The 502,122-nt window shown below is 44.7% G+C and overlaps 3 protein-coding genes and 2 pseudogenes across 4 annotated transcripts; 3 read left to right on the top strand and 2 right to left on the bottom strand.

Annotated features, from left to right (window-relative positions):
- Positions 1-15,324: 15,324 nt before the first annotated feature.
- On the top strand, positions 15,325-295,548 carry LOC128136128 (uncharacterized). 2 transcript variants are annotated; one of them, XM_052775288.1, is made up of 3 exons: positions 15,325-15,374; positions 292,023-293,556; positions 294,144-295,548. In XM_052775288.1, exons 2-3 carry the CDS (start codon positions 292,523-292,525, stop codon positions 294,979-294,981), a joined length of 1,872 nt encoding a protein of 623 aa, XP_052631248.1. In that variant the 5' UTR covers positions 15,325-15,374; positions 292,023-292,522; the 3' UTR covers positions 294,982-295,548. The 2 variants fall into 2 exon arrangements, with proteins under 2 accessions (XP_052631248.1, XP_052631247.1); XM_052775287.1 differs by lacking the exon at positions 15,325-15,374 and adding an exon at positions 287,499-287,857.
- On the bottom strand, positions 79,275-284,516 carry LOC128136134 (microtubule-associated serine/threonine-protein kinase 4-like). Its single transcript, XM_052775296.1, is given in 25 exon segments — positions 79,275-83,962; positions 86,291-86,472; positions 87,162-87,298; positions 89,421-89,543; positions 99,560-99,789; positions 105,939-106,171; positions 106,274-106,401; positions 130,732-130,844; positions 131,090-131,212; positions 139,902-140,003; positions 142,876-143,041; positions 145,719-145,851; positions 146,860-146,998; positions 147,718-147,926; positions 164,713-164,798; positions 168,151-168,218; positions 174,879-175,011; positions 179,188-179,289; positions 184,805-185,014; positions 186,416-186,491; positions 190,978-191,135; positions 196,636-196,714; positions 202,781-202,850; positions 210,780-210,868; positions 284,092-284,516. Coding segments are annotated over 25 exon segments (7,056 nt in total). The 5' UTR covers positions 284,184-284,516; the 3' UTR covers positions 79,275-80,087.
- Positions 295,549-330,855: 35,307 nt separating the features above from the next.
- LOC128136131 (uncharacterized) lies at positions 330,856-332,346 on the top strand (the record flags this gene model as incomplete). The annotated part of the gene is given in 1 exon segment (XM_052775292.1): positions 330,856-332,346. A coding segment is annotated over 1 exon segment (1,491 nt), but the record flags the coding sequence as incomplete, so codon positions are not given.
- A 63,611-nt stretch (positions 332,347-395,957) lies between these two features.
- LOC128136057 (uncharacterized) lies at positions 395,958-397,636 on the top strand (annotated as a pseudogene).
- An 11,042-nt stretch (positions 397,637-408,678) lies between these two features.
- Positions 408,679-410,170, bottom strand: LOC128136056 (uncharacterized; annotated as a pseudogene).
- Between the last annotated feature and the right edge of the window lie 91,952 nt (positions 410,171-502,122).

Genomic DNA, 502,122 nt, shown 5'->3' with positions numbered 1-502,122 from the left:
TTCCAATCCTTTCATTATTGCTGTTTTCATTTTATTAGTGTTATCATTATCATTATTAGTTTCTTCTTTTCTGTTCTATTAAACCGTTCTTATCTCAACCCACGGGTTTTGCTTCTTTTCCCGATTTTCTCCCCCATCCCACTGGGTGGGGGGGAGTGAGTGAGCGGCTGCGTGGTGTTTAGTTGCTGGCTGGGGTTAAACCACGACAGGGTGAGAGGGAAGGCCAATAAGGCAGATATTGTGCTGGGAGTCTGTTATAGACCACCCAACTAGGTTGAAGAGACAGATGAATCGTTCTACAAGCGGCTGGCAGTAGTCTCAGAATCATGTGCCCTTGTCCTCGTGTGGGACTTCAACTTCCCTGACGTCTGCTGGAAATACAACACAGTAGTGAGTAAACAGTCTAGGAGGTTCCTGGAGTGTGTGGAAGATAACTTCCTGACACAGCTGGTAGGTGAGCCAACCAGGGGAGGAGCCTTGCTAGATCTGTTGTTTACGAACAGGGAAGGACTGGTGGGAGGTGTGATGGCCGGAGGCTGTCTTGGGCTTAGCGACCATGAAATGATAGAATTCTCAATTCTTGGTGAGGCAAGGAAGGTGGTCAGCAAAACCACCACTATGGACTTCCGGAGGGCAAACCTTGGCCTCTTCGAGGCACTGGTTGAGAGAGTCCCTTGGGAGACAGTCCTGAAGGGCAAAGGGGTCCAGGAGGGATGGACATTCTTTAAGAAGGAAATCTTAATGGCTCAGGACCAGGCTATTCCCATGTGCCGCAAGTCAAACCACCGAGGAAAACGACCGGCCTGGCTGAAGAGGGAGCTTTTGCTAGGAGTCAAGAAAAAAAGGAGAGTTTATCATCTCTGGAGGAAAGGGCGGGCAACTTGGGAGGAGTACAGGGATCTTGTTAGATCATACAGAGAGAAAATTAGAAAGGCAAAAGCTCAGCTAGAACTAAATCTGGCCACTATCGTAAGGGACAACAAAAAATGTTTTTACAAATATGTTAACAGTAAAAAGAATCCCAAGGAGAATATCTATCCTTTAATGGATACAGAAGGGAACGTAGCCACCAGAGATGAGGAAAAGGCCAAGGTACTTAATGCCTTCTTTGCCTCAGTCTTTAATAAGGAGACCAGTTATCCTCAGGGTACTCTGCCCCCTGAGCTGGAAGGTGCGGATGAAGAGCAGAATATACCCCCCTTAATCCAGGAGGAAATAGTTAGTGACCTACTACGCCATCTGGACACTCGCAAATCTATGGGGACCCCGATGGGATCCATCCAAGAGTACTGAGGGAACTGGCGGAGGTCCTTGCCAAGCCACTCTCCATCATCTGTCAGCGATCCTGGTCAACAGGGGAGGTCCCAGAGGACTGGAGGCTTGCCAATGTGACTCCCATTTACAAGAAGGGTCGGAGGGAGGATCCGGGGACCTACAGGCCTGTCAGCCTGACCTCGGTACCGGGAAAGATTATGGAACAGTTTGTCTTGAGAGCACTCACATGGCAAGTCCAGGACAAGCAGGGGATCAGGCCCAGTCAGCATGGGTTTACGAAAGGCAGGTCCTGCTTGACCAACCTGATCTCCTTCTATGACCAGGTGACCCGCCTAGTGGATGAGGGAAAGGCTGTGGATGTTGTCTACCTTGACTTCAGCAAGGCCTTTGACACTGTCTCTCACGGCATACTCCTTGAGAAGCTGGCGTCTCATGGCTTGGACAAGTGTACTCTTCGCTGGGTGAAAAACTGGCTGGATGGACGAGCCCAGAGGGTAGTGGTGAATGGGGTGAAATCCAGTTGGCGGCTGGTCACAAGTGGTGTTCCCCAGGGCTCGGTGTTGGGCCCTGTTCTGTTTAATATCTTTATCGATGATTTGGATGAGGGGATTGAGTGCACCCTCAGCAAGTTTGCAGACAACACCAAGTTGGGAGGCAGGGTCGATCTGCTTGAGGGTAGGGAGGCTCTACAGAGAGATCTGGACAGGCTGGATCGATGGGCCGAGGCCAATCATATGAAGTTCAACAAGGCCAAGTGCCGGGTCCTGCACTTGGGTCACAGCAACCCCATGCAGCGCTACAGGCTTGGGGAAGAGTGGCTGGAAAGCTGCCCGGCAGAAAAAGACCTGGGGGTGCTGGTTGACAGCCGGCTGAATATGAGCCAGCAGTGTGCCCAGGTGGCCAAGGCGGCCAACGGCATCCTGGCCTGTATCAGAAATAGTGTGGCCAGCAGGAGCAGGGAGGTGATTGTTCCCCTGTACTCGGCACTGGTGAGGCCGCACCTCGAGTACTGTGTTCAGTTTTGGGCCCCTCACTACAGGAAAGACATTGAGTTGCTGGAGCGTGTCCAGAGAAGGGCAACCAAGTTGGTGAGGGGCTCGGAGCACAAGTCTTATGAGGAGTGGCTGAGGGAGCTGGGGCTGTTTAGTCTAGAGAAGAGGAGGCTGAGGGGAGACCTTATCGCTCTCTACAACTACCTGAAGGGGGGTTGTAGTGAGGTGGGTGCTGGTCTCTTCTGTCAGGTGGCTGGAGATAGGACGAGAGGAAATGGCCTCAAGTTGCGGCAAGGGAGATTTAGGTTGGATATTAGGAAAAATTTCTTTACTGAGAGGGTTGTCAGACATTGGAATAGGCTGCCCAGGGAAATGGTTGAGTCACCATCCCTGGAGGTATTTAGAAGACTTGTAGGTGCGGCGCTTAGGGACATGGCTTAGTGGTGGACTTGGTAGCATTAGGTTAACAGTTGGACTTGATGATCTTAAGGGTCTTCTCCAACCTAAATGATTCTATGATTCTATGATATCACAGAAGGGGCTGGCCCTTGACTCTTTGCATGGCCAATCTTCCACTGGTGTCAAGAGGAGATCACCACAATCATCACGTGTAAAATAAAAGTTTCATACTTGCTGTCTGGATTCACTTGTAAAAAAATATATGTAGATATAGATATAATATGTATGCAATTTAGGCATAAATGCATGCATACATTTGTGTGTATCTGTGGTTGCAGCTGCATGTACGTACATATGTCAGTGTAAGTATCCATTTGCACTACCAAGGTGGTGAAGAGACTATAATGTAAATGGGAAGTTGTCTCTGGGAATTCAGTCCCTGTTAGTTACATGTGCAACGTAGGGTTCAGCAAAACATGTAATTCAGTATTCCAGCATACGGAGTCCTGGGTTTTTATTTGCAGAGCAGCCAGTAGCCTGAGGCATAGTTTTGAAGTGGCCAAAACTACCTGATTTAGAAATATGACAATATCACATGCCTTTTCTTCCAGGAAAGATTCTGAAAATTCCTCATTTCAGTCTGGCCAGAAATATAACACCACCATTTTTTCTCATAACACTTGGGTTCTTCTGTGGTAATGTCTAAAAACAAAAAGTGTAGAGTTGGAAAAAGGAGAACAAAAAGGCTAGCTAGAATTTTGCAAACCTCAAGAAAAACACAAACTAATTACATTCACAATTAAAATGTTCCTGATCATTGCAAGACAGCCAAGAAATCTCCTGGTTTTCTTTATTTTAAGTATTATGTTTGATTTTCATGTGAACTGTATTGGCTCAGTCATTCCTTGATCTAGTTTTCATCAAAGTTTGCTTTTCCCACATTGTGTTTTTAGCAAAGAATTTCTACGTGTTTACAGTAAAGAAACATGACTTCTTGCAGTACAAGGCTGCTTGGTTTTCTAGCTCATATCCCTTGTCATATTCCCTGAGGGCTTGGTCTCTGTGAACCAATGAAACATTGAAGAGCACCAATAAAATCTGATAATAACTAACAGTGTCAAAACATTTAGGCAAATGGGACAATGCCCTTCAGTGAGCTACATTTTATAGCAGCACTCCTAAAGAAGGAAACGAGTCGGTAAGATGGGGTTGGCTCTTCTGTGACTTCAGCAGCCAAACCTGCTCCATCCCCCCCGGGTTCAGTCCTGGGCCTCATCCTCCTCTGGGCACTGCATCTCTGAGCCCAGTTCACAGCATGCCCCTGACGTGGCAGCATGCTGCAAATGAGGCGAGCTTCTCTGTGTGGTTCAGCTCCTTTGAACCAAACACGCCAGGATGCCTGCGCGTCGCCAGCGAAACCCTCTCCCAGGTCTGCACATCCATTAAAGTGGGGGGAGAAGTAGCACCAGGAGCCACTGAACTACTGGAGTTTGGTTTCCTGCCGCTTTGCCTCTCAGGCTTGGGCTTTCTAATTGGGCGCGAACTTCAGGTGAAGCTTTCTTTTATGAGGAACATGCAAAATATCCCTTTCCCATGTATATTTTCTATGGTGTTCAATAAAGAGTGAATGCAGACAGCCGCCGGCCCCTGGAAGGACCCCTCCGTGGCATCTCTCCTCTCTATCCAGGCTGCCATTTTCATTAAAATTATTTGAAATCAATGCTTCTACAAAAGCCCTCTTTTTGTAGGAAAAGGGGCAAAAACAATGGGTCTTAGCCATTATGGTACTGATACCAAACTTCCTGACAGGAACACATACAGGCAAAGGGCATGTTGCTCTCTTGGTGCTGCAGAGGATATCAAGCTGTAAGAAACATTAGATGTCCCAATTAAATCCACAGGCTTTCCCTCAGATCTTTGTATGCAATGCGGCTCTGAGCCCTGCCACCCTCCTCGCTCCGTCCCCTCTGCAGCTTTGGGTTTCTCCAGCGGCAGCACCTCTGGAGGCTATAGGGTCAGTGTATCTCCTCAGTGAGGGTGGATCACTCCTCTGATGTCCTCACCTGCACGGGGGAATCTGCGGCAGCTGCCAGGCTGAAGCCAGTTTTGCACCAGCATCATCCCAGACACATTAGACATGTCTATGGGGTAGATCAAAAGGAGGAACAGGCCTGCTTTGCCTCCCTGGCTGTCCTGGTTTCAGCTGGGATAGAGTGAATTTTCTTTCTAGTAGGTGGTATAGTGTTATGTCTTGGATTCAGTATGAGAAGAATGTTGATAACACTGATGTTTTCAGTTGTTGCTAAGTAATGTTTAGTCTAAAGTCAAGGATTTTTCAGCTTCTCATGCCCAGCCAGCGAGAAAGCTGGAGGGGCACAAGAAGTTGGGAGGGGACACAGCCAGGACAGCTGACCCAAAGTGGCCAATGGGATATTCCATGTGATGTCATGCCTAGTATATAAACTGGGGGGAGTTGGCCTGGGAGGGATCGCTGCTCGGGTACTAATTGGGCGTTGGTTGGCGAGTGGTGAGCGATTGCGTTGTGCATCACTTGTTTTGTATATTCCAATCCTTTTATTATTATTGTCATTTTATTATTGTTAATATTTATCTTAAGGGTCTTCTCCAACCTAAATGATTCTATGATTCTATGATTCTATAATTAGGTGTCATGAGTAGTTTGTGAGCCTTTGGGCTTAGGGGTCATTTGGGGAGTAACTTCCCCTTCCCTGCATGGTGAGCTGTCCTGCTCAGTATATCAGAACTGGGAGCTGTGCACTCTCCAGCACACCCTCCCCCTACTGTTGCTGATGGCTGCTGATTGGCTTCTTTCCACCTGTGGTTCCTTGCAAGGCAGAGTTCCTTGTTATGCAGAGTTAATCGTTAAGCAGAACTTGCCCCACCACAATGTTTGAGACATTAACTCTTTCAGTCTCTCACAGGCAGGTCCAACTTGGAGCTGGGGAAGCTTCTAGCAGCTTCTCACAGGAGCCACCCCTGCAGCCCCTCCCCCGCTACCAAAAACCCCACCACACAAACCCAAAACATTGGGTCAAACTCATACTGAAGACTTTTCCCTAGTGGGATGCCAGTCTGGGTCTCTCTCCAACACCTGGCTGCATATTTTCACAAAACTCTAGGAACTGAATGTCTGTAGGACCTCTACTGCTCTGTCAGTAGCTAAGGCTGGCCAACAAGTAAAAATATCTTAGGATATTTAATGGATATGCAGACCTGGGAGAGAGTTTCACTGGCGACGCGCAGGCATCCTGGCATGTTTGGTTCAAAGGAGCTGAACCACACAGAGAAGCTCGCCTCATATCCATTAAATATCCTAAGATATTTTTACTTGTTGGCCAGCCTTAGCTACTGACAGAGCAGTAGAGGTCCTACAGACATTCAGTTCCTAGAGTTTTGTGAAAATATGCAGCCAGGTGTTGGAGAGAGACCCAGACTGGCATCCCACTAGGGAAAAGTCTTCAGTATGAGTTTGACCCAATGTTTTGGGTTTGTGTGGTGGGGTTTTTGGTAGCGGGGGAGGGGCTGCAGGGGTGGCTCCTGTGAGAAGCTGCTAGAAGCTTCCCCAGCTCCAAGTTGGACCTGCCTGTGAGAGACTGAAAGAGTTAATGTCTCAAACATTGTGGTGGGGCAAGTTCTGCTTAACGATTAACTCTGCATAACAAGGAACTCTGCCTTGCAAGGAACCACAGGTGGAAAGAAGCCAATCAGCAGCCATCAGCAACAGTAGGGGGAGGGGTGTGCTGGAGAGTGCACAGCTCCCAGTTCTGATATACTGAGCAGGACAGCTCACCATGCAGGGAAGGGGAAGTTACTCCCCAAATGACCCCTAAGCCCAAAGGCTCACAAACTACTCATGACACCTAATTATAGAATCATAGAATCATAGAATCATTTAGGTTGGAGAAGACCCTTAAGATAAATATTAACAATAATAAAATGACAATAATAATAAAAGGATTGGAATATACAAAACAAGTGATGCACAACGCAATCGCTCACCACTCGCCAACCAACGCCCAATTAGTACCCGAGCAGCGATCCCTCCCAGGCCAACTCCCCCCAGTTTATATACTAGGCATGACATCACATGGAATATCCCATTGGCCACTTTGGGTCAGCTGTCCTGGCTGTGTCCCCTCCCAACTTCTTGTGCCCCTCCAGCTTTCTCGCTGGCTGGGCATGAGAAGCTGAAAAATCCTTGACTTTAGACTAAACATTACTTAGCAACAACTGAAAACATCAGTGTTATCAACATTCTTCTCATACTGAATCCAAGACATAACACTATACCACCTACTAGAAAGAAAATTCACTCTATCCCAGCTGAAACCAGGACAGCCAGGGAGGCAAAGCAGGCCTGTTCCTCCTTTTGATCTACCCCATAGACATGTCTAATGTGTCTGGGATGATGCTGGTGCAAAACTGGCTTCAGCCTGGCAGCTGCCGCAGATTCCCCCGTGCAGGTGAGGACATCAGAGGAGTGATCCACCCTCACTGAGGAGATACACTGACCCTATAGCCTCCAGAGGTGCTGCCGCTGGAGAAACCCAAAGCTGCAGAGGGGACGGAGCGAGGAGGGTGGCAGGGCTCAGAGCCGCATTGCATACAAAGATCTGAGGGAAAGCCTGTGGATTTAATTGGGACATCTAATGTTTCTTACAGCTTGATATCCTCTGCAGCACCAAGAGAGCAACATGCCTTTGCCTGTATGTGTTCCTGTCAGGAAGTTTGGTATCAGTACCATAATGGCTAAGACCCATTGTTTTTGCCCCTTTTCCTACAAAAAGAGGGCTTTTGTAGAAGCATTGATTTCAAATAATTTTAATGAAAATGGCAGCCTGGATAGAGAGGAGAGATGCCACGGAGGGGTCCTTCCAGGGGCCGGCGGCTGTCTGCATTCACTCTTTATTGAACACCATAGAAAATATACATGGGAAAGGGATATTTTGCATGTTCCTCATAAAAGAAAGCTTCACCTGAAGTTCGCGCCCAATTAGAAAGCCCAAGCCTGAGAGGCAAAGCGGCAGGAAACCAAACTCCAGTAGTTCAGTGGCTCCTGGTGCTACTTCTCCCCCCACTTTAATGGATGTGCAGACCTGGGAGAGGGTTTCGCTGGCGACGCGCAGGCATCCTGGCGTGTTTGGTTCAAAGGAGCTGAACCACACAGAGAAGCTCGCCTCATTTGCAGCATGCTGCCACGTCAGGGGCATGCTGTGAACTGGGCTCAGAGATGCAGTGCCCAGAGGAGGATGAGGCCCAGGACTGAACCCGGGGGGGATGGAGCAGGTTTGGCTGCTGAAGTCACAGAAGAGCCAACCCCATCTTACCGACTCGTTTCCTTCTTTAGGAGTGCTGCTATAAAATGTAGCTCACTGAAGGGCATTGTCCCATTTGCCTAAATGTTTTGACACTGTTAGTTATTATCAGATTTTATTGGTGCTCTTCAATGTTTCATTGGTTCACAGAGACCAAGCCCTCAGGGAATATGACAAGGGATATGAGCTAGAAAACCAAGCAGCCTTGTACTGCAAGAAGTCATGTTTCTTTACTGTAAACACGTAGAAATTCTTTGCTAAAAACACAATGTGGGAAAAGCAAACTTTGATGAAAACTAGATCAAGGAATGACTGAGCCAATACAGTTCACATGAAAATCAAACATAATACTTAAAATAAAGAAAACCAGGAGATTTCTTGGCTGTCTTGCAATGATCAGGAACATTTTAATTGTGAATGTAATTAGTTTGTGTTTTTCTTGAGGTTTGCAAAATTCTAGCTAGCCTTTTTGTTCTCCTTTTTCCAACTCTACACTTTTTGTTTTTAGACATTACCACAGAAGAACCCAAGTGTTATGAGAAAAAATGGTGGTGTTATATTTCTGGCCAGACTGAAATGAGGAATTTTCAGAATCTTTCCTGGAAGAAAAGGCATGTGATATTGTCATATTTCTAAATCAGGTAGTTTTGGCCACTTCAAAACTATGCCTCAGGCTACTGGCTGCTCTGCAAATAAAAACCCAGGACTCCGTATGCTGGAATACTGAATTACATGTTTTGCTGAACCCTACGTTGCACATGTAACTAACAGGGACTGAATTCCCAGAGACAACTTCCCATTTACATTATAGTCTCTTCACCACCTTGGTAGTGCAAATGGATACTTACACTGACATATGTACGTACATGCAGCTGCAACCACAGATACACACAAATGTATGCATGCATTTATGCCTAAATTGCATACATATTATATCTATATCTACATATATTTTTTTACAAGTGAATCCAGACAGCAAGTATGAAACTTTTATTTTACACGTGATGATTGTGGTGATCTCCTCTTGACACCAGTGGAAGATTGGCCATGCAAAGAGTCAAGGGCCAGCCCCTTCTGTGATATCATAGAATCATAGAATCATTTAGGTTGGAGAAGACCCTTAAGATCATCAAGTCCAACTGTTAACCTAATGCTACCAAGTCCACCACTAAGCCATGTCCCTAAGCGCCGCACCTACAAGTCTTCTAAATACCTCCAGGGATGGTGACTCAACCATTTCCCTGGGCAGCCTATTCCAATGTCTGACAACCCTCTCAGTAAAGAAATTTTTCCTAATATCCAACCTAAATCTCCCTTGCCGCAACTTGAGGCCATTTCCTCTCGTCCTATCTCCAGCCACCTGACAGAAGAGACCAGCACCCACCTCACTACAACCCCCCTTCAGGTAGTTGTAGAGAGCGATAAGGTCTCCCCTCAGCCTCCTCTTCTCTAGACTAAACAGCCCCAGCTCCCTCAGCCACTCCTCATAAGACTTGTGCTCCGAGCCCCTCACCAACTTGGTTGCCCTTCTCTGGACACGCTCCAGCAACTCAATGTCTTTCCTGTAGTGAGGGGCCCAAAACTGAACACAGTACTCGAGGTGCGGCCTCACCAGTGCCGAGTACAGGGGAACAATCACCTCCCTGCTCCTGCTGGCCACACTATTTCTGATACAGGCCAGGATGCCGTTGGCCGCCTTGGCCACCTGGGCACACTGCTGGCTCATATTCAGCCGGCTGTCAACCAGCACCCCCAGGTCTTTTTCTGCCGGGCAGCTTTCCAGCCACTCTTCCCCAAGCCTGTAGCGCTGCATGGGGTTGCTGTGACCCAAGTGCAGGACCCGGCACTTGGCCTTGTTGAACTTCATATGATTGGCCTCGGCCCATCGATCCAGCCTGTCCAGATCTCTCTGTAGAGCCTCCCTACCCTCAAGCAGATCGACCCTGCCTCCCAACTTGGTGTTGTCTGCAAACTTGCTGAGGGTGCACTCAATCCCCTCATCCAAATCATCGATAAAGATATTAAACAGAACAGGGCCCAACACCGAGCCCTGGGGAACACCACTTGTGACCAGCCGCCAACTGGATTTCACCCCATTCACCACTACCCTCTGGGCTCGTCCATCCAGCCAGTTTTTCACCCAGCGAAGAGTACACTTGTCCAAGCCATGAGACGCCAGCTTCTCAAGGAGTATGCCGTGAGAGACAGTGTCAAAGGCCTTGCTGAAGTCAAGGTAGACAACATCCACAGCCTTTCCCTCATCCACTAGGCGGGTCACCTGGTCATAGAAGGAGATCAGGTTGGTCAAGCAGGACCTGCCTTTCGTAAACCCATGCTGACTGGGCCTGATCCCCTGCTTGTCCTGGACTTGCCATGTGAGTGCTCTCAAGACAAACTGTTCCATAATCTTTCCCGGTACCGAGGTCAGGCTGACAGGCCTGTAGGTCCCCGGATCCTCCCTCCGACCCTTCTTGTAAATGGGAGTCACATTGGCAAGCCTCCAGTCCTCTGGGACCTCCCCTGTTGACCAGGATCGCTGACAGATGATGGAGAGTGGCTTGGCAAGGACCTCCGCCAGTTCCCTCAGTACTCTTGGATGGATCCCATCGGGTCCCATAGATTTGCGAGTGTCCAGATGGCGTAGTAGGTCACTAACTATTTCCTCCTGGATTAAGGGGGGTATATTCTGCTCTTCATCCGCACCTTCCAGCTCAGGGGGCAGAGTACCCTGAGGATAACTGGTCTCCTTATTAAAGACTGAGGCAAAGAAGGCATTAAGTACCTTGGCCTTTTCCTCATCTCTGGTGGCTACGTTCCCTTCTGTATCCATTAAAGGATAGATATTCTCCTTGGGATTCTTTTTACTGTTAACATATTTGTAAAAACATTTTTTGTTGTCCCTTACGATAGTGGCCAGATTTAGTTCTAGCTGAGCTTTTGCCTTTCTAATTTTCTCTCTGTATGATCTAACAAGATCCCTGTACTCCTCCCAAGTTGCCCGCCCTTTCCTCCAGAGATGATAAACTCTCCTTTTTTTCTTGACTCCTAGCAAAAGCTCCCTCTTCAGCCAGGCCGGTCGTTTTCCTCGGTGGTTTGACTTGCGGCACATGGGAATAGCCTGGTCCTGAGCCATTAAGATTTCCTTCTTAAAGAATGTCCATCCCTCCTGGACCCCTTTGCCCTTCAGGACTGTCTCCCAAGGGACTCTCTCAACCAGTGCCTCGAAGAGGCCAAGGTTTGCCCTCCGGAAGTCCATAGTGGTGGTTTTGCTGACCACCTTCCTTGCCTCACCAAGAATTGAGAATTCTATCATTTCATGGTCGCTAAGCCCAAGACAGCCTCCGGCCATCACACCTCCCACCAGTCCTTCCCTGTTCGTAAACAACAGATCTAGCAAGGCTCCTCCCCTGGTTGGCTCACCTACCAGCTGTGTCAGGAAGTTATCTTCCACACACTCCAGGAACCTCCTAGACTGTTTACTCACTACTGTGTTGTATTTCCAGCAGACGTCAGGGAAGTTGAAGTCCCACACGAGGACAAGGGCACATGATTCTGAGACTACTGCCAGCCGCTTGTAGAACGATTCATCTGTCTCTTCAACCTAGTTGGGTGGTCTATAACAGACTCCCAGCACAATATCTGCCTTATTGGCCTTCCCTCTCACCCTGTCGTGGTTTAACCCCAGCCAGCAACTAAACACCACGCAGCCGCTCACTCACTCCCCCCCACCCAGTGGGATGGGGGAGAAAATCGGGAAAAGAAGCAAAACCCGTGGGTTGAGATAAGAACGGTTTAATAGAACAGAAAAGAAGAAACTAATAATGATAATGATAACACTAATAAAATGAAAACAGCAATAATGAAAGGATTGGAATGTACAAATGATGCGCAGTGCAATTGCTCACCACCCGCCGACCGACACCCAGCTAGTCCCCGAGCGGCGAATCCCTGCCCCCACTTCCCCGTTCCTATACTAGATGGGACGTCACATGGTATGGAATACACCGTTGGCCACTTTGGGTCAGGTGCCCTGGCTGTGTCCTGTGCCAACTTCTTGTGCCCCTCCAGCTTTCTCGCTGGCTGGGCATGAGAAGCTGAAAAATCCTTGACATTAGTCTAAACACTACTTAGCAACAACTGAAGACATCAGTGTTATCAACATTCTTCGCATACTGAGCTCAAAACATAGCACTGTACCAGCTACTAGGAAGACAGTTAACTCTCTACCCCAGCTGAAACCAGGACACACCCTCACCCATAAGCACTCCACCTTGTTATCAGAATCGTGTAGCTCTGTACAGTCAAAACATTCCCTAACATAGAGAGCCACCCCACCACCTCTTCTACCTTGCCTATCCCTTCTGAAGAGCTTGTAGCCATCCATTGCAGCACTCCAGTCATGGGAGTCGTCCCACCATGTTTCCGTGATGGTGACTAAGTCATATCTATCCTGCTGCGCGATGGCTTCCAGCTCCTCCTGTTTATTGCCCATGCTGCGTGCATTGGCATAAATGAATTTGAGCTGGCCTATCGAATCCACCCCTAACATCGGCACGCTGCCCCCAGGCTCATCTCTGGTGCGCCTAGTTTTATCCCTTACCCCCTTCAAACCTAGTTTAAAGCCTTCTCTCTGAGCCCCGCCATCTCACGAGCGAGGATTCTTTTACCCCTTTGAGATAGCTGGATACCATCTGTCGCTAGCATGCCCGGTGCTGTGTAAACCTCCCCGTGATCAAAAAACCCAAAGTTCCACTGATGGCACCAGCCTCTGAGCCACGTATTAACCAGGTGTGTTTTCCTGTTCCTTTCAGTGTATTTCCCTGCCACTGAAGGGATTGAGGAAAACACTACCTGTGCTCCCGATCCTTCCACTAATCGTCCCAGTGCTCTGAAGTCCCTTTTGATTGCCTTTGGATTTCTCTCTGCAATCTCATCACTGCCAACCTGCACAACCAGCAATGGGTAATAATCAGAGGTCCGAACCAGACCAGGGTGTTCCCTGGTAATGTCTTTTACCCGGGCCCCAGGGAGGCAGCAGACTTCCCGGTGGGATGGGTCAGGTCTGCATATTGGGCCCTCTGTCCCCCTCAGAAGGGAGTCACCTACGACAATTACCCTCCTTTTTCTTTTTTCAGAGGATGTGAGAATGCGTGGGGCTGCCCAACTGAGCCTAGGCACCTCCCTAGATAGGGCTTCATCTACACCCTGATCTTCATTGACCTGGTCCTCAAGTTCCAGAGCCCCATACCTGTTGTGAAGGGGCAACTGGGAAGGTGAGGGAGACCGGGAGCGGATTCGCCTGCCTCCCCGAGCAGGGACCTGTATCCATTCCCCTCCATCTCTTAGATCCCCTCCTGCCTGGTGGCAAGAGGGCAGGGGAACCTCCGCTTCTTGCGGAGCCTCCATCTGCTGCCTCTGCCTCAGGGATGGTAGGGTGTGGGCCCACCAATCTATCTCCCTCTCACACTCCCTGATACTCCTCAACCTTTCCACTTCCTCCTTCAGCTCTACCACCAGGCTGAGCAGATCATTCACCTGGTCACATCTCACACAAGAGGTGCCCCCGCTGCCCTCCGTCATCAGTGATAGACTCAGACGCTCCCTGCAGCCAGAGACCTGGACAGCTGCATGTTTACATGGGACCTCTGTCTGCGTTGCCACATTTTTCCTAACAATGGCTTTCATCCGAGTGGCAACCATACCTGGGTCTCCCTCTGGGCCGACGCCCACCGCTTGAGTAGGCTTCTCGACCTTGGAAGAGGGGGGCTGCGCCCTACCTGCGCGAACTGCCGCGCGAACTGCCGCGCCACGCCCTGTTCGCCCATCGCGCAAACTGCCGCGCCACGCCCTGGTCGCCGGCGCTCCTCAGGGCCGTTTAAATCTCCCGCGGTTGCCCCTGGCAACGCCCACGCCGCCGCGTCAGCCTCTCTCGCGAGAGCCGCCGGCCCTGGACGGGTCCCTCCGCTCTTTCCCGGGGCTCCTGGGCCTCGGGAACCTCCCAGTCCGCCTCAATCTAGCGCTTAGCCGCCAACTTACCGACTTACCGTTGCCCCTGCTGGCCTCGCCACTGACTAATTAGCCTAATGCCCACCCGAGGGAGGGGCAGGGATGATAAAAGGACACAAACCAAAGCCCTGGGTGCGCAAGCCCACCGGAACCGGACCCCTCGGATGACTGGACCCCTCAGCTGACTGAACCAACACTGGACCCAGGACCGGCGAAATCTTTCTCTTCTCTCTCTCTCTCTTTCCCTTTTCCTTTTCCATAATCCCTACACCTCACCCATTTAGACATAAACCGTTGACCAAGTCTGGGACTAAGAGCAGATCCAGCTGCCCCTAGGCTCCTCTCTGAGAAGGAGTCTAGAAAGCAAGGGGGTCTGCTCTGAACCTCGTGACTCAGCGGGAGGGCTCTCCTTATTGTCTTCCCTGAGCTGATTCCCAGATAAGCAAGGCCTGTAGTATATGTTTGGTGATGCATGGTTAGCACGTTACACAGTTTACTGACATAGTTTCACGACAATTTTTGTTGTGAGCATACCAATTTTCGTGTTGAGCATGCCAATTCTTGTTGTGAGCAAATAAAAGTTGAGTTTTGTGAGTTAAAGGATCCCTGGTGTCGTTTCACCTTAATCCTGACCTGGGAATCAGCAAACCTGAGTCATCGTCCTGAGAAATTGGGACGTGACATTTTAATTGGCGTCACAGGCAGGATTCCCTGAGTCGAGGAGGATCATATGGGAATACCGACCATCCACCTGATTTACGGGCGGGGAGAGTCGGGAAGTGACTTCTCAGCCATTGGCCGGGAGAGGTCCAAGCAGTGGCAAGCCATGGCTGCCCAGGAAATGCTGGAGCTTGACTGTTTTCCCCTTTCTGAAAAATTGGACGAATATAAGGCGTGTCCCACTGTGACGGTCTGACAAATTATAGTCAATGTCTCAAACATTCGTTAAAGAACTTTGGTGGGGAAAACGGCCTCTGTAAAAACACTGGAGTTTTGTGAACAGGACAACGTGGCCAGAGGAGAGGGCCTCCTGGAGGGTGGGACCGCGCTTCTCCAAAGCCGCAATTCCTTATCTTAAGTGACCAGGAGAAGGAGCACAGCATATGCGCCTGGAGGAGGAGGCCCCACGGAGGATGGGACTGTGCTTCTATCTTAAGCGGTCATGCCAGCAGGAAAAGAGAGGCAACTCCACAATGAACCCCCCCCCCAAAGCTCACCGACCGATTCCAGAGAACCCCGGGAATGGGAACTGCACATGTCGAGACCATCAACTAACACACTATAAAAGAGGGAGAACGAGTTCTCAGGGCGCGCCCTCCGGAACTGGATCTCTACGCTGGCTGGACCAACGCTGGACCCAGGACTGGTGAAACCCTTTTCTTCTCTCTTTCTTTCCTTCTCTCTCTCTTTCTCTCTCTCCCTCTTTTCCTTCTCTCTTTTCCACAGTCCCTACACCTCATCCTTTTAAACATAAACCATTGACCAAGTCTGAGACTAGGAGTGGATCTAGCCGCCCCTGGGCTCCTCTTTGAGAAGGAGTCCAGAAAGCAAGGGGGTCTGCTCTGAACCTCGTGACTCAATGGGAGGGCTCTCCTTCTGACACAGTTCCATGTTCGTTTTTCCATTTCTTTTTCTACACCTTCCTTCTCTTCTCAAACAGCAGCTTAACGACATGTTGCGAGGTTCATATTGATAAGTTCACGTGTACTTGGGCAAGGTTAGCTAGGTTGAATAAATGTTGATTGTTGTTTGAACTCCCCTGGTGTCGTTTCACCTTAATTCTGACAAAGGAAATCCACGAACCTGAGTCGCTCCAACTTTGGGACGTGACATCCACCCCACCAGGGATGATACAGGCTCACAATAATTGGCATGATCCTAAATCAGTGGCAGAAAGAATTACAGTATTGGCAAAAGAGCAAGAACAGAGACTGGGAAAAGGAAAGGCAATGGTATGGAGAGTGTTGGGAGCCGCTCTAATGGCAATCCAACAATATGGGAGTTTAAGCAAATCTGCTGAAAGCATGAAATCTCTCCAAGACTTTGTGAGGGAGCTGCAAAATCAGTTGGTGGAAGAAAGGGCTAGAAGGATAAGAGCAGAGACCCTGTTAGATATGGAATGCAAGGCGAATCACCAACTTCGTACTGACCTGTTTGACTTACAAGGTAGGGAGAAAATACTGTGTGAAGCACTTAAGGACCGGAGTGGAGCTAGTGACTCCGATTCTGAAAGTGAGGCTGGTTTTCCATCCCTAGAAAAGAGAGACAACCCTAGAGAACCTTGGTCACTGACACAAAGGGCGGCTTATTGGGTGGGAGGTTTAGACCCTCTAGAAAGAGGAGATCCAATCAGTATTGATACCCCCAATATTGATCACTTAACTGAAAGCATCCAAAAAACCGCCTGCCTCCAACTCCTGCATCATAGACAATTAATCCCGAGGCAACCATCCCCAATGCCATTGATAGCTGATAAAATTCAGTTGCAAGACCAGTTAAGGGACGCCCTGACTCCCCAAGCAGGAAATCCTGCCAGGCCAAGAACGGGCAGAACCCTAACCTGGGGGGAGGTTGCCCGGGAATTAATTAATTATGGAAGGAGAATGGGAGTCAGGAGGAATTTATTATGGGCTGAAGGAATTGAGAGGGGAATTCCCCGAGATTTAATGGAGGGGATGCCCACCATGGCACTGGAGAAGCTTGTCCATGCGTGGAAGGGAAAGGGGGAAATACCCCCAAAAGAAGGACCACCTACTCGAGTTAAGTGCTGGTTGCTAGGATATGAGACTGCAGTAGAAACTGTAATGATATTGGGACTAGATTTGCTGAAAGGACGAGCCTGGATAGACTCGAGAGGAAGAGAGTGGGTGTTTGGTCTCCCCACCGTGTCTGTGCGGCTATTACAGCCTGCACCTGAACTACCCCCTTCTAAGATTGTTAATGTCAAACCTTTACTTGCTCCCCCTAGGGACAAGAGAAGGGATCACTTCAGTGATAGCTGAATTACGGGAGCAAGGGATAGTTGTCCCCACACGCTTGCCTTGTAATTCCCTGGCGTGGCCAGTCCGTAAACCGAGCGGAAAGTGGCAACTGACCATTGACTATAGGTGCCTGAATGCCAACACGGGCCCCTTAACAGCTGCGAGGCCTAACATAGCTGAGCTAATTGCGACCACACAAGAACAAGCCCATCAAATTTTAGCAACTACTGATGTAAAAGATCTATTCTTTATGGTCCCTTTGCAGGAAGCAGACAGAGACCGCTTTGCTTTTACATGGGAAGGCATGCAATTCACTTTTACACATCTCCCCCAGAGATATCGGCACTCGCCGACAATGGCTCATTATGCATTGGCTCAAGAGTTCGCCCAAATCACTCCTGCAGAAGGGGTTAAGGTATACCAGTATATTTATGATGTATTGATTGGCAGCCCTGATACCAAAGTAGTGGGACAGACCCAAGCAGAGATAATTGCTCACCTAGAAAAATTTGGACTCCAAATTCCAGATGAAAAGATACAACTCTCATCTTCCAAAGCGAAGTTCCTGGGTATCTGGTGGAGGGGAGGAACAGTGTACATTCCCCCCGAAACCTTAACTACCCTTGAACAGGTTAAAATGCCTGGAAATAAGAGGGAACTACAACATGCCCTAGGTTTGCTCGTATTCCGGAGACAACATATTCCTGATTTCTCTATCATAGCCCGCCCCCTCTATGACTTAACACACAGAAGAGCTGCTTGGGAGTGGACCCCCATTCACGAGGAAGCTCTGAAACTGTTAATCTTTGAGGCCGGGGTATATCAGGCCTTAGGGCCAATACACCCAACAGATCCACTCCACATCGAGTGGGGTTTTGCAATTCACAGACTGTCCATACATATGTGGCAATGCGGACCAGAAGGCGTGACTCGGCCTATGGGGTTCTATTCGCGCAGTTTCAAAGATGCAGGAAAACGGTATTCAGTTTGGGAAAAAGGCCTCTTTGTAGTTAGCCTAGCTTTGCAGGATAACAGGAGCTACTTTACTGCCGGGTTGGTCCAAAAGTGGGTACACAATGAAGAAATACAGTGGGTTTTCCACACCCCATACTACCTTCAAGTAAATGGGATAGTGGAGCGTACTAATGGACTTATAAAACAAGCCCTAAAACCCCACAAACTGGGATGGCCGCAACAAGTGCCAGACGCAGTCACGAAAGTAAATAGCCGCTGGGGGGTGAACGGATGTCCTAGACTGACCGCATTTTGCCCAAAGCCCCCCTCCCTACTTCCAGGAAAGGGAGATAAGAAAGATCCAATACACCCGCTCCACTATCCTGGACAACCTGTCCTGGTAGATTTACCTACTGTAGGGGAAGTATCTGTATGTGTGAATAGCAACCGATGCACATGGAAAAGACCACCGAATCCACACGCGATGGATAATACCCTCGTTTTAATCTATGTATGCTTTATATTTGCACTTTGTAGAACCAAGGAGAAAGACGGCAAGGGACGCATGTTAGTCCTGACTATATTAATTGTTATTTGTGTTATCAGTTTATTGTTATTTGTAATTTTTGTCTGTTATTATAGGGAAAGATGCTTTGGGGAGGCTTCTCCCTCATCCTCATCCTTTCCACTGGAGGACAGGGAAAAGATTCTCCAGATTTAGCTTGGAATTTGATTCAAGGTTTTATGCACCTCTGGGATGACACCAATCCAGGTGTTTGTACAAAGGAATTCGATTCGGCCTCATTAATCTATATATCATCAATCTTGTGGGAAAAAAAAAAAAAGAAAAAAAAAAAGCTGGTAAACCAAATTGCTCCTGGAACAATGCTTCCGGGGGACATTTCACGGCTCTAAAAAAACCCCCCAAAAACCTCTCTGTGACAATTCAAAGATTTATCTTCCCTGAGGAGGAAACCTTGAATCTTGTGATGTTGTTGTTAAAAGAACATGGGGTATATGGGATGTTAAATCTCACCGATGGAGAATGCTGTCTCACCATATACAACGCAACTACCTCCTTAGAAGAAGCAAGAAAGAAGATGAGAGAAGTTACAGACAAGACTGGAGAACTTTTCTAAGCGATGCAACCAAGAGACTGACTTAACGGAGGATTGTTGCTGACCTCTCTCCTAACGTCCTTGGGACTCACGGGGTGGGGAAAATGACTTGTTAGCATTGGACACATGTTATCTGGATTTTTTGTTCTTAATGCTTGGCTGTGAAATTGTTCACTGTATGATGACCTGTGCCATCCCTTCCCTCTCTTCTCTCTGTTAAGTGAAGTTTTATATGTTATCTCTCTTCTTTTTCTCTCTCTCCCCTTTCTTAACATCTAAATCACCAGCCTGGGAGAAGACTACAGAGAATATTATATAGACAGTGTTTGAGCCACGGGGTGGTGTGAGAGACTGAAAGAGTTAATGTCTCAAACATTGTGGTGGGGCAAGTTCTGCTTAAGGACTAACTCTGCATAACAAGGAACTCTGCCTAGCAAGGAACCACAGGTGGAAAGAAGCCAATCAGCACAGATCAGCAACAGGAGGGGGGGCATGCCAGAGGGTGCACAGCTCCCAGTTCTGATAATGCTCTTCTGATATGCTGAGCAGGGCAGCTCACAATGTATGGCCAAAGATCAAACAATGGTCACATCTGCAGGGAAGGGGAAGTTACTCCCCAAACGACCCCCAAGCCCACCGACCCATTTCCTAAAGGTTCTGAAAGCACAAACCGCTCATGACGCCTAATGAGTTCTAGTGCCCACCCAAAAGAGGGGCAAGGAGATTATAAAAGGGCACGAATTGAAGCCCCAGGTGCGTGTGTCCACTGGAACTGGACCCCTAGGCTGGCTGGACCCCTAGGCTGCCTGACCAACACTGGACCCAGGACCACTGAAATCTTTCTCTTTTCCTTTTTCTCACACTGTCTTGCTCTGTCTTCCTCTTTCATGATCCCTACACCTCATCCCTTTAAGATGGTTACCACGGGTTACAGGGTTTACTGAGGTAGTTCCATGCCAATTCCTGTTGAGAGAAACCCCGACACCTGCTGTTAACGCCTCCCAAGTTCAGTTTGCCTCTGTCATGAATAAAATGTTTAACTGATCGTTTGGTGTCGTTTCACCTTAATTTAGCCCGAGGGAATTCCAAACTCAACAGGACTCCCTGGTCTGTCCAGCCCGGGTCATGACACCTACTGATACTATTCTTAACTTTTTGTTTCCCCTGTAGGAGTCACAGTACATGTTACTACAAAACAGACATACAGGAATTTAATTGCCAAACCAAGCTGTAGCTTGAACCATGTTCCCAACAAGTTGCATTTGATAGTTACCTTTGTTTAGCCAGGCTACATACTACAAAGTCTTATATCACGTTGGCCAACAGACACACAAAAATGGGAGCTGACAAGGAGCAGCAACGTTCAGAGCTCATGATAAAGCCACGTTAGAAGCGGTGTGTTTCCAAACATTCAGCCCACGTCAGACTCCAACCCCAATTAATTGTGTAAGAAACTCCTCCCCAAAATGCAAACTTCATTTTTTTTTCTTTCAATTCGCACAAACATTCCTGAGAATGAGCTGAGATACCTTTTGCTGTGAAAAGCAAAGCAAGCCGCTGACACTAAGCATACCAAGCAAGATAAATCTGAAGCCAGGTTATCTTCTCTTTCAGTTTGCTCAGTGCAAAATGCTTTGAAATATTTATTGCAGAATCGTAGAAGTATATAGCTCAAAGGGATTTGAAAAGCTATGTACTTCTTCCCACTGTCCCAAGGCAGAATCAGCTGCTCTGGTGTCATAACTGAGAGATGTTTCTCCCAATTGTTCTTGAAGACTGGCATCCTATTCCCACAGTTCACCATCACTGCCATTAGAAAGTGTTTCCCATTTTCAAACTGCCATTCACTTACTCTGTGGCAGTCCTGCAGCACCAAAACATTTCACTTTTCTCTCCTCAGTCTCCCATTCTTTGGACTGAAAAGCCCTCAATCTTTCACCATCAGATGTTATTTGCTGCATCCCTGAGGTCTCTTATTGCTCTTTTGTGGACTTTTTCCAGTTTGTGCCTGGCTTCTCTGTGGTAGACACAGCTCTCGTGCTGGCCTGTCCAGTCACAGGCTCAGTGTATCCTCCTACAGCTCGCACTGCTACCCCTAATGGCACTTTTTTTCCCCCTCCCTGCAACTGGAGGATAATGTTGCCTCATGTTCACCCTGTACCTAACTACATCCCCCAGATCCCTTTCTGCCAAACTCCTGGCAATTTATCCCTTCCCTACCTGTGCCCATTCCTCTCATTACTTCTGGGAAAGCAGTCTTGGACTCGTCTTTATTGAGTTACACCATCCTTTTTCAGCCCAAATCTTTAATTCGTTGAGATTCTTTAGAATTCAAATCGCTCCAGAGATGTGCTCACAGCACTCCCACCTTGGTGTCATCTGCAAATTTAATAATCCATCTCTACTTTATGAAAATTCTGAGTAGTGGTGGACAAAAACCAACCTCAGTCTAATGTCTCACAACAGTCTTCCATTTTGATTCACCAATTTTACAGCCTCCATGTTGACCAGGGCATGTTTATTGCTAATGAGTTCATCTACACCTCCCCTCAGATTATAAACACCCAGTCCTCTTTTTCATATCTGCTTATGGTGAGAGAGTTAGAAATAAAGATAACACTAATGAGGGATGAGATTTTCTCAAACATAAGCCATCATGCATAATTGGACAGAGTTGCAAAGACCTGTGCCCAAGGAACTTGCCAACACAAATGAACAAACCTCACACTAATCATAGAATCATAGAATGGTTTGGGTTGGAAGGGACCTTTAAAGGTCATCTAGTCTAACCCGCCCGCAATGAGCAGGGACATCTTCAACTAGATCAGGTTGCTCAGAGCCTTGTCCAACCTGACATTGAATGTTTCCAGGAGTGGGGCATCTACTACCTCTCTGGGCAACCTGTTCCAGTGTTTCACCACCCTCATCGTAAAAAATTTCATACTTATATCTAGTCTGAATCTAGCCTCTTTTAGTTTAAAACCATTACCCCTTGTCCAATTGATAGCATATTTCCACACATTCTGTATGGTATGTCTAAATATTTTGATGGTTTTAATATTTTGTACCAACCGTGGAAACTGGTTTGCTGCTAGGTGACTGTAAAAGTGAGATTTGGTAAATAATTATTAGAAATCTTATACTAACACTATGATTGAAACAATAGGCAAAAGTATAACCAAGCAATTAACTAGTAGAGGTAGTTACTCATAGGTTTTGCAGTTCTTTGCTCTTATGACTAGATGTTCCTGTACGCTAGATGAGAACAATGTTGAAACTGACCACATGTGATTGAAACTGCCTTAAGCTTCAAGATCAAAGAACAAGGACAAGAACAAAGACTTCAGGGACAGCCAACAAGAACTTCAAATGGGTCGGTGGTCACAAAAGCAGCCCTTCGACTCAAATGGATCCTTCATTGCGCATGATCGGATATAGGCAGTACTATGATAATCAGTTATAATCATTTTTATGTGTATGTATACTAATCTGATTAATATGCAATTAGTTATTCTATATAACCTGTTAGTGCTGAAGCTGTGGCATGCACGCTAGGTGGAACTATCCCCCATGCATCCAGTGCTGCAATAAAGAATGCCTGCTTTCTAAAACTCCAAAATGAGTCTTAGAGAGTATTTCTTTACAGGCTGTGAATTTTGGTATAATTTTGGCGACCCAGATGGGACGAGGCTTCTGAGACTCGACGGACGTGGGATCGCAGGACCTCCAGCCGGCACCGAGATTTCTCGGGGAGACCCTTGATCCCCATTCCCCGGGCTCACAAGCCAAGGCCACTGGTAAGATTTTATTCAAAGGCATTCTTTTGATTAACCTGGTTCTGGTATTCTGGTCTGATATTCTGTCTGGTACTCTTACCTGTAAGCCTGACTAAGAGAAGTCAGCAAGGAAGAAATATAAAAGGATCCTTAAAAATCTGGTATTCTGGTAGAAGTACTTCTCTGGTAAAAGGTAGTTGTCTCACTGATTGAAGGCGAAGATACCCATTTGGTTTGGTCTCGGTACTTTGATTAAGGCTTTGGTGTTTGACTATTGATTTTGGATATGACCTTAGATCTCTGATTGATTCTGTTTGATATTTTGAATTAGGCTCTGATATTTGAGTTTCCGATTTTTTGATTTTTGTATACTGAAGGTATTGATAATGGGAACAGGACAGTCAAGTGAACTCCCTAAAAAAATTACCTCTCGGGTGTGTTTTAAAGCACTGGAAACAGCTGGGGGGTGTCCTGGGTGGTAACATGTGGAGAGAAGATTTGATTAAATACTGTAATCATTGGTGGCCTCTGTATAAGCTTGATGAAGGGGAAAAGTGGCCTGTGAATGGGACACTAAATTATAATACCATGTTACAACTTATGTTATTTTTGAGACGTGAGCAGAAATGGGACGAAGTTATGTATTGTGATTTGTTCTTTACCTTAAAGAATCATCCTGAGTGGCAAAAGGATTGTGGAATTAATATGCCACCCAGCGATCCTTTTGTGTTATTTTTGGAAAAAGAGAAAAACAAAAAAGGGTGATAATAATCTCAGAAGGTGCTGGTCTGCATGTAGTATTGGGCAAAGATGTTTAAAGTTATACGAGCAAGAACAAAAGGATGATACTGAAATGATAATTGGATCTCAAAGGGCCCCACCTAAAACTGCTCCCAGAAATAGTGATGAAAGAGAGCCCATGAGTAGTCCTGTCACAGGGCAAACAAGAGCTAAACAGAGCGAAGTTATTCAAGCTCCTCTTCATCAGGTTCTTGGGACTGAGGGTATGGCAACTATTAAAGTACCCTTTTCTATTGTGGATTTAAATAATTGGAAAGTAGCAGCTGGGAGCTATCAGGAAAACCCTGATCAAACAGCCCATGCTTTTGAAACAATTATTCAGACTCAGGATCCTGATTGGAAACACATACAAGTAATAATGGATGTACTTTTTGATAGTGCAGAAAGAGAAATGATCCGGAGAGCTGCTAAGCACAAGTAGCTTCTGGAGTATTACAGGGAACAGTGGAACAAAATTTTCCATCTACTGATCCCAAATGGGATCCTAATAAATTGGCTCAGAGAAGACTGCTAGATCAATATAAAAAATGGGTTCTATTCTGAATCAGAAATGCTATGCCTAAGGTGATTAACATGTCTAAATTATATGAAATTAAACAAGATAGAAAAGAGTCTCCCACTGAATTTCTTGAGTAGATTAAAAGATGCTGCTAGGAAATATACTAATATGGATCCTGAGTCTGAAGAAGGAAAAGCTCAATTGGCTCCTTTATTTATAGGACAATCCTCTGATGATATCAGAAGGAAATTACAAAAATTACAAGGAGCAGATTCTCAAGATTGGGGAAAATTATTAGAAGTTGCCTGGGTGGCATATAGAAAGAGAGATGAATTACAGAGTAAAATGAATGCAAGGTTAGTAGCTGCTCTGGAAGTAGGAGCTGGCATGGGACGAGGCAGAGGAGTTATTCCTCGAGGAAGGGGACGTGGTCGAGGAATGGGACGAGGGAGAGGAACTGGATTGGGGTCACCAGTGGGATTAAACCAGCCCCTGGGACCGAATCAGTGTGCATATTGTAAACAAGAAGGACACTGGAAAGGGGAATGTTCCCTGAGACCTACAAAGTCACAAGTGATCCCAATTTCACTACGCAATCTCAGCAAGTTGCCCCTTTCTTGGGAAAGTTGAGTGAAAGTATCTGACAGGGACCGGAGGGGAGTTTCCCAGCAGAACCTCTGGTTACAGCGAAACTGGGAGAACAGAAAATTGAATTTTTAGTTGACACTGGAGCCACCTTATCAGTTTTAAACACCTTAGAGGGGGAATTAAGTTCTGAAGAAATTAGTGTTGTTGGTGCGACAGGTGAACGAGAGACTAGACCCTTCTTTAAACCTTTGACAATGAAATTAGGAAAGCAATGGGTCACTCATCAGTTTCTGTATTTGCCAAATTCTCCTAAACCCCTGTTAGGGAGAGACCTACTTGAGAAATTGGAGGCAGAAATTAAATTTAAAAATTGTGAGATTAAAATTTTAATTCCAGAAACTAAACATATTGAAGCAGTGGCTTTGTTGTTACAGGATGGTTACCGAAAGCAGAAGATCATACCAGTCGAAGTAAATAATGCTGTAATTCCAATCATCTGGGCTGGGGAAGTTCCTGGTAAATCCAAAAGAGGAGAGCCTGTGAGAATTGATTTAAAGCCAGGATCAAGTCCGGTAAGAATTAAACAATACCCCCTAAAACTGGAAAGTCGGAAAGGGTTAGTACCGATAATGCAAAAATTTCTAAAGTACAAATTGTTAATAGAATGTGAATCCAAATATAACACCCCAATCTTGCCTGTTAAAAAGGCTAATGGTAAAGATTACAGATTAGTTCAAGACCTCAGAGCAATAAATCAAATAGTACAAGATATTCATCCGGTAGTGGCAAATCCTTATACTTTGTTAACAACCCTAACAGAGAAACAAGAAGGGTTCACAGTGTTAGACTTAAAAGATGCCTTTTTCTGTATTCCCTTGGATCCCAATAGTCAAGAGCTTTTTGCTTTTGAATGGGAAAATCCTGAGACTGGGAGAAAAACACAATATACGTGGACAGTCTTGCCTCAAGGCTTAAAGAATAGTCCTACCATTTTTGGAAATCAATTGGCACAAGAATGAGAGATTTGGAAGAAAGACAATAATCAAGGAATCTTGCTGCAATATGTGGATGATCTGTTAATTGCAGCTGAGACAGAAGAACAATGCACAAAGTTAACTATTAGCCTTTTGAACTTTTTGGTGGATATCGAGTGTCAAAAGAAAAAGCCCAAATAACCCAGAGAGAAGTAACTTATTTGGGTTTTGAAATCCTGAAAGGACAGAGACAATTAGGAACTGAGAGAAAGGAGGCAATTTGTTGTCTCCCTGAGCCTAAAACTCTAAAAGAATTGCGAGCATTTCTGGGAATGGTTGCGTGGCGTCGCCTGTGGATTGCAAATTATGGCTTGCTGGTCCGACCTTTATACGAGCAGTTCAAAACCTCAAAAAATGAATTGGACTGATGCCGAGAAAGCTGCTTTCAAAGAATTGAAACAGGTTTTAATGGAGGCGCCAGCCCCAGGCCTGCCAGATCTCACAAAGACATTTGAACTCTTTACTCATGAAAGAAAAGGTATAGCTCTGGGTGTCCTGGTCCAATATCTGGGACCAAGTCCGCGAGCTGTGGCCTACTTCTCGAAACAATTAGACAATGTGAGTCTGAGAGCTGTCTCTGCAACTGTGCTATTGATCCAAGAAGCTTGCAAGTTCACCCTAGGACAGAGAATTACAGTGTACTTTCCCCACATGGTGATCACTGTGCTCAAACAGAAAGGGGGGCATTGGTTATTCCCTAGTAGAATGCTGAAATACCAAGTGGTGTTGCTGGAACAAGATGATGTTTACTTAAAAACTACTACTATAGTTAACCCTGCTGTGTTTTTAACAACTGATCAAGTTAAAGGAGAACTGGAACATGACTGCTTGCAGACAATCGAAGGAGTTTACTCCAGCCAACTGGATCTCTGAGATGTGCCACTAGAAGGAACAGATTGGGAACTATATACCGATGGAAGCAGTTTCATCCGTGAAGGAAAACGTCTATCAGGATATGCGGAACTACTACTGAGAAGGTAATTGAATCGCCAGCTTTGCCATTGAATGTATCTGCCCAAAAGGCTGAATTTATAGCTCTTACTCGAGCACTGGAACTAAGTCAAGGAAAGGGAGTCAACATTTGGACAGACTCAAAGTATGCTTTTGAAGTAGTACATGCACATGGAGCAATATGGAGAGAAAGAGGACTGTTATCTGCACAAGGAACCACCATTCAGCATGCAGAACAAATACTGAAATTGTTAGAAGTCATTCAAAAGCCAACAGCAGTCATGATAACACACTGCAAAGCACATCAGTCAGGTAGGACTGTCCCTGAAACAGGTAACCGATTGGCTGATAGAGCTGCTAAAGAGGCTGCAGAAAAAGGCATCCTAGCACTAGTTCCAGAGAAAAGTGTAAATTTGCCTAAAGATGCTCCAACTTATAATGAAAAAGATGAAGAATTAATTATTAAATTGCAGGCTAACAAAAATGAAACAGGATGGGCTGTAACACCAACAGGTCAAATAATAGTCCCACCCTCAATAATGAGAGAAATTTCCTGAGCTGAACATAACACAGTATATTGGGGAACAGAAAGTAAAATATTACAAAGATTATTTAAACAATTATAAGCGGATGTGAAATTTATATAACAAAAAAATCCCCAAACCAGTAATAAGATTATCTTTGGAATTACTAAAGAAGGAAATTCTCCAGGAGAATATTAGCAAATTTATTTTACAGAATTGCCCCAAAAAGAAGGATATTGATACATCCTAGTTTTAGTTGATACCTTTACTGGGTGGCCTGAGGCTTTCCCTTGTCACACCAACAAAGCAAGAGAAGTAGTTAAAGTCTTGCTCAAAGAGATAATACCAAAATTTGGGGTGCCTGTAGGAATGTCATAGAATCATAGAATCATAGAATCATTTCGGTTGGAAAAGACCTTCAAGATCATCAAGTCCAACCATTAACCATGCCCCCTAAACCATGCCCTGGAGTACCCTGTCCACTCGCTTTTTGAATACCTCCAGGGATGGTGACTCAACCACTTCCCTGGGCAGCCCATTCCAATGTTTGACAACCCTCTCAGTAAAAAAATTTTTCCTAATATCTAACCTAAATCTCCCTTGCCTCAACTTGAGGCCATTTCCTCTTGTCCTATCTCCAGACACCTGACAGAAGAGACCAACACCCACCTCACTACAACCCCCCTTCAGGTAGTTGTAGAGAGCGATAAGGTCTCCCCTCAGCCTCCTCTTTTCTAGACTGAACAATCCCAGATCCCTCAGCTGCTCCTCATAAGACTTGTGCTCAAGGCCCCTCACATACTTGGTTGCCCTTCTCTGGACACGCTCCAGCAACTCAATGTCTTTCCTGTAGTGAGGGGCCCAAAACTGAACACAGTACTCAAGGTGCGGCCTCACCAGTGCCGAGTACAGGGGAACAATCACCTCCCTGTTCCTGCTGGCCACACTGTTCCTGATACAGGCTAGGATGCCGTTGGCCGCCTTGGCCACCTGGGCACACTGCTGGCTCATATTCAGCCGGCTGTCAACCAGCACCCCCAGGTCTTTCTCTGCCGGGCAGCTTTCCAGCCACTCTTCCCCAAGCCTGTAGCGCTGCATGGGGTTGCTGTGACCCAAGTGCAGGACCCGGCACTTGGCCGTGTTAAACTTCACACAATTGGCCTCAGCCCATCAATCCAGCCTGTCCAGATCTCTCTGTAGAGCCTCCCTACCCTCAAGCAGATCGACCCTGCCTCCCAACTTGGTGTTGTCTGCAAACTTGCTGAGGGTGCACTCAATCCCCTCATCCAAATCATCAATAAAGATATTAAACAGAACAGGGCCCAACACCGAGCCCTGGGGAACACCACTCGTGACCCTCCGCCAACTGGATTTCACCCCATTCACCACTACCCTCTGGGCTCGGCCATCCAGCCAGTTTTTCACCCAGTGAATAGTGCACTTATCCAGGCCACGAGACGCCAGCTTCTCAAGGAGTATGCCATGAGAGACAGTGTCAAAGGCCTTGCTGAAGTCTAGGAAAATAACATCAACAGCCTTTCCCTCATCCACTAGGCGGGTCACCTGGTCATAGAAGGAGATCAGGTTGGTCAAGCAGGACCTGCCTTTCGTAAACCCATGCTGACTGGGCCTGATCCCCTGCTTGTCCTGGAGCTGCCGTGTGAGTGCTCTCAAGACAAACCGTTCCATAATCTTCCCCGGTACCGAGGTCAGGCTGACAGGCCTGTAGTTCCCCGGATCCTCCCTCCGACCCTTCTTGTAAATGGGCGTCACATTGGCAAGCCTCCAGTCCTCTGGGACCTCCCCTGTTGACCAGGATCGCTGATAGATGATGGAGAGTGGCTTGGCAAGGACCTCCACCAGTTCCCTCAGTACTCTTGGATGGATCCCATCAGGTCCCATAGATTTGTGAGTGTCCAGATGGCGTAGCAGGTCCCTAACTAATTCCTCCTGGATTAAGGGGGGTATGTTATGCTCTTCATCCTTACCTTCCAGCTCATGAGGTGGTGTACCCTGAGGATGATTGGACTCACTATTAAAGACTGAGGCAAAGAAGGCATTAAGTACCTCGGCCTTTTCCTCATCACTGGTTGCTACGTTCCCTTCTGTATCCATTAAAGGATAGATATTCTCCTTGGGATTCTTTTTACTGTTAACATATTTGTAAAAACATTTTTTGTTGTCCCTTACGATAGTGGCCAGATTTAGTTCTAGCTGAGCTTTTGCCTTTCTAATTTTCTCTCTGTATGATCTAACAAGATCCCTGTACTCCTCCCAAGTTGCCCGCCCTTTCCTCCAGAGATTATAAACTCTCCTTTTCTTCTTAAGTCCTAGCAAAAGCTCCCCATTCAGCCAGGCCAGTCATTTTCCTTGGCGGTTCGACTTGTGGCACATGGGAATAGCCTGGTCCTGAGCCATTAAGATTTCCTTTTTAAAGAATGTCCATCCCTCCTGGACCCCTTTGCCCTTCAGGACCATCTCCCAAGGGACTCTCTCAACCAGTGCCTTGAAGAGGCCAAAGTTAGCCCTCCGGAAGTCCATAGTGGTGGTTTTGCTGACCACCTTCTTTGCCTCACCAAGAATTGAAAATTCTACCATTTCATGGTCACTAAGCCCAAGACGGCCTCCGGCCATCACACCTCCCACCAGTCCTTCCCTGTTCGTAAACAACAGGTCTAGCAAGGCTCCTCCCCTGGTTGGCTCACCCACCAGCTGTGTCAAGAAGTTATCTTCCACACACTCCAGGAACCTCCTAGATTGTTTACTCACTGCTGTGTTGTATTTCCAGCAGATGTCAGGGAAGTTGAAGTCCCCCACAAGGACAAGGGCACACGATTCTGAGACTACTGCCAGCCGCTTGTAGAACGATTCATCCGTCTCTTCAACCTGGTTGGGTGGTCTATAACAGACTCCCAGCACAATATCTGCCTTATTGGCTTTCCCTCTCACCCTCAGCCATAATCACTCCACCTTGTCATCAGAATCGTGTAGCTCTGAACAGTCAAAATATTCCCTAACATAAAGAGCCACCCCACCACCTCTTCTACCTTGCCTGTCCCTTCCCTTCTGAAGAGCTTGTAGCCATCCATTGCAGCACTCCAGTCATGGGAGTCATCCCACCATGTTTCCGTGATGGTGACTAAGTCATATCTATCCTGCTGCACAATGGCTTCCAGCTCCTCCTGTTTATTGCCCATGCTGCGTGCGTTGGCATAGATGCATTTGAGCTGGGTCATCGAATCCACCCCTAACATCAGCACGCTGCTGTTGACGCGGAAGTCACGGACACTGCGCACAATCAATATGATCAAGCAGATGCCACTTTATTGCCAAGATAGCTCGGTTTATATGTTCATTCTAGTTACTGTTCACGCATAAGCAAATTAGAGATTGGTTAGCATGAGCTGTCCACGCGCCTAGTTACACCTAATGATTGGTTATATCAACACTGTACACGCGCATAAACATAAGGCATAATTGGCTGTATTAACTAAAACATGCGAAACTTGTCTCAGTCTAATTGGTCAGGATAAGCTGTGGAATTGAGGTTCTTTGTGCCAAGTTCCCTTTATTGTGGAATGCGCACCTGTGTTCTTCTAATTGGCATCTTTTTTTTTTGTCTTCTTGTTTATTCTGTTCAAGGCCTTCTAAAGGTGTCTGGAATGCTCTTACTACCGTTAGCTAAATATGTGTCCACAAGCAAAGCATCCTTGAAGTCTGCTGCCTACAAAACATCCTTGGCTCACAAATTGATCAATTCTATCGAGTCTGGATTGTTCACTATGTGCCCATTACTTTCCAAGTATCCCACACGCTGCCCCCAGGCTCATCTCTGGTGCACCTAGTTTTATCCCTTGCCCCCTTCGAACCTAGTTTAAAGCCCTTTCTATGAGCCCTGCCATCTCATGAGCAAGGATTCTCTTACCCCTTTGAGACAGCTGGACACCATCTGTCGCTAGCAAGCCCGGTGCTGTGTAAGTCTCCCCATGATCAAAAAAACCAAAATTCCACTGATGGCACCAGCCTCTGAGCCACGTATTGACCAGGTGTGTTTTCCTGTTCCTTTCAGTGTATTTCCCTGCCACTGAAGGGATTGAGGAAAACACTACCTGTGCTCCCGATCTTTCTACTAATCGTCCCAGTGCCCTGAAATCCCTTTTGATTGCCTTTGGATTCCTCTCTGCAATCTCATCACTGCCAAGCTGCACAACTAGCAATGGGTAATAATCAGAGGTCTGAACCAGACCAGGGAGTTTCCTGGTAATGTCTTTTACCCGGGCCCCAGGGAGGCAGCAGACTTCCCGGTGGGATGGGTCAGGTCTGCATATTGGGCCCTCTGTCCCCCTCAGAAGGGAGTCACCTACGACAATTACCCTCCTTTTTCTTTTTTCTGAGGATGTGAGAATGCGTGGGGATGCCCGACTGGGCTTAGGCACCTCCCTAGATAGGGCTTCATCTACACCCTGATCTTCACTGGCCTGGTCCTCAAGTTCCAGAGCCCCATACCTGTTGAGTAGGGGCAACTGGGAAGGTGAGGGAGACCGGGAGCAGATTCGCCTGCCTCCCCGAGCAGGGACCTGTATCCATTCCCCTCCATCTCTTAGGTCCCCTCCTGCCTGGTGGCAAGAGGGCAGGGGAACCTCCGCTTCTTGCGGAGCCTCCATCTGCTGCCCCTGCCTCAGGGATGGTAGGGTGTGGGCCCACCAATCTATCTCCCTCTCACACTCCCTTATACTCCTCAACCTTTCCACTTCCTCCTTCAGCTCTACCACCAGGCTGAGCAAATCACTCACCTGGTCACACCTCACACAAGAGGTGTCCCCGCTGACCTCCATCATTTCTGATAGACTCAGGCACTCCCTGCAGCCAGAGACCTGGACAGCTGCATGTTTACATGGGACCTCTGTCTGCATTGCCATATTTTTCCTAACAATGGCTTTCCCCCGAGTGGCAACCATACCTGGGTCTCCCTCTGGGCCGACAACCACCACTTGAGCAGCCTTCTCGAGCTGGGAAGAGAGGGGGGCTGCGCCCTACCTGCACGTCCTGCCTGCGCAAACTGCCGCGCCACGCCCTGTTTGCCCGTCCTGTTCGCGCTCCTGGTCGCTGGCGCTCCTCAGGGCCGTTTAAATCTCCCGCGGTTGCCCCTGGCAACGCCCAGGCCGCGTCAGCCTCTCCCGCGAGAGCCGCCGGCTCCGGCCGGGTCCCTCTGCCCTTCCCCGGCGCTCCCGGGCCTCGGGAACCTCCCAGTCCGCCTCAATCTAGCGCTTAGCCGCCGACTTACCGTCGCCTCTGCTGGCCTCGCCGCTGACTGAACAAACATTGTCATCTGACAATGGCCCTCATTTTATAGCAAAGATTATGAGACAATTTGAGCAAAGTATTATATATAGATTGAGACTATCACACCCCATACAGACCACAAGCAAGTGGAAAAATAGAAAGAATGAACTATACCCTTAAGCAACAGTTGAGCAAAATTTGTCAGGAAACCTCACTCACATGGGTTAAAGCATTACCCATGGCTCTATTAAGAATCAGAGTATAGCCAGAAGAGAAAGAAAATTTAAGTCATTATGAAATGTTATATGAAAGACCATATCAAGAGTCCTATGTTCTGAGTACCTTGAGTGCCTTTGGAGATATGTCTTTAAAGCGTGTTATGATTTCTTTAAGAAATTCTTTTCAAGAACTTCGTCAGTATGTCTCCACAGCTGGACCCTTAGAATTGGACATAGCAACGCATCCTTTCTGACCAGGAGATTGAATATCTATAAAATCGCTGAGAAGTGGAAAGGACCATATCAAGTCATTTTAACAACATATATAGCAGTAAAGGTCTGGGAAAAGGACCTTGGCTTCATTATTCAAGAATAAAGAAAGCACCAAGAGGGAATTGGAAGTCTAAAGAAACTGGTCCTTTGAAACTGAAAATCTATACATAAGTTCCATGCTATGTACTTGGGAGAACAATTGTGTAAAGCTTATAATATTGGGGTTGCTATTAGGAATATTGTCAGGGGCAGTAATCTTTTTGTGTGTTACAGGTTTTAAGTATTTTTTTAAGGGGTTCTAAATATAAGATAAACAAAATGAAAAAATTATTTTTAGAGCTACTAATCCTGATATTAATCGTCTCTGTAATTTTGATTAAAAAATAATCTAGTTTTGTAATTGATTCAAAGTTTTGTAAAGATACAAAATTTAACCTCAATAACAGCCTGCCTTCCGATTTCGAAGTCAGCCGAAAATCCAATTCCATGGAGAATATTGACATTGAATCTAACCAAAACTTGAGAAAAGGTGTGGGACAATGAGAATCATTTTAGGAAATTAAATTGGATGGATTTAAAAGGCAATTATTTTTTAAAATTTGAAAGAAGGTATTATATCATTTTGAATTGTAACATTACCAAACCATCCACCTCGTGGGCAAAAGAATTAATTTATCGCCCTTCGGGAGAAACTTATACAAACACCCCTTGGGGCTGCCAATTGCCAAAACCATAGAGACAAGTGCAAAAAGGAACTTGGGATCATATTCAAAATAGAGAATGGTGTTTGGAATTTACTGGAGTTCCAGGATCCTTGTTAGATCCACCCAGAGTCAGGACCATCTATGGAAATTTCGATTAGTTTAGACAGAGAAAATCACGCATCCTAAATAGAACTGTATGAAAGTTTATACTTGTAACTCCTCTGACCCAGAAATTCAAAGACTTTATCCAGTAGCTAAAGCTCTAAGATGGGGATGTGCTTGTAGAAATTATAATAATATTTTAAATGATACTTGGTCCCCTCTTAATAATGGAAGAAGAATTTGGCCTGGAACTGACTGTATTAAAGGACAGGTGAAAAGTTTAGGGTTAACTGTTTGGGCGAGTAGTGATGGTACGTGATCCACTCATCTTTCCATGAAGGACAAAAGCAAATAATGGACTTTAGACTTAATAACTCTATACCCTCTCTGGAAGAAATCTCCCTTGTGGCCTTGATGGCGGAATTGGGTAAAGCGAGAAGATACCTGGCAATTACCAAGTACTGGAACTAAAATAGGATGGGTATTAAAATCTATATTTTTACCACAGTTAACAGCTCTTCAAAATAAGATGACTCTTCACAATCTTTCATTCCAAGTAGAAACATTAGCTAATGTTATTTAAAGTGGGTTAAATAAACTCAATGTATAAATACAAGCTACAAGTAAAATGACATTGCAAAATCGATTAACTTTAGACTTACTACTATTAAAAAACATGGAGTATGTAGGTACATTGGACTTTCAAATGATTCATGTTATATCCACATACCAAATGTGACAGATGATCTAAATCATCAGATAGACAGAATAAAACATGTAGTTCAAAACAGTAGAGAATTAAGATCAAACATAGAAAGTTTTTAGCTAAATAAAATATTTCAAAACTTTGGATTTTCTCTGACTGGATGATTGACTGAGCTTTTACAAAATATAATTCTGATTGCTATAATCATTGTTATAATCTTTGTCACTTTTGGCTGTCTTGAACTGTGACACAATCTCTGTTCAAGTGACACTACTAAAAAAAATTAGTAGCCTCGAACAGAAAAGATGAAAGTATTGAAATGATTTTCAAAACTTTCAAAGGGGGGAAATGTTGCAAATATTCTGGTAAAGAAATCAAAATTTAATCACATAGAAGAGTTAGGTTTGATTAAGAAGTAAAATTGCGAAGCATAACGTATAGGGTTGTTAAGTTTGAAATGTAGCCATAGAAACTTTAGGAACTGTGTTATGTGTGACTATAGGAACCTTAATATTGTTAAAGTTTGAAATAGCTAACCGTGGAAACCTCACCAGGAAGTTACTGTTTTTTCTATGTTTTGTTTTAAGAAACTAAGGAAACTGTCATGGACACCAGTCATGCTGCTTGGAAACCCCCTTACCCTTCCCATCTCGATTTGAGTATCAAAGATTCCAATCAGTAGAGCTAAGTGAAATTGACCAATGATTGTTTTTAAATAAGAATATTGATAAGGTTATATAATCAAAGGACCAATCATTTATAAAGGTTAAATTTAAGAGCGAGCATAGAATGCATTTTTATGTAAAGAGCTTATGTAACAATGACCTGACAGAAAAAGTCTATAAAAACTGATGGATTTTGATACTAAGTTGGACACGCCTTTGGAGGAGTGATCCCCCGTGTGCCCAGCGCTGCAATAAATGAAGTGCCTTCTTCTTAACTTCACATTGGTGTTAAGGAGTTTTATTCCAGATTTCAGTAACAAGCTCAGCTATAAAAGCTAAGTAAAGCGAGATGGAAGGGGGAGCATTCGTTATTTTACATTTGTCTTCTGGAGCAACCAATATGCGTACTGAAGCCCCGCTTCCCAGGAAGTGGCCAGACATCGCCTGCCGATGGGAAGTAGAGAATAAAATCATTTGTTTTACTTTGCTTTTGCGCACGACCTTTGCTTTTGCTTTATTAAACTGTCCTTATCTTGACCCATGAGCCTTTTGTTATATTTTCCCTCCCCTGTCCATTTGAGGAGGGGGAGTGATAGAGCGGCTTTGGTGGGCACCTGGCATGCAGCCAGGGTCAACCTACCACAGTGTGCTAGCTTTGTGGATTACCACCTAGCCCCCATCTTTGCGCAAACATGAATTGGAATAAAATACCTCTGCTCTGTGTGTATATTGGCATTTCGCACACCGGGTAAACAACCCCACTTTTGGGACAACATGCCCAGGGCCACCTCCTGCCCTCACTAAAGTCAGTGGCACAGCCGCTAGGGTCGCATTAACATATATATCCATATGCACTGGGAAAACCTTTTTACAAGCATACAGCTCAAGGCTACGTCCAGCACCAGGGGCTTTCTGATGAAGAAATCAGCCTGTATGACTTTGAAGGGCTCCACTTTAATCTTGACAGGTGAGTGGAGCAGTGTGGGTCTGCCTTGTCTGGCTGCTGGCCATGAGCATGAAGGACCCTGGGCAGGATGCTCTTCCAGACAGCATGTTTTTAAGCAGCACAGCCTGCCACAATCAGACCCTCTTGACACGGTGTGATTACTAAACAGCAGTAACAGTCAAGAGACCCCAGAGCACATATTTTCTGAAGCACTGACATGAGTTTTTACCCAGCTACTGTGAATAGAACAGATATGACTAGGCCTGAAACACAACTGCTTAAAAAAAAATAATTCAAAAAAGTACATATCTGAAAAGCTGACAGATCAGGCACATAGTCAAGTGATCACCAGAGTTAGCTATATATGGCAGATCTGTGCTGTAGACCACGCGCTGTGTGTGAAGCCCTCACTGCTGAACCTGAGAGGCCTTACAATGAACCAAATTCAAAATCCTGCATCAAGTGACACTGCTACAACAGTCAAAGGCATCACAGTGCTACACTACCACTGCCACTTTTTACTCTGATAGCCAAATACTGGAAAGCCTCTGCAACAAACCTTCATATGCCTGTCTCTCAGAAGCCTTTGTGATCACCTTCTTTTACTTCAGTGGCAGTCACCTCTCTTTTGCAGCCCCTCACCAGGCAAAGAAGGGTGCCTTGAAGACATACTATACTTGCTCTCAAAGAGAGAGAGAGGTCAACATGGGCTTCAAACAGCACCTCCTCCTTCCTTCCTGAAGCAGCTCTGAATCTGGGACACATCCTTCTCGAAGTCAATGGAAAATCAGACAGTCCCCAAAGTTAAGGATGTGCTTATATGATTTCCTGATTAGGGCTGGATTGAAAAATATGTTTAGATGCTTTTCTGAGTCAAAGCCAGAAACAATTCCCCCAATCCACCCCTTTTGCTTGAGACTCATTGCAGCAGCAGATAGATGACGGTTTTCATTAAATCCTTGGTATCAATGTGAGATCCAACACATCCTTAATTACAACACTCTGACTGGCATCCCCACAATATTTTCAAGGAGAATGCAAAATTTTAAGCTCTGTAGGAGCGTACCAGCCCACAGCAAACAGCTCTGGGACTAGCACACAGCATGGTGTGAAACACAGGTAAGAAACTGTTCCACGTTACAGCAAACACCAGCATATTTTAATCCTGCTTTAAAACCAGCCAAATGAGAGACATTCATTTGAAGGAATTAATGTAACTAATTAGATTCAAATACCAAGGCAATCTGTCTGCAATTCTTACCCTGACTTACTAGCTAACAGGTGACTGCTTGTGTTCTGAGCAAGCACAGATTCTTACTGAGTGAAAATATGCAATTTTCTGAATATTCTCATGGTAAGCAATCATTTTAAATCTAAAGACAAAGTAGAGCCTTTCTTTAGAAAGATCTGTCTGCCAAACTCTCTGAACACATGTGCTTTTTAAGCGGGCTCGGACAAAATATTTTATATACTTTGATCAAGTGACACCAATAGGCTCAGTAAAATCTTCTACCTCTGTTTTTTATGAGCTGAGAATAAAGAAAGTTACATTTTGGAGGAAAGGAGACTAGCAAACCATGGCTACCAATATTCAAATGACAAAAACATCTGAGTGAATTCCAGATGTCAGCCATGTGTCATCGTTTAATAGTTCAGCTCTGAGTCACAAGCACAAAAACCTGTTACGAAAGATATATGCCTGCCCATGTGTGTGCATAAACACACCAGTATGAACTACTTAAAAAAGAAAAGTCATATTTTTTGGGGCATTAGTAGCACTCGAGAAAAGAGGTTAATCTGAGCTGAGGTGGGAGAAAATTAGCAAAGTTTGTCCTATGCCACAGACCAAGGGCGTGATAATTTGTAGTTTTAACATTGACAAAGAATGAGTTAAAGCTGAAGAGAAATTAAACACCCACTTCACAAGTGCCATGGTAAATTTGGATCTCTCAAATTTACAGGACAACATACTCTGCAAATTAGACTTTATTTCATGAGCTCATTAAGAAATACAACAAACACGCAGGACAAACAGGAGCTCAATCCTGTTCACCCAGACTAGTCTACTGTCATGGTTTGACCCCAGCCAGCAACTAAGCACCATGCAGCCGCTCACTCACTCCCCCCCCCCCCCCAGTGGGAAGAGAATTGGGAAAAGAAGTAAAACTCATGGGTTGAGATAAGAACAGTTTAATAGAACAGGAAGGAAGAAAATAATAATGATAATTTTAACAATAATAAAATGACAACAGTAATAATAAAAGGATTAGAATATACAAATGATGCACAATGCAATCGCTCACCACCTGCCAATCGACGCCCAGTTAGTCCCCGAGCCACGATCCCCCCAGTTTATATACTAGATGTGATGTCACATGGTATGGAATACCCCGTTGGCCACTTTGGGTCAGCTGCCCTGGCTGTGTCCTGTGCCAACTTCTTGTGCCCCTCCAGCCTTCTTGCTGACTGGGCTTGAGAAGCTGAAAAATCCTTGACTTTAGTCTAAACACTACTTAGCAACGACTGAAAACATCAGTGTTATCAACATTCTTCTCATACTGAACTCAAAACATAGCACTGTACCAGCTACTAGGAAGACAATTAACTTCATCCCAGCTGAAACCAGGACATCTATCATCACATGAATTCACTTATTCACCACTCAAGTCATAAGGTTTCATAACTTATAACCCGTATCTCTTAATTTGTGCACTTATGAAAAATAAAATAAAATATATTAGTTAGTTACCTAGCTGATGGTGAGAGTGCTCATCCTTCTTCTTCCGTCATGGTGTGGACATCCCCTGTATCACACCAAGAAGCATGAAAGCCTCAGCAGACCAGCTGCTGTTGGATCTGCTTCAAAAGCTTTTGGGGCAAGCTGATGTTTTATACCTTCCAGCTTGGAGGTTTGGTCTATACCATTTCCATAAATTAGCAGATTCTGACGAAACTGCCAGACAAAAGATAATGGCTGCTGGAGACAGCAATCTGCAGGTGTTAATGGCTGCATCATAGCCCTTTAGCTCTTTCTGGCCACCTGTCCTGCCTACATGGTGCTCTCGCTTTGACCTAATGGTGCTGCTCCCAGCATACATCAGGTCTTAGCATGAGTTGGGTTAGCCAAAAATCTGAGTGAACAGTCACAACAAGCAAGTGTAATCCTTTCAAATCCAAAAAGTCCAATCACACCCTGTGTCTTGAATAATCACTAGCCTAAATAACTCACACCCCTGCCATGTGAAATTCATGGAAATCCAAGTAATTCTTAGCCCAGATCATTCAAACAGTAATATTTATATTGTGGTTTATTAGGTCCTTTGACTATTTTTTTCTTCTCACATAAAAGGAATAAATATCCATGGCACTGATGTTTAGCAACAGCTATCACATGCCTCATCTTCTTTCTGGCAAAGAAATGTAGAGGAGAACCATTAATTGCTCCATGCAGTTTGTGGCTGTGAGCAGGCGCCCCTCACTGGGTGGTTTTGGCTCTCCCTGGATTTGGGTGGTGGGCTCACAGGGGAGCCAGCAAGCGAAATGCTCCCTCTCTGCTTTGCTCCGGCTTTGCTGCCTGCCCAAAGCAGGGACGTGCATGCAAAGGGAATAATCTATTTTGGCTCATCAATTTTGCACTCATCCCTTCCTTCTGGAACTAGAACTGCCTGCACTGCACTCCTATGTTCTGCAATCAGCCTGCTCCCTCCCTCCCTCCATCTGGGCGTCCCTCCCAGAGGCAGATTGTCAGATGCTTCGGAACCTGGACCAATTGGTCTCAGGGAATTTGCACAGCAGTGAAATCCGTAAGGAGCTACAGACACTTTGCCACCCCCAAGAAATTGTACCTGTTTAAATCCCTGAACACCTTGTATGCTTTCTTGGCCGATTTCAAATGCACACTTGTATTTGGACATGCTGTACTGGGTTTGTGTGGCAAGGTTTTCGTAGCAGGGGGGTTACAGGGGTGGCTTCTGTGAGAAGCTGCTGGAAGCTTCCCCTGTGTCCGACAGAGCCAATACCAGCCGGCTCTGAGACGGACCCGCCGCCAGCCAAGGCCGAGCCAATCAGCGATAGTGGTAGCGCCTCTGTGATAACATATTCAAGAAGGAAAACAAGGTGCGGCGGGCACAGAAACGGCAGCCGGAGAGAGGAGTGAGAACATGTAAGAGAAACAGCCCTGCAGACACCAAGGTCAGTGAAGAAGGAGGGGGAGGAGATGCTCCAGGCACCGGAGCAGAGATTCCCCTGCAGCCCATGGTGAAGACCATGGTGAGGCAGGCTGTCTCCCTGCAGCCCAGGGAGGTCCACGGTGGAGCAGATATCCACCTGCAGCCCGTGGAGGACCCCACGCCGGAGCAGGTGGGTGCCCGAAGGAGGCTGTGACCCCGTGGGAAGCCCGCGCTGGAGCGGGTTCCTGGCAGGACCTGTGGAGAGAGAGGAGCCCACGCTGGAGCAGGTTTTCTGGCAGGACTTGTGACCCCGTGGGGGACCCACACTGGAGCAGTGTGCTCCTGAAGGACTGCATGCTGTGGAAGGGACCCATGCTGGAGCAGTTCATGAGGATCTGCAGCCCGTGGGAAGGACTTATGTTGGAGAAGTTCGTGGAGGACTGTCTCCCATGGGAGGGACCCCACGCTGGAGGAGGGGAAGAGTGTGATGAGTCCTCCCCCTGAAGAGGAAGGAGCGGCAGAGACGATGTGATGAACTGACCACAACCCCCATTCCCCATGCCCCTGCGCTGCTAGGGGGGATAGGTAGAGAATCTGGGTGTGAAGTTGTGCCCGGGAAGAAGGGAGGGGTGGGGGGAACGTGTTTTAAGATTTGGTTTTATTTCTCATTACCCTACTCTGGTTGATTGGTAATAAATTAAGTTAATTTTCCCTAAGTCAAGTCTGTTTTGCCCATGACGGTAATTGGTTGAGTGATCTCTCCCTGTCCTTATCTCAACCCACAAGCCCTTTGTTATATTTTCTCTCCCCTGTCCAGCTGAGAAGGGGGAGTGATAGAGCAGCTTTGGTGGGCACCTGGCCTCCAGCCGGGGTCAACCCACCACACATGCATTGTTGTGGACACATATTTAGCTAACGGTCGCAAGAGCATTCCAGACACCTTTAGAAGACCTTGAACAGAATAAACAAGAAGACAAAAAAAGAAAGATGCCAATTAGAAGAACACAGGTGCGCATTCCACGATAAAGGGAACTTGGCACAAAAACCCTCAATTCTGCAGCTTATCTTGACCAATTAGCCTGAGACAAGTTTCGCATGTTTTAGTATAACCAATTATGTCTTATGTTTATGTGCATGTACAGTGTTGATATAACCAATCATTAGGTGTAACTAGGCGCGTGGACAACACATGCTAACCAATCTTTAATCAGCTTATGCGTGAACAGGAACCAGAATGAGTATATAAACCGAGCTATTTTGGCAATAAAGTGGCATCTGCTTGGTCATATTGATTGTGTGCAGTGTCCGTGACTTCCGCGTCAACATTGCATATGGCAAGTCTATGCACCTATGCAGCCACTCGCATGTGCAAACTTGAGCCAGATAGGCCAGCATGTCAAGTGCACACATCAAGGTGCATGGTAACCACATACTATGCATGCACAAATAGGCCCACATTTTAATGAAAATTAGGCCTTTAAAGCTATGTTTAAAGAAGCTGTATTAAAGGATTTTTAAGGACTCCATGAAAGGACAAGTGGGATAGTGGCAACGAATCAGCCCAAGCAGAATTACTTCAAAGGAGGTCACTTTGGTAGGTTCGAGAGGGGAAGAAAGATGAGCAAATTTCATCCAGGGAAACCACAGCAACGCACTCCTCAACAGCGGAGCTGGCTGATATCTGCCTGTTCCTTGGGGGTCTCCTGTCCACACTCCTCAGCCGCTGGAGGATGGTCTTTAGATTAAAGAAACTGAAATTACACTGACATTGTCTCCGTCCTGTCTTGAAAAGAAAAAGACCTACAGTGCTTGCTAAGTACCTGTGTGCCGACAATGCATCAGAGGTTTCACTCTGCCACAGGGGTGCCTGGAAACAGGATGATCCTCTGTTTGGGAGCTCACAGGAGGTTTTTATATTTCTTCCAAAGTTCTCTCCACTTTACAGTGCAGGCTTGGTGGTAGGGAAGGAGGGATGCTAAAGTACACTGAAAAAAACCCTCAAAACAACCACCACACATATTTACACTCCAGTCTTTGCAAATTAAGATTTCACATGGAAATTTGGACAGGTGCAGTGTTACCAGATCTGGCAATGGCAGCCCCCTGCCCTATATAGCTGACCCTTATTTATCTTGCTGTGGTTTCCACTTAGCCGACTCCCATGGTAGCGAGGATTTCAGACTCTGTGTCACTGAGAAGCAGCAGTCAGCTCTCTGCTGTGGTGGGAGTGGGGAGGAACCAGCCCCTGGCGCACCCCGTGCCCTCGCTCAGGAGGGAAACCTCTGCCCACTGGCTCTGCGCACCGGCCATTGCTGAGCGCTCAGGGGGCAGGCACGCATTGCCAGTGACACCTTGTCACAGAGATACTGCCTAGCTCCTGCATGCAAACAGACATGCAGCATACGGAGAACACCAGATTCTTGTGACAATGCCAACACAGCCCTAAACAGCTCACAATGCAAGCCCCGAGCAAGGTGTTTTCAGGCTACCCTCTTTTAAAGCATTATAAATATCACATATAAACCTGGCCCTAATTTTGACCACTCCTGGAGAAACTCCTGAAATAAAAGCCTCTCCATGAGCTGCTGCTGTTTGTAGTGGCTGCAGTGGGAAAGTGTGCCTGAATGATAGGGGCACGAAGAGCTTGGCTCCACGGGCACGACCTGGTCGAAGGACAGGTCATGCAATGACGTTCACAGATGTACATCACAGGACAATAGCATTCACATGATTTTTCATCTGCAGTAAGACTCAATGGGAAATAGGGCTGATAGGGGTGAAGCAGAGAGGGCACCAGCAGGCGCTGGAGCAGGGAGAAGGTAGTGTGTGGAAAAAGACAAAACTAGATTAAAAAAATAGATTTAAAAGGACAGAAATGCTGTGCAAGGGGGTCATCACAACTTGGCAAAGGTAGGCAGCTGCCCCAGCAGGCCGAGAGGTGTGCAGACCAGGGCTGCGAGTGAGGGCAGGTGGGTGTCAAGGGGCCACGTCCCCGAGGACATGCAGGGTGGCCCCCAGGGACAGCTGGCATTGGGGATTTCTTTAGCCACAGCAAAATAAGCCCTCCGGAGAGGTGAGCCTGGATGTATACCCCACCAGCCACACCAGTACAGGGCGAAGCTGCTCTGCACATGCCTGAATCCCCTAGGAGAAATTTTGGGGAGGGGGGGTTGTTTCTAAGGACCCTCTTAATGATGCAGCCTGGCAAAATGTGCATCGAGCTCCAGCAGTTTTTGTTGGATTTTTTTGGTTGATTATTTTTCATAAAAGCCTACCCACTTCAGAAATATTGTCATGGAAATAAAATAAAATATGCTGTAGCGTGCCATTCTCAGAGGGCTGCTGCCAAAGCCATGTTAGAATGGCTCCATCTTGTGGAAATCAGCAGCCAAAGTGGGGGCAAACAACCAGGAAGAAAAGCTGTAAGAAAATGTTGGCAACGTGCTCTTCAGATGCATGTGCCAGTTGTGGCTTTGGTTCCCATCTGCAGGGGTCTTACTAGTCCCTTCCCTCCTGGAGTTTCACTCCAAGCTGCAGGTTTGAATAAAACGAAAAAATCTTTGCACAAAGCCAATGGAAACAGTTTATTTTATCTGACTTTTGACATATAACTGTAATATTTACACAGTTACTGTATGATTGTGCTCAGAGCTCATGGGAAGGTTTAGGGCTGGGTGGTGGCTTCAAGCTCTGCCACACAGAGCTCCACTTCAGACTGTCTCCAAAAGAAACTCCTTTTCCCTCTGTCACTCCCTGCCTCCATGGGTTAATTTACAGCTGTGTTCATTCTGTACCTTGCTCAGCATTTCTTTCTCGTCTACATCATCTAGTTTCCCCTTCTCATTTTGCAGCTTGTTTCAGGAGTGTCTGTACCCCTGTGTGTGTGCTCGTAAATCAGAGAGAATACCTGTATTGCAGAGTTCAAACACATTCCCATCTTTGAAAGAGTTTCCAGTTTAGATAACGAATCTTTTAAATCATGAATATGAAGCAAGTACACAGCATTAAATCCATGGGTTGCATTTTAAAATAATAATTACTCCCTCTTTCCTAATGTACAGTTGAATTTATTCTCCTGTTTATCTGGACTCTGAGTTTTACCCTTTAACCTTTGATAAGAGAGTTTATCTTGCAAGTCTGTCTAATCCATGTCCTGGGGGACAGGGGAGATGAGAACTGGATTTTAGCATCAAGGGCATGTCCTTTTGGTTTTGCACTGTTACCACCACTTAGAACCATCTAAGAAAATACAAAATGTTTCAGGCTTAAGAGGTCTGGCAAAAATCCCATGAACTGTACAAGACATCAACAAGCCAACAGCATAGATCACTGAACACAGATGCAAGAATCTCCTTGGGTGAAACCACTCAGCTGCAAGGTGCACAAACATATAAATAATGCTAAGAAGATTAATTACCCCTTGGACTTCAGGGGAGCTATGCACTGCTTTGCCATACTCAGGGTATCCCAGAGCACCTTAGCAAATAGTGCCTGCTCAGCATGTAGACACGAGAGCTGGAGCTCACTCCCAGCAGAAAGGCACAGCAGCATGCACACCAGAAATCCCATACCTCTGGCTGCAATGAGGTCTAAGCTGATGGCAGTCTAGAAATGGGACCTAGAAAAGAAAGGCCATGGAAAATACTGTTAACTGAAAATCTGGATACAGTCATAGTTAAAGGAAGGCTCCCCAGAGTAACTGGCCAGATTTTCCTCTGGCAGTGGGTAACCCACTAAATCTGTTACAAACTCCAGCTCCTTCCCCTTCTGTCGTGTTTTAACACCAGCCAGCAACTAGGCACCATGCAGCCGCTCACTCACTCCCCCCCACCCAGTGGGATGGGGGAGAAAATCGGAAAAAAAAAAGTAAAAATCGTGGGTTGAGATAAGAACAGTTTAATAGAACAGAAAGGAAGAAACTAATAATGATAATAATAATAATATAATGACAATAATAATAATATAAGAATTGGAAAATACAAAACAAGTCATGCACAATGCTCACCACCGGCTGACCAACGCCCAGTTAGTTCCTGAGCAGCAATCCCTCCCAGCCCCACTCCCCCCAGTTTATATACTAGGCATGATGTCACATGGTATGGAATACCCCTTTCGCCAGTTTGGGTCAGCTGCCCCAGCTGTGTCCCCTCCCAACTTCTTGTGCCCCTCCAGCCTTCTTGCTGGCTGGGCATGAGAAGCTGAAAAATCCTTGACTTTAGACTAAACACTACTTAGCAACAACTGAAAACATCAGTGTGTTATCAACATTCTTCTCATACTGAACCCAAAACATAGCCCTATACCAGCTACTAGGAAGAAAGTTAACTCTATCCCAGCCAAAACCAGGACACCTTCCCTTTGTCCCCTTCTCTCTGAACAAGAACCTCCCTGAGCCCCTGCCTACTCTGCGCTGCCGGGTATCACTCCTCCACACCAGACATAATGCAGGATTTGGTCCAGTAGCAAACCACACATTGCTGTATGTGCTGGTTAGGCAGCTGAAAACCAGAGGAGACAAGTGGTAAAACTACATAAAAGGATAATTTGGGAGACGAATTTCAGAAATCTCATCTGAAAACACAGGCATTTCACTTTCTGCCATTGTTTACCCCACCATCCTCCTCCAAAGAGTTATTTCTACTCGTGTGTAAAAAAGACCATGTATACAGTACTATTGCCCCTCCCAGCCTGTATCATTTAATCAGGTCAGGTAAACCCTGGATGGGGCAGGCTTACCGCTCACAAAGAGCAGCATATTGAAAGACACTGCTATTTCTGTCACACCAGCACAACAAGGTACTTCGGGAACTGCCTCTGTTTATTAAAATGTAGGGCCAGTGCCCAACCCCTTGTGTTTCTTTAAGACCCACTCTTCTGTGATCTAGGGAAAATATACATTCCGTGGAGTCCTGCAGATTGAAAGCAAGCTGTCTCTGCCCCTGGGCAGCGCAGCTCAAATCAGCATGGAAGCTGACAAACTACAATTCACACACCTGCTGGGAACACTTCTTTAAACATGCTTTTGTCTCTGCAGGCTGGAAACCATGGCCCTGACCAACAGCCGCTGGAGCCAAATGCTCAACGAAGCAACGCAGCAGAGGAGACAGGGGCTGCAGCTCCAACAGCCCACGGATGCTACAGAGGATGTTATGCAGAAGAAAGGGTCAATTGTTCTGAACAGTCAACAACAAAATAAGCAACTGAGACAAGGGGAGTCAAAAGAATCTCAGTAGACATAATAAAGGGGGATGAGAGATGATGTTTAGCGCTTACATTGTTGAAATTAGCTGAGGCAGAGACAGTCTTTGATAAGAAGAGCTGGTCCCAAGGACCAGCCAATGAGGCAGAGACAGTTCCTGATAAGAAGCAGGAGCAGGCCCCAAGAGCCAGCTAAGACTGGTCTTGCGGCTTGAGTGAATACCAAGAAACCACTGAGCCTGCGCAAGAAAAAAGGTTACTAGCGGTGACGAAGAGGAGTCATCTATCTTCATCTCTGCGACCACCAGACGACCACCATAAAGAGGCACTGCGCAAGCGCAGTTGAGAGGAGACTATGGAAATGACCTCTCGGAGCTAATTTTAATATGAAGCGGGGATAGGTCATGCCTATGTATAGGCGTATTGTGAATATGTAACACTTGACTGTATAAACTTGAGACAAACTGCCGAGTCAGGTGCGCACGACTTTGGTGGGACTACCCCCCGTGCTGCCCAGCGCTGAATGAACATACCTACTTTACAATCTCACTGATTGTGGAGTCTGTTTTCCGCACGTCACAACGAGTTAAATTAGAGCAAGGAAAATATAACTACACCAAGAGGAAAAAGCCTATAACTGACTGCATGTGTGATTAGGCAATGGGCCCCAGTGCCAGAGGAAGCACTGACTGTTGACTGACACCATCCTGGCGAGACTTCGTTGTCATTGCCTGTGGGAGGATGGAGCCCGGCTGCAGGAATGAACTGCGTGACCCGCTGGTAACCCTTTCCTTTTGGGTCTAGGGAGATTATATGCCCCAGGCCCTCCCCGTTACGGGCCGAATAGTGGGGTGGTTGTTCAGCTGCTCCCAGCTGCCCCAAGAGAGCCCAAAACTGCTGGGGTACGGTCTCTCGAGCATTTCACTGGGGGTTTTTTGAGTTATTGCAAAAAGGAAGCGAATGCTATTGCTCGTTTATGGCTTTAGTATGAAAGCAATTGATATTTTGGAGGGCTAGCAATATGCAAAGACTTAATACAAAGCCAAGCTGCAGTGCAAAGCTCTGGTGTGTTTTCTCTGATGGCAATGAAACCTTGCTGAAGACGTTGTTGCCGAGTGAAACACTTTCAAATGACTAATCACCAATCTGCAGGTAGTTACCCCTGGCAATACTGTAGGACATTCATCCAACAATCTTTCAGAGAGCTGAGGAGTAAACCAGGCTGTTTCTGACCTGGATCTGACAAACTCATCAAGTCTAACAATTTGGCAAATTGTTCTCTTTGCATGAACCTTTGCAACCGGGACTAGGTATTTGGTGCATATGAAAAAAAACATGTGAAAAAAGGTGTTAGAGTGGGCAAGATTTCTGGAGCAACTATCTGATGGAAAAAGTGACTGGGGGCTCCAGATCATTGGTATCTGCTGAGGCCAGCAGGTGGATGAGTCACAGCTCCAGTGAGGACCACCATGGGATCGCCCTGCACTTGCAGGACCACTCACCTCATTCTCACATCGTTACTCCGACTGGGTGGTAAGAACTTCCACTTTCAAAACCATCTGATAGAAACAGCTCATTAACAGCATCCAACCACAGCTCCCAGTAGCCCCGCTGAGAATAAAACCCAGAATTTTAGCAGTGAAGTCTGTTTGGTCTCCCCTCAGCAAACCAGATCAATCAAGGATTCCATTTGGCAATAAAGGCAAGATGGCTGAAAGGATAGGGATTTCAGAGCCACATCGCTGAAGCATGATGAGGACAAAGGAACCAACATTGCCCTGCAGCAAAATATATTTTGGGCATTAATATATTCGCAACTGGAGCGGTATGCTTTTTACCTCACATGCAGTCATACCCAGCACAGGATATTACTTGGTAGCTGCATGGATGCTCATCAGGCAAAGACCATTGGTGCAAAATGGGCAGATAGGAATTTATTAATATGAATGGGGGAGAAAAAGGAAAGGCACTCGAGAAGTGAATTGGAGCAATCAAAAGCACACAGACAGACATCATTTCAGGTTCCAAACCATATGGCTAAGCACAGCCAAGGTACTTACAACCTACTTTTTTTTTTCCTCTTATGGCAGTGTCCTGGCTGCAGCTAGGATAGGGTTAATTTCCTTTCTAGTAGCTGGTATAGTGTTAAGTTTTGGCTTTAGTATGAGAAGAATGTTGATAACACTGATGTTTTCAGTTGTTGCTAAGTAGTGTTTAGACTAAAGTCAAGGATTTTTCAGCTTCTCAAGCCCAGTCAGCAAGAAGGCTGGAGGGGCACAAGAAGTTGGCACAGGACACAGCCAGGGCAGCTGACCCAAAGTGGCTAACGGGTTATTCCATACCATGTGACATCACATCTAGTATATAAACTGGGGGGGTGGGGGGATCGTGGCTCGGGGACTAACTGGGCATTGATCAGCAGGTGGTGAGCAATTGCATTGTGTATCACTTGTTTTGTATATTCCAATCCTTTTATTACTATTATTGTGATTTTATTATTGTTAATATTATCATTATTATTTTCTTCCTTCCTGTTCTATTAAACTGTTCTTATCTCAACCCATGAGTTTTACTTTTTTCCTTCCGATTTTCTCCCCCATCCCACTGGGTGGGGAGGAAGTGACTGAGCGGCTGCCTGGTGCTTAGTTGCTGGCTGGGGTTAAACCACACCAGTCCTTCTTGACGGTCAACGTGGGGCACGAAGGGTTGAGATAACGACAAACCTGGCCAGTGCGTGTTAAAACAAATGTTACAAGCATTCATTATATTAGTTTAATAGTTGCTGGTCACAATGTCGATTTATGTGTTCTTAGAGTTGTGGCACTCATTTTTAGAGTTCTGTTATGTATCACCTCACTTGCTGTATATAGTCCCTGTGCTGCTGCTTGTCATCCATGTGAGGAGGATTAAGGTTTTTGCTTTGATGTATTGTGTAATACTGGCTTACAGTATGATAAAATTATCAGTCGTGGGACTAATCCGGTATTTGCACTCAGCATTGTCACCACCTCTACACTTTGGGAGCCACCTGTGGGAAACTATTTGTGGTGGGTTGACCCTGGCTGGATGTCAGGTGCCCACCAAAGCCATTCTATCACTCCCCCTCCTCAGCTGGACAGGGGAGAGAAAATATAACAAAGAGCTTGTGGGTCAAGATAAGGACAGGAGAGATCACTCACCAATTACCATCACAGGCAAAAAAGACTCAGCTTGGGGAAAATTAATTTATTACAAATCAACCAGAGTAGGGTAATGAGAAATAAAACCAAATCTCAGAACACCTTCCCTCCACCCCTCCCTTCTTCCCGGGCACAACTTCACTCCCGGATTCTCTACCAACCCCCCCAGCAGCACAGGGGCATGGGGAATGGGGTTTACGGTCAGTTCATCACATGTTATTTTCTGCCGCTTCATCCTCCTCAGGGGCAGGACTCATCACACTCTTCCCCTGCTCCAGCGTGGAGTTCCTCCCACAGGAGACAGTCCTCCACGAACTTCTCCAACATGGGTCCTTCCCACGGGCTGCAGTTCTTCACGAACTGCTCCAGCATGGGTCCCTTCCATGGGGTGCAGTGCTTCAGGCACAGACTGCTCCAGCATGGGCCCCCCACGGGGTCACAAGTCCTGCCAGAAAACCTGCTCCGTGGGCTCCTCTCTCCACAGATCCGCAGGTCCTGCCAGGAGCCTGCTCCAGCGCGGGGTTCCCACGGGGTCACAGCCTCCTTCGGGAACCCACCTGCTCCGGCGTGGGGTCCTCCACGGGCTGCAGGTGGAGATCTGCTCCACCGTGGACCTCCATGGACTGCAGGGAGACAGCCTGCCTCACCATGGTCTTCACCATGGGCTGCAGGGGAATCTCTGCTCCGGCGCCTGGAGCACCTCCTCCCCCTTCTTCTTCACTGACCTTGGTGTCTGCAGGGTTGTTTCTCGTACATGTTCTCACTACTCTCTCTGGCTGCCGTTTCTGTCCCAGCAACTTTTTTTCCTTCTTAAAAATGTTATCACAGAGGCACTACCACTATCGCTGATTGGCTCGGCCTTGGCTGGCGGCGGGTCCGTCTTAGAGCCAGCTGGTTTTGGCTCTGTCAGACACGGGGGAAGCTTCCAGCAGCTTCTTACAGAAGCCACCCCTGTAACCCCCCCTGATACCAAAACCTTGCCACACAAAACCAATACACTATTAATAATTACACCCTTTAACTTTTCTGCTCAGAGAGCCAATCTATGGGTGAGACACCTTTCTTCACCTTCCCCTTCTCCTCCAGGGTAAATACAATAGCGTTTGAGAATTTTGAAAAATTTGAATACTCTTGGGATGTTGAAACCAGCATGGTCCTATTGCTAGGAACTAGCATGTTCCTAAATGTCGTTCAGGTCTTGTTTAGGGTTAAACAACTATTTAAGAAAATCACCCAGAGATCTGCCCCGAGGCTGGATAATTATGAGTGGCAGGGTGTGTGGGGTAGTATGGGCAAATGCCTAGGGTGGTGGGCACCTCCAGTCTTTTGGAACTTTACCCCTTGAACAAGTGCAGAATCTTGAAAAACTAGTAGAACATTTGGAAAAAGTATGCTGTCACCCCAACAATTCCAGGGAGGCACAAATTACTGCAATGTGCTGGGGCCTGGACCACGCCTATCGAGCCCTGTTCAACACTATTCAGTACCTTCAAGGGGGAGAGAATGTCTCTGGATGTGACAACAATGTGACAGGCACTGCGACCACTCCAACCCCCCGCAACAGGCACTGCAGCTGAACCAGAGAACCAAGCTGTGACAGTATCAGTTGCACCCATACAAAGAACAAATACTCAAAAACATCAGGTCGCTTAGTGAGGGATGAAGATGAACCAGGGTCATCATGAGAACAGGAGGAAGAGGCAGAACCAGAGGTAATCACCTGATCCCTATCCTTGAGTGAGCTGCGGGATATGCAAAAAGATTTCAGCCATCGTCCGGGTGAGCACATTATCACCTGGCTGCTCCAATGCTGCGACAATGGGGCCAGTAGCTCGGAATTAGAAGGTAGAGAAGCCAAGCAGCTGGGATCGCTTGCCAGGGAAGGTGGCATTGACAAGGCAATTGGAAAAGGGACACAAGCCCTCAGCCTCTGGAGGCGACTCCTGTCAAGTGTGAAGGAAAGGTACCCCTTTAAGGAAGATGTTATATGTCAATCAAGCAAGTGGACCCCCATGGAGACAGGAATTAGCCATGCTAGAGATGATTTATTATGACGTGGACAATGCACAATTACCCAAAGATCCAGATGAAGTCAGGTGCACACAACCCACGTGGCAGAAGTTTGTATGGAGCGCAATATCATCCTATGCCACTGGCAATAATAACATGGAAAGAGGAAGAGGCACCGACAGTGGATGAAGTGGCTCGCCAACTCCGGCAATACGAAGAAAATCTCTCCTCCTCCCTACAAGCCTGCATCTCGGCTGTGGAGAAGCTGTCCCGGGATTTCCAGCAATTCAAAGAGGATATGTCCTAGTCCCCATCTGTAAGGACCACTGTCTCAGCTATTAGGAGTGAGCGTTCCTCTGCCCAAGAGAGAGAATATAGAAGGTACACACCGCGAGGTGCCCTGTGGTTTTACCTGTGATCATGGAGAGGACATGAGGAAATGGGATGGAAAACCTACCTCGGTCCTAAATGAATGGGTACGTGAGTTGCAAGGAAAAACCATTGCAAAAGGGGATTCTACCAGGAAAAATGCCGCTCCAGTTTCCAAACAGAGCAGAAGGGCTGATCGTACTTCTGATCCTCTTGAAGGGACTTCTGAGCCAATTTTACGAGAAGTGAATACTGGATACTCTGACCAGAATGAGAGGGGCCCTGCCTCCAGCCAGGTGGAGGAAAGGGACAACTGGCTTTATTGGACTGTGTGGATTCGATGGCCTGGCACGTTAGACCCACAGGAGTATAAGGCTCTAGTAGACACCTGCGTGCAGTGTACTCTAATGCCATCAAGTTATGAAGGGGCAGAAACCATCTGTATTTCTGGTGTGACAGGGGGATCCCAAGAGTTAACAGTATTGGAAGCTGAAGTAAGCCTAACTGGGAATGAATGGCAGAAACACCCCATTGTGACTGGTCCAGAGGCTCCGTGTATCCTTGGCATAGACTATCTCAGGAGAGGGTATTTTAAGGACCCAAAGGGGTATCGATGGGCTTTTGGTATAGCTGCCTTGGAGACAGAGGAAATTGAACAGCTGTCTACCCTGCCTGGTCTCTCTCAAGACCCTTCGATTGTGGGGTTGCTGAAGGTTGAAGAACAACAAGTGCCAATTGCTACCACAACGGTGCACCGGCGGCAATATCACACCAAATGAGGCTCCTTGATTCCCATCCACAAGTTGATTCGCCAACTGGAGAGCCAGTGAGTGGTCAGCAAAACTCACTCACCCTTTAATAGTCCCATATGGCCAGTGCGAAAGTCTAATGGGGAGTGGAGACTAACAGTAGACTATCGTGGCCTGAATGAAGTCACGCTGCCACTGAGTGCTGCCGTGCTGGACATGCTAGGACTTCAATATGACCTGGAGTCAAAGGCGGCCAAGTGGTATACCAGAACTGACATCGCTAATGCGTTTTTCTCAATCCCTCTGGCAGCAGAGTGCCATCCACAAATTGCTTTTACTTGGAGGGGCGTCCAAGGGTGGAAACACAGCCCCACCATTTGCCATGGACTGATCCAGACTGCACTGGAAAAGCGTGAAGCTCTGGAATACCTGCAATACATTGATGACATTATCGTATTGGGCAACCCAGCAGAAGAAGTTTTTGAGAAAGAGAAGAAAATAATCCAAATCCTTCTGAAAGCCGGTTTTGCCATTGTTGTGGTTTAACTCCAGCCAGCAACTAAGCACCATGCAGCCACTCACTCACTCCCCCCCACCCAGTGGGATGGGGGAGAAAATCGGGAAAAGAAGTAAAACTTGTGGGTTGAGATAAGAACGGTTTAATAGAACAGAAAAGAAGAAATTAATAATGATAATGATAACACTAATAAAATGACAACAGTAATAATAAATGGATTGGAATGTACAAATGATGCGCAGTGCAATTGGTCACCACCTGCTGATCGACACCCAGCTAGTCCCTAGCGGTGATCCCCCCACCCCCCCAGTTTATATACTAGATGTGATGTCACATGGTATGGAATACCCCGTTGGCCACTTTGGGTCAGGTGCCCTGGCTGTGTCCTGTGCCAACTTCCTGTGCCCCTCCAGCTTTCTCGCTGGCTGGGCATGAGAAGCTGAAAAATCCTTGACTTTAGTCTAAACACTACTTAGCAACAACTGAAAACATCAGTGTTATCAACATTCTTCACATACTGAACTCAAAACATAGCACTGTACCAGCTACTGGGAAGACAATTAACTCTATCCCAGCTGAAACCAGGATAGCCATAAAAGAAAGTAAGGTCAAGGGACCTGCACAGGAGATCCAGTTTTTAGGAATAAAATGGCAAGATGGATGTCATCAGATCCCAATGGACATGATCAACGAAATAGCAGCTATGTCTTCATTGACTAATAAAAATGAAACACAAGCTTTCTTAGGTGTTGTGGGGTTTTGGAGAATATATATTCCAAATTACAGTCTGATTGTAAGCCCTCTCTATCAAATGACCCGAAAGAAGTACGATTTTAGATGGGGCCCTGAGCAACAAGAAACCTTTGAACAAAGTAAATGGGAGATTGTTCATGCAGTAGCCCTTGGGTCAGTCTGGCCAGGACAAGATATTAAAAATGTACTCTATACCACAGCCAGGGTGTGAGAGACTGAAAAAGTTAATGTGTCAAACATTGTGGTGGGGCAAGTTCTGCATTAAAAGGAACCACAGGTGAAAAGAAGCCAATCAGCACAGGACATCAGCAACAGGACAGGGAGGGCATGCCGGAGGATGCACAGATCTGTGTTCTGATACACTGAGCAGGGCAGCTCGCCATGTATGGCCAAAGATCAAACAATGGTCATGTCTGCAGGGAAGTAGAAGTTACTCCCCAAATGACCCACATGCCCACCGACCCATTTTCCAAAGGTTCTGAAAGCACAAACCTCGCATGACACTTAATTAGCCTAATAAGTTCGAGTGCCCGCCTGAAGGAGGAGCAAGGATGATAAAAGGACACAAACTGAAGCCCCAGGTGCACACGCCCACCAGAACTGGACCTTTAGACTGACTGGACCAATGCTGGACCCAGGACAGGTGAAATCTTTCTCTCTTTCTTTTCCTTTTTCTCTCTCTGTCTTCTTCTCTCTTTCTCTTTCCTTTTCAATATTCCCTACACCTCATCCCTGAATTGACATAAAACCATTGACCTAGTCTGGGACTAGGAGTGGATCTAGACACCCCTAGGCTCTTCTCTGAGAAGGAGTCTAGAAAGCAAGGGGGTCTGCTCTGAACCTCGTGACTCAACAAGAAGGATCTCCTCATTCCCTGAATTGATGTATATGTTTACCACGGGTTACACGGTTTACTGAGGTAGTTTCGTGCCAATTCCTGTTGTGAGAAACCCCGCCACCTACTGTTATGCCTCCCAAGTTCAGTTTCCTTCTGCCATGAATAAAATATTTACTTCATCATTTGGTGATGCTTCACCTTAATTTAGCCCGAGGGAATTCCGAATTCAACATGACTCCCCGGTCTCTCCAGCCCGGGTTGTGACACGAGGAGAATGGCCCTATCTGTAGCATCTGGCAGAAAGCACCTGGGGAGACCTGAGGCCGACCCCTGGGGTTTTGGAGTCAGGGATACAGAGGAACCAAGGCCCGTTATACTCCAACTGGAAAAGAGATATTGGCAGCATATGAAGGAGTTTGAGCTGCCTCAGAAGTGGTTGGTACTGAAACACAGCTCCTCTTAGCACCCCGACTGCCAGTGCTGGGCTGGATGTTCAAAGGGAGGGTCTCCTCTACACATCATGCAACTGATGCCGCGTGGAGTAAGTGGATCGCACTGATCACACAACGAGCTCGCATAGGAAACCCCAATAACCCAGGAGTTGTGGAAGTGATCACGGACTGGCCAGAAGGCAAAGATTTTGGAATGTCGCCAGAGGAGGAGGTGGCACGTGCTGAAGGGGCCCCACTGTATAATAAACTGCCAGAAAATGAGAGGCAATATGCCCTGTTCACTGACGGATCCTGTCGCATTGTGGGAAAGCATCAGAGGTGGAAGGCTGCTGTATGGAGTCCTATACGACAAGTTGCAGAAACTGCTGAAGGAGAAGGTGAATCGAGTCAGTTTGCAGAGGTGAAAGCCATCCAGCTAGCGTTAGACATTGCTGAAAGAGAAAAGTGGCCAGTGCTCTATCTCTATACTGACTCATGGATGGTGGCAAATGCCCTGTGGGGGTGGTTACAGCAATGGAAGCAGAGCAACTGGCAGCGCAGAGGTAAACCCATTTGGGCTGCCGCACTGTGGCAATATATTGCGTCCTGGCTAGAGAACCTGGTTGTAAAAGTACGTCACGTAGATGCTCATGTACCCAAGAGTCGGGCCACTGAAGAACATCAAAATAACCAACAGGTGGATGAGGCTGCCAAGATTGAAGTGGCTCAGGTGGACCTGGACTGGCAACATAAGGGTGAATTATTTATGGCTCAGTGGGCCCATGACACCTCAGGCCATCAGGGAAGAGATGTAACATATAGATGGGCTCATGATCGAGGGGTGGACTTGACCATGGACACAATCGCACAGGTTATCCATGAATGTGAAACGTGTTGAAATTAAGCAAGCCAAGCATTTGAAGCCCCTGTGGTATGGAGGGCGATGGCTGAAATATAAATATGGAGAAGCCTGGCAGATTGACTATATCACACTCCCCCAAACTTGCCAAGGCAAGCGCTATGTGCTTACAATGGTGGAAGCAACCACCGGGTGGATGGAAACATATTCTGTGCCCCATGCCACTGCCCGGAACACTCTCCTGGGCCTTGAAAAGCAAGTCTTATGGCAACACGGCACCCCAGAATGAATTGAGTCAGACAATGGGACTCATTTCCGAAACAACCTCATAGACACCTGGGCCAAAGAGCATGGCATTGAGTGGGTATATCACATCCCCTATCATGCACCAGCCTCCGGGAAAATCAATCAATACAATGGACTGTTAAAGACTACATTGAGAGCAATGGGGGGTGGAACTTTCAAACATTGGGATACACATTTAGCAAAAGCCACCTGGTTAGTCAACACCAGAGGATCTGCCAATCGGGGTGGCCCTGCCCAGTCAGAACTTTTACGTACTGTAGAAGGGGATAAAGTCCCTGTAGTGCACATGAAGAATATGCTAGGGAAGACAGTCTGGGTTTCTCCTGCCTCAGGCAAAGGAAAACCCATTCATGGGATTGCTTTTGCTCATGGACGTGGGTGATGCGAAAGGATGGGGAAGTCCAATGTGTGCCTCAAGGGGATTTGATTTTAGGTGAGAATAGCCAACGAATTAAATTGTATGATGTTAGTTGCTATATAACCCTGCCACTGTATGTTATCATTACTATAATTGATATATGCTATATCCATGCTATTACAATAAGATTCACTTGGACCAAGCAAGAATGAACTTTGATAAAACTGAGTGAAGCACAGTATTGACGGGAACCAAACTGCCTTCAGCATGCAAGAATCCAACATTACATACCATCCTCCTGCTGTGCCCAATGTCACCTGCTCGCCATACTGTACCAAAGCCCCATGCTGGTCTGCCGACTGAGACAACTTCACACCATCCCTCCTGCCCAGATAGACTGATATGACAGATGGAACCCAAAGTCATGGTCTAAATGAACTCAACAGACATTTTAGAGGGATGGCCCATAGACTAAGGGAATGATATCAGTGTGTATATGTATCCCAAATGACAGGAAAGGTGATGGTGATTGTTTAGGATGTATTGGAATGTATGGGACCTGAGCATGACGTAAATGGTATAGAATAAGGGGTGGATACTGTCCTGGTTTCGGCTGGGATAGAGTTATTTTTTTTTCTAGTAGCTGGTATAGTGTTATGTTTTGGCTTTAGTATGAGAAGAATGTTGATAACACAGTGATGTTTTCAGTTGTTGCTAAGTAATGTTTAGACTAAAAGTCAAGGATTGTTCAGCTTCTCATGCCCAGCCAGCAAGAAGGCTGGAGGGCCACAAGAAGTTGGGAGGGGACACAGCCAGGGCAGCTGACCCGAAGTGGCCAAAGGGGTATTCCATACCATGTGACATCATGCCTAGTATATAAACTGGGGGGAGTGGGGCTGGGGGATTGCTGCTCGGGAACTAACTGGGCATCGGTCTGCGAGTGGTGAGCAATTGCACTGTGTATCACTTGTTTTGTATATTCCAATTCTTTTATTATTATTATTGTTATAGTATTAGTGTTATCATTATCATTATTAGTTTACTCCTTCCTGTTCTATTAAACTGTTCTTATCTCAGCCCATGAGTTTTACCTTTTCCCTTCCGATTCTCTCCCCCATCCCACTGGGTGGGGGGGAAGTGAGTGAGTGGCTGCATAGTGTTTAGTTGCTGGCTGGGGTTAAACCACGGCAGGCAGTTTGGGATATTTCTCATTATTCTCATCTGCCCAGATCAGAGGTGCAGCGTGCTTTGTTTCAGCACTCTACAAACCCCCAGGTGGAAGAGAGATGGCTCTCATCTGCCCACACAGTCTCACCAGCAGCCACCCTGCGCCAAACGGTCATGGAAACCCTCTCTCAGCCAGGATGCAGCTTGGGACACTTTCAACCCACCTCACGCGCAGCTATGGCACCTGGGTCATGTGTCCTCCTTACCAGCATTTCTTACTTTAAATTGGGGAGAGAGGTTTCTTTCCTCTCTTCCTGGAGCTCTATATACAGCAATTGATGTCGCTTAGCAACAGGACTTCCTTTTAAGATGCTCTTTTGTAATTTCAAAGCCTCTGTGCCAAAAGTTGTTTAAATACCCTGAACACACACCAGCTCCCTCAATTTGGCCCTTTTTCTTTATCTCTGCCCAGTTTCCTCCCATTGCAGGTTAATATCTGCTGCTAGCCAAAGCAAACCAAACCCAACAAAAATGTGACTCCCAAGGATCGGTCCAGCCTCTCTGTGCAAGGGCTGGGAAGCTCCTTTTCCCTGAAGCTGTGCCAAGCTACACCCAGTAGAGACCAGCTGAGGAAAGTGGAAGCTTGGAGTATTTTAATTCTGATTTTTTTTGCTTGCTACTCAAGTCGGACTTACCGATGCAGCCAGATTTCTCACTTATCAGTCTAAAATCTAGTGTGCAAGACTTGCACAGCCCAGTTTGTCAGATTCTGTCTGTATCGTCAGGAGGGCGGAACAACAGCTTGTTACTAATCATTGAAATCTGCATTTTATGTTGGCTTGATATTACTGATACAATCCATGGGGAGCAAGAATACTGGGTATTTTGCCTGCTTAGCAGGGAACAGAGGCTGTATTTCTGAAATAGGGAAAAGTCTTACAGCTGTTTCACAGAGTAACATGGGGCTCCAGCACTGAGATGCAAAAAACATCTTCTGAGTTTTTGAAAAACCACAAGCTACTAAAGGAGGATAACACAATAACAGTAGTTATACAGAAACAGTATCTCCGGGGAGAGTATAGGAGACATCCCCCTTTGCAGATGAAACACGGATGTCCAAGACGTCAGTAATTAATCAGTTGCTAATTTCTGTCAGCAATTTCCTTCCCGCATAGCGCCTTTCTCCTAACTATTTTTGGTTTGTGTTTGGTAGGAGGACTTCACATAGCTTCGCATGTCCTAACTGTGGCCAACCCCAGCTTCCTGGCCAACACGTAGAGAGTGCAGGATGCAGGCATGGGGGCCAGGAAGCCTGGCATCCCCATGGCCTCTAGCAAGCTGTGATCATTAGCTAAAAGTTTGTTCATCCTGCCTACTAAAAAAATAGCACTGATGCACTCCCCCAAAACCCATGGGTTCCAGGACCCAGCACAGCAGCAGCGCCCCATCTAAGCACCTCTGTAGGCACGCAGTACCCATTTGCCACAAATCCTTTTGAAAGCTGCCTCAAATCCACGTGAGAACAAACCAGCCACGGAGAGGGCAGCCAGAGGAGCGCTCACTTCATTCATTTAGTATATTTCTATACAAAGTGCTCATGTTGTGTCCCTGGTCACACTCACTCTCTTTTTCAAGAGGTGTCTAGGTCGCTACCTGTGCAGATGGTTCGCTCAAGTCATAGAAATTTCATACTGAAGTTGTGGTGTGCTTGCAGCATTAACTGTAACCATCAATGCCAGAGGACAGGTGTGGATGGTTTGGTCTTCTGCCAAGGAGCAGTGGCAAAGCAGAGGGTGGGGGGATGCTGCAGCCCAGCCCCCAGCTGCAAGAAACCCGCACCAGAGGGGCTGGCGCCCAGCCAGGAAGGGCATCACAGGCACATTCCTGCAGCTCCTGTCCCCACCACCCCCAAGGGCAGGTGAAGGGATGTTGCTCACATGCGTGGAGAGTATGGGCTGGAGAGCACATCTGGCTTCTGTCTCCTGCTCTCGTTTAGGGCTTCGAAAAGATCAGTTGCTGCAGCACAAAGCAGAGGGGTTTCACATAAAGTCTGGTAAATTCTGACATTTTTTATGGCAGCTTTTTCTCCCTGCAGCTGATTTATGCTCCTGCTGCATCACCTTGTTTTAGGCTTTTCCTCAGAGCACAGGCTGAGTGTGCAGCATCTCCTCCACCAGCAGCAGAGGTCACACAGGTTTTCCTGCTGGAAAACGACAGTTTGTGGCAGAGCAGATGTGGTGGGTTGACCCTGGCTGGATGCCAGGTGCCCACCAAAGCCATTCTATCACTCCCCCTCCTTCTCAGCTGGACAGGGGAGAGAAAATATAACAAAGAGCTTGTGGGTCAAGATAAGGACAGGAGAGATCACTCACCAATTACCATCACAGGCAAAAAAGACTCAGCTTGGGGAAAATTAACTCAATTTATTACAAATCAACCAGAGTAGGGTAATGAGAAATAAAACCAAATCTCAGAACACCTTCCCTCCACCCCTCCCTTCTTCCCAGGCACAACTTCACTCCCGGATTCTCTACCAACCCCCCCAGCAGCACAGGGGGACGGGGAATGGGGTTTATGGTCAGTTCATCACATGTTATTTTCTGCCGCTTCATCCTCCTCAGGGGCAGGACTCATCACACTCTTCCCCTCCTCCAGCGTGGGGTCCCTCCCATGGGAGACAGTCCTCCACGAACTTCTCCAACATGGGTCCTTCCCACGGGCTGCAGTTCTTCATGAACTGCTCCAGCATGGGTCCCTTCCATGGTGTGCAGTCCTTCAGGAGCACACTGCTCCAGCGTGGGTCCCCCATGGGGTCACAAATCCTGCCAGAAAACCTGCTCCGTGGGCTCCTCTCCACAGATACGCAGGTCCTGCCAGGAACCTGCTCCAGCGCGGGCTCCCCACGGGGTCACAGCCTCCTTCGGGCACCCACCTGCTCCGGCGTGGGGTCCTCCATGGGCTGCAGGTGGAGATCTGCTCCACCATGGACCTCCATGGACTGCAGGGGGACAGCCTGCCTCACCATGGTCTTCACCATGGGCTGCAGGGGAATCTCTGCTCCGGCGCCTGGAGCACCTCCTCCTTCACTGACCTTGGTGTCTGCAGGGTTGTTTCTCTTACATGTTCTCACTCCTCTGTCCAGCTGCCGTTTCTGTCTGTCCCAACTTTTTTTTCCTTCTTAAAAGTGTTATCACAGAGGCGCTACCACTATCGCTGATTGGCTCGGCCTTGGCCGGTGGCAGGTCCGTCTCAGAGCCGGCTGGTATTGGCTCTGTTGGACACAGGGGAAGCTTCCAGCAGCTTCTTACAGAAGCCACCCCTGTAACCCCCCCCCCGCTACCAAAACCTTGCCACACAAAGCCAATACAGCAGGGCAGGTGGTGCTCCCTGGCTGCTATGTCTCCTCTTGGGGCATCACGTGACTGCAGTGGGGGAGCAGTCACAGCCCAAATCCCACTGCTGCAAGGCAAACCCTGGTCTGGGTGCTTAACATCCAGCACTTAAAGCAATCATTTGGGTTTTTCTCTCTCTTGTTTGTGGTACCAAAGAAAATGACAAACAAGGAAAATCTTGAAATCCATGCTTGAAGGAAATGACTGAAAATTATTTTAATCCTTTGATCTTGTATAGACAGGTATTTTGGAAGCCCCGCTGTACTGCGTTGCCAATCTCTTCTTCCTCAGAGCTATCGAAGACCCAGAGAATGACATGATTCACCTCTTAAATAAGAGAGAATTAACATCTTACAGGAATTTTGAAGGTGCTAAAGTCTGTTTAAAAGCTCGTGTGGTAGGTCTTGGGCTTGTCCGGACAGGACCAGCTGTGCAAAATGTGCTCTACACTGCAGCTGGGGAGCCTGGTCTCACCTGGAGCCTCTGGCAGAAAACACCAGGAGAAACCCAAGGTTGACCATTAGGGTTTTGGAGCCGGAGGTATTGAGGATCAGAAGCCCACTACACCCTGATGAAAAAGAGATGCTAGCAGCATATGAGTGGGTTCGAGCTGCTTCAGAAGTTGTTGGTACAGAAGCATATCTCTACTCCTCAACACCTTTCTAGCTACCATTACAGAGCACAGCACTATGAGGGCTGGTATGTGGAGAATTAATTCCATCTCAGTCAGACCCAATACACAGCATTCTACAGAAGACCAGTGATATAACTCTCATCTTTAAAGACAATGATATTTTATACATTAAACCTGGAGCTTTCCAGTCCCATTTCTACAGTTTGTACTTTGGGGGCTGCACTGACATCCCTGCAGTCCTTGTGGGGATACAGAACTCCACAGCCCAGACCCTTCGGTTGGGAACATTTCACGGTGTGGAAAAGGAGGCCAACATAAGCCCAAATCTTTTACAAGGCCTTTGTAATATCTCTGTCAAGAATCTCTATCTGCAACTATGGCACTTCAGAAACCTAAACGCTGCCACATTTCAGTGCTTGACCAAGCTCCGAAAGCTGGACCTAACTCAAACCCACATAAGTGCACTGCCCCCCGGCATCAGCAGCATGAGCTCACTGAGTTAGTTCTCAGTGCAAATTCCTGCAAGCACCTCTGTATTGGGTGTGGCTGAGATGGAGTTAATTCTCCCCATAGCAGCCCTCATAGTGCTGTGCTCTGCATTGGTAGCTAGAAAGGTGTTGATAACACACCAGTGTTTTGGCTACTGCTGAGCAGTGCTGGCACAGCATCAAGGCTGTCTCTCCAACATTTTCACCCCCCTCAATGGCAGGCTGGGGCTGGGCAAGATCTTGGGAGGGCACATAACCAGGACAGCTGACCCAAACTAACCAAACAGATATTCCATACCATATGATGTCAGCTCAGCTATAAAAGCTAAGTAAAGGGAGATGGAAGGGGGGGCATTTTTGTCTTCTGGAGCAACCACTATGTGTACTGAAGCCCTGCTTCCCAGGAAGTGGCTAGACATCGCCTGCTGATGGGAAGTGGAAAATAACATCATTTGTTTTCCTGTGCTTGCGCGCGCGACCTTTGCTTTCACTTTATTAAACTGTCCTTATCTTGACCCATGAGCCCTTTGTTATATTTTCTCTCCCCTGTCCAGCTGAGGAGGGGGAGTGATCGAACGGCTTTGGTGGGCACCTGGCACCCAGCCAGGGTCACCCCACCACAGTCCTTTTTGGTGCCCAACGTGGGGCTCGACAATGCCAGTTTTGCATTAAGCGTGCTATAGCTAGTTAGTAAGTGGCAAGCCCCTGTACAGGTCACGGAGTTTGTTGGCTGCTTGCTTATCTCTATTTTGCTGAGTTTGGGAACATGGTAATGCAAATAATGGCTATGTGCTTTGCCCAGGCACTGATGGCTTTGCTGTGCTGGGGGAGCTATCTTGTGGAGGAGATGAGGGAACACATCTCCCTTTCCCTACTGGGCATTGATGTGAATGATTTTATTATGCAGGCTCCCGAGGTCCTTGTTCACCCTTATGTGAGCTGTTCAATACTACTAATTCATACTGGTGGTATATTATGGGTATTGTGGAATCTGGTCTCGTCTTGGTGTAAGAGAAGACAAGTTTCGGGTGAGGCGATACTGAAATGTGCCCTCAAGCAACTGGTCCCTGGGTGGCAGGGTGTATGGAAGGATTTGGGCAGATTCCTAGGACAGTTATCACCTCCCATAACCTGGGACTTTACACCCAAACAGGCAAGCAACCCCGGCAAACTGACGCACCACCTGATAGAAGGGTGCCTTGCCTATCCCAATGAAAACCAGCAGCTTCTCGCACTGTACTGGGGCCTGGCCTATGCCTACCGAGCCATAGTTCAACACTCTCAGAGGACCACGGTTGAGGCAGGGACCCAGACTGCATCTGAGGACACCATGCTCGAGATAGGGACCCAAACAACAACAACTACAGTGATTGCCCCAGTAGTGAAAAAGAAACAGTGGACAAGGAGATCAACAGCTCCATATCATTGATTAGTAAGGGAAGAAGAAGAAGAGGAAAGGTGTGATCTAGAAGCCGGTCCTTCGACAAAGAAATTGGAGGAAGGAGTGAGGGAACTTAAACAGGAAGTGGAAACTACCCGGTCCCTGACGTCCTCAGAACTTCGAGACATGCAGAAAGACTACAGCTGCCAGCCAGGTGAGCAGATTGCTGCCTGGCTGCTCCGATGCTGGGATAAAGGGGCCGACAGTGAGCAACTGGAAGGTAAGGAAGCCCAACAGCTGGGATCCCTCGCTAGAAACTGGGGAATTGAGAGAGGAACTGGAAAAGAGGCAGCAATGTGCAGTCTCTGGAGCTGGCTCCTCTCAAGTGTGAGGGCAAGATATCCATTCAAGGAAGATCTTGTGAACTCCTCAGGAAAGTATACTACCGCAGATGAAGGCATCCAGTACCTGAGAGAGTTAGCAGTGCTGGAAGCCATCTACAGTGATCTAGATGATGATGAGGTCTCCAAAGATCCAGAGGACGTCCTGTGCGCACAGGCCATGTGGAGAAAGGTGATTCAAGGTGCCCCAGCGTCATATTCTAACAGCTTGGCAGCAATGTATTGCCCAGATATGGAAACACCAACTGTAGAGAAAGTGTCGTCTTGGCTCCAAAACTTTGAAGAAAATCTCTGTGTCTCCTCATCCCTACAGGACAGTGCCTTGGCTGTTAGGGACACTCCAAGAAATCAGTCCTCTCCTGCCCCGGTCAGAGGGAAAGGGAGCCTGAGGCGTATGCCGCGTGGTGCACTCTGGTTCTTCCTGCGTGACCAAGGGGAGGACATGAGGAAGTGGGATGGTGAACCCAGCTTTAAGCTGGAAGCCCGTGTACGTGAACTGAGAGGGAAGACAGCTGTTAAGAAGGGGGTCACCCAAGAAGAAGGCTGTCAGCGTAGTTGCTGTAGAGGCCCAAGAAAGCAATCAGTGATCCTCCAGGCACAGAAGAACTGAAACCACCTCCCTTGATTCTGGTGAGGGGACTTCTGGTCTGGCACCGCAAGGGTCAGACAGTGAATACTCTACCGAGGAACAGCAATAGAGGGTCCCTGCCTTCGGACAGGAGAAGGAAAGGGATGACCGGATATACTGGACTGTGTGGATTCGATGGCCTGGCACATCAGACCCACGGAAGTATAAGGCTTTGGTAGACACTGGTGCCATCAGGGTACAGGGGCATTGAACCCATCTGGATCTCTGGAGTGACAGGGGGATGCCAAGAATTGACTATATTGGAGGCTGAGGTGAGCTTAACAGGGGACAAGTGGGAAAAGCACCCCATTGTGACTGGCCCAGAGGCCCCTTGTAGCCTTGGCATAGACTACCTCAAGAGAGGGTACTTCAAGGACCCAAAGGGGTACCGATGGGCTTTTGGTGTAGCCACTGTAAACACAGAGAAGATCAAACAGCTATCATCTACCCTGCCTGGCCTCTCAGAAGATCCCTTCATTGTGGGATTGCTGCGAGTTGAAGAACAGCAGGTGCCAATTGCTATCAGGATGGTGCACCGGCGGCAATATCGCACAAACCGAGACTCCCTAGCTCCCATCCATGAGCTGATTCATCAACTGGAGAGCCAAGGAGTCATCAGCAAGACTCATTCACCTTTTAATAGTCCTATATGGCCAGCGCAAAAGTCTGATGGAGGGTGGAGGTTAACAGTAGATTACCATGGCCTGAACGAAGTGACACAACCACTGTGTGCTGCTGTACCAGACATGTTAGAGCTCCAAGATGAACTGGCATCAAAGGCAGCCACGTGGTAGGCTACAATTGACATGGCCAATGCATGTTTCTCCATTCCTTTGGCAACAGAGTGCAGGCCACAGTTTGCTTTCACGTGGAGAGGTGTCCAATACACCTGGAATCGGCTGCCCCAGGGGTGGAAGCACAGCCCTACCATTTGTCACAGACTAATCCAAACTGCACTGGAACAGGGTGATGCCCCTGAACATTTACAATACATAGATGACATCATCGTGTGGGGCAACAAGGCAGAAGAAGTGTTTGAGAAGGGAAAAAGAGTAATTCAGATGCTTCTGAAAGCTGGTTTTGCCATAAAGAAAAGCAAGGTCAAGGGACCTGCACAGGAGATTCAGTTCTTGGGAATAAAATGGCAGGATGGATGCCGTCATGTGCCTATGGATGTGGTTAACAAGATAGCAACTATGTCTCTACCAGCTAACAAGAAAGAAACACAAGCTTTCCTAGGCCTTGTGGGGTTCTGGAGAATGCATATTCCAGGTTATAGTCAGCTTGTGAGCCCTCTCTATCGAGTAACCCGAAAGAAGAACTATTTTGAATGGGGCCCTGAACAACAACAAGCCTTTGAGCATATCAGACAGGAAATACCTCGTGCAGTAGCTCTTGGGCCTGTCCGGACAGGACCAGATGTACAAAATGTACTCTACACTGCAGCTGGGGAGCCTGGTCTCACCTGGAACCTCTGGCAGAAAACACCAGGAGAAACCCGAGGTCGACCATTAAGGTTTTTGAGCCGGGGGTACCGAGGATCAGAAGCCCACTACACCCTGATGAAAAAGAGATACTAGCAGCATATGAGGGGGTTCGAGCCGCTTCAGAAGTTGTTGGTACAGAAGCATATCTCCTCTTGGCACCACGATTGCCCGTGCTACACTGGATGTTCAAAGGAAACATCCCCTCTACACATCATGCAACCAGCGCTACATGGAGTAAGTGGATAGCATTGATCACGCAACGAGCTCGACTGGGGAAATCCAACTGCCCAGGAATCCTGGAAGAGATCATGGACTGGCCAGAAGGCAGAGAATTTTGGAGCATTGCCTGAGGAGGTGGCTCGTGCCCAAGAGGCACCACCATATAATGAGTTATCAGAAGATGAAAGGCGTTATGTTTTGTTTACTGATGGATCCTGTCGTGTGGTAGGGAACCATCGGAAGTGGAAAGCTGTTGTGTGGAGTCCCACACAACAAGTCGTTGAGGCCACTGAAGGAGAAGGCGAGTCAAGTCAGTTTGCAGAAGTGAAAGCCATCCAACTAGCCCTAGATATTGCTGAACGAGTGTTGACGCGGAAGTCACGGACACTGCACACAATCAATATGATCAAGCAGATGCCACTTTATTGCCAAGATAGCTCGGTTTATATACTCATTCTGGTTCCTGTTCACGCATAAGCTGATTAAAGATTGGTTAGCATGTGTTGTCCGCGCGCCTAGTTACACCTAATGATTGGTTATATCAACACTGTACACGCGCATAAACATAAGACATAATTGGTTATATTAACTAAAACATGCGAAACTTGTCTCAGGCTAATTGGTCAAGATAAACTGCCAAATTGAGGTTCTTCGTGCCAAGTTCCCTTTATCGTGGAATGCGCACCTGTGTTCTTCTAATTGGCATCTTTCTTTTTTTGTCTTCTTGTTTATTCTATTCAAGGCCTTCTAAAGGCATCTGGAACGCTCTTGCGACTGTTAGCTAAATATGTGTCCACAACAATTCCCCCTTTTTTTGTTTTTTGTCAATTAACACAGCCTTACTTGATCTATCAATTAATTTTTAAACACATTGCAACATACAAGGCACACAAATTAAAATACAAAAAAAACCTACGAGACAAATCAAAACTATCTTAATTAATTATTTAAGAGCAGCTCTATTTTGTAAGGTTGTGTGTCTAATACTATCTACATTTAACAGTAAATCAGATAATACTACACCAATCTGTATTCAGGGACCCCAGAATTTGTGATTCCTGGGGTGGCAATGAGGGTGAATGCCCGATCCGTGGAAACCAGGCATTCCCATCCATTGAGTCCATGACCTGCTGCACAGGGGTCTCCATCAATAAGTTCTTAAACTTCATTGATGTCAGTGGAACCCCCTATTAAACCTGTGAAAAAGGGATTGCTTGGTGTTGCTGTATGGAGGCATAAGCAATTTTGTCTGGTCACGTCAGCCAGGGTCATCCAGATGTTTTCTTTGGCTTGCGGTGGTATCCATGACTACGTCCATCTGAGGACTGTGAGGAAGATGGACCATCCGTACATTCTTGTGCCGTCTTGCGCCGCAAACTCAGCCCAGCAATCGGTAGGTGCCAGCTTTATGTGGGCGTCCCCACGGAGGCAACGATGGCCTTGCCGTACACCAGCCCGATGCTCTTCGGAAAATCCCGGTATTTATACATTTGCAGAGGATCGGATTTCAGCACACGTGGCCAGCAGGTGCCAAAATCCGCCTCGGTTGCAACATGGGGAGCCTATGACGCATGCACTCGCTGGCCAGGTGTGCTGCACGAGTCATAGCCATCCTGTCTACTGGTTCATGGGCTTTGTGATGCGGTTGCAATGCACAGAGAATCTTGACCTGTTATGTTGGCCAAGGTGACCTACACGTTTGTTTTTGGCTGAGGTGGTATTCATATTGCCACACCAACTAGGATGTTCCAGATGATGATGGTTGTACAAATCGAGCGGGAGTCCATCGTGGGCCTGTATCCCTAATTTCCGGCCGCTCCTGATATGTGGATAAAAAGTGTCTAAATATCGGTGGACCGCCTGCATCAGACCAACGATTTAGAAAATTTAAAACATAAGTGGCTTTAGCTAACTTTTCTTGTGGAGAGAGATTCCCTACTCCCCTTTTTTTTTTTTTTTCATCAATTAACACCTGCTGTATTGCCCTTTGCAAAGATCTATGGACACAATTAATTAAACACAGTAAAAGCAACATTATACCTAATAAAATACACAAGAATAAAAGAAACCCCGATTTTTAACAAAGATACAAACCAACTCCTAAGTCCCCATCCCGCAGCTAAATGCTCTAAGCTGAAATGACAGCTTTCTTAATTGCATTAAAGCTCTTGCAGCCCCTTCTTGCCTCTGCAGTTTTGTTATCTTGTTTATTAATTGCTCCACTGTCCAAGTTCCTCATGTCCGTTGTTTTTCTGGTGGTTCAAAGTCTGTTCATACTGCAGCTGTCACGTACTCTGGCCCACTCATGCTAACTGCGGCCTACTTATGCTAACTCTAAATAATCAGGCTCAAAGAAATGTCCCCCATTTTCCATGAAATCTCCCACAATTCCCCCTTTTTGTTTTTGTGCAAACCAAGTTACATGAAATGCTTTTGCAATCATACGTTCAACTATTTTTATGATACGTGGTACAATCATTACAACTGCTAATACTACAATTAAAATAACTAAGCCATGTATAAGCAAATCTTTCAACCATCCCGTAATTCCCAAACTTGCTAGCCATCCACTTAACCCTGTGTCAGTTATCGTGAGCCTTTTTACTGTGAATCATATTGATATCGGGTGTTAGTAACGTAAGTTGTCTGAGGCTACATGGAATTTCCCTACAAACGAGAAAAGTGGCCAGTACTCTATCTCTATACCGACTCCTGGATGGTGGCTAATGCCCTATGGGGGTGGCTACAGCAGTGGAAGAAGACCAATTGGCAGCGCAGGGGTAAACCCATCTGGACAGCTGCATTGTGGCAGGACATCACTTCCCCGGGTAGAACACATGGCTCTAAAGGTACGTCATGAAGATGCTCACATGCCGAAAAGCTGCACCATTGAAAAACATTGAAATAATGAACAGGTAGACAAGGCTGCCAAAATTGAACTAGCTCAGGTGGACCTGAACTGGGAGCATAAGGGTGAGCTATTTCTAGCTCGATGGGCTCACGAAACATCAGGACATCTAGGGAGAGATGCAACATATAGGTGGGCTCGTGATCGAGGGGTGGACCTGACCATGGAGGCCATCACACAGGTCACTCATGAATGTGAAACATGTGCTGCAATCAAACGAGCCACCAGAGTAAAGTCTCCCTGGAACAGAGGGCGGTGGCTGGGTTTTCGATATGGCGAGGCCTGGCAAATTGACTACATTGGACCACTGCCACGAACACGCCAAGGCAAGCGCTACATACTCACCATGGTGGAAGCAACTACTGGTTGGCTAGAAACATATCCTGTAAACCATGCCACTGCCCGAAACACCATCTTAGGCCTTGAAAGGCAATTTTTATGGCGACATGGTACCCCGGAAAGAATTGAATCAGACAATGGGACTCATTTCCGAAATAACCTCATAAGCTCCTGGGCAAAGAAACATGGCATTGAGTGGGTGTACCACATTCCCTATCACCCGCAAGCATCTGGAAAAATTGAGAGATATAATGGACTGTTAAAGACTATGTTGAGAGCGCTGGGCAATGGGGCATGGAAGCATTGGGATACAAATTTAGCAGAAGCCACTTGGCTAGTTAACACCAGAGGATCTATGATTTTATGATTCTGTGATCTGCTAACCGTCCTGGTCCTGCCCAAACAAAACCCCTACATACTGTGGGAGGAGATAAGGTCCCCGTAGTGCACATGGGGAAGTGGCTGGGGAAGGCAGTGTGGATTTCTCCTCCCATGGGAAAACGCAAACCCATTCGCAGGATTGTCTTTGCTCAAGTTGCAGTTGTAAGTGTTGGTAAGAAGGGATTTCAGTAATGAGAATTAAATAGAATGGCATGGTTAGAAGATGTATGTGTATTAAATTATGTGGGACCTGAGCATGATGCAAATGGTATGGAATAAGGGGTGGAGATTGTATTTTGTCTGGCTGAGATGGAGTTAATTCTCCCCATAGCAGCCCTCATAGTGCTGTGCTCTGCATTGGTAGCTAGAAAGGTGTTGATAACACACCAGTGTTTTGGCTACTGCTGAGCAGTGCTGGCACAACATCAAGGCTGTCTCTCCAACATTTTCGCCCCCCTCAATGGCAGGCTGGGGCTGGGCAAGATCTTGGGAGGGCACATAGCCAGGACAGCTGACCTAAACTAACCAAACAGATATTCCATACTATATGATGTCAGCTCAGCTATAAAAGCTAAGTACAGGGAGACGGAAGCGGGGGAGTTTTGTCTTCCGGAGCAACCACTACGTGTACTGAAGCCCTGCTTCCCAGGAAGTGGCTAGACATCACCTGCTGATGGGAAGTAGAGAATAACATAATTTGTTTTCCTGTGCTTGCGCGCGCGACCTTTGCTTTCACTTTATTAAACTGTCCTTATCGTGACTCATGAGCCTTTTTTTATATTTTCTCTCCCCTGTCCAGCTGAGGGAGGGGAGTGATAGAGCAGCTTTGGTGGGCACCTGGCGCCCAGCCAGGGTCAACCTACCACAGTCTGCAACATCAGCTCTGTCGCCTTCCCCTCCCTCACCCACCTTCACATCAAGAGAAACTTGCAGATCTTGCAGCTGGGCTCTGGCTGTTTGGAGAAACTCGCAAAGCTTCAACATCTTGATTTAAGTCACAGTCACATTGAAAGCTTTGACTGCTGTAACAAAGTGCTGAATGGTTTAAGCTGTCTTCGGTACCTGAATCTGAGCCACAACATAAAGCTCACCTCCAAGACGTGCTCTTTAAGGAAGGTGCTAACCTGGAACTACTGGACCTAGCTTTCACTCTTCACATTAATACTTCACAGGGTCCTTTCCGAAATTTGCATGTCTTGCAAGTGTTGAGTCTTTCCTCCTCCCACATTAATACCTGCATTCAGCATCTCTTTCAAGGCCTGGAGAACCTCAGGTTCTTGGACCTTAGTCAAAATAACTTTGACTCAGGTGATCATGCCAAAGGACAAACTGTTCCAACAGCTATCCAATTTAGAGCTGCTAATTTTATCATTCTGTGAACTGACAGCAATAGACTGCCAAGCATTTCACAGCCTCAGGAAATTATGGCATGTTGATCTGAGCCACAACAAACATTTCCATTCAGCACAGGTGTATTTTCAAACCTCAAGAGCATCTATCTCAATTTTGCCCACAACAGCATTCATATTGTACCACGTGACAAGTTAGTGTCCCCAGCTGGCCACTGTGTAATCAATTTAAGTTACAACCCTCTGGAATGCACCTGCTCCACTATTGGTTTAATCACCTGGTACAAGCAGAATCTGGATAAAATTGAAGACCCTAAAGAAATGAGATATTCTGAACCCAAATCACTAGCTGGGACTCAGCTGGCCACTGTCTCACTCTCCTGTGGGATCAACACAGCAGGAATCATTGCTGTTGTCCTGGCAATTTTATCTTGTGGTGCCATCTTCATTTGGGGTGCTCACTATTGCAAGCAAAATTACCAGCAAATCTAAGTTTCTGATGGACATATAGAAAAGATGTACAGCAATTGTATTAAGATGAAAGACAACTTACTGTTGTGTGTGACCTGTATTTCCTTAACTTTTGTAATACCCTTTTCATTTGTGTTATAATTTTTAGATAAATAATAAAAAATTCTTATACGAGAACTGGAAAAAAATAAACTGTGACCTGAGCCTCAAACATGAATAACTTCTCTTATAGAGATACCGTAGTTCAACTCCACGCGGTGTCACAGCCACCAGGGCTAAGGCACCTGCAAAGAGAAGATCCAAGGGCTGAAATGCAAACCTTGTTCTCTTTAAAAAAAAGAAAACCAAGCCACCACCCCCAACAAAAAAACCCAACTCAACTCTCACCCTCTATCAAATGCACTTGAGAAACAATGTTGTTTAAGAGCTGGCAGAAGTGTACCCTGCTCAGCTAAAAAGAACAAAAACCTGTGAAGGACAGGAGCAACATTCATAGTCACATAAGATCCACTCCTGCAGGGCTGACAGAAACAGCCTGTATCACCTCTCCAATTTCTTTAAAATATTTTTGATCCTTAGAAAGTTCCTGGCCATTGAACCTCTGTCTGTCCATCTCTCACCGCCGGGGCAGGCCCTATCCTGGACTATTTACTAGACTTACATAGCAAGCAAGGACTAGCAACAATTTCAGCTTTAACCACAAAACCTGTAGATTTGGTCAAGAATCTGTGGATGCTTGGCACTATGCACGCTTGCACAGGGCAAAAAAACACTGCCAACAGCTAAGAGACTTTTCTGGGCCAGCTCAGAGTGGACTGTTTCCTCCAGCAGCAGCCCAGGAAAGAAAACTAGAGACTACAAAGGGGACGGCACAGTGGGGAGCAGCAATCTCATCCAATGGGTGCTCCTGGTGCTGACACCTACTTTGCATCACTTCTGGTGTGTGCGTTCCTGGAGTGAAGTCAGAGTTGGGGCGTGCTCTTCTGTCCAACGGAATTTTCCAATGGAAAATTTATATATATAATACACTACAACATCCAGATCATATATTATATTTTTTTTAAGTCCAAAGATTTAGTCTTCTGGGATTACTTAGGAAGAATATAAATGGAAAGAGACAGTAGATTTATTTTTCTTTATAGAATTTTTGTTTACCTAGTCAAGCTCTGATCTGATGAAGTCCTTGGTTTCCAGTCAGGCTTTTTCTCTCATATTTTTTTAAAATAAAGCTGGGGAGCTGGCGCACAGAGAGAACAAGGGAATTGCCGGAGGTGAATGGTGCCCAACAGGATTGAACTCACCACCATCCTGGCTCCTGGGCTACAGATGTCACTAAAGTTGTCGTGGTTTAAGCCCAGCTGGCAACAAAGCACTACAAGGCTGCTCGGTCACTCCTCCCCCCACAGTGGGATGAGAAGGGAAAATATAAAGAAAAGCTCCTGGGTCGAGACAAGGACAGGGAGGGATCACTCACCAGATATGGTCATGGGCAAAAAACAGACTCAACTTGGGGAAAAAACAAAATCAATTTAATTTACTACCAATCAAATCAAAACAAGGATAATGGGAAGTAAAACCAAATCTTAAAACACCTTCCCCCCACCTCTCCCTCCTTCCCGGGCTCAACTTCACTCCCGATTTTCTCTACCTCCTCCCCCCAGCAGCACAGGGAATGGGGGTTGCGGTCAGTTCGTCACACATTGTCTCTGCCGCTCCTTCCTCCTCAGGGGGAGGACTCCTCACGCTCTTCCCCTGCTCCAACGTGGGGTCCCTCCCACAGGAGACAGTTCTCCATGAACTTCTCCAACGTGGGTCCTTTCCACAGGCTGCAGTCCTTCAGACACAGACTGCTCCAATGCGGGCTTCCCCATGGAGTCACGGCTTTCTTCGGGGGCATCCACCTGCTCCGGCATGGGGTCCTCCACAGGCTGCAAGTGGGCATCTGCTCCACCGTTCACCTCCACGGGCTGCAGGGGCACAGCCTGCCATCTCACCACGGGCTGCAGGGGCATCACCTCCTCTGGCACACCTCCTCCCCCTCCTTCTTCACTGACCTTCCTGTCTGCATAGGTGTTTCTCTCACATTCCACTCCCCTCTCCACTGCAGGTTTCCCCTTCTTAAATATGTTATCCCAGAGGCGCTACCACCGTCGTTGATTGGGTCAGCCTTGGTCAGAGGTGGGTCTGACTTGGAGCCCGGGAATCTTCTAGCAGCTTTTCACAGGAACCACCCCTGTAGCCCCCTCCCCCGCTACCAAAACCCCACCACACAAACCCAAAACAGAAGTCATGGTACAAACCAAAACTGCAAAATAGAATTTGTCATCAGTATTTACACAGAGAAGAAACTTGAGCACATTTTAGCTAACAAGTCACATTTCATAGACTGGTAAGCACTTATCTTTATTTCAATTGGACAAACCAAAATTCAGAGCCGAGTTCTTCCTTCCTCAACTGTGCTAAAACAAGATACTATCAATAAGATGCAAGTCAATTTTTGGAAAATTATTTTACTCTGAACAGGATGGCTGAAGAGAGGCCAATTTCTAAATTTGTTGACTTAAACAAAAAATATCCTGATGTTGATGATGCATCTTTTAAGACCTTTCTCTCATTCACTAGTCTTTTCTGTACCCAGAAAAAAGAACAGGTGAGATCCTTTCCCAACCACTCACTCATACCATACCTGCTCATCTCTCAAATAAAATTCTTCTACCCCAGTAGCAGACGACATCCTTCTCCAGTGAATCTCCCAAACATCCTCTTGCACCTGTATCTAATTCACACCTGCATTTTCAAGGCCTTGCTGTGTGTTAGACCTTACCTACATTGTTAGTCATCTTACTCTGCAGCCTTCTCCACTCATCCTGATGCTCCCAATTCTTTGCAGGTTGAACCGTAACCTCTAGCATCACTTCCTACCCTCAGTTCATTCAAATCCATCCTTGGCAGACTGAGCTGGTCAGTGCTAATCAAATACTATACTACAGATTCGGTCACTGGAAAGAAAAATTGTTGCTAACATAAGCCATGAACTGGGACATGCATCCACATACCCTCTAGTATCTTCCTGTCTTGTGATGTATTCTTTCTGAGCTGCAATCCAAGCATGACATCCCTGCTAATTCTTGCCAACTACAGAAGAGGAAAATACGGGGCCTAAAGGAACATTGCAAACTGGGAGTTCAGTGCTAAAGAGAGGAGCTCACATTCCCCTTTCAGACCATGAAAGCAGTTCCATTCCAGGTGCACTGCAGTCTCTTCTTACAATGGTAGAACTGAGGATGACAAACTATGCCAGATATGATACAGGTAACCTTTCTCTCCCGACTTCTCCTTCCTCAACACAAACCCCTTACACCACCCCTTTCCTCTGGCCCTGAACACTATGGAAACTCACTCTGGGCATGTAGGTTTCCATGCCTTCCCAAAGCAGAGGTGACTGCTGCTGTCCAAAGCCAGAGACAGCACAGCAGGCAGGGCAGTTAGATCCAGAGTCAATCCTCAACTCTAAGCCATTTCCTTTCCCTGAGCTGCTGGAACCTGCTCTCCCCTCCCCAACGCACCCCCTGCCAGTGCACTGATTTTGCAGACTGTCTGCCTTCTGCTGGGTTGCAGCAAGTTGGAAAGGTTGGGGGTGACCTGCAGCTTCCCCTCACCTATTGGTTTCAAAGAGAGAGCACAGCAGCAGAAGCGGTTCTGTAACACTGCCGCACTTGGTTTTGTACAGAGGAAAAAAACACAGAGAAAACAATGCAATAGTAAAATGTGAACAAAAATAATCCCCCCAGGGCAGACAGTTCCTGGCATGTGCCAACCAGCTGTGCAAAGCTTCTCTACCAGCTACTGGCAGTAGAACAGTAAAGACACGTGTATTTTATTAGACACTGCTCCCCTGCAAGAGATGGAAAGATGAAAATCAGGGAGCAATAATCCTGCCCTGCTGCTCCTCCTGCCAAAAGGATTTTTCTTCACCAGAGGCCACTTGATACTAAGGTGCTCTGCTCTGTCTCCCCTTGCTGGTTCGCTGCATCTCTTCTAACTTCTATTATGAGACAAAAAAAAAGAATAAAGGGCGATTTGATGACATTCAAGGGGTAGAGATTTCAAAACTGAAGAAAACATTGCGTGCACTTACACATGCTCTAGGAATTTGTTAAAGCTGAGAATTTAGCATAAATAAAAAAAACAGTAAAGAATGGGTATTTTAAGAAGGTACTCAAAAACATACTGACCTATTGTAATGAATGATGATACATTTTTGGAGGAGAGATTGAAATGTCACCTTATAGCCTACTGCTGTTGTTAGCTACCAGTCAGTATGCTGTCCATCATCACCCCGTGCCTCCCTACTGAACAGCAGTGCAGTGGTTCCAGCCACTGCCTGAGATGAGCTATTCAGCTATGCAGACCTCCTTCAGACTACACTACATTTCCTCATGCAAAATCCTTGGCCAGCATGTGCCTTAAGGAGTGCACTGAGTCGGCCCTGGAGAAAAAAAATAACTGCCTGCTTCCGAGTACAGCAGAGATGTGCCTTAAGTTACAGGAGTGAAAGCAGTTCAAGGGAAAATGCTAACACCACAATGTTTCATACTGAATTTTTATTTCAATGAATTTTTATTTCAACTGCATAAGTATAAATAATTGTGTTCAATATACAACAATTATGACATCCATAAGGAGTTTCTTAGAGAAAATAAGACTGCAAACACTTTATTGCACAGACCCTAACAATTTTTTTCTTTTTTTTCCTTTTTTTTTTTTTGTAAGCTGAGAAATCTACAGCAGGAAGTCTACAAAGGAACACATCAGATCTACAATCACATAGAGACTGACCAAGAAACATGCAGGTAGGAGGATCTCTAACAGCTCACTGATAAGGTAAACACCAACAAACAGGTACTACATAAACACAAGCTTAAGCACTGTTACACTTTGTTTTGGGTTTGTGTGGTGGGGTTTTGGTAGCGGGGGAGGGGGCTACAGGGGTGGCTCCTGTGAAAAGCTGCTAGAAGATTCCTGGGCTCCAAGTCAGACCCACCTCTGACCAAGGCTGACCCAATCAACGACGGTGGTAGCACCTCTGGGATAACATATTATAAGAAGGGGAACCTGCAGTGGAGAGGGGAGTGGAGTGTGAGAGAAACACCTATGCAGACAGGAAGGTCAGTGAAGAAGGAGGGGGAGGAGGTGTGCCAGAGGAGGTGATGCCCCTGCAGCCCGTGGTGAGATGGCAGGCTGTGCCCCTGCAGCCCGTGGAGGTGAACGGTGGAGCAGATGCCCACTTGCAGCCTGTGGAGGACCCCATGCCGGAGCAGGTGGATGCCCCCGAAGAAAGCCGTGACTCCATGGGGAAGCCCGCATTGGAGCAGTCTGTGTCTGAAGGACTGCAGCCTGTGGAAAGGACCCACGTTGGAGAAGTTCATGGAGAACTGTCTCCTGTGGGAGGGACCCCACGTTGGAGCAGGGGAAGAGCGTGAGGAGTCCTCCCCCTGAGGAGGAAGGAGCGGCAGAGACAATGTGTGACGAACTGACCGCAACCCCCATTCCCTGTGCTGCTGGGGGGAGGAGGTAGAGAAAATCGGGAGTGAAGTTGAGCCCGGGAAGGAGGGAGAGGTGGGGGGAAGGTGTTTTAAGATTTGGTTTTACTTCCCATTATCCTTGTTTTGATTTGATTGGTAGTAAATTAAATTGATTTTGTTTTTTCCCCAAGTTGAGTCTGTTTTTTGCCCATGACCATATCTGGTGAGTGATCCCTCCCTGTCCTTGTCTCGACCCAGGAGCTTTTCTTTATATTTTCCCTTCTCATCCCACTGTGGGGGGAGGAGTGACCGAGCAGCCTTGTAGTGCTTTGTTGCCAGCTGGGCTTAAACCACGACACACTTCCAAAATGCAAAAAACTTATTTGTCAGAAGTGATAATGAACTATACAAAATACACATAAAGGTATACTGTAAACAAATAGCTAGATGTGCTTTAAAGGAAACTAGGATAGTTTAAAAAAATGCAGAAGACTGTAAACTATGAAATACCTTCCAGACAGAAATGTTATATTGAAGTGCATTAGAGTTCATTTGTAATAACTGCCAAAGCACAGATGAACTGTAAATGTCAAGACCATTTTCTCTTTAAAACTGCTCAAAAAATATTATCCATCACTCACTAGCTCTTCTGTGAATGCATCAAAGGCAGTATGGATATTCTAGTGCCACATGAAAAATCAGAAGGACTTTTTTGTGATTTTATCTTTCCATGACAGGTTTGCTGTAATCCAACTCAACTAATCAGTGTAATAAAGCTTTTCCCAGAGGGAAATGAATTCTGCACAGTCAGTTGTCATACAAACCTCCAAGTCAAGTTTACACTGTGCTTTTATGAACAATTTTCTAGCTTTTGAGACAGAAATACAATCTGTATGCCCTGATGAAACAGATAGGGGCCTAGCTCTTGTGTGGGTACATAGTACATATAACAAATAAGCAAAAACACCATTCTATTGATCCCAATCATTTAAAAATATGCATCTGCAAGGGTATTTTGTAGTACTCCTGTACATGTTTCAAATTTTACCTTTCATCTTTCAGAACAATACCTCCACGCTAAAATGATCAAAGTCTGTATGTTCCACAGTATACAAAATTTAAATAAGGCTTAGCAAAAGTAAAAAGACAGTCACATTCTAGCACCAAATAGCTCCAACAGGTTTCTTTGTTACAAAATGCTTCTTTTATAATTACAGTATTTACTTTCTCTACATACAAATAAAAAGATTATGTTATGAAATGTATGGAGCTACTCAATGCATTTAGAAATGAATGTGAAACCCAGAATTACTTGCTAAAAACAGCAAGTTAAGTCTACAACATAAGGCCCCAGCTATGTGTTAAAATGTATCAGATGTCCTGAACTTTTTTGAAGATATGACACTGAAACTGCTTTTTTTCCTTTTTACCTTGCTTGTCAAAATAGAAAAAAGCTATGGCTGTATGAAGCTAATTATGCAGACTTATATGCCATGATAATATGTATTCTCTAGATTCATTAAAAAACAGGGATGAACATAACAGTACTGCAAGTCATGTGCTTATATTTGTGCCTCACACTGTAAGGGCCTGAATTTAAAGAAGCTCAAGGAAACCAAGAGAGGATTGCAGCAGAAACTAAGCACACAAGGTGCGCTTCAGAGTCTCAGCCTTGTCTGAGGGGAAGGTCATAGAACATACTCCCAATAAGACAAGATGAGAACCACCATTTCACCAAAGAACACGACTCTTCCTGGGATGCTGGGATAACCAAGTGGTCCTCCCTTAGCTTTAATTACCCCTACTCTAAAAGACAGGCTTTGTACAGTAGGGAGATGCAGTTAGATCTTGTGTTACATCTGGTGAAGCAGTCAGCCAGGTACAGCACTATCAAAATCTGATTATTAAAAATGTAAAAACTCACAATAAGTCACCATATTTATTCTTTCCTAGTATTTTTTTTTTAACCTCTAGCTAGGATTTTTAATAAGTAAAAATGTGGCCTATTTTTGTCTTTCAGTAAGACCAATGCTTGTGCATGTCCATGCCAGGTCTGAATTTTAGTAATTCATTTTCATATTCAAGTATGGCAAATAAGTGGCAAAGCAACTATCTTAAAAAAGGGGAGTAAACAATGCAATCAGCAGCAAAGTATATATGCTACATTCAAACCCCAAACACATCACTAGGTATTTACAGAGGAAATCTTTTCTTCAACAGCTCTCAGCTGTAAAGGTATTTTTGTACAAATATGATATGGTAACAGTTTTACTGGTTACAATTGGGAAGGCATTTTGAAAAAAAGAGTCCTCTCTCTATATACCCCCCGTCCCCTTTCTTCAGTGACATAAAAGCTTTGCCACACAAAGACACCACACAGTGCTGGTTTAAAGACAGTCAAAATATATTGTTTCAGCTAGTCTTGAAGTCACACCTGCCAGGTCTTACAGTCAACAGGATTTTTTGAGAGGACTGCTCCGCAAAGCTTCCTTTCCTCACCACTGCAGAGCTGAGTCTTTGTTGTTAGAAAGTGCATTAGGGCGGTCAGGTGTGGTTGCTGACCTGGATAAATCTTTACCTGCATTCTGTTTTCTTGAAGCAGACTGCTGAGCCTGAAGGGCATCTTTTCCCTTTACATCCACAGTGTTAACAAAAAAAGACTTTTCTTGATTTCCAGGTTTCCCCCCAAGGTTTGAAGCAGGGTGGCAGGCTTCTACTACAACAGCAGCACTGTGCAAGGTTATCAGTGAAATACTTTTATTCATTTCTTCCTTAGCACTCCCTATGGAAGAGGTGCTTTTCTTTAGTTCCTTGCAGCTGGTTGCAGGAAGCTCAGGTGAGCCTGCTTTAACCTTTGCTGAAGATGCATCACTCTTCCCTGAAAACAAAACAGATACTTCTTGTCTACATTCAGAGAAATTGGCTGAACAAATTAGCAACTTTCCTGGTCTTGCAGCCACACAACAAGAACTCTGCCCGCTGGCATCCAACAAATGTTTTATTGCAATCTTGTTGTTTGTATCTTCTGGCTGTTTTTGATTAACTTGTTCTTTCCCTTTTGAATCTTGAGAGCTTTTCCTACTTGCGGTCACTTTTTCTGCTCCTTTCCCTCTGACAACACAGTTTGCGAGGCAAAGGGTAGGCTCTACTTTCCCACTGTCACGTTGAACATAAAGTGCGTCAGTGCATATTTTTCCTTCGGGTCTTTTGTCTGCAGAGATCATCTGGTTACTAGGTCTTCTATCTGCCTGTTTGCTCAGCAAGAGACAGTCTTTCACAGTGGAAAACTTTGGAGACATGGTTTGTTTTTCACTGAGGTGAAGTTGCTTTTGATCAGCAGATTCCCCAAAGCCTGCTGGTTCTTGCCTTTGCATTTGCTTAGAACTCTCTGGGCCTGCTGGCACCAGGCCAACAGCAGAGGATTTAGATTTGGTGTCAGGAGTGATGCTGCTCATTTGGAGGGTGGCTACTGAGCCATGCTCCAAACTCACAGGCCTTTCAGCCTGCGCATGTTCATTGTTCATTTTTCTCAAAGAGCATGAAACAAAAGAAAGGGGATCTGGCACATTTTTACTGGCATGTTTCCCATCTGTTTGGGAGCTGGCAGACACCTGAATAATAGTTTCTTTTTCTTTTACAGTTGGAGTGCATGTTTTTTGTGAAAATGTCTGTTTATCCAAGTGCTTAGACTTAAAGGAACTTGTATCAGAGACAGGCCTGAGTTTATTACTGCTGCTTTCCACATAGGTGGCAGCAGGCTTCATGTGTTCTTGAATACCTATGTGAACATCTACAGCACAGTTTCTGCTTACAGTCTCTCTCACAGCAGGGGACCCTGAAGCATTAAGTTGCTGCCGAGGAACTTGGCTGGACTGCTCTCTCTCGGTAGCTTGAAGCCTTATGTCAGGGAGCTGTTTCTGACCTTTCTTTCCTAAATCTTTGGTGTTGTCCTTCTGCACAGAGGAAACTGGTGCAGACTTCTCATTTTCAGGATCACAATCTATTGAGGATTGCATGAGCTGTTTGGATGGAAGAGCTTCACTCTTTGGCTCTGCAATAACTTTCTTAGACTCACTGAGAACTTTCTGCTTGGTTATGTCCCTTTCCACAAAACGACTAGCAATGCTGGTGTCACCTTTGCCTAGCTGTTTCAGTGAATCTCTGCCATCCATAGGTTGTGCCTTGGGGCCAGCTGCCTGCATTTTTCCTTGCATCTGAGGTGGAATGGCAAAATCAGCAGAATTTTTTTCACTGCTTTTGGAGTAGCTTGTTTTCAGGACATCTGAGACAGATACCTTCAGAGATGACTCCCTGATCACCTCCACCTTTGCAGGGGTAGGCTCACAATTTCTCTGGGCTACTGGCTGTTTGGCAGGCAACTCCTTTTGTATTTGCTTCTCTTTTCCTACAGCTTTTTCAGAAGTGCTTTGGACAGTAGAAAGTTTGGAGTATGTTTGGGTAGTTTTAACACTCTGAATAACATAAGACTTTGCTTCCAATGAATTGTCCTTCTGTTTTGAAGGGGAGGTGTCTTTCTTTTGAACAGCTTCAATAATAGAACTATTGCCTTTAGCAGCTGGACTAGAAACCTTTTTCTCTGTCACTGCTTCTGCAGCCACAGGGATGACTGGTGGATTTGGAGAATTCTTGCTTGTTTGCAGAACCTGAGGCTCTGATACGCTGACTTTGCTAGATTTTGAATAGCTTAACAACTGCTCTTTCTGACAGGCCAGCTCTGCCTTTCCACCACTCCCTTGTGGTGTTGGGGGTTTAGGAGATCCCCCATCACCACTGGTGCTCTGTCCTTCTGGCAGCATGCACAAAGGCAGTTCAGTCTTTGAAGCCTGCAGCCCAGAAAGTAAGGCAATGTCTAGTGTGCCTTCTATTGGCTTCAAACAAGAAACAGACCTCCCATCAAGTTTATATTCTGACGGACTTTTTCTGACAGGAGACTCAGTGGAAATAAGGGCTGAATTTTCCACACCTATTTCCGCTCGGCCATTCAAGGTCTTGAGAGGAACAAAAGAAACTGAGTTAATCTGAGCAGCATGTGCACTGCTGAGAAACACTCTACCATCAGCAACTGCAGTGGAGTCCTGCTGTATGTTTATGGGTCTGCCTGTATTAAGTTGAAGGCATTCATGAACATTTGATGTCAGTTTGGGTTTTAGCACTGGACAGATGCTGTCATCTTTTTCTTCAAAAGGCATTTTCTTTCTAAGATAATCAATATTTGCAAGTTTACCATCTAATCTTTCAAATTTGACAAATTCTTTCGTTGGTACATTTTCATCTGTGTTTTCTCCCTTTCCATTTAGCATCCTGTCAGAGGACTGAGGTAGCACATCTTGCAGTGTACATGGAGGGGAAATTCTTTTGAAGTCATAAGAAATATGACTGAGGTCATTAAGCGGAGGCCCATGACACATCTGTGCATCTAAAGCAATACAATCATTTGATCTCAAGCTCGCATTCTTTTGAAGGGTGTCTTTGAGTATGCCACCAGCTGACTGGGTCTCCAAAGCAACAATTTTTGTTTCAAACTGATTTGATCTTTCTAATACCTTCTGGAATGCTTTTTTGTCTCTTTCTTCCAGTTTTAAGGTATTGGGATTTTCTGGTTCACTTCTAGGTTCATGTATAGCAGCATTTGCTTTTTCAGCAAAATCTTGCTTTTTCATAACTATCTTGACCTTCGGCTTCTCTCTGTCTAGCTCATCGATGGATTCTTGCCTACCTAATTTTCGGGAGATGGGCCGTTTCAAGCAGCCCTGCTCTGCGGGCCTGACTCGTGTGAGTGATGGCACATCACATACATTCTCCTCCAAGCTCTGAAGAGTTACTTCCCTTTGGGACAATTCTCTATTCACTTCTTCCTGGGTCACTTCCAGACTGTGTTTTAGTGAACATAAGTGTTTCTTATCACTGCCATAAGAGGGTGCAAGTTTCTCTTCAGATTGGACTCTCTTTAACAGTGGAGATCTTGGTGGCTCTGCACTCTTTGGCCTAACAATATGCCTTACAATAGTTGGAGGGGAGTGCATTTTGCTAGGAAAAGACTGAGCTATTTTTGTATTTCCAATCAAATGTCCTAGCAATGGTGATGGAGATCGCTGAGGGGATGTCGGCAGGGGTGTTGGAGAAGGTGTCCGTGCCAGAGGAGAGAGAGGAATGCTGCCAGCTGATTTGCGTCTTCTGGATCTGTATCTTTGCCCACCAAGCTTTGGACCCAAGCCATGAAGAGTGCTGGGTCTTATGTGTCCTGAACCACCCAGAGAATTGGGAGCACTTGAACTAGGGGAGCTACTCTGGGAAGAATTAGTACCTAAACAAACAAACAAAACAAACATAAGATTAGCAAGGTTTTTTGAATCTTGTCTAAATGCTCAGTGAGAGGTAGCGCTTGCACTGATCCAAGAAGGCATAAGTGCTGTCTGCTGCCATAATGTTCCAAAACTTGGAAGGTTTTGAGTGACTGGGCTATAAAACCCACATCGTAGAATCATAGAATAGAATCATAGAATAGTTTGGGTTGGAAGGGACCTTTAAAGGTCATCTAGTCCAACCTTCCTGACCTTAAATGTTTCCAGGGATACGGCATCTATCATCTCTCTGGACAACCTCTTTCAGTGTTTCACCACCCTCATCGTAAAAAATTTCTTCCTTATATCTAGTCTGAATCTATTGTCTTTTAGTTTAAAACCATTATTCCTTGTCTTATCACTACAGGCCCTACTAAAAAGTCTGTCCCCATCTTTCTTATAAGCCCCCTTTAAGTACTGAAAGGCCACTATAAGGTCTCCCCAGAGCCTTCTCTTCTCCAGGCTGAACGCCACCAGCTCTCTCAGCCTTTCTTCATAGAAGTGTTCCATCCCTCTGATCATTTTCATGGCCCTCCTCTGGACCTGCTCCAACAGGTCCATGTCTTTCCTGTGCTGAGGACTCCAGAGCTGGATGCAGTACTCCAGGTGGGGTCTCACCAGGGTGGAGTAGAGGGGCAGAATCACCTCCCTTGACCTGCTGGTCACACTTCTTTTGATGCAGCCCAGGATACAGTTGGCTTTCTGGGCTGCGAGTGCACATTGACGGCTCATGTCCAGCTTTTCATCCACCAGTACCCCCAAGTCCTTCTCCACAGGGCTGCTCTCAATCCCTTCATCCCCCAGCCTGTATTGATACTGGAGGTTGCCCTGACCCAGGTGCAGGACCTTGCACTTGGCCTTGTTGAACCTCATGAGGTTCACATGGGCCCACTTCTTGAGCTTGTCCAGGTCCCTCTGGATGGCATCCTGTCCCTCAGGTGTGTCAACCACACCACTCAGCTTGGTGTCATCTGCAAACTTGCTGAGGGTGCACTTGATCCCGCTGTCTATGTTGTTGAGGAAGATATTAAACAGTATCGGTCCCAATATGGACCCCTGAGGGACACCACTCATCACCGATCCCCATCTGGACATTGAGCTGTTGACCACTACTCTCTGGATGCTACCATCCAACCAATTCCTCATCCACCAAAAAGTCCACCCATCAAATCCATATCTCTCCAATTTAGAGAGAAGGATGTTGTGGGGGACCATGTCAAAGGCCTTACAGAAGTCCAGATAGATGACATCTGTAGCTCTTCCCTTGTCCACTGATCTAGTCACTCCATCATAGAAGGCCACTAGGTTGGTCAGGCAGGACTTGCCCTTGGTGAAGCCATGCTGGCTGTCTCAAATCACGTCCCTGTCCTCCATGTGCCTTAACATAGCTTCTAGGAGAATCTGTTCCATGATCTTCCCAGGCACAGAGGTGAGGCTGAAAGGTCAGTAGTTCCCAGGGTCCTCCTTTCTACCCTTTCTACAAATGGCTGCAATGTTTCCCTTTTTCCAGTCACCGGGGGCTTCACCTGACTGCCATGACTTTTCAAATATCATGGAGAGTGACTTGGCAACTGCATCAGCCAATTCCCTCAGGACTCTGGGATGCATCTTGTCAGGTCCCATCATTCCAATTATGTTGCTATTTCTCCCTTTCCCTCTCTGTTCTTTCATCCCCTTTAAGTTATCACTTCCTTCTGTTTAAATAGAATAGCTGATGCTTTCTGCCACACTTCAAAGCAATGATCAAGGCTTTCCAAATAATTTACCTTTGGCAAGGGATTGTACAACAGCAGTCACTTTTAGTAACGCACTAAAATCATGACAGAAGTAAAATAGGAAAAAGGGGCAGGTGAAGCACTTTTAGGAATTAGAAAGATGCATATTTCAGCACCCAGCCAATCTTTTCAACAATAAATCCGTGTTCATGAGAGCCCATGCTAGTTCCATTACATAGGAACTTTTTCTTCAGTTTCATTATTTTATCAATCAGCCTCTCCTAGGCAAGATTCTACCTTCTACTCTAAACCTGGATTATTTATTACTCAACTTATAGCCATCAGACTTGGATTTAAACTCTGGGACAAACCTAGAAGACAGTTCCCTTTTAGGTGCTTCTGTATTATGAAAATGCATCAGGAATCTTTTTTCCCTTTTCCAGATAGAAACCAGCTGTTCAATGATTATGCTTGTCTGAGCTGACTACTCTCAGCAGAGTGTAACAGATCTGGGGGGCTCACAAGAAGTACAATACACTTCAATTTCAAGTCCTTTTCCTCTGCCTTCACACTCACCAGATGGAAAATCAGGAGTGGACTGGTAGCTTGGGGTAGGTGATCTGGGAGACAAGCCGTGGGTTGGAGACCCAGGCAAGCTCTCCCCTGATGAAAGTGATCGGTTCAGGCAGGAGAAACTTCTGCTGGTGTGAAGAAGAGGAGAGGATTGCTTGGCCAGCTTTTTAAAGAGAGATCTCCTCCTAGTGTGAGAAGAGCACAGCATTAATCAGAAGCTAAGATGCACAAAAGATACTATTACCACAGGCAAAGCTCTTGTGGCTGACATATTGCTTCACTCTCCCATTACCCTCAGAAAAGCAAATATTAAATCTATGTTTACATGAAAATAAACCACACTTCAGAGTATGAAGTCTAGAAAATATACTGATTTGCTAATAGGTAGGATAGATATTGTAACTAAATGTATCTGTACTAAAATTTATTCACTGCATTTCAGAGGAACTGTTAGCTCCTTATGAGTATAAATCTTCATTTTCTTAATTTAAGAGCTGATCAAACCTGAAGGAATATCTGTACAGTACTAGCAATTTATTTACAAAATGCACATAAACTTAGCACTAGAAATTTTAATTAAAAAAGTACAAAAAGATATACTGAAACCAAATTAAGATGCAACCTCAGTTATTCACTTTCTTCCATATATCTATGTGTGAGCCATGCAAAATTTTTAAGGGATATTTTAACAGATCTAGTTTAGGCAAAACAGGATTGAAAGAATGTGTTACAACCATAGGATCTCATAGAAGAAGGTAAAAAGAGGTGTAGAAGGCAAGAGAGAGAATTGTATTAACTTAATTTAAAAAATGAACTGTTATGTATACACACACACACAAGGAAACGTTTGCCATAAAACAAAAGGATTACTCACCTCTCTAAACAATCTTTCTTCTTGGTTTTCTTACTGTGCCTGACCATTTGGCTCCTGTAGCTGTTTTTCCTGGCAGGTCCTGTCTTGATGGAAGTGTTTTCAAAAGGGGTTGCTGTTATTGACACTTTGTTACCACTCTGCCAAAATGAAGGAGGAACCTTTAGGTATGAGTAATATAAGACCACTTTTGCTTTAAACTGAAGTTACACTACACACGCAAACGTAACGAGACAGAACTCTAGCATCAAAGTAAGAGCTGGCAGTGTAGGGAACCCTATGCAGATGTTGCCAGGCTAATTTATGTCAGATAAACGATGACTGGAAAATTCTCAAACTGCTATCAAATTTCCTAAACTTCCTCCATTCCAAGAACCAGCTTCAGGACAAGCAGAAATTCCAATAATTGTAGCTAGACAGGAGACCAAGGACTGACCAAGACCACAATTTTCAAGAAGAAAATTTCTATAGAAACATCTTATTTTCCCACAAAGAACAGCTGTCACAGTGCAGTGGTCCATTCACTGGCCAGTCACATCTCAGGATACAGACTATTACAATGATGAAATGGAGGAGAAAACTTAATCTTCATTATCAGTCCCAAAAAATCCTTTTATCTTGTTCAAAAGAGATAACAAATATAATTAAGTTAAGCTTTTTAGGACTGTTTGCATGAACAGATGACAGCTGCTCTATAAACAAAACCAACTGGAAATAAATATCTTATGTTTTAAAAATCCATACCTCCTGCCCAGCACTGTATAGTACTACAGTGAACTTCTTTTAAAAGGAATTCCAATAACCCAAATTAATTTATGATACATTGCATTTGGATAAACAACGATCTCTCGTGTTGAGTTTACTCTTGTAGAGTAGTGTGCAGGGCTGTCATGTTTCTCTTTTTCTGTAGTTTTTCTGTATCATCTGATGCAGAAAACAACTGCACACCCAACTGCCTAAAATTACCAAATTTTATCTTATACATTTCTTGCAAAACTTGAAAAATTGGAAATTCCTCTTGGTTTCAGAGAAGGAAAATAGAGACTTAAGGAACAATGTATTTTGCATCTTTCCTCAGCTCTTTATATTTCCCAATGCCTCATTGCTTTCCAATCTTCTTTTATAACTGACTACTCCCTTTGACAGGCAAAGATCAGCATGATGTCACACAGTATGAAATACCCCTTTGGCCACTTTGGGTCAGCTGTCCTGGCTGTGTCCCCTCCCAACTTCTTGTGCCCCTCCAGCCTTCTTGCTGGCTGGGCATGAGAAGCTGAAAAATCCTTGACTTTTAGTCTAAACACTACTTAGCAACAACTGAAAACATCAGTGTGTTATCAACATTCTTCTCATACTGAACCCAAAAGATAGCACTATACCAGCTACTAGGAAGAAAATTAACTCTATCCCAGCTGAAACCAGTACAATATGTAACACCATGAAATTGTTAATAATATAGGAAGCAAATACAGCTGTCTCAAATAATTCTAACCTACTTTAGTCTATGCGGAAAAGTTTACAGAAAAACTGCAATATGAGGAGCTACAGTGAATAGCTAAGACACTACCATTCATTTTAAAAAGTTGGGGTTTTTTGTTTGTTTAAGAAAAAATGTATGTATAATTTTCTAATAGGACAGACCTCAGAAAACTCCACATGTCAGGAGCAGAGAGTACCAGTCACACCACAAGAGAAAAATGTGAGAGATTATTCATAAAAGTCCAACTGCAGGATCAGAACTTCATTAAGCAAAGAAGCTTTGTGGGACATGCCTAGCTATATATGAGACAAAAACCTTTTGGGCCTTAAGATTATGAAAGGCAAGTTTCTGTATGGTAGGAAAGAAAATATTTCATATTCTTTGTTTCCACTTTTCCTCATTGATTTCACTTTAAAAGGAGAAAATGAGAAGTAGCATCATCATCAAAAGCTTTAATTACCTGATGAAGACGTGAATTCAAGAAAGTACTGGAAAACGCCAATTTTTTTTTTGAGAGAGACGGAGGCATCTCTTTGTGTCAGTGCTCCGAATGTACTTTAGCTATCTCAGCAGCAATGTTAGTTTATTGCAGAGAAACCAAAATCATAACAGGATATATGAAGTCATTGACCTTTCTCCAGATCTGTGCAACAGTAGCTTAGAGTTTGTACCTGAACAACCAGAAAACCTGATAACTAATCTCTGAGGGAAACAAACATAATCCCTCAAATCCTTGGTGAAAACAAGCAAGTGCTTTTGTATCCCAGTTGTCCAAGAGTTACCTTTAACAACAACTCAATGACTTCTGAATGAACAAGACCATGCACTGGCTCTCCGTTGATATGAGTAATCAGGTCTCCAGCTTTTAAACCCGCTTGGTATGCTGTGCCTCCTTCTTCCACATTCTGGAAATCAGAGATGAAAAGAATATACACAAAATGGACTCATGTTTAACCTTCATACTTTCAAGAGCAGGCTTTGTTTAATGAACTCTTTCTATAAAACCAGTTGGCAATGAAGAAAACTTAGAGATATTAAGTTCTATGAAGGAAGAGAAAAAGAAAATCAGACCAGCCAGTTCACCATCAACTACTTACTTGAACTTTATACTTACATGGGGCCTGGAATGGTTTCAAAGCTCACTGAAACACTGCTTGTTGCCACTGGTATTAAGTAAGCTCTGTATAGCAGGGCAGTTTTCATGCATGATAAAGAAGGGATGATTCACTCCCCACAGCAAAATTTCAGATTTGAATGAAGATTTTTAACATCTGACACTTAGAAATATTTGTGTGATTAAGGCAGTGGTCACATGCAGTATCCTAATCATGATACAAAATTTTAATTCCACCATATAGTTAAGGACTGTTTGTATTTGGTTCGAATTTACCAGGCTGCCCATTAGAGGGAACAAAGGTGATGCAGGACCAAAACAAATTGAATTGCAAATTATTAAATAATTTATTATATTTAAAAATGAGCTTCTGAAGAGTATTAAGTCATGCAGCCACTACTGAAGCCTACAGTACTTACAGAGCTAAAAGAATAAATACCTATAGTATTTTGAAAAAAGCCAAGGTTTCATTTTTACTGCAGTGTACCATTATTTTTCTTCCATTCACTGATGTGATGCTACACCAGTGGCAAAAAGTCCAATTTTTCTGATCTATTCCATTATCAGTCACATGTACTCCAATCTCCAGATTCAATGTTCTTGATGGATTAATAGGTCTGAGAGGTAAACAACATGAATGATACACTACCACATTAGTAGCATTGCTATTTCAAAACCCACCATGGATATTGTCGTGGTTTAACCCCAGCCAGCAACTAAGCACCATGCAGCCGCTCACTCACTCCCCCCCACCCAGTGGGATGGAGGAGAAAGTCGGGAAAAGAAGTAAAACTCGTGGGTTGAGATAAGAACCGTTTAATAGAACAGAAAAGAAGAAACTAATAATGATAATGATAACACTAATAAAATGACAACAGCAATAATGAAAGGATTGGAATGTACAAATGATGCGCAGTGCAATTGCTCACCACCCACCGACCGACACCCAGCCAGTCCCCCGAGCGGCGATTCCCCGCCCCCACCTCCCAGTTCCTATACTAGATGGGATGTCACATAGTATGGAATACCCCGTTGGCCAGTTTGGGTCAGGTGCCCTGGCTGTGTCCTGTGCCAACTTCTTGTGCCCCTCCAGCTTTCTCGCTGGCTGGGCATGAGAAGCTGAAAAATCCTTGACTTTAGTCTAAACACTACTGAGCAACAACTGAAAACATCAGTGTTATCAACATTCTTCGCATACTGAACCCAAAACATAGCACTGTACCAGCTACTAGGAAGACAATTAACTCTATCCCAGCTGAAACCAGGACAGTATCCACCCCTTATTCTATACCACTGACATCATGCACAGTTCCCATACCTTTAGTTACATCCTGATCAATCATCATCATCTTTCCATCCCTTTAAGACATATGAACAATGAGATATATATATATATATGTACACACACAGAGAGATATCATTCCTTTAGTTCATGGGTCATGTTCATAAAATGTTCATTGAGTTCATTTAGTTTCCGACTCTGGGCTCCATCTGTCATACCAGTCTTTCTGGGCAGGAGGGATGGTGCAAAGTCCTCTCAGTCGGTAGAGCAGAATTGGGCTTCAGTGCGGTGTGACGAGCAGGTGACATTTGGCACAGCAGGAGGATGGTGTGCACCGTTGGATTGTTGCATGCTGGAGTCAGTTCTGGTTTCATCACTACTGCGCTTTGCTCAGTTTTATCACAGTTCTTTCTTGCTTGATCTAAGTGATTCTTACTATAGTACTATGGATATAGCATATAACAATTATAGTAAGGATAACATACAGTAGCAGGGTTATAGAGCAACTAATATCATACAGTTTAATTCTGGCTATTCTCACCTAAAATTAAATCCCCTTGAGGCACACATCGGACTTCCCCATCTTTTCGCATCACCCACCAAGTGCACCCAGGCCCTTGAGCAAAAGCAATCCCACGAATGGGTTTACCTTTGCCTGAGGCAGGAGTAACCCAGACTGTCTTCCCTAACATATTTTTTATGTGCACTACAGGGACTTTATCCCCTTCTACAGTATGTAAAAATTCTGACTGGGCAGGGCCACCCCGATTGGCAGATCCTCTGGTGTTGACTAACCTGGTGGCTTTTGCTAAATGTGTATCCCAGTGTTTGAAAGTTCCACCCCCCATTGCTCTCAATGTGGTCTTTAACAGTCCATTGTATCGCTCAATTTTCCCAGAGGCTGGTGCATGATAGGGGATATGATACACCCACTCAATGCCATGCTCTTTGGCCCAGGTGTCTATGAGGTTGTTTCGGAAATGAGTCCCGTTGTCTGACTCAATTTGTTCTGGGGGGCCATATTGCCACAAGACCTGCTTTTCTAGGCCCAGGATAGTGTTCCGGGCGGTGGCATGGGGTACAGAATGTGTTTCCAGCCATCCAGTGGTTGCTTCCACCATCGTGAGCACATAGCGCTTGCCTTGGCGAGTTTGTGGGAGTGTGATATAGTCAATCTGCCAGGCTTCCCCTTATTTATATTTCAGCCATCGCCCTCCATACCACAGGGGCTTTAACCGCTTGGCTTGCTTAATTGCAGCACATGTTTCACATTCATGGATAACCTGTGCGATAGTGTCCATGGTCAAGTCCACCCCTTGATCACGAGCCCATCTATATGTTGCATCTCTTCCCTGGTGGCCTGAAGCATCATGGGCCCACTGAGCCATAAATAGCTCACCCTTATGTTGCCAGTCCAGGTCCACCTGAGCCACTTCAATCTTGGCAGCCTCATCCACCTGTTGGTTGTTTTGATGTTCTTCAGTGGCCTGACTCTTGGGTATGTGAGCATCTACATGACGTACTTTTACAACTAGATTCTCTAGCCGGGATGTAATATCTTGCCACAGTGCGGCAGCCCAAATGGGTTTACCTCTGCGCTGCCAGTTGCTCTGCTTCCATTGCTGTAACCACCCCCACAGGGCATTTGCCACCATCCATGAGTCAGTATAGAGATAGAGCACTGGCCACTTTTCTCTTTCAGCAGTATCTAACGCTAGCTGGATGGCTTTCACCTCTGCGAACTGACTCGATTCACCTTCTCCTTCAGCAGTTTCTGCAACTTGTCGTGTAGGACTCCATACGGCAGCTTTCCACCTCTGATGCTTTCCCACGATGCGACAGGATCCGTCAGTGAACAGGGCATATTGCCTCTCATTTTCTGGCAGTTTATTATACAGCGGGGCCTCTTCAGCACGTGCCACCTCCTCCGCTGGCGACATTCCAAAATCTTTGCCTTCTGGCCAGTCCGTGATCACTTCCACAATTCCTGGGCGACTGGGGTTTCCTATGTGAGCCCGTTGTGTGATCAGTGCAATCCACTTACTCCACGTGGCATCAGTCGCGTGATGTGTAGAGAAGACCCTCCCTTTGAACATCCAGCCCAGCACTGGCAGTCGGGGTGCTAAGAGGAGCTGTGTTTCAGTACCAACCACTTCTGAGGCAGCTCAAACTCCTTCATATGCTGCCAATATCTCTTTTTCAGTTGGAGTATAGCGAGCTTCGGATCCTCGATATCCTCGACTCCAAAACCCCAGGGGTCGGCCTCGGGTCTCCCCAGGTGCTTTCTGCCAGAGGCTCCAGGTAGGGCCATTCTCCCCAGCTGCAGTATAGAGCACATTTTTAACATCTTGTCCTGTCCGGACTGGTCCAAGGGCTACTGCGTGAACAATCTCCCGTTTAATTTGTTCAAAGGCTTGTTGTTGCTCAGGGCCCCTTTTAAAATCATTCTTCTTCCGGGTCACTTGGTAGAGAGGGCTTACAATCAGACTGTAATTTGGAATATGCATTCTCCAAAACCCCACGACACCTAAGAAGGCCTGTGTTTCCTTTTTATTAGTTGGTGGAGACATAGCTGCTATTTTGTTAATCACGTCCATTGGGATCTGACGACGTCCATCTTGCCATTTTATTCCTAAAAACTGGATCTCCTGTGCAAGTCCCTTGACCTTACTTTCTTTTATGGCAAAACCGGCTTTCAGAAGGATTTGGATTATTTTCTTCCCTTTCTCAAAGACTTCTTCTGCCGTGTTGCCCCATACGATGATGTCATCAATGTATTGCAGGTGTTCTGGAGCTTCACCTTTTTCCAGTGCAGTCTGGAGTAGTCCATGGCAAATGGTGGGGCTGTGTTTCCACCCCTGGGGCAATTGATTCCAAGTGTACTGGACACACCTCCAAGTAAAGGCAAATTGTGGACGACACTCTGCTGCCAGAGGGATTGAGAAAAACGCATTAGCAATGTCAATTGTAGCATACCACTTGGCTGCCTTTGACTCTAGTTCGTATTGAAGTTCTAGCATATCTGGAACGGCAGCACTCAGCGGTGGCGTAACTTCATTCAGGCCGCGATAGTCAACTGTTAGTCTCCACCCTCCATTAGACTTTCACACTGGCCATATGGGACTATTAAAGGGTGAGTGAGTTTTGCTGACCACTCACTGGCTCTCCAGTTGGCGAATCAACTTGTGGATGGGAATCAGAGAGTCTTGGTTGGTGTGATATTGGCGCCGGTGCACCGTCGTGGTAGCAATTGGTACTTGTTGTTCTTCAACCCTCAGCAACCCCACAATCGAAGGGTCTTGAGAGAGACCAGGCAGGGTAGTCAGCTGTTCCGTGCCCTCCATCTCCAAGGCAGCTATACCAAAAGCCCATCGATACCCCTTTGGGTCCTTAAAATACCCTCTCCTGAGATAGTCTATGCCAAGGATGCACGGAGCCTCTGGACCAGTCACAATGGGGTGTTTCTGCCATTCATTCCCAGTTAGGCTTACTTCAGCTTCCAATACAGTTAACTCTTGGGATCCCCCTGTCACACCAGAAATACAAATGGGTTCTGCCCCTTTATAACTTGATGGCATTAGGGTGCACTGTGCGCCGGTGTCTACTAGAGCCTTATACTCCTGTGGGTCTAACGTGCCAGGCCATCGAATCCACACAGTCCAATAAAGCCAGTTATCCCTTTCCTCCACCTGGCTGGAGGCAGGGCCCCTCTCATTCTGTTCAGAGTATCCAGTATTCACTTCTCGTAAAATTGGCTCAGAAGTCCCTTCAAGAGGATCAGAAATAAGATCAGCCCTTCTACTCTGTTTGGAAACCGGAACGGCATTTTTCCTGGTAGAATCCCCTTTTGTGGTGTTTTTTCCTCGCAGCTCACGTACCCGTGCATTTAGGACCGAGTTAGGTTTTCCATCCCATTTCCTCATGTCCTCTCCATGATCACATAAGTAAAACCACAGGGCACCTCGCGGTGTGTACCTTCTATATTCTCTCTCTTGGGCAGAGGAGCGCTCACTCCTAATAGCTGAGACATTGGTCCTTACAGGTGGGCAACAGGACACCTCCTCTTTGAATTGCTGGAAATCCTCGGACAGCTTCTCCACAGCCGAAATGCAGGCTTGCAGGGAGGAGGAGAGATTTTCTTCGTATTGACGGAGTTGGCGAGCCACTTCATCCACTGTCGGTGCCTCTTCGTCTTTCCAGGTCATTATTGCCAGTGAGTTGGCATAGGACGATGGTGCGCTCCGTACAAACTTCCGCCACATGGGTCGTGTGCATTGGACTTCGTCTGGATCTTTGGGTAACTGTGGGTTGTCCGGATCATGATGAATTGTCTCTAGCACAGCTAATTCCCTCAGATATTGGATACCTTTTTCCATGGTTGTCCACTTGCTTGATTGACATATAACATCTTCCTTAAAGGGGTACCTTTCCTTCACACTTGACAGGAGTCGCCTCCAGAGGCTGATGGCTTGTGTCCCTCTTCCAATTGCCTTGTCAATGCCACCTTCCCTGGCAAGCGATCCCAGCTGCTTGGCTTCCCTGCCTTCTAATTCCAAGCTATTAGCCCCATTGTCCCAGCATCGGAGGAGCCAGGTGATAATATGCTCACCTATACGGCGGCCAAAATCTTTTCGCATATCCCGCAGCTCACTCAAGGATAGGGACCAGGTTATTACCTCTGGTTCTGCCTCTTCCTCCTGTTCCCGTGATGACCCTGGTTCGCCTTCATCCTTCGCTAAGCGAACTGATTTTTTTGTATATTTCTTTTTCTGTACGGGGGCAACTGATACTGGTGCAGGTTGGTCCGCTGGTTCAGTTGCAGTACCGCTCGCCGGGTCTTGGATAACCGCAGTGTCTGTTGCCAAGGTTTGGGTAGCTGCTGTGCTCGTTGCTGGGGCTGGAGGGACCTCAGTGCCTGTTGCCGAGGTTTGGGTAGCTGCCGTGCTCATTGCCGAGGCTGGAGGGGCTGCAGTGCCTGTCGCTGAGGTTTGGGTAGCCACAGTGCTCGTCGCCGGGGCTGGAGGGGCCGCAGTGCCCGTTGCCAAGGTTTGAGTGACCGCAGTGCTCATCGTTTTGTTGTTAGGTCCAGAGACCTTCTCTTCCCCTTGAGGGTGCTGAGTGGTGTCGAACAGGGCTTGATAGGCATGCGCCAGGCCCCAGCACGTTGCAGTGATTTGTATCTCTCTGGAGCTGCTGGGGTGACAGCATACCTTTTCCAAATATTTTACTAGTTCTTCTGGATTCTGCACTTGTGCAGGGGTGAATTTCCAAAACATTGGAGGTGCCCACTTTTCTAGGTACTTGCCCATACTACCCCACACACCCTGCCACTCATAATTATCCAGCCTTGGGGCAGATCTCTGGGTGATTTTCTTAAATAGTTGTTTAACCTTAAACGAGAGCTGAACCACATTCAGAAGCATGCTAATTCCTAGCAGTAGGGCTAGGACCGTGCTGGTCCCAACATCCCAAGAGTATTCAAATTTTTCAAAATTCTCAAACACCATTGTAACTGGACTGAAGGAGAAAGGAGAGGGGAAGAAAGGTATCCCACCCATAGACTGGTTTTCCAAGGAGGAAAGGTAAATGGTATAATTATTAATAGTTTCCCACACATGGCTCCCGGAGTATAAAGGTGACAATGCTGAGTGCAAGTACCGGATTAATCCCACAGCCGACGACTTTATCATACCATAAACCAGTGTTATACAATACATCAAAGCGAAAACCTTAATCCACCTCCCACGGATGATAAGCAGCAGAACAGGGACTACATACAGCAAGTGAGGTGATACATAACAGAACTTTAAAAACCAGAGCAACAACTCTAAGAACACATAAATCAAGATAATGACCAGCAACTATTAGACCGATATAATGAATGCTTATAACAAATGTGTTTTAACAAGCTCTGGTCAGGTTTGTCGTTATCTCAACCCTTCGTGCCCCACGCTGGGCGCCAAAAATGGACTGTCGTGGTTTAACCCCAGCCAGCAACTAAACACCACGCAGCTGCTCACTCACTCCCCCCCACCCAGTGGGATGGGGGAGAAAATCGGGAAAAGAAGCAAAACTCGTGGGTTGAGATAAGAACCGTTTAATAGAACAGAAAAGAAGAAACTAATAATGATAATGATAACACTAATAAAATGACAACAGCAATAATGAAAGGATTGGAATGTACAAATGATGCGCAGTGCAATTGCTCACCACCCGCCGACCGACACCCAGCCAGTCCCCCGAGCGGCGATTCCCCGCCCCCACCTCCCAGTTCCTATACTAGATGGGATGTCACATGGTATGGAATACCCCGTTGGCCAGTTTGGGTCAGGTGCCCTGGCTGTGTCCTGTGCCAACTTCCTGTGCCCCTCCAGCTTTCTCGCTGGCTGGGCATGAGAAGCTGAAAAATCCTTGATTTTAGTCTAAACACTACTGAGCAACAACTGAAAACATCAGTGTTATCAACATTCTTCGCATACTGAACCCAAAACATAGCACTGTACCAGCTACTAGAAAGACAGTTAACTCTATCCCAGCTGAAACCAGGACATACACGCACATATTTTATATAATATATAAATTATATAAAATATATTGTTGATTATCAACCTCAATAATAAAATAAATAAAAACACATACATAATTACAGAAATATATATTTATTTTACAATTAAGGAGGTTGATAACCAATGAAATGCAAGAACTGCTGTCTTGTCCTTTAGCCTGTCTCCCACTTCATTCAAACCAGTAGTAAACAGAGGATGAAAAATACATGATTTATTCATGACAGTCAGTCTTTTTCCTGTGCCATAGAATCCTCAAAGGTATTCACAATTCCAAATCATTTGCACATTTCTACACAAAAGAAAGTCAGTGCTTGAAATCTGCCTACTTGTGTCTACTAAAATACACAAGGTACCTGTTGACTTTCATAAATCCCTTAATTGAAGCAGTTTAATAAACTCCATGTATATTTCAACAATTTCTGTTTACAATCTCTTAGTTTTGCAGACCCTGCCCCCAATCAAAGAGGGGCTGCACCAACTTTTTGGTTTTCTAAGCCACAGCACTCTGAACTTAGACATGGCTGTTCACAATTGCCAAACTTGCTAAAAGTGGAAGTGACCCATGCAGAGGGTCAACATCACACATAGGTACCACTTCTGCCACAGGTGTGCATTATATGGCTTGGGGCAGCCCTACAGCCAACACTAGCCTTGTGCACAGGCACAAATTTCATTCTAAGAAAACTGGCACAACACCACAATTTACACAGTAACTGTCAAGAAACAGATACCATGGTGTATTGGTTTTGTGTGGCAAGGTTTTGGTAGCGGGGGGGGTTACAGGGGTGGCTTCTGTAAGAAGCTGCTGGAAGCTTCCCCTGTGTTCGAGAGAGCCCATACCAGCCGGCTCTAAGACGGACCCGCCGCCGGCCAAGGCCGAGCCAATCAGCGATAGTGGTAGCGCCTCTGTGATAACATTTTTAAGAAAGAAAAAAGTTGGGACGGAGGTATTCGGCAGCCGGAGAGAGGAGTGAGAACATGTAAGAGAAACAACCCTGCGGACACCAAGGTCAGTGAAGAAGGAGGGGGAGGAGGTGGTCCAGGCGCCAGAGCAGAGATTCCCCTGCAGCCTGTGGTGAAGACCATGGTGAGGCAGGCTGTCCCCCTGCAGTCCATGGAGGTCCACGGTGGAGCAGATCTCCACCTGCAGCCCGTGGAGGACCCCACGCCGGAGCAGGTGGGTTCCCGAAGGAGGCTGTGACCCCGTGGGAACCCCGCGCTGGAGCAGGCTCCTGGCAGGACCTGCGGATCTGTGGAGAGAGGAGCCCACGGAGCAGGTTTTCTGGCAGGACTTGTGACCCCGTGGGGGGCCCACGCTGGAGCAGTCTGTGCCTGAAGGACTGCACACCGTGGAAGGGACCCATGCTGGAGCAGTTCGTGAAAGACTGCAGCCTGTGGGAAGGACCCACGTTGGAGAAGTTCGTGGAGGACTGTCTCCCGTGGGTGGGACCCCACGCTGGAGCAGGGGAAGAGTGTGATGAGTCCTCCCCCTGAGGAGGATGAAGTGGCAGAAAATAACGTGTGATGAACTGACCGTAAACCCCATCCCGGTCCCCCTGTGCTGCTGGGGGGTTGGTAGAGAATCCGGGAGTGAAGTTGTGCCTGGGAAGAAGGGAGGGGTGGAGGGAAGGTGTTCTGAGATTTGGTTTTATTTCTCATTACCCTACTCTGGTTGATTTGTAATAAATCGAGTTAATTTTCCCCAAGCTGAGTCTGTTTTGCCCGTGACGGTAATTGGTGAGTGATCTCTCCTGTCCTTATCTTGACCCACAAGCTCTTTGTTATATTTTCTCTCCCCTGTCCAGCTGAGAAGGAGGGGGAGTGATAGAATGGCTCTGGTGGGCACCTGGCATCCAGCCAGGGTTAACCCATCACACATGGGTACAAAAGATCAAAAGTAAATACATCATTACAGTTTTCTGTGGCTGTATATAAGCAAAAAAAACCCCCAAAACTTACCCAAACAATATGGTGCACAGTGTAGATATCACTGTCACCCACGTGAACCCTGATTGCTCGGATGGTGAAGCCATACTTTTTTCCTGAACTGTGAATTACTGTCGGCTGATGAAGACTTGCAGCAGGAATTGAAGAATCATGGCTGGGGGATGAATCTTGTGAGGATGAAAGATCAGATGATATGGAATGAGGAGACATAGGACTTCCCAAAGGAGAGAAATCAAACACATCTGAAAAAAAAAATCTGCCTATTAGAGTACATTCTGAGCACACACACACACAGACACAGAACAGGGAATTGCTTAAAGTTTTATGACACCTTTGTGTCAAAATATATCATTGTGTTTGCATGAACACTTTCTTCCTCACTCGGTGTGAATCTTAGTGAATGAGAAGTTTGACCAACAACCAAATCTTAGAACTAAATTTCTTTCCCCATAGCTTAACCCCTATTTTATTAATGCAAGGATTAACTTGTTAGATGTAGGCTGCCTTTTCCTTTTAGATAGGAAACACACTCATTGCTAACACTGAAAGAACAATTCTCAGTCCTCTTCCTAACAAACACTCACAAAAAGAAAATCAGAGTTTGGTAGCAGATGTCATTGTGAGTATGCCCAAAACCATCCCCCAAATCATCCAGCAGTGCTAAAGAAAGTGTTAGTTGGTACTGATAGCATATTTCCATACATTCTGTATGGTATGTCTAAATATTTTGATGGTTTTAATATTTTGTACCAGCCGTGGAAACTGGTTTGCTGCTAGGTGTCTGTAAAAGAGAGATTTGGTAAATAATTATTAGAAATCTTATACTAACACTATGATTGAAACAATAGACAAAAGTGTAGCCAAGCAATTAACTAGTAGAGGTAGTTACTCATAGGTTTTGCAGTTCTTTGCTCTTATGACTAGATGTTCCTGTACGCTAGATGAGAACAATGTTGAAACTGACCACATGTGATTGAAGCTGCGTTAAGCTTCAACATCAAAGAACAAGGACAAGAAGAAAGACTTCAAGGACAGCCAACAAGAACTTCAAATGGGTCGGTGGTTGCAAAAGAAGCCCTTCGACTCAAATGGATCCTTCATTGCGCATGATCGGATGTAGGCAGTACTATGATAATCAGTTGCAATCATTTTTATGTATATGTATACTAATCTGATTAATATGCAATTAGTTATTCTATATAACCTGTTAGTGCTAAAGCTGTGGTATGCACGCTAGGTGGAACTATCCCCCGTGCATCCAGTGCTGCAATAAAGAATGCCTGCTTTCTAAAACTCCAAAACGAGTCTTAGAGAGTTTCTTCGACCGGCTTTTCAGTATCAGTACTTTGGATTCAGTTATATCTAGATAAAGACTATTGTACTTAAACCACAATATCTAGTTGGTACATAGGACAGTAACTCACAATGCTTGTACCAAGCCTCCATTTTTCTACATTCTGCTACTTCATGTAAGACCAAAAGAATTTCTTGCAACAACAGTATCAATTATGGCTTTGTTTTATTTCATTGTTTTGAAAGCTCTCTGTGCTCACGTTTGTGCAAATGTAAACACAGTTGCAGCAGCATAAAACACACTTTTCTGACTAACAGGGTGACAGCTCTCAAAAGGAATGCAGCCCAGAAACATTCCAGGTTTGGTTTCCGTGCCAAGCGATGTCATGTGAGGGCAGATATGCTTTGTCAGCACAGGCGCTACTCCCTAAATGTGAGTCACCAGAGGCTCCTAGAGATCGGTATCACTGGGTTAATGCTGAAAACCCACAGAACAGCCAAGCCTAGAGGGGCTGTCACTGTCATCCTCTGGCTCTGAAACATGCCCAGATCCCTCTGCTTTTGCTATCTGATACATGTGGGACATGTCCTATGACTCTCAGCCACATGACTCGGGTCAGGAACACTGGCCATCTGTTGCTGTAGTTTATTTTACTGATAAACATGAATGAAGTAGGTTTTTGGACAGTATTAGGTACAGCTAACATATAAGATTTTGGTTGATATAAAGACAACATTTTTCAGTGTAGGCAAAGCTAAGTTCGGATTTTATAGAATGATGCTGAGATTAAACTGAAAAAAACATAGTTTAATAAGCACAGTAACTCAGTCTATACCATCTCTGAACTTAGTGATTCTTACCCGACAGCTGTGAAAGAACTACTAGAATATAAACTGATGAATAACTCTGAGTATTACTTGGCTGTGTAATTATCTGTGTGTATATCATGCTCCTGTGATAGCTTATCTCAATAATTAGCATGCACTGCAGGCCCTCTACAAGCAGAAAAAATAACCATGGTGCTAACTGTTACAGGGGTATACCAAAAAAACGCTTATGACATTTGGGAGAGAAATATTATTTGGAAGAGAAATATTATTTGAAAGAAAGAGTCTATACAAGGAACAAGCCCAGAGTGTTTGCAAGCCACTTGCAGTTTACAGTGTCGACAATGCCCTGAACAGGCTGAGCACATGGTCACTACCTTTCTCATTGTAAAAATAAAGCCATCTTCATGTCTCACATGCATTTTGTGAGAATGACCATTCACATTGGGACATCATCACAGAAATGCTAAGTATTCTTTTCATTGCCACCTGGCTGTCCTCACTCAAGCAGGGGCAAAATATTCCTCTTTAATTGAAACTCAACATTTTCCTCTTGACTTATCTCATTAAAAAACACTCATGGTTAGCTGGTAGAATTACAGGTATTGCATAGGAAGCCTATGCTGTTCTTTAAACTGTATGATAAAGAAGGGTAGAAAACATGAGGTGAATCAGATGGGCCTTTCACTTCTCCAAGGTCTCCAAAACACATGCACAATAGCACTGTGTTTGTTCACCAAGGTATTACAGAGCACATAGGGCACACATGCTTTATAACCCAGAGATAGGTGAAGTCTAAGATGTCAACTCTCTCCGCCTTAGAGAGCCAGAACCAACTCTTCAACACTGCGTACAATTCTCCACTAGCCTGAGGACTCAAAGCAACCTGCTGAAGTTATTGTCAAAACCACCTTTGAACATATGAAGCAAGTGCAGGGTTATGTTATCAGACCAGCAGATACTTAAATATTACACCTACGGTCTAAAAGCAACATATGGCCAGTGTGCAAAGTTGAGACGTAATCCCACTTTTGGAAAAAATCCCTCTAAGTTTGGGAAATTTGGACTTTGATTCTGAACCATTACAAAGTGAAGCACCAATGCTTCATCTGGAAACATTCAATACTACTATTATACTTCCACTTATTTATAGCAATATTTCTAGCTTCACATTTTGAGTACTCCATGTAAGCCAATATAGTACAAACAGGAGCGTACAGGCTATTTCCACTTTTGTGACACTTCTCTCTGGCTTATCACCTTTCCTTATGGGAGAGAACTAGTCAGGCTAGTGCTGTTACAGAGTGCTGCTGTAATAAACAGCTATTCGTGGCGATGTACCTAGAAAGCTGCTTAGAACTTAAGCTACAACTCTACTGTAGGACGGGCCAGGACTGAAGCCTGCATTCTGCTGTGCATACACATGGTCGAACACAAAGTAGTCACCACTAAGCTACAGTTTTGCCTGTCGGAGAAGGTCCCTCAGCTGTGATGTGACCACTATAACTGGCTGACAAGATGGGACCATCTAGTAACACACATGAACAACAAGAGAAACAAAAAACCCCTGTAACATAGAATCCATTCTGGACTCACCAAAATCTTGCATTTATGTTGTAAACCATCAAGTATGCACAAATCATAACATTTCAAACAAAAAGATTTATCTCTACCTCCTGGGATCATGAGGGACAAAGCACTCGCAGAAAGGGGCTTTGTGACTTTTCCAGAGATGATCTTTATCTCTGTGCTTTCTAATCGCTGACGAGCCATGTGAGATGCAACTTCACTGGGTGGCTTTGAGGAGTTATCTGTACTGTCCACACTCTCACTTCTTCCATTTATCTGATCTAAGTGCTCTGAAAAACTGCCAACTGTACAAAGAAGAAGGGATAAACACATTGAGGGAAAACTGTGGGTCAGGGAGGGGAAATGGTACAATTGTGAGATAGGAATTTTTCTTTCTGTCCACAAGTTCATAAAACAACATTATAGAAATCTGAGTAATTCTTCCAGACTTACAGAGTGCATTAAGGTTAATAGAACGAATTGAAGCAACAGTTTATGTAGTCACTGACTAAAGTAAAATGTAGACAAAAGCTAAAGCAAGTTTGGTATCTCAATATGCAGCACTCACTTCAGAGAACTTAATCATACATTTATTTTTCATGTGAACTCCTCCTAAAATAAATGAGAGGCTCCAATCCTACATAAGTTGCTATAAGCTTAACAACTTTTCCAAAATCATTAAAACACTAAGTACAATTTTATTTTTAATTATCTTTTGCTTTTATTCTTTGGGTGGTTTTCTACAACACCTGTGAGGAGGAAGATACCTGGTACCACAAAACTCAGTATTACAACCACATTAGTATTAGTCTATCATAGGTAATGAACTTCCACAATACTGAATGGAAGGAAGTACAACAGCATTTCAAACAATGAAAAAAACCATAAAGGCCTTGTGTCATGTGAACAACCTGCAAATGATTTCTTCAAAGATTCAAAGATATCACAGGAAAATTGTATGACCTTATGAAACAAGCACCAAGGGTAGGTCGCCTGTTTAAAGACACAGCAGTAATTCCTAGTATTTCTTTAAGGTCACTGAATATCCTGTTGCTAATGGACCACAGAAAAAAAAAAGAAATTTTTTCTTAAGTGTAATTAATAAGTGACAAGAGAGGAACAGATGCTTTGAATTATCATTGTGACTGCTGTGTTAATACCAACACCACAACATGGAGCTGGGGGGAGTGAGCAGGACTCAGGATACAGAACAGTCAAGGTTTTTGACAAGGGAAGGAGATGGAAATGGTTGTACAGCTGTATGGGACTGAGGAAAATGCAGACTACAAGGGCAATTAGGGGTATGTGGATAAAAAGGAGATATAATATAAGGGGTATCTTGAGACAACTCAGTGAGGTACAAAAGAGAAATAAGCTGAAGACAGGTATATGTGGAGAGGAGGTAACTGGAACCTATATATGGACAAATGTGAGACTGATATAGGCCTAGACCTGCGTTAAATATCAGGTCTTCCCACAGTTATACAAAACTCTCCTCTGAAAGTACAAAACCAGCAAGATACTAGGGCCCTGGATCCTACTGAAATGCATGCAAATACTTGTGCTGGGAGACGGATGCATAAAGGAAATAAATTATTCAAGTAGGGAATTGTTTACAACACACCCTCCTAGATTCCTAATGACACAAGTGACTGCCACAAGTCAAAGACAACCCTGCCAATTCTGAAAGGCATACATCTTTGAGATGTCTTAATTAAAAACACACAATGGTACAGCACAGAGTGTTAGAAAACAGCAATACAGATAAGTAGATAAGTTGGAATGACTCTAGGATGATCGATCAAAAAACAAAAAGTTTTAAAAAAATCACCAACTTCATTGAAGGAAGGTATAAAAATAGTGTTTTAAGTGCTCAAGGGATCCACAGAAGGATCCTGCAACAGCTCTATGGCAAAGCCATAATTTTATTCACTTGCCTAGCAGCCCTCCAGAGTCAGTGAAGTAACATCAAATGTTGGCATTTCCAAAAACGCTGACACTTTCCCATACATATTTTTATGAGATTTTATTAGAATCATAGAATCATAGAATCATAGAATCATTTTGGTTGGAAAAGACCTTCAAGATCATCAAGTCCAACCATTAACCATGCCCCCTAAACCATGCCCTGGAGTACCCTGTCCACTCGCTTTTTGAATACCTCCAGGGATGGTGACTCAACCACTTCCCTGGGCAGCCCATTCCAATGTTTGACAACCCTCTCAGTAAAAAAATTTTTCCTAATATCTAACCTAAATCTCCCTTGCCTCAACTTGAGGCCATTTCCTCTTGTCCTATCTCCAGACACCTGACAGAAGAGACCAACACCCACCTCACTACAACCCCCTTTCAGGTAGTTGTAGAGAGCGATAAGGTCTCCCCTCAGCCTCCTCTTTTCTAGACTGAACAACCCCAGATCCCTCAGCCGCTCCTCATAAGACTTGTGCTCAAGGCCCCTCACCAACTTCATTGCCCTTCTCTGGACACGCTCTAGCAGCTCAATGTCTTTCCTGTAGTGAGGGGCCCAAAACTGAACACAGTACTCGAGCCTGAGCCCAAACCAGACCCCCTTTGGGGATGTTTTCATTTTTAAAGCATTTCTGAAATGCAGGACTTCTAAATCCATGAATGCTACTGCTAAACAAAGAAGATCCACAACTGTTTCTAATTGTCATTATTCAAGAGACCCATTGTGAATTACCTGATAACGTGAAGCTGCTGATCGTACTTGCTGGAGTGGTTACTTCAGGTTCCTCTTGCAATATTTCCTCATTCACAAATGCAGGCTTTTCCTGTTCCTCCTGAGGTTCCGCTAAGCAGGTGGAATCATCCTGTTCTCCTTCGGCTGATATGGCCAACTTCGGAAGCAAACCAGAACTGTGTTGCTGCCTGCTACTCTCAGTGTCAGAGGAGATGGATGTAGATATTTGTTGTCTGCATTAAAAATAAGCAAACTCTCATGCAGTTATTGAGATGAGGAGGCCTGCTACCTGATAAGCAGCACGTGGACCACTTCCAGCACCTCATTCTACTTACGTTTCAGAACATTCTGAACTCCAGCTTAAAGATTCCACAGAAGGCAATGTTACACTTTTTGGTTTGTCTCCTGCGTCTTCCTTTTCTTCACCTTGTGTTTGAGTGACTCGATCTATGCTACTAAAAACCTATTACAGATACAAAAAAACAACAAAAAAACCTAGCTCATCACAGACATATTTGATATAAAAAGATATGCAGGAAAGTATATTTCAGGTGGCACTCTGCATGTTCTAAATGCTTATACAGTATTTCAGAGTGTATACTTCAAACTTCTTGAGCCTTTTTAAATTTCCAAGAGTTTGTGTTCTTAAAATGTTTTCCTATTTTTGATTTCTTGGCTCCTCACATAAAGGGTCATGAATAACATCTCTTCTCATTACGAGTTCATCAGCTTTCTCCCCATTTCACTGTGTGAACCACGAGACTACAAACAAAATCCATAGCCTTGGGGGCTCTAGGTCACAGGATCAAGGCACATCTTGGATTAATTCAGAACCATAAAGTCAATCAAGAAAAAACCCAACAACCAACATTAACCCTAAGATACTGACTTAATATCTACCAGTCAGTTGTGGAAAGCAGAAAAATGAATCTGAATTGACTGTGAAGTTAAGAATAAATTACTTGGCTAAAGGATTTAGAAAAAAATAAACTCTGATCTTTGGAAGTCTGTTGTTTGCTTAGCTGACAAATCACATACAGAAACTGTCAGCTGTATATTCTACAACCTGAGAGGCACAGCTAGAGATACAATGACATAATGACATTAACAAACCAAACTATTACTGTGGTACAGAGCTTTCAAAAGGACAGAAGTTCACAGAATCACAGAATGAGGTCGGAAGGCACTTCTGCAGGTCATCTAGTCCAACTCCCCTGCTCAAGCAGGGTCACCTAGAGCTGGTTGCACAGGACCATGTCCAGATGGCTTTTGAAGATCTCCAAGGATGAAGACTCCACAAACTCTCTGGACAACCTGTGCTAGTGCTCGATAACCCTCACAATAAAAAAGTGTTTCCTTCCTTTCCAGGTCCCTGCTGACTGGAAGACAGTCAATGTTATTCCTTTTTACAAGAAGGGCGTGAGGGAAGACCCAGGGAACTACAGACCTGTTAGTCTAACCTCAGTTCCTAGAAAAATTATGGAGAAGATTATACTGGGTACTACTGAAAGGCATTTAAAGAACAATGCAATCATCAGGCACAGTCAACATGGGTTCACAAAGGGAAAGTCCTGTTTAACTAATTTGATATCCTTCTATGACAAGGTCACTTGCCTAGTGGATGAAGGGAAGGCAGTGGATGTAGTTTCTCTGGATTTTAGAAAGGCTTTTGATACTGTCCCTCACAGCATCCTTCTGGACAAGTTGTCCAACGGTGAAATGAGCAGGTATACGGTGCGCTGGGTGAAGAACTGGCTGAAGGGCAGAGCTCAAAGGGTTGTAGTAAATGGGGCTACATCTGGCTGGTGACCAGTCACCAGCAGTGTTCCTCAGGGCTCAATTCTAAGGTCAGTTCTATTCAATATTTTTATCAACAATCTGGATGCAAGAGTTGAATGCACCCTTAGCAAGTTTGCTGATGATACCAAACTGGGAGGTGCTGTTGACTGTCTCGAGGGACAAGAGGCCTTGCAGAGGGATCTAGGTAGATTGGAACACTGGGCAATTGTCAGTGGCATGAAATTTAACAAGAAAAAATGCCAGATTCTGCACCTGGGACAAAGTAATGCCAGGTCCAAGTATAAATTGGGAGAGGAGTGGCTGGAGAGCAGCCCTGCAGAAAGGGATCTGGGGTTGCTGGTCGACAGCAGGCTCAATATGAATCAGAAGTGTGCCCTGGTAGCCAAGAGGGCAAACCGCATCCTGGGGTGCATCACAGTATAACCAGTCGGTCAAGAGAGGTGATTATCCCGCTGTATTCAGCATTGGTGCAGCCTCACCTTCAGTACTGCATGCAGTTCTGGGCCCCACAATTTAAGAAGGATGTTCAGGTCCTTGAATGCGTCCAGAGGAGGGCAACAAAGCTGGTGAAAGGGCTGGAAAGCATGTCCTATAAAGCACGGCTAAGGACTCCGGGTTTGTCTAGTTTGGAAAAAAGGAGGCTGAGGGGCGACCTCATTGCTCTCTACAGCTTCCTGAGGAGGGGAAGTGGAGAGGGAGGTGCTGATCTCTTCTCCCTGGTATCCAGTGACAGGACACATGGGAATGGTTCAAAGCTGTGTCAGGGGAGGTTCAGATTTGACATGAGGAAGCATCTCTTTACCGAGAGGGTGGTCAAACCCTGGAACAGGCTTCCTAGAGAGGTGGCCAATGCCCCAAGCCTGTCAGTGTTTAAGAGGCATTTGGACAACGCCGTTAATGATAGGCTTTAACTTTTGGTCAGCCCTGAAGTGGTCAGGCAGTTGGACTAGATGATCGTTGTGGGTCCCTTGCAGCTGAACTATTCTATTATCTTCAGACAGAACTTCCTGTATTTCAGTTTGTGCCCACTGCCTCTCGTCCAAGTTATCTCCAAAGAGACTGTGTCATTTGCCAGTATCTGAATTTGAAACATGCCACCAAGTCAAAATAAGGAGTTTACACAGAATGAGGATAACTACATCCACAATTCCTGTCTACTCCTCCATGCGATCACAGATACAATACATATGTGGTACTGCAGAGACAGTATAAAAATCTAACAATTAAGCCAGGACAAAGAAGATATAAACACGGACTTTCAAAATACCTTTAAACAGTTCCTAAAGTAGGCCAAAGAAACTTTTTTAATAGAAAGCTTTTGAAAAATCACTGCTGCCTACTATGTAAGATTATGCAAGCTCATTAGGCATTCTGCTTCTTAATCCATTATTTCTTGCCAGTTTTTCCTTGTTCTGGTTTCGGCTGCGATAGAGTTGATTGTCTTCCTAGTAGCTGGTATAGTGTTATGTCTTGGATTCAGTATGAGAAGAATGTTGATAACACACTGATGTTTTCAGTTGTTGCTAAGTAGCGTTTAGACTAAGAAAAAGTCAAGGATTTTTCAGCTTCTCATGCCCAGCCAGCAAGAAGGCTGGAGGGGCACAAGAAGTTGGGAGGGGACACAGCCAGGACAGCTGACCCAAACTGGCCAAAGGGGTATTCCATACCATGTGACGTCATGCCTAGTATATAAACTGGGGGGAGTGGGGCTGGGGGATCGCTGCTCAGGAACTAACTGGGCATTGGTCAGCGAGTGGTGAGCAATTCCATTGTGCAACACTTGTTTTGTATATTCCAATCCTTTTATTATTATTATTATTAATATTGTCATTTTATTATTGTTAATATTATCATTATTATTTTCTTCCTTTCTGTTCTATTAAACTGTTCTTATCTCAACCCATGAGTTTTACTTTTTTTTCCCTGATTCTCTCCCCCATCCCACTGGGTGGGGGGGGCGAGTGAGCGGCTGCGTGGTGTTTAGTTGCTGGCTGGGGTTAAACCACGACAGTCCTTTTTGGCCCCCAACGAGGGGCATGAAGGGTTGAGATAATGACAAACCTGACCAGAGCTTGTTAAAACAAATTTGTTATAAGCATTCATTATATTGGTCTAATAGTTGCTGGTCACAATGTCGATTTATGTGTTCTTAGAGTTGTTGCTCTGGTTTTTAAAGTTCTGTTATGTATCACCTCACTTGCTGTATATAGTCCCTGTTCTGCTGCTTATCATCCGTGGGAGGTGGATTAAGGTTTTTGCTTTGATGTATTGTGTAACACTGGTTTATGGTTTGATAAAGTTATCGGTTGTGGGATTAATCTGGTATTTGCACTCAGCATTGTCATCACCTCTATACTTCGGGAGCCATCTGTGGGAAACTATTAATATTTACACCATTTACCTTTTCTCCTCGGAGAGCCAATCTATGGGCGAGACACCTTTCTTCGCCTTTCCCTTCTCCTCCAGTCTAGTTACAATGGTGTTTGAGAATTTTGGAAAATTTGAATACCCTTGGGATGTTGAAACCAGCATGGTCCTATTGCTAGGAACTAGCATGTTCCTAAATGTCGTTCAGGTCTTGTTTAGGGTTAAACAACTATTTAAGAAGATCACCCAGATATCTGCCCCGAGGCTGGATAATTATGAGTGGCAGGATATGCGGGATAGTATGTCAAGTACCTAGGACAGTGGGAACCTCCAGTGTTTTGGAACTTCACCCTTGAACAAGTGCAGAATCCTGAAAAACTAGTAGAACATTTGGAAAAAGTATCCTGTCACCATGACAATTCCAGGGAGACACAAATTACTGCAATGTGCTGGGGCCTGGCCCATGCCTATCGAACCCCGTTCAACACTATTCAGTACCCTCAAGGGGAAGAGAAGGTCTCTGGATGTGACAAGAAAATGACAGGCACTGCGGCCATTCCAACCCCGGCAACAGGCACTGCAGCTGAACCAGAGAACCAAGCTGTGACAGTAGCAGTTGCACCCATACAGAAGAAGAAATATACAAAAAAATCAGTTCGCTTGGTGAGGGATGAAGATGAGCCAGGGTCATCACGAGAACAGGAGGAAGAGGCAGAACCAGAGGTAATCACCTGGTCCCTATCCCTGAGTGAGCTGCGGGATATGCGAAAAGATTTCAGCCATCGTCCGGGTGAGCACATTATCACGTGGCTGCTCCAATGCTGGGACGATGGGGCTAATACCTTGGAATGAGAAGGTAGAGAAGCCAAGCAGCTGGGATCACTTGCCAGGGAAGGTGGCATTGACAAGGCAATTGGAAAAGGGACACAAGCCCTCAGCCTCTGGAGGTGACTCCTGTCAAGCATGAAGGAAAGGTACCCCTTTAAGGAAGATGTTATATGTCAATCAAGCAAGTGGACCCCCATGGAGAGAGGTATCCAGTACCTGAGGGAATTAGCCATGCTAGAGATGATTTATTATGACCCGGACAACGCATAGTTACCCAGAGATACATATGAAGTCCAATGAACGACCCATGTGGCAGAAGTTTCTACAAAGTGCACCACCATCGTATGCCAAATCATTGGCAGTAGCGTTCTGGAAAGAAGACGAGGGACAAACAGTGGATGAAGTCGCTGGCCAGCTCCAACAATATGAAGGAAGTCTCTCTTTCTCCCTACAAGCCTGCATTTCGGCTGTGAAAATCTGTCCAAAAAGTCCGAAAAACTGATCGAACTGATCAAAAAGTCATACTGTCCACTTGTATGGACCAGTATCTCAGCTATTAGGAGTGGGTGTTCCTCTACTCAAGATAGAGAATATAGAAGGTACACACCACAAGGTGCCACATGGTTTTACCTGTGTGACCAAAGAGAGGACATGAGGAAATGGGATGGAAAACCTACCTCGGTCCTAAATGCACAGGTACGTGAGCTGCGAGGAAAAACCACCACAAAAGGGGATTCTACCAGGAAAAATGCCGCTCCAGTTTCCAAACAGAGCAGAAGGGCTGATCTTATTTCTGATCCTCCTGAAGGGACTTCTGAGTCAATTTTACAAGAAGTGAGTACTGGATACTCTAACCAGGATTAGAGGGGCCCTGCCTCCAGCCAGGTGGAGGAAAGGGACAACAGGATTTATTGGACTGTGTGGATTCGATGGCCTGGCACGTTAGACCCACAGGAGTACAAGGCTTTAGTAGACATGGGTGCACAGTGTACTCTAATGCCATCGAGTCATAAAGGGGCAGAACCCATCTGTATTTCTGGTTTTACAGGCGGATCCCAAGAGTTAACTGCACTGGAGGCTGAAATAAGCCTAACTGGGAATGAATGGCAGAAACACCCCATTGTGACTGGTCCAGAGGCTCCGTGCATCCTTGTCATAGACTATCTCAGGAGAGGGTATTTTAAGGACCAAAAGGCATATTGGTGGGCTTTTGGTGTAGCTACCTGTCCTGGTTTCAGCTGGGTTAGAGTTAATTGACTTCCTAGTAGCTGGTACAGTGCTATGTTTTGAGTTCAGTATGCGAAGAATGTTGATAACACTGATGTTTTCAGTTGTTGCTCAGCAGTGTTTAAACTAAAGTCAAGGATTTTTCAGCTTCTCATGCCCAGCCAGAAAGAAAGCTGGAGGGGCTCAAGTAGTTGGGACGGGACACAGCCAGGGCAGCTGACCCAAAGTGGCCAAAGGGGTATTCCATACCATGTGACGTCACATCAAGTATATAAACTGGGGGGAGTGGAGGTGGGCGGTATTGCCACTTGGGAATTAACTGGGTGTCGATCAGAGGGTGGTGAGCAATTGCACTGCGCATCATTTGTACATTCCAATCCGTTTATTATTACTGTTGTCATTTTATTAGTGTTATCATTATCATTATTAGTTTCTTCTTTTCTGTTCTATTAAACCATTCTTATCTCAACCCACGAGTTTTACTTCTTTTCCCGATTTTCTCCCCCATCCCACTGGGTGGGGAGGAGTGAGTGAGCGGCTGCGTGGTGCTTAGTTGCTGGCTGGGGTTAAACCATGAGACTGCCTTGGAGATGGATGGAATTAAACAGCTATCTACCCTGCCGGGTCTCTCTAAAGACCCTTCGATTGTGGGGTTGCTGAGGGTTGAATAACGAGTTCCAATTGCTACCACAATGGCGTACCAGCGGCACTATCGCACCGAATGAGACTCCCTGATTCCCATCCACAAGTTGATTCGTCAACTGGAGAGCCAGTGAGTGGTCAGCAAAACTCGCTCACCCTTTAATAGTCCCATATGGCCAGTGTGAAAGTCTTATGGGGAGTGGAGACTAACAGTTGACTATCGTGGCCTAAATGAAGTCACTCTGTATCTGAGTGCTGGTGTTCCAGATATGCTAGAACTTCAATACGAACTAGAGTCAAAGGCAGCCAAGTGGTATGCCACAATTGACGTTGCTAATGCGTTTTTCTCAGTCCCTTTGGCAGCAGAGTGCCATCCACAATTTGCTTTTACTTGGAGGGGTGTCCAGTACACCTGGAATCGACTGCCCCAGGGGTGGAAACACAGCCCCACCATTTGCCATGGACTAATCCAGGCTGCACTGGAACAGGGTGAAGCTCCAGAACACCTGCAATACATTGATGACATCATCGTATGGGGCAACACGGCAGAAGAAGTTTCTTAGAAAGGGAAGGAAATAATCCAAATCCTTCTGAAAGCTGGTTTTGCCATAAAAGAAAGTAAGGTCAAGGGACCTGCACAGGAGATCCAGTTTTTAGGAATGCAATGGCAAGATGGATGTCATCAGATCCCAATGGACGTGATCAACAAAATAGCAGCTATGTCTCCACCAACTAATAAAAAGGAAACACAGGCCTTCTTAGGTGTTGTGGGTTTTTGGAGAATGCATATTCCAAATTACAGTCTGATTGTAAGCCCTCTCTATCAAGTGACCCGGAAGAAGAAACATTTTAAATGGGGGCCTGAGCAACGACAAGCCTTTGAACAAATTAAGCGGGAGATTGTTCATGCAGTAGCCCTTGGAGCAGTCCGGGCAGGACAAGATGTTAGAAATGTGCTCTATACTGCAGCTGGGGAGAATGGCCCTACCTGGAGCCTCTGGCAGAAAGCACCTGGGGAGACCTGAGGCTGACCCCTGGGGTTTTGGAGTGGAGGATATCGAGGATCCGAGGCTCGCAATACTTCAACTCAAAAAGAGATATTGGCAGCGTATGAAGGAGTTTGAGCTGCCTCAGAAGTGGTTGGTACTGAAACACAGCTCCTCTTAGCACCCCGACTGCCAGTGCTGGGCTGGATGTTCAAAGGGAGGGTCTCCTCTACACATCATGCAACTGATGCCACGTGGAGGAAGTGGATTGCACTGATCACACAACGGGCTCGCATAGGAAGCCCCAATCGCCCAGGAATATTAGGAGTGATCACGGACTGGCCAGAAGGCAAAGATTTTGGAATGTCGCCAGAGGAGGAGGTGGCACGTGCTGAAGGGGCCCCACTGTATAATAAACTGCCAGAAAATGAGAGGCAATATGCCCTGTTCACTGACGGATCCTGTCGCATTGTGGGAAAGCATCAGAGGTGGAAGGCTGCTGTATGGAGTCCTATACGACAAGTCACAGAAACTGCTGAAGGAGAAGGTGAATCGAGTCAGTTTGCAGAGGTGAAAGCCATCCAGCTAGCGTTAGATATTGCTGAAAGAGAAAAGTGGCCAGTGCTCTATCTCTATACTGACTCATGGATGGTGGCAAATGCCCTGTGGGGGTGATTACAGCAATGGAAGCAGAGCAACTGGCAGCGCAGAGGTAAACCCATTTGGGCTGCCGCACTGTGGCAAGATATTGCATACCGGCTAGAGAATCTGGTTGTAAAAGTATGTCACGTAGATGCTCATGTACCCAAGAGTCAGGCCACTGAAGAACATCAAAACAACCAGCAGGTGGATCAGGCTGCCAAGATTGAAGTGGCTCAGGTGGACCTGGACTGGCAACATAAGGGTGAGCTATTTATGGCTCAGTGGGCCCATGACACCTCAGGCCATCAGGGAAGAGATACAACATATAGATGGGCTTGTGATCGAGGGGTGGACTTGACCATGGATACTATTGCACAAATTATCCATGAATGTGAAACATGTGCTGCAATTAAGCAAGCCAAGCGGTTAAAGCCCCTGTGGTATGGAGGGTGATGGCTGAAATATAAATAAGGGGAAGCCTGGCAGATTGACTATATCACACTCCCACAAACTCGCCAAGGCAAGTGCCATGAGCTTACAATGGTGTGTATAGGGTCTGGCTGAGATGGAGTTAATTCTCCCCATAGCAGCCCTCATAGTGCTGTGCTCTGCATCAGTAGCTAGAAAGGTGTTGATAACACACCAGTGTTTTGGCTACTGCTGAGCAGTGCTGGCACAACATCAAGGCTGTCTCTCCAACATTTTTGCCCCCCTCAACGGCAGGCTGGGGCTGGGCAAGATCTTGGGAGGGGACATAACCAGGACAGCTGACCCAAACTAACCAAACAGATATTCCATACCATGGACATTCCAATGTCACCTGCTCGTCACACCGCACTGAAGCCCAATTCCTGCTGTGCTGACTGAGAGGACTTTGCACCATCCCTCCTGCCCAGAAAGACTGGTATGACAGATGGACCCCAGAGTCGGGAACTAAATGAACTCAACGAACATTTTATGAACGTAACCCATAAACTAAAGGAATGATATCTCTGTGTGTATACATATATATATATGTATCATTGTTTATGTGTCTCAAAGGGATGGAAAAGGTGATGATGATTGACCAGGATGTAACTGAAGGTATGGGAACTGAGCATGACATCAGTGGTATAGAATAAGGGGTGGATACTGTCCTGGTTTCAGCTGGGATAGAGTTAACTGTCTTCCTAGTAGCTGGTACAGTGCTATGTTTTGAGTTCAGTATGCGAAGAATGTTGATAACACTGATGTTTTCAGTTGTTGCTAAGTAGTGTTTAGACTAAAGTCAAGGATTTTTCAGCTTCTCATGCCCTTCCAGAAAGAAAGCTGGAGGGACACAAGAAGTTGGCACAGGACACAGCCAGGGCACCTGACCCAAACTGGCCAACGGGGTATTCCATACCATGTAACGTCACATCTAGTATATAAACTGGGGGGGGTGGGGGTGGGGGATCGCCGCTTGGGGATTAACTGGGTGTCGATCAGTGGGTGGTGAGCAATTGCACTGTGCATAATTTGTACATTCCAATCCTTTTATTATTACTGCTGTCATTTTATTAGTTTTATCATTATTAGTTACTTCTTTTCTGTTCTATTAAACCGTTCTTATCTCAACCCACGAGTTTTACTTCTTTTCCCGATTTTCTCCCCCATCCCACTGGGTGGGGGGGGAATGAGTGAGCGGCTGTGTGGGGCTTAGTTGCTGCCTGGGGTTAAACCATGACACAAGGGTACTATAGTAGTTGAGATAAGAGCTAATTAATGCTGGACAAAGGATGCTAGTAGGAAGGGAGTGCACAGGCTCAGGAAATAATGTGTAGGAATGTCGTGGTTTAACCCCAGCCAGCAACTAGGCACCAGGCAACTGCTCGCTCACTTCCCCCCACCCAGTGGGATGGGGGACAGAATCGGAAAAAGAAGTAAAACTCATGAGTTAAGATAAAGACAGTTTAATAGGACAGAAAGGAAGAAAATAATAATAATAATAAAAGAATTGGAATATACGAAACAAGTGATGCACAATGCAATTGCTCACCACTTGCCAACTGATGCCCAGTTAGTTCCCAAGCAGCGATCTGCCCCCCCGGCCAACTCCCCCCAGTTTATATACTGGTGTCACGTCCCAATTTCTCTGGACGATGACTCAGGTTTGCTGATTCCCAGGTCAGGATTAAGGTGTAACAACACCAGGGATCCTTTAACTCAGAAAACTCAATTTTTATGTGCTCACAACAAGAATTGGCATGCTCAACACAAAAGCTACTATGCTCAAAACAAAAATTGGCATGTAACTATGTCAGTAAACTGTGTAACGTGCTAACCATACATCACCAAACATACTACAGGCCTTGCTTATTTAGGGATGTAATGAACTGGTTAACTTTGTTCATGAAATCGCATGTGGGGGTAGAGACATTCCTCGCTTATCTAAAACCACAGTATCCAGTTAAGTACCGATGATTAACGAAAGATGTTCCACCTAACAAACAAATAACGGCGCAAACGCACACACAATGCAGAAGATACCAGCCGCCACCTGAAGGCAGATTACGACCACCTAGCAACTGACGGCACAAACGCACACACAATGCAGAAGATACGAGCCGTCAGGTAGACAGAAACTAGAAACTGTATAAATAAAGGGACTCTTCCCCATTTTCGGCGCGAGCCTTTGGCGGAGCACTGTCTCCCCGGCCACCCAGCGCTGTTTTGCTCTCTTATCGCTTGCTAATAAATTCGATCTTGTCATTTAATACAAATTGGCTCCTCCAATTTGTCACGAGCGTCTATAACAAACTTGGTGCCGTGACTCGGATCCAGGTTCTTTGGTGCGGACCCTCGCAAGCGGGGAGGCGCCCTATCCCCGGATAGCCCCGTCTTGAGGAGGTGCCGCCACCACACCCTGGACCCACGAACCCCCTTTAAATTACGATAATTGAGCAAAAGAACCTGCAGGACCCCTTAAATTTTGTGCACGAAGACCAAACGAAGACCCCAGGAGCGGGTGAGTATATAAACTGTGAGCCGTTTGGTTGGGGTGGTTATCCCGAGGTGCGACTGTGTGAGAGGTCTCTCTGAGATCATGCGAGTGCGGACCCTCCAGTAGTGCAGTTCTCGTAGCCCGCGAGGGAGCGAGTCACGACCGAGGGGAAGTGTGTGCGTGTGGATAAAGGCACCTCGGAAGATGGGGCAGAGGAAAAGCAAGCCCTCTGGACCCATGGGGATGGGGAAGACCAGATATACCCCCAGATAGTCCCCTAGACCTGATGATAAGATATTGGAACAGTTCCCCAAGGAGAAAGGATAAGTCTAAGGAAAAGATGATTAATTATTGTATTGAGATTTGGGGTGGGAAACCCCTCAGCAATCCTCATGTACTCTGGCCTGTGTTCGGGTCCTCTGAGGATTGGGTGTGTCAACAATTAAATATATGGATAAACAATAGGAGACCACCAGCCAGCCCAGAGGAGAGTGAATATGCTGCCTTATGGATTCCCCAATCTTGGGAACCATCATTCCTCTTTGCCTTAAGGGAAAAAAGACCGGAAAAACCCCGAAAGGATGATGAGGACCCCCTTTGGCCCCCTCCCTATGCCCCTCAGGCCCCTCCACCTCAGGACCCACCCCAAGGCCAGGGAATAGCCCAGGCCCAGGAGGGGTCAGATTCGGAGCCTGATTCCCCGACCCCGACACCCCCTCCCAGAAAGTCTGCACGTAATAGAATAAGGCGAGGAGAGGAGAGATTGTTTCCTCTTCGGGAAATGTTAGTGCCTGGTGGGGATGGATGGGGGGGACCGGGAACGGGGTATGTGGCAGTTCCCCTTAATACGGGGGATGTAAGGGAATTTAAGAAGGAAATGGGGAGTTTGTTAGATGATCCCCTGGGGGTAGCCGAGAGGCTGGATCAATTCTTGGGACCGAATTTGTACACGTGGGATGAATTACAGTCTATCCTGAGCATACTATTTACCGTGGAAGAGAGGGACATGATTAGAAGGGCTGGGATGAGAGTGTGGGATCAGCAACATCAAGCTGGCCCGGCTGCGGATCAGAAATAGCCTTTAAACCGGCCAGACTGAAATAACCAGGATCCGGCTCATAGGAATAATATGTCGGATCTGAGAACAACTATAATTCAGGGGATACGAGAATCTGTTCCCCGAGGTCAGAATATTAATAAAGCCTTTAGTGAACAACAGAAGAAAGATGAAACCCCGACAGAATGGCTTGAAAGGCTAAGAAAAAGTTTCCAGTTGTACTCTGGGGTGGACCCTGCTACCCCTGTGGGACAGGCGTTGCTGAAAACTCAGTTTGTGGCAAAATCTTGGGGAGCTATTAGGAAGAAATTGGAAAAGATTGAGGACTGGCAGGAGCGGGGGTTGGATGAATTACTTAGACTCAGAAGGTGTATGTAAGGCGAGAAGAGGAAACTGAAAAGCGGCAGACTAGGCTGCTGGTTGCAGCGGTAAGAAAAGGACAGAAAGGTGTGATAAGGTGTGATAGGTCTGGTGGGGGAGATAAGGAAAGAATTGAGAGGAGAGGAGATAAAGCCGTGGAATGTTTCTATTACGGGAAAAAGGGACACATGAAGAAAGAATGTAGAAAAAGGATTCAGGATGAAAAAGCGTTCCGGGAGGATTAGCAGGGTCAGGGGCTCTATGTGCTGAGGACCCCTGGTAAGAAAGAGCCCTTGATAACTTTAAAAGTGGGTCCTCAGCGCCAGGAGGTGACCTTTCTTGTGGATACTGGAACCGAAAGGTCTACTGTAGAATCATTACCTCCGGGATGTAAAATCTCTGGAGATAAAGTTAATGTAATTGGAGCAAAAGGGGAACCTTTTAAGGTCCCCGTTATAAAAGATGTGGCGGTGGAATCAAGTTGCAGGTACGGAACTGGGACGCTGTTGTTAGTACCTGAAGCGGAATATAACCTATTAGGTAGGGATTTAATCATAGAAATGGGGATTCGGGTGGACGTGGAAAAGGAAGAGTTAAAAATCAAGCTTCGTCCCCTTACAGAGGTGGACGAAAAGCAAATTAACCCCTAAGTGTGGTATACTCCCGAAACAGTTGGAAAACTGGATATTGAACCGTTTGAAGTGGTTAATAAGAACCCCGAGATTCCAGTGAGAATTAAACAATATCCCCTTTCTAATGAGGGGAGAAAGAGACTAAAACCTGAGATCGAGAGACTATTGGGAAAGGGATTACTCGAACCCTGCATGTCCCCTTACAATACCCCGATTTTACCAGTAAAAAAATCCGATGGTAGCTATCGGTTGGTGCATGACTTAAGGGAAATCAATAAACGGACTGTCAACCGGTTCCCGGTAATGGCAAACCCACACACCCTGTTGAGTCAATTGGGGCCCGAGAACCAATGGTATAGTGTAATAGATCTTAAGGATGCATTCTGGTCATGCCCTCTAAAGGAGGAATGTAGAGATTATTTTGCCTTTGAGTGGAAAGACCCAGACACTCATAGGAGACAGCAGTTAAGGTGGACTGTACTCCCCCAAGGGTTTACGGAATCCCCAAACTTATTTAAACAAACCCTAGAACGGATTCTACGGGAATACCGGCTGCAAGATGGGGTCGTGTTAGTACAGTATGTGGATGACTTATTGTTGACAGGAGAAAATCAGGAGGCAGTCAGAAAAGAAAGCATACGGTTGTTAAATTCCTTGAGCCTTCAAGGCCTCAAAGTATCACGGTCGAAACTACAGTTTGTGGAAGAGGAGGTGAAATATTTAGGAAAGAAGGGAATGGTGGTACAGAGGCCACCCCTAAATATATCTATACATTCGGTGAAACCAGGTGATATGGTATTAATCAGAGCCTGGAAAGAATCCTCTCTCACTCCTAGGTGGGAGAGGCCCTTTCTTGTTTTGTTTACTACAGATACTACAGTCCGGACTACCGAAAGAGGGTGGTCTCATGCAAGCAGAATCAAAGAACCAATTCAGAGTTCTCACTGGGAGGCGACCAGAGACCCTGATAACTTGAAAATTAAGTTCCGAAGAAAAGCGGATGAGTGAGACTATCTTTTGTAAAGATCCTAACTGTATATGTTATCCTTTTGTATGTTACAGGTGTAAACTCTGTAGAGAAAAGTGGTGGGATATCTTTGCCAAAGGCATAAACCCTGAGAAGTGTTGTTTCCATACAAATGAACCCTGTCCAACAAAGGCCGAAATCGTGCATGTAACCTACAGACGGACCGTGGCCAGAGTGAGGTGTGGAGTTTGGGAGGTGAAAGATAAGAGCTGGGAGAGCTATAAGTCAAGGCTGACTAAATATGACAAAGGAGGTTCCCCTGAAAAATACGACTGCTGCCGAGAAGATGATACACCTCGCTACTCTAAGCAACAGAGTAGGCAGAGGAGAAGGCAGAGACGTACTGCTGTGGGGACTGAGGTTGATGAACCACCTCCAGAAATGGCACACGAGACCCCTTGACTCACAACTCCCAAATCCGATAACCTCAGGGCCACCCCAAAGTTTCTTATCTCCCTCGGGGAATAAAACCACAAACCAAATTAAATGTCAAAAATTTGGAAATGCTTATAGAAAGGACAAAACCACACCACTTTTCTCAGTCTTATATCTAGGTATGTGGATAATAAGTCTGTTACCGATGCTGGCGAAACCTGCCTGTAGGGACGAGAACCCCCATCAGCCCTATAGGTGAACCTTGACCAGAGTAGATGATTCAAACATAATAAAAGAAAACATCACAGCGGGTCCCCCGAAGTTTGAAGTAACGGTTTGTGATTTATTAAGAATCTATATGACAGATACCTGTAACAACAATTGAGGAAAACCTAACCAAAGAGCAGTCTACTGGTACCCGAGCTCTAACCCTGGACGAGGGTATTGCAATTACCCTGGTCACTTTTATTGTGGATATTGGGGCTGTGAGACAATAACTACAGGATATTGAGTTGTTAAGAATCCAGATAAATATCTTTCTGTGCAATGGGGGACCCTCGGGGTGCATTCAGCCGACGCATTCTTTAGACGGAACTATGATAACGACAGGAATTGTAACCTATTACACCTAACAGTATTGAACCAGGACCAAGCTGTGTAGACAATTGGGAAAACTTGGGGGGTAAGAGTCTGGAAACATGGATTTGATAGGGGTGGCCTATTTCAAATAAGAAAAGAAACAGCCAAATTTTCTCCTCCTTCAACGATCAGACCAAATCTAGTCATAGCAGAGGAAGATGATAGTAACAGTATTGTACATACTGTTACAATCTCTCCTAACATAAACGTCACTGTAAATAACACCCTGGACGTATCAACAAAAAAAAAAAAAAAAAAAAAATCAAACCCTCGACTCTTACACCCGAAGTCAACCCATTGTGAGATATACTTCAAGCCAGTTATCAGGTTAATCGCTATTGTTAAAGGGCGCTTAGAAACTACACACTTAATGCTGCTCCGGAAGCAATACGAACAAATCGGGGACGGAGGAATTACTCCTATCCTCGGGTGGGCTAAAGAAACATTAGATCGATTTAATGAACAAAATCAGAATAAAATAGAAAAGGGGGGATTGTAATGAACTGGTTAACTTTGTTCATGAAATCGCATGTGGGGGTAGAGACATTCCTCGCTTATCTAAAACCACAGTATCCAGTTAAGTACCGATGATTAACGAAAGACGTTCCACCTAACAAACAAATGACGGCACAAACACACACACAATGCAGAAGATACCAGCCGCCACCTGAAGGCAGATTACGACCACCTAGCAACTGACGGCACAAACGCACACACAATGCAGAAGATACGAGCCATCAGGTAGACAGAAACTAGAAACTGTATAAATAAAGGGACTCTTCCCCATTTTCGGCGCCAGCCTTTGGCGGAGCACTGTCTCCCCGGCCGCCCAGCGCTGTTTTGCTCTCTTATCGCTTGCTAATAAATTCGATCTTGTCATTTAATACAAATTGGCTCCTCCAATTTGTCACGAACGTCTATAACACAGGGATGGTGACTCCACCACTTCCCTGGGCAGCCTGTTCCAATGCCTGACAACCCTCTCAGTAAACAAATTTTTTCTAATATCCAATCTAAACCTCCCCTGCCGCAACTTGAGGCCATTTCCTCTCGTCCTATCACTAGTTACTTCATAGAAGAGACCAGTACCCATCTCACTACAACCTCCTTTTAGGTAGTTGTAGAGAGCGATAAGGTCTCCCCTCAGCCTCCTCTTCTCTAGACTAAACAACCTCAGTTCCCTCAGCCGCTCCTCATAAGACTTGTGCTCAAGGCCCCTCACCAACTTGATTGCCCTTCTCTGGACACACTCCAACACCTTTCCTGTAGTGAGGGGCCCAAAACTGAACACAGTACTCAAGGTGCGGCCTCACCAGTGCCGAATACAGGAGAACAATCACTTCCCTGCTCCTGCTGGCCACACTATTTCTGATGCAGGCCAGGATGCCGTTGGCCTTCTTGGCCACCTGGGCACACTGCCAGCTCATATTCAGCTGGCTGTCGACCAGCACCCCCAGGTCCTTCTATGCCAGGCAGTTCTCCAGCCATTCTTCCCCAAGCCTGTAGTGCTGCATGGGATTGTTGTGACCAAAGTGCAGGACCTGGCACTTGGCCTTGTTGAACCTCATACAATTGGCCTCGACCCATCAATCCAGCCTGTCCAGATCCCTCTGTAGAGCCTTCCTATGCTCGAGCAGATCAATCGTCCCTCCCAACTTGGTGTCATCTGCAAACTTACTGAGGGTACACTCGATCCCCTCGTCCAGATCATAGATAAAGATATTAGAGAGAACTGGCCCCAACACTGAGCCCTGGGGAACACCACTTGTGACCCGCCGCCAACTGGATTTCACTCCATTCACCACAACCCTTTGGGCTTGTCCATCCAGCCAGTTTTTCACCATTCCCTTTCTCTATGTGCCATCCCTCTAAAATTCCGTTGAGTTGATTTAGTTCCTGACTCAGGGCTCCATCTGTCATAACAATCTTTCTGAGCAGGAGGGATGGTGTGAAGTCCGCTCAGTCGGCAGAGCAGGATCGGGCTTCAGTGCAGTGTGGAGGGCGGGTGACATTGGACGCAGCAGGAGGACGGTGTGCTCCGTTGGATTGTTGCATGCTGGAGTCAGTTCTGGTTCCATCACTACTGCGCTTTGCTCAGTTTTATCACAGTTCTTTCTTGCTGGATTTAAGTGATTCTTACTATAGTACTATGGATATAGCATATAACAATTATAGTAATGATAACATACAGTGGCAGGGTTATATAGCAACTAACATCATACAATTTAATTCACTGGCTATTCTCACCTAAAATCAAATCGCCTTGAGGCACACATCGGACTTACCCATCTTTTTCCACCACCCACCAAGTGCACCCAGGTCCTTGAGCAAAAGCAATCCCACGAATGGGTTTACCTTTGCCTGAGGCAGGAGAAACCCAGACTGTCTTCCCTAGCATATTCTTCATGTGCACTACAGGGACTTTATCCCCTTCTACAGTACGTAAAAGTTCTGACTGGGCAGGGCCACCCCGATTGGCAGATCCTCTGGTGTTGACTAATCAGGTGGCTTATGATAAATGTGTATCCCAAAGTTTGAAGGTTCCACCCCCCATTGCTCTCAATGTAGTCTTTAACAGTCCATTGTATTGATTGATTTTCCCGGAGGCTGGTGCATGATAGGGGATGTGATATACCCACTCAATGCCATGCTCTTTGGCCCAGGTATCTATGAGGTTGTTTTGGAAATGAGTCCCATTGTCTGACTCAATTCTTTCTGGGGTGCCGTGTTGCCATAAGACTTGCTTTTCAAGGCCCAGGAAAGTTTTCCAGGCAGTGGCATGGGGCACAGAATCTGTTTCCAGCCACATGTTGGTTGTTTCCACCATGTGGTCGGTTGACACTGGCTGGGTGCCAGGTGCCCACCGAAGCCGCTCTATCACTCCCTCTCCTCAGCTGGACAGGGAGGAGAAAATATGACAAAAGGCTCGTGGGTCAAGATAAGGACAATTTAATAATGTGAAAGCAAATGTCGCGCGTGAAAGCAAAGAAAAACAAATGATGTTATACTCTACTTCCCATCAGCAGGCGATGTCTAGCCACTTTCTGGGAAGCAGGGCTTCAGTCCACGTAGAGGTGGCTCTGGAAGACAAAACTCCCCCGCTTCCGTCTCCCTGTACTTAGCTTTTATAGCTGAGCTGACGTCGTATGGTATGGAATATCTGTTTGGTTAGTTTGGGTCAGCTGTCCTGGTTATGTCCCCTCCCAAGATCTTGCCCAGCCCCAGCCTGCCGTTGAGGGGGGCAAAAATGTTGGAGAGACAGCCTTGATGTTGTGCCAGCACTGCTCAGCAGTAGCCAAAACACTGGTGTGTTATCAACACCTTTCTAGCTACTGATGCAGAGCACAGCACTATGAGGGCTGCTATGGGGAGAATTAACTCCATCTCAGCCAGACCCTATACACACCATTGTAAGCTCATGGCACTTGCCTTGGCGAGTTTGTGGGAGTGTGATATAGTCAATCTGCCAGGCTTCCCCTTATTTATATTTCAGCCATCACCCTCCATACCACAGGGGCTTTAACCGCTTGGCTTGCTTAATTGCAGCACATGTTTCACATTCATGGATAATTTGTGCAATAGTATCCATGGTCAAGTCCACCCCTCGATCACAAGCCCATCTATATGTTGTATCTCTTCCCTGATGGCCTGAGGTGTCATGGGCCACTGAGCCATAAATAGCTCACCCTTATGTTGCCAGTCCAGGTCCACCTGAGCCACTTCAATCTTGGCAGCCTGATCCACCTGCTGGTTGTTTTGATGTTCTTCAGTGGCCTGACTCTTGGGTACATGAGCATCTACGTGACATACTTTTACAACCAGATTCTCTAGCCGGTATGCAATATCTTGCCACAGTGCGGCAGCCCAAATGGGTTTACCTCTGCGCTGCCAGTTGCTCTGCTTCCATTGCTGTAACCACCCCCACAGGGCATTTGCCACCATCCATGAGTCAGTATAGAGATAGAGCACTGGCCACTTTTCTCTTTCAGCAATGTCTAACGCTAGCTGGATGGCTTTCACCTCTGCAAACTGACTCGATTCACCTTCTCCTTCAGCAGTTTCTGTGACTTGTCGTATAGGACTCCATACAGCAGCCTTCCACCTCTGATGCTTTCCCACAATGCGACAGGATCCGTCAGTGAACAGGGCATATTGCCTCTCATTTTCTGGCAGTTTATTATACAGCGGGGCCTCTTCAGCACGTGCCACCTCCTCCTCTGGCGACATTCCAAAATCTTTGCCTTCTGGCCAGTCCGTGATCACTTCCACAATTCCTGGGAGATTGGGGTTTCCTATGCGAGCCCGTTGTGTGATCAGTGCAATCCACTTACTCCACGCGGCATCAGTTGCATGATGTGTAGAGGAGACCCTCGCTTTGAACATCCAGCCCAGCACTGGCAGTCGGGGTGCTAAGAGGAGCTGTGTTTCAGTACCAACCACTTCTGAGGCAGCTCAAACTCCTTCATACGCTGCCAATATCTCTTTTTGAGTTGAAGTATTGCGAGCCTCGGATCCTCGATATCCTCGACTCCAAAACCCCATTGGTCGGCCTCGGGTCTCCCCAGGTGCTTTCTGCCAGAGGCTCCAGTCAGGGCCATTCTCCCCAGCTGCAGTATAGAGCACATTTCTAACATCTTGTCCTGCCCGGACTGCTCCAAGGGCTACTGCATGAACAATCTCCCGCTTAATTTGTTCAAAGGCTTGTTGTTGCTCAGGGCCCCATTTAAAATCATTCTTCTTCCGGGTCACTTGATAGAGAGGGCTTACAATCAGACTGTAATTTGGAATATGCATTCTCCAAAACCCCACGACACCTAAGAAGGCCTGTGTTTCCTTTTTATTAGTTGGTGGAGACATAGCTGCTATTTTGTTAATCACGTCCATTGGGATCTGATGACGCCCGTCTTGCCATTGCATTCCTAAAAACTGGATCTCCTGTGCAGGTCCCTTGACCTTACTTTCTTTTATGGCAAAACCGGCTTTCAGAAGGATTTGGATTATTTTCTTCCCTTTCTAAGAAACTTCTTCTGCTGTGTTACCCCATACAATGATGTCATCGATGTATTGCAGGTGTTCCGGAGCTTCACCCTGTTCCAGTGCAGTCTGGATTAGTCCATGGCAAATGGTGGGGCTGTGTTTCCACCCCTGGGGCAATCGATTCCAAGTGTACTGGACACCCCTCCAAGTAAAAGCAAATTGTGGATGGCACTCTGCTGCCAAAGGGACTGAGAAAAACGCATTAGCAATGTCATTTGTAGCATACCACTTGGCTGCCTTTGACTCTAGTTCGTATTGAAGTTCTAGCATATCTGGAACAGCAGCACTCAGCGGTGGCGTAACTTCATTCAGGCCGCGATAGTCAACTGTTAGTCTCCACCCTCCATTAGACTTTCACACTGGCCATATGGGACTATTAAAGGGTGAGTGAGTTTTGCTGACCACTCACTGGCTCTCCAGTTGACGAATCAACTTGTGGATGGGAATCAGAGAGTCTCAGTTGGTGCGATATTGCCGCCGGTGCACTGTTGTGGTAGCAATTGGCACCTGTTGTTCTTCAACCCTCAGCAACCCCACAATCGAAGGGTCTTGAGAGAGACCAGGCAGGGTAGTCAGCTGTTCAGTGCCCTCCGTCTCCAAGGCAGCTATACTAAAAGCCCATCAATACTCCTTTGGGTCCTTAAAATACCCTCTCCTGAGATAGTCTATGCCAAGGATGCACGGAGCCTCTGGACCAGTCACAATGGGGTGTTTCTGCCATTCATTCCCAGTTAGGCTTACTTCAGCTTCCAATACAGTTAACTCTTGGGATCCCCCGTCACACCAGAAATACAAATGGGTTCTGCCCCTTCATAACTTGATGGCATTAGAGTACACTGCACGCAGGTGTCTACTAGAGCCTTATACTCCTGTGGGTCTAGCATGCCAGGCCATCGAATCCACACAGTCCAATAGACCCAGTTATCCCATTCCTCCACCTGGCTGGAGGCAGGGCCCCTCTAATCCTGGTCAGAGTATCCTTTACTCACTTCTTGTAAAATCGGCTCAGAATTCCCTTCAGGAGGATCAGAAATAAGATCAGCCCTTCTACTCTGTTTGGAAACTGGAACGGCATTTTTCCTGGTAGAATCCCCTTTTGTGGTGGTTTTTCCTCGCAACTCACGTACCCATTCATTTAGGACCGAGTTAGGTTTTCCATCCCATTTCCTCATGTCCTCTCCATGATCACATAGGTAAAACCACGTGGCACCTCGTGGTGTGTACCTTTTATATTCTCTCTCTTGGGCAGAGGAACGCTCACTCCTAATAGCTGAGACATTGGTCCTTACAGGTGGGCAACAGGACACCTCCTCTTTGAATTGCTGGAAATCCTCGGACAGCTTCTCCACAGCCGAAATGCAGGCTTGCAGGGAGGAGGAGAGATTTTCTTCGTATTGACGGAGTTGGCGAGCCACTTCATCCACTGTCGGTGCCTCTTCGTCTTTCCAGGTCATTATTGCCAGTGAGTTGGCATAGGACGATGGTGCGCTCCGTAAAAACTTCCGCCACATGGGTCGTGTGCATGGGACTTTGTCTGGATCTTTGGGTAATTGTGGGTTGTCCGGGTCATAATGAATCATCTCTAGCATGGCTAATTCCCTCAGATATTGGGTACCTCTTTCCATGGTGGTCCACTTGCTTGATTGACATATAACATCTTCCTTAAAGGGGTACCTTTCCTTCACACTTGACAGGAGTCACCTCCAGAGGCTGAGGGCTTGTGTCCCTTTTCCAATTGCCTTGTCAATGCCACCTTCCCTGGCAAGCGATCCCAGCTGCTTGGCTTCCCTACCTTCTAATTCCAAGGTATTAGCCCCATCGTCCCAGCATTGGAGCAGCCAGGTGATAATGTGCTCACCCGGACGATGGCTGAAATCTTTTCGCATATCCCGCAGCTCACTCAAGGATAGGGACCAGGTTATTACCTCTGGTTCTGCCTCTTCCTCCTGTTCTCGTGATGACCCTGGTTCATCTTCATCCCTCACTAAGCAAACTGATTTTTTTGTATATTTCTTCTTCTGTATGGGGGCAACTGATACTGGTGTGGGTTGGTCCACTGGTTCAGTTGCAGTACCGCTTGCCGAGGTTTGGGTAGCTACAGTGCTCGTCGCCGGGGCTGGAGGGACGGCAGTGTCCGTCGCGGAGGTTTGGGTAGCCGCAGTGCCTGTTGTCTTGTTGTTAGTTCCAGAGACCTTCTCTTCCCCTTGAGGGTACTGAGTGGTGATGAACAGGGCTCGATAGGCATAGGTCAGGTCCCAGCACATTGCAGCAATTTGCATCTCTGTGGAGTTGCCAGGGCGACAGCATACCTTTTCTAAATATTTTACTAGTTCTTCCGAATTCTGCACTTGTTCAGAGGTGAATTTCCAAAACATTGGAGGTGCCCACTGTTCTAGGTACTTGCCCATACTACCCCACACACCCTGCCACTCATAATTATCCAGCCTCAGGGCAGATCTCTGGGTGATCTTCTTAAATAGTTGTTTAACCTTAAACAAGAGCTGAACCACATTCAGGAGCATGCTAATACCTAGCAGTAAGGCTAGGACCATGCTGGTCTCAACATCCCAAGGGTATTCAAATTTTTCAAAATTCTCAATGCCATTGTAACTGGACTGAAGGAGAAGGAAAAAGGGAGGAAAGGTACCCCACCCATAGATTGGCTCTCCAAGGAGGGAAGGTAAATGGTGTAATTATTAATCGTTTCCCACAGATGGCTCCCGCAGTATAGAGGTGACAGTGCTGAGTGCAAATACCAGACTAATTCCACAACCGATAACTTTATCATACCATAAACCAGTGTTACACAATACATCAAAGCGAAAACCTTAATCCACCTCCCACGGATGATAAGTAGCAGCACAGGGACTACATACAGCAAGTGAGGTGATACATAACAGAACTTCAAAAACCAGAGCAACAACTCTAAGAACACATAAATCGACATTGTGACCAGCAACTATTAGACCAATATAATGAATGCTTATAACAAATTTGTTCTAACAAGCTCTGGTCAGGTTTATCGTTATCTCAACCCTTCGTGCCCCACGTTGGGCGCCAAAAATGGACTGTCGTGGTTTAACCCCAGCCAGCAACTAAGCACCACGCAGCCGCTCACTCACTCCCCCCCCACCCAGTGGGATGGGGGAGAAAAATCGGGAAAAGAAGTAAAACTCGTGGGTTGAGATAAGAACCGTTTAATAGAACAGAAAAGAAGTAACTAATAATGATAATGATAAAACTAATAAAATGACAGCAGTAATAATAAAAGGATTGGAATGTACAAATGATGCGCAGTGCAATTGCTCACCACCTGCTGATTGACACCCAGTTAATCCCCAAGCGGCGATTCCCCGCCCCCACCCACCCCCAGTTTATATACTATATGTGATGTCACATGGTATGAAATACCCCGTTGGCCACTTTGGGTCAGCTGCCCTGGCTGTGTCCCGTCCCAAATTCTTGTGCCCCTCCAGCTTTCTCACTGGCTGGGCATGAGAAGCTGAAAAATCCTTGACTTTAGTCTAAACACTACTTAGCAACAACTGAAAACATCAGTGTTATCAACATTCTTCACATACTGAACTCAAAACATAGCACTGCACCACATATTAGGAAGACAATTAACTCTATCCCAGCTGAAACCAGGACACCTTGACAGTCAGCTTTACCTTCAATTCACAGCATTCAAATCACTCCCTCAAATCCACATTTCTCCTTGACCAAGTCACATACTAACCTAACCACTACTTTGCTTTTTCCTTACAGTCTAATGTCATTTAATTAATCTCTACTATAGGCTAGTACTGTAATCTTTGTTATGCTATTGCCTGCAAGATACTCAGGACACAACTGGAGCAATATGCAAACTATGTATAAAGAAAACCAACATAAGGAACATGCATTAGCATTTAACAGAACAGTTTCCCTAATATTTGTCTTATGCTATGATGAATTTTCTACAGAAAATATCAAACTATTTACATAATTTTCTATTACCTTCTTAAGGATTCAAGAAATAACTTTCTTACAGAATCTTCCCATGTTTTGATTTAATGGTATTCATTTCATTCTTGCTCAATTTCAGTTACCATTTCTTGAAGAAACAATGCCATAAACACCTCTTCCATATGTAACATTTCCAAACTCTACAAAAGTAGCAAAATGTTTATGTACACAATGTGTATTAACATTATAGCAATTTTTACTTACTTTTGAAAATCTGTGTGAACATGAGGAAAACTGTCTTATCTCCAAATTAAAATCTTCATCATTTGTATCATCTTCTTCCTCAGTTTCCATATGGTGGTATTTCTCAGAACGTGCTACAGACAAGGGAAATAAAGTATTTGAATTTATCAGGAAGAATGGGTACCAAGCTTTAACTAAAAGCATAATTTTATTCTTAAGATTATTTATCCTGAAATGTCAAACCACCAGTGAAATTGCACAGCTGTCAGTGGTTCTGATAAAGGAGATTTTCAAAGCAGTAAGCAAATACAAAAGCCAAAGACATTGATTATTTAAACAAGGCATTCATCACATTTTTTTAATACCATCCAATACCTACTGTCAAAATAACTTGTGTCATCTTCAGACTCCAATTGTGGAATAAATTCTGCTTTCTGCCTCAGCAGACTATTCCAGTTGAGGCTCCTGAAGAACTGATGCTGCTTTACTTCATATACACCACCTGGGGGAGACAGAGAAAAACACTGAGCAAATGATACCAAATCCTCTGACACTGATTCAACAAAATCCCTGGTCAAAAAATGCAAATTAGCATGGAAAGGCATAGTCATCACTGCAGGCAGGAACATCTAATACCCATTCCCACTACAATCTCCCCTAAACCTGTCAGAGCACCTCCCTAGCCCTGTTTTATTGCTGCCATTTCATTAACAGTGGTGACGTTGCTTTATCTTCTTCTTCCCCCTTTTAACATTTCTATTTTTCTGGCTAGGCTAATTATTATCTATCAGCTACACATTAGTCAGAAGTATCAGATGTAGTAATAGTAGTCATCAAAATGTAAATATGTGCATTAGATGAGTAAGTACAAATTAGAAAGCAATGAAGAATGATTCTTAATAGTTGCTCAATGTAAATACCATTGCTGATCAGGAGCTCCTTTTGATGTTTTATGGCAATAATACACAAATCTATAGGAAATACCTTATCATTTAGTTTCTTATGGATTACTGCCTTGGATTACTACTTGTCATAATGCATGTTAAACAACTACACTAGTTTCAAGTTAAGAAACAACTATAAGAACACAATGAAGTACTGGAATTTTTGTCCTGGAGAGGTGAGAGGGGATGTTATTAATAAGCATAAATGTAATTCTAAAAACTGAACAGATAACCTACAGCAGCAAGAGTTACTGCCAACTTGATACTGCATGTAAACTTCCTTATGTTAAGGGCAAGTCAGGAGAGTGCCATAGAAAAAAAGTGAAGTCTCCAGGATTGGTCTCTAAGTCAGTGTCAAGATTTCTAGGTTGGGTTCTTTGCTTTTCTGACTGTACCAAATTCATAAAAGCCAAATCTTCCCAAAGGAAACCAAAATCACATCTAATTGTAAGTCACTAGCCAAGGAGTGAACATTTCTCTGAACACAGTAATGGAATATTATGGCAGATTGTATAATTCTTGACTAGGTATCAGACACTTCAGAAACCCAAAGAGGTCTTTTTTCTGTCATTTTCCTTCTTCAAAAGAAGTGTAGTATCTATTTATCTCTCTTCTTTCAACTTGACTAAGCTACTCGGGTCTCCTGAGCAAATACACGATTACAATTTTCATGGAGTGTTATGCAGCTAGCTAATACATATTAGATAGCGCTGTCATTTGAAATGCATGGTGGAACCTGGGATAAATCATGCTGTTTTCCAGTGCCCCTGTGGGACCCGTCATGTTGCAGTCTCCGTTTCTGTGAGTTGCTTCTGACACTTAAAAACCTTTGTTGTAGTTTCTAAACATCCCTTTGTGCTTCAAAGAAATGGCTGCCCGATTGCCTTCTTCAGACTGCCAGCTCTTGAGAAACCACGAACAGTCGAAAGAAATCAGCCTGTAAACAAACTGCACAGATGTTCTGTGTGGCAGCACTGACCATTACGGGACTTAAGCCAGCTGCATTCTAGCCAATTCACTTTCTCAACCAGCTGTAGCAAAACAGAGGCAGAATTTGCAATCTACTTGTGATCCAGCCTCTCACAGGGTGACAGTCTTGCATTAACGCTACGTTTACCAGGAAAAAGCATCCTGGCAATAAAACAATGCCTGAAAGGAACATACTTAAAACAAGGGAATGGATCTAGTTGTGGCTCTTCATTTTGCCTTTGGCAGTAGTGCCTTTTGCAGCAGATGAAGCAGGTAGCAAGTGGAGAAGCTGACTGGGGCATGATACCTCCCTCACTCTTATCTTGTTCATAGAATCATAAAATCATAGAAACGTTTAGGTTGGAAAAGACCTTTAAGATCATCGACTCCAACCATCAACCCAACACCACCATGCCCACTAAACCATGTCCTGAAGTGCCACGTCTACGCATTTTTTGAACACCTCCAGGGATGGTGACTCCACCACTTCCCTGGGCAGCCTGTTCCAATGCCTGACAACCCTCTCAGTAAACAAATTTTTTCTAATATCCAATCTAAACCTCCCCTGCCGCAACTTGAGGCCATTTCCTCTCGTCCTATCACTAGTTACTTCATAGAAGAGACCAGTACCCATCTCACTACAACCTCCTTTCAGGTAGTTGTAGAGAGCGATAAGGTCTCCCCTCAGCCTCCTCTTCTCCAGACTAAACAACCTCAGTTCCCTCAGCCGCTCCTCATAAGACTTGTGCTCAAGGCCCCTCACCAACTTGATTGCCCTTCTCTGGACACACTCCAACACCTTTCCTGTAGTGAGGGGCCCAAAACTGAACACAGTACTCAAGGTGCGGCCTCACCAGTGCCGAATACAGGGGAACAACAACCTCCCTGTTCCTGCTGGCCACACTATTTCTGATGCAGGCCAGGATGCCATTGGCCTTCTTGGCCACCTGGGCACACTGCCAGCTCATATTCAGCTGGCTGTCGACCAGCACCCCCAGGTCCTTCTATGCCAGGCAGTTCTCCAGCCATTCTTCCCCAAGCCTGTAGTGCTGCATGGGATTGTTGTGACCAAAGTGCAGGACCTGGCACTTGGCCTTGTTGAACCTCATACAATTGGCCTCGACCCATCAATCCAGCCTGTCCAGATCCCTCTGTAGAGCCTTCCTATGCTCGAGCAGATCAATCGTCCCTCCCAACTTGGTGTCATCTGCAAACTTACTGAGGGTACACTCGATCCCCTTGTCCAGATCATTGATAAAGATATTAGAGAGAACTGGCCCCAACACTGAGCCCTGGGGAACACCACTTGTGACCCGCCGCCAACTGGATTTCACTCCATTCACCACAACCCTTTGGGCTCGTCCATCCAGCCAGTTTTTTTACCCAGCGAGGAATACACCTGTCTAAGCCACGAGCCGCCAGCTTCTCAAGGAGTATGCTGTGAGAGACAGTGTCAAAGGCCTTGCTGAAGACCAGGTAGACAACATCCACAGCCTTTCCCTCATCCACTAGGCGGGTCACCTGGTCATAGAAGGAGATCAGGTTGGTCAAGCAGGACCTGCCTTTCATGAACCCATGCTGGCTGGGCCTGATCGTCCTGCACATGCTGTGTGAGTGCACTCAAGATGAACCACTCCATAATCTTCCCCACTACCGAGGTCAGGCTGACAGGCCTGTAGTTCCCTGGATCCTCCCTCCGACCCTTCTTGTAAATGGGCGTCACATTGGCAAGCCTCCAGTCCTCTGGGACCTCCCCTGTTGACCTGGACTGCTGATAAATGATGGAGAGTGGCTTGGCAAGCTCTTCCGCCAGTTCCCTCAATACTCTCGGATGGATCCCACCTGGTCCCATAGACTCGTGAGTGTCCGGGTGGCGTAGCAGGTCATTAACTGCTTCCTCCTGGATTATGGGGGGTATATTCTGCTCTCCATCCCTGTCCTCCAGCTCAGGGGGTAGAGTACCCTGAGGATAACTGGTCTCACTATTAAAGACTGAGGCAAAGAAGGCATTAAGTACCTCAGCCTTTTCCTCATCTCTGGTGGCAATGTTCCCCTCTGCATCCAATAAAGGATAGATATTCTCCTTGGCTCTCTTTTTATTGTTAACATATTTGTAAAAACATTTTTTGTTGTCCCTTACAACATTGGCCAGATTGAGTTCTAGCTGAGCTTTTGCCTTTCTAATTTTCTCTCTGCATGACCTAACAAGATCCCTGTACTCTTCCTGAGTTGCCTGCCCTTTCTTCCAAAGATGGTAAACTGTCCTTTTTTTCCTGAGTCCCAGCAAAAGCTCCCTGTTCAGCCAGGCTGGTCGTCTTCCCCGATGGTTCGTCTTGCGGTGCATGGGAATAGCCTGCTCCTGAGACTTTAAGACTTCCTTCTTGAAGAATGTACAGCCTTCCTGGACCCCTTTGCCCTTCAGGACTGTCTCCCAAGGGACTCTCTCGACCAGTGTCCGGAACAGGCCAAAGTTTGCCCTCCGGAAGTCCATAGTGGTGGTTTTGCTGACCCCCTTCCTTACCTCACCAAGAATTGAGAATTCCATCATTTCATGGTCACTAAGCCCAAGATGGCCTCCGACCACCACATCTCCCACCAGTCCTTCTCTGTTTGTAAACAGTAGGTCTAGCAAGGCTCCTCCCCTGGTTGGCTCACCTACCAGCTGTGTCAGGAAGTTATCTTCCACACACTCCAGGAACCTCCTAGACTGCTTGCTCTCTGCTGCGTTGTATTTCCAGCAGACGTCAGGGAAGTTGAAGTCCCCCACGAGAACAAGGGCACACAATTGTGAGACTTCTCCCAGCCGCTTGTAGAATAATTCATCTGTCTCTTCAACCTGGTTGGGTGGTCTATAACAGACTCCCAGCATATCATCTGCCTTGTTGGCCTTCCCTCTCATCCTTACCCATAAGCACTCAACCTAATCATCACAATCGTGGAGCTCTGTACAATCAAAAAACTCCCTAACATAGAGAGCCACCCCACCACCTCTTCTACCTTGCCTATCCCTTCTGAAGAGCTTATAACCATCCATTGCAGCACTCCAGTCATGGGAGTTGTCCCACCATGTTTCTGTGATGGCAACTGTATTGGGTGTGGCTGAGATGGAGTTAATTCTCCCCATAGCAGCCCTCATAGTGCTGTGCTCTGCATTGGTAGCTAGAAAGGTGTTGATAACACACCAGTGTTTTGGCTACTGCTGAGCAGTGCTGGCACAACATCAAGGCTGTCTCTCCAACATTTTTGCCCCCCTCAACGGCAGGCTGGGGCTGGGCAAGATCTTGGGAGGGGACATAACCAGGACAGCTGACCCAAACTAACCAAACAGATATTCCATACCATACGACGTCAGCTCAGCTATAAAAGCTAAGTAAAGGGAGACGGAAGGGGGGCATTTTGTCTTCCGGAGCAACCACTATGTGTACTGAAGCCCTGCTTCCCAGGAAGTGGCCAGACATCGCCTGCTGATGGGAAGTAGAGAATAACATCATTTGTTTTCCTTTGCTTGCGTGCGCGACCTTTGCTTTCACTTTATTAAACTGTCCTTATCTTGACTCACGAGCCTTTTGTTATATTTTCTCTCCCTGGTCCAGCTGAGGAGGGGGAGTGATAGAGCGGCTTTCGTTGGCACCTGGCATCCAGCCAGGGTCAACCTACCTCAGCGACTAAGTCATAGCTATCCTGCTGCACAATGGCTTCCAGCTCCTCCTGTTTATTGCCCATGCTGCGTGCATTGGTGTAGATGCATTTGAGCTGGGCTATCGATTCCACCCCCAACATTGGCATGCCACCCCTAGGCTTACCTCTGGTGAGCCTAGTTTTATCCCCTTCCCCCTTCAAACCTAGTTTAAAGCCCTCTCTATGAGCCCCGCCATCTCACGAGTGAGAATCCTTTTCCCCCTTTGAGATAGCTGGATACCATCTGTCGCTAGCATGCCCGGTGCCGTGTAAACCTCCCCATGATCAAAAAACCCCAAATTCCACCTATGGCACCAGCCTCTGAGCCACATATTAACCAGGTGTGTTTTCCTGTTCCTTTCAGTATATTTCCCTGCCACTGAAGGGATTGAGGAAAACACTACCTGTGCTCCCGATCCTTCTACTAATCGTCCCAGTGCCCTGAAGTCCCTTTTGATTGCCTTTGGATTTCTCTCTGCAATCTCATCACTGCCAACCTGCACAACCAGCAATGGGTAATAATCAGAGGTCCGAACCAGACCAGGGAGTTCCCTGGTAATGTCTTTTACCTGGGCCCCAGGGAGGCAGCAGACTTCCCTGTGGGATGGGTCAGGTCTGCATATTGGGCCCTCTGTCCCCATCAGAAGGGAATCTTCTACGACAATTACCCTCCTTTTTCTTTTTTCAGAGGCTGTCAGAATGCATGGGGCTGACTGACTCAACCTAGGCACCTCCCTGGATAGGCCTTCATCTTCACCCTGATCTTCACTGACCTGGTCCTCAAGTTCCAGAGCCCCATACCTGTTGAGTAGGGGCAACTGGGAAGGTGAGGGAGACCGGGAGCGGATTCGCCTGCCTCCCTGAGCAGGGACCTGTATCCATTTCCCTCCATCTCTTAGGTCCCCTCCTGCCTGGTGGCAAGAGGGCAGGGGATCCTCTGCTTCTTGTGGAGCCTCCATCTGCTGCCTCTGCCTTAGGGATGGTAGGGTGTGGGTCCACCAATCTATCTCCCTCTCACACTCCCTGACACTCCTTAACCTTTCCACTTCCTCCTTCAGCTCTGCCACCAGGCTGAGCAGATCATCCACCTGGTCACACCGCACACAGGAGTTATCTCTGCTGCCCTCTGGTACCAATGACAGGCTCAGGCACTCCCTGCAGCTGGAGACCTGGACAGCTGCATGTTTACTTGGGAGCTCCGTCTGGGTCACCACATTTTTCCTGGCAATGGCTTTCATCCGAGTGGCTACCATAGCTGGGTCTCCTTCTGAGAGGACGATGCCCACCGCTTGAGTAGCCTCTTTGAGCTGGGAGGGGGACTGAGCCCTCCCTGCACACCCTCCCTGCACAAACTGCGTGGCAAACTGCCATGCCACACCCTTTCTGATGCGCCACGCCCTGTTTGCCCGCCCTGGTTGGGGGCGCTCCTGGTCGCTGGCACTCCCCAGAGCTATTTAAATCTCCTGCGGTTACTCCTGGCAATGCCCATGCTGCATCAGCCTCGCTCGCAAGAGCTGCCAGCTCTGGATGGGTCTCTCAGCTCTTCCTTGTGGTTCCCAGGCTCTGGGAACCTCCTTGTCCGCCTCAGTCTAGCACTCAGCCACCGAACTTACTGTTGTCGCTGCTGGGCTCATCGCCGACTGAGTGCTGCTGACGGTTACACCGTGTTTAAATCTCCCGCAGTCAACATGGGGCAAGAGAGAGCAATAAACTTTGCTGGATGCCACTTACTCCAGACCATCAGCTACAGTGAAGTCTAAGTCTACAGAGATCCCAGATGCTCAGGGAGCAAGGGACATTGCAGTTCACTCATCTGTCATGTCACCATGTCCCAAAGGAAGACCTGTCGTTTGGGACCACGTCAACAGTACTTGGGGTCTGGGTTATACTCATGTTTCCCCTGAGTGGCTGTGGTAAGGCCAGTTATGAACTGATTCCTAAAGCTCCTTTTTATATTAGCTCTAAAAATATGCAGCACAGTCTGACTGCTGGACTCAGTTTTGCCAGCAATTTTCCAAATACTGTCATACTGACTCAACCTGCCACTTGGTTTCCTTAGCGTCCCCAATATATTTATATTAATGGCATACAGTATTCACTATAAATAAAAATATGGCTTTATATTCAGGCTCTTTTATGTAGGAGGCCTTTTTTGCTGTGTTTACACAGTGCTTTGCCCAGTGGGATGGTAGTCAGTGACTAGGGCTCCCATACATTAACACTTTAAAAAATCACGTGCAATATTCTTCATTACTGCCTCTCACCCAAATTCCCAAATAAATCCTGCTCCATCAACTAACAAATAAACTCTATTACATAAATTCACAGTGTTTTCATTAGCCTATGCAGGCTCACTGCTCCTAATACCACATGCCAGGTTCTTCACTTGAAATGGAATGAGCAAAGCACTGAATAACTACAGTGGAATAAGCTGGCAGCTTGTATTCTCACCAATATCCATTTACTTCCTTAACATTCACACTTTTGGTTTTATTCTTTTTCATGCAAGGAAGTAGTGCTGAATGAGAATGACAAGACCTTTCATAAGACAACCTCAGACAGTAATTTCTGAATAACTAGTTTGAGTACTCATCAACCGCCCTAAAGCCTGGAGGAACTAATTTGCCAGGTTAAGATACTTCTGGAAAAAGAAGCATCAGTTGTGTTGATTCTTCTTCTCTATTTCTGTGTTTAGTTATTTAATGCTCTATTCATGAAGGAACCCCATCCAATGGCTTACTGGGTGTCCTGGTTTCAGCTGGGATAGAGTTAACTGTCTTTCTAGTAGCTGGTACAGTGCTATGTTTTGAGTTCAGTATGCGAAGAATGTTGATAACACTGATGTTTTCAGTTGTTGCTCAGTAGTGTTTAGACTAAAGTCAAGGATTTTTCAGCTTCTCATGCCCAGCCAGTGAGAAAGCTGGAGGGGCACAAGAATTTGGGATGGGACACAGCCAGGGCAGCTGACCCAAAGTGGCCAAAGGGGTATTCCATACCATGTGACGTCCCATCTAGTATAGGAACTGGGAAGGGGGGGCGGGGAATCGCTGCTTGGGGACTAGCTGGGTGTCGATCGGCGGGTGGTGAGCAATTGCACTGCGCATCATTTGTACATTCCAATCCTTTTATTATTGCTGTTGTCATTTTATTAGTTTTATCATTATCATTATTAGATTCTTCTTTTCTGTTCTATTAAACGGTTCTTATCTCAACCCACGAGTTTTACTTCTTTTCCCGATTTTCTCCCCCATCCCACTGGGTGGGGGGGGAGTGAGTGAGCGGCTGCATGGTGCTTAGTTGCTGGCTGGGGTTAAACCACGACACTGGGTCTTTGAGAGGTTTCTGTTTTATTTGTCAAAGTAAGAGAAGAATAAATACGAATGACCACATGTAAACTCCACAAAAGGACAGTCATCATCTTGTTAAGCTCATATTACTGGTTTGAATCTATAAAATACCCTCTGCTATAATGACACGTTGTCATGCTACTTGCCCTGACAGATGTTTTCCGGGCAAAACAAATAGGTGAACAAAAGCTCCCAATGCCAAATGTAGAAGCTATTTCTAGCACACTAACAATTTAAAATAGTGCCTCCTAACCTGTTCCCAGTCTTTCCAAAGGATTCTGCCTGAGCAGCAGGGTAATCAGATCCTGGGCATCTGGAGGTGGTGCTTCATCCTTTTCAGGCCAGTTGATTTCATCTAGCAAAACAGAAAGTTGTTATTATTTAAGTCTGATCCCAACATCCAGCAGAAACTGTGTGAAAGCTCTCATAGTGAGCCAGCAATAAAGTCAGAGTTAAGGAAACTTTTTCAAGTTGCTCTCTGTTGCATACCAATTACTTCTGATTTTAATACTCTCTATACAGATTCCATAAACATTTTTATGGTCCTATTTTCCTCAGAAGTATCCTTTAACCCAAAACAGTATTTAACAACAGTGCTTGGCTCATGGAAAACTATTGCAAAACACTAGCATACTCGTATGCTGTCCCTCCCCCCTCCCCCCTCCAATCATCATGGTTTAAATTTTAGTTCTGTTCCACAGAAACTGCTGATAAGATGGACATAGCTGACCTGACTGACCAAGCAGTCACTGCTCACATCTGTAATCCTTCTCTAATGCTAGTAGATTCATTGAAGTCATTACTCCCATGACTAAGGGCTGAAGTATTGGACTGTGTTCTGGAGAGATACATGCCAATGTAGCTTTTTTCCAAGTCTCATACTTCAGAGGGAAAAAAACCTCACTCTACTGACTCTTATACTACTAAGGCTTTTGCACTTCATAGCAAGTTGCAGCTAAATCTTGCAGTCAAGATATTAAGCCCTGCAGCATCCAGGTAAGGCTGAATAAAAATTCTGCCAAACCTTCATTTAAATTGAAACTGGCACAATTTCCCATTGTTTAATACAAACATCAACTTTATAAAAGCTTACACAGCAAGTTTTGTCTGATTTTTAGCAGAAGCTGCCTCTACAAATGTAATATATTGCAGGTTGAGACAAAACTCTGCAGAAGTTTCTTGGGAGGTACAAGGATTTTGGCATCAGAGAAACAGAATGCTAGAAGCTCAGGAAATACAGAAGACTGTTAAGGTACAGAAATAAACAGGCATGAAATGTAACCTGTTTCCGGAGGTTTATTTTTAACCATGATCATTTTAGGCATCTAAGTTTACACTGAGGCCTCCCACGGTTTACTCGTACAACTTAGGGGAAGGAAAGACAACCTACAATGAAGAAGAGAGGAGCTAAAATGAGGGGGCAAGATTTTAAAGTAGATTTTCAAGTAGAATGTAGATTTCACCCACAGAAACTGGAATAAAAGTCTACACTATATAGTTTGGATTCTGTAATATGGCTTTTACAGTTGAATACAGGGGGACTATATATGTTAGCACGGGAATCTTATCCAACAAAAGTTCTCCTGCAGATATTGACAGTAAGATTCATTTCAGTAAGTAAGGATATTAAAAAAAAAAGAAAAAAGCCTGAAAAGCCAACATCAAAACAAGAAACTAAGCTGACCAACAGTCTTGGAGAATGAATGGGAATGGATCAGGTTTACAAACATACACTTCTAGAAACAATTTCTGGAAAATAAATAGACACGTTCAAACAGATAAAGTTATTTACATAAATATCAGCTAGACTGTAACACATGACAATTTGGTTTACAAAATGTAAAATTAATGCAATGTAAAATAAAGTCTAAAGTGCAAATTTTGTCATTAATTTTAGACTATTCCCTCCCCTCCTCCCAGTCAGAGAGCATAAAGATAAAAACACATGTGCATGTGTCTGGAAATGCAATAAAAACATGAGTTATTTCCATATTTGCCTGCCTACAGCTTCCACTGCAGTTTAAACCTGATTTGGAAAATAAAGTATGAATATGCATCACAGCCATGAGGCATCCAGAAAAAAGCCAGCATTTGCTGCTTGTGTTAATTAAACAGTTGATTCTCCTTGCCATTTGGTGTATCACATCAGAAAACAGCATAGTTATAAATCCATAAACAGCTAGGATGTTGTATAAAGAGGTCATATACTAGAGGCAATTCACAAATCTATTTCATTACCATTTACAAACATGCCTGGCTTTCAACTTCAGAGATGGAGGAAAGCGAGATGATGACAAAGTGTCTCCTTATGTACAAAAGGGGATTTGTTGCGTTCTCAGAACAAGGAACCGGAGGTGCGGTTAGCTTTGTTTCTATTGGGTTTTTTGTTTGTTTGTTTGGGTTTGTTTGGTCTTAGCTAATGGAAGTTTTAAGCAGACCATAAACCAGACTGGGAAATATTCAGTAACAGAGGTGCCATTCTGTTAAACTTTTGGCATAACTAGAGGCCTTCTACATCTATGCATCTGGGAAATTTATGGAAACAGCAGGTAGGATAATAAATGATTCTGTTTAATTATCATTCAGTTTTGCCACAAGCCATATAACAATACTTAGGGTCAGCTTGCAGGTTAAGATCTAAAACATTATTGAATTTTAAATGAAAGAAGAACAGCTGTTACAGGAATAACGTTACACTACAACAGTCACCAATGAAATCATTAACAATCTGTGAATTGAATTTGCTTCCTTCTCTTTCTCATTATTTATTATTCTGGAGTCATTTGTTTTAGGGTTTTATTACATCTTTGTTAATTTCTTAATTGTGCCATGAGGCATTTTCCCATTTATGCAAATTTATGTTAACCGTTTCTTCTCTGGTGTAATTTCTCTACTAAAGACTGAAAACACTGTGCCAGTGGCATGACTTCTCTACTAATACTGCTTTTCTTTTTCAAATAGTGTAGCTTAACCATTGTACTTTACTGCATTTCTGTACTCAGCAACAATATATGGTAAGTTCAGCTTTTAATCCAAATTTATTCTTATTGCTTTGACAGAAAATTGTATATTACAATATTACAATGACAGTGGTTTTGGGGTTTTTTTGAGCAAAGTTAGCTTGAAAACCTAGTGCATCAGTAAAGTTGTAAATATCTTTACTATTAACATAAATTGAAACATTTCACAGCAAGCTAAGAAATCTGGTTTTTTGTGATGATCCTCACCGCTGATTACTTGTCCAAACAGCTCTTCTGGTGTATCTCCAAAGAATGGCACACACCCAACAAGAAATTCATAAAGTATAATTCCCATAGCCCACCAGTCCACTGGTTTTCCATAACCCTGTCTCAGTATCACTTCAGGAGCTATGTATTCAGGTGTACCACAGACCTAAAAGAAAGAAAATAAGCATGATGGTAAAATAAGTCTAGTGGTACTAGTTATATCACATCATTTATAATTCTTGAAATGTAAAATAATGTGGAAACATGGAAAAATGGAATTCTGTAGGTTTTAGTCTGCTGAGTTTACATAACATCTAATGTTTTTAAAATGACCTATCTAACATTTACAGGCATCATAATCGCATTTGCATGTCTCTCATGCAAAGGACAGTTTGCTTTTCATACATGGGAGTCCATCACAACAAATATTTAACTTTGTATTGGGTTTGTGTGGTGGGGTTTTGGGAGCGGGGGAGGGGGCTACAGGGGTGGCTCCTGTGAGAAGCTGCTAGAAGCTTCCCCGGCTCCAAGTCAGACCTGCCTCTGGCCAAGGCCGACCCAATCAGCGACGGTGGTAGCACCTCTGCGATAACATATTTAAGAAGGGGAAACTTGCAGTGGAGAGGGGAGTGGAATGTGAGAGAAACACCTATGCAGACACCAAGGCCAGTGAAGAAGGAGGGGGAGGAGGTGCGCCGGAGGAGGTGATTCCCCTGCAGCCTGTGATAAGATGGCAGGCTGTGCCCCTGCAGCCCATGGAGGTGAACGGTGGAGCAGATGCCCACCTGCAGCCCGTGGAGGACCCCACACTGGAGCAGGTGGCTGCACCCGAAGAAGGCCGTGACTCCATGGGAAAGCCTGTGCTGGAGCAGTCTGTGTCTGAAGGACTGCAGCCCATGGAAGGGACCCATGCTGGAGCAGTTTGTGAAGAACTGCAGCCCATGGGAAGGACTCACATTGGAGAAGGTTGTGAAGAACTGTCTCCCGTGGGAGGGATCCCATGCTGGAGCAGGGGAAGAGCATGAGGGGTCCTGCCCCTGAATAGGATGGAGCGGCAGAGACAATGTGTGACAAACTGACTGCAACCCCCATTCCCCATCCCCCTGCGCCGCTCGGGGGGAGGAGGTAGAGAAAATCAGCAGTGGAGTTGAGCCCGGGAAGGAGGGAGAGGTGGGGGGAAGGTGTTTTAAGATTTGGTTTTACTTCTCATTGTCCTGTTTTGATTTGAATGGTAACAAATTAAATATTGATTTTTTTCCCCAAGTTGAGTCTGGTTTTTTGCCCGTGACCATAATTGGTGAGTGATCCCTCCCTGTCTTTGTTTCGACTCATGAGCTTTTCTTTATATTTTATCCTCCCCATCCTACTGCAGGGGGAGGAGTGAGCAAGCGGCTTCATGGTGCTTTGTTGCTGGTTGGGCTTAAACCATGACAAACTTAAACATATCCTTATATTTACATGAAAGTTGTGACAGTTTTATCTTAAGTAACTTTTACAGTGAACAGATTGTGAGCTATGGTAATGAGGCATACTTAAAGGGAAATAGGCTATAGCAAGGATTTTGGCACCCTTGGTTGTACAATGCATCATGAGCTCCACAAGTACTCTGCTGAGACTTCCGAATTCCTTATAAAAACAGTTTTCCACTTTTGTCTCTCAGAGATCCACTTGCACACAATTAGGTTGTTCATCTTACTAATAGATCCTAATGTAGAAAGAAAAAAGCCTAGAATAATCTGCAGGGCATCAGTAAAAGTAACTGACATCATACACAATTGGAACACCAATGCAGAAATAACAACAGTTTATACAGTTGTTTTGGGTTTGTGTGGCACAGTTTTTTTGGTAGCGGGGGAGGGGCTGCAGGGGTGGCTCCTGTGAGAAGCTGCTAGAAGCTCCCCTGGCTCCAAGTCGGACCTGCCTCTGGCCAAGGCTGACCCAATCAGTGACTGGTAGTGCCTCTGGGATAACATATTTAAGAAGGGGAACCGGTACTGAGTAGTGGATTGGAATGTGAGAGGAACACCTATGCAGATACCGAGGTCAGTGAGGAAGGAGGGGGAGGAGGTGCGCCGGAGGAGGTGATTCCCCTGCAGCCTGTGATAAGATGGCAGGCTGTGCCCCTGCAGCCCATGGAGGTGAACAGTGGAGCAGAGGCCCCCAAAGATGGCCGTGACTCCATGGGAAAGCCCACGCTGGAGCAGTTTGTGACTGAAGATCAGCCCGCGGAAAGGACCCACGCCAGGGAAGTTTGTGAGGAACTGCAGCCCGTGGGAAGGACTCATGTTGGAGAAGTTCGTGAAGGACTGCCTCCTGTGGGAGGGACCCCACGGTGGAGCAGGGGAAGAGTGAGGAGTCCTCCCCCGAGGAGGAAGGAGCGGCAGAGACAATGTGTGGCGAGCTGACCCCAACCCCCATCCCCTGTTCCCCTGCGCCGCAGGGGGGAGGAGGTAGAGAATTCGGGAGTGGAGTTGAGCCGGGAAGGAGGGAGGGTTGGGGGGAAGATGTTCTAAGGTTTGGTATTACTTCCTAATATCCTTGTTTTGTTTTGATTTATAGTAAATTAAATTGATTTTGTTTCTTCCCCAAGTTGAGCCCATCTTTTACCTGTGACCATAAGTGGTGAGTGATCCCTCCCAGTCCTTATCTCAACCCACGAGCCTGCCTTTATATTTTCTCCTCATCCCACTGTGGCCGGGGGCAGGGGGAGTGAGCGAACGGCCTTGTGGTGCTTTGTTACTGGGTGGGCTTAAACCGCGACAACAGTATTACAGTACATTCTGCTGGCAAAACATCATTTCATTTGAACACTTGACATAGAAATGAAAAAAGCTGTGTCTTACTTGTTTGTCAAGGAATTCTCTGGCATCCTTCTCAATGTGACCCTCATACAAATTGGTAGTCAAACTCATTAGCCCCACCTTTGACAGGCCAAAGTCTGTAAGCTTTATATGGCCCATGGATGTTACCAATAAACTGAAAATTAGAATGATCTGAAGTTACTGTGATAGAATTCAACATTATGTGCTTATTATTATTCTTGGAAGAAAATGTTTCCTCAGGATGGCAAAAATATGAAGACAGCTTAAAAAGTAATTTAACCAGGTACAAAATAAACAGGTTAAAAATCTGACAGTCTTACATTTGTTACTATTATTACCAGATGTAAACAAACTTTTTATATGCAATTGCACATCATCTTATAGAACCATACACGTATTGAGAGTTGAATGTTAGATGCTTCAAACAAAAAGAAAGAGTCGTCATTCTGAAAGATCTAGAATAGAATAAATTTAGCTTTTCAAGTGAGCTGGGCATTTTCTGTCTGTAACAAGCTGGGTCATTCATTTGAAAAAAAACCTCAGGTATTAAGTTATCTGGTAACTAATACTACACTGGCCTGAGGTTATCATGCTATGAAGGTATTGTCACTCAACAGATGTGACTCCAATTCTTTTTTTTTTTTTAAATATGAAACAGGGAAAAGATTAATGGAGATGATACAACAGTCATACTTTTCACTACAGCTACTTGCTGTAATGTTATTCACATGTATAGGAGATATACTGTATTTCTAAATATTGCAAAACAATGAAACAAGAAAGATTTCCCATCTGGTCAGTCTTATCTTTGTATATGCAAGTTGATAAGACTTTGTATTAAACAGCGTTTTAAGCATACTTTGAAAGATCTTTTCCTTAATGACCAAAATGCATTTCCCTCCATTTCAGCCAGAAGAGTAAGTACATTTTTCTTTAGCTACTTTGATAGCCTCTCCCATCTTAAAAGGATTTTAAAGAGCACTCTTGGAAAAAAACACATTCTCTGTAACTGCAGGTAATGAAAATTCACATATTGTGCAGAAATTGTGTATCTACATAACATTCACGATAACAAAAACATTTCATGCATAGCAAATTTACACCTTTCATATTTTATCTAACAATTTCAAAGTCCTCTTTTGTTTATATTCTATATACATACTTGTCTGGTTTCAAATCTCTGTGTACAATTCCATAATTATGAAGGTATTCCAAGGCCAGAACAGTTTCTGCAAAGTACATCCTTGCCATGTCTACAGGTAAGGGACCCATATTCTTCATCAAAGTAGCACAGTCTCCACCTGTGAAAACAGGACAAATGTTCCAGATGACACTTTAAATTCTGAGATGTATCAGTATAATCCATACAAGTTGTGGAAGTAGACACAAATTGTAGTCATAAATGTTTATTTTCCAGTCAGATGATCCAATTGAACACGTAATCACACCAACTACTGTACTAGAAAAACAGTGTGAGGCTGGGAGCGAGCAGTACAAGGGTTCAGCTGGAAACTGATAAAGCCTGTGCTGCTACTTTAAAAAAATAAAAAAAAAGCAAACACACACACACAACCATAGCCTGGGTATCTCATCTTGCACTGTCTCTGTCCACGGTCTTCCTTCAGGATTAGCACCTTTTCGAATTGTTTCCTCTTCCCTCTTTATTTGCAAAAATAACTATTACAAATACCCCAACACATGTTAATAAAAATTTGAATTCCAGAAAAGCAAACAGCATTTCCACATGAACTTTGAATGCTAGGACACTTACGATTACAGTCTATGAGGAACTTATTCAAAGAGCAATTATTTCCCATTATAGCTGGAACACAAGTGTTTTACAAGCTCTCACCAGTAGATGATGAGTGGGAAAAAAGCGACCTTGTTGTTGGATTTAGATGCTAAATCTGTATTGCCAGAGTACAGAGGAGGGCCTTTCTAATGCAAGTACCATACAGCTTATTTTTCTTGGTATAAGAAAACCCCCTTCTTCCTCTGTAAAACAGAACAAACACTTTACCTTCTACATATTCCATGACCATGCATAAATGATGTCTTGTTTCAAAGGAGCAATACATGCTGACAACAAATGGATTTTCTGCAAACGTCAGGATATCACGCTCGACAAAGGCCTGTTGAATCTGGTTTCGGAGGATGAGATTCTGCTTATTAATTTTCTTCATGGCAAATCTTTGTCTGGTTTCTTTATGTCTCACAAAATAAACCGCACTGAAGAAGTTCAAATGGGAGAGAAAAAGAAAAAGGACTGAATAATTACATTAAAAATGTACTTTAAAATACATTTTTTACAAATAAATAAATATATATATAATACTGTATAAATATTATATAAAAAACTTGGTTTTAATTTAATGTAGTTGACTAGCCTTTCATATTAGAGAATGGCTACAGACCTCATTTTGCTTCATAACCAGAATGAGTCTCAGTCAACACAAATTAGTACACAAATTAGAAAAACAACACACACACCCCCTCCAAAAACCAAAACAAACAGATATAGCAAATGTCCCCTCCAACAACTCTCTCAGCTCAGACAGATTTTGGGTGTTTCCATCAGCATAGGATTATATATAAACCCCAGCTATGGCACAGTGTTAGAAATCATTCTGACAAATGCTTATTCTGTAAGTGTGCTGTCGGATAATTATAATTCAGACTCTGGTCCAGGGGATTTTAAAACGTCACAGGTTTCTCACGAAGGTTGTTCAGAAGTTGCTCAATGGGGTGGCTCCCTCATTGCTAGGTACAAAATCTTCTGTACTTGTGCGGTCCCTGACATCAGCACTGATCCATATCAAGTGTAGGTCACCAGTAGGTAATCCAAAACAAAGATCACTGCATGGTAACATGGGATTAAGATGTATCTTGACATGCAGAATTTCCACTGGTGTACTGGGTACAAAGTTTCCTATAAGCTTGGTTAGATAAGGTCAAAGCAGTGGAGGAAGCAAAGTGAAACAAAACCTCATGTGGACAATCCTTCTTACTTTCAAGGCTCAGGAGAAGGAATACCCGCCATGAAACACTGACGCAGGACATTGCTGCATTTCTCAAAATCCCTTGTGGCAAATCCTGAAAACGTTTGCCTTGCTTGAAATCTACTTTGTAGCATTTAATGCTTATAGCATCTCCAGTATATAATTACCACAGTAGTGAGTGTTTATGGAAAGAAAGGACAAAAAGGAGAAAATAGAGGGGGGGGGGAAAAGGGACTCAATTACGTAGTTTTTAAATTCCATTTGTTGCCCCCATGAGGTCCTATTATCAGCATACAATTATTTAAACACAAAAAGCAATTCTTGCCTTACTATTTTTATGAAGATCTTCATACAGCTACCAACGTTAGACACTAAAAACATCAACATTGTTTCTGCTTTCCTTTGTGGAGGAAAACTTGTTCTAGACAAGAAAGTTTCCCTTGCTGATTCCAAAAGCTTTCATTAATCCTTTGCTCATATGAGCATAGGGCAGGTAAGAGAAATTACACCATTATGAAAGTAGGGGAAAACCACCTTGGGCAAAACCCAAGACAAACCCCACCCTTAGTGTCTCCTACTAAGTCTCACTCCCTCATGCCCCCTCCCAAGCTGGAATAAAGACCAAGTTATTCAGCTCCATTATTCCTCCCTGCTGGTTTCATGCCTTTTGTCCTGCACCTCTTCCTTCTGCTCCCCTCATACTCATTTCTCTCTCCACCCCTTCCTTACAACTCTTTTCCTTTGCTTTTCTTTCCTTTACATTCTGGTTTTCCCCTCTGTTTTGTTGCTATCTCCTGTCAGTCAGTCTTAGCTTCTTAATCTCATCTTGTCTTTTCCCTATTTCAGTCCCCTTGTACACTCCTGGCATGTAGAAAAGTGAGCCCTTCAGGTGCCTGAAGCTTCAATCCTTAAAAAAAAAATAATTATATGAATGAACTGAGGACTGGCTGAGGACTCGGTATGCAGATCTTTCTCAGAGCTTTAATTTGGAGAGCATGTCAAGATGAACTCTTGAAAGGCAGATATTAACCAGAGCATATTATTACAGCATCTTAATAAATCCCATTTGCAGATCATGTGGATCTCTAAGGTCATTACTACCTTATTTAAAGATGAAGAACTAGTAAGTTCTAAGAACTATCCAATCCAGCAAATATGTGGGACATGCCGGTTATGGTTCCCCAGCTCTTTAAGTTGTATTCTCCAGTCTTATAGTCACAGGCAGGCAATTGTATAAATTTCCACTAAGATTCAGTTATCCACAATTCCTCAGAAAAAATTTTTTAGTTCAAGTGTACCAGACCCACAAGAAAACTGCAATACAACTGTCTCATGTTTATAGATGCATACACTGTTTGTACTATATAAAGTGATTTTAAATGATCTTCAATGTATAAAAATGTCTATCATTACTTATTCACATCCTCTGCTGTATATCACAGGACCTGAGCAAACAGCATTTATGCTTTAGAAAGAAAACTATGCCCTAGACAGCAGCACGTTATTCCTGCAGAAGACCTCCTTTCATCCTCCAGGACGCTCCCAGTTCGCAGCAGTGATGCCATTTCCCCAGCCTATCAGTACACTAAACTAAGCACATTGCAACAACTGCACCCAGGACTGCCTGCGACACCTGTGTTCTCAGCTCCCACAGTTTGAAAGATCATATTAGAATTTGCTGAAATGTCACTAAACTGATACATAGAAAATGAAATCTTCCCAAAGGGAAACAGTTAAATAAAGATATACAAATTGCCTGGACATTAAAAAAAAAAAAAAAGAGAGAGAGAAACAGGAAATCTTCCATGTTTCTGCACAGAAGTGGGGCTTCAACTTATTCTAAATGGAAAGCCTGGAGTAAAGCACACATCTGCTGAGACACTGAAGATGCTGAATTTTGAAGTAAAACAATGGGAACAACCACAGTGAGTTCTGGCACATAACAATTTTGTCTTGGGTAATTTTGAACCCTGATTTGCCTTGAAGCTGTCATCTTGCTACATTCTCCTAATCCTGGCATTGAACTCGCACCTTTTCTTTCCCTGCCCCAGGCCTACATTCCCACATCTCTCTCCCTTCTTTACTTTACAGAATGTTATAGCTGGAGCATTAGGTAGAAGTTTATCTTTGTTTTATACATGCTTTTAAGAGAGAGCACAATACCTCACTTGCAGTTTCTTGGTCTTGATCATTAAATGCAGCTCACAATTTTCAATATATTATAAAGACAATCGTAAATTTGAGGATTCATTTAACACAAAAGCAATATATTAAGAACATCCAGAACATCCGATTGCCCTGTCGATCAATTCAATGACAGTAGTATGCCCTCTCTGCCTGCAAAGCCACAATCAGAGTTGCAAACTCCTATGCTTTCAAACGAAGAATTTGCTTTCCTACCTCCCCCTTTGTTTTCATAACATGGCAATAAGAGATTTCCGAAACATCCTCTGATTTCACTGTATGGATCTGTTGCAGTTTAAGCCCAGGGAGCAATGAAGCACCATGAGGCTGCTTGCTCACTCCCCCCCCCGCCCCCGGTGGGATAGGCAGGAGAAAATATAAAGAAAGGCTCATGGGTTGAGACAAGGACAGGGAGAGATCACTCACCAATTATGGTCACGGGCAAAACAGACTCGACTTGGGGGGAAAAAAAATCAATTTACTACCAGTCAAATCAGAGTAGGATAATGAGAAATAAAACCAAATCTTAAAACACCTTTCCCCCCACCCCTCCCTTCTTCCTGGGCTCAACTCCACTCCTGATTTTCTCTACCTCCTCCCTCTGAGCAGCGCAGGGGGATGGGGAATGGGGGTTGCAGTCAGTTCATCACACATTGTCTCTGCCACTCCTTCCTCCTCACACTCTTCCCCTGCTCCAACGTGGGGTCCCTCCCACAGGAGACAATCCTCCATTAACTTCTCCAATGTGAGTCCTTCCCATGGGCTGCAGTTCTTCATGAACTGCTCCAGCATGAGTTCTTTCCATGGGCTGCAGTCCTTCAGGCACAGACTGCTCCAACGCAGGCTTCCCATGGAGTCACGGCCTTCTTTGGGGGCATTCACCTGCTCCGGCGTGGGGTCCTCCACAGGCTGCAGGTGGGCATCTGCTCCACCGTTAACCTCCATAGGCTGCAGGGGCACAGCCTGCCATCTCACCATGGGCTGCAGGGGAACCTCCACCTCCACTGGCCTTGGTGTCTGCATAGGTATTTCTCTTACATTCTCCTCTCTGCTGCACGTTTTCCCTTCTTAAATATGTTATCGCAGAGGCGCTACCACCATTGCTGATTGGCTCAGCATTGGCCAGAGGCAGGTCCGACTTGGAGCTGGAGAAGCTTCTAGCAGCTTCTCACAGGAGCCACCCCTGTAGCCCCTCCCCCACTACCAAAACCCCACCACACAAACCCAATACAGGATCTCAACAGGTGCACAAGTACTCTGTATTTTATTGATGCTGTATTACAATAAAGCAAGCAAAGTTTACTTTTTAAGAGAGATAAAAAAATTAATAAACTGTGGCATTGTCCAAACATCACCTTCTTCCACTTCCAACATAAATCTCAACTTGAAAAAGGTCTCTAAAATACCTTTAGCTAGGCACAAATATAAAACAGTGTGCACATGTGTTAAGATGACCAAAAAAAAGATAAAACATTTAACTGGGTTCCTGAATGGTTCTAACTAACTTAACTGTTATGCAAACTGTCCCTCAAATCTTACAGTCAAGAATCCTGTTCTTTCTCTGAATTACTTACAGGCTTCAGGCCTAGTTTACAGCTCTGTCCTGGGTTTGGGTGGGATAGGGGTAATTTTCACAAGAAGCTGGGAGGGGACACAGCCAGGATAGCTGACCCGAACTAGCCAAGGGGATATTTGATACCGTATGACATCATGCTCAGTATATAAACTGGGGGAGCTGGCCGGGGGGAGGAAGGATCACATCTCAGGAACAGGCTGGGCATCGGGTTCTGGGTGGTGAGCAATTGCATTATGCATCACTTGCTTCATATATTCTTTTATTATTATTATTATTATTATTATGATTATTATTTCTTCTCTCCTTGTGTTGTCCTATTAAAGCGTCCTTATCTCAACCCACGAGTTTTTACCTTTTTCTTCCAATCCTGCTCCCCATCCCACCGGGAGGGGAGGAGTGAGCGAGCACCGCATGGTACTTAGTTGCCAGCTGGGCCTAAACCAAAACAGTCCTTTTTGGTGCCCAACATGGGGCTTGAAGGGTTGATATAACGACAAACCTGACCAGAGCATGTTAAAACAAATTTGTTATACGCATTTCTTACATTAGTTAGATAGTCACTGGTCACAATGTTGGTTCATTTGTTCACATGGTGGTGTTATGTAAATTCTTATATGCACTATGTATTCCTGCAGTGAAGTTTATCACCTCTGGGAGAGGGATCAGGATTATCATTTTGCTGTACTGGGTAATGTCGACTTATGAAATGATTACATCACTGGTCATGAGGTTAAGCTGGTATTTGCATGCGGCACTGTTGTCACGCCCATACCTAGGGCACCTTCTCTCAGGATTTGTTAGTAATCGCACTCAATCTATGGGGAAGATGGGGGGGATACTTTCTCCCGCTCTTTCACCTCCCCTTTCTCCTTCAGGCTAATTGCAACAGCCTTTGAGAATTTTGAATATCCTTGGGATGTTCAACCCAGCATGCTCTTATTGCTATGTCTCCTGAATGTGTCTCAGATCTTGTTTAGGGTTACACAAAAATTTTTTTAAGAATACCACCCAGAGATCTGCCCCAAGGCTGGATAGTCATGAGTGGCATGGCATGTGGGAGACTATGGGCAGGTATCTAGAGAACTTCTCACCTCCAAAAGTTTGGAACTTCACTCCCGAACAACTACAGGACCCTGATGAAGTGATAGAATACTTGAAAGGAAAATGCTGTGGCTATTCCAAAGAGGTACAACTTACTGCGCTGTGCTGGGCCGTAGCCAGTATCTACCAAACACTGCTCAATATTATGCAGCACCCTCAGGGGGAAAGGAGGGAAAACAGAGCGACAGGTACTGCAGCTATTCCAACCTTCGTGACAAGCACTGCATCTACCCCAACCCTGGCAACAGGCGCTGCGGCTACTCTAACCCCAGTGACAGGCACTGCAGCTGAACCAGAGCATCAACCTGAGCCAGTATCAATCACCCCTATACAGAAGAAATATACAAAAAAAACAGTACACTTAGTGAGGGATGAAGATGAACTGGGGTCATCACAAGAACAGGAGGAAGAGGCAGAACCAGAGAAAATCACCCGATCCCTATCCCTGAGAGAGCTGCGAGATATGCGAAGAGATTTCAGCCATCCTCCAGGTGAGCACATTATCATGTGGCTGCTCCGATACTGAGATAACAGGGCTAGTAGCTTGGAATTAGAGGGTAGGGAAGCCAAGCAGCTGGGATCCATGTCTAAGGAAGGGGGCATTGACAAGGCGACTGGAAAAGGGACACAAGCCATCAGCCTCTGAGGGGACTCCTGTCAGGTGTGAAGGAAAGGTACCCCTTCAAGGAAGATGTTACATGTCACCTAGGCAAGTGGACCACCATGGAGAGAGGTATCCAGTACCTGAGGGAATTAGCCATGCTAGAGATGATTTATTATGACCCGGACAATGCATAGTTACCCAGAGATACATATGAAGTCCAATGTACGACCCATGTGGCAGAAGTTTCTACAAAGTGCACCACCATCGTATGCCAAATCATTGGCAGTAGTATTCTGGAAAGAAAACGAGGGACAAACAGTGGATGAAGTGGCTGGCCAACTCCAACAATACAAAGGAAGTCTCTCTTCCTCCCTACAAGCCTGTATTTTGGCTGTGCAGAAACTGCGAGACATGCTAGCCAAGAAACTGTCTTGAGAGTTCAAAGCGATTCGAGAATAAGTTCTTCCCCCTACCAGTACGGACCACTATCTCAGCTATTAGGAGTGAGCATTCCTCTGCTCAAGAGAGAGAATATAGAAGGTACACACCGCGAGGTGCCCTGTGGTTTTACCCATGTGACCATGAAGAGGACATGGGGAAGTGGGATGGAAACCTACCTCGACCTTAGATGCACGGGTATGTGAGTTGCGAGGAAAAAACAAACACAAAACGGGATTCTTCCAGGAAAAATGCCGCTCCAGTTTCCATTGGGCAGTTCCCCAGGCAGAGTAGAAGGGCTGATCTCACTTCATGTCCTCTTGAAGGGACTTCTGATTCACGTTTGCAAACAGTGAGTAATGAATACTATGGCCAGGATTACAGGGGCCCTGCCTCCAGCCAGGTGGAGGAAAGGGACAACCGGGTCTATTGGACTGTGTGGATTTGATGGCCTGGCACATTAGACCCACAGGAGTACAAGGCTTTAGTAGACATGGGTGCACAGTGTACTCTAATGCCATCAAGTTATAAAGGGGCAGAACCCATCTGTATTTCTGGTGTGACAGGGGGATCCCAAGAGTTAACTGTATTGGAGGCTGAAGTAAGCCTAACTGGGAATGAGTGGCAGAAACACCCCATTGTGACTGGTCCAGAGGCCCCGTGCATCCTTGGCATAGACTATCTCAGGAGAGGGTATTTTAAGGACCCAAAGGGGTATCGGTGGCCCTTTGGTGTAGCTGCCTTGGAGACGGAGGGCACTGAACAGCTGTCTACCCTGCCTGGTCTGTCTCAAGACCCTTCGATTGTGGGGTTGCTGAAGGTTGAAGAACAACAAGTGCCAATTGCTACTACAACGGTGCACCGGCAGCAATATCGCACCGACCGAGACTCTCTGATTCCCATCCATAAGTTGATTTGCCAACTGGAGAGCCAAGGAGTGATCAGCAATACTCACTCACCCTTTAATAGTCCCATATGGCCAGTGCGAAAGTCTAATGGGGAGTGGAGACTAACAGTAGAATATCGCGGCCTGAATGAAGTAACGCCACCACTGAGTGCTGTCGTTCCAGATATGCTAGAACTTCAATATGAACTAGAGTCAAAGGCAGCCAAGTGGTATGCCACAATGGACATTGCTAATGCGTTTTTCTCAATCCCTTTGGCAGCAGAGTGTCGTCCACAATTTGCCTTTACTTGGAGGGGTGTCCAGTACGTGTGGAATTGACTGCACTAGGGGTGGAAACACAGCCCCACCATTTGCCATGGACTAATCCAGGCTGCACTGGAACAGGGTGAAGCTCTGGAATACCTGCAATACATTGATGACATCATCGTATGGGGCAACACGGCAGAAGAAGTCTTTGAGAAAGGGAAGAAAATAATCCAAATCCTTCTGAAAGCTGGTTTTGCCATAAAAGAAAGTAAGGTCAAGAGACCTGCACAGGAGATCAGTTTTTAGGAATAAAATGGCAAAATGGACGTCATCAGATCCCAATGGACGTGATCAACAAGATAGCAGCTATGTCTCCACCAACTAATAAAAAGGAAACACAGGCCTTCTTAGGTGTTGTGGGTTTTTGGAGAATGCATATTCCAAATTACAGTCTGATTGTAAGCCCTCTCTATCAAGTGACCCAGAAGAAGAATGATTTTAAAAGGGGCCCTGAGCAACAACAAGCCTTTGAACAAATTAAACAGGAAATAGTTCATGCAGTAGCCCTTGGAGCAGTCCGGACAGGACAAGATGTTAAAAATGTGCTCTACACTGCAGCTGGGGAGAATGGCCCTACCTGGAGCCTCTGGCAGAAAGCACCTGGGGAGACCCGAGGCCGACCCCTGGGGTTTTGGAGTCGAGGATATCGAGGATCCGAGGCTCGTTATGCTCCAATTGGAAAAAAGATATTGGCAGCATATGAAGGAGTTTGAGCTGCCTCAGAAGTGGTTGGTACTGAAACACAGCTCCTCTTAGCACCCCGACTGCCAGTGCTGGGCTGGATGTTCAAAGGGAGGGTCTCCTCTACACATCATGCAACTGATGCCGCGTGGAGTAAGTGGGTCGCACTGATCACACAACGAGCTCGCGTAGGAAACCGCAATCGCCCAGGAGTTGTGGAAGTGATCACGGACTGGCCAGAAGGCAAAGATTTTGGAATGTTGCCAGAGGAGGAGGTGGCACGTGCTGAAGAGGCCCCGCTGTATAATAAACTGCCAGAAAATGAGAGGCAATATGCCCTATTCACTGACAGGTCCTGTTGCATTGTGGGAAAACATGGGAGGTGGAAGGCTGCTGTATGGAGTCCTATACGACAAGTCACAGAAACTGCTGAAGGAGAAGGTGAATCGAGTCAGTTTGCAGAGGTGAAAGCCATCCAGCTAGCGTTAGATATTACTGAAAGAGCAAAGTGGCCAGTGCTCTGTCTCTATACTGACTCATGGATGGTGGCAAATGCCCTGTGGGGGTGGTTACAGCAATGGAAGCAGAGCAACTGGCAGCGCAGAGGTAAACCCATTTGGGCGGCCGCACTGTGGCAAGATATTGCGTCCTGGCTAGAGAACCTGGTTGTAAAAGTACGTCATGTAGATGCTCACATACCTAAGAGTCAGGCCAATGAAGAACATCAAAACAACCAGCTGGTGGATCAGGCTGCCAAGATTGAAGTGGCTCAGGTGGACCTGGACTGGCAACATAAGGGTGAATTATTTATGGCTCAGCAGGCCCATGACACATCAGGCCATCAGGGAAGTGATGTAACATATAGATGGGCTCGTGATCGAGGGGTGGACTTGACCATGGACACAATCGCACAGGTTATCCATGAATGTGAAACGTGCTGAAATTAAGCAAGCCAAGCGTTTGAAGCCCCTGTGGTATGGAGGGCGATGGCTGAAATATAAATATGGGGAAGCCTGGCAGATTGACTATATCACACTCCCCCAAACTTGCCAAGGCAAGCGCTATGTGCTTACAATGGTGGAAGCAACCACCGGGTGGATGGAAACATATTCTGTGCCCCATGCCACTGCCCGGAACACTCTCCTGGGCCTTGAAAAGCAGGTCTTATGGCAACACGGCGCCCCAGAAAGAATTGAGTCAGACAACGGGACTCATTTCCGAAACAATCTCATAGACACCTGGGCCAAAGAGCATGGCATTGAGTGGGTATATCACATCCCCTATCATGCACCAGCCTCCGGGAAAATCAAACAATACAATGGACTGTTAAAGACTACATTGAGAGCAATGGGGGGCAGAACCTTTAAACACTGGGATACACATTTAGCAAAAGCCACCTGGATAGTTAACAGTAGGGGATCTATGGTATATACAGTAAGAATCACCCAAATCACTGAAGGATGGACTTTGATTAAACCGAGCGAAGTGTAGCGGTGATGGAACTTGAACTGGCTTCAGCAACTGGTGCCCAGCAACTTTCTCAAGATCGACATTTTCAACCTGCAGACCGTGGGCATTGGCCGCGCCAAGTACACTAGCCGCGAGCTCCAGATGCAGCATGCAACAATCCAGCACCACACACCATCTCTCCTGCCCTAAATGACTGTTATGACAGATGGAACCACAAAGTCATGGATTAAATTAACTCAATGGACACATTAGAGGGATGGCCCATAGACTAAGGGAATGATATCTCTGTGTGTGTGTATATATATATCTCAAAGACAGGAAAAGTGGTGGTGCTTAATTGGAAAGTGTAGGATCTGGGCATGACATAGATTTTATAGAATAAGGGGAGGATAATGTCCTGGGTTTGGGTGGGATAGAGGTAATTTTCACAAGAAGCTGGGAGGGGACACAGCCAGGATAGCTGACAACTAGCCAAGGGGATATTCGATACCATATGACATCATGCTCAGTATATAAACTGGGGGACCTGGCTGGGGGGAGGAAGGATCACGTCTCGGAAACAGGCTGGGCATCGGGTTCTAGGTGGTGAGCAATTGCATTATGCATCACTTGCTTCGTATATTCTTTTATTGTTTTTATTATTATTATTTCTTCTCTCCTTGTGTTATCTTATTAAAGTGTCCTTATCTCAACCCACGGGTTTTTACCTTTTTCTTCCAATCCTCCTCCCCATCCCACCAGGAGGGGAGGAGTGAGCGAGTGCTGCATGGTGCTTAGTTGCCGGCTGGGCCTAAACTATGACAAGCTCTTCGGTAGCTTCATGTTTTAGAGCCATTTTACAGTCTAGTCTACATTCAGGCTAATCTAGCTGTGTTGCTTGCTTTGACACAATTCTCTAATTGGTCAAAGGACCTTGAACTCCTTGTGGAAACACAGGTACTGTACTTGCTGTTTAAAAGTTACAGCTGCTAACCAGGAACCATGTTTCATTTTCACAAGCAATTTCCTGAGAAGAGACTGCTATATTCTGTACTACCCTGGAATTATGTCTGATGTTGTTTCCAGTGTCGGGGAGCCATTTACGAGGCTGTATGTGGACACATATTTAGCTAACGGTCGCAAGAGCATTTCAGATGCCTTTAGAAGACCTTGAACAGAATAAACAAGAAGACAAAAAAAGAAAGATGCCAATTAGAAGAACACAGGTGCGCATTCCACGATAAAGGGAACTTGGCACAAAGAACCTCAATTTGGCAGTTTATCTTGACCAATTAGACTGAGACAAGTTTCGCATGTTTTAGTTGGTATAACCAATTATGTCTTATGTTTATGCGCGTGTACAGAGTTGATATAACCAATCATATTTTATGCTTGTGCACGTGTACAGTGACTTTGCAGAATATGTGATTATAAATATGTGTGTGTTTTAGCAATAAACGTCGTCTGCTTTCAACTTTACAGGCGTCCGTTTATTTCTACCTCCTGCAGCTGTAATTCATGTTATGGCAATACAGTATAGTTTACAGATAGTTATTTAAGATCAGAATTTACAAGCAACACTGCACCATCTCCTAGCTAGATGATGCCCATGACTAGATCAGATTTATTTGTGGGCAGGGGGAAATGCTGCCTAAAGCACTGCAGCACTCCTAACAAACATGAGCATCCGGTGCAGTGTGGGTCTTCTGAGCCCAGGGACAACGCACACAGCCTCCTCTCAGCAACATTTCAGACTTATCCTAGTCTGCTTAGCAGCAGATGAGATGCTGGCTATCTGAAGAAGAGAACACGATGGCCATGATTCTTCTCTCACAACTGATACTAGTCCTAGTTGTTTCAATAAGTCACAGATTTTGGTGAGTAAAACCACCTCTCCATATCTAACAGTAGCAACTTCTATCTTTATGGCAGCTAGTAAACAGAGGTGCAAAATGATGAAACCACTGTCCAGATTTCCTATGGGAAACTCAGTAAGAACTGTTCTGTATTTATTTGCAAAAGAAACACTTGAGAAGTTGAGTTCCTCACCAGTTTGTAGCATGCTGTACATTCAGGAAAGAGAATTTGAGACCTTCAACATGGTAACAACCTTTCTCTACCACTGAGAGGATTGCATTAGCTGCAAATATTAGATCCTTACACATATATTAGCTACAGAAAAAAGATAAGGCACTTGGCCTGCGCTGTACTGGAAAGGGAGGCTCACTCAAGGGCAATAAAGTCCATGAGTTCAAAGTTCACCATATTAAGTCCACAATGAATGATGAATATATGATCCCTAGCACAGAAACTGCCAGACTCTACTTTTTAAAGCCACTCTTTAAAGCCATGGGCTTCTAGGAATCAAAGCCTCTTACTCTGTATAGACCAGTCCCCCACAGGGGTAAACAGAAAAGAAGGAATGCAGTTTATTTGACCAGAAGTGGTGCTACTTAAGTGAACCTACGAAGCTGCACTCTCCCATCCCCTTCCACTTCTGAACTGGTGGTTTCCAGGCTGATGAAAAATTAACCTGATTGACAGGGTGTTATTCTGCAGCTGAGTAACTTTCTTAGTCCCATTCCCAATGCAACTACACACAAGCAAGTACTGTCAACCAGGTGGAGAAGGGACAGGAATGAGTACTCACAGGTTAGGGAGAACATGTGCTCAAGGCAATGCTGCCTCTGAGAGTTATTAAATTTATCAAATGACACAATTAGCCAGTATGTCACATACACATTGACATTACCATCTTTGTAGAAGTAAAAGCATTCCAGGCAGATGCAAAAGTGGTATTACGTATTTGCTTTAAGCAGATACAGTTATACATTAGTGAAGAGCAACTGAACTAACATCACTTGCTTTCCTGAAAACAAATGTAATCTTTATTTTGTTGGGCTGGTTCAGGAAAGCAGGCTGATGCCAACTTGAAGAGATGGACTACTGCTACCTCTTGGAAGCTGGAATATGGAAAAAATGTTGCTGTGATTCCAGTAAAAGTTTAACATTTGGGAAGTATGAAAAGTTTTGGCTGGCTGAAAGAAGACAGATAGACAGCTTGTGAAACCATTAATGACTTGGCCATCATCCTCCATGTTTACTGATTCACAGCTTGTTTAACTTATTGCATATTCCTAGCCATTCCCAAAAGCCTGCTACGCCTCATCTACTATATAGTCAATTAATTGCACTACAAATGAGTTTACTCAACCAATTAAAAGCAGAGAACTGCTAAGATATTTACTCAAACCTTCACAAAACCAATGGTTTATATTTAACTCATCAAGTTTAATGTATCATCTGACCACTCTCTGCTACAGCATGCCAAGACCAGCAATTACCCTGTCAAGCAAAGCTTTCCATTTCACTAATGAAGGCAAAAACACCACAGCAAAATCAAAGACATCAGAATGTATGGGTTTTTTTAAATTGGTTCATAATGAAACCCTCCATTATATCCTCAAAATAAATAAGATATTACAATAGCATACTAAATCTTTAATAAGTCAGAGCACAAAATATGCCCACTGATGTATTTTTGAGAATAAATCAATGAAGCACAGGCAGAATTCACATGCTTAGGTTATTTCAAAAAAATAATGGCCTAGATATAAACATAGAAGAGGAAAAAAAACCTTGTAGCATAACAACGATAACTTTTATTTCGGCTGCTTATACTTGTAATAAGCTGCAATAAATGCCTATGGGGCAGTTTACTGCTTTTTATTCACAGATGGAACAGGTATTATTGCTTAATTGTACTCTATTTTGTAGATGGGTTAAAAAGTATTTAGTTAATTGTGATGTGTTCCCCTTTAAACTTGACCGTAAGTTTTGAGAAAAAAATCCTACATGCCTACATCATACATGCCATAGAAAGCCTTGGTTTTTCATCCTTTCTTTTCCAGCTTTTTAGATCCTTACTTGTCTCTTCTTTCAAATGGATAGTTGTCTCCAGTCTATATTTCTTAATGGCTCATCAAGGCTCCATCTAACTGTAACACCTATGTAACAAGAGCCACAGGCCTACCAAACCTCTGACTTCTGGTGGCCAGCTTCACACTGCTGGTTGCAGCATGCCCTTCTGCTGCCGCTCCCTCCTTTCCCCATCTCCCAGCATCCTAAAACTGCAACTAGTCCAGTGACTTATACACCCTTTTCTCCAACAGGGACCCACCCCACACAGTTCTTATCCTCCTCCAGTAAGACAGAGGAAACTGGGTAGGAGATGAAAGGGGGAAGGGAGGGGACTAAGCATCCACCAAGGGAAGGAGAAAGGGATGCAGCCAGGGAGGGGAGCAGCAGCTACTTCTAACTGCTGGAGGAAAGGCTTTTCATGTCCTGGGGTAATTGGGAGAAACTGGTATACAGTAAATAATGAGTTTGCTTAGACAGAAATTCTGAGAAAATGAATTGTGGAGAGGTTGAATAGTGAGAATTTGTATTATTTGGATATTTACATAACTTTAATGCAAATTATGCTATTTCCTTCAGGCTTTTTGCTGAGCTATGTAAGCAGGTCTGGACACCAGTAATAGCCTCTGCATGAGCTATCATGACCAACAATACTAGGCAGTACTAAATGCCTCCTGTTCCATCAAGAGCTCAGGGTTATCTTTAATTAAATCTGATCAGAGAGAGGCATTACTGTGCCCATCATCCTCAGGCCATTAAAATGGCATGCAAAACTCCAGTGGGTAGATTGCAGGTGCTTTCTCTTCCATGTCCAGGGTCTCTTCAAAGAGTGCTCAGTCCTATCAGGTTCCCGCTGCTTCCTACCTCAAGCAGAGGTAGTGCAGAGTTGAGTCAGTCTAATGGGGTCTGTGCTAGAGAGGAGCATATCCCTCTCCTTCACTGCTGTGCTGTGACACAGCCTCATTTGGTGATGGGCTCCTCACCTCAAAATGGAAACCCCTCTTTTTTGAACCAATACATCTCTCCTGGTCCTGCAGGTTAGATCAACAGTTCCTGTCTTGATACATTTCAGTGCAGATAAGGAGCCAATCAAGGGTCTAATAGAGAGTATATGATCAGAAAAGGAGACTGAAGACAGATTTCTGTCTGCTGGAAGACACAATCCCTGCTCAGTACTTCCAGAAAACATTTATTGTTCACTTAAGGCCTAGGCTAACATAATTTTCTCTTGGTCTTCCAGGATATCTCCAGATGACTCGCTGTTTTGGGTTTGTGTGGTGCGGTTTTGGTAGCGGGGGAGGGGGCTACAGGGGTGGCTCCTGTGAGAAGCTGCTAGAAGCTTCCCCGGCTCCAAGTCAGACCTGCCTCTGGCCAAGGCCGACCCAATCAGCGACGGTGGTAGCACCTCTGCGATAACATATTTAAGAAGGGGAAACTTGCAGTGGAGAGGGGAGTGGAATGTGAGAGAAACACCTATGCAGACACCAAGGCCAGTGAAGAAGGAGGGGGAGGAGGTGCGCCGGAGGAGGTGATTCCCCTGCAGCCTGTGATAAGATGGCAGGCTGTGCCCCTGCAGCCCATGGAGGTGAACGGTGGAGCAGATGCCCACCTGCAGCCCGTGGAGGACCCCACACTGGAGCAGGTGGCTGCACCCGAAGAAGGCCGTGACTCCGTGGGAAAGCCCGCGCTGGAGCAGTCTGTGTCTGAAGGACTGCAGCCCATGGAAGGGACCCACGCTGGAGCAGTTTGTGAAGAACTGCAGCCCGTGGGAAGGACTCACATTGGAGAAGTTTATGGAGAACTGTCTCCCGTGGGAGGGACCCCACGTTGAAGCAGGGGACGAGTGAGGAGTCCTCCCCCTGAAGAGGAAGGAGCAGCAAAGACAACGTGTGATGAACTGACTGCAACCCCCATTCCCCGTCCCCCTGCGCCACTCAGGGGAGGAGGTAGAGAAAATCAGGAGTGGAGTTGAGCCCGGGAAGAAGGGAGGGGTGGGGGGAAGGTGTTTTAAGATTTGGTTTTACTTCCCATTATCCTTGTTTTGATTTGATTGGTAATATATTAAATTGATTTTGTTTTTTCCCCAAGTAGAATCTGTCTTTTGCCCATGACCATAATTGGTGAGCGATCCCTCCCTGTCCTTGTCTCAACCCACGAGCGTTTATATTTTCTCTTCCCCATCCCACCGGGGCCGGGGGGGAGGAGTGAGCAAGCAGCCTCGTGGCGCTTTGTTGCTGGCTGGGCTTAAACCACGACACTCACATACCACTGGGCAGTAAGTTGTGCACTTTCCAAGTACTCGGAAACTAGCCAAGTAACAGCAATTCCTTAAAAGATAACTGGGTTGAGGATAGAAGAGTGTCCACGGAGAAGCAACAAAACAGTGCAGCCCTACTTAAGGAAATTTGTTTCCACTTCACCAATATTTTTAGGTCATGTAAGCACTCATTTTTAACAATCTGTCTCCCCACAGATGCAGTTTTATTCTGTTTCACATTTCCATAAACATAGGCTGCTTCTAGTATTATAAAAGTGGCTTTAAATCTGCCTTTTGATTTATTCAGATTTCATCTTTGGTAATACATGATACCTACCTTCCGAAAAATCTGTGTGATGTAATATTTTTTAGTATTTTAATTTAATGCAGTACACAATAATTTGTTATTGGCTAGCAGGTTTTCCAAAAAGTTTTTCTTGTGAACTTCAAGTCTTAGCAACAAAACAGGAAAGCAGAATTAAAAAAGCAGCAATGCAAACAAACTCCCTCACATAAACATCCCTGCAATAAGAAATAATGGGAAGTTACGCAAAAATAAAATGCAAAAGAGCTGTTGCACTCATGGGTTACTCACCCATAAGCTCCATTACTAATCAGTTTAATTGTTTCAAAATCACTTTCCTGAGGTTTCCTCCGCAGCTTCAGTGAGGTATTGGAGCTCTTCAAAGTAAAAGAGGAGAAAGAACAAATTAATACAGTACTTTTTTTCAAAATCAGGGAAAAATAAAAAACAAACCAAAAAAACACCTATCACCAGGCTGTCACACCCTGATGAACCAGCTAAAAGCTCTGGCCAGTTAGCCACACAGCTAGCACAGCGAGGAACCAAAGGGGTTCCTGAAGCAAAGCTGCTTTTTCATCAAAAGGTATCTGTTACACCATAGCTATCTGTCCACTTATCTACATGCCAGGGTTACAGCAGACAGGCACAAAGGCTTCTGGTAAAGGAGTTACTGGCAATTCCTATCTAGAGTTACACAATTCTGTGAATCCCACCAGGCACTCATTGGCCATTGCTTTCCCATTTTAGTAAATCTGACTCTGGCAGTACAGCCTGGTAGTAAAAAAAAAGTAGATGAGTTCTCGTTCATTCAAATAAAATTTTGTACATTTCTAACTAATGTTAGGATAGACTGTGATATAATTTAGAATGGACTGTGAAAAGAGACACAAAATGAAAGAGAAAAATATGGAAGATAAAAATACAATAATTCTACCATTACAGAGGTCACTTTCACCTACTTGTATGCCAGAATATTTTCAAAATGGAGTTGTCCTGAGTACTGTATAACATTTTTCTAGCTTTAATTTTTAATTAATCTTGAAGATCTAAGTGCGAATTAGAATTGGGGGGTGGGGGGGGGGATGATTGACGAGGGGACGGGACTTCCAATTCAGTATTCCAAACCCACAAGATCCTATACAAGATGTTTTCCAAATCTCCAAAAAGTTCTGTGATCCCTTTCTAGGCAGTTTGGTAATAGTTAAGGTTGAAAGTAGACCTGGTTGGAACATTTTCAATGAAATGCTTGGAAAGAAATAATTCAGTGCAAGATTAGTGAATATGTCAATAGAATGAATTACACAGGAGCAGAGAGAGATTTATTAAATTGCTTAGCCCACTTGCCTGCCAGTACAGGATTCTTCCTAATTGCATATTTATGATGATTTTGAATGGTCCTTTGCTTTACTTTTAAGTTATGCTTCCTGCCACTTCCCATGTGCATTTATTCCACAACTACACTTTTGAGAAAATGTTTCCAAATAATCATCCTATATTTACTGATTTCATTTCATCACCTCCCCAGTTATGTTCCTTTATTACAGCACATTATCCTTTCTTTATTTCTTCAACATTTGCACAACACAAATAACTTTACAATTACAATTTCTTAAGCTACTGCTAAGCCAGTTTGCACCTTAGATTCTCCTGAGCACTTCAGCACTTCCCTTAAGCCTTCTAGTTATTCTTTCTGACTTTTCTCCAATTTGTCAGTATCCTTTCACTAAATAACACTCAGGTCTAAAACGGTATTTTAAATGCAGATGAACAAAAGCAGCAGAGTAAGAAACACCCTTCATATCACAAATCTGGAAGCCTTTATAGGTGACATTTTCCCAGAAAATCAGAAATTATCTCAAGATAATATGACATTTACCAGAGGATGATGTCTTTGTTTGTAGCATATCAGAACTAGTTTAACAGATACCCCATGCCTGTATTTTAAACTCTACTAACATTTGTAAATGCCTATAAAGCACCACTGAATTATCTATGCATCCCCCAAAATTGCACTTGCTTTTTCTATCTACTTGCACTGAAAATTGACACGAAATTGTTAGAACTGCATTTCCTCTGCTGACTGAAATCCAAGGTATAAGAACCAACTTTTAAAAATAAAAATTTGAATTAAGAGCATTTAAGCCCACAATATTCAGCCCAATCAACTCCTTCAACTCGTTTTTCTTTTGCCAACCTAAACAAGCATCTGACAAAATATTACTGCATGTGTGAGAGACTGAAAGAGTTAATGTCTCAAACATAACAACGAACCCTGCATAGCAAGGAACCACAGGTGAAAAGAAGCCAATCAGCATAGATCAGCACAGGACATCAGCAACAGGACAGGGAGGGCATGCCGGAGGATGCACAGCTCCGTGTTCTGATAATGCTGTTCTGATATGCTGAGCAGGGCAGCTCACCATGTATGGCCAAAGATTAAACAATGGTCACGTCTGCAGGGAAGTAGAAGTTACTCCCCAAGCGACCCCCAAGCCCACTGACCCAATTCCCAAAGGTTCTGAAAGCACAAACCTCGCATGACACTTAATTAGCCTAATAAGTTCAAGTGCCCGCCTGAAAGAGGAGCAAGGATGATAAAAGGACACAAACCGAAGCTCCACGCATGCACGCCCACCAGAACTGGACCTTTAGACTGACTGGAGCAACGTTGGACCCAGGACCGGTGAAATCTTTCTCTTTTCCTCTGTCTCTCTCTCCCTCTCTCTCCTTTTTCATAATCCCTACACCTCATCCCTTTAAAACACAAAACCGTTGACCAAGTCTGGGACTAGGAGTGGATCTAGCTGCCCCTAGGCTCTTCTCTGAGAAGGAGTCTAGAAAGCAAGGGGGTCTGCTCTGAACCTCGTGACTCGGTGGGAGGGATCTCCTTCTTCCCTGAATTGATGTATATGGTTACCATGGGTTACACGGTTTACTGAGGTAGTTTCGTGCCAATTCCTGTTGTGAGAAACCCCGCCACCTACTGTTATGCCTCCCAAGTTCAGTTTCCTTCTGCCATGAATAAAATGTTTACTTGATCGTTTGGTGTTGCTTCACCTTAATTTAGTCCAAGGGAATTCCAAATTCAACATGACTCCCTGGTCTGTCCAGCCCGGGTCATGACGTTATGATACCCATTACTGTAGTCAAATATTCTCAAACACAGATTAAGAAGAATAATGCACAATCTTCCAGATTGCAAACTAACTTTCTGAATCCAGGCTATTTGCTGACTTGCTCATTTCTTCCTCATCTCTTCACTGGATCTGTTCAGACTCTTAATTTGATCATTAGCTGCCTCTGTAAATGGACTGTCTTAAAATCTGTTTAAAATACTTTATTTTTTATAAAAGGGTTTAAATGTCCTTCTAAAAGGAAAATAAATACATTAATTAAACAGAAATAAAGGAAGCAGTGGTGGAATTTGTGGTAAAACATCCTCTACATGGTGAACACTGTAACTTCATGGAAGCTAAAGATACTGCAACATCTAGGAAAATAGATAAGAAAGTTTTGTTCTAATATTTTTTGCAAGCCTTCTGTCTGCTGAGCACCATGGTGTTAATCTGAGGATTAACCACTGTTCTATTCAATCCATTTACACATATTGGGAGAAAATACAAGGTGGGGGGGAGGGATGGACGGACAAGGATGGATGGAGGACACCAAACACATTTGTTTTTCCTTGCTCAGATTCAGCAAAAGCAGCAACATAACAGGAAAACTTACACTTATTGATTCATCCATTTCCAGAGTTTCTGCTGTCCCACTGTCACAGTTAGCTAGCTGAGCTATTTCTAGAAACAAAGATTAGAAATTTAATTTTAAACTATAGTAAGTACAGAACTAAATGGAATACAGAAAACCTGAGAGGTGACACTTTTCTGGAATAGTTAATAAACATGCTGTCCCATCTGTAGTACTTGTCTAATAACTTTTAAGGCATCTCCAAGCATATATAAAAAAATGCCATCTAGAAAACAAAGACCTGCTATTCAATGTCTATGCAATTTTCCACTGAATTCAAACAGCCATGAAGCAATGAAGAGCAATATTGTTATGACTGCCGAGAGGTGGGAATTCCGAGATCCATGTGTCATCTGAGCATTAAGGGAAAGGCAGCACTAATTTTCTAAGACTCCTGAAGATCTTAGGCCCTGAGGGATTAATAGTAGGCTGCATCCTTGTTGGGCTCCTTCACAGTTAGAGCAAAAAGCTTTTAGTTTAGACAGATTGGACTCCAAATTGTTTGTATCTTATACACAGACATGCTGATACACCTAACAGAATCAGCTAAAAGCCATTTCCTTCCTAGAAGCTTATCATTTATGGAGTCACTAATACAGACAACTTCTCTGGGAATCGCTAAGATTTTGGGGGTCTACAACTTGACCTGGTTGCCCCTGGCAGGGTCAACCTATGCTGCAGAGCTCCTAAGCCTATCCTGTTCTCCAGGGGCCCAGTAACTAAGAATTCCTCTGGGTAATAAAAGCTAAATGGGACAGCTAGTAGCTAAAAGACTCTGGGAAGTTTAGTGTTACTTTAATCATAGACATAGTTAATTACATACTCTGCATAGCCAAAGATGCACATTTTATCATAATTATGTGCTGGGGATCAGAGATAAGACCGCCTGAATTTTGTGAGGTGCATTTTTATCGTCAGTACTGTTAACTGAATTTATGAATATGAAAAATAATTGAATATTCACATAGAATATCTAAACTGGATTTTTCTATATAGTAATAAGTGACTATTACAAGTGAAATTCTGCACAACGCTGTAATCATTAAGAGCAAATTAATCACACAGATAATTTCCTGTTGGAACAGCTAAAGATTTAAAGAGTAACTCTCATATGTAATCACTATACAAAACACAACATGTGTAAAATGTAAGAATCAGAAGTAATGAAAATGTCACTTCAAAAAAACAAATATATCTTTAAAGTGTTACAGAAGCTAAAAACATTTTAAAAAATTCTGAATATTAAGTCAATAACAGTGAAAAAAGTCTCCAATGAGAATAAACAAATCTTAAAAAAAAAGAGAGCCTAAGCTAAAATGATACAGGCCAAATTCCAAACTGGAGTGGATTTCCCTGGCAAAAGTCACAGTTTTGTGAATGTGGGGTTTTCATAATAGAAGTGTTGATGAAACCTTTATTGTATGGGTGAGAACCAAGAAAGTTAAATAATATACTTTGACAGCCTTCTCAACTGAAATTATTTTCATAAATAGCAAATTAAAATGAGCCATTTTTAAACAGAACTTTTGCAAAATAACCATTATCTGAGAAATACATATTATTTGCAAACAGTAGGCAGTAATGGAATGGAACCAAGCAAGAGTCAGCTTTTAGAACACGGAGCTATGGAACCATTTTGCAATGCCTGAAGAGATTTTTAAAACTCATCTAAATACTGTTAAACATCTTACCTTTTTCCTTCATTAATTTAAACCATTTCTGAAGACTCATGATTCAAAAAGGTAAAGATGGTAATTTAAAAACCATGGGGAAAAATTTCTCCCTGGGGAACTCTTTAGAAATGCAGCCACCAGTCTCTGATAAGTGATGAATGTGTTGTGGTATTGCTTTCAGTACAGTATAAATTTATCTGGCGTTATCTCTAAGTATGTATGCACCATTTCACTCAAAGAAAGGATACTACAGTTATGGCAGCAAACAAAGGAGGTAAGTAGAGAAGGGTCTAAAGAAGTAGGTTGCTTTTCTCTGCAGAGGAAGTCAAATCCCTTGCATGAACATTTATGGACATTGCAGACAGAATTTAACATCTTATTTGGAAATACGATTCCATGTTTCAGGATAAGTGGAGTTACTGAGGTGGGTTTTGTTTGTTTTGAAAGATTTGGTTCTTCTACTATTTAAATATTTTCCATTTTTGCATACAAGGAATTTAAAAGCTCTCTCGGGAGGATGATCTTCATGTAATATTTTTTCATACCAGTGAATGCAGTGTTTCCAAATAATTCCCTTCATAAATGATTAATTCAAGAGCATAAACCCATAGTGACATTCTTCTATTTTTGCATAGGAAATGTACTTTTATATAGAGGCACCAATTTAAAACCAAAACCAGATCATTTAAGAAGTCATTGCACAGTGATTTATACTGCTTATAAATATAACGTTTTGTGGAGAAGCAGGAAAGCATTAATATGAATCAGATGGCCTGAATTATTTGATCACAAATCTACATACACATTAACCTTTAAAATGATACACAAAATAATATAATCACCCAAATCTCCAACTGAACCAAAGGTCAGTAATCCACACATCATACACCCCTCAGTATTTACTGACAAACCACATAGCCCATTTTCCCCCTCATAAAACAAACATTTCAATTATCCTGGAATGTTTCAAAGTTTAAGTTATATTCAGAAATATTTAATTTATGAAATGCAATTATAAGATGTGTTCTAGCTGAAGTACACGCACATAAAATAAATATTCAGTGTGAGAAAATAATCTCCCTTATTTGTATGTAACATTTGTCTATAGACCTATCTCACAATAAACTGTTTAAAAACATTCAAAGACATTACTAAACTTAGGTTTCTTGACTTATGCTGAGGAACACTTTTATCCAAGTGGCCAGAAAGAGTCAATCAGTAAGATAAGGTTCACGTGGCAGAACCAGGGTCAATAGTACTACAACCTCAACCTACACTCCAAATTAAATCTTGCATACTTGATCAGTGAAGAATTTATGAATTGTCAGTCTAGGCCAGAACGACAGCTCTCCAAATCCAGCAGATGTGTGGAATAATTGCTGGAGGTGACTTATTGATATGTGTGTGTCCCCTCTTAAGGGAAGGTGAACCTCCAGGGTGGAATGCAGTGGATATATGTCCTAGTTTCAGCTGGGATAGAGTTAACTGTCTTCCTAGTAGCTGGTACAGTGCTATGTTTTGAGTTCAGTATGCAAAGAATGTTGATAACACTGATGTTTTCAGTTGTTGCTAAGTAGTGTTTAGACTAAAGTCAAGGATTTTTCAGCTTCTCATGCCCAGCCAGCGAGAAAGCTGGAGGGGCACAAGAAGTTGGCACAGGACACAGCCAGGGCACCTGACCCAAACTGGCCAACGGGGTATTCCATACCATGTGACGTCCCATCTAGTATAGGAACTGGGAAGGGGGGGCAGGGAATCACCGCTCCGGGACTAGCTGGGTGTCGGTCGGCGGGTGGTGAGCAATTGCACTGCGCATCATTTATACATTCCAATCCTTTCATTATTACTGCTGTCACTTTATTAGTGTTATCATTATCATTATTAGTTTCTTCTTTTCTGTTCTATTAAACCGTTCTTATCTCAACCCACGAGTTTTTCTTCTTTTCCCGATTTTCTCCCCCATCCCACTGGGTGGGGGGGAGTGAGTGAGCGGCTGCGTGGTGCTTAGTTGCTGGCTGGGGTTAAACCACGACAATATACACGAAATCTGTTCCATAATAATTCCCTAAGCAACATAACCTGCAACCTTAGATGTTAGCAACACCAGGGGAGCTTGGTATGCTGACTCTAAGAGAAACTACATGGAGGGGGGAGCGGAGTGGAGACACCGCGGCCAGGCTCTGTGATATCACCATAGGGATAGGGAACTGGAACTACTGGAACAAGAATGGAAGGTCCCTGCATTGAATCCGCTGAAGCAAGGAGGAGAAACAATGAGGTTCTGTCAACGCTATTGCCTTACTTCTAATTTATATCATAAATGCCCAGTTCTGGAGTAGTGACACACTAAATCATGTCCTCTGGGTGAACTTTGCTCATTATAATCTCATTATAACACCAAAACACACCTCCATCCCAAAAACTACCTGCCTCCAAGGTGCGACCACCCCTCACTGAGCATGTGCTCTGAATTTTCTCTAGCATATACCTTTAAAGGTAAGGCAAGAAGATTTTATACCAATCAAAGGAAAGGTATGTATGACCAGAGTCACTCAAGCTCCACCTAAAAATAAGAAAATAGTATAAAAGGGCTTAAGAGAGGAGGAATGCTAGGGAAGACACCATCATAGACAAGTCGGGAGGACATCGCTGAGTTCTGGGATCAGTCGACCGGCTGAACCTCTCTTCCCCCCATAGGGACACCTATTGGGTAAGATTCGAACCCTCGGTCATACCGAGCGCTTCCCCGGGAAACTTAGAAATCTCTATAGAGTTTTTCCATAATTGAGGGTGCTTGTAGTCAATTGTATTATTGTTTGCATGTGCTTTGCAGACAGTGTATTTATCACCAGCAGTCCAAAAGAACCTGTATTCCTGTTGCTTTAATAAACTGTACTGTTCATTAATCTAGCCATGATAGTTCATTGAACGTGACCAAACTCCTTAAGTCTGGCCGTTCTAGTTCATTGAACACGACTAAATTGGAAGTACAATGCGCTATTAGTGCATCTGTAATCGTGATAGTTCAATATATTGAACGCGACTGGACATATAGTGCTGAATTGGGCATCACTGAATCTAAGCCTAGCTGCCCCCAGCCCCTCTGATATCTGAGGACAAGCTGGAATGCAAGGAAGTTTATTTTCTGCCAAACTTCTTTACCCTTTAATGCAACAACACATCTATCTTGCAGAGAATTTTAAGCTACTTCTTGATCTTTCCCAGTACCACATGGAAAACAATATTTATATGTATTTTCCCAATTTGCCCTGCATCCTTGCTGCACTCCGAATCCAAGCAAAAAGCGCCAAGGGTGCTTTAATCTATATCTCAGATAAAAATAATACTAAATTTGGATGAGGAAGTCCTTCTGTGAAGATAGGAAGAGGACTAATAATAGGCTTGACTTGCTTTAAATCTGTTAACATAACATGAATATCACCTATAACAATATCCAATCTAATTGAATTAGATCTAACCAAATTCTTGACAACATCTGGCAGTGCTGAACACAAGCTGCTTAAGTTGAACAAAAAAGCATTTTCTTTTAACACACTTACAATATGCTCCTCCTTTGATTTAAGGAAATGTGATCTTGCACCATGAGAACTGGTTAAAAAAAGGTTATCATAGGTTTTTGCTATTATTTTGTGTTATCAAGTCCTCTCCTAGAGATCCCCCTTGTCCTGGGTCAAAACACAGAAGACAAGATAAATAGCACTAGGTAGACCCATTTTTCATGATGATATTTCTGCTGGACTTCCAAATTGCAGGACTAGCACTGAAACACAATTAACCAATTTCCATATGTCACCAGTGATAGAAGCTGGTGTCATGGTTTAACCCCAGCCACCAACCAAGCACCATGCAGCTGCTCACTCACTCCCCCCCACCCAGTGGGATGGGGAAGAGAATTGGGAAAAAAAAAGTAAAACTCGTGGGTTGAGATAAGAACAGTTGAATAGGACAGAAAGGAAGAAACTAATAATAATAATAACAACAATAATAAAATGACAATAGCAATAATAAAAGAATTGGAATATATGAAACAAGTGATGCACAATGCAATTGCTCACCACTCGCAGACCGATGCCCAGTTAGTTCCCGAGCAGCAATCCCTCCCGGCCAACTCCCCCCAGTTTATATACTAGATGTGATGTCATATGGTATGGAATACCCCTTTGGCCAGTTTGGGTCAGCCGTCCTGGCTGTGTCCCCTCCCAACTTCTTGTGCCCCTCCAGCCTTCTTGCTGGCTGGGCATGAGAAGCTGAAAAATCCTTGACTTAGTCCAAACACTACTTAGCAACAACTGAAAACATCAGTGTGTTATCAACATATTTCTCATACTAAACCCAAAACATAACACTATACCAGCTACTAGGAAGAAAATTAGCTCTATCCCAGCTGAAACCAGGACACCTGGTCTCAGGATGGAAGAGAAGATGGTCTGGTTAGGAAACAGAAGTAACTAGTTTTCCCAATACTGTCCTTAAAACAAGAATCAGGCAACCAAAAATTGCGCAATGACAATACCTCCATGGGACCCCGAGTTCCCCCTACATAAGTCCTCAACATGGACATATAAATTACCCAGGAAAATAAATCTTTGCAGTTTTAATAGGAATGGGAGACATTCTTCTCAGAGATTCTAAGATGTGGGAGCCTGGTGGCACCGAAAGGCAAATAACAGCTCACCCCAGTTTCATTTATACCTATGGCTGGATAACAGTTGCCATCAAATTATACCAGTAAATTTCAAGCTAGAGCTGAACTAAGGAAGTTACATTGCTAGGCTGGAAGATGATGATGAGTATCATCGACACAGTGTATTTGTAAGTGATATTCACAACAGAAAATCTCAGATAGCCTTTTTAATGCCTTTGAGTTTGTGAGAGAACCATGAGGGTTAATGAATGCTTGCTCTGCTACCATCTTTACTTTGACTCTTTTGAGGTACACATAGATTATCACAATGACTAAATACATTGAGAAGGAAGCAACTGGGAGTCTATAGCTTGACCAGGAGATGTACTTACCTTCCAGAGGATTTTTATTTAAGCCCAGCTGGCTAATAATATATCGAGGGATGTCTGTTTTAATGCCTTGCCCCTCTTTAGCATGGCCTTCAGCTGCTTCCAAAAGATAGTAAAACTCTTCAGGATCAAATTCCTAGAAGAAAAATGATCACCATCATTTTCCCTGCAGAAACTGAAGTCTTAAAACCTAACATAAAAACTTCCTTTGCTTCTTCTATTGCAAATATTTAACATTTCCCTTATTAAAAATGATACCTCGTTATTACTAGTAGCCTATTATTCTATTATGATTCCTATACAATGTAACATGCTGTAAGCAATGAAATTTCATACCACTATTTCAGAGCACTACTTTATAAGAATAGTAAGTTCTTTGCCCTCAAAACTTCCCATAATCTCAGAGTGAAATGACCTATAACCATACAGAAGACTTCATCTCCCTGCAGCTGCTTGCATATAAAAATCGACTACTGAAATAAAGAAACTATGTAAATATATTGCTCTCTGCTTTTACTTCTAAATGAAAATTTGAAGTATTTTTAATCAATATATATGTACTATGTTTTATGGAAAATAAAATTAAATAAATCACTAACTTTAGAATGAAGCCAAAATCATAAGTTGCTGAAAACAACAGTTGAACTCCATTGATCCAGTTGTTCCGAATCTAGAAATGAAACATCCTCTTTTGGGAACCAACTATATTACTACTATAATTTATACCATGCCTAAAAGGCAAGCCTCAAAGAGGTAAAAAACCCAAACAAAACAAAACAAAAAAACCCCACACCTCAAAACCCTGCCTATCCTTTAAATCCCTTGGAAATAAGTTTATTTTGCTATCTTAATAGATGATAAAAATAGGAAAGCATTGAAAGGAACAAGAAAGATTAAAAGGTTTGTTGTTTGGTTTTTAAAAAAAAAACAGACTTGACTTTATCTATCTTCTGGTATGAATTCATACTAAAACATCTTTCACATATCCATTACATTCTTCAAGATGTTCTTGCCAACCATAGATCACAACATGTGCAATGGTTAATAGAGGGAGCGCCAGTCAGAGTTATGAAACATTGATGCAACAAAACAGACTTTTTGCTGGAGTAAGTCAGTTTTGTCAAAAATTTCCGCAGAAGCCAGGCAGGATGCTGAGCTGGTTTACTTCCCCGCAGGTCATTCCTTGGCCTGTCATAATTCCCCAGGGCTTTAGTCTACCTGCTGGGTCACAAGGCGCCTCTCCTAGCTCCTCAGGTTACCCAGGACTTGGGAACTCAACGTCATGAAACAATTTTCATCTCCAGCCTACTCCAATGGATTTACCACAAACCTATAAACTGCCCAAACTCTCTTATTTAGCTCAAAGTCTCAGGATGCTGCTTAACTGCCTAAAAATCTGAATTAACTAAGCATTACATGCTGGTTTAGCCTTACTCTCTTCATCTGAAATGCTGTTCCTAGCTGTATCTCTTATATGTTACTCCTTGGCACTGAAGAACACAACAACGTGATGATGTGTGCCAAGACTTCCTATCTGCATTCATCATGAAAATGTCATAATCTTACCTGCAGCAGTGGCAGATATACAGCTTCTCCTCCACTTGCTAGTAAAGTCAAGGTAATTTCAAAACAGATACTTTTAATCATATGAATATATGTGTATATATATACACACATATGCATATATGCACACACATGCAAATAATTAAAGCAAGGAATTTATTTTCCAACTTTGTGTTTTATTTTCCATGTGCAAATGGAGAAGATCTTTCAATATTTGGCAGTAGCTCTTGGCACATATGAAACTGCAAAAGCTTTATCCATATGATTAAAAAGTGAATACAAATAGGAATTCACATACCATGATCACCTGAGCTAAGATCACCATCAGAAAACTGACAGCAGTACTGTATGGTATCTGAAACTTCTCATGACAGAAGTGCTGGATTTATTTCCTATAATGCTATAAAGTTTCTTAGAGAGGCTGAAGTTTTCCATACCTAGTATCTATTTCAGACAGATGTTCTAAAATATCAGCCAATATTAGTCAAAAGATTCCAGAGGGAAGCTATGGAAAAACAACAACAATATTGTTTCTGTAAGACTAAATTATGCCAGTTACCTTTATGGGGCAGGCTTAACAATTTCTTGCATGAGAAATTTGTTCTTTTGTGACAGTCTGCCTAAATTCATTCAAGTTACCTGCCTCTGAAGAAAAATACTGTGCAGAGTTGTTATATTCCAGCTTAAATCTCTTAAAGATCCCATCTGAAGTAAGAACACTCCAAGGCAGCTGTGCTGGCTTTCTCTGCAATTGCTGCTCTGAAAAGCTAAACAGCTGGAAGCAGCTAAGCACCAGAACACTAAGATGCGGCCAAAGGAGGCTGCGACCCTGTGGAGAGCCCGTGCTGGAGCAGGCTCCTGGCAGGACCTGTGGACCCATGGAGAGAGGAGCCCATGCTGGAGCAGGTTTGCTGGCAGGACTTGTAACCCCATGGGAGACCCACGCTGGAGCAGTCTGTTCCTGAAGGACTGCACCCCATGGAAAGGACCCACGCTGGAGCAGTTTGTAAAGAACTGCAGCCCATGGGAAGGACTCACATTCTAGAAGTCTGTGGAGGACTGTCTCCCATGGGACGGACCCCATGCTGGAGCAGGGGAAGAGCGAGGAGTCCTCCCCCTGAAGAGGAAGGAGCGGCAGAGACAACGTGTGATGAACTGACCACAACCCCCATTCCCTGTCCCCCTGCGCCGCTCAGGGGGAGGAGGTAGAGAACTCCCAAGTAAAGTTAAGCCTGGGAAGAAGGGAGGGGTGGGAGGAAGGTGTTTTTAAGATTTAGTTTTTATTTCTCATTATCCTACTCTGATTTGATTGGTAATAAATTGAGTTAATTTTCCCCAAGTCAAGTCTGTTTTGCCCATGATGGTAATTGGTGAGTGATCTCCCTGTCCTCATCTCAACCCATGAGCCTTTCATTATATTTTCTCTCCCCTGTCCAGCTGAGGAGGGGGAGTGATAGAGCAGCTTTGGTGGGCACCTGGCATCCAGCCAGGGTCAACCCACCGCAATGGCAGAGGCAGAACATGCTAAGGTGTCCTCTTCTCTAAAGCCTTACTTTTTTTTTTTTTTTTAAAAACATCTCTTTCATGCTGATCCAGAGACCATACCTTAATTTAAATTCCTTCTGAACTGCAAGTCATGAACAAATTGTAACTGGAAACACTGAGACATGGTGTTTCCAAAACAAAACAGCCCATGGCTGAACGATCCAGGTTGTGGATTAACCGTGCCACAGATGAAGAGACACAGCATAGAGCCAAAATCAGGTTGGAAAGAGTTATTAGCTCAGATTCAGTGCCATGCAAATGCAGTTATGACACTTTCAGGCATAACTTGAGTCTAGCAGCAGGTTAGCAGCTCCCACATAAGCCCTGCCAGCCTGAAATAGCTATGGGCAATGTCAACACTGTGATCCTGGTATTGGCAAGCACAGTGGCTCAACAAAGTCAGCTCGGGCTGCCTGCCAGGCCTGTTGGACTCAGGCTAGCTCTTACATGGTATTTGGATGTCTACGCTGTCCTCCTGAGTACACTGTGTTCTGCGAGGGTTAGTTCCACTGAACAACTGAAGCACATTGGCTCTGTGTGTAGGAGCGACTTCCTGCACCTGAGCCACCCCAGCTCCCACAGCATGGGCAGGCAAAGCAAAAACATGCCCATGTGGCCTCCCACAAGCTAGCCCAGCCTGGCAACATCAGTGCTATGCTCATGCACAAATAAGTTAACTCTTCTGTTTCTTCTGTCCCCCAGTATAACTTGGACTATCTGTATATCCAGATACACTAACACCCCTGCTGCTGTTCCCCCCAGGTCAGGTACCACAGAGCTGACTGCAAGCTGCTTATAGCCCTGGCAGCTGTTGAGTAAAACAAAATTATGAAACTTGTAAGAAGAACAACAACGGGAAAACCACCAAGCAATTACAATTCTGGAACAGTCTTCTCAAGAGAATAGCAAAGTCTAACAAAACAACAGAAAAAACCAACTGGTTTCAAACTGGAGCTTCCTCAATTGATGAAAGGGATCCTATAACATAATATTTGCAACAGCAGGGAACCAAACACAACTGCGGGAGGTTCCCTGCCAGTCCCATGTTCCTAAAATAAAAGCAAAAATGATCCCACCAACAATGAAGCCCTGCCCAGTTGTTTGACATGTTTCAAAAAATGACTGTAAAGGGCTTTGAATGCTAACCCAGAAGTTTTCCTACACTAACAAGTGAAAAACCGACTTAAAGTAAGCATGACCTTACCAGGCATTCCAGTAAGCGAGCAGGACGAGCAATAACTATTAGGATTTTTCGGACTAGTTGCTTAATAAATGCCAGTTCTCCGCTCTCTGATCGCTCTTGAGCCTAAAAGATAAAAATAAAGGGATAATAAAACAAACAGCATTTGATGCACTACTCAAGAAAGTATATATGATATCTGGGACACTTTTGCAGGTTTTGAAGCATGTACTTGAGACAAACAGCACATCATTTTCTAGATGCCAGCAGAAATAACAAGGATTTGAGCAACATTATAATTTCAAATTGAAGTAATCCCATTTGTACAATTCTAACACTGTAAAAACAACGTAAAAGTGCCTATAATGGACATAATACCTACTTTTTTTTTTAACTTACATAGTATTATTACCATCAGTTTTGCAAAAAGGACTACATTTCAATACAACATACATCTGTCTACATGCACAGTTGTCTCTCAATTTGTTAATAATTTTGGGATGAAATGAAAACTGATCTAAGTAATATTAATAAACATAAGCAATATTCATTCCAAACTGATACTGATTTCCTATGAACACATCATACTAAATGACAATGACATATATATAGGAGACCATACTTGCACAGAGAGGCCATATACAGGTACATGTAGAAAGGAAGAAAATGAAAAATTGAGTTCTACAAAGATGACAACAAAGGGGGGAAATGCTATGAAAGAATACATACAGAAAAAATACTTCTGGAAGGTTTGAAAAGATTTGCACAGTGGTCTGAGCTGCATTTCAAATTTCTTTTAAACTTCCTCCTCTAAGAACAAACGGTATAATTGAAGGGTGATAATGAATACAAAGACACCATATCATTCTCTTCCTGATTAATATATACCAATAGCCCTTCACTCAAATATCAAAGCATTTCTTTGTTCTGAATAGTACAAACTGTAGACTTAAATTTTTCCTCATCTCTTCATTATTCACAACCACAAAGATAACTGAAAGAAAAACTAAGAAACTAACATTTTAAAAGTGATTAATATGGAAAAATAAGTACTTTTCATATAATACATATCTGTGCTGGTTTTGGCTGGGATAGAGTTAATTTTCTTCATAGTAGCTAGTATGGGGCTATGTTTTGGATTTGTGCTGAAATCAGTGTTGATAATGCTGAGATGTTTTTTGTTACTGCTGAGCAGTGCTTACACAAAGTCAAGGCCTTTTCTGCTTCTCACACCACCCCACCAGCAAGTAAGTAGGCTGGGGGTGCACAAGAAGCTGGGAGGGGACACAGCTGGGACAGCTGACCCCAAATGACCAAAGGGATATTCCAGACCATATGATATCATGCTCAGCAATAAAAAGCTGGGGGAAGAAGGAGGAAGGGGGGGGACATTCAGAGTTATGGCATTTATCTTCCCAAGTAACCATTATGCATGATGGAGCCCTGCCTTCCTGGAGATGGCTGAACATCCGCCTGCCGATGGGAAGTAGTGAATGAATTCCTTATTTTGCTTTGCTTGCGTGCGTGCCTTTTGCTTTACCTATTAAACTGGTCTTTATCTCAACCCACGAGTTTTCTCACTTTTACCCTTCTGATTCTCTCCCCCATCCCACTGTGGGGGGAGTGAGTAAGTGGCTGTGTGGTGCTCAGTTGCCAGCTGGGGTTAAACCACGACAATATATCTCTCTTATATTTTTGTAGTCTTAAAAAGACTATGAAAATATGAAGCTACATATTGCTCTCAATATTAACACTATCATTTAAAACCAAAAAACCAACCAAATATTTGAGAAGAATTAATCTGTGAAGTTTAAAGAAGGAAAAAAGAAAAAGGCACAAATACCACCCAGCACTCTGCAATAGGTTTTGGAAGAACCTTAATTGAACACAAGCATTTTTGTTCTGCACACTGCCAACCAAGTCCAAAGAGAACTCTTTGGTAAACAAAACACCCGCCATTTTTAAAGAGCAGCAAAATTTAAAGCACCTTTGTGAACACTCAGACACATATGTACACAAAAGACTCAATACACGTTACGTTTAAGAAGGATGAAGCAGGAAAGCATTCAGTTCCACTTGACCTTGACCTTAGAATTAAAAAAATGTTGGATGAATCAAACTGCTCAAACCTCAAGGGAGTCTTTCCCTTGTTATGCAAAGTAATCACAACATACCAAGTAGGAGATGCAGCTTTCTACTGAATGTCACAGCTGGGAATTCACAACAAATTAATCACATTAATCCAAAGCACAACTGAGTGCCCATAACCGAGTTGTGCAAAGAAACGGGTTGTGCAAAGAGCAAGTTTTCTTATTATCATATTGTGAGAGACTGAATTGTTATCTCGAGCTGTTTGTCTCAAAGATTGTTAGGTGTGAGAAACTGGACTGTCATCTCAAACCATTCATCTCAAGAATTGTGAACTGCTTATATCGAGCCCTTTGTCTCTGAGATGGCCTGTCTAAGCAGGACATTCCTCCGTCCATAAGGACAATTACTAGGCCACTGAGGCATCCAAGAGAGGAAACAGGCTGAAGCCAACAAGCATGCAAGAATGTGGAGGCTACCATTCTCACAGAAACTGTAGTCTTTGAGATAAGGTACTGGTTTCTGGTGTTGACCATGCGAAGGTCATGTGATAGACAAAACCTGCAGCGTGTGAACAGTGCATGAACAATACATATGTGCATACCTCATCGAACTATGCCCTATAAAAAACCGTGGAGACAAGCTGTGGTGTGCACCTACCACCAAAGAATTGAAGACTGAGGACCAACGGGACGCCGCTGGATCCATGGTGGTGACTATTCTTGCAACTCTATCCCGACTGCTTCCTTGATTTCTGCCTTTTCTTCCATTCTATCCTATTGCTACTATTTTCTACTTTTGATAATAAAAGCTCTTTTGGGTATACGGCATTTGACCTCGTTTGTGTCTTAATCTCGCTCTTGGGATCATATCGAAACCTTCCCTGACATTGGATCAGGACACATATTATGCTATTGACAGTTATTATGCAGTTGACTCAAAAGTTAAGTCTGAATATTTTAAGGAATTATGTGTTTGCAAAACAGGAAATTTTTACATAATAAAGAATTTGCATCACCTAACATGACAAAATGAGTGTTTGGGTGTTTGGTTTTTTTAATAATGCACTGCTTTATATGCAGACTGGAGAATAACTCACTAGACTGGGGTTTTTAAGGTTTTGGGGGGTGGGTTTGGGGGGGGCCGTTGGGGGGTTGTTTTTGTTTTGGTGGTTTTTTTTCTTTAAGTGAATAAGCCATCATGTACTCTAAACTCTGCTTACTACGAAGCCATTTTAAGGGATATATTGTTAACACAGTTCAGTGAATCTTAGCTTAGACATGTTTCCTTGTATTTTGACATTATCAATAGCATAATATAATTCATAGTCAGATATCTCCAACTGGCCAACTCTGCCTGTACTTTGGCATCATAAAAATGTGAGTATTTCACAAGAAGGTCACTAGTTCAAACTTCTTTTTGACTAGTAAGCAAGCTCTATGTATTTTTTCTGTTTGAAAAAACAGGGTTTCAATAACCCAGACATAACTAATTGATATCTTCATTTTTGCATTGCTGTATGAAGAGAAAAAAACCCCAAAATATGGCAGTTGCAGAAAACCTATTTACTGAAGAGAATTTAACAAAAAAGCAGTACAGGAAAAAAAAAAAATCAACCAAATCCTTTAGCAAATGCTCCTGCATTTGAAAGAAAGCAGAAGAAAAGATATAAATTAAGACATTCATGGTATATTAACATCTCAGTTGGAAAATTTCAAGACAATATCAAATCTGCTGGTCTGTCACGTTAACTTTGGTTCATAACATGCTATCAAATCCCCAACAAACAACTGAGTATGTTACACTGTATTGGGTTTGTGTGGCAAGGTTTTGGTAGCCCGGGGGCTACAGGGGTGGCTTCTGTGAGAAGCTGCTAGAAGCTTCCCCTATGTCCGACAGAGCCAGTGCCAGCCGGCTCCAAGATGGACCCGCTACTGGCCAAGGCTGAGCCAATCAGCGACAGTGGTAGTGCCTCTGTGATAACATATTTAAGAAGGGGAAAAAAAACTGCTGCGCAACTGCAGCCAGAGAGAGGAGTGAGAATATGTAAGAGGAACAACTCTGCAGACACCAAGGTCAGTGAAGGAGGGGGAGGAGGTGCTCCAGGCACTGGAGCAGAGATTCCCCTGCAGCCGATGGTGAAGACCATGGTGAGGCAGGCTGTCCCCCTGCAGCCCAGGGAGGTCCACGGTGGAGCAGATATCCACCTGCAGCCCGTGGAGGACCCCACGCCGGAGCAGGTGGATGCCCAAAGGAGGCTGTGACCCCGTGGGAAGCCCACGCTGGAGCAGGCTCCTGGCAGGACCTGTGGAGAGAGGAGCCCATGCTGGAGCAGGTTTTCTGGCAGGACTTGTGACCCCATGGGGGACCTACGCTGGAGCGGTGTGCTCCTGAAGGACTGTACCTCGTGGAACGGACACGTGGAAAGGACCCACACTGGAGCAGCTCGTGAAGAACTGTAGCCTGTGGGAAGGACCCATGTTGGAGAAGTTTGTGGAGGACTGTCTCCTGTGAGAGGGACCCCATGCTGGAGCAGGGGAAGAGTGTGAGGAGGAAGGAGTGGCAGAGACATGTAACGAACTGACCACAACCCCTATTCCCCGTCCCTCTGCCACTCAGGGGGAGGAGGTAGAGAAAATCGGGAGTGAAGTTAAGCCAGGGAAGAAGAGAGGGGTGGGGGGAAGGTGTTTTAAGATTTGGTTTTATTTCTCATTAACCTACTCTGATTTGACTGGTAATAAATTAGATTAATTATTTTCCCCATGTCAAGTCTGTTTTGCCCGTGACGGTAATTGCCGAGTGATCTCCCTGTCCTTATCTTCATCCATGAGCTTTTCATCATGTTTTGCTCCCCCTGTCCAGTTGAGGAGGGGGAGTGATAGAGCGGCTTGGTGGGCACCTGGTGTCCAGCTAGGGTCAACCCGCCACATACATGCTGTACTCATTGTTTTAAAAATGATACATTCATAAAGTTCAGTGACTTATGTCATAGCGCTTTTATTTAGTCAAGTTTCAAGTTTTTCTTATTTCATTTAGCTAACTATTCTATGGAAGTTTCAACACTGTTAGAAATGACATTATTTCTGTTAATAAACAGTTTAATTATGAATGGAATATTATAAATATTTAAATAATTAAATAACCTCCAAATAATGGAAAGCCAAGTGTTGCTGTTTGCTTTCTCAACACAGCAGGTAATTAGTAGGGTTGATAAAGTAGAAAGTGTATATGTTTCCTCATTTATCCACAGTAAATAGAATAGCAAGCCTCCTCACTTAGGGCTTATGCACACACTTCTGTAAGCAATTTATAACTTGCACTGCATGACAAAATGCTGTTGTTTCTGAAATCTTTACAACCCATTTATTCCAGGCTAGTACACTAGGATGCCTTATAGCCTTTGTAGAGGTCATTATGTAGACTAAAACTGCTACGAATATCACTTTGACAATTATTTGTGAAACAGTCATGATTATTTCAAGGCAACAACTCTTAGGCAAAGAGATTTAAACAATTTTTCAAGCAAACATAACAGTAGTCTCATGGCTCATACCTCCTGTAGCAATTTGTCTAATTTCTGCTGTAATTCAAGGAAGTATCGTGACGTGATGAGGCCCTGGTGGGATTTATCCAAACAATCTCGAGCCAGTTCTGTGATCTGATGGTGGGTAAAACTGAGCACTCCATCTGCCAGGGGAAGGATGTTATCTGGAGAATGATTTGTTATAATGTCTCGAAGCCTCTCTTCCATTTGAGCTGTGGCCTATAGACAAATAGATACATGATACAGCTTTACATGAAACTAACAGCCTCAAAGCTTACTTCTGATTCTGCAACGTTTCTGTACCACCTAAGAAGTTACCTAGGTGGAATATGTGAAATGACTGAAGCAAAAAGGCAAGCAAACAGAAAAGCAAAGTGACAGATGACATTTCCCCACATTACCAGTCCAGAAAAGCAATAGCCTTACTGTTCTATTAAGCAGATCCTCCCTTTTGTCTGCCACTGGTGATTAACTGTGCACTAATCTTGTGTTGATCACTAAACAGAACTAAAATAAGAGCCATGACTGTAAAACTTTAAGTCCAAGTCAAAATAATAAAAAAAAATAAATAGAGAGAACTCATGGAGGTCTACTTTGTTTTGCTAAAACTGCAGATACTACAGACCAGAATATCTTTCTTCCTTTCATATAGGTTATACCACAAAAATATTTCACTGGGCAGAGTTTGAAAGAACACTGACTGATTAAGAGCACCACAAGCTGTCAGATGTGTCTGCAGGTTGCTAGATGTGTCTGTTTTACAGAACCAACTTTTTCTCACAGAACTGCAGATGCTTAAAAAAACCTAAAGATATTTTTCTTATTAAAAAGTAATCCCACACCTCTTAGTTCATATCTCAAACACTGAAATGAGTGGGTCATTTCACACTTCTGATTGTTGCTCAATTGCTCTGCAAATCCTGACAAACCTCTCCTCATATTTCTATGAAGAAATATGAAGAAATTTCTTCTATTTTTTTAGGTACTTTTTGGAACAGTATCAGCTTTACCTTATTTTATTTTCCAGGGATCACCAAAATCCTAGGAGCAACCGAGAGTGCAGCGCTCCTAGCAATGTGCCTGCACCTAGGAACTCATTTGTGTCTCAGATCTCTAGACACAACAGCAACATGTCCTCATTTGGTATCTCACAATCAAACCCCCACAACTGTGTGCTGATCTTCACAATTAAAATAAATATATAATGAGTGTTTGGGAAAAGGAAGAAATGCCGCTAAAGAAAGGAATTTGCTGGTTTATCAGCAGATGTTGCACAAGACTTAGTAACAGAAACTATTTTTGTTTTACTAATTCAGTATACACTTACCCCAAGTACACACCACCTATTGAAATTGAATGTACCATCACTTTCCAATCAGCGGAATATATTACCAGCATGATTAATTTCAAAACCAGTTCAGCAGCTTTGCCGAATGAATGTCCAGTTCTCAGGAGGGATTTTCTTTATTGTGATCTTATCTTTCTAATAAGAGCTTGGTGATGCTTTATGAAAGCCATTACAGGCTTGGATCATTAGTTCCCATAACAAAAACACCACTTACTTAAAACCTATGTTGCCTATCAATTTAGATACTGGGTATCTTAAATATAACTCATTACCTTTGGAAACCTTTCTTTGTAGACATGGTTCATCATAATTATTTCATTGTCACAGCAGGCAGGAGAACGTCCAGGGCTGCAAGCAAAGCAAATTATCCCTTTAAAATTGTCTCAGCATGAACTAGAATTAGTTATTATATTTTTGTACAGTTTATTTGCACCAAAAAGTCAGCATAGGCTTCACTGGAAAGGTACATTCTCTCATCAGTGGTACACTTGGTTCCTTTCTGCTATTTCTGACCATGCCTTAAAGATTATTTCATGTGCTTGACATCTAACTGCCAACTATGTTATTTTCTTAGTTTATCACTACACTTCAGGGTAAAGGCAGTTTTGTAATATTTGTGAACATCACCTTTTTCTCAGAAGGGCAACAGGGATATATTTAACTGTTACTTATGACTATATCTGCCCCTTTGAAGGTTACATACAATCAAAATAGCAAGACCTGACCAAGAACTCTGTTAGCTGCAAGAGAAAATGATGAGAATGAGTCTATTTTTTAATTTTTAAAAAAAACAGATCATAAAAGAAAAAAAATCAAAACAATCTATTTCAGATCTCACTGGCAGATAAAAGCAACAACTTCCTACAGATAATACATGGGTTCTATCAATGCTGGGGCACTGTGCCTATAAAAAAAAAAAGCATGAGACTTGCAGGAAAACAATCCATAAAAGGCACCCATGGCCTTGGCTAACCTATGAAACTGCTTTTTGCTATCGTGAGCCTCATTGTCAGTTATCTGTTCCTTTAAAAACCTCCATGTGATTTTCCTGGGTTGGTGACAATGGCCCATCTAGTCTGGTCTAAATGATGTGGAGTAGGAAAAAGATACCACAAAGGGAATGCCATGCGTCAACATAGGAGTTTCTCACATGAACAGAATAACTGGCTTTTGGCTTTCTAAATAGGCAAAAGTGAACAATAAAATCTGTCCCAATATATCATAGCAGTGGGTCCTTTAACTGATATGGACAATCTGTTAGAGACATCCACAGGCAAATCCACTGAGGACACAGTAGATACCATAATTCCATCACAACACTTCTGCAGCATAACCCCCTCACTGAAAATACTTGGATCTTTTTTTTTCCCTGGAGCATTTGTACACATTCTGTAAGATCAAATGTAGGAATTTAATTTTTTTAAGTGTTAAAAGCATAACAGAAATTGAAAAAAATGAAAGATGTGGCAATAAATACAATACAGTTTTAATCTGTAATCTTCTAATGAAGAAACAGGATTTTTTTCTTAGAATCATAGAATAGTTTGGGTTGGAAGGGACCTTTAAAGGTCATCTAGTCCAACCCCCCTGCAATGAGCAGGGACATCTTCAACTAGATCAGGTTGCTCAGAGCCCTGTCCAACCTGACCTTGAATGTTTCCAGGGATGGGGCATCTACTACCTCTCTGGGCAACCTCTTTCCAGTGTTTCACCACTCTCATCATAAAAAATTTCTTCCTCATATCTAGTCTGAATCTATTGTCTTTTAGTTTAAAACCATTACCCCTTGTCCTATCACTACAGGCCCTACTAAAAAGTCTGTCCCCATCTTATAAGCCCCCTTTAAGTACTGAAAGGCCGCAATAAGGTCTCCCCAGAGCCTTCTCTTCTCCAGGCTGAACACCACCAGCTCTCTCACCCTTTCTTCATAGGAGAGGTTGATACAGGGAAATAACCATCTGCCTTTTGACCACTTAAATGTTTAATAATTCTGTTGGCCTTGTTTGTTCTTTCAAGGCTCGCTTGCCGGGGCCTGGCGCCTGTGGCATCTGTCAAGGGTTAAGCTTATCAGGGACTGGTATTCCTCAAGGACTGACATGCCAGACAAAGGGAGTGATAAGGGGAACTGCAATGTTAGTCTTACCACAGAACTTGTTAGGACTTGTTAAAAACCGCTGAAATCACCAAGTAAGAAGAGAGCATGCGTGAATGACTAAAGTTCACTAGAGGACAAAAGAAGAAGAGGAAGATAAGACCCCTGAAGAAGTAAATGACCACCAGAGACAGATCTGAGCCTGCACAAGATGACATAAACATTTTAGAACTGCTGACACAAGCTTTTGAACTAACCCCGCCCCAACTTATACACATGTATATTTTGTATTGTGTAACCCTATGAATATGTATGCCCTGGTGTAATATCTGGCTGCTTGCTGAGACGGTGTGCAAGCTTTGAGGAGAAATCCCCTTGCACCCCAGCGCCGGAATAAACATGCCTGCTTTATAACTCACTCTCTGAGTTGTAAAGTTTGTTCCGCATGTCAAGGTGTTCCATCCCTCTGATCATTTTTATGGCCCTCCTCTGGACCCGCTCCAACAGGTCCATGTCTTTCCTGTGCTGAGGACTCCAGAGCTGGATGCAGTACTCCAGGTGGGGTCTCACCAGGGTGGAGTAGAGGGGCAGAATCACCTCCCTTGACCTGCTGGTCACACTTCTTTTGATGCAGCCCAGGATACAGTTGGCTTTCTGGGCTGCGAGTGCACATTGACGGCTCATGTCCAGCTTTTCATCCACCAGTACCCCCAAGTCCTTCTCCACAGGGCTGCTCTCAATCCCTTCATCCCCCAGCCTGTATTGATACTGGAGGTTGCCCTGACCCAGGTGCAGGACCTTGCACTTGGCCTTGTTGAACCTCATGAGGTTCACATGGGCCCACTTCTTGAGCTTGTCCAGGTCCCTCTGGATGGCATCCTGTCCCTCAGGTGTGTCAACCACACCACTCAGCTTGGTGTCATCTGCAAACTTGCTGAGGGTGCACTTGATCCCGCTGTCTATGTTGTTGAGGAAGATATTAAACAGTATCGGTCCCAATATGGACCCCTGAGGGACACCACTCATCACTGATCTCCATCTGGACATTGAGCTGTTGACCACTACCCTCTGGATGCTACCATCCAACCACTTCCTCATCCACCGAACAGTCCACCCATCAAATCCATATCTCTCCAATTTAGAGAGAAGGATGTTGTGGGGAACAGTGTCAAAGGCCTTACAGAAGTCCAGATAGATGACATCTGTAGCAATTCCCTTGTCCACCGATGTAGTGAATCCATCATAGAAGGCCACTAGGTTGGTCAGGCAAGACTTGCCCTTGGTGATGCCATGCTGGCTGTCTCGAATCACCTCCCTGTCTTCCATGTGTCTTAGCATAGCTTCTAGGAGGATCTGTTCCATGATCTTCCCAGGCACAGAGGTGAGGCTGACAGGTCAGTAGTTCCCAGGGTCCTCCTTTCTACCCTTTTTAAAAATGAGCCAGGTGCTCCTGAGGTAATGGGAGCCAACAGGGAAACACCAGCGAAATACCTCAAAGGAATTAAGGTGTGTTCCTCTAAGAAGGTGACATGGCTGACAGCCCAGCTGAAGTGCCTCTACACCAATGCACGCAGCATGGGCAACAAACAGGAGGAGTTGGAAGCCACTGTGCCACTGGAAAGCTATGACCTAGTTGCCATTACTGAAACTTGGTGGGACGAATCCCATGACTGGAGCGCTGCTGTCAATGGCTACAAGCTGTTCAGAAGGGACAGGCAAGAAAGGAGGGGCGGAGGGGTTGCCCTCTGTGTCAAGAAATGGATAGATTGTGAAGAGCTGTCTCTGAAGAATAGCCGCAAGCAGGTCGAAAGCTTATGGGTAAGAATTAGAGACCGAGCCAACAAAGGGAACCTTGTGGTCGGTGTTTACTACAGGCTCATCTCCGTAAGACTTCCAGTGTGCTCCAGTGTAATTACAGTACAGTAATTATTAATTAGTAATTATTGTACCATTTCATGTAGGTAGCAACTTCATTTATCATAAGTCTACACAGATTTTAAATAAAATAAAAAAACAGAGTTAAAATAGATTGCACTTAAAAATTAAATCCTTAAGATTTTTATACCTGTGAAACTATTTTTAAAAATTTGAAAGGATCAGTACAACAACTAGAAATATACTACTTCCTTTTTTTTTTCCCCTTCCAGTTCTTGAAAACTTATCCATAAATATTAATCTGCATTTTCCAAACCTAACCTATTCTGACAGTTTAGAACTGATCTTGGATAAAACACATCTTACACAAATGGCCACTGCAAAGGAACTGCAGAGGCCTAGCCTTTGGGAAACAAGAAACTGAAGTTCATCTTGGTTAAAGAAAATAAATGAATGCTTACCCCCCCCCATATGTTCATCATCACATTTCTTTCCATATACTCCTAAAATATAAATACATTTCAAATTAGTTTTGCAAATAAAGACTATATTCTGTGAACAGTTTGAACTCTGGAAGAGAACCAGAGCTAGTGTCAGATCAATAATGACTAGCTCATCAAGACAGTTCACATGGGTTAGTTGCCTCCATCAAGCCCTATCTTACAGTGTTAATCACTGAAGTAAGCTATGATCAAAACCAGGAGTAAGAATTTAAAAAGACTATTAATAATTCATCCTCAGATTCTTACTTCTTTTATTATACTTCAGCAATTTTGAAAATAGAGAATGTTCCCAACGTACAAAACCATGATGCTCCAGAGTATATAAATTTAGATTCAACCCCTATTTCCAGACAGATAAACTCACCTGAGACTTTGGGACCGAGGGCGCGTTGTAGTGGGCCTGCATCTGTTATCACTGGCAATGCTCTCGGTAGTACAGAAATGCTTAGATAAAAAATGTAGTTCATCAGGTGTCGGCTGGTATGGTAACTGGTGTAGCTTCTCTTGGGATGAGAAGGATGACTACAAGAGCAGAGCAGAACACAAGCTTCTGTCATAGTGAAAAAGCATTTTCAAGACCATATTCAGTGCTCATGAATAAAGCCATTTAATTTAAAAATTATAGTTACTGTTTCCCATGCTTGACCACCAATTTAAAGAAGAAAATAAAAAATTAGTCTCAACTTAATGAGCTAAATATAGACTAAGTATAAAAACTACTTCAGTCCCAGAAGAAAGAGACATTGCATTTCAAAAGTTCAAATTTCCTCTAAGGTAAAGATGACATCTAATGTCAGTTATACAGACCAATACTTAAGGAATAGTTAAAAAAGGATCTACTGAAAATTACTTATTTGAGTAGGACAGAGTAAGTATAACTGTAGAATACAACTTATTTCCACAACACAAATTGCAATTCTACATACTGAAGGTATTTCATTATCCAAATTTAAGACATTATCAATGCTTTTAAAAAAAATTAAATATAATCTAATTTCTTGCTGAAAAAATTCATATGCTATTTTCTCATGAAAATCTGTACATTTAAAATGAAGTGAAAGAACTTAATACATTTATCAAGATAGGTTCTATGGCTGACAAAAATGAAAGGGATTACACTGAAACCATTCACTTTTAGTTTCAAAATGAAAGATACACAGTTATGAAATTAGAAGTGCTACCACAATAACTAGCCTTGCAAAACTGCATGTAAAACCGTACTACATAAAGCAGTGCAGATGATCATACTATCATATTTTACTGTCTTTTACGAAGCATGGCTAGCTACCTGAGCCACAGTAAATGTTTGGAGGTAGAACTTTGAAACTACTTCCCTGAGCATGGATTCGATGTCCTTGTAAAGAACGTGTACATAATTCAATGCATTAACAGCTAGCCTTTCTAATCTGGACTGATGAGCGTAGACAGAGAAATGCTCTATTGTTTCTGATACCAAAACTAGTTTCCAAGATAGCTCGTTCACAGATATCCTTGTATGACTGCATGAAGCCACTTGGTACCATGCAGATATTCCCTTTATTTTACCTGTGGAGGGGATAAAGTCAAAAAACTTGTACTTCTTTCTGGAGCTCTTCAGTCTCCAGCTGGCTTTTTCAAAAAAATGAGATTCTTCTATATGTCAGTCTTCATGTGCAAATTATTGTTCTTATCTGTCTTCTCATATAGGACACCAAGGCCCCTGCCTGGCTGCTCTTTTATTTGAGGCCAGCACAATAAGAGCAGCCTTGGTATATCATTCCAAGTGAGGGAAATCAATAAACTTTCGTACTGTACAGACGTTGCCCTACATTGCTAAGGTCAGCAGGTAATATCTAGGATGGTAAGCACAGAAACTAGACAGTCTTTATAATTTCCTGGCTGCCGCACTTTCTCTGCTGCGACAATCTAGGGAAAACGACGCATTGCCAGAGACTCGCCCTGGGGAGAAAACGGACTAACACAGATACTGTGGATCAAATGGTTTCTCCGTTTATTAACTGCGCAACGCTCGGTTATATATGTTTCTAGTATCTACTCACACATAAGCCATTTGTTGATTGGGTAACGTGCCATTCACGCGCTTAAACAATAGTCTAATTGGATAAAGTCTTCTGATCACGCGAATAGTTCCTCCACCTGCATGCTGTCTTGCACCCTGTCTTCGGTCACGTTGCCCTCCTGTTATCAGTCACGTACGCCCGACCTTGTTCTACTTTTTGTGCTTACTTCAGCAAACTTATAACAAAGAACAGTAGTGTCTTGTGCTAGCAAACAGAGAATAACAGTTGTGCCTTACGCACTTTCCCTCGTTCTCCCACAAGTTCTCCCACAATTCTCCCACACCTGGCAACTTGTGTGGCAAAAGCTGAATATATACTAATACCTAAGAACTCAAGAAAAGATTACTTATTACACTAGATCTCATGAAGTCATCTCTTAAAAGCAAAAAAGAAAACCCACTGCTGGGAAAGCTTACCTCACACAGGACTGGTCTATGTGGGAAGGCTGCATCACATCAGAACAAGTTAAAGTTAGTGAGATCGCATTACCTTGCTTTGCTGCAGGCTAAGAAGCATGCACACCAAGAATTTACTACAGTTCACCTTGTCAAGTCACAGTAACTCATTTATGAATTTCAGCCTTAGCACATTACCATGCATAATTGAGCACACAGCATAAGTTCTTTCTTATCTCACACTATGGTAGCTAGTTACAGTTAACCTCATGGCATATTTCCTACAGCCACACTCAGTAAGTTAAAAGATATTCTAGCACAATGAAATTTCCCAATACAGACCATCACATATGGCTATTTCTATAAAATCAATCTCTACCTCTTTGGCTTCAGGGGATTCTGGGAAGATCAGGAGGAAAATAACCTATATCATGCTTTTTCTCATATAAAGTGTCACAGAGTCTAGATCCAACAGGACTAAAGCGAAAATCTTCCTTTTGCTAAGGACTCTCAGTTGTATCAGGGACCATCACAGGCACAGAGTGTGTTTTCTTGGAGGTCTGAATTTTTATCTCTGTAAAAATCCAAATTCTCATAGCAAAACTCTTAAAAAAAATTAGCTCTCCTGGCATTCTAGAATAGCTGCTTCAAAATTTACATAAGATTTAACATATTTTTAATATACACAGCCACAGTGCATCATGGCAAGACAAATTTGTCAGCAATACCAGCTAATGTAACCCCAAAGTCTCTTTCCTCATCTCTTTACCCTATTTCCCCATCCAAATGAGCTTCCAAGAATATAAGCTACTGGCAAAAATACACAACTGAGTATTCTCTCACTTTATCTTTTTGATAGGCTTGCTCTCCTAGAATATTCAAAATCATCTCAACTGCATCTTGTAACTGGCAAGATCTGATCCAACTTTGCTAGAATACAACACACCAAGAGTTTCTTTTCAATCAAATAATCTTAGCAGGAGATATTTTCATTTAATTTCAACTTTGTTGTGAGAACTGGTATATGTGGTACTTGCACCACTTCTAAACCCATGAACTTCCATTAAATTGATAATTCCATCAATCTCTTCACTTCCAATATAAAAACGTTAAGAAAAAACAGGCTAACAGGAAATGGTGTGCTGCACTCACCTGAGCATAACCACAATCACTACAGACCCTTCTGCCCCTGCTTTGAATTTCAGTTGCTTATAAAGATCAAAGTTGTGCTCTACTGTGATGTGTAAAAACTGTTTCTGGTCTCCAGTTGATACATCTCTGGATTAACGTGAATCTTCTTTATCCAGCACTGAAAAGGGAGCGTTCTGTATGTACGATTAGGCTATTGTGTGTGAAGTGGTCTCTCATTGCCTCTAAGAATTTGTAAAAATATGGAGGAGGTTGCACAGTATTAGCTGTTTCAGATTCTGAAAAAGTACATGAAACCAATTAAATGGGCACACTTCCAGTTTTCATTTTCTGATTCACGTATATCGTCCAGTGGGTAAAAAAAGAAAATTAAAAGCATCTCTACTAAGAAGCAAAGAAATAGTGACTAGATTTAAAATTCAGAGGTTGTCCCAGTGCTTTTGCAGGGTTCATCACCAGTAGAAGATTCTTGGGGAAAAAAAAGAAAATTATAAGAAATATATGGCATGAATTCTCTACTGCTGGTTTCTTCAGCAAAATTCAAACTTATTTATTGGAAAAACGGGTTTCTTTCCACAAGTCAGAAATTGTTTGTTCAATGCTAGGGAATACATCTGTTTTAATATTTATAAGATGTAGTCTATCCAGGAAATATCAAGGGAGAACTCAACAACAATCTATTACAGAAGTTAAGATATCCTTATCCATGACAGTGCTATATTTTTTAACAAGATATGCAAAAATGATGTAAAGCTGCTCCACATTCCAGCATGCATACAGTAGTTAGTAAACTTAAGTTGGAAAGAAGTAAATGAACTAGAATTACCATTTTAAAGTTGCAGATGTCAAAGAAAAAGCATATGACTATGGATTGAAAATTAAAACTGTGTTTTGATATGTTTCTGACAGCTTTTCATTTCCTTTCTAGCATAAGCCTGTTTCTTATAACAATGATGGGGTTCCTATGGCAATTACTTATTATCTGACATAACCTCCTTTACGTCAATATATTTTAAGTGAAGAGCACAGCATATTTGATCTAGTTCCAATGAGAGGTGTACAAACATGCACTATGGAAAGTGGTTAGGGAATTAATGTGAAACCAAGCAATTTGCTTGACAAAAGCAAGATCTTCATAGGAAGGAAAGCAGAGGTCAAAAATCAGTGCTACTGAGGAACAGTTCTTCAGATACATGAAATCCCCCAACCTGGTTTGAAGTCAGCAAGAAAAAGAATTGACTTGACTTTCCAGAAGCCTTTGCGGACAAAAATAAAATAGAGTTGATCATAAGATAAAATGGTCAAGTTTTATCAGTGTACAGGATGTGGAACTCAACTACTTCACAAGAGAAACAGAATACACCCAATGAAAGAGAAAGCTTACTTAAATTGTAAAAGAAACATTTTTAAAAAATCAGATACCAGATATCCAATAATATGTATCATTCATAAAACAGTACTTTCATTAATGATGCAACCCTAAAGATACAAAACAATTTTTGAAGAGTCATAGTTGGATCTACAAGGACCAAGCCCTTTACTGCAGAAGATGTAATGTAACTGTCAAAATGCTTGCTATTTCTGAAGCAGGCTTCCTCCACAGATCTATCTCCCCAGTCTCTCAGGTGTGATTATCACAACAAATAGCTTAGTTCCAGGTTGTAACACAACCCAGTACTTCCTCTCCAGTATAGAGGTGTGTGCGATGTGCAAAAGTACAGATTCATACTTCTCTCACTGTCTAGCTCCTAATTATTGAAGCAGGATCTCATGCACTGCCACGGTACATGTCACAAGTCATATGGTACATGACATGGTAGGGGGGGCTGATATGAGATCACACCAAAAGGATTGCTCTAACAGGCAAAAATTAACAATGTAGACTATTATATTTATCCTATTATGTATCCCAAGGGATTATTCTATTCTAATTATAGCCATCTAAAATGCTAAATAACTCACCTATTATCATGCAGTAACATCTCTCTATTGCCAAAGAAAAAGCCAGGCAAATGCGTGATTCATCCCATCTTAAGATAGCAGTCTAGCCTAGGATGGATTAATCATGTCAGGGTGGTTTCTCTTTCTTTTTGTTATCAAGGCAGCCTCACTTAAGACTTGATACCAAACTACCATATGGTTAAAATAAGGCAGTATGTCTCCCCTCCTACTGCCCTACAGATCAAAAGGGGGCAGTTAAACACTACTCCCCTGCCAGAAAATACCTCTAAGCAAAGCACTCATTGCATAAAGTTTTCTTCTGTTTCAGTGAAGTAAAGCAGTTTTGTATCCCATATTAATTCAAAGTCTATCAACAGTAACAAAACCTACATTGCCTTCTCCTAAGAGAAGTAAGCTAAATTTGAGAAGATACGGCATGTAATAGAAATCTATCAATATAGCAAAGTGAATACTTACAGAAACAGTTGAGCTGGGGGTATTTGTACCATAGCCAGAAGAAGGGAGAGAAGCCAAAGACCAGCGGCAACCATCAGCCCTGCTGTGAAACTGAAGTTAGTCAAATGAACACTGCAGTATCCTAATACAGAAACATCTGTGAAAGTATTACTGTGTAAAACTGGATTCCAAAACCATGGTACAAACAGGGTTTTTAATAGAGAGTAAACTTTCACAGGGGACCACAATATACAAGCATTCAGCAATGATGACTTAGGCTTACGGATTTTTTTAGTGTTTTTCTAGTTAAAATCTATGAGATGAAACAACCAGAAAGTGAACGAACAGCTCCACAGACTTGGTCTCTGGCGTGGTTTAACCCCAGCCAGCAACTAAGCACCACACAGCCACTCACTCACCTCCCTCACAGTGGGATGGGGGAGAGAATCAGAAGGGTAAAAGTAATAAAAATTGTGGGCTGAGATAAAGACAGATTACTAGGTAAAGCAAAAGGCACGCACACAAGCAAAGCAAAATAAGGAATTCATTCACTACTTCCCATCGGCAGGCAGGTGCTCAGCCATCTCCAGGAAAGCAGGGCTCCATCATGCATAAAGGTTACTTGGGAAGATAAACGCCATAACTCTGAATGTCCCCCCCTTCCTCCTTCTTCCCCCAGCTTTTTATTGCTGAGCATGATGTCATATGGTATGGAATATCCCTTTGGTCATTTGGGGTCAGCTGTCCCAGCTGTGTCCCCTCCCAGCTTCTTGTGCACCCCCAGCCTACTTGCTGGTGGGGTGGTGTGAGAAGCAGAAAAGGCCTTGACTCTGTGTAAGCACTGCTCAGCAATAGCTAAAACATCTCAGCATTATCAACACTGTTTTCAGCACAAATCCAAAACATAGCCCCATACTAGCTACTATGAAGAAAATTAACTCTATCCCAGCCAAAACCAGCACAGTCTCTCACTAATATGCATAGAAATGGAACACAGGAGTCTTCACAACTCTCAGGTCCATCAGATGAAAATTAATGAGAAGTAAATTAAAAATTTGTGAACAAATGCAAACCACAATGCTCGAACCCATGGAATAACCACCATAGTCTGCTTGAAATACAAGGGTAACGCTTTCATAAGTGACATCGGTACAGGATACCAGCAAACTAGCAGGCTGAAGTCAAATAACTGGAAAGAATAATTAGATAAAAACTTGAACTTGCTAAGTGTTGGATATGTAGATCAGGAAAAAACAATTTTTCAGCAAAGATCACGCTCACTTAGAGTTTAAAAAAAAAAAAAAATCGTAACCAAAACCAATTTCTGTTCTTCGCCACTTCAGGTGAGCTACACACAGACAACATGGAACTTGAACATTCAAAGTGACAAACCAAAAAACAACTATGGGAGCAGTGTTTGGATTTTTGAGAAGGTAACATTTACCTGTCATTTTGGTGCCCCTTACTGGAGTACAATTGTATCAAATATGTTTAAAAAAAAGCAAAATAATACATAAGTAAATAACAAAACAGGACTAGTTTTTATTAACACACAATATGATAGTGGGAGAGAGGAGATAGGAGAATTGGAGCTCTGTTTTACAGCCAGTACAAAGATCATCTCTCAAGTCTGATCTGCACAAAAAATATAATTCCATAAAGGAGAACTAAAGTCATGCCAAATCAGGAACCTTAAACCTCTTGATGTAACTTCCCTACCCTTCAAGCTGTCTAAAAAAACCCCTTGGCCTCTCTCCATTCTAATGCCTTATTTCCTACTGCCATTTATCCATCCACAAGCTACAACCCAAGTCTCTGGGACTTTGAATACATAGAGTGTGAGAAAAGAGGTCAAGAACCATACCTGAAATGTTGCCAATTGCAAACTACAGTACATAATTAGTGTTAAAATATAAAGAGAACATGTGGTAGAGGGACTGCTGACTGTATCAAAGACTGAACTCTGGAAAAAACTTCTTCCTCCGCCATAATTTTGTTTTTAATTCATTAATTCTCCTCCCCTTCCCCCAGGTATGCATGAGCTACCTCCAGATGAATGAATGATTCCAAAAAGAGTTTTCTCTTCATTTCGGTTCAGCTGCACAAGCTAAATATGTTCACAGTTGAAAGAACTTGGAAGGTATTTAAACATGGGTGAGACCCATATATTCTGCAGCTGTGAGACAGAAAATACTTCCTTACTGAATAACTTCTATTGAACAGGGTTCCTGCATCACATAGCAATTCTCACACAGAAGAGCCATTGAAGACAGGGATGGGATATCACAGAAAGTATCTGGGAAGCAAAGGCGGGAGAATAGGAGGCATCCATAAGGGAAGAAGGGGAAAAAAGGTAGCAAGCCCCTACAGCATTTTTCCCTGGACTCTCATACACTGCTTGTCCCTGCACTACAATGCAGTCCTACCCACTTCCCAGCAGCTCTGGAAAGCAGGATCTGTTACCTACCCATGGGCTCATAGATGCTGGACTCATGCGTACCAGCAGAAGAGGCCTAAGCGGCCGCTACCAGAAGTGCAGGCTATTCCCCAGCATCGATCACCCCACCAGATGTGGGCAGAGGAAGGTGACACTCCTGCTCGTTGCCAAGGGGCCATTGGGAAGGCTGCCTCCAGCCCAGCGCACCAGCTGGCAGCACAGCAGAGGGCTGCCTTCCTGTTGCAGCTCCCCTTCCTTCCACAGCTGTGTGGCATGGCCTGCAGCTGATGAGAAACTGCTATCCCAGAAAGCCCTCCTTTCCCACAGGAGGCCTCCAAACCACTTCCTTTGTTTTTCCCTCCCTTACACTTCCCCAGTTTTTTGGTATCCCCACTGACTGAGGGGGAGAGGACGGAAAAGGACTATCCATACGCCTATAATGCCTCACCTCTGCTCCTTCAACCTGCTGCATCACACACACACTGTCCTTCCCTTCCTTTGTACCTTCATTAAATTTACAAAACATAACAGAAAAGGCATAATGTCAGAAGTCTGAAAACTGCTGTCATTAACACACAGGCCATTTTATTATCAAAATGCATCCTATCATAGGTTATATGAAGACAATCATAACACACTGTTATGGGTTTGTGTGGCAGGGTTTTTTGGTAGCAGGGGAGGGGCCGCGGGGGGGGCTCCTGTGAGAAGCTGCTAGAAGCTTCCCTGGCTCCAAGTTGGACGTGCCTCTGGCCAAGGTCAACCCAATCAGTGACAGTGGTAGCACCTATGCGATAACATATTTAAGAAGGGGAACCTGCAGTGAGTAGGGGGATTGGAATGTGAGAGGAACACCTATGCAGATACCGAGGTCAGTGAAGAAGGAGGGGGAGGAGGTGCACCGACGGCAGGCTGTCCCCCTGCAGCCCATGGAGGTGAACGGTGGAGCAGATGCCCACTTGCAGCCTGTGGAGGACCCCATGCCGGAGCAGGGGGATGCCCCCGAAGATGGCTGTGACTCCATGGGAAAGCCCACGCTGGAGCAGTCTGTGACTGAAGATCAGCCCGCAGAAAGGACTCATGTTGGAGAAGTTCGTGAAGGACTGTCTCCTGTGGGAGGGACCTCACGGTGAAGCAGGGGATGAGTGAGGAGTCCTCCCCCTGAGGAGGAAGGAGTGTGTGGAGAACTGACCTCAAACCCCATCCCCTGTCCCCCTGTGCCACCAGAGGTAGAGAAAACCAGGAGTGGAGTTGAGCCGGGAAGGAGGGAGGGGTGGGGGGAAGATGGTTTAAGGTTTGGTTTTACTTCCCATTATACTTGTTTTGATTTGGTTTGTAGTAAATTAAATTGATTTTGTTTTTTCCCCAAGTTGAGTCTGTCTTTTGCCCATGACCATAAGTGGTGAGGGATCCCTCCCTGTCCTTGTCTCGACCCACAAGCTTTTCTTTATATTTTCTCCTCACCCCACCGTGGCTGGGGCGGGGGGGAGTGAGCAAGGGGCTGTGTGGTGCTTTGTTACCAGCTGGGTTTAAACCATGACACACATACCAAATTGATAAGAAAATTTTACATTAACACTGACTTAAACTTTTTTATCAAATGTTTTTGCTATAAACATAGAACAAAATCAGTTTCCATAGAAAACTGCTCTGAAGAAGTTTCTTGAATCCCACTGAAGTGGTGAAATATTTTGAAATCACAGAAAATTCTTGTGTTAACACTCCTTTAAAAGAAAGATTTTATTTAAAACTTTTTATTTTGAAATTAACATCATTACAGGGCTCTCAAAATGGTCAAAATCTAAATGAATCACTGATAGACAAATTCGTTTTTTCCTCCTGAATTTTAAGATTTGCAAAACCATTATGATTTCAACTTTCTGTTGATTAGTGGTGGGAGAGGAAAACTACTTCTTGCCTGCTATATTTCTAAATAATGCTTAATCTTTCACATCTGCTTTTTCCATTGTAAGCTATTTCAGGATTTAATGCCTCTTTCTAAAAATATGTTCACAAACAAATGTAATCTATGGAGAGATATCTTTCCTTTTTTTTAAAGATATTATCAAGAGGAAGTAGATTCAAAAGAAATACTCAACTTTAAGGTGTTGATTAAAAAAGTGACATCATATGCTATTAGAAAGATTGACAAGATCTACTATCGCAGATGAATTTGATTCAGATAAGAATAATAGGAATACACAAGTTTTCTCCACTTTGCAGCTTTTAGAAAGAGTTCAGCCATTTCCTTGCATTTACTTTTGAGAGCTTGTGTGTGCAACTTTAATGAACTCCCCAAAAATAAAGGAAGTAAAGCTATAGCGGCAAGTGCTGTCGCACTGCAAATACAAGTTACATGCCTCACACTGTTTAATGACAAAGCCACAGCATTCCAATTTCATTTTTTGTGTATATACTCTTGGGTCAACATATAAACTCTGCCTACCCTCCCAGGCTTAGAGTTAATGAACATATTATTTGAGGTAGGCTGACAAGGTGTTAAGTGATTGTCATGGTTTAACCCCAGCCAGCAACTAAGCACCACACAGCCGCTCACTCACTCCCCCCCACCCAGTGGGATGGGGGAGAAAATCGGGAAAAGAAGTAAAACTCGTGGGTTGAGATAAGAACGGTTTAATAGAACAGAAAAGAAGAAACTAATAATGATAATGATAACACTAATAAAATGACAACAGTAATAATAAAAGGATTGGCATGTACAAATGATGCGCAGTGCAATTGCTCACCACCCGCCGATCGACACCCAGCTAGTCCCTGAGCGGCAATCCCCCACCCCCACTCCCCCCAGTTTATACACTAGATGTGACGTCACATGGTATGGAAAACCCTGTTGGCCACTTTGGGTCAGGTGCCCTGGCTGTGTCCTGTGCCAACTTCTTGTGCCCCTCCAGCCTTCTTGCTGGCTGGGCATGAGAAGCTGAAAAATCCTTGACTTTAGACTAAATGTTACCTAGCAACAACTGAAAACATCAGTGTTATCAACATTCTTCTCATACTGAACTCAAAACAGCACTGTACCAGCTACCAGGAAGACAATTAACTCTATCCCAGCTGAAACCAGGACAGTGATATGGAACCACACTGGCACAAATAGGCAGTCTCCCATGACATGTTACCAACTTTGGTTACAGTTCATTTAATAATTTACTTCAAATTCACTTTAGATCTTAAAAAATTCTACTAGCATTAATTAATCCTTACAACACTCCTATGACGAAGCTGACTGTTTCAGTGGTAGAGATAATGAAACAGGTCAAGGTCAGGTATTGAAGGTATGCTGATGGTATTGTTGCTGCCAGTAAAATCAAGCCCTGAACTCAGGACCTCTATAATAGGGCTCTTATAAGCTATGCACTTCTTTTACAGGGTTAAGAAAAAAAAAAAAAGAAAAAACTAGATGTAGCTTAAAACTTCCCACATTTCAATGGATGAGGAGACAATGTCTGAATTGGATCCATTACAATTAAGTCATTACCAAAAAAAATTTTTTTTTTAAACTTAAAAAGGTATGATTGCATTGTATCAATCATCCAGTACAATTTTGTTGCAACTGAAGTTTAAAAGAGTTTACATAAGAGAGATAACACTTGTCAATCTAAGTGATAGACTTCACAGATATAGCTATGTATTTGCAATCATCTTTTAATATCTGGGTCCAACAACATTTCCTCTACGCAAAATGCATGCTGCATACTACAAACAACCTCTTACCTTCGTGCAAAAGAAAAGTGGGTTGAGGCACTGGGAGAGAAATTCCTAGGGCTATCTTGAGGACTGTTTCCTGGGAGGGGAAACACACAAATAAATAATTATTAGGGGGAAAAAAACCACACAAAAACACCCCCCCCCGCCAAGAAAAAAAAAAACCAAACCCAAACCATTCAGATATACTAATCCTAGCATTTCCAAGCAGGTTAGAAACTAATTTCAGAATTTCTTCTCTCACGGTCTCTGAGAAAACAAACTCTGAAATAGAATCTTATTTCAAGTCACATTTCATTTATATTTGATTTTTAGTTATTGGATTTTATAACTCATAGAAAACCCTCTATTTAACCCTTTAATTTGAGAATTATATTTGAGAATTATCAAATTAATTTGAGAATTAAAGTTTACAAAAACAGTATTTTAGCTTGAAAAAATATATTTTGAATGTCAGAAACAAGGTATTTTTTTTAAAATCACAAATACTTGAAAGACAGAAAAATCACAGAGCATGCATGGATTTAGCCCTTACACAAAGTCTCTACAGCATTTCCAGAGGAGCTTTAGTGTGAATTTTTCATTGTTCAATTTTTTTTTCTAGCTCCGAACCCTGAACAAGCAGGCAAAACACGCTGAATTAATTTTTTTTCTTTAGTTTGTTAGACCAAGGTATGAAAATGCAACCACCCTCTGTGATGAGAAGAAGTGACCGCACATTGTGAACAGGTTATAACTTTAAGGTCTGTTACTTCTTTATATTAAAGCACCCAACCTCCTGCTAACCAACATGAGTGCAGAAAGAAGGCAGCTGCTGAGAGCTGCTCCTGCCACCTCTGCCCCTCAGCACCTATAACTAGAAGAGACACAGTATCTAAAGAAGAAATAAAGATGACCCCTGGAAAAAAGAAAAAAAACACCACAAAAGCTAAAAAGATTTGATTTAAAGTAGCACTGGCATACATCTAAAAATCAATCTTTCCTTAAATAAGGAACATTAAAGTAATAAGGATACATTCAAGTAAATTAATGTAATGCAAAGTAATCTATTTGTTGTAGTATTTTATTTTTGGAGATAAATGAGACTGCAACATTAAGCAACAGATGAAAAAAAAGCTTCTATGTATTCAGTTAGAATCAACATTTAATTTTTGAGGAGAAAATTATTACCTACGTGTGAAAAGGATAGTATAACAGAGTGAGTCTTTATAAGACTTCAAGCGGCTTTGATTTCTGCTCAAAATTTTGAACTAACATTGCATTTTTCATAGTGATGTCCTTAGATTCCATTAATTCTATAGCAGAAAGCATAATCATGGAGCCATTAGGTAGCAAACACAGAGAACCCCCTTCCCTGCCTTTTTTTGGCCAGAAGCAGATGGCAAGATGCTTTTTGAGCTGTGCTTAAATCATGTCTTTGTAGCTGCTCTTCCCATGGCCCCAAGAGACAAGGATTCCACTCTTGCTAGCCAATACCCCTGACTCTTTTTTGTCCATTTATCTATCATGGCTGAATTATGTCCTTCCAACATTCCCTTCTCCCCCTCAAGACCCCAGCTTCTTCATTACTCTTCAGACGCTTCTGAGGGCCTAGATAATTTCAAGATGGCAAGGATTTTCGTTCCCTGAAGGGATTGGAGCGGGGGGTGGAAGGAAGGAATCTGAAGCCACACATGTGGCACAGATTTCAATCTTTATTTGAGGGCCAACACAATTTATTCTTGTCCTGTATGAACTGCAAACACCAAATTACTGAGAGCAACAGTTCATTTAATTTAACAGCTAACTGGATTTCTTTTGCTGCTACCAGAGCTTATTTAATAAAGATAAGCTAAAAAAAAAAATTGTAACACTGTACAGATAAAACATGGTCACAAACTTTAGCTACTGCACTAGAAAAAAAAATAGTTGTAATTGGGAGTGTGTTGTGGACTTAGATAAGAGGAAAAAAGACAAAGACACTACCTTAAACTCTGGCAGAAAAGCAGAGAATTAGGCTTAATGCGGTGGGACATAAACAGCTTTTGACAGGAAATAATTTGACAAATCAAATTCCTTTCCACTGATAGCTATTTAAAAGTTATATATGGTTATATACTTATTTAATACACATCAATGACATGCCTAACTGTCCATCAGTTAGAACGTATGCTTAACCTTCACAAAGAAGCAAAAAACAAGGTGAAAAGATGCAATAATTTTATAACTATTGCAGTGGATTCAAGGAGATGCAGTGCTGCAAACTTCCTCGCTAGAAGCAACAAAGGTCACTTCCTTATGGATAAAACCTGAAGTCAAAGTCTTATTCAGGAAGAGCATCAGATCCTGTTATTAGGAAAATCAATTTGCAAGCACTGTTTCCAATAAACAAATGAGCTTTTAAAATAACATAACTGGTAAATCTGTATACATAATACCTGGATACTAAATCCTGCAGATTTATCTAGAAGGCTAAGAACTTGGATAAGCCTGGAAACAGAGAATGAAAATCCAAATCCCAAATGACTGGAAAAACAGCTAGTGCTATTAAGGGTTTAAGGTGTGGTGTTCCAGAAAAGCAAGATAGGTTAGAAGTAGAGTCCTATACGTGACCTTCATCCACCCATCTGCAAGTCAATACCTGGGAGACTTTCAAATAAAAACCAGTGCCAGTTAATTCTCTGTCCATATGTGCAGTGCTTGCTTATTAGTCAAATCCTGCTGGGTTTTGTGATCTGCTGGCTGTTGTATGTTTTAGTCCTAGGGTATCTCTATGCTGCTGAGATTACTGTTGATGTTTCTGACCTGGTAAAGTAAACCTGACTGGTGGTCAGGCATTAGGTAGGTAATTAACTCCAGCATCCTCTGGGAGAAGTAACACAATGAATAGACAATCAACATACCAAGAAGATGTGCTAAATCTTTTAAAGAGGCATATGTTACAGTCCCTGTATATTATTAATGTATTTTTAATAGCTGTCTACTTAAAAAATAAAGAGTTTCTGATAAAATGACTTCCTGTTAGTACCAAGGGAATAACAGTTAATGATAATTGTTATCCCAAATTCCTGATGGATCAAAAGACAGCTCCAGTTTGAAGTCTTGGTGCCATTATTTGATGGTCTTTTAAAATGAATCACAGTACATCAGCACCACAGCAATACAATATAACAATAGCAATAACATAGAACATACGTTCTTCTGTGTCAGTTTACTTGGTGGTGAACCCATGCTGTGAAGTGAACAATACACAAGAAACCATCAACACTTACAGGTCTGACTTTCATACTGCAACAAACCGTGCCAGTCAGCAGAACACACAGTTGGGCAGCAGAATCATTTCGAATACTTCTGCAGGTGCTTTCCACTGAGATCTCCTCAGAGGTGAGGAGCTCAAGCTATTTCAAAAACTGGATTAATTATGCTTCACGCCAGCAAACGACTTTCCCCAGTAACAGCAAGGAAGGCTTGCAAGCTCTTTAAATGTTTGCCAGGGGAGGCCTTCTCTACCCAGACTTTTTGCTGAATAGCTTTGTTATGGTTAGCAGCTGGCTTGTTTCAAGGAGATCCCTTACTCTCATCCTGGATATCACTGAAATCTCCTGGCTTGCTCAGTTAGCACTCGCTTCCAGGAGATACTAGCATTAGACAGACATGAAGGGGTAGGAGAGCTGCATCTGTATTTTTTTAATTTCTCCAAACTGGAATTAACATTGAAACCTAAGTCCAGAAGAAATGTGAACTTTATACTGATGAGACATAGCACAATTCTCACAGCCCAATGCACTAGGAGACAGTAGCAGCAACAAGAGAAAACCAGATGAACTACACTTACAGTGAGCACAAGAACAGTGGGATCTTCGCATGTTTTGACCACTACTTACTTACAATACTAGCAATGCTATGTTTTAATAGGACTTAATTTAAAAGTCAGTTATATCTGCATGTAACTTACCACTTACTCTTTCCTCTCCAGTCCTTAAACTAGTAGAAGGTGCTCTGAAATTGCTAGAACAGTTTCACTTTAACCAAAAGCAAGACTAAATAAAAAGTTTGATTTTAGCAAAAAAGTTTCTATTTTTCTACATGTGACAACAATCAGAATAATTGAAATACTGTATTATTTTCCTTTCTGTAAATATCAGTTTTCTTTAAAAAAAAAAGATTCAGAACCCTGCTTTATCTTTAGCTTTCAGCATTCTCATATTTCACCATGAAAACACACTAAGGCTTCATTCATTTACAAACCTAGTCCTCCTTTCCCCAAAATCCAGTCAACGTAGATTGTAGCTAAAGCAGAATAGCATAGAAGCTGAATATGAGAGATTCTTCTTTGCTTCAAATAGACTGTAGTAAGCCAGTACTCATTATCACCTACCTTGGACAAAAACCACAGGATTAAAGTTAAAAATCCAGGGAAACTAACTCTAAAGTTGATGCACACATGCAAATGCCTCCAGTGTGATTCAAAGCCTAACACAACTAAAATATATGGTGAAAACAACTTTGTTCATCACTATACTTCAATGTAGCTAGCTAAAGTACGTCTATCAAATGAAATTATGTGATACAAGCAACACGTACTAATGTAGTGAGAGCAGAATATTAGCATTTAGCGCACTAACAGGGTCTGCCTAGAAAGGTCTAGGCAGACCTAGAAAATGCTAGAAAAAGGATTACAAGCGGAGGTAAGACTTCCTTGGCCTTAAATTTTGTTTTAGGCAATTTCATCATGTAATCCCATTCATAAATTTATTGAATCCAACAGGAAAGGTCATGTTTGCCACTGCCATACTTAGTGGACAATTCTTCAGGAACCCTCATGTTGTGGTATATATGGCCAGCGTGTATTTCTCTTCCCATTCCATGAAGAAAACACCTCTGATTGATTTAGATGACAACACAGGCTTTTCAGGCTTCCTTTTTGCTAAGCCAAACAAGTAATAGTATTTTAGTCTTACACAAAAAGCTCTCACATTCTATCCTACTAGCCTTTCCCCACGTGATCACATCTGAACACATATGGCCACAAAAGCACACAGTATTCCAGATGAAATCTAACCAGTATGTTGTACAGTGGCATGAAATCTTCCAAGATTCAACTGAAAATAACTTCCTTTATACATTTTTGGAGATTTGATTTTTCAAAGCTACACTAGACTGGTCCTTACAAACACCATCTGATCCACAAAATGCAGTCAGGTCGTTCCCTAAATTCCTTATAACAGATGAGTCCAGAGTTTACAGTAGATATTTCTGTTACTGGTCCTCCAGCACAAAATACTGCATGCTGCTATGTAATTTTGTACTTTTTTTATTCCAGTCTTCAAGATCATTCAGTCACCTCAACACAGTTGCCCAATGCTGATCCATACTGGATGTCTTCGAACTTTACATCAGCTACAGTAATTTTATGCCAATGTCACTTATAAAAAGATTTAAAAGGTTTGGCCACAAAACCAAAACCTGAGGACTCTACTGATAACCTCCGCTCCCACTTTAGAATATTTCTCATTTTAGCACAACCACCGTCCTTTCCCCTTTACACAATTTCCTACTTATCTTGCAATTCTTGTCCTAGTACCTCTCGTCTTAGTGGCACCACATGAAACATTTTACTAAAATACAGACAAGTAAGATTTATAGCTGTGGAATAATTGCTGGAGGTGACTTATTGATATGTGTGTGTCCCCTCTTAAGGGAAGGTGAACCTCCAGGGTGGAATGCAGTGGATATACACGAAATCTGTTCCATAATAATTCCCTAAGCAACATAACCTGCAACCTTAGATGTTAGCAACACCAGGGGAGCTTGGTATGCTGACTCTAAGAGAAACTACATGGAGGGGGGAGCGGAGTGGAGACACTGCGGCCAGGCTCTGTGATATCACCATAGGGATAGGGAACTGGAACTACTGGAACAAGAATGGAAGGTCCCTGCATTGAATCTGCTGAAGCAAGGAGGAGAAACAATGAGGTTCTGTCAACGCTATTGCCTTACTTCTAATTTATATCATAAATGCCCAGTTCTGGAGTAGTGACACACTAAATCATGTCCTCTGGGTGAACTTTGCTCATTATAATCTCATTATAACACCAAAACACACCTCCATCCCAAAAACTACCTGCCTCCAAGGTGCGACCACCCCTCACTGAGCATGTGCTCTGAATTTTCTCTAGCATATACCTTTAAAGGTAAGGCAAGAAGATTTTATACCAATCAAAGGAAAGGTATGTATGACCAGAGTCACTCAAGCTCCACCTAAAAATAAGAAAATAGTATAAAAGGGCTTAAGAGAGGAGGAATGCTAGGGAAGACACCATCATAGACAAGTCGGGAGGACATCGCTGAGTTCTGGGATCAGTCGACCGGCTGAACCTCTCTTCCCCCCATAGGGACACCTATTGGGTAAGATTCGAACCCTCGGTCATACCGAGCGCTTCCCCGGGAAACTTAGAAATCTCTATAGAGTTTTTCCATAATTGAGGGTGCTTGTAGTCAACTGTATTATTGTTTGCATGTGCTTTGCAGACAGTGTATTTATCACCAGCAATCCAAAAGACCCTGTATTCCTGTTGCTTTAATAAACTGTACTGTTCATTAATCTAGCCATGATAGTTCGTTGAACATGACTAAATTGGAAGTACAGTGCGCTATTAGTGCATCTGTAATCGTGATAGTTCAATATATTGAACGCGACTGGACTTATAGTGCTGAATTTGGCATCATTCAGAATCTAAGCCTAGCTGCCCCCAGCCCCTCTGATATCTGAGGACAAGCTGGAATGCAAGGGGGTTTATTTTCTGCCAAACTTATTTACGCTTTAACGCAACAATAGCATAGCTCCTAACAGCTAAATCTTATTCCTACAGCAGATAAAATTAAACAGCACCACTCATGACTATTAATCATTAAGGGTTAGTAGCATCCACAGGAACAAGTTCCTGTGACTGCTGAGGTGGGGATACCTGAATGCCCTGACTTGCTGAGATTATAATTATTCACTTTGCAGGCTGGGAGGTGCAGATGACCTGCCTACACAGCAGCAGGCAGTCAGCTGGAAAAGACCATTAGCTTGAGTTTTAAAATAGTCTGCACCATGATTTTCTTTGTTTGTTTGTTTTAAATGCTATGCTGCCCTGAACTCTTTACAAATCTTCATGTTCTTGTCTGGATTCCTGATTGTGACAGCCTGCTGCTCAGAGTAAGAACCACCACCATATTTTCTCTAATAATATTGCTACCACAAGAAAACTGGAGATACCTTACTACACTCACCATCCTCTTGAAAAAATGCAGATGAAACTCTGCACCTTCTCTTTTAGCATCCATCTGAGATCAGTTCTACAAAGTATTCAGTGTCATTGCCTATAAAAGGATTGGTGTGGGGCTTTAATTTTGGTGTGTAGTTACAGCCAATGTCCCAAAAACATAAGAGAGAATAAATGTTTGAGGAAATGTGTTTTGATATGCTAAAAATTTTCCTTTTCAAAATAAAGACAAACATATCAATGAAGTCTCTTATTTGCAGACTTTCATTCAGTCTTTAAGTGCTTCAGGTGCTTTAGAAGTGAAACAAATTTATTGTTTGTGGAAACTGAAGCACAGAAATTTCCACCAACGTGCTTCATGTCACAAATCCTAGGGAGCAAAAGCACTAGGAATAGAATGTAATACCCTACTCACCAATTCCACTAGCTTTACCATGTGTTACAAGCTATTTTATATCCTTTTCACGCTGAACTAGGCCCAAAGAGGGAAGGAGGAGAAAATGCATCAGAATCTGTCCGAATGCAAGGTCGGGGGGGGGGAGCTACATGATCCATGTTAGGTATTTCTGGACTGCTTCTCGCCATAACATAGGATTTATGGATCTAAATGTAACAGAAATTTGGATGGAATTATAAGCAACTTTTTGCTATTACAAACAATGGAAAGGAGCAGGATAGAGAATTTATCTGGTTTCCTTTGCTCATATAGAGATTTTAACAATTTAATAATAGCAGTAGTAGCATAGATATAAAATCACCTGCATGAGCTGAGAGAGGTGAATGAGACAGAGGCAGAGCTGGAGACTGGCCATTGCCCATCAAACTCTTCCTGTTGCTTGTTCTGCAACTGTGGCAAAAGGAGAAGAAAGAAGACATTACCATCAGAAATACAGCATATACCACATATGGACATTTTGAGATTTTGCTACTTGGTTCCTTCACTTCCAGTCTCCTATTAAAAATCAGAGCTACTGTTGTTTTTGTAGGACTCGTTCATGTCCAGGAAGTTTATGATCACACTGGATAATGGAAAAAACAGTAGTTTACAAAGAAAATGCAGCATGGATACTTTTCAGGCTTGCACGTCTACCGTTCTGTGCAAAGACCAGCATTTCCCTCTAGAGTCATTTACAAAATGGTCTTCCTTGTCTGCAGCTTGTATCTCTGCCATAAACATTTTTTTATAATACATAAAAATGTACAAGCATACTGTGAAAAACATTCTCAGCTTAGAATCACCATTCAATGATGTCGTGGATTAACCCCAGCCAGCAACTAAACACCACGCAGCCGCTCACTCACTCCCCACCACCCAGTGGGATGGGGGAGAAAATCAGGAAAAGAAGCAAAACCCGTGGGTTGAGATAAGAACGGTTTAATAGAACAGAAAAAGAAGAAACTAATAATGATAATGATAACACTAATAAAATGACAACAGAAATAATGAAAGGATTGGAATGTACAAATGATGCGCAGTGCAATTGCTCACCACCCGCCAACCGACACCCCGCCAGTCCCCGAGCGGCGAATCCCTGCCCCCACTTCCCCGTTCCTATACTAGATGGGACGTCACATGGTATGGAATACACCGTTGGCCAGTTTGGGTCAGGTGCCCTGGCTGTGTCCTGTGCCAACTTCTTGTGCCCCTCCAGCTTTCTCACTGGCTGGGCATGAGAAGCTGAAAAATCCTTGACTTTAGACTAAACACTACTGAGCAACAACTGAAAACATCAGTGTTATCAACATTCTTCACATACTGAACTCAAAACACAGCACTGTACCAGCTCCTAGGAAGACAGTTTCCGCTGCATGAATGTCGTTTATAACAATAAAAAAAGACAATACTAATAAAAGGATGGGAATATACAAAACAAGTGATGCACAATGCAATTCCTCACAACTAGCCGACCGATGCCCAGTTAGTTCCTGAGCAACAATCCCCCCTCCAGCCCCACTCCCCCCAGTTTATATACTAGACGTGATGTCACATGATCTGGAATACCCCGTTGGCCACTTTGGGTCAGCTGTCCTGGCTGTGTCCCCTCCCAACTTCTTGTGCCCCTCCAGCCTTCTTGCTGGCTGGGCATGAGAAGCTGAACAATCCTTGACTTTTAGTCTAAACACTACTTAGCAACAACTGAAAACATCAGTGTGTTATCAACATTATTCTCATACTAAAGACAAGATATAACACTATACCAGCTAAAAGAAAGAAAATTAGCTCTATCCCAGCCGAAACCAGGATAGTATCCACCCCTTATTCTATACCATTTACGTCATGCTCAGGTCCCATACTTTCCAAAACATCCTAATCAATCATCATCACCAACTTTTCTGTCCTTTAAGATATGTATAAATATGTATACACACACACAGATATCATTCCCTTGGTCTATGGGGCATCTCTGTAAAAAGTTCATTGAGTTCATTTAGTCCCCAGCTTTAGGATCCATCTGTCATAGCAGTCTTTCTGAGCAGGAGGGATGGTGCAAAGTCCTCTCAGTCGGCAGAGCAGGATCAGGCTTTGGTACAGTATGGCGAGCAGGTGACATAGGACGCAGCAGGAGGATGGTGTGTACTGTTGGATTGTTGCATGCTGGAGTCAGTTCTGGTTCCATCACTACTGTGCTTCCCTCAGTTTTATCACAGTTCATTCTTGCTTGATCTAACTGATTCTTACTATAGTACTATGGATATAGCATATATCAACTATAGTAATAATAATATACAGTGGCAGGGTTATATAGCAACTAACATCATACAATTTAATTCATTGGCTATTCTCACCTAAAATCAAATCCCCTTGAGGCACACATCAGACTTCCCCATCCTTTCGCATCACCCACCAAGTGCACCCAGGCCCTTGAGCAAAAGCAATACCACAAATGGGTTTACCTTTGCCTGAGGCAGGAGAAACCCAGACTGTCTTCCCTAGCATATTCTTCATGTGCACTATAGGGACTTTATCCCCTTCTACAGTACGTAAAAGTTCTGACTGGGCAGGGCCACCCCGATTGGCAGATCCTCTGGTGTTGACTAACCAGGTGGCTTTTGCTAAATGTGTATCCCAATGTTTGAAAGTTCCACCCCCACATTGCTCTCAATGTAGTCTTTAAGAGTCCATTGTATTGTTTGATTTTCCCAGAGACTGGTGCATGATAGGGGATGTGATATACCCACTCAATGCCATGCTCTTTGGCCCAGGTGTCTATGAGGTTGTTTCGGAAATGAGTCCCATTGTCTGACTCAATTCATTCTGGGGTGCCGTGTTGCCATAAGACTTGCTTTTCAAGACCCAGGAGAGTGTTCCAGGCAGTGACGTGGAGCACAGAATATGTTTCCATCCACCCGGTGGTTGCTTCCACCATTGTAAGCACATAGCGCTTGCCTTGGCAAGTTTGTGGGAGTGTGATATAGTCAATCTGCCAGGCTTCTCCATATTTATATTTCAGCCATCGCCCTCCATACCACAGGGGCTTTAACTGCTTGGCTTCCTTAATTGCAGCACATGTTTCACATTCATGGATAACCTGTGCGATAGTGTCCATGGTCAAGTCCACCCCTCGGTCACGAGCCCATCTATATGTTGCATCTCTTCCCTGATGGCCTGAAGTATCATGGGCCCACTGAGCCATAAATAGCTCACCCTTATGTTGCCAGTCAAGGTCCACCTGGGCCACTTCAATCTTGGCAGCCTGATCCACCTGCTGGTTATTTTGATGTTCTTCAGTGGCCTGACTCTTGGGTATGTGAGCATCTACATGATGTACTTTTACAACCAGATTCTCTAGCCAGGACGCAATATCTTGCCACAGTGTGGCAGCCCAAATGGGTTTACCTCTGCGCTGCCAGTTGCTCTGCTTCCATTGCTGTAGCCACCCCCACAGGGCATTTGCCACCATCCATGAGTCAGTATAGAGATAGAGCACTGGCCACTTTTTCAGTAATATCTAACGCTAGCTGGATGGCTTCCACCTCTGCAAAATGACTCCATTCACCTTCTCCTTCAGCAGTTTCTGCAACTTGTCGTATAGGACTCCATACAGCAGCCTTCCACCTCCAATGCTTTCCCACAATGCAACAGGATCCATCAGTGAACAGGGCATATTGCCTCTCATTTTCTGGCAGTTTATTATACAGTGGGGCCCCTTCAGCACGTGTCACCTCCTCCTCTGGCGACATTCCAAAATCTTTGCCTTCTGGCCAGTCCGTGATCACTTCCACAATTCCTGGGCGATTTGGGTTTCCTATGTGAGCCCATTGTGTGATCAGTGCGACTCTACTCCACGTGGCATCAGTTGCATGATGTGTAGAGGAGACCCTCCCTTTGAACATCCAGCCCAGCGCTGGCAGTCGGGGTGCTAAGAGGAGCTGTGTTTCAGTACCAACCACTTCTGAGGCAGCTTGAACTCCTTCATATGCTGCCAATATCTCTTTTCCAATTGGAGCATAACGAGCCTCAGATCCTCTGTATCCCTGACTCCAAAACCCCAGGGGTCGGCCTCAGGTCTCCCCAGGTGCTTTCTGCCAGAGGCTCCAGGTAGGGCCATTCTCCCCAGCTGCAGTATAGAGCACATTTTTAACATCTTGTCCTGCCCAGACTGGTCCAAGGGCTACTGCATGAACTATTTCCTGTTTAATTTGTTCAAAGGCTTGTTGTTGCTCAGGGCCCCATTTAAAATCATTCTTCTTCCGGGTCACTTGATAGAGAGGGCTTACAATCAGACTGTAATTTGGAATATGCATTCTCCAAAAACCCACAACACCTAAGAAGGCCTGTGTTTCCTTTTTATTAGTTGGTGGAGACATAGCTGCTATCTTGTTGATCACGTCCATTGGGATCTGATGACGTCCATTTTGCCATTTTATTCCTAAAAACTGATCTCCTGTGCAGGTCTCTTGACCTTACTTTCTTTTATGGCAAAACTGGCTTTCAGAAGGATTTGGATTATTTTCTTCCCTTTCTCAAAGACTTCTTCTGCCGTGTTGCCCCATACGATGATGTCATCAATGTATTGCAGGTATTCCAGAGCTTCACCCTGTTCCAGTGCAGCCTGGATTAGTCCATGGCAAATGGTGGGGCTGTGTTTCCACCCCTAGTGCAGTCAATTCCACACGTACTGGACACCCCTCCAAGTAAAGGCAAATTGTGGACGACACTCTGCTGCCAAAGGGATTGAGAAAAACGCATTAGCAATGTCCATTGTGGCATACCACTTGGCTGCCTTTGACTCTAGTTCATATTGAAGTTCTAGCATATCTGGAACGACAGCACTCAGCGGTGGCGTAACTTCATTCAGGCCACGATAGTCTACTGTTAGTCTCCACTCCCCATTAGACTTTCGCACTGGCCATATGGGACTATTAAAGGGTGAGTGAGTATTGCTGATCACTCCTTGGCTCTCCAGTTGGCGAATCAACTTGTGGATGGGAATCAGAGAGTCTTGGTTGGTGCGATATTGCCGCCGGTGCACCGTCGTGGTAGCAATTGGCACTTGTTGTTCTTCAACCCTCAGCAACCCCACAACCGAAGGGTCTTGAGAGAGACCAGGCAGGGTAGTCAGCTGTTCCGTGCCCTCCGTCTCCAAGGCAGCTATACCAAAAGCCCATCGATACCCCTTTGGGTCCTTAAAATACCCCCTCCTGAGATAGTCTATGCCAAGGATGCACGGAGCCTCTGGACCAGTCACAATGGGGTGTTTCTGCCATTCATTCCCAGTTAGGCTTACTTCAGCTTCCAATACAGTTAACTCTTGGGATCCCCCTGTCACACCAGAAATACAAATGGGTTCTGCCCCTTTATAACTTGATGGCATTAGAGTGCACTGTGCGCCGGTGTCTACTAGAGCCTTATACTCCTGTGGGTCTAACGTGCCAGGCCATCGAATCCACACAGTCCAATAGATCCGGTTATCCCTTTCCTCCACCTGGCTGGAGGCAGGGCCCCTCTAATTCTGGTCAGAGTATCCAGTATTCACTTCTCGTAAAATTGGCTCAGAAGTCCCTTCAAGAGGATCAGAAATAAGATCAGCCCTTCTACTCTGTTTGGAAACTGGAACGGCATTTTTCCTGGTAGAATCCCCTTTTGTGGTGGTTTTTCCTCGCAGCTCACGTACCCGTGCATTTAGGACTGAGGTAGGTTTTCCATCCCATTTCCTCATGTCCTCTCCATGATCACATAAGTAAAACCACAGGGCACCTCGCGGTGTGTACCTTCTATATTCTCTCTCTAGGGCAGAGGAGCGCTCACTCCTAATAGCTGAGACATTGGTCCTTACAGGTGGGGAATAGGACAAATCCTCTTTGAATTGCTGGAAATCCTCGGACAGCTTCTCCACAGCCGAAATGCAGGCTTGTAGGGAGGAGGAGAGATTTTCTTCGTATTGACGGAGTTGGCGAGCCACTTCATGCACTGTCGGTGCCTCTTCGTCTTTCCAGGTCATTATCGCCAGCAAGTTGGCATAGGGTGATGGTGCGCTCCGTACAAACTTCTGCCACATGGGTCGTGTGCATTGGACTTCGTCTGGATCTTTGGGTAATTGTGGGTTGTCCGGGTCATAATGAATCGTCTCTAGCATGGCTAATTCCCTCAGATATTGGATAACTCTCTCCATGGTGGTCCACTTGCTTGACTGACATATAACATCTTCCTTAAAGGGGTACCTTTCCTTCACACTTGACAGGAGTCGCCTCCAGAGGCTGAGGGCTTGTGTCCCTTTTGCAATTGCCTTGTCAATGCCACCTTCCCTGGCAAGCGATCCCAGCTGCTTGGCTTCCCTACCTTCTAATTCCAAGCTATCAGCCCCATTGTCCCAGCATCGGAGGAGCCAGGTGATAATATGCTCACCTATACGGCGGCTGAAATCTTTTCACATATCCTGCAGCTCATTCCAGGATGGGGATCGGGTGATTACCTCTGGTTCTGCCTCTTCCTCCTGTTCTCATGATGACCCTGGCTCATCTCCCTCCTTCGCTAAGTGAACTGATTTTTTTGTATATTTCTTCTTCTGTATGGGGGCAACTGATACTGGTGCAGGTTGGCCTGCTGGTTCATTTGCAGTACTGCTTGCCGGGTTTTGGATAACCGCAGAGTCTGTCACCGGGGTTTGGATAGCCTCAGTGCTCGTCGCCGGGGCTGGAGGGGTCACAGTGCCTGTTGCCGAGGTTTGGGCAGCAGCAGTGCTCATCACCGGGGCTGGAGGGGATGCAGTGCCTGTCGCCAAGGTCTGGGTAGCCTCAATGCTCGTTGCTGGGGCTGGAGGGGCCGCGGCACCTGTTGTTGAGGTTTGGGTGACCGCACTGCTCATCGTTTTGTTGTTAGATCCAGAGACCTTCTCTTCCCCTTGAGGGTACTGAGTGGTGATGAACAGGGCTCTATAGGCATGAGCCAGGCCCCAGCACATTGCAGCAATTTGTATCTCTCTGGAGCTGCTGGGGTGACAGCAAACCTTTTCCAAATATTTTACTAGTTCTTCCAAATTCTGCACTTGTTCAAGGGTGAATTTCCAAAACATTGGAGGTGCCCACTTTTCTAGGTACTTGCCCATACTACCCCACACACCCTGCCACTCATAATTATCCAGCCTTGGGGCAGATCTCTGGGTGATCTTCTTAAATAGTTGTTTAACCTTAAACGAGAGCTAAACCACATGATGATTCCTAGCAGCAGGGCTAGGACCATGGTGGTCTCAACATCCCAAGAGTATTCAAATTTTTCAAAATTCTCAAACACCATTGTAACTGGACTGAAGGAGAAAGGAGAGGGGAAGAAAGGTACCCCACCCATAGATTGGCTCTCCAAGGAGGAAAGGTAAATGGTGTAATTATTAATAGTTTCCCACAGATGGCTCCCAAAGTATAGAGGTGACAATGCTGAGTGCAAATACCGGATTAATCCCAGAATCAATAACTTTATCATACCATAATGAGACAGGGAGCCAAAGGAACCTTAGTAGATATAGTAGATATATGGATGTAGATAGGAACTGTTTAATAATTATCTAGCTTGTAATGAAGTTAAAGAAATTTCAGTAGAGGTAGACATGGCCCAAGGGGATGAGAGGTGATGTTTAACGTTTGCATTGTTGAGGCTGGCTGGGACAAGAGACAGTCCCTGATAAGAAGCAGAAGTCAACCCCAAAAACCAGCCAAGACCGGCCTTGTGATTTGGATAAATGCCAAGGAGCGACTGAGTCTGTGCAAGGACAGAAGGTTAAGAGTTCACCGTGAAGAAGACATACAGACTTCATCTTCACGACCCCCGACGACCACCACAAGGAGGCACTGCGCAGGCGCAGTTGGGAAGAACTTAGGGAAATGACTTCTTGGAACTAATTTTAATATAAAGCGGGGATAGGTCATGCCTATGTATAGGCGTATTGCGAAACTCTATGTATATGTAACACTTGACTGTATAAATTTGAAGCGAACTGCCGAGTCAGGCGTGCACGACTTTGGTGGGACTACCCCCCCGTGCTGCCCAGCGCTGAATGAACATACCTACTTTACAATCTCACTGATTGTGGAGTCTGTTTCCGCACGTCAATAAACTAGTGTTACACAGTACATCAAAGCGAAAACCTTAATCCACCTCCCACGGATGCTAAGCAGCAGCACAGGGACTACATACAGCAAGTGAGGTGATACATAACAGAACTCTAAAAATGAGCGCCACAAGTCTAAGAGCTCATAAATCGACATTGTGACCAGTGACTATTAAACTAATATAATGAATGCTTGTAAGAAATTCGTTTTAACAAGCTCTGGCCAGGTTTGTCATTATCTCAACCCTTTGTGCTCCACATGGGCACCAAAATGGACTGTTGTGGTTTAACCTCAGCCAGCAACTAAGCACTGTGAGAGACTGAAAGAGTTAATGTCTCAAACATCGTGGTGGGGCAAGTTCTGCCTAAGGAGGAACTCTGCATAACAAGGAACCCTGCCTAGCAAGGAAGCACAGGTGAAAAGAAGCCTATCAGCACCCATCAGCAACAGGATGGGGAGGACATGCCAGAGGGTGCACAGCTCCCTGTTCTGATATCGCTGTTCTGATATGCTGAGCAGAGCAGCTCACCATGCATGGGGAAAGATCAGTTCTGCAGGGAAGGGGAAGTTACTCCCCAAACGACCCCCAAACCCAAAGGCTCACAAACTGCTCATTAGCCTGACGAGTTCAGGTGCCCGCCTGAAGGAGGAGCAAGGATGATAAAAGGACAAAAACTGAAGCCCCGTGTGTGCAAGCCCACCAGAACTGGACCCCTCGGCTGACTGAAGCAACGTTGGACCCAGGACCGGTGACATCTTTCTCCTCTCTCCCCCTCCCCTCCTTTCCCTTTCCCCCCTTCCTCCCCCCCGTAATCCCTACACCTTATCCCTTTAGACATAAACCATTGACCAAGTCCGGGACTAGGAGTGGATCCAGCCACCCCTAGGCTCCTTTCTGATTGGGAGTCTAGAAAGCAAGGGGGTCCGCTCTGAACCTCGGGACTCAACGGGAGGGCTCTCCTTATTGTCTTCCCTGAACTGATCCCCAAATAAGCAAGGCCTGTAGTATATGTTTAGTGATGTATGGTTAGCACGTTACACAGTTTACTGACATAGTTTCATGCCAATCTTTGTTGTGAGCATACCAATTTTTGTGGTGAGCAAATAAAAATTGAGTTTTGTGAGTTAAAGGATCCCTGGTGTCGTTTCATTTTATTCCTGACCTGGGAATCAGCAAACCCGAGTCATCATGCTGAAAAATTGTGACGTGACAAGCACCACGCAGCCACTCACTCACTCCCCCCCACCCAGTGGGATGGGGGAGAAAATCGGAAGGAAAAAGGTAAAACACGTGGGTTGAGATAAGAACAGTTTAATAGAACAGAAAGGAAGAAAATAACAATGATAATAATAACAATAATAAAATGACAATAATAATAATAAAAGTATTGGAATATACAAAATAAGTGATGCACAATTGTCGTGGTTTAACCCCAGCCAGCAACTAAACACCACGCAGCCGCTCACTCACTTCCCCCCACCCAGTGGGATGGGGGAGAAAATCGGGAGAAGAAGCAAAACCCGTGGGTTGAGATAAGAACGGTTTAATAGAACAGAAAAGAAGAAACTAATAATGATAATGATAACACTAATAAAATGACAACAGCAATAATGAAAGGATTGGAATGTACAAATGATACGCAGTGCAATTGCTCACCACCCGCCGACCGACACCCAGCTAGTCCCCCGAGCGGCGAATCCCTGCCCCCCACTTCCCCGTTTCTGTACTGGATGGGACGTCACATGGTATGGAATACACCGTTGGCCAGTTTGGGTCAGGTGCCCTGGCTGTGTCCTGTGCCAACTTCTTGTGCCCCTCCAGCTTTCTCACTGGCTGGGCATGAGAAGCTGAAAAATCCTTGACATTAGTCTAAACACTACTGAGCAACAACTGAAAACATCAGTGTTATCAACATTCTTCGCTCTGAACTCAAAACATAGCACTGTACCAGCTACTAGGAAGACAGTTAACTCTATCCCAGCTGAAACCAGGACAACAATGCAATTTTTCACTGCTCGCTGACTGATGCCCAGTTAGTTCCCAAGCAGCAATCCCCCCAGGCCAACTCCCCCCAGTTTATATACTAGGCATGATGTCACATGGTATGGAATACCCCTTTGGCCAGTTTGGGTCAGCTGCCCCAGCTGTGTCCCCTCCCAACTTCTTGTGCCCCTCCAGCCTTCTTGCTGGCTGGGCATGAGAAGCTGAAAAATCCTTGACTTAGTCTAAACATTACTTAGGAACAACTGAAAACATCAATGTGTTATCAACATTCTTCTCATACTGAATCCAAGACATAACACTATACCAGCTACTAGAAAGAAAATTAACTCTATCCCAGTCAAAACCTGGACAGCGTGCTATAGCTCCAAAACACATGCCATGAAGAGCAATGATTTATCAGTCTGAGAATGATGCTATAATTATAAATCATCTGTGCCTTTTGTCAATGGAACAGGTGATGCTTAAGAAGATGAATGCATTTTTTTACTCGTACATTTTTCATCTGCAAAGCCACTAATTTCCCATATCACGAGATCATTAGGCAAGATAAATAGTAAATTAACGCATCTATTAAACTTTGGAAAAGAGTCGTTTTTCTTAAATACACCATACCATTTTAAAATATTTGTTGGCAGAAGTGCTTTTCTTTTTTCCTCTTTCTACTATAATGAATATTCTCACAAATATAAATGCCTAACACTGCAACCATTCATGCACAAGAAAAATAGTATCTTGAAGCCAAACAGATTATAACTGTGTATTAACTTAAATACATATGCTAATGTGTACAGCACTGCAATTAGAATTTTTTTTTCTGTAAAGGTTTAGAAAAACTCAAAACCACTAAAAGGGGAAAAAATTATTGTATTAATAAAAAGGTTTTAATTTATAAATTCCAACAGAAGCAGATTCAGATCATATTATAGACATCCTAGATGTCTCTAAAGATAAATTTTATAACATGGTCTCTATATAACAGCCAGAAAGCAAGACTAATTAGTCTTGATATGGTGTAAGTTGAATAAAACACAAAAGAAAGGATGGAGTTTAATAGCAGATTCAAAAGTAATCCAAAGTAATACTGACAAGGGAAAAGACCAAAACCCCAAAATAAACAAACAAAACCCCAAAATAAACAAAACCAAAGGCAGAGGAAACGTTGAATATGAAAGCAGTAGAGAAGATATCTGCAATATGCAAAAAAGGTCAAACACTAAGACCAATCTCCCCTTGAAAAACATTTTGTAAAGCAGCAGTAGTGCCATTCACAACTGTTTAATGAGTTAATGTAATGTTCATTTACATTAATTGCACAACAAATTGTCATATCAATTATTATAATCAATTAAACAATGAGTTAACTCCTGAGTATATATTTATCATTACCACAGATCTACGTAAGAAAAGAAAGCACAAAATGATTGCAAGATTCACATTTAGAGCACAGGAAAAGTCAAACAAAATTTATTTAAGAGACACACTGCAATTTCTAAGCTGAACAAACAGGGATAACTTGTAAACATGAAATTATATACATATGTTTTTAGGAATCTGTCTAGATTAAGCTCAGTTTACTACAAGTATTTTTAATGTACTCAGCATTTAACCTACACAACTTGAGCAAATATTCCATATTTCATTAGACAATAATTTCAAAGTTGTATTGTTTTGCCCCATCTCTAAATTTTGTCCAGCTGAAGAGTAATGTTCAATTCTTTTCTTATCTAAGAATGGTCCAAATTCTTCCTTTTGGCTTCATGCAATGTCATTGTATTTTTGGTAATTTTTTTTCATATCATACTATAACAAGCCTCACTATCTGCTACACTTATTTTTAAAAGCTTGATTAACTGTTCATTTGCAATTCCTCAAGCCAAAACTGAATCCAATAGAAATTTCTGGTATACATTAGATATTCATTAAAGACACACAGATTGCATCTATCTATGATGATGTCATGATATCACTACAGCATCTGTGGTGCAGGCTGGGGTTGAGAGACCCCTTATGAACTTTAAAGCAGCTTTGCATGGACAAAATTTGGGCTCTAAAGGATCATCACATCTCCTGTCAGAAGGAGGGCATACATTTTAAACATCTAATCCCTGGATACGTTCCCAGAAAAAGAAATTTCAAAGGCAGTGGATGATTCTCCTTTTCTAACAAAAAAAAAAATAAAAAAAAGACTTTCAACAAATTCTAGACCCCATGCACCCGTCACTGATTTTGCTATGAAGATGATTCCAGATACAGGTATATTGGTATCATTTGCCCTTAACTGCAGAAATTGAGAGTTTTATCACTTTTGCCAGAATTTCCTATGTAAGTAAATGACTGCCTTGTAACTCCCTTCTACATTAAAATCCAAACTTCATATTCTTCAGGTAAAGTTAGTGCAATCCTTTTTACAAATCATTATCAAAGAACTCTAATTCAAGTTATCATGATTTTTTTTTTGTTATTTAAAAGAATTATTTCTTGGGACCAGAATGGCATTACCTTCAATATCAAGATCTTGCATAATGAGAAAACTTTCCCCCAACTGCCATTTCAAAAAATCTTTGCTGTTTACTCAGATGTGGCTGCAGCTGTATGAAGAATTTATCTTTTAATCACACTCAAGTGAAATGTTCTATTGAGAAACAGAAAATAAGAAAATATGAAGTCTCCTCTATTTGTCTTACTAGTAAGGTAAGATGTAAATCACTGCATGAAAGGACAAATCCATCCTAGAGCTCTTGCTGTAGCTTTGTTTTTTCAGTGCTGTTTCACAAAGATTTTGAAACAATGTTAGCCATCCTGTATAGCCTGTGAAACACAACTCCTCCCCCAGAATAATGCTATTATAGAAGAGGCTGTTTGTGGGTGAAAAAAATCTCCAAGGAACCTTGAAAGATGATCTAAGCTGCTAGAAGAACGCAAATGGGAAGCAGGGTCCCACTAAGGAGGTAGCAAAGCATTACTAACCAAACTGTATTTAGCGTTGAAACAGCAATCTTCCGTATACGAAAGAATCTCAGAAGTTAAAGCCATTCTGCAGACAAAATCATTTTCCCTAGATCTCTATACACGTCAAGTAACTTTCCCCTTCTATTATCCTCATAAAACTATTTTTCTCCCATTCAAATCTGACAAGATAAACCAAGCCTTGAAAGAAAGCCTCTTTGTCTGCAGGAAAGTTATAGCAGCGCAGGAACAGTCTACAGGGATTGTAACTTAGGGAAACATAAACCTTGGTAAACCACAGAGTGCTACACCCTCAAAATGCAATTCTCTAAGCCTTGGATTTCATGTTATGATCAGGTTGCATGGCACAGAGAAGAGACCAGCAAGCCAGGCAGCAGATAAGACACAGGGTTTAGAGCACTGAAAAAAGGAGAAAGAAAAAATTTCTTTCCAAGGATAAGAAGAGAGTAGGAGAGAAAGAAAAAAAAAATTCAGTCACGTTCAACAATAATAAACAAACTTTGGGGTGTACACAAAACTTAAACAGAATAGAAAGTTTACATTTTTTGCCCTTTGTCGTCTTCTCTGTCCCAGGAAGATTCTCCCTGGACTTTAGTCTGTTGCCCACAACTTGGATCTTGGATCGGTGACAGTCTTGGATCACTACCTATCTGGAAGTAGTTTACATTGCACTGTATCAGCAGTGCCCTGGACTACTGGCACTGTTCCTTATCTTGGAATCCAATTCATAATTTCCTATTTGGTTTCCAAATCCATAACAGACAGGTTCTGCCTTACCTCCTGCTCTCTGCCACTGACGCTCCTGCACACTCACACCTCTCCTCCCTATCCTGACTTCTCACTACATCTCACTGCTGGGGAATTCCTCCTTCATCCTGGCTCTGGTATCGGGCCCAACATGCTAACCTCTGAGTCACTTCTCCAGCTGCTACATATGATCAACACTTCCCATGAGAAGTACTCATGATAAAACAAATAGAGGCACCACATAAAAAGTGCTTTGTGCTGAACCGTGTTAATCTCAAAGCAAGGGTGAACTACAGCTGCTGAAAGATGCGATTCAGTTGCACGAAGCTTGATTACCTTGCTCCTTAAATAGCCACAATTCTTCCTGTATCAGGCAAAAGCTGTTTGGGCAGAGATGATGGGAACTGCTAGATCGAAACCAGCAATGCACAAGACAAAAGTACTAGTATAGCCATTAAAATAGAGCTACACTCCACAAGCTCTTTGAAACACTAATCAGAATAAAAAGTTGAAGCAGAAATGCAGTTCCTTTAGTCACATACTCAGGACAGGCAGTACTTCATCCAGAGCTGAAATATTAAATGCAGGTTTCCTGAAAGAGTAATCAAGAAATTGCAAAAATAGCGAGAGGTATGCACTTAAATGGAAGTTTCTTCCTCAGAATGAGGGCTAATATGTGAGCAAACTACTGGCAATAAAGGTTAATTGCTTTTTTCCCCCCCAAAAAAGTAGAGAAAGAAGGTTATCATGACAGAAATTACCACTTGCCATTGTTTTCATGGGAAATTTGGCATCTGCTCTAATCATTTATAATAATTTCATTTCAACATCCTTAATTATTAATATTTACACTTAGAATGAAGATGGATTTGGACTATAAGCTATTATGACAGTTCACCACCTTTCACGGGCTATGCTGAGCACAGCGCTACTCCGCAACACAGCTTCTTAATTTTGGTATCACTGTATGTCCTGGGTTGAGCTGGGATAGAGTTAATTTTTACAGGAACCTGGGGGGGGGGGCATAGCCGGGGCAGCTGACCTGAACTAGCCAAGGAGCTATTCCATACCATGTGACATCATGCTCAGTATATAAATGGGGAGCGGGCCGGGGGGAGATCTCTCGTCATTCGGTGGGGGAAGTGGCAGAGCATTGGGTTCCGGGTGGTGAGCAGTTGCACTGTGCATCACTCCTTTTGTATACTCTTTTATTAGTACCGTTGTTGTTGTTGTAACTTCTTTTTTTTTTTTTTTTTTTTTTGTGTTGTCCCAGTAAACTGCCCTTATCTCAACCCTCGAGGTTCTGGGGTTTTTTTTGTTTTGTTTTGTTTTCCTTTTCTCTCCTCCGATTCTCCTCCCTATCCCACCGGAGGGGGGCGGGAGGAGTGAGTGAGGGGCTGCGTGGTCCTTTGTTACCAGCTGGGCTGAAACCATGACAGTCCTTTTTGGCGCCCAACGTGGGGCACGAAGGGTTGAGATAACGACAGATCTGGCCAGAGTGTGTTGAAACAAATTTGTCATATGCATTTCTTATATTAGATAAATAGATGCTAGTCACAATGTTGGTTCATTTGTTTACATGGTGGCGTTTTGTAAGTTCTTATGTGCTCTATGTATTGCCTGTAGTTACATTTCTCACCTCTGGGAGAGTGATTGGGATTATCATTTTGCTGTACTGGGCAATGTCAACTTGTGAAATGATTACATCACTGGTCATGAGGTTAAGCTGGTATCTGTATGATGCAGCGATATCATTTCCATACCTCGGGCACCTTCTATCAGATTTTATTGGTAATTACACCCAATCCATGGGGAAGTCAGGGGGGGATACTTCCCCCTGTCCGTTCGCCTCCCTTCTCTCCTTCCAAATAATTACAACAGCTTTTGAGAATTTTGAATATCCTTGGGATGTGCAAGCCAGTGTGCTGTTAGTGCTATGCCTCCTGAATATGTTTCAGGTCTTGTTTAGGGCTACAAAAAGGCTCTTTAAGAGTACCACCCAGAGATCTGCCCCAAAGCTGGATATTCATGGGTGGCACGGCATGTGGGAGGATATGGGCAGGTATCTAGAGAACTTCTCACCTCCAGTGGCTTGGAAGTTCACTCCCGAACAACTACAGAACCCTCATGAAGTGGTAGAATATTTGAAAGAAAAATGCTGTGGCTATTCCAGAGACGAACAACTCACTGCACTGTGCTGGGCCCTGGCCAGTATCTACCAAACACTGCTTGATATTAGGCAGCACCCTCAGGGGGAAAAGAGGGACAACAGGGCAACAGGCACCATGGCTACCCCTACCCCGACAACAGGCACTGTGGCTACCCCTACCCTGGCAACAGGCACCGTGGCTACCCCAACCCCGGTGACAGGTACTGCAGCTAAACCAGAGAACCAACCTGTGCCAGTATCAGTCGCCCCTGTACAGAAAAAGAAACACACAAAGAAATCAGTTCGCTTAGTGAGAGATGAAGATGAACCAGGGTCATCGTGAGAACAGGAGGAAGAGGCAGAACCTGAAATAATTACCCGATCTCTATCCCCGAGTGAGTTGCGTGACATGCAAAAAGATTTTAGCCGCCACCCAGGTGAGCACATTGTTACCTGGCTGCTCCGATGCTGGGATAATGGGGCTAGTAGTGTGGAATTAGAGGGTAAGGAAGCCAAGCAGTTGGGATCTCTGTCTAGGGAAGGGGGCATCGACAAGGCGATTGGGAGAAAAACACAAGTCCTCAGCCTCTGGAGGCGACTTCTGTTAGGTGTAAAGGAAAGATACCCCTTCAAGGATGAAGTTACATGTCACCAAGGCAAGTGGACCACCATGGAGAGAGGTATCCAGTACCTGAGGGAATTAGCCGTGCTGGAGGTGATTTATAATGATCCAGAAAATGCGCAGTCACCCACAGATCCAGATGAAGTCCAATGCACACAACCCATGTGGCAGAAGTTTCTACGAAGTGCACCACCAACCTATGCCAACTCATTGGCAGTAATGTCCTGGAAAGAAGGCAATGGACAAACAGTGGATGAATTGGCTGTCCAACTCCGGCAATACGAAGGAAGTCTCTCTTCCTCCCTACGGGCCTGTGTCTCAGCTGTAGAGGAATCGTCCTGGGAGTTCCAGCAATTCAAAGTGGATATGTCCTCCTCCCCACCGGTACAGGCCCGCATCGCAGCTATTGGGAGTAAGCACTCCTCTGCCCAAGAGAGAGGAGAGAGAAAGTACACACGACAGGCTAACCTGTGGTTTTACCTGCGTGACCATGGAGAGGACATGAGGAAGTGGGATGGAAAACCTACCTCAGTCCTGGATGCACGGGTACAGGAGTTGCGAGAAAAAGCAACCAGAAAAGAGGATTCTTCTTGGAAAGCTGCTGCTCCAGTTTCCCGTGAGCAGTCCCCCAGACGCAGTAGATGGGCTGATCCCATTTCTGATCCTCTTGAAGGGACTTCTGATTCACGTGTGCGAAAAGTGAGTAACGGATATTCTAACCAGGATTAGAGGGGCCCTGCCTCCAGCCAGGTGGAGGAGAGGGACAACCGAGTCTACTGGACAGTGTGGATTCGATGGTCTGGCACGTCAGACCCACAGGAATATAAGGCTCTAGTAGACACTGGTGCACAATGCACCCTAATGCCATCTGTTGACGTGGAAGTCACGGACACTGCACACAATCAATATGATCAAGCAGATGCCACTTTATTGCCAAGATAGCTTGGTTTATATGTTCATTCTAGTTACTGTTCACGCATAAGCAAATTAGAGATTGGTTAGCATGAGCTGTCCACGCGCCTAGTTACACCTAATGATTGGTTATAACAACACTGTACACGCGCATAAACATAAGGCATAATTGGTTGTATAAACTAAAACATGCGAAACTTGTCTCAGGCTAATTGGTCAAGATAAGCTGCCGAATTGAGGTTCTTTGCCAAGTTCCCTTTATTGTGGAATGCGCACCTGTGTTCTTCTAATTGGCATCTTTCTTTTTTTGTCTTCTTGTTTATTCTGTTCAAGGCCTTCTAAAGGCATCTGGAATGCTCTTACTACCGTTAGCTAAATATGTATACACAAGCAAAGCGTCCTTGAAGCCTGCTGCCTACAAAACATCCTTGGCTCACAAATTGATCAACTCCATCGAGTCTGGATTGTTCACTATGTGCCCATTACTTTCCAAGTATCCCACAAATCCCTCTTTTTGTTTTTGAACAATCCAGACTTTAGCCATTGCATTCTGTACCATTCTTCCTAAACAACTGAGTATACAAGGGATAATTAATAACAAGACTACCAATACTAACAAAGCAATTCCCAACATTTTTAACAGATCTCTTATCCATCCCATAATTCCCCAATGGGTAAACAGCCTGTCTAACCATCCCAAACCATCACTAACCTGCAGTTTTTGAACTTGGTCCTTCATCATTTGTATAGCTTTTATGGACCGATTCAGAGTGATCAGATAAATTCATATAACACATTCCATCTAAATCTTCACAACCATGACCATGTGCTAGCAATAGAAAATCAATAGCAGCTCTATTCTGCAACATTGCATGCCGTCTTGCACCGCAAACTCAGCCCAGCAATCGATAGGTGCCAGCTTTACATGGGCGTCCCCATGGAGGCAACGATGGCCTTGCCGTACACCAGCCCGATGCTCTTCGGAAAATCCCGGTATTTATACATTTGCAGAGGATTGGATTTAAGCACACATGGCCAGCGGGTGCCAAAATCCGCCTCGGTTGCAATATGGGGAGCCTATGGCGCATACGCTCGCTGGCCAGGCGCACTGCACGAGTCATAGCCATCCTGTCTACTGGTTCATGGGTTTTGTGATGCGGTTGCAATGCACAGAGAATCTTGACCAGTCATGTTGGCCAAGGTGACCTACAAAATCTATGAACACAATTAATTAAACACAGTAAAAGCAACATTATACCTAATAAAATACACAAGAATAAAAGAAACCCCGATTTTTAACAAAGATACAAACCAACTCCTAAGTCCCCATCCTGCAGCTAAATGCTGTAAGCTGAAATGACAGCTTTCTTAATTGCGTTAAAGCTCTTGCAGCTCCTTGCCTCTGCAGTTCTGTTATCTTGTTTATTAATTGCTCCACTGTCCAAGTTCCTCATGTCCGTTGTTTTTCTGGTGGTTCAAAGTCCGTTTACACTGCAGCTGTCACGTACTCCGGCCCACTCATGCTAACTGCGGCCTACTTATGCTAACTCTAAATAATCAGGCTCAAAGAAATGTCCCCCATTTTCCATGAAATCTCCCACAATTCCCCCTTTTTTTTTCTTTTTTTTTTTTTTCTCACCAAAGAGGTAGAAAAAGGGTTTTTAGGGGTAGCAACAGAAAGATATATAGTTTCTTGATGCGTTATGTTTGCCGAAGTTACCCATACATTCTGTTTTGGTTGTTGGATCATCCATTCTTCACTTATGTGTGTCACCCATAACAGGCCAAATGCAGCAAGGAGGAGGAAAGGGGGGGGGGGGAAGGGGGGTGCATCAAAGGATACGGTTGGCGTTTTTTCTCGCTTCACAGCAGCCTCCTGATTCTGTAGGGTTTCCTTTAAGCATACGGTTAGGGAGGCTTGGGAACCGTCAGATGGCTGATTAATATCGGCAGTCCCAGTGAGTGGAGCAGAAGTCAAGGGCACAGGAGCAGGCGGACAAGCTCCAAAAGTCTCTCTCGCTGCATTATGTTTTTCTCCCTGCATTTCTCCTTCGCTTGTGGTGGGAGAGAGAGCAGCAAAAGCAGACGCAGACGCTTTACGATCTGCTTTCATTAATTTCCATAAAGTTGTAAGACCTTTAACTTCTTTAGACCCGTCACTAATTTCATCCCATAGGGAGGTTCCGATAGCTTCCCAGGTACTAAGCGCAAAAGCTGTACCCACACTAATTAAAAGGTTTCTGTTCAATGTTTTAAAAACTAAATCTTGACTGAGTTGTAAAACTTCTATGGCAAATTGTGCCTGCCATCCTGATCTGGCATAAGGACCTGCCCCCAATAACATTTGAGGTTGCACTTCAAACAAAGGATCCCCGTTCTGTCATGGGATAGCAGCTGCATTTTCACAGGTCGCTTGCCAGTTTTGATAAAATTGAATCTGCTGAGATGGAAGCAGTAACATTTGCACAATCATTTTAACATCGTATGGTGTCAATAAATGTGTAGAAAATACATGTTGAATAACAGATTGACTGTATGGTGATTTTAACCCATATTGAGTGACTGCTGCCTTAGCTTCTTTTAAAACTTTCCAGTCTAACGCTTCCCAAACAGGACCCCCAAGCGCCCCTGCCACAACTGGAAACGCAGATGGAATAATTTCACCTTCAATTAAAGCATCTCTGATTACCCCCTTCCATCTTTTTGCCGGATCTCCCACCCCACTCCCTGTTAATAAGGTCGCCGGAGGTGGCTGTGGCAAAGGAGCCATGGCACCAATCTCACCCGATATGTCCTGGGAAACACAAGGATTCATTGGAGGTGGTCGCGGGGAACGACGAAAATCCTGCGTTGAAGGGTGGTGGAGGTGCAGGAAAAGTTGAAGACGACGGCTCGGACTTCACCAACGGCTCCGACTTCACCGACGGCTCCAGGCGGGCTTCAAGAGTCTCTAGCCTTTGTAACAGTTCCTTTAGTTGTGGATCCCCTGAACCTATTGCCCGTTCCTCCTTTCCCTCGAGCGGGGATGGGGGAGTGGATGGTGGCAGTGGTGGATACAGGGATGAGGCAACTGGTTTAGGTGATGAAGGACGAGAATTAGAGACTAAGTTGTTTTCCGTCTCTTCTGCTGGTAGTGGTGGAAATTCTGCCAGGCTGTCGGCTTTTTCCAAGGGCTGATCTCTGGGCTCTGGATCTGCTACCGCAGATTTCCTGACTGCACTAGCCCCTGCGCCGGATACACGGGTTGGAACAACGGCTGGAATGTGTGGTGGCGCAAAGGTGAAGCTCGCTTGGGATGGCATCCCTTGTGGCCCTTCGGGCTGCAGTGTGGCAAAAGCAGAAGCTACTGCCGAACGTTCAGCTTTCATATCTTTTAAAGTTTCTATAATTAACTTCCACATGGTGGAATATCTGCTCGCCTCTTTTGAACCCGAACTTATGTTATGCCATAATTCTTGCCCTATCTTTTCCCAAGTAGGAATGGCAAAAGCATCTCCAAAAGTAGGGAGTAAGCTTTTTTCTCTCGCCCATAGTAACAGGGCTTTCAGGGTAGACGAGTCATAACTTAATCCTCTCGTAGAGAGCATATGTTGGAGGAGCTTAACCACTGCTGCCTCTTCCTTGGACATAGTGGACCCCATCTCCTCCCCGGCCGCTCGCCTGATCAGGACGAGATTCCCACGATGGTACCGGTACCGTTTTTTTTTTTCCCGAGTGCCGGGGCAGCACTCGCCTACGGCCGGCTTCCGCACCCTCTCTCCGTCGGCTCCTGTCGTAGAATTCAACACCGATCCGAGGGTCCCTGTTCGGGCGCCACTTGTAGACGCGGAAGTCACGGACACTGCACACAATCAATATGATCAAGCAGATGCCACTTTATTGCCAAGATAGCTTGGTTTATATGTTCATTCTAGTTACTGTTCACGCATAAGCAAATTAGAGATTGGTTAGCATGAGCTGTCCACGCGCCTAGTTACACCTAATGATTGGTTATAACAACACTGTACACGCGCATAAACATAAGGCATAATTGGTTGTATAAACTAAAACATGCGAAACTTGTCTCAGGCTAATTGGTCAAGATAAGCTGCCGAATTGAGGTTCTTTGCCAAGTTCCCTTTATCGTGGAATGCGCACCTGTGTTCTTCTAATTGGCATCTTTCTTTTTTTGTCTTCTTGTTTATTCTGTTCAAGGCCTTCTAAAGGCGTCTGGAATGCTCTTACTACCGTTAGCTAAATATGTGTCCACAAGCAAAGCATCCTTGAAGTCTGCTGCCTACAAAACATCCTTGGCTCACAAATTGATCAATTCCATCGAGTCTGGATTGTTCACTGTGTGCCCATTACTTTCCAAGTATCCCACAGCCATCAAGTTATAAAGGGGCAGAACCCATCTGTATCTCTGGTGTGACAGGGGGATCCCAAGATCTAACCGTATTGGAAGCTGAAATGAGTCTAACCGGGAATGAGTGGCATAAACACCCCATTGCAACTGGCCCAGAGGCCCCGTGCATTCTTGGTATAGATTATCTCAGGACGGGGTATTTCAAGGACCCAAAAGGGTACCGGTGGGCCTTTGGTATTGCTGCATTGGAGATGGAGGAGATTGAACAGCTGTCTACCCTGCCTGGTCTCTCTCAAGACCCTTCGGTTGTGGGGTTGCTGAAGGTTGAAGAACAACAGGTGCCAATTGCTACCACAACAGTGCACCGGCGGCAATATCGCACCAACCAAGACTCCCTGATCCCCATCCATAAGCTGATTTGCCAATTGGAGAGCCAAGGAGTGATCAGCAAGACTCACTCACCCTTTAATAGTGCCATATGGCCCGTGCGGAAATCTAATGGGGAATGGAGACTAACAGTAGATTATCGTGGGCTGAATGAAGTCACGCCACCGCTGAGCGCTGCTGTGCCAGATATGTTAGAGCTTCAATATGAACTGGAATCAAAGGCAGCTAAGTGGTATGCCAGAATTGACATTGCTAATGCATTTTTCTCCTGTCCTTTGGCAGCGGAGTGCAGGCCACAGTTTGCTTTCACTTGGAGGGGCGTCCAGTACACCTGGAATCGACTGCCCCAGGGGTGGAAACACAGCCCCACTATTTGCCATGGACTGATCCAGGCTGCACTGGAAAAAGGTGAAGCTCCAGAACACCTGCAATACATTGATGACATCATTGTATGGGGCAACACGGCAGAAGAAGTTTTTGAGAAAGGGAAGAAAATAATCCAAATCCTTTTGAAGGCTGGTTTTGCCATAAAAGAAAGTAAGGTCAAGGGACCTGCACAGGAGATCCAGTTCTTAGGAGTAAAATGGCAAGATGGGCGTCGTCACATCCCTATGGATGTGATCAACAAAATAGCAGCTATGTCCCCACCGACTAATAAAAAGGAAAAACAGGCTTTCTTAGGTGTTGTGGGCTTTTGGAGAATGCATATTCCAAATTACAGTCTGATTGTAAGTCCTCTCTACCAAGTTACCCGGAAGAAGAATGATTTTAAATGGGGAGCTGAGCAACAACAAGCCTTTGAACAAATTAAGCGGGAGATTGTTCATGCAGTAGCTCTTGGGCCAGTCTGGGCAGGACAAGATGTTAAAAATGTGCTCTATACTGCAGCTGGGGAGAATGGCCCTACCTGGAGCCTCTGGCAGAAAGCACCTGGGGAGACCCGAGGCCAACCCCTGGGGTTTTGGAGTCGGGGATACAGAGGATCCGAGGCTCGCTATACTCCAATTAGAAAAGAGATATTGGCAGCATATGAAGGAGTTTGAGCTGCCTCAGAAGTGGTTGGTACTGAAACACAGCTCCTCTTAGCACCCCGACTGCCAGTGCTGGGCTGGATGTTCAAAGGGAAAGTCTCCTCTACACATCATGCAACTGATGCCACGTGGAGTAAGTGGGCCGCACTGATCACACAACGAGCTCGCATAGGAAACCCCAGTCGCCCAGGAATTGTGGAAGTGATCATGGACTGGCCAGAAGGCAAAGATTTTGGAATGTCGCCAGAGGAGGAGGTGACATGTGCTGAAGAGGCCCCGCTGTATAATAAACTGCCAGAAAATGAGAGGCAATATGCCCTGTTCACTGATGGGTCCTGTCGCATTGTGGGAAAACATAGGAGGTGGAAGGCTGCTGTATGGAGTCCTACACGACAAGTCACAGAAACTGCTGAAGGAGAAGGTGAATCGAGTCAGTTTGCAGAGGTGAAAGCCATCCAGCTAGCGTTAGACATTGCTGAAAGAGAGAAGTGGCCAGTGCTCTATCTCTATACTGACTCATGGATGGTGGCAAATGCCCTGTGGGGGTGGCTACAGCAATGGAAGAAGAGCAACTGGCGGCGCAGAGGTAAACCCATCTGGGCGGCCGCACTGTGGCAAGATATTGCGTCCTGGATAGAGAAGCTAGTGGTAAAAGTACGTCACGTAGATGCTCATGTACCCAAGAGTCGGGCCACTGAAGAACATCAAAACAACCAGCAGGCAGATCAGGCCGCCAAGATTGAAGTGTCTCAGGTGGACCTGGACTGGCAACATAGGGGTGAGCTATTTATGGCTCAGTGGGCCCATGATACCTCGGGCCATCAGGGAAGAGATGCAACATATAGATGGGCTCGTGATCGAGGGGTGGACTTGACCATGGACACTATCGCACAGGTTATCCATGAATGTGAAACCTGTGCTGCAATTAAGCAAGCCAAGCGGCTAAAACCCCTGTCGCATGGAGGGCGATGGCTGAAATATAAACAGTGGGAGGCCTGGCAGATTGACTATATCACACTCCCACGAACCCGCCAAGGCAAGTGCCATGTGCTTACAATGGTGGAAGCAACCACTGGATGGCTGGAAACATATCCTGTGTCCCACGCCACTGCCCAGAACACTATCCTGGGCCTTGAAGAGAAACTTTTATGGCGACACGGCACCCCAGAAAGAATCGAGTCGGACAACGGGACTCACTTCCGAAACAACCTCATAGACACCTGGGCCAAAGAACATGGCATTGAGTGGTTATATCACATCCCTTATCACACACCAGCCTCCGGAAAAATCGAACGATACAATGGACTGCTGAAAACTACATTGAGAGCAATGGGGGGTGGAACTTTCAAACATTGGGATACACATTTAACAAAAGCCACCTGGTTAGTTAATACTAGAGGATCCGCCAATCGGGCTGCCCCCCCCCAACCAAGACTTCCACGTACTGTAGAAGGGGATAAAGTCCCTGTAGTGCGCATGAGAAGTATGTTAGGAAAGGCAGTCTGGGTTAGTCCCCCCTCAAGCAGAGACAAACCCATCCAAGGGGTTGTTTTTGCTCAGGGACCTGGGTACACCTGGTGGGTGATGCAGAAGGATGGGGAATTTCGATGTGTACCTCAGGGAGATTTGATTTTGGGAGAGAATAGCCAGTGAATTAGGCTGTATGATATTTAACTGCTAAATAACCTGCCAATGTATGTCATTGTATCTATAGTGTCTATATGCCATATCAAGGGTATTACTGTAAGAATTACCCAAAATGACTGAAGGATAGACTTTGAAACTGAGCCAAGTACAACAGTGATAGAACTTGAACTGGTGCCCAGCAATTTCCTCAAGATCAGCCTCTTCGACCTGCAGGCCAAGGGTGTGGGTTGCACCAAATGTACCGGCCACAAGTTCCAGAGGCAGCATACAACCACCTAACACCTCACACCATCTCTCTTATCCTGAAGAACTATTACAACAGATGGAGCCCCAAAGTCATGGACTAAATAAAACTGATGGACACATTGGAGGGATAGCCCATCGACTAAGGGAATACTATTTGTGTGTGTGGGGGGGGGGGGGATGTCCATATACATATATATATATGAGACAAGGAAAGTGGTAGTAGTTGATTGGAAAATGTAAGATCTGGGCATGATGTAGATGGTATAGAATAAGGGGTGGATAATGTCCTGGGTTCAGCTGGGATAGAGTTAATTTTTACAGGAACCTGGGAGGTGGGGGGGGGGGGCATAGCCGGGGCAGCCGACCTGAACTAGCCAAGGAGCTATTCCATACCATGTGACATCATGCTCAGTATATAAACGGGGAGCGGGCCGGGGGGAGGTCTCTCTCGATTTTCGGTGGCAGAGCGTCGGGTTCCGGGTGGTGAGCAAGTTGCACTGTGCATCACTTTTTTTTTTTTTTTGTATATTCTTTCATTAGTACCGTTGTTGTTGTTGTAACCTTTTTTTTGTGTTGTCCCAGTAAACTGCCCTTATCTCAACCCTCGAGGTTCCAGGTTTTTTTTTCTTTTTTCTCCTCCGTCTCCTCCCTATCCCACCGGAGGGGGGCGGGAGGAGTGAGCGAGCGGCTGCGTGGTCCTTTGTTACCGGCTGGGCTGAAACCACGACAGAGTCTTATTAAAACAAAAGTCTACACATTACCCTTTATTTTTTACCCCCCCCTTTTTTTTTTTTTTAGATAATCTTGAAGAAGTGCAGCTAAATAATCAAATCATAAAATTCAAGGGTAGGAAATTGGGAGCTGTCTGAAGTAGAGGTTGTACATGGTTTCACTTTCAAGCCCAGTAATTCTCTTCTGGTTTAATCCCTAAAATAATTTGCATCCATACCTAATTCCTTTCTCATATAATTAAATACTAACAATTCATTTGGACTCACTACTTTTTCGAGTAAAGACAGGACTGCTTCTTTCCTCCCTTGCTAAATTTGGGAGCTCTCACCCTCCCACAACTATGGGGGAGCATATGATGATTAAATGTGTCATCTTTAAATCTTTAGCAAATGCTACCAGTGGGAAAAGACTCAATGAGAGAATGGGTGAAACAATGCCAGAGCAATGCACCTAATGGAAGAAAAACTACAATCCCAGAGCAAACCTACTAGGAACAAAAGAGCCTGAATTTTCTTACTCCTACTTGGGCAGGATACTAAAGAAGCTAGAAGACACTTTTTCATTGTATCAATATTTATTTTCTGACTGAAAAGTAAAATACTTGCAGACTAACTGCTAAATAACTTACTTTCCCTTGCTAGAAAGAATCTAAGACGTTAAGTTGCTAGAAATTTCTACAACCCATCTATGTCTTAATTTTCCTATTTTAAAATTAGAATTGTGCAAATTATACCTTATATTGGATCTTACAATATTTTGATTATTACTAGCTCATTGTTGATGCTTATTCCTAGGAGACTTCTGCCTTTTCTGGAGTCATGATTCTTCTGAAACTGGTAGATTTAACTTTTTAGTTAATTCACACCAGAAAGATAAAGGTTACGGCTCATCTGTAAATTATCACACCTGTCATGGTTTAACCCCAGCCAGCAACTAAGCACCATGCAGCCACTCACTCACTCCCCCCCCACCCAGTGGGATGGGGGAGAAAATCAGGAAAAGGACTCATGGGTTGAGATAAGAACAGTTTAATAGAACAGAAAAGAAGAAACTAATAATGAGAATGATGACACTAATAAAATGACAACAGCAATAATAAAAGGATTAGAATGTACAAATGATGCGCAGTGCAATTGCTCACCACCCGCCGATTGACACCCAGCTAGTCCCTGAGTGGCGATCCCCCGCCCCCACTCCCCCCAGTTTATACACTAGATGTGTCGTAACATGGTATGGAATACCCTGTTGGCCAGTTTGGGTCAGCTGCCCTGGCTCTGTCCTGTGCCAACTTCTTGTGTCCCTCCAGCTTTCTCGCTGGCTGGGCATGAGAAGCTGAAAAATCCTTGACTTAGTCTAAACACTGCTTAGCAACAACTGAAAACATCAGTGTTATCAACATTCTTCTCATACTGAACTCAAAACATAGCACTGTACCAGCTACTAGGAAGACAATTAACTCTAGCCCAGCTGAAACCAGGACAACACCCAAAAAGCAAGCCATGTATGTGTGCATGCGTGCACATACATAATTTTAACCTTCTGGCAGAAGATGGTCCACAAGAGAATGCAAGAACAGAAAAAGTAAAGGAACACCAAATTAAATTTTTGAAAAATATGTTGCATGAACCTCATTATTCAGTACTTCAAAGCAACTTTTTCACAGCACTGTACAACCAGGATTAAACAGAAGAGGAGCAAAATACAGTTTAATAGGACAAAAACTGAAAGAAATGACATGTCATTAAAATAAAAGTCTGTAAACTCACTCATAGGAAAAATTAAAAAAAAATAATTAAAAAACCCTTTCCTTCGTCTTCTCTCATAAATATCCTGACCTCACCTTCTTATCTTAAAAACAAGCTTATATGAATTACTAAACTATTGTTTGTTTCAAATTGCATTACTCAGAGAAGGATCCTTGCCTTAGAAAGATGCATATGTGATTTTTAATGCAAACATTTTGGGAAGGTAAGACACTAGCCTAGCTCTTCAAATGCCATTGTTCTGTTTGGAGACACTTAGCTGTTGACACCCCCACCATTACTGGCAGAGATTGCAGCCAGCATGTTAGAAAAAGCCCTTCATCTCTCCTGTAAAAGGTGCTATAAGCATACTGGGCACACTGTATTTCCAGTTTCTTGGAGGAAGTAGATACACACATCCGCAATTCTAGCCAAGTTACCCCAGACCTTGCAGGACTCCTCACGAGGCGGCACTGGCCAGGAGCTCCTCACAGTAGAACTGTCTGCCAGGGTATTGCCACTGCTGCTCTTCAGTGTGGGGAAACTGCCTGGCTCCCCTTCACAGCTGGGCCCAGGATGCCCCAGAGCTGCAATGCAAGGACTCAGCCTCCATCACCTGAAAAATTGCTTGTGGAATAAGAAGGTTCGTGAATACCAACCCAGCAAGCCTTGATGCCTCTTACACTGAAACTCCCTTTTCTAGAAACTTCACATCTTCAAGAGAAGCACATAGTTATCAGGGAGATCACAGCCTATGCACACATGGGCATAGACAGGGTTCATCTGTATTCACCAAAATCACTGTTGATCCCACTTTAATAAGGCCTATCATCACTTAAGCAGCAAATGCTTCACACAGTTTTGAAACAGAAGCAGGCATGCAGAGTGCTTCCCAATGAAGGTGCATCTTGAAGCCCCCCCACGCCCCAATGCACTCCCCTCCCAACTGCTGGGACCACACGATCCTTAAAAAACAGCTGGAATCATGGTAAAATAGTACAGCTACATGAGTTACCATCTTAAGCCACTTAATTCAGCAGAAAGTTTCTGAAAGTAACTTCCAAAACAACAACAAAAAAATAGACCTCCTTTTGCTGCAGCCCAGGGGGAAGGAGGGAGAGGAGGAAAAAAAAAAAAAGAAAAAAAAAAAAGAAGAGGGAAAAGCATTCTCCAGCAGACACATACTCTCCCAGTAAGAGCAGAAGTTCCTGAGCACTGCCATTAGTTTACCTCTTGAGAACCAGAAGGGAGGACAGACATCTACAGATTGGAAAGCACTAAAATGAAGAAGCACAGTTGCCTACTGAGCATCTGCAACATGAGGGAAATGAGCTTCATCCCTTCTATGGCACTTTGGCATTAACTGCAGCGGTTTATCCCTCTCTCCTTTTCTCTTACACATCTGAGAACCGCCGAAAATTTGCAATAAATGCCTAATTTTAAACTAAGCAATATGAGATAAGTTTGCACCCTTTCCTTTAAAGGAATTAATGCAAACAACAGGAAAATGGTCCTGTTTCTTTTTATAACTGAACTTTTAAAAAAAGCAAGAGGCAACATTATATAACTAAAGTATCACACTTTCCATACAATAAACATTCTGCAATTAATATTCTGTACTGTCTTTTGCTTGGACTTAAATATTCAGTAGTGCTTAAGCAGTTAATACACTGGAATTAAGGAAATAAAGAAAACACTTAAAAAAATACTAATTTTTGGATAAAATATGCATGCTTGAAAACTATGCCTTTTACTGCTTAGGAGCCTGAATATGAACATTCAACCCAAATGCTACGTACGGATGTTCCCATGAGACCTCTGGTGGCACCATCAGTGCCCCACATTTGAACGTGTACACATTGACTACAGTTCAGAAATTTAGTTTGCAAACAAAAGACCCTCTCTCTTTACTAAAACCCATATTCTCATTCCCTCACACTGTGAGCTGAGCTAAAGTTTTTTCATTAAATAATAATTAAGCACCTAGAAGCATTTTTTTTTGGGGGGGGGTGAATCCTTTCACTGAGCCCATTCGGCTATTGGTGTCTGTTGAGCCTGCCAAAAAGGCCATCAATTAATGCCAGCTATGGCAGCTTCCATGAACAGGCTGTTTGTTCAGTAGGAACCATCCCTCTACAAACTCATGTTGAAATGTAAGCAACCAGACAATCCATGGTCTCAACTTTAAGACATCATTGGTGTGGTGAGTTGATCTTGGCTGGATGCCAGGTGTCCACCAAGCTGTGCTACCACTCCCCCTCCTCAACTGGACAAGGGAGAGAAAACATAACAAAAGGCTCATGGATCAAGATAAGGACAGGAAGAGATCACTCAACCAATTACTGTCACAGGCAAAACAGACTCAGGTTGGGGAAATTAATTCAATTTATTGCCAATCAAATCAGAGAAGGGTAATGAGAAATAAAACCAAATCTTAAAATACCTTCCCCCCACCCCTCGCTTCTATCCAGGCTCAACTTCACTCCCCATTTCTCTATCTCCTCCCCCCGAGTGGCACAGGGGTACACGGAATGGGGGTTGTGGACAGTTCATGACACGTTGTCTCTGCAACCCCTTCCTCCTCAGGGGGAGGACTCCTCACACTCTTCCCCTCCTCCAGCATGGGGTCCCTCCCATGGGAGACAGTCCTCCATGAACTTCTCCAACGTGGGTCCTTCCCAGGGGCTGCAGATCTTCACAAACTGCTCCAGCATGGGTCCTTTCCACATGTCCTTTCCACGGGGTGCAGTCATTCAGGAGCACACTGCTCCAGTGTGGGTCCCTGTCACGACCCAGACTGGACAGACCAGGGAGTCGTGTTTAATTCGAAATTCCCTCAGGCTAAATTAAGGTGAAACGACACCAGAAGATCAGTTAAACATTTTATTCATGACAGAAGCAAACTGAACTGGGGAGGCGTGGTAGTAGGTGGCGGGGTTTCTCACAACAGGAATTGGCATAAGACTACTTCTGTAAGCTATGTAACCCAGGGTAACTATATACATCAATTCAGGGAATAAGGAGCTCCCTCCCACCGAGTCACGAGGTTCATAGCAGACCCCCTTGCTTTCTAGACTCCTCCTCAGAGAAGGGCCTAGGGGCAGCTGGATCCACTCTTAGTCCCAGACTAGGTCAACGGTTTTATGTCTTAAAGGGATGAGGTGTAGGGATTGTGGAAAAGGAAAGAGAGAAGAAGACAGAGAGAGAAAAAGGAAGAGAGAAAGATTTCACCAGTCCTGGGTCCAGCATTGGTTCAGTCAGCCGAGGTGTCCAGTCAGCCGAGGGGTCCAGTCCCGGTGGGCTTGCGCGTCCGGGGCTTCAGTTTGTGTCCTTTTATCATCCTTGCCCCTCCTTCGGGCGGGCACCCGAACTCATCAGGCTAATGAGCAGTTTGTGAGCCTTTGGGCTTGGGGGTCCTTTGGGGAGTAACTTCCCCTTCCCTGCAGACATGGCCATTGTTTGATCTTTGTATCAGAACAGCTTATCAGAACAGGGAGCTGGGCACCCTCCAGCACGCCCTCCCCCTCCTGTTGCTGATGTCTGAGCTGATGGGCTTTTCACCTTGGTTCCTTGCTGTGCAGGGTTTGTCTTTAAGCAGAACTTGCCCCACCACAATGTTTGAGACATTAACTCTTTCAGTCTCTCACTGTCCCCCACGGGGTCACAAGTCCTGCCAGGAACCTGCTCCAGCACAGGCTCTCCCTGGGGTCACAGCCTCCTTTGGGCATCCACCTGCTCCGGCATGGGGTCCTCCACAGGCTGCAGGTAGATATCTGCTCCACTGTGGACCTCCATGGGCTGCAAGGGACAGCCTGCCTCACCATGGTTTTCACCACGGGCTGCAGGGGAATCTCTGCTCTGGCGCCTAGAGCACCTCCTCCCCCTCCTTCTTCACTGACCTTGGTGTCTGCAGGGCTGTTTCTCTTACATGTTCTCACTCCTCTCTTCCAGCTGCTGTTGTGCAGCATTTTTTTCCCCCTTTTAAATATGTTATCGCAGAGGCAATACCACTGTCGCTGATTAGCTCGGCCTTGGCCAGCAGTGGGTCTGTCTTGGAGCCGGCTGGTATTGGGTCTATTGGACATAGGGGAAGCTTCTAGCAGCTTCTCACAGAAGCCACCCCTCTAGCCCCCTGTGAGAGACTGAAAGAGTTAATGTCTCAAACATTGTGGTGGGGCAAGTTCTGCTTAAAGACAAACCCTGCACAGCAAGGAACCAAGGTGAAAAGCCCATCAGCTCAGACATCAGCAACAGGAGGGGGAGGGCGTGCTGGAGGGTGCCCAGCTCCCTGTTCTGATAAGCTGTTCTGATACAAAGATCAAACAATGGCCATGTCTGCAGGGAAGGGGAAGTTACTCCCCAAAGGACCCCCAAGCCCAAAGGCTCACAAACTGCTCATTAGCCTGATGAGTTCGGGTGCCCGCCCGAAGGAGGGGCAAGGATGATAAAAGGACACAAACTGAAGCCCCGGACGCGCAAGCCCACCGGGACTGGACCCCTCGGCTGACTGGACACCTCGGCTGACTGAACCAATGCTGGACCCAGGACTGGTGAAATCTTTCTCTCTTCCTTTTTCTCTCTCTGTCTTCTTCTCTCTTTCCTTTTCCACAATCCCTACACCTCATCCCTTTAAGACATAAAACCGTTGACCTAGTCTGGGACTAAGAGTGGATCCAGCTGCCCCTAGGCCCTTCTCTGAGGAGGAGTCTAGAAAGCAAGGGGGTCTGCTATGAACCTCGTGACTCGGTGGGAGGGAGCTCCTTATTCCCTGAATTGATGTATATAGTTACCCTGGGTTACATAGCTTACAGAAGTAGTCTTATGCCAATTCCTGTTGTGAGAAACCCCGCCACCTACTACCACGCCTCCCCAGTTCAGTTTGCTTCTGTCATGAATAAAATGTTTAACTGATCTTCTGGTGTCGTTTCACCTTAATTTAGCCCGAGGGAATTTCGAATTAAACACGACTCCCTGGTCTGTCCAGTCTGGGTCGTGACAAACCCGCGCTACTAAAACATTGCCACACAAGCCCAATACAACTGGACACATATATGCAGCCAGCAAGGTGGCATTCCCCATCAGTCATAAGAAGCTATAATAGAGTCTTTTTGCCCCTGGAGTTCCCAAACATAGTTACATCCCTTTAATAGCAAAACAACAAATAACCAATACATTAAATCATAAAATCATAGAATCATTTAGGTTGGAAAAGACCTTTAAGGTCATCTACTCCAACCATCAACCATGCCCACTAAACCATGTCCTGAAGTGCCTTGTCTACACGCTTTTTGAACACCTCCAGGGATTGTGACTCAACCACTTCCCTGGGCAGCCTGTTCCAATGCCTGACAACCCTTTCAGTAAAGAAATTTTTTCTAATATCCAATCTAAACCTCCCCTGCCGCAACTTGAGGCAATTTCCTCTCGTCCTATCGCTTGTTACTTGGGAGAAGAGACCAGTACCCATCTCACTACAACCTCCTTTCAGGTAGTTGTAGAGAGTGATAAGGTCTCCCCTCAGCCTCCTTTTCTCCAGACTAAACAACCCCAGTTCCCTCAGCCACTCCTCATAAGACTTGTGCTCAAGGCCCCTCACCAGCTTTGTTGCTCTTCTCTGGACATGCTCCAGCACCTCAATGTCTTTCCTGTAGTGAGGGGCCCAAAACTGAACACAGTACTCAAGGTGCGGCCTCACCAGTGCTGAGTACAGGGGGACAATCACTTCCCTGCTCCTGCTGGCCACACTATTTCTGATGCAGGCCAGGATGCCATTGGCCTTCTTGGCCACCTGGGCACACTGCTCGCTCATATTCAGCCGGCTGTCAACCAGCACCCCCAGGACTTTTTCTGCCAAGCAGCTTTCCAGCCACTCTTCCCCAAGCCTGTAGCGCTGCATGGGGTTGTTGTGACCAAAGTGCAGGACCTGGCACTTGGCCTTGTTGAACTTCATATAATTGGCCTCGTCCCATTGATCCAGCCTGTCCAGATCCCTCTGTAGAGCCTTCTTACCCTCAAGCAGATCAATCGTCCCTCCCAACTTGGTGTCATCTGCAAACTTACTGAGGGTACACTCGATCCCCTCGTCCAGATCATTGATAAAGATATTAAACAGAACTGGCCCCAATACTGAGCCCTGGGGAACACTACTTGTGACCGGCCACCAACTGGATTTAACTCCATTCACCACTACCCTCTGGGCTCATCCATCCAGCCAGTTTTTTACCCAGCGAAGAGTACACTTGTCTAAGCCATGAGCCACCAGCTTCTCAAGGAGTATGCCATGAGAGACAGTGTCAAAGGCCTTGCTGAAGTCAAGGAAGATAACATCCACAGCCTTTCCCTCATCCACTGGGCGGGTCACCTGGTCATAGAAGGAGATCAGGTTGGTCAAGCAGGACCTGCCTTTCATGAACCCATGCTGGCTGGGCCTGATCCCCTGCTTGTCCTGCACGTGCCGTGTGAGTGCACTCAAGATGAACCACTCCATAATCTTCCCCAGTACAGAGGTCAGGCTGACAGGCCTGTAGTTCCCCGGATCCTCCCTCCGACCCTTCTTGTAAATGGGAGTCACATTGGCAAGCCTCCAGTCCTCTGGGACCTCCCCTGTTGACCAGGACTGCTGATAAATGATGGAGAGTGGCTTGGCAAGCTCCTCGGCCAGTTCCCTCAGTACTCTCGGATGGATCCCACCTGGTCCCATAGACTTGTGAGAGTTCAGGTTGTGCAGCAGGTCATTAACTGCTTCCTCCTGGATTAAGGGGGGTATGTTCTGCTCTCCATCCGTGTTTTCCAGCTCAGGGGGCTGAATACCCTGAGGATAACTTGTTTCCCTATTAAAGACTGAGGCAAAGAAGGCATTAAGTACCTCAGCCTTTTCCTCATCTCTGGTGGCTACGTTCCCTTCTGTATGCATTAAAGGATAGATATTCTCCTTGGGATTCTTTTTACTGTTAACATATTTGTAAAAACATTTTTTGTTGTCCCTTACAACATTGGCCAGATTGAGTTCTAGCTGAGCTTTTGCCTTTCTAATTTTCTCTCTGTATGACCTAACAAGATCCCTGTACTCTTCCTGAGTTGCCTGCCCTTTCTTCCAAAGATGGTAAACTGTCCTTTTTTTCCTGAGTCCCAGCAAAAGCTCCCTGTTCAGCCAGGCTGGTCTTCTTCCCCGACAGTTCATCTTGTGGCACATGGGAATAGCCTGCTCCTGAGACTTTAAGACTTCCTTCTTGAAGAATGTACAGCCTTCCTGGACCCCTTTGCCCTTCAGGACTGTCTCCCAAGGGACTCTCTCGACCAGTGTCCGGAACAGGCCAAAGTTTGCCCTCTGGAAGTCCATAGTGGTGGTTTTGCTGACCACCTTCCTTACCATAACAAGAATCGAGAATTCTATCATTTCATGGTCACTAAGCCCAAGATGGCCTCCGACCACCACATCTCCCACCAGTCCTTCCCTGTTTGTAAACAGTAGGTCTAGCAAGGCTCCTCCCCTGGTTGGCTCACCTACCAGCTGTGTCAGGAAGTTATCTTCCACACACTCCAGGAACCTCCTAGACTGCTTACTCTCTGCTGTGTTGTATTTCCAGTAGACGTCCGGAAAGTTGAAGTCCCCCATGAGAACAAGGGCACACGATTGTGAGACTTCTCCCAGCCGCTTGTAGAATGATTCATCCATCTCTTCAACCTGGTTGGGTGGTCTATAACAGACTCCCAGCACGATATCTGCCTTGTTGGCCTTCTCCCTCATCCTTACCCATAAGCACTCAACCTTATCATTACAATCGTGGAGCTCTGTATAATCAAAACACTCCCTAACATAGAGAGCCACCCCACCACCTCTCCTTCCTTGCCTATCCCTTCTGAAGAGCTGATAGCCATCTATTGCAGCACTCCAGTCATGGGAGTTATCCCACCATGTTTCTGTGATAGCGACTAAGTCATAGCTATCCTGCTGCACAATGGCTTCCAGCTCCTCCTGTTTATTGCCCATGCTGCGTGCATTGGCGTAGATGCATTTGAGCTGGGCTATCGATTCCACCCCCACCATTGGCATGCCGTCCCCAGGCTCACCTCTGGTGAGCCTAGTTTTATCCCCTTCCCCCTTCAAACCTAGTTTAAAGCCCTCTCTCTGAGCCCCGCCTACTCACAAGCGAGAATCCTTTTCCCCCTTTGAGATAGCTGGACTCCATCTGTCGCCAGCAGGCACGGTGCCATGTAAACCTCCCCATGGTATACTTCAAGCTCTTTCCCACAACGCGTGACCCAGCACAACTATAACACAATCTGACCTTAAATTTGTCCACATGGTTATGTCTAATGAAAATTTGCTGAGTGAAACTGGAAAATGAGTAGCATTTTCCTAGAAAAAAACCCAACGAAACCCTGCTTTTAAACCAATACACAGTCAACGCCACAAGTCTCTAAGTAGGGCTCTAATGAAATGAAATGTACCTCCAGGAATGAATCTGGTCCACAAAATCCATCCCTACTTTGTCTTTACCAAGACTTCTTTCTGTGAGTAACATCTTACAGAGACTTGGAATTTTCAGGACAAGCTAGCTTGATTTCTCATTTATAATTCTCTTGATCCCTTCAGTGGCCAATAGCACCCTATTTTCTCATTAAAAACCAAGAACACAGAAACAAGGCAAAATGACAATTTAAAATTAACTTTTATCCCTAGTAGATTTTTCTATACTATACTTAAATCTACACGATACAGTATCCCACAAGAATAGAGGAAAGACTAAGTCCATCTTAAACACGGCACAGAGCATACAAGCAATTTATGAAAACAAATTTTAAATATAAAAATACCCATACCAGGAAAGGAGTATTTTACTACCAAAGTAATGTACTAATCGCCCACAAATAGAAGAAGTAGGTCACAGAGGATCCATGAAAGCAAATGCCAGTGACCCAGTGTATAAGAAAGAAGAAAAGGAAGAAAATGAGTGGAAGGATATGATTTATAGTGTACAAATAGCTATAAGCTAATATGTTAAGAGGAAAAATTTCACAACGAAAATTTGTTTAATTCATTCTGGTGTGTCAGGAATGACATATCACATAAAATGACTAATAAAGCAACATCCAACGCAGAGACAAAAAAACCAAGCAGTGATAATTATAGTTAACATCTTAATTTTGAACACATCAGTTAACTTACTGTCCACAGCTATGAAAGCCTGCAACCTACCTGATGCAACAGCAGCAACAGCTTTAGGTGCCATATCTAGCAGTAACAAGAACAACCTGAGAGGCTACAGGAAATATTGCCCGTCAAACTACGCAACACAGGATGGCACACATCTGTATTAAAACTTAACTGTTTAAACAATAACTGCTCCAATACAAGCAGGATTGCAGGCAAACTAAAGGAGAGGAAACCAAAGTGAGTGTGTTGTCAACTGTTATAACTGTGTGATGCAGTACACACAGTTCTTCAAGTTCTAGCTTCTGGATTCATGCAATGACTTGAGAACTCCAACTTTTCGGTGTCTGGGGGCAGGGTTTTTTCAGTTGTTGGTTTTGGGTTTTTTTTGCTTTGGGGTTTGTTTGGGGCTTTTCTTGGAAGTTCATGTTTCAAGCCCTATTTTGGAAAGAGAAAGATTTAACACGAACCCTAAACATCTAAAAACAGACAAAAAATAACTCCTATCCATGAACACTTCTGTGTTAGAAAAGCATGTGCTAAAATCTTGTATTGGGTTTGTGTGGCAAGGTTTTGGCAGCAGGGGGTCTACAAGAGTGGCTTCTGTGAGAAGCTGCTAGAAGCTTCCCCTATGTCCAATAGACCCAATGCCAGCCGGCTCTAAGATAGACCTGCTGCTGGCCAAGGCCGAGCCAATCAGCGACAGTAGTAGCACCTCTGGGATAACATATTTAAGAAGGGGAAAAAGTTGCTGCGGCACAGAAACTGCAGCCAGAAGGAGCAGTGAGAACATGTAAGAGAAACAGCCCTGCAGACACCAAGGTCAGTGAAGAAGGAGGGGGAGGAGGTGCTCCAGGTGCCGGAGCAGAGATTCCCCTGCAGCCTGTGGTGAAGACCATGGTGAGGCAGGCTGTCTCCCTGCAGCCCATGGAGGTCCACGGTGGAGCAGATATCCACCTGCAGCCCGTGGAGGACTCCATGCCAGAGCAGGTGGATGCCCAAAGGAGGCTGTGACCCTGTGGGAAGCCCGTGCTGGAGCAGGCTCCTGGCAGGACCTGTGGACCTGTGGAGACAGAGGAGCCCATGCTGGAGCAGGCTTTCTGGCAGGACTTGTGACCCCATGGAGGACCCACGCTGGAGCAGTGTGCTCCTGAAGGACTGCACCCCATGGAAGGGACCCATGCTGGAGCAGCTCGTGAAGAACTGCAGCCCGTGGGAAGGACCCACGTTGGAGAAGTTCGTGGAGGACTGTCTCCCGTGGGTGGGACCCCACGCTGGAGCAGGGGAAGAGTGTGAGGAGTCCTGCCCCTGAAGAGGATGAAGCGGCAGAGACAACGTGTGATGAACTGACTGCAACCCCCATTCCCTCTCCCCCTCTGCCACCTGGGCAGGGGTAGGTAGAGAATTCAGGAGTGAAGTTGTGCCTGGGAAGAAAGGAGGGGTGGAGGGAAGGTGTTTTGAGATTTGGTTTTATTTCTCATTACCCTACTCTGATTTGATTGGCAATAAGTTATATTAATTTTCCCCAAGTTGAGTCTTTTTTGCCCATGACGGTAATTGGTTGAGTGATCTCTTCCTGTCCTTATCTTGACCCACAAGCCCTTTGTTATATTTTCTCTCCCCTGTCCAGATGAGAGGGGGAGTGATAGAGTGGCTTTGGTGGGCACCTGTCACCCAGTCAGGGTCAACCCACCACAAATCTATACAACAGTAATGAATTCCAAATAAAAAGGAATGTTGGCTTGGACGCACACGAAGTTGAACAGTGCATTTCAGTGTATAGTCCTTTACACATCCATCCCTGCAAGAATTCTAGTATTACATAATTTAACAAATCTCAAAACTCCATAATCCTGCAAGAACAGATGTGTCTAGCTTTTTAACTTCAGTTAAAATTCCACCTTGGAGCAGCAACGCACGGGACAGCAGAGACATGATGGTGGAAAGAGTAAAGTTGAAATGGAATTTGTGTTAAAGTTGCCAATGAGGAGAGTTGGAACTCTCCTACAAAAACATATTTTACATAAGTCTTTGCTGTTTATAAACTGTTAATTACAAATCTGTGAGAGCTCAGCTGTTATCTCAGACATGAGAAATGTACTTACAAGAAAAATTAGAAAAAAATCTCACATGTTTTGCTTCAACTGATCAGGACTGTTTTGAATTAGAATTTGTACCTATGACTAATGTTGGATTTAGAGCTAAGAAACACTCAATTTGTCATTAAAACAGTACAATGGGATCCATAGCAAGAGCAAATTTCCCCCTTTCCTCAATTATGTATTGAAGTACTACCACATCACATTACGTTCCTCTATTAAGACATATTACTACGGTAGCAGTTAACTCTTACATGGACAAACTAAAAAATAAGACTATCCACACATTTCTGTAAGCTGTACTGCCATGAGGTTGCACCTTCATCGTTATTATTCTGAGATTCACACCAGTGATTCCACCACAGAAAGAGGCCTTGCAGATTGCCAATCATCTTAAACAGTGTGGATGAAGAGAACTGAAAGTTGAATCTACTAAGACAAATTCAGTAGCTTTAACACATGACTATTCTGTTGCACTGAAACCTTTCTTTTGTTTCATGTAATGGAGATAGGTTCAAGTGGAACTACGATACGACATGTAGCATTCTGTGATCTTCTAACCTTCTCAACAGTAAGGAGGAACATTAATCCTTCATTTCCCAGATTTTGCAAAATAGAGGCCCCAAACCTCTAATTTGGTTCAGTGATTTAATCAAACATTAGACTTTCTATTAATGTGAGCTCTAGCTCAGCTTTTCAAATAATCATTACAAATCACCTCAGACTACATTCAGTTCGAAAGCCAAATCCAGGCATACATCTGAAAGACAAAAGAATGTCAGCAAAAGCCACTTCCCCAAATGTATTGAATATAAAAGTGTAGAGACATTCATTGGGATTATCCTTTCTTCAAATAACTGCAAAAATTACCAATATCCATATAAACAGATTTTACCTTTGAAGATGTAAATTAAATGATAAAGCATTCACATAAATCATTGTTAACATAATCACATGCTTTTTAATAATCTCCTTTCTACAAATGCATAACTAAACATTAAACCAAAATGATTTTTCAGTCTTCCAAAACCTCGAGAAAGTCTGTGCAAGTAATGGTAGCACACAGTTTAGAAGGGCTGGACAACTAATCTGATGTATGTATGGGTGTGTGACCAATTAAAAAGTGACTGATTGTTTTCTCAGTTTAAATTGATTACAGAGCTCTGACTTCTTATGGGGATGTATAATCTCTTGCCTCATTGTGACTAGCATAAATTTAGCTGATACAGGAAAGTAATGACAACAAAATTTTAAAAAGTGACTGATAAAAACCCCCCAAGACTCTCATCAGTAAACTGACATTCAACAATTCACATTTCCTCCTGCAATTTGGTGCAATAACAGTGTAATCTGATCATATCTTGCTTCCAAAGCGTTACATTAAATTTCACACAATTATGGGGATTGCTTACTGATTGACACAGATTCTTTTATTTCTTCATATTCTTCACAGAGAAATAGCATACTTTGCTCTCTCAATTTTTCTTTTTTTTTTCAGTAAACACTCAAACACAAGAATAACAGCTTCACACCTATTTAACATGGGGAATCAGACAGTGTAATTTTGCAAAAATCTTCTAAACTCCCAAGAGTTTCCATAAGACTGAAGCTGGACATTACATTACATTACTGATACTCATAGGTTTGATAATACAACTCAGCAGATAGCCACTGAAACATCACCCACTCAGAGCTCTAAAAAAATGTTATGGCAATAATTTCAGAAAATAATATTCTGCTTTTAAATTCTGACTATTCATGTTATATTAGCCGTATCTTTAAAACAGATAATGTAGTCAGTCTCTCTCCAAAGGACAAATTCTGGTCTTCCTATTCACTAATGTCTCCCAGCACACTTTATCATTGTAGAAAAGTAGAAACATGTCATTCATTGGTTGTGGAGAGAGGAATCACGCTGCGATGTGATACAAAGCTACACGTCATATCCTTTACAAGTCTAGCTTTAATAGTTGAAAAGCCTGTAGCCATATCACCTGGTGCTGCAATTTTGTCACATCTCAGGCTACTTAGCATTAGGCTAACTAGCTGTTGCAGGAAATGATGATGATCTCTGAGTCAGTGCTAAGCACACACCCCAGTATGGTGCTGCAGGGCACAGTGCTGTTTTGCAGATTAATCTGGACTGCCAACCCTGTGAGATCATTAAAGATCACTGCTTTTGGTAGCCTGAGGGTAGTCAAGCACACACTTTTGAAAAAAAAAAAACAACCACCGAACATTCAGAAACCCAGAGCAACTGAATCTGTTTTCTTCAGTCCTGGGTTGCTTTTCAAGATCTCAACAAGCTAATTAAAGAAAAAGTTGAATCATTTTTACAGCATATGTGTTAAGCAAACCCCTGGTTACCTTAATCCTAACAATGCTTAATTTAAAACCAACATCTTTCGATGGAATCAAGCTACTGAAAACTACCCAGACTAACAAAAATAGGTTTGTTACCTACTATATATACACAATTCTATCTTATTCTAACTTATCACAAAGTACAATGAGGATGTTTTGAGATTAAATGTAGCAATACATAATTATCCAGTTTAACAAATCAAATTCTTATCAAATCACAGGCCAAGTATAAAAAGTAGGTAAATTATACTGGTAACCTCTTCAGAAGGTTATCACTACTGCATATGTAAAGAAAATCATAGAAATTCCCTGATTTTGTTGATGCAAACAGGTAGATTAGAGATCAGAAATTCACATTCAAGCAACTAAATCATACCCTCAAGATACATACAAATATTTTCAATAGAAAAAGTACTCACTATAGTTAAATACTGTCATTTTATAAGTTAAGTGTGTTGGGAGAAGGGAAGGGAAAAAAATTTCCAATAAGCCTTAAGCAAAACCATTGCCTTACAGCATTACAGTAAGGTGCCTTCCAGCTTCCTTCAAACAAATCAATTGAAATTAAGCATACATTATATACTCACTTGAAATCTCAGTAACCACTAAACTCACCAAGTACATAACGCTGCCATGCATTTTATATTCCAATATTAAAATACAGCAAGTATGTGAAAAAATAATCTGCAGGTTTTGTTTTCCACACATCTTTTTTTCTTCCAGAAGGACATATGAAAACAGAAAATTGTATGTACTCTTATGTATGGCCCTACAGCCATGTGGTATTCCTCCCAACAAAAAAACAACCCAACTATGACACTATAGGCAGATAAAATGGTGCTTTTTGGTTGAAAACGTCTTTGGAATAAATGATAAATTTATTTTACATTTATTTTAAATGTTCTTACTCTAGATTTTATCTAAAACTAAGTAATGACTGGATTTTTTTGTTGTTGTTCAAAAGTGTACGATGATTTCGGACCATAGACTTCCTTCTTTAGGCTGCAATGGAGTCAATTTGCAGAAACCATGCAAAACTGGAGTGAGTCAATTTTGTTCTAAGACTTCTAAAGAAGATTTGTTCATAAATGAGAAAACCCCACACTTTCTACTCTCAAGAACAAAACCACTTAGTCCAACATGCAGAATGTAATAAACTGGTTAACTTTGTTCATGAAATCGCATGTGGGGGTAGAGACATTCCTCGCTTATCTAAAACCACAGTATCCAGTTAAGTACCGATGATTAACGAAAGACGTTCCACCTAACAAATGACGGCGCAAACACACACACAATGCAGAAGATACCAGCCGCCACCTGAAGACAGATTACGACCACCTAGCAACTGACGACACAAACGCACACGCAATGCAGAAGATACGAGCCGTCCGTAGACAAAAACTAGAAACTGTATAAATAAAGGGACTCTTCCCCATTTTCGGCGCGAGCCTTTGGCGGAGCACTGTCTCCCCGGCCACCCAGCGCTGTTTTGCTCTCTTATCGCTTGCTAATAAATTCGATCTTGTCATTTAATACAAATTGGCTCCTCCAATTTGTCACGAGCGTCTATAACAAACTTGGTGCCGTGACTTGGATCCAGGTTCTTTGGTGCGGACCCTCGCAAGCGGGGAGGCGCCCTATCCCCGGATAGCCCCGTCTTGAGGAGGTGCCGCCACCATACCCTGGACCCACGAACCCCCTTTAAATTACGATAATTGAGCAAAAGAACCTGCAGGACCCCTTAAATTTTGTGCACGAAGACCAAACGAAGACCCCAGGAGCGGGTGAGTATATAAACTGTGAGCCGTTTGGTTGGGGTGGTTATCCCGAGGTGCGACTGTGTGAGAGGTCTCTCTGAGATCACGCGAGTGCGGACCCTCCAGTAGTGCAGTTCTCGTAACCCGCGAGGGAGCGAGTCACGACCGAGGGGAAGTGTGTGTGTGTGGATAAAGGCACCTCGGAAGATGGGGCAGAGGAAAAGCAAGCTCTCTGGACCCATGGGGACGGGGAAGACCAGATATACCCCCAGATAGTCCCCTAGACCTGATGATAAGATATTGGAACAGTTCCCCAAGGAGAAAGGATAAGACTAAGGAAAAGATGATTAATTATTGTATTGAGATTTGGGGTGGGAAACCCCTCAACAATCCTCATGTACTCTGGCCCGTGTTCGGGTCCTCTGAGGATTGGGTGTGTCAACAATTAAATATATGGGTAAACAATAGGAGACCACCAGCCGGCCCAGAGGAGAGCGAATATGCTGCCTTATGGATTCCCCAATCTTGGGAACCATCATTCCTCTTTGCCTTAAGGGAAAAAAGACCGGAAAAACCCCGAAAGGATGATGAGGACCCCCTTTGGCCCCCTCCCTATGCCCCTCAGGCCCCTCCACCTCAGGACCCACCCCAAGGCCAGGGAATAGCCCAGGCCCAGGAGGGGTCAGATTCGGAACCTGATTCCCCGACCCCGACACCCCCTCCCAGAAAGTCTGCACGTAATAGAATAAGGCGAGGAGAGGAGAGATTGTTTCCTCTTCGGGAAATGTTAGTGCCTGGTGGGGATGGACGGGGGGGACCGGGAACGGGGTATGTGGCAGTTCCCCTTAATACGGGGGATGTAAGGGAATTTAAGAAGGAAATGGGGAGTTTGTTAGATGATCCCCTGGGGGTAACCGAGAGGCTGGATCAATTCTTGGGACCGAATTTGTACACGTGGGATGAATTACAGTCTATCCTGAGCATACTATTTACCGTGGAAGAGAGGGACATGATTAGAAGGGCTGGAATGAGAGTGTGGGATCAGCAACATCAAGCTGGCCCGGCTGCGGATCAGAAATGGCCTTTAAACTGGCCAGACTGGAATAACCAGGATCCAGCTCATAGGAATAATATGTCGGATCTGAGAACAACTATAATTCAGGGGATACGAGAATCTGTTCCCCGAGGTCAGAATATTAATAAAGCCTTTAGTGAACAACAGAAGAAAGATGAAACCCCGACAGAATGGCTTGAAAGGCTAAGAAAAAGTTTCCAGTTATACTCTGGGGTGGACCCTGCTACCCCTGTGGGACAGGCGTTGCTGAAAACTCAGTTTGTGGCAAAATCTTGGGGAGATATTAGGAAGAAATTGGAAAAGATTGAGGACTGGCAGGAGCGGGGGTTGGATGAATTACTTAGACTCAGAAGGTGTATGTAAGGCGAGAAGAGGAAACTGAAAAGCGGCAGAGAAGGACAAAAGGGTGTGATAAGGAGACCAGGTAGGTCTGGTGGGGGAGATAAGGAAAGAATCGAGAGGAGATAAAGCTGTAGAATGTTTCTATTGCGGGAAAAAGGAACACATGAAGAAAGAATGTAGAAAAAGGATTCAAGATGAAAAAGCGTTCCGGGAGGATTAGCGGGGTCAGGGGCTCTATGTGCTGAGGACCCCTGGTAAGAAAGAGCCCTTGATAACTTTAAAAGTGAGTCCTCAGCGCCGGGAGGTGACCTTTCTTGTGGATACCGGAGCCGAAAGGTCTACTGTACAATCATTACCTCCGGGATGTAAAATCTCTGGAGATAAAGTTAATGTAATTGGAACAAAAGGGGAACCTTTTAAGGTCCCCGTTATAAAAGATGTGGCGGTGGAATCAAGTTGCAGGTACGGAACTGGGACGCTGTTGTTAGTACCTGAAGCGGAATACAACTTATTAGGTAGGGATTTAATCGTAAAGATGGGGATTCGGGTGGACGTGGAAAAGGAAGAGTTAAAAATCAGGCTTTGTCCCCTTACAGAGGTGGAGGAAAAGCAAATTAACCCCTAAGTGTGGTATACTCCCGAAACAGTTGGAAAACTGGATATTGAACCGTTTGAAGTGGTTATTAAGAACCCCGAGATTCCAGTGAGAATTAAACAATATCCCCTTTCTAATGAGGGGAGAAAGAAACTAAAACCTGAGATTGAGAGACTATTGGGAAAGGGATTACTCGAACCCTGCATGTCCCCTTACAATACCCCGGTTTTACCAGTAAAAAAAATCCAATGATAGCTATCGGTTGGTGCATGACTTAAGGGAAATCAATAAACGGACTGTCAGCCGGTTCCCAGTAGTGGCAAACCCACACACCCTGTTGAGTCAATTGGGGCCTGAAAACCAATGGTATAGTGTAATAGATCTTAAGAATACATTCTGGTCATGCCCTCTAAAGGAGGAATGTAGAGATTATTTTGCCTTCGAGTGGGAAGACCCAGACACTCATAGGAGACAGCAGTTAAGGTGGACTGTACTTCCCCAAGGGTTTACGGAATCCCCAAACTTATTTGGACAAGCCCTAGAAAGGATTCTACGGGAATACCAGCTGCGAGATGGGGTCGTGTTAGTACAGTATGTGGATGACTTATTGTTAGCAGGAGAAAATCAGGAGGCAGTCAGAAAAGAAAGCATATGGTTGTTAAATTCCTTGAGCCTTCAAGGCCTCAAAGTATCACGGTCGAAACTACAGTTTGTGGAAGAGGAGGTGAAATATTTAGGAAAGAAGGGAATGGTGGTACAGAGGCCACCCCTAGATATATCTATACATTCGGTGAAACCAGGTGATATAATATTAATCAGAGCCTGGAAAGAATCCTCTCTCACTCCTAGGTGGGAGGGGCCCTTTCTTGTTTTGTTTACTACAGATACTACAGTCCGGACTGCCGAAAGAGGGTGGTCTCATGCAAGCAGAATCAAAGAACCAATTCAGAGTTCTCACTGGGAGACGACCAGAGACCCTGATAACTTGAAAATTAAGTTCCGAAGAAAAGCGGATGAGTGAGACTATCTTTTGTAAAGATCCTAACTGTATATGTTATCCTTTTGTATGTTACAGGTGTAAACTCTGTAGAGAAAAGTGGTGGGATATCTTTGCCAAAGGCATAAACCCTGAGAAGTGTTGTTTCCATACAAATGAGCCCTGTCCAACAAAGGCTGAAATCGTGCATGTAACCTGCAGACGGACCGTGACCAGAGTGAGGTGTGGAGTTTAGGAGGTGAAAGATAAGAGCTGAGAGAACTATAAGTCAAGGTTGACTAAATATGACAAAGGAGGTTCCCCTGAAAAATACGACTGCTGCCGAGAAGATGATACACCTCGCTACTCTAAGCAACAGAGTAGGCGGAGGAGAAGGCAGAGGCGTACTGCTGTGGGGATTGAGGTTGATGAACCACCTCCAGAAATGACACACGAGGCCCCTTGACTCACAACTCCCAAATCCGATAACCTCAGGGCCACCCCGAAGTTTCTTATCTCCCTCGGGGAATAAAACCACAAACCAAATTAAATGTCAAAAATTTGGAAATGCTTATAGAAAGGACAAAACCACACCACTTTTCTCAATCTTATATCTAGGTATGTGGATAATAAGTCTGTTACCGATACTGGCGAAACCTGCCTGTGGGGACGAGAACCCCCATCAGCCCTAAAGGTGAACCTTGACCAGAGTAGATGATTCAAACATAATAAAAGAAAACATCACGGCGGGTCCCCCGAAGTTTGAAGTAATGGTTTGTGATTTATTAAGAATCTATATGACAGATACCTGTAACAACAATTGGGGAAAACCTAACCAAAGAGCAGTCTACTGGTACCCAAGCTCTAACCCTGGACGAGAGTATTGCAATTACCCTGGTCACTTTTATTGTAGATATTAGAGCTGTGAGACAATAACTACAGGATATTGGACTGTTAAGAATCCAGATAAATATCTTTCTGTGCAATGGGGGACCCTCGGGGTACATTCAGCCGACGCATTCTTTAGACGGAACTGTGATAACGACAGGAATTGTAACCTATTACACCTAACAGTATTGAACCAGGACCAAGCTGTGTGGACAATTGGGAAAACTTGGGGGGTAAGAGTCTGGGAACATGGATTTGATAGGGGTGGCCTATTTCAAATAAGAAAAGAAACAGCCAAATTTTCTCCTCCTTCAGTGATCGGACCAAATCTAGTCATAGCAGAGGAAGATGATAGTAACAGTATTGTACATACTGTTACAATCTCTCCTAACATAAACGTCACTGTAAATAACACCCTGGATGTATCAACAAAAAAAAAAAAAAAAAAAATCAAACCCTCGACTCTTACACCCGAAGTCAGCCCATTGTGAGATATACTTCAAGCCAGTTATCAGGTTAATCGCTATTGTTAAAGGACGCTTAGAAACTACACACTTAATACTGCTCCGGAAGCAATACGAACAAATCGGGGACGGAGGAATTACTCCTATCCTCGGGTGGGCTAAAGAAACATTGGATTGATTTAATGAACAAAATCAGGATAAAATAGAAAAGGGGGGATTGTAATAAACTGGTTAACTTTGTTCATGAAATCGCATGTGGGGGTAGAGACATTCCTCGCTTATCTAAAACCACAGTATCCAGTTAAGTACCGATGATTAACGAAAGACGTTCCACCTAACAAATGACGGCGCAAACACACACACAATGCAGAAGATACCAGCCGCCACCTGAAGACAGATTACGACCACCTAGCAACTGACGACACAAACGCACACGCAATGCAGAAGATACGAGCCGTCCGTAGACAAAAACTAGAAACTGTATAAATAAAGGGACTCTTCCCCATTTTCGGCGCGAGCCTTTGGCGGAGCACTGTCTCCCCGGCCGCCCAGCGCTGTTTTGCTCTCTTATCGCTTGCTAATAAATTCGATCTTGTCATTTAATACAAATTGGCTCCTCCAATTTGTCACGAGCGTCTATAACACAGAAGAGCCCAATGATGAGAAGCATTATTACTCATATATACAATAGTACGATGAGTCTTCATTGTTCTAGACATCACACAAACATAACAAACAGCCTCTGCTGGAAAGAGCTTACAGTCTAAAAACCCAGGCATAACACGTGGATGAGACAGACATCTCTGACAGTTTAAAATAGGGTGTGGATGAGGTAAGATAACAGAAAAAGGGTGTGCTACAATTCTTGAGCATCAGGAAGAGTAATCGCCTCACTACTTATCTGGCCCATTAGCCCATTACCTAAATTAAGGTTTCTATTTGCATCACAGCAGAAGTATGCCTGAAGAAGTGACATACAGAAAGAATAAAACCACCATTTCTGCAGTCTTTGCTTTAGTTTGGAAAATGTTTTATGCCTTGAGACCACCACCATCAGAGGATTCAAGAAAAAGAAAAAAAATGTGAGACTGGTCCAAAATCTACTTCAGTTCCCTCATAGTCATAGCCTAGTCATAAAGCCAGGAGCAAATCTACCTTCCGTATCAGTTTCCCTTGTTCTGTAAGATTTTTACGAGGGAATGGTAACCCTCACTTTTGACATAGGACTTGTAAGAATCCATTGCCTAATAAATGCAGAAGTCAGTAGATTCATGGGAATTGTTCTCATAAAATAATGAGACTTAAAAAACAAATGATTTCAAAACAAAAAAAACTGATATTGTACACTTCTTACCATAAGAACATAAAGCAGCATGTTCCTGCCAAATCATAATATAAACAATTATATTTTAAACTACTTGGATTTCTACTGTATTTGAAGTGGAAGTCCTATATTTGCCTTCACTTATCTTGAATAGTTGTGTTGATAGTATTTGCTGCTGTTGCCCTCGGGATGGCTATTGTCTAATGATAAGTGAAGTCATCCACTCACAGTTTGAGTTTTATTTTTACGGAATCTTGGTATCTATCAGAAAAGTGGTTTTGTAAAAATACAAAGTTTGCAGAGAAGAAAAATTATTTTTGACTGCACAAACTGTTCAGCTGTTCAGGTGAAATATTTGTAAATGTGTATGAAAACTAGAATGAAAAATGTGCCTCCATCCTTACTTTTGGTTGTGCAGCATTATGTGCAACATGACCATGCCTCCAAACAGGCCACTGCATAACATAGAACACTAAGCCAGAAGTTCCCAAACTCTAATCCCTCCTCTGACACTAGCAATGTCCATAACTAAAAAAAAAAATTGTTTTTTCATATGAGCTTTTCCATAAAACAAGGTAATTACACTAGCTGTCATACCTTTATCTTGTTACCTGCATGTTTAATCTGCATATTTTTATTAGAATAGAAACACCTTAGTGTAAAAAAGAATAATACTTAAAATGCAACTCCAAATCATCTTAAACCTGGCAGATGTTATAAAGTTTCACACACATATGTTACCCCTGTACTAAAACTGTGTTCAACAATGTCTCATTTCATTAGGGTGCTAGATTTCTAGCATGCACTGGGCATGCCTGCCACATCTAATGTTCTAGCTCCTCGATCCTGGTCTTCTGATTGTCTGTACTGCATGCACATTACTTGAACTACTCACCTACAAGATGAAACCTGGGAGCAGGTCTAGGGATAATTTCTTAAAGTCTACATGAACAAGACCAATAGGACACTTCTGCACTAGTTTTCCAACAGCACCTCAGCAGGACTGGTTCCTTCATACAACTCCCACAGACTTCATCTTTTCAGACAGTCTGGCACACCCAAGAGAAAATAAGCACATGACTCTCCCCACCCATGCTCTTACACATACGCACCCAACACTCCCACAGAGACCTGGGCCAAGCACTCCCAGAAGCCACACTGTGCTGTTGGCCTGTAGGCCAGCTTCCTGGGGCAGGTGCCTTTAAGAAAAAACAATATTATTGCTCCCTCAGTATAACACGAAGGGAAAATTCATTTTTCCATACCAACTGAGGCAGAAAACACAGACAATCCTTTGGATACAGGACCCTCTCTTCAGATTACTGTTTCCTTCTATTAATATCAATCTGTGGTAGGTTGACCCTAGCTGGACGCCAGGTGCCCACCAAAGCCGCTCTATCACTCCCCCTCTCATCTGGACAGGGGAGAGAAAATATAACAAAGGGCTCATGGGTCAAGATAAGGACAGGAAGAGATCACTCACCAATTACCATCATGGGGAAAACAGAATTGACTTGGGGAAATTAATTTAATTTATTGCCAATCAAATCAGAGTAGGGTAATGAGAAATAAAACCAAATCTTAAAACACCTTCCCTCCACCCCTCCCTTCTTCCCAGGCACAACTTCACTCCTGAATTCTCTACCTACCCCCGCCCAGGTGGCACAGGGGGATGGGGAATGGGGGTTGCAGTCAGTTCATCACACGTTGTCTCTGCCGCTCCTTCCTCTTCAGGGGCAGGACTCATCACACTCTTCCCCTGCTCCAGCGTGGGGTCCCTCCCACGGGAGACAGTCCTCCACGAACTTCTCTAACGTGGGTCCTTCCCACGGGCTGCAGTTCTTCACGAGCTGCTCCAGCATGGGTCCCTTCCATGGGGTGCAGTCCTTCAGGAGCACACTGCTCCAGCGTGGGTCCTCCGTGGGGTCACAAGTCCTGCCAGAAAGCCTGCTCCAGCATGGGCTCCTCTGTCTCCACAGGTCCACAGGTCCTGCCAGGAGCCTGCTCCAGCACGGGCTTCCCACAGGGTCACAGCCTCCTTCGGGTGTGTCCACCTGCTCCAGTGTGGGGTCCTCTACGGGCTGCAGGTAGATATCAGCTGCACCGTGGACTTCCATGGGCTGCAGGGGGACAGCCTGCTTCACCATAGTCTTCACCATGAGCTGCAGGGGAATCTCTTCTCTGGCACCTGGATCACCTCCTTCCCCTCCTTCTTCACTGACCTTGGTGTCTGCAGGGCTGTTTCTCTTACATATTCTCACTCCTCTCTCCAGCTGCAGTTTTCTGTTGCGCAGCAACTTTTTCCCCTTCTTAAATATGTTATCATAGAGGCACTACCACCATCGCCAATTGGCTCAGCCTTGGCCAGCGGCAGGTCTATCTTGGAGCCGGATGGCATTGGGTCTATTGGACATAGGGGAAGCTTTTAGCAGCTTCTCACAGAAGCCACTCTTGTAGCGCCCCGGCTACCAAAACCTTGCCACACAAACTCAATATACCATTTTTGACCCTTGGACTATACTTAGGCAGTCACAGTCCCAAAGAACATACAGAACATTTTTTTATCTTTATGAAAAGACTGGCCCAATGTCTCCGAGGCCATTACTAAGGATAGTGGGAAAGACAATAGCATAAGCAATAAATTAGTAGCAGTAAAACACAGCTCACTTAAGGAACAAGAATCAAAAGAAAGCTAGCCAATTTTTCACATTACCTTGACTGGGAGGGCCAAATTACTAAATCTCTAACACTATTATCTGTCTTGCTTCCTGTAGACTGTCAGCATAGGTGATTCTACTGGTTTCTTCTTGCCTTATAATTTATGAATCAGAAAAAGGAAACACATGATGGTTAAAAGGTATTAATTTATAGATAATGCTGAACACTTCGGTCTGAGCTACACAAACAATTTGCATATTTAATAAAATAACCTAGTATATTCATATAGTCTAGTATGTTTTGTACTTCCTTTGAAATATTTCCTTTACAGAAAAGGAAAAAAAAAAAGCAGTTTGCTGTTTTAAGGTTTGAAGAAGACATGTAAGAAAAAAAGTGAAGAAACTTCATTTTCAAACATGGAAAAAAAATAGGAAGAAACTTCATTTTTGGTTTTGAAAATTTATTCCACTAACAGAAATCAAGCCCTTGCAAAAGATGATAATATTTTGACATCTGGCAAGACAGAATAGCACATGTGAGACACAATCAAGCAGGAAGGAAAAAACTAGATAGAAATGTATTTCCCAACAGAACTCATGTTCTCTCGTTAGTCATAAGTCACGGATAGAGAGCAGATGCCTCCAAACAGAACAGTTCAATCATCAAAACATGGCAGAAAGGCCAGAGAAGCCGCCAAATCACCAAGCCTCAGGTAAGAAAAAAAATACAGGCTTACTTACAAAATGCGTTACATATTTTCTTTCTCCATTATGTGGGGGAAGCAAAACGAAGATGTTCTAGTAAGACTTGATGGTACAGTGAACTGACATAATCATCCTTTTGCATGGTGTGTTCATAGTGAATAGAGCATATAGGACTTGTCTGACTGCCTTTACTTCTGCTATTACAGCACTTATGGAAAATCCCTTGACATACCCACGCATAAGAACAAGCTAGACAGGCCTAGACTCACTGAAAAAGCAAATTTGTAAAACAAATGTACACAACCTACTTTTTCTTAGTTAACTCCAAGAGGGCTAAAAGTATTATCACAAAGGACATTAGTTAATTATGACTTCTCACTGAACAACATTGTCAGATGAATGAGTTAACCTTCATGCATCCTCATTCCAGTTTCCATAAAAGGGAATTAAAAAAGCTGTGTGTTGATTTAAATTATGAAAACTGTCCTGACACAAATTCTGGTAAACACCAAGGCATCTGTTGGTAAAAACATAAAATTCTGTTTTATTCTTAACATCGGTATCTAACTTCGATTTCATCAAGGACTGGATTTTTATGCTTATGTTTGAATTACATTAAATGTGTAAATATATATTTATAAACTAAAAATTCTGATTTAGGAGTCCATATTGGGACCAGTACTGTTTAATGACATCAACAGTGGGATCGAGTGCACCCTCAGCAAGTTTGCAGATGACACCAAGCTGAGAGGTGTGGTTGACACACCTGAGGGACAGGATGCCATTCAGAGGGACCTGGACAAGCTCAAGAAGTGGGCCCATGTGAACCTCATGAGTTTTAACAAGGCCAAGTGCAAGGTCCTGCACATGGGTTGGGGCAACCCCTGGTATCAATACAGGCTGGGGGATGAAGGGATTGAGAGCAGCCCTGCAGACAAGGACTTAGGGGTACTGATGGATGAAAAGCTGGACATGAACTGGCAACGTACACTCACAGCCCAGAAAACCAACTGTATCCTAGGCTGCATCAAAAGAAGCGTGGCCAGCAGGTCAAGGGAGGTGATTCTGCCCCTCTACTCCACCCTGGTGAGACCCCACCTGGAGTACTGCATCCAGCTCTGGGGACCTCAGCACAGGAAAGACAGACCTGTTGGAGTGGGTCCAGAGGAGGGCCACAAAAATGATCAGAGGGATGGATCACCTCTCCTATGAAGAAAGGCTGAGAGAGCTGGTGTTGTTCAGCCTGGAGAAGAGAAGGCTCTGGGGAGACCTTATTGCGGCCTTTCAGTACTTAAAGGGGGCTTATAAGAAAGATGGGGACAGACTTTTTAGTAGGGCCTGTAGTGATAGGACAAAGGGTAATGGTTTTAAAATAAGACAATAGATTCAGACTAAATATAAGGAAGACATTTTTTACGATGAGGGTGGTGAAACACTGGAAAGAGGTTGCCCAAAGAGGTGGTAAGAGAGTGGTTTTAAGGTTTAGTTTTACTTCCTAATATCCTTGTTTTGATTTGACTCGTAGTAAACTAAATTGATTTTGTTTCTTCCCCAAGTTGAGCCTGTCTTTTGCCCATGACCATAAGTGGTGAGTGATCCCCTCCCAGTCCTTGTCTCGACACACGAGCCTTTCTTTATATTTTCTCCTCAACCCACCATGGCCAGAAGGGGGAGTGAGTGAGTGAGCGGCTGCGTGGTGCTTTATTACCGGCTGGGCTGAAACCACAACAATAATGGATCAAAAGTATACAGAAATAAAAATATCAACAGCATACAGAATATGCATTGCTACAAAAAGTACTGAAATATTAGTGCTGAAAAATATGTGGTCTCAGAAATGGATGGAAAAGGGCCAAGAATGTTGAGTGATGTCCTTATATGTCTCTAACAGTGAACACTTAATTTGCATTAAAAATTAAGTCAATTAACCATGTGCAGTGTTATGAAATAGACCCTAACATCAAACAAAATTCAGAGCCCAATACATGACACTTGCATATTATGCCTAGACACAATTTTATGTATTAATAATATATGTTCTCAGGGGTGGGGGAGAGGCTGGCTTTAAAATTTCACATTTACTGCAGTAGGTGAATTGGTGAAGGTTCAGAGGTAAAATTCTCTGAAAGGTTCCCAAGAGAAAATCCCCAAGCTGTCACTGAATGCGATACATGCACTGAATAAGGCTGAATCAAGGGTAACAGAACTTACTGTTTTTCTCAATTTGGGATACACAGTAAGGCATGTATAAATCTATACTGATACCACCACAGTATTCCATCCAACGACTCTACCTCCTATTATACCTTTTTTTAATGACACGTAATGTTGTGACATCCTGATCCATGTCTACAGCCTACAGCTGTGGCAATATACACAAAGGAACTGAATGCAACACTGAACAGTTTTACACCATTATTAAATTAGTATGACACATTTAATAAGATTCATTTAAAATTGTCGTGGTTTAACCCCAGCCAGCAACTAAGCACTACACAGCCGCTCACTCACTCCCCCCCGACCCAGTGGGATGGGGGAGAAAATCAGGAAAAGAAGTAAAACTCGTGGGTTCAGATAAGAACAGTTTAATAGAACAGAAAAGAAGAAACTAATAATGATAATGATAACACTAATAAAATGACAAAAGTAATAATAAAAAGATTGGAATATACAAATGATACACAGTGCAACTGCTCACCACCCGCCAATCGACACCCAGTTAATCCACAAGTGGCAATACCCCCCACCCCCACTCCCCCCAGTTTATATACTAGATGTGACGTCACATGGTATGGAATACCCCGTTGGCCAGTTTGGGTCAGCTGCCCTGGCTGTGTCCCCTCCCAACTTCTTGTGCCCCTCCAGCCTTATTGCTGGCTGGGCATCAGAAACCGAAAAATCCTTAACTTTAGTCTAAACACTACTTAGCAACAACTGAAAAAAAATCAGTGTTATCAACATTCTTCTCATACCTAACTCAAAAACATAGCACTGTACCAGCTACCAGGAAGACAATTAACTCTATCCCAGCCGAAACCAGGACAGTATCCACCCCTTATTCTATACCATTGATGTCATGCTCAGTTCCCATACCTTCAGTTACATCCCGGTCAATCATCATCACCTTTTGCATCCCTTTGAGACACATAAACAATGACACATATATATATACACACACACACACAGATATCATTCCTTTAGTTTATGGGTCAGGTTCATAAAATGTTCATTGAGTTCATTTAGTTTCCGACTCTGGGCTCCATCTGTCATACCAGTCTTTCTGGACAGGAGGGATGGTGCAAAGTCCTCTCAGTTGGCAGAGCAGAATTGGGCTTCAGTGTGGTGTGACGAGCAGGTGACATTTGGTGCAGCAGGAGGATGGTGTGCACAGTTGGACTGTTGCATGCTGGAGTCAGTTCTGGTTCCATCACTACTGCGCTTTGCTCAGTTTTATCACAGTTCATTCTTGCTTGATCTAAGTGATTCTTACTATAGTACTATGGATATAGCATATAACAATTATAGTAAGGATAACATACAGTGGCAGGGTTATATAGCAACTAACATCATACAGTTTAATTCTGGCTATTCTCACCTAAAATCAGATCCCCTTGAGGCACACATCGGACTTCCCCATCCTTTCCCATCACCCACCAAGTGCACCCAGGTCCTTGAGCAAAAGCAATCCCACGAATGGGTTTACCTTTGCCTGAGGCAGGAGAAACCCAGACTGTCTTCCCTAGCATATTCTTCATGTGCACTATAGGGATTTTATCCCCTTCTACAGTACGTAAAAGTTCTGACTGGGCAGGGCCACCCCGATTGGCAGATCCTCTGGTGCTGACTAACCAGGTGGCTTTTGCTAAATGTGTATCCCAATGTTTGAAGGTTCCACCCCCCATTGCTCACAATGTAGTCTTTAAGAGTCCATTGTATTGTTTGATTTTCCCAGAGGCTGGTGCATGATAGGGGATATGATATACCCACTCAATGCCATGCTCTTTGGCCCAGGTATCTATGAGGTTGTTTCGGAAATCAGTCCTGTTGTCTGACTCAATTCTTTCTGCGGTGCCCTGTGGCCACAAGACCTGCTTTTCAAGACCCAGGAGAGCATTCCGGGCGGTGGCATGGGGCACAGAATATGTTTCCAGACACCCAGTGGTTGCTTCCACCATTGTAAGCACATAGCGCTTGCCTTGGCGCGTTTGTGGGAGTGTGTCAATCTGCCAGGCCTCCCACTGTTTATATTTCAGCCATCGCCCTCCATACCACAGGGGCTTTAACCACTTGGCTTCCTTAATTGCAGCACATGTTTCACATTCATGGATATCCTGTACGATTGTGTCCATGGCCAAGACCACCCCTCAGTCACAAGCCCATCTATATGTTGCATCTCTTCACTGATGACCTAAGGAATCATGGGCCCACCAAGCCATAAATAGCTCACCCTTATGTTGCCAGTCAAGGTCCACCTGAGCCACTTCAATCTTGGCAGCCTGATCCACCAGCTGTTTGTTTTGATGTTCTTCATTGGCCTGACTCTTGGGTACATGAGCATCTACGTGACATACTTTTACAACCAGATTCTCTAGCCAGGACGCAATATCTTGCCACAGTGTGGCAGCCCAGATGGGTTTACCTCTGCACTGCCAATTGCTCTGCTTCCATTGCTGTAGCCACCCCCACAGGGCATTTGCCACCATCCATGAGTCAGTATAGAGATAGAGCACTGGCCACTTCTCTCTTTCAGCAATGTCTAACACTGGCTGAATGGCTTTCACCTCTGCAAACTGACTCCATTCACCTTCTCCTTCAGCAGTTTCTGCAACTTGTCGTGTGGGACTCCATGCAGCAGCCTTCCACCTCCTATGTTTTCCCACAATGCGACAGGACCCATCAGTGAACAGGGCATATTGCCTCTCATTTTCTGGCAGTTTATTATACAGCGGGGCCTCTTCAGCCTGTGTCAACTCCTCCTCTGGCGACATTCCAAAATCTTTGCCTTCTGGCCAGTCCATGATCACTTCCACAATTCCTGGGCGACTGGGGTTTCCTATGCAAGCCCGTTGTGTGATCAGTGCGACTCATTTACTCCATGTGGCATCAGTTGCATGATGTGTAGAGGAGACCCTCCCTTTGAACATCCAGCCCAGCACTGGCAGTCGGGGTGCTAAGAGGAGCTGTGTTTCAGTACCAACCACTTCTGAGGCAGCTCAAACTCCTTCATATGCTGCCAATATCTCTTTTCCGCTTAGAGTATAACGGGCCTTGGATCCTCTGTATCCCTGACTCCAAAACCCCAGGGGTCAGCCTCAGGTCTCCCCAGGTGCTTTCTGCCAGAGGTTCCAGGTAGGGCCATTCTCCCCAGCTGCAGTATAGAGCCCATTTTTAACATCTTGTCCTGCCCAGACTGGTCCAAGGGCTACTGCATGAACAATCTCCCGCTTAATTTGTTCAAAGGCTTGTTGTTGCTCAGCTCCCCATTTAAAATCATTCTTCTTCCGGGTCACTTGGTAGAGAGGGCTTACAATCAGACTGTAATTTGGAATATGCATTCTCCAAAAACCCACAACACCTAAGAAGGCCTGTGTTTCCTTTTTATTAGTTGGTGGAGACATAGCTGCTATTTTGTTAATCACGTCCATTGGGATCTGACGACGCCCATCTTGCCATTTTATTCCTAAAAACTGGATCTCCCGTGCAGGTCCCTTGACCTTACTTTCTTTTATGGCAAAACCAGCTTTCAAAAGGATTTGGATTATTTTCTTCCCTTTCTCAAAGACTTATTCTGCTGTGTTGCCCCATACAATGCTGTCATCAATGTATTGCAGGTGTTCTAGAGCTTCACCCTGTTCCAGTGCAGTCTGGATCAGTCCATGGCAAATGGTGGGGCTGTGTTTCCACCCCTGGGGCAGTTGATTCCAAGTGTACTGGACACCCCTCCAAGTAAAGGCAAATTGTGGACGACACTCTGCTGCCAGAGGGATTGAGAAAAACGCATTAGCAATGTCAATTGTAGCATACCACTTGGCTGCCTTTGACTCTAGTTCGTATTGAAGTTCTAGCATATCTGGAACGGCAGCACTCAGCAGTGGCGTAACTTCATTCAGGCCACGATAGTCAACTGTTAGTCTCCACTCCCCATTAGACTTTTGCAATGGCCATATGGGACTATTAAAGGGTGAGCGAGTTTTGCTGATCACTCCTTGGCTCTCCAGTTGGCGAATCAACTTATGGATGGGAATCAGAGCGTCTCGGTCGGTGCAATATTGCTGCCGGTGCACCGTCGTGGTAGCAATTGGCACTTGTTGTTCTTCAACCCTCAGCAACCCCACAATCGAAGGGTCTTGAGAGAGACCAGGCAGGGTAGACAGCTGTTCACTGCCCTCCATCTCCAAGGCAGCTATACCAAAAGCCCATCGATACCCCTTTGGGTCCTTAAAATACCCTCTCCTGAGGTAATTTATGCCAAGGATTCACGGAGCCTCTGGACCAGTCACAATGGGGTGTTTCTGCCATTCATTCCCAGTTAGGCTTACTTCAGCTTCCAATACAGTTAACTCTTGGGATCCCCCTGTCACACCAGAAATACAGATGGGTTCTGCCCCTTTATAGGTTGATGGCATTAGAGTTCACTGTGCGCCGGTGTCTACTAGAGCCTTATACTCCTGTGGGTCTAACGTGCCAGGCCATCGAATCCACACAGTCCAATAGACCCGGTTATCCCTTTCCTCCACCTGGCTGGAGGCAGGGCCCCTCTCATTCTGGTCAGAGTATCCATTACCCACTTCTCGTAAAATTGGCTCAGAAGTCCCTTCAAGAGGATCGGAAATAAGATCAGCCCTTCTACTCTGTTTGGAAACTGGAGCGGCATTTTTCCTGGTAGAATCCCCTTTTGTGGTGGTTTTTCCTCGCAACTCACGTACCCGTGCATTTAGGACTGAGGTAGGTTTTCCATCCCATTTCCTCATGTCCTCTCCATGATCACATAGGTAAAACCACAGGGCACCTCGCGGTGTGTACCTTCTATATTCTCTCTCTTGGGCAGAGGAGCGCTCACTCCTAATAGCTGAGACATTGGTCCGTACAGGTGTGGAATAGGACATCTCCTCTTTAAATTGCTGGAAATCCTCGGACAGCTTCTCCACAGCTGAAAGGCAGGCTTGTAGGGAGGAGGAGAGATTTTCTTCGTACTGCTGGAGTTGGCGAGCCACTTCATCCACCATCGGTGCCTCTTCTTCTTTCCAGGTCATTATCGCCAGGAAGTTGGCATAGGATGATGGTGCGCTCCGTACAAAATTCTGCCACATGGGTCGTGGGCATGGGACTTTGTCTGGATCTTTGGGTAACTGTGGGTTGTCCGGGTCATAATAAATCATCTCTAGCATGGCTAACTCCCTCATATGTTGGATACCTCTCTCCATGGTGGTCCACTTGCCTGGTTGACATATAACATCTTCCTTAAAGGGGTACCTTTCCTTCACACTTGACAGGAGTCGCCTCCAGGGGCTGATGGCTTGTGTCCCTTTTCCAATTGCCTTGTCAATGCCACCTTCCCTGGCAAGCGATCCCAGCTGCTTGGCTTCCCTACCTTCTAATTCCAAGCTATCAGCCCCATTGTCCCAGCATCGGAGGAGCCAGGTGATAATATGCTCACCTATATGGCGGCTGAAATCTTTTTGCATATCCTGCAGCTCATTCCAGGATGGGGATCGGGTGATTACCTCTGGTTCTGCCTCTTCCTCCTGTTCTCGTGATGACCCTGGCTCATCTCCCTCCTTCGCTAAGTGAACTGATTTTTTTGTATATTTCTTCTTCTGTATGGGGGCAACTGATACTGGTGCAGGTTGGTCTGCTGGTTCAGTTGCAGTGCCTGTTGCCGAGGTTTGGGTAGCTGCAGTGCTCATCACCGGGGCTGGAGGGACCGCAGTGCCCGTTGTCTTGTTGTTGTATCCAGAGACCTTCTCTTCCCCTTGAGGGTACTGAATAGTGTTGAACAGGGCTCGATAGGCATGAGCCAGGCCCCAGCACGTTGCAGTGATTTGTGTCTCCCTGGAATTGTTGGGGTGACAGCATACTTTTTCCAAATGTTCTGCTAGTTCTTCAGGATTCTGCATTTGTTCAAGGGTGAAGTTCCAAAACATTAGAGGTGCCCACTGTTCTAGGTACTTGCCCATACTACCCCACACACCCTGCCACTCATAATTATCCAGCCTCAGGGAAGATCTCTGGGTGATCTTCTTAAATAGTTGTTTAACCTTAAACAAGAGCTGAACCACATTCAGGAGCATGATGATTCCTAGCAGTAAGGCTAGGACCATGCTGGTCTCAACATCCCAAGGGTAGTCAAATTTTTCAAAATTCTCAAACGCCATTCTAACGGGACTGAAGGAGAAGGGAAAAGGGAAGAAAGGGACCCCACCCATAGATTGGTTCTCCGAGGAGGAAAGGTAAATGGTGTAATTATTAATAGTTTCCCACAAATGGCTCCTGAAGTATAGGGGTAACAATGCTGAGTGCAAATACCGGATTAATCCCACAACCGATAACTTTATCAAACCATAAACCAGTGTTACACAATACATCAAAGCAAAAACCTTAATCCACCTCCCACAAATTATAAGTAGCAGCACAGGGACTATATACAGCAAGTGAGGTGATACATAACAGAACTTTAGAAACCAGAGCAACAACTCTAAGAACACATAAATCAACATAGTGACCAGTGACTATTAGACCAATATAATGAATGCTTGTAACAAATTCGTTTTAACAAGCTCTGGCCAAGTTTGTCATTATCTCAACCCTTCATGCCCCACGTTGGGCGCCAAAATGGACTGTCATGGTTTAACCCCAGCCAGCAACTAAGCACCACACAAACGCTCACTCACTGCCCCCCCACCCAGTGGGATGGGGGAGAAAATCAGGAAAAGAAGTAAAACTTGTGGGTTGAGATAAGAACGGTTTAATAGAACAGAAAAGAAGAAACTAATAATGATAACACTAATAACATGACAACAGTAATAATAAAAAGATTGGAATGTACAAATGATGCACAGTGCAACTGCTTACCACCCGCTGATCAACACCCAGTTAGTCCCCGAGCGGCGATCCCCCCACCCCCACTCCCCCGAGTTTATATACTAGATGTGACGTCACATGGTATGGAATACCCCATTGGCCACTTTGGGTCAGCTGCCCTGGCTGTGTCCCCTCCCAACTTCTTGTGCCCCTCCAGCCTTCTTGCTGGCTGGGCGTGAGAAGCTGAAAAATCCTTGACTTTAGACTAAACTCTACTTAGCAACAACTGAAAACATCAGTGTTATCAACATTCTTCTCATACTTATCTCAGAAACATAGCACTGTACCAGCTACCAGGAAGACAATTAACTCTATCCCAGCTGAAACCAGGACAAAAATGTTCAACTTAAATCAATTAGCAATATCTTCATATTCTGAACACAGTGGCTCAAAATATTGAATGGTTTCATGTCTAATAACTAACCAAATCATTACCACTCAAGTTTCCTACTTTGCAATTCATGCACACTGACGTGTGTAACAAATTCATGGGGAACCTACCCTGGAATCCACTTATCTGATGACCATTTTCCAGCTTTGACAAAGAACTACCAGAGGCAAGCCCATCAATCAGTACGTGCGGCCACACAAGGAGGTAGGTAGCTTATTGCTATCAGAAGTTTGAAGCTCTCTGACAAATGGTGCAGCAGAAGAGGCAACTATAAACCAACTGCATGAGTGAGCTCCTTTGTGCTTTGAAATTTACATTTGAGAAGGATCAGTCAACTTCTAATACAGCAAGAACTTTAATGGTTCTGTAAGACATCAATAGCAGATGTAAGCCAAATTCAAAGGAGTGGGAAGACTGAATCTCTGTGTAATGTGCCCACATCACGTGATGTGTCCCAACAACCACAGCTAATGAAGGGACGTCTGGACTACTGTCCTTTTGATTCCCTGGGTAAGAAGGACAAAGACTGTCTCCTACTCTGTAACAGCAGACACTAGCCACAATGGTAAAAACATTAGTTTCTTTCAGCATGTTCCAGCACTTTTCCAAGCGTATTTTTTATCTCGCTCTTAATTTTGCTTTCCCCAAGTTTTCTACAATAAGATCCTTTGGTCAAATCCTAAAGATCTTGACTTAATTCTAAGAAAATAGATTTTTTTCAGAGTAAAGACTAAGCAAAAATGAGGAATGACCAGATGAATCCTCACTAGTCTGGCTGAAGCTAAGAAACAAATGAAGGCTCATTGGAGAAAAATGATCATTGCTAACATTCAGATTGTAAGCAGAACTTGAAATACATTAATTGCTTGAACAAAAAGATTGGCCAAGTAAACCAACCAGAATAAAAACAACAGAGCATTCACTTTGACGGTGAGACTGTAAGACTATCCCCCTTAACACACAACCCTTACTGTGAATGAAAGGAAATACAATTACCAAGATACATTAACACTTCACTATCTAGCACAGAAAGCAGTGGGATCTTTAGTCCAACAGATTAACTTTTAACAAAACATATTCAATGACAATGTGTTTTGAAAGCACAGATAGCCACACAGGTGTATTTCTTATTCCCCCCCAATTTTAGGATAACTGTCTTCTCTCTAAACATATTCAACATCTATTAGGATAATAAGTATTTGTATCTACCTCTCTCTTGCATGTAGGAATTAAGGTGAATGCAGAGGGCTGAAAGAAAGGAAGAGGTAAAGCCCTTTAATCACCACACTCCAAAACATACATTAAAAATAACACAAATACAGTAAAAAGCAATCCTTTTTTAACTTTTAATTGATGCTTACTCCTGTGTAACAAAAGTAAAATAACTCAAGTTGAAACACTGACAGATTCAGCTGGCAACAACACAATTATACTTCATTTCTGTGGCTGCTTTTATGTTAATAAGCATGCTCAGTTTTCTGATGTCACCAACAGCACTGCTTTTAATGCCTACTATTGAATAAAATAATCCATTTATAGGATACTTATACATAATACCATGTCGACAAAGAAAAAACCCGAGATCTATACAAGAACCAATAGCAAGAGTTTACATCATAACTTTAAAATCACTGCATCTACTCAAACTGCCAACTGGGAGAAGTTAAAAAAGCCTGCTCAGTATTTTCCAGGAAGTGCACTGTCCCAGAACTAATAAAACTACAACAAAGTTTGACAACTTTATTCTCTGAAAGCATTTCCAATAAAATTTATAATTTTCCTTTGTTTTTAATGTTTCTGAAATGGCTATGAACTGTTAGAATGTATGAATGATTACTTGATGATTGATGAATATTTTAATCCCGTATCAGGAAATTCTCAATAGCACTTCAGTGACTGTACACAAATAACATGAAGTTTCAACACAAATCATCCAAGAGTCTACTTTGGCTGAGAAGCAATTAGGCAAGCATTCATCATTCCATGCTTTTGGGAAAAAAACAAAACAAAACAAAAAAAAACACCAAACAAAAAAAACACCAAAAAACCAACCTCTGACTGAAAGGAACAATTATTGTAATAATGCTGTTTCAGTGCAACTGCCACAAAGAAGTGAGAGAAAAGCACATACACACAAGAAGAATCATTGGCTTGTCAGTTTTGTAAAAGATACAGAGGTGGTCAGAGACAGAAGAGAGAAAGTGGCAGAAAAGAGAACTAAATATATAGTGTAGAATGCAGCAGAGAGTAGTGATTTTTTTCCATATGAATAAAGTGTGTGTGCATGCACATCTATCCATATGTAAATATATGTATACACACACACACAAACAAACTCTCTTTCGCTCTTGTTCTCTACTCCAGACAATGCCATTTCAGGCAGGAAGCTGAAGTTAGTACTATGAAGGGCCCCCACACCTATAGTAATAGGAAAAAAAGTTAACGTGGTGATATGCATCTCTTCTCTGTAAAAGCACATGGTGTAATCAATGTCATTTATAGGCTCAGTGATTTGAATACCAAATGCCTCCAATTTATGATTGAAGAGAATTTTTCTACCTGCTAGTCCTGAAAACTCACTCCATGACTTGAAAGTCATATTTCTTGTTCAGCTATCACTTCCAGCAAGAGCTGCTGCAATTGAAATTCAGCTAAGTCTACTGTTGGAAAACAGAAGTAAAAAAATCATAATGAAAGACTTCAGTTGGCAAATAAGACTATAAACTAGGTTTTATGCCCATTTTATAACTTAGCTGCCAGGCTCAACACTGCAACCCGAAGGAGAATAGACTATCTTTCAGTTCTTTACTTCTTAGAACCTCAGCAAAGAGAAATAAACTCCTACATCAAGTAAATCTGTACAAAGAAACAAAATTCTTAGTACTAGCAGGCAATTCTCATTATCCCAAACGTCAAGAAAGAGGATAGTGCTCACAGAAAGGATAGGGCCTAGCAGGCCACAAGAATCCTGGTAGTATAGGTAAAAGTAATTGAACAGTCAAAAGGAACAAACCTAAGAGGCAAAAAATGCCCAACCAAAACATAAAATTAATGCTCTCACATTGGCAAGGAGTCCCAAAGCCAACTGTGGATACAACCAGAAAGGACAACAAACATCCCTTTTTAAGTTTTCATGAAGAATCAAAGTTTGTCATGAGCTGGACAATAGTTTCATAGGCAGTATTAACTATTAGGAAAAAAAAAACTTCTTGAATCAGTGGACCCAAAACTTTCACTTAAGCACAGCCAGCAGATTCAGATCACAGGAGCTAGACTCCCTTCAAGCCTACTCATACTCTTTGGTCCTCTAAAATGCCTGGAAAGCTATACAAAACATGAGTGGCTACCACTACCCTGCACTCTTTTAGAAAAGGAAGGCATCCTGTGGCACATAACCAGCTATCCTTCCAGTCTTTTCATATAACAGCTGGGTCTATAGCTGACTGTGAGCCTGTGAAGACAGTCCAGGTGAGATACAGTTCAGAACATGCAGACCCAGCTGGTACCTTAATTAACCCAAGCCCATTCCTGCAGCAGAACTAGGAGAATTTGCACTCTCCATATTGTTTTTATTTCTTCTGACAGTTTTATCACTCTGGGATGTATCATTTACATTAGTAGATGAGTTATGAGTATGGGGGTGCAGGGGACAGGTCCCCCTTTGGGAACTGAAGAAGTGGGCCAGTCAGCCTTCCCCTGGAGATAGCAATGCAGCAGATGCTGAGCTCCCCATCCAGATGGGAGAACTAGCCTGAGAAAGGAGGGTATCTGGGCCCATTAAGAGTAAGAAGCCTTGAAACTCCACTGTTGGCTTTTTAGTTTCACAGTGCTGTGACATACCTATTTTGCTACAGAGATGGTATTAAATATTGAATATCACTGTAATACATAAAACATAACTGCATATATGGCATATACTATTCACTGATATGCCGTATATGTGACGTGCTGAGAAAATATTCAATGCTGCTTCAAAAATTCTTTCAAATATTTCAACAAATCCAGTATATTATTAAATGTGTTTGAAAAGCAGGAAGGCATCCAAATATTAAAAAAGAAAAATTAACAAGTGGTACACATGTATTTCATGCTTCTTGTGAATTCTAACAGGTCTCTCTCCTTGACCTGCCATGCAGCCACACACTTCATAAAAGTTATTTTTAGGTCTTCACATAGGTGCAAAACCTACTTGAATAAGAAGAGTAAAGGTGCTCTGAAAAAGCCCCAGCATGTTTCCCTTTTTAAACACTGATACATTTGCAGCAGAAAAATGCATAAAGCATATCTGGAAATTCAGTTGATGCTACTGAGGAGTAAAAAATTATATACAAGAGATGGATAATAATTACTTATTTTATAAGTCAGCACGCACTTACAACTAGCCCAAGTTAGGCACATAAAAATTAGATACACAATGAAGGAACAATTGTGCATTGGTGTGAAATAGGCCGCTTGATCTTACTATTTTAACTTTCTGTCATTCTACAGACAGACTTTTTTTCCTTTTGAAAAATATCAGTACACAAATACTTAAGGTTGAAGAATGGCCAGCTCTGCTAAGCCTCTGTCCTGCTTGCTTTGTGTCAGCTTTTCAGCCAACAGGAGAAGAAACATTTCACACACGTTCTCTAAAGATAATACATAAGCTAATGTGATAATAGATAAGCGTTTGTTAATCAAATCTTGCTTATGTTAGTAGAAAAACCAGATGTCGGCCTTAAAACAGGAAGGAGGGGGTCTTGCATTAGCTACAGATAACTGGTAATGTAAACAATGTTTGTGCAAGCCTTGTGTTTATACAAAAGGTAATAAAACATGTATGTGTCAAGTGAGGGGCCCAGGGTGGTCACAGGAGGAAGACTTAGGGCCTATAAAAGGTAATAAAACACGCATGTGTCAAGTGAGTGGCACAGGGCAGTCGCAGGAGGAAGACTTGGGGGCCTTCATCCCAGCAATCACCAGGAGGCAGAAAAAGACCCCCCTAGCAACAGATCGGCGCAGATGCGGAGTACACCAAGGAAGCCAGAAGGCAGAAAAAGACCCCCCTAGCAACAGATCGGCGCAGACGCGGAGTACACTAAGGAAGATACGTATACCGAAAATGACACATATACCGGAAATAGAGGACTATAAGAACTGTGGCTACGGGAAGGGGGGTTGCGAGCCGTTGGTAGAGCAGTGGCTCCCCGGCCGCCCAGCGCTGTTTTGCCTATTTACCGCTTGCTTAATAAATTACTTCTAATTATTCACCACAGTCGGCTCCTGGACCTTTGTCCAAACTTATAACAATTTTGGTGCCGTGACTCGGATCCAGGCAACTGCGACTCGGGACTCGCACGCTGGGGAGGCGCCCCATCTCCGGATGGCCCCAGAGTGAGAATCTCCCGTGTCGAGACCTGGATGCCTGAACCCCTCCAAATTCGGTAAATAGGCAAAAGAAACTGCAGAACCCCATAATTTTTGTGCACGAAGACCAAGTGAAGACTCTGGAGTGAGTAAGTATTTTCGTATTTTGCGGTAATCCACTTGGTTGGGGTTGGGTATCCCGGAGTGTAACGGCTGAGAGGTCTCGGGGAGACCAAGTGAGTGCGGACCCTCCAGTAGCGCAGTTCTCGTAGCCCGCGAGGGAGCGAGTCACGACCGAGGGGAGCGGTGTGGGTGTGTGTGAGTAGACACTCCGGAAGATGGGACAGAGGAAGAGCAAGCCCTCTAATCCCATGGGTGGCAGCCAGAAGGAACTGCCGGATATTCCCCCGGATAGTCCGCTGGGGTTAATGCTTGAATATTGGAATGATTCCCCACAAAGGCAAAATAAAAGTAAGGAGAAAATGGTATACTATTGTATAGAAGTTTGGGGAGGGAAATCCCTTAAGGATCCCCATATAATATGGCCAGTCTTTGGGTCTTCTGAGGATTGGGTATGTCAGCAACTGAACTTATGGGTAAATGATAAAGGACCCCCTAACCCTGAGGAAAGAAGATATGCTGCTTTATGGGTACCGCAAGGGGATGAGAGGGTATCTGTACTTGTCTTAAAGGAAAAGAAGCGAGGGAGGTCATGCCCTGAAAATGATGCTTACGGGTGGCCCCCTCCTTATGCTCCTCAGCCGCCTGATTCACCCCCCAACCCTCCCGCTGCCGAGGGTCAGGACGACCCAGGGGATTCCGATTCGGACATGGGGAGCGGAAATTCTTCCCATACCCCTCAGACTCCTCAGGCCCCTTCCACAAGGATCACAAGGAGTAAAGCTAGGGAAGAAAAGTTATTTCCCCTCCGAGAAGTCCTTGTCCCTGGGGGTGGGGGTCAGGCTGGAATACCAGGAGCCGGCTACGTTTCAGTCCCACTAAACACCAGAGATGTCCGGGAATTTAAGAAAGAGATGGGAAATCTGTTAGAAGATCCCCTCGGAGTAGCCGAAAGATTAGACCAATTTTTGGGGCCCAACATTTATACCTGGGATGAAATACAGGCAATTTTAGGAATATTATTCACATTAGAAGAGCGGGACATGATTTGGAGAGCTGGGACGAGAATATGGGACCAGCAACATCAGGCGGGCCCGGCAGCAGACCAAAAGTGGCCTAATCAAAGACCCAATTGGGATAATCAGAATCCTGAGCACCGAGCTAATATGGCTGATCTCCGTGCAATTATTATTCAAGGAATTAAAGAATCGGTCCCTAAAGGTCAGAATATCAATAAAGCCTTTAGTGAACAACAAAAGAAGGATGAGACTCCTACTGATTGGCTAGAGCGATTAAGAAGGAGTCTCCAGTTATATTCAGGAGTGGACCCTGCAACTCCTGTGGGTCAAGCATTATTAAAGACCCAGTTTGTGGCAAAATCTTGGATGGATATTAGAAAGAAATTAGAAAAGATGGAAGATTGGCAAGAGAGGGGATTAGATGAGCTGCTCCGAGAAGATCAGAAGGTTTATGTAAGAAGGGAGGAAGAAGCACAAAAGAGACAAACAAGGATTTTGGTAGCAGCAGTGAGGGAAGGGCAAAAGGGAGCTTTTGCAGCCATGAGAAGCCAGGGGGGAGGTCCAAGAGATAGATCTAGAAGGACCCCTGTGCAACTATCTGAAAGAAAGACCGTGAAAGACATAAGGGACGTGGAATGTTTCTATTGTAAAAAGAGAGGACACATGAAGCGAGATTGTAGAAGGAGGATAGAGGATGAAAAGATGTTTAATGAGGATTAGCGGGGTCAGGGGCTCTATGTGCTGAGGACCCCAAAAGAAACAGAGCCCTTGATAACTTTAAAAGTGGGACCTCAGCAACAAGAAGTGGAGTTCCTAGTGGATTCCGGAGCTGAAAGATCTACGGTACAAACTTTACCTAGAGGATGTAAAATATCTCCCGAAAGAGTTAATGTGATAGGAGCAAAAGGTGAACCCTTCAAGGTTCCCGTCATACGAGATGTAATGATTGAATCAAAATGCAAATATGGGGTTGGATCATTTTTGTTAGTTCCCAAAGCAGAATATAATCTATTGGGGAGGGATATGATTGTGGAATTGGGAATTAACCTAGAAGTAAAAGATAAAGAAATAAAAATAAGATTGTGCCCCCTTACTGTGACCGATGAAGAAAAGATTAACCCCGAAGTATGGTACACTCCAGAGACGGTGGGAAAATTAGATATTGAACCCTTCGAGGTCACTATTCGGAACCCTGAAGTACCTGTGAGAATAAAACAGTACCCATTGTCGCAAGAAGGGAAAAGGGGACTTAAATCTGAAATAGAGAGATTAATCAGTAAAGGATTACTAGAACCTTTAATGTCTCCTTTTAATACCCCAATTCTCCCTGTAAAGAAGCCTGATGGGAGCTACAGATTGGTCCACAACTTACGGGAAATAAATAAAAGAACAGTCACCAGATTTCCCCGTGGTAGCAAACCCCCACACCCTGCTTAGTCAACTGAATTCTGAAAATCAATGGTACAGTGTAATAGACCTTAAGGATGCCTTTTGGGCCTGTCCTCTTAAGGAGGAATGATTTAAAAATCACCCTGAGAAAAGGACACGAATGAACCAGAACGTAACTGCTGTATGGGTAAACAATATAAGTGAGGCTGTGGGTCGGTCTGGACTACACATGCACTGATGATATAGTTATTACTTGTGTGAACCCTGACTGTAACCGTTACCCTTTTGTATGCTATGCTTGCAAAGTGTGTCGGGAACAGTGGTGGACCCATTGCCATAAAGGGGAGCCCCCGAGAGAGGTGTATAGAGAGTGCTGGGAAAGGAGAGGAATTTAACTGAATTGGCCTTACAAGTAAAAGTCTCAACAGGACAACTAAAAGAGTGGTCCAGAGAGTGGTGGGAAATCTTTAGCTTAGGTATAAATCCCGAAAAATATTGTTACTATCACAATGAACCCATTCCTTATATAGTTGAAATTACTCAAGTGTGTTGCCGTGAAGCCTTAAAGGGAATACGTGCGACTCACCAGGAGTTTAAAAAAAAAAAAAAAAAAAAAATCGGTACAAGAACCCCTGAAGAATACCCCTGCTGCCGAGAAGATGGCACACCCCGTTGCTCGAAGCAACCGAGTAGACGGGCGAGGCAGAGGAGTAAAAAGGTGGGGAAGAGAAACCGAGAGCCCAAAGAATGGGATGGTACAAGAGCATTGGATGAATTGCCTCGAAGTTAGCCCAGACTCTCAGGCTAAAAGCTTAACATCCCCTGGTGATTACAGCCGTTATTCCGACCCAAATGGCAACAACACGGCATACACTTCACCACAGATATCAAATCCATTGAATACAATTGGCCAAAAGCATACTCCACAATCCCGACGCATTTTGGTATTTTTATTGCTGCTATTGTATCTGGGAAATTCTCAAGGGGAACACAAATACGCACATCAACCCTATAAATGGACTCTAAGCAGGTGGGAGGACCAACAAAATATCCAAATCATAACTACGCCAGGAGCCCCAAGTTTTACTCCCACTCTCTGTCAATTAGTCCCCAGAAAACCATGCCACCCCAGCCTGGGATTTTATTTTTGTCCCAATTCAAACCCTGGGAAAGGATACTGTAACTATCCGAATGAATATTACTGTGCTTATTGGGGATGTGAAACTGTCGCCTCAGATTGGCAACCAGGGGGAGGCAAGGATCCTTATATAACAGTAGGTTGGGGGCCCCCTGGATGCACGCCACCTCAACGCGACTCTGCTGGTGCGACAATTGGCTATTGGCTTGGGAGTTGTGAATACATATATATAAATGTATCCAACCTTTCAGATCCTGGGTGGATAGTAGGTAGAACCTGGGGAATGCGATATTGGGAACCAGGAACTGATAAAGGGGGTCTGATCTTGATCAGGAAAGAAGTTTTACCAAATGATCCCATAGGAGTCGGCCCCAACTCAGTACTTGCAGGAGAAAAGGAGACAAAAGAATTAAAGGAATTAAAGGATAATGCTGCCACAGGGGTAATTAATGTCGCCTCTATTCCGGAGAATGAGCCGCAAGAGAAAATTGAAGATAATTCATTGTGGAAGCCTTGTTCAAGCAAGCTACCAAGTGCTCAATGCCACTAGCCCAAACCTAACTGAACATTGCTGGCTCTGCTATGGCATCAAACCCCCGTTTTATGAAGCCATGGGAGTGACCTTTAAATTTAAAAGAATCAATGGTTCAAACCCTGCCCAATGCCTATGGGGAAAAGAAAGGGGACAAAAGCAGGGAATAACTTTATCCCAAGTCTCCGGAAAGGGTAGATGCCTGGGAAAAATCCCCTTAGAAAAAGATCACTTATGTGGAGTCAAAACCTCACTAAAAGGGAAACCTCCAGCAGACTGGCTGATACCCGCAAGAAATACTAAATGGATTTGTTCTAAAACTGGAATTACCCCTTGTTTATCTCTAAAAGTGTTTAATGAAAGAGATGAGTACTGCATACAAGTGATAATCGTCCCCAAGATAATTTACCATCCAGAGAGCTTTGTATACGATTACCACACTGTACGGGAACATCACTTACAAAAAAGAGAGCCTTTTACGGCGTTAACTATAGGCCTGTTAATGGCTGCAGGGGCAGCTGGAGCAGGAACTGGTATTGCCTCACTGATCCAACAAGATCAGAAATTCCGAGCCTTGAGGGTAGCTGTAGACGAAGACTTAGTAAAGATTGAAAAATCTATTAGTGCTCTAGAGTCCTCATTAAGGTCATTATCTGAAGTGGTCCTACAAAATAGACGAGGACTAGACCTAATGTTTTTACAACAAGGGGGGTTGTGTGCTGCTCTTCGAGAAGAATGTTGTGTGTATGCAGATCACACAGGGGTGGTTCGTGACACCATGACTAAACTCCGGGAGGGATTAGAAAAAAGGAAAAAAAGAAAGAGAAATGCAGCAAAGTTGGTACGAATCGTGGTTTAATCACTCCCCTTGGCTCACCACCTTATTATCAACGATAGCTGGGCCACTCATTTTGTTAGTTTTAGGACTTACTTTTGGACCATGCATTTTTAATAGATTAATCACCATAGTTAAGGGGAGGTTGGAAGCAGCACAGTTGATGCTAATTAGAAGTCAATATGAACAACTTAGAGAGGGCGAATTGCAAATCGAAGAAGCCCCTATCTTAGAAAGACCAAAAGAAGCAGTGAGACGATTTGATGAACAAAATGGGAAAAAGAAAGAGGGGGGATTGTGATAATAGATAAGCGTTTGTTAATCAAATCTTGCTTATGTTAGTAGAAAAACCAGATGTCGGCCTTAAAACAGGAAGGAGGGAGTCTTGCATTAGCTACAGATAACTGGTAATGTAAACAATGTTTGTGCAAGCCTTGTGTTTATACAAAAGGTAATAAAACATGTATGTGTCAAGTGAGGGGCCCAGGGTGGTCACAGGAGGAAGACTTAGGGCCTATAAAAGGTAATAAAACACGCATGTGTCAAGTGAGTGGCACAGGGCAGTCGCAGGAGGAAGACTTGGGGGCCTTCATCCCAGCAATCACCAGGAGGCAGAAAAAGACCCCCCTAGCAACAGATCGGCGCAGATGCGGAGTACACCAAGGAAGCCAGAAGGCAGAAAAAGACCCCCCTAGCAACAGATCGGCGCAGACGCGGAGTACACTAAGGAAGATACGTATACCGAAAATGACACATATACCGGAAATAGAGGACTATAAGAACTGTGGCTACGGGAAGGGGGGTTGCGAGCCGTTGGTAGAGCAGTGGCTCCCCGGCCGCCCAGCGCTGTTTTGCCTATTTACCGCTTGCTTAATAAATTACTTCTAATTATTCACCACAGTCGGCTCCTGGACCTTTGTCCAAACTTATAACACTAATACTGAAGGTAGTTTCACAGACAGAAGCATATCATAATTTAAAAACGCAACTGGTATGTCTCAAAACGGCATATAAGGTGCTAGTGAACAAAGTTACAAAATTTCTACAAACTTTTAATACTCCTTGTGACAGAGGCATATACTTAACTGCAAGGGATACCACAGCACAAAAAATGACCAAGATGTCAAAGCTTGCCAGCCTTCCGTCCATTAATGGCATAACCCTTAACTTTTACTTAGCATTTGCTATTTCCAAACCTTTTTTCCCTTCTTACAGGAATGAAAATGCTACAAAAATGAAAAGGCCATTCCTGTATTAATAAACGTCAGCTAGCCTGTCTAAAAAAGTAGTTACACAAACCTGCCTCTTTAAGAACACCGAACAAAGTAGGCTATCCTGAGTTGTCCATATAAAGTATATCTGCTTCAAATAAAAGGTCAAACATTTGAGACCAAGCTGAAAGTGTCGGGGGGGGGGGGAGAAAAATTAACAACATATCAACATATTATAAAAGGAGGAAGAATAATACACAGCATTTGGTTTAAAAAAAAGAAAACAAATTAGAAAAACCCCAACGAACTCGCAAGGACAGTCTCGCAGCTCTCAGTTTCAAGATAAGAAGCAGCCAAGTAGCCGAAAGTCCCGAAGCCCTTCCAGGGGGCTTCCGTTGCCGCGTGTGCAGCCTGCCCGAGGAACCAGGAAGTCCGGCAGCTAAAGCCAGCCCTGCTTAACTGGGAGCGGGCGGGAGCCCGGCGCTGTGCGCGCCCAGGGCGCCGGCCCACCGCCCCCCGGAACCTGCCTTACCTCTGCGTCCGGCGGAGGCGGGTGCCGCTCCTCAAGTGGGGCAGGGTGAAGTTGGAAAGGACCGTCCAAAAATTTGAGTCCGACATATCCATTTCCCTGTGTTCAAATCCCTAAAAATTCAGTGCCATAATACAAAAAGAAGGAAAGGAAAGCGCCCCCGATCGCTCCCAGGGAACAGAGAGAGCGGAGAGGGAGCGAGCCAGCCGCCGAGGGGGAGGAAGAACAAAAAAGGTAACAGCAACTCAGACCAACAGCAACTTTCCCCTGCGGCTGCTCCGCAAGGTGCTACACTGCGCCGCCGCGCCCGCGCAGGGATCTCTCCGTAGGAGCCTCTCCCCCACTCACCACCAGCGACTCCCACGCTTCCTGCCTGTCCGCTCCCCGCCCAGCGGCGGCTGGAAGAGGAGCGAGCAGGCGCGCCTTCCTCTCCCCTCCGGCGGCGCACGAAGCGGGCGCCCCCGGGAGCCGCTGCCGGGCCGCCAGCTGCCGCCTCCCTGCACCGGCGACGCCTAGGTGCGAACGCCGCACACCAAGCCCTGCACAGCCGCTGTGCCTGGCCCGCTTTAGCGTCCTGGCAAACAAGGCCAGTTCCTCTCACGGAGAAACACAGAAGTGCAAAACCCAGAAGCTTCAGACCAGCAGATCGCTACTAAACTGTCCATAGTGGAGCCCACCAGCTATGCTTAGCTGGCATACATTATTCTGCTGGAAATAGCAAATAAAGACCACTGACATTCATTTAACTGTATAGTGTACATATGTGATTATTATGACTTGATGCCTATCCCAGGAGAACTGACAGTACAGGTACCTAATAATTATTTTTCACATTGGCTACCAGCCACTCCGGAGACTAGGCATTTGCCACAGAAAGCTGGGACACCTGCCTCCATCACCAGCTCTCTCTTTTGAGAAAGCTACCCTGAAACATAGGCTGGCAAAAGAGGGATATGGAAAGGCTTTAAGGACCTTTTCCACTCAAAATGCTGACTGAATCCCTCATGTACTCTGAGTCGTTTCCTCCTCCCAACTTGCTTGCTTTGCTTCTTTCTTTGCCATTCCCTTCGCCTCAGCTGCCTCCCAGCTTAGCTGGTTTGCTTTCTTGACTCCCCCACCCTTATTCCACCTTCACTTCTCATTTTAGCTCCATGTGTGCTGGCTACTGTCCTCAGTCTTTTCACTTCTAATTCCAGCATCACCCTCAAGCCCTCTCCTCTCTCCCTCCACAGCTCTGTCTAGACTAGAATTTTTCCTCAAATCTCTGCAGTAGGCAAATAAAAAAGTGTTTCTAAAATTGCTACTATACTGCTGTCAGGACCCGGGCTGGACAGACCAGGGAGTCCTGTTGAGTTCAGAATTCCCTCGGGCTAAATTAAGGTGAAGCAACACCAAACGATCAGTTAAACATTTTATTCATGGCAGAAGCAAACTGAACTTAGGAGGCATAACAGTAGGTGGCAGGGTTTCTCACAACAGGAATTGGCATGGAACTACCTCAGTAAACCCTGTAACCCGTGGTAACCATATACATCAATTCAGGGAAGAAGGAGATCCCTCCCACCGAGTCACGAGGTTCAGAGCAGACCCCCTTGCTTTCTAGACTCCTTCTCAGAGAAGAGCCTAGGGGCAGCTAGATCCACTCCTAGTCCCAGACTTGGTCAATGGTTTTGTGTTTTAAAGGGATGAGGTGTAGAGATTATGAAAAGGAGAGAGAGACAGAGGAAAAGAGAAAGATGTCACCGGTCCTGGGTCCAGCGTTGGTCTAAAAGTCCAGTTCCGGTGGGCATGCACACCTGGGGCTTCAGTTTGTGTCCTTTTATCATCCTTGCCCCTCCTTCAGGCGGGCACTCGAACTCATTGTGCTAATTAGGTATCATGCGAGGTTTGTGCTTTCAGAACCTTCTGGAAATGGGTTGGTGAGCTTGGGGGTCATTTGGGGAGTAACTTCTCCTTCTCCTTCCCTGCAGACATGACCATTGTTTGCTCTTTGGCCATGCATGGTGAGCTGCCCTGCTCAGCATATCAGAACAGCATTATAAGAACACAGATCTGTGCATCCTCCGGCATGCCCTCCCTGTCCTGTTGCTGATGTCCTGTGCTGATCTGTGCTGATTGGCTTCTTTTCACCTGTGCTTCCTTGCTATGCAGGATTCGTTGTTATGCAGATTTCGTCGTTATGCAGAACTTGCCCCACTACAATGTTTGAGACATTAACTTTTTCAGTCTCTCACAACTGCATTGTCATTCAGTAATGCCAAACTCTAGCAGTCAGAAGCAAAGGTGGTCAGGTATAGAAAAAACAGTTACTGTACCTTTGATAGCATATGTCCATACATTCTGTATGGTATACAAATTATGGCTTGCTGGTCCGACCTTTATATGAGTGTTGTGGACACATATTTAGCTAACAGTCGCAAGAGCGTTCCAGATGCCTTTAGAAGGCCTTGAACAGAGTAAACAAGACGACGAAAAAAGAAAGTTACCAATTAGAAGAACACAGGTGCGCATACCACGATAAAGGGAACTTGGCACAAAGAACCTCAATTCGGCAGTTTATCTTGACCAATTAGACTGAGACAAGTTTCGCATGTTTTAGTTGATATAACCAATTATGTCCTATGTTTATGCACGTGTACAGAGTTAGTATAACCAATTATGTCTTATGTTTATGCGCGTGGACACTATATGCTTGCATGCGGCAACCAATCAGAGCTTTTAAGGAACTTAGAGAATTGTATAAGAATGATCTGCTATGCTCAATAAACTGGCGACTTTGATCATCATATTGGTGTGCTGTCGTCCGTCCCCGCATGGAATTTCTCTACATATGAGCAGTTCAAAACCTCAAACAATGGATTTATAGATTGGACTGATGCCGGGAAAGCTGCTTTCAAAGAACTGAAACAGGCTCTAATGGGGGTGCCAGCCCTAGGCCTGCCAGATCTCACAAAGACATTTGAACTTTTTACTCATCAAAGAAAGGGTATAGCTCTGGGTGTCCTGGCCCAATATCTGGGACCAAGTCGGTGAGCTGTGGCCTACTTCTCGAAGCAATTAGACAATGTGAGTCTGGGATGGCCTGGTTGTCTGAGAGCCATCGCTGCAACTGTGCTACTGATCCAAGAAGCTCGTAAGTTCACCTTAGGACAAAGAATTACAGTGTGCATTCCCCACACGGTGATCACTGTGCTCGAACAGAAAGGGAGGCATTGGTTATCCCCTAGTAGAATGCTGAAATACCAAGTGGTGTTGCTGGAACAAGATGATGTTTACTTAAAAACTACTACCATTGTTAACCCTGTGTGACGGTCTGACAAATTCAATGTCTCAAACATCCATTAAAGAGCTTTGCTGGAGAAAACGGCCTCTGTAAAAATGCTGGAGTTTTGTGAACAGGACAATGTGGCTGGAGGAGAGGGCCCCACGGAGGGTGGGAACACACTTCTCCAAAGCCCCAATTCCTTATCTTAAGTGACCAGGAGAAGGAACACAATTTATGCCTTCCTGGAGGAAGAAGGCCCCACGGAAGTTGGGACTGTGCTTCTATCTTAAGCGGTCATGCCTGCAGGAAAAGAGAGGCAACTCCACAATGAACCCACCCCCCACCAAAGCTCACTGACCGATTCCAGTGAACTCCAGGTGTGGGAACTGCGCATGTTGAGATCATCAACTAACACACTATAAAAGAAGAGAGAACGAGTCCTCAGTGCGCGCCCTCCGGAACTGGATCTCTACTCTGGCTGGACCAACGCTGGACCCAGGACTGGTGAAACCCTTCTCTTCTCTCTTTTTTTCTTTCTCTCATTCTCTCATTCTCTCTCTCCCTCTTTTCCTTCTCTCTTTTCCACAGTCCCTACACCTCATCCTTTTAAACATAAACCGTTGACCAAGTCTGAGACTAGGAGTGGATCTAGCCGCCCCTGGGCTCCTCTTTGAGAAGGAGTCCAGAAAGCAAGGGGGTCTGCTCTGAACCTCGTGACTCAACGGGAGGGCTCTCCTTCTGACACAGTTTCATGTTCCTTTTTCCATTTCATTTTTCTATACTTCCCTCCTCTTCTCAAACAGCGGCTTAATGACATGTTGCAAGGTTCATATTGATAAGTTCATGTATACTTGGGCAAGGTTAGCTAGGTTGAATAAATGTTGATTGTTGTTTGAACTCCCCTGGTGTCGTTTCACCTTAATTCTGACAAAGGAAATCCATGAACCTGAGTCGCTCCAACTTTGGGATGCGACATCTTAATTGGCATCACAGACAGGATTTCCCTTGTTGGAAGGGAGATTCTAACGGGATACCAGACCTCCACCCCGAGAACAAGCGGGGAGGATCTGGGAAGGATCTCTCAACAATAAGTCGGGAGGGATCTGAACAGTGGCAGACATAGAGGCCCGGGAAACATCTGTGTCTGACTGTTCCCCAGTTTTAGAGAGGCTAACTGCCTATACGGGATTTCCCTTGTTGGAAGGGAGATTCTAACGGGATACCAGACCTCCACTCGGAGAATGGGCGAGGAGGATCTGGGAAGGATCTCTCAACAATAAGTCGGGAGGGATCCGAGCAGTGGCAGGCATGGTGACCCGGGAAACATCTGTGTCTGACTGTTCCCCTGTTTTAGAGAAGCTAATTGCCTATAAAGCCCACCCTTCCCCACAAGGAGTAGCCTGGGCACGAGACCACTGGCACGACCCAAAAGCCATTGTAGGAAGAACTGAGAAGCTAGCAAAAGAAGGCAGGTTTCGCCCGGGAAAAGGGAAGGCTGTAGTGTGTGCAGTGTTAGAGGCCGCACTCGTAGCAGCCCAGGAAGACAGACAGGAAACAATGAGAGCTGAGCAGGCAGATAAGGAGAAGATTCAGTCCCTGCAGGATTTAGTTAAAGTCCTGCAAGAGCAGTTAACTGCTGAGCGTAATACAACGCAGCGGCTTCATGCCACCTTGTCTGATGCATTAGATCGGGAAAGAATTTTGCGAGCCGAGGCAGATGAACGATCCGACCTGGACCCTAGACCTGGAAGGTCTAGAGGTAGTTCAGGTGAAACAGCAAAAATCTTTATACCCAAATCAAGAGTTAGAATGTATCAGAAAAGTTTTTTACCCTGAGGATGAAGGGATAGCAATGAGGCCATTAATTAAAACAGAAACCATAGACAATGGCCAAAATGGCAGAGCACCACACGTGACCATTAAGACGATACCATATTCCACCAATGAATTATCTAAAATTCAGGAAAAGTATATCCGACTAGCAAAGGAGACCGAAACAGAATATGTGTGGAGGGTGTCATTAACCGGTGGCGACCGGATTTTATTGTCGGAAGATGAAGCCCAAGGATATTGGGGGCCTGGAGTGTTCCTAACTACCGATGATCCTAGGGAACCGTGGTCTCTGACGCAGCGGGCAGCTTACTGGGCAGGGGGAATAGACCAAATGGAACGAGGAGAACCAACATGGATAGACACCCCTTCTGTAAATCAGTTAACCGAGAGCTTACAGAAAACTGCTTGTCTCCAATTAATGCATGATAGGCGATTAGTGCCACAACAGCCCTCTCCAATGTTGTTAAATGCCAATCCTGATAGAATGACTCCTCTGATCTGAGGTTTACCAGATTCTTTGAAATTATATGCTGTCCAGCTGCAGGATAGATTACGCGATGCGATAGCACCTAGAGGAGGCAGGCGGAATGCAGGAGGGGCCCTGACCTGGGGAGAAGTGGCACAGGAATTGATTAAATACGGCCGGAGAATGGGTCTCACAAGGGAAGAAAGCAGGGCTAAGCCTGCTATCCGCCGAATAGAAGGACCTGGCCAACCTCCCCCATCTAAGACTGTAAACACCAAAAAGCTGTATGGGGGTCAGCGGAACTTGTTGTGGGCAGAAGGGATAGAAAAGGGAATTCCCCGGGATGTGATGGACGGCTTGCCCACCTCTGTCCTAGAAAAGTTGGTCCTAGGGTGGAAAGACAAGAACAAGGAGCCTCCCCATACTGAGTTAAACATTCGAGACTATAAGGGGGTGAATCCACAGTTGCCTGGCAACTCCCACTCCCCAAACGCCTACTGCCCCAGAGGAAGGTATGACTGTCCGCAGGATGGGAAACTAGACATGCTGTCCCCAGTAAGTGAGCCGGGGGATGGCCAGTGGGTTTATTTAAGGAGGCTCACTGAAAATAAGACAGGAGACCTGTTGATTACTTTTCCCCTTGGTCCCTTTAAGACCCCAGTAACTTTTTTAGTTGATACGGGTGCTCAGATGTCAGCACTCTGGGCGGATGTTGCTAACCGCAATGGAATAATTGCAGATAAGAAGCAGATATGGGTCACAGACGTTTTCGGAAGCTCCCAACCGCAGCTGACAGCTAAAGTTAAATACTGGCTGCCAAGGGATTCGTCCCCTGTTGAGGTTACTATGATACTAGGTCCTCTACCCACCAATATTCTAGGACTCGACCTCTTAAAGGGCCGGTCGTGGGTAGACTCTAAGGGAAGAGAATGGAAATTCGGGTGTCCCGCAATCTCTATGAGGCTTTTGCACTCTGCACCAACTCTCCCCCCTTCAAAAATAGTTAATGTCAAACCTTATGCTTTGCCTTTGGGAGCAAGGGAAGGGATCACTTCAGTAATAACTGAGTTACAGGAACAGGGGATAGTTATTCCTACACACTCACCCTATAATTCCCCAGTATGGCCAGTGTGGCAACGAGACAAATGGGAAGAAATACTGAATATCGCCAAGCAGAGATCTTTCTTGGTAGGCTGGGTTGCTGCACACCAGGCAGGAGATAACCCGGCTCACCTCCTAAATAACCAAGTAGATTCCTTAACACGTCTAGCCAGTCTTGCCATCAATGGTGAAGCAGAGAAATGGGAACACCTTCTGGAGTGGCTGCACGTGAAGCGTGGCCATTCAGGAAGTAAAGACCTGTACAAAGAGGCTATTAGTAGAGGATGGGCCGTTACACAAGAATTATGTAACACTGTTATTTCTGCATGTGGTCAATGTTGAGTTCGTTTGGAAAAATATAACCCTTTAAAAGAGCAGCCCCTACATTTAAGGACAAACAAAGGTTTATGGCAAACGTGGCAAATAATTGACTATATTGGCCCCTTTTGGGTATGAGAAGGAAAACGATATGTGTTAGTAGGAGTAGAGGTGGTATCAGGACTAACACAAGCTGAAGCTGTATCCAGAGTAACAGGAGAAAATACAGTGAAAAGTATGATTTAGCTGCTTACCCAAGCCTCAATCAATTCAATCTGATAATGGGAGCCATTTCACTGCTGGAGTAGTGCAAGAATGGGCTAAGGGTGAGGAAATCTAGTGGGTTTTTCACACCCCTTACTACCCTCAAGCTAATGGTATTGTGGAGAGAACGAACGGACTTCTAAAACGAGCTCTGAGGCCCCATGACCCAGGGTGGGCCTTGCGAGTACCAGAAGCAGTATACCGAATCAATAGCCGGTGGGGGGCAAATGGCTGCCCCCGACTCCTAGCGTTCTGTCCCACACCTCCTTCTATTGGTCCAGGGACGAAAGGTGGCAAAGACCCTGCACACTTGCTCCACTATGCTGGACAACCAGTATTAGTGGAACTGCCCACTGTGGGGCAAGTGCCCCTAACCCTAAAGATGCCTCTTAACCTTTATTCCTGGGTGGTCACAGATGCCCATGGGAAAGAGCATCGTATCAATACCCGATGGATTGTCCCATCCTTCTAAGTGGGCCTTCATGTTCTGAATTAAAGTTGTTCTGATGTTAAATGGCTGATAAGAATATGTTTTTTCTGTATCCCACTAACTGGATTCTAACAAGCATATCAGTTAAGATGCACAATATAAACCTAACCCTCTGTTATAGTACTAAAACCATAGCTGCTTGATTGCTTGCTTACGTTTTTGTTACTCTGACTAGTGATGCTGTGTTGACTTCTCAGAATTCCTGAGTTGGGGGGAGGACACAGAGAGCTTGGCAGCAGACTGCGTTGGAGTTCTTGCATCGGCACCTACGCCACGTAAGAGCAAGAGGTCGCTATAAACTTATTAGCCTTTTTACACGCAATGAGCACATTCTGCTGATCTACGGATGCTTTAATCAGAGCAATTCCAGTCAAGAGAGCTTGAAGTTTAAGGCTAGTTTGTATGCATCTGTAATAAGTAACACATCCTGCACATGGCCTGTATGAGGTTGTTTTACAGAAGCTGCATGAGCGCCTTGGAGGGTGCATCTCAGCCTCTCGGATGGATCCCAACCACTAGCAGCACTGCTTGACATCTCCTCCAATCCTATCCCTCTAATCATTGTTTATTTTTGTATATATTTTGCAGGTTATCAGAAGTCCACGGCAGGACTTATGTTTTCACTTGATGAGTGGGCCATTACCTGTATTGTTTGTTTGATTTTGTTTGTGATATTCTTATGGTATAACAGGGAAAGATGGTTTGGAACTCCTTCCTCCTTGCCTTTCTTAGCTTTGGTGCATCTGGACAAGGAGAAAGGACCTCCAATTTAGCTTGGGAAGTGATACAAGGATTCATACATGTCTGGAATAGAACGGATCAGGGGATCTGTATTCAGATTCCTACTTCTGCCGAGCAGGGGATTAGACTTGGTTTGATACCCATGAAGCTCAATATTGGAAAACATAATATGAGCAATGGCATTATAGGGTTAGTAGATGCTCCTTTTGAGTATCAATATCAAAGTGATTATACCTCCTCTGGCAGATGGTGGCGAGATGAAGCAGCCTTCTATGAGATCCCTCGGGACACGGGGTGGCCTGACTTAATAAACAAAACTTGTAAGCGATGGAGATTGGAGGTCAGTCGTGAAACTGGTATTAGTCATAGCCCACCGTGTCCTCCAGGATTCAAGGAAGCCTATTCTAGACAATTCCCACCTTCTCCATCCTGGTGGAGAATAACAGGCTGCCCTTTCTATCACAATATATCTTGTAATCTAGTGCCCTTTTGGCCTGCTTCCCCAGAAATTACCCCTTTTGAATTGCAATATAATGTAAGATGGGATTCAGCTTGGTGTGTTCACATACCTGACAGGAAGGGACAATATCCTTCAATGAATAACGTCCACACTGCTTGGGGATGGTCAGTGAAACACATGTTAAAAACCCAACCTCTTCGCTTATTAAAGAAAGAATTTGTGGGCACACCCAACCCCAGTGATGCCCATTTGTTAAACTGTACCCACATTATAGATTGTACCAGAGGTGCTGGCAATCCCATCGAAACGTGGATCAGTTTAGAAGTTAGAACCATAATTCGAGATATGTGCACCTGTTGGGGATATCCTAATTTTGGATACCGAAACCGGGATAACCAATGTAATCAGATCACCAATAATGTTAATATCTGGCTAAAATGTGGAATTCCCATTAACCACTTCCCAAGACATAAGGTGGGGGAGGATAATCAAATACCCCGGGGAGACACAGCTACTTGTCAAAATGCTTTGTATGCCGCTGTCGTGGTTTATCCCCAGCCAGCAACTAAACACCACGCAGCCACTCACTCACTCCCCCCCACTCAGTGGAATGGGGGAGAAAATCGGGAAAAGAAGCAAAACCCATGGGTTGAGATAAGAACGGTTTAATAGAACAGAAAAGAAGAAACTAATAATGATAATGATAACACTAACAAAATGACAACAGCAATAATGAAAGGATTGGAATGTACAAATGATGCGCAGTGCAATTGCTCACCACCCGCCGACCGACACCCAGCCAGTCCCCGAGCGGTGAATCCCTGCCCCCCCCCACTTCCCCGTTCCTAAACTGGATGGGACGTCACATGGTATGGAATACACCGTTGGCCACTTTGGGTCAGGTGCCCTGGCTGTGTCCTGTGCCAACTTCTTGTGCCCCTCCAGCTTTCTCACTGGCTGGGCATGAGAAGCTGAAAAATCCTTGACATTAGTCTAAACACTACTGAGCAACAACTGAAAACATCAGTGTTATCAACATTCTTCACATACTGAACTCAAAACATAGCACTGTACTAGCTACTAGGAAGACAGTTAACTCTATCCCAGCTGAAACCAGGACAGCCGCCCCTGAGGGGACCGTCTGGGGGTGCTCAGATGGGAAAATGTACTCGCACTTGAATGTTATCAAACAGGCTGGATTGCAGTGTGGTTTGGGAAATCCTACTATGTGTCCCAGGCAAATCTTTGAATATACCACACCACCTATTCACAGGAAAAAACGAGAACTTGATGACCCAAGTAGCACCCAGAAGTGGATTCAAAGCATTCTAAAACCCGATTATTATACCTGGGGACAGAAGGTATCGTTAGAGCTAGAAGCATTCTTTGCACCATCTGGGTATATTGTTCGGCACCAATGGGTGCTAGAAAACCTAACTTGCCAAGTACATGTATTAAGTAATTGGACTCGATATGCCTTTGGGGAACTAAATCTGCAAGTGCAACAAGTATCAAAAATGGCATTACAGAATCGTTTAGCCTTAGATATGTTATTGTTAAAAGAACAAGGTGTGTGTGGTATGTTGAACTTGACTGAATCAGAATGTTGTATTACCATTCATAATGCCACGACCTCCATTGAAGAAGCCCGGGCAAAGATGAAGGAGATTGCCGACCAGACGGGGGAACTCTTCCACGCAATGCAACCAGCTGACTGGTTTGATGGCTGGAATCCAAACTCATGGCTACATTCCATTTTGGGATCCTTGGGACTGACGGGATGGGGAAAATGGCTTGTAAATATTGGACTTATGATATTAATTGGCTTTATATGTTTAATAACAGGCCTTGCCATAGTAAGATGTATGATTAGCCACTTGCTATCCTCAGCTGTCTCTCTCTCTCTTCTCCTACTGTCCGCTATATTAAAATCACCACAGACAAAGATGATATGAGCAAGAATCAAAGTCCAGCGACTGTTTGAGCCACGGGGTGGTGTGATGGTCTGACAAATTCAATGTCTCAAACATCCATTAAAGAGCTTTGCTGGAGAAAACGGCCTCTGTAAAAATGCTGGAGTTTTGTGAACAGGACAATGTGGCTGGAGGAGAGGGCCCCACGGAGGGTGGGAACACACTTCTCCAAAGCCCCAATTCCTTATCTTAAGTGACCAGGAGAAGGAACACAATTTATGCCTTCCTGGAGGAAGAAGGCCCCACGGAAGTTGGGACTGTGCTTCTATCTTAAGCGGTCATGCCTGCAGGAAAAGAGAGGCAACTCCACAATGAACCCACCCCCCACCAAAGCTCACTGACCGATTCCAGTGAACTCCAGGTGTGGGAACTGCGCATGTTGAGATCATCAACTAACACACTATAAAAGAAGAGAGAACGAGTCCTCAGTGCGCGCCCTCCGGAACTGGATCTCTACTCTGGCTGGACCAACGCTGGACCCAGGACTGGTGAAACCCTTCTCTTCTCTTCTCTCTTTCTTTCTTTCTCTCATTCTCTCATTCTCTCTCTCCCTCTTTTCCACAGTCCCTACACCTCATCCTTTTAAACATAAACCGTTGACCAAGTCTGAGACTAGGAGTGGATCTATCCGCCCCTGGGCTCCTCTTTGAGAAGGAGTCCAGAAAGCAAGGGGGTCTGCTCTGAACCTCGTGACTCAACGGGAGGGCTCTCCTTCTGACACAGTTTCATGTTCCTTTTTCCATTTCATTTTTCTGTACTTCCCTCCTCTTCTCAAACAGCGGCTTAATGACATGTTGCAAGGTTCATATTGATAAGTTCATGTGTACTTGGACAAAGTTAGCTAGGTTGAATAAATGTTGATTGTTGTTTGAACTCCCCTGGTGTCGTTTCACCTTAATTCTGACAAAGGAAATCCACGAACCTGAGTCGCTCCAACTTTGGGACGTGACACCCTGCTGTGTTTTTAACAACTGATCAAGCTGAAGGAGATCCGGAACATGACTGCCTGCAGACAACTGAAGAAGTCTATTCCAGCTGACCGGATCTCTGAGATGCACCACTGGAAGAAACAGATTGGGAACTATATACCGACGGAAGCAGTTTCATCAGTGAAGGAAAACGTTTATCAGGATATGTGGTAACCACTACTGAGAAGGTAATTGAATCATGAGCTTTGCCTTCAAATGTATCTGCCCAAAAGGCTGAATTGATAGCTCTTACTCGAGCACTGGAACTAAGTCAAGGAAAGGGAGTCAACATTTGGACAGACTCAAAGTATGCTTTTGGAGTAGTACATGCACATGGAGCAATATGGAAAGAAAGAGGACTGTTATCTGCACAAGGAACCACCATTCAGCATGCAGAACAAATACTGAAATTGTTAGAAGCCATTCAAAAGCCAACAGCAGTCGCGATAATGCACTGCAGAGCACATCAGTCAGGTAGGACTGTCCCTGAAACAGGTAACCGATTGGCTGATAGAGCTGCTAAAGAGGCTGCAGAAAAAGGCATCCTAGCACTAGTTCCAGAGAAAAGTGTAAATTTGCCTAAAGATGCTCCAACTTATAATGAAAAAGATGAAGAATTAATTATTAAATTGCAGGCTAACGCAAATGAGACAGGATGGGCTGTAACACCAACAGGTCAAATAATAGTCCCACCCGCAATAATGAGAGAAATTGCCTGGGCCGAACACAACGAAGTACATTGGGGAACAGAAAACCTTGTTAAACATCTACAAAAGTGTATTTTGAGTAGAGATATGACAAAGATTATTCGAACAATTACAATTGGATGTGAAATTTGTATACGCAATAATCCCAAAACCAGTAATAAAAACATTTTTGGAATTACTAAAGAAGGAAATTCTCCAGGAGAATATTAGCAAATTGATTTTACAGAATTGCCCCGAAAAAAAGGATATTGATATATCCTAGTTCTAGTTGATACTTTCACTGGGTGGCCTGAGGCTTTCCCTTGTCGCACCAACAAAGCAAGAGAAGTAGTTAAAGTCTTGCTCAAAGAGATAATACCAAGGTTTGGGGGCCCTGTAGGAATGTCATCTGACAATGGCCCTCATTTTATAGCAAAAATTGTAAGACAGTTGAGCAACGTATTGTCTATAGATTGGGACTATCACACCCCATATAGACCACAAGCAAGTGGGAAAGTAGAAAGAATGAACTACACTCTCAAGCAACAGCTGAGTAAAATTTGTCAGGAAACCTCACTCACATGGGTTAAAGCATTACCGATGGCTCTATTAAGAATCAGAGTACAGCCAAAAGGGAAAGGAAATTTAAGTCCTTATGAAATGTTATATGGAAGACCATATCAAGGGTCCTATGTTCCAAATACCTTGAGCGCTTTTGGAGATATGTCTTTAAAGGGTGTTATGATTTCTTTAGGAAACTCTTTACAAGAACTTCGTCAGTATATCTCCACAGCTGAACCCTTAGAATTGGACACAGCAGCGCATCCCTTCCGACCAGGAGATTGGGTATATGTAAAATCGTGGACTTCAGAACCACTAGCTGAGAAGTGGAAAGGACCGTATCAAGTAATTTTAACAACATATACAGCAGTAAAGATCTGGGGAAAAGGACCTTGGCTTCACTATTCAAGAATAAAGAAAGCACCAACAGGGAATTGGAAGTCTAAAGAAACCAGTCCTTTGAAATTGAAAATCTATAAATAAGTTTCATGCTATGTACTTGGGAGAACAATTGTGTAAAGGTTATAATATTGGGGTTGTTATTAGGGATATTGTCAGGGGCAGTAATCCTTTTTTGTGTTATAGGTTTTAAATATTTTCTTTTAAGTTGTTCTAAACATAAGATAAATAATAGTAGATGTAAAATTACAGAGGCAGAATCACGGATTGTCATGATAAAAGAATCTGTAGTATAAGATAAACAAAATGAAGCGATTATTGTCTGAATTACTAGTCCCTGTGATTTTGATAAAAGACAATCTAGTTTTACAATTGATTCAAGGTTTTGCGAAGGTACAAAATTTAACCTCAATAACAGCCTGCCTTCTGATTCCAAAGTCAGCTGAAAATCTGATTCCATGGGGAATATTGACATTGAATCTAACCAAAACTTGGGAAAAGATGTGGGACAATGAGAATCATTTTAGTAAATTAAATTGGATGGATTTAAATGGCAATTATTCTTTAAGCGAGAAGATGATTCTTGGCAATCACCAAGTACTGGAACTAAAATAGGATGGGTATTGGAATCTATATTTTTACCACAGTTAACAGCTCTTGAAAATAAGATGACTCTTCACAATCTTTCACTCGAAGTAGAAACATTAGCTAACGCTATTCAAAGTGGGCTAAATGAACTCAATGTACAAGTACAAGCTACTAGTAAAATGGCATTGCAAAATCGATTAGCTTTAGACTTACTACTATTAAAAGAACATGGAGTATGTGGGTACATTGGATTTTTGAATGACTCGTGTTGTATCCACATACCAAATGTGACAAATTATCTAAGCCATCAGATAGACAGAATAAAACATGTAGCTCAAAGCAGTAGAGAATTAAGGTCAAGCATAGAAAGTTCTTGGCTGAACAAAATATTTCAAAGCTTTAGATTTTCTCTGACTGGATGGTTAGCTGGGCTTTTGCAAAATATAATTGTGATAGTTATCATCATTGTTATAATCTGTGTCGCTTTTGGCTGTCTTAAACGAACTGTGACACGATCTATGTTCAAGTGAGACTACTAAAAGAATTAGTAGCCTCAAACAGAAAGGGGGGAATTGATAGGGTTAGATATTAGGAAAAATTAGGTTAGATATTAGGAAAAATTTTTTTACTGAGAGGGTTGTCAAACATTGGAATGGGCTGCCCAGGGAAGTGGTTGATTCACCATCCCTGGAGGTATTCAAAAAGCGAGTGGACAGGGTACTCCAGGGCATGGTTTAGGGGGCATGGTTAATGGTTAATGGTTGGACCTGATGATCTTGAAGGTCTTTTCCAGCCGAAATGATTCTATGATTCTATGATAGCATATTTCCATACATTCTGTATGGTATGTCTAAATATTTTGATGGTTTTAATATTTTGTACCAGCCGTGGAAACTGGTTTGCTGCTAGATGACTGCAAAAGTGAGATTTGGTAAATAATTATTAGAAATCTTATACTAACACTATGATTGAAACAATAGACAAAAGTGTAGCCAAGCAATTAACTAGTAGAGGTAGTTACTCATAGGTTTTGCAGTTCTTTGCTCTTATGACTGGATGTTCCTGTACATTAGATAAGGATAATATTGAAACCGACCATATGTGACTCAAACCACGTTAAGCTTCAAGATCAAAGAACAGGGATGAAGAACGAAGACTTCAAGGTCAGCCAACAGACTCTCAAATGGGTCAGTGGTTGCAAAAGCAGCCCTTCGACTCAAATGAAGAACCATTGCGCATGACCAGATGTAGGCAGTACTATGATAAACAGTTACAATAATTTTTATGTATATGTATACTAATCTGATTAATATGTAATTAGTTATTCTATATAGCCTGTTTGTGCTGAAGCTGTGGTATGCACGCTAGGTGGAATTATCCCCCGTGCATCCAGCGCTGCAATAAAGAATGCCTGCTTTCTAAAACTCCAAAACGAGTCTTAGAGAGTATTTCTTTACACGCCATGAATTTTGGTATCACCTTCAAAAAATTATGATGATGCTTGTTTTAACATATTTAAGATTTCCATTTGCCTTTTGGTTTGTCTAAGGGTCACATTTAAAGGACTTGGGTTACAGTTATGGAGAGAACCCTGAAAGTTTTGTACTGAGACTCTTTATTGATTTTACTGAAAGCAAGATTCCTGCATAATCTCAACATTGCAGGAGCTGTAGCTTAGAAAAACACTGTGATAGCTGGCAGCACTGTACTCTGAGAGAAATTATGTAGCACTGTGGTTAAATCACTGAAGGGTTGTCTGCAGTAGTGTGAGGAAAATCATGGGAAACAGAAAAACCCGATGTAAATACAGACTAGTCTATCACTTGGGTGGAAGAGTCCTCATGGTGCAGAATCCTGCAGAGCAGATCTGGAAGGGCTCACGTGACACTCAGGATTCCAGCTCAGCATGTAACACAGCATCTCAATGTTAGCCCTCATTTTGAAAAGCCTCCAGAAATACACTTTGTAAAGGTGGTACTAGTGTCCTCTAACAAAGTAAAACATGTTTATTTTTGGGATGCAGAGGAACATCTTGGGATATATTTTTTAAGTCACACATACAAACTTCATCTTATTCACGTGTTTAAAATGGGTTTAGATAGGCATTTAATAAGGTGTTCACATAGCAGTTGCCACCAAAAGCCTTAGTACAAATCCCCAGCAGACACCATTTGTTGACGCACCACTGTAAACAGTCTAACACTGATCAAACACAAAAGAATCATCTAACACTTCTCTAAAGATGTCTTAATTTTAGAAGAGATCAGTTCCATATGAGAAGAAGGGAAAACAGCCCCATCTAGGTCTCTGGTCAGATTTTCTTGTTCTAACTGTCTTGTACAAGTAAGGCTGAAGTGGCTGCAGAAGCTGGTACTCCGGCCAATCTCCACCTGTGTCACCCACGAGGGCTCGGTAGGAGGGCGCTTCCCAGCCAGCCTGCATGCCTGCTCTTTTTAAACCACTCCATTAGGATGGAGAAGAAGTATTCACACCTACTGTAGCCAGTAACAGAAAACCTCTCATCCATTTCTTTTTGCTTTGAGGCATGTTTGCCCATAGTGAGTGTGAAGTTTTAAAGGTTCATGTGAAGGCAAGCATGCCTGGGAACCTTCCTTTCTTAAAACTTCTTAAGAAGGAAATTCCCAAATGTCTGCATAAGCACTGAAAAACATCTCCTCCTCCATGTACTCCACTACCTCATCTTCTCTGCTCTGTACACAAATGTTTGCTTGTAATTTGCATGTTTGGAGAAAGAACTGTACATAACCATGAAACCAGGGAACTTTACCTATCTGATGTTGTGAACAGCACTGGCTAAAGAATAACAACAAAGCCTTCCATCTATCATACAGGAAAAGTTTCAGTGCCCCCATCAATCTGCAAGCTCTCTCTCCTCATCATCCTTCTTAAGAGGCAGTTAAAGGAGTACCTTCCCCCTCTAATTAACAAAAGCAGTTCAGTTTCCATAACTCGGTCACCTTCAGCCAAGCACATCACGTGTGGGATGATCATGGAACATGGAGCTCAAAACTCATTTCATATTAAGGCCAAATATTAGCAATATTTTCTCCTGCAGGGCTAGGCTGTAATTCAGCTCACGATTTCTTTATGAACAATAATGTGAAGCATCCAATTCTGAAACATACCCTAAACATTTTCAAAACTGAAGCAAGACTAGTCTATCATACTGTGGGCAAAGAACCACCTGAAAAAGGATTGCTGCTTGTAAGTAGACAAATTCTGATGGCAAAAGAAGTCAAACCCTTCTATGTACAACCAGACAGATGATTGTACCAAAAGGATTACACAGACCTGACTATTGAAATATACATTTAATGATCTGACAAATTGGATTTTTGCAAAAGCAGAAAGGAATAAAGAAAATCTAGGTAAAAGTTTCTGTCCATTTATATAGCAACACAGGGTATCATAATCATGTCACAGTGTTATTCTACATTCAATGCTGAACACTGTTCATTTCAAAGTGTGGCTTCTCATGGTCAAACCCCTTGCAATTCTGTCTCTAGACCCTGCACAGACTATTCCCAAGCTATAGCTTCCAGAGTTACATGACCTGTGGATTCAAACACAGCTTCACCTTGGCTTTCTGTGCACAATTAGATACACACAGGGTCCTGCTAACTAGTCAGGCTGTTTCTAACATGGGCTCAAAAGCAAGGAGATTTGAGTAATTATTTTTCTGAAGTGCTTGGTGGACATACACATATTAAGGCACTACTGAGACTTTGACAAAGGCATGTAAATGAAGGGAAGAGTTGTGAAAAGTCCGGCATAGTCCCAACAGCAACCTTATATGAATGAATATGCTTCATAAAGGGAAACATAGGCCTTATCCTTAAGAGCGCAAGTAAATGATGGTGAAGACTTGGTAATGCCTGTCAATAAACAACATAGCTTCCAAAGTGGTGCCTGCAGTTTGTGACTTTCCATGCCACAGAAACACCTGATTAAAAAAAAAAAAACATCTCAAGGGAGAGCGAGGTTTCACACGGTAATTAAGCAGGTACTACATGGCTGCTAAGGGGCCACCTCTCCCAATTTAGTGAACTGAGTGAGGGACAGCCCAGCATCAGACCCAGTACAAGGAAAGCAGATGGAGTGAATGGTCAGGCAGGGGAAGCAGGACCACTCCTTTGGCAGCAGCTATCCATTAAATCGGAGCCTTTCTCACTATAAATATTGATAGTGCTGCTTATCCTCCACAAACACAGGCTCAACAGACAGATTTTGTCTTGTTTTGTAAGCCAGCCCAATTTACTCACCTCTGCCATGTAGAACTGGACAAAAAAATTGAATAATGGAGATTAATACCATATTCCAAAATATGTAAAACCAAAGTTATTAGGAACAGATCTATGGCACACTGATAAATGCATACCTGACAATTAGATATATTTCCCTGTAACAAAATGTTATTGATATGTTCAGCAACTGTAAATAACTCTCCCTCAGTATCCAATTAAAAACATTGAATTCTGTAGTTGTAAAAAATAAATAAGATACAACAGTTGAGAACCTGCAAACACGTCCTAAACAGCATTTTCTGTCTAAGTTTTCAGCTATACAGCCACTCCCAAAACTATTCAGTCCTTAAAATGTACTAATTAATAATTATTTTTATATTCTTTTTAATTACAATCATTGAAATCTTGCTCCCTCTAGTGGTTGATGTTTATTACCTTCCTCTACTGACTTCACACAGGATTTTCACTGTGGGATGTACAGTGTAAAAATAAGTTGAAGAAATCACTGAAAATAAGTGTTTTGTGGGTGTACAATATATAGCTGCCAAATTTCTGAGTTTACTTAGAACTGTTTATAAATAAACACAAACATTATTGCTCTAACTAGTTCTAAAGTAACTTGCAAAATTCAAATTAACCTCCCACTGCTCTGGTATATTATAGCTCATTTAATATAAACACATTTAGGAAAAGCAATGGTCACAGCATCTCTTCCCATTTCTGAAAGGTTCTAAATAGATGCACAATATTAATTGGAAGTTAGATATATTGTGTAGCCATCTGCATCAGGCATCTAAATTTGCATCAGGCAACACTATTTTTAAACCAACTTTTTGCTATCTGTAGTGGAGTTAGCCAATCATGCTAACAACTATGCTACCTATTTTCTTTGGTCCCAGAGATTAGCTTCTCCTTCTGAGCTAATTTAGCAAACAGGCAGACTAATGACAAAGTATAAAAGAGCTATTTCTAATATTTATTACTGAATTTACATTTATCTTGGCAAGTAGAGAAAGCATTATTACAGTTCAGAAGTGCTACTTTATGTGGTAAGCAAGTCCAGCAAGGGAGAGAAAACGTCTGATAAAAATTTCATCATTTTCCAGGTACCATGGTGCTTGGACCTTGACTTCATTATCACAAATGCCAGAGGGGGGAAAAAAACCCACCTGTATTACGTATCTAGTATTAATCTGTCCTGCTTTGTTTTTCTTCAAGTGCCTTTTTGCCAGCACTTAGCAGCATCCTAAGAGGGTCACTCCATTTTTTCAAATCAATAATTAACCATTTTTGTGGTTGCAGTACCACTGGTATAAACGTGAAGGTAGATGTGTTGTCCAACTGATATGTAAAGAGCAGTAATGAAGTTTTCCATGTTTTGGGGCGTTCATGTAAAGCAATCATACACTTAAGAGACTTATTTCATTGCACTGGCTCAGAACACTTTACATACATAGACCTTTTCCCATCCTCACACATCCAGCCATATTTTACCATGCATCTTTTAAAATCAACAGCCAAAGCCTATATGGCAAATGGCATTATCTTTAAAGCTAAAGGTGAAATTCCTAAATAATTTCTTAAGAAAATGTGGATGCAATCATTCTTCTAAAACAGTATGTACTTAGCTATTATGATACATTCTGCATCACAGCTGCAGCCAACTAAGCCATATTTTGTGAGAAAAAAATCTTAATTGTAGAAAAACTTTTCTTTTTTTTTTAAACAGAAGGGTTTTAAAAAAAAACCTCTAAACTTAAAGTTGTGTTCTTTAAACTTTAAAACCAAATAATTCTGGTAGACTGTATAAACATTACATATAGCATATAATCTTTCTATACCTTTTTAAGATGAAAATATTCATATCAGACTTTTTTTACTAGAGAAAACATATTGTTTAAAATTGAGTTTCAAAGACATCTGTAAAAAAACAACTGCTCAGCATTTGTAAGTTGGGGGGGGTGGTGTTTTAATAACTTGTTAACATATGGAAAAGAAAATCCCAAACCCACTACCTTCAGAGGGAAGGGCAGTTAAGTGGAACATTTTGTTATGCCACCACAGCATTCTGGTTTGGAGAATCCCAAACAACACAATCCTACAAGAGGAATATTGTTCCTTATAAAGAGCCATTTCCTTATGTTCAGCTCTGCCCCTGGCCACCCCATTTCCGTAACTCACCAGTCAGAGTAACAGACTTAAGGGATTCTCTGTGCAAAAGTCAAATGAACTAGGGAAAGAAATCAAGCACAATTCTTGTTTGATAGCATTCAACTCTGATAGGTTTCAGAAAGCTGTTGTTATGATTTGTAACTTTTCTCATTTTTAAAACACCTTTGGGGGGGGAGATTTAATGGAGGTCAGCACAGTGAAGCACTCAAGCTTGTCAATCAAAGTCTAAATAGATCATTCTGGTGATACTGAATTTAAAAGCAGTTATTCAGTATAAATGCTGTCTTCAGTGAGACAGAAAACTTCATCAGCTGTAATACTTACACACTGAATGTCCTAAACTAATCACCCAATCAGCACAAGACTGATGGCTACAGATCCATTACAGGTCTCTGTCAAAGCAAGGAAATTAAATGCTACTCCCCAGCATTGGCAAGTATTGTGTTCATTTCAGGTACTTTAAACACACAATTTATTTTCAAATCCTGATTTAAATCATAGTGAATAAAAATCAGGTGCTAAGAATTCAGAGCTTTGCAGTATATATACACACAAGTAGCTGCATTTCTTGAGCTTTTCCCTGCACTCATCTGGTTTCATGCTTCAGCTGATCTGCATGATGAATCTGCTGTCAGCAGAATGGTGTGAAATGGAGCACCCCATGCAGTGCAAGCTGGCAAATTGGAACTTGGGGACACAGGAAGTTAAAAGGGGAATCATTATGCTTAAAGAACATTATGTGGACTGCCCGTTAACATTAGCCTTGGTATTTCAAGCAATGAGCACACAGCACTGCAAGTTGATAACATCCTTGAATCTCTTTATACTTAACCCTTAATGCCTTCCTACTCAAAAGACTAAATAATAAAAAATAATAGTTTTATTCCAGCACATGCCCCACAATTTAAATCTGAATTTCTAAATAACCCTAATTATACTCAAATAAGAAAAATTCAGACCTTCCCAACTCCCTGAAAGTGCCCAGTTGAAATGATTGCTGGCATACCTTGACAGCTCATATTCTTAAGTTTGTGCTGTTTTCTGAACAGTTAACTACCCTGTCCCTCAGATGGTGCTGCAGCTGAATAATCCAAACTGTACATGCAAATGATATGGCTGCCAGAGAGAGCATCACTGGAAGTAGTAGAATTAACTACAAAGAGGATAATTTTTCAGAAACGAAATGGAAACCAAGCATCTAGAAATACAAGAGAGATAAAGATGATTTTAGTTAGTTATGCTTGTCAAGACATGAGAGAAAACCCTCAAAATGAAGGACAAAATACTAAAAATGATCTCATTGCTAAGGTGCCTCAGGGTCTAAGACCTGGTGTTATTTAGTCATTTAATCTCTCTTTGTGCTTCAGTTCTCCATCTGTAACACAAAGATAATAATGCTCTCCTACTTCTTGGGAGTGCAGTGAAGATAATTCCAGAAACATTTGTATTAAATGCTCAGATACTAAAAAAGGAAGAAAGAAAAGGAGTAGACAATAGCAGGGAGATCTTCTTCAGGCTGACTGCTGTATGGATTCAGAGGTACTGAATCATTTCTACAATCCCTTCCTTCCTACATGCAAAAACTGCACAAACAGAAGTTGAGCAGGACTCAGATGAGTTAAGAAACAGTCTTAAATCTCTCTCTCAAGCATATCAGGGAGAATGACATGACAAGTCACCCTAAAGACAGGCAGACACATTTCATTTTAGCTTTGTAGGACCAAGAGTGCGTGCCAACGTGCTGTAACTGTGGTGGGTTGACCCTGGCTGAATGCCAGGTGCCCACCAAAGCTGCTCTATCACTCCCCCTCTCATCTGGACAGGGGAGAGAAAATATAACAAAGGGCTCGTGGGTTGAGATAAGGACAGGGAGAGATCACTCACCAATTACCATCATGGGCAAAACAGACTCAACTTCGGGAAATTAGTTTCATTTATTACCAATCATATCAGAATAGGATAATGAGAAATTAAACCAAATCTTAAAACACCTTCCCCCCACCCCTCCTTTCTTCCCAGGCTTAACTTTACTCCCGATTTTCTCTACCTCTTCCCCTCAAGCGGCACAGGGGGATGGGGAATGGGGGTTGCAGTCAGTTTATCACGTTGTCTCTGCTGCTCCTTCCTTCTCAGGGGGAGGACTCCTCACACTCTTCCCCTGCTCCAGCATGGGGTCCCTCCCACGGGAGACAGTCCTCCATGAACTTCTCCAACGTGGGTCCTTCCAATGGGCTATGGTTCTTCACGACCTGCTCCAGCATGGGTCCCTTCCACGGGGTGCAGTCCTTCAGGAACAGACTGCTCCAGTGTGGGTCCTCCGTGGGGTCACAAGTCCTGCCAGAAAACCTGCTCCAGCGTGGGCTCCTCTGTCTCCACGGGTTCACAGGTCCTGCCAGGAGCCTGCTCCAGCGCAGGCTTCCCACAGGGTCACAGCCTCCTTTGGGCATCCACCTGCTCCACTGTGGACCTCCATGGGCTGCAGGGGGACAGCCTGCTTCACCATGGTCTTTACCACAGGCTGCAGGGGAATCTCTTCTCTGGCACCTGGAGCACCTCCTCCCCCTCCTTCTTCACTGACCTTGGTGTCTGCAGAGTTGTTTCTCTCACATATTCTCACTCCTCTCTTCTGGATGCTGTTGTGCAGCAACTTTTTCCCCTTCTTAAATATGTTATCCCAGAGGTGCTACCACCGTCGCTGATTGGCTCAGCTTTGGTCAGCGGCGGGCCTGTCTAGGGACCAGCTGGTATTGGGTCTATTGGACATAGGGGAAGCTTCTAGCAGCTTCTCACAGAAGCCACCCCTGTAGCTCCCCGGCTACCAAAACCTTGCCACACAAACCCAATACACTGACACCAGATTTAATCATTAGCCAGTATGATATAACAGCTGTCACCTTGACTGTTACTCAGGTCTGAACAGGTAGCTTTCGGAGCTCCAGTGTCAGCAGTGCCAAAGGAGGTGCCCTCATGTTGACAGAGTGCCAGCCCTAGTACACAGTGCACTGCCTCCTGTGATGTTGAAAACTGCCTCCTTGCTCCCTCCCCACTCCACTCCTAAGGAAGGCTTATTTTTACTCACAGCAGAAATTCAACTCAGGGTGCAGCCGTGCTATCGCTAGAGCTAACAAAGCAGTGGGTAGGAGCATGGTTGTGGGGACAGGATCAAGAACAAGACTGATACTAGTTTTGATCAACGGTTAGGCTGTGCAAGTCCCCAGGGGCAGTTTTGCCATAAGCAACTGCCACCCTGCAGCTGCCCCCCACCAATCCCACAGCTACTTCAAATGCCCCAGCCCAGCTATCTCACACTACACAGCAAAATAAATGAAGACTGACCATACCACTTTCCTCCCTGTTGAAACACAGGGATATTGGTAAGTTTAAAAATGATACTATTAATTTCTGTAATTTAAAAGCCAAACAGCAAACTAAATTCCTACTGTCCATTATATTTTCACATGGGTGCCTACACTCACATGCACATACAGCATCATAGAAAGCTAGAAAACACTTAAAAGCTCTTTAAACATGCTCACTTTCAGAACAATAAAAATTATTAGAAACTTTCCTGCTTATTTTTCTACAAGATCCATCCATTTCATTGAGGGTTTCATGAAACAAAGCAATACAGTTGTCAGAAAGTGGTTATTTTAAGCTTTCTGTCTTTATCTGATTCAGGAAAGCAGGAATGTCAGGGGAAAAAAGAAATGCAGCCAGAGAAAGTTGCTCCATGGCTGGTATTATGGTCAGAATTTTGGGTTTTTTGATAACAGGATGGTCCACACGGCACCAGGCCTGCTGGTGTTGGATTGGATTCATCTTTCTCAAAGGGGGAAGAGCATCTTTGCTCACAAGCTAGCAGGGCTGATTGACAGAGCTTTAAACTAGACTTGGAGGGGGAAGGGGATAACATCAGGCTCGCCCGTGACAAGTGTCCTGGTTTCAGCTGGGATAGAGTTAACTGTCTTCCTAGTAGCTGGTACAGTGCTATGTTTTGAGTTCAGTATGCGAAGAATGTTGATAACACTGATGTTTTCAGTTGTTGCTCAGCAGTGTTTAGACTAAAGTCAAGGATTTTTCAGCTTCTCATGCCCAGCCAGCGAGAAAGCTGGAGGGGCACAAGAAGTTGGCACAGGACACAGCCAGGGCACCTGACCCAAAGTGGCCAACGGGGTATTCCATACCATGTGACGTCACATCTAGTATATAAACTCGGGGGAGTGGGGGCGGGGAATCGCCGCTCGGGGGACTGGCTGGGTGTCAGTCGGTGGGTGGTGAGCAATTGCACTGCGCATCATTTGTACATTCCAATCCTTTTATTATTACTGCTGTCATTTTATTAGTGTTATCATTATCATTATTAGTTTCTTCTTTTCTGTTCTATTAAACCGTTCTTATCTCAACCCACGGGTTTTGCTTCTTTTCCCGATTTTCTCCCCCATCCCACTGGGTGGGGGGGAGTGAGTGAGCGGCTGCATGGTGCTTAGTTGCTGGCTGGGGTTAAACCACGACAGTCCTTTTTGGGGCCCAACGTGGGGCCCGAAGGGTTGAGATAATGACAAACCTGACCAGAGCTTGTTAAAACAAATTTGTTATAAGCATTCATTATATCGGTCTAATAGTCGCTGGTCATTATGTTGATTTATGTGTTCTTAGAGTTGTTGCTCTGGTTTTTAAAGTTCTGTTATGTATCACCTCGCTTGCTGTATGTAGTCCCTCTTCTGCTGCTTATCATCCGTGGGAGGTGGATTAAGGTTTTCGCTTTGATGTATTGTATAACACTGGTTTATGGTATGATAAAGTCGTCGGCTGTGGGATTAATCCGGTACTTGCACTCAGCATTGTCACCTTTATACTCCGGGAGCCATGTGTGGGAAACTATTAATAATTATACCATTTACCTTTCCTCCTTGGAAAACCAGTCTATGGGTGGGATACCTTTCTTCCCCTCTCCTTTCTCCTTCAGTCCAGTTACAATGGTGTTTGAGAATTTTGAAAAATTTGAATACTCTTGGGATGTTGGGACCAGCACGGTCCTAGCCCTACTGCTAGGAATTAGCATGCTTCTGAATGTGGTTCAGCTCTCGTTTAAGGTTAAACAACTATTTAAGAAAATCACCCAGAGATCTGCCCCAAGGCTGGATAATTATGAGTGGCAGGGTGTGTGGGGTAGTATGGGCAAGTACCTAGAAAAGTGGGCACCTCCAATGTTTTGGAAGTTCACCCCTGAACAAGTGCAGAATCCAGAAGAACTAGTAAAATATTTGGAAAAGGTATGCTGTCACCCTGGCAGCTCCAGAGAGATACAAATCACTGCAACGTGCTGGGGCCTGGCCCATGCCTATCGAGCCCTGTTCGACACCACTCAGTACCCTCAAGGGGAAGAGAAGGTCTCTGGACCTAACAACAAAACGATGAGCACTGCGGTCACTCAAACCTCGGCAACGGGCACTGCGGCCCCTCCAGCCCCGGCGACGAGCACTGTGGCCACCCAAACCACAGCGACAGGCACTGCATCCCCTCCAGGCTCAGCAATGAGCACGGCAGCTACCCAAACCTCGGCAATGGGCACTGAGGTCCCTCCAGCCCCAGCAACGAGCACAGCAGCTACCCAAACCTTGGCAACAGACACTGCGGTTATCCAAGACCCGGCGAGCAGTACTGCAACTGAACCAGCGGACCAACCTGCACCAGTATCAGTTGCCCCCGTACAGAAAAAGAAATATACAAAAAAATCAGTTCGCTTAGCGAAGGATGAAGGCGAACCAGGGTCATCACGGGAACAGGAGGAAGAGGCAGAACCAGAGGTAATAACCCGGTCCCTATCCTTGAGTGAGCTGCGGGATATGCGAAAAGATTTTGGCCGCTGTATAGGTGAACGTATTATCACCTGGCTCCTCCGATGCTGGGACAATGGGGCTAATAGCTTGGAATTAGAAGGCAGGGAAGCCAAGCAGCTGGGATCGCTTGCCAGGGAAGTTGGCATTGACAAGGCAATTGGAAGAGGGACACAAGCCATCAGCCTCTGGAGGCGACTCCTGTCAAGTGTGAAGGAAAGGTACCCCTTTAAGGAAGATGTTATATGTCAATCAAGCAAGTGGACAACCATGGAAAAAGGTATCCAATATCTGAGGGAATTAGCTGTGCTAGAGACGATTCATCATGACCCGGACAACCCACAATTACCCAAAGATCCAGACGAAGTCCAATGCACACGACCCATGTGGCGGAAGTTTGTACGGAGTGCACCATCGTCCTATGCCAACTCACTGGCAATAATGACCTGGAAAGACGAAGAGGCACCGACAGTGGATGAAGTGGCTCACCAACTCCGGCAATACGAAGAAAATCTCTCTTCCTCCCTACAAGCCTGCATTTCAGCTGTGGAGAAGCTGTCCGAGGATTTCCAGCAATTCAAAGAGGAGATGTCCCATTGCCCACCTGTAAGGACCAATGTCTCAGCTATTAGGAGTGAGCGCTCCTCTGCCCAAGAGAGAGAGAATATAGAAGGTACACACCACGAGGTGCCCTGTGGTTTTGCCTATGTGATCATGGAGAGGACATGAGGAAATGGGATGGAAAACCTACCTCAGTCCTAAATGCACGGGTACGTGAGTTGCGAGGATAAAGCACCACAAAAGGGGATTCTACCAGGAAAAATGTCGCTCCGGTTTCCAAACAGAGTAGAAGGGCTGATCTTATTTCTGATCCTCTTGAAGGGACTTCTGAGCCAATTTTACGAGAAGTGAATACTGGATACTCTGACCAGAATGAGAGGGGCCCTGCCTCCAGCCAGGTGGAGGAAAGGGAAAACTGGGTCTATTGGACTGTGTGGATTCGATGGCCTGGCACGTTAGACCCACAGGAGTATAAGGCTCTAGTAGACACCGGCGCACAGTGCACTCTAATGCCATCAAGTTATAAAGGGGCAGAACCCATTTGTATTTCTGGTGTGACAGGGGGATCCCAAGAGTTAACTGTATTGGAGGCTGAAGTAAGCCTAACTGGGAATGAATGGCAGAAACACCCCATTGTGACTGGTCCAGAGGCTCCGTGCATCCTTGGCATAGACTATCTCAGGAGAGGGTATTTTAAGGACCCAAAGGGGTATCGATGGGCTATTGGTATAGCTGCCTTGGAGACGGAGGGCACGGAACAGCTGTCTACCCTGCCTGGTCTCTCTCAAGACCCTTCGATTGTGGGGTTGCTGAGGGTTGAAGAACAACAAGTGCCAATTGCTACCACGACGGTGCACCGGCACCAATATCGCACCAACCGAGACTCTCTGATTCCCATCCACAAGTTGATTCGCCAACTGGAGAGCCAAGGAGTGATCAGCAAAACTCGCTCACCCTTTAATAGTCCCATATGGCCCGTGCGAAAGTCTAATGGGGAGTGGAGACTAACAGTTGACTATCGTGGCCTGAATGAAGTTACGCCACCGCTGAGTGCTGCCGTTCCAGATATGCTAGAACTTCAATACGAACTAGAGTCAAAGGCAGCCAAGTGGTATGCTACAATTGACATTGCTAATGCGTTTTTCTCAATCCCTCTGGCAGCAGAGTGTCGTCCACAATTTGCCTTTACTTGGAGGGGTGTCCAGTACACTTGGAATCGATTGCCCCAGGGGTGCAAACACAGCCCCACTATTTGCCATGGACTAATCCAGACTGCACTGGAAAAAGGTGAAGCTCTGGAACACCTGCAATACATTGATGACATCATCGTATGGGGCAACACGGCAGAAGAAGTCTTTGAGAAAGGGAAGAAAATAATCCAAATCCTTCTGAAAGTCGGTTTTGCCATAAAAGAAAGTAAGGTCAAGGGACCTGCACGGGAGATCCAGTTTTTAGGAATAAAATGGCAAGATGGACGTCGTCAGATCCCAATGGACGTGATTAACAAAATAGCAGCTATGTCCCCACCGACTAATAAAAAGGAAACACAGGCCTTCTTAGGTGTCGTGGGGTTTTGGAGAATGCATATTCCAAATTACAGTCTGATTGTAAGCCCTCTCTATCAAGTGACCCGGAAGAAGAATGATTTTAAATGGGGCCCTGAGCAACAACAAGCCTTTGAACAAATTAAACGGGAGATATTTCACGCAGTAGCCCTTGGACCAGTCCGGACAGGACAAGATGTTAAAAATGTGCTCTATACTGCAGCTGGGGAGAATGGCCCTACCTGGAGCCTCTGGCAGAAAGCACCTGGGGAGACCCGAGGCCAACCCCTGGGGTTTTGGAGTCGAGGATATCGAGGATCCGAGGCTCGCTATACTCCAACTGAAAAAGAGATATTGGCAGCATATGAAGGAGTTTGAGCTGCCTCAGAAGTGGCTGGTACTGAAACACAGCTCCTCTTAGCACCCCGACTGCCAGTGCTGGGCTGGATGTTAAAAGGGAGGGTCTCCTCTACACATCACGTGACTGATGCCACGTGGAGTAAGTGGATTGCACTGATCACACAACAGGCTTGCATAGGAAATCACAGTCGCCCAGGAATTGTGGAAGTGATCACGGACTGGCCAGAAGGCAAAGATTTTGGAATGTTGCCAGAGGAGGAGGTGACATGTGCTGCAGAAGCCCCGCTGTATAATAAACTGCCAGAAAATGAGAGGCAATATGCCCTGTTCACTGACAGATCCTGTCGCATCGTGGGAAAGCATCGGAGGTGGAAAGCTGCCGTATGGAGTCCTACACAACAAGTTGCAGAAACTGCTGAAGGAGAAGGGGAATCGAGTCAGTTTGCAGAGGTGAAAGCCATCCAGCTAGCGTTAGATATTGCTGAAAGAGAAAAGTGGCCAGTGCTCTATCTCTATACTGACTCATGGATGGTGGCAAATGCCCTGTGGGGGTGGCTACAGCAATGGAAGCAGAGCAACTGGCAGCACAGAGGTAAACCCATTTGGGCTGCCGCACTGTGGCAAGATATTGCTGTTCAGATATAGAAGCTAGTGGTAAAAGTATGTCACGTAGATGCTCATGTACCCAAGAGTCAGGCCACTGAAGAACATGAAAACAACCAGCAGGCGGATCTGGCTGCCAAGATTGAAGTGGCTCAGGTGGACCTGGACTGGCAACATAAGGGTGAGCTATTTATGGCTCGGTGGGCCCATGATTCTTCAGGCCATCAGGGAAGAGATGCAACATGTATATGGGTTCATGATCGAGGGGTGGACTTGACCATGGACACAATCGCACAGGTTATCCATGAATGTGAAACATGTGCTGCAATTAAGCAAGCCAAGCGGTTAAAGCCCCTGTGGTATGGAGGGCGATGGCTGAAATATAAATATGGGGAAGCCTGGCAGATTGACTATATCACACTCCCACAAACTCGCCAAGGCAAGCGCTATGTGCTCACGATGGTGGAAGCAACCACTGGATGGCTGGAAACATATTCTGTACCCCACGCCACCGCCCGGAACACTATCCTGGGCCTTGAAAAGCAGGTCTTGTGGCGACATGGCACCCCAGAATGAATTGAGTCAGACAACGGGACTCATTTCCGAAACAACCTCATAGACACCTGGGCCAAAGAGCATGGCCTTGAGTGGGTGTATCACATCCCCTATCATGCACCAGCCTCTGGGAAAATCAAACAATACAATGGACTCTTAAAGACTACATTGAGAGCAATGGGGGGTGGAACTTTCAAACATTGGGATACACATTTAGCAAAAGCCACCTGGTTAGTCAACACCAGAGGATCTGCCAATTGGGGTGGCCCTGCCCAGTCAGAACTTTTACATACTGTAGAAGGGGATAAAGTCCCTGTAGTGCACATAAAAAATATGTTAGGGAAGACAGTCTGGGTTACTCCTGCCTCAGGCAAAGGTAAACCCATTCGTGGGATTGCTTTTGCTCAAGGGCCTGGGTGCACTTGGTGGGTGATGCGAAAAGATGGGGAAGTCCGATGTGTGCCTCAAGGGGATTTAATTTTAGGTGAGAATAGCCAGAATTAAACTGTATGATATTAGTTGCTCTATAACCCTGCTACTGTATGTTATCCTTACTATAATTGTTATATGCTATATCTATAGTACTATAGTAAGAATCACTTAGATCAAGCAAGAAAAGAACTGTGATAAAACTGAGCAAAGCGCAGTAGTGATGGAACCAGAACTGACTCCAGCATGCAACAATCCAACGGTGCACACCATCCTCCTGCTGCATCCAATGTCACCCGCTTGTCACATTGCACTGAAGCCCAATTCTGCTCTACCGACTGAGAGGACTTTGCACCATCCCTCCTGCCCAGAAAGACTGGTATGACAGATGGAGCCCAGAGTCAGAAACTAAATGAACTCAATGAACATTTTATGAACATGACCCATGAACTAAAGGAATGATATCTCTGTGTGTGTATACATATATATATATATATATAGCTCTCGTTGTTCATATGTCTTAAAGAGATGGAAAGGTGATGATGATTGACCAGGATGTAACTAAAGGTATGGGAACTGAGCATGACGTCAATGGTATAGAATAAGGGGTGGATACTGTCCTGGTTTCAGCTGGGATAGAGTTAACTGTCTTCCTAGTAGCTGGTACAGTGCTATGTTTTGAGTTCTGTATGCGAAGAATGTTGATAGCACTGATGTTTTCAGTTGTTGCTCAGCAGTGTTTAGACTAAAGTCAAGGATTTATCAGCTTCTCATGCCCAGCCAGCGAGAAAGCTGGAGGGGCAGAAGAAGTTGGCACAGGCCACAGCCAGGGCACCTGACCCAAACTGACCAACGGTGTATTCCATACCATGTGACATCCCATCTAGTATAGGAACTGGGAAGTGGGGGCGGGGAATCGCCACTGGGGGACTAGCTGGGTGTCGGTCAGTGGGTGGTGAGCAATTGCACTGCGCATCATTTGTACATTCCAATCCTTTCATTATTGCTGTTGTCATTTTATTAGTGTTATCATTATCATTATTAGTTTCTTCTTTTCTGTTCTATTAAACCGTTCTTATCTCAACCCATGGGTTTTGCTTCTTTTCCCGATTTTCTCCCCCATCCCACTGGGTGGGGGGGAGTGAGTGAGCGGCTGCGTGGTGTTTAGTTGCTGGCTGGGGTTAAACCACGACACAAGCCATGGGATGACAGGCCAAGGTTTGAGGGACGGGGTGCTAGCAAGGAACTTCAGCCTGTTGCTCTGAGACTTGCTGGGTACACTGGAGCACACTTGAAGTCTCACAGAGAGGAGTCAGGGGCTCCTGAGGTAATGGGAGCCAACAGGGAAACGCCAGCGAAATACCTCAAAGGAATTAAGGTGATTTTCTCTAAGAAGGTGACATGGCTGACAGCCCAGCTGAAGTGCCTCTACACCAATGCACGCAGCATGAGCAACAAACAGGAGGAGTTGGAAGCCACTGTGCCACTGGAAAGCTATGACCTAGTTGCCATTACTGAAACTTGGTGGGACGAATCCCATGACTGGAGCGCTGCTGTCAGTGGCTACAAGCTGTTCAGAAGGGACAGGCAAGAAAGGAGGGGCAGAGGGGTTGCCCTCTGTGTCAAGAAATGGATAGATCATGAAGAGCTGTCTGAAGCATAGCCATGAGCAGGTTGAAAGCTTATGGGTAAGAATTAGAGACCAAGCCAACAAAGGGAACCTTGTGGTTAGTGTTTACTACAGGCTGCCCGATCAAGGGGACCCTATTGACGAAGCCTTCTTACTCCAGCTACAGGAGGCATCGTGCCTTTGACACAGTCCCCCACAACATCCTTCTCTCTAAATTGGAGAGATGGTTTTGATGGATGGACTATTCAGTGGATAAGGAATTAGCTGGATGGTTGCATCCAGAGAGTAGTGGTCAATGGCTCAATGTCCACATGGAGATCAGTGATGAGTGGTGTCCCTCAGGGGTCCATATTGGGACTGATACTGTTTAATATCTTCATCAACAACATAGTGGGATTGAGTGCACCCTCAGCAAGTTTGCAGATGACACCAAGCTGAGTGGTGTGGTTGACACACCTGAGGGACAGGATGCCATCCAGTGGGACCTGGACAAGCTCAAGAAGTAGGCCCATGTGAACCTCATGAGTTTTAACAAGGCCAAGTGCAAGGTCCTGCACATGGGTTGGGGCAACCCCTGGTATCAATGCAGGCTGGGGGATGAAGGGATTTAGAGCAGCCCTGTGGAGAAGGACTTGGGGGTACTGGTAGATGAAAAGCTGGACATGAACCGGCAATGTGCGCTCGCAGCCCAGAAAGCCAACTGTATCCTGGGCTGCATCAAAAGAAGTGTGGCCAGCAGGTCAGGATTGTACAATCACTGTATTTCACTTTTGAGGTTTCCTTTGGGTCCTTTTCCTTATCGCAGGTCACCTATTACATAGACTTTTTTTTTAATAGATATATGTGTATGTAAGTATACATATATACATGCACACAGAAACTGTCAATCAAATTCCAGTTTTGTTCACCTACATGACACTGGCCTCAGAGTTTTTTTTTTTTTTTTTAAAAAAAGTATGGTTAGCATGACTTCATAATTCCACTCCACTTAATTTCTCATTCCCACTTTTTCCCTGAGGTTAACTGATAATCCGTATTTGTCAGTGATAAAAACTTTTAAGTATCAGTTTGCTTTTAACTTTAAAGTATACTGAAGCAGAATAACATATCCAAGCAACTTCTGCCATGCTATATTCAAGAGATGGCACCAAATAGGCACAAATGCACCTTATTATGTAATTTAACAAGGTGATAGTTCTCTAAGATGCCTTCATCCTCACAGTATCAAGTGAAACCTTTGATCAAAACTAAAAGTTTTTTTTTTTAGTCCATGAGGCAGTGATAACTGATTAGTAACTCATTTTAAAAAATACTTTCCCTATGGAGCAGAATCTCAATAACTCACACCTATGAGAGGCCTGGCTTGTAATTTTATTTTCTGCATTAATAAGAAAATAAAGAAGGCAAAAAATGTTTTTCTGTATCAGAAACATCCTTCAATTATTATTATGATAATTTTACCATAATAGCAAGTATTACATAGTATTTTTTTGATCAAGTAATGATTTTCTGATCTCATAAGAACTACCACCTTTCTGACAAGTAGAAAAAAAAAATATTCATTTGTATGAACTGGGTAGTAGTAGGAGAAAGAAGAGAATGAGAAGGATGTTGTATGTGGCTGTTTAGGGCTCATCTAAAACATTACTGTATTAGAAATAAAGCTTAAAATCCTCCTAGTCCTGAAGAAGAAACAGTGCTACTGACCTACTATACATGACTTTTTGTTCTTCTAAATGGATGTGCATCTTGGACACTCAACTCTTCTGGCATCTGACATCGAGCGTAATACTGCCTCTCAGGTAAGCAAAAAATAACAATGGGTTTCACGAATCACCCTCACTTCTGAACTCGCCTTAAACTTTGGACATGATAGAACACAATTTGAGGTACGATCACAAGAAGCAAACTATAAAATTTCAATAGCAGATACATTCCTGATCAAAAAAATTCAGAGCAATGCAGAATTATGTATTAATATCTTGAATCTCCATACTAGGTCTCAAAATATGGATTACCCTATATTTTTTCCATAAAATATTTAACTTGAGAACAACAGCTGGTCAGGTAAAACATTTTTTGGATTGCACAGACATACTTGATTTTCTTCAGTTTTCCCCTTGCAATATGTTTTGATTGTCAGGTTTTGGATGCAGAAGAAAACATCAGTGATGGAAGTTTACTCACTTACCTCCAAAAATGAAAAGCGAACAGAGGACTGCATGGACTGCAGGGGCTTGTTGGGGTTGGGCTCAGGCTCCTTGGGGTGAGACTGCAAGTTAAAATAATGTCATCTCTAGTGAACAGAAGGTTTAGCAAGAGTCACATGTTTTAGTGTAAGAGTTACAAAAGGAGTTTCAGTTAGAACTGAAACATTACCATCCTCCTGAATGAAGTGATTTACAGTAGCCACACAGTTTTTGACTTAAGATGAAATTGATTTAAATAAAAACAAATATGAAATCTGGTGCTGGTGCATATATTTAACTATGTTAGACTCCCACTGGAAACAATACTTGTGTACAAGTCCACAGAGAGAAAAAAAAGATGGTAACTTGCTTCAGACTTCTAAGCATTCTGTATGAATCAGAATATGTAACTAGGACACTTTTTGTTTTTAAATCTTAGGATTTTTTAAAGCTTTTTATATGCAAATCAGATGTATTAAATAAAACAAAAGGAAAACTAAAAATTATTATGAGCTTTCATCAGTAATAAGAAAATTGTAGTAAAAATTTCCAATTTGAGAGCCTAAAATTTGGGCATTGACTAAAAATTAAGTGACCTAGCTAAGTACCAGAAATTTCCATCAATTTCACTATGAAATGTTCCATCACAAACATCAAGCCCTTTATCTAGGTAATCAAATATGCATATAAACAACTAATCCCCAAAAAACATACTTGAGCATTTGCCTTCAAAGGTGCCTTCAAGAAATTGCCTCAAGGGCAGCTCCATCCAAAAGGTGTCTCAATAAAATAGTAGGCCACTGGCAGATTTCACAGATGCTGTTTTAAAATATACTCATGCAGTCACATGCACTTGTCCTCATAAAACATGCAAGAAAACTTTTTTTTAAAAAAACCCATGTTTAATAGCATGCCCCTTGTTGCAATTAGCTGAAGTTATCTGTCCAAAACTACACGTAACTGCCTTCTGTGCAGACTGAGCAAAGGCAGAAGCTCAGGGGGAACTTTTTCCAGATCACCTTCAGAAAGACTTGTTCTGCTATGTACCAAACCCTTGCAGCCAGCCAACATTAGCACTCCTGTCCCAGTGGAGCTGCAGATGGCCAATATGCTAAGCTAGGCACAGCTAGCTCCAACCCCAAATCAGTGTTTTCAATTGCATGACAGCCACATTTTAAAACATTCCTATCAAAACCTTTTGAGGTAGATACCCGATTCATTTTTTTCTGCATGAACATTTCACCAGCAGTAATACTACTGCTGGTTGCTTTTTAAAAGCCGTCTGTATTGGGTCTGGCTGAGATGGAGTTAATTCTCCCCACGGCAGCCCTCATAGTGCTAGAAAGGTGTTGATAACACACCAGTGTTTTAGCTACTGCTGAGCAGTGCTGGCACAACATCAAGGCTGTCTCTCCAACATTTTCGCCCCCCTCAACGGCAGGCTGGGGCTGGGCAAGATCTTGGGAGGGGACATAACCAGGACAGCTGACCCAAACTAACCAAACAGATATTCCATACCATATGACATCAGCTCAGCTATAAAAGCTAAGTAAAGGGAGATGGAAGGGGGGGCATTTTCGTCTTCTGGAGCAACCACTACGAGTACTGAAGCCCTGCTTCCCAGGAAGTGGCCAGACATCACCTGCTGATGGGAAGTAGAGAATAACATCATTTGTTTTCCTTTGCTTTTGCACGCGACCTTGGCTTTCACTTTATTAAACTGTCCTTATCTTGACCCATGAGCCCTTTGTTATATTTTCTCTCCCCTGTCCAGCTGAGGAGGGGGAGTGATAGAGTGGCTTTGGCGGGCACCTGGTGCCCAGCCAGGGTCAACCCACCACAGCTGTCTCTTAAGAGCACAGGAGCAGGCAATTCCAAAGTGTCGGAAGTCAAGCAAGTGGGGCAGAAGGCTGGCTTAGATGAGCAGGGATCTCCTAGAACTTAGGCAGAAAAGGAAAGTGTATGGACATTGGAAGCAAGGACAGGTGACACGGGAGGACTACAGAGATGCTGTTCGCCACTGTAGGGAGAAAATTTGTGCGGCCAAAGCTCGATTAGAGTTCAAGCTGGCCAGCACTGTGAAGGACAACAAAAAGGACTTTTTAAAATATGTTAACAGCAAAAGGATGATCAGAGATAAGATTGATCTGTTACTTGATGAGGTCGGTCACCTCACAAATAGGCACATAGACAAAGCAGAGACATTTAATGCCGCCTTTGCCTCTGTCTTTAACACCAGTGATGGGCCCTGGGACCCCTGGAGCCCTGTGTTGGAAGACCGTGACTGGGGGGGTGATAAACTCCCAGCTGACCCTGAACTTGTTTGAGACTTGCTGCTCCAGCTGGATGCTCATAAGTCTATGGGGCCCGATGGGATTCATCCCAGGGTACTGAAAGAGCTGGCCGATGTTATTGCAGGACCTCTCTCCATTATTTTTCAGTGGTTATGGGAATCTGGAGAGGTCCCAGTCAACTGGAAGCTGGCAAATGTTGTCCCAGTTTTCAAGAAGGGTAAGAAGGAAGACCCTGGTAATTACAGGCCTGTCAATCTCACTTCAGTGCCTGGTAAAATTACAGAGAAGGTTATTCTGGGAGTTATTGAAAAACACTTGAGAAACAATGCAGCCATTGGTCATAGCCAACAGGGGTTCACAAGGGGAAAGTCCTGCTTGACTAACTTAATTTCCTTTTATGACAGGGTCACCCATCTAGCTGACCAAGGGAAGCCAGTAGATGTGGGGTTTTTTTGGATTTTAGCAAAGATTTTGATGCTGTCTCTCACAGTATCCTTCTGGACAAAATGTCCAGCATACAGCTAGACAAGTCCATAATATGTTAGGTGAGCAATTGGCTGATGGGTCGGGCTCAAAGAGTTATAGTAAATGGGGTTTCATCAGGCTGGCGGCCAGTCACCAGTGGGGTTTCCCCAGGGTTCAATTTTAGGGCCAGTGCTCTTTTTATGTTTTTATAAATGATCTGGATGCAGGAGTCGAATGTACATTAAGTAAGTTTGCCAGTGATACTAAACTAGGAGGAGCTGTGGACTCCCTTGAGGGTAGAGAGGCCTTACAGAGAGATCTGGATAGACTAGAGAGCTGGGCAATCACCAACCATATGAAATTTAACAAGAGCAAGTGCTGGATTCCGCACCTGGGACAGGGTAATCCTGGTTATACGTACAAATTGGGGAACGAGAGGCTGGAGAGCAGCCCCGCAGAAAGAGATCTGGGGGTTTGGGTTGATGGCAAGTTGAATATGAGTCAACAGTGTGCCCTGGCAGCCAAAAGGGCCAACCGTGTCCTGGGGTGCATCAAGCACAGCATAGCTAGCCGGTCGAGGGAGGTGATTGTCCCCCTCTACACCGCACTGGTGCGGTCCCACCTCGAGTACCATGTGCAGTTTTGGGCACCTCAATATAAGAAGGACATCAAACTATTAGAGTGTGTCCAGAGGAGGGCGACCAAGATGGTGAAAGGTCTCAAGGGCAAGACTTATGAAGAGCGGCTGAGGTCACTTGGTTGTTCAGCTTAGAGAAGGCTGAGGGGTGACCTCATCGCAATCTACAACTTCCTCAAGAGGGGCAGTGGAGGGGGAGGTGCTGATCTCTTTCTGGTGACCGGGGATAGGACACGTGGAAATGGAATGAAGCTGCATCAGGGGAAGTTCAGATTGGACATTAGGAAAAGGTTCTTCACTGAGAGGGTGGTCAGTCACTGGAACAGGCTCCCCGGGGAAGTGGTCATGGCACCAAGCCTGTCAGAGTTCAAGGAGCATCTGGACAATGCTCTTAGTTATGTGGTTTAGTTTTAGGTAGTCCTGTGAGGAGCAGGGAGTTTGAGTCGATGATCCTTATGGGTCCCTTCCAACTTGAGATATTCTATGATTCTATGCTTCTAAAACAGATTAGGGAAAACACTTTTTTTTGACACTGTACATTCTTGCAACCTTTCCTTCTTGAGAAGTTCTTGCATTTGCATGCTTTGGAGAGGACACAAAGTTTGGCAGGGAGATGCACACTGAGTCAAGGGAGGGCCTTCTGAGACTTTCTCACAAGGCTACTGTGTTCAGGCAAGTTCCTCTGGCTGCTGGGCTGTGCCTGTGCTAATCCTTGAACTAGGTGCACAGAACATGCTGCCAACACATACGAGCTAGCTTGATTTCAGTTGCAGAATAGCTGTGCTGGCACAACAGTGTGTCTGAGCTAATAAGCTCCATTAAGAGCCAATGGCTCAATATGTCACTCTGAAAATGTCTAAATTGAACCCAGGCTCACATCAGTCAGCCTGTGCAGGCCTGCAGAGAAAGGAATGGATTAACCGACTCAGATTTCTGCTCTTTCACTGGTGCTCTCTGTTGCACTGTACTGACCTGCCGCAACATGCACTGGAAAGGTCTTTGCATATGATCAGTACAGGCTTGTAAAAAGTTCTTTTGTACTTCTAAGCTCTACCTGCACTGTGCTCTTATTCTCCACTGCAGGTCTGTTGCATCATAGCAGGCAGTTCGTCCCTGTTTGTTTGCTCATGTGTCCCCTTTTGTTTGTCTGTCCGTGTTGCCCTCTCTGACTATGGGCTGGGAAATTCTCCTGTGCTGTATTGTCAGTGCTCACACTGCTGTTCCTGGGGGTGCACAGCAAGGGAAAAGACGAAGGCAGGTGATGCAGACAGCAAACAACCTCCAGCAGGATCAGAAGCAGGAAGGGGAGCAGACACTGATCAAAAGAGAATCCAGGTAGAGGGAGAAGGAGAACCTGCACCAGCTGGCCAAAAGGCATGGGCCTCCAGCAGGAGGGGAGCATGGGGACTGCTATGGAGTAAAGAATGGAGACAAGGAACCTACCAAAACCAGAGTAGTCAAAAGGAGGGGAAAAAAGCAGGGCTGGTACTGAATGAGAAGAATATATTAACTTCAGACCCCAGAATGAGATTCCTAAGTCACTTCTTTGCTGTGAACAAATCCTAGTGACATCCAGTGGCAAAGCACATCACCTCCTCCCTCTAGTGGCTGGCACATACACAGCAGGTGGAAATCCTACACCTGCTAGTAGTTACTCAATTATTCTTCCTCATTTTCATTACTGTAACACTTAAGAGTCTCAGTCATGGAGCAGACTCTTAGGGCACTCAATATCAGACGTGCTTGTGCTATGGATCTATAAATTCCCACCAAGTGATGACACAGGAGTGTCAATCCAGTTCTTCTATAGAACTTGCTTTTCAGCTTTGCTTTTTTTAAGACCTACAAATTACATGCAAAAACCTGTTAAAACAAATTATCACAGTGCATATGCACGAGGCTGACAGGCAGCCTTAATTCTTACATTTACTAAATTTGGAATGCTTCATTTTAGATCTTTAATATTCTTTGAAAGAGCTTTCTGCAAGTAATGAATATTAAGTAGATAGACTGTACTAATTGCTCAGAGAGACAACGTAATTCTAGTCCCAACATTTAAACTTTATTGAAAGAAAATTCATGAGAATCTGTGTGCAAAGAATGTTTCAAGGAGTAAGTCAGATTTTTTTTCTCCCCAGATATTTGCTTTTATAGATAATTGAAAATAAGAATTTGGGAGACATGACTTAAGTCTGCATTGACTCATCTTTGACAAATCAGGAGAGAACAACTTTATGGGAATCATTAGGTGCCAGCAACCAAAACATGATATTTTCTTTTCTCTACAAGTAAATTAAGTTTAGAAAGTAGCAAGTATGATGGCAAAAGAAAGTCTAATATATGAAAAAATAAAATATATAAATGATTTATATCTGGACAGCTTTTTAGCAAAAACAATAAGCAATGCTGAAATTAAAATATAATTATTAATTTTATCAGTATTAAATATTGCAGAAATATGGCAAAGCAAGTGTAGTTATGTCAGGTTACCATGAAAGAGGAAGGAGTAAATGATTACCTCATTACAAAACCACACACATATGTTGAAAAAAACAATAACATGAATCATTTTTCATCCTTTGCAATTAGTGATGTTATTCTCATATGATGATTACATAATTCAGCGAAGATTAATTTAAAAATATTTGAATTGCCACATCTCAAAAGGAATACAGTTATCAATTATTCATGGAAACCATTTTAATGAGCTCCCTGATAAGACCCCCTCCTCCAAAACTCCTGAGAAATTAGCAATGCTTTTTTTTTTTTTTTTCCAGAAAAATATCTAGAGCTTAGTCTGCTCACAGCTAGTGCACACTGCTCTCAGCAAAAGACGCCAGTTTTAAATGCAGAATTTCTCTCTGACATTTCACAAGCATAGTTCTGGGGAACCCAATATAAAATCTACACTTGTTCTTTGGAATAATGTGCTCTGTCACCTTCATGTGATTATTAGAATAAAATATTTGCTACACTGCACACTTACCTATAGCCCTCTCTTTAAAACATGATAGATGTCAGAGATAATACCCTTCATAGCTAAATAACTTTACCGCAGGCATCTGCAGCATTCAGGTTTTTTTCTCCAGCAAGAATGGGGAAGTCCCAGGGAATACTAAAGGATCTGACGTAACCATATTTATTCACCTAGATAAAGTTAGCAAGTTCTCATCATGTCTGCAACATGCATACATACATGCCTGACGTCAACATAGACTGTGGGTATGTATGTATAGAAATAAATGTTTGGCTTTGACTAACAAATCTTGGGTAAACATATGCTGGAATTTATGAATAAAAGACTATACTTACTATCACTATACATTAAAATTATATATTTTCATGTATTTACTTCTCTAAATAGCTGAAAGCACGCAAAGTAGTTAATCAGTTTTAAGCAAGTACCAAGTAAACATACTGCTAAATTAGATAAACATACTTACTGCAGAGACTATCAGGAATCCTCCAGAATGTCAATACAGTTCATTAGTGTAGTTACATATGTAAAATATGGCTTGTTCCTGATAGATTTTCACAAACAGCATTTCAATAATGCTTTAATCTCTCACAGCGCTCTCTATTATTCAGCAGAGATAGGGGCCTTTCTAAAAGGCAAACAGTAACAGAGAGCTGGAGAGAAAGACAGACACCATGGCCTACTGACAGATTTTTCCTCTACAAGCTGACAGGATGCTCCATGCACTGAGATTCAGTAACTTTAAATATGCAGAAATGCTTTCTTTCCAAGTGTAGTGCAATATCCTGGCTCCGGGCTTGCACATTTGCTGAAGCCAACTGCAATGCATTTAAAACATGTTCCTTGAACCTGGAGCTGCAGTGCTCCCAGACTGTCAGCACAAACGTATGTTAAACAGCTCATGGTTGCATGAAAGCCAGTATCGTGCAGAAGCCATAAAAATATTAAAGACAGATAATACTTACTCCAAGGTCAGTCCTGGAATTTGTAGCCTTTCCCGCTGGGCTTTCATTGCTGTTATGTGTTACCACACTATTGTAACCATGACACACATTCATTGGCAGCATTCTGGCAATGACAGAGAGCCAAAATGAACCACTATAAAGGAATGGACTAATGATCTCTTGGGGGCAGGGGGAGGACCACAAGTTTGGGTCATTCCACCTCTAGCTGTCACGAAGAGCTGTCAGATGCCTCTTTCAGGTTAGTGGCAGTGCATGCTGTGCTGATTTTGTGAAGCAAACGGCACCTTCAGTTCTGCACATCAAGTAATTTATTCCTGGTATTCTGCAGCAGCAACTGCTGCACTGACACACATGCACACACACACTGCACCTCAGAGGAAGAAGTCCCCCCTCGCTACGCTAGCTGGCAGCACAAAAAACCCCTCTATGCTTAAGACAGTTTCTCTCTGCAAATGTCAAACATTCACCACCCCTTTTGATCCTGCTGAATAGGATTTAGCCATCTTGTTTAAGTTACATTATCCCTTTCCTTGGTAAACAGACAGGCAGTTTCTGCAGTAATAGAACAGCAAATTGCTGAATGAAAAACAGACTCTTCTTTAACAGGGAAAATTAATTGTCAAGGCATTTGAAGAGCAAATATATTCTTGCACCACTGAAGTTAATACAAAAGTAAAAGTTAACATTCTGTTCTAAGTGAGAGCCAGACCTAGAAATTGCAGAAAAGTGCATCAATTTCAGGTCCATTTGTTTAAAGGTAACCTCACTTAAAAGTAAAGCCATATACAACAGTTTATAAAGACAGTTTTAGATCAGTGCTGCTGTGTAGGCTGCTGATTTTAATTTAATTATATTCCTCTTTTTTTTTTTAATGTACTCTCTTAGTCTAAGGTTATCCTTTTAATAAATAAATATTGTGAATTGTTCTATGAGGATTAGCATTTTTTTAAAGCTCTATAAAACACCATGAAAAGCAAAGGCACTGTGCAAGTACTTATTTTCAGTAATTTAAGAGCCAGAATATTTTCTCTCACCCACATAGTTTTCCTATGCGACTCTTAAATTGTACCTCTTGCACATTATGATAATGTCAACCACATGATTATATTTTTCACCCTTCGAGAGCTCTGGCCCTGCTCTGGGCATGGACAAATTCTACAGACTAGTCAAAATGCAGGACCAAATGAAGCTGCTGCTTTTTGGGTCCCTTGCTCATTTTTGTAAGAAATTAGTCAGTTCGCAGGTACAGAGCCATGGGTTTCAGAGACAGGGAAATCTCCTGGTTGTGAAAACTGGTGAACTGGATTGCTCTTTCAAGCACACAGTAGAAAATAATAATTAAATTCTCTCTTTTCTCCTACATATTTCTATTGGAAAGTATTTTAAATTTAAGTAATGTATTACCTGGAGCCTTCATTTACAAGATATTGAAAACAAAACTCAAGGATACACAGAACTATGCATTTGAATTTCTAAAAAATAACAGATATCTGGATTCTGATTTCCAAGCTGAGGCCCCAGCAAGCATTACTAAACCAAGCATCCTGTAAGTAATCTTTCTAAGGAAGTTCTAAATTCTCCTACCTCCCGAAAGAAAAAAGGACTGATCTAAGGGGTTAAATTCAAGATCACAAACCACAATGGATGAATTCACAGATTTGCAAGGGCACACAGATCAGTTAGGTGCCCAACTCTGATTGGGACTTTCAAAACATGTTCTTCAAATTTTACTCAGAACACAGCAAAATGTCCATTTTAAAAGATATTCTCAAACTTGAAAAAAATAGTACAAGAATCAGCTGTCTAAACAGCTCTGACACTGAAGCTATCAGGTGAAGCTGTCCATGCCGACAGCTTTTTTTCATGAATAACTTTGAAGACAACCACTTAAGGACAGAAATTTAAGGAGAGAGAAGCAGAGTGTGAAGTACGACTACAGTCACAGGTTCCTGGCTCTCCCAAAGCTGCCAAGAATGGGCAGCTCCCTATCCCCATCTCTCAGCACCTCTCAGACCAAGCTCTGTCCCTTAAAATTCCTCCAATAAAATTTCTTTTGTACATAAGTGTCGTGGTTTAACCCCAGCCAGCAACTAAGCACCATGCAGCCGCTCACTCACTCCCCCCCACCCAGTGGGATGGGGGAGAAAATCGGGAAAAGAAGCAAAACCCGTGGGTTGAGATAAGAACGGTTTAATAGAACAGAAAAGAAGAAACTAATAATGATAATGATAACACTAATAAAATGACAACAGTAATAATGAAAGGATTGGAATGTACAAATGATGCGCAGTGCAATTGCTCACCACCCACTGACCGACACCCAGCTAGTCCCCGAGCGGCGATTCCCCGCCCCCACTTCCCCGTTCCTATACTAGATGGGACATCACATGGTATGGAATACCCCGTTGGCCACTTTGGGCCAGCTGCCCTGGCTGTGTCCTGTGCCAACTTCTTGTGCCCCTCCAGCTTTCTCGCTGGCTGGGCATGAGAAGCTGAAAAATCCTTGACTTTAGTCTAAACACTACTGAGCAACAACTGAAAACATCAGTGTTATCAACATTCTTCGCATACTGAACTCAAAACATAGCACTGTACCAGCTACTAGGAAGACAGTTAACTCTATCCCAGCTGAAACCAGGACAGTATCCACCCCTTATTCTATACCATTGACGTCATGCACAGTTCCCATACCTTTAGTTACATCCTGATCAATCATCATCACCTTTCCATCTCTTTAAGACATATGAACAACGAGAGCTATATATATATATATATATGTATACACACACAGAGATATCATTCCTTTAGTTCATGGGTCATGTTCATAAAATGTTCATTGAGTTCATTTAGTTTCTGACTCTGGGCTCCATCTGTCATACCAGTCTTTCTGGGCAGGAGGGATGGTGCAAAGTCCTCTCAGTCGGTAGAGCAGAATTGGGCTTCAGCGCGGTGTGACGAGCAGGTGACATTTGGCGCAGCAGGAGGATGGTGTGCACTGTTGGATTGTTGCATGCTGGAGTCAGTTCTGGTTCCATCACTACTGCGCTTTGCTCAGTTTTATCACAGTTCTTTTCTTGCTTGATCTAAGTGATTCTTACTATAGTACTATAGATATAGCATATAACAATTATAGTAAGGATAACATACAGTAGCAGGGTTATAGAGCAACTAATATCATACAGTTTAATTCTGGCTATTCTCACCTAAAATTAAATCCCCTTGAGGCACACATCGGACTTCCCCATCTTTTCGCATCACCCACCAAGTGCACCCAGGCCCTTGAGCAAAAGCAATCCCACGAATGGGTTTACCTTTGCCTGAGGCAGGAGTAACCCAGACTGTCTTCCCTAACATATTTTTTATGTGCACTACAGGGACTTTATCCCCTTCTACAGTATGTAAAAATTCTGACTGGGCAGGGCCACCCCAATTGGCAGATCCTCTGGTGTTGACTAACCAGGTGGCTTTTGCTAAATGTGTATCCCAATGTTTGAAAGTTCCACCCCCCATTGCTCTCAATGTAGTCTTTAAGAGTCCATTGTATTGTTTGATTTTCCCAGAGGCTGGTGCATGATAGGGGATGTGATACACCCACTCAAAGCCATGCTCTTTGGCCCAGGTGTCTATGAGGTTGTTTTGGAAATGAGTCCTGTTGTCTGACTCAATTCGTTTTGGGGTGCCATGTCGCCACAAGACTTGCTTTTCAAGGCCCAGGATAGTGTTCCGGGCGGTGGCATGGGGTACAGAATATGTTTCCAGCCATCCAGTGGTTGCTTCCACCATCGTGAGCACATAGCGCTTGCCTTGGCGAGTTTGTGGGAGTGTGATATAGTCAATCTGCCAGGCTTCTCCATATTTATATTTCAGCCATCGCCCTCCATACCACAGGGGCTTTAACCGCTTGGCTTGCTTAATTGCAGCACATGTTTCACATTCATGCATAACCTGTTGTAGGAGTCGGTCAGAAAATCAGCATTGTCTCAACACTGTCATCAGGAACATGAACAGTACATTTCCTGACAATGGCCTGTTTGGAGCGCAGTGGCCGATCCCAAGAACGGAACGCGCGGTACAAGGCTCCTGGAAGGTACCTGGCTAGAGCCATTAGACTGTCAAAAAGGATGGATTGCAACTGTTGCCATAACATCGATGAAGAAATCATGAACTTTAAATGAACTTTGCTTCATTATAATACCAAAACACACCTCCTGGTCGAAGGCTACCCGCCTCCAAGACTTACCACGCCTCGGACACTGACCCTGCGCCTGCGTGATAGCCTCACTCGAGAAGGGCGGAGACTCCTGAGGCAGAGGTGGAGCAAGGTGTGTTACTAAGCATAAAAGATGACTCCTGAACAACGGAAGTTTGCAGCTTCCCCACCAAGCACCACGACGATCGACCACGCAGCATTAGCTGGACCCAGGACTGTTAGGACGTCTTGAGATCAGCGGTGGTAGCTATAACTTCTCTTTCTCCTCTCTCTAAACTTTACTTTTCTCCTTTCTTTCACCCATCCCTAACTATTGCGTGCCTCTTCACAGGCAATACAATAAAGTTTTACTGTGTGATTATTGCTATCCCCTTTGGTGTTGGTCACCTTAATTTTGCACTTTCGAGATCGTAGCAAACGAACCATCACGAGTCCACCAAGTGGACCGTGACATTAAACTGGTGTCACGGACAGGATCCTGAGAGACAGAGGGATGCAGATTTTGTGTGGTTTGTAACAGGGGAAAAACGTTTCGTTCCAGCCGCACCTGGCCCTACACCTGAAAGGGTGAGAGGTGTCCAGAAAGCAAGGGGGGCGATTCGGGATTCCCGCACACCGCACACACCTCAGTGTATTTCACCCCAAACTCGAATTGAGGGCTCTGTCTATCAGGATCAAGTGCAAGGATCTCTTAGTGCAAATAGGGGGAACTGTCCTCATTAGATGAGGTTGACTACCAGGGGAAGTTGAAGCGACAAGCAGAGAAAGTCTGCACTTGTGAGCAACTAAGTTTTGACTCCCTGAAGTGAGATTTTAGTCCCTTTAGCCACTCGGGGAAGAGGAGGGCGACGCAGCAGTGGTTGCGTGTGTGGTGTAACTAAGTTTGACCTCCCCGAAGTGAGTTTGGCCCTTTGCAGCAAAAATGACTGAAAAGAATGGTTATCAAAACTCTCCATCAGTAAAAAATCTTGACTCGTTTTATGCACTCTTGGCAAAGTATGGAGCTCGACCCTCCCCACCTGGGGAAGAGTGGGCTCGAGACAATTGGGCAAATTTACAGAGTGTAACAGACCGAGTGATTTCTATACATAATGAGGCTAGATCACGGTCAGGCAAAGCGATAATCTGTGCAGTTCTTGGAGCCAGCCTGGTCGCAGCAATTGAAGACCGCTATAAGCGGCGTAGCCAGGAAAAACAAATCATAGAATCCCTTGAAAATTTGGTACAACTTTTGCAGAAAACAACCTCCAACCTGGAAGAGCAGGTAGCAGAGAAGGAAAGAGTAATTAGCTTGTACAAACAGCGAGCAGAGGAAAAGGAGGAAGAAAATCGCTGTCTAAAAGATGCCTTGAAAGAAGGACTGTCAACGTCTGCTGAATCATTGAATGAGATAGAAATGAAGATGGAAAAGATAGGTATTCAGCAAATAAGTCAGGTATACCCCCAAAAGGAACTAGAGGAAGCAAGGAGACACTTCAGGGAAAACCCCCAAGTGAGGCCTTTGATTAAAGCAGAATTTGCTTATATAAATGATGAGGATAATGACCCACATATTACAACTAAAGAGATACCATACACTCCCACTGAATTGGCCAAAATGAAATGAGAATATGGGCGCCTTCCCAAAGAATCCGAAACAGAGTATGTGTGGCGTGTATCTTTAACTGGAGGGGACCAAATTCAGTTAAATGAAAGGGAAGCTAGTGGTTACTGGGGCCACGGTGTCTTTTTAACAACAGGGGATAGACGTGCCCCATGGTCCCTAACCCAGCGGGCTGCCTATTGGGCCGGAGGGCTGAACCCCTTAGACAGGGGAGATCCCCTAGCAATCACAGGCACAGCTGATCAATTGCTAGAAAGTGTGCACAAAGCAGCCTGCCTGCAGATGATACATGAAAGGAAGTTAGTTCCCGGATGTGAATCCCCAATGATGTTGCCGGTGAATCCTGAAATCATGACTCCTTTGATAAGGGGACTCCCAGAATCACTCAAATCCACCGGGATTGTTCTCCAAAGGACCATAGCATCTTTAGACGCTGTAGAAAAGTTGGAGAGCTCTACTAAAGGTAAAGGAGATGAAATTGATGTTGGCACAGGTTCACCTCTCAATTATGGCTCGTCTCCTTCCCACTCAAAGCATAAAAGGATCTGGACATGGGGAGATGTAGCACAAGAATTGATAGATTATAGCAGAAAATATGGTCCTGTGAGAACCTTGGAGGAGAAATCTAAAGGAATCCATCAAGTGGGAGCTAAAAATCTACCTCTGCCTGTTAGTAAAAATGTAACCGCTCTCACTGACCCCGCCACTGTTGCTGACTACTCCTACTCTAAAACTGGGGGAGGAGGAAGACAGCCCCTGACTCGACAACAATGGTGGGCCTTGGGAATTAAAAAGGGAGTTCCCAGAGATGTGATGGATGGTTTACTCCTTAATAAACTGAGTAAACTGATATCAAAGTGGTATGGTCCGAAACAACACCCACAGCACCTAGGGTCAAATAGAGAAATCTCTCCTGTCATGCCCACAGACACCCCCCCCGCGGAGAGCACGGGTGATGGGGAAAGTCAGCAGCGAAACTAGAACCTCCGTTCCTTAGCAGTGGGTGGGGGAACGGAGGATGGATTTATATCCGACAGCTCACTAAAACTAACAGAGGAGATTTATTGATTACAGCTATTGTAGGTCCTAAGCGTGCACCCGTAACCTTTTTAATTGACACCGGTGCACAGATCTCCGCCCTGACTGAGGAAGATGCACAGAGGTGTGGGGTGATTCCCTCTAAGCGAAACGTTTGTGTCCTGAATGCTTTAGGGTCAACAGAAGTTATGAAGATTGTTCCGGTAAAGCTGATGCTGCCGGGAGAGGAAGGCACGATCACTATTGACATGGTGGTTGGGAACATTCCGACTAACCTGTTAGGAATAGATGCCCTTAAAGGAAGGGGGTGGGAGGATTCAGAAGGATTGTTGTGGACTTTCGGGACACCGCAGCTGAACATCAGGCTACTTCAAACTGCACCCCCTCTACCATTTAGCAAAGTAACTAGTGTTAAACAATATCCCCTCCCCCTGGGAGCAAAGGAAGGTATCAAACCAGTCATGCAGGAGATGCGGGAACAAGGAGTGGTGGTAAATACCCATTCTCCTTTTAACTCGCCAGTATGGCCGGTGAAAAAACCTAATGGGAAGTGGAGGCTCACAGTAGATTTTCGAAGACTGAATGCTAACACAGGGCCTCTAACTGCCACAGTCCCTAATATGGCTGAACTGGTAATAACAATTCAGGAGAAAGCTCATCCGATCATGGCAACCATAGATGTTAAAGATATGTTTTTCATGATACCTTTGCGACCAGAAGACAGAGATCGCTTTGCTTTTACTTGGGAGGGACAACAATTTACCTTTACCCGGCTGCCTCAGGGATACAAACACTCCCCTACACTAGCTCACCACGCTTTGGCCCAAGAACTGGAGAAAATACCAAAAGCCGACGGCATAGCTGTCTATCAGTATATTGATGATGTTCTCGTGGGTGGAGATAAAGAAAAGGAGGTGGAGGCAACTCAACAGAACATAATCTCTCATTTGGAGAACTTGGGTTTGCAAATTCCCCCAGAAAAGATCCAAAAACCCTCACAAGAAGTAAAGTTTTTGGGAATTTGGTGGAAGGGGGGAATGACATGTATCCCACCAGACACCCTTACTTCCCTAGATCAGATTAAAATGCCTGAATCAAAAAAGGATTTGCAGCATGCTTTAGGGTTATTGGTATTCTGGAGAAAACATATCCCAGACTTTTCTATCATTGCCAGACCTCTTTACAATTTACTGAGAAAAGGGGCCAAATGGGAATGGACTGCTTCTCAGGAAGAAGCAATGAAATTGTTAATTTTTGAAGCAACAGCTCATCAGGCTCTTGGCCCTATCCACCCTACAGACCCTTTTCAAGTAGAATGGGGGTTTGCCACAACAGGATTGTCAGTACACATTTGGCAACGTGGTCCTGAGGGTCCAACACGTCCTGTAGGATTTTACTCCCGCGGCTTTAAGGATGCTGAGAAGAGATATACTGCCTGGGAGAAAGGTTTGTTTGTGGTTAGCATGGCTCTCATAGAAGTGGAGAAAATTACACGTCAGCAACCAATCGTGCTAAGAGGCCCATTCAAAGTTATAAAAGCAGTCACTAACGGGACCCCCCCTCCTGACGGGGTGGCCCAGAGAGCCTCGGTACGAAAGTGGTATGCCCAGATTGAACACTATTGTAACCTTTTCTCAGTGACTGAAGGAGCTTTAAAAAACTTAGCTATCCAAGAAACAGGAAGCCTGGACGGCAGCCAAGACAAACCTATCTCAGCTATTTGGGTAGCCCCTCCTTTCTCCCACGATCAGTCAGTGAATGCTTGGTTTACTGACGCTTCTGCAAAGCGAGAAGGAAAAGTGTGGAAATACCGGGCAGTAGCCCTCCACACTACTACTAATGAACAGATAATAACAGAGGGAGAAGGGAGTGCCCAGGTAGGAGAATTAATTGCAGTATGGAGCGTTTTCAAGCATGAAGCACAAACCGCTTCCCCCGTCCACATATATACCAATTCCTATGCAGTGTTTAAAAGATGTACTGAATGGCTCCCTTTTTGGGAGCAAAATGAATGGGAGGTTCACAGAATTCCAGTGTGGCAAAAGGACAAGTGGCAAGAAATCCTGAGCATTGCTAGCCAAGGGAATTTTGCTGTGGGATGGGTAGCTTCTCATCAAGTAGATGGGGGCTCAGCAGGAGAATGGAACAACAAAGCTGATGAATTATCAAGAATAGCTCCTGTACAAAAGGACCAGATCACAGAAGATTGGGATCGTTTGCTAGAATGGTTGCATATTAAACGTAAACATACGGGAGCTAAAGATCTGTATCGTGAAGCCCTTGCCTGAGGTTGGCCTGTCACTAGGGAAATGTGTAAAACCTGCATATCAGCTTGTGAACAGTGCCGTACACGGCTCAAAAGACACCCCTTAGAGGATGACCCTCTGCATTTAAGAGAGGGTAAAGGCTTGTGGGATGCTTGGCAAGTAGATTATATAGGCCCCTTTAAGAGATCAGGAGGAAAACGCTTTGTGCTGGTAGGAGTGGAAATAACATCAGGGCTAGTCCAAGCCGAAGCTTTTAACAAAGCTACGGGAGAAAAAACTGTGAAAGCACTGTGTGAGTGGTTTGGAACTTTTCCAAAACCACAAGAAATACAATCTGACAATGGCTCCCACTTCACCGCCAAAATCGTACAGGATTGGGCATGAAGCGAAGGGATTAAATGGGTCTTCCACACTCCTTACTATCCCCAGGCAAATGGAATTGTAGAGAGAACAAATGGTCTCTTAAAACGACTCTTGAAACCACAGGAGGGAAATTGGGATGCCCACCTATGGGAAGCTGTCAAAGGTGTAAATGACAGATGGGGGGGTAAATGGATGCCCCAAAATTACTGCCTTTTGCCCAAAGGCTCCCTCTCTAGTTCCCTCATTAAAGGGACCAGATGATTCTAAGAATCCAGCACATTTCCCTGGACAACCTGTCCTGGTAGAATTTCCCACCGTAGGAAGTGTGCCACTGGTACTAAAAACCCCACTGAATGCATACTCATGGGTAGCGTCTGATGCCCTAGGGAAGGAGCATCGGATAAATACTCGCTGGATAATTCCATCATTTTAATTTTCTGTATAGTATTAATCTCTTTTGCCCCAGAGAGGCAAGTTTTGTCTTTTGTTTTACAGAAGAACTCCGAGAGACACCAAAAACGGCATGAAGTATGAATCACTTAATTAGATTGACAATACTTTTTTTTGTATCTCACCACTAATCTGTAGCCAAAGGAATACAGAATGGCCATGGTCCCAAGCTATTGTCCAGTATACTCAGAGTATGGGACAGTATCCCAAAGACCGTTTCCCAAGCTTAGCCACTGTAGTAATGCATGATTCTGAAGCATACCACCCACTTGAGTGGGGCGAATGGGACAGAAAAGACTGGGTCCGTGTCCTGACTGGAACGGTTGGAGAAAAAATCCAAGTGGGATGCAGAAAAGTGGAAGGATCTCTTTATGAGAAAGCCTCTTCAATTACCATCTCTGGAAATCTATTGGACCCTAGTTCCAACATCACTACGAAACTCTGTCCTACTACAGAATGGAGATGTAACAAACAGGATTCTCTCATTATGTGTTGCTGTCAAAAGAATGTCGGTAACTACTCCCTAGACCCAAGTACCAACAATGTTGAAATCACCAAATCCTGTATTAAGGAACAAGGAGATTGTTGGTATAATTTCACTTTGACCAAACCAGTCTATGTGGTGTGCGATTGGCGATCTAATCCACCGACAGGAGGGCTATCAGGCCTAACATTTAAATTCAAAATGAATGCTGTAACTAGGCCTCTAGTGATGCTTGTTGCAGTAGTCACGCACGATGGCATAGATACCCTCTTCCTGCTAACTGACAAGGATGAAATTATACCCTCTTTTACGGTGATACAAGGAAATAACGTCACAATAAGATGTAGACTGATCACTGAATCTCACATTGAATCCACAAATAGTTATGGAATTGGACCATATGACCCTATTTTGTTGTGTAAAAATCAAAACCTAGACTGTTGGTTAAATTTGACTGCTGTACAATACTCTTATAAAGTTATGTGTGGTAAAAATAATACTAAATATTGGGGAGGATTTAAAATAGATGTTGTAATACCTACTACCCAACCAATTGTTGTACTTAACCCAAAAATCTTTGAAATTGGACCGTATGTGATCAGAAATACGGGCCTACAACAAATGTTGCTTAACCCGGCATGGTCTCTCAAACGAGTTGAATTGTCGATGCAGAACAATGTTTCAGACATTCAGCCAGCTTGCTCACCTTTCCTAAAGACTTCTTACGAGGGATGGAAAACCTGGCTGCAAAAACGAACTCTTCCCATGAGAAGAACACGGAGAGACCTAACCGGTGTTTTGGGAACAGGATTGGGAGTTCTAAATAGCATCGATTCAGAAGTAATAATGAACAAGTTGGCTACTTCAATTAGTGATTTGGCTAAATTACAACAGCCTTTGCGATCTTCGTTATTGGCTTTGGAGACTAACCAGTGGCTGTTTTCAAATATATTACCAAAATGGGAAGAGGTAAATGTAAGGCACCACGAATTGATTACTGATGCACTTGGGGTGGTCCAAAATAACCTCTCTTTGGCTCTCAGTTGTATCCAGGCTCAAATATGGATGCAGTCAGTAGCCGCCTCAATTATAAGAGAAGGTGAAGAAGGTATTCTCCCTACTGAAATTCGGAAAATAATTTGGGACAGTGCCACTGATTTTGAGAAGGAACTCCAATCCTGGTGGAACCTGGTAAACTTTACTTATGATCCCGTTACAAACATAGCTACAACTTTTGTGCTTACTATATATAATGCTACCATATACCCAATTTATCCCATTATTGCATTAGGGTTGAACCACAATGGAACTATACTCTATCCTTTTGAGCATAGAGTATGGGCCCGAAAGGTGAATGAAAAATGGCAAACTGTTAATTTGGAATCTTGCATTGTACGGGAACAAGGATTTGTTTGTGAAGGTAATGCAATTGAGGCACAAGATATTTGTTTAGATACTGAACAAAATATTTGCCATTTTGAGATTCATCCTAATGAAAACCCTGAAACAGTACTCATATATATCAGCAAAGGCTGTGTATGTTTGAGGACTGTTTGTGACTTTCTATCTGTAGACAAGGTAGTTGTAGAGACTAAAAATCATTCAAATTTTTGTGTTTGCAATTTTACTAAGATTGTCGGATGTGACTTTTCCTATTCGGCCCCGGTCACGTCTCACCAGCTTTTGCAATCTAACTACATGTTGATTCATGAATTGCTACCTATACCCATTGGAATGAATCTTGTTTTGGTAAAACAGTTATTACAACACAAGGATTTGGTTGAGATTTTGGAAAAAATTAGGGAAAACGGACAGAAAACCTTAATAACTGTTCATCACAATGTGAAAGAAATACACCGAGTTTTAGAAAGAGTGCAAAAGGATGCAGAACATAGATGGTGGGACACACTTTTCGGATGGTCGCCTACTGCTACAGGCATCCTGAACAAGTTGTGTCACCCCATCGTGGTTCTCTTGATATTGGTTTTGATCAGTTTGGCTTTGTCAGCAGTATTGTATGTCATAACCTGGAGAATGATGAATCGGTTAACACGTTTGATGTCTGTATTGAACACATACAATATGCTTGATGTCCCATCCAATGTGGATATCCCCAAATCAATTGATGTTTTGAAACCTCATTGATTCTTCTTTTATATAAACAGCTTTGATTGTAATTGATACATTGTAGTTGCCTCCCTATCCTCTCTCCTTCTCTCTCTCTCTTTCTTTTCCTTTTCTTTTCCCTCTTCTTTGCCTTTCTATCCTCTCTCCTTCTCTCTCTCTGTCCTGCCTTTCTATCCTCTCTCCTTCTCTCTCTCTCTTTTCCTTTTCCTTTTCTTCTTCCTCTTCTTTATCATGCTACCACCAAGCGGTCCTGACGTCCTGACGACCATGCTGAGCCACGGGGTGGTGTAGGAGTCGGTCAGAAAATCAGCATTGTCTCAACACTGTCATCAGGAACATGAACAGTACATTTCCTGACAATGGCCTGTTTGGAGCGCAGTGGCCGATCCCAAGAACGGAACGCGCGGTACAAGGCTCCTGGAAGGTACCTGGCTAGAGCCATTAGACTGTCAAAAAGGATGGATTGCAACTGTTGCCATAACATCGATGAAGAAATCATGAACTTTAAATGAACTTTGCTTCATTATAATACCAAAACACACCTCCTGGTCGAAGGCTACCCGCCTCCAAGACTTACCACGCCTCGGACACTGACCCCGCGCCTGCGTGATAGCCTCGCTCGAGAAGGGCGGAGACTCCTGAGGCAGAGGTGGAGCAAGGTGTGTTACTAAGCATAAAAGATGACTCCTGAACAACGGAAGTTTGCAGCTTCCCCACCAAGCACCATGACGATCGACCACGCAGCATTAGCTGGACCCAGGACTGTTAGGACGTCTTGAGATCAGCGGTGGTAGCTATAACTTCTCTTTCTCCTCTCTCTAAACTTAACTTTACTTTTCTCCTTTCTTTCACCCATCCCTAACTATTGCGTGCCTCTTCACAGGCAATACAATAAAGTTTTACTGTGTGATTATTGCTATCCCATTTGGTGTTGGTCACCTTAATTTTGCACTTTCGAGATCGTAGCAAACGAACCATCACGAGTCCACCGAGTGGACCGTGACACCTGTGCAATAGCGTCCATGGTCAAGTCCACCCCTCGATCACGAGCCCATCTATATGTTGCATCTCTTCCCTGATGGCGTGAAGCATCATGGGCCCACTAAGCCATAAATAGTTCGCACTTATATTGCCAGTCCAGGTCCACCTGAGCCACTTCAGTCTTGGCAGCCTGATCCACCTGTTGGTTGTTTTGATGTTCTTCAGTGGCCTGACTCTTGGGTATGTGAGCATCTACATGACGTACTTTTACAACCAGATTCTCTAGCCGGGATGCAATATCTTGCCACAGTGCAGCAGCCCAAATGGGTTTACCTCTGCGCTGCCAGTTGCTTTGCTTCCATTGCTGTAACCACCCCCACAGGGCATTTGCCACCATCCATGAGTCAGTATAGAGATAGAGCACTGGCCACTTTTCTCTTTCAGCAATGTCTAACGCTAGCTGGATGGCTTTCACCTCTGCAAACTGACTCCATTCACCTTCTCCTTCAGCAGTTTCTGCAACTTGTCGTATAGGACTCCATACGGCAGCTTTCCACCTCCGATGCTTTCCCACGATGCGACAGGATCTGTCAGTGAACAGGGCATATTGCCTCTCATTTTCTGGCAGTTTATTATACAGCGGGGCTTCTGCAGCACGTGCCACCTCCTCCTCTGGCGACATTCCAAAATCTTTGCCTTCTGGCCAGTCCGTGATCACTTCCAAAATTCCTGGGCGACTGGGGTTTCCTATGCGAGCCCGTTGTGTGATCAGTGCAATCCACTTACTCCACGTGGCATCAGTCACGTGATGTGTAGAGGAGACTTTCCCTTTTAACATCCAGCCCAGCACTGGCAGTCGGGGTGCTAAGAGGAGCTGTGTTTCAGTACCAACCACTTCTGAGGCAGCTCAAACTCCTTCATATGCTGCCAATATCTCTTTTTCAGTTGGAGTATAGCGAGCCTCAGATCCTCGATATCCTCGACTCCAAAACCCCAGGGGTCGGCCTCGGGTCTCCCCAGGTGCTTTCTGCCAGAGGCTCCAGTCAGGGCCATTCTCCCCAGCTGCAGTATAGAGCACATTTTTAACATCTTGTCCTGTCCGGACTGGTCCAAGGGCTACTGCGTGAAATATCTCCCATTTAATTTGTTCAAAGGCTTGTTGTTGCTCAGGGCCCCATTTAAAATCATTCTTCTTTCGGGTCACTTGATAGAGAGGGCTTACAATCAGACTGTAATTTGGAATATGCATTCTCCAAAACCCCACGACACCTAAGAAGGCCTGTGTTTCCTTTTTATTAGTTGGTGGAGACATAGCTGCTATTTTGTTAATCACGTCCATTGGGATCTGACGACGTCCATCTTGCCATTTTATTCCTAAAAACTGGATCTCCCGTGCAGGTCCCTTGACCTTACTTTCTTTTATGGCAAAACCAGCTTTCAGAAGGATTTGGATTATTTTCTTCCCTTTCTCAAAGACTTCTTCTGCCGTGTTGCCCCATACGATGATGTCATCAATGTATTGCAGGTGTTCCGGAGCTTCATCTTTTTCCAGTGCAGTCTGGATTAGTCCATGGCAAATAGTGGGGCTGTGTTTGCACCCCTGGGGCATCCGATTCCAAGTGTACTGGACACCCCTCCAAGTAAAGGCAAATTGTGGACGACACTCTGCTGCCAGAGGGATTGAGAAAAACGCATTAGCAATGTCAATTGTAGCATACCACTTGGCTGCCTTTGACTCTAGTTCGTATTGAAGTTCTAGCATATCTGGAACGGCAGCACTCAGCAGTGGCGTAACTTCATTCAGGCCGCGACAGTCAACTGTTAGTCTCCACTCCCCATTAGACTTTCGCACGGGCCATATGGGACTATTAAAGGGTGAGCGAGTTTTGCTGATCACTCCTTGGCTCTCCAGTTGACGAATCAACTTGTGGATGGGAATCAGAGAGTCTCGGTTGGTGCGATATTGGCGCCGGTGCACCGTCGTGGTAGCAATTGGCACTTGTTGTTCTTCAACCCTCAGCAACCCCACAATCGAAGGGTCTTGAGAGAGACCAGGCAGGGTAGACAGCTGTTCCGTGCCCTCCGTCTCCAAGGCAGCTATACCAAAAGCCCATTGATACCCCTTTGGGTCTTTAAAATACCCTCTCCTGAGATAACCTATTCTAAGGATGCACGGAGCCTCTGGACCAGTCACAATGGGGTGTTTCTGCCATTCATTCCCAGTTAGGCTTACTTCAGCTTCCAATACAGTTAACTCTTGGGATCCCCCTGTCACACCAGAAATACAAATGGGTTCTGCCCCTTTATAACTTGATGGCATTAGAGTGCACTGTGCGCCGGTGTCTACTAGAGCCTTATACTCCTGTGGGTCTAACGTGCCAGGCCATCGAATCCACACAGTCCAATAGACCCGGTTATCCCTTTCCTCCACCTGGCTGGAGGCAGGGCCCCTCTAATTCTGGTCAGAGCATCCATTACCCACTTCTCGTAAAATTGGCTCAAAATTCCCTTCAAGAGGATCGAAATAAGATCAGCCCTTCTACTCTGTTTGGAAACCGGAGCGGCATTTTTCCTGGTAGAATCCCCTTTTGTGGTGGTTTTTCCTCGCAACTCATGTACCCGTGCATTTAGGACCGAGGTAGGTTTTCCATCCCATTTCCTCATGTCCTCTCCATGATCACATAGGCAAAACCACAAGGCACCTCGTGGTGTGAACCTTCTATATTCTCTCTCTTGGGCAGAGGAGCGCTCACTCCTAATAGCTGAGACATTGGTCCTTACAGGTGGGCAACAGGACATCTCCTCTTTGAATTGCTGGAAATCCTCGGACAGCTTCTCCACAGCCGAAATGCAGGCTTGTAGGGAGGAAGAGAGATTTTCTTCGTATTGACGGAGTTGGCGAGCCACTTCATCCACTGTCGGTGCCTCTTCGTCTTTCCAGGTCATTATTGCCAGTGAGTTGGCATAGGACGATGGTGCACTCCGTACAAACTTCCGCCACATGGGTCGTGTGCATTGGACTTCGTCTGGATCTTTGGGTAATTGTGGGTTGTCCGGGTCATGATGAATTGTCTCTAGCACAGCTAATTCCCTCAGATATTGGGTACCTCTTTCCATGGTTGTCCACTTGCTTGATTGACATATAACATCTTCCTTAAAGGGGTACCTTTCCTTCACACTTGACAGGAGTCGCCTCCAGAGGCTGATGGCTTGTGTCCCTCTTCCAATTGCCTTGTCAATGCCACCTTCCCTGGCAAGCGATCCCAGCTGCTTGGCTTCCCTACCTTCTAATTCCAAGCTATTAGCCCCATTGTCCCAGCATCGGAGGAGCCAGGTGATAATACGTTCACCTATACAGCGGCCAAAATCTTTTCGCATATCCCGCAGCTCACTCAAGGATAGGGACCGGGTTATTACCTCTGGTTCTGCCTCTTCCTCCTGTTCCCGTGATGACCCTGGTTCACCTTCATCCTTCGCTAAGCGAACTGATTTTTTTGTATATTTCTTTTTCTGTACGGGGGCAACTGATACTGGTGCAGGTTGGTCCGCTGGTTCAGTTGCAGTACCGCTCGCCGGGTCTTGGATAACCGCAGTGTCTGTTGCCAAGGTTTGGGTAGCTGCTGTGCTCGTTGCTGGGGCTGGAGGGACCTCAGTGCCCATTGCCGAGGTTTGGGTAGCTGCCGTGCTCATTGCCGAGGCTGGAGGGGCTGCAGTGTCTGTCGCTGAGGTTTGGGTAGCCACAGTGCTCGTCGCCGGGGCTGGAGGGGCCGCAGTGCCCGTTGCCGAGGTTTGAGTGACCGCAGTGCTCATCGTTTTGTTGTTAGGTCCAGAGACCTTCTCTTCCCCTTGAGGGTACTGAGTGGTGTCGAACAGGGCTCAATAGGCATGCGCCAGGCCCCAGCACGTTGCAGTGATTTGTATCTCTCTGGAGCTGCCAGGGTGACAGCATACCTTTTCCAAATATTTTACTAGTTCTTCTGGATTCTGCACTTGTTCAGGGGTGAACTTCCAAAACATTGGAGGTGCCCACTTTTCTAGGTACTTGCCCATACTACCCCACACACCCTGCCACTCATAATTATCCAGCCTTGGGGCAGATCTCTGGGTGATTTTCTTAAATAGTTGTTTAACCTTAAACGAGAGCTGAACCACATTCAGAAGCATGCTAATTCCTAGCAGTAGGGCTAGGACCGTGCTGGTCCCAACATCCCAAGAGTATTCAAATTTTTCAAAATTCTCAAACACCATTGTAACTGGACTGAAGGAGAAAGGAGAGGGGAAGAAAGGTATCCCACCCATAGACTGGTTTTCCAAGGAGGAAAGGTAAATGGTATAATTATTAATAGTTTCCCACACATGGCTCCCGGATTATAAAGGTGACAATGCTGAGTGCAAGTACCGGATTAATCCCACAGCCGACGACTTTATCATACCATAAACCAGTGTTATACAATACATCAAAGCGAAAACCTTAATCCACCTCCCACGGATGATAAGCAGCAGAAGAGGGACTACATACAGCAAGCGAGGTGATACATAACAGAACTTTAAAAACCAGAGCAACAGCTCTAAGAACACATAAATCAACATAATGACCAGCGACTATTAGACCGATATAATGAATGCTTATAACAAATTTATTTTAACAAGCTCTGGTCAGGTTTGTCGTTATCTCAACCCTTCGGGCCCCATGTTGGGCCCCAAAAAGGACTGTCGTGGTTTAACCCCAGCCAGCAACTAAGCACCATGCAGCCACTTACTCACTCCCCCCCACCCAGTGGGATGGGGGAGAAAATCGGGAAAAGAAGCAAAACCCGTGGGTTGAGATAAGAACGGTTTAATAGAACAGAAAAGAAGAAACTAATAATGATAATGATAACACTAATAAAATGACAACAGCAATAATGAAAGGATTGGAATGTACAAATGATGCGCAGTGCAATTGCTCACCACCCGCCGACCGACACCCAGCCAGTCCCCCAGCGGCGATTCCCCCCCCCACTTCCCCGTTCCTATACTAGATGGGACGTCACATGGTATGGAATACCCCGTTGGCCACTTTGGGTCAGGTACCCTGGCTGTGTCCTGTGCCAACTTCTTGTGCCCCTCCAGCTTTCTCACTGGCTGGGCATGAGAAGCTGAAAAATCCTTGACTTTAGTCTAAACACTACTTAGCAACAACTGAAAACATCAGTGTTATCAACATTCTTCGCATACTGAACTCAAAACATAGCACTGTACCAGCTACTAGGAAGACAGTTAACTCTATCCCAGCTGAAATCAGGACAATAAGACTTCTTCAGTTACCAAAAAGTCCTGTTTCTGATGGAGCACTCAACAAGGATAGAAAATTTTGACAGGTAAACTGTGACTGTGCAAAAACCACACATGTACACACTTATATAAGCCTTAAATATGTTCAAAGGGCTTAACTTTGTGCATACTACCCTTTAGTTAGGTACTTCAGCCTGTATCTGTGTATGTATATGCACACACATGTAACATCAAAGTATTTAATTTTTGTTGTTAAATTTTCACTGAAAACAGAAAGTAGGAGACAGCATAAAACCCCTAGGAGGATAGCCAGCTCTGATGAATCAGGACAGTACCACAATTATTTCCGTACACAAACCAGCAAAAGGACTAGCTCAGAAGAAGGTGTGCTTCCTTTGAAAGCACAATACCAATTTTGCATGTTAGTCCCATAAGGTCAATTTTAATACAGGGGTGAACAGAGGACACGAGTCCACAATCAAGGTGGGTTTTTTTTTCCACTGTTCTTGAAGTGGTACCATGAGTAAAAACATGCAAAAGTATGTCACTAAACACTGCTTTAATGTGAAATATTACAATTAGGCTGTAGGTGCATTTTACCTGTATATTGGGTTTGCATGGCAAGGTTTTTTTAGGGGGGGGGGGGGGGCTACAGGGGTGGCTTCTGTGAGAAGCTGCTAGAAGCTTCTCCTATATCTGACAGAGCCAATGCCAGCTGGCTCCAAGATGGACCTGCTGCTGGCCAAGGCCAAGCCAATCAGAGGCAGTGGTAGTGCCTCTGTGATAACATATTTAAGAAGGGGAAAAAACTGCTGCACAACAGCATCCGGAAGAGAGGAGTGAGAATATGTGAGAGAAACTCTGCAGTCACCGAGGTCAGTTGTCCTGGTTTCCGCTGGGATAGAGTTAATTGTCTTCCTAGCAGCTGGTATAGTGCTATGTTTTTGAGTTAGGTATGAGAAGAATGTTGATAAGACATTGATGTTTCCAGTTGTTGCTAAGTAGTGTTTAGACTAAAGTCAAGGATTTTTCAGCTTCTCATACTGAGCGAGCAAGAAGGCTGGAGGGGCACAAGAAGTTGGGAGGGCACACAGCCAGGACAGCTGACCCAAACTGGCCAAAGGGATATTCCATACCACATGTGTTGGGTTTGTGTGGCAAGGTTTTGGTGGCAGGGGGGGTTACAGGGGTGGCTTCTGTGAGAAGCTGCTAGAACCTTCCCCTATGTCCAATACACCCAATGCCAGCCGGCTCTAAGACGGACCCGCCGCTGGCCAAGGCCGAGCCAATCAGTGATAGTGGTAGCACCTCTGTGATAACATATTTAAGAAGGGGAAAAAAGTTGCAGTGGGCACAGAAACAGCAGCCGGATTGAGGAGTGAGAACATGTAAGAGAAACAACCCTGCAGACACCAAGGTCAGTCAAGAAGGAGGGGGAGGAGGTGCTCCAGGTGCCAGAGCAGAGATTCCCCTGCAGCCTGTGGGGAAGACCATGGTGAGGCAGGCTGTCCCCCTGCAGCCCATAGAGGTACACAGTGGAGCAGGCTGTCCCCCTGCAGCCTGTGGAGGACCCCACACTGGAGCAGGTGGGTGCCCAAAGGAGGCTGTGACCCTGTGGGAAGCCTGCGCTGGATCAGGCTCCTGGCAGGACCTGTGGCCCCGTGCAGAAAGGAGCCCACACTGGAGCAGGTTTTCTGGCAGGACTTGTGACCCCGTGGGGGACCCACACTGGAGCAGTGTGCTCCTGAAGGACTGCACCCTGTGGAAGGGACCCATGCTGGAGCAGTTTGTGAAGAACTGCAGCCCATTGGAAGGACCCATGTTGGAGAAGTTCGTGGAGGACTGTCTCCCGTGGGAGGGACCCCATGCTGGAGCAGGGGAAGAGTGTTATGAGTCCTGCTCCTGAAGATGAACTGACCGTAACCCCCATTCCGTGTACCCCTGTGCCGCTGGGGGTGGATAGTGAGGAGATTGAAGTAGACGGACGCCTGTAATCTTGAGAGCAGACAACAGACGACCCTTTATTGCTAAAACACACACATACTTATAGTCACATATTCTGCAAAGTCACTGTACACACGCACAAGCATAAAATATGATTGGTTATATCAACAGGAATTGGCATGGAGCTACCTCAGGGAACCGTGTAACACGTGGTAACCATATACATCAATTCAGGGAATAAGGAAATCCCTCCCACCGAGTCACGAGGTTCAGAGCAGACCCCCTTGCTTTCTAGACTCCTTCTCAGAGAAGAGCCTAGGGGAGGCTAAATCCAGTCCTAGTCCCAGACTAGGTCAATGGTTTTATGACTAAAGGGATGAGGTGTAGGGATTATGAAAAAGGGGAGGGATGGAGGGAGGAAGAGAGAGAGGAAAAGAAAAGAGAAAGATTTCACTGGTCCTGGGTCCAGCATTGGTCCAGTCAGCTGAGGGGTCCAGTTCTGGTGGGCGCATGCATGTGGGGCTTCAGGTTGTGTCCTTTTATCATCTCCTTGCCCCTCCTTCGGGCAGGCACTCGAACACATTAGGCTAATTAGGTGTCATGTGCAGTTTGTGCTTCTAGAACCTTTGAGAAATGGGTCAGTGGGCTTGGTGGTCGTTTGGGGAGTAACTTCTCCTTCCCTGCAGACATGACCATTGTTTGCTTTTTGGCCATACATGGTGAGCTGCCCCGCTCAGCATATCAGAACACCTAGCTGTGCACCCTCCTGTGCTGATAAGCTTCTTTTCACCTGTGGTTCCTTGCTATGCAGGGTTCGTTATGCAGATTTTGTCATTATGCAGAACTTGCCCCACCACAATGTTTGAGACATTAACTCTTTCAGTCTCTCACAGCAGATTGTTAAAGTCTTGGGATGAAGGGAGAACACACATAATAACTAATATTAAAATATGTCATAACAAAGACCAAAACACACTAGAAAAAACACCTCTAATTCTACCATCAATGCCATAAAAATCTTAACAACTACTTATAATTGAACAGGTGATAACAGATAAACAGAAACACTTCTACACACCAATGCCTCTGCTGGAATTCCATGAGAGCATTTTCTACTAACATACACACAAAAAAAACCAAGGTAGTACAGAAAGAAGTCTCAAAACATTAAGGTTGTCTGAATAATTGTGCCAGTCAGCAATAACTGTGTCCTGGTTTCAGCTGGGATAGAGTTAATTGTCTTCCTAGTAGCTGGTACAGTGCTGTGTTTTGACTTCAGTATGTGAAGAATGTTGATAACACATTGATGTTTTCAGTTGTTGCTAAGTAATGTTTAGACTAAGTCAAGGATTTTTCAGCTTCTCATACCCAGCCAGCAAGAAGGCTGGAGGGGCACAAGAAGTTGGGAGAGGACACCTGACCCAAAGTGGCCAACGGGGTATTCCAGACCATGTGACGTCACATCTAGTATATAAACTGGGGGGAGTGGGGGCGGGGGGATCGCCACTTGGGGATTAACTGGGCACGACAAACTGGATTAAATCTTGGGTTTGCCTGTAATTGCATTTTTTTAAAGTAGTTTTAAAATACAGTGCTGCTTCTGGGCAAAGCACTCAAATTCACTGGAAGAGTTTCTTCTTTGGCTTTGCACTCTATCATGGTTTAACCCCAGCCAGTAACTAAGCACCACGCAGCTGCTCACTCCCTCCCTCCCCACCCAGTGGGATGGGGGAGAAAATCGGGAAAAGAAGTAAAACTCATGGGTTGAGATAAGAACGGTTTAATAGAACAGAAAAGAAGAAACTAATAATGATAATGATAACACTAATAAAATGACAACAGAAATAATGAAAGGATTGGAATGTACAAATGATGCGCAGTGCAATTGCTCACCACCCGCCGACCGACACCCCGCCAGTCCCCGAGCGGCGAATCCCTGCCCCCACTTCCCCGTTCCTATACTAGATGGGACGTCACATGGTATGGAATACCCCGTTGGCCACTTTGGGTCAGGTGCCCTGGCTGTGTCCTGTGCCAACTTCTTGTGCCCCTCCAGCTTTCTCACTGGCTGGGCATGAGAAGCTGAAAAATCCTTGACTTTAGTCTAAACACTACTGAGCAACAACTGAAAACATCAGTGTTATCAACATTCTTCACATACTGAAGTCAAAACACAGCACTGTACCAGCTACTAGGAAGACAGTTAACTCTATCCCAGCTGAAACCAGGACAGAAACATATATAACCGAGTGTTGCGCAGTTAATAAACGGAGAAACCTTTTGATCCACAGTATCTGTGTTGGTCCGTTTTCTCCCCAGGGCGAGTCCCTGGCGATGCGTCGTTTTCCCTAGATTGTCGCAGCGGAGAAAGTGCGGCACACATAATTTGAGCTTCTAATCCCGTAGATCCAAACCCTGCATTGCCACGCTGTTGAGTAACCTTATATGGTACATTTGCTTTAAAAGGGACTAGCTGTGCAATTCTGCTTCCTTCCTGTATCGATACTGGTGGAGACGGCGTCCAAATCATAGCATAAATGCGACCTGTGTAGTCCGCATCAATCACCCCGGGAAGCACAAAAATTCCTTGTAATGTTATACTAGACCGTCCCAACAACAGGGCACTAAGCCCATTACCTAATGGTCCTTGTGCGTTTACTGGCACACGATGTACCTGAGAGTTCCATAGTAGAATGGTTTCTGTTATTGAGACATCCACTCCGGCACTTCCAGCTGTTCGGGCTGGCAATTCTGCCAGACATCCTTCTTGGCGCCGTTCTGGGATCCTTTCGGAGCTGTTGGGGTCATCGCACTGCTCCTCGCACTCTTCTTGTAGTTTCCCGGCGATGGGGTACCTCGAGGTGGCAGAGCTACACCTTCATTTGTGAAACGAGATCTACATTGGTTAGCATAATATCTCCCTTTATGACAACGAGGGCATATATTAGGCCCAGCTTCCACTTTGTTTCGCCCTTCTTTACACTGAAATTGCAAATGTCCCGGTTGTCCACATTTATAGCATTTCTTAACATTTTTTGTATCCATTCACATGGCTACAGCAAAAGCATTGGCCATTAATGTAGTTTTATGCTCCAAAGACCCAACTTTGTTACAGGCCTCTATCATATCTACTAGCATCACTCTTCCTGGCATGGATTGTAGTATTTTTTTACAGTCTGCATTTGCATTTTCCACAGCCAATTTTATTATCAATGCTTCTTTGGCATCAGCATTATCTATTTGCTTTTCAATAGCATCTTGCAGACGATCAATAAAGGACATATAAGGTTCCGTATTACCCTGCCTTATACTTGTAAATGATTGTTCTGGCTTTCCAGCTTCAGGCAAGGTTACCATTGCCTTCAGAGCTAAGGAAGCTGATTCTTGTAATGCTTCCACCGGTAGCCTCGCTTGCCTATTAACATCTGCAAAGTCACCAGTCCCCATCATTTGTGCAGAAGTGATCATATACTGCGGATCTCCTTCTGGGCGGTCCAAATTTCTTAGTGCCGCTAAATCACATAATTCTGCCCATTTCACCTTCCATAATAGACGCTGAGTCGGGGTTAAAATCATTGTAGCCAATTGTGTACAGTCAAAGCCCGTTAAAATTTGACCAGAAAATATATTCTCCAATAACGCCTGACTAAACGGAGAAGACAGTCCATTAGCCATTACTGTTTTCCGTACTTCTTTTATTAAATCCCAATTGAAAGGTTGCCACACGTTTGGGGCATTCTGCCTGACTGTAACTGGAAAAGCCACAGGATTTAGACCTTTGGTTAACATTTTATCATTTATGTCCTTCCATCGCTTTTTTATAGCTTCTCCTGGGGATGTATCTGCCTCATAGGGAGGTGCAGAGGGGATAGGTCTCTGCTCGAGAGGCAGGTTACTTAAAGGTTGATCGTTGCCTCCATTAATGACATCTCCCTCGGTGTTTAATTCCTCATCACTGTCCGAATTACTTACCACCTCGCCACACACACTTCTTTTTTTTTCTGGGGTATCTTCAATTGAAATTTTTACAGCAGCAGCCACCTCCTTTTCTGCCTTAAGGGCTTTCAACGTTTCCAGCACCAATCTCCACGTAGCGGAGATTTTCTGAGCCTTCACGTCCCCACGCGATACAAAGTCCCAAATTACTTTTCCCATTTCTTCCCAATTTTTAACTTCAAAGACTTCTACATTCGAAGTGGGGGCACCATGGTCCTTAAGCCACTTCAGCATCATACGTAAAGTATTTGAATCATACTTAATCCCTCTCTCGGAGAGGATATGCGAAAGCATTTGTACAATTGCCCCTTCTTCCACAGACATCTGGGCACCCATTTTAATCCTCCTAGCCGCTCACCTTACTTCCAAACGAGCAGGGTGATTGATCTCCCGGGAGAAGGTTGTCCGCTCAGTCCAGCTGGCTAGACGATCGTTCGGCTAGACTCTCCTCCGGACACACTTCCAGCAATTCCAGCGTTTTCTCGGCCCGCAACCACGTCGGGGTCACCATTTGAGGAGATTGAAGTAGACGGACGCCTGTAATCTTGAGAGCAGACAACCCTTTATTGCTAAAACACACACATACTTATAGTCACATATTCTGCAAAGTCACTGTACACGCGCACAAGCATAAAATATGATTGGTTATATCAACACTGTACACGCGCATAAACATAAGATATAATTGGTTATACTAACACTGTACACGCGCATAAACATAGGACACAATTGGTTATACTAACTAAAACACGCAAAACTTGTCTCAGTCTAATTGGTCAAGATAAACTGCTGAATTGAGGTTCTTTGTGCCAAGTTCCCTTTATCGTGGAATGTGCACCTGTGTTCTTCTAATTGGCATCTTTCTTTTTTTGTCTTCTTGTTTATTCTGTTCAAGGTCTTCTAAAGGCGTCTGGAATGCTCTTGCGACCGTTAGCTAAATATGTGTCTACAGATAGGTAGCGAATCCGGGAGTGAAGCTGTGCCCAGGAAGAAGGGATGGGTGTTGGGAAAGTGTTTTAAGATTTAGTTTTATTTCTCATTACCCTACTCTGGTTTGACTGGCAATAAATTAAGTTAATTTTCCCTAAGTCGAGTCTTTTTTGCCCATGACGGTAACTGGCTGAGTGATCTGTCCCTGTCCTTATCTCAACCCATGAGCCCATGAGAAGAAAGTTTTATTTTCTTTCCCCTGTCCAGTTGAGGTGGGGGAGCGTTAGAGTGGCTGCATGGTGCTTAGTTGCTGGCTGGGGTTAAACCACGACAACCTGCAGGAGGACAAGACTGCCAGCTTGTCTTGTCTATAGGAGAACGAGTTGAACTGGCAATTGAGCACAGCAGCTTAAACGTAAGCAACTGCATGCAAGAGCTATTTTGAGACCATGATAAATCAACATCTTTCCTGAGCTAATTCATGCAGACACTTCACATTATTCTAAGTTGAGAATGAGCTATAGGTTGACTTTGAAAATTCTTCTATGCATTTTGCCTGATCGAGTCAGAAGTTTGGAAGATTATGGTATATTGAAAAACAGAGTGATGAATACATAGCAGGAGATCCAATTCTGCCCATGGTTACAGTCTTACAGGTTTTGCAGCAGTAAACGGGAACTGCTTCATATATCTGAGGGCAAAAATATAGCAGCAATTTAATTAGATGAAGCTTAGCAAGTGAAAGCTGACTTCAATTTGATCAAAACGACCGTTTGCCCTTTGTTTCAGACCACTTAGATATAATTCATCCCACCAACATATAGTTGAGGAAGCAAGTGGAAGTTAAAAAGGAGGCTCATTGTACCACAAAAGATAAATCTCATTTGTTTACTTAAAGTAACTGTAGATTATTCCTAGGATAAATAACATTCATTATACATTAAGGTAACTGTCTCAAAGGTAGAGATTTAAGTGTTTTCTTCATCTTTGGCATCATCCCTGAAATAGGTGTCACGAGTGCTAATTTGTTGATAAAACCAAATCCATTAGTTTAACACAGCATTATTAGTATAAAATATAAAATTGCCACAAATACTGCAATATCTGTGGTAAGCAAAAAGTTTAATTTATCACTTATGATATTTTAAGTTGAAATCTGCAGCACCCACAAGCTAAAATGCTTGGGTGTTCACCTCAGGGCTCTATTGTATTACAGCTAATGGAAAGAGATTCTACTTTCTCCCATTAAAAAGTAGCTTTGTTTCACCAGAAGGATAGCTCTACTAGCAACATGATGAAGACCAGAAATATTCACTCTGGATAATAGATATAACAGAAGGTTTTGGTACATAAGGCTAAATTAAAAAAAAATTAAAAATCAGCAGCTATTTCAGGTTTGTACATCCCATTCTTCTAACATTATGAGGTATCAAGGTATCACACAAAGCAAAAGATAAGTAATGCTTTACACAGCTGAAGATGGCAAAACAAGGAAAATGTTATACCATGAGGAAAACTAGTTAAATCAAGCAGGACCTTAACTTCCTGAAAAATTTCCCTGAATTTCTTTTGTTTTTTCCCCACCTTCAAGACATGCCAATCCCCACAACAGTGCCAAGTATCCTCTGTTCTGGTTCGTGCCCCTTTTTAATATAACACACAATAATCAGCAATTAAAAATGTTCTTTCTATCTAGATTAGCCTGAAAATACAGACAAATTTTGCCTATATTGACACAACTTATGTAGAGAAAATTTCTCATCTGGAAAGAATATCAAACAACAGGTTGAGAACTGCATTGAGGAGTTTAAGAATTGCATTCCTTTGCAATTCCCCAGTCTCCTCTTAGATTGTTCTAGAGATGAAAGCCAAATTTAAAAAGTGAAATATAAGAATACATGGCTCAAGTTAGTAACCTAAATCTTTAGTGAGGTCTCTCTGGCTTAGTAATCTCTCTCAGATAACTGGTTAAAAACAAACAAAACCAACAAAGCACAGTGGAATGTTTTATTTCATTGAAACACAAACCTGAAAGACTTTTCTTCCATACCATAGTTAAGCAGTTTAATATTCTACGCTTTCAAGGCCCTCCTCTTCTGCAGCTGTTGACTATGCTTGATTTTTCCCTTAAATGATAGTAACACACAATAACCATTAACAGTGCAGGTGCCTCTAGCTTTCATTAGTCTTTAACATTTAACAGCAATTATGCTGATATAATAAGCAAGTCAATGCATCCTTTGGTTCTGCATGCACTCTCGGCTAATATTTTACAAAGGTACTCAAAAGTTAGTAATCAACTCTCAAAGAATGATGACAATGGACATCTCTCTTCTGTGGCAGGCCTTAATCCTGTCCTGGTTTCAGCTGGGATAGTTAATTGTCTTCCTAGTAGTTGGTATAGTGCTATGTTTTTGAGTTAGGTATGAGAAGAATGTTGATAACACATTGATGTTTTCAGTTGTTGCTCAGTAGTGTTTAGACTAAAGTCAAGGATTTTTCAGCTTCTCATGCCCAGCCAGCAAGAAGGCTGGAGGGGCACAAGAAGTTGGGAGGGGACACAGCCAGGACACCTGACCCAAAGTGGCCAACGGGGTATTCCAGACCATGTGACGTCACATCTAGTATATAAACTGGGGGGGACCGGGGGCGGGGGGATCGCCGCTCGGGGACTAACAGGGCATTGGTCAGTGGGTGGTGAGCAATTGCATTGTGCATCATTTGTACATTCCAATCCTTTTATTATTACTGTTGTCATTTTATTAGTGTTATCATTATCATTATTAGTTTCTTCTTTTTCTGTTCTATTAAACCGTTCTTATCTCAACCCATGAGTTTTACTTCTTTTCCCGATTTTCTCCCCCATCCCACTGGGTGGGGAGGGAGGGAGTGAGCAGCTGCGTGGTGCTTAGTTACTGGCTGGGGTTAAACCATGATAGAGTGCAAAGCCAAAGAAGAAACTCTTCCAGTGAATTTGAGTGCTTTGCCCAGAAGCAGCACTGTATTTTAAAACTACTTTAAAAAAATGCAATTACAGGCAAACCCAAGATTTAATCCAGTTTGTCGTGCCCAGTTAATCCCCGAGTGGCGATCCCCCCGCCCCCACTCCCCCCAGTTTATATACTAGATGTGACGTCACATGGTCTGGAATACCCCGTTGGCCACTTTGGGTCAGGTGTCCTCTCCCAACTTCTTGTGCCCCTCCAGCCTTCTTGCTGGCTGGGTATGAGAAGCTGAAAAATCCTTGACTTAGTCTAAACATTACTTAGCAACAACTGAAAACATCAATGTGTTATCAACATTCTTCACATACTGAAGTCAAAACACAGCACTGTACCAGCTACTAGGAAGACAATTAACTCTATCCCAGCTGAAACCAGGACACAGTTATTGCTGACTGGCACAATTATTCAGACAACCTTAATGTTTTGAGACTTCTTTCTGTACTACCTTGGGTTTTTTTGTGTGTATGTTAGTAGAAAATGCTCTCATGGAATTCCAGCAGAGGCATTGGTGTGTAGAAGTGTTTCTGTTTATCTGTTATCACCTGTTCAATTATAAGTAGTTGTTAAGATTTTTATGGCATTGATGGTAGAATTAGAGGTGTTTTTTCTAGTGTGTTTTGGTCTTTGTTATGACATATTTTAATATTAGTTATTATGTGTGTTCTCCCTTCATCCCAAGACTTTAACAATCTGCTGTGAGAGACTGAAAGAGTTAATGTCTCAAACATTGTGGTGGGGCAAGTTCTGCATAATGACAAAATCTGCATAACGAACCCTGCATAGCAAGGAACCACAGGTGAAAAGAAGCTTATCAGCACAGGAGGGTGCACAGCTAGGTGTTCTGATATGCTGAGCGGGGCAGCTCACCATGTATGGCCAAAAAGCAAACAATGGTCATGTCTGCAGGGAAGGAGAAGTTACTCCCCAAACGACCACCAAGCCCACTGACCCATTTCTCAAAGGTTCTAGAAGCACAAACTGCACATGACACCTAATTAGCCTAATGTGTTCGAGTGCCTGCCCGAAGGAGGGGCAAGGAGATGATAAAAGGACACAACCTGAAGCCCCACATGCATGCGCCCACCAGAACTGGACCCCTCAGCTGACTGGACCAATGCTGGACCCAGGACCAGTGAAATCTTTCTCTTTTCTTTTCCTCTCTCTCTTCCTCCCTCCATCCCTCCCCTTTTTCATAATCCCTACACCTCATCCCTTTAGTCATAAAACCATTGACCTAGTCTGGGACTAGGACTGGATTTAGCCTCCCCTAGGCTCTTCTCTGAGAAGGAGTCTAGAAAGCAAGGGGGTCTGCTCTGAACCTCGTGACTCGGTGGGAGGGATTTCCTTATTCCCTGAATTGATGTATATGGTTACCACGTGTTACACGGTTCCCTGAGGTAGCTCCATGCCAATTCCTGTTGAGAGAAACCCCGCCACCTACTGTTATGCCTCCCAAGTTCAGTTTGCTTCTGCCATGAATAAAATGTTTACTTGATCATTTGGTGTTGCTTCACCTTAATTTAGCCCGAGGGAATTCTGAACTCAACAGGACTCCCTGGTCTGTCCAGCCCAGGTCATGACATCTGCTTAAACCATCCTTTTTTCCTGTTTTATTAGTACTCCTGTACTACTGTCCAGAAGTAACACTAGCAAAAATAACTCATGTAAATTATCAGTTCTGTGATTTGATAGTCTTTTGTGATCTAAGAAATAAACAAATATGTTCAAGGTGTCTGTTATTCCATTTTCAATGCAAGTAAACATGTCTGGTCACAGGCCAGTTTAATTTTTGTTCAACACATATCATTACATTTAATAGAGTGGATATGTTAGAAGAAGTGATCAAGTAGTTCAGTAGCAGAATATTTGACTTTCAGTACTGACCATAATTTTTATACATCTATGTAAATTAATGTAATTTCTTTTTAAGTATTTTTCTACAAAAGCTGTTAATGAAGAATTTGAATGCTAAAGACTCCATATTTCAATCTGTGCATCTGAAGTTAGCTTTTAAAAATGGGCTCTTGAATTGAAGAAAGGAAATACTACAGTGAAAAGCCTGAGCTGAGAAGTACTTGGTTATGTATGTTGAAGTCAGCAGAGTTGTGTACATAGTTTTGCATGTGCTTAATTGGCTTGCAGAACTGTGGCCGTTCTCTGTGACTACTTCTGAATATATTTATTCACTAGAAGAGTTAACAAATAAATAATTTTTTGACATGGTCCTTCTTCCAGGGGCTGCCTTAGAGCATTCCACAGGTTGAGTTCAGTTCTGTAAAGTTAATTTTGGAAAGCCATTTAAGTGTCAGTAAGCAGGCTAAGATGAGGTATTCCCATGATTAATTCCCACAGGTCTGTTGCTACAAGACAGCCGTGTGAGGTGAAGTTATTCACAGCAAGCATGATGGAGGAGCACTTTATGGTTATTGCCAAAGACACAGTAATAGTTCTGGCTGGACACTAAGCATGCAGATATGATTCAGTCAAACCTAGATACTGCTCTGTCGATATCTGTCTTATCCCCTTTTCTTGACTTTGATTTCCTTACTGTTGCTCAGCAAAACCAGTAATGCTCTCATGTCTGCCTGCACTTCTATTAGTACATTGGTAGGAACTCCAGCTAATGGTTTCTTGAGTGTACAGGAATGAGTTTCTAGACACTGATGTCAGAAAAAGCAAAGTATTTCTTGACTGGCAGCCCTCCTAGCTTGCATTCTGATGGGGCAAAGGACTCTGATTCACTGCTCAGTTCTTGCTGCTTCTTTGCTTAGTGGCTTGCAATGTTCTTGCTCCTTTTTTTTTCTGCTAGATACAGGTCTTTATTCACATGGAAAAATGTATCTCCTGGAGGCAGTTTCTTCTATTCATAGTTCATTGCATCCTATAGATTTTTTCCAGCAACCTGTCTCTCTTTACAAAGCTTCTAAGTGATGGTGATGGGCCTTTTTCCTGTTGCTGGAAAGGAATGAGACCACCAAATTCCAGTGATGCTGCTTATCGTAAAGAAGCAGGTTATTGAAGTTAGTAAGCATTTTGTTCTTCGGTTTTACATATTAAGATATTCATGTTTTATAATGCCAAAAGTTTGGTAATGTCAGATAATGATTTGTGTTTAGGCTGAATTTTGAAACATAGTGGAGAGAGTGTTCATTTTAAGGGGTGTTTATTTTTGATAAAAGTAATTTTTGTGAAGTTAATGAGAATGTTAATTCTTATGGTTGCCTTAGTTTCTAGAAATGACAGATTAGATGCTTAATCTTCAGTCCTGTCTGTGACAAATTCTCTCTTGAAAATTCAGATGCAATATTTGGTAGAATTCATATAGAAAATTAGCTTAGTTTTCTTAATTTTGAAAGCAAACAGAGCAAGTGCTATTGTTTTAGGTGGTTAAAACATTGCAAGGCTGTTTAATTGAAAGTATGTATTTAGGCTGTCAATAAGTAGGGACAAATGGAATCAGTTTTGAGAAAATCTGTTCATCCTAATACCTTAATCTAGAATATTTCTTAGATGTGTTGTGGTTTAAGCCCAGCTGGTAAAAAAGCACCATGCAACCGCTGGCTCACTCCTCCCCCCCAGCCCCAGTGGGATGAGGAAGAGAAATTATAAAGAAACGCTCATGGGTCGAGACAAGGACAGGGAGGGATCACTCACCACTTATGGTCATGGGCAAAAGACAGGCTCAACTTGGGGAAGAAACAAAATCAATTTAATTTACTACCAATCAAATCAAAACAAGGATACTGAGAAGTAAAACCAAACCTTAGAACACCTTCCCCCCACCCCTCCCTCCTTCCCGGCTCAAGTCCACTCCCGGTTTTCTCTACCTCCTCCCCCACAGCAGCACAGGGGGACTGGGGATGGGGATTGCATCACCATCCCTGGAGGGATTTAAAAGACGTGTTAGGGACATGGTTTAGTGGTGGACTTGGCAGTGTTAGGTTTACGGTTGGACTCAATGATCTTATGGGTCCTTTCCCACCTAAATGATTCTATGATTCTATTTTTTGCAGTCAAATGCTCTTTCAAATTTCTCTAAGAGAAAATGCTTATCTTATCCTTTACATGTGTGAGCCTGCTATTTCTCAAATTTTCTAAGGACAAGGTATTAATCTCTGCTAGGTATAAATCTGTAAAACATAATGTGGTTGATAATCTGTTGAAGCTCTGGATGTGTTGTCGCAAAATGGGGTTCTTCACTGGGTGTGCAAAGAGCTGATAACACACAGAGCTGAGATATTTGTTTATTTCATGTCTGTGCAGAGATGGGTGCCAGGTGGTAACTCCACAAAGCTAGCACACCTCAGTTAACACACGGAAAACATTTATACATCCTGCACAATGGTTTTCAGTACTTTTACAGTTTTGCTCAGTCACCCTTGTTCCTATTGGTTCTCGCGAGCCTCGTCTCCACTTAAAGTCACAGTGTCCTCCTTTTTTACTGCTCATGTTCCATGAGGAAGGGGCTTCTGTTGGTAGGGGGCTTTCCCTACCCGAGGGCGAGGTTTTTACTATGTTAATTAGGATAGTTCACTCAAAGTTCAAGTAGCTCTTTGACTTTATCAGTAGTAGAGTTTCCCTTGTGCTTATCTGGGTACTCCCTTCTCTCAGGGTCGTGCCTGTTAACTCCTCACAGGTGTTAAGTAGCATCCTTTGTTTTGTTTCTTGCATATCTCCAACAAATACCCCCTTTGAGACTTAGATAAATAATTCATATTTCAAATAAGTCTCACTTAGATCTTCTCATTCTAAAATCCCCATCCTTGGGAGGCTTCAGGATTTTCCAAAACTGCTCGTTGGTTCCTTCCCATTGCCATATGTCTTGTTGGAATTTTTCTCTATTATTTATAGGGAGGCTTTCAGGCTTGAAGGAATTTATCTCCCTCTGTCGTGAACATGCATACCCTGGGCGATTGCATTAGAGCTAATTGCTTCATCATGAGCCAAACCTCAAAGTACAATATGATTATAAGCAGTAAACTTAAACATGTTAGTGATAATAAGATCACAATGGGATGTAGCATGAGATTAAGAATGCCTGTTGCCATGGGTGACCATCCGAGGAGGGCTTCCCACCATCTATGTTCTCCATCTTTCTTCACCCCATCCAAAACATGATGTATCTCTTCTGTGTCATGGTGAACGGCGATTTAAGTCCTTTGTCCATCATCTCAGGCACGTTCCAGCAACCAGCGCAGGTCGTTATGTTGTAAAAGTTTTTTTACCAGCACAAGATTCATCCCAATGGGAGTAGGCAATAGATCTTTAACTAAAGTATAATTGGACTGCAACAGCTGATAAGACGTAACAGGAGCCGAATAGTTGAAATCACACCCTATAATGTTAGCAAAGTTACAAACACAAGTATTCAAGTGATTATTTGTCCCAACAGTGATATTATCTGCAACTATAAAATTACAAAGTGTCCTTATACATACACATCCGTTCCCGATATGTATAAGTACAGTTCTAGGGTTTTCTTCCGGATGTATCTCGAAGTGGCAAACATTTTGCTCGGTGTCAAAACAAATGTCTTGAGCTTTGATGATATTACTTTCGCAAATAAATGCTTGTTGTTCCCGTACCTCACATGCATCAACTTCAACAGTCTGCCATTTGTTATTGTTTCGTTGGGCCCATACTCTATGCTCTAATGAATAGAGTACAGTCCCATTGTGATTTAATCCTAACACAATGATTGGGTAGATGGTTTTTACTGATGCATTCTGTATGGTTAAGACAAAAGCCGTGGCTTTATTATCAATAGGATTATAAGTGAAAGTGACTAGATACCACCACAATTGAAATTCTCTTTCAAATTCGGTTGCGTTTTCCCAGATTATTTTCCGAATTTTGGTAGGTAAGATGTCATCTTCACCTTCTCTTACAATTGCTGCTATTGTAGATTGCACCCACAGTTGGGCTTGGATACAACTAAGAGCTAGAGAAATAATATTTTGGGTTACACCAAGTGCATCTATGATTAACTGGTGGTCCTTTTCATCGACTCTTTCCCACTGAGGCAGTATATCAGATAAGAGCCATTGATGAGTTCCTAATGCTGATAGGGAGGATCGTGATGGATGTTCTAATTTGTTTAGATCATGTGTGGCCGCACTAACTAAGTTTGTTTGCAAGTACTTCAGCATCTATGCTGTTTAAGACTCCCAAACCCATCCCTAAGGTACCAGTTACATCTCTCTTTGCTCCTTTTGAAGGGGTAAGGGACCACCCATGTAATCATGCCAACCACCCTGCATAAGACATACTTACGAATGGTGAACAGGTCAGTTTAACTGCACAGATATTAGTTTGCATTCATAGTTCTACTCATTTGAGGGACCATGATGGATTAAACATCACTCACTGTCATCCTACATATCTGATTGCGAATGGTCTGATTTCAGAGATCAATGGCTATGTAGTTTGGGTGGTTGTGTGAGTAGTTGGGCAGGAAGTAGATCACTGAGCAGTCAGGGTAGCTGTTGGAGTACTAGGAGGTTTAGAGATAGGTGTTAGCATGACCTTTAAGGATAGTCCATTTCTACTATCTTTCCCTGTATCTGCCCACAAGCATACTGTTGTCAGACTTGTGTCATTGAAGAAGAAGCTAATGTTACAGTAGGAGCGTGAGAAGCAGCTTTCCCTTCCTTTTGAGTTTGATTCGTCATTTTGATGAGTATAGAGGTAAGTCCCTTTAGATAATTTGTCACATTACATTCAGTAGAGATTCTATCACCTGGTGTAACAGAAATAAGGTGCTTATTTGTTTTTGTCATTATATGATTACTAGTAACTGTCAGTGTAAGGTTTTGTGTTGGCCCTCCCATTATTCCTGTGTTCCCATCAATTCTAATCACGTATGGTGTAGAGTGTCTGATTAGCAGTGAGAGTAAGAGTACCTTTACCAATATTCTTATTGTCATTGTGATTTAGTTTGAAAAGATCAGTGTTACTATGAGTTTTTAGAAAGTCTTAGCTTTAGCGCTCCTGTTGGTACAGATGTCCATTGTTCCTCTGGGGGACCTTCTTTCACTCTTGCATAGTGGATCCAGGAGCTGATCCCTTCTACTTTTACTGCAGTGTATGTGGTCAAGAGCACAAGGTAAGGTCCCTTCCACTTTTCTTTTAGTGGTTCATCCTTCCAGGTCCAGATGTAAACCAGATCTCCAGGCCTTAAGTTATGTACCGGTGAGTCCAAAGGAAGCAGAGCCCGCTGGTTGAGATACCTGTGTAAAGAGGATAATAGCCACGAGAGAGATAACAAATAATCTTTCAACATTCCTTCGCCTTTAACATGTATCTGATCACTCCAGCTACCCACCTCATTGATGGGATATGGTTTTCCATATAATATTTCAAGGGGGCTTATCCCTTCCCTCAATTGTGGAGCAATCCTAATTCTCATCAGGGCAATTGGTAGGATATCTACCCATTTAAGCAGGGTTTCTCGGCATAATTTAGAAATTTGTCTTTTAAGGGTCTGTTTCGTTCTCTCTACCTTCCCACTAGATTGTGGTCTCCAAGGGTGTTGTGGTTTAACCCCAGCCGGTAACTAAGCGCCATGCAGCCGCTCACTCACCCAGTGGGATGGGGGAGAGAACCGGGAAAAAAAAAAGTAAAACTTGTGGGTTGAGATAAGAACAGTTTAATAGAACAGAAAGGAAGAAACTAATAATGAGAATAATAACAATAGTAAAATAACAACAATAATAATAATAAAAGGATTGGAATATACAAAACAAGTGATGCACAATGCAATTGCTCACCACTCACCGACTGATGCCCATTTAGTTCCCGAGCAGCGATCCCACCAGGCCAACTCCCCCCAGTTTATATACTAGGCATGTTTTCACATGGCATGGAATATCCCTTTGGCCAGTTTGGGTCAGCTGTCCTGGCTGTGTCCCCTCCCAACTTCTTGTGTCCCTCTAGCCTTCTTGCTGGCTGGGCATGAGAAGCTGAAAAATCCTTGACTTAGTCTAAACATTACTTAGCAACAACTGAAAACATCAGTGTTATCAACATTCTTCTCATACTGAACTCAAAACACAGCACTATACCAGCTACTAGGAAGACAATTAACTCTATCCCAGCTGAAACCAGGACACCCAGTTATCCCTTTCCTCCACCTGGCAAGAGGCAGGGCCCCTCTAATTCTGGTCAGAGTATCCATTACCCACTTCTTGTAAAACTGACTTAGAAGTCCCTTCAGGAGGATCAGAAGTAAGATCAGGCCTTCTACTCTGTTTGGAATCCGGAGCAGCATTTTTCCTGGAAGAATCCTGTTGTGGTGGTTTTTCCTCACAACTCGTGTACCTGTGCATCTGTCACGACCTGGGCTGGACAGACCACGGAGTCGTGTTGAATTCGGAATTCCCTCAGGCTAAATTAAGGTGAAACGACACCAGAAGATCAGTTAAACATTGTATTCATGACAGAAGCTGTCCTGGTTTCAGCTGGGATAGTTAACTGTCTTCCTAGTAGCTGGTACAGTGCTGTGTTTTGACTTCAGTATGTGAAGAATGTTGATAACACTGATGTTTTCAGTTGTTGCTCAGTAGTGTTTAGACTAATGTCAAGGATTTTTCAGCTTCTCATGCCCAGCCAGTGAGAAAGCTGGAGGGGCACAAGAAGTTGGCACAGGACACAGCCAGGGCACCTGACCCAAACTGGCCAACGGTGTATTCCATACCATGTGACGTCCCATCCAGTTTAGGAACGGGGAAGTGGGGGGCAGGGATTTCGCCGGCTCGGGGACTGGCTGGGTGTCGGTCGGCGGGTGGTGAGCAATTGCACTGCGCATCATTTGTACATTCCAATCCTTTCATTATTGCTGTTGTCATTTTATTAGTGTTATCATTATCATTATTAGTTTCTTCTTTTCTGTTCTATTAAACCGTTCTTATCTCAACCCATGGGTTTTGCTTCTTTTCCCGATTTTCTCCCCCATCCCACTGGGTGGGGGGGAGTGAGTGAGCGGCTGCGTGGTGTTTAGTTGCTGGCTGGGGTTAAACCACGACAGAAGCAAACTGAACTTGGGAGGCATAACAGCAGGTGGCGGGGTTTCTCACAACAGGAATTGGCATGGAGCTACCTCAGGGAACCGTGTAACACATGGTAACCATATACATCAATTCAGGGAAGAAGGGGATCCCTCCCACCCAGTCAAGAGGTTCAGAGCAGATCCTTTTGCTTTCTAGACTCCTCCTCAGAGAAGGGCCCAGGAGCGGCTGGATCCACTCTTAGTCCCAGACTAGGTCAATGGTTTTATGTCTTAAAGGGATGAGGTGTAGGGATTATGGAAAAGGAGAAAGAAAGAGAGAAGAAGACAGAGAGAGAAAAAGGAAAAGAGAAAGATGTCACCGGTCCTGGGTCCAGCGTTGGTTCAGTCAGCTGAGGTGTCCAGTCAGCCGAGGGGTCCAGTCCCGATGGGCTTGAACACCTGGAGATTCAGTTTGTGCCCTTTTATCATCCTTGCCCCTCCTTCAGGCAGGCACTGGAACTCATTAGGCCAATTACGTGTAACCATCCGGCGGTGGGCTTGGGGGTCGTTTGGGGAGTAACTTCTCCTTCCCTGCAGACAGGGCCATTGTTTGATCTTTGTATCAGAACAGTTTATCAGAACAGGGAGCTGGGCACCCTCCAGCACGCCCTCCCTGCCCAGTTGCTGATGTCTGTGCTGATGGGCTTTTTCACCTGTGGTCCCTTGCTGTGCAGGGTTCATTGTTATGCAGAGTTCCTCTTTAAGCAGAACTTGCCCCACCACAGTGTCTGAGACATTAACTCTTTCAGTCTCTCACAGCATCTAGTACCGAGGTAGGTTTTCCATCCCATTTCCTCATGTGCTCTCCGTGGTCACACAAGTAAAACCACAGGGCACCTCGTGGTGTGTACCTTCTATATTCTCTCTGGCAGAGGAACGCTCACTCCTAATAGCTGAGACATTGGTCCTTACAGGTGGGGAGTAGGACATATCCTCTTTGATTTGCTGGAAATCCCGGGACAGGTTCTCTACAGTTGAAATGCAGGCTTGTAGGGAGGAGGAGAGATTTTCTTCGTATTGACGGAGTTGGTGAGCCATTTCATCCACCGTCAGTGCCTCTTCGTCTTTCCAGGTCAGTATTGCCAGTGGGTTGGCATGCGACAATAGTGCGCTCCGTACAAACTTCCGCCGCATGGGTCGTGTGCATTGGACTTCGTCTGGATCTTTGGGTAATTGTGCATTGTCCGGGTCATAATAAATCATCTCTAGCATGGCTAACTCCCTCATATGTTGGATACCTCTCTCCATGGTGGTCCACTTGCCTGGTTGACATATAACATCTTCCTTGAAGGGGTACCTTTCTTTCACGCTTGACAGGAGTCGCCTCCAGAGGCTGATGGCTTGTGTCCCTTTTCCAATTGCCTTGTCAATGCCACCTTCCCTGGCAAGCGATCCCAGCTGCTTGGCTTCCCTACCTTCTAATTCCAGGCTACTAGTCCCATTGTCCCAGCATCGGAGCAACCAGGTAATAATGTGCTCCCCTGGATGACAGCTGAAATCTTTTTGCATATCCTGCAGCTCACTCAGGGATAGGGATCGGGTGATTACCTCTGGTTCTGCCTCTTCCTCCTGTTCTCGTGATGACCCTGGCTCATCTTCATCCCTCACTAAGCGAACTGATTTTTTTGTATATTTCTTCTTCTGTATGGGGGCAACTGATACTGGTATGGGTTGGTTCGCTGGTTCAGCTGCAGTGCCTGTCGCTGTGGTTGGAGTGGCCGCAGTGCCTGTTGCTGGGGTTGCAGTGGCCACAGTACCTGTCGCTTTGTTGTTAGATCCAGAGACATTCTCTTCCCCTTGAGGGTACTGAATAGTGTTGAACAGGGCTCGATAGGCATGGGCCAGGCCCCAGCACATTGCAGTAATTTGTGTCTCCCTGGAATTGTCATGGTGACAGTATACTTTTTCCAAATGTTTGTCATGGTTTCAGCCCAGCTGGTAACAAAGGACCACGCAGCGGCTCGCCCACTCCTCCCGCCACCCTCCAGTGGGATGGGGAGGAGAATCAGAGGAGACAAAAGGAAAAAAATAACCGGAACCTCGAGGGTTGAGATAAGGGCAGTTTACTGGGACAACACAAAAAAAAAAAAAGAGAAGTTACAACAACGGTACTAATGAAAGAATATACAAAAGGAGTGATGCACAGTGCAACTGCTCACCACCCGGAACCCGACGCTCCGCCACTTCCCCCACCGAAAGTCGAGAGCCCTCCCCCCGGCCCGCTCCCCATTTATATCCTGAGCATGATGTCACATGGTATGGAATAGCTCCTTGGCTAGTTCAGGTCAGCTGCCCCGGCTATGCCCCCCCCACCTCCCAGGTTCCTGTAAAAATTAACTCTATCCCAGCTGAACCCAGGACAATGTTCTACTAGTTTTTCAGGATTCTGCACTTGTTCAAGGGTGAAGTTCCAAAACACTGGAGGTGCCCACCGCCCTAGGCATTTGCCCATACTACCCCACACACCCTGCCACTCAATTATCCAGCCTCGGGGCAGATCTCTAGGTGATCTGAAATACTTGTTTAACTCTAAACAAGACCTGAATGTCATTTAGGAACATGCTAGTTCCTAGCAATAGGACCATGCTGGTCTCAACATCCCAAGGGTATTCAAATTTTCCAAAATTCTCAAACGCCATTGTAACTAGACTGGAGGAGAAGGGAAAAGGGAAGAAAGGTGTCTCGCCCATAGATTGGCTCTCCAGCGAGCAAAGGTAAAGGGTGTAATTATTAATAGTTTCCCACAGATGGCTCCCAAAGTATAGAGGTGATGACAATGCTGAGTGCAAATACCAGATTAATCCCACGACTGATAATTTTATCATACCATAAGCCAGTATTACACAATACATCAAAGCGAAAACCTTAATCCACCTCCCATGGATGATCAGCAGCAGCACAGGGACTGCATACAGCAAGTGAGGTGTAACATCATGGAACTCTAAAAATGATCGCCACAACTCTAAAAGCTCACAGATCGACTTTGTGAGCAGTGACTATTAAACTAATGTAACGAATGCTTGTAACAAATTCGTTTTAAGAAGCTCTGGTCAGGTTTGTCATTATCTCAACCCTTCGAGCCCCACATTGGGCGCCAAAATGTACTGTCATGGTTTAACCCCAGCCAGCAACTAAGCACCACGCAGCCGCTCACTCACTTCCACCCACCCAGTGGGATGGGGGAGAAAATCGGGAATAAAAAAGTAAAACTCGTGGGTTGAGATAAGAACAGATTAATAGAACAAAAAGGGAGAAACTAATGATGATAATAATAACAACAATAAAATGACAATAATAGTAAAAGGGTTGGGATATACAAAATAAGTGTTGCACAGTGCAATTGCTCATCATTCGCTAACTGATGCCCAGTTAGTTCCCGAGCAGTGATCCGCTCTCCCAGGCCATCTCCCCCCAGTTTATATACTAGGCATGTTGTCACATGGTATGGAATATCCCTTTGGCCAGTTTGGGTCAGCCGTCCTGGCTGTGTCCCCTCCCAACTTCTTGTGCCCCTCCAGCCTTCTTGCTGGCTGGGCATGAGAAGCTGAAAAATCCTTGACTTAGTCTAAACATTACTTAGCAACAACTGAAAACATCAATGTGTTATCAACATTCTTCTCATACTGAACTCAAAACACAGCACTATACCAGCTACTAGGAAGACAATTAACTCTATCCCAGCTGAAACCAGGGCAAAGGGGTATGCAGGCCCCACTTTGTCCAGCGGAATTTAGATAGCCCTTGGACTATCTCTGAAATAAAGTGAGGTCCTTCGTCCGAGGATACACTCTCAGGAACTCCAAACCTGGGGATTATGTCTTTTAACAAAATCTTAATTATTTCCCTAGCTCTATTGTTGCGACAAGGGAAAGCCTCAGGCCATCCAGAAAATGTGTCCGCTAAAACAAGTAGATACTTATATTGTCCGCATTTTGGTAATTCAGAGAAATCTTTTTGCCAGTGTTCCCCAGGGGTTATTCCCTTTCTTACTTCATCCATCGGAGGTTTCCTCTGAATTTTAGGGTTGTTTGCACAGCAAGTTTGACATTTCTTTGCTATTATATCTGCATTCGTTTGCATTTTTGGCCCTGTAGCATATCTCTTGATGCTGCTCATCATAGCATCTGATCCCATACGTGTTTCTTCATGCAACTTTTTGAGGAGGGCCTCCATCATTTTAGATGTAGTTAATTGTTGATTTGGAGTTACCCACCATCCTTCTTCACTTTTTATGCACTTTAACTTTTCTGCCAACTGATTTTCTTTTTCCGAATATTGTGGATGTTTTATGTCAGGCTTCCCGTTGGGTATGGGGGCTCCTATTATCGGCTCATATAAAGCAGTTCTTTTTGCAGCCTGGTCAGCCAACCTGTTACCTTGAGTTATTTCCCTTTGTCCATTTTGATGGGCTCTGCAGTGGATTACTGCCACCTCCTTTGGTTCTAGTACAGCCTGAAGCAAATTTAAAATCTCTTGTCCATATTTTATACCACTCCCCTGGGAATTCAATAATCCGCATTCCTTCCAAAAAGCTCCATGAGTGTGTACAACTCCAAAGGCATACCTGAAGTCTGTATATATATTGATTCTTCGATCTTTTCAATTTCAAGTTCCCTAGTAAGAGCAACTATTTCAGCATTCTGTGCCGAGGTATTCGGGGCTAAGGGTTTGGCCTCTATTTCTTCCCATAAGGTAACCACTGCATATCCAGCTTTTCTTTCACCATTCCTTATAAAGCTGCTGCCATCTGTAAATAGTTCCAAATCTACATTTTTCAATGGCTCATCTCTCAGATCTGGCCTGCTGGCATAGATCTGTTTGATAGTTGTCAAACGGTCACGTTGTAAAGGTTCTTGTTCTGCCATTGGCAACAAGGTGGCAGGGTTTAGAGTTGATACTACACTTCGAGTGACATCTTCTTGATCTATTAGCACAGCTTGGTATTTGGCCAGTCGGTTCGGAGAAATCCAATGGTGTCCTTTTTGGTTTAAAATAGCCACCACTGCATGTGGGACTAGTGTGAGAGACTGAAAGAGTTAATGTCTCAAACATTGTGGTGGGGCAAGTTCTGCTTAAAGACAAACCCTGCACAGCAAGGAACCAAGGTGAAAAGCCCATCAGCTCAGACATCAGCAACAGGAGGGGGAGGGCGTGCTGGAGGGTGCCCAGCTCCCTGTTCTGATAACCTGTTCTGATACAAAGATCAAACAATGACCATGTCTGCAGGGAAGGAGAAGTTACTCCCCAAAGGACCCCCAAGCCCAAAGGCTCACAAACTGCTCATTAACCTGACGAGTTTGGGTGCCCGCCCGAAGGAGGGGCAAGGATGATAAAAGGACACAAACTGAAGCCCCGGACGCGCAAGCCCACCGGGACTGGACCCCTCGGCTGACTGGACCCCTCGGCTGACTGGACACCTCGGCTGACTGAACCAACGCTGGACCCAGGACTGGTGAAATCTTTCTCTCTTCCTTTTTCTCTCTCTGTCTTCTTCTCTCTTTCCTTTTCCTTTTCCGCAATCCCTATACCTCATCCGTTTCAAGACATAAACCGTTGACCAAGTCTGAGACTAAGAGTAGATCCAGCCGCCCCTAGGCCCTTCTCTGAGGAGGAGTCTAGAAAGCAAGGGGGTCTGCTCTGAACCTCGTGACTCGACGGGAGGGATCTCCTTATTCCCTGAATTGATGTATATGGTTACACGGTTTACAGAAGTAGTCTTATGCCACTTCCTGTTGTGTGAAACCCCGCCACCTACTGTTATGCCTCCCCAGTTCAGTTTGCTTCTGTCATAAATAAAATCTTTAACTGATCTTCTGGTGTCGTTTCACCTTAATTTAGCCTGAGGGAATTTCGAATTAAACACGACTCCCTGGTCTGTCCAGTCTGGGTCATGACAACTAGTACTGTTATTGATTGTCCCAAGGTGAACTTCTGGGCTTCCTGGATTAACAGAGCAGTGGCGCCTACAGCTCGGAGACAAGCCGGCCATCCTTTACTCACTTCATCCAATTGTTTCAAAAAATAGGCTACTGGCCTTTTCCAGCTTCCAAGCATCTGAGCCATTACCCCAGAGGCCACTTGCTGTCTCTCATGTACATATAACTGAAAAGGTTTTGTTAGATCAGGGAGGCCTGAGGCTGGAGCTTCCATCAGTTTTCTTTTAATTTTATCAAAACTACTCCGACACTCTGCAGTGCATTCTAACAACTCCCCCGGGCCCTTTGTGGCCGTATATAAGGGTTTGGCTATAAGTCTAAAATTGGGGATCCATATCCGGCAGAATCCAACCATTCCCAGAAAGCCCCTTAACTGTTTTTTTTTTGGTTTTGGTACTGCTATTTGGTATATAGCCTCCTTCCTTTCTTCCCCCAATGCTCATTGTCCTTTTGGTATATTAAAACCAAGGTATTGGACTTCCTTCCTTGCAATTTGGGCCTTTTTCTTCGAGATCCGGTATCCAGCCAGTCCCAGAAAGCTTAGCAGGCTTACCGTAGCTTCTGTACAAACTTGTTCAGTATCAGCTCCAATTAAGATATTGTCCACTGTCCTGGTTTCAGCTGGGATAGAGTTAACTGTCTTCCTAGTAGCTGGTACAGTGCTATGTTTTGAGTTCAGTATGTGAAGAATGTTGATAACACTGATGTTTTCAGTTGTTGCTCAGTAGTGTTTAGACTAAAGTCAAGGATTTTTCAGCTTCTCATGCCCAGCCAGCGAGAAAGCTGGAGGGGCACAAGAAGTTGGCACAGGACACAGCCAGGGCACCTGACCCAAACTGGCCAACGGTGTATTCCATACCATGTGACGTCCCATCCAGTATAGGAACGGGGAAGTGGGGGGGGGGGGCAGGGATTCACCGCTCGGGGACTGGCTGGGTGTCGGTCGGCGGGTGGTGAGCAATTGCACTGTGCATCATTTGTACATTCCAATCCTTTCATTATTGCTGTTGTCATTTTATTAGCGTTATCATTATCATTATTAGTTTCTTCTTTTCTGTTCTATTAAACCGTTCTTATCTCAACCCACGGGTTTTGCTTCTTTTCCCGATTTTCTCCCCCATCCCACTGAGTGGGGGGTGGAGTGAGTGAGCGGCTGCGTGGTGTTTAGTTGCTGGCTGGGGTTAAACCACGACATCCACATACTGTAAAAGAGTAACACCATCATTATTAGTTCACCATTGTTCCAATTCTTTAGCCAATACTTCACCAAACAAAGTGGGACTATTATTAAATCCCTGGGGAGGAACAGTCCAACACAGTTGTCCTTTCATTCCAGTAGTCGGATTCTCCCATTCAGAAGCGAAGAGTGTTTGACTTTGTTCATCCACTGGAATGCAGAAGGCATCTTGTAAGTCTAGCACTGTAAAATAGGCATTGTTCTTGGGTACAGATGTTAACAGGGTATAAGGGTTAGACACCGTAGGATGTATGTCTTTGGTTATTCAATTTATAGCCCACAAATCCTGCACCAATCGGTATTCCTGGGAGTGAGGGTTACTCACTGGTAAGATAGGTGTATTATATTCAGATTGACATTCCCTGAGCAGTCCATATTGCATAAAGATATTTATCAGGGGTTCAAGGCCTCTGCAAGCTTCCAGTCTAATAGGATATTGGTGCACTCTCACCAGTTTTGCCCCTTCTTTTAATTCTATCTTAATCGGACTTACATTTTTTGCTTTACCTGGTTTCTTAGAAGCCCATACTAGGGGAATTACTGCATTTAGTACAGCATTTGGAATATTCTCTTTGGATTCTTCTGATGTTTCATCTGTCAGCAAGCAGATCTGGGCTCTCCAGGCTGTTTCAGGCAGAATATGGAGCTGTACAGCATTCTCAGAAAAGGTTACTTGTGCATTTAGTTTGCATAGCAAATCTTGTCCCAACAGAGGTAGGGGGCATTCTGGCATATATAGAAACTCATGAATTAATTTAGTTCCCCCAATTGTGCATTCCATTGGTTGTAAAAATGGCCTTAATGTTCTTTTTCCCGTTGCCCCAACAATAGGTACTGTCGTGGTCGAGACGGACAAAACAACAAGATAACAAAACTTTATAAAAGCAAGCTAGTGCAAAAAGCCAAAAGCCTTTATTGCTCTCTTTCTCTGTTCATTTATACTCTCTTCCCCTTAGCTTCCCCAGATGTGTCTCTTATTGGTTCAAAGTTGTTATGCTGTCTTATCATTGGTTAACATTTGCATAGTTCATCACAACTCAGCTCCTCTGCCAAAAGGACACGTACGCCTTGTCTTGCGGTCGACACTTCCTCAAAACTTGTTTATCTTGCAGTTCTTCTTGTTCCTGTTTGTTCTCTCACGGGTAGACTGGAATCTTCTCAAGGTCAAAGTCGTCTCGTCCAGGGGCCTCAGTCCAGCTGAGGTCCCCCACAAGGTACAGTTACTTTACTTAGAGGTCCTTTACAGCTAGTGACTACTGAATGAATGGCCCCACTGTCAATTAAAATCTATGGTCTTGTTCCCCAGCTTAACTGGAACCAGGGGATTGGCTGAGGAGACTTTAATGTTTTCCCCTGGTCCTCTTCATTTGTTGTCTGAATCTTCTAACATAGCAAGATTAGCATTTCCTGCATGATCTTGTTCCTCTGGCCCCTTTTGGTTTGGGCATTCATTCTTCCAGTGCCCTTTCTATTTACAGACTGCACATTGATTTAGTCTAAGAGGGGTTCGGTTTTGTGGGCCTCTTCCCTGCATTACTCCACCGCGTCTTCTTCTTCCTCTTCCTCTATCTTTTCCTCTGCCGTAAAGAATGTATTTAGCAGAGCCTGTATATCTCCCCAATTGGGATTATGTGTTAACATTATAGTTTCTAACATCTCCACCCCGTGCACAATCTGCTTGGATCTGCGCATAGAAGTCTCTCGTCTGCTTTTGCACCAGCATGAAAGCAGCTGCAGTCCGTCCCAGATAAAAGACGTGGAGAAACAGAAAGGAAGAAGTCTGTGGCAGACAAATATGCCATAAAACTCAATAGGTGGTGAGTGAAATGCCCTTAAGGAAGTATGGCTCACTGAATTTTTCATTAGTCTGTTGTTTTATGAACATTTAAAACACTTTTTGTCAAAAATGCTGCTGAATCTTGCTCTTCCTATAGTTTAAGCATTACACCAAACAAAAGTACAATGTTGCTAGTAGCATGACACCTAATAGTTGTGCAAGCAGAAACAGAGAATCAAATAGCAACACAGCACTTTTTAAAGTTAATTAACTGATCATTTGAAGAATATATTTTTTTAAATCTCAACTACAGAAAAGGAGGCAAAACATAGTTAGTATGAAATTTAAATTGATTTCTGTAACACTCATCTACTTTCTTTTTAATTTCAACTACACATAATCTGAATACTTCCTTCGCAATGAACTATATTTTTCCAACAAACTAGAAAAGAAAAAACATAGGTCGATAATTAGTTGCCTGGACAATATTAGGGCTCAAAGCACAGAACTTCCAAAAGAATCAAGTGTTTGTAATTGATGTCGATAAAGATTAACTTAGTTCATTTTACCCTTGCAATACTTTGGCATTTTAAACCAGGATATTGCCGTCTAGGAACAAAACCCCAAGTTGAATGATAGTCTGCTTTGTTAAAGGTCCGTGACAGACTGCTTAGTGCTGCCAAATTTAAGTGAAACGAGAGGAAAGGTAATTCTGGCAGGGGGAGATCATGACCACTGACTCAAGGACCACCCACTCAAGAAACCCACCGACCCAAAAGGTTAAGGAAGTAAAGGTCTCAAAAATCATAGCAGGCATGCGTAGTTATTTACATGATTGATAGGTGAAGAATTTTAACCAATCATTTAATAGAATAACAATGAATATGTACTAGCTGACTAAATTTTGTGTATAAATAACTATCAGTTTGTACCGATGGTGTGCTGGTTTGTGCCATGCACCTGTATCTGCGCGTTTACGTAATAAAAGAAAATACCTTCACTCTGTGTGTAAATTGGACGATGCGCACCAGGTAACGGACCCAGGGTTTTGGGACAACAGTTTTTGGCGACCCAGATGGGACCGCACTGACAGCCTTGCCCGGTTCGTTTTGCTGCATCCGATGGGGCAAAGAGACCCGAGTGGACTCCAGTGCGCACTGACCTGTTGATCGGGGACTCCATTGGCTCCTCTTCTGCAGTCAGGAGGTAAGCAACACAAGGGTGCAACGCTACTTAAAAGAGGTAATGTTTTTTAATATGAGAAAAGGGGGTAGGGGCAAGATCTCTGAGGGAAGCGGGTAGCATTTGGTAACATTTGTTTCATTTTGGGCTAGCATAATTTTGTTTCTACATGTTGGTACAAAGGAAGACATTCCTCATTTGGTTAGTTAGTGTATGCGTTGTTTTGGGTTGTCGTGGTTTAACCCCAGCCAGCAACTAAACACCACGCAGCCGCTCACTCACTCCCCCCCACCCAGTGGGATGGGGGAGAAAATCGGGAAAAGAAGCAAAACCCGTGGGTTGAGATAAGAACGGTTTAATAGAACAGAAAAGAAGAAACTAATAATGATAATGATAACACTAATAAAATGACAACAGCAATAATGAAAGGATTGGAATGTACAAATGATGCGCAGTGCAATTGCTCACCACCCGCCGACCGACACCCAGCCAGTCCCCCAGCGGCGAATCCCTGCCCCCCACTTCCCCGTTCCTATACTGGATGGGACGTCACATGGTATGGAATACCCCGTTGGCCACTTTGGGTCAGGTGCCCTGGCTGTGTCCTGTGCCAACTTCTTGTGCCCCTCCAGCTTTCTCACTGGCTGGGCATGAGAAGCTGAAAAATCCTTGACATTAGTCTAAACACTACTGAGCAACAACTGAAAACATCAGTGTTATCAACATTCTTCGCTCTGAACTCAAAACATAGCACTGTACCAGCTACTAGGAAGACAGTTAACTCTATCCCAGCTGAAACCAGGACATGGGTAAAGGGAGACGTCACTCGTTTTGCTTACACATTGGGAAACGTAGGGAAACGTCCCTCGTATTGGTTAGTGTATGAAACACTGGGTTAGGAAATTCTTTTTTGGTACCGAAATGGGTGCTACTATTATCAATTAATATGTATAATATGATTGAAATAACCAGGGAGCTGCTAAAGTCCTGTGTACAGCCCCCATCAGTTAATATTTAAAATAGGAAAACAATAACTAGACATGATTTAGGGATTAGGAACTAACTATTAGACAATGGGGCTCTACGTTTATGTCAGAAAAGGTAATGGATTGTGGTCTGGTCAATAAACCTTGAAGAACTGCTTGGAACTACCAAGATCAGGGGAGAAGTAGGTAAAAGGTAATTCCTACAGGGGGAGATTGCGCCCACCGACTCATTGACCACCTACTCAAATGATACCACCTACTCAAGACAATGAAGGAAGAAGACAGAGTCTGCGCACTAATTTACATGAGGGGCGAAGAAGAAAGAACCAATCATTAAGGAAAATAACAATGAATATGTATTACTTAAGTATATAAATGTGAGAATTTTTGAGACAAGGGTGTGCTGTCTTGAGACAGGCACCCATTCATGCACATCAATGAAATTAATTTGAAAATACCTCGACCCTGTGTTATTGGCTTGCACACCAGGTAAACGAATCCCGTTTGTGGGACAACACTACTGCTTCCCAGGAGACTCCCCTTTGTTCTCCTCTAGGATGCATCCTAAAACATTGGAATAAATTTGGTGGGGATCCCATGACAAAAGACAAATTGAAAAGATATTGTAATCAATGGTGGCCACAATATCGTTTGGAAGACAGCGAGAAGTGGCCTGAAAATGGGTCTTTAAAATTGTATACGGAGGGGTTAAAAGATGGAATTTTGGTCTGTGGATGAACACTGGGGAAGAAGTAGATAGCTGAGAAAAATGCAGTCAGCACAGAAAATGGATGGTTTGTTGCCCATTGCTTGGAATGCTGACCACGGAGATAAGAGCGCTGAGCAATACTGGGGGAGGACGGGCAGCGGGCTGTTGCACAGTACAGCTGTGAGAATGGTCGGCGCATGACTGCTGGATTATGACAATATGCCGCATGTACAAAGCCCATGAACCAATAGACAGGATAGCTATGGCTTGTGCAGCGCGCCTGGCCAGTGAGCGCATGCGTCATGGGCTCCCTATGTTGCAACCAAGGCGTGTTTTGGCACCCGCTGGCCACGTGTGCCAAAACCCGTTCCTCTGCAAATGTATAAATACTGGGATTTTTCTGAAGAGCATCGGGCTGGTGTACGGCAAGGCCACCATTGCCTCTGTGGGGATGCCCATGTAAAGCTGGCACCTACCGATTGCTGGGCTGAGCTCGCGGTGCAAGACAGCACAAGAATGTACGGATGGTCCATCTTCCTCACGGTCCTCGGGTCGGTATGTTAATCATCTGCTTTACAAGATACCCTTAGCATAATGCATCTCTGTAGTTAATAAATGCTTGCTTTTTCCCTTATAGTCAGCGTGTGTGTGTGTTCGTCTTCTCGGGAATCCTCGAAACCACCCTAAAACAAAAATATAATACCATTTTGCAATTGATATTATTTTGTCGAAGGACAGAAAAATGGGATGAACTTCCATATGTGGATTTGGTTTTCACCTTAAGGAATGACTGGGAGATTAGAAAGAAGTGTGGTTTGGTGGATTCTAAACATCAAAACGGAATATATCTGGTTAAAAAGAAAAATAGTGACTCTTGTTGTACAGGTTGTAAAATTAGGAAAAATGGTTTGGAAGAAAGTGAGGAAGATGTTCAATTGGTGGTTGCACCTTCTAAAACTAATGAATCTGAAAGCTCAGAAGAGGAAGATATTGCTAGTCCAATAGCTGGGAGAACGAGGGGTCAGAAGTCTGTTGACACGGAAGTCACGGACACTGCACACAATCAGTATGATCAAGCAGATGCCACTTTATTGCCAGGATAGCTCGGTTTATATGTTCATTCTAGTTACTGTTCACGCATAAGCAAATTAGAGATTGGTTAGCATGAGCTGTCCACGCGCCTAGTTACACCTAATGATTGGTTATATCAACACTGTACACGCGCATAAACATAAGGCATAATTGGTTGTATTAACTAAAACATGCGAAACTTGTCTCAGGCTAATTGGTCAAGATAAACTGCCGAATTGAGGTTCTTTGTGCCAAGTTCCCTTTATCGTGGAATGCGCACCTGTGTTCTTCTAATTGGCATCTTTCTTTTTTTGTCTTCTTGTTTATTCTGTTCAAGGCCTTCTAAAGGCGTCTGGAATGCTCTTACTACCGTTAGCTAAATATGTGTCCACAACCAAAGCGTCCTTGAAGCCTGCTGCCTACAAAACATCCTTGGCTCACAAATTGATCAATTCTATCGAGTCTGGATTGTTCACTATGTGCCCGTTACTTTCCAAGTATCCCACAAATCCCTCTTTTTGTTTTTGAACAATCCAGACTTTAGCCATTGCATTCTGTACCATTCTTCCTAAACAACTAAGTATACAAGGGATAATTAATAACAAGACTATCAATACTAACAAAGCAATTCCCAACATTTTTAACAGATCTCTTATCCATCCCATAATTCCCCAATGGGTAAACAGCCTGTCTAACCATCCCAAACCATCACTAACCTGCAGTTTTTGAACTTGGTCCTTCATTATTTGTATAGCTTTATGGACCGATTCAGAGTAATCAGATAAATTCATACAACACATTCCATCTAAATCTTCACAACCATGACCATGTGCTAGCAATAGAAAATCAATAGCAGCTCGATTCTGCAACATTGCATGTCGTCTTGCACCGCAAACTCAGCCCAGCAATCGGTAGGTGTCAGCTTTACATGGGCGTCCCCATGGAGGCAACGATGGCCTTGCTGTACACCAGCCCGATGCTCTTCGGGAAATCCCGGTATTTATACATTTGCAGAGGAACGGATTTCAGCACACGTGGCCAGCGGGTGCCAAAATCCACCTCGGTTGCAACATGGGGAGCCTATGACGCATGCGCTCGCTGGCCAGGCGCGCTGCACGAGTCATAGCCATCCTGTCTACTGGTTCATGGGCTTTGTGATGCGGTTGCAATGCACAAAAAATCTTGACCTGTCATGTTGATCAAGGTAACCTACAAGATCTATGAACACAATTAATTAAACACAGTAAAAGCAACATTATACCTAATAAAATATACAAGAATAAAAGAAACCCCGATTTTTAACAAAGATACAAACCAACTCCTAAGTCCCCATCCCGCAGCTAAATGCTGTAAGCCGAAATGACAGCTTTCTTAATTGCGTTAAAGCTCTTGCAGCTCCTCCTTGCCTCTGCAGTTCTGTTATCTTGTTTATTAATTGCTCCACTGTCCAAGTTCCTCATGTCCGTTGTTTTTCTGGTGGTTCAAAGTCCGTTTATACTGCAGCTGTCACGTACTCCGGCCCACTCATGCTAACTGCGGCCTACTTATGCTAACTCTAAATAATCAGGCTCAAAGAAATGTCCCCCATTTTCCATGAAATCTCCCACAATTCCCCCTTTTTGTTTTTGTGCAAGCCAAGTTACATGAAATGCTTTTGCAATCATATGTTCAACTATTTTTATGATACGTGGTACAATCATTACAACTGCTAATACTACAATTAGAATAACTAAGCCATGCATAAGCAAATCTTTCAACCATCTCGTAATTCTTAAACTTGTTAGTCATCTACTTAACCTTGTGTTAGTTATCGTGAGTCTTTTACTGGGAATCATTGATATTGGGTGTTAGTAACGTAAGTTGTCCGAGGCTACATGGCCTCCCGTTAAGTTTCGATGGAATTCACCCTCACGCTCTATCCCCACAAATTAAAAACATCCCCGCAGGTAAAGCAGCTGGAATAGAAAAAAGAGCGTGATATTCTGGAATAGATATAGTTACACCAAGCTGTAGCATTTTTATATACAGGCAAAATAGCATTTACATTCTGACCCTTTCGAGTGGTGTTATAGGTGTAATTACTGATCCTAACAACTCTAGCTCTTGAGGTTCTTGCATTACTTGAGGCAGGTGTGCATACACACCCTCCCAATTATCGACACAGGATTGTGGGTTAGTACAAAGGGAAAATTCAGGCATTGGATCTGGCCAGGTGTCTAGAGGTAACCCTACCAAAGAGGTAGAAAAAGGGTTTTCAGGGGTAGCGACAGAAAGACATATAGCTTCTTGATGCGTTATGTTTGTCAAAGTTACCCATACATTCTGTTTTGGTTGTTGGATCATCCATTCTTCACTTATGTGTGTCACCCATAACAGGCCAAATGCAGTGAGGAGGAGGAAAGCGAGGCGGGGGGGTAAAGGGGGTGCATCAAAGGATACGGCTGGCAGTTTTTCTCGCTTCACAGCAGCCTCCAGCTGTGCCAGCTTTTCTATTACTGACTGCAACTGCTGCAAAGTGAACTCCGGCCCCTCTTCATGCTCTTGAGGTGACCCAGGCGTAGACGGAGGCAACGGAGGGTATATGTTAGGTATAATTTTTTTATGTTGAGTGGCAATATCTGGGGCCTGTTTTCTCGTAGGTGGATTTTTACTCGCTTCCTGATTCTGTAGGGTTTCCTTTAAGCGTACGGTTAGGGAGGCTTGGGAACTGTCAGATGGCTGATTAATATCGGCAGTCCCAGGGAGTGGAGCAGAACTCAAGGGCACAGGAGCAGGCGGACAAGCTCCAGGGAAGCCAAAAGTCTCTCTCGCTGCATTATGTTTTTTTTTCCCTGCATTTCTCCTTCGCTTGTGGTGGGAGAGAGAGCAGCAAAAGCAGAAGCAGCCGCTTTACGATCTGCTTTCATTTCTTGCAGAGTTGTCTTAATTACTTTCCATAAAGTTGTAAGACCAAGACCTTTAACTTCTTTAGACCCGTCACTAATTTCATCCCATAGGGAGGTTCCGATAGCTTCCCAGGTACTAAGCTCAACAGCTGTACCCACACTAATTAAAAGGTTTCTGTTCAATGCTTTAAAAGCTAAATCTTGACTGAGTTGTAAAACTTTTATGGCAAATTGTGCCTGCCATCCTGAACTGGCATAAGGACTCGCCTCCAGTAACATTTGAGCTTGCACTCCAAACAAAGGATCCCCGTTCTGTCGTGGGATAGCAGCTGCATTTTCACAGGTCGCTTGCCAGTTTTGATAAAATTGGATCTGCTGGGATGGAAGCAGTAACATTTGCACAATCATTTTAACATCGTATGGTGTCAATAAATGTGCAGAAAATACATGTTGAATAACAGATTGACTGTATGGTGATTAACCCATATTGAGTGGCTTCTGCCTTAGTTTCCTTTAAAACTTTCCAGTCTAACGCTTCCCAAACAGGATCCCCATGTGTCCCCGCCACAACTGGAAATGCAGATGGAATAATTTCACCTTCAATCAAAGCATCTCTGATTACCCCCTTCCATCTTTTTGCCGGATCTCCCACCCCACTCCCTGTTAATAAGGTCGCTGGAGGTGGCTGTGGCAAAGGAGCCACGGCACCGATCTCACCCGATATGTCCTGGGAAACACAAGGATTCATTGGAGGTGGTCGCGGGAACGACGAAAATCCTGCGTTGAAAGGTGGTGGAGGTGCAGGAAAAGTTGAAGACACCGGCTCGGACTTCACCGACGGCTCCAGGCGGGCTTCAAGAGTCTCTAGCCTTTGTAACAGTTCCTTTAGTTGTGGATCCCCCGAACCTATTGCCCGTTCCTCCTTTCCCTCGAGCGGGGATGGAGGAGTGGATGGTGGCAGTGGTGGATACAGGGATGAGGTAACTAGTTTAGGTGATGAAGGACGAGAATTAGAGACTAAGTTGTTTTCCGTCTCTCCTGCTGGTGGTGGTGGAAATTCTGCCAGGCTGTCGGCTTTTTCCAAGGGCTGATCTCTGGGCTCTGGATCTGCTACCGCAGATTTCCTGACTGCACTAGCCCCTGCGCTGGATACACGGGTTGGAACAATGGCTGGAATTTGTGGTGGCGCAAAGGTGAAGCTCGCTGGGGATGGTATCCCTTGTGGCCCTTTGGGCTGCAGTGCGGCAAAAGCAGAAGCTACTGCCGAACGTTCAGCTTTCATATCTTTTAAAGTTTCTATAATTAACTTCCACATGGTGGAGTATCTGCTCGCCTCTTTTGAACCCAAACTTATGTTATGCCATAATTCTTGCCCTATCTTTTCCCAAGTAGGAATGGCAAAAGCATCTCCAAAAGTAGGGAATAAGCTTTTTTCTCTCGCCCATAGTAGCAGGGCCTTCAGGGTAGACGAGTCATAACTTAATCCTCTCGTAGAGAGCATATGTTGGAGGAGCTTAACCACTGCTGCCTCTTCCTTGGACATAGTGGACCTCATCTCCTCCCCGGCCGCTCGCCTGATCAGGACGAGATTCCCACGACGGTACCAGTACCGTTTTTTTTTTTCCCGAGTGCCGGGGCAGCACTCACCTACAGCCGGCTTCCGCACCCTCTCTCCGTCGGTTCCTGTCGTAGAATTCAACACCGATCGGAGGGTCCCTGTTCGGGCGCCACTTGTTGACGCGGAAGTCACAGACACTGCACACAATCAATATGATCAAGCAGATGCCACTTTATTGCCAAGATAGCTCGGTTTATATGTTCATTCTAGTTACTGTTCACGCATAAGCAAATTAGAGATTGGTTAGCATGTGCTGTCCACGTGCCTAGTTACACCTAATGATTGGTTATATCAACACTGTACACACGCATAAACATAAGGCATAATTGGTTGTATTAACTAAAACATGCGAAACTTGTCTCAGTCTAATTGGTCAAGATAAGCTGCCGAATTGAGGTTCTTTGTGCCAAGTTCCCTTTATCGTGGAATGCGCACCTGTGTTCTTCTAATTGGCATCTTTCTTTTTTTGTCTTCTTGTTTATTCTGTTCAAGGCCTTCTAAAGGCGTCTGGAATGCTCTTACTACCGTTAGCTAAATATGTATCCACAACCAAAGCGTCCTTGAAGCCTGCTGCCTACAAAACATCCTTGGCTCACAAATTGATCAATTCTATCGAGTCTGGATTGTTCACTATGTGCCCGTTACTTTCCAAGTATCCCACAGAAGTCTAGTGTTCAAGCCCCTTTAAGACAATCAGTGGGCCTGGAGGTAAGCCCTGTGTATGTACATGTTCCATTTACTACCTCAGATTTATTAAATTGGAAACAGGCAGTCAGGACTTATCGGAATAACCCAGAGGGGATGTATAGCACTGTAAAGACTGTAATGATAACTCATAACCCTAATTGGGGAGATATACAAGCTCTTTTAGAGTACTTATTTACCAATGAGGAATGGAGGTCAGTCTTAGAAAAGGCTAGAGAAGGACTATTCCAACAACATGGAGGAGTACCTAATTCTGACACGTATCTCCCAAAGGAAGATCCAGGGTGGGACCCTAATACAGATGAGGGATTAACGAGAATAATATGTTGTTTATTGGTCAGTCGGCATCAGACATTAGGAGGAAATTGCAAAAAGTGGATGGTACAGACCTAATCGGTATGCATACTGTAAGCAGGAGGGCCGTTGGAGAAAGGAATGTCCACGCCTTTCAAATAGCTAGGAAAGAGGGACAGGGGAAGCAGTTGGGGTCATGACCGAGATTGGGTTGGACTGAAGGGGACCGGAAGAATCTATTAAAGTGTCCCCAGCCGATCCTCTGGTTCCACACCACCACTAAGCAGAAACCATGATTACATTTTTAAGTGCAGATTTGTTGCACTTGAAAGGAAATACTGTTTCAGGTAGATTCATGGAGAAACCAGCCATCTACATACCAATATGATATGAAAAACTGGCATGGTTGTATCTGTTTAGCATTGTTTGATCATAGTCTTTTTTAACCTAAAAATTGTGTAAACCCAGCAAGTTTCCCCCGGAAAACAAACATGGATCAGCAAAGTTTTAATAATCAGCCAAAAGGCAGAAGCAGGGGGAAATAATTAATAAAACTTTTCTGCTTTTTTATACAATATAAAATATATTCATTAAAGTAATTCTTTGAAGAAAAGTATAGGCTAGTATATGGGGTCCTGTATTAAAATTCAACACTGAAGATCTTAATATACAGAAGCACAAAGCAGCATAATGGATGCTTGAAAATAAAAAGCTGCAAGTTAAAGTGTATGAGACATCTCTTCCCCTTTCTCTTCCCTTATCATTTTATCCAAAAGACTCAATTAGGCTCATGCTTCATACACCCTTGTTCTCCTGAGGACAGTTATCTTCTATTGCTGTCTCAAAAAGCATGCTTTTTTTTTTTTTTTTTTTTTAGAAAAGAAACTATTTAAATGCAAATAGCTATAATAATGCAACATTCAGCTAAGACTTTATACAAAACCCAGTAACCCAAGAGTTATTGTACCATAAACGTCATTCAGACACACTCAACATATTAAGCGATGTTGTATGCAGAAATGCATTAGTTACTTTAAAAATGCAGCTTAAGGAGGAGAGGTTGGTCTGGAAATGAACTCTGGTTTGATCCCCATCCCCCAACCAATTCTGAAATCATGGAGATGCAATAGATTTTTTTGTACACTCCTAGCTTTGAAAAAAAATACTCACCAAACTAGCAGTAAGTGAAGGTACTCATCTTAGCAAATATGTCCATCCTTAAGTTCTTAGATATCTCTGAAAACTATGCAAAAGTGAGACAATCACACTACTCAAGCAACTGACTTCTCTTAGAAGAACAAGCAGCTGATGCAAAGAGACAATTCAAAAGATTTTTTTTTAATCCAATCTAGGTTCAAAAACACAATGCAAGGTTTTGATTGAACAGCTCAAATGAAAACCATCTTCTAAACCACACATACTAAACATTTGTTTCCTGAAATGAATAATTCCCACCTCATTAATCTTGTCACCTCAGAGTTCTCTGAGGAGTGGGTATGCACATGACCACTGACACAGAAATTGCACCATGGTAAGTGGGCACTGGTTTGCCAGGAAATCAAAGTCCTCAGCTTCACAACCTTAATTTTAACAGCAGATCCACAGAGAGTTGCTGAGGTCTCTGGAAACTGACTGTCTCAGGAACTAGAGAGTTCCCAAGTAGCAGCACAGGATAGTCTTTTTAATGCTTCCCAATTAGTCTTCAAAACATGTTATTGCTCTTTGTTACACCGGTAAAGCGGAACCTGTAGATATTTTTCACCCAGTTTGCTAACAGTTTGACCAAGACTGGAAGACAAATGTACGACAAAGCCACGGTTTCTTAGAATCATAGAATCACAGAATCATTTCGGTTGGACAAGACCTTCAAGATCATCAAGTCCAACCATTAACCATGCCCCCTAAACCATGCCCTGGAGTACCCTGTCCACTCGCTTTTTGAATACCTCCAGGGATAGTGACTCAACCACTTCCCTGGGCAGCCCATTCCAATGTTTGACAACCCTCTCAGTAAAAAAATTTTTCCTAATATCTAACCTAAATCTCCCTTGCCTCAACTTGAGGCCATTTCCTCTTGTCCTATCTCCAGACACCTGACAGAAGAGACCAACACCCACCTCACTACAACCCCCTTTCAGGTAGTTGTAGAGAGCGATAAGATCTCCCCTCAGCCTCCTCTTTTCTAGACTGAACAACCCCAGATCCCTCAGCTGCTCCTCATAAGACTTGTGCTCAAGGCCCCTCACCAACTTGGTTGCCCTTCTCTGGACACGCTCAAGCAGCTCAATGTCTTTCCTGTAGTGAGGGGCCCAAAACTGAACACAGTACTCGAGGTGCGGCCTCACCAGTGCCGAGTACAGGGGAACAACTACCTCCCTGTTCCTGCTGACCACACTGTTTCTGATACAGGCTAGGATGCGATTGGCCTTCTTGGCCACCTGGGCACACTGCTGGCTCATATTCAGCTGGCTGTCAACCAGCACCCCCAGGTCTTTCTCTGCCAGGCAGCTTTCCAGCCACTCTTCCCCAAGCCTGTAGCACTGCATGGGGTTGCTGTGACCCAAGTGCAGGACCCGGCACTTGGCCTTGTTGAACTTCATACGATTGGCCTCGGCCCATTGATCCAGCCTGTCCAGATCTCTCTGTAGAGCCTCCCTACCCTCAAGCAGATCGACCCTGCCTCCCAACTTGGTGTCGTCTGCAAACTTGCTGAGGGTGCACTCAATCCCCTCATCCAAATCATTGATAAAGATATTAAACAGAACAGGGCCCAACACCAAGCCCTGGGGAACACCACTTGTGACCCGCCGCCAACTGGATTTCACCCCATTCACCACTACCCTCTGGGCTCGTCCATCCAGCCAGTTTTTCACCCAGTGAATAGTGCACTTATCCAGGCCACGAGACGCCAGCTTCTCAAGGAGTATGCCATGAGAGACAGTGTCAAAGGCCTTGCTGAAGTCTAGGAAAATAACGTCAACAGCCTTTCCCTCATCCACTAGGCGGGTCACCTGGTCATAGAAGGAGATCAGGTTGGTCAAGCAGGACCTGCCTTTCATGAAGCCATGCTGACTGGGCCTGATCCCCTGCTTGTCCTGGACTTGCCAATTGAGTGCTCTCAAGACAAACCATTCCATAATCTTCCCCGGTACCGAGGTCAGGCTGACAGGCCTGTAGGTCCCCGGATCCTCCCTCTGACCCTTCTTGTAAATGGGCGTCACATTGGCAAGCCTCCAGTCCTCTGGGACCTCCCCTGTTGACCAGGACTGCTGATAGATGATGGAGAGTGGCTTGGCAAGGATCTCCACCAGTTCCCTCAGTACTCTTGGATGGATCCCATCAGGTCCCATAGATTTGTGAGTGTCCAGATGGCGTAGCAGGTCCCTAACTAATTCTTCCTGGATTAAGGGGGGTATGTTATGCTCTTCATCCTTACCTTCCAGCTCATGGGGTAGAGTACCCTGAGGATGACTGGACTCACTACTAAAGAGTGAGGCAAAGAAGGCATTAAGTACCTTGGCCTTTTCCTCATCTCTGGTGGCTACGTTCCCTTCTGTATCCATTAAAGGATAGATATTCTCCTTGGGATTCTTTTTACTGTTAACATATTTGTAAAAACATTTTTTGTTGTCCCTTACGATAGTGGCCAGATTGAGTTCTAGCTGAGCTTTTGCCTTTCTAATTTTCTCTCTGTATGATCTAAGAAGATCCCTGTACTCCTCCCAAGTTGTCCGCCCTTTCCTCCAGAGATTATAAACTCTCCTTTTTTTCTTAAGTCCTAGCAAAAGCTCCCCATTCAGCCAGGCCGGTCGTTTTCCTTGGCGGTTCAACTTGCGGCACATGGGAATAGCCTGGTCCTGAGCCATTAAGATTTCCTTCTTAAAGAATGTCCATCCCTCCTGGACCCCTTTGCCCTTCAGGACTGTCTCCCAAGGGACTCTCTCAACCAGTGCCTTGAAGAGGCCAAAGTTAGCCCTCCAGAAGTCCATAGTGGTGGTTTTGCTGACCACCTTCTTTGCCTCACCAAGAATTGAAAATTCTATCATTTCATGGTCGCTAAGCCCAAGACGGCCTCCGACCATCACACCTCCCACCAGTCCTTCCCTGTTCATAAACAGTAGATCTAGCAAGGCTCCTCCCCTGGTTGGCTCACCCACCAGCTGTGTCAAGAAGTTATCTTCCACACACTCCAGGAACCTCCTAGATTGTTTACTCACTGCTGTGTTGTATTTCCAGCAGATGTCTGGAAAGTTGAAGTCCCCCACAAGGACAAGGGCACACGATTCTGAGACTACTGCCAGCCGCTTGTAGAACGATTCATCTGTCTCTTCAACCTGGTCGGGCAGTCTATAACAGACTCCCAGCACAATATCTGCCTTATTGGCTTTCCCTCTCATCCTCAGCCATAAGCACTCCACCTTGTCATCAGAATCGTGTATCCAAGATAACATTCTCCAGAACTTGAAAAACTGAATTAATTTCTCATCTGATCTCTCTGCCAGTTTCTATCAAATTCTGGTTACCTTTTCACATGGGCTCCCATCATCCTCAGCTAAAAGGATGCCATAAAAAGCTTAAGGCATTGATTGCAACATCCACATCTTTGATATTCCATTTATGTAAATCCCAGAACATGCTAGTGACATATGCAGTCAGTTATAGCTTATATCTATCACCTCAGAAGGTTAATTCCTTCTCATCCAGGCAGAAAAAAAGAATTAAAGAGTGGAAAAAACTAAGTTATACATACCTTGCATTTAAACACCTATGTTTTATTTCTTTAATGCTTTCCACATCAAAAGAGGTCTATGCATTTTCTTTACTTGCTTTTTGACTCCTCTCCTGAGAGTCAATGGTAAAATGAGGTTCTCGGGATGAAACCAGACTTTTCCTGTTGCTGAGTACCTGATTACAAAAATCTCTCAGGCTAGAATGCAGACTACAAACACTTTAATGAAACTCTGCAATAAGGCTCCTAAAATTCCAACAGTCAAGACAGCTCCAATTAAGACATCATATCACTAAAAGTAACACCAATAAAAAACTTTGGCAACATCTATTTTGTCAACTAGACATACATTACACAAATCCTTGCTAGAAACTCTATATTAACCCGCCCTAGAAGCCACCAGGAAAATTATGTTAAACAATTTGCAACTTGTAGCATATTATTAGTGGATTTTATTTAACTACACAGTAAAACAGTCCCTGCCTGCAGTTAGTCAGCCAGCAACTCTCCCTGGATTCCTCCATTAAAAAAAAAAAAAAAAAGTCAATAATCCCCTCATTTTCAGACTATCCACTCCTGCTTCTTCTTGCCCCTATAGTACTGCTATACTTTTTCCTGCTACAGCTTCATTCATAATTCTATGCATTTTTCCCCTTCTACATTTTCTTTAATAACTCCATGAATTTACACATATCAACACTTTCTTTGCTATTAAGGCATTTGAATCATAGAATCATTTAGGTTGGACAAGACCTTTAAGATTATAGAGTCCAACCATAAACCTAACACTGCCAAGTCCACCAATAAACCATGTCCCTAAGCACCTGTATTGGGTCTGGCTGAGATGGAGTTATTACTCCCAATATCATGATATCTTCTAACCATGCCATTGTATTTAATTCTCATTACTGAAATCCCTTCTGACCAACACTTACAAGTGAAACTACGTACTTAAACCACTTTTATACCCAACATACAGATTTATACATTCTTATTAATTACTATCCCCTGTCCTTTAACAGATAGATATTCCATGGGCTTCTTCCACCCCTCCAGATGTTCACACACAGGTTATGACATGGGCCCCATCCATCAAGATGAGTGGTCAGGACAGGAGAAGCAGTATGTTTGATCGTTGGGCACCAACACCGGCTTGGTTTGGGTCACCATTGCACTTGTCTGGTTCCTTGCGAAGTTCACTCCTCTGCAGTTCAGGTCATTCCTGCTACATTACTTCCTACAACATACAACTCACATCACATTATTTTTCCCTCAAGGTTAAATGTCCTTGAGGCACACACTGGGTCTCCCCATCCTTCCGCATTACCCACCAAATACACCCAGGTCCTTGAGCAAAGACAATCCCACGAATGGGTTTGCCTTTTCCCATGGGAGGAGCAATCCACACTGCCTTCCCCAGCCACTTCCCCGTGTGCACTACGGGGACCTTATCTCCTCCCACAGTATGTAGGGGTTTTGTTTGGGCAGGCCCAGGATGGTTAGCAGATCCTCTGCTGTTAACTAGCCAAGTGGCTTCTGCTAAATTTGTATCCCAATGCTTCCATGCCCCATTGCCCAGGGCTCTCAACATAGTCTTTAACAGTCCATTATATCTCTCAATTTTTCCAGATGCTTGTGGGTGATAGGGAATGTGGTACACCCACTCAATGCCGTGTTTCTTTGCCCAGGAGCTTATGAGGTTATTTCAGAAATGAGTCCCATTGTCTGATTCAATTCTTTCTGGGGTACCATGTCGCCATAAAAATTGCCTTTCGAGGCCTAAGATGGTGTTTTGGGCAGTGGCATGGTTTACAGGATATGTTTCTAGCCAACCAGTAGTTGCTTCCACCTTGGTGAGTATGTAGCACTTGCCTTGGCGTGTTCGTGGCAGTGGTCCAATATAGTCAATTTGCCAGGCCTCACCGTATTGAAAACCCAGCCACCGCCCTCTGTTCCAGGGAGACTTTACTCTGGTGGCTCGCTTGATTGCAGCACATGTTTCACATTCATGAGTGACCTGTGTGATGGCCTCCATGGTCAGGTCCACCCCTCGATCACGAGCCCACCTATATGTTGCATCTCTCCCTAGATGTCCCGATGTCTCATGGGCCCAGCGAGCTACAAATAGCTCACCCTTACGCTCCCAGTCCAGGTCCACCTGAGCTACTTCTATTTTGGCAGCCTTGTCTACCTGTTCATTATTTCGATGTTCTTCAGTGGCACAGCTTTTGGGCATGTGAGCATCTACATGACGTACCTTTAAAGTCATGTGTTCTACACGGGCAGCAATGTCCTGCCACAATGCTGCTGCCCAGATGGGTTTACCCCTGCGCTGCCAATTGGTCTTCTTCCACTGCTGTAGCCACCCCCATAGGGCAATAGCCACCATCCAGGAGTGAGTATAAAGGTAGAGTATCGGCCACTTTTCTCATTCAGCGATGTCTAGGGCTAGTTGGATGGCTTTCACTTCTGCAAACTGACTTGACTCACGTTCTCCTTCAGTGGCCTCAACGACTTGTCGTGTGGGTCTCCACACAACAGCTTTCCACTTCCGATGGCTCTCTACCACACGACAGGATCCATCAGTAAACAAAGCATAACACCTTTCATCTTCTGATAACTCATTATATGGTGGTGCCTCTTGGGCACGAGCCACCTCCTCAGGCGATGCTCCAAAATCTCTGCCTTCTGGCCAGTCCATGATCTCTTCCAGAATTCCTGGGCTGTTGGATATCCCCAGTGGAGCTCGTTACATGATCAATGCTATCCACTTACTCCATGTAGCGCTGGGTGCATGATGTGTAGAGGGGATGTTTCCTTTGAACGTCCAGTGTAGCACGGGCAATCGTGGTGCCAAGAGAAGATATGCTTCTGTACCAACAACTTCTGAAGCGGCTCAAACCCCCTCATATGCTGCTAGTATCTCTTTTTCAGTCGGGGTGTAATGGGCTTCTGATCCTCGGTACCCCCGGCTCCAAAACCCTAATGGTCGACCTCGGGTTTCTCCTGGTGTTTTCTGCCAGAGGCCCCAGGTGAGACCATGCTCCCCAGCTGCAGTGTAGAGTACATTTTGTACATCTGGTCCTGTCCGGACAGGCCCAAGAGCTACTGCACGAGCTATTTCCTGTCTGATATGCTCAAAGGCTTGTTGTTGCTCAGGGCCCCATTCAAAATAGTTCTTTTTCCGCGTTACTCGATAGAGAGGGCACACAAGCTGACTATAACCTGGAATATGCATTCTCCAGAACCCCACAAGGCCTAGGAAAGCTTGTGTTTCTTTCTTGTTAGCTGGTGGAGACATAGTTGCTATCTTGTTGACCACATCCATAGGCACATGATGGCGTCCATCCTGCCATTTTATTCCCGAGAACTGAATCTCCTGTGCAGGTCCCTTGACCTTGCTCTTCTTTATGGCAAAACCAGCTTTCAGAAGAATCTGAATTACTCTTTTTCCCTTCTCAAACACTTCTTCTGCCTTGTTGCCCCACACGATGATGTCATCTATGTATTGTAAATGTTCAGGGGCATCACCCTGTTCCAGTGCAGTTTGGATTAGTCCGTGACAAATGGTAGGGCTGTGCTTCCACCCTGGGGCAGTCGATTCCAGGTATATTGGACACCTCTCCACATGAAAGCAAACTGTAGCCTGCACTCTGCTGCCAAAGGAATGGAGAAAAATGTATTGGCAATGTTAGTTGTAGAATACTGTGGGATTCTTGGAAAGTAATGGGCACATAGTGAACAATCCAGACTCGATAGAATTGATCAATTTGTGAGCCAAGGATGTTTTGTAGGCAGCAGGCTTCAAGGACGCTTTGGTTGTGGATACATATTTAGCTAACGGTAGTAAGAGCATTCCAGACGCCTTTAGAAGGCCTTGAACAGAATAAACAAGAAGACAAAAAAAGAAAGATGCCAATTAGAAGAACACAGGTGCGCATTCCACGATAAAGGGAACTTGGCACAAAGAACCTCAATTCGGCAGCTTATCTTGACCAATTAGACTGAGACAAGTTTCGCATGTTTTAGTTAATACAACCAATTATGCCTTATGTTTATGCGTGTGTACAGTGTTGATATAACCAATCATTAGGTGTAACGGCGCGTGGACAGCACATGCTAACCAATCTCTAATTTGCTTGTGCGTGAACAGTAACTAGAATGAACATATAAACCGAGCTATCTTGGCAATAAAGTGGCATCTGCTTGATCATATTGATTGTGTGCAGTGTCCGTGACTTCCGCGTCAACAGCATACCATGTGGCTGCCTTTGATGCCAGTTCATCTTGGAGCTCTAACATGTCTGGTACAGCAGCACTCAGTGGTGGTGTCACTTCATTCAGGCCGCGATAATCTACTGTTAACCTCCACCCTCCATCAGACTTTTGCACTGGCCATATAGGACTATTAAAAGGTGAATGAGTCTTGCTGATGACTCCTTGGCTCTCCAGTTGATGAATCAGCTCATGGATGGGAGCCAGGGAGTCTCGGTTTGTGCGATATTGCCGCCGGTGCACCGTCCTAGTAGCGATTGGCGCCTGCTGTTCTTCAACTCGCAGCAATCCCACAATGAAGGGATCTTCTGAGAGGCCAGGCAGGGTAGATAGCTGTTTGATCTTCTCTGTGTTTACAGTGGCTACACCAAAAGCCCATCGGTACCCCTTTGGGTCCTTGAAGTACCCTCTCCTGAGGTAGTCTATGCCAAGGCTACAAGGGGCCTCTGGGCCGGTCACAATGGGGTGCTTTTCCCACTTGTCCCCTGTTAAGCTCACCTCAGCCTCCAATATAGTCAATTCTTGGCATCCCCCTGTCACTCCAGAGATCCAGATGGGTTCTGTGCCCCTGTAGCCTGATGGCACCAGCGTACACTGTGCACCAGTGTCTACCAAAGCTTTATACTTCTGTGGGTCTGATGTGCCAGGCCATCGAATCCACACAGTCCAGTATATCCGGTCATCCCTTTCCTTCTCCTGGCTGAAGGCAGGGACCCTCTATTTTAATGTATTGGCTTTGTGTGGCAAGGTTTTGGTAGCGGGGGGGGGGGGGGGTTACAGGGGTGGCTTCTGTAAGAGGCTGCTGGAAGCTTCCCCTGTGTCTGAGAGAACCAATACCAGCCAGCTCTGAGACGGACCCGCCGCCAGCCAAGGCCGAGCCAATCAGCGATAGTGGTAACTCCTCTGTGATAACATTTTTAAGAAGGAAAAAAAGTTGCTGGGACAGAAACTGCAGCTGGAGAGACGAGTGAGAACATGTAAGAGAAACAACCCTGCAGACACCAAGGTCAGTGAAGAAGGAGGGGGAGGAGGTGCTCCAGGCGCCGGAGCAGAGATTCCCCTGCAGCCTGTGGTGAAGACCATGGTGAGGCAGGCTGTCCCCCTGCAGCCCAGGGAGGTCCACGGTGGAGCAGACATCCACCTGCAGCCCCTGGAGTACCCCACGCTGGAGCAGGTGGGTTCCCGAAGGGGGCTGTGACCCCATGGGAACCCCGCGCTGGAGCAGGTTCCTGGCAGGACCTGCAGATCTGTGGAGAGAGGAGCCCATGGAGCAGATTTTCTGGCAGGACTTGTGACCCCGTGGGGGACCCACACTGGAGCAGTGTGCTCCTGAAGGACTGCACGCCGTGGAAGGGACCCATGCTGGAGCAGTTTGTGAAGAACTGCAGCCCGTGGGAAGGACCCACGTTGGAGAAGTTCATGGAGGACTGTCTCCCGTGGGAGGGACCCCACACTGGAGCAGTGGAAGAGTGTGATGAGTCCTCCCCCTGAGGAGGATGAAGTGGCAGAAAATAACGTGTGATGAACTGACCATAAACCCCATTCCCCGTCCCCCTGTGCCGCTGGGGGGGGGTGGTAGAGAATCCGGGAGTGAAGTTGTGCCCGGGAAGAAGGGAGGGGTGGAGGGAAGGTGTTCTGAGATTTGGTTTTATTTCTCATTACCCTACTCTGGTTGATTTGTAATAAACTGAGTTAATTTTCCCCAAGCTGAGTCTGTTTTTCCTGTGACAGTAATTGGTGAGTGATCTCTCCTGTTCTTATCTCGACCCACAAGCCCTTTGTTATATTTTTCCTCCCCTGTCCAGCTGAGGAGGGGGAGTGATAGAACAGCTTTGGTGGGCACCTGGTGTCCAGCCAGGGTTAACCCACCACAGCGCCACATCTACACATCTTTTAAATACCTCCAGGGATGGTGACTCAACCACTTCTCTGGGCAGCCCGTTCCAATACTTGACAACCCTTTCAGTAAAGAAATTTTTTCCAATATCCAGTCTAAACCTCCTCTGCAACAACTTGAGGCCATTTCCTCTCGTCCTATCACTTGTTACTTGGGAGAAGAGACCGACACCCACCTCGCTACAACCTCCTTCGAGGTAGTTGTAGAGAGTGATAAGGTCTCCCCTCAGCCTCCTTTTCTCCAGGCTAAACAACCCCAGTTCCCTCAGCCGCTCCTCATATGACTTGTTCTCTAGACCCTTCACCAGCTTCGCTGCTCTTCTTTGGATGCACTTCAGCACCTCAATGTCTTTCCTGTAGTGAGGGGCCCAAAACCGAATACAGTACTCAAGGTGCAGCCTCACCAGTGCCGAGTACAGGGGAACAATCACTTCCCTGCTCCTGCTGGCCACACTATTTCTGATACAAGCCAGGATGCGATTGGCCTTCTTGGCCACCTGGGCACACTGCTGGCTCATATTCAGCTGACTGTTGACCAGCACCCCCAGGTCCTTTTCTGCTGGGCAGCTTTCCAGCCACTCTTCCCCAAGCCTGTAGCGCTGCATGGGGTTGTTGTGACCCAAGTGCAGAACCTGGCACTTAGCCTTGTTGAATCTCATACAATTGGCCTTGGCCCATCGATCCAGCCTGTCCAGATCTCTCTGTAGAGCCTCCCTACCCTCAAGCAGATCAACACTCCCGCCCAGCTGGGCGTCGTCTGCAAACTTGCTGAGGGTGCACTCTATCCCCTCATCCAGATCATTGATAAAGATATTAAACAGAACTGGCTCCAGTACTGAGCCCTGGGGAACAGCACTTGTGATTGGCCGCCAACTGGATTAACTCCATTCATTCACCACCACTCTTTTGGGCCCGGCCGGCCAGCCAGCCTGTTTTTTACCGAGCGAGGAATATGCTCGTCCAAGCCATGAGCAGCCAGTTTCTCCAGGAGAATGCTGTGGGAAACAGTGTCAAAGGCTTTACTAAAGTCTAGGTAGACAACATCCACAGCCTTTCCTTCATCTGTTAAGCAGGTCACCTTGTCATAGAAGAGGATCAGGTTAGTCAAGCAGGACTTGCCTTTCATAAACCCATGCTGACTGGGCCTGATCACCTGGTTGTCCTGCATGTGCTGCGTGATGGCACTCAAGATGATCTGCTCTATAACCTTCCCCAGCACTGAGGTCAGGCTGACAGGCCTGTAGTTCCCCGGATCCTCCTTCCGGCCCTTCTTGTAGATGGGCGTCACATTTGCTAACCTCCAGTCAACTGGGACCTCCTCAGTTAGCCAGGACTGCTGATAAATGATTGAATGTGTCTCGGTGAGCACTTCTACCAGCTCCCTCAGTATCCTTGGGTGTATCCCATCCGTCCCCATAGAGTTGTGTGTGTCTAAGAGGCGTAGCGGGTTGCTAACCATTTCCCCTTGGATTATGGGGGCTTCATTCTGCTCCCCGTCCCTGTCTTCCAGCTCAGGGGCTGGGTACCCGGAGAACAACTGCTCCTACTATTAAAGACTGAGGCAAAGAAGGCATTAAGTACCTCAGCCTTTTCCTCATCCTTTGTCACTATGTTTCCCCCTGCATCCAATAAAGGATGCAGATTCTCCTTAGCCCTCCTTTTGTTGCTAATGTATTTATAGAAACATTTTTTATTGTCTTTTACTGCAGTAGCCAGTTCTAGTTGGGCTTTGGCCCTTCTAATTTTCTCCCTGCATAACCTCACAACATGTTTGTAGTCCTCCCGAGTTGCCTGCCCCTCCTTCCAAAGGTCATAAACTTTCTTTTTTTTCCTGAGTTCTAGCCAAAGCTCTCTGTTCAGCCAGGCCAGTCTTCTTCCCTGCTGGCTCATTGTGAGAGACTGAATTGTTATCTCGAGCTATTTGTCTCAAAGATTGTTTGTTGTGAGAGACTGGACTATCATCTCAAGCCATTCCTCTCAAGGATTGTTTGCTGTGATGAGCCACTTATCCCAGAGAAGGCTTGTTTAAGCAGGGCACTCCTCTGTCCAAAAGGACGATTATCAGGCCACTGAGGCATCCAGGGGAGGAGACAGGCCAGAGCCAGCGAAGAATGTGGAGACTAACATTCTCATGGAAACTGTAGTCTTTGAGATAAGGTACTGGTTTCTGGTGTTGATCACACGAAGGTCCTGTGATAGACAAAACCTGCAGCACGTCAACAGTGCATGAACAGTACGTATGTGCATGCAACATCGAACTATGCCCTATAAAAAACTGTGGAGACAAGCCGTGGTGTGCACCCATCACCGAAGAATTGAAGACTGAGTGATACCGAAAAGCCGGTCGAAGAAACTCTCTAAGACTTGTTTTGGAGTTTTAGAAAGCAGGCATTCTTTATTGCAGCGCTGGATGCATGGGGGATAGTTCCACCTAGCATGCATACCACAGCTGTAGCACAAACAGGTTATATAGAATAACTAATTGCATATTAATCAGATTAGTATACATATACATAAAAATGACTGCAACTGATTATCCTAGTACTGCCTACATCCGATCATGCGCAATGAAGGATCCATTTGAGTCAAAGGGCTGCTTTTGTGACCACCAACCCATTTGAAGTTCTTGTTGGCTGTCCTTGAAGTCTTTATTCTTGTCCTTGTTCTTTGATCTTGAAGCTTAATGCAGCTTCAATCACATGTGGTCAGTTTCAACATTGTTCTCATCTAGCGTACAGGAACATCTAGTCATAAGAGCGAAGAACTGCAAAACTTATGAATAATTACTAGTTAATCACTTGACTACACTTCTGTAATAAAAGTTTGAACAAACCACACGAAATGTATGGACATATGCTGTCATGAGGACCAACGGGATGCTACTGGATCCATGGTGGTGACTATCCTTGCAACTCTATCCCGACTGCTTCCTTGATTTCTGCCTTTTCTTCCATTCTATCCTATCGCTACTTTTTTCTACTTTTGATGCTTTTGATAATAAAAGCTGTTTTGGGTATACGGCATTCGACCTCGTTTGTGTCCTTATCTCGCTCTTGGGATCATATCGAAACCTTCCCCGACATTGGATCAGGACATTTAAATTGGTGTCACGGACAGGATCCCTTGAGACAAGAGTGCTGCATTGTTTCCGAAATACGTGAGACCTCTCAGGAACGCAAGGGGTGTGGGCTTGTGTTGTGTTTGAAACTTTATGTGCTGTCTCCCTGAGACGACCGCTTCCCCGCTTTATACAAGATGAGTGATAGTAAAATTGCCCCTTTGGGGAAAGAAGTTTTGTTTGATTTTTTAGAAAAACATAAAGCGTGACCCTCTGTGCTTGGGATAGACTGGGCTCAGGGAATAATCTGCAGAGCGTTGTTGATCGGATGGTCGCTTTACAGAAAGACGCTAGAGTGTGGTCAGGGAAAGGAAAAGCAATTGTCTGTGCCATTCTTGGTGCTAGTCTGGCCACAGCAGTGGAGGATAGGGATTGCCACCTCACTGCAGAATCTCAAATTATTGAATTCCTCCAAAATCTTGTTCAGTCCCTTCTGGGACAAGTGGCGGGATTAAAAGCACAACTTGAAGCCCTTGGAATGGGCTGCCCAGGGAAGTGGTTGAGTCACCATCCCTGGAGGTATTCAAAAAGCGAGTGGATAGGGTACTCCAGGGCATGGTTTAGGGGGCATGGTTAATGGTTGGACTTGATGATCTTGAAGGTCTTTTCCAACCGAAATGATTCTATGATTCTATGATTCTATGAAAAGAACCAAGTGAAACATTTGCAAATTGCTCTTAAGGAGCAGCTCCTTGCAGATACTGTCCGTGAGGAAATTCCTCCAAGATCAGAAATTGGCTACCCCTTTAATGACCTGCAGGCAGCGAAAGAGAGAGTGGAGAAGTTAGAGATGCCTTCATTGCGACCCTTAGTCAAAACTGAATATATTGATGATGATGAGCAGGACCAGTACCCCCAAGTTACAACTAAAGAGGTTCCCTATACTGCCACCGAGTTGGCGAAACTAAAAAAGGAATTTGGCCGAAACCCTAAGGAGTCAGAAACGGAGTATGTGTGGAGAGTATCGTTGTCGGGGGGGGACCAGATTCTGTTAAGTGAAAAGGAGGCAGAAGGGTATCGGGGACCGGGAGTGTTTTTAACTACTGGGGATTGCCATGCCCCCTGGTCTTTAACCCAACAGGCAGCCTATTGGGCGGGGGGTTTGAACCCCTTGGAGAGGGGGGATCCCCTTGCGATTACGGGGACTGTTGATCAATTAGTGGAGAGTGTGCAAAAGGCAGCTTGTCTGCAGATGATGTATGATCGAAAATTGGAGCCTAGGCAGGAGTCCCCGATGATGATGTTGGTGGACCCTGAGCGAATGACTCCCCTTATAAGGGGACTCCCCGATTCTCTGAAGCCGATTGGTATACAATTACAAGGAAAGATACAGGCAGTGCCCCAGGGCGAGAGAGTCCTGGCTGCTTTAGGAGGACTCACGCCTGATTGGCACTGCCGACCCCCGGATAGGAAAATGTGAACTTGGGGAGAAGTGGCCCAGGAATTAATTAATTACGGGTGCAGGTATGGTCCCATTAACCCTCCAGCCACCAAAACAGACTCCAGGGACTTGAGGCGGGCTGAAGTAATAATAGTTTGGTGCCCTGGGAGTGATAAGAGAACACCCCTTGCTAAACCGCTGGGGGGGAGAGATATCCCCAACAAACGTAATAGACTGTGGGCACAGGGATACCAGAAGGGGATCCCACGTGACTTAATGGACGGCATGCCAACAGACAAATTAGAAAAATTGGTAACAGTGTGGCCCGATAAATTAGCAAATAGAAAAGTGGATTTTGACAATACTACTCCCAGCGCACCCTCCCTGATTGATTTATCAGAAACAAACGCCACCCAAGAGCCGGCGGGAAACTAGATCCTTCGCCTTTCGGTGGTGAGCAGGGGGGCGAAGGTTGGATGTATATCAGACAGCTCACTGAAAACAGCTGGGGTGATTTACTAATTACAGGCATTGTGGGGCCAAGACAAGTCCCGGTCACCTTTTTGGTAGATACCGGAGCTCAAATTTCAGCTATTAAAACCAAAGACGCTGCTAATTGTGGAATTACACCCTCCAAACAGCGGCTTTTTGTGGCAGATGCATTCGGCATTGTTCAGCCACAGGCATTAGCAATGGTCAGCCTGCATTTGCCAGGAGAAGACAGTGCCACTACACTGACAATGGTTGTGGGGGAGTTTCCACTTAACCTTTTAGGACTCGATGTTTTAAAGGGAAAGATCTGGATTGATAATAAAGGGAGACAGTGGTCATTTGGCTCTCTCACAATAGATATTCGGCTGTTACAAGATGCGCCGCTACTTCCCCCTTCAAAACTTACAAATGTTAAGCCCTACCCGATACCCTTAGGGGCCAGAGAGGGAATAGCACCTGTGTTAGAGGACTTAAAGGGACAGGGTATCGTGATTCCAACCCACTCTCCTTTTAACTCCCCGATGTGGCCAGTGCGAAAACCTAATGGCAAGTGGAGATTGACTGTAGATTATCGCAGACTTAATGCAAATACCGGTCCATTGACAGCTGTGGTACCGAATATTGCTGAGCTTATAGCTACAATCCAGGAATGAGCCCACCCAATTATGGCAACAGTGGATGTTAAAGATATGTTTTTTATGGTCCCCCTGCAAACAGAGGATCAAGACCGCTTTGCATTTACTTGGGAGGGTCAGCAATTTACTTTTACCCGACTCCCACAAGGGTATAAGCATTCCCCCACTCTAGCTCATCATGCGCTAGCGCAGGAGCTAGAACTAATTCAGACAGAGGAGGGGGTCAGTGTTTACCAGTATATTGATGACATTCTTGTGGGAGGGGATGAAACAGAAAAGGTTCAGAAAACTCAGGATAATATAATTTCTCACTTGGAAAGCTTGGGGCTGAAAATTCCACCAGAGAAAATACTAACACCCTTAAGTGAAGTAAAGTTTTTAGGAATTTGGTGGCAGGGAGGAACGACATGTATCCCCCCGACACCCTTTCCTCATTGGATCAGATTAAAATGCCAGAGTCAAAAAAGGATTTGCAGCACGTACTAGGATTACTTGTGTTTTGGAGGAAACATATCCCTGATTTTTCAATTATTGCAAGACCCCTGTATGACTTGTTGCGAAAAGGGGCTCAGTGGGAATGGACTAAGCCCCACGAAGAGGCATTGCAATTGCTAGTTTTTGAAGCAACTGCCCATCAAGCTCTCGGTCCTATTCACCCCACAGACCCTGTCCATATTGAATGGGGATTTGCCAAGAGCGGGCTATCAATACATTTATGGCAAAAGGGCCCCGAAGGACCCACTTGACCTATTGGGTTCTATTCTCGCAGTTTTAAGGATGCGGAAAAAAGATATGCTGCTTGGGAGAAGGGTTTGTTTGTAGTCAGTTTAGCCTTGAGAGAGGCTGAACGGACTATTTGACAACAGCCTATAGTGCTTAGAGGCCCGTTTAAAGTAACCAAGACAGTTTTAGCAGGAACTCCTCCCCCTGACGGGGTGGCTCAGAGAGCCTCTGTGCGGAAATGGTATGCCCAGATAGAGCATTATTGTGACATTTTTACTGTGTCTGAGGGGGCAGCAAAGATGTTAACCATTCAAGAGGAAACGAGCCCAGATAGAGAAATGCCTGAACTCCCTCCTGTAATACAAGTGGCCCCCCCGTTTTTCCGAGCAATTGCAGAATGTTTGGAAGTATTGAGCTGTAGCGCTCCGCGTAGATGTGGACAAACAAATAATCACCAAAGGAGAAGGTAGTGCTCAAGTAGGGGAATTTTAGTTGCAGTATGGAGTGTTTTCCAGCATGAAGCTCAGTCTACCTCTCCTGTCTATATCTATACTGCCTCCTATGCTGTATTTAAAGGCTGTACTGAATGGCTTCCGTTCTGGGAACAAAAGGGGTGGCAGGTCAATAGGATACCTGTATGGCAGAAAGAAAAGATATTCTAACCATTGCTAGACAAGGAAAATTTGCAGTAGCTTGGGTGGCTTCCCATCAACAGGATAACACTCCTGTTAGCCAGTGGAATGGCAAAGCTGATGAATTAGCCCAATTAGCTCCCCTCCAGAACACCCCAATAGCAGAAGACTGGGAGCGATTGTTAGAATGACTGCATGTAACAAGGAAACATTCGGGGATCAAAGTTCTCTATTGTGAGGCCCAAGCTTGAGGTTGGCCAGTTACCAGGGAAGAATGTAAAACTTGCGTGTCCGCCTGTGAACAATGTCATACCCGCTTGGAAAGACACCCCCGGAAGGTGACCCCCTACAACTAAGGGAGGGGAAAGGGCTGTGGGAGGCTTGGCAAGTGGACTACATTGGCCCCTTCCAAAAATCAGAAGGAAAGCATTATGTGTTAGTTGGAGTAGAGATAGCATCAGGGTTAGTCCAGGCCGAAGCCTTTGCCAGAGCTACTGGGGAAAACACAGTGAAAGCTTTGAAAGAGTGGTTTGGCACCTTCCCCAAACCTCAGTCGATTCAGTTGGATAACGATTCCCAATTTACTGCTAAAATAGTCCAAGATTGGGTGACCCAGGAAGGAATCTCGTGGGTACGACATACTCCGTATTATCCACAGGCAAACGGAATTGTGGAAAGAACGAATGGCCTACTGAAACGCTTCCTCAAACCGCATAAGCCCAGGTGGGCCGAATGGCTACGGGATGCGGTGACTAGTGTTAACAGTCATTGGGGAGTGAATGGGTGCCCAAAAATTACAGCATTTTGCCCAAAGGCCCCAACCATTATGCCAGCCCCAGATGGCCTGGATCATCCCAGAAATCCATCACATTTTCCAGGCCAACCGGTCTTAGTTGAACTCCCCATGGTGGGAGCCGTACCTCTGGTACTGAAAACCCCAATGAATAAATATGCTTGGAAAGCAAAAGATGCTCACGGAAAAGAACATAAAATCAATACCAGGTGGATTATTCCATCCTTCTAATAACAATTTGTTTCCGGTTCCTTAGGACCAACCGAGTCTGTTTTTCTTTTCTTTTCCAGGTGAAGACTCTGGAGCCTGCCTGAACGAATACATGAAGCTGTTGATTGTCTGTGTGGTTTTGTCAGTGATTGCTTTGTTAATATTTATAGGATGTTTGGCATACTACTGTGGACGTTGTTTTGGTCGACCATTGTCACCACCTTTAATATTTGGGAAAACTGTGTCCCCCTTTTCAGCTTGGGGTGGCAAAATGAATTTGTGGCTCTAGGCCAGCAAGTGGCCAACACTTTTAATCTGACTAATTGTTGGGTATGTGGTGGGCCCTTAGGTTTGGAAAGCTGGCCATGGACTGCTGTCCCTATTTCCCCCAAATGGTTAGTGAGTAATTACAGTGAGGTCAAAAATGATTCTTACTGGGGTGAAGACACACAGCCCTGGACAATACAATACCCAGTCCAAGGCGAATATTGCTTGAACTGAACACAGAAAGATGGTATCCCTGTGGGAAATAGCAAGTGCAACTGGACCTATACTTATGGCAACCATTGCCTCACTGACAGTTGTAGACCAATTGATTGTTCAAACTGTGGGGCAGCTGTGTCACTGCCAGAAGGGGACGACCAGGCATATTGTCGCCTTTTGAGTTCCAGTTCTCTAAATTTTGTACCTCACTGGCCCGGATGTGCTTGGGTGAATCAAACAGGAAACAGTTTTCCCATTTTTGGTCTTCCACTAATCAGTCTAATAACCGTCTTAATGTTACCTGCTTTTGGCACTGCAGTTCCGGTGCCTGGAAATGCAGACTCACTGATAAAACATATTGTTGTCTCCCTGATGGGACTCAAATTTGGTGGTCAAGTGATAATAAAGACCACTGTCAGAGACATTTAAGCATAGGTCTGGATGAACTTCCTATCTGTTTGGGGCACCATGGAGGAAGTGGGAAAAACCATGGACAGATTGCTGATGAACGGTCCGTCAGATCACCCTCTAGAAGTAGGTAATTCAACATATTTCCAATCACCACGGACACCTACCGGTTTGTTTGAAAATGGTGCACGAGCCTTAAAGGGTCACTATTGGGTGTGTGGCCAACGTGCCTACAAACTGCTACCAGCAAATTGGACTGGAGTGTGTTATGTGGGGGTAATTCGCCCCTTGTTTTTTCTGCTCCCGGACGATGAAGGGGATGGGCTGGGTGTTAAGGTATATGATGATCTCAATCGATATCAGCAGTCCATTGATACCTCTATAGTAGGTGGGAGTGGTCAAACCTGGGGCAAAGACAAGTGGACCCCTCAACATATTGTACAACATTATGGACCTGCCACCTGGAACCCCAACGAGTGGGTTAGCGGTGCTCAAGAACCTATCTATAATCTAAATCGCATCATCTGGTTACAAGCTGTCCTAGAGATCATTACTAATGAGACAGCCTGTGCCCTTCATCTATTGGCGGATCAAGCCACACAAATGCGAACAGCAATATTGCAACATCGCATGGTTCTCGATTACATGCTAGCCGAAGAAGGAGGTGTTTGTGGTAAACTAAATGATTCTAACTGTTATTTAAAAATTGATGACAGTGGGAAAATTGTTAAACAAATTACTGCGGGAATACAAAAGCTGGTCCATGTTCCTGTCCAGACATGGAAAGGCTGGGACATTGATATGTTTTCCTGGCTCCCTGGTGGTCCATGGGTTAAGCGAATCTTATTTTACTTGTTGTGTTTTTGCCATGTTATTGTTTTTACCACGTATCATTCCATGTTGTAACTAATATGCAATTTGTAACTACAGTTTCACCTGACAGCGTTAAACAAATTTGTGCTGTGCATCGAACCACGCCGTTGGTAGTACAGATTGTATGAAATGCTCATTTCTGGCGTTTTCTATATAGCTATCTTTTCTCAAAACCACCATGGGTCCTGAAGCAATCTTTGAGCCACAGGGTGGTGTGAGAGACTGAATTGTTATCTCGAGCTATTTGTCTCAAAGATTGTTTGTTGTGAGAGACTGGACTATCATCTCAGGGATTGTTTGCTGTGATGAGCCACTTATCCCAGAGAAGGCTTGTTTAAGCAGGGCACTCCTCTGTCCAAAAGGATGATTATCAGGCCACTGAGGCATCCAGGGGAGGAGACAGGCCAGAGCCAGCGAAGAATGTGGAGACTAACATTCTCATGGAAACTGTAGTCTTTGAGATAAGGTACTGGTTTCTGGTGTTGATCACACGAAGGTCCTGTGATAGACAAAACCTGCAGCGCGTCAACAGTGCATGAACAGTACGTATGTGCACGCATCATCCTATAAAAAACCGTGGAGACAAGCCGTGGTGTGCACCCACCACCGAAGAATTGAAGACTGAGGACCAATGGGACACTTCTGGATCCATGGTGGTGTCTATCCTTGCAACTCTATCCCGACTGCTTCCTTGATTTCTGCCTTTTCTTCCATTCTATCCTATCGCTACTATTTTCTACTTTTGATGCTTTTGATAATAAAAGCTGTTTTGGGTATACGGCATTTGACCTCGTTTGTGTCTTAATCTCGCTCTTGGGATCATATCGAAACCTTCCCCGACACTGGATCGGGACAGTCGGGTAGTCAGGGCAATGGCACGTCCACCTCATAGGCTTTGGTACTCATGCAACGATCGCATGAGTCCCAGCTCGATGGACACCTTCTTAGGGGGTCACTGGGCACCAGATCCCCCTCTAAGTGCCACAACTGCCAATTGTTCTTCAACTGTGTATTGTGGCTGATAAGAGGCAAACATCCTGGTTTTGCTGTTTATCTTCCAACCGCAAGGCCAGCCAGAGCACATAGGCAGAACAAATATTAACCAGGCAATGGCAAGACAAAGTCCTTGTCTCAGTCCTTTACACCACCCCGTGGCTTGACATTGCCTCGGGGGATATCAATGTGTTCTTCTTCCATGGTGGTGATTTGAATATAGCAAAAAGAGGAGGAAAGCGAGTTCATCAAGCCGTTTACCATACACTTCATTAGGCCAATGCCAATCATTAAAAATACAAAGCCAGTTAATATAGCCATTCCAATTTGGGCTAACCATTTTCCCCATCCAGTAAGTCCCAATCACCTTAGGATGGTAGCAATCCATGATTCAGGGTTCAACCCAGCAAACCGATCACAAGGTTGCATTGATCGGAATAATTCTCCTGTCTGATTGGCTATCTCCTTCATCTTAGCTCGAGCTTCCTCAATTGAGGATGAAGCATTATAAATGGTAATACAACATTAGGCTTCAGACAAACTTAACATTCCACATACCCCTTGTTTTTTTAACAATAACATATATAAGGCTAATCTGTTTTGGAGAGTCATTCAGGAAACCTGTTGGACTTGCACATTTAGTTCCCTGAAGGCATATCTAGTCCAATTACTTAATACATGCACCTGCCATGTGATATTTTCTAACAGAAACTGGTGCCTTTTGAGGGTACGATAAGGGGCAAATATATTTTCAAACATTAATGATATTGTTTGTCCTGTGGTATAATAGTCTGGGACATGAATTTTTGTGATTGCACAATCTGGCCTATTGGTTGCTGTTTGAGGACTTAACAGTGGGTGTGGTGAGATATCACGTCGTCCTTGTCTATGAGATAATTTGGTAATATTGAAGATGTGACCAGGACAAAGAGATGGCAATGCAACCCCACAACGGAGTCCTGCGTGTTGTTCTAACATCAGATAGGAATAAAACTTGCCATTCGAACACACCCATGACAAGCCAAAGGTGGTAGGGTATACACTATTTCTATATGAATACCGATCCTTATAATCCATAAAGTGCATAGGCGGTCATGAATCAATGGGTAACGACTGAACTGGATAATGAGTATACAGAATGCTGCAGACTCTCTGTAGCAAGGTATCTTTAGTCATTATTTTTCCATCCCCTGGAGGGATATCCCCAGCAAGTGCACATATCTCTTATCAAAGTTCATATTCCATACAAAAACCAGGTCTCTGGAGGATATCCAGGACTGTCCTCACATGTGATGGTTTGAGTACAATTAAACAAGAGACTATTCTCCCACCTTTGGCTTTTGCCAGATTGTAAGGGCTTGATGACAGTAACATTTCATGACCAAAACCACATCAAATTATTCTTATCAAAGGAGCCAACTGCCCTGGTGTTAGGAAGTTTAATACACCACTTGACCCTTACATTCAGATTATAGTCAGCTTCATAATAATCAGGTATTGTTAGTGGATCAAAAGTAGGGTCCTGGGGGTAATATTCACACTTCCAGCTACTCAAGGTTTTATTAATTTGATTGTGTCCCACAACACCGGACAAATTTGATATCAAGGGACCAATTCCCACATCTTTGGGAACAGTGATGTTGAGACCTCCAATCTGAGTGTAACAGGTCTTATTCATCAATTAAAAGGTCTTGTTATTCTGTCTATAATTGGAAAACCAAATTTCCTCTGCTGTAAGGATCAGCGGTTTATACAGCCATTTAATAGTGTAGTTGTAAAAATAGCAGATAGATCAATTGGAGTTACAAAAAAACCGTACTCCTTGTTCAGCTGATCCCAGCAAAGCAATACATATACCTTGATTAATACGATTCCACACCCTTACAAACCCCTTAATGAGTTTCCATGCGAGATTCCGCTTATCCTCATTTCCAGACATTTGGTCTGCTGTGCACACATACAACATACACAACCATACAAACAGCACCCCCCCACGATTATTAAAAATAGTCCCACAAATAGGATGCTGATGCATATTCCAAATATGACAGTCTGCATTTATGGTCCAGGGTTCTTCTTCATTTAACAGGCTTCCTGCAAAGAGAAAAGAAAAATCTGTTCAGTTCTTTTAAGAACCGATATTAAAATGAGGGAACAATCCATTGAGTATTTAACCTGTGTTCTTTCCCAGAAGCATCTTTTGCTTTCCAGGCATACGTATTCAGTGGGCTAGTGAGTACCAACGGTACGGCTCCTATGGTAGGTAACTCTACCAGGACTGGTTGTCCTGGAAAATGGGAGAGATTCTGTTCATGATCAGGTCCTGATATTGCGGGTATCAGCGAAGGGGGCTTTGGGCAGAAAGCTGTAAGTTTAGGACACCCGTTCATTCCCCACTGGTCATCTACTTGCCTAACGGCGTCCCATAATCGATCGACCCAGTTCACCTCTTGAGGCTTCAAGAATCGTTTAAGGAGACCATTAGTTCTCTCGACTATGTCGTTGGCCTGTGGGTAATAGGGTGTATGGAATACCCATTTGATCCCCTCCTCCTTAGCCCAGTCTTGGACTATCATCACTGAAAAGTGTGATCCATTATCTGACTGGATTGATTTGGGCTTAGGGAAAGAACTAAACCACATTTTAAGTGCCTTCACCGTGTTCTGGCCAGTTGCACGAGAAAAGGCTTCTGCTTGTACTAATCCTGACACAACCTCTACTCCTACTAGCACATACTGCTTTCCTTCAGATTTTCGAAAGGGTCCAACATAATCTACCTGCCAGGTATCCCAGAGACCCTTCCCATCACGTATATGTAGGGGGGGCTGTTCCATAGGGTGTCAATCCAACCGAACCTGACATTGCTCACATGCAGAAATGCAGGTGCGGCACATTTCTCGGGTTGCTGGCCACCCTCTACTTACAGCTTCTCGGTAGAGATCGTGAACTCCAGTGTGTCCTCATTTCACATGTAACCACTCTAGAAGTCTATCCCACTTCTCTGTTAAGGCTTCAGTTTCCACTAGTGCTAATCTAGCTAGTTCATCAGCTTTGTTATTCCAGTGACTCGTCGGAGTGCCATCTTCCTGATGGGAAGCTACCCACCCTACCAGGAAGGTTCCTTCTTTTGCTATGGAGAAAATCTCTTGCCATTTCTCCTTCTGCCAGACAGGCACCTTGTTTACTTCCCAATTATTTTGTTCCCAAAAGGGGAGCCACTCAGTACATCCCTTGAATACCGCAAAAGAGTCTGTATATATGTATATAGGAGTGGATGTGTTAGCCTCCCGGTTGAACACACTCCACACAGCTATCAGTTCCCCAACCTGCACACTACCTTCTCCCTCTGTTATTATTTTTATCTCCTGTCCCTACTTGGATGGCCACTGCCTGATACTCCCAAGTTTTACCTTCCCTTTTTGATGAAGCACCAGTAAATCAGATGTTCTGGAGTTCTTCTGAATATGGGGGGGCAACTTGAATTATAGGGGGTGAAGTATTGTTTGCGACCTCAAGGGTTGCCTCCTTTTGCGAGGGAAGTAGTTTAGGGGCACCTTCTGTCACTTGAAATATGGTACAATAATGTTCGATCTGGGCATACCATTTTCGAATGGAGGCACGCTGGGCCACCCCGTCGGGGGGGGTGTCCCTGATAGAACTGTCTTTATAACTTTGAATGGCCCCCTCAGGATAATGGACTGCCGATGAATAGTCCTTTCTGCTTCTCGGAGGGCAAGACTCACTACAAAAAGACGCTTCTTCCAAGTAGAGTATCGTTTTTCCACATCTTTGAAGCTACAGGAATAAAACCCAATGGGCTGTGTAGGGCCATCAGGCCCTCGCTGCCACATATGTATTGACAATCCTGAATTTGCAAATCACCATTCAATCTGCACAGGGTCCGTGGGATGGATAGGACCAAGTGCTTGGTGTGTAGTAGCTTCAAAGATTAGGAGTTGTAAGGCCTCATTGTGGAGGGGTGTCCAGTCCCACCCAGCTCCCTTCTGTAGTAAATCATACAGGGGTCTTGCAATTATCGAAAAATCTGGAATGTGTTTTGTCCAAAACACCAGCAATCCCAAAACATGCTGCAACTCCCTCTTATTCTCTGGTACTTTTATTTGATCTAGGGAGGTTAGAGTGTCTGGGGGAATGCATACCATCCCTCCCTTCCACCAAATCCCCCAAAATTTCACCTCTTGCACAGGGAGTTGTGTTTTCTCGGAGGGGATTTGTAATCCTAGGGATTCTAGGTGTTTAATGATATCATTCTGCGTGGACTGGACTGGTATGATTTCATCCCCTGCTATGAGTATGTCATCAATATATTGATACATTCGTACTCCTGCTGCAGGAGGAACATTCAAAAGTTCCTGTGCTAAGGCATGGTGTGCGAGAATAGGCAAGTGCCTAAATCCCTGCGGGAGATGGGTAAAGGTGTATTGTTGACCCTCCGACGTGAAGGCAAAATGATTCTGATCCTCCTTTTGCAGGGGAACCATGAAGAACATATCTTTGACATCAGCAGTAGCCATAATCTTGTGGGCCTGTTCTTGAATAGTAGATATTAATTCAGCTATATTAGGCACTGCTGCGGTTAGGGGTCCCATATTAGCATTGAGCTGCCAATAATTCATGGTCAGCCTCCATTTGCCATTTGGCTTACGGACAGGCCATACAGGGGCGTTGTATGGGGAGTGTGTCATAACCAGAATCCCTTCCTCCTTTAGCTCTTCTATAACCGGGGCAATCCCCTCTCGGGCCCCTAAAGGCAAGGGATAAGGTTTGACATTGGTAACTAAAGAGGGAGGAAGTGGGGGGGAGCAGCTTGCAATAAGCGGAAACTTGGAAATTCCTGTCCAAAGGCCCACACCTTTCCACCCTCATCAGTCCAAGATCTTCCTTTCAACAGGTCTAGGCCCAGCAAATTCATTGGGTATTCTCCTAAAACCATTATGGTTTCAACGGTTTCCTCCTCCCCGGGTAGCCAACATTTCACTTTAACAGTCATTTGGGGCTGGGTATACCCAAAAGCACCTACCACAAATATACCCGAAGGCATGATGCCACATAAAGAGGCATCTTTGGTCTTTAGGGCAGACATCTGCGCTCCAGTGTCTATTAAAAAGGTAATAGGGACTTTGCGGGGGCCGATGGGGCAAGTTATTAATAGGTCCCCTCTTGAATTCTCAGTAAGCCTTCTGATAAACATCCATCCTTCGCCCCCCGTCTCACCTACTGAGGACGAAGGAGGAAGTTTCCCGCCCCCTCTTCATTCTGAGACCCTTCCAGGGGAGGGGCCACAGCAGGAATAGGCTTCTCCAGTCCCTCTTTAGAATGCCAACTTTTCACTAATAATTCCAGTTTATCAGTGGATAGTCCATCCATTAACATCTTTGGGATTCCCTTCTGCAACCCCAAAATCCACAAACCATTTCTTCTTTTTTTATGTTCCCCACTACTCCGACCTCCCTGATTCATGAGGGGTGTTGTTTTCTTAGGTCCGGACTGCTGCATCGGAATCCTCCACTCCGCACACCTAATGGCTTTAGAGTCCCCTCTAACAGGGGTTACCGGACCATACTTTCACCCATAATTAATCAACTCCTGAGCCACCTCCCCCCACGTCCAGACTTTCTGCTCTCTGCGATTACGATCAGGGGTTATTACTCCTTCTAGAGCGGCAACCGCTCTTTCCCCTTTTGACACACTAGCTATTTGTCCTTGTAATTGAATTCCCATCGGTTTTAAGGACTCCAGGAGCCCCCTTATAAGAGGGGTCATTCTCTCTGGGTCCATCGGCATCATCATAGGGGATTTGTGTCGTGGCTCTAACTCCCTCTCATACATCATTTGCAAACAAGCCGCTTTTTGTACACTTTTTACTATTTGGTCCACAGTCCCTGCTATGGCCAGTGGGTCTCCCCTCTCTAAGGGGTTCAAGCCTCCAGCCCAATAGGCTGCTCGCTGAGTGAGTGACCAAGGGGCACGATAGTTTCCCATGGTTAGGAAAACACCAGGTCCCCAGTACCCTTCAGCTTCCTTTTCTGACAATAAAATCTGGTCACCCCCAGTAAGTGAAACTCTCCAAACGTACTCTGTCTCCGACTCCTTAGGAGTCTGGCCACACTCCTTTTTTAATTTAGACAATTCAGTGGCCGTAGAGGGGACTTCTTTTGTTGTTATTTGAGGTGCCTCGTCCTCCTTATCTTCATATGAATACTCGGCTTTAATCAGTGGCTGCAGTGGGATGGATAGCTTATTCAAGCGATCCTGCAAACCTTTTAGCTCGGACAGGGGATAGGTTGGTGTTTTCTCCACTGTCCCTTCTGTTGTATTATCAAATCCCTTTTCCGACATTTCCTCCTCTTTCATCAATCTCTCATATAACTCATCTCTGAGTAAATGGGCATTAGCCCTTTCCTCCTCTAAATGCGCCTGCAGGGTTTTAACCAGGTCTTGTAATGACTCGATTATTTGGCTTTCAGCTTTATACTGTCATCTCTTCTCTTCCACAGCAGCTAACAAGGCTGCACCTAATACCGCACAAATAACAGATTTTCCTTTGCCCTTTTTGACCCATGCCTCAACCCGCAAGGCAATAATTCGGTCCACAATCAATTGTATATTAATACCAATTTTTCCGAGCCCTCTCCAAACCCGGCGGTGAGGGTTTAGCGGCTTGTTCATCCAAAAATTCTAACAATACTTTAGAGTCATTCTCCATCTTATCACACTTTGGGAGCGGTGTTCTCGGGGGGTGCCCTGCTTAATTATAAACTTCAACGTCCCACTCCCTCTCCCCGAGAGGTACCTTGCTTTAACTATATCTTCTATTAATTAAAACCTTGGTATCAACACTCTCGCTTAAGGTGATCCTGTCCGTGACGCCAATTAAAATGTCCCGTTCCGAAGGTACGGAAGGGGTAGTGAGAGACAGATGCACCCGAAGTGAGATTAAGACACAAACAAGGTCAAATGTTGATATTCAAAGGGTAATTCATTTTATTGCTTACAAAAAGAGAAGAGGGAAATGATAGAAAAGGGGGAAAAGAAGCAGAGATGTCCTTAAGAAAAGCAAGTGATAGTCACCACCATGGATCCAGCGGCGTCCCATTGATCCTCTTCTTCGGTGGGGAGAGCTCTGCCCGTGCTTGTCTAGTGCCTGTTTTATACAGTCCTGTTGAGTTTTACGACTTTTCAGCAGTCTTGCCCAAGTCCAGTAGTCAGGGCAACGACACATCCACCTCATAGGCTTTGGTACTCATGCGACGATCCCATGAGTTCCAGCTCGATGGACACCTTCTTAGGGGGTCGCTAGGCGCCAGATCACCCTCTAAGTGCCACAACTGCCAATTGTTCTTCAACTGTGTATTGTGGCTGATAAGAGGCAAACATCCTGGTTTTGCTGTTTATCTTCCAACCGCAAGGCCAGCCAGAGCACATAGGCAGAACAAATATTAACCAGGCAATGGCGAGACAAAGTCCTTGTCTCAGTCCTTTACACCAAGGATAAAAGGATTCTTACAGAGCTAAACACTTGCAAATATATAGTCCTAAACTCAAAATTCAGTTGACATTGAAGCCTCAAACAAACAAAAAAATCCCACATCACTACCAGAATTTAGGAGACAACCTTGTGCTCAAGAAATTACACTCTGAAGTCTTACACCAAAAGATGGAAATGAGATTAGCATGGAAATGATTATTAAAAAAAAAGTCTTCAAAAAGAACCCGTACTACACCTTGTTGATGTTCAGCATAAAGCAGAATTACACTAAACACATAAAGAAGTTTCATAAAAAATTTTTCTTCTACTTTAATCAATATTTACTTGTTTCAGATCAAAGTCAAAGAAGCAACACAGCCCCTGGAAGCAGCTAAATTTCATACACACTAAAGAAAGATAATAATTTACATCATAAGCCCCCCTAAAAGTGGCCCAGATTTGTGCATGAGGTTCACTATTACATTGTCTGTTCTGAGTTTTAATTATGGAAATGGAGAAGTTGTTCATTATTTGAAAATGTGGCCACACTTGCAGCTTATTCCAATTACAGTTAAGCACTCATTACCTACTCCTCCATATATGTATCCTGGGTAAAAACAGACATTCATCAAGCATACCAAAAAAAATGAGGCTTCGGACTTCACTTCTCTGTTGTTTTTCCTTAAAATATTTTTTAATTCTTCTGTTAACAGGGGAGGGAAGCTTTTATTTATATATGTATACACCCCAAATACATGTCTACACATATTGAGCAAGCATGGGTTAAGAGGAGAAATAAATAAATCACACCTTTGCAGATTACATAAGACAATGAATCACAGAGAGTGAGCAAGTTTCAAACTCCTGCTACTAGCACAATTGAAGGTAATGTGTATCTAGGGAATACATTTTGCTTTGCATTTGCCATTCAATAACATTATAGATTTATAAAAGTAGAGCCTCAGAAAGAAAGATCAATGTACGACAGTTCTCTTTGATCTCTTGGTTTACTTACTTCTGCAAGTGAGATCAGATTTAAAAAGCCACAGGAATTTACCACTTTGAAGTATTTTAACTTTTCATTAACTGGAACAGTGGTACTCCATTACAAGACAAATTCAGAAGGTAGAGTTTATTTTATTTTTGCAGACTTAAGCTCATTGCGCAACTAATAAGAAATCCAGTGCTTATTTATTTTTATAAGACTTAATGCCTGAGAGTCTGTTTTGGGAAACCGAGGGCTCGAACTTCAGAGCGAACTAACACCGGACACCTGGACGGATCAGTAAGTGATTAATAGCATGCTAAACTTCGAAATCCTAACTAAGTGATATAAAGGATTGATTGTGCACATATAATTCCCTTAGCCATAAACAGTTGACCAAGTCTGAGACTAAGTCTGGATCCAGTCACACCTAGACTTGTCTCTGAGAAGGAGTTTAGAAAGCAAGGGGGTCCGTTCTGAACCTTGTGACTCAACGGGAGGTTTTCCTTACTCTTTGAATCTCTTAGATATAAACTGTTGACCAGGTCTGGGACTAAGATTGGACCTAGCCACCCCTAAGCTCCATCAGAAGTTTAGAAAGCAAGGGGGTCCATTCTGAACCTCGTGACTCAATGGGAAGGTCTCCCTTACCTTTTTCCATCTCCGATCTCTGTGCAAATCATTCTAAATCAATTCTAACTTGATTTTCCTTTGTATGTTTCTCCCATGTAGTAAGTAATAGAGTGAACCTTGCCATAGAAGTCTGTTAAGTCGCACTTTTACAGATTCTTTAAGGATCCTAAATCACTCATCCGCGACACCATCCCATTTTCCAGCCTGCATAGAGACTGTGCGTGTAAACAGCCCCTCCTCCAGGGGAGAAATTACAATAATAACAATAGTACGAATAAAAGAATATACAAAACGAGTGATGCACAATGCAATTGCTCACCACCTGGAACCTGACACTCCACCACTTCCCCTGCTGTGATACCACCTTGACCCCCCCAGCCCGCTCCCCAGTTACATACTGAGCATGACGTCACATGGTATGGAATATCCCCTTGGATAGTTCGGGTCAGCTGTCCTGGATGTGCCCCCTCCCAGCTTCCTGTGAAAATTAACTCTATCCCAGCCGAACCCAGGACACCTCCCCTCTTTTTTTTTTTTTAAAGGGGGCACAGGGGGAGGAGGGGGAATAGAGAGACATACAAAGCAAGGGTCAGCATGTCAGTAGGAAAAACCACCCTGGTTTGATCAAAGAAAGCACTAAAGACTACCATGACCTTCCAACTAAAGGCTTTTTAAACTCTTTGGTTACATGCTATTTACTCAAATATCAACTGCTTGTAAACAAACTGCTTCAGGTTAATAAGGAACATTACTTTTTGATGTTAGGTAGTGACCCACTGCATACTCTTAGGTAACCTGTTTATTTTACAGCACTCAGATACAGAATATAAGTGATGAGAAAAACACATTTTTCAAGTCACTGATGTGACCACATTGAATCACTAGGACTTGGAAAAGACTTTGCAAGCCCCCTTATACTCACTAACGCACTAAAAATTAACCAGGTAAGCAAAGCTGGTACAAAGATGACATAGGCTATGTTCAGTAGTTTCATTTTTCTCCTTTCATGCAATATTTTAAAGTTTTCCATAAAGACAACCATCAACAATTATATTTCATGTTTAATAACAGCTAATTTGAGTTATTTGAAGACACAACTATTTTCTCCAGAAAAAAATTCAATATTAGTTACCAAAGTTACCTAAGATAGAAAGCAAGGCCTAACATATGGCAAAAGCATGATGTGTTTGCACCTAAGGTAAAACATACCTACTGTGATAAAAAGAATCTGAAGCCAGTTGCACTTTTATAGGCAAATTTATTCCTAAATAGACTTAGAGTGTATCATGTTACTGAAACTTAAAATGGATTTTTTTTTTAAACAACTCAAAGTTCAGCTTGTGTGCACTATAAAACATACATGTAACTTCATTAACATACCAGACAAGACAACTAGCTCATCTGCATCTCTGGGTAGCAGAATCTACACTTTTCCTTGAATTTACTATTAAAATGTCACACAGATGATGCAAGTTTATTAGATGCAGCTTCCTGGGTCTCTTGAGCTCCAGTCACAAAAAAAGAGCAGTTTCTGTTCTCTAACTTGTTAACAAACTGTGCCAAAATTGGAACTTAAAGTTATGTTGAGAGATCCCAAATCAACACTATGTGATTCATCTGATATTTGCTTTTAATCAAGTACAGAATTTGACAGCTATCATGGGGATATGAACATAAAGCTATCATTTTGCAGTAGTCCAAAGGATGCAAAGCGTATCAAGATGAAACTGTTGACTTTGCTCTTGATCTAGCACACAGAGGTGATTCATTAGGTAGCTGGGCTGAAGAAACACTTTTAACTGAGTACCATAAGATTCTTATGTAGAGAAGATTGTCTTTTTAAATGTGTTCAGATAGGAATGACATTTAGCTCATTTTCAGGGAAAACAACAGCTACAAATTTGTTTTCACGTTTGGAGTTACCCTGCTTGATGCAGGCAGTATTCCAAGGAAATTCATTCTTCCTGCAATGACCTGAGAAAGTATAAGTCTTGCTTTTAAAAAACTAATTTGCCTTCATGTATCAAAACAATTTCATTACATGGAAAACTGCATGGAAATGCAGATATCACAATGTCGAAAATTGATTTGCCCTCAAGTAACATTTGGAAAGTGAAACTTATTTCAAGCACAAGTCCTCTGCCAGTATTCCAGGGCAAAGTTTCGTTTTTTACCTGACCCCTCCTGCAACTTCCCATCAACACTGTAATACAGAAGGCCAACTTTTTTTTTTTTTAATGAAAAAATTGTCAGCAATGTAAGTGTAAATATTATTTTAATAATTTATTTGATATTCCTTTTCACCAGTGCAGCAAAATTCAAATATTCAAAATTACGTGTGTGAAGTTTTTAATTGTTATTAATTTTTACCTGGAGGATTAAGACTAACATATTTCTAAAATTTCACTCAAAAAAAGCCCTAGCAAATTAATCAAGTCACTAATCACAAAAAAAAAAGTATTCCCCAGTTAGATTTTATGAAACTATTATGTCCATGAACTTTGGGTCCCCAAAAGCAAGTCTATCATACATGACTAAATATCGAGAGGAAATCTCTCAACTTGCTCTGGAGGACTGCTCCAGAGCTATCTGCTCATGAACACAAATCAATGCTGAGCCAGACTAACACCATCCATAAGCTGAGAGGAAGGGAGCGGGATGGAAAGGCTACTTACAGTCCAGCTGAAACTTAACAGGACGTTTAGATAGCTGTATATATAGTATTGGAGTTCAAAAGGCTAATTGCAAACCAGAATAGCCCAACCATTGCAAATGGGCACATGCCAGACACATGCAGAATCATTCAAGCCATCAAGCTACTTGCACCAACCTATGGAATCAATTAGCAAACATTCAACTGGAATCAAAGGTTATTTAATATATAAAGGAAGCCATGACTAACAAGCAGACTTCTGCTGTTGGACAGCTATACTCTGTGTGCTGCTGTACAACCAGCAACACTCTAGAGTATTGTTCTTGCTACAAAAGGTACCCTGTGATGGGGCTGGCATCAAGCTGCGTTCATGAAAGGAGACGTCAAAGGTCCCTACTAGTAGGAAAGACAAACTTAAGAGAAAAAGCTAACAATAATTATCTCAGTCTTGTTATAGCCCACTAAGAATGGATATAGTTTAACTTCGATCTCTCCTTATGCTGTTTTAGCACAGCCAACTTTGTGGTTTTGTTGTGTTTTATTACCATAGGTGAGAAGCTCATTTCCTTTTAAAAGCAAATAGATACAATGTTTTTAATACCGTTCACTCTCTGCTTAGTACAGTTTTTTGTAAAAAGAAGCAATTGCCCTATAAGTCTATCAGAAACAGCAGTGCATGTTAACTAGATGTGTCTTCCCACCCAAACAGGAAATTCTGAAAGTTTCCATTTATAAATAAGTATCTTTTTTCCTATAGTGCATGGCAAATAGCCATAACGTGACTAATATGGCATACTACTTGTGGTTTAACCCCAGCTGGCAACTAAGCACCACACAGCCGCTCGCTCACTCCCCCCTGGTGGGATGGGGGAGAGAATCGGAAGAGTAGAAGTGAGAAAACTCGTGGGTTAAGATAAAGAGAGTTTAACAGGTAAAGCAAAAGCCATGCACACAAGCAAAGCAAAACAAGGAATTCATTCACCACTTCCCATCGGCAGGCAGGTGTTCAGCCATCTCCAGGAAAGCAGGGCTCCATCACGCGTAATGGTTGCTTGGGAAGACAAACGCCATCACTCCAAATGTCCCCCCCCTTCCTTCTTCTTCCCCCTGCTTTTTATATGCTGAGCATGACCTTATATGGTCCGGAATATCCCTTTGGACACTTGGGGTCAGCTGTCCCAACTGTGTCCCTTCCCAACTTCTTGTGCACCCCCAGCCTACTCGCTGGTGGGGTGGCGTGAGAGGCAGAAAAGGCCTTGACTCTGTGTAAGCACTGCTCAGCAATAACTAAAACATCCCTGTATTATTAGCACTGTTTTCAGCACAAATCCAAAACATAGTCCCATACTAGCTACTATGAAGAAAATTAACTCTATCCCAGCCAAAACCAGCACACTACTGCAACCAATTATGGAACACAAATTGGTAGGGGAAAAAAAAGTAAGCCAAATCCACTCCAATAATACACATACCATGTGATGAAAGACCTTTTTCATCTTCATGCATACTTTTTTGTATGTAACTGGTAAGGAGTGCTTGCTGGGGGGTGGCGGGGGGGTGGGAAAATCAAGGCACTCTAGAAGTAACAGATTCACTTTCCATTCTTTGTAACTGAGCAAGAATTCCAACTCTCTCCATTTATATCCAATTAATTCATTTTTCTGTGCACATAATCTAATATGCTATTCTACACTGCATATTCAAGCTAAAGATTTGATTTCTGACAATGTTCGATTGCTTTTTTGTAAGGATTTTCATCAGCTTTAAGCATGAACTCAAACCAACTAAGTAACATTTATTTCATCTTGAATTGGCTTGCTTTTTTCTGTTTTTAAGTCCCAAGTTATAGAGCCTGAAAATGTTTAATTCCTCAGGAATGGTAATTAGCCATTGGTACTTTTTGCTCATGTGAAAGAAAAAATGTATAAAGAAAGGACTTTTTAAATAATTAAAATCCCTTCCTGAGCAATAGAAGAAATAACTGATTCCCAAATATATTTAATTGAACCTACTGCTATTTCAAATTCAATTTTTCTTTAATTGGTAACTGCATGTGAATTATTAACTAGCCGTCCCTGAGAGCAGGATATAAAATAAAGAGAAAAGGCTTCCAATGTAGCTGGAAGATAAACTAGCATTTTTCAAGACACACTGTAGAATTTTCCCCCGCGCTGCTTTTTTTTATTGCTATCTACCTCAAGTTCTCCCCCTCTACTCTGCTCTCGTGAGACCCCGCCTGGAGTACTGCATCCAGCTCTGGGGCCCCCAACATATGAAGGACATGGACCTGTTGGAATGAGTCCAGAGGAGGGCCACAAAGATGATCAGAGGGCTGGAGCACCTCTCCTATGAAGATAGGCTGAGAGAGTTGGGGTTTTTCAGCCTGGAGAAGAGAAGGCTCCGGGGAGACCTTATAGCAGCCTTCCAGTACCTAAAGGGGGCCTACAAGAAAGCCAGAGAGTGATTTTTTACAAGGGCATGTAGTGATAGGACAAGGGGTAATGGCTTAAACTGAAAGAGGGTAGATTTAGATTAGATATTAGGAAGAAGTTCTTCACTGTGAGGGTAGTGAGTCACTGGAACAAGTTGCCCAGAGAGGTTGTGGATGCCCCATCCCTGGAAGTATTCAAGGCCAGGTTGGATGGGGCTTTGAGCAACCTGGTCTAGTGGAAGGCGTCCCTGCCCGTGGCAGGGGGGTTGGAACTAGATGATCTTTAAGGTCCCTTCCAACCCAAACCATTCTATGATTCTATGATTCTAAGTTCTGCTGGAAGGTTTCCTCTAAGGAGCCTACAGAAATCAGCTTGAGGATGACAGTATTACAGGACTTGCCTTATCTGAAATGTTTAAGATTTTTAGAGGGGCTACAGGCACAAGAATTTTACTGTGACTTCTAAAGAAGCCAAAGAGTAAGCAAGAGCTTTTTAAAAGTACCTCTGCTCATGTCTGTAACTGTGCAGCCAAGAACTGTTTCCCTGTTAACCCAGTAGACAGACAAGAACGAGTCAGAGATACTCCAAGAAGCCACACAGAAATGAACACAGCCACTTACGCTAACAGCTCAAAGCACATAGAACATCTGCATATGCACATCCTTGAACAGCAATTGACAACTATAAAGTTTACTAAGGCAGCTTTTACTACTTGCTTGAAAAACTTCATATACAATATCTCTACAGTTGAGATGTAGATTTTGTATAGCAATCTACTCCATTAAAATTTTGACAAGTTAGTTCACAAAATTTAGTCTGCTCCGATCTCAATGATGGGCAAGGGAAGCTAATTGGGAGACTGCTTATACAGGTTATCTGCCACAATGTGTGGATGACCAAGTGGATGACCAAATGGATGTCAAGTGACCAATTTTCTGACCAGCTGTATCAGACATTTCTACATGGATTTTTCACAGAAGAAAGAGATAGACACAACTGAACTGAATGCTCGGTTTCCTGCCACAATTTTGTCTAAACCAAGTGACAGCACCAGAAACCCCATAATAGCAGTAACAATAATTGCCAATTACTCCTCTCTGCAGCTTTAGCTTCATTCTTGGAATTAAGTAAAAAAAGATTTTTTTTTTCCAAGAGTTATATTAAATGAACAATTTGCTCCACCCATGAATGCCTTCATCTAAATTATTAAAAAGTTAGAGACAAGAAATCAGGTACAGTATGAAGTGGGTCCAGAAGTTCAGTTTCATTCACAAAGCCAATGAGTTTTTATCACTAGATTACAGTTCTGTTCTGGTACAATCTCTTGATCTCATCTCCTTAGCCTGAAAGCAGAACATTTGACTAAAAAGGACGATAACTGAATTGAATTGTATAAGAGAGAACTAAAGATGCCTGAAAGTTAATCTAGCTAGGAAAATATTATTTTTTTTTAAGTTTACATCAACAAGATCCTACATTTCATTCTGCTTTTTAAATAATGAATTTAAAAACAAAAGTTTCTTTGGCTTTTCCCAAGTTACTCAATATTTCCAGTATTACTAGAAATTACAGGTGCCTAGGTAAGAGCTACAGTACATGATTAAAGCATCACCATGATATGTTTAGCCCTGCACTGTAATTATTATCAGAAAAAATAATTACCCCTGAGGTGAAACAATTCCACCTGTTAATTTTACATATAAACTTTTAAGCTGTGTGCACAATGCAGTTGTGCAAGAGGTGTGAGACGTTCACAGATCAATTCAGCTTGCTAGAAGGAAAACATTTATGAACGTTACTCAGGTTTTTGGGAGGTGGGGGTTTTTTTGGTGTTTTGTGGGGGTTTTGTTTCTTTCTTTGTTTTTTTAAATAAAAATTACCTGCAAAACAAGGCACTAGCAGATTACATAGATGAAACCTTTTGGGCAATCCCAATTATTTAGTACTGAGCAACCATACTCCAATATGGAAAAAAAGAGTAGCTGAAGCATTCCTAAGCCTTTGCATGTGGCCAAAATCAAGGCGGGGTGGAGGTTTCCCATGCAAGTAAAAAATTTTAAAAAATTAAAATTAATCCAAGCATATGTATTGGCAGAGGTAAACTACAGACTTACTAGTTTATAAAGCTCAGCGTTGAGTCACTGCAGATTTGGGGGTACAGCTTCTGAATGTTTACTACCTGGAAATAGCATGATGAAGCCATAGCAGCAGTGTTACAAAGGGGGATTCACAGCCTTCAGTCCGGCTGCAACAACGACATTGCCCTGTTCTCTGACATGATGCCATACCCTCATAGCCGCAAATTATGCTGGTTCTTCAGAAAAAGGATTTCTTTGCTCTTTGCATTATCAGAAAATGCCCTCGTGGCTTTTCTCACTTTCAACTTCATCAAAGACTACTCCCCTTTTACTAGCAGAGAAACTCATCTCAAAAACTATGACCTCAACCCTGCCAGGCTGTCCAATCTTTTCAACAAACTTCTGATAGCATATGTCCATACATTTCATGTGGTTTGTTCAAATTTTTATGGTTTTAATATTTTGTACCTTCTATGAAAACTGGTTTGCTGCTAGGTGACTGTATAAGTGAGATTTGATAAATGATCATATATTAACATTATGGTTGAAACAATAGACAAAGGATAGCCGGGGAGATAATTACAAAAGTGTAGTCCAAGTGATTAACTAGTAATTATTCATAAGTTTTGCAGTTCTTGGCTCTTATGACTAGATGTTCCTGTACGCTAGATGAGAACAATGTTGAAACTGACCACATGTGATTGAAGCTGTGTTAAGCTTCAAGATCAAAGAACAAGGACAAGAATAAAGACTTCAAGGACAGCCAACAAGAACTTCAAATGGGTCGGTGGTTGCAAAAGCAGCCCTTCGACTCAAATGGATCCTTCATTGCGCATGATCGGATGTAGGCAGTACTATGATAATCAGTTGCAACCATTTTTATGTATATGTATACTAATCTGATTAATATGCAATTAGTTATTCTATATAACCTGTTTGTGCTAAAGCTGTGGCATGCACGCTAGGTGGAACTATCCCCCATGCATCCAGCGCTGCAATAAAGAATGCCTGCTTTCTAAAACTCCAAAACGAGTCTTAGAGAGTTTCTTCAACCGGCGACCCAGATGGGACGAGGCTTCTGAGACTCGACGGACGTGGGATTGCAGGACCTCCAGCTGGCACTGAGATTTCTTGGGGAGACCCTTGATCCCTGTTCCCCGGGCTAACAAGCCAAGGCCACTGGTAATATTTTATTTAAAGGCATTCTTTTGATTAACCAAGTTCTGGTATTCTGGTCTGGTACTCTTACCTGTAAGCCTGACTAAGAGAAGTCAACAAGGAAGAGATATAAAAGGATCCTTAAAACATCTGGTATTCTGGTAGAAGTACTTCTCTGGTAAAGGGTATTCGTCTCGCTGGTTGAAGGCGAAGATACTCATTTGGTTTGGTCTCACTACTTGATTAAGGCTTTGGCATTTGACTATTGATTTTGGATATGACCTTAGATCTCTGATTGATTCTGTTTGGTATTTTGACTTAGGCTTTGATATTTGACTTTCCGATTTTGATTTTTGTATACTGAAGGTATTGATAATGGGAACAGGACAGTCAAGTGAACTCCCTAAAAAATCACCTCTGGGGTGTGTTTTAAAGCACTGGAAACAGCTGGGGGGTGTCCCGGGTGGTAACATGTGGAGAGAAGATTTGATTAAATACTGTAATCATTGGTGGTCTCTGTATAAGCTCGATGAAGGGGAAAAGTGGCCTGTGAATGGGACACTAAATTATAATACCATGTTACAACTTATGTTATTTTTGAGACGTGAGCAGAAATGGGACGAAGTTATGTATTGTGATTTGTTCTTTACCTTAAAGAATCATCCTGAGTGGCAAAAGGATTGTGGAATTAATATGCCACCCAGCGATCCTTTTGTGCTAAAAGAAGGAAACAAAAAGGTGACAATAAGCTCAAAAGGTGTTCTTCTGCATTTAGTATTGGGCAAAGATGTTTAAAGTTATACGAGCAAGAACAAGAGGATGATACTGAAATGATAATTGGATCTCAAAGGGCCCCACCTAAAACTGCTCCCAGAAATAGTGATGAAAGAGAGCCCATGAGTAGTCCTGCCGCAGGGCGAACAAGAGCTAAACAGAGCGAAGTTATTCAAGCTCCTCTTCATCAGGCGCTTGGGACTGAGGGTGTGGCAACTATTAAAGTACCCCTTTCTATTGTGGATTTAAATAATTGGAAAATAGCAGCTGGGAGCTATCAAGAAAACCCTGATCAAACAGCCCATGCTTTTGAAACAATGATTCAGACTCAGGATCCTGATTGGAAACACATACAAGTAATAATGGATGTACTTTTTGATAGTGCAGAAAGAGAAATGATCCGGAGGGCTGCTAAAACCCAGGTAGAAACACAAGTGGCTTCTGGAGTATTACAGGGAACAGTGGAACAAAATTTTCCATCTACTGATCCCAAATGGGATCCTAATAATTTGGCTCAGAGAAGACTGCTAGATCAGTATCAAAAAATGGGTTCTATTCTGAATCAGAAATGCTATGCCTAAGGCGATTAACATGTCTAAATTATATGAAATTAAACAAGATAGAAAAGAGTCTCCCACTGAATTTCTTGAGTAGATTAAAAGATGCTGCTAGGAAATATACTAATACGGATCCTGAGTCTGAAGAAGGAAAAGCTCAATTGGCTCCTTTATTTATAGGACAATCCTCTGATGATATCAGAAGGAAATTACAAAAATTACAAGGAGCAGATTCTCAAGATTGGGGAAAATTATTAGAAGTTGCCTGGGTGGCATATAGAAAGAGAGATGAATTACAGAGTAAAATGAATGCAAGGTTAGTAGCTGCTCTGGAAGTAGGAGCTGGCATAGGACGAGGCAGAGGAGTTATTCCTCCAGGAAGGGGACATGGTCGAAGAACGGGACGAGGGAGAGGAACTGGATTGGGGTCACCAGTGGGATTAAACCAGCCCCTGGGACTGAATCAGTGTGCATATTGTAAACAAGAAGGACACTGGAAAGGGGAATGTTCCCTGAGACCTACAAAGTCACAAGTGATCCCAATTTCACTACGCAATCTCAGCAAGTTGCCCCTTTCTTGGGAAAGTTGAGTGAAAGTATCTGACAGGGACCGGAGGGGAGTTTCCCAGCAGAACCTCTGGTTACAGCGAAACTGGGAGAACAGAAAATTGAATTTTTAGTTGACACTGGAGCCACCTTTTCAGTTTTGAACACCTTAGAGGGGGAATTAAGTTCTGAAGAAATTAGTGTTGTTGATGCGACAGGTGAATGAGAGACTGGACCCTTCTTTAAACCTTTGACAATGAAATTAGGAAAGCAATGGGTCACTCATCAGTTTCTGTATTATTTGCCAAATTCTCCTAAACCCCTGTTAGGGAGAGAGACCTACTTGAGAAATTGGGAGCAGAAATTAAATTTAAAAATGGTGAGATTAAAATTCTAATTCCAGAAACTAAACATATTGAAGCAGTGGCTTTGTTGTTACAGGACGGTCACCGAAAGCAGAAGATCATACCAGTCGAAGTAAATAATGCTGTAATTCCAATCATCTGGGCTGGGGAAGTTCCTGGTAAATCCAAAAGAGGAGAGCCTGTGAGAATTGATTTAAAGCCAGGATCGAGTCCGGTAAGAATTAAACAATACCCCCTAAAACTGGAAAGTCGGAAAGGGTTAGTACCGATAATGCAAAAATTTCTAAAGTACAAATTGTTAATAGAATGTGAATCCAAATATAACACCCCAATCTTGCCTGTTAAAAAGGCTAATGGTAAAGATTACAGATTAGTTTAAAACCTCAGAGCGATAAATCAAATAGTATAAGATATTCATCCGGTAGTATCGAACCCTTATACTTTGTTAACAACCCTAACAGAGAAACAAGAAGGGTTCACAGTGTTAGACTTAAAAGATGCCTTTTTCTGTATTCCCTTGGATCCCAATAGTCAAGAGCTTTTTGCTTTTGAATGGGAAAATCCTGAGACTGGGAGAAAAACACAATATACATGGACAGTCTTGCCTCAAGGCTTTAAGAACAGCCCTACCATTTTTGGAAATCAATTGGCACGAGAATTAGAGATTTGGAAGAAAGACAATAATCAAGGAATCTTGTTGCAATATGTGGATGATCTGTTAATTGCAGCTGAGACAGAAGAACAATGCACAAAGTTAACTATTAGCCTTTTGAACTTTTTGGGAATCAGTGGATATCGAGTGTCAAAAGGAAAAGCCCAAATAACCCAGAGAGAAGTAACTTATTTGGGTTTTGAAATCCTGAAAGGACAGAGACAATTAGGAACTGAGAGAAAGGAGGCAATTTGTTGTCTCCCTGAACCTAAGACTTTAAAAGAATTGCGAGCATTTCTGGGAATGGTTGGGTGGTGTCGCCTGTGGATTGCAAATTATGGCTTGCTGGTCCGACCTTTATACGAGCAGCTCAAAACCTCAAACAATGGATTTATAGATTGGACTGATGCCGGGAAAGCTGCTTTCAAAGAACTGAAACAGGCTCTAACAGAGGCGCCAGCCCCAGGCCTGCCAGATCTCACAAAGACATTTGAACTCTTTACTCATGAAAGAAAAGGTATAGCTCTGGGTGTCCTGGCCCAATATCTGGGACCAAGTCGGCAAGCTGTGGCCTACTTCTTGAAGCAATTAGACAATGTGAGTCTGGGATGGCCTGGTTGTCTGAGAGCCGTCTCTGCAACTGTGCTATTGATCCAAGAAGCTCACAAGTTCACCCTAGGACAGAGAATTACAGTGTACGTTCCCCACATGGTGATCATTGTGCTCAAACAGAAAGGGGGGCATTGGTTATCCCCTAGTAGAATGCTGAAATACCAAGTGGTGTTGCTGGAACAAGATGATGTTTACTTAATGTTACGGATGCACGACTAACCAAATCCAACAGATGTTAAAACTCAGATTTATTCTTCAGCAAAAGTTAGTTAGAAGTCCGGTAACGTTTTATAAAACCACAGGCTCAATGATGTAAAGAGAATTAATACTACACAGCCGACTTAAGAATCCCCAAGATTTAAAGTGATGGCTCAAAATGAGCGTATCACTCACCTAAAAGCTGAGGGCTCTCTCCCTTGAGGAGTTACCTCGGGTGGTGCCCCCGCCCGAGGGGGAGTCCCCGACTACAGACCCGCTGCTCCGAGGAGGACTGCCAACGTGTCCTCCGGCGGGACCCCGTTTATACCCCTGTCGAATCTGACCTGTGGTCATTTAATTCTATTGGCTAGGAGGGTCACCTCGGTGTACCTGGCGCATCTCGATTGGCCAGTTCAAATTTCAACCTGCAGCCTCCAGGGTTTCCTTCCCCTTCTCCCTTCCTGGAGAAGTTTCATTTCCTGCTGGCAGGATGGGGGGGGCAGGATGTACTGCCACAATCCACCCCGTGACCACAGTCATGATTCAACTGGTTTCTTTGGAGTGGTGGTAGAGTCACCTCTTGCCTCCAAAATTAAAAGGGGGGTGCAGTTTGGTGAGTTTGACGCTCATTGTGGGTCATTGTTCCCTTCTGGTCTAGAACTAAAGTGGAATATCAAACACAGGAATATTCAGTGTATGGACAGTTTAAAGGAATATACTTAACCGTTAGTACAGGCTTCACTACCAAGCGTTTGATAGAACTTATTGCAACATAGATTACAGTAGTCATAATTACAAGCATTATTAAAGATTAGAGAAGGCTGGTCTCCCACCCCATGAGAAAAAATCTGAACATATCAAAACTTTTCCCAACCAGTTGGTCCCTGTGGCAGAAACAATTGCTTCCATGAAATTTCAGATCGTAGTGTAGTACCATTCCAACTCCACCCCGTGATCCCATGGGTTAGTTGGAGGATATAGTCACATCTGGTGACCAACTCTAATTGTTACATTGTTCTCATGCGAGGTCAAAGACTCGCAATATTAATGTCCATCATTTTGCCACGACATTATCATCCAGATCTTCACCATCCACGTCTGTCACAGTCATCACTGTCAGCAAAAGGACTGGAATGACTCGTTCCTTCATGGTCCTGTAAAAAAGCACAAACTAGGCCTCGGTTTTAAAACCGGGTCACAGGGTTAGAAGTCCGGTATTATCCACCGGGCACTGATACGGTGAGTCTTTCCACTCCCATCCAAGGCCCAGGCATGCAGGCCTCTGGGTTTTGCTAAGGTCATAGGAACAATACCAATGGAGGGCAGTTTCACCATGACGGATTGGCCCACGTATGTCTCCCATGGGAACTGATGTCTCTGGTCGTCTGGTATAAAGTCCTTGCCCCTTAATGGTTCCGTAGGACTGAATGCTCGAATTTTCGGACTACCATAATTTCCCCATCGGTTGTTAACGGTAAAAACTGCCTGTGGTAATCGTGTGTCCCAATTATGGCATGAGACATCAGCATATTTTTTAATCAAGCCATTGGTTCGCTCAACTATACCATTGGCTTGGGGGTAATATGGGGTATGAAACACCGATTTGATGCCCTCCCCTTGAGCCCAGTCTTGTACCACTGTGGCTGTGAAATGTGATCCATTGCCACTTTGAATGCATTCAGGAATAGGTAGAATACCAAACCACTCTCGCAAAACCTGAACTGTCTGGTTTCCAGTGGCTGTACCAACAGCCGTTGCCATAGGCAATCCTGATACTACTTCCATTCCTGCCAAAATATACTTCTTCCCATGAGATGGTCTTAAAGGACCAATGTAATCAACCTGCCACGTGCTCCAAAGAGCCTTGCCTTGTCTGATATGCTGGGCTGGAGCTTGGTTTGGGTGATTAGCTTTAAGCCTTATACGGCATTGCGGGCAAGCTGTGAGAATTGCTTCACAGGTTTTCATAGACACTGGCCAACCCCGAGATCGGCATTCGTAATAGAGATCTGCTTTCCCTGAGTGGCCTCGTTTGATATGCAACCATTCTGCTAGTCTATCCCAATCTTCCTTCTCACTGGTGACCATCCTGATTTGGGCCAGGTGGTCCACCTGCTGATTCCATTTCGCAGCTGGGGTTCCATCCCAAGCATGTCCCTTCACCCATCCCACCTTCAAAGGTCGGGATCTCCCTATTGCCAGGAGACGTTGCCAGTCCTCTGTCCTCTGCACTTTCGCATGACCTACTTCCCACTTACTAGATTCCCACTGACATATCCACTCTGTAGCACCCTTAAAGGTTGCGTAAGAGTCAGTATAGACGATGGTAGCACCATTCTCTATGGCCAGTAATAAAGCCCATAGTTCTCCTACTTGTGCACTACCTTCACCCTCTTCCTCGACTGTCTTCCCAGTACCAATCTCCAACGCCACTGCTTTATATTGCCATTTTGATCCCACTCGACAGGCAGATGCATCTGTGAACCACACTCCTTGCACATCTGAGCCTGTCACAAGTTCGGGTGCCTCCTCAATCGGAGAAGGTTTATACGGTTGACCCAGCAAGGCTGGGTCAGGGTTTACAGGTTGCTGTAGTTTGAAAACCTTAGTCGGACCCTCTTTTAGTGGGAGCAATTGGCTTATCCCTTCTAGGTATGCATACCATTTCCTAACTGTGGCCTTTTGGGCTACTCCCTCGGGAGGAGGTGACCCAGTAAGGATTGAATTTAAGAGAGGGAAAGGACCCTGTACTATAACATCCTGTGAAGTACGCAGCTTTTCAGCCTCTTTAACTGCTCTAGTGAGGGAAAGAGTCCCCTTCTCCCAATCTGAATATCGTCCCTCAGTCTCTTTAAATGCAGTGGAAGAGAATAATAAAGGCCTGGCTGGTTCCTGTGGCCCCTTTTGAAACACACCACAGTATGAGGCATGTTCAGCAAATCCCCATTCCACCCTTAAAGGATCTCGTGGGTGCAATGGACCTAGTCTCTGATAAGCCTTAAGCTCATCTTTCAGAGTGTTAAGGGCTTCCGTATGTTGCGAAGTCCAATCCCATTTTCTGTTTTTTCAGAGCAAGTCATAGAGAGGGCAGCCAATCACCGAAAACCCTGGTATATATTTTCTCCAATAGCCCAAGGTACCTAACAGCTGTTCTAATTCCATTTTATTACTTGGAGTCTGTCCCTTTTCAATAGCTGATAGAGTGTCATCAGGTACCGCAACTGCCCCAGCTATCCACCATGCCCCTAGGAATTTGACTTCTTGTCCCGGACCTTGGCATTTAGAAGATGGAATGTCTAGCCCATTATTGACTAACAGATTCCAGATGGCCTCAGCCACTTGTCCTACCTGTTCCTTGTTGTCCCCACCAACTAGGATATCATCTATATATTGATATATGTGGACACCTGGTGGTACCTCCACAGCATCAAGGAGCTTGGCTAAAGCATTGTGAGTGATAGTAGGGGAGTGCTTGTATCCCTGGGGAAGTCGATTAAAGGTGTATTGGGTCCCTTCCCAAGTGAAGGCAAACTGGGGTTTGTCCTCTTCCCTTAGGGGAACCATAAAAACCATATCTTTGACATCTAAAGCAGCCATCCATGGGTAGGCTGCAGCCTGTATTGCTGTTATCACTGAGGTGATACTTGGAACAGCAGAAGTTAATGGTGGGGTATTACTATTCAATCTTCTATAATCAATTGTTAGTCGCCACCTTCCATCTGATTTACGGACTGGCCAAACAGGGGAATTATAAGGAGAATGTGTGCGACTGATGATCTCTCTTTTCTCCAGATCATTAATTACTTCCGAAATGCCCCGTGTGGCCACGGCTGGAAGTGGGTATTGAGGGACACGGGTTACCTTAGATTGTGGTAGTGCAGGAGCAACCTGCAATGTTCTCACATGAATAGCGTCTGCCTCCCTGCCCCCAAAGCTCCACACCCTACCATTGGGTAGGTCCCATTGTCTGCCTGCCAGAACATCAAATCCCAGTATATTTCCCTCATAGGGGCTTAAAGCCACCTCCACAGCTGTCATTCTTTTTTCCCCTGGTAGCCAAAGTTGGGTTCGAGCTATGGGGCATTTTTCTGTCACCCCTGTTACTCCTCTAATGTTTATAGCCTTTCTTGATGGCCTAATTCCCAGCTCACTAGCTTGTTGCTCATTTAAAACACTAATTTGGGCTCCTGTATCAATTAAGAATTCCAAACTTATCCGTTTTGGGCCTACAGGAATGTGTATATAAGGCTCTTTATCGGCAGACCATTGGCAGGTATTCACCATGCGGACTGGGCGGCCTGAATCCCACACCGCAGCTTCTAGTTTTTTAGCCCTTCCAGTTCCTCTCGCAGTGCCGCGAAAGGGTCCCGTTTCTCTCCCCGAGGGGGCGGGGTTGCTGGCGCTTCCCTTTGGTCTCTAGCTTTCCCCTCCAGCAATCCCACCCCCGGATGCCGCCGGCGGACTGCCCGTGCAGCACGGCTCGGGCTGCCCCCAGTGCCGGTGCCTTCCGCCAGAGATCGTCCCTTCCGGGATCGTAGTTCCGACCCGACGGCCCCCGAGCTCGAGACCGCTCGGGGTGGGGTTTACAACCGGCTGGGCGGACCTTCCTGCTGCCCTCCGTTAACTCCGACAGTCCCTTTACCCAGATGGTAACAGATTCTCCTCTCTCCTTGGGGTCCACACCCCCAGCCCAGTAAGCTACTCCGGACGTTATCGACTGATCACCTGCTGGTCTAGCACTCAGAAACACTCCCGGTCCCCAGTAACCTCTCGCTTCATCATCACTCAACAGTATCCAATCCTCCCCCGTTAGAGAAACTCTCCACAAATACTCAGTTTCGGTTTCGCCCGGCTTGCGCGACAACTTAGCTTGCAACTCGCCGAGTTCGGGTCCCGACCAAGGGGCCATGCAAACAGCGCTCCGGGGGCTCCTACCGTGCGGACCCGCGTGCCCTTCTGTTTCAATAAGGGGCCGCAAGTCCCTTTCCTCCAATTCCACCTTCAGATAATCTATTTCCCCTTGCCTTTTAGCAGAATCACTCTTTCGGTTCTGTGCTTGAATCAAGCAGGCGCCCAGGAGGGCACACACACTGCCTTTGCTGTCTCGACTACTTCCACGGCATAGTTCTACTCTCTCCACGACCGCTGCCGGGTCGGACCACTTCTCCTTCGCCCAGTCCAGACCTGGGGGAGAAGGGCTACAGCCGTGCCTCCGTAATAATTCCTCCATTAACACCATCCTGCCGACTACGCCAATTTAAAATGTTACGGATGCACGACTAACCAAATCCAACAGGTGTTAAAACTCAGATTTATTCTTCAGCAAAAGTTAGTTAGAAGTCCAGTAACATTTTATAAAACCACAGGCTCAATGATGTAAAGAGAATTAATACTATACGGCCGACTTAAGAATCCCCAAGATTTAAAGTGATGGCTCAAAACGCGCGTATCACTCACCTAAAAGCTGAGGGCTCTCTCCCTCGAGGAGTTACCTCGGGCGGTGCCCCGACCCAAGGGGGAGTCCCCAACTACAGACCCGCTGCTCCGAGGAGGACTGCCAACGTGTCCTCCGGAGGGACCCCGTTTATACCCCTGTCGAATCTGACCTGTGGTAATTTAATTCTATTGGCTAGGAGGGTCACCTCAGTGTACCTGGCGCATCTCGATTGGCCAGTTCAAATTTCAACCTGCAGCCTCCAGGGTTGCGTTCCCCTTCTCCCTTCCTGGAGAAGTTTCATTTCCTGCTGGCAGGATGGGGGGGCAGGATGTACTGCCACACTTAAAAACTACTACTATCGTTAACCCTGCTGTGTTTTTAACAACTGATCAAGTTGAAGGAGATCCGGAACATGACTGCCTGCAGACAACTGAAGAAGTCTATTCCAGCTGACCGGATCTCTGAGATGCACCACTGGAAGAAACAGATTGGGAACTATATACCGACGGAAGCAGTTTCATCAGTGAAGGAAAACGTTTATCAGGATATGTGGTAACCACTACTGAGAAGGTAATTGAATCATGAGCTTTGCCTTCAAATGTATCTGCCCAAAAGGCTGAATTGATAGCTCTTACTCGAGCACTGGAACTAAGTCAAGGAAAGGGAGTCAACATTTGGACAGACTCAAAGTATGCTTTTGGAGTAGTACATGCACATGGAGCAATATGGAAAGAAAGAGGACTGTTATCTGCACAAGGAACCACCATTCAGCATGCAGAACAAATACTGAAATTGTTAGAAGCCATTCAAAAGCCAACAGCAGTCGCGATAATGCACTGCAGAGCACATCAGTCAGGTAGGACTGTCCCTGAAACAGGTAACCGATTGGCTGATAGAGCTGCTAAAGAGGCTGCAGAAAAAGGCATCCTAGCACTAGTTCCAGAGAAAAGTGTAAATTTGCCTAAAGATGCTCCAACTTATAATGAAAAAGATGAAGAATTAATTATTAAATTGCAGGCTAACGCAAATGAGACAGGATGGGCTGTAACACCAACAGGTCAAATAATAGTCCCACCCGCAATAATGAGAGAAATTGCCTGGGCCGAACACAACGAAGTACATTGGGGAACAGAAAACCTTGTTAAACATCTACAAAAGTGTATTTTGAGTAGAGATATGACAAAGATTATTCGAACAATTACAATTGGATGTGAAATTTGTATACGCAATAATCCCAAAACCAGTAATAAAAACATTTTTGGAATTACTAAAGAAGGAAATTCTCCAGGAGAATATTAGCAAATTGATTTTACAGAATTGCCCCGAAAAGAAGGATATTGATATATCCTAGTTCTAGTTGATACTTTCACTGGGTGGCCTGAGGCTTTCCCTTGTCGCACCAACAAAGCAAGAGAAGTAGTTAAAGTCTTGCTCAAAGAGATAATACCAAGGTTTGGGGGCCCTGTAGGAATGTCATCTGACAATGGCCCTCATTTTATAGCAAAAATTGTAAGACAGTTGAGCAACGTATTGTCTATAGATTGGGACTATCACACCCCATATAGACCACAAGCAAGTGGGAAAGTAGAAAGAATGAACTACACTCTCAAGCAACAGCTGAGTAAAATTTGTCAGGAAACCTCACTCACATGGGTTAAAGCATTACCGATGGCTCTATTAAGAATCAGAGTACAGCCAAAAGGGAAAGGAAATTTAAGTCCTTATGAAATGTTATATGGAAGACCATATCAAGGGTCCTATGTTCCAAATACCTTGAGCGCTTTTGGAGATATGTCTTTAAAGGGTGTTATGATTTCTTTAGGAAACTCTTTACAAGAACTTCGTCAGTATATCTCCACAGCTGAACCCTTAGAATTGGACACAGCAGCGCATCCCTTCCGACCAGGAGATTGGGTATATGTAAAATCGTGGACTTCAGAACCACTAGCTGAGAAGTGGAAAGGACCGTATCAAGTAATTTTAACAACATATACAGCAGTAAAGATCTGGGGAAAAGGACCTTGGCTTCACTATTCAAGAATAAAGAAAGCACCAACAGGGAATTGGAAGTCTAAAGAAACCAGTCCTTTGAAATTGAAAATCTATAAATAAGTTTCATGCTATGTACTTGGGAGAACAATTGTGTAAAGGTTATAATATTGGGGTTGTTATTAGGGATATTGTCAGGGGCAGTAATCCTTTTTTGTGTTATAGGTTTTAAATATTTTCTTTTAAGTTGTTCTAAACATAAGATAAATAATAGTAGATGTAAAATTACAGAGGCAGAATCACGGATTGTCATGATAAAAGAATCTGTAGTATAAGATAAACAAAATGAAGCGATTATTGTCTGAATTACTAGTCCCTGTGATTTTGATAAAAGACAATCTAGTTTTACAATTGATTCAAGGTTTTGCGAAGGTACAAAATTTAACCTCAATAACAGCCTGCCTTCTGATTCCAAAGTCAGCTGAAAATCTGATTCCATGGGGAATATTGACATTGAATCTAACCAAAACTTGGGAAAAGATGTGGGACAATGAGAATCGGTTTAGCAAATTAAATTGGACGGATTTGGATGGCAATTATTCTTTAAACTTTGAAAGAAGGAATTATAGCATTTTGAATTGTAACATTACCAAACCATCCACCTCATGGGCAAAAGAATTAATTTATCGTCCTTCAGGAGAAACTTGTACAAACACCCCTTGGGGCTGCCAATTGCCAAAACCATGGAGACAAGTGCAGAGTGGAACTTGGGATCATATTCAAAATAGAGAATGGTGTTTGGAATTTACTGGAGTTACAGGGCCCTTATTAGATCCACCCAGAGCCAGAACTATCTATGGGAATTTAGATTGGACTAGACAAACAGAGAAAATCACACATCCTAAATGGAACTGTACAAAAGTCTATACTTGTAATTCCTCTGACCCAGAAGTTCAAAGACTTTATCCAGTAGCTAAAGCTCTAAGATGGGGATGTGCTTGTAGAAATTATAGTAATATTTTAAATGATACTTGGTCCCCTCTTAATAACGGAAAGAGAATTTGGCCTGGAATTGACTGTATTAAAGGACAGGTGGAAAGTTTAGGACTAACTGTCTGGGTGCGTAGTGATGGTATGTGGTCCACTCACCTTCCCACGAAGGACAAGAGTAAACAATGGACTTTAGGCTTACTAACTTTATGCCCTCTCTGGAACAAATCCCCCTTACGGCCTCGATGGTGGAATTAGGTAAAACGAGAAGATGATTCCTGGCAATCACCGAGTACTGGAACCAAAATAGGATGGGTATTGGAATCTATATTCTTACCACAGTTAACAACTCTTCAAAATAAAATTACTCTCCACAGACTTTCACTCCAAGTAGAAACATTAGCTAATGCTACTCAAAGTGGGCTAAATGAACTCAATGCACAAGTACAGGCCACTAGTAAAATGGCACTGCAAAATCGGTTAGCTTTAGACTTACTACTACTAAAAGAACATGGAGTATGTGGGTACATTGGATTTTCAAATGATTTGTGTTCTATCCACATACCAAATGTGACAGATGATTTAAACCACCAGATAGAATAAGACATGTAGCTCAAAGTAGTAGGGAATTGAGATCAAACATAGAAAGTTTTTGGCTAAACAAAATATTTCAAAACTTTGGATTTTCTCTGACTGGATGGTTATCTGGGCTTTTGCAAAATGTAATTGTGATTGTCATCATCATTGTTATAATCTGTGTCACTTTTAGCTGTCTTAAGCTGTGACATGATCTGTATTCAGGTGAGACTACTAAAAGAATTAGTAGCCTCAAACAGAAAGGGGGGAACTGATAGCATATGTCCATACATTTCATGTGGTTTGTTCAAACTTTTATGGTTTTAATATTTTGTACCTTCTATGAAAACTGGTTTGCTGCTAGGTGACTGTATAAGTGAGATTTGATAAATGATCATATATTAACATTATGGTTGAAACAATAGACAAAGGGTAGCCGGGGAGATAATTACAAAAGTGTAGTCAAGACCACTCTAACAGGTGTCCCCATTTTTCTTCTTTGGTTCCTGCCACCATCGTAGCGAAGTGAGTTAAGAGAGTCTACCTGATTATTCCAAATGTGTGCTGGGTGATTCCCCCTTTGGTGTGCGGGTACCCATCCCACCAAGTAAGTTCCCTATTTGGCGATATTCAAAATCTCCTCCCATTTTTCTCTTTGCCACACGGGTACCCAGTTAAACCTCCCACTGATTCTGTTCCCAGAAGGGGAGCCACTCGGTGCACCCTTTAAACACCGTATATGAATCCGTATAAATGAGTATGGGTTCTCTGTTCACAGCTTCTCTTTTTATCACACTCCAAACCTCTATCAACTCCCCTACCTGGGCACTTCCCTCACCTACTGTTATGTTTTTCTCTTTTCCATTAATTCTCTCTTTTCCCTCTTTTCCCTCTCCTGTCTCTTTTACCTATTTTTCCCCCGCCTGTCTCTTTTCCCTGGTTTTCCTCTTTCCCACGAACTCTCTCTTTTCCCTCTTTCCCCTCACCTGTCTCTTTTCCCTCTTTTCCCTCGCCTTTCTCTTTCCCCTGTTTTCCCTCAACTCTCTCTTTTCCATCACCAGTCTCTTTTACCTCTCTTCCATCGGTGTCTAATTTTCCAACTTTCACTCGCCTCCCTCTTTTCCCTCTAATTCCTCAACACTCTCTTTTCCCTTGACTGTCTGTTTTCCCTGCTTTCCCTCAACTCTCTCTTTTCCCTCTTTTCCCTTGCCAGTCACTTTCCCCCGTTTTCCCTCAACTCTCTTTCACATATTTTCAACCATCAACTCTCTTTTCCCTCGACAGTCACTTTCCCTCAACTCTCTCTTTTCCCTCTTTTCCCTCGCCAGTCTCTTTTACATCTCTTCCCTCGTTGTCCAATTTCCCACTTTCACTCACCTCCCTCTTTTCCCTCTCATTCCTCAACTCTCTCATCCCTCTTTTCCCTCACCAGTCACTTTTCCCTGTTTTTCCTCAACTCTCTCTTTCCCCTCTTTTCCCTCGCCTCTCTCTCTTCCCTCATTTCCCTCCACACTCTTTTCTCTCTTTTCCCTCAACTCTCTTTTCCCTCTTTGCCCTCGCCTGTCTCTTTTCCCTCGCGTCTTTTCCCTGCTTTCCCTCTTTTCCACGAACTCTCTCTTTTCCTTCTTTGCCCTTGCACCTCCCTCTTCCCTGATTCCCATCAACTCTCTCTTTTCCATCTTTTCAAAGAACTCTCTCTTTTCCCTCTTTTCCCTCGCCTGTCTCTTTTCCTGGTTTCCTTCTTTTCCTTGAACTCTCTATTTTCCCTCGCCAGTCTCTATTACCTCTCTTCCCTCAGTGGCTAATTTTCCCACTTTCACTTGCCTCCCTCTTTTCCCTCTCATTCCTCAACTCTCTCTTTCCCCTCTTTTGCCCTCGCCTGTCTCTTTTACCTGCTTCCCTCAACTCTCCCTTTCCCTCTTTTCCCTCGCCTGTCTGTTTTACATCTTTTCCCTCTTTTCCATCAACTCTCGCTTTTCCCTCTCTTCCCTCTCCTGTCTAGTGTCCCTCTTTTCCTTCGCCTCTCTCTTTTCCCTGCTTTCCCTCTTTTCCATGAACGCTCTCTTTCCCCTCTTTTCCCTCGCCTGTCTCTTTTCCCTGGCTTCCCTCTCTTCCCTGAAATCTCTTTTTTCCCTCACCTGTCTCTTATCCATGTTTTCCCTTGTCAGTCACTTTCCCCTGTTTTTCCTCAACTCTCTCTTTTCCCTCTTTCCCCTCGCTTTTCTCTTTTCCCTAGTTTCCCTCTTTTTCATCAACTCTCTCTTTTCCTGTTGACTGTCTGTTTTCCCTCTTTCCCCTTGTATTGGTTTTGTGTGGCAAGGTTTTGGTAGCGGGGGGGGTTACAGGGGTGGCTTCTGTAAGAAGCTGCTGGAAGCTTCCCCTGTGTTCGAGAAAGCCCATACCAGCCGGCTCTAAGACGAACCCGCCGCCGGCCAAGGCCGAGCCAATTAGCGATAGTGGTAACGCCTCTGTGATAACATTTTTAAGAAGGAAAAAAAAGTTGGGACGGGGGTATTCGGCAGCCAGAGAGAGAAGTGAGAACATGTAAGAGAAACAACCCTGCGGACACCAAGGTCAGTGAAGAAGGAGGGGGAGGAGATGCTCCAGGCACCGGAGCAGAGATTCCCCCGCGGCCCGTGGTGAAGACCATGGTGAGGCAGGCTGTCCCCCTGCAGCCCATGGAGGTCCACGGTGGAGCAGATATCCACCTGCAGCCTGTGGAGGACCCCACGCTGGAGCAGGTGGGTTCCCGAAGGAGGCTGTGACCCTGTGGGAACCCCGCGCTGGAGCAGGCTCCTGGCAGGACCTGCGGATCTGTGGAGAGAGGAGCCCACACTGGAGCAGGTTTTCTGGCAGGACTTGTGACCCCGTGGGGGGCCCACGCTGGAGCAGTCTGTGCCTGAAGGACTGCACACCCTGGAAAGGACCCATGCTGGAGCAGTTCGTGGAGGACTGCAGCCCGTGGGAAGGACCCACACTGGAGAAGTTCGTGGAGGACTGTCTCCCGTGGGTGGGACCCCACGCTGGAGCAGGGGAAGAGTGTGATGAGTCCTCCCCCTGAGGAGGATGAAGCGGCAGAAAATAACGTGTGATGAACTGACCGTAAACCCCATCCCCGTCCCCCTGTGCCGCTGGGGGGTTGGTAGAGAATCCCGGAGTGAAGTTGTGCCCGGGAAGAAGGGAGGGGTGGAGGGAAGGTGTTCTGAGATTTGGTTTTATTTCTCATTACCCTACTCCGGTTGATTTGTAATAAATCGAGTTAATTTTCCCCAAGCTGAGTCTGTTTTGCCCGTGATGGTAATTGGTGAGTGCTCTCTCCTATCCTTATCTCGACCCACAAGCTCTTTGTTATATTTTCTCTCCCCTGTCCAGCTGAGAAGGAGGGGGAGTGATAGAACGGTTCTGGTGGGCACCTGGCATCCAGCCAGGGTTAACCCATCACACCCCTCAAGTCTCTCTGTTCCCTCTTTTCCCCTCCCCTGTCTCTTTTCCCCGGTTTCCTTCCCCCCCCTCAACTCTCTCTTTTCCCTATTTTCCCTCCCCTGTCTCTTTTACCTTCCCCCCCTCTTTTCTCTCCTTTCCCTCGACTCTCTCTTTCCCTCCCCTTTCCCTTGACTGTCTCTATTCCCTCTTTTTCACAGGCCTGTCGCTTTTCCCTGGTTTCCCTCTTTGCCCTCGCCTGTCTCCTTTCCCTCTTTTCCACAAACTCTCTCTTTTCCCTCTTTTCCCTCGCCTCTTTTACCCCTTGCCTGTCTCTTTTACCATTTTCCCCTCAACTCTCTCTTTCCCCTCTTTTCCCTCACCTGTCTTTTTTCCCTGGCTTCCCTCTTTTCCATGAACTTTCTCTTTTACCTCTTTTCCCTCTTTTCCCTCGCCAGTCTCTATTACCTCTCTTCCCTCGATGTCTAATTTTCCCACTTTCACTCGCCTCCCTCTTTCCCTCTTGCCAATCAACTCTCTCTTTACCCTCTCTCCCCTTGCTTGTCTCTTTCCCCTCTCTTCCCTCGCCTCTCTCTTTTCCCTGGTTTCCCCGTTTCCCACGAACACTCTCTTTCTCGCTTTCCCCTCGTGCCTCTCTCTTCCCCGATTTCCCCTCAACTCTCTCTTTCCCCTCTTTTCCCTTGCTTGTCTCTTCTACCTATTTTCTGTCACCTGTCTCTTTTCCCTGGCTTCCCTCTTTTCAATGAACTCTCTCCTTTTCCTGTTTCCCCTTGCCTAATTTCCCTGGTTTCCTTCTTTCCCCAGAACTCTCTCTTTTCCCTCGCCTGTCTGTTTTCCCTGGTGTCCATCTTTTCCCTCACCTCTGTCTTTTCCCTCTTTTCCCTTACCTGTCTCTTTTCCCTGGTTTCCCTCTTTTCCCTCGCGCCTCTGTCTTCCCTGATTTCCTGCACCTCTCTCTTTTCCCTGGCTTTCCTCTTCTCCATTAACTCTCTCTTTTCCCTGTCCCCCCTTGCCTGTCTCTTTTCCCTCTTTTCCCCTCGCCTGCCTCTAGTCCCTAGTTTCCCTCTTTTCCTTTAACTGTCTCTTTTCCCCTCATTTCCCTCACCTGTCTCTCTTACCTCTCTTCCCTCGGCGTCTAATTTTCCCGCTTTCACTCCCCTCCCTCTCGACTGGACTGAGGGGCCTGGGGAGGATATTGACCTTGACAAGATTGCAGTGTTCCCGTGAGAGAACAAGAAAGGATGAGAAGCATGCCTGGGAAACTAAGTTTAAGGAATGTGTTGACCGTTTGCAGTTGTGATAAGGAACCTGACAAAGTCACCCAATGAGGGGTGAGAAAAACAACTTCTGACAGCTTTTTGACCAATAAGGGACAGACATATGTACAAGGTAACAAGTATAATGGGTATAAATTTGCTGGCTTGTAGTAATAATAAAACCTTCTTTGCTTGTACTATAAGAATGCGTTCTTGTCGTTTGTCCGTCTCGACCACGAAAATTGGTGACCCCGACGTGATGCTGTAAATAATGCTTGTGACTGCGAGGAGAGCAGTGGAGACGGAGCCCGGCATAGCTTGAGAGCGGCGGGAAGAGCTGCTAGTCCGGACCGATACTTGACACCTGGAGATAAACAGGTGAGCTGCCAGGAACATGGGTGGGACCCTCAGTAAAGAGGACGCCGGAATTGTAAATATGTGGAAAGTAATATTGCAAAAGAGAGGACTTAAAGTAGAAGAGCTGATGTTGCGGAAAATGCTCTTATGGGGCAAGCAACACGGATATAAAGCAGATACAGTGACTGCATTTAGTGTGCCTGTGTGGCAAGGACTCGGGGACAAGCTGTTTGACAGTGCGTCCCGAGGGTCTAAGGAGGCAGCCAGCCTCCTGATGACGTGGTACCTGCTCCTTGAAACCGTCAAAGACATTAAAGAACAAAGGGTTAGGATGAAGGAGCCAGATGTCCCTATCGTGGGGGGAGGACAGTCCTCTCCCACAGAGGACGTGGGGTCTGTTGCCCAGTCCTCTGGCGAGCATGCAGGGTGGCCAAAGCCACGGGGCCAACAAAAGAACCCTTTCGTTGATGACTCTGATGATGAGCAGCCCTCAGGACATCCTCGGACTATTAAAGATAGAACATATAAGCGGCCCCAGGACTTGCTTCCTGGTAGTGATGTATGCCCTGCTGAAACGGCAGAGGCGCCGGTTAACCCGTCCACCCCCCCCCTTGCCGCCTGATTCAGAGGATCAAGAAGGGATAAATAGCCCCCCCCGGGCGCAGGGAGGGGAACAGGGGACCTCATGCCTGTACACCCCTCTGCCAGCCAAAACATCAGAGGGTTGGGATGATCCCATGGACAATGATATGGGGGATCCTGAATCTGGGGGGTCTTGCGGGAACACCGAAGGAGGGACAATTACAGGGAGGCTCACGTTGCCGAGGACAGCCCTGGGTCCTTCCGCCGGCTCGAATTACTGTCAGTCCCCACAACCCCCTGAAATTCTGGCAGCAGGTGAAAGCTCGAGCTCTGCAAGAAGGAAATTGGGACCTATACGAGCAAATTAACGTTCCTGTAACAGCAGGCAACTCCGGTGAAACGAATTTAAGGGGGACTGGGGCGATGACTTTCCCAGTGGTACAGGGTGATCCAGGACAAGGAATAATGGATGAACATAGACCATATTCGTGGAAAGTTATACAGGATTTACAAAAGGCAACTGCGCAATATGGTCCCAACTCCCCCGCAGTTATGCAATTAATACGCCTATTAACTATGGAAGAAATGACACCTTATGATATTGCTCAAATTGCTCAAATTATTTTCCAACCTGTGCAATGCGCCGTTTTTCATAGAATCTGGACTCAGAGAGCAGAGGCGCAAGCAGTACACAATTTGCAGCTTTCACAAACCGATCCACGTTATGGTAACGGAGCTGATGTTCTGACTGGGACTGGTCAATTTAATAATCCTCAACATCAGGCTCAATGGCATCCGCTTGTATTGGAGCAAGTAAAGACTATTGGTGTAGAAGCTTTGCTCCAAACGGTGGAGCTGGCGGAGCCTAAGGCAAGATATACCATGATTAAACAGGGGGCTAAAGAGCCGTTTGTAGAGAAATTGATGGGGGCTATAGAGCGGCAGGTATTTGATGCACATATACGAGAAATGCTGGTAAAACAGTTAGCCCGTGACAATGCTAACGCAGATTGTCAAAAGGTGATTGAGACGCTCCCTGGGGATCCAACCCTAGAAGCTATGATTACGGCTTGTAGGAAGGTGGGCTCTGTTGAACACAAAATGTCTGCATTAGCTACAGCTATGTCTGCAATGCGTATGTCTAATCAGAAATGTTACTGCTGTGGGCAGACTGGACATGTCAAGGCTAACTGTCCCGCTAAAAATAGAAAAGGAGGAGCCGGGCAGGTGGCCGTGGGAGCAGCTACATGTCTTAAGTGCGGAAAGCTGGGACACTTTGCAAAGCAATGTAAATCTAAATTTCATGCTAACGGTCAACCCCTCCAGTTGGGAAACGGCAGAAAGAGCGCGAAGGGGCACGTGCAGACACAAATGCCCTACCACTCCAGCAACCCCTTTCTGGTACAACAGCCAGCGCAGACACCACAAGCCTTTGTGACAAGTTGCGGGGACAAACCCAAGGAGCAGCCGGGATGGATGTATGCACTGCCCACACAGTAACTTTATCTACCCAAGGAGTGCATAAAGTGCCCCTGGAAGCCTGGGGACCGATTGGTAAAGGATTAAGTGCCTTACTAATAGGACAATCAAGTAGTACTTTGCAAGGGTTAATGGTGCATGTGGGAGTTATTGATGCTGATTATCACGGGCAAATATGTGCAATGGTATCTACTGCAACCCCTCCAGTCACTATAAAAGGAGGCACACGAATTGCTCAACTCGTACCATTTATGAGCTGTGTGCCTGCGACAGAACAGGTAATTCGTGGTACTCAAGGTTTTGGGTCCACTGGAAAGCCGCAGGTATTTTGGTCGCAACGCATTACGGAAAGCAGGCCAGAAATGACCTGTACCCTCACTATGGCAAATGCATCCCCATCACAGATAAAATTGATAGGTTTGCTGGACTCTGGGGCTGATATGACCATCATAGCGCAGCGTAACTCGCCCCCCTCATGGCCATTGGTTGTAAATGCGGAAGGAGTGTTAGGTGTAGGTGGAGTTTCAAATAATTTTATTGCAGCAAAACCTGTGCTAATAAGCAACCCAGAGGGACAGAAAGCCACTGTGAGGCCATATGTCACCACTTTGCCACTTCATTTATGGGGTCAAGATGTGTTGGATCAATGGGGGGTGTGTCTTACCACGGATTTTTCATAGGGGCCACTGTGCTGCAGGGCGTGGAGCACCCGACACTGGCACTGACCTGGTTGACAGATAAACCAGTGTGGGTGGATCAGTGGCCCCTCAATCAAGAAAAACTCCTCGCCTTGAAATCTTTAGTTGCAGAACAATTGGCTGCAGGACATATTGAGGCCTCTCATAGCCCATGGAACACACCAGTGTTTGTGATCAAAAAGAAATCTGGAAAATGGAGGCTATTGCATGATTTACGAAAGATTAATGAGGTAATAGCAACCATGGGGGCATTGCAGCCAGGGTTACCTTCTCCAACTGTGATTCCAATGCAATGGGAAATTGTAATGGACTTGAAAGATTGTTTTTTCACCATCTCTTTAGCCGCACCTGATATGGAGAAGTTTGCTTTCACTGTACCCTCAGTGAACAACAGTGAGCCGGCGAAAAGGTATCATTGGAAAGTTTTGCCTCAGGGAATGAAAAATTCTCCCACCATTTGTCAGTGGTTTGTGGCAAAGGCCTTAAGTCCAGTTCGTGCTGCATTCCCAACATGTTATTGTTATCATTATATGGATGACGTTTTGTTAGCCGCTCCATCTCAACAGATGTTAAGCAAAATGGAAGTCACAGCACGTGATTCACTACAGCGATTAGGCCTAGTTATTGCACCTGAAAAGGTACAGCGTCAACAGCTGTGGCTGTATTTGGGTATGAAAATATTAAATCAGACGGTCGCACCACAACCCATTCAGTTACAATTGGAGATAAAAACTTTAAATGATGTACAAAAGTTGGCCGGAGTGATCAATTGGGTTCGACCCTATTTAGGGTTGCCATCATCGAAATTACAGCCACTTTTGGATTTATTGAAGGGTGATACAGATATTGCTGCACCACGGGCATTAACCCCTGAGGCAAAACAAGTAATTACAGAAGTAGAGCAAGCAATTGTGAATAGACATGTGTGGAGAATTGATCTGACAGTTTCAATTCAGGTTTTTGTATTAATAGACAAATTGGTACCTTTTGCCATGATTGCACAATGGAATTCTGATTGGCCGGATCCATTGCATGTGTTAGAATAGGCCTTCTTACCGTTCAGACCAAACAAAACCGCCCCAGGTCTTTTTGAGCTTTTAGCCCAAATTATCATAAAGACCCAAGTTCAATGTATGGAATTGATAGCCAGGGACCCGGAATGTATCACTGTGCCTGTTAAAACCGATTATTTTGAATGGTGTCTCGCTAATAGCTCCGCATTGCAAGCAGCCTTGGCAAATTATACTGGGCAAATTGGGTATCATCTTCCCTCTCATCCATTAATTAAAATGGGAAGTCAAATACGCTTTGCACAAAAGCAACTAAGTCAATCAGAGCCGGTGATTGGTCCCACAGTGTTCACTGACGGTTCAGGAAAAACAGGAAAAGCAGCCATTGTGTGGCATGATGGCCAGCAATGGCAGCAGAAGACAGAACAGCAAGAAGGCTCCCCTCAAGTTGTAGAACCTCGAGCAATGGTGATGGTGTTTCAAAATTTTTCCAGATCCTGTAAATGTTGTCACCGATTCAGCTTATGTGGTGGGTTTGGTTCAAAGATTGGATAAGGCTGTGCTTGGTCAGGTGGGAAATGAAAAGTTATTTGGGGTGTTGAAGCTGTTATGGATGGAGATTCAGGAACGCCACTCCCCATATTATGTCATGCATATTAAAAGCCACACAAGCTTGCCTGGTTTTGTTGTGGAAGGGAATGCTCGTGCAGATGCTCTTGTATCGGGGGTGGCAATAGGTCCAGTACCAAATGTGAGACAACAGGTGATCGAAGCTCATCGTTTTTTTCACCAAGGACATCGGGCCTTAAAGCGGCAATTTCGATTGTCGAACTCTGAGGCTCGTGCCATCGTCGCCGCGTGCCCTGACTGTCAGGGCCACCGTGTACCCCATTATTATGGAACCAACCCTAGAGTCCTTCAAGCCTTGCAAATCTGGCAGACTGACGTGACACATATTCCTGAGTTTGGGCGGTTGAAATATGTGCATGTGTCTATTGATACTTTTTCTTCTGTTGTTATTGCCACCGCTCATACAGGTGAAGCCTCCAGGGATGTTATTTGACACTGGCAACGAGCGTTTTCTGTGGCTGGTGTACCTCAGCAGATTAAGACTGACAACGGTCCAGCCTATCTTTCTACCAAGGTGACTACCTTTTTGCAGCTTTGGGGAATTACCCATGTCACCGGTATCCCTCATTCTCCCACAGGACAAGGCATTGTAGAGCGCGCCCATGGAACTCTAAAGCATATGCTTCAAAAACAAAAAGGGGGAACGATGGGTGAGGGCCCGGAGGCTCGACTTAACAAGGCCATGTATGTATTAAATTTTTTGCAGGTCACTGATGATGTTCAACAACCACCAATGCTGCGTCATTTTGGGTCATTGACAAGTATATCTGGTGTGACCCCCGGGGTTAAGGTTCAGATACGGGACCTGCAGACGGGTCAGTGGTCTGCACCTTGTGACTTATTAACCTGGGGTCGAGGTTATGCTTGTGTCTCCACAGATACTGGACCGCGATGGGTGCCGGCACGACTGGTAAAACCCTACTTAGAAGCATCATCGCCTGCTGCAGTCTCCTCAGAGTAGTGGTTGCAATATGTGTACCATCGCAGCCCAAGGTGAAAGTATGGGTAATGCTTGCAAATGCTATGGGCCAAGAGGGATGCTGGCTAAGCACGCAAAGCAATGCTACATCACAAGCTCTTTCTGGATTATTGCTAGATATAGATTCTATATGCCATGCTACGCTATAAAACAGAGCAGCTATTGATTTTCTATTGTTGGCCCATGGCCACAGTTGTGAAAACCTTAATGGTATGTGTTGTATGAACCTGTCAGGTCATTCGGTGTCAATGTCCCAGAGTATCCAACAGCTGCGAAAGGAGGTGCAGAGGCTGACAGAAGATGTTGGGGTTTTTGGGTTGGATGGCTTGTTCTCTCAATGGGGGATTGGAGGGTGGTTAAAGGGAGTATTGAAAAAAGGATTATTAATATTGGCAATTATTATCATTGTATTGAGCATCCTCCCATGTGTGCTGTCCTTGCTGCAAAGGGGCCTGCAGCGGACAATTCACATGGCATATTTGGCGCAAAAACAAAAAGGGGGAATTGTGGAGGACCTCGGCTGGACTGAGGGGCCTGGGGAGGATATTGACCTTGACAAGATTGCAGTGTTCCCGTGAGAGAACAAGAAAGGATGAGAAGCATGCCTGGGAAACTAAGTTTAAGGAATGTGTTGACCGTTTGCAGTTGTGATAAGGAACCTGACAAAGTCACCCAATGAGGGGTGAGAAAAACAACTTCTGACAGCTTTTTGACCAATAAGGGACAGACATATGTACAAGGTAACAAGTATAATGGGTATAAATTTGCTGGCTTGTAGTAATAATAAAACCTTCTTTGCTTGTACTATAAGAATGCGTTCTTGTCGTTTGTCCGTCTCGACCACGACATTTTTCCCTCATTCCCGTCGCCTGTTTCTTTTACCTCTCTTCCCTTGCTGTCTAATTTTCCCAATTTCACTCACCTCCATCTTTCCATTTTCCCCATTAACTCTTTCTTACCTCTTTTCCCGTGCCTGGCTCTTTTCCCTGGTGTCCCTCTTTTCTACGAACTCTCTCTTTTCCCACCCCCCCGCCCCGCCTCTCTCTTTCCCCTGGTTTTCCTCTTTGCCCTCGCCTGTCTCGTTATACCTCTTTTCCCTCTTTTCCCCTCTTCTGTCCCTTTTCCATGGCTTCCCTCTTTTCCATGAACTCTCTCTATCCCTTCTTTTCCCTCGACTGTCTCTTTTCCCTGCTTTTCCTCTTTGCCCTTGCCTGTCTCTTTCCCCACTTTTCCCATCATCTCTTTTCCATCTTTTCTCATCGCCTGTCTTTTTTCCTTGGTTTCCCTTTTTTCCACGAACTCTCTCTTTCCCCTCTTTTTCCTCGCCTGCCTCTTTTACCTGGTTTTCCTCTTTTCCATGAAGTCTCTCTTCGCCTTGTTTTCGGTCGCGTGTCTCTTTTCTTCGGTTCCCCTCTTTTCCATGAAGACTCTCTTTCCCTTATTTTCCCTCGCGTGTCTCTTTTCCCTTCTTTTCCCTCAGCTGCCTCTTTTCCCTCGTTTTCCTCTATGCCCTCGCCTCTCTCTTTCCCCTCTTTTCATCGTTTGTCTCTTTTATCTCTTTTCGCCTCGCCTGTCTCTTTTCTTTCCCTCTTCTGCATTGACCCTCTCTTTTACCTCTTTCCCCCTCGCCTGTCTCTTTCCCCTGGTTTCCCTCTATGCCCTCGCCTGTCGCTTTCCCCTCTTTTGCTCGCTTGTCTATTTACCTCATTTGGTCTCGCCTGTCTCTTTTCTCTTCTTTCCCTCTTCTGCACTGACTCTTTTACCTCTTTCGTCTTGCCTGTCTCTTTTCCCTGGATTCCCTTTTTACCATGAACTCTCTCTTCGTCTGGTTGTCCCTTGCCTGCCTCTTTTCCCTGGTTTCCCTCTTCTCCATGAACTCTTCCTTTCCCTTCTTTTCCCTCTCCTGCCTCTTTTCCCTGCTTTTCCTCTTTGCCCTTGCCTGTCTCTTTCCCCACTTTTCCCATCATCTCTTTTCCATCTTTTCTCATCGCCTGTCTTTTTTTCCTGGTTTCCCTCTTTTCCATGAACTCTCTCCTTTACCTCTTTCATTCTCGCCTCTTTTCCCTGGTGTCCCCCTTTTCAATGAATTCTCTCTTGCCCTTCTTTTCCCTCGCCTGCCTCTTTTCCCTGGTTTCCCTCTTCTTCATTAATTCTCTCTTTTACCTCTTTCCCCCTCCACTGTCTCTTTTCCCTGGTTTCCCCCTTTTCAATGAATTCTCTCTTGCCCCTCTTTTTCCTCGCCTGCCTCTTTTCCCTGGTTTCCCTCTTCTGCATAAATTCTCTCTTTGACCTCTTTCCCCCTCCACTGTCTCTTTTCCCTGGTTTCCCCCTTTTCAATGAACACTCTCTTTGCCTTCAACTCTGTCTTGTCCCTGATTTTCGCTATTGCCCTCGCATGACTCTTTCCCCAGTTTTTCCATGAACTGTCTCTTCTCCATCGTTTCTCATCGCCTATTTTCCCTGCTTTCCCTTTTTTCCATGAACTCTTCCTTTCCCTTCTTTTCCCTCTCCTGCCTCTTTTCCCTGCCTTCCCTCTTCTGCATTGACTCTCTCTTTTTCCTCTTCCCTCCTCGCCTGCCTCTTTTCCCTGGTTTCCCTCTACTGCATTAATTCTCTCTTTTACCTCTTTCCCCCTCGCCTGTCTCTTTTCCCGTGTTTCCCCCTTTTCAATGAACACTCTCTTTCCAATCGCCTCTGTCTTGTCCCTGCTTTTCGCCTTTGCCCTCGCATGACTCTTTCCACAGTGTTTCCATGAGCTGTCTCTTTTCCATCATTTCTCATCGCCTGTCTTTTTTCCTGGATTTCCCTTTTTTCCATGAACTCTCTTCCCTGGTTTTCCCTCGCCTGTCTCTCTTCCCTCGTTTTCCTCTATGCACTTGCATGTGTGTTTCCCCTCTTTTGATCGTTTGTCTCTTTTACCTCTTTCCCCCTCGCCTCTCTCTTTTCCCTGGTTTCCCCCTTTTCAATGAACTCTCTCTTTCCCCTCTTTTTCCTCGCCTGCCTCTTTTCCCAGGATTCCCTTTTTTCCATGAACTCTCTCTTCCCCATGTTTTCTGTCGCGTATCTCTTTTCCCTGGTTTCCCTGTTTTCATGAACTCTCCCTTCCCCTCTTTTTCCTCGCCTGCCTCTTTTACCTGGTTTTCCTCTTTTCCATGAAGTCTCTCTTCGCCTTGTTTTTGGTCGCGTGTCTCTTTTCTTCGGTTCCCCTCTTTTCCATGAACTCTCTCTTTCCCTTATTTTCCCTCGCGTGTCTCTTTTCCCTTCTTTTCCCTCAGCTGCCTCTTTTCCCTCGTTTTCCTCTATGCCCTCGCCTGTCTCTTCCCCTTCTTTTCATCGTTTGACTCTTTTACCTCTTTCCCCCTCGCCTGTCTCTTTTTCCAGGATTCCCTTTTTTCCATGAAATCTCTCTTCCCGTGCTTTTCCCTCACCTGTCTCCTTTCACTGGTTTCCCTCTTTTCCATGAAGTCTCTCTTTCCCTTCTTTTCCCTCCACTGTCTCTTTTCCTTGCTGTTCCTCTTTGCCCTTTCCTGTCTCTTTCCCCAGTTTTTCCATCATCTGTCTCTTTTCCATCTTATATAATCGCCTGCATTTTTCCCTGGTTTCCCTCTTTTCCATGAACTCTCTCTTCCCCTGCTTTTCCCTCGCCTGTCTCTTTTCACTGGTTTCCTTTTTTTCCATGAAATCTCTCTTCCCCTGCTTTTTTCTCACCTGTCTCGTTTCACTGGTTTCCCTCTTTTCCATGAAGTCTCCCTTCTTTCCCCTCGCGAGTCTCTTTCCTTTCTTTTCCCTCGCGTGTCACTTTTCCCTGGTTTTCCTCTATACCTTCGCCTGTCTCTTTCCCCTCTTTTCATTGCTTGTCTCTTTTATCTTTTTTCGCCTCGCCTGTCTCTTTTATCTTCTTTCCCTGTTCTGCATTAACTCTCTCTTTTACCTCTTTCCCCCTCGCCTGTCTCTTTTCCCAGGATTCCCTTTTTACCATGAAATTTCTCTTCCCCTGCTTTTCCCTCACCTGTCTCTTTTCCCTGGTTTCCCTTTTTACCATGAACTCTCTCTTCGTCTGGTTGTCCCTCGCCTGCCTCTTTTCCCTGGTTTCCCTCTTCTCCATGAACTCTCTCTTTCCCCTCTTTTTCATCGCCTGTGTCTATTCCCTGGTTTCCCAATTTTCAATGCACACCCTCTTCCCCTTCTTTGCCCTAGCCTATCTCTTTTCCCTGGTTTCCCTCTATTCCATGAACTATTCCTTTCCCTTCTTTTCCCTCTCCTGCCTCTTTTCCCTCGTTTCCCTCTTCTCCATGAACTCTCTCTCTCCCTTCCTTTCCCTCGACTGTCTCTTTTCCCTGCTTTTCCTCTTTGCCCTCGCCTCTCTCTTTCCCCAGTTTTCCCGTCATCTGCCTCTTTTCCATTTTTTCTCATCGCCTGTCTTTTTGCCCTGGTTTCTCTCTTTCCCATGAACTCTCTCCTGTACCTCTTTCCCCCTCGCCTGTCTTTTTTCCTTGGTTTCCTTTTTTTTCCACGAACTCTCTCTTTCCCCTCTTTTTCCTCGCCTGCCTCTTTTACCTGGTTTTCCTCTTTTCCATGAAGTCTCTCTTCGCCTTGTTTTCGGTCGCGTGTCTCTTTTCTTCGGTTCCCCTCTTTTCCATGAAGACTCTCTTTCCCTTATTTTCCCTCGCGTGTCTCTTTTCCCTTCTTTTCCCTCAGCTGCCTCTTTTCCCTCGTTTTCCTCTATGCCCTCGCCTCTCTCTTTCCCCTCTTTTCATCGTTTGTCTCTTTTATCTCTTTTCGCCTCGCCTGTCTCTTTTCTTTCCCTCTTCTGCATTGACTCTCTCTTGTACCTCTTTCCCCCTCGCCTGTCTCTCCCCTGGTTTCCCTCTATGCCCTCGCCTGTCGCTTTCCCCTCTTTTGCTCACTTGTCTATTTACCTCATTTGGTCTCGCCTGTCTCTTTTCTCTTCTTTCCCTCTTCTGCACTGACTCTTTTACCTCTTTCGTCTTGCCTGTCTCTTTTCCCTGGATTCCCTTTTTACCATGAACTCTCTCTGCCCCTGGTTGTCCCTCGCCTGCCTCTTTCCCCTGGTTTCCCTCTTCTCCATGAACTCTTCCTTTCCCTTCTTTTCCCTCTCCTGCCTCTTTTCCCTGCCTTCCCTCTTCTGCATTAACTCTCTCTTTTTCCTCTTCCCCCCTCGCCTGTCCCTTTTCCCTGGTTTCCCTCTTTTCCATGAACTCTCTCTTTCCCTTCTTTTCCCTCGACTGTCCCTTTTCTTTGCTTTTCCTCTTTGCCCTCGCCTCTCTCTTTCCCCAGTTTTTCCATCATCTGTCTCTTTTCCATCTTCCCCCCTCGCCTGTCCCTTTTCCCTGGTTTCCCTCTTTTCCATGAACTCTCTCTTTCCCTTCTTTTCCCTCGACTGTCTCTTTTCCTTGCTTTCCCCCTTTGCCCTTGCCTGTCTCTTTCCCCAGTTTTTCCATCATCTGCCTCTTTTCCATCTTTTCTCATCGCCTGCCTCTTTTCCCTGGTTTCCTTTTTTCCCATGAACTCTCTCTTCCCCTGCTTTTTTCTCGCCTGTCTCGTTTCCCTGGTTTCCCTCTTTTCCATGAAGTCTCTCTTTCCCATATTTTTGGTCGCGAATCTCTTTTCCTCGGTTCCCCTCTTTTCGATGAACTCTCCCTTCTTTTCCCTCGCGTGTCTCTCTCCCTTCTTTTCCCTCACGTGTCACTTTTCCCTGGTTTTCCTCTATACCGTTGCCTGTCTCTTTCCCCTCTTTTCATCATTTGTCTCTTTTATCTCTTTTCGCCTCGCCTGTCTCTTTTCCCAGGATTCCCTTTTTACCATGAACACTCTCTTCCCCTGCTTTTCCCTCGCCTGTCTATTTTCACTGGTTTCCTTTTTTTCCATGAAATCTCTCTTCCCCTGCTTTTTTCTCACCTGTCTCGTTTCACTGGTTTCCCTCTTTTCCATGAAGTCTCCCTTCTTTTCCCTTGCGAGTCTCTTTCCTTTCTTTTCCCTCGCGTGTCACTTTTCCCTGGTTTTCCTCTATACCTTCGCGTGTCTCTTTCCCCTCTTTTCATTGCTTGTCTCTTTTATCTTTTTCGCCTCGCCTGTCTCTTTTATCTTCTTTCCCTGTTCTGCATTAACTCTCTCTTTTACCTCTTTCCCCCTCGCCTGTCTCTTTTCCCAGGATTCCCTTTTTACCATGAAATTTCTCTTCGTCTGGTTGTCCCTCGCCTGCCTCTTTTCCCTGGTTTCCCTCTTCTCCATGAACTCTCTCTTTCCCCTCTTTTTCATCGCCTGTGTCTATTCCCTGGTTTCCCAATTTTCAATGCACACCCTCTTCCCCTTCTTTGCCCTAGCCTATCTCTTTTCCCTGGTTTCCCTCTATTCCATGAACTATTCCTTTCCCTTCTTTTCCCTCTCCTGCCTCTTTTCCCTCGTTTCCCTCTTCTCCATGAACTCTCTCTCCCCCTTCCATTCCCTCGACTGTCTCTTTTCCCTGCTTTTCCTCTTTGCCCTCGCCTCGATCTTTCCCCAGTTTTCCCGTCATCTGCCTCTTTTCCATTTTTTCTCATCGCCTGTCTTTTTGCCCTGGTTTCTCTCTTTCCCATGAACTCTCTCCTGTACCTCTTTCCCCCTCGCCTGTCTTTTTTCCTTGGTTTCCTTTTTTTTCCACGAACTCTCTCTTTCCCCTCTTTTTCCTCGCCTGCCTCTTTTACCTGGTTTTCCTCTTTTCCATGAAGTCTCTCTTCGCCTTGTTTTCGGTCGCGTGTCTCTTTTCTTCGGTTCCCCTCTTTTCCATGAAGACTCTCTTTCCCTTATTTTCCCTCGCGTGTCTCTTTTCCCTTCTTTTCCCTCAGCTGCCTCTTTTCCCTCGTTTTCCTCTATGCCCTCGCCTCTCTCTTTCCCCTCTTTTCATCGTTTGTCTCTTTTATCTCTTTTCGCCTCGCCTGTCTCTTTTCTTTCCCTCTTCTGCATTGACTCTCTCTTGTACCTCTTTCCCCCTCGCCTGTCTCTCCCCTGGTTTCCCTCTATGCCCTCGCCTGTCGCTTTCCCCTCTTTTGCTCGCTTGTCTATTTACCTCATTTGGTCTCGCCTGTCTCTTTTCTCTTCTTTCCCTCTTCTGCACTGACTCTTTTACCTCTTTCGTCTTGCCTGTCTCTTTTCCCTGGATTCCCTTTTTACCATGAACTCTCTCTTCGTCTGGTTGTCCCTCGCCTGCCTCTTTCCCCTGGTTTCCCTCTTCTCCATGAACTCTTCCTTTCCCTTCTTTTCCCTCTCCTGCCTCTTTTCCCTGCCTTCCCTCTTCTGCATTAACTCTCTCTTTTTCCTCTTCCCCCCTCGCCTGTCCCTTTTCCCTGGTTTCCCTCTTTTCCATGAACTCTCTCTTTCCCTTCTTTTCCCTCGACTGTCCCTTTTCTTTGCTTTTCCTCTTTGCCCTCGCCTCTCTCTTTCCCCAGTTTTTCCATCATCTGTCTCTTTTCCATCTTCCCCCCTCGCCTGTCCCTTTTCCCTGGTTTCCCTCTTTTCCATGAACTCTCTCTTTCCCTTCTTTTCCCTCGACTGTCTCTCTTCCTTGCTTTTCCTCTTTGCCCTCGCCTCTCTCTTTCCCCAGTTTTTCCGTCATCTGCCTCTTTTCCATCTTTCCTCATCGCCTGTCTTTTTTCCCTGGTTTCCCTCTTTTCCATGAACTCTCCCTTCCCCTCTTTTTCCTGGCCTGCCTCTTTTCCCTGGTTTCCCTCTTCTGCATTAATTCTCGCTTTTACCTCTTTCCCCCTCCACTGTCTCTTTTCCCTGGTTTCCCCCTTTTCAATGAACACTCTCTTTGCCTTCAACTCTGTCTTGTCCCTGATTTTCGCTATTGCCCTCGCATGACTCTTTCCCCAGTTTTTCCATGAACTCTCTCTTCTCCATCGTTTCTCATCGCCTATTTTCCCTGCTTTCCCTTTTTTCCATGAACTCTTCCTTTCCCTTCTTTTCCCTCTCCTGCCTCTTTTCCCTGCCTTCCCTCTTCTGCATTGACTCTCTCTTTTTCCTCTTCCCCCCTCGCCTGTCCCTTTTCCCTGGTTTCCCTCTTTTCCATGAACTCTCTCTTTCCCTTCTTTTCCCTCGACTGTCTCTTTTCCTTGCTTTCCCCCTTTGCCCTTGCCTGTCTCTTTCCCCAGTTTTTCCATCATCTGCCTCTTTTCCATCTTTTCTCATCGCCTGCCTCTTTTCCCTGGTTTCCTTTTTTCCCATGAACTCTCTCTTCCCCTGCTTTTTTCTCGCCTGTCTCGTTTCCCTGGTTTCCCTCTTTTCCATGAAGTCTCTCTTTCCCATATTTTTGGTCGCGAATCTCTTTTCCTCGGTTCCCCTCTTTTCGATGAACTCTCCCTTCTTTTCCCTCGCGTGTCTCTCTCCCTTCTTTTCCCTCACGTGTCACTTTTCCCTGGTTTTCCTCTATACCGTTGCCTGTCTCTTTCCCCTCTTTTCATCATTTGTCTCTTTTATCTCTTTTCGCCTCGCCTGTCTCTTTTCCCAGGATTCCCTTTTTACCATGAACACTCTCTTCCCCTGCTTTTCCCTCGCCTGTCTATTTTCACTGGTTTCCTTTTTTTCCATGAAATCTCTCTTCCCCTGCTTTTTTCTCACCTGTCTCGTTTCACTGGTTTCCCTCTTTTCCATGAAGTCTCCCTTCTTTTCCCTTGCGAGTCTCTTTCCTTTCTTTTCCCTCGCGTGTCACTTTTCCCTGGTTTTCCTCTATACCTTCGCGTGTCTCTTTCCCCTCTTTTCATTGCTTGTCTCTTTTATCTTTTTCGCCTCGCCTGTCTCTTTTATCTTCTTTCCCTGTTCTGCATTAACTCTCTCTTTTACCTCTTTCCCCCTCGCCTGTCTCTTTTCCCAGGATTCCCTTTTTACCATGAAATTTCTCTTCCCCTGCTTTTCCCTCACCTGTCTCTTTTCCCTGGTTTCCCTTTTTACCATGAACTCTCTCTTCGTCTGGTTGTCCCTCGCCTGCCTCTTTTCCCTGGTTTCCCTCTTCTCCATGAACTCTCCCTTCCCCTCTTTTTCCTGGCCTGCCTCTTTTCCCTGGTTTCCCTTTTCTGCATTAATTCTCTCTTTTACCTCTTTCCCCCTCGCCTGTCACTTTTCCCTGGTTTCCCCCCTTTCAATGAACACTCTCTTTCCCTTCGACTCTGTCTTGTCCCTGCTTTTCGCTGTTGTCCTCGCATGACTCTTTCCCCAGTTTTTCCATGAACTGTCTCTTTTCCATCGTTTCTCATCGCCTGTCTTTTTTCCTTGGTTTCCCTTTTTTCCACGAACTCTCTCTTTCCCCTCTTTTTCCTCGCCTGCCTCTTTTACCTGGTTTTCCTCTTTTCCATGAAGTCTCTCTTCGCCTTGTTTTCGGTCGCGTGTCTCTTTTCTTCGGTTCCCCTCTTTTCCATGAAGACTCTCTTTCCCTTATTTTCCCTCGCGTGTCTCTTTTCCCTTCTTTTCCCTCAGCTGCCTCTTTTCCCTCGTTTTCCTCTATGCCCTCGCCTCTCTCTTTCCCCTCTTTTCATCGTTTGTCTCTTTTATCTCTTTTCGCCTCGCCTGTCTCTTTCCCCTGGTTTCCCTCTATGCCCTCGCCTGTCGCTTTCCCCTCTTTTGCTCGCTTGTCTATTTACCTCATTTGGTCTCGCCTGTCTCTTTTCTCTTCTTTCCCTCTTCTGCACTGACTCTTTTACCTCTTTCGTCTTGCCTGTCTCTTTTCCCTGGATTCCCTTTTTACCATGAACTCTCTCTTCGTCTGGTTGTCCCTCGCCTGCCTCTTTTCCCTGGTTTCCCTCTTCTGCATTAACTCTCTCTTTTTCCTCTTCCCCGCTCGCCTGTCCCTTTTCCCTGGTTTCCCTCTTTTCCATGAACTCTCTCTTTCCCTTCTTTTCCCTCGACTGTCCCTTTTCCTTGCTTTTCCTCTTTGCCCTTGCCTGTCTCTTTCCCCAGTTTTTCCGTCATCTGCCTCTTTTCCATCTTTTCTCATCGCCTGTCTGTTTTCCCTGGTTTCTCCCTTTTCCATGAACTCTCTCTTCCCCTTCTTTTCCCTCGACTATCTCATTTCCCTGGTTTCCCTCGTTTCCATGAACTCTCCCTTCCACTCTTTTTCCTCGCCTGCCTCTTTTCCCTGGTTTCCCTCTACTGCATTAATTCTCTCTTTTACCTCTTTCCCCCTCGCCTGTCTCTTTTCCCGTGTTTCCCCCTTTTCAATGAACACTCTCTTTCCCTTCGACTCTGTCTTGTCCCTGCTTTTCGCCTTTGCCCTCGCATGACTCTTTCCACAGTGTTTCCATGAGCTGTCTCTTTTCCATCATTTCTCATCGCCTGTCTTTTTTCCTGGATTTCCCTTTTTTCCATGAACTCTCTCTTCCCCTGCTTTTCCCTCGCCTGTCTCTCTTCCCTCGTTTTCCTCTATGCACTTGCATGTGTGTTTCCCCTCTTTTCATCGTTTGTCTCTTTAATCTCTTTTCGCCTCGCCTGTCTCTTTTCTCTTCCTTCTCTCTTCTGCATTGACTCTCTCTTTTAGCTCTTTCCCCCTCGACTGTCTCTTTTCCCGTGTTTCCCCCTTTTCAATGAACACTCTCTTTCCCTTCGACTCTGTCTTGTCCCTGCTTTTCGCCTTTGCCCTCGCATGACTCTTTCCAAAGTGTTTCCATGAGCTGTCTCTTTTCCATCATTTCTCATCGCCTGTCTTTTTTCCATGATTTCCCTTTTTCCCATGAACTCTCTCTTCCCCTGCTTTTCCCTCGCCTGTGTCTTTTCCCTGGTTTTCCCATTTTCAATGCACACCCTCTTTCCCTTCTTTGCCCTCGTCTATCTCTTTTCCTTGGTTTCCCTCTATTCCATGAACTATTCCTTTCCCTTCTTTTCCCTCTCCTGCCTCTTTTCCCTGCCTTCCCTCTTCTGCATTGACTCTCTCTTTTACCTCTTTCCCCCTCGCCTCTCTCTTTTCCCTGGTTTCCCCCTTTTCAATGAACTCTCTCTTTCCCCTCTTTTTCCTCGCCTGCCTCTTTTCCCTGGTTTCCCTCTGTTCCATGAACTCTCCCTTCCCCTCTTTTTCCTCGCCTGCCTCTTTTACCTGGTTTTCCTCTTTTCCATGAAGTCTCTCTTCGCCTTGTTTTTGGTCGCGTGTCTCTTTTCTTCGGTTCCCCTCTTTTCTATGAACTCTCTCTTTCCCTTATTTTCCCTCGCGTGTCTCTTTTCCCTTCTTTTCCCTCAGCTGCCTCTTTTCCCTTGTTTTCCTCTATGCCCTCGCCTGTCTCTTCCCCTTCTTTTCATCGTTTGACTCTTATCTCTTTTCGCCTCGCCTGTCTCTCTTACCCTCTTCTGCATTGACTCTCTCTTTTACCTCTTTCCCCCTCGCCTGTCTCTTTTCCCAGGATTCCCTTTTTTCCATGAAATCTCTCTGCCCCTGGTTGTCCCTCGCCTGCCTCTTTTCCCTCGTTTCCCTCTTCTCCATGAACTCTTCCTTTCCCTTCTTTTCCCTCGACTGTCTCTTTTCCCTGCTTTTCCTCTTTGCCCTTACCTGTCTCTTTCCCCACTTTTCCCATCATCTCTTTTCCATCTTTTCTCATCGCCTGTCTTTTTTTCCTGGTTTCCCTCTTTTCCATGAACTCTCTCCTTTACCTCTTTCATTCTCGCCTCTTTTCCCTGGTGTCCCCCTTTTCAATGAATTCTCTCTTGCCCTTCTTTTCCCTCGCCTGCCTCTTTTCCCTGGTTTCCCTCTTTTCCATGAACTCTCCCTTCCCCTCTTTTTCCTCGCCTGCCTCTTCTCCCTGGTTTCCCTCTTCTGCATTAATTCTCTCTTTTACCTCTTTCCCCCTCCACTGTCTCTTTTCCCTGGTTTCCCCCTTTTCAATGAACACTCTCTTTGCCTTCAACTCTGTCTTGTCCCTGATTTTCGCTATTGCCCTCGCATGACTCTTTCCCCAGTTTTTCCATGAACTCTCTCTTCTCCATCGTTTCTCATCGCCTATTTTCCCTGCTTTCCCTTTTTTCCATGAACTCTCTCTTTCCCTTCTTTTCCCTCTCCTGCCTCTTTTCCCTGCCTTCCCTCTTCTGCATTGACTCTCTCTTTTTCCTCTTCCCCCCTCGCCTGTCCCTTTTCCCTGGTTTCCCTCTTTTCCATGAACTCTCTCTTTCCCTTCTTTTCCCTCGACTGTCTCTTTTCCTTGCTTTTCCTCTTTGCCCTTGCCTGTCTCTTTCCCCAGTTTTTCCATCATCTGTCTCTTTTCCATCTTTTCTCATCGCCTGTCTTTTTTCCCTGGTTTCCCCCTTTTCAATGAGCTCTCTCTTGCCCTGCTTTTTCCTCGCCTGTCTCTTTTCCCTGCCTTCCCTCTTCTCCATGAACTCTCTCTTTCCCTTCGTTTCCCTCGACTGTCTCTTTTCCTTGCTTTTCCTCTTTGCCCTCGCCTCTCTCTTTCCCCAGTTTTTCCGTCATCTGCCTCTTTTCCATCTTTTCTCATCGCCTGTCTTTTTTCCATGGTTTCCCTCTTTTTACATGAACTCTCTCTTTCCCCTCTTTTTCCTCGCCTGCCTCTTTTCCCTGGTTTCCTTTTTTTCCATGATCTCTCTCTTCCCCTGCTTTTTTCTCGCCTGTCTCGTTTCCCTGCTTTCCCTCTTTTCCATGAAGTCTCTCTTTCCCATGTTTTTGGTCGCAAATCTCTTTTCCTCGGTTCCCCTCTTTTCCATGAACTCTCCCTTCTTTTCCCTCGCGTGTCTCTTTCCCTTCTTTTCCCTCACGTGTCACTTTTCCCTGGTTTTTCTCTATACCGTTGCCTGTCTCTTTCCCCTCTTTTCATCGTTTGTCTCTTTTATCTTTTTCGCCTCGCCTGTCTCTTTTATCTTCTTTCCCTATTCTGCATTAACTCTCTCTTTTACCTCTTTCCCCTTCGCCTGTCTCTTTTCCCAGGATTCCCTTTTTACCATGAACTCTCTCTTCGTGTGGTTGTCCCTCGCCTGCCTCTTTTCCCTGGTTTCCCTGTTCTCCATGAACTCTCTCTTTCCCCTCTTTTTCATCGCCTGTGTCTATTCCCTGGTTTCCCAATTTTCAATGCACACCCTCTTCCCCTTCTTTGCCCTAGCCTATCTCTTTTCCCTGGTTTCCCTCTATTCCATGAACTATTCCTTTCCCTTCTTTTCCCTCTCCTGCCTCTTTTCCCTCGTTTCCCTCTTCTCCATGAACTCTCTCTCCCCCTTCCATTCCCTCGACTGTCTCTTTTCCCTGCTTTTCCTCTTTGCCCTCGCCTCTCTCTTTCCCCAGTTTTCCCGTCATCTGCCTCTTTTCCATTTTTTCTCATCGCCTGTCTTTTTGCCCTGGTTTCTCTCTTTCCCATGAACTCTCTCCTGTACCTCTTTCCCCCTCGCCTGCCTTTTTTCCCTGGTTTCCCTCTTTTCCATGAACTCTCCCTTCCCCTCTTTTTCCTGGCCTGTGTCTTTTCCCTGGTTCCCCTTTTCTGCATTAATTCTCTCTTTTACCTCTTTCCCCCTCGCCTGTCACTTTTCCCTGGTTTCCCCCCTTTCAATGAACACTCTCTTTCCCTTCGACTCTGTCTTGTCCCTGCTTTTCGCTGTTGTCCTCGCATGACTCTTTCCCCAGTTTTTCCATGAACTGTCTCTTTTCCATCGTTTCTCATCGCCTGTCTTTTTTCCTTGGTTTCCCTTTTTTCCACGAACTCTCTCTTTCCCCTCTTTTTCCTCGCCTGCCTCTTTTACCTGGTTTTCCTCTTTTCCATGAAGTCTCTCTTCGCCTTGTTTTCGGTCGCGTGTCTCTTTTCTTCGGTTTCCCTCTTTTCCATGAAGACTCTCTTTCCCTTATTTTCCCTCGCGTGTCTCTTTTCCCTTCTTTTCCCTCAGCTGCCTCTTTTCCCTCGTTTTCCTCTATGCCCTCGCCTCTCTCTTTCCCCTCTTTTCATAGTTTGTCTCTTTTATCTCTTTTCGCCTCGCCTGTCTCTTTTCTTTCCCTCTTCTGCATTGACCCTCTCTTTTACCTATTTCCCCCTCGCCTGTCTCTTTCCCCTGGTTTCCCTCTATGCCCTCGCCTGTCGCTTTCCCCTCTTTTGCTCGCTTGTCTATTTACCTCATTTGGTCTCGCCTGTCTCTTTTCTCTTCTTTCCCTCTTCTGCACTGACTCTTTTACCTCTTTCGTCTTGCCTCTCTCTTTTCCCTGGATTCCCTTTTTACCATGAACTCTCTCTTCGTCTGGTTGTCCCTCGCCTGCATCTTTCCCCTGGTTTCCCTCTTCTCCATGAACTCTTCCTTTCCCTTCTTTTCCCTCTCCTGCCTCTTTTCCCTGCCTTCCCTCTTCTGCATTAACTCTCTCTTTTTCCTCTTCCCCCCTCGCCTGTCCCTTTTCCCTGGTTTCCCTCTTTTCCATGAACTCTCTCTTTCCCTTCTTTTCCCTCGACTGTCTCTCTTCCTTGCTTTTCCTCTTTGCCCTCGCCTCTCTCTTTCCCCAGTTTTTCCGTCATCTGCCTCTTTTCCATCTTTCCTCATCGCCTGTCTTTTTTCCCTGGTTTCCCTCTTTTCCATGAACTCTCTCTTTCCCCAGTTTTTCCGTCATCTGCCTCTTTTCCATCTTTCCTCATCGCCTGTCTTTTTTCCCTGGTTTCCCTCTTTTCCATGAACTCTCCCTTCCCCTCTTTTTCCTCGCCTGCCTCTTTTCCCTGGTTTCCCTCTTCTGCATTAATTCTCGCTTTTACCTCTTTCCCGCTCCACTGTCTCTTTTCCCTGGTTTCCCCCTTTTCAATGAACACTCTCTTTGCCTTCAACTCTGTCTTGTCCCTGATTTTCGCTATTGCCCTCGCATGACTCTTTCCCCAGTTTTTCCATGAACTGTCTCTTCTCCATCGTTTCTCATTGCCTGTCTTTTTTCCTTGGTTTCCCTTTATTCCATGAACTCTTCCTTTCCCTTCTTTTCCCTCTCCTGCCTCTTTTCCCTCGTTTCCCTCTTCTCCATGAACTCTCTCTCCCCCTTCCATTCCCTCGACTGTCTCTTTTCCCTGCTTTTCCTCTTTGCCCTCGCCTCGATCTTTCCCCAGTTTTCCCGTCATCTGCCTCTTTTCCATTTTTTCTCATCGCCTGTCTTTTTGCCCTGGTTTCTCTCTTTCCCATGAACTCTCTCCTGTACCTCTTTCCCCCTCGCCTGCCTTTTTTCCCTGGTTTCCCTCTTTTCCATGAACTCTCCCTTCCCCTCTTTTTCCTGGCCTGTGTCTTTTCCCTGGTTTCCCTTTTCTGCATTAATTCTCTCTTTTACCTCTTTCCCCCTCGCCTGTCACTTTTCCCTGGTTTCCCCCCTTTCAATGAACACTCTCTTTCCCTTCGACTCTGTCTTGTCCCTGCTTTTCGCCGTTGTCCTCGCATGACTCTTTCCCCAGTTTTTCCATGAACTGTCTCTTTTCCATCGTTTCTCATCGCCTGTCTTTTTTCCTTGGTTTCCCTTTTTTCCACGAACTCTCTCTTTCCCCTCTTTTTCCTCGCCTGCCTCTTTTACCTGGTTTTCCTCTTTTCCATGAAGTCTCTCTTCGCCTTGTTTTCGGTCGCGTGTCTCTTTTCTTCGGTTCCCCTCTTTTCCATGAAGACTCTCTTTCCCTTATTTTCCCTCGCGTGTCTCTTTTCCCTTCTTTTCCCTCAGCTGCCTCTTTTCCCTCGTTTTCCTCTATGCCCTCGCCTCTCTCTTTCCCCTCTTTTCATCGTTTGTCTCTTTTATCTCTTTTCGCCTCGCCTGTCTCTTTTCTTTCCCTCTTCTGCATTGACCCTCTCTTTTACCTCTTTCCCCCTCGCCTGTCTCTTTCCCCTGGTTTCCCTCTATGCCCTCGCCTGTCGCTTTCCCCTCTTTTGCTCGCTTGTCTATTTACCTCATTTGGTCTCGCCTGTCTCTTTTCTCTTCTTTCCCTCTTCTACACTGACTCTTTTACCTCTTTCGTCTTGCCTGTCTCTTTTCCCTGGATTCCCTTTTTACCATGAACTCTCTCTTCGTCTGGTTGTCCCTCGCCTGCCTCTTTCCCCTGGTTTCCCTCTTCTCCATGAACTCTTCCTTTCCCTTCTTTTCCCTCTCCTGCCTCTTTTCACTGCCTTCCCTCTTCTGCATTAACTCTCTCTTTTTCCTCTTCCCCCCTCGCCTGTCCCTTTTCCCTGGTTTCCCTCTTTTCCATGAACTCTCTCTTTCCCTTCTTTTCCCTCGACTGTCTCTCTTCCTTGCTTTTCCTCTTTGCCCTCGCCTCTCTCTTTCCCCAGTTTTTCCGTCATCTGCCTCTTTTCCATCTTTCCTCATCGCCTGTCTTTTTTCCCTGGTTTCCCTCTTTTCCATGAACTCTCCCTTCCCCTCTTTTTCCTGGCCTGTGTCTTTTCCCTGGTTTCCCTCTTCTGCATTAATTCTCGCTTTTACCTCTTTCCCCCTCCACTGTCTCTTTTCCCTGGTTTCCCCCTTTTCAATGAACACTCTCTTTGCCTTCAACTCTGTCTTGTCCCTGATTTTCGCTATTGCCCTCGCATGACTCTTTCCCCAGTTTTTCCATGAACTCTCTCTTCTCCATCGTTTCTCATCGCCTATTTTCCCTGCTTTCCCTTTTTTCCATGAACTCTTCCTTTCCCTTCTTTTCCCTCTCCTGCCTCTTTTCCCTGCCTTCCCTCTTCTGCATTGACTCTCTCTTTTTCCTCTTCCCCCCTCGCCTGTCCCTTTTCCCTGGTTTCCCTCTTTTCCATGAACTCTCTCTTTCCCTTCTTTTCCCTCGATTGTCTCTTTTCCTTGCTTTCCCCCTTTGCCCTTGCCTGTCTCTTTCCCCAGTTTTTCCATCATCTGCCTCTTTTCCATCTTTTCTCATCGCCTGCCTCTTTTCCCTGGTTTCCTTTTTTCCCATGAACTCTCTCTTCCCCTGCTTTTTTCTCGCCTGTCTCGTTTCCCTGGTTTCCCTCTTTTCCATGAAGTCTCTCTTTCCCATATTTTTGGTCGCGAATCTCTTTTCCTCGGTTCCCCTCTTTTCGATGAACTCTCCCTTCTTTTCCCTCGCGTGTCTCTCTCCCTTCTTTTCCCTCACGTGTCACTTTTCCCTGGTTTTCCTCTATACCGTTGCCTGTCTCTTTCCCCTCTATTCATCATTTGTCTCTTTTATCTCTTTTCGCCTCGCCTGTCTCTTTTCCCAGGATTCCCTTTTTACCATGAACACTCTCTTCCCCTGCTTTTTTCTCACCTGTCTCGTTTCACTGGTTTCCCTCTTTTCCATGAAGTCTCCCTTCTTTTCCCTTGCGAGTCTCTTTCCCTTCTTTTCCCTCGACTGTCCCTTTTCCTTGCTTTTCCTCTTTGCCCTCGCCTCTCTCTTTCCCCAGTTTTTCCGTCATCTGCCTCTTTTCCATCTTTCCTCATCGCCTGTCTTTTTTCCCTGGTTTCCCTCTTTTCCATGAACTCTCTCTTTCCCTTCTTTTCCCTCGACTGTCTCTCTTCCTTGCTTTTCCTCTTTGCCCTCGCCTCTCTCTTTCCCCAGTTTTTCCGTCATCTGCCTCTTTTCCATCTTTCCTCATCGCCTGTCTTTTTTCCCTGGTTTCCCTCTTTTCCATGAACTCTCCCTTCCCCTCTTTTTCCTCGCCTGCCTCTTTTCCCTGGTTTCCCTCTTCTGCATTAAATCTCGCTTTTACCTCTTTCCCGCTCCACTGTCTCTTTTCCCTGGTTTCCCCCTTTTCAATGAACACTCTCTTTGCCTTCAACTCTGTCTTGTCCCTGATTTTCGCTATTGCCCTCGCATGACTCTTTCCCCAGTTTTTCCATGAACTCTCTCTTCTCCATCGTTTCTCATTGCCTGTCTTTTTTCCTTGGTTTCCCTTTATTCCATGAACTCTTCCTTTCCCTTCTTTTCCCTCTCCTGCCTCTTTTCCCTCGTTTCCCTCTTCTCCATGAACTCTCTCTCCCCCTTCCATTCCCTCGACTGTCTCTTTTCCCTGCTTTTCCTCTTTGCCCTCGCCTCTCTCTTTCCCCAGTTTTCCCGTCATCTGCCTCTTTTCCATTTTTTCTCATCGCCTGTCTTTTTGCCCTGGTTTCTCTCTTTCCCATGAACTCTCTCCTGTACCTCTTTCCCCCTCGCCTGCCTTTTTTCCCTGGTTTCCCTCTTTTCCATGAACTCTCCCTTCCCCTCTTTTTCCTGGCCTGTGTCTTTTCCCTGGTTTCCCTTTTCTGCATTAATTCTCTCTTTTACCTCTTTCCCCCTCGCCTGTCACTTTTCCCTGGTTTCCCCCCTTTCAATGAACACTCTCTTTCCCTTCGACTCTGTCTTGTCCCTGCTTTTCGCCGTTGTCCTCGCATGACTCTTTCCCCAGTTTTTCCATGAACTGTCTCTTTTCCATCGTTTCTCATCGCCTGTCTTTTTTCCTTGGTTTCCCTTTTTTCCACGAACTCTCTCTTTCCCCTCTTTTTCCTCGCCTGCCTCTTTTACCTGGTTTTCCTCTTTTCCATGAAGTCTCTCTTCGCCTTGTTTTCGGTCGCGTGTCTCTTTTCTTCGGTTCCCCTCTTTTCCATGAAGACTCTCTTTCCCTTATTTTCCCTCGCGTGTCTCTTTTCCCTTCTTTTCCCTCAGCTGCCTCTTTTCCCTCGTTTTCCTCTATGCCCTCGCCTCTCTCTTTCCCCTCTTTTCATCGTTTGTCTCTTTTATCTCTTTTCGCCTCGCCTGTCTCTTTTCTTTCCCTCTTCTGCATTGACACTCTCTTTTACCTCTTTCCCCCTCGCCTGTCCCTTTTCCCTGGTTTCCCTCTTTTCCATGAACTCTCTCTTTCCCTTCTTTTCCCTCGACTGTCCCTTTTCCTTGCTTTTCCTCTTTGCCCTCGCCTCTCTCTTTCCCCAGTTTTTCCATCATCTGTCTCTTTTCCATCTTCCCCCTCGCCTGTCCCTTTTCCCTGGTTTCCCTCTTTTCCATGAACTCTCTCTTTCCCTTCTTTTCCCTCGACTGTCTCTCTTCCTTGCTTTTCCTCTTTGCCCTCGCCTCTCTCTTTCCCCAGTTTTTCTGTCATCTGCCTCTTTTCCATCTTTCCTCATCGCCTGTCTTTTTTCCCTGGTTTCCCTCTTTTCCATGAACTCTCCCTTCCCCTCTTTTTCCTGGCCTGCCTCTTTTCCCTGGTTTCCCTCTTCTGCATTAATTCTCGCTTTTACCTCTTTCCCGCTCCACTGTCTCTTTTCCCTGGTTTCCCCCTTTTCAATGAACACTCTCTTTGCCTTCAACTCTGTCTTGTCCCTGATTTTCGCTATTGCCCTCGCATGACTCTTTCCCCAGTTTTTCCATGAACTCTCTCTTCTCCATCGTTTCTCATCGCCTATTTTCCCTGCTTTCCCTTTTTTCCATGAACTCTTCCTTTCCCTTCTTTTCCCTCTCCTGCCTCTTTTCCCTGCCTTCCCTCTTCTGCATTGACTCTCTCTTTTTCCTCTTCCCCCCTCGCCTGTCCCTTTTCCCTGGTTTCCCTCTTTTCCATGAACTCTCTCTTTCCCTTCTTTTCCCTCGACTGTCTCTTTTCCTTGCTTTCCCCCTTTGCCCTTGCCTGTCTCTTTCCCCAGTTTTTCCATCATCTGCCTCTTTTCCATCTTTTCTCATCGCCTGCCTCTTTTCCCTGGTTTCCTTTTTTCCCATGAACTCTCTCTTCCCCTGCTTTTTTCTCGCCTGTCTCGTTTCCCTGCTTTCCCTCTTTTCCATGAAGTCTCTCTTTCCCATATTTTTGGTCGCGAATCTCTTTTCCTCGGTTCCCCTCTTTTCGATGAACTCTCCCTTCTTTTCCCTCGCGTGTCTCTCTCCCTTCTTTTCCCTCACGTGTCACTTTTCCCTGGTTTTCCTCTATACCGTTGCCTGTCTCTTTCCCCTCTTTTCATCATTTGTCTCTTTTATCTCTTTTCGCCTCGCCTGTCTCTTTTCCCAGGATTCCCTTTTTACCATGAACACTCTCTTCCCCTGCTTTTCCCTCGCCTGTCTATTTTCACTGGTTTCCTTTTTTTCCATGAAATCTCTCTTCCCCTGCTTTTTTCTCACCTGTCTCGTTTCACTGGTTTCCCTCTTTTCCATGAAGTCTCCCTTCTTTTCCCTTGCGAGTCTCTTTCCCTTCTTTTCCCTCGACTGTCCCTTTTCCTTGCTTTTCCTCTTTGCCCTCGCCTCTCTCTTTCCCCAGTTTTTCCGTCATCTGCCTCTTTTCCATCTTTCCTCATCGCCTGTCTTTTTTCCCTGGTTTCCCTCTTTTCCATGAACTCTCTCTTTCCCTTCTTTTCCCTCGACTGTCTCTCTTCCTTGCTTTTCCTCTTTGCCCTCGCCTCTCTCTTTCCCCAGTTTTTCCGTCATCTGCCTCTTTTCCATCTTTCCTCATCGCCTGTCTTTTTTCCCTGGTTTCCCTCTTTTCCATGAACTCTCTCTTTCCCTACTTTTCCCTCGACTGTCTCTTTTCCTTGCTTTTCCTCTTTGCCCTCGCCTCTCTCTTTCCCCAGTTTTTCCGTCATCTGCCTCTTTTCCATCTTTCCTCATCGCCTGTCTTTTTTCCCTGGTTTCCCTCTTTTCCATGAACTCTCCCTTCCCCTCTTTTTCCTCGCCTGCCTCTTTTCCCTGGTTTCCCTCTTCTGCATTAATTCTCGCTTTTACCTCTTTCCCGCTCCACTGTCTCTTTTCCCTGGTTTCCCCCTTTTCAATGAACACTCTCTTTGCCTTCAACTCTGTCTTGTCCCTGATTTTCGCTATTGCCCTCGCATGACTCTTTCCCCAGTTTTTCCATGAACTCTCTCTTCTCCATCGTTTCTCATTGCCTGTCTTTTTTCCTTGGTTTCCCTTTATTCCATGAACTCTTCCTTTCCCTTCTTTTCCCTCTCCTGCCTCTTTTCCCTCGTTTCCCTCTTCTCCATGAACTCTCTCTCCCCCTTCCATTCCCTCGACTGTCTCTTTTCCCTGCTTTTCCTCTTTGCCCTCGCCTCTCTCTTTCCCCAGTTTTCCCGTCATCTGCCTCTTTTCCATTTTTTCTCATCGCCTGTCTTTTTGCCCTGGTTTCTCTCTTTCCCATGAACTCTCTCCTGTACCTCTTTCCCCCTCGCCTGCCTTTTTTCCCTGGTTTCCCTCTTTTCCATGAACTCTCCCTTCCCCTCTTTTTCCTGGCCTGTGTCTTTTCCCTGGTTTCCCTTTTCTGCATTAATTCTCTCTTTTACCTCTTTCCCCCTCGCCTGTCACTTTTCCCTGGTTTCCCCCCTTTCAATGAACACTCTCTTTCCCTTCGACTCTGTCTTGTCCCTGCTTTTCGCCGTTGTCCTCGCATGACTCTTTCCCCAGTTTTTCCATGAACTGTCTCTTTTCCATCGTTTCTCATCGCCTGTCTTTTTTCCTTGGTTTCCCTTTTTTCCACGAACTCTCTCTTTCCCCTCTTTTTCCTCGCCTGCCTCTTTTACCTGGTTTTCCTCTTTTCCATGAAGTCTCTCTTCGCCTTGTTTTCGGTCGCGTGTCTCTTTTCTTCGGTTCCCCTCTTTTCCATGAAGACTCTCTTTCCCTTATTTTCCCTCGCGTGTCTCTTTTCCCTTCTTTTCCCTCAGCTGCCTCTTTTCCCTCGTTTTCCTCTATGCCCTCGCCTCTCTCTTTCCCCTCTTTTCATCGTTTGTCTCTTTTATCTCTTTTCGCCTCGCCTGTCTCTTTTCTTTCCCTCTTCTGCATTGACCCTCTCTTTTACCTCTTTCCCCCTCGCCTGTCTCTTTCCCCTGGTTTCCCTCTATGCCCTCGCCTGTCGCTTTCCCCTCTTTTGCTCGCTTGTCTATTTACCTCATTTGGTCTCGCCTGTCTCTTTTCTCTTCTTTCCCTCTTCTACACTGACTCTTTTACCTCTTTCGTCTTGCCTGTCTCTTTTCCCTGGATTCCCTTTTTACCATGAACTCTCTCTTCGTCTGGTTGTCCCTCGCCTGCCTCTTTCCCCTGGTTTCCCTCTTCTCCATGAACTCTTCCTTTCCCTTCTTTTCCCTCTCCTGCCTCTTTTCCCTGCCTTCCCTCTTCTGCATTAACTCTCTCTTTTTCCTCTTCCCCGCTCGCCTGTCCCTTTTCCCTGGTTTCCCTCTTTTCCATGAACTCTCTCTTTCCCTTCTTTTCCCTCGACTGTCCCTTTTCCTTGCTTTTCCTCTTTGCCCTCGCCTCTCTCTTTCCCCAGTTTTTCCATCATCTGTCTCTTTTCCATCTTCCCCCTCGCCTGTCCCTTTTCCCTGGTTTCCCTCTTTTCCATGAACTCTCTCTTTCCCTTCTTTTCCCTCGACTGTCTCTCTTCCTTGCTTTTCCTCTTTGCCCTCGCCTCTCTCTTTCCCCAGTTTTTCCGTCATCTGCCTCTTTTCCATCTTTCCTCATCGCCTGTCTTTTTTCCCTGGTTTCCCTCTTTTCCATGAACTCTCCCTTCCCCTCTTTTTCCTGGCCTGCCTCTTTTCCCTGGTTTCCCTCTTCTGCATTAATTCTCGCTTTTACCTCTTTCCCGCTCCACTGTCTCTTTTCCCTGGTTTCCCCCTTTTCAATGAACACTCTCTTTGCCTTCAACTCTGTCTTGTCCCTGATTTTCGCTATTGCCCTCGCATGACTCTTTCCCCAGTTTTTCCATGAACTCTCTCTTCTCCATCGTTTCTCATCGCCTATTTTCCCTGCTTTCCCTTTTTTCCATGAACTCTTCCTTTCCCTTCTTTTCCCTCTCCTGCCTCTTTTCCCTGCCTTCCCTCTTCTGCATTGACTCTCTCTTTTTCCTCTTCCCCCCTCGCCTGTCCCTTTTCCCTGGTTTCCCTCTTTTCCATGAACTCTCTCTTTCCCTTCTTTTCCCTCGACTGTCTCTTTTCCTTGCTTTCCCCCTTTGCCCTTGCCTGTCTCTTTCCCCAGTTTTTCCATCATCTGTCTCTTTTCCATCTTCCCCCTCGCCTGTCCCTTTTCCCTGGTTTCCCTCTTTTCCATGAACTCTCTCTTTCCCTTCTTTTCCCTCGACTGTCTCTCTTCCTTGCTTTTCCTCTTTGCCCTTGCCTCTCTCTTTCCCCATTTTTTCCATAATCTGTCTCTTTTCCATCTTTTCTCATCACCTGTCTTTTTTCCCTGGTTTCTCCCTTTTCCATGAACTCTCTCTTCCCCTTCTTTTCCCTCGACTATCTCATTTCCCTGGTTTCCCTCGTTTCCATGAACTCTCCCTTCCACTCTTTTTCCTCGCCTGCCTCTTTTCCCTGGTTTCCCTCTACTGCATTAATTCTCTCTTTTAGCTCTTTCCCCCTCGACTGTCTCTTTTCCCGTGTTTCCCCCTTTTCAATGAACACTCTCTTTCCCTTCGACTCTGTCTTGTCCCTGCTTTTCGCCTTTGCCCTCGCATGACTCTTTCCAAAGTGTTTCCATGAGCTGTCTCTTTTCCATCATTTCTCATCGCCTGTCTTTTTTCCATGATTTCCCTTTTTCCCATGAACTCTCTCTTCCCCTGCTTTTCCCTCGCCTGTGTCTTTTCCCTGGTTTTCCCATTTTCAATGCACACCCTCTTCCCCTTCTTTGCCCTCGTCTATCTCTTTTCCTTGGTTTCCCTCTATTCCATGAACTATTCCTTTCCCTTCTTTTCCCTCTCCTGCCTCTTTTCCCTGCCTTCCCTCTTCTGCATTGACTCTCTCTTTTACCTCTTTCCCCCTCGCCTCTCTCTTTTCCCTGGTTTCCCCCTTTTCAATGAACTCTCTCTTTCCCCTCTTTTTCCTCGCCTGCCTCTTTTCCCTGGTTTCCCTCTGTTCCATGAACTCTCCCTTCCCCTCTTTTTCCTCGCCTGCCTCTTTTACCTGGTTTTCCTCTTTTCCATGAAGTCTCTCTTCGCCTTGTTTTTGGTCGCGTGTCTCTTTTCTTCGGTTCCCCTCTTTTCTATGAACTCTCTCTTTCCCTTATTTTCCCTCGCGTGTCTCTTTTCCCTTCTTTTCCCTCAGCTGCCTCTTTTCCCTCGTTTTCCTCTATGCCCTCGCCTGTCTCTTCCCCTTCTTTTCATCGTTTGACTCTTATCTCTTTTCGCCTCGCCTGTCTCTCTTACCCTCTTCTGCATTGACTCTCTCTTTTACCTCTTTCCCCCTCGCCTGTCTCTTTTCCCAGGATTCCCTTTTTTCCATGAAATCTCTCTGCCCCTGGTTGTCCCTCGCCTGCCTCTTTTCCCTGGTTTCCCTCTTCTCCATGAACTCTTCCTTTCCCTTCTTTTCCCTCGACTGTCTCTTTTCCCTGCTTTTCCTCTTTGCCCTTGCCTGTCTCTTTCCCCACTTTTCCCATCATCTCTTTTCCATCTTTTCTCATCGCCTGTCTTTTTTTCCTGGTTTCCCTCTTTTCCATGAACTCTCTCCTTTACCTCTTTCATTCTCGCCTCTTTTCCCTGGTGTCCCCCTTTTCAATGAATTCTCTCTTGCCCTTCTTTTCCCTCGCCTGCCTCTTTTCCCTGGTTTCCCTCTTTTCCATGAACTCTCCCTTCCCCTCTTTTTCCTCGCCTGCCTCTTCTCCCTGGTTTCCCTCTTCTGCATTAATTCTCTCTTTTACCTCTTTCCCCCTCCACTGTCTCTTTTCCCTGGTTTCCCCCTTTTCAATGAACACTCTCTTTGCCTTCAACTCTGTCTTGTCCCTGATTTTCGCTATTGCCCTCGCATGACTCTTTCCCCAGTTTTTCCATGAACTCTCTCTTCTCCATCGTTTCTCATCGCCTATTTTCCCTGCTTTCCCTTTTTTCCATGAACTCTCTCTTTCCCTTCTTTTCCCTCTCCTGCCTCTTTTCCTTGCTTTTCCTCTTTGCCCTTGCCTGTCTCTTTCCCCAGTTTTTCCATCATCTGTCTCTTTTCCATCTTTTCTCATCGCCTGTCTTTTTTCCCTTGTTTCCCCCTTTTCAATGAGCTCTCTCTTGCCCTGCTTTTTCCTCGCCTGTCTCTTTTCCCTGGATTCCCTCTTCTCCATGAACTCTCTCTTTCCCTTCGTTTCCCTCGACTGTCTCTTTTCCTTGCTTTTCCTCTTTGCCCTCGCCTCTCTCTTTCCCCAGTTTTTCCGTCATCTGCCTCTTTTCCATCTTTTCTCATCGCCTGTCTTTTTTCCATGGTTTCCCTCTTTTTACATGAACTCTCTCTTTCCCCTCTTTTTCCTCGCCTGCCTCTTTTCCCTGGTTTCCTTTTTTTCCATGATCTCTCTCTTCCCCTGCTTTTTTCTCGCCTGTCTCGTTTCCCTGCTTTCCCTCTTTTCCATGAAGTCTCTCTTTCCCATGTTTTTGGTCGCGAATCTCTTTTCCTCGGTTCCCCTCTTTTCCATGAACTCTCCCTTCTTTTCCCTCGCGTGTCTCTTTCCCTTCTTTTCCCTCACGTGTCACTTTTCCCTGTCTCTTTCCCCTCTTTTCATCGTTTGTCTCTTTTATCTCTTTTCGCCTCGCCTGTCTCTTTTCCCAGGATTCCCTTTTTACCATGAACACTCTCTGCCCCTGTTTTTCTCTCGCCTGCCTCTTTCCCCTGCTTTCCCTCTTTTCCATGAACTCTCTCTTTCCCCTCTTTTCCTTCACGTGTCTCTTTTCTTTTCCACAAGCTGCCTCTTTTCCCTGGTTTTCCTCTTCTCCATGAACGCTCTCTTTCCCTTCCTTTCCCTCGACTGTCTCTTTTCCCTCCTTTTCCTCTTTGCCCTCGCCTCTCTCTTTCCCCATTTTTTCCATAATCTGTCTCTTTTCCATCTTTTCTCATCACCTGTCTTTTTTCCCTGGTTTCTCCCTTTTCCATGAACTCTCTCTTCCCCTTCTTTTCCCTCGACTATCTCATTTCCCTGGTTTCCCTCGTTTCCATGAACTCTCCCTTCCACTCTTTTTCCTCGCCTGCCTCTTTTCCCTGGTTTCCCTCTACTGCATTAATTCTCTCTTTTACCTCTTTCCCCCTCGCCTGTCTCTTTTCCCGTGTTTCCCCCTTTTCAATGAACACTCTGTTTCCAATCGACTCTGTCTTGTCCCTGCTTTTTGCCTTTGCCCTCGCCTGACTCTTTCCACAGTGATTCCATGAGCTGTCTCTTTTCCATCATTTCTCATCGCCTGTCTTTTTTCCATGATTTCCCTTTTTCCCATGAACTCTCTCTTCCCCTGCTTTTCCCTCGCCTGTGTCTTTTCCCTGGTTTTCCCATTTTCAATGAACTCTCTCTTTCCCCTCTTTTTCCTCGCCTGCCTCTTTTCCCAGGATTCCCTTTTTTCCATGAACTCTCTCTTCCCCATGTTTTCTGTCGCGTATCTCTTTTCCCTGGTTTCCCTGTTTTCATGAACTCTCCCTTCCCCTCTTTTTCCTCGCCTGCCTCTTTTACCTGGTTTTCCTCTTTTCCATGAACTCTCTCTTTCCCTTATTTTCCCTCGCGTGTCTCTTTTCCCTTCTTTTCCCTCAGCTGCCTCTTTTCCCTCGTTTTCCTCTATGCCCTCGCCTGTCTCTTCCCCTTCTTTTCATCGTTTGACTCTTTTACCTCTTTCCCCCTCGCCTGTCTCTTTTTCCAGGATTCCCTTTTTTCCATGAAATCTCTCTTCCCCTGCTTTTCCCTCACCTGTCTCCTTTCACTGGTTTCCCTCTTTTCCATGAAGTCTCTCTTTCCCTTCTTTTCCCTCCACTGTCTCTTTTCCTTGCTGTTCCTCTTTGCCCTTGCCTGTCTCTTTCCCCAGTTTTTCCATCATCTGTCTCTTTTCCATCTTATATAATCGCCTGCATTTTTCCCTGGTTTCCCTCTTTTCCATGAACTCTCTCTTCCCCTGCTTTTCCCTCGCCTGTCTCTTTTCACTGGTTTCCTTTTTTTCCATGAAATCTCTCTTCCCCTGCTTTTTTCTCACCTGTCTCGTTTCACTGGTTTCCCTCTTTTCCATGAAGTCTCCCTTCTTTCCCCTCGCGAGTCTCTTTACTTTCTTTTCCCTCGCGTGTCACTTTTCCCTGGTTTTCCTCTATACCTTCGCCTGTCTCTTTCCCCTCTTTTCATTGCTTGTCTCTTTTATCTTTTTTCGCCTCGCCTGTCTCTTTTATCTTCTTTCCCTGTTCTGCATTAACTCTCTCTTTTACCTCTTTCCCCCTCGCCTGTCTCTTTTCCCAGGATTCCCTTTTTACCATGAAATTTCTCTTCCCCTGCTTTTCCCTCACCTGCCTCTTTTCCCTGGTTTCCCTCTTCTCCATGAACTCTCTCTTTCCCCTCTTTTTCATCGCCTGTGTCTTTTCCCTGGTTTCCCAATTTTCAATGCACACCCTCTTCCCCTTCTTTGCCCTAGCCTATCTCTTTTCCCTGGTTTCCCTCTATTCCATGAACTATTCCTTTCCCTTCTTTTCCCTCTCCTGCCTCTTTTCCCTCGTTTCCCTCTTCTCCATGAACTCTCTCTCTCCCTTCCTTTCCCTCGACTGTCTCTTTTCCCTGCTTTTCCTCTTTGCCCTCGCCTCTCTCTTTCCCCAGTTTTCCCGTCATCTGCCTCTTCCATTTTTTCTCATCGCCTGTCTTTTTGCCCTGGTTTCTCTCTTTCCCATGAACTCTCTCCTGTACCTCTTTCCCCCTCGCCTGTCTTTTTTCCTTGGTTTCCTTTTTTTTTCACGAACTCTCTCTTTCCCCTCTTTTTCCTCGCCTGCCTCTTTTACCTGGTTTTCCTCTTTTCCATGAAGTCTCTCTTCGCCTTGTTTTCGGTCGCGTGTCTCTTTTCTTCGGTTCCCCTCTTTTCCATGAAGACTCTCTTTCCCTTATTTTCCCTCGCGTGTCTCTTTTCCCTTCTTTTCCCTCAGCTGCCTCTTTTCCCTCGTTTTCCTCTATGCCCTCGCCTCTCTCTTTCCCCTCTTTTCATCGTTTGTCTCTTTTATCTCTTTTCGCCTCGCCTGTCTCTTTTCTTTCCCTCTTCTGCATTGACTCTCTCTTGTACCTCTTTCCCCCTCGCCTGTCTCTCCCCTGGTTTCCCTCTATGCCCTCGCCTGTCGCTTTCCCCTCTTTTGCTCGCTTGTCTATTTACCTCATTTGGTCTCGCCTGTCTCTTTTCTCTTCTTTCCCTCTTCTGCACTGACTCTTTTACCTCTTTCGTCTTGCCTGTCTCTTTTCCCTGGATTCCCTTTTTACCATGAACTCTCTCTGCCCCTGGTTGTCCCTCGCCTGCCTCTTTTCCCTGGTTTCCCTCTTCTCCATGAACTCTTCCTTTCCCTTCTTTTCCCTCGACTGTCTCTTTTCCCTGCTTTTCCTCTTTGCCCTTGCCTGTCTCTTTCCCCACTTTTCCCATCATCTCTTTTCCATCTTTTCTCATCGCCTGTCTTTTTTTCCTGGTTTCCCTCTTTTCCATGAACTCTCTCCTTTACCTCTTTCATTCTCGCCTCTTTTCCCTGGTGTCCCCCTTTTCAATGAATTCTCTCTTGCCCTTCTTTTCCCTCGCCTGCCTCTTTTCCCTGGTTTCCCTCTTTTCCATGAACTCTCCCTTCCCCTCTTTTTCCTCGCCTGCCTCTTCTCCCTGGTTTCCCTCTTCTGCATTAATTCTCTCTTTTACCTCTTTCCCCCTCCACTGTCTCTTTTCCCTGGTTTCCCCCTTTTCAATGAACACTCTCTTTGCCTTCAACCCTGTCTTGTCCCTGATTTTCGCTATTGCCCTCGCATGACTTTCCCCAGTTTTTCCATGAACTGTCTCTTCTCCATCGTTTCTCATCGCCTATTTTCCCTGCTTTCCCTTTTTTCCATGAACTCTTCCTTTCCCTTCTTTTCCCTCTCCTGCCTCTTTTCCCTGCCTTCCCTCTTCTGCATTGACTCTCTCTTTTTCCTCTTCCCCCCTCGCCTGTCTCTTTTCCCTGGTTTCCCTCTTCTCCCTGAACTCTCTCTTTCCCTTCGTTTCCCTCGACTGTCTCTTTTCCTTGCTTTTCCTCTTTGCCCTCGCCTCTCTCTTTCCCCAGTTTTTCCGTCATCTGCCTCTTTTCCATCTTTTCTCATCGCCTGTCTTTTTTCCATGGTTTCCCTCTTTTTACATGAACTCTCTCTTTCCCCTCTTTTTCCTCGCCTGCCTCTTTTCCCTGGTTTCCTTTTTTCCCATGAACTCTCTCTTCCCCTGCTTTTTTCTCGCCTGTCTCGTTTCCCTGCTTTCCCTCTTTTCCATGAAGTCTCTCTTTCCCATGTTTTTGGTCGCGAATCTCTTTTCCTCGGTTCCCCTCTTTTCGATGAACTCTCCCTTCTTTTCCCTCGCGTGTCTCTTTCCCTTCTTTTCCCTCACGTGTCACTTTTCCCTGATTTTTCCTCTATACCGTTGCCTGTCTCTTTCCCCTCTTTTCATCGTTTGTCTCTTTTATCTCTTTTCGCCTCGCCTGTCTCTTTTCCCAGGATTCCCTTTTTACCATGAACACTCTCTGCCCCTGTTTTTCTCTCGCCTGCCTCTTTCCCCTGCTTTCCCTCTTTTCCATGAACTCTCTCTTTCCCCTCTTTTCCTTCACGTGTCTCTTTTCTTTTCCACAAGCTGCCTCTTTTCCCTGGTTTTCCTCTTCTCCATGAACGCTCTCTTTCCCTTCCTTTCCCTCGACTGTCTCTTTTCCCTCCTTTTCCTCTTTGCCCTCGCCTCTCTCTTTCCCCATTTTTTCCATAATCTGTCTCTTTTCCATCTTTTCTCATCACCTGTCTTTTTTCCCTGGTTTCTCCCTTTTCCATGAACTCTCTCTTCCCCTTCTTTTCCCTCGACTATCTCATTTCCCTGGTTTCCCTCGTTTCCATGAACTCTCCCTTCCACTCTTTTTCCTCGCCTGCCTCTTTTCCCTGGTTTCCCTCTACTGCATTAATTCTCTCTTTTACCTCTTTCCCCCTCGCCTGTCTCTTTTCCCGTGTTTCCCCCTTTTCAATGAACACTCTCTTTCCAATCGACTCTGTCTTGTCCCTGCTTTTCGCCTTTGCCCTCGCATGACTCTTTCCACAGTGTTTCCATGAGCTGTCTCTTTTCCATCATTTCTCATCGCCTGTCTTTTTTCCTGGATTTCCCTTTTTTCCATGAACTCTCTCTTCCCCTGCTTTTCCCTCGCCTGTCTCTCTTCCCTGGTTTTCCTCTATGCACTTGCATGTGTGTTTCCCCTCTTTTCATCGTTTGTCTCTTTAATCTCTTTTCGCCTCGCCTGTCTCTTTTCTCTTCCTTCTCTCTTCTGCATTGACTCTCTCTTTTAGCTCTTTCCCCCTCGACTGTCTCTTTTCCCGTGTTTCCCCCTTTTCAATGAACACTCTCTTTCCCTTCGACTCTGTCTTGTCCCTGCTTTTCGCCTTTGCCCTCGCATGACTCTTTCCAAAGTGTTTCCATGAGCTGTCTCTTTTCCATCATTTCTCATCGCCTGTCTTTTTTCCATGATTTCCCTTTTTCCCATGAACTCTCTCTTCCCCTGCTTTTCCCTCGCCTGTGTCTTTTCCCTGGTTTTCCCATTTTCAATGCACACCCTCTTCCCCTTCTTTGCCCTCGTCTATCTCTTTTCCTTGGTTTCCCTCTATTCCATGAACTATTCCTTTCCCTTCTTTTCCCTCTCCTGCCTCTTTTCCCTGCCTTCCCTCTTCTGCATTGACTCTCTCTTTTACCTCTTTCCCCCTCGCCTCTCTCTTTTCCCTGGTTTCCCCCTTTTCAATGAACTCTCTCTTTCCCCTCTTTTTCCTCGCCTGCCTCTTTTCCCTGGTTTCCCTCTGTTCCATGAACTCTCCCTTCCCCTCTTTTTCCTCGCCTGCCTCTTTTACCTGGTTTTCCTCTTTTCCATGAAGTCTCTCTTCGCCTTGTTTTTGGTCGCGTGTCTCTTTTCTTCGGTTCCCCTCTTTTCCATGAAGACTCTCTTTCCCTTATTTTCCCTCGCGTGTCTCTTTTCCCTTCTTTTCCCTCAGCTGCCTCTTTTCCCTCGTTTTCCTCTATGCCCTCGCCTGTCTCTTCCCCTTCTTTTCATCGTTTGACTCTTATCTCTTTTCGCCTCGCCTGTCTCTCTTTCCCTCTTCTGCATTGACTCTCTCTTTTACCTCTTTCCCCCTCGCCTGTCTCTTTTCCCAGGATTCCCTTTTTTCCATGAAATCTCTCTGCCCCTGGTTGTCCCTCGCCTGCCTCTTTTCCCTGGTTTCCCTCTTCTTGATGAACTCTTCCTTTCCCTTCTTTTCCCTCGACTGTCTCTTTTCCCTGCTTTTCCTCTTTGCCCTTGCCTGTCTCTTTCCCCACTTTTCCCATCATCTCTTTTCCATCTTTTCTCATCGCCTGTCTTTTTTTCCTGGTTTCCCTCTTTTCCATGAACTCTCTCCTTTACCTCTTTCATTCTCGCCTCTTTTCCCTGGTGTCCCCCTTTTCAATGAATTCTCTCTTGCCCTTCTTTTCCCTCGCCTGCCTCTTTTCCCTGGTTTCCCTCTTTTCCATGAACTCTCCCTTCCCCTCTTTTTCCTCGCCTGCCTCTTCTCCCTGGTTTCCCTCTTCTGCATTAATTCTCTCTTTTACCTCTTTCCCCCTCCACTGTCTCTTTTCCCTGGTTTCCCCCTTTTCAATGAACACTCTCTTTGCCTTCAACTCTGTCTTGTCCCTGATTTTCGCTATTGCCCTCGCATGACTCTTTCCCCAGTTTTTCCATGAACTCTCTCTTCTCCATCGTTTCTCATCGCCTATTTTCCCTGCTTTCCCTTTTTTCCATGAACTCTCTCTTTCCCTTCTTTTCCCTCTCCTGCCTCTTTTCCCTGCCTTCCCTCTTCTGCATTGACTCTCTCTTTTTCCTCTTCCCCCCTCGCCTGTCCCTTTTCCCTGGTTTCCCTCTTTTCCATGAACTCTCTCTTTCCCTTCTTTTCCCTCGACTGTCTCTTTTCCTTGCTTTTCCTCTTTGCCCTTGCCTGTCTCTTTCCCCAGTTTTTCCATCATCTGTCTCTTTTCCATCTTTCCTCATCGCCTGTCTTTTTTCCCTGGTTTCCCCCTTTTCAATGAGCTCTCTCTTGCCCTGCTTTTTCCTCGCCTGTCTCTTTTCCCTGCCTTCCCTCTTCTCCATGAACTCTCTCTTTCCCTTCGTTTCCCTCGACTGTCTCTTTTCCTTGCTTTTCCTCTTTGCCCTCGCCTCTCTCTTTCCCCAGTTTTTCCGTCATCTGCCTCTTTTCCATCTTTTCTCATCGCCTGTCTTTTTTCCATGGTTTCCCTCTTTTTACATGAACTCTCTCTTTCCCCTCTTTTTCCTCGCCTGCCTCTTTTCCCTGGTTTCCTTTTTTCCATGATCTCTCTCTTCCCCTGCTTTTTTCTCGCCTGTCTCGTTTCCCTGCTTTCCCTCTTTTCCATGAAGTCTCTCTTTCCCATGTTTTTGGTCGCGAATCTCTTTTCCTCGGTTCCCCTCTTTTCCATGAACTCTCCCTTCTTTTCCCTCGCGTGTCTCTTTCCCTTCTTTTCCCTCACGTGTCACTTTTCCGTGATTTTTCCTCTATACCGTTGCCTGTCTCTTTCCCCTCTTTTCATCGTTTGTCTCTTTTATCTCTTTTCGCCTCGCCTGTCTCTTTTCCCAGGATTCCCTTTTTACCATGAACACTCTCTGCCCCTGTTTTTCTCTCGCCTGCCTCTTTCCCCTGCTTTCCCTCTTTTCCATGAACTCTCTCTTTCCCCTCTTTTCCTTCACGTGTCTCTTTTCTTTTCCACAAGCTGCCTCTTTTCCCTGGTTTTCCTCTTCTCCATGAACGCTCTCTTTCCCTTCCTTTCCCTCGACTGTCTCTTTTCCCTGCTTTTCCTCTTTGCCCTCGCCTCTCTCTTTCCCCATTTTTTCCATAATCTGTCTCTTTTCCATCTTTTCTCATCACCTGTCTTTTTTCCCTGGTTTCTCCCTTTTCCATGAACTCTCTCTTCCCCTTCTTTTCCCTCGACTATCTCATTTCCCTGGTTTCCCTCGTTTCCATGAACTCTCCCTTCCACTCTTTTTCCTCGCCTGCCTCTTTTCCCTGGTTTCCCTCTACTGCATTAATTCTCTCTTTTACCTCTTTCCCCCTCGCCTGTCTCTTTTCCCGTGTTTCCCCCTTTTCAATGAACACTCTCTTTCCAATCGCCTCTGTCTTGTCCCTGCTTTTCGCCTTTGCCCTCGCATGACTCTTTCCACAGTGTTTCCATGAGCTGTCTCTTTTCCATCATTTCTCATCGCCTGTCTTTTTTCCTGGATTTCCCTTTTTTCCATGAACTCTCTCTTCCCCTGCTTTTCCCTCGCCTGTCTCTCTTCCCTGGTTTTCCTCTATGCACTTGCATGTGTGTTTCCCCTCTTTTCATCGTTTGTCTCTTTAATCTCTTTTCGCCTCGCCTGTCTCTTTTCTCTTCCTTCTCTCTTCTGCATTGACTCTCTCTTTTAGCTCTTTCCCCCTCGACTGTCTCTTTTCCCGTGTTTCCCCCTTTTCAATGAACACTCTCTTTCCCTTCGACTCTGTCTTGTCCCTGCTTTTCGCCTTTGCCCTCGCATGACTCTTTCCAAAGTGTTTCCATGAGCTGTCTCTTTTCCATCATTTCTCATCACCTGTCTTTTTTCCCTGGTTTCTCCCTTTTCCATGAACTCTCTCTTCCCCTTCTTTTCCCTCGACTATCTCATTTCCCTGGTTTCCCTCGTTTCCATGAACTCTCCCTTCCACTCTTTTTCCTCGCCTGCCTCTTTTCCCTGGTTTCCCTCTACTGCATTAATTCTCTCTTTTACCTCTTTCCCCCTCGCCTGTCTCTTTTCCCGTGTTTCCCCCTTTTCAATGAACACTCTCTTTCCAATCGCCTCTGTCTTGTCCCTGCTTTTCGCCTTTGCCCTCGCATGACTCTTTCCACAGTGTTTCCATGAGCTGTCTCTTTTCCATCATTTCTCATCGCCTGTCTTTTTTCCTGGATTTCCCTTTTTTCCATGAACTCTCTCTTCCCCTGCTTTTCCCTCGCCTGTCTCTCTTCCCTGGTTTTCCTCTATGCACTTGCATGTGTGTTTCCCCTCTTTTCATCGTTTGTCTCTTTAATCTCTTTTCGCCTCGCCTGTCTCTTTTCTCTTCCTTCTCTCTTCTGCATTGACTCTCTCTTTTAGCTCTTTCCCCCTCGACTGTCTCTTTTCCCGTGTTTCCCCCTTTTCAATGAACACTCTCTTTCCCTTCGACTCTGTCTTGTCCCTGCTTTTCGCCTTTGCCCTCGCATGACTCTTTCCAAAGTGTTTCCATGAGCTGTCTCTTTTCCATCATTTCTCATCGCCTGTCTTTTTTCCATGATTTCCCTTTTTCCCATGAACTCTCTCTTCCCCTGCTTTTCCCTCGCCTGTGTCTTTTCCCTGGTTTTCCCATTTTCAATGCACACCCTCTTCCCCTTCTTTGCCCTCGTCTATCTCTTTTCCTTGGTTTCCCTCTATTCCATGAACTATTCCTTTCCCTTCTTTTCCCTCTCCTGCCTCTTTTCCCTGCCTTCCCTCTTCTGCATTGACTCTCTCTTTTACCTCTTTCCCCCTCGCCTCTCTCTTTTCCCTGGTTTCCCCCTTTTCAATGAACTCTCTCTTTCCCCTCTTTTTCCTCGCCTGCCTCTTTTCCCTGGTTTCCCTCTGTTCCATGAACTCTCCCTTCCCCTCTTTTTCCTCGCCTGCCTCTTTTACCTGGTTTTCCTCTTTTCCATGAAGTCTCTCTTCGCCTTGTTTTTGGTCGCGTGTCTCTTTTCTTCGGTTCCCCTCTTTTCCATGAAGACTCTCTTTCCCTTATTTTCCCTCGCGTGTCTCTTTTCCCTTCTTTTCCCTCAGCTGCCTCTTTTCCCTCGTTTTCCTCTATGCCCTCGCCTGTCTCTTCCCCTTCTTTTCATCGTTTGACTCTTATCTCTTTTCGCCTCGCCTGTCTCTCTTTCCCTCTTCTGCATTGACTCTCTCTTTTACCTCTTTCCCCCTCGCCTGTCTCTTTTCCCAGGATTCCCTTTTTTCCATGAAATCTCTCTGCCCCTGGTTGTCCCTCGCCTGCCTCTTTTCCCTGGTTTCCCTCTTCTTGATGAACTCTTCCTTTCCCTTCTTTTCCCTCGACTGTCTCTTTTCCCTGCTTTTCCTCTTTGCCCTTGCCTGTCTCTTTCCCCACTTTTCCCATCATCTCTTTTCCATCTTTTCTCATCGCCTGTCTTTTTTTCCTGGTTTCCCTCTTTTCCATGAACTCTCTCCTTTACCTCTTTCATTCTCGCCTCTTTTCCCTGGTGTCCCCCTTTTCAATGAATTCTCTCTTGCCCTTCTTTTCCCTCGCCTGCCTCTTTTCCCTGGTTTCCCTCTTTTCCATGAACTCTCCCTTCCCCTCTTTTTCCTCGCCTGCCTCTTCTCCCTGGTTTCCCTCTTCTGCATTAATTCTCTCTTTTACCTCTTTCCCCCTCCACTGTCTCTTTTCCCTGGTTTCCCCCTTTTCAATGAACACTCTCTTTGCCTTCAACTCTGTCTTGTCCCTGATTTTCGCTATTGCCCTCGCATGACTCTTTCCCCAGTTTTTCCATGAACTCTCTCTTCTCCATCGTTTCTCATCGCCTATTTTCCCTGCTTTCCCTTTTTTCCATGAACTCTCTCTTTCCCTTCTTTTCCCTCTCCTGCCTCTTTTCCCTGCCTTCCCTCTTCTGCATTGACTCTCTCTTTTTCCTCTTCCCCCCTCGCCTGTCCCTTTTCCCTGGTTTCCCTCTTTTCCATGAACTCTCTCTTTCCCTTCTTTTCCCTCGACTGTCTCTTTTCCTTGCTTTTCCTCTTTGCCCTTGCCTGTCTCTTTCCCCAGTTTTTCCATCATCTGTCTCTTTTCCATCTTTCCTCATCGCCTGTCTTTTTTCCCTGGTTTCCCCCTTTTCAATGAGCTCTCTCTTGCCCTGCTTTTTCCTCGCCTGTCTCTTTTCCCTGCCTTCCCTCTTCTCCATGAACTCTCTCTTTCCCTTCGTTTCCCTCGACTGTCTCTTTTCCTTGCTTTTCCTCTTTGCCCTCGCCTCTCTCTTTCCCCAGTTTTTCCGTCATCTGCCTCTTTTCCATCTTTTCTCATCGCCTGTCTTTTTTCCATGGTTTCCCTCTTTTTACATGAACTCTCTCTTTCCCCTCTTTTTCCTCGCCTGCCTCTTTTCCCTGGTTTCCTTTTTTCCATGATCTCTCTCTTCCCCTGCTTTTTTCTCGCCTGTCTCGTTTCCCTGCTTTCCCTCTTTTCCATGAAGTCTCTCTTTCCCATGTTTTTGGTCGCGAATCTCTTTTCCTCGGTTCCCCTCTTTTCCATGAACTCTCCCTTCTTTTCCCTCGCGTGTCTCTTTCCCTTCTTTTCCCTCACGTGTCACTTTTCCGTGATTTTTCCTCTATACCGTTGCCTGTCTCTTTCCCCTCTTTTCATCGTTTGTCTCTTTTATCTCTTTTCGCCTCGCCTGTCTCTTTTCCCAGGATTCCCTTTTTACCATGAACACTCTCTGCCCCTGTTTTTCTCTCGCCTGCCTCTTTCCCCTGCTTTCCCTCTTTTCCATGAACTCTCTCTTTCCCCTCTTTTCCTTCACGTGTCTCTTTTCTTTTCCACAAGCTGCCTCTTTTCCCTGGTTTTCCTCTTCTCCATGAACGCTCTCTTTCCCTTCCTTTCCCTCGACTGTCTCTTTTCCCTGCTTTTCCTCTTTGCCCTCGCCTCTCTCTTTCCCCATTTTTTCCATAATCTGTCTCTTTTCCATCTTTTCTCATCACCTGTCTTTTTTCCCTGGTTTCTCCCTTTTCCATGAACTCTCTCTTCCCCTTCTTTTCCCTCGACTATCTCATTTCCCTGGTTTCCCTCGTTTCCATGAACTCTCCCTTCCACTCTTTTTCCTCGCCTGCCTCTTTTCCCTGGTTTCCCTCTACTGCATTAATTCTCTCTTTTACCTCTTTCCCCCTCGCCTGTCTCTTTTCCCGTGTTTCCCCCTTTTCAATGAACACTCTCTTTCCAATCGCCTCTGTCTTGTCCCTGCTTTTCGCCTTTGCCCTCGCATGACTCTTTCCACAGTGTTTCCATGAGCTGTCTCTTTTCCATCATTTCTCATCGCCTGTCTTTTTTCCTGGATTTCCCTTTTTTCCATGAACTCTCTCTTCCCCTGCTTTTCCCTCGCCTGTCTCTCTTCCCTGGTTTTCCTCTATGCACTTGCATGTGTGTTTCCCCTCTTTTCATCGTTTGTCTCTTTAATCTCTTTTCGCCTCGCCTGTCTCTTTTCTCTTCCTTCTCTCTTCTGCATTGACTCTCTCTTTTAGCTCTTTCCCCCTCGACTGTCTCTTTTCCCGTGTTTCCCCCTTTTCAATGAACACTCTCTTTCCCTTCGACTCTGTCTTGTCCCTGCTTTTCGCCTTTGCCCTCGCATGACTCTTTCCAAAGTGTTTCCATGAGCTGTCTCTTTTCCATCATTTCTCATCGCCTGTCTTTTTTCCATGATTTCCCTTTTTCCCATGAACTCTCTCTTCCCCTGCTTTTCCCTCGCCTGTGTCTTTTCCCTGGTTTTCCCATTTTCAATGCACACCCTCTTCCCCTTCTTTGCCCTCGTCTATCTCTTTTCCTTGGTTTCCCTCTATTCCATGAACTATTCCTTTCCCTTCTTTTCCCTCTCCTGCCTCTTTTCCCTGCCTTCCCTCTTCTGCATTGACTCTCTCTTTTACCTCTTTCCCCCTCGCCTCTCTCTTTTCCCTGGTTTCCCCCTTTTCAATGAACTCTCTCTTTCCCCTCTTTTTCCTCGCCTGCCTCTTTTCCCTGGTTTCCCTCTGTTCCATGAACTCTCCCTTCCCCTCTTTTTCCTCGCCTGCCTCTTTTACCTGGTTTCCCTCTTTTCCATGAACTCTCTCTTTCCCTTCTTTTCCCTCGACTGTCTCTTTTCCTTGCTTTTCCTCTTTGCCCTTGCCTGTCTCTTTCCCCAGTTTTTCCATCATCTGTCTCTTTTCCATCTTTTCTCATCGCCTGTCTTTTTTCCCTGGTTTCCCCCTTTTCAATGAGCTCTCTCTTGCCCTGCTTTTTCCTCGCCTGTCTCTTTTCCCTGCCTTCCCTCTTCTCCATGAACTCTCTCTTTCCCTTCGTTTCCCTCGACTGTCTCTTTTCCTTGCTTTTCCTCTTTGCCCTCGCCTCTCTCTTTCCCCAGTTTTTCCGTCATCTGCCTCTTTTCCATCTTTTCTCATCGCCTGTCTTTTTTCCATGGTTTCCCTCTTTTTACATGAACTCTCTCTTTCCCCTCTTTTTCCTCGCCTGCCTCTTTTCCCTGGTTTCCTTTTTTTCCATGATCTCTCTCTTCCCCTGCTTTTTTCTCGCCTGTCTCGTTTCCCTGCTTTCCCTCTTTTCCATGAAGTCTCTCTTTCCCATGTTTTTGGTCGCGAATCTCTTTTCCTCGGTTCCCCTCTTTTCCATGAACTCTCCCTTCTTTTCCCTCGCGTGTCTCTTTCCCTTCTTTTCCCTCACGTGTCACTTTTCCCTGGTTTTCCTCTATACCGTTGCCTGTCTCTTTCCCCTCTTTTCATCGTTTGTCTCTTTTATCTTTTTCGCCTCGCCTGTCTCTTTTATCTTCTTTCCCTATTCTGCATTAACTCTCTCTTTTACCTCTTTCCCCTTCGCCTGTCTCTTTTCCCAGGATTCCCTTTTTACCATGAACTCTCTCTTCGTGTGGTTGTCCCTCGCCTGCCTCTTTTCCCTGGTTTCCCTGTTCTCCATGAACTCTCTCTTTCCCCTCTTTTTCATCGCCTGTGTCTATTCCCTGGTTTCCCAATTTTCAATGCACACCCTCTTCCCCTTCTTTGCCCTAGCCTATCTCTTTTCCCTGGTTTCCCTCTATTCCATGAACTATTCCTTTCCCTTCTTTTCCCTCTCCTGCCTCTTTTCCCTCGTTTCCCTCTTCTCCATGAACTCTCTCTCCCCCTTCCATTCCCTCGACTGTCTCTTTTCCCTGCTTTTCCTCTTTGCCCTCGCCTCTCTCTTTCCCCAGTTTTCCCGTCATCTGCCTCTTTTCCATTTTTTCTCATCGCCTGTCTTTTTGCCCTGGTTTCTCTCTTTCCCATGAACTCTCTCCTGTACCTCTTTCCCCCTCGCCTGCCTTTTTTCCCTGGTTTCCCTCTTTTCCATGAACTCTCCCTTCCCCTCTTTTTCCTGGCCTGTGTCTTTTCCCTGGTTCCCCTTTTCTGCATTAATTCTCTCTTTTACCTCTTTCCCCCTCGCCTGTCACTTTTCCCTGGTTTCCCCCCTTTCAATGAACACTCTCTTTCCCTTCGACTCTGTCTTGTCCCTGCTTTTCGCTGTTGTCCTCGCATGACTCTTTCCCCAGTTTTTCCATGAACTGTCTCTTTTCCATCGTTTCTCATCGCCTGTCTTTTTTCCTTGGTTTCCCTTTTTTCCACGAACTCTCTCTTTCCCCTCTTTTTCCTCGCCTGCCTCTTTTACCTGGTTTTCCTCTTTTCCATGAAGTCTCTCTTCGCCTTGTTTTCGGTCGCGTGTCTCTTTTCTTCGGTTCCCCTCTTTTCCATGAAGACTCTCTTTCCCTTATTTTCCCTCGCGTGTCTCTTTTCCCTTCTTTTCCCTCAGCTGCCTCTTTTCCCTCGTTTTCCTCTATGCCCTCGCCTCTCTCTTTCCCCTCTTTTCATCGTTTGTCTCTTTTATCTCTTTTCGCCTCGCCTGTCTCTTTTCTTTCCCTCTTCTGCATTGACCCTCTCTTTTACCTATTTCCCCCTCGCCTGTCTCTTTCCCCTGGTTTCCCTCTATGCCCTCGCCTGTCGCTTTCCCCTCTTTTGCTCGCTTGTCTATTTACCTCATTTGGTCTCGCCTGTCTCTTTTCTCTTCTTTCCCTCTTCTGCACTGACTCTTTTACCTCTTTCGTCTTGCCTGTCTCTTTTCCCTGGATTCCCTTTTTACCATGAACTCTCTCTTCGTCTGGTTGTCCCTCGCCTGCATCTTTCCCCTGGTTTCCCTCTTCTCCATGAACTCTTCCTTTCCCTTCTTTTCCCTCTCCTGCCTCTTTTCCCTGCCTTCCCTCTTCTGCATTAACTCTCTCTTTTTCCTCTTCCCCCCTCGCCTGTCCCTTTTCCCTGGTTTCCCTCTTTTCCATGAACTCTCTCTTTCCCTTCTTTTCCCTCGACTGTCTCTCTTCCTTGCTTTTCCTCTTTGCCCTCGCCTCTCTCTTTCCCCAGTTTTTCCGTCATCTGCCTCTTTTCCATCTTTCCTCATCGCCTGTCTTTTTTCCCTGGTTTCCCTCTTTTCCATGAACTCTCTCTTTCCCCAGTTTTTCCGTCATCTGCCTCTTTTCCATCTTTCCTCATCGCCTGTCTTTTTTCCCTGGTTTCCCTCTTTTCCATGAACTCTCCCTTCCCCTCTTTTTCCTGGCCTGCCTCTTTTCCCTGGTTTCCCTCTTCTGCATTAATTCTCGCTTTTACCTCTTTCCCGCTCCACTGTCTCTTTTCCCTGGTTTCCCCCCTTTTCAATGAACACTCTCTTTGCCTTCAACTCTGTCTTGTCCCTGATTTTCGCTATTGCCCTCGCATGACTCTTTCCCCAGTTTTTCCATGAACTGTCTCTTCTCCATCGTTTCTCATTGCCTGTCTTTTTTCCTTGGTTTCCCTTTATTGCATGAACTCTTCCTTTCCCTTCTTTTCCCTCTCCTGCCTCTTTTCCCTCGTTTCCCTCTTCTCCATGAACTCTCTCTCCCCCTTCCATTCCCTCGACTGTCTCTTTTCCCTGCTTTTCCTCTTTGCCCTCGCCTCTCTCTTTCCCCAGTTTTCCCGTCATCTGCCTCTTTTCCATTTTTTCTCATCGCCTGTCTTTTTGCCCTGGTTTCTCTCTTTCCCATGAACTCTCTCCTGTACCTCTTTCCCCCTCGCCTGCCTTTTTTCCCTGGTTTCCCTCTTTTCCATGAACTCTCCCTTCCCCTCTTTTTCCTGGCCTGTGTCTTTTCCCTGGTTTCCCTTTTCTGCATTAATTCTCTCTTTTACCTCTTTCCCCCTCGCCTGTCACTTTTCCCTGGTTTCCCCCCTTTCAATGAACACTCTCTTTCCCTTCGACTCTGTCTTGTCCCTGCTTTTCGCCGTTGTCCTCGCATGACTCTTTCCCCAGTTTTTCCATGAACTGTCTCTTTTCCATCGTTTCTCATCGCCTGTCTTTTTTCCTTGGTTTCCCTTTTTTCCACAAACTCTCTCTTTCCCCTCTTTTTCCTCGCCTGCCTCTTTTACCTGGTTTTCCTCTTTTCCATGAAGTCTCTCTTCGCCTTGTTTTCAGTCGCGTGTCTCTTTTCTTCGGTTCCCCTCTTTTCCATGAAGACTCTCTTTCCCTTATTTTCCCTCGCGTGTCTCTTTTCCCTTCTTTTCCCTCAGCTGCCTCTTTTCCCTCGTTTTCCTCTATGCCCTCGCCTCTCTCTTTCCCCTCTTTTCATCGTTTGTCTCTTTTATCTCTTTTCGCCTCGCCTGTCTCTTTTCTTTCCCTCTTCTGCATTGACCCTCTCTTTTACCTCTTTCCCCCTCGCCTGTCTCTTTCCCCTGGTTTCCCTCTATGCCCTCGCCTGTCGCTTTCCCCTCTTTTGCTCGCTTGTCTATTTACCTCATTTGGTCTCGCCTGTCTCTTTTCTCTTCTTTCCCTCTTCTACACTGACTCTTTTACCTCTTTCGTCTTGCCTGTCTCTTTTCCCTGGATTCCCTTTTTACCATGAACTCTCTCTTCGTCTGGTTGTCCCTCGCCTGCCTCTTTCCCCTGGTTTCCCTCTTCTCCATGAACTCTTCCTTTCCCTTCTTTTCCCTCTCCTGCCTCTTTTCCCTGCCTTCCCTCTTCTGCATTAACTCTCTCTTTTTCCTCTTCCCCCCTCGCCTGTCCCTTTTCCCTGGTTTCCCTCTTTTCCATGAACTCTCTCTTTCCCTTCTTTTCCCTCGACTGTCCCTTTTCCTTGCTTTTCCTCTTTGCCCTCGCCTCTCTCTTTCCCCAGTTTTTCCATCATCTGTCTCTTTTCCATCTTCCCCCCTCGCCTGTCCCTTTTCCCTGGTTTCCCTCTTTTCCATGAACTCTCTCTTTCCCTTCTTTTCCCTCGACTGTCTCTCTTCCTTGCTTTTCCTCTTTGCCCTCGCCTCTCTCTTTCCCCAGTTTTTCCGTCATCTGCCTCTTTTCCATCTTTCCTCATCGCCTGTCTTTTTTCCCTGGTTTCCCTCTTTTCCATGAACTCTCCCTTCCCCTCTTTTTCCTGGCCTGCCTCTTTTCCCTGGTTTCCCTCTTCTGCATTAATTCTCGCTTTTACCTCTTTCCCCCTCCACTGTCTCTTTTCCCTGGTTTCCCCCTTTTCAATGAACACTCTCTTTGCCTTCAACTCTGTCTTGTCCCTGATTTTCGCTATTGCCCTCGCATGACTCTTTCCCCAGTTTTTCCATGAACTCTCTCTTCTCCATCGTTTCTCATCGCCTATTTTCCCTGCTTTCCCTTTTTTCCATGAACTCTTCCTTTCCCTTCTTTTCCCTCTCCTGCCTCTTTTCCCTGCCTTCCCTCTTCTGCATTGACTCTCTCTTTTTCCTCTTCCCCCCTCGCCTGTCCCTTTTCCCTGGTTTCCCTCTTTTCCATGAACTCTCTCTTTCCCTTCTTTTCCCTCGACTGTCTCTTTTCCTTGCTTTCCCCCTTTGCCCTTGCCTGTCTCTTTCCCCAGTTTTTCCATCATCTGCCTCTTTTCCATCTTTTCTCATCGCCTGCCTCTTTTCCCTGGTTTCCTTTTTTCCCATGAACTCTCTCTTCCCCTGCTTTTTTCTCGCCTGTCTCGTTTCCCTGCTTTCCCTCTTTTCCATGAAGTCTCTCTTTCCCATATTTTTGGTCGCGAATCTCTTTTCCTCGGTTCCCCTCTTTTCGATGAACTCTCCCTTCTTTTCCCTCGCGTGTCTCTCTCCCTTCTTTTCCCTCACGTGTCACTTTTCCCTGGTTTTCCTCTATACCGTTGCCTGTCTCTTTCCCCTCTTTTCATCATTTGTCTCTTTTATCTCTTTTCGCCTCGCCTGTCTCTTTTCCCAGGATTCCCTTTTTACCATGAACACTCTCTTCCCCTGCTTTTCCCTCGCCTGTCTATTTTCACTGGTTTCCTTTTTTTCCATGAAATCTCTCTTCCCCTGCTTTTTTCTCACCTGTCTCGTTTCACTGGTTTCCCTCTTTTCCATGAAGTCTCCCTTCTTTTCCCTTGCGAGTCTCTTTCCCTTCTTTTCCCTCGACTGTCCCTTTTCCTTGCTTTTCCTCTTTGCCCTCGCCTCTCTCTTTCCCCAGTTTTTCCGTCATCTGCCTCTTTTCCATCTTTCCTCATCGCCTGTCTTTTTTCCCTGGTTTCCCTCTTTTCCATGAACTCTCTCTTTCCCTTCTTTTCCCTCGACTGTCTCTCTTCCTTGCTTTTCCTCTTTGCCCTCGCCTCTCTCTTTCCCCAGTTTTTCCGTCATCTGCCTCTTTTCCATCTTTCCTCATCGCCTGTCTTTTTTCCCTGGTTTCCCTCTTTTCCATGAACTCTCTCTTTCCCTTCTTTTCCCTCGACTGTCTCTTTTCCTTGCTTTTCCTCTTTGCCCTCGCCTCTCTCTTTCCCCAGTTTTTCCGTCATCTGCCTCTTTTCCATCTTTCCTCATCGCCTGTCTTTTTTCCCTGGTTTCCCTCTTTTCCATGAACTCTCCCTTCCCCTCTTTTTCCTGGCCTGCCTCTTTTCCCTGGTTTCCCTCTTCTGCATTAATTCTCGCTTTTACCTCTTTCCCGCTCCACTGTCTCTTTTCCCTGGTTTCCCCCTTTTCAATGAACACTCTCTTTGCCTTCAACTCTGTCTTGTCCCTGATTTTCGCTGTTGTCCTCGCATGACTCTTTCCCCAGTTTTTCCATGAACTGTCTCTTCTCCATCGTTTCTCATTGCCTGTCTTTTTTCCTTGGTTTCCCTTTATTCCATGAACTCTTCCTTTCCCTTCTTTTCCCTCTCCTGCCTCTTTTCCCTCGTTTCCCTCTTCTCCATGAACTCTCTCTCCCCCTTCCATTCCCTCGACTGTCTCTTTTCCCTGCTTTTCCTCTTTGCCCTCGCCTCTCTCTTTCCCCAGTTTTCCCGTCATCTGCCTCTTTTCCATTTTTTCTCATCGCCTGTCTTTTTGCCCTGGTTTCTCTCTTTCCCATGAACTCTCTCCTGTACCTCTTTCCCCCTCGCCTGCCTTTTTTCCCTGGTTTCCCTCTTTTCCATGAACTCTCCCTTCCCCTCTTTTTCCTGGCCTGTGTCTTTTCCCTGGTTTCCCTCTACTGCATTAATTCTCTCTTTTACCTCTTTCCCCCTCGCCTGTCACTTTTCCCTGGTTTCCCCCCTTTCAATGAACACTCTCTTTCCCTTCGACTCTGTCTTGTCCCTGCTTTTCGCCGTTGTCCTCGCATGACTCTTTCCCCAGTTTTTCCATGAACTGTCTCTTTTCCATCGTTTCTCATCGCCTGTCTTTTTTCCTGGATTTCCCTTTTTTCCACGAACTCTCTCTTTCCCCTCTTTTTCCTCGCCTGCCTCTTTTACCTGGTTTTCCTCTTTTCCATGAAGTCTCTCTTCGCCTTGTTTTCGGTCGCGTGTCTCTTTTCTTCGGTTCCCCTCTTTTCCATGAAGACTCTCTTTCCCTTATTTTCCCTCGCGTGTCTCTTTTCCCTTCTTTTCCCTCAGCTGCCTCTTTTCCCTCGTTTTCCTCTATGCCCTCGCCTCTCTCTTTCCCCTCTTTTCATCGTTTGTCTCTTTTATCTCTTTTCGCCTCGCCTGTCTCTTTTCTTTCCCTCTTCTGCATTGACCCTCTCTTTTACCTCTTTCCCCCTCGCCTGTCTCTTTCCCCTGGTTTCCCTCTATGCCCTCGCCTGTCGCTTTCCCCTCTTTTGCTCGCTTGTCTATTTACCTCATTTGGTCTCGCCTGTCTCTTTTCTCTTCTTTCCCTCTTCTGCACTGACTCTTTTACCTCTTTCGTCTTGCCTGTCTCTTTTCCCTGGATTCCCTTTTTACCATGAACTCTCTCTTCGTCTGGTTGTCCCTCGCCTGCCTCTTTCCCCTGGTTTCCCTCTTCTCCATGAACTCTTCCTTTCCCTTCTTTTCCCTCTCCTGCCTCTTTTCCCTGCCTTCCCTCTTCTGCATTAACTCTCTCTTTTTCCTCTTCCCCCCTCGCCTGTCCCTTTTCCCTGGTTTCCCTCTTTTCCATGAACTCTCTCTTTCCCTTCTTTTCCCTCGACTGTCCCTTTTCCTTGCTTTTCCTCTTTGCCCTCGCCTCTCTCTTTCCCCAGTTTTTCCATCATCTGTCTCTTTTCCATCTTCCCCCTCGCCTGTCCCTTTTCCCTGGTTTCCCTCTTTTCCATGAACTCTCTCTTTCCCTTCTTTTCCCTCGACTGTCTCTCTTCCTTGCTTTTCCTCTTTGCCCTCGCCTCTCTCTTTCCCCAGTTTTTCCGTCATCTGCCTCTTTTCCATCTTTCCTCATCGCCTGTCTTTTTTCCCTGGTTTCCCTCTTTTCCATGAACTCTCCCTTCCCCTCTTTTTCCTGGCCTGCCTCTTTTCCCTGGTTTCCCTCTTCTGCATTAATTCTCGCTTTTACCTCTTTCCCCCTCCACTGTCTCTTTTCCCTGGTTTCCCCCTTTTCAATGAACACTCTCTTTGCCTTCAACTCTGTCTTGTCCCTGATTTTCGCTATTGCCCTCGCATGACTCTTTCCCCAGTTTTTCCATGAACTCTCTCTTCTCCATCGTTTCTCATCGCCTATTTTCCCTGCTTTCCCTTTTTTCCATGAACTCTTCCTTTCCCTTCTTTTCCCTCTCCTGCCTCTTTTCCCTGCCTTCCCTCTTCTGCATTGACTCTCTCTTTTTCCTCTTCCCCCCTCGCCTGTCCCTTTTCCCTGGTTTCCCTCTTTTCCATGAACTCTCTCTTTCCCTTCTTTTCCCTCGACTGTCTCTTTTCCTTGCTTTCCCCCTTTGCCCTTGCCTGTCTCTTTCCCCAGTTTTTCCATCATCTGCCTCTTTTCCATCTTTTCTCATCGCCTGCCTCTTTTCCCTGGTTTCCTTTTTTCCCATGAACTCTCTCTTCCCCTGCTTTTTTCTCGCCTGTCTCGTTTCCCTGCTTTCCCTCTTTTCCATGAAGTCTCTCTTTCCCATATTTTTGGTCGCGAATCTCTTTTCCTCGGTTCCCCTCTTTTCGATGAACTCTCCCTTCTTTTCCCTCGCGTGTCTCTCTCCCTTCTTTTCCCTCACGTGTCACTTTTCCCTGGTTTTCCTCTATACCGTTGCCTGTCTCTTTCCCCTCTTTTCATCATTTGTCTCTTTTATCTCTTTTCGCCTCGCCTGTCTCTTTTCCCAGGATTCCCTTTTTACCATGAACACTCTCTTCCCCTGCTTTTCCCTCGCCTGTCTCTTTTCACTGGTTTCCTTTTTTTCCATGAAATCTCTCTTCCCCTGCTTTTTTCTCACCTGTCTCGTTTCACTGGTTTCCCTCTTTTCCATGAAGTCTCCCTTCTTTTCCCTTGCGAGTCTCTTTCCCTTCTTTTCCCTCGACTGTCCCTTTTCCTTGCTTTTCCTCTTTGCCCTCGCCTCTCTCTTTCCCCAGTTTTTCCGTCATCTGCCTCTTTTCCATCTTTCCTCATCGCCTGTCTTTTTTCCCTGGTTTCCCTCTTTTCCATGAACTCTCTCTTTCCCTTCTTTTCCCTCGACTGTCTCTCTTCCTTGCTTTTCCTCTTTGCCCTCGCCTCTCTCTTTCCCCAGTTTTTCCGTCATCTGCCTCTTTTCCATCTTTCCTCATCGCCTGTCTTTTTTCCCTGGTTTCCCTCTTCTCCATGAACTCTCCCTTCCCCTCTTTTTCCTGGCCTGCCTCTTTTCCCTGGTTTCCCTTTTCTGCATTAATTCTCTCTTTTACCTCTTTCCCCCTCGCCTGTCACTTTTCCCTGGTTTCCCCCCTTTCAATGAACACTCTCTTTCCCTTCGACTCTGTCTTGTCCCTGCTTTTCGCCGTTGTCCTCGCATGACTCTTTCCCCAGTTTTTCCATGAACTGTCTCTTTTCCATCGTTTCTCATCGCCTGTCTTTTTTCCTTGGTTTCCCTTTTTTCCACAAACTCTCTCTTTCCCCTCTTTTTCCTCGCCTGCCTCTTTTACCTGGTTTTCCTCTTTTCCATGAAGTCTCTCTTCGCCTTGTTTTCAGTCGCGTGTCTCTTTTCTTCGGTTCCCCTCTTTTCCATGAAGACTCTCTTTCCCTTATTTTCCCTCGCGTGTCTCTTTTCCCTTCTTTTCCCTCAGCTGCCTCTTTTCCCTCGTTTTCCTCTATGCCCTCGCCTCTCTCTTTCCCCTCTTTTCATCGTTTGTCTCTTTTATCTCTTTTCGCCTCGCCTGTCTCTTTTCTTTCCCTCTTCTGCATTGACCCTCTCTTTTACCTCTTTCCCCCTCGCCTGTCTCTTTCCCCTGGTTTCCCTCTATGCCCTCGCCTGTCGCTTTCCCCTCTTTTGCTCGCTTGTCTATTTACCTCATTTGGTCTCGCCTGTCTCTTTTCTCTTCTTTCCCTCTTCTACACTGACTCTTTTACCTCTTTCGTCTTGCCTGTCTCTTTTCCCTGGATTCCCTTTTTACCATGAACTCTCTCTTCGTCTGGTTGTCCCTCGCCTGCCTCTTTCCCCTGGTTTCCCTCTTCTCCATGAACTCTTCCTTTCCCTTCTTTTCCCTCTCCTGCCTCTTTTCCCTGCCTTCCCTCTTCTGCATTAACTCTCTCTTTTTCCTCTTCCCCCCTCGCCTGTCCCTTTTCCCTGGTTTCCCTCTTTTCCATGAACTCTCTCTTTCCCTTCTTTTCCCTCGACTGTCCCTTTTCCTTGCTTTTCCTCTTTGCCCTCGCCTCTCTCTTTCCCCAGTTTTTCCATCATCTGTCTCTTTTCCATCTTCCCCCCTCGCCTGTCCCTTTTCCCTGGTTCCCCTCTTTTCCATGAACTCTCTCTTTCCCTTCTTTTCCCTCGACTGTCTCTCTTCCTTGCTTTTCCTCTTTGCCCTCGCCTCTCTCTTTCCCCAGTTTTTCCGTCATCTGCCTCTTTTCCATCTTTCCTCATCGCCTGTCTTTTTTCCCTGGTTTCCCTCTTTTCCATGAACTCTCCCTTCCCCTCTTTTTCCTGGCCTGCCTCTTTTCCCTGGTTTCCCTCTTCTGCATTAATTCTCGCTTTTACCTCTTTCCCCCTCCACTGTCTCTTTTCCCTGGTTTCCCCCTTTTCAATGAACACTCTCTTTGCCTTCAACTCTGTCTTGTCCCTGATTTTCGCTATTGCCCTCGCATGACTCTTTCCCCAGTTTTTCCATGAACTCTCTCTTCTCCATCGTTTCTCATCGCCTATTTTCCCTGCTTTCCCTTTTTTCCATGAACTCTTCCTTTCCCTTCTTTTCCCTCTCCTGCCTCTTTTCCCTGCCTTCCCTCTTCTGCATTGACTCTCTCTTTTTCCTCTTCCCCCCTCGCCTGTCCCTTTTCCCTGGTTTCCCTCTTTTCCATGAACTCTCTCTTTCCCTTCTTTTCCCTCGACTGTCTCTTTTCCTTGCTTTCCCCCTTTGCCCTTGCCTGTCTCTTTCCCCAGTTTTTCCATCATCTGCCTCTTTTCCATCTTTTCTCATCGCCTGCCTCTTTTCCCTGGTTTCCTTTTTTCCCATGAACTCTCTCTTCCCCTGCTTTTTTCTCGCCTGTCTCGTTTCCCTGCTTTCCCTCTTTTCCATGAAGTCTCTCTTTCCCATATTTTTGGTCGCGAATCTCTTTTCCTCGGTTCCCCTCTTTTCGATGAACTCTCCCTTCTTTTCCCTCGCGTGTCTCTCTCCCTTCTTTTCCCTCACGTGTCACTTTTCCCTGGTTTTCCTCTATACCGTTGCCTGTCTCTTTCCCCTCTTTTCATCATTTGTCTCTTTTATCTCTTTTCGCCTCGCCTGTCTCTTTTCCCAGGATTCCCTTTTTACCATGAACACTCTCTTCCCCTGCTTTTCCCTCGCCTGTCTATTTTCACTGGTTTCCTTTTTTTCCATGAAATCTCTCTTCCCCTGCTTTTTTCTCACCTGTCTCGTTTCACTGGTTTCCCTCTTTTCCATGAAGTCTCCCTTCTTTTCCCTTGCGAGTCTCTTTCCTTTCTTTTCCCTCGCGTGTCACTTTTCCCTGGTTTTCCTCTATACCTTCGCGTGTCTCTTTCCCCTCTTTTCATTGCTTGTCTCTTTTATCTTTTTCGCCTCGCCTGTCTCTTTTATCTTCTTTCCCTGTTCTGCATTAACTCTCTCTTTTACCTCTTTCCCCCTCGCCTGTCTCTTTTCCCAGGATTCCCTTTTTACCATGAAATTTCTCTTCCCCTGCTTTTCCCTCACCTGTCTCTTTTCCCTGGTTTCCCTTTTTACCATGAACTCTCTCTTCGTCTGGTTGTCCCTCGCCTGCCTCTTTTCCCTGGTTTCCCTCTTCTCCATGAACTCTCCCTTCCCCTCTTTTTCCTGGCCTGCCTCTTTTCCCTGGTTTCCCTTTTCTGCATTAATTCTCTCTTTTACCTCTTTCCCCCTCGCCTGTCACTTTTCCCTGGTTTCCCCCCTTTCAATGAACACTCTCTTTCCCTTCGACTCTGTCTTGTCCCTGCTTTTCGCCGTTGTCCTCGCATGACTCTTTCCCCAGTTTTTCCATTAACTGTCTCTTTTCCATCGTTTCTCATCGCCTGTCTTTTTTCCTTGGTTTCCCTTTTTTCCACAAACTCTCTCTTTCCCCTCTTTTTCCTCGCCTGCCTCTTTTACCTGGTTTTCCTCTTTTCCATGAAGTCTCTCTTCGCCTTGTTTTCGGTCGCGTGTCTCTTTTCTTCGGTTCCCCTCTTTTCCATGAAGACTCTCTTTCCCTTATTTTCCCTCGCGTGTCTCTTTTCCCTTCTTTTCCCTCAGCTGCCTCTTTTCCCTCGTTTTCCTCTATGCCCTCGCCTCTCTCTTTCCCCTCTTTTCATCGTTTGTCTCTTTTATCTCTTTTCGCCTCGCCTGTCTCTTTTCTTTCCCTCTTCTGCATTGACCCTCTCTTTTACCTCTTTCCCCCTCGCCTGTCTCTTTCCCCTGGTTTCCCTCTATGCCCTCGCCTGTCGCTTTCCCCTCTTTTGCTCGCTTGTCTATTTACCTCATTTGGTCTCGCCTGTCTCTTTTCTCTTCTTTCCCTCTTCTGCACTGACTCTTTTACCTCTTTCGTCTTGCCTGTCTCTTTTCCCTGGATTCCCTTTTTACCATGAACTCTCTCTTCGTCTGGTTGTCCCTCGCCTGCCTCTTTTCCCTGGTTTCCCTCTTCTGCATTAACTCTCTCTTTTTCCTCTTCCCCCCTCGCCTGTCCCCTTTTCCCTGGTTTCCCTCTTTTCCATGAACTCTCTCTTTCCCTTCTTTTCCCTCGACTGTCCCTTTTCCTTGCTTTTCCTCTTTGCCCTTGCCTGTCTCTTTCCCCAGTTTTTCCGTCATCTGCCTCTTTTCCATCTTTTCTCATCGCCTGTCTGTTTTCCCTGGTTTCCCTCTTTTCCATGAACTCTCTCTTTCCCTTCTTTTCCCTCGACTGTCTCTTTTCCCTGCTTTTCCTCTTTGCCCTCGCCTCTCTCTTTCCCCATTTTTTCCATAATCTGTCTCTCTTCCATCTTTTCTCATCACCTGTCTTTTTTCCCTGGTTTCTCCCTTTTCCATGAACTCTCTCTTCCCCTTCTTTTCCCTCGACTATCTCATTTCCCTGGTTTCCCTCGTTTCCATGAACTCTCCCTTCCACTCTTTTTCCTCGCCTGCCTCTTTTCCCTGGTTTCCCTCTACTGCATTAATTCTCTCTTTTACCTCTTTCCCCCTCGCCTGTCTCTTTTCCCGTGTTTCCCCCTTTTCAATGAACACTCTCTTTCCAATCGACTCTGTCTTGTCCCTGCTTTTCGCCTTTGCCCTCGCATGACTCTTTCCACAGTGTTTCCATGAGCTGTCTCTTTTCCATCATTTCTCATCGCCTGTCTTTTTTCCTGGATTTCCCTTTTTTCCATGAACTCTCTCTTCCCCTGCTTTTCCCTCGCCTGTCTCTCTTCCCTGGTTTTCCTCTATGCACTTGCATGTGTGTTTCCCCTCTTTTCATCGTTTGTCTCTTTAATCTCTTTTCGCCTCGCCTGTCTCTTTTCTCTTCCTTCTCTCTTCTGCATTGACTCTCTCTTTTAGCTCTTTCCCCCTCGACTGTCTCTTTTCCCGTGTTTCCCCCTTTTCAATGAACACTCTCTTTCCCTTCGACTCTGTCTTGTCCCTGCTTTTCGCCTTTGCCCTCGCATGACTCTTTCCAAAGTGTTTCCATGAGCTGTCTCTTTTCCATCATTTCTCATCGCCTGTCTTTTTTCCATGATTTCCCTTTTTCCCATGAACTCTCTCTTCCCCTGCTTTTCCCTCGCCTGTGTCTTTTCCCTGGTTTTCCCATTTTCAATGCACACCCTCTTCCCCTTCTTTGCCCTCGTCTATCTCTTTTCCCTGGTTTCCCTCTTCTCCATGAACTCTTCCTTTCCCTTCTTTTCCCTCGACTGTCTCTTTTCCCTGCTTTTCCTCTTTGCCCTTGCCTGTCTCTTTCCCCACTTTTCCCATCATCTCTTTTCCATCTTTTCTCATCGCCTGTCTTTTTTTCCTGGTTTCCCTCTTTTCCATGAACTCTCTCCTTTACCTCTTTCATTCTCGCCTCTTTTCCCTGGTGTCCCCCTTTTCAATGAATTCTCTCTTGCCCTTCTTTTCCCTCGCCTGCCTCTTTTCCCTGGTTTCCCTCTTTTCCATGAACTCTCCCTTCCCCTCTTTTTCCTCGCCTGCCTCTTCTCCCTGGTTTCCCTCTTCTGCATTAATTCTCTCTTTTACCTCTTTCCCCCTCCACTGTCTCTTTTCCCTGGTTTCCCCCTTTTCAATGAACACTCTCTTTGCCTTCAACTCTGTCTTGTCCCTGATTTTCGCTATTGCCCTCGCATGACTCTTTCCCCAGTTTTTCCATGAACTCTCTCTTCTCCATCGTTTCTCATCGCCTATTTTCCCTGCTTTCCCTTTTTTCCATGAACTCTTCCTTTCCCTTCTTTTCCCTCTCCTGCCTCTTTTCCCTGCCTTCCCTCTTCTGCATTGACTCTCTCTTTTTCCTCTTCCCCCCTCGCCTGTCTCTTTTCCCTGGTTTCCCTCTTCTCCATGAACTCTCTCTTTCCCTTCGTTTCCCTCGACTGTCTCTTTTCCTTGCTTTTCCTCTTTGCCCTCGCCTCTCTCTTTCCCCAGTTTTTCCGTCATCTGCCTCTTTTCCATCTTTTCTCATCGCCTGTCTTTTTTCCATGGTTTCCCTCTTTTTACATGAACTCTCTCTTTCCCCTCTTTTTCCTCGCCTGCCTCTTTTCCCTGGTTTCCTTTTTTCCCATGAACTCTCTCTTCCCCTGCTTTTTTCTCGCCTGTCTCGTTTCCCTGCTTTCCCTCTTTTCCATGAAGTCTCTCTTTCCCATGTTTTTGGTCGCGAATCTCTTTTCCTCGGTTCCCCTCTTTTCCATGAACTCTCCCTTCTTTTCCCTCGCGTGTCTCTTTCCCTTCTTTTCCCTCACGTGTCACTTTTCCCTGGTTTTCCTCTATACCGTTGCCTGTCTCTTTCCCCTCTTTTCATCATTTGTCTCTTTTATCTCTTTTCGCCTCGCCTGTCTCTTTTCCCAGGATTCCCTTTTTACCATGAACACTCTCTGCCCCTGTTTTTCTCTCGCCTGCCTCTTTCCCCTGCTTTCCCTCTTTTCCATGAACTCTCTCTTTCCCCTCTTTTCCTTCACGTGTCTCTTTTCTTTTCCACAAGCTGCCTCTTTTCCCTGGTTTTCCTCTTCTCCATGAACGCTCTCTTTCCCTTCCTTTCCCTCGACTGTCTCTTTTCCCTCCTTTTCCTCTTTGCCCTCGCCTCTCTCTTTCCCCATTTTTTCCATAATCTGTCTCTTTTCCATCTTTTCTCATCACCTGTCTTTTTTCCCTGGTTTCTCCCTTTTCCATGAACTCTCTCTTCCCCTTCTTTTCCCTCGACTATCTCATTTCCCTGGTTTCCCTCGTTTCCATGAACTCTCCCTTCCACTCTTTTTCCTCGCCTGCCTCTTTTCCCTGGTTTCCCTCTACTGCATTAATTCTCTCTTTTACCTCTTTCCCCCTCGCCTGTCTCTTTTCCCGTGTTTCCCCCTTTTCAATGAACACTCTCTTTCCAATCGACTCTGTCTTGTCCCTGCTTTTCGCCTTTGCCCTCGCATGACTCTTTCCACAGTGTTTCCATGAGCTGTCTCTTTTCCATCATTTCTCATCGCCTGTCTTTTTTCCTGGATTTCCCTTTTTTCCATGAACTCTCTCTTCCCCTGCTTTTCCCTCGCCTGTCTCTCTTCCCTGGTTTTCCTCTATGCACTTGCATGTGTGTTTCCCCTCTTTTCATCGTTTGTCTCTTTAATCTCTTTTCGCCTCGCCTGTCTCTTTTCTCTTCCTTCTCTCTTCTGCATTGACTCTCTCTTTTAGCTCTTTCCCCCTCGACTGTCTCTTTTCCCGTGTTTCCCCCTTTTCAATGAACACTCTCTTTCCCTTCGACTCTGTCTTGTCCCTGCTTTTCGCCTTTGCCCTCGCATGACTCTTTCCAAAGTGTTTCCATGAGCTGTCTCTTTTCCATCATTTCTCATCGCCTGTCTTTTTTCCATGATTTCCCTTTTTCCCATGAACTCTCTCTTCCCCTGCTTTTCCCTCGCCTGTGTCTTTTCCCTGGTTTTCCCATTTTCAATGCACACCCTCTTCCCCTTCTTTGCCCTCGTCTATCTCTTTTCCTTGGTTTCCCTCTATTCCATGAACTATTCCTTTCCCTTCTTTTCCCTCTCCTGCCTCTTTTCCCTGCCTTCCCTCTTCTGCATTGACTCTCTCTTTTACCTCTTTCCCCCTCGCCTCTCTCTTTTCCCTGGTTTCCCCCTTTTCAATGAACTCTCTCTTTCCCCTCTTTTTCCTCGCCTGCCTCTTTTCCCTGGTTTCCCTCTTTTCCATGAACTCTCCCTTCCCCTCTTTTTCCTGGCCTGCCTCTTTTCCCTGGTTTCCCTCTTCTGCATTAATTCTCGCTTTTACCTCTTTCCCGCTCCACTGTCTCTTTTCCCTGGTTTCCCCCTTTTCAATGAACACTCTCTTTGCCTTCAACTCTGTCTTGTCCCTGATTTTCGCTATTGCCCTCGCATGACTCTTTCCCCAGTTTTTCCATGAACTGTCTCTTCTCCATCGTTTCTCATTGCCTGTCTTTTTTCCTTGGTTTCCCTTTATTCCATGAACTCTTCCTTTCCCTTCTTTTCCCTCTCCTGCCTCTTTTCCCTCGTTTCCCTCTTCTCCATGAACTCTCTCTCCCCCTTCCATTCCCTCGACTGTCTCTTTTCCCTGCTTTTCCTCTTTGCCCTCGCCTCGATCTTTCCCCAGTTTTCCCGTCATCTGCCTCTTTTCCATTTTTTCTCATCGCCTGTCTTTTTGCCCTGGTTTCTCTCTTTCCCATGAACTCTCTCCTGTACCTCTTTCCCCCTCGCCTGCCTTTTTTCCCTGGTTTCCCTCTTTTCCATGAACTCTCCCTTCCCCTCTTTTTCCTGGCCTGTGTCTTTTCCCTGGTTTCCCTTTTCTGCATTAATTCTCTCTTTTACCTCTTTCCCCCTCGCCTGTCACTTTTCCCTGGTTTCCCCCCTTTCAATGAACACTCTCTTTCCCTTCGACTCTGTCTTGTCCCTGCTTTTCGCCGTTGTCCTCGCATGACTCTTTCCCCAGTTTTTCCATGAACTGTCTCTTTTCCATCGTTTCTCATCGCCTGTCTTTTTTCCTTGGTTTCCCTTTTTTCCACGAACTCTCTCTTTCCCCTCTTTTTCCTCGCCTGCCTCTTTTACCTGGTTTTCCTCTTTTCCATGAAGTCTCTCTTTCCCTTATTTTCCCTCGCGTGTCTCTTTTCCCTTCTTTTCCCTCAGCTGCCTCTTTTCCCTCGTTTTCCTCTATGCCCTCGCCTCTCTCTTTCCCCTCTTTTCATCGTTTGTCTCTTTTATCTCTTTTCGCCTCGCCTGTCTCTTTTCTTTCCCTCTTCTGCATTGACCCTCTCTTTTACCTCTTTCCCCCTCGCCTGTCTCTTTCCCCTGGTTTCCCTCTATGCCCTCGCCTGTCGCTTTCCCCTCTTTTGCTCGCTTGTCTATTTACCTCATTTGGTCTCGCCTGTCTCTTTTCTCTTCTTTCCCTCTTCTACACTGACTCTTTTACCTCTTTCGTCTTGCCTGTCTCTTTTCCCTGGATTCCCTTTTTACCATGAACTCTCTCTTCGTCTGGTTGTCCCTCGCCTGCCTCTTTCCCCTGGTTTCCCTCTTCTCCATGAACTCTTCCTTTCCCTTCTTTTCCCTCTCCTGCCTCTTTTCCCTGCCTTCCCTCTTCTGCATTAACTCTCTCTTTTTCCTCTTCCCCCCTCGCCTGTCCCTTTCCCCTGGTTTCCCTCTTTTCCATGAACTCTCTCTTTCCCTTCTTTTCCCTCGACTGTCCCTTTTCCTTGCTTTTCCTCTTTGCCCTCGCCTCTCTCTTTCCCCAGTTTTTCCGTCATCTGCCTCTTTTCCATCTTTCCTCATCGCCTGTCTTTTTTCCCTGGTTTCCCTCTTTTCCATGAACTCTCTCTTTCCCTTCTTTTCCCTCGACTGTCTCTCTTCCTTGCTTTTCCTCTTTGCCCTCGCCTCTCTCTTTCCCCAGTTTTTCCGTCATCTGCCTCTTTTCCATCTTTCCTCATCGCCTGTCTTTTTTCCCTGGTTTCCCTCTTTTCCATGAACTCTCCCTTCCCCTCTTTTTCCTGGCCTGCCTCTTTTCCCTGGTTTCCCTCTTCTGCATTAATTCTCGCTTTTACCTCTTTCCCGCTCCACTGTCTCTTTTCCCTGGTTTCCCCCTTTTCAATGAACACTCTCTTTGCCTTCAACTCTGTCTTGTCCCTGATTTTCGCTATTGCCCTCGCATGACTCTTTCCCCAGTTTTTCCATGAACTCTCTCTTCTCCATCGTTTCTCATTGCCTGTCTTTTTTCCTTGGTTTCCCTTTATTCCATGAACTCTTCCTTTCCCTTCTTTTCCCTCTCCTGCCTCTTTTCCCTCGTTTCCCTCTTCTCCATGAACTCTCTCTCCCCCTTCCATTCCCTCGACTGTCTCTTTTCCCTGCTTTTCCTCTTTGCCCTCGCCTCTCTCTTTCCCCAGTTTTCCCGTCATCTGCCTCTTTTCCATTTTTTCTCATCGCCTGTCTTTTTGCCCTGGTTTCTCTCTTTCCCATGAACTCTCTCCTGTACCTCTTTCCCCCTCGCCTGCCTTTTTTCCCTGGTTTCCCTCTTTTCCATGAACTCTCCCTTCCCCTCTTTTTCCTGGCCTGTGTCTTTTCCCTGGTTTCCCTTTTCTGCATTAATTCTCTCTTTTACCTCTTTCCCCCTCGCCTGTCACTTTTCCCTGGTTTCCCCCCTTTCAATGAACACTCTCTTTCCCTTCGACTCTGTCTTGTCCCTGCTTTTCGCCGTTGTCCTCGCATGACTCTTTCCCCAGTTTTTCCATGAACTGTCTCTTTTCCATCGTTTCTCATCGCCTGTCTTTTTTCCTTGGTTTCCCTTTTTTCCACGAACTCTCTCTTTCCCCTCTTTTTCCTCGCCTGCCTCTTTTACCTGGTTTTCCTCTTTTCCATGAAGTCTCTCTTCGCCTTGTTTTCGGTCGCGTGTCTCTCTTCTTCGGTTCCCCTCTTTTCCATGAAGACTCTCTTTCCCTTATTTTCCCTCGCGTGTCTCTTTTCCCTTCTTTTCCCTCAGCTGCCTCTTTTCCCTCGTTTTCCTCTATGCCCTCGCCTCTCTCTTTCCCCTCTTTTCATCGTTTGTCTCTTTTATCTCTTTTCGCCTCGCCTGTCTCTTTTCTTTCCCTCTTCTGCATTGACCCTCTCTTTTACCTCTTTCCCCCTCGCCTGTCCCTTTTCCCTGGTTTCCCTCTTTTCCATGAACTCTCTCTTTCCCTTCTTTTCCCTCGACTGTCCCTTTTCCTTGCTTTTCCTCTTTGCCCTCGCCTCTCTCTTTCCCCAGTTTTTCCATCATCTGTCTCTTTTCCATCTTCCCCCTCGCCTGTCCCTTTTCCCTGGTTTCCCTCTTTTCCATGAACTCTCTCTTTCCCTTCTTTTCCCTCGACTGTCCCTTTTCTTTGCTTTTCCTCTTTGCCCTCGCCTCTCTCTTTCCCCAGTTTTTCCATCATCTGTCTCTTTTCCATCTTCCCCCCTCGCCTGTCCCTTTTCCCTGGTTTCCCTCTTTTCCATGAACTCTCTCTTTCCCTTCTTTTCCCTCGACTGTCTCTCTTCCTTGCTTTTCCTCTTTGCCCTCGCCTCTCTCTTTCCCCAGTTTTTCCGTCATCTGCCTCTTTTCCATCTTTCCTCATCGCCTGTCTTTTTTCCCTGGTTTCCCTCTTTTCCATGAACTCTCCCTTCCCCTCTTTTTCCTGGCCTGCCTCTTTTCCCTGGTTTCCCTCTTCTGCATTAATTCTCGCTTTTACCTCTTTCCCCCTCCACTGTCTCTTTTCCCTGGTTTCCCCCTTTTCAATGAACACTCTCTTTGCCTTCAACTCTGTCTTGTCCCTGATTTTCGCTATTGCCCTCGCATGACTCTTTCCCCAGTTTTTCCATGAACTCTCTCTTCTCCATCGTTTCTCATCGCCTATTTTCCCTGCTTTCCCTTTTTTCCATGAACTCTTCCTTTCCCTTCTTTTCCCTCTCCTGCCTCTTTTCCCTGCCTTCCCTCTTCTGCATTGACTCTCTCTTTTTCCTCTTCCCCCCTCGCCTGTCCCTTTTCCCTGGTTTCCCTCTTTTCCATGAACTCTCTCTTTCCCTTCTTTTCCCTCGATTGTCTCTTTTCCTTGCTTTCCCCCTTTGCCCTTGCCTGTCTCTTTCCCCAGTTTTTCCATCATCTGCCTCTTTTCCATCTTTTCTCATCGCCTGCCTCTTTTCCCTGGTTTCCTTTTTTCCCATGAACTCTCTCTTCCCCTGCTTTTTTCTCGCCTGTCTCGTTTCCCTGCTTTCCCTCTTTTCCATGAAGTCTCTCTTTCCCATATTTTTGGTCGCGAATCTCTTTTCCTCGGTTCCCCTCTTTTCGATGAACTCTCCCTTCTTTTCCCTCGCGTGTCTCTCTCCCTTCTTTTCCCTCACGTGTCACTTTTCCCTGGTTTTCCTCTATACCGTTGCCTGTCTCTTTCCCCTCTTTTCATCATTTGTCTCTTTTATCTCTTTTCGCCTCGCCTGTCTCTTTTCCCAGGATTCCCTTTTTACCATGAACACTCTCTTCCCCTGCTTTTCCCTCGCCTGTCTCTTTTCACTGGTTTCCTTTTTTTCCATGAAATCTCTCTTCC

Source organism: Harpia harpyja, chromosome W, assembly GCF_026419915.1.
Source record: "Harpia harpyja isolate bHarHar1 chromosome W, bHarHar1 primary haplotype, whole genome shotgun sequence".
NCBI classification, from domain to species: domain Eukaryota; kingdom Metazoa; phylum Chordata; class Aves; order Accipitriformes; family Accipitridae; genus Harpia; species Harpia harpyja.
Note: the sequence above shows the minus strand (reverse complement) of the source record. Positions and strands in the feature narration are given on the sequence as shown.

Excerpts from the sequence above, each read along its gene's own strand:
- LOC128136128 (XM_052775288.1), top strand. The coding sequence starts at position 292,523 with ATGGTTTGGAACTCCTTCCTCCTTGCCTTTCTTAGCTTTGGTGCATCT. Across the intron at positions 293,557-294,143 it reads GCTACTTGTCAAAATGCTTT|GACAGCCGCCCCTGAGGGGA; the intron begins GTATGCCGCTGT and ends AGCTGAAACCAG.